This window comes from Struthio camelus, chromosome 4 (genome assembly GCF_040807025.1).
Source record: "Struthio camelus isolate bStrCam1 chromosome 4, bStrCam1.hap1, whole genome shotgun sequence".
Lineage (NCBI taxonomy): Eukaryota > Metazoa > Chordata > Aves > Struthioniformes > Struthionidae > Struthio > Struthio camelus.
This window is the reverse complement of record NC_090945.1, coordinates 11,098,768-11,666,401: the sequence shown is the minus strand read 5'-3', so window position 1 is coordinate 11,666,401 and position 567,634 is coordinate 11,098,768. Positions and strand designations below refer to the sequence as shown.

Genomic DNA, 567,634 nt, shown 5'->3' with positions numbered 1-567,634 from the left:
CCCAAGACTAGACGTGGGTATCGCTGTCTCTCCCAGAGCCAAACAGTTTCCGGAAGAAGTCTGGCATTTACGTTGACGGCTTCCAGCTCGGACAGGACTTCATTCACTTACGTCACCTGCTGAATAATTATACCCTCTACCGGCGGTCCAGACTGTACGGCCCTGACGTGGGGCGGCCGCGGAAGCGCACGCAGAAGCTGCTGCGGAGGTGAGCGGGAGGGTTTGGGCAGATTCAGAGCCACCAGGAAGGAGGAGCGATAGGGATAAATCCAATTTAGCCGAAACCTGATCAGTTTTGATTTTTTCCTTAAATTAGAACCATTGATTTTTTTTTTTTTTTCTTCCTCGACTGAGGGGGACTGAAATCTTACCTGCGTGCAAGGCATTAAGCTTAAACTCCTCAGCCCGTTGCAACCAAGAGGTTAGCAGCGCCGCCCTCGTGTGCGCGGCTTTCAGTTGCAACCCTCCCGACGACCCTGTGCCGTTTGTTCACAGCTTCCTGAAATCGGGAGGGAAGGCGATTGATTCTGTCACCTGGCATCAGTAAGTACCGCGCGGGTTGTCCCGTTGCTCGCTTGACAGACAGCCGCTTTGGTGAAGCGCTGAATCGGGAGGCCTCAGCAGGGCAGGGCAGGGAGGAGGGGAAGAGCGGCTGGCGCCAGCGGGAGCCGTCTTTCCGCCCGCGTTATTTTGCCGCGGGTGCAAACGCAGCAGCTGCGTGGCGACGCCGCGGTTCTCCGGCTCCTTCGCTTGCCCGCGCGCGCTGCCTCCGTCCCAGTCCCTTCCTCCCCCCCCCCAAATCGCCAGAAGGCTCCCGCAGACAGTGGGATGCTGGAACCTCATATGTGTCGTGTTAAGCTTCATCGGGTAAAGCAAGTTATCACGTAGCAGCATAATGCACGAGAAGACATGCGGGACGTGACTCAGTGCTATTTTCCTGATTCTAAACGAGTAGATGTGATTTCTTGGGGAAAAAATCTGCTGCTTCTAGTCCTGTTGATCAACGTTTCTGTGGTGTCTTGCCTTGGTCGACGTACTCCTACCTGAAAGCCCCTTAAACACAGACGGCGTACCTGCACGTCTGGCGAAAAAGTTAAAAACTGGACGGAACAATAGCGACGATGTGAATAAACGTGTCGAGCGGCTGAGTGCTCCTGTTGTTTTGCACCAGCGGTAGAAGTTTTCCTCAGTTTTGACTGTGCTTTTTTTCCCATTTCCAGTTACTACGTAAACGGACGAAGCGCCACGAGGGAGGATTTCCTGAGCCCCGAAGTGCTGGATACCTTTGCCACAGCTATCCGTGATGTCCTGGAGGTGAGTTGCCCTGCGTGGGGGGCCGTTCACGCGTTGCGTTACCCGCGGCGTTAGCAGAACCGAATCCTGCGCGGGGCAGAGCTCCTCGGCTGGCAAGGAACGAGGATCCTCCCAGCTCGGCCGCCGCTGGCGGCGTGAATGCTCGAAAGACCGTTTTAACAACGCTACTAGTAGGTGTGCTCGGGAGAGAAGGTTTTGCCCTCCGCCAAACGCGATGCTAGAAACTTCATAAACCTGCAAAATTCTGATTCATCAGTTCAGTCATTGCTCAGAGATGTAATTTATGGTCCTGTTTTCCCCCCTTCCCTCGCGTTTCACAGGGCTTAGAGATCCTGAGAACAGGACGATTTAGAGTGTGACACTGCTCAGCGCGAGAAGACTTCCAGAACCTGACCCTGAAGTGATGTTTTCCTCTTTCTAAACGAGTAGATGTGATTTCTTGAGGGGAAAAGAAAAAAATCTGCTGTTCTAGTGCTGTTGCTCAAAATTTCTGTGACATCCTGCCTCAGTCAATGTTGCTATCTGTTAAATGCAAAGGCGTACCCAGGCATTGGCTGAAGCACAGATTTCTGAATGCTGATTATTTCAGAAGCCGTAAATTTAATTACTGTCGTCATCTTTTCTCTCCTACGCAATGCCGATTAGATTGTCGATGGAACCGTGCCAGGCAAAAAGGTTTGGTTAGGAGAAACCAGCTCAGCGTATGGAGGTGGAGCTCCCAGACTGTCCAATACCTATGTCGCTGGCTTTATGTGAGTAAAACAGCATGTGTTGTCAATTATACGTTTTTATGGGGTTAAAGAAATGCCAGTTGGGGGCCTCTAAATGCCCGGTACATCACTGATTCGGTAGGACTGGATTTTGCTTCCCCAAAACACAGTAATATCCCTGTATTCACTGACTGAAGCTTGTTGTGTTGGAGCTGGTCCTGAGAGCCTGAGCGCGGCGCCCCGTGCCGCCAGCAGACGCTTACCCCGCACCTCAGGTTTGATAAGATGGACAAGGTAACAGCAGGTTCCACTAGGAACCTGGGAAGTAAAAGCATGAGAAAGTTGTATTGCCGTCCTTGAATCCATAACATAAACTCCATCTTTTTGCAAAGACTGGAAGTTCTTCGTGACATACGTGTCCTTTTTCTCTGCCACGCTTTGACTGCTGTGAAATAATTGACCAAAATAAGGTCTACGTTTTGTCCAAGGACACCAGATTTAGCAATTTGTTGAAGTGGAGAAAAAAAAAAAAAAAAAGGAACTTGCACTTTTTTTTTTTTTTAGCACTTCAAGTGACCTGTTTGCAGATTCAGGCAGATAAGTTTGCATTGCTATGTGTGGTTCACTCTTTGAAGATTCGCAGAAAGCATTTCTGGGCTATGTTTTCCCACTTAGCGGGCAGGGTGATCTTTTGAGCCAGGGCCTCATGGGTCAGCCAGTCAAAGCCCAGTGATCACAGACAACCTTGTCATTCGCTGTGATGATTTCTCAACTGTTAGGCCTTTGGGCAGGTCAAGAGCAAATGCTGCTGTCGGTTTCCACTGCTGGCATCTTGTTTCTCAGGGCAAGGACAGCAACAAGGGGACTGAAGTATTTCCATAAAATCGGGCTGCGAGTCAGATGCAGTCTGAAATTAATTTCTGAGGTAATCACTCTAAGTCCTGAATTTGGTGGAGTTGCATGATTTTAAGCAAACGTCAGCATCAAGTCTTAATTCTTTCTTTTCTACTTCTCATCTCGTGAGAGAGAGGCAACAGAGAACAGCTGAGGTCTGCAACTTGATTTGTGTGCTGTTTGCCTCCTTTTTTTGGCAGGTGGCTGGACAAACTTGGACTTTCAGCCAGGCAGGGAATTGACGTGGTGATGAGACAGGTGTTCTTTGGAGCAGGAACCTATCATCTGGTGGATGCAAATTTTGAACCTTTGCCAGTACGTATGCAATCCCACTAACGCTGTTTTAATGCTGTATGTAGTCTGGTACAGACAAAATCCGATGTGCAAACAGAAGACAGCTATTTTTACAGCACAAGAGAGCAACAGATCTTGTAGGGTGTTCCCAGATGTCTGTCCTTGCATTTAAAGCCAGTTTGTGTTGGAATATGCTACGTGTACTACATATACGTGTACTATACATAGATACAAGATATTTCCTGGAAGTGTAGGGATGCAGTTAGTCTTTAGGACGAGAGCTTGATTTCTGGGAGATAATGCTGTGATTTATATCCGGGCACGTCCAGAGTTTCTAAGGCAAATAGATGCAGGGTTTTAGTTCGAGTGTTCCTCAGCTGAATGGTGAGTAGCTCTTAAACGTGATGTGAAATGCTGTAAGAAATTACATCACAAGTGAAAAACGACATAACATGAAATTAAGAATCAAGTATTTCTTGGGTCACGTACAAACCCAGTAGCGGCTGGAGCAAAAGCAAATGAAAACATGCATTTAGCATAGTTTGATTTATTTAGAATAACATTCTGCTAGGACCGAACACCATTATTGAACGTGACATTCACTTTGTATATTTATAGCATGCTCTTTTGTGCCAGCAGCACTTACCTGTGGATGGGAGGATAGCATCTTTTTCCTTTTCCTCCCATTTTTCTGCTTCTAAGCCGTGATACAGGCTCATAAAGAACATCTAACCAAGGAAACCAACATACGGAGTTGTTCTGTCCAGCGGTTTCAGATGGTCCCTATGCTGGGGGCAAGTGGTCAGGGGATGGAAGAGCTTGTTATTTCCCTTCCTTCCTTCCCCCGCTCCCCCAATTTAAAATACATTTAGATTAAAAAGATATGTCTTGTTTTCATCTGCAGGCAGTACAGGTGCTAGCAAACCAAATAACACTTCAAAGGTATGGAAATCCAAAGCAGAGCAGTCAGTTTTACGCAGCATTGAAATGAAAAGGATGCTAAAGGCTCTCCAAAGGCTGCGTCTCCATACAAATGGATTGAGCAAGCAGGCCAACAGGAAACGTTGCTTCCCCGGGTTTGTGGTGCATTAGAGAAGAGAGAAACTTGGAAATCTCCAAAATAAAAAAGAACTGCTGGAAGAAGCTCCCTTTGAGAGCTACCAGCTTTAGCATAATCCTCTGCTGGAGTTGTGATCAAAGAAATGACACTGCAAAAATACATGTACTGGGCCTAACCAAAGGCCACGCTTTCCCCTGTTATGGTTACAGAGTTAATAGAGCAAAATTAGCAGTCAAGACTCAAGAAAAAGCAGAGCTGGGAAAACGAGCTCTCCAGCAGGCATTATCCTGCTCACACGCTTTTACGTTGGCATCGTCTTAGGACTTCGGTGGATTTACTCTTGACTCGCGTTCCGAATTAATCCTCTAAGACCTATTTGAAAGCACCGTGTCAGCTAACTGCATGAAAGCCGGGGGATTATTCCCCTGCTTAGCACCAGTGGGTCAGGCACAAGTACCCCTGCGCAAAGGGCAACTCATCCCTGATGGGTTCCCGTCAAGCTCCAGGGTGCTCAGCCCTCTGCCAAAAGGGCAGAGCACCCCCAAAATCAAGTCCTTCCCCTCCCCCCGAAAGGAGCTCCCGGATCAACTTTTGAGGGCAAAACGACTCTAAACGTACCTTGTGAACACAGGCGTTTTGCAACTTGGAGACACCATTTTCTTCTTTGCTATGTTATTTGTGTGATTTTAAATAAACCTGATGAAAAAAACTTGGTCCAGTAGAAAATTAGAGGAAAAAAACCCTGAAGTTACCGGCAAAATGCATGTTACGTGAAGAAGAATGTGGATGATAAAACCACTTTGATGCTTTATGAGAAATCCCTCAGCTCAGGGAGTGCTTTTGGCTTCCAACTTCTTCACGTGATTAAGGAAATTAAGGAAATTATTAAGGAAATACAGGTTTCTGTGAGCACACTGTGCTTCCCCGTTGGCAGCTGCAGTCTTTCAAAAGGAAAAACATTTTCTGAACTTAGTCTTTCCGCCAGCATCTTGCTGGAGGAGGGGTGGGGAGGGGAGAGCAGGAGTGACAAATATAACCTTAGCGTACAGAGTTGATATAAGCGCATGTGCTTTTTGTTACGCAGGACTATTGGCTTTCACTGTTATACAAGAACCTGGTTGGCACCAAGGTGCTGCACGTTAGCCTAAAGGGAGCCGACCCAACGAAGCTCCGCGTGTACCTTCATTGCACAAACACCCACCAGTAAGCGTGCTTGTTTCTGCAGAGATTGCCTGGATAGTGTCCAGAAATTACCCAGTCTCAGCCCCAGACTCGCGAGAGAGATGTCTCCCATCTCCGGCCCATCCTATATTCTGACTCTTGATCTGCTCTGCGTCCTCCCTTTAGTTCCTCGCCGTCGATGATATGTAAAAGCAGTAGTAGATCCCTTCCCCGCAAGTGCCCGCCTCTGACCCGTGTGGGCCCCCCTTTCCCGACGGCCGGCTGTACTGTTGGTCCGGATGCTTGCGGGCACTCGTCCCGTCCCCAGCGGTGGGATGGCGGCTGTTCCTGGTGAGGTGTTGTCTGTGAACGACACCTGGATTCTGCACAACTTCTTTATTACCTGAACGCCACTGTGATTTTTCTCTTGCTTTTCAGCCCGAAGTACAGAGAAGGGGATGTTACGTTGTTTGCTTTAAATCTCTACAACGCTACCAGATACTTGCAGCTGCCTGGTTACTTATCTAGCAAGCACGTAGATGAATACCTTCTACTACCTCATGGGAAAGAGAACATACTTTCCAGGTGAGGATGCAGTTCCTCTTCTCTCTGTAGAGAGTTCTGGGATTAGCATGCAGATAGCCTCCAAAACCCTGTCTTTCCGCTTGTAAGATAAAGACTGGGGTTACCATTCTGGTTTGGGTTGGTGGGGGGTTTTTTGTTCTTATTTTTTTTAGTGTGGTCTGATTTCTATTAAGTCAGGTATGTTAAAACCAGGCCTGCTAAGGTACGGCGGCAGGTGTTTGACGCTAACCCTCTAGCAGACCATCAGTACCCCGGACCAGAGTCTAACGCCCTTTTCGTTGTGAACGGGTGTAGGAACATTGCTTTCACCAGCGTTGGCTCCTGATTTTACAGCTGTATGTTGTGTCACTAGAACAAGTATTAGCCATACAAAATCCCATATTGACCCAATGCGTTGCTGTAAACCAGCAAAACGAGAAGCTGGTAACAAGAACAGTATTCTAGTCCAGAGTACACTGACGGTGGTAATCAAGGGGTTTGGTTTGGTTTGGTTTATGCTAGTATAACTTTCACACCCAAAGCTCAGATCCTTCCTGTGTCAATGTGTACGAAAGACATAGTAGCATCTGCAGGAGAAAAACAATTTGCATTTGTGCTTTTCAGTCTGCTCTGCAGCTAGTTTGAGTAGGCGAGTAAGAAACAGTTACTTTTCACCTTTGGTGTAATATTTCTCTGAAGTGAATACTTGCTATGTGAGTGCAATAGATACTGTAGGTATCTGGTACATCCGTATGTATGCACGCAAACCAGAAGGGAAGGCTTGTTCGGCCGTATGCCATAATCGGTTAGGAAGCTTTGTGCTTGCTTGTTTGCAGCTGAATTTCAAAAGGTTTTCGTACTGGACAGCAAACAAAGAGCAGCCCCAGCTACCCCCCTCTCTCCCTTTCTCTAGGTCTATTCAGTTGAACGGCCGTGTCCTAAGGATGGTGGATGACAAAACGCTGCCAGCACTTAATGAAAAACCCCTCGGTCCAGGGAGCGCGCTCGGCCTTCCAGCTTTTTCTTATGGGTTTTATGTCATCAAAAACGCCAAAGCTGTGGCTTGCATCTAAACGTTGACCACGCGCCTGCGGGATAACTGCAGTCGTGGCTGGCGAGTGATTAAGTCTGGTACTAGAAATTCACATTTCTGTAGTGAGATGCAAGGCTGGCAATCGATTCAAATCTGCTGGGGAGGCTGGTGTGGTGTGTGGGGCAGACATGAGGGCATACTGTACAGTCGGTATGTGAAACGCACGCTTGCTGAGCTTCGCGAGCAAACTGCCAAGTCGAGAAGCCCCAGGTGGAGGGCTTTTATCCCTTGTGTGGCCTGCATCAGTACATTTGATGGCAAGACCCTTCTCTAGCCCTTATGTTAAACTGCATATACTTTTCTGCACCGCGTTTTCAGGTCTGCCGGCCAGAAACGTCACCGTTCTCTTATTTCCTAGTTTATATAAGCACAGTTTTGAGAGCAGTTGACCTAAAAACTTTTCTTCAGAAAAGAGTAGGACATGCTTTTACACACACCCATATACATAGACAGAGCTGTGGTTTTGCTTGCACTGTGCGCGAGATATACGCAACAGCTTGGGAGTTTCGTAGCTGTGAACTGTGGGTCCACAGCTGGGGACCTCTTTGATCTCAGGGCTGCTCACAACTCGGCTTCTCTCCTCCCCTTTAAAAGGGTGCTACCAGCTAAACGGAGTTCCAGCGTGTGCTGCGGGGGGAGAGGTTGCTTTTTTTTTTTTTAAATAAAAAGACTTTAAAAACACAAAATTGATAGATAGGCTTATGAAGCTGTGATCAGAAATTGCCACAATATATAGGTTACGTTTAGCTTCAAATGTGTCAAAGGTAGATTTGCCTCTCCAGCGTAGGAGCGTTGTGCAAAGGCTTATATACCAGGAAGTGATGTAGACCAAAAAGGAAAATCAGGCAGGCTACGTGTGTTTACATTGTCCAAGTTCAACAGGAGAATTAAATGGATTGCGTAAGCTGATAGGGAAAAAAAATCTTCGATCTGTCGATATGAAGTGTTACAGCTTAGACATAAAATTTATTCTTTGCCTGGTAGCATCTTTTTAGAACTTCCTGAGTTTTGTTTATTTTAACGCTTGTATGTGACTTTTATATTTGAGTATTTTTATTAAAGTAATTTATATTAGCTTTTGGTAGTTTTCCTTTTTTATAAGACTCCACTTTAGCATACCGATACCATGAAATTCTCTAAATTTCTTTCAGCCGTACGTCAGCTGCCTTCATATGATTTTCCGGTGAGAATAACAAACACCTAAATAAAAACGAAAGAAATGACATCCAGATTAGAGTGTTAAAATTTTTGTTGGACCACCACTTCAGAAGCCATTGGTATTACAATCTGAATCAGACAAACATAGTACGTGATAATATAAATGCAGGACGTGTTAGCAGGGCAATAGAGATACAATGGTGTAAAGATTACAGTTTGTCATTGTTTCAACTGATTGCGATAATGTCTTTTTTCAGCATAAGGCCTGATTCATCACGGCGTGTTTTGCAGTGATTATTAGAACTCCAGTGATTACTTTCAGCTTAAAACACTTTACAAACATCATTAAGACTTTTCTTTGTGAAGTGTACATTAAGCTAATAGTTTCCCCTAGTTCCCTTAATTCCCCTAAATTCCCAGTCTCCTCTCGTTTCCCCTGCACAAAGGAAACGAGAGGAGACCAGGAATTTAAATGATTGATATAAGTATACAAACAGAGTTAATATCAGTCGTCTATCAATATATGACTGTCTGTAGTTCCCAGGCTCGCGCTTGGGTCATGAGACCCACCTGCCGCAACGCTTCGCTGCTGCCCAGGCATCTCAACTGGAGGGCTTTTTTGGTTGCGTTTTGAGAAGCTTTAGGATTCCAATCTTGTACGTAATGAAAACAAAAACCACGAAAAAGGGAACCATGAACTATGACTGTATCTTCATACGCATTTCTGTTTTCTTTCACATTTTTGACCCTGGAACTTGGATTATTGGTCTTGGATTTCCAGTAAATGAGTTATTGAAAGACTCCAGTAACTTTAAACGAGTTACTGGAAGGTGGAGTAACTTGAGTCATAAGGCTTTTATATAGTATGTTGTTTTATGCATGTGAAAATAAGGAAATGGATAATCTCTTTTTAATTGGTGAGAATTTGGCCATCAGCTCACACGTGAGTAGAACAAGACTGTGGGGCCTTCGTAGCCTTTGATGACTATCAGACTCTGAAATGTGCCATTCCCTACATGCTTTTCAGTGAGGGGCACACTGCACTACAGTGAATATAAATCTGTTGATAAAAAGTTTGCTTTTCTAAATTGCTCTCATGAGCTCCTTAAAGATAGTCCGCGGTTTGCTGGGGGCTTGCTCCCCACGTGTTCTCGAGGACACGTTAGCAGAAACAGCAGGATTTACATGTGCTTTGGTGTGGCACTCGCCTCTCCGTATCAGAGGCGATCTGACAGGATCCATACAAGTTTTCACCCGCTGGGCCGGTGCCTCCTCTCGTGTCACAGCCGTTCGCTCGGGGCGTGGGTCACGCGTCAGCTGAAGCTGCAGGAGGAGCCCCACTAGTTTTATTCAACTGTGAGATGACAGCTTCGCTCCTCAAACACCACGCTCTGCTTGGAGCCGTGCGAGGTGGGGAGGAAGGCTGTGGCTTGCTCACCGCTGGGGCTCAGCTGCTGCCCTCCGCAACGTACTGTTTAAATGTGTTTCATGTACTTGTCCGTACCTGACTAAATCCCATGCTGACTAAACCTGCGAGTGTGAAAGGGAGCAAAAGTCTCCAAAAGTTTTGCTTAGTCAGAGTTCAGTAGCTTTCTTGTGCTGTCCTTCGTGAACTGCTTATTGCTGTGGGGTATTGCTCATTCGAACAGTGAATGGAAAAACGTGGAAGACACTCCTTTATTATACTATTTTTCTACTTCCTCCCGATAGTCTACATTTGGGGGAATTAATATTTCGAAATGGTTAGTTTTTGCTTTTTGTCAGTGTGTCAGTCCTCAAAGCTGAAGGGAACTGTGGAATGCACCGTAGGTCATGTAATTCATGATGTTGCATTACAGGGATATTGGGCTTTGTCAGAAACTTCCGTTGAGTAATTCCAGGAAAATTTTATCACTGAAACTATGGCTGCACAAGATCAAATGTTTATGGTTTTAACACCAGATACTGCCCCTGTAAGTCATGAAGTTGATGCATTACCTCAAATAAGATGCTGTAAGAAGTGAGTGCGAGAGGGCAGAGATGTGAAGGGCGTGTATGAAATCGTGAATGTTTTACTACCTCAAGTCTGGAACACTTCTGTGAGATGAGAATTACGCTGGTGCCACGGGGCAACCCACACTAATTTAAAAAACAGCGTCACAGGCTCTGAAGAGGCACAGTAGCAAAAACAGTACGAAAACGTGTCGCGGGAGGCCGAAGCACAATGATTAAACACCAGTGCAACTGTTAGCTAAATGTATGCAGTCTGTTGTTCTGTCATTAACCTCAGCTGCTTGTTTGGTATGTACTGCTCAAAGGAAACGCCAGGTAAAGCCCCAGAAGGAAGCTCCTGTACGTCGGGACATCACGGCTCTGCGGGGCTGCCTTCCTCTGTCACCGGCCTGGGGGGCTGCCAGAGCCCCTGCAGGGCTTGCGGGACACCACAGAGCCCCTGAGGAGTCCAGGGGTGCCACGGAGCCTCCCACCGTTTGGGGTCCCACCAGCCTTCAGCCGTCCGACCGTTACCCGCAACGGCCGCCTCACCCCGCCCCCGGAGGCCGGCCACTCTGCGCATGCGCCGTGCCGGCGCGGCACCGCCCGGCGCGGCGCGTGACGTCAGCGCGCCGGAAGCCTCCCGCCGCCGGCGGGGGAGGCAAGATGGCGGCGCTCCTGGCGCGGCTGTGCCGGGGCGCCCGCGGCCTGCGCGCCGCCCGCCCGGCCCTCGCCGCTACCCCGCCGCCTCGCCCCCTCGCGCCGCCGGGCCCCCCGCGGCCGCTCAGCTTCTCGGCGGCGGAGCTGGTGCGCGCCGCGCCGGGCCCCGTGCGGCCTTACCTGCGCCTCATGCGGCTGCACCAGCCCGCCGGTGAGTGGGGCGGCGCGGCGCTGCGCGGAGCGGCCGTAGCCATGGCGACGGGGTCGCCACGGTGACGGGGGCCGCCGTCGCCATGGCGACGCCGCCGCGCGCCGTTAGGGGCTGCGCCGACCGTTGGGGCCGTTGCAAACCGTCCGAGGGGACGTAGGGCAGCGGGAGAGCTGGCGGGGGAAGCGCCCGTCATTTCCTCCAGCAAGTCTCCTTTCAGTGCTTAGCAGCTGTCGCTTTGGGCCTTGTTCTGAGGTCCCGTGTGAGTTATTTCTTCCCTAATCCCTTTCAACTTTTTTTTTTCCTTTTTTTTTCTTTTCTGTCAGGGACGTGGTTGTTATATTTGCCGTGCACCTGGAGTATAGGCCTGGCAGCGGAGCCGGGTTGCCTTCCAGACTGCTATATGCTATCCCTGTTTGGGGCTGGAGCAGTGCTGATGCGTGGAGCAGGCTGCACGATTAATGACATGTGGGATCAGGACTATGACAAAAAGGTAGAGAAACGTCTGTGGACTTGAAAAGACCTGTCAGGCTCGTAGTTTTTGATAAGGAAGAGAATTGCTGGTTATTTAATGAAACAAATCTTCTCTCATCTGCAGCACGATGAGTAATTTCGTGCGTCAAGCACCCGTAGTAATCCAGGCAAATCCATTTTTCCCCCAGTTCAAAAACTTTTCCGTGTTTTTGTTTCAGTGCAATTAATTTGTCTACGTTTTCTGTTAGAATGGTAAAAATTGTTTTATTTTTGTGTCACTCTATGTTGGCTGTAGTAAGTCTTCTAGAATAATTACCTCTCTGTGAACTAAATTATATGTTCTCAGCTACGTGTAGTACTTGAACAAAATAAATTTAGTTTTTCAGCGCTTTCCTCCACATCAGAGCAAAAATAAATAACCCCTTTGCTATGTTTTATAGCTACATGAGCTGACAGTGAGGTGGACTGAGAACTGGCTGAATGGCAGGATTCAGACGGTTGTGATCAGTGGTACAGTCTAGTTGGAGTCTGTAGCTAGCGGTGTCCCCTACAGGCCAGTCCTGGGTCCAGTCTTCATCATGACCTGGAGGAAGGGACAGAGCGCACCCTCAGCAAGTTTGCTGACGATACTAAACGGGGAGGAGCGGCTGACACACCAGAAGGCTGTGCTGCCCTTCAGAGGGACCTGGAGAGCTGGGCGGAGAGGAACCTCCTGAAGTTCAACAAAGGCCAGTGCAGGGTCCTGCACCTAGGCAGGAATAAACCCCCTGTACCAGTACAGGCTGGGGGTTGACCTGGTGGAAAGCAGCTCTGCAGAGAAGGACCTGGGTGTCCTGGCGGACGACAAGTCGACCGCGAGCCAGCAACGTGCCCGTGTGGCCAAGAAGGCCAATGGGATCCTGGGCTGCATTAGGCAGAGTGTTGCCAGCAGGTGGAGGGAGGTGATCCTGCCCCTCTCCTCAGCCCTGCTGAGGCCTCACCTGGAGTGCTGGGCCCAGTTCTGGGCTCCCCAGTACGAGAGAGACATGGCACCGTGGGAGAGAGTCCAGCGGAGGGCTACCAAGAGGATGAGCGGAAGGGAGCATGTCTCCTCTGAAGCAAGGCTGAGAGAGCTGGGCCTGTTCAGCCTGGAGAAGGGAAGACTGGGGGGGGGATCTGATCAGTGTGTACGAGTATGTGAAGGGAGGGTGTCAAGAGGACGGGGCCAGACTCTTCTCCGTGGTGCCCAGGGACAGGACAAGAGGCAACGGGCACAAACTGAACCACGGGCGGTTCCGTCTGAACCTGAGGAAAAACTTCTTTGCTGTGAGGGTGACAGAGCGCTGGCACAGGTTGCCCAGAGAGCCTGTGGAGTCTCCCTCCCTGGAGATATTCAAAATCCAGCTGGACATGATCCTGTGCAATGTGCTCTAGAAGACCCTGCTGGAGCAGGGAAGTTGGACTAGATGGTTTCCAGAGGTCCCTTCCAACCTCAGCCATTGTGCGATTCTGTGACTGCTAGTTACAGTCTACTCAAGAACTATTTATGTGTTTTTTGTAAACTTTCAGGAGCAGATTTTCCTTGAGTGTTCTTAATTTCTTCATGAAAATGACTGTTAAGAGTATCATGCTCAAGTAAGAACATATCTTCTATTTGTTGCAGTTTTCTTCTCTATTTTGCTCCCGAGAGGGAAGACAGACAAAATTGTCAAAGGCAGTCTCTAATGTCAGATTTTGAAATGTGCACAAGCGTAGGCCTGGAGAGTATCCTGGTGAATTGTCGTTATTTGCTTGTCCTATTTCCTGTTCCTGTATTTTTGCTCAGGTTTTGGGTATTGGCTGCTGTCAGGTGACAAGATAATGAGCCAGTCTTATCTGTGAAGTTGTTCTGGGAGCAGTTTTGTGTTAATGCTGTGGGAAATGAATGATTCAGTACAGTTTTGTGGTATCTTTGGATGGTTTAGGGCTCCATGTTTTTAAATAACTCCGTATGTCAAAATGATATCATAGAGTGGGGAGTGTGATTAGTAAGGTGGAATTTGCATTATAATGACTTCATTTATGAATAAATGTACAGGTTTTAAACAAATTTCTGCAGCAGCTCTTTCTTCACAAACTGCAAGCAGATATCTATAACTGGTGTGTTTAAAGCTGGGTAACAGGATGTTGGTTTGTGGTGGTGGTGGTGCCTTTATTTTTTGTTCTTTTTGTATTCCTGATGGCTTGAACAGTGTTACTTTTTTTTTTTTTAAACATCCCATGTTTGGTCCTGATGTGCAGCAGAATTGGTCACAAGTGTGTAAAGGCACGCATGTTTAAGTAACAACTTTTTGTATCGCTTAAACTGCGCAAACACTATTTGAAGTTTGATATAACTAAATTATGATACAGGGGAAAAACAAACTAAAAGAGCTTACACTTTCTTCTGATGTTTCTTTCCTCTTTTATCTGCCTTATATGTTTTTTCTGCTCCTGAGAGAGGTTCTAAACTCTTTTATGTCCTGATTAGGGTTAAATTAATTTTCTTGTTACTGCTGTTAGCAATGGCTGTGTGTGGCATTCTTAATATTTCAGTGATAGAGGGATGCTGAATCTTTAGGATCTGAAATCATCACCATAACCACCTTGACCACAGAAATATTGTTCTTCTAATGTTGGGGTAGTTAGCTCACAGCATTTAACTTTTTCAGTTTTACAGAATTTTTGTTCTGTTAATAATATTCAGATGCAAGATTTCTATATACTTGCAGTATATCTAATCTGCTTCATTGCACACAAATAGCATTTTATTTCTGCTTTAATTTTTGAAGGCAGCATCCTCCTAATTGTAAGTATTACCACTTAGAAATACTCTCATGTATGTGATGATACAGAGTTAATAATCTTGGAGGAACCCTGTCTCATTCATTTTGTGAGCTGTTTGTGCTTTGTTTTTTCACTTTCATGCCAGAGGCATGATACTTACTTTTAAGAGTTGTTTGAATTTGTTATGCCAGGTTTAGCATTAACATTAATTTTTTTCTTGTTTTAGGTTGCGAGGACGGCCAGTAGACCCCTAGCAGCTGGAGATATCTCTACTTTTCAATCCTTTGTTTTTCTTGGGGGACAGCTTAGCTTGGCTCTTTGTGTGCTTCTGTGTCTGAATTACTACAGGTGATTTATAAGTGATCTTTTATTCTTCAGAATTTCATTTCTAGATCAGTGTTAAGCACAGAGGTTTCCAACAGAAAAGGTTGGGGACAGGGGACAGAGAGAGGAGGTTATTAGTCCTTGTATTGTAGCTGAAAGTGAAATAATTAGTTCAGTGCTATGAACAACACTTGTGATGCTGCGCAATGTCTTGTGATCCTTAGACCAGCAAATAATAAACCTCTTAATACGTTTTACAGTATTGTTCTGGGAGCAGCCTCCTTGTCTCTTGTGATCACCTATCCTCTGATGAAGAGAATAACATACTGGCCACAGTTAGTTTTGGGTGAGTTTAAAATGTTTTTACTGTTTCTTCCTCAGATATAGTTTTTGGTTTATTCTAGAAATTAGAATTTGAATTTAAGCCATCTGATTTTATATAAATTAAAATAAAATAGCTTGCAAATAAAGTTGTGTTGTGCCAGAAGCTTCTTAAACAATTTATAAGACATCTAAGAATTGGAGTTTTTTTAGTTTTCCTGTTAATAAGCAGTTTCTCTTCTTGTAAGGTTGGGAGAGAGGAAGTACTTGTCATGTGAGAATTAGCTGTAGTTCTGAGGTTATCTTGAAACCTTTCTGAAACATGCCCTGCGTATCAGTGTTCAATGTCTATAATGACTACTGTAGAGAAACTGATGGCAGTGGTGTTTCCACTGCAGCCATAAGACATCTCTCAGTATCCTGCCTTTACGTTTCAGCTGCCTTCAGCTTTTCAATCAAAGTTATGATTTTCAGCCTTTATTTACCACAGTTGTCTGCTGTGTACTCTTCTGCAGCCAGTTATACTGACACGTAAGCATTTTAACTTTAGAAGCTGTTGTTTGAGTACGCTCAAGAGCAAATTTTTCCCTATGCTAATGAAATCAAATTTAAGCTGGGGAAAAAATGTGTAGCTATATATACTTCTCCATGTATGTCCAGTGTATTTAACGTCAAGTTACTTGTATTTGTTACCTGATTGAAAATACAAACGTAATTTAGATTTCTCCTGGCACCCTTTTAGCTCCTTTTTTTAACTCTCCTTCTGCTTTTAGGACTTACATTTAATTGGGGAGCCCTTCTTGGGTGGTCGGCCATCAAAGGGTCGTGTGAGTGGTCTGTGTGTTTACCTTTGTACTTAGCTGGAGTTATGTGGACGCTGGTATATGATACCATTTACGCGCATCAGGTAGAGTAACAGTAGGAACTTTTAGATAATTGTGTATGTTCACATGTTTAATTTACTAGTTTGGATTCAAACAGTACTAACCTGTTGCAATTCCTAACCGTGGAATGAGCTAAAATAGCAAAAAATAAAAAGTCTCTGGGACTCTCTTTCCCCTCTTTAAGCATTCAACCTAGTTTGCAAAGCATTTGGAGTGTAATGGGGTTTGTGTCCCTACGCATAAATGCACTGTGTAAATAACATTGGTGCTGCTGTTAGCTATTGGGTGACAAAACGGCGCTGTCTATCAATGTTTTAATTTAGGGATCTACAGATAGGCTTAAATTGGCTTCCTAAATAAGCATTTGTAGTGTTAGCGAGGCCCATTTTTTTCCCCTTATGTAATAACACTTGGATTCTGGGTTTTTTGCTAATTCATTCTTTCGTTTTAGGATAAGAGGGATGACGTCCTTATTGGTGTGAAGTCAACAGCGTTACAGTTCAATGAAGATACAAAGCAGTGGCTCAGTGGCTTCAGTGTTGCAATGCTCTTGGGCTTGTGCATGGCAGGAATGAACTGTAACCAGACTTTCCCTTATTACTCCGCTGTGGCTGCCGTAGGTGCTCACTTAGCGCACCAGGTTTGATTGATTTATTTATACTTTTTCTATGTGGAAGTTCTTGATAAGAAATTGGAGTGCTTTTCAACCCCTATCAGTTTGCAAACTAGCTGAAAATTTTCCTGTAAATTCCTATAAAGAGATTGTAAGTCTTCTAACTGTAAGCTTGCTTCTCTTTAGTAGCTTTTGCAGAGCTTGCTTTTGAAGAGACTCCAGTGATCCGCAGACTGTAGAGAACTGCTCTTCAGTCTGTTCCTATTCCAAAGAACTCAGGCTGTAATCCCAGGGGAAGAGTTCTCTTCTCACTTCCAGTAACAGCAATAGCTAGATCCTCTTCAATATGAAATAGGATTTTGCAATCTTTACTGTTCTGATATAGTTCTCACTGTATCTTAGGTATATGATTTAAGACTGCAGTTGCACTCTATTGTGATTGTTCACTTAATTTAAAAGCCTACATGGTCTGCTGTATCAACGACACCTGCAGATTTTTTCTACAACATGCTGTACCATAGCTGTATAAAAATGAGTATTGTATGCTGTCTTCCAGAGATGTTAGTTGTACATCTAAACGATTTTTCTGTACTGTGCCCTAGTGGTCCAGTAAATTTCCTTTGACTTTTTCTCTACCGCCCGTAGCAGATGCTAATATTACAATTTTACAATAGTTGATAGTTCTAGTTCACTGTTCTTTTTGTACCTGAGGACAATCTAGTTCATCTTGTATTTATATTAGTTTAGACATTCTAATGAATAACAGTAAAACTTGGTCCAAAAAGGAAGCAGATAGGATCTTTTTACTCTGTTCTTTTTGAATCATAATGACTTTTTAAATTATTAGTGACTGTCTGGTCTAGTATTGAAGGGACAAGCTAGTCTGTAGAAAGTTAATTGTTGGTCTTAATAGGTGAGTGATAATGAAGGGGTCTGTGCATTGCAAATAGTAAAACTATCAGCAGTCTGAGAAGCTAAGTATATGACGAACATGCAACTTGGCATGAAAGGGGCAGCTAATCCCTATGTTAAAGCACATTAGACTTAAGTAGCCCTTTAATGGGGAAGCTCGTGTGGCTCATAGATATTATACATACCTGTGGGTAAGAGAATTCTTGTGATAATGCAGTTTGGTACTTCTAGCCACTGCTCTTCATGGGCATTGTGCTTGGGAATCTTTCAAAAAATACCACATTCCATTGTGTAATCATTCAAAGTTTGAGTCGTCAGAGTGGCTGTAACCCGTAGCGTTGACACAAATGCAGACTACTTTACTGCAACAGGATTTTTATACGCAAGGATGCAGACCTGCTGGATGTAAGTGGAGAAGAGTGTACAACAACCCTCTAGATTATCGAAGTCATAAGAAGAACATTGTTCTATGTACCAAGGAGTGTCTTCTTCTTGAGTGATCATTTTAATATTAGTTCTACGTAAGCAATTTCATGCTTATTTCTTTGTTCAACATTTTTGCAAATGCAATCTAACTGATTTTAAAAAGCTCAGTAAGCTACAATAAGGGTTAGCTTTTTCTTAATTCCTTGACTTTCTGCCTGAATCATTGTCTAAGTGGAAATAGAGGAATTCCGGTCACAGAATCACAGAATGGCCGAGGTTGGAAGGGACCTCTGGAAACCATCTAGTCCAACTTCCCTGCTCCAGCAGGGTCTTCTAGAGCACATTGCACAGGATCATGTCCAGCTGGATTTTGAATATCTCCAGGGAGGGAGACTCCACAGGCTCTCTGGGCAACCTGTGCCAGCGCTCTGTCACCCTCACAGCAAAGAAGTTTTTCCTCAGGTTCAGACGGAACCGCCCGTGGTTCAGTTTGTGCCCGTTGCCTCTTGTCCTGTCCCTGGGCACCACGGAGAAGAGTCTGGCCCCGTCCTCTTGACACCCTCCCTTCACATACTCGTACACACTGATCAGATCCCCCCCCCAGTCTTCCCTTCTCCAGGCTGAACAGGCCCAGCTCTCTCAGCCTTGCTTCAGAGGAGACATGCTCCCTTCCGCTCATCCTCTTGGTAGCCCTCCGCTGGACTCTCTCCCATGGTGCCACGTCTCTCTCGTACTGGGGAGCCCAGAACTGGGCCCAGCACTCCAGGTGAGGCCTCAGCAGGGCTGAGGAGAGGGGCAGGATCACCTCCCTCCACCTGCTGGCAACACTCTGCCTAATGCAGCCCAGGATCCCATTGGCCTTCTTGGCCACACGGGCACGTTGCTGGCTCGCGGTCGACTTGTCGTCCGCCAGGACACCCAGGTCCTTCTCTGCAGAGCTGCTTTCCACCAGGTCAACCCCCAGCCTGTACTGGTACAGGGGGTTTATTCCTGCCTAGGTGCAGGACCCTGCACTGGCCTTTGTTGAACTTCAGGAGGTTCCTCTCCGCCCAGCTCTCCAGCCTGTCCAGGTCCCTCTGAAGGGCAGCACAGCCTTCTGGTGTGTCAGCCGCTCCTCCCCGTTTAGTATCGTCAGCAAACTTGCTGAGGGTGCGCTCTGTCCCTTCCTCCAGGTCATGATGAAGACTGGACCCAGTACTGGCCTGTGGGGGACACCGCTAGCTACAGACTCCAACTAGCCTCTGTGCCATGTCATAGACATGTCAAATTTCTATCCCATTAAAGAAGTTTACCAATAGAAAAATAATATCTGTATTTGTTTTGCATTTCTAAAGGTGTATCTCATGACTTGGTTGCTGTTCAATTTTATTTCTCAGTTCAGTGTTTTACATTTGTGTCTTTTAAATCTGTGCCTGAGGGGCTTGCAGCTTTTTTTAAGGTTATGGATAACACCATATTTTAGAACCTCATGGACAGTGTATCATGTTCATTGATCAGAATCCAGCCCTGTCATCTCTCCACAACCTCAGAAACCACAAATGGCAGAGGAATGGGTTTATTAGGGAAGGACTAACTTTCATCTCTTTTAGTTGAGTGCACTCTGTTTTGACTTTTTCAGTGGGTGAACTGCAAAGTTTTGGGTGTGGTTGTGTATTTTATTTAGTGGGAGCTGTACTACTAATACTTTCATCTGTTTTGTTTAACATTTCCTCTTTTCACTCATCTTAAAAAACTTTTGCGGTACCACTTCCAGTAGTATTTTTCAGTAACCTTGCTCTTGCTGTGCCATGTTTTTTTCATCTCTTGTGATTCACAGCAGACATCTCCTGAGCTGGGTAAGCCTTATTTCTAGCTGTTGTTGCAGGTGTCCTGGTTCCTCTTCGCAAGAGAATTGTATAGATGCACTTAAGAGCAACTGGATTAAACCAGCCCTGTGCGACAGGACAGCTTCCTGTGCATTACACTTAACTGGGTTCACTGCATTCTCTCCATTGCCATGTTTCTACTGGCATATAGGCTAACATTTTATAGTAAAATTCCAAATGGTACAGGGAGGTACCATTTCTTTTAAGTTCCCATTGAAGAATTAGGTGCCTCTCTGTTGAGGAAAAATCTCAAAGACTTGTTTGCACGCCTAGATATTTTTGCGTTTTTAAAAGCCAGGCCAGACATTTAAATATTTAGGCTCTTTATAATGCGCTTCACTGAGAAGGTCCAGGAATCATGTCTGTATGCGACACTTCACTTTTCTGCTATATGCTCTAATTGAATAAATCTATCAAGTAAATGCAGAAAGCAGTTGTGCAACAAAAACCAGTGTAAGCACATAGTGTTCCTGTTTATTGTGGAGCTAAGGGTAGACTTAAGAATTTGAGATTCAGTTTTTCAAGGTGCAGACTTTTTTTTTTTTGAGAAATGTCTAATATTTATGATTGCAGAATAATAATGATGGAATGTTATACTGTACTTTAACAGATTTACACTTTGGATATAGACAAACCTGAAGACTGTTGGAAGAAGTTTACTTCGAATCGTACAGTAGGAGTTCTGCTCTTCGTAGGGATTATGCTTGGAAATCTTTGGAAAAGAAAAGACTCAAAAAAGGAGGAAGCGCCTCTAGAAAACAGGTAGCTGAAACTACTATGAGTACTGATATTTTAATCTGGTTAAAATAAAGATACTGTAAGAGTAAAAAAACTTAGAACTATTTCTGATTTATTCTATTTATTTATAATAGCTGATTAAATTTTCCTTATTTCTAAAAACATGCAAGTGAGATGAACCAACAAGTAAAGCTGCTGAACTTTGTTTATGGTGATATTGAATGTTTAAATATTAATTCTGTGTAGTACAAATAAACTTCTGTAAAATTCTCAGGACTGTGAGCCCCAACGTTTTCTACATAACACAACAGATATCTCTTGGTGACAGTACATGGGAAATGCAAAGTGATTTCAGGATGTAAATAAACTCTGGTTGTAAAGGTGTGGTGTTCTGATTTATTGCATGAATAATTTGCGGTTTCAGTTGGAGCTTGCTGTGTGGAGTAACTTCCATAACTGTTTTTATCCTGAGATGTCCAGAAGCTGTCAGGACTCTGTGTGTGTGTGTGTGTTTTTTGTGTGCGTATGTGGTCCAAAATAATAATAAGTCAATAGAAAAGTACTTTAAAATTATCTTTTTGGTTTTACGCTGGTTGCTGGCAGCAATTCTGTCGTGTAAGAGCAACAGACTTCTGCAAAGTTGCCTGCACAGAGTGAGCTGAGCTAGTCTATCAAGAACGGTTCGAACATGGGACTACTGACTTTAAAAAATAGAAAAGCCCAGAAATATTGCAAAGTGTGCATGGCTGGTAATTGACTGAAAGCTACCAATTCGTCCTGCAAAGTGACCATCATTTTTTATGCTAATCTTTTTTGCCTTACGTTTGTTATGTTTATTTGTGATCTTACAGGAAGAACATGTTTATAGGAGTATGCCTATCAATGAAAAAATAGGAGCTGCAGGCTAACGATGACATGGCTCCAAAGTGTTCTGTATTTTTAACTTTTTAAGCTCTATCGGTTATGTAATTTGCATGGTAGTTAAGCTTTTCATGGACTCGTGATGTTAAAGAGTTTGCACTGTACAGTCTGGAATTAGCTTCTATGCAAGAAGCAACAGACACGCTTATTCTGTGAGAATGAGAGTGGAGTTTACTTCAACCTAGTCATGGTGGACAATGCACGTGCAGTTTTCTCCAGAGAAAGTTGTACAGATGCCTGCATTTGGAGCTGCAGTTTGATGATACCGAGCATTTGGTAGCTAAAGTCATTATGGCATTCAAATGGTCTTTCCTCATTTCTGTTCTGCTCCTTTAGTGGTGGGTACAACTGTTGGTGCAGGTGCGCTAAAAATCAAACTAGGGAACTGATCTAGCTTTAAATAAGACTGTCATATTTTAGGGTTATTTAAGGGGTATTTCTGGGAGACATGTCAGTCCAAAGTGTATACTCGAGGTTTGTTAACTTTCATTTTTACTTAGTGATGACAACAGTTCAAGAGTTTCCTGTTATAGCAACAGGAGATAGCTTTATAACAAGTAAACAGTTCTGGTTACAGAAAATCCTTCTTGGGGCAGGGCTTGAGTCTGGTATTTTTTGTATGCTTCTTCCTTGTAAATTGTACTTTGTTAAGTTTTCTTTTATTTTTTTCCTTTTGTGTTCTCTTACTGTTCCAAAAAATGATGTCAAAGATCTTTTGAGCAAATCATATACAAAAGGATTTTTCAGCCTGATTTCATATACAATGAAAGTACTTGAAGATGTTAGGAAGCATAACTTTTTTAGGGCCTTCTAGGTCCCTAGGCAGAAATTACTCTAACACTTGATTTATAACTTTTCAGTGGATAAAATATTAAGATGAAGAAAAACACTTTAAATATGAAGAGTAATAAGTTTCTGAATAATTATGTGACAAAGATACATTTATTTGAGGGAGAATTGGACATATCCAGTTCTGTGTTGAACCTAGGATATTAGGCATTTACTAGTAACCAAAAAAAGAGTCTGGTGATATAATTAGCGTGCTTCAGTTCCTTACTTCTTATACATTGCCTTAGGGAGGTAGTGACAAGTTAGTTTTATCCATTTTGGACATATTAAAGTGTCTTTAACTAACTGATGATTTGAGAAAAGCTCATGTTTTGTAGTGGCTTTGAAACTTCTAGTGTCCTTTCTCCAGTGACAGCTTGTCATAATCAAGTGTTTAGTTTAAATGAATTTTTTTGGTATAGCAAAATAGAATAAAAATGCAAATTTCAAAGCCGTCCTGCCCTAAGCTTTAAAATTGTTGCATATTTTCTCTGGTGGTTTCCCAGAAACAACTCTAAATGCAATTGGTTACGAAGATAGCCCCCAGCTGTATTGTAGGTTCATTGTATAGAAACTGAAAGAAGATTTATGTTCTAGGCTATCCTATTGACGGTGTTAATTCCAAATCATTTTATGGTTAATATACACAAATAAGACATAATTTCATAAGTGCAAGAAATACAAAGGCTGAATCATTTTCTGCTAGAAGGCTGTTTGTATTTGCATGCAGATACACGTGCGTATCTCCTCTCCCTCCATTCTGCTCCCAAGTTATTCTGTTCTGAGTCTTCAAGAATCAAACACACACTCAGTTGTATTTAAAGAAAGTCTGATATAAAATTATTAAATACCAGTTTCGTTATTAGCTCTTGTGGTTTTGCACAAATAAGCAGTGTTCTTTGGAAGTATTTCCTGTAATGTTGGGGGTGTTGCTTTTCTCCTCCCCTCTCTTTTCTAATTGTTCCTTTGCAGGGAGTCAAAATAACTGGTGCTTCTAAAGGCAGCAGAAAGGTTGAAGCCTTACAAAGGAGAAATTTCAGCATTGGCCATTGCTCACTGAAACCGAAATTGCCGTAAGCACGTAACCAGCACAAATGTTTGCCTTACATGCTACATGGTATTTCATTGAAAGATGTGTCAAAAGTAGCACCGACTCTGTTCAGCGGGAGCTCTGTACCTACACTAGCTCCCACAGAACCAGCAACAGTGAATACAAGACCAGAAAATGTGAGGGGTTGCCAAGCTATTGGCAGCAATTTGTAGCTGGCCTAGAGTTTTGACTCAAATGCCTCGTTGTGGCAGTTGTGATGAGGTGTTTCAAACTCATCTCTAAGGGAGGAAGGGAAACATGATGGGATCATCAAAGGTACCTGGGTTTTGCCATTTTTCTATTTCTTTAGCGAAAGAAGAGATTTTCAGACAAAGGAAGCCAGAGATTCCCTTCTTCTGTTTCAGGAAGGTACATGTTGCATGCACTTAGCTCTGCAACTGTCTAGTGGAAACAAAATTGGCAAGAGGGCAGGTGAGAGCCAGTGTTGTTGGGAGGATAGCAGTCTGGCGGGAGGGGGTTTATCAGCTCGCTAGGTGAGCCTTAGGGCTGACCATTAAGATTATGACCTGGGAACAAAAGGAGGATACTAGTGACATTTCCTAATGACTCAAAACCAGAAAGTTATGTCAAAATGTAGAAAGATCAGAATATCTTCTGGGATGGCCTGCATTGTTTGTGAGGGCTAGAGTACCAAAAAGCAGCCTGAAAATTAAAGTAATAGCTCATCAAGACTAACACAGATTTGTGGTTAGCCAGTATTAAAGGAAGACACACAAAGGATAGCTGTTGGGATGAAGGACTGATAAGGTAACTAGAAGTGAGAGAATGTATTTTATGAAAGGCCTTTTTCATTTTGGCAGAAACCGGGAAAGGGCTAGTAATTTGTTGCTGGTTTTCCCCCAGATTTTGCTGTGCTATTGACCACTTTTTCAGAAATTATCAAAAATAATACTTCAGAGAAATGTTAGGGAAAGACTGAGTTTGTTATGTACTCCCTAATGTTTTTTCTGGCGATACCTGCATTTCTTTTCTTGCGTTTCTTGGGTCTTATTTCAGCAGTTGTTTGAAGGGCCTTAAAAATTGATTTGCTTCATCTTGCATAAATGCTGTCTTCTTTCCCTTTAGTGCTTATTCTCCTGGATGCATGATGTCACTGAAAACAGTAATACAGAAAGTGAAAGACTTGACAAATCACTGAAAACAGGTATCATGGTGACCGTAACCTTCCGAGAGAGAGAAGCTGAGAGGTCTCTTTTTTTCCTCTTTCTTGGGAAGAAGATCCAGGCCAGAAAGCCAAGGGTTGTGTAAGTGCAGGTTGCCCGTCAGGTTGGTTGGCCTAGTGTCACTCTTGTTGCGGTAAAGGACATGCTGAAAGCCTTGTGATAATGTGATGAAGTGCATGCTTCCTCCATCAGGTGCCAGTAGATAAAGACCCAGTCTCTCACCGGTTAATATTTTTCCAGTGAATGGAGGGTTCCCTCCTCATGGGTGTTCATCTGGTGAGGGTGCTCTGCATAGCTGCTGTCAATGAGTCTGGCACCCAATAGCCTGTTTTTTCTCATAGGTTGAATAGGATTGGGAGGACTTGCGCTATCTTCCTGTGTCTGTCAGGAGATCTGTGAGCTGCTGGGCTGTTGCTGTTTGTGCGTGCTTTCAGTGGTAGTTTGAGATCCTGGGAAATCTTTAAAAGGAATCCATGCGACCAAGTAGTTATAAAGCCAGTAGGTATAAAGCCGAGTAGGTATAAAGCCAGTAAATCTTGTATCTGCTGTCTTAAGGCCTTGTTCAAGAAATACATAATGTGGAGGCTACTCCCAATGTTACCTTGAAGAATTTGAGCTGTCCAAAGCTGATTTACTTCAAGGTAAGTCAGAAGGTACTTCAGAAAATTGAAGGTTGAGCACACAGGAGCTAACTTAAGAAACAATCAGGGCAAATGTTGTTGGCGATGGATGTTCCGGGCCGACTGAGAGAGGATTGCAATCTTCCTGCCACTTACACTTTTATGCAAAGTCGGGATGAAGCTTGGAAGTGCTACATGGATAAAGTCAGACAGAAGAAATCCAGCTGTACACATGAGGCATCTTGCTCATGCACAGAGGAAACCACACTGATGCGAAAATGAAGTTCCCCTCTGAAAAGGACTTGTGGTGATGTACATGTAGCAGGTACTAAGTCTTACAGCTTCTCCTTCTTACAAATTCTTTCTCTCTTCCAGTTCATCTTCCAGTTCAGGTATCTCTTACTTTTCTTCTCTATATGAGCCCTTGTCACTGTGTTAGAGAAGGAAATTGTAACTGATTTAGCTTCAGCACTATTAGAGAAGGAAATTGTGGCTGATTTAGCTTCAGCTTAGCGTAAGTCTGACTCTTGCTTAGCGCTAAGTGTCTAAAGTAGGTGAAGCCTGCAGGCCTCAAGGCCGAACTGTCAATAAACTCGAGAAACATTGCTGGCAAAGTAACTGCAAACCCGGTTAAAGCCAGCTAATGAGGACATGAAACCAGCTAATGAGGATACAGAACAGGATGCGGAAGACAAATGGGGTGCGCTTGGGCTGTGGCTGACCTTCAAGGAGATGGCAAACAGCCTGGGATGTAGGCCAGGACCTGTCAGAAGGAGAGAGACCATCCACTCAGTAAAAAAGACGGGAGGACACCTTCACTGGCAGGCAGGGAAACGAGACTGTAAAGGGTATAATTACCCCAGCATTTCTTTGTTTGAGGTCCCTCCCTGGAGGCACCCAGCTTGAGCTGTTACTGTGCTGTACTACCAATTAAATAAATAAATAATTTTGCTGCTATACATGCGTGAGACTCTGCTCCTCGGAAAGCGAGGGTCAAACTGTTCCACAACACACTGTAAACCTGCCAGTCATTTTTCAGGTTTGTCTATTAATGCAGTGTTTTATTTAGTCAAATAACCTCTGATATGTGGTCATGGTGCTTTTTTTTTCCTAAATAAAATACAAAGTACTATGTAGCAATAAGAAAGTTAAGCAGTAAGTCAGTTAAGTAAATTGTTTTTAATCAACAATAGTAGAACCTAGTCTACTAATGTAAGTAATATATTTAAAAGTAATTGTGACTTTGTAAATTCTCTTGCAAAGTATCTTGCACGGGTAATTATGCCAATGCTTTGGTTAACATTGGGTTAACTTAGCGTTTCTGACACTTTGCTGGAAAGAGGGTTAGAAGTAATACAAAGCTAATACAGGAAGTAGAACCCAAATGTCATTTTCCGTCTGATTAGTGAGCGGAACTGCCTTGCTCTGCCATTTGTGTGATGGCTAGATCTCTGCAAGAGGGGTAAGGAACTTAGAGCCATGGGCAAGGGAGAGAACAACCCTCTTTTTGTATCAACTGCAGTTACATCAAATTATCCGAGATAAGAAGCCAACCCTTAGAAGTATTTCTAAGAGCTGTCAAAATGTCTCCTAACATCTGCTCGGCTCCTTTCTCCTTGGGCTTTTATAGTTGTGGGAGTTTTCCTTCTGCCTAAAAACTTCCAAGTTCTGAGAAAAAAGGCAAGTTGCAGAGAGAGGTTGTCTTTTATTAACGCAGCTGGAAAAAAACAGTCGAACTTTCAAGGCACAGGAGCCCTTATTCTGGTCTTCCAGGGTATCTGTAACACTTCACAATTTTACGCTGCAGGGACATTTCTTAACATGCCTTAGCATGCCTTAACACCTTCTTAACATGCCTTAGCATGCCTTAGCAAAAAGGCATTATAGTTTTTGTTTCATTAACACTATTCCTTTCTTCCTAGCTATTGCGATTTTGTACTATTCGTTATTGCCTTGCTTTAGATAGTAGGCTTGTATTTTGCAGCTTACTTTACGTTTTCCAGCGGGGCCACTTTTTATAGCCAGAAAAACCTCATGTGAAACAAACTGTTTGCCAACGATTCCTGGAGTCCAGGTCAGGAGCTTTGATGGACCCTGGCCAGAAGGCCAGGTTGGTGAGACACAAGGAGATGGGGATTCCTAACAGCTATTTAGTGAAGATGACGCTCTTTCTGCGTGTTTCAAGAGTTTGTGTTTTGATTTTATTGCCAAGATTTTTTTTTCATCCAACTTAGATGCCTGGCTGAGAAAATCAGACGAGTTACTTGTTGGTAGTGGCATTATCTCAGGGTCATGATGAGAAGTTAAGTTATGTTTTCATGCATCAGAACTGCTGCTAGAAGTGGGCTATTCTTTCATGGAAGCAAAGCATTTAAATGACCTGGTTGTTCATATCAACTGAGTTCCAGGATCATCAATGGCACTGCAGTTCCGAATAGAGAGTAGACTCTTAAAATCCTAAAATGTTGTTGATGAGCTTTTTCTTGTTTTTTTTTTTTTTTAAGGTAGTGTTTTCCATGCCAACAGTGCATTTCAGCTTCTGAATTCTGTCTCTCCACAGCATGCTCCTACACTGCGTAATAATTTTTCATTTACATTATTTAGCCAGATAGTAGGATGTCAGGTGTCTTCTGTTCTGGAAAGCATCTTCTGAACTAAAACTGTTTTGCAAAGGTTGGGTCACAAGAGACTGTGGGAATATTTTGAAAAGTGCACAGGGAAAAAAATGATGTTTGGGCCCGATCTCATGCCTCAAATCAATCTGTCTGTGCAAATCTCTCCCAACTTCACTGAGCTTGTACGGGGCGAGCAGGCATCTGTCCGCAGACTGGCTCAGCAGCCCTGTTAGCTGATGCCACCTCTCGACTGTGACCAGTCATTCCTCCTCGCTCTCGAGTGCTATTTTGCACATGTGGTAAACCAGCTGGGGAACTGATCTGACTGAGAAAAATCCTCGGGAAACAAAAAACATAACCCTTGACTGACTCAGCTGCTCAATCCGTTCTCCCCAAAGGCCTGGTGACGCTGAGCAGCGAGAGGAAGACAGGGTGCGTGTTCGGTGAAGCTGCCTGAAACCATTCCTGCCTCCAAATGGGAAAGCAAGCCTCAAAGGCAGGCAGCTGAACATCCAACCCCGCAGAAAACTGCATCTGCCTTGTCTGAAAGTAGTAGCTGGGAGTTGTCCCGTCGTTTCACTTTCCCAAAGGAGGTGTGTCTTTCCCTTAGTGAAATCATTTCCCAGGCAGCACAGCCCAGGCTCTCTATCATGGGGTCAGGAGAGGAGCCCTGTTAATTGCATCACCAATGCTACGGTCAATAGAGTAGAGGCAATTTTTTATTGAACTTTGGAGCGAAGAGGGGGGCGTCAGCGTCCCGCTGCCCTGCTCGCCGCGCTCGGAACAGCGCTGTTCTTAAAAGGCAGATCTGTATAGCACCTCTCTCCATTCCCTCTGTTACACCATAACCCCAAGCATGATTATAAAGTCCGTCTTTTAGTTTCTGAAAGTTACAGGTGAACCCTTCTTTCTCCTTCACCTTTTTTTTTTTTGGTACTTGTGAAAAGAGAATTAAAATGTGTTATCAGCAGTTTATATACAATAGTTTAAACCTGCAATTTTTTATGTACCTTACTGTTGGGACCTGCTCTATACTATTACACTGCTTGCAATTTACACACTGTACGTATTACGCAAACACTCTCTGTTCCTGGAATAATAGCTTTTCCAAAAAAAGAAGCTAGGAACTATTCTAAAGCTTCAGTGGCTTGCATATGGTGTGAGCAGTTAAGTATTTGAAGGGATGTAAATGAAGAAATAAGAAATGAAAACGTGTCTCGTGCCAGGGAGTGTAGGTATGTGTGATAACGAGTCAGGTAAGTTTTAAAACAGGCTGACTAAATTGTCTGTTGTAAAGCGCTGGCCTGGCTGAAACTCCCGGGTGGCAGCCGGGCTCCTGGTGTGGGCAGGGCTCTTCCATGGGCCCCACGCCGCAGGGTCACTTTATTTCACTTTAGCAGTGATTTAAAATGTAAAACCAACCAGCAAATCTGTAGAACCTCTTCCTCTAAAGCCTTTTCTGTGAGAAAAATTTTGAGTAGCGACATCCCGAGGTTCTCTGTGTCTATTTTTTGATATTAAGAGTATGCTTAGTCTTTGGGAGGAAAATATTTTAATGTTGGAAAAACGCTTGTCTCAGTTAAGGCAAGTCATTCAGACCTCTTCTTCCCATAACAACAACCACAGATAAATAGGATTAAGGGATTACGGCAACGTATATGCAACCAGCTTTTTCAATATGAACAAGCATCTCTGATTTAATTCTGAAAAAAGAAAAACATGCACTCTGCATGTGTTAAATTTCTGGTCATAGTGACACTGTGTAACTGCTCACCCCCCTCCCTCTGGTTACCTCCCACCTTTATTTTTCAACTACCAATGAGAGTCTCGAAGAGTCAAAAAGTTGAGTTTCATCTTCCACATAAGGCTTTATATACAGGAGCAGAGGCAGGCAAGAGCCCTGCTCATGAGGGAGACTGTTCTGCAGGACCGGCTGCGTGCTCCTGTGAGCGAGGTTTGTTCTCTTAAAACATTAGGAACTCGTTAGCTGCTCTGGTGCTTATTGCTGAGGGAGAGGGGGCAGATAGTGAAAATGGAGAAATTAAAGAATTATTTTTTTTCTGCTCAACAAATCATTTAAAGCAAAATATATGGCAAATCCTACTGGGGGTCTTTTAAGAAACTATGCTCAAAAGCTGGGTTGGAGAGAGGTTACTACCTCTTTGCTGGTTTCTCCTGCTACTAGAGTTGTATAAATGTAGTAAAAGAATCAGACTGATGCTTTGCTGTCTATTTAAATTAGGCTCTCTGATTGTCTAAATGAGTGCTTGAAATCAAATTCCTCTTATCAGTGCTGTTCACGTTTCGCAGCTATATAGTTTTTGGAAGATTTTTGGTAGTTTTCTCGAGTATGCTGGATGTAGTTCACATCTTAGAAGAAGGCTGTATATCAGTTGCTTTTATATGTTGCTGCATGGTGCCTTTGTGCATTTTCTGTCTTTTTCAATGTGGTAGTGATCTCCTGTCTCAGGAGCTTAAAATGCCAGGGAGTTTGAGGTAGTACCGGGGAGAGGAGCATCTTCATATTGCAAAGTTTTCAGCTAAGAGAGGAGAAAGAATGTGAATAATACCCATATATTGACCAATTTGCATTTGTAATCGTGTAAAAAGAGTAGATGACTTGCAGGTTTGCCATGTGCTGATAGCGTTTCCCTTGGCTGGCAGAGGAGACTGCTCCCAGGCAATCACTGATCCCACTTCTCTTTGTGCACCTACCTGATTTTGCCTCTGGTAGGTTCGGTCTCCCTGTATTTTAAAGGTTGCACATGCCCTATAAAGAGGAGAAAGGGGTTTCTGAAGGCTGGGGGCTTGCACACAGTGGTGGTGGCGGCAGAATGTGCTCTAACGCCAAGGAGAATTTCTCCGGGGCTTTGAACAGCATTACCCTCAGTGATTTCAGTTTCTATTCCGGCTTGGGCGCTCAGGAGCTCCATGGGGAGGGGCTTGAAGCTTGAGCAACCCTTTTCTTATGCTTGCCCATGTGGTGTTTCTGAGGAGAAAAAAAAAATCCATCTGTAGCAAGAATACTTAACCAATCTCAGCAAGTGGTTTTTATCATTTTCCTTCCCCTTTCTTCTATTTGTGCGCAGCCATGACAACTTTGCCTCAGGGCAGAATTTATTTTTTATTGTTACTTGAAATGTGTGCTGTCTTTTACTTGGCTAACATAATAAGAATACAGCGACTCTTTATTTTTGATTTAGATGTGAAGCTTTCTGTTTTTCAGGGTCTACTTGCTCACTCATCCACCAGAAAACAAGGACTGGGATCAGACTTAAGCTGTAAGGCTGAGCATCTGTGTTTCTCGCTCTCTACGAGACAGACCTGGCGATTCTTTTCTAATGTACTTCTCTTTCATTGCGTCTAGCTTGGTTAGCAGGAAACACAAGGCTATAGCTATTTCCCAAATGCTTTGTACTCATGCCAAGGCATTCTTCTGAGAAATACTCAAAGTTCAACAACCGAAACATCTGTGTTACTTGCTTTAGCCTAGGTTCACTACCAAGCTCTGCGCAGAACAAGTGTAGTTAGTGAACTATGTCTAACTATTAGCAAAACCTTTCTGGAATGGGGGGAAAAGTGAATGGTCAGGTGCTGTTTAGGGGGCCGGATAACACAGGCAAAAACCTGAAAAGATTCCAAATGCAGGTAACAAACGGTTATGTGCATGAGCATGCTACCAGATACGGGAGTGTGCACCCTTTTCCCATCTTCCGACAGGCCTGCAACACACCACTTAGATGGGTTGTTAATGTCTAAACGTATGTCTTGCTAACTGGCTATGCTTTCCAAAATCCTAATCGTTTTTTGAGTTGGGGCTGCTGCGGTTGCTGAACTTTGTGCTGAAGAGCAGGTATCCAACCCATGGTATAGTAGCTAGGAAACCGCTGGCCGTTAGCCCTTAGTCCAGTCTACGAGAAAATGCATGTTGGCCACTGGAGTTAAAGCCGTTGATGTGCGCTTACTATGGAGGAAAAGAAGAGATGAGCAGAGCTGCTGAGTGTCAGGGTGTGTTTCACATCGATCGCCGTGAAGCTGCGACGGCTGCTGTTTTTAATGAAAGCGGGCCAACACCTAGTAAACACTTGCATCAGAACAAGTGCAACATGCTTATGGAAGTGTAACTTTAGTAAGCCAAACTGCGTATTGTAAGCCATAGGGAACTGAAAAGCAAATCAAGATGCTCTTGAAGACTTTGTGATTTCATTCGTAACAGCAGCAAGGGAGGAGAGGAAAGGCCGTACACGGAACAGCAAAGAGAACGAACTTTACTTCAGGTCTGGTGTGCTGTCCTTAACACCCTGACTCCGGGCACCCTGTAGGCCACTTTGAATCAAGGGAAGCTGGGAGAAGGAGGAAGGTTCTCAGTTAAAATTGCTAGCTTCTTCAACTTCAGAAATTCAGTCCACCTAAGCTAGGAGAAAGCATGCAACTTGCAGGCATTGCCAAAGCAGGAGATGCTATTCCCAGTGTCAATAAATCAGCAATGATAAGAGGCTGTTGTCACAGGATTCCCTCACTGGCTGCAGACTTATTTTAATAACATAACTTGAAATGGCTTTTGCAGAAAATGGGGGAGACTTTGGGGTATTTAACTCGAGTACAGAGGAAAGAGCTCTTGTTTGTTGTACAATATGTGACTTAATGACTTGGTGTTCTTAATGGCTGAGTCTGTGGTAGGCGATATTCTCTTGTTTTCTGCTGAATGATGTTTGCCAAGCCTAAAAAATAAGAAATGACTTAACACAAGTTTTAAATAGTAAAAATGTCACTGACAACCTAATACCTTATCATCTTATGCACCTAGAAAAGACCTCGACAAAAGTGCTAGTTAGTGAACAATTTAAATGCAGTAAGCAGAACTGCATTTCTGCAGCTGAGAGTTTTGGTAGAGTTTTGGTCTTTTCTGAGAGGAAAAAAACAAAAAAACAAAAAAACCCCAAGAAGTGGCAATGACCCAAAGAACGCGCAAGATTGTTGTAAAATTTTGTTAGGGTGCCGAGAGAAACCATTTGTGTCATGGGATAGGACTCCAAAAAGAGAAGTTGATAAGGACTGCAGCAGAAGACAGTAGTGGAATTTAGCTGGAGACAGGAGTTCACAGTACATGAGAAAGGAGAAGAGAAATTAAAAACAGCTGGAAGACAAATATTTAGCAGAAAAAAGCAGCCACCTGGAAAGCATGGTCATGAATGTCTGACAGAAAGCGAGACTATCTCGTACAAAAGAATTACAGTTGAGAAGAGGCTTTGGGGAAAAACAACTGAAAATGGCAGAGGCACAGCGGAACAACTAATCACAGGAGAAGAGAGAAACGATCATGGGGTATCATAGCCAGGAAACGGCACTGATCATGAAAAAAAGGAGACCTAGCTATAGGAAACGCTGAGAGGACAGTGCCATCTGCAGCGAGACGGAAAGGAGAAGAAGCAGTTGTGAGTGGCTGCAGAGGGAGGCAGGTTTGTGGCAGAGCACTGACAAGCCCGTCGCTAGAGCAGCTGAGCAGGTCGTGGTGGACCAAAACGTGGACCTGAGACTGAAAGGACCCTGCTAGGAGTGGAGAAGAACCCACTGCTCATCCTTCCCATCGGGATAGGGACAGAGCCGGTGGCTGTGTAAAACATCTGTGGAGCGACGCTCCTAACCATCCTGGATGAAGAACCGTCCCCAAGAGCGTCCTGGGAACAGGGAGTTGGGGGGGGGGGGAGGGGAATGGCTAAGAGGGAGGTTGGTAGAAGCCTTTTAAGTTGGATAAGGTCCTTGGTAAAGAAAAGACCACAAGAAGTGCTAAAAGGGCAAATATCAGCCCAGCTGTCCTCAGAAGCTGATCCTGGGACTTGTCCTGTTAGAAATTTTCACTGACGATCTTCAATGACAACTCTGTCCTCTGCTGATGAGATTAGCTGTTACGCAAGGCCAAGAGGTATCGGAAATCCAGGCAGGGATCTGAGTATCGCTGTCAAAGCCCTGTGCTTCTGAGGCCGCTGGGCCGCTGTAAAGCGAAGCGTTGTCCACGCAGAGCTTGGATGACGAGGTGCTGCTGCCTTCGATGGCAGGCCCTGTCCTGCCCTGTGGCAGGACGACCCTGGCGGCACGTACGCGGCAGGGTGGATGCCCGAGTGCTGTTTGCCCGGGCTCACGGTGGCCCAGGGCCAGAGTGCTCAGTGCCTGCTCCCCGCTCAGCTTTCATTTCTGAGTCGGAGAGAGAGATTTACTGCCCCAGGACTGGCCCCGCGGGCTCCGAGCGCGCCGTTCCTTGCCCCCAGTGCCCGCTGCCGCTTATGGGAACCGTTCTGGACCTCGCGGCTTGTTGCAGCTTGTACCACTGTCCGTAAGGGTGGTGGTGTCTCCGTAAGGTACAGCTGCATATGTGTTGGCCGGTGAGCATGTGAAAGGCGCTCTTGGGCACTGAAGTCAGTCCTCCCTGATATTAATATGTGCTGAGAACTGGCTGTGTGTCCGGCCGGTTATTAGTTGGGTTTAATTATTGTTTGTATTATTGCTGTGTTTTTTTAGGGGAATGTCCACCTTTGAGTATGGCAGCACAAGAAAGATAGTGATTTTAACAAGATCTGACTTCTAAATATCTAATAGTCAATATAAGTGAAGGGAAACAATGGTCTTGTGAAACATTTTTTTTGTTATTATTCATGTCTAGAGCCACTCGTAAGAACTTCTAGTGAAAACATGCTCAGAGCAGTGTGATATTTGCGTTGAGTGTTAAGCATGAAGAGATATGATGCATGTATATTGTATTTACATTTACGGTATGTATCTATGCATGTTGCTTCCTCCTGTTTTATTGCTGTTAGAACCCTTCCTGCTTTGGTGTTTCACTGAGGCAAAATGGACTTTTTTGTCTGAGTAAAGTGCTAGTGAAAAAATCTCTGAATCCACGCTGAAAACCAGCAGCAAGAGTGTAAGATCTTAATTTCTCAGTCCCATCCTGAGTGTTTTGTGCTTCCCAGATCTAAGGTCACAAGCTGTGGCAGAGAAGGGCCAGATTCCCCCAGAAATAACTAAGGAACCACTAGCTGTTAGTCATGGAGTGAAATGGCACCTTTCCTCTGAGCAGGGAGAGTTGTTCTTGACTTTGGGGTGAGGAAGAAGGAGGCTTTCGAATGGAAGTATGCAACCGTTCAGCATCCAGCTGGGGAAGAATTAGCAAATTTTACCCATGGGTGACTTGACTGGCTGCTACAGTTTGGCCACCTACATCCATCCGATTTACCTGCTTTGTTTCCTGCACGGTGTCGCTACCTGTCCTGTTCCTCCCCTTTCTCTTTCAGAAGATCCAGGTGATCTGAAGGAACTAGAGATGGCCTCTCTGCCTGTTGTTACAACCCAGCCTCAATATGGCGTGCCTGTTTCATCCATATCGAGAAACACGTGGCAGACAGGGCTGATGGACTGTTGCACTGACTGTGGCGTGTGTAAGTGCTTGACCACGTATCTTATTTTGACCATCCATGTGAAGAGGGGCTTCGGGCAGCTGCTGAGACGGCTGGTGTGGTGTGGTGCGGTGCGGTTTGTTGCATGCCTTCTCGCAGCTGCCCTTGAAGCGATGCTAACACCTGCTCGTTCAGGTAAACAGTGGAATAACTAGAGCAGCGTAACCTGCTCCCTGAAAAGGTGGTTTTTGTGGTGGGATAATGAGCACCTACGTTGAAATGCTGTGAGATATGAGGCTCAGGCAGCATTTCCGATGAAGCATGACACTCTGTCCCTCACCTCACCTCATTATCTCCGGCTAAGAAAGCAGGACCTTGTCCCTGGTTGCTGACAGCAGGCTAACGGAAGGTGTCAGGTGTTTATCGTGTTGCAGAAGCAGAGCTTTTCTTGGTGAAGACAATACAGGCAGCCCTAATTAGCAGACAAAAAACTGCAGGAAGCTTGCAGTCTCTCACGCCGTAGCCCCTGTGTTTCTCCTTTTATTTTTGTACGCACGTCTGCTTCCCTCCTAAGGGTGGCTTTGATGGGGACAGGCTACAGGAACCGGAGGCAAACCCTCACTTGTTGCTGTGTTTCATCTTATTCCAGGCCTCTGCGGGACGTTCTGCTTTCCTTGTCTTGGATGTCAGGTGGCTGGGGATATGAGCGAGTGCTGCTTGTGCGGTACCAGCGTGGCGATGAGGACCCTCTACCGCACCAGATACAGTATCCCGGTAAGTGATTAATCCTTTGTTTCACCTTGCTCAGAGAGTAAACATGAAATGCCCTCAGAGGCCCCTCTCTTTGGACATAATGAATGTGTGGAGGGCAACAGCGTTGTTCGTTTGCCGGTTTTCACTCGTTCCTCAGTGTGTTACTTCCTGAGTGAGGTTGGGAGCACAGAATGGGAGTCAGGAGACGTTTCGCCACACAAATCCCTGGGCTGCTTTTAGAAAACTGATTTTAATCTTATGCAACTCCTTTACAGCATCCTTCATCGCATGAAGGAAGGCTTCCTGTAGCACTGCAAAAACCAGAAGAAACATGTCCTAGAAACATGTCCTAGAAACATGTCCTGCTTTCAGCTGTTCTTGACCATAGTGATTCACAGGGTCTTGGCTTCTTCTTCTCCACTCCATAATGAACATAAGGTATAGGAAAAGATTTGAGATTTTTGGAGGCATAATAAATAATAAAATCAGTCATTTTTTATGCCTACTGATACCCCTCTTTGAGGAGATGTGCTGGCTGGCTACTGTTACACAGATAAACCTCTATAATAAGGTGCTAGAGAACTGTATTCGTTCATATACAGTAAATATGGCAAATCATTTCTTTTCAGAGGGAAATTATCATTGTCCGTAGCACAAACCAAAGTAACCTAATTCCAATTCATGATAATTGCCTTTTTGTTTGTTTTTCCCCTCAATCGTAACCTAAGGAGCCAAAAGACAAATAGCTATCTGAATCTTGTATTAAATTCTTTCTTTTTTCTTTCTATTTTATAGCTTTTTGCAAGTCCTCTATATTCTACAACAAATGCAGTCATTAATACTGAAATGTTTTAGTCTTTTTAAAGCCTGCTACTCTAGATTCTGCAGCTAAATGCAAAGGGAGAGCATCGAAGAGGAAAAAAAAAGACACGTGGACTATGATTAACTCATTCTTAGGTGAAATGTGGTTTTTGGAAAGGTCTGCAGTCCTAAGTCATCTCTTTTTAACAGGGGTCCATTTGCTCTGACTTCTGCATCACCCTGTGTTGTCCTGTGTGCTCTGTTTGTCAAATAAAGAGAGATATTAACAGGAGGAGAGCACTTGGCATATTCTGGTAAGTTTGGCTGATTGCTACTTATTTATAAAGGCACCGTGTGAAGCCCAGCAGAAGCTCAGGCTCTCATGGTCCGCCAGTGACTGGCCTAAGGCATACGGCTGCTGTGATGCAGAACTGGAAATAACAGGGTGGTAACAGTGACCTGTCCCACAGCAAGACGTTACCGGGACCCTTCTGCAAGGGAGGAGGCCAACGTCTCCGGGAGGGTGTTTGTGGGGCCCCAGCTCTCTGGAGGCCGAGGAGACCTGGGGGCATAAACCGGCTGAGAGGGGCCGGCTGCCAAAACAGGCCTGACGGGGATGGAGGGGCAGGGAACGGCGAGGGTTGCCGGTGGGAGGCGGCACTGTGACGGCAGCGTGCCGGCGGGGCCGGGGCGCTCGGGGCGAGCAGTGGCGGGTGACGCGGGGCCCCGCTTGCCGGCGCGGCGGCACGGGCTGCACCGTGCTCACCCACCCTTTGCTCTGTGACAGATCGGCCCAGGCTCCGACGCTCCCGTCCCGTCCCGTGGCGGATGCCACCGGCCTCGCTGGGTGCCGAGGAGTCGCTCCGCACAGGAGTCGCCGGCGGCGCTTTGGGCTTGGAAACGTGCCACGGATGGATGGCTTTGCTTGATTGTTACCGACTCCTCCTTTCCTCCTTAGAATCGGCAATAAACCGTAATGCTTCGCTTCACTTGCACTGTGTGTCATCTTTCTGCACCACCTGAGATGTCCTGAGACACTCTTCCTCCTCCTGCTACTTACGTTTCAGCAGCTTCCTTTTGTCCACAGTGCAGCTGTGCCCTGTGCCCTGTTGCACAGAGAGATTTGTGCTACTATTTTTTATTTACAGAGCTTTTAAAAAAGTATTTTTAATATGTAAGCAAGCGATGTGTGTTTTACTCATCCAGAAGGTAAACTCTGGAAATAATTGTTTTTCTTTCTCTTGGGCTGAAGCTGAATTTTCCAAAAAGTGAAATTATTTCAAATTACTACTGCAGCAAAAAAAAAATTTAAAAAAAGAAACATGGCTGGACACTTTACAGCATTTTCTCTTTGGGAACAACAGCTTTCGGCCAAACACTATTTTTGTGGAAGGAGAAGAAGGGGGGGAGCAGAAGTGGGTTGTGTGCGGGTCAGAGCCCCGCGCTGGGGCCCAGCAGCCCCTTCCGTGCAGGCAGCGGCAGGGTCACTGAGCACAAAGCTGCCTCAGTTTCCATGGCCAGGGCTGGCCGCGGGGGCTGCTGGCCTGACCCTACCTTCTCCCACAGGTTGTTACCCTGGAAATGCAGCGACTGAGGCTGTCCTGGGTGGCAGAGCTTCACACGCTGCAAGAAAGCATCACGGCAAAGCAAATTCCGTCCTTGCAATTCCCTTGTCTTTGCAGCTGCAACCTTCTCCTCCAGCACTGCCTTTGCCGACCTGGCCGAGAAAGTACTCCTCGCAGCTCTGCCGTGGGATTTGTGGCTGTCTGTCACAAGCCGCACTCGTGCACTGCAACGCAGGCGTCAGCAGAGGCCTTCGTGGTGAACATGCTCCTCCAAGGAGACTGGCAATAAATTCACACCCACTCGCGTGTAAAAACATCTTCGGGCCATGGGTAGGCCAAGTCCGCTTTGAGGGCAAACTCTGCCACCCCCTGGCCACAGCCAGACAGAGCACATTGGCTGAGGGTTTGGTCTTAAAATATGGGTTTTGCTTAAACCGCACCAGAGAGACAGCAGAGAAGTCGTAGCTGCCCTCATCCCATCGCTTGTGGAGCGTTACCAAAGGACTCTTGGGCTGTACAGGTCTCCTCCCAACTTTACTCTTAGCAAATCTGAATTTTTGCAACAGGGACCCAAGAAACTCAGGTGTATCGCAACTCGGCAGCCCTCAATAGTGTTGTCCAACTCGCTGCTTGTGCTCATAGCTAAGGGAAGCCAGGAATCCCCTCCGCAAAATGTGCGGCCTCTCCTTTATGTGAAGCCCAAATGCTGTAAAGGTGTGCCCGAACTCTGCCTGTGCTGCAGAGCCGCGCGGTGGTGGTCCTCCCCACGAGCCAGGCGCCACCTTGCCCAGCCCTGTCTTTTGGATGGTCCGCAGAAATCGGGAAAACACCACTGTCATCCTAAGAAAGTTAAAGCACAGCTATGAGGAGAGGGAAGAAATACCACACGTGAGGGCTCTTTCCAGCATGGTGTAAGGAAGTGATGAGAATTTGTACCCAGGGTTTGAGGGAGCACCTGTGTCACCCAGGGGAATCATTTCTTTATGACAGCCAGGCTTAACTATAAAACTGCCTAGCAGGAACCATACTTCCACCAGGAAATTTCTTAAAGCAGTGCAAAAGCTTGAATCCAAACTCTCCTTCTCAGCAAACTGTTACTCTCCGAAACCAGTAGCTCTGATAAAGCATGCGGGCAAGCGAGAGACAACGCGAGGGACAGCAACAGGCGCCCTGGAGAAGCAGCACGGCTCCTGAAGGGACGCGCTCGGGGGGAAGGCTGGCATGACGCAAATCAGGCGACTGTTGTGCACTCTGCTCCAGCAGCCAGCGGGCACAGAGGTCGCCCTGGGCGGCGCACCCAGCGCACATATAAAGGGCGAGGAGCAGGAAAAGGCAGCTCGCCTCCCCGGACGAGGGCTGCTCGCAGGTGGTACGTGCGTATGCCTCTCTTTCTTCTGGCAAGGTTGGCTGGGTAAAAAACATTGGTATTGGCTTAGCTGCTCAACGGGTTGTTGCCTAGGAAGGAGATGTCGTGAAAGCACAAGTGCGCTTTTCTACCTTGCAGGCGTCTTCGAAGCAAAATTAATGTGTCAGGTGCCACTGATGGGCATTTTAACAAAAGTGTGCAGCAAAGTTAGAGTGAGCACAGCTTGCTTGCTGTCACATTATACTGTTAGACGCGTATGAAGATACAGAAAAAATGATGACTTACGACCTTTGTTGCTGGTGAAATTAGGCTGCATGCACTTCAGGATCTATTTTGCCTCAATTTGTCATTTAAGCAGTCGTCAGTGTCTCAGAGCTGTCGGGTTTGAGCCGAGGGTGTTTGAAGTCGCGCATAGAGAACAGTGCTGGACACTGTCCATCCCGTGCGAGAAGGCTGCGCATCAGGCGCTTCTTAAGGGTGCTGCATGCTCCCCGGTGTCTTTTCTGTCCATTGCAAGGACACGGTGCTGTCAGATTTTGAGAAAGGCCGGGAAAGCAGATGGCTGGATCCATCTCTAAATGGCGTAACGTGTATTTAGTAATGAGCCCCGTCAAGTCCGATTTTTCCACGTGCTGGGATTAATTCTGTTATCTGGCTGCAGGAGTTGACCATGCACTCCAACGTTTCCTCTTGAACAGGTAGATGATTTTGCCTGGGGCTGAAGGCCCTGCACACGCCTGTTTCTTTGCGGCCGCGGTGTGCATGGGGCCAGGAGAGACGCTGCTGGAGCTGCCGCTGAGCAGGGCTGAGGCTGGGGCGGCGGTCAGGCTCGGTGCTTGCTCCGCTGATAGGTGGGTCCTGGTCTCGCGCCAGGAGAGCGTTGTTCCTCAGCTAAGGCTTCTAATTTCTCCAAGGATGGTGGTGTTGCAGGCAAAGCAGTCTTGATTTGGGGAACTTTTAACCTCATTTACTTTATTGCCACATAACGCAAACTTCTCATCACTGATTTGGGTATTGTGAAAAAAAATGAAAATAATTAAACAAAGACTTAAGTAAACACCCTTTCGCTGTTTCCCCAAGGCTCAAGTTAAGCCAAACACTGCTCTGTCCGTCCCAACTCCCTTTGGCGAGGCCACGGGCAGCGCAGGAGGGTGAGAGGGTGGGGGTGTGGGGGTGTGGGTGTCCCTTCCCGGAGACGGGTCACAGTCCCCGTGGAGGCACACCCCTGCAGCACGTGGGCGCTGCTTGCCAGGAGGGCAGCTCGTATGTTGGGGGGGGGGGGGGGGAGCGCGTGCACGAGCTAGCAAGGCGCTCGTGCGTAAATCAACTGGGGGCTCGTGCATGAACTAGCTGGGTGCACAAGCGTAAATTAGTATGCGGCCACGCATAAATGAAGCCGGTGAACTAATTGCACACGCAAGTGCTGCTTGGGGGCAGAGTAATGGCACACTCAGGCATCAATAACTGTGTGCTGGCGTGTGACGTAAGTGGGCGCAGGCGCGCAAACAGACTGTGCTTTCGCATGGCACCTCGTTGCACGCTCAGGCATGCGCTAGCTGTGCCCTGCTCGTGTGCACGTTTGGGGGGGTGCCCACGCGTGAACTGGGCACTCGCATACAAAAACCCGATGGCGGGTTTGTGTGTGAATTAACTGCGCGCTCGCGAAAATTGCTCGCACGCTCCTGCATGGATTAAGCGTGCTCTCATGTGCGAGGGCAGTAAATGCTGCGACTCGGGCCGGCACGGGCAGGAGGAGCCGTGCGGGAGCCAGGCCAGCTGGCTCGGGGAGCACTCAGGCCTTTGCGCGCTGCAGAGACAAAGACACCAGGTTGGGCACCAAAGATGTTGAGTGGCGGCTGATAGGCGTCGTGCCTATCTCGCGCCCAGCACCGTTGGCCACGCCAGCCCTCAGGGTGGGGTGCTTGTTTGCGCATGCATCAAAGGTCTTGGCTAACAGCTCTGGTCACTGCAGGGATACACAGTAAGCAGAAGCAGTGTTTTTTCTGCTCAACAGCCAGCTGAGCAACAATAACGCCTTTGTCCTTTAACCTTCAGCTTGCGTTGGTTACTGAGGCAAGCCTGCTAGATGGCTGTTTGCCCTTCAGGGTAACTAGCAGGCTGGAATTATACAATGGAAGAAGATACTGGTATCTCACCATCAGTCTAGTCATACTTCTGCTGTTTGCAAAAAGTCCCTCCTCATAAACGAATCATAGGGAGAGTTTCTACAGCCTTTCTTCCGTGTCGCAGCTTGTGTTACGGCAGAATCAAACTCCCTTCTTCCTTCTGCATACTGTTATAGGGGAAAAGGGTCGTTGTTACCACGAAAGAACTGCTGGGAGGCGACATTTAGTTGTCAGGCAGCGGTCTGTCTTGGGAGAGCAGGGTGGGCTTTCTGAAGGCAAACCCACGTGGCCAAGCCAGCCTGTAAACACCGGCCAACTATCCGTTCTGCCTGTAGAGCACCTCAGCCACCTGCTGCGTGCTGAGGACAGCCAGCACAAATGAAATATCAGGAAACACCCTTCTACCTCTCTAGTATTAACTGAAGGCAATGCATTTACTGGACTTTTTCGAGCGCTCAGGATAGTAATATACTTATTATATGGTATTTTTCGAATCTTGCTTCTACTGCTTAAATTCTGTGTCACCATATAATGCCACCACAAAAGCACTCCCATTCATTTTTAATAGCATCATATGAATTAATGCCACCTTCTCTTTCGTTAAAAAGCAAATGATTACCTTGTTCTCTTCCTGCCCCTCCCAGCGTCCTGAAACGGTGAGGTCAAGCCCTCTCTCCCTCGAGCCCGGGTTACACCCGGGAAGGGAGCGCTGGGCTGCTCTGCGCAAACCCCATAACCTGCGACACGCAGCTCTACCTAATGCGCCGGCAGCACAAACATGCCGAAGCCGAGACAGTGAGGGCACACGGGAAAAAGAGTTGGCCAAAGACGTTCTGGCAAACACACGTAACGCTAGTAATGAACTAATTGGGTGGCTGCGTGGGGAAACCAATGAAAGCACCAGGGAAAAGGCAGGCCCAGCTGACCCAAGCATGGCAGAGGCAGCAGCTGGTGGGACGAAGCTGGGCACGGCACGGGGGCTGCCGGCAGAGCTGCCAAGGCATGGAGAGACCCTCCGGGGCTGGAGATGCAGCCGAAGTCATTGCGGGAGCGAGAGGGATCGTGGCAAGGGGAAGGAGCTGTGCAGCCCTCTCGGAGCGCACAGGCCCTCGCCACAGCAGGTAAAGAGAGCTTGGGGTCGCTCGATGCGATCGATGAGCCCCAGGAGGCTGAGGAAGAGGAGGACGAGGGGCTGGAAGAGACGGGTGAGAAGAGGAAGGACGGGAAGGGAGGGAAGGGAACAAGGATCATGTTTATCACAGTGAAGAATGATAAGGAAAAAGAGCTGCCTTGAAACCTGCCAAGAAAACAAGCTGACAAGAAAACAGAGAAGAGTGTGCCTGATAGGCTGCTCTAGAGGGAGAGGCAAAGGGATGAGATACTGGGGGAACAAAGCACAACAATAGGATGATTAAAGAGAGCTTAAGAGAGGTGGGACAGAGCTCTGAAAGCCTCATGGCACTGTGAACACAAAAAACCAACAAAACAAAACAAAACAAAACAAAAAACAGGTAGAAGCAGACAATGGAAACATTTAACCCGGAGATTAGCAGACAGGATTGACCTATGGAAGCGCTGCGCTCCTGAAGCAGCTAGGCCCCCGGAAAATGAAGCATTTTCCATGCATAGGTGGGATGATGAGATTTACTGCCCCAAGACTGGCCCAGAACGGGCTGTTCCTTGTCCCCAGGCCCTCTGCCACTTGCAGGGAAACCACTCCGGACCTCGCAACTTGTTCAGCCACCAGTGATGGGGAGGGTGGTGGTGTCCCCGTGATGGGGATCTGCAAGGTACACGGGCCTGTGTACCATCTCAGAGTACAGCATGAGCACAATATCCAGTGTAGAAATATCTACAGTATCTTTCTTCCATATCTCTACCTTCCAGAACAGAAACTGCCTCGAGTGACCCGAAAGCTGTGGAAATGGCCTCTCATCACGTGATTACGATCCAGCCTCAGTTTTCCAGTCCTCCACAGGCGAGTGAATGGCAGACGGGGTTGCTGGACTGCTGCTCTGACTGTGGAGTGTGTAAGTGGATCGGGAAGCTCTTATTTTTGGCGTTTACCCGCTGTGCATTTCTGGCATGTCCTCTGCTCTTTTAGTGGGGACAGTGGGAGTGGGGAGCGATGACTCTTCAGCAGGACGTTTACAAGTCCCGCTCACGTCTCCCCTACTCTGACCTGGAGAGGGAGGCGGGCGAAGGTGCCGTCGGGGCTTGCAGGGACTCAGGGACAGAAACCCATGGGAAGTGACTCGGCTTGTTCCAGGGCTCATGGAGCAGCTGGGTTTACCACTTTAACCACCAAACAGTCCTCCTGGAGACAGGGCCCGGGTGGTTTTTTCCCATGAGGGAGGTGGGTCAGGCTTCCACAGCTCGCCTCCTCTTCTTCTAAGCAAGGCTAAGAAAGCAGGACATCGCCTCCGACTGCTGGCAGCAGGCTGGCGCGCAGCATGCCAGGTCATCACCCGTGTTGCAAACCATGTTTTTCTTGCTAAAGGCAGTAGAGCCGCTTTTGTTAGAGGCTGAGGTTGCAGCCTCCTAACACAGCTCTGCAGGTCTTTGAAAGGGCTCTCCAGCTGCCGCTCTGGTTTGCCAATACGCCCCGGGTTTCTCTTCCCCTTCTCTTACCTCATCTGCTTCTCTTGCCAAAGAGCACCTTTCCTTTTTCTCACCTCCCTGTAGGTATATGCGGCACCTTCTGCTTCATTTGCCTGGGATGTCAGGTGGCCGGGGACATGGACGAATTCTGCTTGTGTGGCTCAAGCGTGGCAATGAGGACACTCTACCGCACCAGATACAACATCTCAGTTAGTGATTCACCTCTTCCTTTGCCCTGCTTAAGGACTAACACTTTGTAGGCACATCCACAGATGTAAGCTCAGCTCCCAGGCTCAGGGTGCTTAGGTGCAACGCTTACTCACCGAGCTTTGCCCAGGCGATTCAAAAGGGCATCCGACGGGGAGAGCAGCGTTTGGGAGTCTCACGGATTGGCGCAGCCCCACCAGACTGGCCACCAGGGATCCATGTGATTTCCTTGACAGCCCGATTGCAAAGTGATCTCCTCGACAACCTGTTGGGCAATCACAGCTTCCTCACTCTTGGTTTTCTGGGTTTTTTTCCCCCCTCAGCATCATTCAGCCCTCCTAAGTGGCCTGACTGAGGCTAGGTTTTTGTAGACTTCAGAAAGACGATAAAATAGACTGGGGGCGGGGTGGGGGAAAGGGTGACTTTAAAAAGGCAAATCAAATCAGAGGCTGAATTATTTTTATGATGGCTTTTTCCACCCAGGGGTCCATTCTGACCGATTACCTCAGCATCCTCTGCTGCCCCTGCTGCTCCCTCTGTCAGTTAAAGAGAGATATCAACAAGAGGAAAGAGCTGGGCATATTCTGGTAAGTTGGGCTGATTTCTAAAGCTGACAGCAGCGTGCCGGCGGGGCCGGGGCGCTCGGGGCGAGCAGCGGCGGGTGACGCGGGGCCCCGCTTGCCGGCGCAGCGGCACGGGCTGCACCGTGCTCACCCACCCTTTGCTCTGTGACAGATCGGCCCAGGCTCCGACGCTCCCGTCCCGTCCCGTGGCGGATGCCGCCAGCCTCGCTGGGTGCCGAGGAGTCGCTCCGCACAGGAGTCGCCGGCGGCGCTTTGGGCTTGGAAACGTGCCACGGATGGATGGCTTTGCTTGATTGTTACTGACTCCTCCTTTCCTCCTTAGAATCGGCAATAAACCACTGTGCTTCAGTTCATGGGCAGCACGTGCGCTCTTTTGCCTTGTTTTCTTTCTCTGTGCCCTGCTGCACAAATGCTCCCTCCTGGCGGCAGGCCGGAGGCGCAGCTTTGCCCTCCGCCCCAGCAGCATTGCTCTTGCCAGCACGGCTGGTGGCCGCGGCCGTGTTGCTTTTACCTGCCAGGCCCTAAAACACAGAATAGCCCGTTTATCGTGGCTGCAATGCTCGAGTTGGCTGGTGAGGGGGCTATGGCTCCCGGGCTAGTCCCAGATTCAGCAAATACTGCAAACGGGGTCAGCCGTTTTATCCCTACAAGAGAAGAGAGCATTTCCACCTTGGCCATCAGGATGCAGAAGCTGTAGGTTTTGCGTGACCCTCAGTAAGACGGACCCCAGGAGAAGGAGGAGCCTTGTGAGTCCCCACCGCCAGCGCACAGAGAGGCCTCTCCCGGAGGAGCTGCTGCTCCGCGGGGTAAGCGCTCACGTAGCTGCTGTGTTGGACGCCCAAGTCTGACGTGTGCTGGGTTGAATTAACCCCTGAAGCAGAAAGGGTCACAGCTAGGCCCCTGCCAGCGGGACCACTGTCTCCACGCTTGCTTCCACCCTGTTCTCAGGGAAAGCTCCTGTGCAGGTGCCCTTGGCAGAGCCCCCGAGCCCCTAGAGCTGCACAGCTCAGAGAAGGGCCCCCAGCGCTGTGCAGGCTGTGAGCGATGGGCCCTGCTAGGAAAATGGGGGACCCCTGCTAACAACTCAACAGCAAGTTAATCCAGACAGGTAATGGTGGAGAGGTGGCCTGTGAAGAGGCTGGCTGTCCTCCGGATGGACCCTGTGGCTTCAGGACAAGTTCCTGCAGCCGGCACAGGAGCCGGGGTCAGTCGGCGTGTGAGGAGAAAGCGTGCCTCACATCCAGAGCATGAGCGGTTGCCTCTGGGCAGGAAGCCAAGTGTTGGGGGGAAGAAAAGCCAGGTAACTTCATTTCCAGAAGCAACCAGTCCCTCTGGGGGCAAAGCGGGGGCCCCTTCCCCAGTGCTGCCTGGGGTAGAGGCACGGCTGCTGCTACCTGAGGCCACCTGCCTCCGGCTGCTGCTGCAGTGCTTGGGGCCGAGCTGTGTGCCAAAAGACGATTGGGGGCCTGGAGGCTGCAATTGGGTTGAGAGGTGTCCCTGAAGGAGTGAGGGAGGATGTAAGCCTGCAGATACCCTGAGAAAATGCCCCTTAAGTAGATCTTTTGTGTTCAAAAGCTTTACTGAAATTAAAGGGACGACAAGTCGACCGCGAGCCAGCAACGTGCCCGTGTGGCCAAGAAGGCCAATGGGATCCTGGGCTGCATTAGGCAGAGTGTTGCCAGCAGGTGGAGGGAGGTGATCCTGCCCCTCTCCTCAGCCCTGCTGAGGCCTCACCTGGAGTGCTGGGCCCAGTTCTGGGCTCCCCAGTACGAGAGAGGCATGGCACCGTGGGAGAGAGTCCAGCGGAGGGCTACCAAGAGGATGAGCGGAAGGGAGCATGTCTCCTCTGAAGCAAGGCTGAGAGAGCTGGGCCTGTTCAGCCTGGAGAAGGGAAGACTGGGGGGGGGATCTGATCAGTGTGTACGAGTATGTGACGGGAGGGTGTCAAGAGGACGGGGCCAGACTCTTCTCCGTGGTGCCCAGGGACAGGACAAGAGGCAACGGGCACAAACTGAACCACGGGCGGTTCCGTCTGAACCTGAGGAAAAACTTCTTTGCTGTGAGGGTGACAGAGCGCTGGCACAGGTTGCCCAGAGAGCCTGTGGAGTCTCCCTCCCTGGAGATATTCAAAAGCAGCTCAGACCTACATGCTGCAGGTGACCCTGCTGGAGCAGGGGTTGGACCGGATGGTCTCCAGAGCTCCCCGCCGCCCTCGGCCGTTCCGTGAGTCCGTGATGGCGCCGGAGGCTATAGGCGGTGCAGCTGCCTCCCCGCGGGGAGCTGCCCGGAGCTACCGCCGACAAGCCCAGCGATCACGGCCACGTCTCCCTGTCTCACCCCTCTGGCACCGGGCTTCAGGACCGCGGGGCGGCGCTGCCCGCTCCTCTCGGGGCGGGGGGGGCGGGAGGGGCCGGTGTATATTCGGGGCTGCGTTGGCGCAGGTCACCTTGGGTTGGCGCGCGCCGCTGGGGCTCACCGTTACCGCCCCGCCAGCAGCCGTTACCGCCCCCCCGCGCGCCTCCGGCGGCCGTTGCCGCCCTCTCACGTGCCCCGGGCGGCCGTTACCGCCCCGCCCCGCCCCGCCCCCTCCCCTCCCGCCACGGCCGTTCGAGGCCGGCGGCGGCGGCGCGCAGCCTTCAGGTAGGCGGCGGCAGGCGGGGGGTGCCGGGCCGGGCCCCGCTGCCCTCCCCGCTCGCGGCGGCTCCGCTTCTCCCCGCGGCCGCGGCCCCCTCGGCGGCCGGGCCGGGCCGGGCTCGGGGCGCCCTGGGCGGGAGCCGGGAGCCGGGGCCGGCAGCGGGTTTGGGCGGGAGCAGCGCGGTGACCCCTTCCCCCCCCCCCACCTTCGCTTTTTTTCCCCTTGCAGGGCCGGCCGGGCCCGGGGGCACCGGCGCCTGGGGCCGAGGGGGCTCCCAGCGGGCGAGGCAGCCGGGCGGGCCGGGCCGCGGGCGGCGGCCGTGAGCGGGGAGCGGCGCCGGGGCAGCCGCGCCCGGGGGCTCCGAGGGCGCCGGGGCCGGGCGGGGCAGGCGCTCGGGAGCCCGGGAGCGCCGGTCTGCGGCCCGGCCCCGCGGGGCTCCCCCGGGGCGGCGGCGGCGGCGGCTCCCGGCCCCGCGGGGCTCAGCGCCGCCTGCCGCGGCCGGGCCGGGCCGGGGGGAGCTGCCGCGGCGTCGCGCCCGCAGCCCTCGCGGGGCCGGGTCGCGCCTCGTGTTTCGCAGGACGCGGCGCCCGGGCCCGGGGGGCTCAGGAAAGCCGCGGTGAGCGGCGCTGCCCTGCGGGGGGTGTCAGGAAAGCCGCGGTGAGCGGCGCTGCCCGGGGCTGCTGCCGCCGCCGCGCCAGCTGGGGAGCGGCCCTGCCGCGGTGCCGGGTCTCTCCTGAAACGCCCTCTCCTCTCTTCTCTCTCCTACAGGGACGGAGGAGCCCCAGCCGGGCACTCGGGGGTGGCCGGAGCAAACGCTGAAGTGTCATCCTGCCACGGGCTCGCTGCTGCTGCCGCCTGCGCACAGAGCCTGGGACAGCGCGTCCGGCAGCAGGGGCCGCATCCCGGCCCCTCACCCGCACGGGGACCTCGGGGGCGCTTCCTGCGGAGCCTGGGGGCATCTTCTCCTGGGGGCTTCTCCCTGCATCGCCTGGAGGGGCTGCGTCACTGGTGAGTAACAGCTGCAGCCTCGCTGCCTGTCTCTGTGTCAGGTGCAGGTGGTGCCGACCCCGCACGACGGCCTCGCACCTCCTTTCTGCGCTCGGAGACGGAAGCGGGAGAGCGGCGCCGCAGAGAGGGAGGCTTCCTCCACCCCTGACGCAAGGCACCCGGCTCCCTGCTCGCAGCAGGACGACTGCGCTCGCCTCGCCTCGCCTCGCTCCTGCCCTGCGCGCGCCCCGCTCCGGGCTGGGGCCGAGCTGCCTGCGCCCGCTGGGCTCTGGGCCTCCTTGGGAGCCGAGCTGGGAGCGCAGCGCCCGCTCGTGCCAGCGCAGCTCCGGCTCCTTGCAGCTTGGGCGACTGCCCAGGTCGTAAATCAATCACTGTCATAACTTGCATATGAGTATCATGTTCCATATTGCATCCATAGAGCATAATTAGTTTATTAATAGTATGTACATCTTGAAAACATAGTTAAATTACTATATATATAAATGTATAAATGTTGAGTATAAAGGTATACATTTGTGACAGCGCAGCTCCGGCTCCTTGCAGCAGTCTTGGTGACTGCCCAGGTCGTAAATCAATCACTGTCATAACTTGCATATGAATATCCTAGTCCATATTGTATACATAGAGCATCATTAGTTTATTAACAGTATGTACATAGTGAGTACATAGTTAAATTACTATATATAAATGTATAGATGTTGAATACAAATGTATAAATGTGGCAGTGCAGCAGCCTTGGTGACTGCCCAGGTCGTAAATCAATCACTGTCATAACTTGCATCTGAATATCATGTTCCATATTGTATACATAGTGCACAGTATGCATGGCATTGTATACATAATTAGTTTATTAACAGTATGTACATATTGAATACACGGCTGTTTATATATAAAAACATTATAAAGGGTGAATAAAGAGTGGAACTGGAAGACGGCGTCTGCTCGCGTTTCCTCCCCAAAAGTGCCTTTCGCGCCAGAAACTATCTCAGACGCGAAGTTCGGCCTGGTGCATGCCGGCCTCCCTGCCTTTGGGGCGCGCGCGGACGGACCCCCACCTCCGGTGAGGGTCCGCGGGCCCTGCCTACCCACCCCCCCCCACCTGGCCCAACCACCCTCCCACCCCTCTCTCCCTCCCACCCCCCACAAAAAGGGCCTCTGGGTTGGGGGCTGAAAACTGCTGACTTAGTAGTCTCTGTTTCCAAGCCTCCAAAACACAGCACTTAGCCTCCGTTTCTGAGCTCAAAAACGCAGGACTTGGGCTCATTCGGCTGTTTGGGGCTCTGAAACAGAAGCTGTTTTCAAGCACCAGGAACGCAGCACTTAGCTTCTGTTTCTGAGCTCTGACCCCAGCCCAATGAACCTGTTTACAAGCACCAGAAACGCAGGACTGACTTAGCCTCTGTTTCTGAGCTCTGAAACAGCTCAGACCAGCCTGGTTTTGAGCACCAGAAACTCAGGACTCGGCCTCCCTTTCAGAGCCCCCAAACTGCCCAGGGAACATGCTGTCTGAGGCCCAGGAATGCCCACCTCCCTTTGGAAAGCCTGCATTTCTGGGGCTCAAGGCCAGGTCCAGGGGGCTGCTTTGGGGGGGGGGGGGCTCAGAAATGGACACCAAGCCCCCAAAGCAGCCCACTGGACCTGGCTGAGAGCCCCAAAAACGCAGCAGCGCTTGGCCTCCCTTTCTGAGCTCTGAAACAACTCCATTGAACCTGTTTTCCAAAGCCCCCAAATGCAGGATGCCATTTTGAAATCCTGCATTTCTGGGGTTCAAAAACAGGTCCAGTGGGCTGTTTTGGGGGAATAGACACTGGGCCCCCCCCCACAGCAGCCCACTGAACTTGTCTTTGAACCCCCAAACCCAGGACTTAACCTCCATTTCTGAGCCCCTAAACAGCCCAGTGAACCTGTTTCCAAGCATCAAAAACACAGCACTTGGCCTCTGTTTCTGAGCTCTGAAACAACTCCATTGAACCTGTTTTTGAGCACCAGAAACGCAGGACTCGGCCTCCCTTTCCGAGCCCCCCAAACCACCCAATGAACCTGTTTTCTGAGGCCCAGGAATGCCCAACTCCCCTCTGGAAAGCCTGCGTTTCTGGGGCTCAAGGCCAGGTCCAGGGGGCTGCTTTGGGGGCTCACAAATGGACACCGAGCCCCCAACGCAGCCCACTGGACCTGGCTGTGAGTCCCAGAAATGCAGGATTTAGTCTCCCCTCTTAAGCCCCAGCCAGCCCCCTCAGCCTCCCCTTTTCAAGCCCCACAGCAGCCCAAGGGACATGTTTCTGGAGGCCCCAGAAGGCAGGGCTGAACAACCGAGGCTAAACCCTGCATTTCTGGGGCTCCGCAGCAGGCTCGGGGGCTGTTCGCGGGCTCGGAAACGCACTCCGAGCCCCCCCGCAGCCGCTGAACCCGTCCTCGGGCCCCCCCAAACCGCAGCCCTTGGCCTTCCCGCTCCCCCGACCGGCCCCCTCCGCCCCCCTTCGGGGCCCCGGGCCGGTGCCGGCGCAGCGGCCGGGCAGGACTCGGCCCCGCGCCCGAGCCCCGGCCGCCCCGGACCCCCCTGCGGCGCCCCGCGCCCCGGCAGCCCCCTCCCCTCCCCTCCCCTCCCCTGCCGGCCCCGGGCTCGGGCCGCGCCGGGCAGCGCGGCTGGGGGACCCTCCCCGCCGGCAGCCCCGGCCGGGCGGCACCGGGCTCCGGCCCCTCGGGCTTTGCGGCTCCTCCTCGCCCCGCGGCTCCCGGCTCCGGCTCCCGGCTCCGGCCGCCTCCCGCCCCGGCCGGTCCCGGTCCCTCCCCGCCCCGCTTACCTGGGCCCCGCGGCACCGGCCCCGGCCCCGGCCCCGGCCGGGAGCCCCGGACACCGAGCGCCGCCGCCGCCGCTTCCCGCGGCTCCGGGGGCCGCAGGGGCCGCGCAGGCGCCGCCAAGGGGCCGCAGCCCCGCCCACACCGACGCCCCGCCCCGCAGACGCCCCGCCCCGCCCCGCCCCAGGCCCCGCCCCCGGCGCACACAGCAGCCCGGCCCGGCCCGGCTCGGCCCGGCTTTATTGCGGCTCGGCGGCGCCCGCCGCTCCCTCGAGGCCGCTGTCGCGGAGGAGCCGAGCGGCCGCCTGCTGCACCCGCGCGTCCCCGTCGCCCCGCAGCGCCCGCAGAGCTGCAACGGCACCGGCGTCAGCGCCCCTGCTGCCGGCGGGGCCGCCCGCAGCCCCCCGGCCCCCGGCCCGTCGCCTACCTGCGGCCAGCAGCGTCGCCTCCGGCCCCGGCAGCCACTCGGTGCCCGCGTGCTCCACGAGGACGCCTGCGGCACGGGGCACCGCGCGGCGTCACGCGCTGCCCGCCGCCCCGGCCCGGAGCGCGCGGCGGGGAGGCGCCGGCCCCGGCTGCCCGGGGGGCCGCGGCCCTCGAGGCGCCCCCCGGGCACCAGCACCCGCCACCCCACGGCCCCGCGGGCGCCGCCGCCCCGGCGCACCTCCCGCCCCTCCGGCCCGCACCCCGCGCCGCCCCGCGCCGCCCCGCGCCGCCCCGGCTCACCGGCCACGTCGAGGGCCGCGGCCTGCAGCTCCACGCAGCCCTCCAGGAAGCAGCGCCTGGCGGCGACGTACAGCCTCTGCTGGTGCTCGCGGCTCTCCTGGGCCTGGGGGACGCGGGCACACGCGTGTCCTCCTCTGCCCGCCCGAAAACGCCCCCGCGGCACCCACGGCCCGGGCACCGCGGGCGGGTGCATCGCCCGCCCCCTCCCTCCCGCCCTCCCTCCGTCCCTGCCCGCGGCCCCCGCGGCCCCCGGGGCGCGCAGCTCCTCACCAGCAGGCTGCAGACGGCGTCCTGCAGCTCGGCCGCGCTCAGCCTGGTGCCGACGGCGATGCCCTGCCGCACCCTCCTCAGCTCCAGGAGCGGCGCGCACAGCCGCAGGGCGCCCTGGCACGCCTGGCAGAGAGAGCCCAGCCCTGTCGCGGCCGCCCCGGACGCGGGGCCGGCAGCAGGGAGCCTGCCCCGGCCCCCTCCGCGGCCCCCTGCGCGCGGCACCGCTGCCGGCGGGGAGGGCGGAAACGTCCGCGCGGCTTTGCCGGCTGCTTCGCGCGCCAGCTCCCGGGCTCTCACCGTGGCGGCTCCCGCGTCCGGGTCGCGCAGGTGGAGCACCAGGCTGGCCCACGTGCTCCCCAGCTCCCGGGCGAAGAAGGGCCTCCACCGCCTCGTGGCCGCGGCGGCCAGCACCCCGTACAGGGTGAAGGCCGCCGAGCGCAGCGACGCCTGCTCCTGCAACCCAGCGCCCCCGGCCGTCAGGCGGGCGGCGGGGACCCCTCGGACGACTGCTCTGTAACCCCCGAGCGCTGCCCGTCGAGCGCAACGCCCTCAGAAAGGACCCCCGGGGGAGGGGAGGGGAGGGGGGCCACAAACAGCGCCGCCTCCGTCTCGCCCAGACATCGGTGTCTTGCCCGAACCCTCCCGCTGCGGAGCTGCCCCGGCCCGCGCCGCCCTGCGCCCAGCCCGCCAGGGACCCTTCGAGCGGGCGCCAGGCGACGCCGCTCGCTTACAGCATCAAAGAACGCCCTCGTGGCCCTGGCGATGTCCTTGAAGGCGGAGCCCACAGCCTTCCCCCGGAGCTCGTCGACCACCTTCGCCAGCGCCAGCAGGCTCTCTGCCACCACCTCCGCCGAGGCGTCCTCCAGGCCCCTCCGCAGCGCCGCCAGGACGGCTCCCTTGCGCTTCCGCAGCTGTAACGCGCGCACCAGCCTCTCGCTGTCCTGCCTCCGACCGCCCGCCTCTCCCGTTGCCCCGGGGCCCAAGCTTCCGGCATCGGCCCCGAGCAGGGGGCAGCCCGAGGCTCCCGGCGGCACCTCCGCCCCCTCTGCAGCCCGGCTGACGCCCGAGGACGCAGCGCGCCCGGGGGAAAGGCCCCCGGTTGCCTCTGCTGCTCTGCCCAGGCTCCTCGCCAACCCCTCCGCTGCTCTCTGCCTGCATCTCTCCGGCCAGGGGCCGCGTTTCCTGCGGGGCAAAGCCCCCCTCACCTTCTCCGGCGCGCCGCTGACCGCGTTGCCCAGCCCGCGCGCTGCCATCTGCCGCACCGTGCTGCTCGGGTCCCGCGCTTTCTCCACCAAGGCCCCCAGGACGGGCTGAAGGCACCTCCTGGCCTGGGCCGCTGGGTCCTTCATCAGCTGCAGCACAGCGACCCGGCCGTCAGCAGCCGGGGACGGAGGCGGAGCAGGCCCGGCCACAGCGCCCGCCCGGGGCGCCGCGCGAGGAAGCCCCACGAGCCCGGCCTGACGCCCCCGGCCCCCGGCCGCCTCCCTTTGCGCCCGGCCCAGGCCGAGGGCAGCGCTGCCCCGGGCCCCAGGGCGCCCACGTTGGGGCGGTCGGCCTCCGGAGAGGATTTCTCATTGGGTCCCGGGGCCGCTCAGCAGAGCTGCGGAGCTCCAGGCAACCTGGCAGCCCGTCCCGGCTGGGGTCGGGGACGCCCTGGAAAGGGGTCGCTGACAGAACGCCCGCCCGTCCGTCCTCTGCCCCGGCAGCAGCGACGGGGACCCGGAGCGAGCGGTTTGCAGGGCCAAGAACATCCCTGGCCGCGGCGCGGGGGAGCGACGCGGCAGGGGCCGGGGAAGGGCAGCTCCCGGGAGGCCTCCTACGGGGGGATCCACTCCCGCCTCGACTGCGACACTTGCTGCCGGCACCTCCCCAAAGAGCAGCGTCATGAGAAAACCCCTCCTAAACCTGCCTCTCCCTCCTCCTCTCTCACCTCCGCAAAGAAAGCCGCCGCCATGACGCGCAGGTTGGACGACGGGGCCTCCAGCCACTGCGTCAGGACCAGCACGACGGGCAGCGAGACGGTCCCGGCGCGGAGCAGCACGCTGCGCGCAGAGCACAGGCAGGCGGCACGCGGTTACGCAGGCAGGCACCCGGCCTCAAGCCCCAAAATTCACCCGCTCCCCCGCAGGCTCCGCTCGGCAACTCGGAGACGGCCAGGCCAGGGGAAGGGTCCCACCAGCCCCCCCAGGGCAGCGAGGCGCCTCCGCGGGCTCTCACCCGGTCAGGAGACAGACGCCGTCGTGGTGAGCCCGCGGGTCTTCCAGGGCGGCCCAGGCTCCCTGCTTCCGGAGCAGCCGCAGCCACTTCTCCTCGAGGCTCGTGCGCAGCACCACCTCCAGGGTCTCCAGGGAAAGCCTGGGGGGAAGAGCAGCGAGGCCTGCATCACCGCAACAGGCTCCTTGGGCAGAGCTAAGGAGACGCCGCCGCCTGCGAGGCGATCCTTCCCTCGAGCTCAGCCTCCCCCGGGGAGACGCAACGCGCCCCAAAATGACATCTCACCACCCTGGCGTCTGCCCGGCTGTGAGAAAACTGGCCTTTTCATCCTTCCTGGCACCCCGAACTCACCGATCGCGCTAGAAACCCCCAGGCTCTAGACTTCGCGCCAGAGGCCCCGTTGCCAGGGCCCCGGGCTGCCCCGGTCACCCGGCCCCAAAGGCAGGCCACGGCCACCTCCCTTTCGCGGGCAGCCTGGCCTGGCCGGCGCCACGCCGGGTTTTATCCCGCTCGTTCCCGTCCCTTCTCCAAGGGGCAGCAGGGCAGAGGGAAAGGCACGACACCCCGCAGGCAGGAGACGCGGCAGGCAAGGCCCGAGCCCTCGGCGGTACCGGCCGCGTAGGAGACGGGGCAGGCCAAAGCGCTGCCTCGGGGCCGTGAGCGAACGTGGCCCGGTTACGGGGACCAAAGCCCAGCCCCTGCATCTGTCCCGCTGGCTCCTACCTGCAAGGATTGTCATCACTCGTGTGTCCCTTGAGGAACAGCTTTCCCCGGGTGCTGACTTGGGAAAAGGGCATCTCCTTCCCCAGCGTGGCACTGATCTGCTTCAGCAGCACCGGCAGCAGCTCCGGCAGCAAGCGCTGCACAGCCTCCGGGGTCTGCTGCGTCGACACCACCTCGCCGATGGCACGTGTGATCTGCAGAGAAATTCAACCAGCAACGGCCTGTGAAAACAAGGCCTTTTCCCACCCTCCCCTCCCGCCTCGGGGACCTTTGCTGTCCGCAGTTCGGCTTTCCGCAGCAGCCCCGCAGGCTGGCAGCAGCAAACGGTCTCGGCTGCCCCCGCTGCCAGCGCTGCGAAGGGCCCAGCACGGCACCCCGAGGGCTCGGGGGGGTCGCAACGTGCACAAAACTCCCTCAGCCTGAAGGGTTGTTAGGACGTCCGATGCGAAGCTGCAGAAATGCGTCTGCCAGCGCACGCACCTTGAGCGGCTCCAGCGCAGCCTGACCGTCGTCTGCCTCAGCCTCCGCAGAGCTGCTCCTGGGCTGGTCGTTTCCCGAGCGCTCCAGTTTTTCCATTAAAGCCCTCAGGAGCTGCTGCACAAAGAACTTCCTCCCCAGGACCCGCCACAGCTCCACGGTGCCGCTGCAAGGCAGCACAAGTTCCCCCGTGAGCCTGCGGGCTCTGCGACCTGCGATGCCACCTCGGCGGCGGCCAAACGCTCTCCTGGCCTCCAAGGGGCTGGCGCGGGCCGGGCTCTGGCCGTCGGCTCTTGCCACGCTCAGGCTTTCTCCCCCGGAGCAGCAGGACCGGCTTCTCCGCTGGCTCCTGCTCGCCCCGTCGGCGGTGGGTCCTGCCTGCCCGCGGGGCCGGGGCACTGCGCGTACCTGTCCATGGGCAGCTGCTTCTGCAGCAGGCTGTCGATGACGGCCCCGGGGTGGTAGAGGGCCAGCACGGACACCGCCTCCAAGAGGACGCGTCGGAGGGTGTCCTGCTGCATGGTCGGCATCCGGATGTAAATGATGCTCAGGATTTCCGGCACCTGAACGAAGACCAAAAGAGCCGTCCTGCCCATCCTTTCCTCGTCCTCCCGCACAGCCCGGCACCCCACTTGGCCGATGAGCAATTCCTGCTCCCCGACCGTTTCTCAAGATCCAGCCCTAAAGCCCGAAGGCTCTGGCCAGCGGCAGGGGGACGCTGGACCGCCACGGGAACACATCTCTGCTGCCGACCGAGGGCGACACCGAGGAGCCGCCCTGGGCTGAGGGACCTGCCTGTGGCCCCCTGTGGCCCCAGACCCAAACCCGAGCGCAGCAGAGCCCGAGCGGAGGAGGGCAGCAGAGGCTGTGACCGTGCAGGCACCGGATGGGAACAGGCCCCAGGGCCACAGGCACAAATCACCAACAAAGGGGCCATGACTGCTCCCGAGAGCAACGCCGCCCCGGGGCTGGCACAGCCAGGCTCAGGCAGAACGACGAGGACCCACAACAGCCACCCAACATCAGAAAAGGCACCATGCACAGAGCAAAACGCCGGCAGTGCGTGGAGCTGGGCACCAAGGAACAACGAGCAAGGAAGGGGACTGTGCTAGCGAGCGTGTAAGAAACCCCAAGCAGCACCAGGAGTCAGGAGGAAGAAACCCCCAGCGTCAACGTCCTGTTCCTCCCGGGGCAGGGCCCGGGATGCCAACAGTTTGCTGCAACCCCCCTTCTTCTGGAGGCAGATGGGTGCCGTCCCCCTTCGGGCCCGGGGCAGGGAGGGCTGAGGGCACAAGGGGCAGGGCAACGGCCGAGGCGGGAAGGCCAAAGCCCCAGGGAAAAGGTGTCTCTCTCACCTTCGTGGAGAGCTGCCCCCCGCATTTCTCCAGGAAGGTGACCAGCCACTCGCCAGCTGCCTGAGCGCACGCGGACCTGACTGACAGCATCCCGTCCAGGGCGGCAGAAATGAAATCCGTAGCCTGCGCTTCGGGGATGTATTTGCAGATGATCTGGGGAGAAATCAGAAACAGGAGAGACCACGTCACACGTCTGCTCCGGCTCTTCAGAAAGGAGAGGAGACTCGGGCGCTGGGGGGCGGCGGGCCAGTTCGCTAGGCCTGGCGGGTGCGACCGCCTCCCAGGGCAGCCGGGCAGGCAGGGCTGGCTGAGCGCTGTGCGGCCCAGAGGCCTGGAAGTGTCTCCCCGGGCGCTGCTTGCTCACACGCAAAGCCTGCACCCTGCCCGCCCCCGGGGCCAGGCCCTCAGGATGCCAGAGCTGCTGAGAGCCTGCGCAGGCGCTGCGCACGCCGACCCCCTGCAAACGCACGGCTCGATACACGGGACGCCCAAACAAGTATGTGTTAAACCCAGCAAAGGGAGAACGGGCAGGAGACCAGAAAGAGAAGGCAGAGCAGCTTCCCGGCTTCCCTCCAGCACCTCTTTTCCCACAGACGGGTGGGTATGTGTGCTTCCGTGCGGTGTGTGACGGTCCCACACGCGTGCACACACCCCCACACACACCCACACACACCCCCCGTGGCCTCTCCTCCTTCCCCAGCGCGCCTGAAGGACGGACACGCTCGACAGCCGCTTGCTGCTCGCTAACCCCCGGCGCCCAGTGCCACAGCTCTCCCAAAACGGAGCGGGGCCCCGGCCGGGAAGCAGGCAGCTGCCTCGGAGCCCAGGCACCAGCTCCCCCCGCGCTGTCGGGGCCAGGTACCTTCGCCAGTCTGGAGGAAGCCTGGAGCTGAGCCTCGGCGTCTGGGGCGCTCAGCCGCTGGCACAAGGGCTGCACCTCGTCCTCCTCGGCCCCCGAGTCCAGAGTCTTGCCTGCAGCGAGCACCAGGAGAAAAGGGCCGTGATGGCGACGCAGACCCCACCTCTGGCCCGCGGGCCGGGACGAAGGAGGAACGGAGCCCGGCCCCGCGCGATCGTCAGGCCCCCGGGGGCACAGAGGCCCGGCTGGCCGAGCCTGGCCGGGGGCTGCCCTCACCTCGGATGCAGAGCAGGTGGCCCAGGCAGGCCCCTGCCCGCTGGCGGGACGCGGCCGGCGAGTCACAGACGAAAGGCGCCAGCAGTCCCACCATGGAGCCAAAGAGCTCGAAAGACTTTTCTCCCTGGGGAAACAGAAGGCCGATGAGAAGGTCGCGGGCGGCCCCGATGGCCGATCTCCCTCTCCCGGCTGTGCTGGCGTCCGAGCCGGGGCAGGGCAGCGGGGCAGCCAGCGGGGCAGCCCCACAGCCCAGGAGACCCGAAAGCCAGCACCCGGGCCCAGGGCAGAGCTCCCTGCCGGGGCCGCAGCCCGCGGGGAGGGGGGACACAGCGCACAGGGGTCCCTTCTCACCGTGCGCTCGAATCGCTCCTCGTAAGCGCCCAGCAGCTGGGCGCAGGCCTGCAGGGCCCTCTCGCGCTCCCACTCCTTGGCCGAGGTGAGCCAGTACTCCAGCACCTGGGCAAGAGCAGACCTGTCTCCCAACGGGCCTCCCCGGCCTGCCCGCCGCCACCCCAAGCGTCTCCCTCCCGCGCAGAGTCCCGCCGAGGAGCTGGGACTCGGCAGCCGGTGGCGCCGGCCCCTTGCCACCCCGTCAGCCGCTCGCGGGGGGCACCAGCGCAGACGCGCTGACCCTGCCGACTGCACAGCCCAGCTCTCCCCGCGCACCCTCCACCCGACGCCGGGGACGCCTCCCCCGACGCCCCCCGGATACTCACGTGCAGCATCTCTGCGCACCAGCCGGAGGTGAGGTCTTCCTCCAGCAGGGCTGTCACCAGCTCGCCGAGAGCCCCCATGGTCTGCGCGTGCAGACACTGAGAGCGGGAGAGAAGGACGGGCGTTGGGCCGCACACGGAGACGCCCAGCGCAGCCGGAGGGGGCAGCGTGCAGCGCCTGCTGCTGGGGGATCCCCCGGAGAGGCCGGGAGAGAAGGGCCAAAAGGTACCTGCACGCGCAGAGCGTCCGCCGCTGCCGCCCCCTCCTCTTCCGCCTGCTCCGGGGCAGGCAGGGGCATCGCGCTCTGCAAACACTGATCCAGGAGGTCGCGGTTTTCCTCCCGGCTCAGCGACGGCTTCAGTTTGCTGGCAGAGAAAAAGGAAGACAGGAAAGAGGCTTCCTACCCCTCCCCAGAGCGGGTCAAACCACAGCCCCCCCAGCCCTGGCGGGAAGAGCCTACCTCAAGTGCCCCAGGGCCAGAAACGCCTCCCTGCGCAGCGGGGACGCCAGGCAATCCCGGGGCTCCTCCTTCACCAAGCCCTGCAGGTCACAGAGACACGCGCACCGTGGGCAGCGGGCAGCGACCCAGAGCCCTCCCGCCGGGAACAGGCTCTTCTGCTCGCCCTGCCCCGGCGCACGCCCTGGGCACCCGCATGGCTCCCACAGCGGCACCGGGGCCGGCCAGCTGCCCCACCGGGGACAGACTCACTGCTCTCCCCAGCGACAGCCACCGGGCACCAGCACCTACGGGCCCCGAGGCTCAGGGCGCTCGAGAGGCCGCGCACAGCCAAGGGAGAGCATCACGCCTCGGGGCAACCGGCCTCGGGGCTCAGCCCCAAACTCCCCGGCGGGACAGTCCCGGCCCCGGCACTCACCAGCAGGATGCCCAGCAGCTCCCGTTTGGAGGAGAGCTCCACGCAGTGCGAGCCCCCCGCCCCCTGCATGGCGCGGCTGACCTCGGCGACGCTCTGGACCAGGGTCAGCTTCAGCTGCACGTCCTGCGGCCCAGGAGAGAGAAACACAGCGGCACCGATGAGCAACGCCTCACCGGGCCAAAGGCTGGTAGGGGAACACGGCGGGGCGGCCAGCCCCAAAGCACAGCGCACGACCACTGCATCTTCCAGGAGCCGCAGGCACATGGGCTCGGCGCGCGGGTCGGAGGAAGGAAACCTCCTCTCCCCTCCTTGGAGGAAGCTCCCCCCGGGAAGGCACAAGCTTTCCCGGCAACCGACTGCAAGGAGACCCCGGACCCTGGCCCGGCGAGCAGGAGAGCGAGCCCAGCACGCTGGCGATGGGAAAGGTGTGCGGCCAGGGCAGGAAGCAAGGCCCCATCGGGCAGCACTTACCTTGGTGGAGATGGTGAAGCCCAGCACCTGCAAGGCGAAGGGGGACATGCTGAGAGGCAACGAACGGTCGCAGCGCACGCAGCCACGCGGACACAGGGATACGCAGAGGGACACGGGCTGCGTTTGGGACTCGGCCTTCAGCGCAGACCCCTCCTCGGGGCTCTTTGCTACGAGACAGCCCGTCGTGGCGAGCTCCAGCTCGGAGCCGAGCTGGGGCAGGCGGCGCCTCGGCGTGGCCGGCCCTGCACCCGCGCACCCACCTGGCAGCTGGCGCGGTAGTGCTGCAGGATGCCCCTCACGATGTCACTCTCCACGCGGGCCAGGAGCTGCTCCCGCGGGGCGCAGAGCGCGATCCGGCTGTAGGCCAGCATGAGCGCCATGTGTGTCCCTGCTCTCTTCCCCTGGTGGTATTCCTGGGCCGTGGGAGAAGCCACGAGACGTCAGCCCAGCACCTCCGTGGACCCCAGCTCCCGCTGCCTCCCAACGAAGGAGCTGCCCCGCTTTCCATGCAGCAGCCACCACTGGGCTGCTACTGCTTTACAAGTGAAAAAAAGGCAGAGGAAAAAGAAGCCAAGACACCCGCGATCCTCTACCTTCAGGCGCTTGAAAACCCCCGACACTGGTCTTTCTTCCATGGAAGAGCCAAACTCCTGCACCAAGTCCAAGGCAAGGTGGAAGTGGCTCTCGGCAGAGCCGCCTACAACGCAAATCATCCCCTGCAACGCAAGAGAAAGGGACACTCAGCCACAGCAAGCTCCGAGCGACACCTGCCATAACATCCCACGGAAACAGCAGCGACACGGAGATCGGAAGAGCCTGGAGCGCTCTGCTGGGAGAGATCACCGCTCCCCTGGGAACACGGAGGGGCTCGGGGGAAAGCAAGGGGAGAAGAGGAAACCCACCTCTCTCTCAGACGCCTCCAAGTAATTTGTTCTCAGTAGATATTTCTTCACTTCCACGCGGACGTAGGGGACGTGCGGACACACTGCCAGGGACACCCCGATAGCCTTGTACAGGAAGGCCTGGAAGAGAAGAGGCCACCCCAGACGAGGTCACCCACAACCTGGCGGGACGGAGCGGGGCCGCGACGCCCCAGCCCGCACCAGGCATGAGGAGCCGGCTGCGGCGCCCGGCCGTTCAGCCCAGCCCCGCTGCCCGCTGGCGCCGAGACAAAAGCCTGCGTGGCGAAGGGACGGGAGCCAGGGAGCCCGGCCCGCCCGCAGAGGGCAATATCTGCAGGCGCAGCCCGGGGAGCGTCCCGGGCTCTCGTGCCAGCGCCCGTGGGGAACGGGAGCAGAAAGGAGACCTCGGCAGGGACCCACCTGCTCCCGGGACAGCCGGGGGTAGCTGCCCTTCTGCTGGCTCAGCTCGAAGCTCAGGCCCATGGTCCAGGCCTGGCTCTCGATCGTCTCCAGCGACGATCTCAGGAACTAGGGGAAGCACAAGCTGAAGCAAACCCTCCCCGGCCCCTGGGCGAGGGCTGCTCGCCAGGCGCCCGCTGCTCCTGCTCTCTCCCTCCCTCCACGCAGGGAGCCCCAGCGACCGGCCCGGTGGCGCACACGTATCCCGCAGCCATCGCTCGGGTTCAGTGAATCCTGCCTTTCTGCCCAGGGGTGGTGGCTTTCCACAAGAGACAGCCCAAAACATCTCGTCCTCTTTTCCCTTCCCTGTTTCATACGGAGGATTTTCTATTTCTCTGGGCGCTGGGAGATCATTCTTCTTGAGGGACTTCAAGGCAGGCCTGGCGCTAGCCTGCACGTGGCAGCTCCCTGGCTATACCGGTCACGGCCCGCGTCCCGCAGAGCCGCTCACAAAGCGGAACGATGTGACACGGCAGAACAGGAAACGACCCTCTGTGACCCAGAGCCCTTTGCAAAACAAAATCCTCTGGGCGTTTTCAGGGCGTCTTGTGGGCGTTTCCTCTTTTCTAAACTAAACTGGCATTCTCCTCCTTAGGCTCCCTCTGCTCCTGGGGAAGTTCCCACCCACACCTTCCCCCTCTTTCCCAGCGTCATTTGCTGCCCTCGCAGCAGCGCTCCACCTTAAGCAGAAGGCGCTCCCACTCGGCAGAGTCCAGGCAGCTCTCGCTTTTCCCTACAAAGCCAGAGCAAGACACGCTCAGTGTCACTTAGCACCAGAGGAGCCCAGGGGTCTCCTTGGCACTGCAACACCCCCCGGCTCCCACGCCAGAAGGGGCCCGAGCCGGGAGGCTCAAGCCCCGGCGCCAAACTCTTTGCCAGGCCCCAGACGCCCGGCGGACCCTGGGGCCGGGGGCCGGGGTCACTCACAGACCCGCCGGGCCCAATCCCCCTCGCTCCACTGCGGCTCCCAGGGCAAACCAGGCCGTCACACGAGGGCACGGACCACGCTCACGCGTTCTCACCCCGACACGTCTCCCCCACCCCCAGGAGCGCCGAGCCCGGCCCTCCCAAACACCCACCCAGCAAGGACGCCGGGGGGCTGCACAACCTGCTCGTGGCCCTGACGGGCAAGAAAGGCCCCGGCCCCCGCACGCACCGCTCCTGGGCGTTACTGCCCTCGGCGTCAGCGCGCGCTCCCTGGCAGACGAGCGGCCGCAGAGCAAGCGCTGAGAAACCCAGGGCCGATTCCCCTCCCTCACGCCTGGACGCTGCCTTTTCCTGCCTCCCCTTCGGCCTCCCCAGCCCCTTCCTCCCCGACGGCACTTTACCTTCCAGGTACTGCAGCAGGAAGGGGATCTTCACGGCCCACACCATCCCCACGGTGCCGTGGATCGCTCCCGGCAGGGCCTGCAGCAGCCGCAGGGCAGCGACGCCGCAGCCGCCGCCGGCGTGAGGAGCCGCCGCCAGCACCTGGGAGAGGGCAGGCGAGACCTGGGCTCGGGGCGGCCGCCGGAGCCGCGGCTTCTCCCCGGAGGGAGGGCGGTCGCTCCGCCCCGGCCGGGAGCCGCCGGCGTTGGCTTCTCCACGCCCAGCAGCAGGGTCCCCGCGGGGCAGGGGTGGCTCCGACTCGCTCTCGCACGCCTCTTCCTCCCCGGAGGCTGCCGGCCCCGGCCCCGGCCTGTGAAGCGGCTCTGCCCCGACCTCTCCCGTCGCCTCGAGGCCACGAAAGCCCTTTCCCCGGGCCCCTACTCACCAGCAGGCGAGCCAGCAGGGCCTGCGGCGTCGGCAGCTTGGCTGCGAGGAGGAAGAAAGGCCGGTGAGAGCGGCGCGACCGCCATACCCGGCCCCTCTCGGCTCGCGCAGCCCCCGCGCGGCCCACGGGCTGCTGACCGGCTGCGCTGCCGCAGCCCTGTGCCGGGGCTTCCCCAGGGCTGAGCAGACGGAGGTGCAGGCAGCTCCAGCGCGGCTGGGAAACGCTCCCGGGCCGCAAGCAGAAAGCTGCCAGCAGTCGAGCGAGGCGTCTCTGCCGGGCACGAGGAAACGCGGCACAGAGCTCCCTCGCCCCGGCCAGAGGGGCACGGCTCTGCCCGTCCTCGCTCCCGCCTCCCGCCTGCGTCTGGCAGGGCGTCCCCGGCCCCTGCACGGCCCGGCAGAGCACATGGCAATGGTTTCGGCTTCCTACCTCGCTCCCGGGAGGCCACGACATCGGCCTCCTCCTCTCCCTCCTCGTCCCCTGCTCTCTCCCGGCGCTCGGCCAGCTCTCGGAGGCACTGGGACAGGGGCACCAGCGTGCCCGTGTACTGGGCTGGCACCACGTACTGCAGGAGCCGCGGCCACAAGAGCTGCAGACGAGAACGAGGCAATTCAGCACTTTGGGGTTCCCGCCCCACCGCCAGCTCAAGAGCTCGTTTTAGCTCTGAGGGGGAAACGAAGGGCTACGTTTCCGCTCGCCCTGTGCACATAGGGGCCTGTTTGGGGAGCAGTTGGGGGAGAGCGGGGCAGGGAGGCAGCAGCAGGGCGCAGGACGACTTACTTTGGTCATCCCCCTGACGGAGACGTCCACAGAGCCCAGGATGTCCAAGCACAGGGCTTGAAGGTCTGTTGCTTCCTGTGCTTCTGCCCGAGAAAGGTTTCCCTGCGCCTGCAAGACACGGTTTGGACAACGCCAGCGTCACTCCCTGTCCCTGAGACGGGAGGTGAAGCGGGAACCACCCAGCGCTGCTGTGATGTCCCCTGGGAGCACCCGTCTCCCGTCTCCCGAGGCAGGAGAGAGCACAGAGGCCCAGAGGAGGGGCCAGGTCCCCGGCCAAGGAAGGACTAGACAGGCTGCGACCAGGGAGACCCGCTGCCCGTCGGGGCGCTCGCCAGCGTCCTTAGTCGAGGCCAGCGGCAGCCCGAGAGCAAAGCTGCGAACAAGGATCCCCTCGCCGGGACGGGCTCCAGCCACAGAGTCGGTGAGCACCGCTCATCTCTCGGGGCGAACAGTCAGCGCCGCAGTCGGATTTGCTACGCGCTGGTGGGAGGCCAAAGCGCTCCCCCGGCACCCTCCGAGATCCCCCCCAGGAACGGCGATGGGGACGCCGCTCAGCCCTCTGCACCGCTGACTGCAGCCCTGCTGAGGGGGGTTCCCCATTTCCAGGGCGCCCGCAGGGGCTCCCAGGACACCCCGGCACAGAGCGAAGCCGAAGCGTCACGCTCTGCCCTCACCAGTCTGCCGGAGGCCTGGCTGAACGTGGCGAAGACGTGGGCCACCAGATCCCAGGCCGAGCAGCTCTGGACGCTGCAGCTGAGCAGCTCCTTGGTGAAGCGCAGAACTGCCCTCGCCACCTGCCAGGGAGGAGATTGCAGTTATCCCCCGATAAGATAAGATATTCCCCCCCCCCCCTCAAGCTCGAAAGCCGAGGGGCAGACGCCTTCGCACCCACCCAGCCCATCTGCCCCATGGGGAGACTACACGGGCGCAGGAGACCCCTCTGCTCCCACGGTCACTGCCCTGCGGGGAAATTTCCACAGGGAAACGCTCGTCTAGGCTTGACCCCGACCCGCTGGGGCTGGCCAGGCTCTGCCCCGGGGGAAAGCTTTCTCTGACGCCCACCCACCGCGGTGCCGCCCCTCGCCAACCAGCTCACCTTCCTGCTGGGGTCTCTCAGCACAGACCGCACCGCCTGCACAAGCAGGGGCAGGCGCTGTCCTCCCTCCGCTGCTGGAAAAGACGGGGAGAGACGGGGGCTGAGGCAGAGCCCTCGGTTCAGCAGGGAGCTGGCAAAGCTCCCAGCTCTTTCACACCCGAGCGGCACAGAAAACTGGGCACGAGACTGTGACGGCCGAGGAAGCAGCAGAGTCCCCGAGTGACTCCCTTTACAGACACAACTGTGTGACGCGACAGACTGCTATAACAACACGGAGCACTGCAGAAACGCGATGGGGACACGTAGCTCGTGCCCCTGCCCCGTCACCCAGCGTCGGGCGCCATCACTGGTGTGTCACCGTTTACAGCTGCCCTGTCAGATCCCTGTCCCTGCAGCCACGTAGCAGCTTGGCTGGGGACAAGCCCATTGCAGCTCGTTTTGGGTGTTTGTGCATCACTTGCAGCCGTGTCTGCCCCCAGCCCGGCAGCCCAAACCCCTGGCCAGCCTCACTGCGCCTCGCAGCACTGACCTGCAGAGCGCACCAGGGCTCTGAGCAGCTCCAAGGACACCACGCGAGCGGCCTCGCTCCCGCTCCCCAGCTGCGAGTGCAGAAAAGCCACCGTGTCCTCAGCGCAAACTCGGGCTGCCAGGGAAAATTCGTGCTCTGTGTTAGCTGCCCGTGTCTTCCCCCCATTTCAGAGGTTTGGGAGAGAGCGGCAAGGGCACAGCGGTGTCACGCGGAGTCTCCTCCCCTCACCCAGCAGCAGGACGCAGTAGGTCAGCTCCGACCGGTGGTCCCCGCTGTGCTGCTTGCTTTCATCACTGAGCTGTGGGAACAAGGTGCGTTTCAGAGAAAAGAGCATCAGGACTGAGCGGACGGAAAAGAAACTGCTCCCTCCGCTCTCGGCTCCCCGGGAGCTTTGGACAGCTGCAAAGCGGCTGCCTGAGTCGGAGCGAGTCGCCCCGGGCCGGCCGCAGACTCCCTGGAGAGAGAGATGCGTCCCCGAGGGACGTTTCGCCCCGCGACCGCAGCTCCTCGCCTCATGCAGTGGATCACCCTTGCTTCGCTCCGGAGCTCCAGAGGGAGCCCAGAGGGAAGTGCCGGGGCTTTGGTGGCCAACTCGGGATGCCGAACTTCGAGGAGATGAACCCTTTCCCCAACCTTTCGCTTTCCCCCTCCCTCACTCCCAAGGCAGGCCTAGCCCCGGGACGCGACCCACAGCCAAAGCCCAGCCCACCCCACCGAGGCGCTGGGCACATCCAGAGGTCTGGGGCGGCCGGGCTGCCCAGGGCTGAGCGGGTGCAAACGCTGCGCTCCGCTCGGGGTCTCTGGGCTCCAGAGAGCTGCGACGGGGCTGGGAGGGAAACTGCTGGGTGAGCTGGGCTCTCCCCTGAGCCTGCGCACAGCAGCCACAACCAGCTCTACAACAGCCTCCAGACACCGGAACGGGAGGCGACTCCCTACAGTCTGCATGGACCCGGCCTTCAGGTAGGTCCTCCTGGAAGGACGCTCTGCCCGGCCGTCCAGCAGGACCTTCCTGGCCGCGCGAATCAGGTCTGCTGCACCCAGCGCAAGCGGCACAAGGTCACGCTGCCCTTACCTGGCTGTGCACAGCGGTGCCGATGGCCTGAAGCTTGTCCTTGGGGATGAGGATCTTCGCTTCCCCCAAAGTCTCAAGAAAATAACTCAGACCCTGCAAGGGAACGGGGGAGGAAGACAGGCGCTGTCACCTAAAGCAACGTCTTAAAAAAGGAAACCCAGCCTCTTTGTGATGAACTCCTCAACTCCAGCCCCCAGGAGAAAAACCCAAACCCTCCTGCACGGGGCTTCTCGTGTGTCCTTCCCTCCCAGCAGCAGCCTTAGAGGGCTTCTCCTCTGCGCAGAGCCCATCGGACGACGTTCACACCCCTCAGACCTCCCCTCCCCGCCAGACGCGGCTGGATGGTGCCCAGGCGTTACAGCAGAGCCCCTCGCGCCCACGGTGCTCTCGGGACACGGCTCGAGGCCTCCCTTCCCAAGGAGGTTGGGCCCCGAGGATGCTCAGCTCCCTCTCGGCCCCACCTGCGCTGCTCTGGTGCTGCCCGAGAAGCCCAGGAGGCCTCAAGCCTCCCCTGCCCTCTCCATTTCTTCTCAAGGGGCCCCGGCTCCTCCAGGCACCCCACAGCCCCCTGAAACCTTGCAGCACGTGCACAGACCCCATGGCCATACCGAGCCCCACTGTGACACCTCACCTTGGTCACCCGGAAAGTGTCCTGGACCTGCTGATACTGGCCCAGGAGCCAGGGGAGCTGCGCCCACACCTGCTCCCAGTGCTCCTCCTCGTGCAGGAGGAGGCCCATCATGGCAGCCATCGCCCCCAGGACCGCCTGCTTGACCTGCACGGAGGGCAGTGAGACGCTCTTCATCAGGGCTGAAGGTCCTTCCGCCCCGACACGGTCTGCCCTCCCCACAGACAGGCGTTTCCCTGCTTCCCCTGGAGGACGAGGGCTTGCTCCACAGCAGAGGGCACGTCCCCAGCCCCGGGCCCCCCCGGCCCTGCCCAAAGGCCCCGGATTCGGCTGGGTCCCAGCAGGGCGGCCCCCGGCCCCGTGCTCCTGGGCGCGGGCAGCGGCTGAAGATGCAGTCCCGCACGCTGCCTGTCGCCTGCCACCAGCATCGGCAGGGCCCGGCTTTGGGTGCTGCATCAGACACCCTGCTCCCTCCCCGGGCGCCTCTCCTCCCACACGGCCCTCATGCTGACAGACAGACGGACCCCAATGTTGCTGCTGCCGCCGCGGGGCTGCCACGGCAGCCGTTCTCACCTCCTCCTCCTCGCAGCCCAGCCAGCTCCCCACCACGTGGCAGAAGAGCGGGTGAACATTGCTGCAGAACTGGGCCTGCCCCATGCGCGGGAAGGGGCATTTCTCCCAGTCGCGCAGGTAGGTGTTTACGGCCTTTGACCACTGCTCCAGGACTGCAGCGAGACAAGGCAGAAGGATCACGTCAGAGTCTGCCGCGCGGAGGAGACTGGAGGAGACCGGGTCTGGCTCCAAGGACAAGCCGTGCAACGCTTTGAGATGCCGGGACCGAAACGCTGCGTTCTTGCTCGCCTCCTCCCCATCACTCCCGTTCCTCCTCCTCACAGCCTTGGTCCCCCCTGCACTTCTCACTGCCTCCCTGCCCAAACCTTCCCCAATACTCGCCCGCTCTCTTTGAACCCCACAAAACCAGCCTGCCCTGCAGGGAGAAGGCGCGAGTGAGCCTGGGCAGAGCTCCAACGATGGGAGGTCGCACCAGGAGGAAAGCGCAGCAGCAGGGGCAGCGGCAAGGGCCCAGGAGGGCCTCTGCACCGTTGCGCTGAGCGCCCCCACCTCCCGCCCACAGAAACCTCCTGGGCTTCAGATCCTGCTTCGCCCCGTTGATGCTGGTGGGGACGGCAGAGGCCTGACCTCGCCGCAGGCTCGGCCCTGCCGTGGCCCAGCAACAGCCCCGGGCGCCGAGGGCTGCTCCGGCCCTTCCCCTCCCCGCGGGGCCGACACTCACCGCCACAGACAGCGCGCAGGGTCCGGCTGCTCCCCACCTGGCTCAGCATCGTGAGCACGGCGAAGAGCGTCATTCCCACGAAGGGGACGCACCGCAGGGCTGCACAGAGGGCAGGGGCAGGGGCACAGAGAGCGGCCGTCGTCAGAGGAAGCTGGGGCAGCGCACGGGGGAAACCCCGGGGCAGCGCGGCAGGGCGAGCCCGCGGGCTGCCGGGCCCCCGGGGACGCGCTGGAGAGCCAGCGGGGCACCAAGCTGCCCGAGGGGCCGGGGCAGGCCCCAGCATGGGGAGGGACTCGACAGGGCACCAGGGTGCTGGGGCCTGCCCCGAAGCGGGGAGCGGGGCAGCCCTTCGGGGGCCTGCGAGGGTGGCGGGGGCAGAGCCCGCCACGTTGCCTCTCCCGCCCGTCCCCTCCGTAGCGCTCCGGTTCAGCACGGAGCATTTGGGGGACAGGGAGGATCCCTTCTCCCGGTTACCGCAGACCGTAGCCCCGAGCCGGAGGCCGAGGGGCCCTACCGTAGCTGCTGGCCAGCTTGCCCAAGGTGACAAACACAAAGTCCTCGGAGATCTCTCCCAGGGCCCTCAGGTGGCACTGCAGCTCATACATGACGCTGTCGAAGTGGGAGCGGGCCAGAGCCACCAGGACGTCGCTGGCGGCCGTCCGCACGTCCTCCGTCACACCCTGGCGAGAGCAACGAATCCCCCCTCAGCAGGAGAAAGGCCGAGGCAGCCGGACAGGCTGAGCGCGCCGGCGGCCACCGCCTGCCTCCAGCCCTCGGTTCCTGCCTCGGCCACCTCCCTGCACAGCTCCCGGTATCGCCCCCAAATCCATTGCAGCCACGAGCCCCCAAGGCCTCTCCCTCCGGGAAACACTTGCTGGTGCACAAATCGTGGCCCTGCACGTCCCAGCTCCGCCACCAGCCCTGGGCGCAGGCGCTGCTGGCTCAGGGAGCTGCTCCCGCTCCCCGCTCCCTCTGCAGCTCTCGCGGAGGCAGATCCGCGGGGAAGGAGCTGCCCCAGGGCGGCTGGCAACCTCTGACGGGTCTTAGCGCTCGAGACGTGTCGGCAGAGCCCTCCTGCGGTTTACAGAGCCCGGCTCCAGCCGGGCGCCGCTGGCTGCCTTCAGAGAGGAGCAGCTCACCTGCGCCGCTCTCATGTCCCTCGAAGCCGCTGCGATCGCTCTGCCCAGGACAGCGCTCTGCAAGCGGCCATCCTCGGCCTGCAAGACTCTCTCCAGCTCTCGGTAAGTCTCCGCCCTGTCGCCCTGGGGACACAGCCCAGAAGGGAACAGGTCGGCCCTGCTGTCCCTGACCGCCAGGGAGCCCCACAGCTGCGGACACGGGGCCCGCCAGCGGCAGCGTTTGCAGCACGCGCCGTTCGCGGGAGGGCAGCGGCCCCCTTGGGAAACCAGGGGCCCTGCCGGGCGCCTGCGAACCCACGCGCAGCCCAGCGCGACGCCCCTGCCTCACCTCCTCGTCTTGCAGGCGGTTGCACAGAGAAGTCACGAGGTCAGCAGAGGTGGGGACGGCTGCAGGGACGGACTCTGCCGCCCTGCCTCCATCCTCGGCCACGCGAGGTCGGGACCAGCAACCTCCGCAAGTGAAGAGACCTGAAAGGCGAGACCAGAGGACGAGCGTCAGCTCTGCTGGCCTCAGCCGTCCGCACCAGCCCGGGGAAAACGCCTCCCCCGCCGGGAGAGAAACCCCTCCGCTCCCCGCTAATGCGGCGGCCCAGGCTGCGCTCACGGCAGGGCGACGGCAGCGACTCTTCCCCTCTGCTTGGCCCTCGTGAGACCACCCCCGCCCGCTGGTCCCCTCTCAGCTCCCACTACGAGACAGACACGGAAACGCTGGGCCGAGTCCAGCAAAGAGCCACCGCTGCAAAGGGCTGGTGCCCGGAGCACAGTAAACACGAGGAGAGGCCGCGAGGGCCAGCTTTGGCCAGCCTGGAGAAGGCCGGGGGAAGCGCGCTGCTGCCAGCAGCTCCCAAGCAGAGGGTGCAGAGGGGACGGAGCGACGCTCTGCTCAGAAACGCCCGGTGATGGGGCGAGAGGCAGCAGGGACAAACGGGGAGACGGGAAATTCCCGTTAAACGTTAGGAAACAATTGTTCCCCGGAGGGTGGCTGAGCAGGGAAGCAGGTGCTCATGGAGGCTGTGGGACCTCCATCCTCGGAGATACCTGGAGATCCTCCCACCCTGATGGGCCATGGCCCGCGCAGCCCTGCTCCGAGAGGCCCTGCTTGGAGCCGAAGGTCGGCCCCCACCCCACAGGCTCCCGGCCCCCCTCAGCCACGCTGTGCACATAACACCCGCAGCCTGGCGGGTTTGGAGCCACGGCCTCTGCTGCCCGAACAGGCCAGTGGTGCTGGAGCCACTAGGCCCATCAGGCCCGACTCCTCGTGAGCCAGCACTGAGGTCCCCTGCAGTGCTGGGGGAGAGCCCGAGGCCGGGTGACGGCCCTGCACACTTTGCTCCGGTCCCCTCTCCCTTGCGGTTGGGGCGCGCTAGCTCCTTGGGTGGAAAGTCCGTCAAACGAGGGCCCGGCGGAGCCGTGCGGGAGCGAGGAGGAGGCGTTCCCCGAGGAGCCGTCGCCAGGCTCAGGGGAGCTCCCGCAGCGGCAGGAACAGCCGGCCCGGCCCCAGCCGGTGGCGCTGAGCGCCGGGGGGTCTCCCGCGGGCCCCGGCCCCTCACCTCGGAGCGCCCGGAGTCTCCACATGGCGCCGGGCCAGGGACAGCGCTGCTGCGCCAGCCCCACGTGGATGCAGAGCGGGACCGCAGGGACCCACTCCTACACACCACCCTCACCGCCGCAGAGCGCTGCGGCCAATGAGGGCCTGGCCCGGCACGCCCGCCTACATCACAGACGGCTGCGACCAATGAGGGCCGGCTTTGGGGCACACCCCTGCGCATCACAAAGGCCTGCCAGCCAATAAGGGCAGGCTCCAAGGCCCCACCCACCCAGGGCAGGGCAGGGCACCCCGAGGTGCCCCAGCACCCCATCTCCCTCTGTCACTGCCCTCCACCTGCTTCCCTCGCAGGGGTCTGGTCACCAACGTGGCCGGAGCAGCGGCTCCCAGCCCCTCCCTGCTCCCGGAGCCAGAGGGCACGGGGCTCAAGGCGGCTGGCTTGGCCTTCTCTTGCCTCTGCCTTTTTGCCTGACTTCCTCCAAAAAGGAGCCTTCTGCAGACTCCTCACCTCTGTACGTGCTCGTCTGTGCCTTCCCCTCTGCTCCCTCCACAAAGTCCTTTTGGCACTCCTTCTCCAAGCACAACAAAGCTGGACCAAAAACTGCAGACCTCAAACCTGCTCCAGTCTTAAGCGTGCCATAAGAACAGGTGGTCAGGTGAAGGGGAGACACCCGGTTCATATCTTAAAGGAACATTTCAGCTCCCCTCTACTGGGCAGGAGAAAATTTCAACAGAAGACAGACCCTGGAAATCAGGCGTTATTAGGGTCTGGGCATGTAGGGACTAACACAGAGAGTCACTTTATTGAGCTGACTGTAAAATCCACGCTGGCACGGCCTAACTGCATCCAGTCATCAGCTTTTACTTAACATAGAGTACAAATTTTTACTCCGTTTCCAGAGCCAGCCAAGAACATCAACATCTTCTCAAACGTAGCAGCACCCATTTGTTCAGACGTAGTGGAACAAATGCTAGTGTGGGATGCTGTGCAACATCCTCGTGCGCTGGATTTATTTAGTTGCATTTCTATAGTCTGGGGGCTCTTCTGGCAGAACAGGGGATCGCTGTGCTTGTTGCTGAACAAATGCAAAACAAGGAGACGGTCCCCGTGCAAATGGGTCATGCTCACAGGAACATGGTCACAAGGGAATCCCAGCTCCAGGCGCAGAGGAGCCGCCCGGGGCAGCAGCTCCTGGCAGATGAGGGACAGCCTGAGGCAGCCCGGGAGGGCTGCAGTCTTGGCCCAAATAATTTTGCCAGAAGCAATGAGGACAGAGGCTGACTGATCCTTCACTCCAGGCAAGCAACGCTGGAGACCAGGGCCACCTCCCGCTGCATTGCGGAGAGGCCCCCCACTCACAGCAGAGCAGCCTCACCAGCAGGCTCTGACCAGCCAGAAGCTCAAGCTGCTCCAGGAAAACCAGGAAAACACCTGACCTGTCCTGGATTTGCTCTGGGCCAATTCTTGCAGGAACTACTGCTCGGTCCTTGCTTGCCAGCCATAACTCGAGACAGGAGACACGTGAATGGAGACACTCGCGCGTCCCCGACTGGCAGCTAGCAGAAAGCAGTGCTCTGCCTAACAGTGTGACTTCCTGTGCTGGGCATAAGCTGCAGGGCTCACTGCATTCACGCCTGAGCGTGCCACCAGCTGGTGCATGCGTGCCCAAACAACTTAGGCATGAGCACCCAATTATTTCATGCATAAACACCCAAGCAAATTATGCAGGAGCATCCAGTTATTTCACACAGGAGTCCCCAGGAAATTTATGCACAAGCGCCTCAATAGCTCGCACATGAGCATCCAACTCATTTACATTTGAGGGCCCAAATACGTCCTGCACGAGCACCCGGTTCATTTATGCATGAGCGCCCTGGCGTTTCACACGCGCCCCATCAGTTCATGCAGGAGCACCTAGTTACTACACCCACGAGTGCTGCGTTGGGTAGAAACTGCAGGGTTCAGGCAGCAGGGGGCGGCAGTGGTGACCTGTTTGGGAAGAGGCTATGAATTGCCCAGGTCCAGTTGCACCCAGTCGCAGCCAGCTCTGACACCAGCATAAGTCATCACGCGCCAACATGTCAGCCAGGGAGAGGAACCTGCGGGCCCCTGCTCAGACAGATTTAACCAAGAGCAGGAGCCACCAAGGGAGGAGACGCATCAGGAGATACATGAGGAGACCTGCAGAGACAAACTTCAGGAGACAGGTGGCAGGAGAGACTGCTGAGGAGAGGTGCGGCTGGAGACAAGCTCCTGGAAGGAGGTGCTCCATACGCCAGAGGGGTGCACTTCCGAGGGGCCCGTGGCCCGTAGGCAACCCACACCGGAGCAGGGTCACCTCTGAGCGACTGCAGCCTCTGGGTGACCCACCCCAGCACAGGTACACCCCTGAGGGACCGCAGTCTACGGGTGACATGCACTGGGGCGGGGACAGCACTGAAAGGAGCACAACCCACGGGCCACCTACACCGTGAGCTGCCCCTCAAAGGACTGCGGCCTGTGGGTGACCCACGCTGGAGCAGATAACCCTGCAAGCGACTTGGGCCTGTGGAGGACCCATGCTGGGGCCCGGACACCCCTGAAGGGATCGCAGCCCGTGGAGCACCCATGCTGCAGCAAGTACACCACCAGAGACACAAAGCACGGAGAAGTGGCTGACAGTAACCTTTACGCACACAGCCCCAACCTCCTGCAGTGCCCATCACCTCACTGAAGGAACAGGGACGGACTGAGGGTAACTGAGACACAGCAGCAGGGAGGAGAGCTGTTGGCCTTAAGTTTCCTCCCCCTTTCCTAGGCTCAAAGTTTTTACTGGAGTGTTTGTTGAATTGTTTACCCTTTCTTTTTTCTCAGGACCCAAGTCAGTGATTGGAAGTTTGTGTTGATTAGCAATCAAGTCTACTAAGTAAAAATTCCACAAGTTGAGACTGTTTTGCCCACGACATTGCTTGGGCTGGGCCTGAACATCACGTCCCTTCCTCACGCCTTGGCTCCCCTAAAGCCACGGGGCATGACAGACATTCCCCTAAGGGCACCATCTTTGACCAAGAAGGACAAAATCGGAGCCCCTCTCCCCACAGGGGGCTGAACACCTGCCCCTCACAGCCCCTCGGAGCTGCACAGCACCGACCGGCCCCAGCACCGTTTCAGGGCCCAGGCAAACCCCCAGGCACGGGGGGTGGCCTGGAGCAGATGGCACTTTTGGGGCTCTCTGAACCTGCTGCTTCAGACTATTTCCTCTACTGCCAGGACCATCGTGGACTGCTTTTCAGTGCCCCAAGAGCAAACCTGCTCAGAGGAGGGGAACGGACAGCAGCACAGCACCGGGAGAAGGCACGTCCGCTGGGCTGCTGAACGGAGCAACCAAGCCAACGTTCCTGAAGCACAGAGATCATAACGCTGTCGGGGATTTTCCTCGTCCCTGCTAAGAGACTCTCTGGTTTCCTATTCTAATTGTTCGAACACTATCAGAAGGAGAGAATGAAATAAGATGGTATAAATGGATTTGTCTCTCTCTTTTTTTTTTGGCCAAGAATATTTGCCAAGGAGTGGCCAGTTTTTTTCTCCTGCTTGTTCACTAACACTGCCTTACAGCAAAACTCCAGAGGGAAGAACTGCACTCCTTTCCCAGCTGATCAGAGGACTAACAGCTGGGCCAGAGAAGGAGCACGAACACCAGGAAGATACAGGAACCTAAACCTCTGGTTAAAAGGGAGTTTCCAAAACAAAAGAGGAGTTCCTGGCAGACTTCGGCTTCAAACCAGTCTGCTTCATCACTACAGCAGGAAGAGCAAGCTACTAAGTTTAAGCGGATACAAAAGAGAAATCCATCTCAAAATAAGACAGACATCTGACTTGGTTTAGAGGAAAAGTTACTACCATCTGCTCCAAGCAGCTCAGAGGACCAACACCGAGAGCGTTTGCTAGACACAGGGAAACACGGTAATTCTTTTCCCTACGCTTGGGAAAACTGAAGTACAGATGTCAGAGGCAGATTTGCTGGCTAAAGAGGCGCGCCGCAGAACTCACCACTTGGCAAACACACAGGAAAAAAAAGTAAGATCTAAAAAAAGCCTCGAGGATCATATCCTTCAGTAGTCCCAGGCGAGCACCAGAGTTGCTATGTAATTACTATCTGCAGCCCCCCCAACAATTTTTTTGTTGGCCTGTGCTCTGCTTAGCAGTAGTTAAACCCTTCTGATTTCCAGTAATTCTATTCTGAAGAAATTAAGAGGCTAAACAGGCACTATTTTTCCTGAGTTTTACCAAAAAATGCAAAGCCCGTACAGATCCTCCTGGCACTAGCGGAACGTTTCCATCCCTAACAAGAGCTGTGCAGGTTGCACTGCAGGCACAGAGAGTAACCAAAACATAAAACCCAAGGGGAAAACCAAACTGTTTCTCTTCTCCATCTACTCCTTAGTTCATATCGCAGCTCCACATGCAATCGCTTTGGTGTTTGGGAGCAAACAGTTCCCGAACGGGAAGCAGAAACACCAGCTGGCAGCGCACAGGGACCTCCTGAACCAGACCGGTCACCAAGAGGGAAAGCTGGTTTTCCGTGATCACCACTCGGGAGCTCCTGGTTGTTTCTTCCATCCCTACAGCCCTGCCTCCCAAGGACCAAGGCTCACGCGCGCACGTTTCCAGTCCTCTGGCTGCCCCACCACCACCCCTCACACCAACTCCTGCAGCGACAGTCCTTGGCACTAAGGGCACAAGGGCAACAGGAACGGGTATGAGCACCTCAGCCCCTTAACGAAAAGCGGCACGGCCATTCCCTGGCCGTCACAGAACAGCCAAGGTGGGCAGGGACCTCTGGAGATCCTCTAGTCCAACCCTCCGCTCCCGCTCCGGCAGGGCCACCTAGAGCGCATTGCCCAGGATCGCATCCAGGCGGGTTTTGAATATCTCCAGAGGAGACTCCTCAACCTCTCTGGGCAACCCGGTCCGGTGCTCTGTCACCCGGTCGCTCCGCGGTGACTTGACAGCCGGGGAGCAGGGCTGAGCAGGCTGGTGAGGGGAACACCAGCCAGCCGCTGCCTTCCTGCTGGCTCCCCCTGGGGCTGGGGAAAGCCACCCCGGGGCTGGGCGCGGGCCAGCCAGCCCCTACTTGCTCCTCGCTACGGGCAGAGGGGCAGAGAGAGGCCTGAGGGGGGGCTCTTAAATTAACAAAATACCCGTAGGCAAACCCATTCATCGCCCGCCCTTCCGAAAAACAAGCCCTTCCAGAAAGCAAGCTATTTAGCAGAACGGGAGGAAAGAAGAAAAGGAAGAAACACACTGCCTGCCCCTTTGTGCCCTTTGGCAAGCGAGGCGGGGGGAGATCAGAAAAACGAGCTGAACCCGCGCGTTGGCCTTCGGGGCAGGGCACTGACCTGCCGCCGCTCCCGCCTGCCCGCACTCACGCTCACACACTCACTCACACTCACCCCCCCCACCCCCCCCTTCCCCTCAGCGCGGGCAGCGGCTCTGCCCCGGGCGGCGCGAGCCGGCGCCAACGGCCCGCGCGAGCCGCCCCAACGGTCGCGAGCGGCCGTTACTCGGCGGGGGGAGGGGCGGGGCCGCCCGCCCGCCAGCACCACCCAGCCCCTCGCCGCGCCCCCGCCGCCTTCCCGCCCCCACACGCGGACCAGCCCCCCGTCCCCCCGCCCCGGCTCCAACGCCTCCCCGCGCCCTCTCTGCGCTCCCTGTCCCGCTTCAACGGCGGCTGCTGCCGGGGGCAGAGGGGAGAGGGGATCACGGCGGGGGGCTGCAGGCCTACAACGCTTGCTTTAAAACACCTAGGAGGGGGGTATCCACACAGGGAAGGGGGCTAACAGCAATTAAGGATGTAACTGGACCGCACGCAGCGACATCTCCAGCCCCCCCACTTCTCGCTGTCTGTCAGGTACTAGACAGCGCTCAGGTCCTTGCCCTTCAACTCTTAACTCAGAAGCGCAGTTACCTTTAGATTTGCGTTTTGAACCTGACCGACCCTGGCTCCAAGGCATGAAAAGCAAGCCTTCAAGCCAAGGTTCACGCAGGCTGAATACAGTAGCTTTGATGCAAAAGAGGGTATTGCAAACATTACTCCGCAGGGAGCCAGCCTGTGACCCGGCTCCCCGCAAGGATGCCGCATCCAAGGACGGCTGCTCCAAGTGCAGCATCGCCAACGAGGCGGACAGAAAGGCTCACCTCCAAGCTCAGCTCCAGGAGCTTGCCCACCCTGTGTTTTTGCAGCCTCTCCCAGCAGTACTCCCATGCCAAGTGACCTCCACCTTTCCAATGCAATGAAGGCCCAGCAGGTGCTCACTGCTTTGAGCTGCACACACAGTTGAGCCTCTCCTAAGAGCAGGGCAGCTACTAAACAGCCTAGGCAAAACTCCTGTATGCTTTCTGAAGGACCATTCAGTGGTGCTGTCCTTTAGAAGACCACTACAGCTGTACTCCATAAGCAGGAGCCTTTTGATTTGTTTTCTAAAAACATTTTTGTCATTGGGTTTCCACTAGCCCACAGGTGTTACACAGATCATTTCCCCCAATACCCTTTTCCAGGGGAAGGGCTCAAAGTGCCAACATAATGCTTGACCTCATTCTTCGGCCTAGCCCCTGTCTGCTTCGGTCATTATTTGGAGAGGCATGCCACTAGCTAAACCTGCAGAAGGACAACTCTCAATCCACGTGAGGTTGCTCTAGCTGATGATTTAGGTTGCTTCCTTATACCCAAGGTATTCCCGCACTATTCAGCAATGCCATCAGGCTTTAGAATTCTTCATTCCACAAAGCTCTTTCTTGCCTATTCTCTTTGCCACCTTCCTTTACCCTCAAGCAGAAACCTGAAAGAACTATGATAAATCAAGAAGGAATCCTCTCAATTATATTAACACATCCATGAAGCTCTGCTTTTGAGCGCTTTGCTTTCGTATAGCTGTCTCCTGTTGGCAGAAGTCTCACTGCATTTTTGTCCCCAAGTACGCCCTCTATAGCTAACCTTATCCACTCCTGTCTAGGATCTACTCCTGTTCTTTTCCAATTCTTTTCTTTGCCATGCTGCAAACAGTACTGCTTTCTCAGTGTGTATATTCAATCACTATCCCCTCCCCGTCCCTCCCACCTCATGATCAACAGTTACTTCAATCTTGTTATGACTATCAAATCCACTTGAAACAATGCTGTGGTACCAATCACAGGCAAAGGCACATGCCCCGAGGAGACAGGTCCTTCTGTTCAAGGACCAAAAAGATAAAGGTACTCTGCACACGCCGTAGCAGTTTAAGACTCAAAAACACCTCGCTCTCCACTCAAAACTGAAAACACCCTGATACAACTTCCGCAGTTGCCCTCACCCTTTAGGGCCTAAGTCCTAGTTTTTAGCAAGTCCCAGCCTGTTACACCGCACAGAAATGGCCTGAAATACAAGACACAAGTATCTAGCCTTACATGAACAAGGGCAACATCCATTTAGCCACCTCCTAATCTTAAGGCTTAGACCTCTTCAGGTTTCAAGACAGAGGCTCCATCCTAACCACGCTTGCCTCTTAGGGGTTCTTTGCATTCTTTTTACTAAACGCCCCTGGGATTACCACACTGGCAAGGTTGAGTTAATGTGCCAGCTAACTCCTCCTTCATGAGGTAAAGACACATATTAAAGCTTTTCCAACAGATCCTATGTTCACAGAAAATAGACCCCGATTTGATTTCCTTGTCGGACAATACTTACTTTACAAACTCAACCTTGGCCCTGCACTCAGGCAGTCATGTTTTTAAGAGGTATTTAATTGCCTCAGACAACACACAAGCATTTTAGGAGGATTTGCTAAACTTCTAGTTTCCTGGGCCTTTCCAATCCTGCTACTGACTCCCTCAGCTGCTCAAGCATAAACATCATCTACAGTATGACTGTCTTCCCAACAGGGAAAAAAAACTAGTAGCACTACCAAAGAAGACTTGCCTCAGAAGACGCTTGTGTAAACCATTTATACTGTCAGAGATGCCATTCACATGGCCTTCCGGTTTCTCTGTGTACACATCTAGCATTTCATTTTCAGCATTCCTGAGTTTTCCCTACTGAGGCTAGGGAAAAGTTACCACCCGAAAGCCATTTCCTTCCATATTTGCTTAGAACTGAACAGATCAACACCTCAATGCTCTGCAAACACTGCAGACCTAAGATTTCAAGTCTACATTACTCAATTGGTCAATTCCCCTCCCCCTTTGGTTGCATTCTAAAATCCACAGCTCCTGTTAATTAAGAGAATGCAAACTGCCCAAGCTGACCTCCAGCACCACCTATATGGCAAGTCCCAAAATGAGAGAGATCTGTAATCCAACTCATGCTGCATGCACAACGACATCCCCTTCGCTTCTCGTCAGAGAGGATTATATTGCTCTTGCTCATGCTCCTACCTTACTGGCTCCTAATCCCTTGTTTGGCAAGGCCTCACTGTGCTGTAGTTGGCTTTTAAAAAGTCCTCCTTCCTTCTGCCTTGGTTGGGAAGCCAGTCAGTTTTTACCTAAGAAAGTTGACAGCCTTTAAAAATGACTTCATGAAACCACCACAACTTCTCTACTGTGCTACAAAATCATGACATTAAATTTAAACTACGAATTTTAGATGCAAAGAAGTTAATCCTAGTAGCTCTCCTTATTTATTATATTCATTCAGTAATGCAGCAAAGCATATAAGCATTTGGGTCATTCTGATACATTTGAAAACCACTCAGCTCCCAATCAGGTAACATTGATTTTATAAACAACAGTCTGTGTTAGATGGAAACTAGCTGGAGCTGTCAGTATTGCCAAACCACAGAGAAATAGCCTATACCTGCCTACTGCTAGAAAGCTTGAGAGAACCGCAAGCGACATCCTCTCCAGTCCAGTCAGGGTCTTCCGAGAGGCTAAATACAACTTCAGAATCCACATGTGCAAAACAAATATGGCATCTGTCAAAGCTTCCACGCATCAAAGGAGGAACAAAAGGGATCCATGCTAAAAACCACACACCACTAGGCTGAGCAGCTATTCATTACAAAACAAATAGGCAACTGCACATGAAGCACCCACCAACCAGAACTTGGTGATGCATCATGCTCTGACAGCATGCGAGTGATAATGAGACCAAACAGGCACACTGCAGTTCCATGTAGGACTCTCAGCAGCCACACTCAGCGCCCTGAAAAACCAGCTAGCACCTGAGCTCAGGGAAGTCTGGCCACTTCTTTAAACTCTGGCCCAGCTGAGGACAAACAGGAGCCTCTGCAATGCTCCCTGCCAGGCTCTCATACCTATGAGAACTATCCACTAGCACAAGCCAGTTCTTGGGGGACAGGTCAACAATTAGTCCAGCCCAGGGAGCCCTTCACCTTCAACTCCTGCGAGAACACTTCCTCCACATTCCTCCAGTGCGGAACTGAAAAAAACAGGCCATCTTTGAGAGCATTCTCCCCAAAACAGCAGAGAAGCCTTTTACAGCACCATGCAGCAACAGGCGGAGAAGACTGTTCAAAATATAAGTGCTCTGGGGCAAAGACCACATTCAGCAAGCTGGCAAGTCACTCCAGCAGGGAGAGGGGTGAGTCTTTCAGAAATCACCCAAGGGGACAACCAGCTCCTGCTCCTGTTTCCCCACTGCACATGCTTTTGCCCTCATTCCCCAGACACTGCTACCACAAACACAGGAGAATCCCCGAGAAACTACTCTTACTGCAATTCAATTCACCTCAGACTTTCTCCTGCAGTTCTGCCCACAGCTTTAAAAAGAAAAACCACAAGACTTCCTCATCAAAATGACTCTAAGAAATCAAATTGAGAAAGCCAAACAAAAACTTCTCCCCAGTCTGCATCTCTTTTGTGTCCTGTACCTGGCAAGCATCCAGACAGAGTTCCCCATGCTCCTCCTGAAAGCAGACTTCCCAGCTGTGCTGCCAGAGATGGATGAATTGTTCTGACTCATGGCTGGTGCTTCATTTTTTGGTCCTCTCCAGTATGTTGCTCCCTGGCCTCCACCATCCCCTCCTCCTCAAATAAGGGAGCAAGATTTTCCAAAGTGGCCAAAGTGCTCTCCACTGTCTATCTCAATTGCCAAATATGCCAAAGCTTGCTGCCCTTATTAGTCTCAGAGGTCATCTGCTCCTGTAACTACTCCATTGTAAGATCTAGACTTCACAGCAATTTTTTTTTTAAATCAGTTAGGTGAAATCTTTTACCCAACAAGTTATTTCTCAACCTTTTACTTAGAAAAGATCAAGAAACAAACTTCTTTAATCTGGAATAAATTCAGCAAACAGATTTCATCTTGATGATCATAACAGCCCATCTCTGCTCCAACTTGGACAGTTCCCACTCAGGAAATGCCTCAGGATTATCAGCACCTATCAGTTCTCCCAGCAGGTCTTTCTCCCCAGTCTCCTTGCACTGGTCAATTACATTATATTCAGTTACCATGTAACAGGCCACCCGGCCCTGGTACCCAGAGGACAGGACTGAGAAATTAGCTGCCTCTAGACTGATAGAGCAGCGCCACCTGGTGCTAACAGTCTCCAAGTATGAATTTCCTTCTAATCACCACACCTAGCTGGGCCACTCCATTACATCCCCTTGCTCACTTTGTCACCCCCAGGGCAAGGCTCTTCATTTGTCCCGCACCTGCTCCCAAAAAGTCACTGCTAAAACTTGTCCCGAAGCCACCAGTAACCAAAGCCTCCCAGCTCATAATCCTTCCACATTGGGGAAAAAAGGCTTACCCCTTCAATGCCAACCCCCTTCACCGTAACACAAGCAGGAAGCAGCCTAGACTCAAGCCCCTTCTGCAGCCCAGTCTGCTGATGCAACAATAGGAACCATTGGGACTTGAAAGGAGCTGAAGGCAGGCTTGAGAAACCAACCTAGACACCGAGGTCAAAGATTGAGGAGACCCTTCTAGTCTTCTCAGCAGAAGAGCAAGCCTCAGCCAGTATTAAGCTGGCTCTAGAAGGTAAATTCTAGAGAGTTCACTCTGGTCACTGACAGCAAGGCAGATTTCAGTCCATCACAAGTGCTTCTCCATCTCCACCTGCCAGCCATGACCACCTTACCACCTGCAGGGCCTTTCCCTTCTCAACCACCCTGCAATGCAGGCTACTAACCCCCTCACAGAGAAGGGCAGATGGGCCTCAGCTACGCCCTCTGAAACCCACAAGGCTGCCCTCTTGACCAGACTCACTTCCACCTCAGAAACAGGGCCTCAGTCAAGTCTGCAGAGCCTTCCCTGAAGCAAGCACACCGGCATGCCCATCCACACTCGGCATAATCACCACCTGCCAACTAGCTGCAGGCAAGTCAAGGACTCAGGGCAGCCAGACCTTGAGGCCAATCACCACCACACTCCACAAGCCATTCCATCCCTGCAACATTAGACAGAGAAGCTAAGCAACAGCAAAAAAGACTGCCAAGCAGCATATCCATGGTGTCAGAATTCAGGCTGTCTTCACCACCGGAACCAAGCTGCTGGACCAAGACCACCACTTCAATTTTGGTTTAATCACTACAGTAGCCCTCACAGGGGCATCTCTGTACTCCATACAACCACCACATGCCAAAACACCCTCTTCTGAAACAACCACAAACTTCCCAGCAGAAGCTGTAGCCAAGTACTTGCAATCAACTGCTACACAAAGCAGCAGACACTAGCATCAAGACTTCTTCTCCCTCAGCCTCAAACACACAAGCTGCAACCCAGCACACCAAGAACCAGGCCCAACCTTCTGCCTGTTCTGCTAGCAAGTGGCAAGCAAGTACATTCATCAGGACTAGCATAACCTTCATCATCTCACCAGGCAAACCAAGGAAACTCATTACACAACTCGGTAGACCTCCAGTAATGTTATCCTTCGTGTCAGCTACGGCAGCTTCCCCACAGGCCTCAGAGCTAAGGTGACAGAAGACAGAAGAGGAAGCTACAGCTGCTACCTGACCAGCATCCAGACACAGCAGGTACTCCCCTACTTCTTCACAGCAACCACCCCATTGCCTATTCTGTCCTAGGGAAATAGTGTTGCTCTCACGCATAGAACTCCAACTCTCTTGTCAAACTCTGTCCGCCTCAACTTTGGGCGAGTCACAAGAGGCTCAGTATATCCCTAGGCTCAGTCCTGCCCTCAGAAAAGGGACACGGCTGTTTCTTTGCTTCTGCTGATGCCAGCTCCCTCGCACTACCTACTCTGCTGCCTTGCTCCCCCTCAAACTCAGTATTTCAGGGCCTGCAAGATGCCTTCAGTTCTGCCCTCAAAACACAGGTGTCTCCGTGCCTCCAGACGGCACTGACCTCTGAGCCAGGCAAAGCAGTTCTGTGGGACTAAGGCTACTCACTCACAATGGGCCCTTTCACCAGGAAAGAGACAATTGGTGGCTCGCAGCGCTTCTGCTCCTGCACCTTAGGGCACCCGACAGGGACCCCAAGCCCCACCACCACTGCAGGAAAGCCCCTTCAAGCTTAAGGACAAGGACAGGGGCACCTCAACCGACCTACCCCTCTCAAGGAGTCCAGAGGAGCCTCTCAGGCAGGCCTCACCTGCCTGAAGCATCACTACCTGCACAAAAGGCACTGCAGACAGCTGCCTGCTGCAGTAAGCTCCACTACAGCCCTTGGAGCTCCTCCCTGCACCTGGAGCTGATCCTGAGCCTCTGGCTGGCTGTGGAAGAGACCCAGAACTCCTCTGTCCTGCCAAGCTAAGGAAGCCAGCCCACACAGCTGCAGGTCCCACTGGCCCTCTGCAGCCAGCCCCCAGGCCAAGAAGCCCACATCCTTCTCCATGTCAGCACAGCACTCTGCAGATGACCAAAGGCCCAGTTACACACCCTGGAAAAAACCTGCTGGATAAACACAGAAAAAGGTCAGCTTGCTGCTGACTTCAACCAGGAGAAGTAGACTTTCCCCACAAGGAACACAACGCTGACCCTGGAAATTAAGACAACCAGGAGCCCCCACCAACTTCACTCTCAACTGCATCAGTCAATATCCAGTTCCTTTGAACACCCTGGCCTGAGCTCAAGGTGTCCTTGCCTTGCCTGATTTAAGTTAATCACAAAAGGCACAAGGGAAGGCAAGGCACCCCAATAGTCCAAGGCACCCTCGATGCAATGCTCTGAGCTGGTACTCCATCTGCTTTAAAAGGCACAGCACAAAGGCAGCAGGGGCCTGCAAAGGACAACCATATTAACCCAGGACAAAATCCACTCCAGCATTTGGAATGGAACTGGGGGGGGGGGGGGGGGGGGGAAATCAAGTGCTTTTAATTCATGGGGTGGAGTCTGTGCATTTTTACTAGTGCATTCCCTACAGAGCACCACAGGGGGGGGAACTCGCCTGATGAGAACACTCTGCTCTTTGTAGGCTCAACCAGGTCTGCAGTATCATTCTACTGCTACATGTTGCTCCCAAGGGAGCAACAAGCTTCCACTTCTCCCAAACACAACCCCACGTACATTATTATGGCCTTGACATTCCCTCCCATGGATGGATTTTCATCCATCACTACCTCAAACCTTAGAGGGTTTTTTTGAGGTTCCCCTCTCATTCACTATTAGGCAAATCAGGGGGAAAAATGCACTTCTCTAGTTTCTTGGGTTATTGCATACTTCCCAGTCCCCAAGTTAGGGTAAAAGAAGACACAAGGACGCACGCTCCGGAGGTTTTGTGCTTCCCTCTGAAGCTGCTATTCAAGCAACACTAACCCCTCATTTGAGGCAGTTGGGCAAGTTCCCCGCCCACGGTTTCAGGCCATGCCTGGATTATTTGGGGCATTAGCTGAGGGCTTCAGCTTATGTACTGTTCGAAGACACACCGCTCAGCAGCACTAAGCAGCTTAAATAGGGCCTCGCCTGCTGATGCTGCCTTTCGACTGCTGCTCCTTCTCACTGGCCACACAACTCATTCATCCCTTTTGAAACTACCCACAAACTGGTCTCGCTCTCCTTTCAAACCTGCATTCCAACTCTTACACAAGACAGCAAGTGCCAAGTGCCACATTCTACAACTCACTTCTCCCCAGGTGCCCCCTGGCCCCACTACATCCAAAACACAGGGTTTCTCAAGGGCCCTCGCACAGGATTAACTTTGAAACACACCATGCCAAGCTCCAAAGGGTCCCCATGCCCTGGTAAGCAACACAGTTTCACATGCCGCCCCAAGTTCCTACACACATCATACACTGCACAGGCGGTCACGGGACCTACTTGAAGATGCAATAGCCTCAGGTGGTCTCTGAAGCAATCCTTTGACTCGTCCTCTACATAGACATCCCAAGCAACACGAAGCAGACAAAGCAACGACGACATTTTTCACCTTCTCGTGGGAGCCTTCAGGTTCCAGGGATGCCTGCCTTGCAAGACCACCCCACCTTCTCCTCCTTGGGGGCTGAAGCATTTTCCCAAGGCCTGCAATGAAGAGGCACAGCAGACAGTTGTACCTTGTGATTGCCTACAGTACTTGACACGACCCATCCTTCCACACAGGGGCAGCCAGCACCTGTCACACCTCCAGGTAAAGCTTGTTCAGGGGGTTATTTCAGCCCAGTCCAGCTGATCAACACTGATGTCAATGGACTAGCCAGAGAGTGCAAGGTCACAACATACAGCAACTCACCTCACCGGATGGCTCCTCTGGCAATTCACTAGCATCTCAAGCCTACCGAGCTCCACAGCTTGTCCACGGCAAAGACCCAGAAGTGTCCTTCAACAAGCACACAGCCTGGAAAGAAGCCCACAACAAGCAACGAGTGGGCCACAACAGCAAGTCCAACAGGAAAACAGGTGACTGCCACCTGCTAAAAGCAGCCCCCACACACTATCACCTGCTGCTTCCCCTCAGGGCATTTACAGCCACAAGGGGCAAAAGGTGCCCCAGCCCCCGCCACCACCCCCCCCCCGGGCCAGCTGGGTTTTCAAGGGTCCCTCACCAGGGCTTGTGGCCCTGGTCGGCCACTGGCTCAGGGCCCTGCCTAGACCCTCCGCCCAGCGGGCACAAGGAGCCCCCCTGCAGCCCCCCAGAGGGGCCAGCTCAGGTGCCTCCCCCGCCCCCGGTTGTCCCCAGCGTCCCTCCTGCCTCGCCCCGGGGCTCCGGCACTCACCTCCAGCAGGTCTCTCGAGGGCCGGGGGTCTCCGCCTCCCCCTCCGCGGGGCCGGGCAGCCCCGCCGCCGCCGCCGCCGCCTCCTCCTCCCCCGCGGCGAGCGGCTGCCTCGGGCCGAGCAGGGCTCCCGCCGCCGCCAGAGGCGCCAGACCCGGGAAAAGACCCCGCTCCCGGGGCCGCTTCTGTCACGGCCAACGGCCGCCTCGCGCCGGCCGCCCCCCCCCGCCGCCCCCAACGGCCGCCTCGCGCCGGCCGCCCCTCCCCGCCCCCCCGGGCCAACGGCCGCCTCGCGCCGGCCGCCCCCCCCCGCCGCCCCGGGCCAACGGCCGCCTCGCGCCGGCCGCCCCCCCCACCCCCCCGGGCCAACGGCCGCCTCGCGCCGGCCGCCCCCCCCCCACCCCGGGCCAACGGCCGCCCCGCGCCGGCCGCCCCCCCCCCCCCCGCCCCGCCAACGGCCGCCCACCACAGGACACGGGGGGGGGGGGGGGGACACACTGCCGAGCAGCTCACAGCCCCTGCTCGGAGACACCGAGCCCTCCAGCAGCCTGCAGGAAGCAGCCGCCCCTCAAACACAGCCCAGGAGCAGGGGGCAGCACCCACCACCCCAAAACCGAGGCAGAGGAGAGCACACAGCCTGCTCAGACCACCACAGCCTGCCCCACACCAGCAGCACCCCTCAGCCCCAGCTCAGAGCAGACCAGCACCCAGGTAAGCACCCCCCACCTGCCCCCTCCCAGCCAGCCCCCACAGCTCAGGGGCAGTGGGGGGGGGGCTCCCCAGGCCTGCTGGGCCCAACACACCCCACAGCTCTGGCCTCTCCAGCAGCAGAAAGGGGGCCAGCAGCTCTTCCCCCCCCCCATAATGAGGGGGGGGTCACACTCATTTCCTTCTGTCCAGATCCTTCAGGCAGCTTTGTAGCTGTTAATGCACTGCAGAGCAGACCTGCTGCTTTGGGGCAGTCCAGAAACCCTGCTTTCCCCAGGGACAGCTCTGAGTGCTCATGCCAAGAGCTGCCCTCCTTGCTTTCCTGCCTGCCCCAGCCCCTCCATGCCAGGGGACAGCTTGAGGCAGGAGCTGGCTGGGCTGCAGCTGGCAGGAGCTCCCCCAAGCAAGCAGGCCCCCAGCACCCTGACTTGCAGGCCTTCCTCACCCCACCCCCCCACTCTCCAGGCAGGGACCCAGGTCCTTGCCAGGCTGGGTTCCTGCTTGAGGGCCTGAACCCATTCAGTTGGCTGGTGAAAGAACAAGAAACCCACAGAGACCTGAGGCATGAGAACAGCTCTTCCCTCCCTGAGGGCTGTTGCTGCTTCCTTGCACTTGACTTGTTCAGCTGAGAAGCCCTTGCCTGAAGTCACCCTGCTCTTCTCATGTTAACAGACAACTACAAAAGCACATCCTAGTAGAGCTACTCCACAGTTTTGGCTCACTTCCTCAGAAGCTACATGCTCTTTCATGTCACTGTTCCCTTCCCTACCTAAAGGCCTTAGCAGCAAGGTTAGTTTAGATGTTTTGCTTCTTCTAAGGGAGAAAGCAGCCCTGTGCCACAGGCAGCTCTACCCACCCCTTGTTACTCTGACCCAGTCCCTGCTCCCCTTCTGCCTCTCCCACTCCAGGGGGCACCAGCAGCACCAGGCATTGTAGCAAGCCTTCCTTGGAAAAGGTAAAAACCACCCCAGCATCTCTCCTCAAGTGCTCCTTTTAACTAGAGGAGGACCTTGGCCCAGGACACCCCAAACAGAACAAGGAGCTGTACTTGTTCTCAGGGTGGAAGCCACATGCTGCCTTGTCTCAAGAGCACTTGAGTCTCAAGAGCATTCAGGCTGCTCTACACAGCCAACACCCCCCACACCTTCTCAAGTTAAATCCAGGTGGCTTTCCTTTTTTTCATGCAACCCCTGAGAGAGACCTTTTCTTTTTAGTGCTACCCTTAAAACACACAGAAAAATCCTGGAGGGACTCAGAAGCCACAGAAGTTAACAGTGCTGACCTCCCCTGGTTTGGAAGAAACCCAGGCTGCCTGGCTTGAAGCATCCCTCTCCCAGCTCTTGAGGAAGCCCATGAAGCAGGCAAGTCAACAGTGCAAGCAGGAGAAGAGAGCATGGGAAAGCTGTCTGGTTTGCCCTCTCAGTGGTAGTGGTGCAATCCCATATCGGACACCTGAGCACCCATGCACAGTAACCAAGCTCAACCAAGGCTGCCACACTGTCTTACATGCACATGTGAGCAGTGACTTCTCCCAAATGCCTTGGGGGGGGGATGGTTTAATCAGGCCTGAGTACATTTCCCCAGAGCCTTGAAACTCCTTCAGGGAGAGGGGAACTCAGGGAGGGATTTAAAAAAAATCCTCTGAAACCCTGACAACTGCTAACCTTGCTTTGAGCATTCAAGCCCTAGGAGAGGGACAAGAAGGGTTAAGTCCTCACAGCTCAGTTGACTAACCAGGGGGGGGTGTTACCCCACACCTGAGGAAAAGCCTCCCTGACTAAGCTACAGCCCCCATTAGGGGCCTGCAGAAAGCTTAACAAGGCCCTCAGAAAAGCTTCCCTGCTGTGAACACACTGCAGGGCATCCAGCCCCCCAAACCCAGCAGTCATGAGTGACTGGGTCACCCATGAGGGTCTGGGGGACAGAAACAGGCTTTGACTCACTTGCTGCTCCCTCCTCCACTCAGGGGGGCCTTAAGCATTCAGCACAAGGATTAACACGGACCCAAACACTCTGGGAAGCATAACACAGAAAGCCTGGCTTGAGAACAACCTGGTGTTGGCCAGCCCTTCCTCCCTGTTCTGGGGACACATCCTGCAGCAACTGCAGTAAGCCAGCCCCACCACAACAAGCATCCACAACCCAAGGCTAGCCACCCACCAGGGAACTACCTCACTGAGCACAACACAGCCCCTTAACATCTCCAGGTGCAACAGGCAGAGCTACATAACAACAGAGCCCACTCCCAGCCCTGGGAAAAAATAACACAGCCAGTCCATCCAGAAAACTGCTTAAGGAAACACCCCCACCCCCAAGAAGCAGGGCTCAAGCTAGAGCCACAACACCCTTGTAAACCAACCCCCCCCCCCCCCCAAGAGCAGGAATGACACCACAACACAGCTCTGAGGCTCACATGCAGAAACCAAAACCACAAACAAAGCCACATCACAACTAGAAGGCTTACCTAAGGGGGGGTGGGGAAACACACTAAAAACAAACCCCACAAATTGCCACAGAAACATAAAGACCCAACCCACCCCTAAAGACACCCCCCAACCCCCACTAAACAAAGCCTCCAGCCCCAAGGCTCAGCTTAAATACAGCCCTCAAGCCAATGGGCAAAGGGTGCGTGGGCGGAGGTGCCAGGTGAGGCTGCTGGAGGCAGTTAGGACCTCTTAGTGCATTCAGGGTCTGGACGGGGCAGGCAATCGTTACAGGGCCAGGCCTCTTAACTGTCAGCAGAGTAATTCAGGAGGCTCAGAGTTTTCTGAGGGAGCACCAAAGCATTCTGGAAAAGAAGACAGCTGTTGCTTTCTACCTCTTGCGTTGCAAGGACCAATGCAAAAAAGCCCCTAGGCAGTGCTAGCCAAGGCCAGGCCCAAAGCGTTCGAGAGGTATTTCTTTGCCTAATGCATAATTAAGCTCTGGACTTCCTGGCTGGATGTGAACAGTTTGCATGGGTTCCAAAAACGCCTGGACAAACTCTCCGAAAAGACAAATCTGTGAGGGCTGCTGCTAAATCCAAAGCCAACACCTCTGGTGCTGGGAGCGCTTGAGCCATAGCTAGCAAGGTACAGAACAGCTGCAGGAGCCGGATGACTGTGCGCTCGTGCTGCGCATCTAGGCGGGTACAGCTCCTTGGAAACGTTGGGAAGGTTCTCAACATCCAGCGCTAGCCGGTGTTCAAAGAAGCCTTTGGCTACCATTCTGCCGAAGGCCTTTGGGGGCAGGTGACAGCAGCTGCTGGGAAGATCTGTGCACCTGATGAGCTCAGTGTGACTCAGCCCTGTTTCTCTAGGTGGTGCTCTAAGGGAAGATGCCTTTTGGCACAGCAAAACTTGTTTGCTCTCCCGCCAGGGTCCTGAGGGCACCAGTAGGCCTTAATTGCCCTGACCAGACTCAGCTGGGGCTTCCCTGACCAGAGTCACCTGGGGGCTTCCACCCACATCTCCTCTCCCCACTGGCCAGAGGGCTGCATTTAAGCCCTGGCCCCAGGGGTGGCTGTTTCCTGGCAGGGAGTTGTGGTGGAGTGGGTGTTTGGTTTTTGAGGGGGCTGTTGCAGGGGGAGTGGTTGGGCTGTTTTTTGAGAGCAGTGTGTTTGGTGTTCTCTGAAGGGTTAGGGGGAGTTCTGAGCTGTGTGTTGCTGTGTGTGTGTCCTGATGCTCTCTGCTTCTGAGCTTGTGTTGTTCTCTGGAGTGGTTTTGTGGTTTCTGTTGCTCAGTGGGTGAGTGTTTAATGGTGGTTGAGTGCTTGCTGCTAGGGTTTGCTTTGTCACTTGAGCTGAGAACAGGTTTTTGAACCCCCCAACTCATCAATAGGTCAAAACCATGTTTTGTTTTTTTTAACCTGCAGTGGGGTTGTGTTCTGGGCTGTTGTGTTAAAACAAAAGGATCAAGCTCTACAGCACCAGCTGAGCTGCCAGTGTGAGTACCTGAAAAGCAGAGAAGCTAAGCCAGCAAGACTGGTCAGGCATAGGCTCCTTGTCCTTCCAGAGGCTTTCTAAGTAACTCTTCCCAGAGTGTGCTCTGTTGCCTGTCTGTATGCCATGACAAAGGCTGCCCTATGGGGGGAGGGGGTTCAGTAGAAGGTGGCTAAGCTCTCAGGTCTGAAGGGAGCTCTGGAAGAGCACTGTTCTCTGCTTGCAGCAACCGATTGCTCTTGAAGAGCTAGGTGACTTCCAGTGCCTGAAGGTGACTGTGCTTGCCAACAGGGAGGCTGAGGTGTTTCAAGTGTGTAAGTAGGGAGTGAGTCAGGTCTCCTCAGAGCACCTGGCTTCTCATAAGTGTAGAAGAAGCTGTCTCTCTTCTAAGTAAGCCTAGCAGGGGAAAACAGGGTGGGCAAGCAAGCAAGCATCAAGTGTTTGAAGAAGTCTCCAGTTCAGTCGGAGAGCTTGATGGCTGGGTCTGGCAGAACTTTAGCAGTACTATGTTTTCAAGGGCAGTGGTAGGCCTTGCTGGCTTGAGGTGGCTTTGAAATAGGCCAGTATTTCTCTGGGGAGCTTTAGGGAAGTATGTGTAGGACTGCAGCTGGGGAAAAGCTAGCAGCTGTGGGGAAGTTCTCTTAACCATCTCTGGGCCTTAAGAGCATGAGCTTCTGCTGCTTTAACAAAGCACTTGGCTCTTCCATCTTGAGCATGCCAAGGAGCCTCCCTGGGTGGCCTCTCCCTAGCTGACCTGCAGAAGGGGGTGAGTCATCCCTGTTTTGCATGGAACAGCATGATGTGCTGTTCCCAGTGTGGAGAGTTTTGCTTTTCAATGACCAGCTGAAATCACAAAGCATTGGCTCTCTGCGGACTTGTCTTAGGAAACAGTGGGGGCTGTTCAGCTCCTTTATCACTAGAAGTTCCTGTTCTGCTGAGTTAGACTGACTTTCTTTTTCAGTGGGGGTTTGCTTGTGGGCTCTGTACTACTACAAAGAGGTTTTTCCTGTGGGGGGTGGTGCTCCTGAAACTTGTGTGGGGAATGCTGTAGCCCTAAGAAAAAGCTTGACTGCTACTAATTGCCAGTAGTCATAGCACCCCCTCAATGTCCCAGCTGCAAAGGGAGCTGGGTGGGTTAGCTGACTGACATGAGCTGCCATGTACAAATGAGGTGCACCTGTAAGAACCTCAGTAAGGTGAGTTGGGGAGGAGTTCTGGCACTGGTTTGTAGGTGGGGGTAGCATTCTACAGGCTCCTAACCCACTACTTTTCAGATGCTTGTGGGGAAGGGAGACCAACATAAAAGAGAGATGGCTTTGAGGGGGGTGTGAGGAGGGCAGCATTTCTTTCCCAAAAGAAACCTGGAGTCAAATGTAAAGGGTTGGAACTAGAAAGTATTAAATGGGGTTAAGTGTTCATGGAGTGCTGCCTTGACCAAGGTAACCTGGGATAAGCATGAGTTACCCATAATTGTTAAGAGCTATTGTTGAAGTGTTTGCCCAACTCAAAATCATAGTACCTATCTGCTTTTGGGCTCGGGTTTTCTGAAGGCCTCCTGGGGCTTGGTGCCCCTGGCTCCTCTCAAACTGGACATGTGCTTTCCAGATCTGTTGCAAGGGTCCTTGTTCACATTGTTTTATGGCTCTTCTAGCCTTTCAGTCAGCTGGACACAAAATGAAGCAGCAAGAAGAATGGGGTGTGCTGAGCCTGCTAGGCCTAAAGCCTCCTGCTGGGAGCCTGTGCGGAGAGGAAGCAAGGTGAAGGGGAGCTCATGGAAATGGCTTGTAGGAGGTCACTGTCACCCTGGAAGAGCCCCGAAGCTGGACGAGCCCCTTCTCCTCTTAGCTCTCTTCTGTGCTGTGATGCAGGCCATGCTCTTTCCTCTTGAGCTGTCTCAAATAGTCCCAGCCCATCAGGAATTCAGAGGCTTTCACCTGTGGTCTGCTCAGAGTGGGCTCCCTTCCTCAGAATAAAGGAGAGCCAAAGAGTGGCTTCGGTGCCTGTGAAAAGGCAGCAAATCCATCCTAAGTCTCCTTTCCTGAACATCTGGTAGGATAAAAAAAAGATGCTGAGCTCATGCCTTCTGCAGGCCTCAGTGTCAGCACTTGCTGGTGGTGACACAGGGGCGTGCAGTTCTTCTCTTCCCCTTTCCCCTGCTCAGCTCAGGCAGAGAGATTCAGTGCCTTGGTTCCAAAAAGCATATGAATGGCTTGATGTGTTGTCTTTCCTTATGACTCTGTAAGAGCTGGTGTGGTGGTGGTGGCCCCTTTCCCCTTCCCCTGGGCAATAGGAGCTGAGGGACTGCTGAGGAGCAGTGTTTTTCAGGGGAAGCCTCAGGGATGGCAGTGTTGGTCTGAATGTGTCATCAGGGGGTGCCCTAGTGGCAGGAGTGGTCCACATGAGAAAGGCAACCCAAGGATCACAACTGAATTGCCTGCTGAAGGCAGGAGAGACTAGGCTGAAAGCTGGAGCAGGGCAGATGCAAGTGGCTTCTGTGCAGAAGTGCAACACACCTGGGCTTGTTGGACTTGAGGTTTTTGCACCTTGCCCCGCCCCTGTGCTCTCACAAGTCTTGTTCTCGTGATCCTGCAGGCACCCATGGGAAGCTCAGTGTGCTTGTCAGGGGCTGGAGGGGGAGGTAGAGCTTGAGTGAGGAGGGGAGCCAGCTCACACTGCTGCAGCTGGTGGTTCCTGCAGCAGGGGCAGGCAGGCCCGGGCTTGGCATCCTCCCAGGGGTTTTGAGCCCTGCAGCCTGAGCATGTGAAGGCACTGCTGCAGGTCAGTCATAGGCACAGCTAGGTCTCGTGCTTACAGCTGTGCAGTTACTTGCCTCCCTGTGCTCTAGATGGGAAAAAGAGCAGGAGAAGAGGCCTGTCCTTCTCCTGCAAGTGCTTCCAGAGCCCTTGACCTTAGAGGGTCCCTTGTGAAAGTCAGTGTGCAGGAGCCTAGTGCTGCACTTGCAGCCCCGCCTGCCTGCCAGCGTGGCAGTTGTGCTGCTCACAACAGGGCTTATGTATTGTGTGAGCTCTGTCCCTTAGGCTTCCTCGTTCTCCTCTTCCAAGCAACTTGACTAGTGCTTTCTTTACCCTAAATGTCTCCCAGGCTGCCTGCTCTGTGAAGCTGGTAACAGAGCTGCAGCAGAGTGCTTAGGACTTGGTCGCTGTTGCTTTGGAGTCAGAAGGCATGGAGAGACCCTTAGCTGTCTGACTTGAGCCCTGCCTCTGCTTTGGCATGGAGGCTGCTGAAGACAGGCCTCTGTTTTGACAAGACACCTGGCATGGTTTTGCACAGGGATCTGCAGTCACTTGTGGCTGAGAAGGTGGCTTTCCTAGTAAAGCCATGAGGTGGATCCCTGGAGCAGAGCAGGTGGGAATGCAAGAGCTTCCTTGTCTTTGCCTGCCTCAGGCTGCTGAAGAACATCAGGGGAGTGTGACTCTGGGATGTGGCAACCTGGCATGATCCCGGCTCCCTGCCCTTGAAGAGGGGGCTGTCTGTGGCAGGGGCGGAGCCCCTGCTGCCCAAGGGAGAAACAAATGAGCTGGCCCAAGTCTCTCTGGGCTAATGGAGCCCAGGGCTGAGTGCCTGACCTTGACAGCCTCTACCTAGGGTGGTGCTGACAACCTGATGGCAAGTCACAGGGAGCAGCGGTTTCTGGGACCGCTGTGCTGCCTAATGTAGCCAGGCAGCGCAGAGAGGCAGGAGGAAGGGACTTCATATATGCCTTGAAGCAGAGTTACTGTGGTTTGTGCAGTGCCTGTTTTCCCCTTTTGTCTTTGGCAGAGCTGCTTCCCAGAGGCTGGGGAACAGGGATGTTTGCAGAACAGGATTGCCGCTGTTAACCAAGCGAGGAAGACAGCAGATTGATTTTTCCGAGCCGCGGAGCAGAAGTGGAAATGTGTTCCTCGGCTTATTCTGGTCAGCCTCTGTGGCTGAGTCTTGCACCCTTCAAGGCTGGGTATGAGTGAGGCAAGCCCTGGGAGCAGATGCTCTCACAGCATTGCTTGGCCTTGGCATGTTCTGCCTCCTCCATGTGGCTATGTCCATGGTGTGATCTGAGGAGCCTGCTGGGCACGGGGGTTGAGTGGCTTGTCCTTGAAGGCCTGCAGATAACTGCTGTGTGTTAGCTGCTGGCAACCCAAATGCAATGCTTCCAAAGCAGGACTCCTGGTATTTGGTGGTCAACATGCAAAGCATCCTCGGAGCTCCCCTGGTGTCTATGGAAAGAGGAAAATACCCTTTCAGGCCAGATCTGTGGGTTGCTCTTCTGTGTGTGTGTGCTGTGTGTTTTCTTTTTTTCCATGCACATCAAACCAGTAATTTAACTGGGCTTCAGGTGAGACAGTCTAATGGCTGTTCTTCCAGGAAAATTGAAGGCATTCTCTACCTCACTGAATCCTTTAGGTCGGAAGGGACCTCTGGAGATCATCTAGTCCAACCTCCCTGCTCAAGCAGGGGCCTCTAGAGCATATTGCCCAGGATCACATCCAGACGGGTTTTGAATACCTCCTCCAAAGACAGCTTGTGGAGCGGCAGCAGTGTCTCTTCAGCAGAGAAGCCTCCACCTAGGGATTGTTTCCCTAGCCTTTCAGACACAAGTCATGCTGCTCTCTGAGGCAACTGGACTTCATGGAGCAGTGCTTACTGCCTCTTGTGAGGAGTTGCTGTTGCTGATAATCCTGTTTCATTAAAAACTGACAAGCCAAAGCTTGAACCCAAGGGGAAAGGGTGCATAAGCAAGTGATAGGTTTTCAGAAACCCTAATGTGTTTCTTCTGTCAGTGTGGGGAGAGGTCCCTTGCTCCCTGCTTCTCTCCTCTCCCCCCCCCCCCCCAGGGGTGCAGCCATGTCCTGCTCTGGAGGTGTGAGGTCTGCCAGTGTGCAAGCCCTGAGTTTCCTGGAGCCTGGACAGAGTGGGGAAGCACACAGCTGCTCTGTTCTGGGGGGGGGGAGGGGGAGGCTGCATGTGGAGCATCCTGTGTTGCCTCCTGTGGTTAACCAGTTAGATGTGGTGGAGGGTGCAGAAAAGGTCTCTGGTGCCTGCCCCTGTGTCCTGACCTATTGCAGAAAACTCAGCCTGGCAGCAGAGTTTCCCCAGCTTTCAATCTCACTGTGTGCCCAGAGGGGCACGAGTCCACCTGTATCCTGCACGTGAGGCCCAGAAATGACCCTCCTGTTCCCTACAGAGCTCTGCATTGGGTCCCCCCACCCACCCTCCAGTCTTCCTCCTTGCTGTTCCTCTTCTGTTGCCCAGTGCCAGGGCAAAGTCCTGTATAAAGCAATGCATTTGTTGAGTGTGGTGGAGCTTCATGCTGGGGTGTGCCTGAGCACTGCAATCCTCCGAGTCACCCTCAGGGTGAGGAGATGAGGGGGGAGAAAAGGAGGCCTTAGCTGCTTTTTGCTTCACATCCGGGGTCAGGGCTTTCCAGAAGACTGCAGAAAAGACTATGGGCAGAGGATTTTCTGTGAGCTCCACATGCCATCTATTCCCTGCTTGCAGTCTAAGCCTGAGTCTTTGCACTGGCAGTGCACTGAGCAGGTGTAGGTGGGCAGGAGGTCTAGGGAGGTGTATCCCAGCTGGTTGCAGTAATTACACTCATCATGATGACTAAGACCTCAAAACAAACAAAAAAAAAAAGCATTGCATGCTGACTTGATCCAGGTAGATGACCCACAGGTCTTGTTTCTATTGCTGCTGTTTCTTCCTCAGTTCATTGAAATGTATAGGAAAGGGCATTTTTGGAACAGAAGTCCTTAGATTCGGCAGGTGAGGCTGGGTTTTCTGTCTGTCTTAGGTGTTATGAGCAGCAGGCGTGTGACATCCCATCATGAAGCGATGGGATGTACCAGGGGTTGTATTTAATGAACTTGTCCACATTTCTTTATTTCAAATGTAAAAAAGCTTACCAAAAACATTGCTGGAAAGGGAAACTTTCCTTTACCTGCCTCAGCCTCCAGGGCGTTTGTGTTCAGCGTATCACCTCTTTGTCGAGCGTTCCAGTATCTAATTTTTTGGACTACCGAAGGATAAGGAACTTTGCCCAACCCAGCTGGCTGCAAAGACGGAGTGTGCTTTGCAGTTGTGTTCTGTGCTCTGTTTCCTTTAAAACAACAAAGTTGTGTTTTATGGAGCAGCGATAGCTGTGCTCGACAACGTTATAACGTAGTTCTTCTTTCCAGCAGAACCCCAGTAAGGAGGAACAGCACGTTCCTTTCGAGAAGGACGAGGAAAAGGCTACCTGAAACAGACTCAAAGGCCGTACTGACAGGATGCGTGGGATGGCCCTGGCAGAGGTTGGCCCTGGCATTTGGAGTTTTCACTCCCTGCTCGTCAGCTCGGAGCCGGCCCAGCCGAGGTGTCCGCCTCGGATCCGGGATGCTCTCAGGAAGGTACTGTGGCATGTGAGAAATGAATTGTAGGACTTGAATCTAGATTGCGCTAGACAGGGGCCCATATCGAAGGACTGCCAGCCTTTCTGGTTGGTCCAGTTGATGTGGAGAGTGGATTAACCTCACGTGGAAAGTCTTGCTCTGGAAAGATGAGGTATGTTTGCACAAAACACCTCTGAGTCCTTGTCTCCAAAACTACCAGAACTTACCTGGAACAGCTGTCAAAAGTGTTCTTAAGGAAACAGACCTGCCCTGAAAGAAGCAGGGAGGGCTGCAAACTTTCCACTGTCCTTGCATGTGCTTCTCCGCTCTCTAGGCCGGTGAGACGCCCGTCCGGACTGCGGCTTCCCCGAGGTTCCCGTGAAACAAAAAAGAAAGATTTTGGTGTTAGGCTGCGGACCGGAGAGACGCAGGCCCCCTTGCGGTGACCCTCTCCTCTCTGAAGTGCTGCTGTACGGGGAAGAATGGTCAGGCTCACGCAGTACATGGTTTTATCCAGTTTCTTCCCTTTCTCCATGCAAATCTGTGTTCTAGGAAAATCTCCTTGGAGGAGGAGAGAGAGCTAATAATCTTTGTATTTGAAAATAATTACTGTTGAAAGTAGGACAACTACAACTAGTTTTTAATTGAACAAACTGCAACCTACTGTAAAGACCGCCTTGCCAGATGAGATGCTTGCGCTAGAGCTTTAAAGACCAAGGCACCCGTGCTGATGGGAAAAATTACCAGGTTTTCCCATCAGGTGGAAATGTAGTTTAGGCTTGGGAAAGTGTGTATATATATACATAGGTATCAAAGAGCCACAGAAATTAACACCTACGGGAACTTAGTGTACTGAATAAACCCCCTCCCCCCTTTCTTTTTTAAAAAGCACTTTCATTAGCTCAGAAGTCAGAAAGTGAAGATCGGGTTGACTGATGGTTCTGTTTGTGTGTTGCACACCAGATGATGTAGTCCACGTTCTTGTGGTAAGCTTTCAGACTTTTCCTGAGAGACGCTGTCACCCTCTCTGGATGCTCTGTTGCGCAGAACCAGCACATCCCCTTCTCAAAGCACTCTCCCCTTGTCTTGACTGGCAAGGGGTGCTCGTGCTACCAGTCCTAGAGATAAGCAGTCTCTGTAAAGATCTGTTGCGCGATAAACTTCTGAGATGACCTCTTTTTCAGACTTAATGCATTGTACTGGAAGCTAAGCTTTTCAACTCCTCTTTGAAAAAACAGATGCCTAAGACTTGGAAACGCTTTGGCAAGCACTTAGGAGCACGGCTTAAAGCTACGCTATCATGTGGGGGGGGTGGTGGGGAGAAATATGGGTCTTCCTCTTTCTTCTGTGGAAGAGAAAGGGGACCTACTGAGGTGATGCAATTAGTCTTTTTCCTCTCTATTTTATGCTTCTGAAAGAAAACACCAGGTACGTTGCAAGTGAGTACTCACAGCATCCAACAAAAGATAAAAACCTTTTCTGGCAAGCAGCCTCAGCTCCTGGAGATGTAGCTGAGAATGGGTGTCAGCCGCGAGCCAGAGCGGCGCTGCCAAGGAAAGGGACTCCCTTCAGTAGCCAAAGTACAAAAGAAAGAAAGGATAATAGCGAAGCAGCTTGCCAAAGAAAGAGTCGCTGCTTTCATTACTTCTAGTTCTCCCAAGCTGAATCATTTTTTTTTATCCTAACAGAACGCAGCCAAAACGAGCAGAAGAAACTAATCCAGGCAGTGCAGGAAGGAGGGATCAGATGACAAGGGGATTCCAGTACGTCTGCCCCGGAGGGGAGCAGAAGAGTCCCTGCAGCAGGTACAGTGACCCCAAATTAAATGACCCTCCTTCCGTCCCCCACTTCCTCGTAGAGCTGTTCATCTTTCTTGATTGCGGGATTTTGTAACGTACAATCCATCGCTGCCTTCCCAAAGAGCCTGTGCTTCAGTTCCTCCGGAAAGGCTGGACTTGCAGCATTTGCAGTGTCATGTTAAAACGTTGCAAGCGTTGCAGTTGACAAAAAAGCATTGCCCCAAGAGGCAGAGCACCGTCTCCCAGGTACCAGAGAAGGGGAAAGAACTGTAACCTTTAAACAATCGAAATGAACTTTGGTACCAAAAAAAGAGGGCTTTTTGTAAGGCGCTGGAGTACTTGGTTGAGAAATGTAATTTTTCTTTTCAGATAAAATACAGTAACTCGATCCAGCATCCCTGTGGGTATGCCACATCAGCAGGCATGGACGTACTGGGTACTCTCAGGTTAACGTGTTTGTGGAAGGCAACTGATGTATATAGCGAAAAGACCAGGTAATATGTCTGGTTAGATGAAAGACCCAAGCAGTAGGCATGGAAATCGTATCCCACTGACGCGGCACCATTTGTCACTAGGTGCTGCTTTGCAGAGAGGTCTGTGTGTGTGTGTGTGTATATATATATATATATATATATATATGTATATATATATTTTTTTTAAATTGCCAGAATCCAAGTATTTTCCTTTGGGAGTCTTTTACAGATCAAGGCCTCTATGTAACTGCGTCCTCTCCCAATGGCGGAACGTTGTTGCTCTTAGCTTTCAAAGACTCCAAGTCCTCTGGTTTGGCCTCAACCTTCTCTTCAATGAATTAACATCGTTGTTACCCCCGAGCATGCACCCAGTGCAGCCTCAGCGTTAGCTCTGTGAAGCCTCCTTCTTTCTAAGTTGTGAGAGATGTGCTCTCTTTCTTACAGGCTCTGCAAAAGGAATGAAGGTAGGTTTACAGATAGGCAGAAAAGGCATCTAATTCTTGGAGGTGATGGTATGCCTCAGGTACAAGCTGTCAAACAGAAGCCAGTCCTGACTTTGGCCTTATTTTTAAATGGTCGGAAGCCAGACGGTGGCGGTCTGGGTGTTTTAGTGACCTTGCAAACGTGCGCTGCAGCTGCGGGCCTTTGTATGATAGCGCTGGTGCCGTGCAGTACAGGAACACTTAACCCTAAAGAAGCTGCCTAACAGGCAGCTGCTAACTTGGCATAAATGGAAGTTCATTGCTTTCCCTGAAAGGGAGACATTAGTAACTGATATCAGAGGACCAATTCAGGAACAAGGCATGCTCTGTTAACTGCAATTTTTCATCGGCCGTCCTGCACGGGCAGCAAATTCTATTTTTCTGTGGGTGTGATGTGGAATATCTCCAGTGTCCTTGAGGTCAGGGACGTTTCCCTCCCCCCCCCCTCCCCCCCCCCCATTGCATGGGATAACCTCAGCAGCATGTGGAATAATCCACGCAGGATTTTCTTCACGTGATGCAGGTGAAGCTGACAGAGGAAAAGCCAAAAGAGGGGTATGTTTCTCCCCCAGCTGCGTGAGCTGTCTCCCCAAATACCAAGTTTTGCTTCTGACAACCAGCCAGTGATGAAAAGAGGCGGCAGGAGGCTGAAGCAGCGTAAAAGCATGGTTGTACTCTAGGTGAAATACCTTGTGGGCTGCGACCAGAGGACAAAGCCTTCAGCCAGCTCGGCGGGGCCCAGCGGTGAGTACCCGTGCGCTGGTGTGTGCCAGCCCGTGTCCGCCAGGCTCGGCTTTGGGCGGGAGCGCGGGTGGCCCTGTGCAGCCTCACCGTTCCCGGCCAGAACCGCTGGGGCTGGCCCAGGGGTAAAAGCGGGGCAGAGTCAGTGTGTACAAGACTGTGTCCCCCGAACCCACCCCTGCTGGGTCAGAGACAGGACTCGTGACCCAGGTGCGCTTCACAGGCTTGCTAGCGAGAGCTGCAGGGAGGGTGCTGCTCTCTGAATGGCAGTTGTTCAGCTGCGCTGCCGAACCTGGGCGAAGCTTTTCTGCTGCTTTCCCCACAGAGAGAGCAGGGTTTCTCCTCTCTGGGGTCAGAGATGCTCCTCGTTCCTCCGAGGGCCTTGAGACTCGGGGAAGAGCCGTTCGCACCGGGTGCTCCTGCACTGGGGGGTTGGGGAGGGGGCAGCTCTGGGCTCTGAGCCCAGCAAAATGCTTGTGCTTGTTAGCTCTGTTTCAGTGGTGCTGCGCGTCCGGCTGTACTGCTGTGTCGGACGGGGGGGAGCCTCGTGGGGTGCCGCCGTGATCCCTGGCTGCTCCGTCCCAGCGAGGTCCAGGGTTACAGCCCGGCATTTGCTCTGAGTGTGCGCAGGCTGGGTGCCGGGGCCGGGAGCTCCTGCTCGAGCGAGAGCTGCGTCGTCCTCGCTGCGATTCTGCGGCCGGTCCCTCGCGAGGGCCTTTGCCAGCGCAGGTGACGCTGTGTGGGAGCAGCCGAGTCGGAAAGGCTCAGCCTGAGCCTCGTCGAGGAGCAAGGCGCCGGCACGAAGATGCAGGAGGCGCTGTGCGGTGAGTGTCCCAGTGCGGCGCCTGGGCAGGTCTGCGCTGCGCCCCTGCTCGGCGGGGGCTGAGCTTTTTTTGTTGTTGTTATTTTTTGTCATGTCTGCGGGGCAGTTGGGAGGGAGGAGAGCAGGCTCTGTGTCTCCACAGGGCCTGTGCAGGCCGTGGGGGTCAGTGCTGGTCTGTCTGTGCCGGCTTGGGCTGCTGGGGCTGCGCAGAGCTGCTGCGAGCGTTCTGCACCGAAGCCCTGGCGGGGCAGGATTGCGCCTCGTGTTTCGCAGGACGGGGCGCTGCCCGGGGAGTTCAGGAAAGCTCCGGTGACCAGCGCTGCCCTGGGGGCTGCTGCTGCTGGCACTGCCAGCAACTGTCCCGACCCACGCCTGCGGCCATTTGCCGCAGTGCTGGGCCTCTCCTGAAATGCCCTCTCCTTTTTTTTTCTCTCCTACAGGGATGGAGGAGCCCCAGCCAGGCACTCGGGGGTGGCCGGAGCAAATGCTGAAGTGTCATCCTGCCACGGGCTCGCTGCTGCTGCTGCCGCCTGCGCACAGAGCCTGGGACAGCGCGTCCGGCAGCAGGGGCCGCGTCCTGGCCCCTCACCCGCACGGGGACCTCGGGGGCGCTTCCTGCGGAGCATGGGGGCATCTTCTCCTGGGGGCTTCTCCCTGCATCGCCTGGAGGGGCTGCGTCACTGGTGAGTAACAGCTGCAGCCTCGCTGCCTGTCTCTGTGTCAGGTGCAGGTGGTGCCGACCCCGCACGACGGCCTCGCACCTCCTTTCTGCGCTCGGAGACGGAAGCGGGAGAGCGGCGCCGCAGAGAGGGAGGCTTCCTCCACCCCTGACGCAAGGCGCCCGGCTCCCTGCTCGCAGCAGGACGACTGCGCTCGCCTCGCCTCGCCTCCCTCCTGCCCTGCGCGCGCCCTGCTCCGGGCTGGGGCCGAGCTGCCTGCGCCCGCCGGGCTCTGGGCCTCCTTGGGAGCCGAGCTGGGAGCGCAGCTCCGGCTCCTTGCAGCTTGGGCGACTGCCCAGGTCGTAAATCAATCACTGTCATAACTTGCATATGAGTATCATGTTCCATATTGCATCCATAGAGCATCATTAGTTTATTAATAGTATGTACATCTTGAAAACATAGTTAAATTACTATATATAAAAATGTATAAATGTTGAGTATAAATGTATACATTTGTGACAGCGCAGCTCCAGCTCCTTGCAGCAGTCTTGGTGACTGCCCAGGTCGTAAATCAATCACTGTCATAACTTGCATCTGAATATCATGTTCCATATTGTATACATAATTAGTTTATTAACAGTATGTACATATTGAATACATGGCTGTTTATATATAAAAACATTATAAAGGGTGAATAAAGAGTGGAACTGGAAGACGGCGTCTGCTCGCGTTTCCTCCCCAAAAGTGCCTTTCGCGCCAGAAACTATCTCAGACGCGAAGTTCGGCCTGGTGCATGCCGGCCTCCCTGCCTTCGGGGCGCGCGCGGACGGACCCCCACCTCCGGTGAGGGTCCGCGGGCCCTGCCTACCCCCCCCCCCCACCTGGCCCAACCACCCTCCCACCCCTCTCTCCCTCCCACCCCCCACAAAAAGGGCCTCTGGGTTGGGGGCTGAAAACGGCTGACTTAGTAGTCTCTGTTTCCAAGCCCCCAAAACGCAGCACTTAGCCTCCGTTTCTGAGCTCAAAAATGCAGGACTTGGGCTCATTCGGCTGTTTGGGGCTCTGACACAGAAGCTGTTTTCAAGCACCAGGAACGCAGCACTTAGCTTCTGTTTCTGAGCTCTGACCCCAGCCCAATGAACCTGTTTCCAAGCACCAGAAACACAGGACTGAAACACAGCCTCTGTTTCTGAGCTCTGAAACAGCTCAGACCAGCCTGGTTTTGAGCACCAGAAACTCAGGACTCGGCCTCCCTTCCAGAGCCCCCAAACTGCCCAGGGAACATGCTGTCTGAGGCCCAGGAATGCCCACCTCCCTTTGGAAAGCCTGCATTTCTGGGGCTCACAGCCAGGTCCAGTGGGCTGCTTTGGGGGCGCTCAGAAATGGACACCGAGCCCCCAAAGCAGCCCACTGGACCGGGCTGAGAGCCCCAAAAATGCAGCAGCGCTTGGCCTCCCTTTCTGAGCTCTGAAACAACTCCATTGAACCTGTTTTCCAAAGCCCCAAAATGTAGGATGCCATTTTGAAATCCTGCATTTCTGGGGTTCAAAAACAGGTCCAGTGGGCTGTTTTGGGGGGCTCAGAAATAGACACTGGGCCTCCCCCCACAGCAGCCCACTGAACTTGTCTTTGAACCCCCAAACCCAGGACTTAACCTCCATTTCTGAGCCCCTAAACAGCCCAGTGAACCTGTTTCCCAGCATCAAAAACACAGCACTTGGCCTCTGTTTCTGAGCTCTGAAACAACTCCATTGAACCTGTTTTTGAGCACCAGAAACGCAGGACTCGGCCTCCCTTTCCGAGCCCCCCAAACCACCCAATGAACCTGTTTTCTGAGGCCCAGGAATGCCCAACTCCCCTCTGGAAAGCCTGCGTTTCTGGGGCTCAAGGCCAGGTCCAGGGGGCTGCTTTGGGGGCTCACAAATGGACACCGAGCCCCCAACGCAGCCCACTGCACCTGGCTGTGAGTCCTAGAAATGCAGGATTTAGACTCCCCTCTTAAGCCCAGCCAGCCCCCTCAGCCTCCCCTTTTCAAGCCCCACAACAGCCCCAGGGACATGTTTCTGGAGGCCCCAGAAGGCAGGGCTGAACAACCGAGGCTAAACCCTGCATTTCTGGGGCTCCGCAGCAGGCTCGGGGGCTGTTCGCGGGCTCGGAAACGCACTCCGAGCCCCCCCGCAGCCGCTGAACCCGTCCTCGGGCCCCCAAACCGCAGCCCTTGGCCTTCCCGCTCCCCCGACCGGCCCCCTCCGCCCCCCTTCGGGGCCCCGGGCCGGTGCCGGCGCAGCGGCCGGGCAGGACTCGGCCCCGCGCCCGAGCCCCGGCCGCCCCGGACCCCCCTGCGGCGCCCCGCGCCCCGGCAGCCCCCTCCCCTCCCCTGCCGGCCCCGGGCTCGGGCCGCGCCGGGCAGCGCGGCTGGGGGACCCTCCCCGCCGGCAGCCCCGGCCGGGCGGCACCGGGCTCCGGCCCCTCGGGCTTTGCGGCTCCTCCTCGCCCCGCGGCTCCCGGCTCCGGCTCCCGGCTCCGGGCACCGGGCACCGGCCGCCTCCCGCCCCGGCCGGTCCCGGTCCCTCCCCGCCCCGCTTACCTGGGCCCCGCGGCACCGGCACCGGCCCCGGCCCCGGCCCCGGCCCCGGCCCCGGCCGGGAGCCCCGGACACCAAGCGCCGCCGCCGCCGCCGCTTCCCGCGGCTCCAGGGGCCGCGGGGGCCGCGCAGGCGCCGCCAAGGGGCCGCAGCCCCGCCCACACCGACGCCCCGCCCCAGGCCCCGCCCCGCCCCGCAGACGCCCCGCCCCGCCCCAGGCCCCGCCCCCGGCGCACACAGCAGCCCGGCCCGGCCCGGCTCGGCCCGGCTTTATTGCGGCTCGGCGGCGCCCGCCGCTCCCTCGAGGCCGCTGTCGCGGAGGAGCCGAGCGGCCGCCTGCTGCACCCGCGCGTCCCCGTCGCCCCGCAGCGCCCGCAGAGCTGCAACGGCACCGGCGTCAGCGCCCCTGCTGCCGGCGGGGCCGCCCGCAGCCCCCCGGCCCCCGGCCCGTCGCCTACCTGCGGCCAGCAGCGTCGCCTCCGGCCCCGGCAGCCACTCGGTGCCCGCGTGCTCCACGAGGACGCCTGCGGCACGGGGCACCGCGCGGCGTCACGCGCTGCCCGCCGCCCCGGCCCGGAGCGCGCGGCGGGGAGGCGCCGGCCCTGGCTGCCCGGGGGGCCGCGGCCCTCGAGGCGCCCCCCGGGCACCAGCACCTGCCACCCCACGGCCCCGCGGGCGCTGCCGCCCCGGCGCACCTCCCGCCCCTCCGGCCCGCACCCCGCGCCGCCCCGGCTCACCGGCCACGTCGAGGGCCGCGGCCCGCAGCTCCGCGCAGCCCTCCAGGAAGCAGCGCCTGGCGGCGACGTACAGCCTCTGTTGGTGCTCGCGGCTCTCCTGGGCCTGGGGGACGCGGGCACACGCGTGTCCTCCTCTGCTCGCCCGAAAACGCCCCCACGGCGCCCACGGCCCGGGCACCGCGGGCGGGTGCATCGCCCGCCCCCTCCCTCCCGCCCTCCCTCCGTCCCTGCCCGCGCCCCCACGGCCCCCGGGGCGCGCAGCTCCTCACCAGCAGGCTGCAGACGGCGTCCTGCAGCTCGGCCGCGCTCAGCCTGGTGCCGACGGCGATGCCCTGCCGCACCCTCCTCAGCTCCAGGAGCGGCGCACACAGCCGCAGGGCGCCCTGGCACGCCTGGCAGAGAGAGCCCAGCCCTGTCGCGGCCGCCCCGGACGCGGGGCCGGCAGCAGGGAGCCTGCCCCGGCCCCCTCCGCGGCCCCCTGCGCGCGGCACCGCTGCCGGCGGGGAGGGCGGAAACGTCCGCGCGGCTTTGCCGGCTGCTTCGCGCGCCAGCTCCCGGGCTCTCACCGTGGCGGCTCCCGCGTCCGGGTCGCGCAGGTGGAGCACCAGGCTGGCCCACGTGCTCCCCAGCTCCCGGGCGAAGAAGGGCCTCCACCGCCTCGTGGCCGCGGCGGCCAGCACCCCGTACAGGGTGAAGGCCGCCGAGCGCAGCGACGCCTGCTCCTGCAACCCAGCGCCCCCGGCCGTCAGGCGGGCGGCGGGGACCCCTCGGACGACTGCTCTGTAACCCCCGAGCGCTGCCCGTCGAGCGCAACGCCCTCAGAAAGGACCCCCGGGGGAGGGGAGGGGAGGGGAGGGGAGGGGGGCCACAAACAGCGCCGCCTCCATCTCGCCCAGACATCGGTGTCTTGCCCGAACCCTCCCGCTGCGGAGCTGCCCCGGCCCGCGCCGCCCCGCGCCCAGCCCGCCAGGGACCCTTCGAGCGGGCGCCAGGCGACGCCGCTCGCTTACAGCATCAAAGAACGCCCTCGTGGCCCTGGCGATGTCCTTGAAGGCGGAGCCCACAGCCTTCCCCCGGAGCTCGTCGACCACCTTCGCCAGCGCCAGCAGGCTCTCTGCCACCACCTCCGCCGAGGCGTCCTCCAGGCCCCTCCGCAGCGCCGCCAGGACGGCTCCCTTGCGCTTCCGCAGCTGTAACGCGCGCACCAGCCTCTCGCTGTCCTGCCTCCGACCGCCCGCCTCTCCCGTTGCCCCGGGGCCCAAGCTTCCGGCATCGGCCCCGAGCAGGGGGCAGCCCGAGGCTCCCGGCGGCACCTCCGCCCCCTCTGCAGCCCGGCTGACGCCCGAGGACGCAGCGCGCCCGGGGGAAAGGCCCCCGGTTGCCTCTGCTGCTCTGCCCAGGCTCCTCGCCAACCCCTCCGCCGCTCTCTGCCTGCATCTCTCCGGCCAGGGGCCGCGTTTCCTGCGGGGCAAAGCCCCCCTCACCTTCTCCGGCGCGCCGCTGACCGCGTTGCCCAGCCCACGCGCTGCCATCTGCCGCACCGTGCTGCTCGGGTCCCGCGCTTTCTCCACCAAGGCCCCCAGGACGGGCTGAAGGCACCTCCTGGCCTGGGCCGCTGGGTCCTTCATCAGCTGCAGCACAGCGACCCGGCCATCAGCAGCCGGGGACGGAGGCGGAGCAGGCCCGGCCACAGCGCCCGCCCGGGGCGCCGCGCGAGGAAGCCCCACGAGCCCGGCCTGACGCCCCCGGCCCCCGGCCGCCTCCCTTTGCGCCCGGCCCAGGCCGAGGGCAGCGCTGCCCCGGGCCCCAGGGCGCCCACGTTGGGGCGGTCGGCCTCCGGAGAGGATTTCTCATTGGGTCCCGGGGCCGCTCAGCAGAGCTGCGGAGCTCCAGGCAACCTGGCAGCCCGTCCCGGCTGGGGTCGGGGACGCCCTGGAAAGGGGTCGCTGACAGAACGCCCGCCCGTCCGTCCTCTGCCCCGGCAGCAGCGACGGGGACCCGGAGCGAGCGGTTTGCAGGGCCAAGAACATCCCTGGCCGCGGCGCGGGGGAGCGACGCGGCAGGGGCCGGGGAAGGGCAGCTCCCGGGAGGCCTCCTACGGGGGGATCCGCTCCCGCCTCGACTGCGACACTTGCTGCCGGCACCTCCCCAAAGAGCAGCGTCATGAGAAAACCCCTCCTAAACCTGCCTCTCCCTCCTCCTCTCTCACCTCCGCAAAGAAAGCCGCCGCCATGACCCGCAGGTTGGACGACGGGGCCTCCAGCCACTGCGTCAGGACCAGCACGACGGGCAGCGAGACGGTCCCGGCGCGGAGCAGCACGCTGCGCGCAGAGCACAGGCAGGCGGCACGCGGTTACGCAGGCAGGCACCCGGCCTCAAGCCCCAAAATTCACCCGCTCCCCCGCAGGCTCCGCTCGGCAACTCGGAGACGGCCAGGCCAGGGGAAGGGTCCCACCAGCCCCCCCAGGGCAGCGAGGCGCCTCCGCGGGCTCTCACCCGGTCAGGAGACAGACGCCGTCGTGGTGAGCCCGCGGGTCTTCCAGGGCGGCCCAGGCTCCCTGCTTCCGGAGCAGCCGCAGCCACTTCTCCTCGAGGCTCGTGCGCAGCACCACCTCCAGGGTCTCCAGGGAAAGCCTGGGGGGAAGAGCAGCGAGGCCTGCATCACCGCAACAGGCTCCTTGGGCAGAGCTAAGGAGACGCCGCCGCCTGCGAGGCGATCCTTCCCTCGAGCTCAGCCTCCCCCGGGGAGACGCAACGCGCCCCAAAATGACATCTCACCACCCTGGCGTCTGCCCGGCTGTGAGAAAACTGGCCTTTTCATCCTTCCTGGCACCCCGAACTCACCGATCGCGCTAGAAACCCCCAGGCTCTAGACTTCGCGCCAGAGGCCCCGTTGCCAGGGCCCCGGGCTGCCCCGGTCACCCGGCCCCAAAGGCAGGCCACGGCCACCTCCCTTTCGCGGGCAGCCTGGCCTGGCCGGCGCCACGCCGGGTTTTATCCCGCTCGTTCCCGTCCCTTCTCCAAGGGGCAGCAGGGCAGAGGGAAAGGCACGACACCCCGCAGGCAGGAGACGCGGCAGGCAAGGCCCGAGCCCTCGGCGGTACCGGCCGCGTAGGAGACGGGGCAGGCCAAAGCGCTGCCTCGGGGCCGTGAGCGAACGTGGCCCGGTTACGGGGACCAAAGCCCAGCCCCTGCATCTGTCCCGCTGGCTCCTACCTGCAAGGATTGTCATCACTCGTGTGTCCCTTGAGGAACAGCTTTCCCCGGGTGCTGACTTGGGAAAAGGGCATCTCCTTCCCCAGCGTGGCACTGATCTGCTTCAGCAGCACCGGCAGCAGCTCCGGCAGCAAGCGCTGCACAGCCTCCGGGGTCTGCTGCGTCGACACCACCTCGCCGATGGCACGTGTGATCTGCAGAGAAATTCAACCAGCAACGGCCTGTGAAAACAAGGCCTTTTCCCACCCTCCCCTCCCGCCTCGGGGACCTTTGCTGTCCGCAGTTCGGCTTTCCGCAGCAGCCCCGCAGGCTGGCAGCAGCAAACGGTCTCGGCTGCCCCCGCTGCCAGCGCTGCGAAGGGCCCAGCACGGCACCCCGAGGGCTCGGGGGGGTCGCAACGTGCACAAAACTCCCTCAGCCTGAAGGGTTGTTAGGACGTCCGATGCGAAGCTGCAGAAATGCGTCTGCCAGCGCACGCACCTTGAGCGGCTCCAGCGCAGCCTGACCGTCGTCTGCCTCAGCCTCCGCAGAGCTGCTCCTGGGCTGGTCGTTTCCCGAGCGCTCCAGTTTTTCCATTAAAGCCCTCAGGAGCTGCTGCACAAAGAACTTCCTCCCCAGGACCCGCCACAGCTCCACGGTGCCGCTGCAAGGCAGCACAAGTTCCCCCGTGAGCCTGCGGGCTCTGCGACCTGCGATGCCACCTCGGCGGCGGCCAAACGCTCTCCTGGCCTCCAAGGGGCTGGCGCGGGCCGGGCTCTGGCCGTCGGCTCTTGCCACGCTCAGGCTTTCTCCCCCGGAGCAGCAGGACCGGCTTCTCCGCTGGCTCCTGCTCGCCCCGTCGGCGGTGGGTCCTGCCTGCCCGCGGGGCCGGGGCACTGCGCGTACCTGTCCATGGGCAGCTGCTTCTGCAGCAGGCTGTCGATGACGGCCCCGGGGTGGTAGAGGGCCAGCACGGACACCGCCTCCAAGAGGACGCGTCGGAGGGTGTCCTGCTGCATGGTCGGCATCCGGATGTAAATGATGCTCAGGATTTCCGGCACCTGAACGAAGACCAAAAGAGCCGTCCTGCCCATCCTTTCCTCGTCCTCCCGCACAGCCCGGCACCCCACTTGGCCGATGAGCAATTCCTGCTCCCCGACCGTTTCTCAAGATCCAGCCCTAAAGCCCGAAGGCTCTGGCCAGCGGCAGGGGGACGCTGGACCGCCACGGGAACACATCTCTGCTGCCGACCGAGGGCGACACCGAGGAGCCGCCCTGGGCTGAGGGACCTGCCTGTGGCCCCCTGTGGCCCCAGACCCAAACCCGAGCGCAGCAGAGCCCGAGCGGAGGAGGGCAGCAGAGGCTGTGACCGTGCAGGCACCGGATGGGAACAGGCCCCAGGGCCACAGGCACAAATCACCAACAAAGGGGCCATGACTGCTCCCGAGAGCAACGCCGCCCCGGGGCTGGCACAGCCAGGCTCAGGCAGAACGACGAGGACCCACAACAGCCACCCAACATCAGAAAAGGCACCATGCACAGAGCAAAACGCCGGCAGTGCGTGGAGCTGGGCACCAAGGAACAACGAGCAAGGAAGGGGACTGTGCTAGCGAGCGTGTAAGAAACCCCAAGCAGCACCAGGAGTCAGGAGGAAGAAACCCCCAGCGTCAACGTCCTGTTCCTCCCGGGGCAGGGCCCGGGATGCCAACAGTTTGCTGCAACCCCCCTTCTTCTGGAGGCAGATGGGTGCCGTCCCCCTTCGGGCCCGGGGCAGGGAGGGCTGAGGGCACAAGGGGCAGGGCAACGGCCGAGGCGGGAAGGCCAAAGCCCCAGGGAAAAGGTGTCTCTCTCACCTTCGTGGAGAGCTGCCCCCCGCATTTCTCCAGGAAGGTGACCAGCCACTCGCCAGCTGCCTGAGCGCACGCGGACCTGACTGACAGCATCCCGTCCAGGGCGGCAGAAATGAAATCCGTAGCCTGCGCTTCGGGGATGTATTTGCAGATGATCTGGGGAGAAATCAGAAACAGGAGAGACCACGTCACACGTCTGCTCCGGCTCTTCAGAAAGGAGAGGAGACTCGGGCGCTGGGGGGCGGCGGGCCAGTTCGCTAGGCCTGGCGGGTGCGACCGCCTCCCAGGGCAGCCGGGCAGGCAGGGCTGGCTGAGCGCTGTGCGGCCCAGAGGCCTGGAAGTGTCTCCCCGGGCGCTGCTTGCTCACACGCAAAGCCTGCACCCTGCCCGCCCCCGGGGCCAGGCCCTCAGGATGCCAGAGCTGCTGAGAGCCTGCGCAGGCGCTGCGCACGCCGACCCCCTGCAAACGCACGGCTCGATACACGGGACGCCCAAACAAGTATGTGTTAAACCCAGCAAAGGGAGAACGGGCAGGAGACCAGAAAGAGAAGGCAGAGCAGCTTCCCGGCTTCCCTCCAGCACCTCTTTTCCCACAGACGGGTGGGTATGTGTGCTTCCGTGCGGTGTGTGACGGTCCCACACGCGTGCACACACCCCCACACACACCCACACACACCCCCCGTGGCCTCTCCTCCTTCCCCAGCGCGCCTGAAGGACGGACACGCTCGACAGCCGCTTGCTGCTCGCTAACCCCCGGCGCCCAGTGCCACAGCTCTCCCAAAACGGAGCGGGGCCCCGGCCGGGAAGCAGGCAGCTGCCTCGGAGCCCAGGCACCAGCTCCCCCCGCGCTGTCGGGGCCAGGTACCTTCGCCAGTCTGGAGGAAGCCTGGAGCTGAGCCTCGGCGTCTGGGGCGCTCAGCCGCTGGCACAAGGGCTGCACCTCGTCCTCCTCGGCCCCCGAGTCCAGAGTCTTGCCTGCAGCGAGCACCAGGAGAAAAGGGCCGTGATGGCGACGCAGACCCCACCTCTGGCCCGCGGGCCGGGACGAAGGAGGAACGGAGCCCGGCCCCGCGCGATCGTCAGGCCCCCGGGGGCACAGAGGCCCGGCTGGCCGAGCCTGGCCGGGGGCTGCCCTCACCTCGGATGCAGAGCAGGTGGCCCAGGCAGGCCCCTGCCCGCTGGCGGGACGCGGCCGGCGAGTCACAGACGAAAGGCGCCAGCAGTCCCACCATGGAGCCAAAGAGCTCGAAAGACTTTTCTCCCTGGGGAAACAGAAGGCCGATGAGAAGGTCGCGGGCGGCCCCGATGGCCGATCTCCCTCTCCCGGCTGTGCTGGCGTCCGAGCCGGGGCAGGGCAGCGGGGCAGCCAGCGGGGCAGCCCCACAGCCCAGGAGACCCGAAAGCCAGCACCCGGGCCCAGGGCAGAGCTCCCTGCCGGGGCCGCAGCCCGCGGGGAGGGGGGACACAGCGCACAGGGGTCCCTTCTCACCGTGCGCTCGAATCGCTCCTCGTAAGCGCCCAGCAGCTGGGCGCAGGCCTGCAGGGCCCTCTCGCGCTCCCACTCCTTGGCCGAGGTGAGCCAGTACTCCAGCACCTGGGCAAGAGCAGACCTGTCTCCCAACGGGCCTCCCCGGCCTGCCCGCCGCCACCCCAAGCGTCTCCCTCCCGCGCAGAGTCCCGCCGAGGAGCTGGGACTCGGCAGCCGGTGGCGCCGGCCCCTTGCCACCCCGTCAGCCGCTCGCGGGGGGCACCAGCGCAGACGCGCTGACCCTGCCGACTGCACAGCCCAGCTCTCCCCGCGCACCCTCCACCCGACGCCGGGGACGCCTCCCCCGACGCCCCCCGGATACTCACGTGCAGCATCTCTGCGCACCAGCCGGAGGTGAGGTCTTCCTCCAGCAGGGCTGTCACCAGCTCGCCGAGAGCCCCCATGGTCTGCGCGTGCAGACACTGAGAGCGGGAGAGAAGGACGGGCGTTGGGCCGCACACGGAGACGCCCAGCGCAGCCGGAGGGGGCAGCGTGCAGCGCCTGCTGCTGGGGGATCCCCCGGAGAGGCCGGGAGAGAAGGGCCAAAAGGTACCTGCACGCGCAGAGCGTCCGCCGCTGCCGCCCCCTCCTCTTCCGCCTGCTCCGGGGCAGGCAGGGGCATCGCGCTCTGCAAACACTGATCCAGGAGGTCGCGGTTTTCCTCCCGGCTCAGCGACGGCTTCAGTTTGCTGGCAGAGAAAAAGGAAGACAGGAAAGAGGCTTCCTACCCCTCCCCAGAGCGGGTCAAACCACAGCCCCCCCAGCCCTGGCGGGAAGAGCCTACCTCAAGTGCCCCAGGGCCAGAAACGCCTCCCTGCGCAGCGGGGACGCCAGGCAATCCCGGGGCTCCTCCTTCACCAAGCCCTGCAGGTCACAGAGACACGCGCACCGTGGGCAGCGGGCAGCGACCCAGAGCCCTCCCGCCGGGAACAGGCTCTTCTGCTCGCCCTGCCCCGGCGCACGCCCTGGGCACCCGCATGGCTCCCACAGCGGCACCGGGGCCGGCCAGCTGCCCCACCGGGGACAGACTCACTGCTCTCCCCAGCGACAGCCACCGGGCACCAGCACCTACGGGCCCCGAGGCTCAGGGCGCTCGAGAGGCCGCGCACAGCCAAGGGAGAGCATCACGCCTCGGGGCAACCGGCCTCGGGGCTCAGCCCCAAACTCCCCGGCGGGACAGTCCCGGCCCCGGCACTCACCAGCAGGATGCCCAGCAGCTCCCGTTTGGAGGAGAGCTCCACGCAGTGCGAGCCCCCCGCCCCCTGCATGGCGCGGCTGACCTCGGCGACGCTCTGGACCAGGGTCAGCTTCAGCTGCACGTCCTGCGGCCCAGGAGAGAGAAACACAGCGGCACCGATGAGCAACGCCTCACCGGGCCAAAGGCTGGTAGGGGAACACGGCGGGGCGGCCAGCCCCAAAGCACAGCGCACGACCACTGCATCTTCCAGGAGCCGCAGGCACATGGGCTCGGCGCGCGGGTCGGAGGAAGGAAACCTCCTCTCCCCTCCTTGGAGGAAGCTCCCCCCGGGAAGGCACAAGCTTTCCCGGCAACCGACTGCAAGGAGACCCCGGACCCTGGCCCGGCGAGCAGGAGAGCGAGCCCAGCACGCTGGCGATGGGAAAGGTGTGCGGCCAGGGCAGGAAGCAAGGCCCCATCGGGCAGCACTTACCTTGGTGGAGATGGTGAAGCCCAGCACCTGCAAGGCGAAGGGGGACATGCTGAGAGGCAACGAACGGTCGCAGCGCACGCAGCCACGCGGACACAGGGATACGCAGAGGGACACGGGCTGCGTTTGGGACTCGGCCTTCAGCGCAGACCCCTCCTCGGGGCTCTTTGCTACGAGACAGCCCGTCGTGGCGAGCTCCAGCTCGGAGCCGAGCTGGGGCAGGCGGCGCCTCGGCGTGGCCGGCCCTGCACCCGCGCACCCACCTGGCAGCTGGCGCGGTAGTGCTGCAGGATGCCCCTCACGATGTCACTCTCCACGCGGGCCAGGAGCTGCTCCCGCGGGGCGCAGAGCGCGATCCGGCTGTAGGCCAGCATGAGCGCCATGTGTGTCCCTGCTCTCTTCCCCTGGTGGTATTCCTGGGCCGTGGGAGAAGCCACGAGACGTCAGCCCAGCACCTCCGTGGACCCCAGCTCCCGCTGCCTCCCAACGAAGGAGCTGCCCCGCTTTCCATGCAGCAGCCACCACTGGGCTGCTACTGCTTTACAAGTGAAAAAAAGGCAGAGGAAAAAGAAGCCAAGACACCCGCGATCCTCTACCTTCAGGCGCTTGAAAACCCCCGACACTGGTCTTTCTTCCATGGAAGAGCCAAACTCCTGCACCAAGTCCAAGGCAAGGTGGAAGTGGCTCTCGGCAGAGCCGCCTACAACGCAAATCATCCCCTGCAACGCAAGAGAAAGGGACACTCAGCCACAGCAAGCTCCGAGCGACACCTGCCATAACATCCCACGGAAACAGCAGCGACACGGAGATCGGAAGAGCCTGGAGCGCTCTGCTGGGAGAGATCACCGCTCCCCTGGGAACACGGAGGGGCTCGGGGGAAAGCAAGGGGAGAAGAGGAAACCCACCTCTCTCTCAGACGCCTCCAAGTAATTTGTTCTCAGTAGATATTTCTTCACTTCCACGCGGACGTAGGGGACGTGCGGACACACTGCCAGGGACACCCCGATAGCCTTGTACAGGAAGGCCTGGAAGAGAAGAGGCCACCCCAGACGAGGTCACCCACAACCTGGCGGGACGGAGCGGGGCCGCGACGCCCCAGCCCGCACCAGGCATGAGGAGCCGGCTGCGGCGCCCGGCCGTTCAGCCCAGCCCCGCTGCCCGCTGGCGCCGAGACAAAAGCCTGCGTGGCGAAGGGACGGGAGCCAGGGAGCCCGGCCCGCCCGCAGAGGGCAATATCTGCAGGCGCAGCCCGGGGAGCGTCCCGGGCTCTCGTGCCAGCGCCCGTGGGGAACGGGAGCAGAAAGGAGACCTCGGCAGGGACCCACCTGCTCCCGGGACAGCCGGGGGTAGCTGCCCTTCTGCTGGCTCAGCTCGAAGCTCAGGCCCATGGTCCAGGCCTGGCTCTCGATCGTCTCCAGCGACGATCTCAGGAACTAGGGGAAGCACAAGCTGAAGCAAACCCTCCCCGGCCCCTGGGCGAGGGCTGCTCGCCAGGCGCCCGCTGCTCCTGCTCTCTCCCTCCCTCCACGCAGGGAGCCCCAGCGACCGGCCCGGTGGCGCACACGTATCCCGCAGCCATCGCTCGGGTTCAGTGAATCCTGCCTTTCTGCCCAGGGGTGGTGGCTTTCCACAAGAGACAGCCCAAAACATCTCGTCCTCTTTTCCCTTCCCTGTTTCATACGGAGGATTTTCTATTTCTCTGGGCGCTGGGAGATCATTCTTCTTGAGGGACTTCAAGGCAGGCCTGGCGCTAGCCTGCACGTGGCAGCTCCCTGGCTATACCGGTCACGGCCCGCGTCCCGCAGAGCCGCTCACAAAGCGGAACGATGTGACACGGCAGAACAGGAAACGACCCTCTGTGACCCAGAGCCCTTTGCAAAACAAAATCCTCTGGGCGTTTTCAGGGCGTCTTGTGGGCGTTTCCTCTTTTCTAAACTAAACTGGCATTCTCCTCCTTAGGCTCCCTCTGCTCCTGGGGAAGTTCCCACCCACACCTTCCCCCTCTTTCCCAGCGTCATTTGCTGCCCTCGCAGCAGCGCTCCACCTTAAGCAGAAGGCGCTCCCACTCGGCAGAGTCCAGGCAGCTCTCGCTTTTCCCTACAAAGCCAGAGCAAGACACGCTCAGTGTCACTTAGCACCAGAGGAGCCCAGGGGTCTCCTTGGCACTGCAACACCCCCCGGCTCCCACGCCAGAAGGGGCCCGAGCCGGGAGGCTCAAGCCCCGGCGCCAAACTCTTTGCCAGGCCCCAGACGCCCGGCGGACCCTGGGGCCGGGGGCCGGGGTCACTCACAGACCCGCCGGGCCCAATCCCCCTCGCTCCACTGCGGCTCCCAGGGCAAACCAGGCCGTCACACGAGGGCACGGACCACGCTCACGCGTTCTCACCCCGACACGTCTCCCCCACCCCCAGGAGCGCCGAGCCCGGCCCTCCCAAACACCCACCCAGCAAGGACGCCGGGGGGCTGCACAACCTGCTCGTGGCCCTGACGGGCAAGAAAGGCCCCGGCCCCCGCACGCACCGCTCCTGGGCGTTACTGCCCTCGGCGTCAGCGCGCGCTCCCTGGCAGACGAGCGGCCGCAGAGCAAGCGCTGAGAAACCCAGGGCCGATTCCCCTCCCTCACGCCTGGACGCTGCCTTTTCCTGCCTCCCCTTCGGCCTCCCCAGCCCCTTCCTCCCCGACGGCACTTTACCTTCCAGGTACTGCAGCAGGAAGGGGATCTTCACGGCCCACACCATCCCCACGGTGCCGTGGATCGCTCCCGGCAGGGCCTGCAGCAGCCGCAGGGCAGCGACGCCGCAGCCGCCGCCGGCGTGAGGAGCCGCCGCCAGCACCTGGGAGAGGGCAGGCGAGACCTGGGCTCGGGGCGGCCGCCGGAGCCGCGGCTTCTCCCCGGAGGGAGGGCGGTCGCTCCGCCCCGGCCGGGAGCCGCCGGCGTTGGCTTCTCCACGCCCAGCAGCAGGGTCCCCGCGGGGCAGGGGTGGCTCCGACTCGCTCTCGCACGCCTCTTCCTCCCCGGAGGCTGCCGGCCCCGGCCCCGGCCTGTGAAGCGGCTCTGCCCCGACCTCTCCCGTCGCCTCGAGGCCACGAAAGCCCTTTCCCCGGGCCCCTACTCACCAGCAGGCGAGCCAGCAGGGCCTGCGGCGTCGGCAGCTTGGCTGCGAGGAGGAAGAAAGGCCGGTGAGAGCGGCGCGACCGCCATACCCGGCCCCTCTCGGCTCGCGCAGCCCCCGCGCGGCCCACGGGCTGCTGACCGGCTGCGCTGCCGCAGCCCTGTGCCGGGGCTTCCCCAGGGCTGAGCAGACGGAGGTGCAGGCAGCTCCAGCGCGGCTGGGAAACGCTCCCGGGCCGCAAGCAGAAAGCTGCCAGCAGTCGAGCGAGGCGTCTCTGCCGGGCACGAGGAAACGCGGCACAGAGCTCCCTCGCCCCGGCCAGAGGGGCACGGCTCTGCCCGTCCTCGCTCCCGCCTCCCGCCTGCGTCTGGCAGGGCGTCCCCGGCCCCTGCACGGCCCGGCAGAGCACATGGCAATGGTTTCGGCTTCCTACCTCGCTCCCGGGAGGCCACGACATCGGCCTCCTCCTCTCCCTCCTCGTCCCCTGCTCTCTCCCGGCGCTCGGCCAGCTCTCGGAGGCACTGGGACAGGGGCACCAGCGTGCCCGTGTACTGGGCTGGCACCACGTACTGCAGGAGCCGCGGCCACAAGAGCTGCAGACGAGAACGAGGCAATTCAGCACTTTGGGGTTCCCGCCCCACCGCCAGCTCAAGAGCTCGTTTTAGCTCTGAGGGGGAAACGAAGGGCTACGTTTCCGCTCGCCCTGTGCACATAGGGGCCTGTTTGGGGAGCAGTTGGGGGAGAGCGGGGCAGGGAGGCAGCAGCAGGGCGCAGGACGACTTACTTTGGTCATCCCCCTGACGGAGACGTCCACAGAGCCCAGGATGTCCAAGCACAGGGCTTGAAGGTCTGTTGCTTCCTGTGCTTCTGCCCGAGAAAGGTTTCCCTGCGCCTGCAAGACACGGTTTGGACAACGCCAGCGTCACTCCCTGTCCCTGAGACGGGAGGTGAAGCGGGAACCACCCAGCGCTGCTGTGATGTCCCCTGGGAGCACCCGTCTCCCGTCTCCCGAGGCAGGAGAGAGCACAGAGGCCCAGAGGAGGGGCCAGGTCCCCGGCCAAGGAAGGACTAGACAGGCTGCGACCAGGGAGACCCGCTGCCCGTCGGGGCGCTCGCCAGCGTCCTTAGTCGAGGCCAGCGGCAGCCCGAGAGCAAAGCTGCGAACAAGGATCCCCTCGCCGGGACGGGCTCCAGCCACAGAGTCGGTGAGCACCGCTCATCTCTCGGGGCGAACAGTCAGCGCCGCAGTCGGATTTGCTACGCGCTGGTGGGAGGCCAAAGCGCTCCCCCGGCACCCTCCGAGATCCCCCCCAGGAACGGCGATGGGGACGCCGCTCAGCCCTCTGCACCGCTGACTGCAGCCCTGCTGAGGGGGGTTCCCCATTTCCAGGGCGCCCGCAGGGGCTCCCAGGACACCCCGGCACAGAGCGAAGCCGAAGCGTCACGCTCTGCCCTCACCAGTCTGCCGGAGGCCTGGCTGAACGTGGCGAAGACGTGGGCCACCAGATCCCAGGCCGAGCAGCTCTGGACGCTGCAGCTGAGCAGCTCCTTGGTGAAGCGCAGAACTGCCCTCGCCACCTGCCAGGGAGGAGATTGCAGTTATCCCCCGATAAGATAAGATATTCCCCCCCCCCCCTCAAGCTCGAAAGCCGAGGGGCAGACGCCTTCGCACCCACCCAGCCCATCTGCCCCATGGGGAGACTACACGGGCGCAGGAGACCCCTCTGCTCCCACGGTCACTGCCCTGCGGGGAAATTTCCACAGGGAAACGCTCGTCTAGGCTTGACCCCGACCCGCTGGGGCTGGCCAGGCTCTGCCCCGGGGGAAAGCTTTCTCTGACGCCCACCCACCGCGGTGCCGCCCCTCGCCAACCAGCTCACCTTCCTGCTGGGGTCTCTCAGCACAGACCGCACCGCCTGCACAAGCAGGGGCAGGCGCTGTCCTCCCTCCGCTGCTGGAAAAGACGGGGAGAGACGGGGGCTGAGGCAGAGCCCTCGGTTCAGCAGGGAGCTGGCAAAGCTCCCAGCTCTTTCACACCCGAGCGGCACAGAAAACTGGGCACGAGACTGTGACGGCCGAGGAAGCAGCAGAGTCCCCGAGTGACTCCCTTTACAGACACAACTGTGTGACGCGACAGACTGCTATAACAACACGGAGCACTGCAGAAACGCGATGGGGACACGTAGCTCGTGCCCCTGCCCCGTCACCCAGCGTCGGGCGCCATCACTGGTGTGTCACCGTTTACAGCTGCCCTGTCAGATCCCTGTCCCTGCAGCCACGTAGCAGCTTGGCTGGGGACAAGCCCATTGCAGCTCGTTTTGGGTGTTTGTGCATCACTTGCAGCCGTGTCTGCCCCCAGCCCGGCAGCCCAAACCCCTGGCCAGCCTCACTGCGCCTCGCAGCACTGACCTGCAGAGCGCACCAGGGCTCTGAGCAGCTCCAAGGACACCACGCGAGCGGCCTCGCTCCCGCTCCCCAGCTGCGAGTGCAGAAAAGCCACCGTGTCCTCAGCGCAAACTCGGGCTGCCAGGGAAAATTCGTGCTCTGTGTTAGCTGCCCGTGTCTTCCCCCCATTTCAGAGGTTTGGGAGAGAGCGGCAAGGGCACAGCGGTGTCACGCGGAGTCTCCTCCCCTCACCCAGCAGCAGGACGCAGTAGGTCAGCTCCGACCGGTGGTCCCCGCTGTGCTGCTTGCTTTCATCACTGAGCTGTGGGAACAAGGTGCGTTTCAGAGAAAAGAGCATCAGGACTGAGCGGACGGAAAAGAAACTGCTCCCTCCGCTCTCGGCTCCCCGGGAGCTTTGGACAGCTGCAAAGCGGCTGCCTGAGTCGGAGCGAGTCGCCCCGGGCCGGCCGCAGACTCCCTGGAGAGAGAGATGCGTCCCCGAGGGACGTTTCGCCCCGCGACCGCAGCTCCTCGCCTCATGCAGTGGATCACCCTTGCTTCGCTCCGGAGCTCCAGAGGGAGCCCAGAGGGAAGTGCCGGGGCTTTGGTGGCCAACTCGGGATGCCGAACTTCGAGGAGATGAACCCTTTCCCCAACCTTTCGCTTTCCCCCTCCCTCACTCCCAAGGCAGGCCTAGCCCCGGGACGCGACCCACAGCCAAAGCCCAGCCCACCCCACCGAGGCGCTGGGCACATCCAGAGGTCTGGGGCGGCCGGGCTGCCCAGGGCTGAGCGGGTGCAAACGCTGCGCTCCGCTCGGGGTCTCTGGGCTCCAGAGAGCTGCGACGGGGCTGGGAGGGAAACTGCTGGGTGAGCTGGGCTCTCCCCTGAGCCTGCGCACAGCAGCCACAACCAGCTCTACAACAGCCTCCAGACACCGGAACGGGAGGCGACTCCCTACAGTCTGCATGGACCCGGCCTTCAGGTAGGTCCTCCTGGAAGGACGCTCTGCCCGGCCGTCCAGCAGGACCTTCCTGGCCGCGCGAATCAGGTCTGCTGCACCCAGCGCAAGCGGCACAAGGTCACGCTGCCCTTACCTGGCTGTGCACAGCGGTGCCGATGGCCTGAAGCTTGTCCTTGGGGATGAGGATCTTCGCTTCCCCCAAAGTCTCAAGAAAATAACTCAGACCCTGCAAGGGAACGGGGGAGGAAGACAGGCGCTGTCACCTAAAGCAACGTCTTAAAAAAGGAAACCCAGCCTCTTTGTGATGAACTCCTCAACTCCAGCCCCCAGGAGAAAAACCCAAACCCTCCTGCACGGGGCTTCTCGTGTGTCCTTCCCTCCCAGCAGCAGCCTTAGAGGGCTTCTCCTCTGCGCAGAGCCCATCGGACGACGTTCACACCCCTCAGACCTCCCCTCCCCGCCAGACGCGGCTGGATGGTGCCCAGGCGTTACAGCAGAGCCCCTCGCGCCCACGGTGCTCTCGGGACACGGCTCGAGGCCTCCCTTCCCAAGGAGGTTGGGCCCCGAGGATGCTCAGCTCCCTCTCGGCCCCACCTGCGCTGCTCTGGTGCTGCCCGAGAAGCCCAGGAGGCCTCAAGCCTCCCCTGCCCTCTCCATTTCTTCTCAAGGGGCCCCGGCTCCTCCAGGCACCCCACAGCCCCCTGAAACCTTGCAGCACGTGCACAGACCCCATGGCCATACCGAGCCCCACTGTGACACCTCACCTTGGTCACCCGGAAAGTGTCCTGGACCTGCTGATACTGGCCCAGGAGCCAGGGGAGCTGCGCCCACACCTGCTCCCAGTGCTCCTCCTCGTGCAGGAGGAGGCCCATCATGGCAGCCATCGCCCCCAGGACCGCCTGCTTGACCTGCACGGAGGGCAGTGAGACGCTCTTCATCAGGGCTGAAGGTCCTTCCGCCCCGACACGGTCTGCCCTCCCCACAGACAGGCGTTTCCCTGCTTCCCCTGGAGGACGAGGGCTTGCTCCACAGCAGAGGGCACGTCCCCAGCCCCGGGCCCCCCCGGCCCTGCCCAAAGGCCCCGGATTCGGCTGGGTCCCAGCAGGGCGGCCCCCGGCCCCGTGCTCCTGGGCGCGGGCAGCGGCTGAAGATGCAGTCCCGCACGCTGCCTGTCGCCTGCCACCAGCATCGGCAGGGCCCGGCTTTGGGTGCTGCATCAGACACCCTGCTCCCTCCCCGGGCGCCTCTCCTCCCACACGGCCCTCATGCTGACAGACAGACGGACCCCGACATCGCTGCTGCCGCCGCGGGGCTGCCACGGCAGCCATTCTCACCTCCTCCTCCTCGCAGCCCAGCCAGCTCCCCACCACGTGGCAGAAGAGCGGGTGAACATTGCTGCAGAACTGGGCCTGCCCCATGCGCGGGAAGGGGCATTTCTCCCAGTCGCGCAGGTAGGTGTTTACGGCCTTCGACCACTGCTCCAGGACTGCAGCGAGACAAGGCAGAAGGATCACGTCAGAGTCTGCCGCGCGGAGGAGACTGGAGGAGACCGGGTCTGGCTCCAGGGACAAGCCGTGCAACGCTTTGAGATGCCGGGACTGAAACGCTGCGTTCTTGCTCGCCTCCTCCCCACCACTCCCGTTCCTCCTCCTCACAGCCTTGGTCCCCCCTGCACTTCTCACTGCCTCCCTGCCCAAACCTTCCCCAATACTCGCCCGCTCTCTTTGAACCCCACAAAACCAGCCTGCCCTGCAGGGAGAAGGCGCGAGTGAGCCTGGGCGTGAGTGAGCTCCAACGATGGGAGGTCGCACCAGGAGGAAAGCGCAGCAGCAGGGGCAGCGGCAAGGGCCCAGGAGGGCCTCTGCACCGTTGCGCTGAGCACCCCCACCTCCCGCCCACAGAAACCTCCTGGGCTTCAGATCCTGCTTCGCCCCGTTGATGCTGGTGGGGACGGCAGAGGCCTGACCTCGCCGCAGGCTCGGCCCTGCCGTGGCCCAGCAACAGCCCCGGGCACCGAGGGCTGCTCCGGCCCTTCCCCTCCCCGCGGGGCCGACACTCACCGCCACAGACAGCGCGCAGGGTCCGGCTGCTCCCCACCTGGCTCAGCATCGTGAGCACGGCGAAGAGCGTCATTCCCATGAAGGGGACGCACCGCAGGGCTGCACAGAGGGCAGGGGCAGGGGCACAGAGAGCGGCCGTTGTCAGAGGAAGCTGGGGCAGCGCGCGGGGGAAACCCCGGGGCAGCGCGGCAGGGCGAGCCCGCGGGCTGCCGGGCCCCCGGGGACGCGCTGGAGAGCCAGCGGGGCACCAAGCTGCCCGAGGGGCCGGGGCAGGCCTCAGCACGGGGAGGGACTCGACAGGGCACCAGGGTGCTGGGGCCTGCCCCGAAGCGGGGAGCGGGGCAGCCCTTCGGGGGCCTGCGAGGGCGGCGGGGGCAGAGCCCGCCACGTTGCCTCTCCCGCCCGTCCCGTCCGTAGCGCTCCGGTTCAGCACGGAGCATTTGGGGGACGGGGAGGATCCCTTCTCCCGGTTACCGCAGACCGTAGCCCCGAGCCGGAGGCCGAGGGGCCCTACCGTAGCTGCTGGCCAGCTTGCCCAAGGTGACAAACACAAAGTCCTCGGAGATCTCTCCCAGGGCCCTCAGGTGGCACTGCAGCTCATACATGACGCTGTCGAAGTGGGAGCGGGCCAGAGCCACCAGGACGTCGCTGGCGGCCGTCCGCACGTCCTCCGTCACACCCTGGCGAGAGCAACGAATCCCCCCTCAGCAGGAGAAAGGCCGAGGCAGCCGGACAGGCTGAGCGTGCCGGCGGCCACCGCCTGCCTCCAGCCCTCGGTTCCTGCCTCGGCCACCTCCCTGCGCAGCTCCCGGTATCGCCCCCAAATCCACTGCAGCCACGAGCCCCCAAGGCCTCTCCCTCCGGGAAACACTTGCTGGTGCACAAATCGTGGCCCTGCACGTCCCAGCTCCGCCACCAGCCCTGGGCGCAGGCGCTGCTGGCTCAGGGAGCTGCTCCCGCTCCCCGCTCCCTCTGCAGCTCTCGCGGAGGCAGATCCGCGGGGAAGGAGCTGCCCCAGGGCGGCTGGCAACCTCTGACGGGTCTTAGCGCTCGAGACGTGTCGGCAGAGCCCTCCTGCGGTTTACAGAGCCCGGCTCCAGCCGGGCGCCGCTGGCTGCCTTCAGAGAGGAGCAGCTCACCTGCGCCGCTCTCATGTCCCTCGAAGCCGCCGCGATCGCTCTGCCCAGGACAGCGCTCTGCAAGCGGCCATCCTCGGCCTGCAAGACTCTCTCCAGCTCTCGGTAAGTCTCCGCCCTGTCGCCCTGGGGACACAGCCCAGAAGGGAACAGGTCGGCCCTGCTGTCCCTGACCGCCAGGGAGCCCCACAGCTGCGGACACGGGGCCCGCCAGCGGCAGCGTTTGCAGCACGTGCCGTTCGCGGGAGGGCAGCGGCCCCCTTGGGAAACCAGGGGCCCTGCCGGGCGCCTGCGAACCCACGCGCAGCCCAGCGCGACGCCCCCGCCTCACCTCCTCGTCTTGCAGGTGGTTGCACAGAGAAGTCACGAGGTCAGCAGAGGTGGGGACGGCTGCAGGGACGGACTCTGCCGCCCTGCCTCCATCCTCGGCCACGCGAGGTCGGGACCAGCAACCTCCGCAAGTGAAGAGACCTGAAAGGCGAGACCAGAGGACGAGCGTCAGCTCTGCTGGCCTCAGCCGTCCGCACCAGCCCGGGGAAAACGCCTCCCCCGCCGGGAGAGAAACCCCTCCGCTCCCCGCTAATGCGGCGGCCCAGGCTGCGCTCGCGGCAGGGCGACGGCAGCGACTCTTCCCCTCTGCTTGGCCCTCGTGAGACCACCCCCGCCCGCTGGTCCCCTCTCAGCTCCCACTACGAGACAGACACGGAAACGCTGGGCCGAGTCCAGCAAAGAGCCACCGCTGCAAAGGGCTGGTGCCCGGAGCACAGTAAACACGAGGAGAGGCCGCGAGGGCCAGCTTTGGCCAGCCTGGAGAAGGCCGGGGGAAGCGCGCTGCTGCCAGCAGCTCCCAAGCAGAGGGTGCAGAGGGGACGGAGCGACCCTCTGCTCAGAAACGCCCGGTGATGGGGCGAGAGGCAGCAGGGACAAACGGGGAGACGGGAAATTCCCGTTAAACGTTAGGAAACAATTGTTCCCCGGAGGGTGGCCGAGCAGGGAAGCAGGTGCTCATGGAGGCTGTGGGACCTCCATCCTCGGAGATACCTGGAGATCCTCCCACCCTGATGGGCCATGGCCCGCACAGCCCTGCTCCGAGAGGCCCTGCTTGGAGCCGAAGGTCGGCCCCCACCCCACAGGCTCCCGGCCCCCCTCAGCCACGCTGTGCACATAACACCCGCAGCCTGGCGGGTTTGGAGCCACGGCCTCTGCTGCCCGAACAGGCCAGTGGTGCTGGAGCCACTAGGCCCATCAGGCCCGACTCCTCGTGAGCCAGCACTGAGGTCCCCTGCAGTGCTGGGGGAGAGCCCGAGGCCGGGTGACGGCCCTGCACACTTTGCTCCGGTCCCCTCTCCCTTGCGGTTGGGGCGCGCTAGCTCCTTGGGTGGAAAGTCCGTCAAACGAGGGCCCGGCGGAGCCGTGCGGGAGCGAGGAGGAGGCGTTCCCCGAGGAGCCGTCGCCAGGCTCAGGGGAGCTCCCGCAGCGGCAGGAACAGCCGGCCCGGCCCCAGCCGGTGGCGCTGAGCGCCGGGGGGTCTCCCGCGGGCCCCGGCCCCTCACCTCGGAGCGCCCGGAGTCTCCACATGGCGCCGGGCCAGGGACAGCGCTGCTGCGCCAGCCCCACGTGGATGCAGAGCGGGACCGCAGGGACCCACTCCTACACACCACCCTCACCGCCGCAGAGCGCTGCGGCCAATGAGGGCCTGGCCCGGCACGCCCGCCTACATCACAGACGGCTGCGACCAATGAGGGCCGGCTTTGGGACACACCCCTGCACATCACAAAGGCCTGCCAGCCAATAAGGGCAGGCTCCAAGGCCCCACCCACCCAGGGCAGGGCAGGGCAGGGCACCCCGAGGTGCCCCAGCACCCCATCTCCCTCTGTCACTGCCCTCCACCTGCTTCCCTCGCAGGGGTCTGGTCACCAACGTGGCCGGAGCAGCGGCTCCCAGCCCCTCCCTCCTCCCGGAGCCAGAGGGCACGGGGCTCAAGGCGGCTGGCTTGGCCTTCTCTTGCCTCTGCCTTTTTGCCTGACTTCCTCCAAAAAGGAGCCTTCTGCAGACTCCTCACCTCTGTACGTGCTCGTCTGTGCCTTCCCCTCTGCTCCCTCCACAAAGTCCTTTTGGCACTCCTTCTCCAAGCACAACAAAGCTGGACCAAAAACTGCAGACCTCAAACCTGCTCCAGTCTTAAGCGTGCCATAAGAACAGGTGGTCAGGTGAAGGGGAGACACCCGGTTCATATCTTAAAGGAACATTTCAGCTCCCCTCTACTGGGCAGGAGAAAATTTCAACAGAAGACAGACCCTGGAAATCAGGCGTTATTAGGGTCTGGGCAGGTAGGGACTAACACAGAGAGTCGCTTTATTGAGCTGACTGTAAAATCCACGCTGGCACGGCCTAACTGCATCCAGTCATCAGCTTTTACTTAACATAGAGTACAAATTTTTACTCCGTTTCCAGAGCCAGCCAAGAACATCAACATCTTCTCAAACGTAGCAGCACCCATTTGTTCAGACGTAGTGGAACAAATGCTAGTGTGGGATGCTGTGCAACATCCTCGTGCGCTGGATTTATTTAGTTGCATTTCTATAGTCTGGGGGCTCTTCTGGCAGAACAGGGGATCGCTGTGCTTGTTGCTGAACAAATGCAAAACAAGGAGACGGTCCCCGTGCAAATGGGTCATGCTCACAGGAACATGGTCACAAGGGAATCCCAGCTCCAGGCGCAGAGGAGCCGCCCGGGGCAGCAGCTCCTGGCAGATGAGGGACAGCCTGAGGCAGCCCGGGAGGGCTGCAGTCTTGGCCCAAATAATTTTGCCAGAAGCAATGAGGACAGAGGCTGACTGATCCTTCAGTCCAGGCAAGCAACGCTGGAGACCAGGGCCACCTCCCGCTGCATTGCGGAGAGGCCCCCACTCACAGCAGAGCAGCCTCACCAGCAGGCTCTGACCAGCCAGAAGCTCAAGCTGCTCCAGGAAAAACAGGAAAACACCTGACCTGTCCTGGATTTGCTCTGGGCCAATTCTTGCAGGAACTACTGCTCGGTCCTTGCTTGCCAGCCATAACTCGAGACAGGAGACACGTGAATGGAGACACTCGCGCGTCCCCGACTGGCAGCTAGCAGAAAGCAGTGCTCTGCCTAACAGTGTGACTTCCTGTGCTGGGCATAAGCTGCAGGGCTCACTGCATTCACGCCTGAGCGTGCCACCAGTTGGTGCATGCGTGCCCAAACAACTTAGGCATGAGCACCCAATTATTTCATGCATAAACACCCAAGCAAATTATGCAGGAGCATCCAGTTATTTCACACAGGAGTCCCCAGGAAATTTATGCACAAGCGCCTCAATAGCTCGCACATGAGCATCCAACTCATTTACATTTGAGGGCCCAAATACCTCCTGCACGAGCACCCGGTTCATTTATGCATGAGCGCCCTGGCGTTTCACACGCGCCCCATCAGTTCATGCAGGAGCACCTAGTTACTACACCCACGAGTGCTGCGTTGGGTAGAAACTGCAGGGTTCAGGCAGCAGGGGGCGGCAGTGGTGACCTGTTCGGGAAGAGGCTATGAATTGCCCAGGTCCAGTTGCACCCAGTCGCAGCCAGCTCTGACACCAGCATAAGTCATCACGCGCCAACATGTCAGCCAGGGAGAGGAACCTGCGGGCCCCTGCTCAGACAGATTTAACCAAGAGCAGGAGCCACCAAGGGAGGAGACGCATCAGGAGATACATGAGGAGACCTGCAGAGACAAACTTCAGGAGACAGGTGGCAGGAGAGACTGCTGAGGAGAGGTGCGGCTGGAGACAAGCTCCTGGAAGGAGGTGCTCCATACGCCAGAGGGGTGCACTTCCGAGGGGCCCGTGGCCCGTAGGCAACCCACACCGGAGCAGGGTCACCTCTGAGCGACTGCAGCCTCTGGGTGACCCACCCCAGCACAGGTACACCCCTGAGGGACCGCAGTCTACGGGTGACATGCACTGGGGCGGGGACAGCACTGAAAGGAGCACAACCCACGGGCCACCCACACCGTGAGCTGCCCCTCAAAGGACTGCGGCCTGTGGGTGACCCACGCTGGAGCAGATAACCCTGCAAGCGACTTGGGCCTGTGGAGGACCCATGCTGGGGCCCGGACACCCCTGAAGGGATCGCAGCCCGTGGAGCACCCATGCTGCAGCAAGTACACCACCAGAGACACAAAGCACGGAGAAGTGGCTGACAGTAACCTTTACGCACACAGCCCCAACCTCCTGCAGTGCCCATCACCTCACTGAAGGAACAGGGACGGACTGAGGGTAACTGAGACAAAGAAGCAGGGAGGAGAGCTGTTGGCCTTAAGTTTCCTCCCCCTTTCCTAGGCTCAAAGTTTTTACTGGAGTGTTTGTTGAATTGTTTACCCTTTCTTTTTTCTCAGGACCCAAGTCAGTGATTGGAAGTTTGTGTTAATTAGCAATCAAGTCTACTAAGTAAAAATTCCACAAGTTGAGACTGTTTTGCCCATGACATTGCTTGGGCTGGGCCTGAACATCACGTCCCTTCCTCACGCCTTGGCTCCCCTAAAGCCACGGGGCATGACAGACATTCCCCTAAGGGCACCATCTTTGACCAAGAAGGACAAAATCGGAGCCCCTCTCCCCACAGGGGGCTGAACACCTGCCCCTCACAGCCCCTCGGAGCTGCACAGCACCGACCGGCCCCAGCACCGTTTCAGGGCCCAGGCAAACCCCCAGGCACGGGGGGTGGCCTGGAGCAGATGGCACTTTTGGGGCTCTCTGAACCTGCTGCTTCAGACTATTTCCTCTACTGCCAGGACCATCGTGGACTGCTTTTCAGTGCCCCAAGAGCAAACCTGCTCAGAGGAGGGGAACGGACAGCAGCACAGCACCGGGAGAAGGCACGTCCGCTGGGCTGCTGAACGGAGCAACCAAGCCAACGTTCCTGAAGCACAGAGATCATAACGCTGTCGGGGATTTTCCTCGTCCCTGCTAAGAGACTCTCTGGTTTCCTATTCTAATTGTTCAAACACTATCAGAAGGAGAGAATGAAATAAGATGGTATAAATGGATTTGTCTCTCTCTTTTTTTTTTGGCCAAGAATATTTGCCATGGAGTGGCCAGTTTTTTTCTCCTGCTTGTTCACTAACACTGCCTTACAGCAAAACTCCAGAGGGAAGAACTGCACTCCTTTCCCAGCTGATCAGAGGACTAACAGCTGGGCCAGAGAAGGAGCACGAACACCAGGAAGATACAGGAACCTAAACCTCTGGTTAAAAGGGAGTTTCCAAAACAAAAGAGGAGTTCCTGGCAGACTTCGGCTTCAAACCAGTCTGCTTCATCACTACAGCAGGAAGAGCAAGCTACTAAGTTTAAGCGGATACGAAAGAGAAGTCCATCTCAAAATAAGACAGACATCTGACTTGGTTTAGAGGAAAAGTTACTACCATCTGCTCCAAGCAGCTCAGAGGACCAACACCGAGAGCGTTTGCTAGACACAGGGAAACACGGTAATTCTTTTCCCTACGCTTGGGAAAACTGAAGTACAGATGTCAGAGGCAGATTTGCTGGCTAAAGAGGCGCGCCGCAGAACTCACCACTTGGCAAACACACAGGAAAAAAAAGTAAGATCTAAAAAAAGCCTCGAGGATCATATCCTTCAGTAGTCCCAGGCGAGCACCAGAGTTGCTATGTAATTACTATCTGCAGCCCCCCCAACAATTTTTTTGTTGGCCTGTGCTCTGCTTAGCAGTAGTTAAACCCTTCTGATTTCCAGTAATTCTATTCTGAAGAAATTAAGAGGCTAAACAGGCACTATTTTTCCTGAGTTTTACCAAAAAATGCAAAGCCCGTACAGATCCTCCTGGCACTAGCGGAACGTTTCCATCCCTAACAAGAGCTGTGCAGGTTGCACTGCAGGCACAGAGAGTAACCAAAACATAAAACCCAAGGGGAAAACCAAACTGTTTCTCTTCTCCATCTACTCCTTAGTTCATATCGCAGCTCCACATGCAATCGCTTTGGTGTTTGGGAGCAAACAGTTCCCGAACGGGAAGCAGAAACACCAGCTGGCAGCGCACAGGGACCTCCTGAACCAGACCGGTCACCAAGAGGGAAAGCTGGTTTTCCGTGATCACCACTCGGGAGCTCCTGGTTGTTTCTTCCATCCCTACAGCCCTGCCTCCCAAGGACCAAGGCTCACGCGCGCACGTTTCCAGTCCTCTGGCTGCCCCACCACCACCCCTCACACCAACTCCTGCAGCGACAGTCCTTGGCACTAAGGGCACAAGGGCAACAGGAACGGGTATGAGCACCTCAGCCCCTTAACGAAAAGCGGCACGGCCATTCCCTGGCCGTCACAGAACAGCCAAGCTGGGCAGGGACCTCTGGAGATCCTCTAGTCCAACCCTCCGCTCCCGCTCCGGCAGGGCCACCTAGAGCGCATTGCCCAGGATCGCATCCAGGCGGGTTTTGAATATCTCCAGAGAAGGAGACTCCTCAACCTCTCTGGGCAACCCAGTCCGGTGCTCTGTCACCCGGTCGCTCCGCGGTGACTTGACAGCCGGGGAGCAGGGCTGAGCAGGCTGGTGAGGGGAACACCAGCCAGCCGCTGCCTTCCCGCTGGCTCCCCCTGGGGCTGGGGAAAGCCACCCCGGGGCTGGGCGCGGGCCAGCCCCTACTTGCTCCTCGCTACGGGCAGAGGGGCAGAGAGAGGCCTGAGGGGGGGCTCTTAAATTAACAAAATACCCGTAGGCAAACCCATTCATCGCCCGCCCTTCCGAAAAACAAGCCCTTCCAGAAAGCAAGCTATTTAGCAGAACGGGAGGAAAGAAGAAAAGGAAGAAACACACTGCCTGCCCCTTTGTGCCCTTTGGCAAGCGAGGCGGGGGGAGATCAGAAAAACGAGCTGAACCCGCGCGTTGGCCTTCGGGGCAGGGCACTGACCTGCCGCCGCTCCCGCCTGCCCGCACTCACGCTCACACACTCACTCACACTCACCCCCCACCCCCCCCTTCCCCTCAGCGCGGGCAGCGGCTCTGCCCCGGGCGGCGCGAGCCGGCGCCAACGGCCCGCGCGAGCCGCCCCAACGGTCGCGAGCGGCCGTTACTCGGCGGGGGGAGGGGCGGGGCCGCCCGCCCGCCCGCCAGCACCACCCAGCCCCTCGCCGCGCCCCCGCCGCCTTCCCGCCCCCACACGCGGACCAGCCCCCCCAGTTGGCACAACTATAAACCAAGCTGGTCTGGGCAGGGCGTGTAATGGGGGTTGTTCATACTAACGTTTTTGACAGAAGCAATGAGGTGTGTTAGGAGGCCTTTCGTGTCTCCACTTTTACTGGGTGCCTTTAAAAGCTTAAAGTGCTGTCCTGAGACCCCCTGTGTGCAGAGATTGAATGCTTGCGTTTCAACATCGTTAGTCTGGATCTGTTTAGCTAGCACGCATGGACAACTAGTTGCCCTTTGCCAGATGGCAGCAAAGTCGATAGTCTTGCCACTGCTGTATTTCTCTGCCAAAGGAACCGACTTAAAAGAAGAAACCCAAGCGTGATTGTTTTCTTTCTTTCCCTTCTGCCAGAAGGCACAGCAGGGCATCAGTAACGCCAGTGGACAGAGAGAAAGCTCACAGATCTTCCCCCCTATCACAGTCGACCAAGAAAGCATTCAGAGATGCATTTTGGGAAGACTCCAACACTAAACTCCATTCTTCTTGCAAGAGAAGCTAACAAATTCAATATTGACATCTGATTCACCTTCCTTGTTTTCTCAGTTCATAGTGTTACAGAAGCAACAGGCTGGACCGCGATCCTTGCACTGTCTTCTTTACAGCAGAACCTCCAACAGGTTCCACCTGGGCTCACACTGCATCGACACCTGGTGTTGTACAGCCTCCCTGCCACCCCCAAATAAGAAAGCCCAGCACAGCCTTTACTGTGTTAGCTAACTGCAGCATAAGAAAAAAGCGGTCCAGGGAAGGGTCTTTAATAAATCACTTTATGCCTACATAGAATTGTTAAGCTTTCTTCCATAACGAGCTTATTCCATTAATCCTGCACAGGCCCAGGCTCCTCAGGGACACATTAAGTAACAAACGGCACAAGTACACTTTCATTGACCACATGTTTCTGGTAGCTCTGTGTACCAAGTTTGCAACAGGTACGGGAGATGCTGAGCATGGAAGGGAAACTGGCCAAAATACCAGCTTCACAAACTTTGTAGGTGCAAGAACAGAGGCTAGGGGCAAAAATGACTTTCCTAGGCTCCAGTACAGTTGAGAACTAGGCAAAGACTGAAAAATGGGAGGACTTAAGAGATTAGCTCGTAACCATTAGTATATACTGTAGAATATGCTACAGGTTTTCAGATACACATTGAACTTCCTGGCCAAGCATTACAAAGCACAGGTCAACATTAGAGTTTAAACGGCAGTTAGCTGAAGTAGCAGGCTCGCTGCCTCTCCTGCCGTTTAACTGTCTGAGTGCATCAGTCCCCCTCATGCTTCTCGGATCAAGCCAGGTGCAGTCCCTATTCAAGGGTTGCAAGGACCAAGCTCAAGGATTGCAGAAAGGTCCTGAGACTGGCATCTGTTTGCCAGTTGTAGGAGGCAACTGCAAACACGAGTTCCTCCCTGCTCGGGGCTTAACTCCACTCAATTGTGAACAAAAGTCACAATCAAAGAAATCCACTTTTCCTCTAGGGTTGCTAAGGAAATGACAGACACATATGAAACAAATCTAATTTCTGCCTCCCTTTTCTCTGAAGGGGCCAGACAGAGAAACAAAGAACCTAATGCAGCTCATTTGAGATGAAGGCAAATGGCAGCACTCCCCATGCCTAAACTTACTCAGAGAAGCACTGTACTAGGCACCAAAAATCAGTTCACTTGGAAGCCCGCCAGCCAGTAACCTCTCCCTCCAGCTTTAGCTTCTATTACAGCTCTAAAAGTAGGGTTCTGGGTCACCCCCCCAATATGTCTTTTACCTTTCACAGCATCAGCAGAAGTTACTAGAAGCATGGGGTGGTGGGTACCCAAGAGGTACACTTCAACCATCAGGCGATACCTTGACATTCCACGCAACTTCCATTGCATAAAGTCTAGTCCTAGCCAGAAACCTCAATTGCTGTTCAAAAGGGCTATCAGGAGCATTACAAGCCAGATCCACCTGAGGAAAGCCTTAAGCAAGGTTTAAACATCCCCCTGCAGCCCCACTACTTCTCGCTGTCTGTCAGGTACTAGACAGCGCTCAGGTCCTTGCCCTTCAACTCTTAACTCAGAAGCGCAGTTACCTTTAGATTTGCGTTTTGAACCTGACCGACCCTGGCTCCAAGGCATGAAAAGCAAGCCTTCAAGTCAAGGTTCACGCAGGCTGAATACAGTAGCTTTGATGCAAAAGAGAGTATTGCAAACATTACTCCGCAGGGAGCCAGCCTGTGACCCGGCTCCCCGCAAGGATGCCGCATCCAAGGACGGCTGCTCCGAGTGCAGCATCGCCAACGAGGCGGACAGAAAGGCTCACCTCCAAGCTCAGCTCCAGGAGCTTGCCCACCCTGTGTTTTTGCAGCCTCTCCCAGCAGTACTCCCATGCCAAGTGACCTCCACCTTTCCAATGCAATGAAGGCCCAGCAGGTGCTCACTGCTTTGAGCTGCACACACAGTTGAGCCTCTCCTAAGAGCAGGGCAGCTACTAAACAGCCTAGGCAAAACTCCTGTATGCTTTCTGAAGCAGAGGAGCCTACGCTACGGAAAACTGTTTCTGGAGTCCTACCTCAACCTTCAACTCCACTGAGCCAGCTAAGCCAAAAACCGCCCCTGCCCTTCACCTCCAGAACATTACTACAGGCCTTGATGTAGGATTAAGGAGCAAACGCTTGCCCTGCCAAACGCCCAAGGGGCCTCTCAAACACTGAGGCAGGCCCCCCATTAACACTGTCAGGGAACTGGAGAGAAAAAAGGCCCAGCAGCAGGACACACACAGAAACAGAGCCACAGCTCCCCCCGGCAGGCAGCACCCCCCTTCCTCTCCCCAGGCAGCCTCCCTCCTCTTAACCTGCACCTCCCCAGCCCTGCCCCACTCCAGAAGCACAATCACTACCATTCATTCTGGGCCTTTCTTCCTTTCCTCTCCAGGCAGCCAGGCTACCCTCGGGTGGTCTCTGAAGGACCAGTTCAGTGGTGCTGTCCTTTAGAAGACCCCTACAGCTGTACCCCACAAGCAGGAGCTTTTTGATTTCCAGAAGCCAGGTCTCCCTTATCATCTAGTACTATGTAATTGCTGCTCCTCCAATCACACCTTTAGGCTCCATAGCCAGTGTTTGGCCCAGAGGCACCTGGACTTGCAACAAAGAGTCAATACACATTCAGACAAATCAATTTATTAAGAAACCAGCAAGACACCAACACATCAGGACACTGGCACACTGGGCTCTTAACACAGGACTTGCCCTACAAGGCTGAGGAAGGGGCATAAAACTACGCTGCTTCTGCAGCATAGCAATTAAGACCATGCAAGCCATTTCGTCTTCATGACACCTCCATTAAGCTTCAGAGGGACCCAACATCTCTCTTCCAGCTCATGGACTTGAGACAAATATTAGTTTGAACTGCTACTAGAGCAGCCAGCATGTGCCACCTCAAATCAGTCCTCCCATGAGGAAATGCTGCTTCTCCACCTGGAAAAAGAGGACAAAGTCATTCTGTGGAAACTTGTAGCAGGCAAACATTTTTGTTCTCTTCAAATCACAGAAAAAAGAACTTACCTGAGGTACCCTTATGTCCCACTCTAGGCCAATATGGTGGAGCAACATCAGCCATGGAATTACATGCTTTTGAAATGAAGCTGAACAGGAGAGTCCATGAGCTCCACATGCACACCAATGCTTAAGACAAGCTTTTCCTCGTACACTGTATATTTGCTTATAACATGTAAAACTAGAAGTAGTTTAAGACATCTGTGAAACCTATAAAGAAAAATATAGCCTCTCCTTCTAGTTGCATTAGCTGTTCTGAAGCTGAATTCAGCTCCAGGACTTCTCAGTTACTGCTACAACCTCTATACATGGGAAAAGCAAGCACTCCGAAACATTGATGCTATACAAAATTCAGACTGGACAGTCCACAGACAAGCCATATCCTTAGGAATAATTTTAACTCTGTTCTCCATGAGCCCATGTAGGTAACCATTTCTGGGCCTGTAAGAAAGGCATTAAGATTACATTACCTGCAGTTTTAAAAGCAAAGAAACAAGTGAAGGCAAAGCTTCAAGTACCCATTTTCTTTTGTCCCCCTGATATAGGCTGCTGAAAGCAACCATACCAAACAGCAGCACTGGAGAGCATGAGCCTCTCACACCCTGTCCACATTGAGCAGACCTGTGAGAAGTCAGCATGACACAGGGCCTACAGTCCAGCTCCCCCTGGCAGGTACAAACAAGGTATCGTGTCAGAGGTAGGAGGCAATGCTGTTTCCCTGCCCTTCCTTAATTTGCACCCATTAGCAGCCCTTGGCCTGTTAACTTTACTGACTTGTTAGTCCTAGGGTAAAAGGCAAAAGCTTAAGACCCCCTGGGTTACATATCTCCACAGGCATTTACTACCTTATGGGAAGCACGCCTGGGGGCTGTGACACTTCAAACATTCACCATCCCAACATCTCAGGCAGTTGATTTGAGAAACTGCTATCCATAGCAGAATTAGGCTGCAAGGAGCAATTTAGGACATACCTGTTAGGGCTAAGTTGCCAACAGAACAACCTACTATGGTTTGTAGCTATTCTGATGACCACCTCACTGAGATACTTGCCCCTAACCCCCCTGCTGCTCAACATGAGAAAGCCATCAGATACAAGGTGCTGCACACTCCAGCCATTCAGGGGCAAACATCAATGACACAAGCTGAGGCAGCTTTCAAAGCCAGCTTCCCTCACCCCCAACTCTTCAGCAAGATGACGCTCCTCCCAACCCTTTTCCCCCTACCCAAACCTCCACCTTCTCCAGAAGGCAGATTTACACTCACCCATTCAACAGCATCTGGGAAAGAACAAGCACCATCACAAAAGCCTAGGTTACGCCAACATGGCAAGTCATGTTTGGTTCTGCTAAGGCAGAACAGATTTACCAAGGAAGAGGAAGGAAAAGGCCCTCAAGGGAAGGAGCCTCCCATCCGCCACTTGGCATAGGAGTGCAACCATGCAGCTGCCTCTCCTCCACACACAGACTGAGCTCACAGCCACATCAGCACTGCACTAACTGCAGCCATTTGTAGATGGGTAACCAGATGACTTAGGATATAATCACATGACTCAAATCTATGCTCTGTTCCTGGCCAGGAACAATTGCCTCCAGCAACTTGGATAGTTTACCACCCAGCAGGTTTCTAAGGAGACATGAGGTGAGGGTGCCCCTGACCACCTGCAGAGTGCTGTGAAGACTGAGGAGGCTGCAAAGCAGCTGCCTCACAGCCAGGAGAGGTAATGCTCCACCTGCCAGACACCCCAGGAGAGACAGGCAGCACTGCAGCCCCACTTACATAACCAGCCTGAAGGCACCCTCAAGAGGGCCAAACAGGAAAAGCAGGGTGGGAAGGGGAAAGGGGTGCTGGGGACCAGCAGACAGAGAACCCCCATCCAGGAGGTGAATACTCCAAGTCAGCCAAAATCCAAAGGCAGCCTATTTCAAAGCCACCTGGTTTCTATCTGCTACAGCAGTTCCCTAGAAGCAGCAGGGGAGCACTTCTCCCAGGGCATTCTGTACTTACTGCTCTAGTCACCATAGCAGCTGTTGTAACCAGTGCTGTCACATCCCCCATAACCTCCGTACCCTTGGCTGTTGGGGCCATAGTTGCCATACCCGATTCCAGCAGCTGCTGCATCCCTGGTTCCAGGTTTGACTGGGGCCTGCAAGGCAAGTTGCTAAACTCCAGGAGACTTGGTTTTGTTCCAGTGAGCTCCTTGCCTTTCCAGGCAACGCAAGGGCACGCTTACCTCCACCACCTCCCTGAGCTCCCCCAACAAACCCTCCTCTACTTGCCTGCTGCTGCTGGTCCTGTTCCCTGGACATGGCTACTTGGATTTCCCACAGGGAATGCAAAGTTCAAGTCAGAGCCAATTTGCAAGGACATTCCTCAAAAATCATCCTGAGCCAACAGGGAAGGACCAACTTACAAACCCAAACAGCAAATAGAAAGTGGCCATCCTGGTGCTCGCTCTGAGCAAGAGCGAGTTTACACTTTTCAGCTTTAGCAGAGTGAAGGAGACAAAGAAATTAAGCTATGAGATAAAAACACTGCAGGCCTCCTACCTGTCTGTCCCCACAAGCCACTCTGAATGGAACATTGTTTCCATTCTCTGGATTTTTCCCCTTTGAAATAGACATCTCTCAGGTGTCTCTCTCTGTGAAAAGTGAAAGCAACTCCAAGTTATGAAAACATTCCTCAGGATGTTTACTCAGCTGTTCTGAAGCCTCCACTACATTCTGTTGCATTTTAGGCCTCCCTGGTTATTCCAGGGAAACAGACCAAAGTCAAGCTCCACACAGGCAGGTGAGGCTTCACACACACCTTGGGTGGCTGCTAGCAACAGCAATGCCATATTCCCCAGGCTTCCAGGCGCTACTCCCCCTCTCCTTTCCTGACCCACAAATTGCGGCTTATTGCTCACAAGTCTGGCAAGGACGCTGCCAGCCTTCCTACGCCTGAAGGCTCCTAAGCAGCACCTGGCAATGCTCCTAAGCAGCACGTGGCACTGAACCTCTCCAGAGCCACTTGGCTTCTCCTGGCCCCTCTTGACACCTGGCCACTTACAAAGGCCTGAGGGTGGTAGCCTGTAGCTCACAAAGGCGCACGGTTCTGACTCCTTTCCCATAATCCCCATCACCATCTGCTGACACCACCAAAGCTACATCAACACCGCCACAAGAATCGAAATCCTCCTGAAATCGCTCCCAGACGGCACTGATGAGAAGGAGCCTCGATTCCGCAGGGCTGAAAGCGAATCTGGGAGCAGTTGGGGGACCTCACTCAGCCCTGGAGGGGCCCTGGCTGCCCCAGGGCGACGGGAAACACCACCGACAGCGCCGAGGCTCCAGGCAAGGCCAGGACAATTCACCACAGCCCTGTCAACAGCACTTGCTTCCCCGGGAGCCACAGGGACTCCACAGTACAACGCACTTGGGGACCAGCTCCCAACCCCAGACACAATTCGTCACCTCCTTCCCTGCGCATCATGCATCACCTGTAGACAAGCAACGGCAGGAACCACAAACAGGAGGGCAAAGAGTAAAGTAACTCTTTCTTCCTTTACTCCACAGAAACAACACCTGGGACACAGTCTGCCATGGAGATTGGGGCCAGCGTGCTTTCTCTTACCCTGTGACACCCAAAGAGTCATCACCACAGCAGCGTTCGTCGGTCCGTCGGGGAAGGCTCAGCTCTGGCTGCTGCCCTTGACGTGGCTGGGCCACAGGAACCCACAGCCTGCCCCCTCTGCTTTCTCCTTCAGGAGCAGCATTCAGCTCTGACAGCAGAGAGGAAAACGCCTGAGCACTCATCTCGCCTGTCTCCACTGCTGCCCTGCTGCAGCCCAGAGCCCTGCACGACACTTGCGCAGCTTTCAGCTCCCCTGCTGCATCGCCAGGCTCAGCGGGACAGGCCTGCGCCGTATCAAATCCAGCCCTCAGGTCAGCACGCAGAGCTGAACGCTGGGTACAGGGGAAGCTTACAAACCCCAAAGAAGGGCTGCCAGCCTGCTGCTCAGCCTTCAGGGCTTCCAGTTTCTTCTCAAAGGGCTTAGCCCTTGTCATCGCTCACACTTCAGGGCTTACGCCTTACTAAGTGACAATCTGCAAATCTTGGAACCCAAATGCTTGCAGAGGCTTTACCATTTTAAACCCTACGCTCTGGTCGCCATGGGAGCAAACCGTAAACTCTGACTGATAACAACAGCCCCACCACATAAAGTAATGAACCAGAACCCCTGAGGGACAGACCCCCAACAACAAACTACACCAGAAACCGGCAGTGCTGAAAAACTCCAAACCCACAGCTTTCCACAAGAACCAGCAAAGTACACATGAGCCACGACAACAGTGAAGACAAGTCCAGGAGTTTGGCCCACAGTTTACAAAGCTTCCCTTTCCTTCAGAAGGGCAGCAGAACAGCAAGACACGCGCCAGAAGCAGGCTACAGTTGCTGCTTCTCGGCTCGGGTTCAGCCACCAGTCAAACAGGAGCACATGCAAGAATCACTGCCCAGGACTGCACCAAGCTGCACTTGCCCTGAACCTACCTGAAACACAGTGAACACCAATTCATCTACCACTGCAGACGATTCATAGCCTGCATGCCCTCAGCTCCACAGGCAAACTGCCACAGGCAGCAACACCCAGAACCACCGAGGGCACCACCACCTTCCACCTCCCCACCCTGCTCACCTACAGCGCAGCCCCACGACTTAGCTGTGCCCACGCTGCAAGTCACAGCTCGCTCGCCCTTCGTGGCCAGCCACGCACCGCCGCAGAGCTCGCAGCATGACAACGCTCCCTCGACCACTCGACTACGCTTCAGCACGTGCAAAGAGGCCACAACAGCTACTGAGAGGCCAGGCAACCACACAGCCCGCCCAGAGATGCTCCCTAGGCCAAGGCCCCTGGTTGTTCCTCCAATGAGGACTCACCCTCCACGCTGCTTCAGGCACTCTCTCGAGCTCCGGGGTGTTGCGAGGACGTCACAGCAGCCATCACCTACAGTCAGGCTCGCTCAGGCCCCGAGCCACCTCCAGGCTTTGGGAGATGCTCCTCCGCAGGGAAACTGGGCCACTGACGGACACGCTCAGAACGCACTGGCCAGCCAAGGCCCGATGAAAACTGAGGCCTCCACAAACTCCACACTCTGGAGAGACCGAGCTGAGGGAAAACTGACTCTGGCCTGCACAAGGACAGAAGCAGCATCTTGCTTCACTCGCTCAGCCTGCCAAGCACGTGGCCCAAGCCAGACCGACGGTGCTGGCAAGCCCTGTGACGTGACAGCCCGCCACAAAGCACAGGCCACCCCACGCTCCTGGAAGAGGAGCGGAGCAAGGCTGACGCGGGGAAGACGCCGGTTTGCATAAAGGCAGAAAGCTGGCCTCCATGCCAGTGACACAGTCACGACTCCAGCTGCACCACGCGGCAGCCCTATCTTCGCATGGGCGGACAAGATGCAGGAACTGCAGGCTGCGCTGACCAGCAGGACAGGCAACAGCAGCAGCTCCATTCTACCCACCACCAGCTCCTGTCCTGGCACCTGAGGACTCGGAGCCTCTGCTCATCTCTGCCTCCGGAACACCTTCCCCAGGAGCCTCGTCACTCTCTACCCCAGCCCCTAGAGCGTCGTTGGCCTTGGCATGCTCCCCGCTGCACAGCCCCAGCCCCACGCCTCGCACGCAGCGTCACAGCAGAGGGCTCTGGCGTGACCTGCTCCAGGCAGATCTGTGGGACCCTCTGGGCACTGCTGAGCATCTTTACTGAGCGCCAACTGCCTCCTGCCACACCAGACAAAACACACAGCAAGGACAGGCCAGCAGCTGGACAGAGGGACACAGAGTAAAGCAGAAGGAAAGAGGGACAGAGAGCAGGGCAGATGGATGGAGAAAGAGAGAAGGACTGAGACCTGGCCCCAGGGCCGGGAGCCTGGACAAAGGCACAGGGAGAGCAGGAGAGAGGGCCAGACGGAGGGCTGGACAGAGGGCTGGGAGCAGGAGAGAGAACAGGAGGGATGTCGAGGGGGACAGGAGAATAAAGAGAGGAAAGGAGGGAAGGGGAGAAAGGCAGAGGGACAGCACAAGGAGCAGAAGAGAACCCTCCCAAACCCTCCTGTACTTACATGCTTCCTTCAGGCAGAGGAATGGGGACAGGAAGAGAGGGACATGGAGCCAGTCAGAGCAATAGGAAGACAATGAGAAGGATGAAGAGCTAGCCAGAAAGGTGGAGAGAGAAAAAGAGGGAGGGCAAGCCAGAGAGATGAGATGAAACAAGGCCAAGGAGGGACAGGGAGACAAACAGGTGGATGGGGAGCTGAGCAGAGGGACAGAAAGAGAAAGAGAAGGCTGGAGAGGTGGACAGACGGCTGGGAAGGTACAAAGCGACAGACCAGAGCAGCAGAGAGGCACAGGGATGGGGAGCCGGACAGAGGGACAGCGGGCGGGCAGCATGACAGGAAGGGGAAGAGGATGATGGTGAGCTGGAGAGAGGGACAGGGAGCCACTCGGAGGGAGGAAGATATTGACAGAGGGAGGGAAAGAGTACAAGATGAATGGGAGCTGGGCCGAGGAACGAGTAGCTAAACAGAGGGATGGGACACTGGACAGAGCCATGGGGAAGCAAAGAGGAAGACGCAAAGCTGGACAGAGGGACAGGGAACGGAACCAGACGGATCCAGACAGCCCCGAACAGCCCTCGCCACTCTCCGGCCCCACTCCCCTGCCAAGCACACAGAGCTCTGCGCACCGCTGCCCCCAAAGTCCGCTGGTGGGCCTGCGTGCCGGTATCCCCACACCTCCAGAGCGAGGGTGCACACACAGGCCCAGGCTGGTGATGAACCTCGCGGTCAGTCACAGTATCTTACTATTCCTCGTGCACGAGCCCCTTTCACACCTTCATATGCACATGCTTAACTCCAAAGTCCCTCAGCCCTTCACATCTGCAGGACTCACGGCACCTCATTTTTCAACACACTCACATCTTCCTTGCTCTTCCCTGTCTTGTTTGAAAACCCTCCTAGACCTTCCTGTACTCACATGCTTCCTTCAGATAGCATCACCAAAATCAACATCATGGGGTGATTTTCATTTTAGAGTCCCCTCCCCCCCCCCCAAGCTTTTAAATATTGTTCCCTAACCTGGGCAGACACAGATCCTCCCCACAGCACTGCAACAGTTGTTATTCTGGGGTCCCAAGTTACTGGTATTATGTTACGCAGCAAAGCCAGGCAAAGACAGCTGGGGTCACCGGTTACCCATCTAGCCACGAAAATTCACATTTTCGGCCTCCCTGGTCATTCCAGGAAAACAGATCAAAGTCAAGCTCCACACAGGCAGGTGAGGCTTCACACACACCTTGGTTGACTGCTTGCAACAGCAAACAGATCCTTTGGATTTTTTTACTTCAGCTTGCTTACGGTTTCCTGCTCTCTTCACCTTCAGCCACAGCAACTAAGCTACAAAGTAAGTAGTAGGTCGTTCGTTCCCGTTTTAGACATGCAGAAACGATAACACAGCAAAATAGAAACCACCACAGCAAAACTCAGCTAAGCCAGACACAGGTAACAACAGCCCCACGGGAGGAATGGGTTCCTTAGTCCTCAGCCCTGCCTCTGGCAGACCCAAATAACAAACACCCTTTCTCCACAGTCACCCCAGGGACCCACACCACAACACCTCCTGCTCTAGCCGCTGCTGCTGACATCAAGGCTCCGCTGCATGATTCCTGCTTTCTTCCACACAGTCCCTTATATATTAATCACACAAAACCACTCATCCACCATCTTTTCTCTTTGTCAGCGTTTGCTCACATTGCTTCCATCTCTAGAGCAAACAGATAACACTTGCCTTTGCCTTTCCACGAAAGCCTCTAGATTTAGGCACGTTCTTTTTCTCTTTACTATCTTCTTGTTCTCCTTTTCCTTAACGGAAAGCTCTTAGCATGGCACTTGCCAGCAGGCATCGCAAGGTATACTGTCTGGAAACATTACAGACAGCAGTTAGAGCCAGGCTGTGAGACAGGCAGGCAGCTCATCAGCTAATAGCTACCTACACCATCTTCCATGACACTTTATCTTTATTCCAGTTACGGGCAAGATAAGTGCAACGAACTTTGGACACAAGTTGCAAGAACAGAACTGATGACACAGAGGAACTGCATTCAGGATGCTCTGAAGGAAAAAGGAGACAGAAGCAGAAACAGCCCCGATGAGAACGTACTCCACTTAGAACAAGCAGAAACTGGAACTGAACACCGAGAAGGAAGAAAAACAGCTGATGCTAAATAACCTCATGTAATCAGCAACGTCCAGAGTGGCACTTATCAGCTTTATGTATTAACTACGAGAGCTCTTTAATCCACAATGAAGTAATGCTAGCAAGCATAGAAAAGAGGGAAAATGAAAATCGACAGGGTCCCTCTTCCGAGGCACCCTGCTCAAGCTGCTTTTTACTACACGTCCCGCTCTTTATTCCCAGCAGCGCAAACGTTTCTGTTACATCCAGTAGTACCGTACTCTCCAGGATGCTTTCTCAAACGCCTGCAGACACGTGCGTAACCCAGTCTTTCACTGCACAGAAGAATGACAGCGTTGAATTTGCTCACTTGTGTTTCGAACCTATTACCTCTTTGATGCGTCTCCTAGGTTCCTCCTATAAGCGGATACTTGTCTCAGCGGGGATGACCAAAGCGAACCAGCGGAGCACGAGGTCCAGGCTGTTCTTCTCCCACACATCCTCCTTCCGTGCAGCACCCTGCCAAACAAACCACAAGGACTGATGAGGCCACGCAGGTATCAGATTTTTGGATCGCTTCCTCAAGGCTTTCAGGGTGACCGACCTAACCGCTGCTTCTCACATTACTCAAAGCTACATTCACCTACTACTTAGCACTAACCCGTTTCTGTGTGAAGGGGGGGTGGTTTGTTGCCACTTTACGTATAGTCCAGAATCTGCTAGGCATCATCTCTAGCCCTTTCTGCTTCTCGTAATTAAAGCGGGTAATTAATAGCACCCATTGTCCTACGGGCTGGAGTAACAACTCTCTTCCTTCCCTGAGGATGGGCCTGAAACCCATGCTTTTCCCGACAGCACGGCCGGGGCTTCCTCAGCCCTTCAGTCTTCTCCTAGGCTTTTCCTGAGCCTTTTATTTGTTTAGGCTCTTCCTTAGCCTGCAACTTCAGGCTCAAGCTCTCCCAAAGCACTGCACACAGCACAGTTATCCTAGACCAGCCGCCTTCAGAGAGCCCTCTCACAGGGCCAAAGGCTTCTCAGAGGGGCCTCAGGACAAGAGAGAGAAACCTCTGCTTGACCCCTGCGCACCCACCTGTCCACGACCTTCCCCAGCAAGCGCTACAAATTCTCTTGTCTCTAAAGCGGGACTGAGTCCAGGACACACACACATCGCAGCCCCTCTTTAGGAGGGTACCTCGTTGCCATGGGGACAGGGTCCGCGAGGGGCTTTGGCGCTGCCTGGGGACAGAGTTGTGGGCGAGGCCTGGAGTCAATGAACAGGTTGCGGTAGGGTTTGGAGACGGGTGGAGGTAGTGGGGGGGCTGGAGCGGGATTTGTGGGGGGTCTCAGGGCTTTGGGGGAGCTGGCTGCAGGAAGGGTGGGGATGTGCAGGGCCCTCAGGGCAGAGGTGCCATCCCAGACGGGCCCCGAGCACGTCACGGGGCCAGTGCCGCCTGCGCCTGTCAGCTTCACAGGAGGAGCCGCTGCCCTCGCACCCTCGAGAGGGGGGAGGAGAGGCGGGAGGAGAGCTCCACGAGCTCGTCGGAAGGCCAGACGAGGCCGCGGGGAACTCAGCGAGGGCCCCGTGTCCCAGGAGAGCCAGAGGAGGCCGCAGGCTGCTGCGCCCCTGCTGCAGACACCCCGAGCCCTGGGCAGCACCCGAGGCCCGGAGGCACGTCCGGCGCAACGAGGAGCCGCTGGCCCCGGGGCAGCTGGGCAGGAGGGCGCAGGGCTCCGCCAGGCTCCGCGGGCACAGCCCGCTGCGGCCCGGGACTGCGCAGACCTCGGGGCGCCGGGCCGCAGCCGCCTCCCCGCTCCGCCCCGGCCCCCGCTCGCCAGCGCACGACTCGCGGGCCCGGCTCGGCCCCGACCCACCTCCCGCCCGCGCGGCCCAGGGGCTCCCGGCCCCTCGGCCGCTCCGGGGCCTGCCGGCCTCCCGGGGCCCCGGGCGGCCTCGGCCCTCAGCCGCCCCCAGGCCGCTCCCGGGCGCCCCGCATGCGCCGAGCCCGGCTCTCGAGCAGCGCACATGCGCGGCCCCGGCCCCGGCAGGAGGGAGGCGAGGCGGGGAACGGCGCCCCCGCCCGCTCACGGCGCGGGGCTGCAGCCGGCCGGCTCGCGCACGCGCACGCGCACGCGCGCTGCGGCCCGCCGCGCACGCCGCGGCCCCTCCGGCCCCGGGGCTCCCCGCCCGCGCCGAGGCTGCGCGCTGCGTTCGCGCGTTCGGGACCGGGCGCGCTCGGGGCAGCGCGGGCCCCAGCCGCCAGCACAGCCCACGGGGTTCTTAGCGTGCATTCAGTTTTGCCTGTGGGTGTGGGAGCTGAGTCTGCCCTTCCAGGGATTATCGTGTTCATTCGCAAGAAAACAGAAATTGAAAATCATTCCATATGTACATTAATTTTCGAAGGGATGCTAAGGTCTGGTCTAAAAAGCCAAAACGAAAGCAAGGCACTTGGCAAGACCAAAGGGCCACCGGGCTACAGACAGGTGTAACACTAAACCACGATTTAAGATGAGGTAACACATCAGTGATATTCAGCCAACTCAGAGCAGCAGGGAAGCTGCTAAGACGTCTGCAAGTAGAGCAAAATCTGCAATGCTAAATGGTATGGTATGCTAACTGATCCTCTTCTGGACCATGGGTAAAATCGCTTGGTGTGTGAATGCTGAGCTTTACCAAGGGCAGTGCCAGCATCTTGGTTTCAGTGCTAACGGGACTGACAGAATGAACTCCTGAGAGATCTGGATCTGATGCCAAGGTGAGGTACTGTAATGTACCATGCCAATTTGATCCATAGCTCAGGAGCGATTCCCAATTAACATCACATCAGGTACAATTAGACTTAGGCTCCATAGCCCTTCCTAGTGTGCACCACTTCTTTTTTTAATAGCAGTTACTCCTGCAGAATACATTCCTCTCCTCCTCTTCCTACTGAACTACTCTTTTTTAACATTGCCTCCAAATGCTGGGGTAAAGGCACAGAATACTCTTCATTTCTTTAAACGGACACAGATTCAGACACAGTAATCATGCAATTGCTACCCTGGCTGACTGCAGGCCAGGTTGCACACATTCCAACTTCTGTCCAAGCTAACAGATTCCTGGAGTAACCTTTTATCAGATTTAATATTAAACAGCACAGCGGAACTGCTGAAAGCTGTTTTGAAACATAGTCTGATAAGGCTATACTCCACTCATGATTTATTAGAAGATCTCAGGTTTCATAAATCGTGAACTGAGCAAAGGTCAAGTACATGACGGGGTGTGTCATACATCACACAGAGCACAAAACAGTCGCTGAAAGGTCAAACTCCCTGTTTAATCAGTTACTAACATTCATTGTTTTCATGATAGGGTCGCAGGTTTGCCGAGAGGTAGATTTTTTTAATGTCTTTATCAATGTCTGTCATGCATTCTCATCTGACAAATAAACAGGCCTGGCAGTTGCCATGGAAGGCATGCCCTGGAAAGATAGTAAGGTAACAAAACCTTTTATTGGGGTTGATGATCCCTCAGCAATCAAATCAGTAGTTTTGCCACGCACATCAGTGGGAGCAGGTATCAAGCCCTCTTCCTGTACCTGAGGTCTGGGTTCATCTCATCCCGTCATGAGCACTGCAGCTATAACATGCCCCACGGGATGGTAGAGTCTATACTGGCTCTCTCTGATGAAATCTCTGGTAATCCAATCTCTTATTGGAGTGAGTTCTGATGGGATCAGAAAGTAAATAACAGAGAAAACTTCACAATGAGATTAAATTTTAAAAAAACTAACAACCCTGAAAACAGAGGCTAAATACTTTTCACTCATTGCTTCAGACAGTAAAGCAAACATGAACGGTGGCTTTTCTTTAGATAATCTATTCTACAGTGTGCCATTTCTGCTGACACGGCTAAGTGTGCAATGACCCACTCAAAAATGATCCAGAGGATCAATTGTGGACCTGTGTCCACAACTTTAAAAAAAAAGAGAGACTTATCAGATTTCAAAGCTACTGCAAATATCTATGAGAACAAAACAAATAATAGTTTGTCATCTCCATTTTCTTTTTTTCTTGTTTTAGCATGACAGTGCCAGTCATGTTAAAAGCTGATAGCCTCCTCTGACTGAATCCTGTGCAAACAGTCTGTTTTTTGCTAGCTGACTTGCTTTGGACTAGCCCAGATCTGATGCTACAAAAGATCTGCTGAGGTTTCTGGGCAAGACTGCAAATACGCTCCCTGAATGAAATAACACTACTTTTGTGTCTATTTGGTCATATGAGCTCCTTGTCAAGTACTGCTGGGACTAGGCTGTAATCTTCACTAGCTGTTAGGGTGCTTAAAAGTCTTGTATGAATATACTACAGAGCTAATTACATTGAAATTAGCAATAAAAGAAAGACTAAGAGAGCCCAGAAGTGTGGTTCCTGAATGATGAGACACTGACCCATCCCAGGTATACACCGACCTAAAAAAGCCGGCATTCTGATGTTCTGACTGCTCTTGCAGACCAGTGCTCACCAATTAGTGCAAAGTCTTGCTAGGATAATTAGAGCATAAAGCTCATTCTTTTAACTGGAAAACATCTGTAACGGGCTTTTCTGTGTCCCTCTGCCAATGAGAAGGATTGTGATCAAATGGATTATTTTTCTTGTCAAAGACCTGGCAGTTTCCTTCAGCAGGATGGTGCCCTGGATGCCAGCGAAGTGACAGAAACCCAACTGAATTAAAGCAGGGAGTTTCTTCAAGCTGTTCCAGAGCCAGGCGGACCTAACTTTTGAGGTTACTGGATTCAGAAGCTACAGCCATCCTGCTAAATAAAACAGATGCAGGGAGCAAATCAGAGGACTGCACTGCTGACCGTGAGCGCAACCAAAACTGTTAGCATGACCCCTGGAAGCTGTGGCCCATGCTGCCTAGCACTCTTTGGGACAACGTCCAGGCCCAGGCTGGGAGACTGTATGCGCCAGGGACAAGTTCCACTAGACAGTACAGATAGGGCTGCATCAGGTTTGGCTCCCCCATTTTACCCAGGGGTGTCATCCAAAACTACCCCAGCAGAATTGACCCTTTAAGTAACCCTACAGACCCTCACAACGCACCCCATCCCATAAATTACATGCCCTCAGTGTTATCCTATGAAAACGCCACTCTGATGGGGGACAATGCCAGCTTTGCGCTATTTCAGCTATTTTGAACTGAGCAAAAACATACACAAACAAAAACCATCTTAAGGCCATTAAATGGATCCAAGAGGAGATCCAGGGCTAAGTGCTGTGTCACAGAAATGTAGCCAATCCTTTGGCCTGGGCAGAGATGGAGGACTATTGGAGCTGTGCTTAGTTGAGGCTAGTTTTGGAGAGAACACCTTACAAAAAGCTGCGCCTCATGCCATATGCCCTGCTGCCATTTAGCAGGTCCTGTCAGTGTATACGTATGCGTAGCTGGCCTCAGTGGCCTTTGCGAATCCCTGGTAGGTTGAGATACCATAAGCAAAAGTCACTCCGGGTGACACATTTTGTTTGGGGTGGACCCCGAGGAGGTGCTGCCCTGCTATTCATTTACGACTCGCTCTGCTGAAAGAGCAAACAGGTGAAGTGCTGCCTGGTGCTGGCCCGACCCTCTCTAGGGGAGCCTCCCGTTCCCCCAGCACAGCAGAGCAGAGGCTGGAGGCTCCTCCCGGCCACGGGGAGGGGGCAAAACTGAGCTCCCTGCTCTCGGCTTTGGCTTCGCAGCAAGTGTGATGACACCCTTGGGACTGCCTTTCCCTGCCAGCTGAACGAGCGGTTGGGACTATCTCAGCACAACAGTCTACTCCTCCTTCTGCTCCCTCTGCCATCTCCTCGCATTGACCACGACCTGCTGGTGAGTGAGTCAGCAGCAGCACAGCAGCCCTGCTGTTGAGATATATTTAATTCTGTTTCATAGCTTGCTTTCTTGTCCGTGCGGTCCGTTAGCAAACGCGTACTCTGCCACCACGAATTCGATTCTGCAGCTGCTTTTCGCCCACAGCAAAGGGCAACATCACAAAACGCTAGCCTACCTTTTCCTAGCTTTTCAGGTAATTCTACAGAGTAATTTGATAAGAAATTTATGCAAATACATTTTATAAATGGCAGAATAAAGCCTCAAGACTTAAAATCAGTCAAGAAGTGAAAAGTTAGAATATTTTGCAGGAACTACCATATATGATTAAGAGTTTGCCTGTGCACGTTAATGTAGTGCAGGTAGCACATGTGCAAATGCCTGCACTTACACAGCGCTGTCTCCTCAGTCCCAATTAACACATTGTGCTCTTTTCACAGAAGATAGGTTACAAATCCATAGCAAATCGGTTGCCAATTAACTTAAAGATTGCCTGAATCGCATTATCCCCATTTACTCAAATGGTTTTAATTTCCTATGAAAGCTCCTGCGAAAGAGGACTGTATCGCCCCGGAGCGACAGTACGACGCTGTACTGCCCTCTCTGTATTCTGACATGCCTTCTCTGGGCAGTCTACATGTCTTCAAAAGCATGGTATTTAAAAAGAAAAAGTATAGCTTATTTGAATTTGTATTTATCCAAAATCTAAAAGGCATATCTATAATACTTATTTTACTGTTTCAACTAGCAGCAGATTTCAAGACTAAACTTTGTCCTCATTATAAATAAGAAAAATAATAGCTTATCTAATAGTGTTTTTTTTTTGACATGTTCAAGTCAAAAGCCAAAAAACAAGTTCTTTTTTTAAAGGCTTTGACCTAGCTTCCTTTAGAAAACTTTGCTGAAAGCTGCTTGGGGCTCTAAAACTCCTTCTCCCCAAGTAGTCTCAGTTCTCTCCAGAGAGATAAAATTCTTAAAATAACTGGTTGGCTTTTCAAAAATCAACTAAAATGCACTGCTGAATTTTGCCATTTGAAATTTTACTACTGATCTACAAGTACTGGTTTTTCTTTTTGAAAGCAGCAATCTCTCCAATGCCAAGAGCTTTGCAGGAAGACTGGTAGGAATGAGGATCACTTCTCTTTTTATATGTACAAAATATCTTAAGTATTTTTAGTAAAACAAAGAGTTTTACTGAAATTGCTTGAAAGATATCAGACATGATATTGCTGTGGATCAAGCAGGTTTAGATCTATGTAACTTCACTGTATATTTTGTTGGTTTTGTACCATTGTATATGAAGAGAAAACAAGACTTTGGACTTTCCAAGCCTGGGCAGAACACACAGACAAGTGAGTATAGTGAGGATTTTGTACTCTTAGGATTGAAACAGTGGGCAAAGAGATTTGATGGTATTTTTTAAGAAAGTAGTTTTAGTTCACACTTAGCAAAAGGTTAAATCTCAGGATCCAATATTTTACAGTTTTCCGTAGGCACTATTTTGTCTTCTGGCATGATAATATTATGAGAGATTACAGCCACTGAATTTCTGCTTTGCAAGATGGTTTGTGAATAGCTTTAGTAAGAATAAAATGGTTAAAAATCAAAAAAGAGTAATGAACTACCTTGAAGGCTAAAGAGTCATTCCTTTTTGTCTTTTAAGTGGTTGAAATGTCCATCATCGCAAACAATATCACCACAGAAATTAATATGACACGAATATTTGCAAGCTGTGTGCTTAATTTACAAGATTCATGTTGGATCACATCACATGAAGAAAAATTATTTAGCATGTTTGGATTACAAAGTTTGAAAATGTTTGTTATTTGTTTATCCTATTAGCTATGGAAACTAAGAAATAAAGATATTAAATTAAGAAATTCAGATACTAAATTAAGAAATACTACTAAACCACCAAAGCGATTTATGAGACTGAAGATCTCTGGATGAAAGGTTTTCCTATTAGGCTTTAACTGAAATCAATGCTGAAATCATTGGCAATAAAAATACTTCAGGAAGACGTGGGAAAACAAATGCAGTGTGTAAAATACCCAGAGAGTTCTTTGATTTTACATTTAACTGATGCAAAAATAATTTATTTTACCCACAGGTCATGTGATGAGAATATGAAACACTTTGTTTATCACATTAAATACTTCTGCAGCTTAAAGCACTTTGACCAGGTACCATTGATATGTTAGTACTTTCAAAACAACAACAGTTGACGTTTTAATTGAATCTGCTGGTCATTTCTACTCAAAAGTAGATATTTATACACAATTTGCAATGCATTCTAGGCAACTTCATTTCAGAAGTTTTAATTCGCATACATATTGATTTGATTAGCCTTTTTCATGGCTATTTCTTTGTTCTGCATATGTTCTGACTTAAATGTTTCATGGCTATATCTCACATTAAACTTGATAAATAATTTTTTAAACAAGAACTAGAGTAATAGTAAAAAAATCCATTCTTAAGGAACAATGACAAACCACTAACAGTTTTACTAGCTTTACAGGCGCATGCTCCCATCTTGCTATGGTTAAGTTTACTGATAGATCAGAAATGGGAAAGTTTGTTCGTAAAATACTAAAATGTGTGTTTCACAGTGAGTACTTATCTCTCCTCCCTGTAACAAAGAAGGTCTCCAAAAAAGAAAAGCAAATTAAAAGCCTAATTCTGGTACGCAGCAGATATTTCTGCTGTTAGCACTTCATCCTCTTTTAGCAGACTACTAGCTGAAATCCAAATCACTGTTAGAAGAATCTTCATCTCGGAGGTTTTCAAGATTCAACCAGGCAAAGCCACGGCTGACCTGAACTAACGTTGGTGACAGTCCCACTTGAAGGGGGAAGCAGGATTATGTGCCCCTTCCAGCCAACGTTTCCAGAATCTTGTAGTTTTATCATCCCAAGGAGTTGCCATAATGTAAGCTTTTTAACAGCAAGGCTCACTTGAGAAGAGGTGTAGGTAACACAGTTTTCACACAGTACCTGATAAGTAGCTATCCAAATTTTAAGCAAAGGAATATTTGTAAAAAATTGTAATTTCTTTCTGTGATGAATTCCAGTAGCTCTGAAAGTATACAATATGTTCAGCATTAACTGAAAATCTGAAATAGAATTTTTTGAAATTGGTGAATGGTATGCCCACAAATACAGCTTTCTGTGTACGGGCAGCCTTCAGGAGGGATTAACAGAGCGCCTAAATCTGGGTCTTCCACACATCATCGCACCGCGCCACTGGAATCAGCATATGCTCACTACAGCCATCATGTGCCATGCTGGTTTACACCAGAGGTCCCTCTAGGCCAGAATCCCGTCTCTCCCACAAGCTGCTGGGAATGGATGCCTTAAAAAGGGACACCATGAAAGAACAGTAATTTTTCTCCAGGAGATTTGTGCAATCATGGGCTAGGGCCTTCCTGACCCTGAGGTTTCTTTCAGACTGCTGTATTAAATAGCCACTGAGAGACCTGTCTACTATGGATATGTCTAATCCCTCTTGTAGCTGATCTATATATCTAGCTTCTAAAATGTTCTGTGCAAAGCGTTATGTAATCTAACCATAACTTAATTGGTGAATTAAATTTAACCTCAATGTACAGTTGCGTTAGTCTGTTCTTAAGAATGACTCCATAAAAATAGTGTGATCCTGTAATTAGAAAACCGGTTTGTGATCCTGTGTGTATTGTCTGCCAGTGATTACAGACTGAGTTTGTTTATTTGCCACATGAAAAGTTTGTTTTCTAAAAAGTATTTCTGAAAATTCAGTGCAAGTGCTGAGAGTTAGCTTTTTATTCTGGTCTTGACGAAAACAAACAAACAACACAGAATTTAACTATTCTATCAATGGTCAGACCCCGGCTCACCCTCCTACAACTGCACAAGCTATGTTTATGCTCCTACTATTAAATCATTAATGCTGAAACACTAAACTGGAAAAAAATGTGGATCGTGTAAAATAGTGATCTAGATACATTCCAGAGGTAGTAACATATCAAGGTTAGAGTCGCATTCTCTTGTGAGGAATTTTGCACTCACATCCTGCTGTGGGCTGTCCAATGGTTCAAGGGATTTTGTAACGTCTTGCCGCGGTGTTTGCTCTGTGGTTGAGTGTTTGCTACCCTGCCTGGCACGCTAGCAAACATCTGCTCAGCGTATGGTGAAACATACAGTGAAAAGTTCTAGCTGTAGTTCTGAATGTACAGCTCTACCTCACCAAAACATCCTTTTAAACGGCAGTGACTGATGCCCAGCCAGATTAGCACAGAAACGAGCATGTAAATAGCCTTACAAAATGAGCTGCTCTGTAGGCAGACAAGTCTTCTCTGGGGCAAGTATAAAGGACTGTATGTGGTTTATTCATAAAAGGCCTCAGGCTTTAAATTTTACACATGCAATTGGTGTTCATTTCACTCAAAATTCATTTTCGCTTAAATGAAAAATAAAGCTAGTCTCATTATATTTGGGGTACAATTTCTTTTCATTTTAGGGAAAATTGGGCCAAGATTATTGATTGAATGCTAAAACATTGAGACCTTACGTTTCTGCTGGCGTAGGAGACTGTACTTTTGTCAGAAGAGGCAACTTTCTGCTAGCTTTGGGATCACGTTTATTTGGAAAACTGATGAACAAACCTTTCCATGCAGATAGGCCTGTTCATGAGACCAGCACTAGCAAAGAAATTAATTCAGCATGTCTGAAAAGGTCTTATAGTTTGTTTTCTTATTAAGCAGTATAACTATGCTAACATACGAGACTGATTTTCCTAAAGCTCCTAACTGCTTATCTTCTCTGTTTCCCAGAATTGCTGGATTATTAGCATTTTCCCTAGTGACAATTAAAGTAATTAAAGAAGTTAATTTGATATGTAAGGAGAGGCCAGATCATCTCAGTTTTTCCGTGACACGCAGGTAATACAAACAGGACAAAGGCCGGCACATAAAAGGGCAGTCAGGGATTCCCTGGGGCATGGATTCCTTGGGGGCAGGCCGGCTGTGGTTCTCAAAACCACCTTGAGATGGCCTTAAAGATAGGAACCTGACTGAGGACAGGAGGAGAAATACCCTTAGTTACTACACAACAACTCTCTGCTATTGTTTATGTTAAAAACAAATCCAAAAACAAATCCAACAAAGAGAATTACTCGGCAACCATGTCAAGTTGCTTGTTCCTGTAGTCTGAGCAAAATTATTTTGATTATAAAAATAATTTTCAGATTTTGTTGTTACACGGGAGCGCTAGAGGTGAGTATCTTTACTTTCAAATCATGCCTTTAAAATCCTATCTAAAGGGCAAAGTCTTAAGCATGTTCAAAATTGTAAAGAAGCCTGGCCAAACGTTAGAATGTAAGAAAGCCCGGTCCTTTTGGCTCTCACAAATTTTGAGCTGATCTTTCAGTGAGTTACCTGTTGTATCTGTGATTTCAAAAAAGCTTGCAGAGTTTATTTACAAAACTTCTCTTTCAAGGGCAGCCCTCCAGACAGAGTATAATGTGAAGCTAAAACCCACTGCAAATGGCACTTGCTTGCTTGTAACTGGAGAACAGTTTGGGGAGGGACCCTTCTAACTCCCTAACACAGCACGTGCAGTAAAGCAACATGGCAGGCACAGCTCCACATCAACTCAAAGTCCTCTTAAGGTTTGGGTCCACAGGACCCAAACTGCCTGTCTGAAAGAGGCCAAGAGGGACATCTGCAAGGCCCCCAGCAGGCGCAGTGCCTGAACCCTGGAGCAACCAGACACCAGCCATCCATGGGAGCAGTCCGCATGGCGCATACAGTGGATGAAGTGGCACACAACATAGGACACAAGCTCTTTACCTACCTACCTACCTAGAGCCTCATGGGCTCTTAAGACAGCTTGGGCTCTGCTGCCTTAAAAATGCCATTTGAATGTTACAGGAAGATTTCTTGATCTTAATTTTGCATAGCGCTCGGACCAAAGTGAGCAATCTGCAAAAAATGCAGTATGCCATTGTGCCATTAAATAATGTATATCCCAGCATACGCATGGCAAAGGGCCTGAATTAAGATTCCATAAGCAACCTTTAAGACGGCATTTCCTGAGTGTCCCTATCGTTCTTTTTTTTCTGTATTCTCCACCTGGGGCTTTTCTAGGCCACTACGAAGGGGACACACAAAGCAGTGAGCATGGATGAAGGAAAAGGACTTGGAAAACTATTCAAGTGGAATACTAGACTTCCTGTAGAGGATTTACACAAACGTGGCTGCACTGCATTAAGACATGTCTTTCTCTGTGCTAATCTTTTTTTTTTTTTTTTCATTTATAGAGGAAAAATGGCAGAAGGCCAGTCACAAATAAGCATTCAGATGGCGGACTCAAGCACAAACGGCATCCCTAGCAGACAGCAGTCCTCTCCAGACTTAGCCAGCAGAGGAGGGAGCACGTTAACTTTCCACAACATCTGCTACCATGTGAAGATTAAGAGTGGGTTCCTGTGTTGTAAAAAAACAATTGATAAAGAGGTTTTGAGAGATATCAAGTATGTATTTAACCTTCTCTTTAGAGTATACGGGGTTTATTTCTGTTCTTGACAACTAAGTCCACTGAAGTCACTGAGCCACTTAGAACAACGTACAGAATTTGGTCAACATTTAGAAAAAATACATACATATGGTTGCTGCACATTAGCCGCCAGCTCACTGCTGGAATCTTCTTACGTGTGTTATAAGATTCTGGCTAGGCTGCAGCGGTCCACAGTCAGAGCTGAGGCACAGAGCTTGCAATGCTAAGCCTCGTTTCTCCCAGCTCCTGGCCAGCATATCGACCGCTACAGTATGGTGGCATACAAGCTAGTTGTGTTGATTTACACTGCCTGGCCAGTCCTCCACTGTGACGTGGTGTTTAACTGAGAAGCAAACATTCTGTCCTGGATATTTGTGTCTCCTTTCCTAAAACAGCGTTTCATCTCAGGGGGATGGGAAAGACCAGTGCAAGCCTCACACGGCAGGTCTGGAAAAGGGCACGGTCATGCCATTGAAGGCCACTGGGTCTGTAGTGAAAAATGGAATATGCACAAATAAACCAGTTTTCAAAGGATCTGCAAAGTCAAAACAACTGATACCTTTTCTTGGCCACAAAATTTGATTGTACTGATCCCATGAAGCTTCTCACATGTGAAGTCATCCTACGTCATGCGCTCATGCTCCAAGTGAAGTAAAAAATGTACATACCACAGGGAGTGAGGACAGACAGAGCACGGCAAACGTTCTGGGATGCTCCTCTCTTGTCAACTCAGTTCAGACTACAGATTTCTACGTTATAACCTATGATCACTTTAAAAACCTACTAGAGATTTCGGTGAAAGCAGAATTCATTAAAAAGGCAGTCTTTCAGAAGATTACTTTTGCAGGGCTTAACTTGCAATGTTTAAGGTAGTAATATAAACCAGGGTTTAAATTAACTTTGAGAGTATGTAAAAGTTGCTTGGTTTTGTTTGGGGATTTTTGCAGCATTTTGCATTACTGCTATGTAAGAATCCTGCTGTTATATGGCCCTTGTTCCACAACCTGTGCATAAGGTTTGCCCATTCACAGCTACATAGTTAAACTGAGTGGCAAGTACTTGTACAACATGCTGTTCCCAGCTACCCATGACTTTCAGCTCCCTAACTCCAATTTCTTCCTCAAAGATTAGCCCTTTCATACAGCTGTCTGTCCTGCTCTTTGTCCATGCAATTTCTTTTACTGTTTGCAGTTTCTATACCTCCTAAACATGGGCTATTAAAATCTTTACTGCTCTCTTGAGCGATCCATACATTCTTGTAACTTAGTTGGCTTATATTAGTCATTTGCAATGGTGGGGGAGGAAGACTTATGTTTTAGCTTGTTGTTCTACACTAACATTTAACATGCATTATGCTCTCCCCTTTTACAAAACACAACATCTGCATTTGCTTCATTGTATGTGGTATTTTGTGTTAAAACCATATACTACATATGTATATGTTTCTTAATCTGTGGAACCTGAAGTCCCCACGTTAAGAAATTACAGGAGAAACAAACATGTTTCAGAAAGTGTGGGAAATCGTGAAGGAAAGCAAAACCAAGCCGCCTGTGTTGCATGTCATTGGATCATAAGCAGAGCTGTCCTGGGCCAGATCCAAAGCCCAGTGCTCAGGGCACGGATGGCTGATAACCAGTACCAGAGTTCAGGGAAAGAGCAAACAGAGTGACTCTTCCCCTACTGTGCCCACACTGTTTCTGGTGAGTTCCATGGACTTCTGAAGCCAAAGGATGTATTCACATTATTGCACTTAAGAACCCGCACTGAACTTCTTTTCCATGAATTAGTCTGTGTTTTTTATATGTTTATTTCTGGAATCCAAAACATTCCACAGTAATGCTTTCCACCAGAGCTATGCATGCTGTGGAAAAAGTATGCCCTTCCTTTGGTTTGTAAGCTACTGCTTCAGAATATCATTTATTTCTACTAGTTCGTCAACTGTGAGAAATACTGAGATGCCACTTTTTCTCTACTTTCTCCCTATCATTCATTGCTTTATTTACTTCTATCAACTCTTCATCTTGCTTGTCCTTATCCAGGCTGAAAAGTCTTTTCCGGTTTTAATGTCTTCTTAAATGGCAGCCATATCAAACTTTTCACTCTTCAACTTCAGTAATTCACATCTTATAAAAACTGACACACTGAGGAAGCCCTCTTCTCCGAAAGCCACGTTCTGTCAGGCTGCCTGTAAGCAGTAAAATCTCACAAGAAACCCTTAACAGTACCCTAGAATTGTCATGGTATGTATGAGTTTTTACATCTAATTATGGGATCTTAAAACTATGACAGTCTCATAAGATTTAAAAAAGCAATAAAAGAAAGTAAACCCTCTTTTTACATTGAATAAATTATCTTCCAGCATATAGGCAATGTTCTGTATAAAAGATGATCCTCAGAAAGAGCGTCATCTGATCTAATCTAAATTCCCCAATCTATACCCTCCAGGCAGCAAGTCAAAGAAATAATTACAGTTTTAGCCAGTTTCCTAGCTAAAATACTCTCAGGTATGCCACATGAACAACAAGCTACTGGTCAAGTTTTTACAAAATTTCTACATAGGAACATAGAAGTAAACTAGCACTCTGGTGTTCCCGGCTGGCAGTGAAAACTAGGTAATCTCTGTATTATCCCAATTAGAAGGATACCACTGCTTCTAGTACCCAAGATATTACATGATGGACTTTCATACTACCCAACAGATCTTGCTCCTGCACTCCTTTCTCTTAAAAAAAAAAACTCATAACAACATCAAAAACAGACTTGTCACAATACAGACTGGAATACTCTACATGCTTGGAGACTACACAAACATCAGGCTTTCTTTAGCCATTACCTGCCTTTTAATTTTATACCTATTGTAATTACACACTGTTGCTTTATGCATCTAGGAGTGAAGGTTTTATCCAACAGCTAGCCAGAAAGACAGTATTAAATGCATTAGACATTTCTCGAGCCAAACTGAGAGTCCACACAGAATCCCTCCCATAACTGGTAGGTTTGTGTATTAATTATTAATAATTAGACCATGACTATTTTAACGTAGTTCACATGGAACCTAACAAAGACCTTAGAATGCTTTTCAAACATCAGTACTTAAGATAGATCAAGTGATGAAATTTTTTTACAATGCGAAGCTGCATGGGATTTTTTGAAAGTCTGTGGGTTTCTTGAATGACAATATTGCTATCAAAACAGATAAATTTAGTGGAACCCTTATTAATCATTAGCATATATAATTTCCTAGGCTGAACCTGGCTGCTTGCTTTTCTATTTTAGGTTCTCTAATGTCGTGCAAGACATCTGAGTGCGATGATGTGCTTTGGGGTCATCTTAAAAAGCTAGAAAATGCTTTGTCATCAAGACAGTGACAGCATATGAACCACTGGGTTCAGCTTAGTAGCTGGCTGTCCTCAGGATCCACTTCGATAGCTCATGCAGCAGTGGCCTTGAGAATTTAGAAAGCATTCCACAATTCATCCCTGATCAACATTAAACAGGGTTGAAAACGTTTCAGGATCATTTGTAATTTCCGTATCTTTTTACATTTGTTTTGGTGAAGAGTTTCAAAGTCATATACTTTTTTGACGCTCTCACACATTATTAGCAAGCAACATTCATATATGAGTCAGAAGGGAAATTCTTGCAAGTTCAAAATAAGCCATTTAGTTATGTAGCTTCTCAAGGTTGTGCACGAGAGTTCTTGACTAGATTAGCTTGAATCCACGGGGGCTAAAGACATCAGGAGAATTGTTTTGACTTGTGAGATTACTACAGTCTTGAGAGCTACATTTAAAGAATCTCCTTTGTATGGAGATCAGAGAACAGTACGTTTGTAAATTGTGCAGATACACACACATAAACATTCCTTTCTTGAAATCTATTCAAATGTTTTTACTTTCATGCCATAACCTGGCCTGGTTGGATTTTCCCTGTCTAGTTTCTTTGCACATGACCCAAGATTTTCATGGTTTTGAACCATAACTGAAGAGCTGCATTTAGGCTCTATAGAAAATCAACTATCTTATCAAAGAAAGCTATCAAATCAGTCTGATGTGATCTACTTGGTTAAACACAGGCTGTCTTTTATCCCCATTTTTCCATTTATTTGCATAATTTTAATTACTCTTCCCCTAAATAACTGTTCTAGAGATTGGCGCATTATTGAGGTTAAACTAATGGAATTTACTGCCTCGATCATTTCTTCTGCTTGCTAAGTTTAGTAGAAAAGCTGTGACTTCTTGATCAAAAGCAAGGAACATGACAAAAAGCAGTTAAAATAAGTGGGAAGCAATGATGGATAAAAGACTTTCTGTTTTTCTGTCATTTCCAAATCCCGAGCCCTTCTGCCAGTTTTCTAGTTCGCTGTAATTCAGTGCTAATTTACTTCAGCTGAGTTACCTAGGCTCCATCACCCGTAACTTAATGGGCTTATTTTGCTTTCCTTTGGCTTGGAGCTTGCTGATGCCCTGCACAAGTAACTATTTATATTGCATATAACAATAACTGTTTAGGCAGCAATCTACTTTTGCATGGTCAACATGTTACTACAGTGCATAAACCTAGTATTATAACATACAGACAGGTATTTGTATGTACAGCCTAATTCTTAACGTACACAAATGCTTGTTGAGCGCAAATTTTGGAGGCAAGTGAGGAGAATTATCAACAGTGCCTTCATGTGTTCCAGCAAACAAAAAGAAATGCCAGCAGCATTTCCAAATACTTGTCTCATTTTTTGTAACGCAAAATGGCTGTTTCCCCAACTAAATATTTACTAGCCACTGCCATCTGGCTTTTGAGCTTATTCTTTAAAATCAGATCCAGAAAAACTATTAAGTCCAGCCTCTTTAAAGGCTCACTGTCTACAGTGAGCTGCTAAGAGAATAAAACTCTCCAACTGAATGTGTTTAAAGCAGGTGTGTGCTGCTTCATGTGTAGAGACATATGGGGGGAAAAGCATGTGTACAGGTTTTGCTATTTTTTATTACAATTTTCTGTTTGTTTTTGTTATATGAAGATTAGTTCTCTTTGAGTTAGAAATAAAAATTACAGTGGAGTTAAGCAATTACTGTTTGTCATCAATCAGATTCATTACTTCCAAAAGGAATGGGATGCAGAAGTAGTTCTCCAAATAATTTAAATTAGCCTACCAGACAAAACAGGAAGAGAAAAAAAACATCGGTTTTATCTTACAGTGGCATTATGAGACCAGGACTGAATGCAATTTTGGGACCCACTGGCAGCGGTAAATCTTCGTAAGTATCCTCTTTGCTTTACAGAGAAATTACGCCAAAGGGAAAATGAACCTGTACATATTTAGCAGTAATGCACAAGACTTTCAGGGCAAGAATTTGGCTTAATTTATATCTGTGCAAATCTTACTGATTTCTGAGAAACACTTGAATTCAAAAAATAATTAGCTTAAATGGCAAATAAGTTGCAAATAAGACACTGTTTTAGTAAGCAGTATACTGATATGCTATCTTTATATATCATTCTAGGTAAATCAGAAAGCTTATATTATTAAATGAATAATGAATTGAGTAAAAGAGCAAACTAAGTCTGGTTTCCAAAGCAGGTCTCTCACAATCACTGCTTCTAAATTGAGTTAGCAAAGGCGGACGTGCAAATACTCATAACAAAGAAGTTCATTAATGACCTTATCACAGGAAAAGCTTCAAACAGAATCTCTGCTTTATTAGATACTCAAAGATGCATTTGTAAAAGGAACTTTACTTTCTAATGTCTAACAGTTGAGCTTATGCTGTGCCCATAAGGCATTAATGGCATCCCTCTCCTTTTCTATTCCCTCATTTTTTTCAAAACTTGCTGGACTGCCGTCTTTGAGACTTCCAACAATCTGCTTAATCTGGCTGAAAACGGCCAACAAGTTCAAAGGTTGTAAGGAGACAAATGACAGAGGCACAGACACATAAATACGCTGTGAAATTGCACAAATCTCATTTCCTTAGGAGACAAGGACAAAAGAAACTCTGCCCTTGAAAATTGGTGGAGGTTTTTTTTAATAGCAGACTTTTAATATGGAATGTCTGCACGTACCTGTTTATTTCATGAAATAAACTGGGTTTAGTGTTTCAGGTACCTCAACTCTTACAGACTGATTTTATAAAGTTTATAAACTGACTTTTCTTCTAGTCTACTTGATATTTTGGCTGCAAGGAAAGATCCTCATGGGCTTTCTGGAGACATTTTGATAAATGGAGCTCCTCAGCCTGCCAACTTCAAATGTACCTCTGGATATGTAGTACAAGTAAGTAATTTGATGTCTTTGTGGCTTTTACTATCCACTTCTGACTGCAGTTGTAGAAGACGACTACTGTTGCAGTGTTACAAGTAACTTGCTTTTATCAAAGAATCAAGGCCCGTGCAGTAGCAACTCTCTACACTCCTACCTTCATAGGGAAAGAGATTTCGTTTTGTATTGGGATCTCTATCCTTAATATTCTACAATAAGCGGGAGAGGGTGTTTTGGATAGCTTCTCTCCTTAGCACAACCATCTCCTTATTCTTCATTTGCGGGAATGAAGAATTCCTCTTCCTCAGCTTGCCCAGACATCATGTGACTAACTCTTGCTCTGAGAAACTCTTTTTTCCTTCCAAGGTGGGCTGGGGGAGAAAGAAATATGAAGGATAAAGGAAGGGAAACAACATCCTTCCTCTGCACTTCTTTCCCTTCTCAACTGCCTATGCTCAGCAGTGTGCTTGTAGTTTATCAAGACCTAGAGAGGCATATTTGTGAAAACCTCTTATTAAAGTGTGGTCAGCATATTATAGAAAAGTCGTCTCTCAAAACAAGCGTCACTGTCTAAACTTCTGGTATATTGCGAGAGAGATTCCCTTCATAAGAGATGAGCAGCTAGTACCTAAAATGTTTACCCTCCTTCGCCGAAACTAACTCGGAAAGCCTTCACCCTACCCTGTACTGACCCAAACCTTCTTCTTCTTTCTCCTCTTCTTTCTGCTTTTATCTGCGGTCAGCTGAGGCTGAATTAACAAACACAGAGTGATAACAACCTGAATTGTACCTGCTCTTTAGCTCCCTTTAGCCCTTCAGTATCTCACTCCACACCTCCAAAAAGCTGAAAGCAGTAAGAATAAATCAGGAATAGTTCTGTTTATGCATTTTGATATCCTGCGTGACAGAGTATGTTCCTGTATTGTTTTGCCTTATAAATAAAGGCAAATATAAATATGTGCATGAAATCAACTGTCTGCTATGACATTTAGGTGTTAAAAGTTACATCCTACAGCATGTTCTAGCAGTTGCTACTGTCCCTCTGCATGCAAGGGCAACATAAAACCCACATACAAGTAGTTCTAAGAGGAAGAAATAGAGACTCTAAAACGAACACCAAGTATCTGCTTTTTGTTTTGGAAGGATGATGTGGTGATGGGAACCCTGACTGTAAGAGAAAATTTCCAGTTCTCAGCAGCACTCCGTTTGCCGAAGTCGGTGAAGGAACATGAAAAAACTGAACGAGTTAACCAGATCATCAAGGAACTAGGTTTGAACAAAGTGGCAGATTCCAAGGTAATGGCATGGAAATGTGCTGCTTACATTGTGAACAAATATGAAATGATGTATTTAAACAATCAGATGACTCCATGTGGCAGGTACATAACGTGGAATTAAATACACTTTCAGTAACACAGGGATACATAAAAGCTATATCGCTGTCTACCCTTACAGAGACTCTGCTGATATCTCCATCACTATTACTCTGTGGGGAAGGGGAAAGCTAGCCCATGGTTGGAAAAAAGCAAATACGTCAGGTGATATTAACGTTTAGAGGTGGCCCGGACGTGAGGCAGGGCCACCATGAGGTAACACCTACAACAACCGTATGCGAGAGTGGGGCCAAAATTTCTCAGAACGCTTCCAACTTGCCATGTTGGTAGGATGCTGTTCACTAAGGTACTTTGCTATCAGATCAAATGACACAAGTTTCTTGTTTTGTGTCAGGTTGGCACCCAGTTCATCCGCGGTGTGTCCGGAGGAGAGAGGAAAAGGACGAATATTGGGATGGAGCTCATTACAGATCCTGCCATCTTGTTTTTGGATGAGCCAACTACGGGACTCGATGCCAGTACTGCTAATGCTGTCCTGCTGCTTCTGAAAAGGTGATTGCCTCAGAACCAGCTTCTTATTTTCACCATTCAACTCTGCTGAATTTCAGTTGCATTTTACTTAAATTACTGTTAGATTGAGCAAACAGGGCAATCAGATACATAACTGTTTACCAGTGAGTGAAGACTCTACGGGCAGTAGAAAAAAGGCTGCATGAATTCTCTCACTCCAAAGCTGCTACTCACAATAGTATGCAAAGTGTCTTGCTAGAAGCAAATGCACACTGGGGCTGTAATTTGTCAGTGATAGCCGAGTTATTAGTTATAGACGTTCATCTCCATTACTGTACGTGACAAAAAAGCAATTAAAATGCCTGTTGTACAGTCTGGTCAGGTGATGGATTTTAATATTGAGGGGTAGTTAGCATACAACTAGTTTTTTCCCCATCACAAAATCTCAGGACTGTCTTTGGAAAAACAAGCACAACACACTCTCTGCTTTCAAATTTTATATCATTTTGCATTTCACACAATTAAAGAGGGCTTCAACACCTCTCGCCAGAGCCTTCTCTGTCTCAAAACCTTCCCTTAAAAGGTTTTGAAGCCAACCTTTTTGGAATTTGTTGGAGATTTGTGCATCTCCTACAAGATTCACAGCTAGAGTAAACTTTCTTTTCTCACACAGACATTATAAATATGGCCTAAATATTTGCTCTGCATCTTTCTTTCCCCCTTTCCTCCCCCTTACCCAAGTTTGTGCAACATAACGCTTAGCTGAACTTGTAAATTCTCTATCTAAATTCTGAAAGGATTTGCAAAGCTAACATCTCTGTTATTGTTCACGTTTACAACCAGGATGGCAAAACAAGGAAAAACAATCATCTTTTCCATTCACCAGCCTCGATACTCCATATTCCGACTGTTTGATAGCCTTACGCTGTTGGCTGCAGGGAGGATGCTGTATCATGGGCCAGCTCAGAACGCCATTGAGTACTTCAGATCTGCTGGTGAGCTTTCATGGGTAACACTAGTCACAACAGTGACAACTGAGAGGAAGATGTTTAGTACGCAGTAACTTGAAAATACGCCAATAGCACTTGACCAGAATTGGATATAATATTAGAAAGGCTGAGATTTTAACAAGCTAAGCTTTTCTCTTGGTGTTCCATCTCCTGACCCTTATATGTATTTGTATGATTTGGCTGACTTCTAATCAACTATTAGTAGGTGCATTTCAATTAGGTACATTTCAGAAGGGCATATTGTCACCTGTCTCCTTGCTTTCATTGACAAAGACAGCTGACTGTTGTTAATCACCTGCGTAGGCTCTGACTTTGGGAAGCCTGCAAAGGTTACGGTGCAGGCTACTCAGTGGGAGTAACGGCATGGCCGCGTCACGATGGCCGGGTACCGATGCTGTGCAAAGCATTTTGCCACCCACAGACCACTTGCTTAGGACTTACAGTGTTGTCGCTGCAGGTTACGAGTGTGAGGCATACAACAACCCTGCTGATTTTTTTCTGGACATCATTAATGGAGACTCAACTGCTGTGGCAATGAGCAAGATAGATGACGCTAATACAGGTATGAATCACAGCGATGATTTAAATTCTCACAATATATGTTTTGCCAGAATGAATCCAGTGCAACACAGAAAGATCACTTACGGGTGTCACACACAACAAACAACTGTGTTGTATGTATGTACATTAAAGAGTTATTTGTATGTATGCGAGTAATATCTGTTGCTGTTCCATGAAAGGCAAGTTACAAATGGCTGTTTGTACCACCTGCTTTACCAAAAAATACAGTTGTTTTAGGAATAAAGGAAAAAAAATCCACCCTAAATCCTTGTTATTTGTATATGGCAAACAGGGTAACCTGAAATTAATACCGAACTTGCATACATCCTTATTAGAAATATTTTGTATAACTATGCAGTAATAGTTTGCTTCACATAATTAGCTTTTAGTAATTCATCATTGCTATCCACTTCTTCATAAGCTGATCCAGATATTTTTGTGTCACAGTCAAATTACTGTATGTTAAAGAAGAAGGAATCTTTTCCTGAGTATACAACATCTGGGAACTTAAGGAATTGTGTTATTACAACTCAACTCGGAGCGAGTTTCTTTCATCCCGAAGGCAAATCAATTAAAGGCCAGCATAAGCACAAATGATATATCAGGACAACTATTTTGGTTAGGGACATAATATGATTTAGCAATGCTTGATATATTTTACATAATGAAATGGCTTACCTACTATGAAATTACCATTTCCCACCTCTGACCAGGGTGGGAATAGGGATAGAGACAGGGGACCAGTGCAGCAGCATCTTTTCTCCTGATGCTTCCTTAAAGCTGTGGCACAGCTGAAATTATCCCCTAGACTAACAAACCGAATTTCCCCTACAGCAGGCTTTTTCCTTGCTGTTTGTTGTTACTCATTAATAGCACACCCTAACTTTCATATGAATTTAAAGGGAAATGAAATAATGAATATGCTGTGCGCCCATGCACACAGTTTCTCTCTTTCTTTGCCAAGGCAGCAACTAGTGTTTTACAAGCATACTAACTGTGTTTAGGGCCTAACTGTTGTTGTAGCTGGCAACACGTGCTGTATTTTTCATGCGAAAAGCACACATTGGACGACAGCCGAGAAGAAAAGGAGCTCCAGCAGAAATTCACTTACAACAGACTTGAAGGGGCTGAAATAGGCACATTCACAACCTGGTTCTAAAAATCTAGGGGGTCTATGATAATCTCAGAAGATCTGAGAAATAGCTCACTTACAGAAAGTCAAGGGAAAAATCACTCTCTGACTAAGTCAGCTGACTGCCAGTTTTAAACTTCATTGGCAGACAAGAATTTGCCAATTCAATCCGCTGTGAAGCCACTGTCTATGGAGTAGGTTGTACAAACAGAGATTTTCTCTTTAGTTTTTCCCTTATTTATATAGAGTCTTTTTAATCACATGCTATGAGACTGAGTGTAATGAATCACTTGAACTAAATATGCATAATAATTCTTCACATTCACTAGTAACTCTCACACCCCGACATAACTTTTTCAGTCTAACTCCTAAAGAATATTCCTATGGATTCAGTAAGCAGTCAAACTTTTTTTTTTTTTAATCTTTTCAGCAGAGAACCCTGAAGAACACATTGATCGTGATAAAACTTTGGCAGAGAAGTTAGCAGAACAATACTCCAACTCTACCTACTACCAAGAAACAAAAGCAATACTAGAGAATATTTCTGTGGGAAATAAAAAGAAAGCAAAAGCAATTTTAAGGCAAATTACATATACCAATTCCTTCTGCCATCAGCTGAAATGGGTGTCCAGACGCACATTTAAAAACCTGATCGGAAACCCTCAAGCCTCCATAGCTCAGGTAACACTGTTGATGTCCATCAGTTTGTGGTATAAGTTGAGTTTATTCCACTTCTGTATTAGATGAGCCACTGGGGACAGTTTTGCCTCTTGATACTTCAACTAAAATTAGCATCTAAACTAAGAGAGTTAAAGGTCTGAAAATCTGATTCGTTAGAAGGTGTACTGGATGGTCCCAGCTGAGCAGCATGGTGGACTGCTCAGTGACGTTTTACTACTTCAACATCTCAGGACCCAAGGTTTTCAGCAGTTTGTTCTGCTCCTATGTTTCTTCCTTCCTCCTCGCTCACAGTCAGGAGTAGATCATTGTGCAGGTAGTTTCACACATTTGCTCAGGAACATCCTTCAGACTCTAATTGTTCAGGCTTGGCATTGTAGCATTAGGCTTCAAGTCGTCTCCCCATGAGGAAAAGTTAACAGACTACCAATGTATGCTTAAACTTCAGCACACAGTTAAGTGCCGGTAGTTGACTCAAGTACAGAGATATTTTCACAGTCTTGTAATGTGCCTATCGTTTGATCACTTGACTGTTCATAACGATTATGATGTGTTCTGAAAAAGATGTCATGGAAAACACAATAGGTTCCAACATCTGTTAAGGAAGATGAGCATATCCTACATGATTGGCCCTGTTAGCACTGCTTAGTTAGAAGAATCAACAGAATGACTGTGGATTTCTTTAAAGCTACGCATTGCCTTCAGAAATAAAGAATGCCTGGTTGACTTCTGAAGAATGACTAATCCTTAGAAATCCCTAATTCATGGGCCAAATTCTGTCATCTTAACACCAGCAAAACTCCCACTGGAGTTTTGAGTAATTCTGAAGAAGCCAACAGAAAAATCAGTTCCATGCCAGTGGTATAAATTCTCTAGATCAAGATTTATGTAATGAACGAACAAAATGGCCAGCGTGGAGAAGAAGTGAGTGCAGAATCCCTAAAGTTACTGTGTACGTGTGTGTGCCTGTATGTTGATATTATGGAGATCTGTAATAATTGCTTTGTAAAAGCTTGGCCTTGTGACAAGAATTACACCCACAAGGATCTTATAATACCCCAAGGTTAACGGTCCCGGCTTTTTTCTCACAATCTTTTCTATCTGCTCACCCTCATTACGGAAGGATTTCACATGCGTTCTTTAAGTGGGGCACAGTTCATTAAGCCTCGTTTGTTAATCTGCTCCAAATTGGTCTTGATATGATCCTAGCTTTCCACTACAGTTGGCTTAGGGACAGAATTATCCCTGACCTTCGGTCCTTTCGGCGGGATCTTAGCGATACAGTACCATGGATCAAAAGGTTTATAGCGTTATGATTCATGCATCAGTCATGCTTAAATCTGACAGAACTGCCTGATACCATTGTTTTTCTGACATTTTTGTCATTTGTACTTAGTCTTAAAAATTTGTAACGCACAGACTTCAGTCATTTAAATTATAACCTTGAGGCCACTGATATGTTTGTTATTTAAATTGTGATACAGACTGCAAATATCAGTACACATATGTCCCGATTCTAGTGTCTTGACTCATGTTAAAAACAATCCTATTAATCAAATCTGCAATAGAATCCTGCAGTTATGCACGGTGGAATGTGAAAATAAACCATCACCCCCAACACTGCAGTCAAGAAAGCTTGCTTTCATTTTTAGGTGCCAAACTCAAAGTAGCATTTAGGTGGGTTCAAAGAAAAACCCCGTAGCAAACGCTGCACTGAAGAGCCATGGTTAGCTCTAGAGTTAGAAGATATACTGACAGCAGATTGGGAGTCACCAATTGTCCCAAAGGGTATGAACGGTCAAGAGTACCAGCAGAGAGAGAAACATTGCGATGTGTCACCGATTGGATGGTGGAGAACAGAACGTGGCTGAGGTGATTTAATGATGGGGCTTCCTCAGCGCAGAGACTTCATTTCCTCTTTCTAACCATCCCCTCCCCCAAGCCCCTGCTAGCGTCCTCCTCCTCCTGTAATCAGTGTATGTGCTTGCCAGGCACTCCCAGAGCCATCCTCTCAGGTTAGAAATCTGGCATGACACGGGGACAGGGAAGAGTTGTAATACTGCTCCAAGAATGTGTCCAGTGCCAGTGCCACCACAGAAAAGTGAGCTATCAGGAGCAAATGAAGCTCCTGTAGTTTCCCTCCTTTCTAAGTTTCCTTCTGGTACCTTGCCTATGCTTGATGCAGAAGTTGCTGGCTGCTGCCAAGGTCAGGAATCAGGAACTGCAGCGTTGCACAGATACCTCTCCATGGATACTGCGATGCGTGAATCAAAATCGTACTAGGCTCTAGGTTGCTAACCCCTCCACTGACTCCCTTCCCAACTTGGATTGCTTTTTCCCTAGTCATCCTGAAAACATTTCCTGATAATCTGTACTCACCAGCTAAATATTTCAAAATAATTATTGAAGCTCTGAACTTTAAAAGCAATGAGGATAAAATTTTTCCTTTTCTTTTTTCCTTTTTTAATTTAGCTCTGTGTTACAGCTTTCCTGGGACTCATCGTAGGTGCCATTTTCTTTGGAGTAAAAGATGACCACACTGGTCTACAAAACAGGTTAGCCAGTTTAGGTACTGGATATCCAAAGATTTGATAAAGTGCTCTCATTATGGTGATAAGATAATGAAAAATTTGGAGGCTGAGAAGAAAGCATTGAGCTCTTTATGATTCTCCCCTTAAAGCAAATGCCTCTCCAAAGTAGGAAAAAAAGTCAAGCCTATTTCAATGACTTTGAGAAGAATACATCCTTTTACCTATTGGAAGTTCTCTGCAGAATTGAGACACAGGGATCCAATTCTGCCCTCTTACACTGTAACTTGGACAAGCACTCAAGGCGAAGTGAGTGGTGCTTCTTGTGTAGGATGATATTCTTCAGTGCCAGTCAGATTGCCGAAAATGTTGAACAGCATACATCGTATTAAAAATGCTTACTTTAATCACTGAAGCATTTGAACTTACTTTCTGCAAGTCCTATCCAAGATAAAAAGATTAAAGATTAAGAGACATACAGCTGGCTACTTAAACTTGGGTAACTAAAGCTTTGACCTTGCAACTGCTTCTGCATACACTCTTCAATTTACAGCAGTAAGCCAAAAGGTGCGCATAAAGCTAGGTTTTAAAATGATTCTGGCCTAAGTATGATTTTGACACCTGTATGTACATAGCCTTACAAATGGGTTTGCAGCTAAACAAGCTCTAGGTTTTTAGATTTGAAACACTACATCGTAGTTACATTAAAATGGTCTAATCTTAAATTGGACATGAAAGTGTGAAAACAAAGCCTTTAATTTTAGCAGAAAATATGAAAACAGCTTCTCACATTGTTTATTCAGTTCCTCTTAGTTTTCATCAGACAAGTGCCTCACCGACTGAGACTTTTTAGAGTAAGCGCCAGTAAAAGGAAATTTAAATGAAAAAGATCAAGGAAAATCAGTTCGTTTTTCAATCCTTTGACTGCATCAAAGAATACGCTATCTTGCATTCTAGTAACAAATACTGCATGTACATAGCTTCAGGCTTGTTATGGACCCACATGTGTAGCTAAGCCATGGAATTCCGTGGGACTTCACATACTGCTGAGTTCCACGCACTATGGTTGGGTCAATATATGCCATATTGTAAAAACTACTGACTACATCACGTTTTTAATACAGCTTACTGTTTTGCTTTTTGTAGAGTTGGTGCACTGTTCTTTCTGACCACCAACCAGTGTTTCAGCAGCATTACAGCTATTGAACTCTTTATTGCGGAAAAAAAGATATTTATGTAAGTAAAACATACAAAAAGGTTAACATTGTCTGTTGTTGGATTGGATGCTTATCTTCTTCCTGTGTAACAAATTCGCAATTACATATGCCTAATGCAGAGCTTTCAAATTCTTTCATTGTTACTGCTCATTGCAAATGTATTCTTTTAGCCTGTTAGTAAATTGTTTGCAAATCCCCTAAAAAATGGTATCTGTGATTATGAACTGCTTAGAGTTTGAAATCATTAACATACATAGGAAAAAACCCTGAAAACTCAAGTAAGTATTGATTAATAAGTTTGTGACTTGCTACTGAAGATAGTAAATACTGTCTAACTGGATTCTTTAAAGCTGTACAGATTATACTATATAGAAAGGAAAAATAATTTAAGCTTAACTCTATTTTGATGATTCAAAAATTTACTGAAACTTATGTGCACAACTATCCATGTTCATTTGCACATGGAAATACTACCATTATTATAGTATCTTGCAGGATGCTTGCATTACATCCTAGGCGTAAAAGAACTCTCTGTTTTTTTTTTTTTCCAGTTTAAGCTAGCTAGGTGAAAATAATGTTGCTGTTTTTCTTAATGATTTAATTTGCTTTATATATCTTTGCAAAGATATATATGCATGTCTTTCATGCATGTCTTTCAGACATGAATATATTAGTGGGTACTACAGAACATCTGTATATTTCATCTCAAAGCTGATGGCTGATTTAATACCCATGAGGACTTTACCAAGTATCATCTTCACCTGTATAACTTACTTCATGTTAGGCAAGTATTGTCTCCTGAAGTTCCATTAAACACCCCCCCCCATAAGAACAACACTGAAATAAATCAAATCAACATTGCACTCACATTTTATATATGTACAAATGTGTGTGTGTGTGTGTGTGTGTGTGTATGGAGGATATATATATATATATATATACACACAATTTTCTCCCCAATCCCTCATCAGCGTGGCACTGGTTATTGTGCTTGCTGGATGGAAGTCTCAGTATTGCTTTTAGCATACTGTGCAATTTACAGGATAGATAAACTTTTGAAATTTTAAGCATTCTTGTCTGAATCTGTGAAATGTCTCATCTCCACTGTCCCTAGAAACAACAGTGTCATTATCAATACTAAATAGGTTTGATTTATTCCTTTTCATTTACGGTTATCATAACTTTCAGTGACTCTTACAAGATACCTTTTCTTTCTTGCATGTTTTACAAGAATACCTATCAAAGGAAGAGTTTTGTTATAAGAACTCAGTATCATGTGAACTGATAACAGCTTGTTCCTTCTGGTGTGCAGGAAGACTTCGAAAACTGTAGGCACCAACTTTTAGAACAGTAGAACATCTTCAAACACCATACTCAAAACATGTTCCAGGCAGACCATTTTCCTAGGATAAGCTTTCAGCTACTACTACCCTTTTGCAATGTCCCAAAAATTCGAAAGCACAATCAAAATTTAAAAAAAAAAAAAAATCACAATTCACTTTGATCAGAGCTTTCTTTCCTGAAGAACAGGAAACAGCATCAGTAAGAGGCTCCTGTGAGACTGCTGAGCAGGGGTGAGCTAGACATACTACCAAATCTGTAGCCACCCAAAGACCACAAACTATTAGGGAAGCTGTCTGCTGGAAACTAGTGAAATGCTGTATAATTGCCGCTTATGGAGGCTCAGTAGAAGTTGCCCCTTTGACAGAAAGCTTGAAACCATGGTGAATCCTTCACCTTGGCCTGTATGGAGTACAGTTATAGGCACATTCCTTATTCATGTTGTCTACTGCTAACAGGGCACACACAAGTACCACGAGTCTCACTGCGCTCGTGGGTCTCAGTGGTGTAGCCCATGTTGTCAGAATAAACATGTTCTGTAAGCAGGATGCACTATTTATTTTTGGTTATGGTACAGCTTTTGGCAGGATCATACTGAAAACCTTCTTATTCTGATCTTTAAGGTTTGAAACCAAGAGTGGAAGCCTTCTTCATAATGATGTTTACCCTTATGATGGTGTCCTACACAGCCACTTCTATGGCACTAGCCATTTCAGCAGGACAGACTGTGGTCGCTGTAGCAAACCTACTCATGACTATTACATTTGTTTTTATGATTGTGAGTAGCATTATTTTTCTAGACAGAAATCCTAGCAGCTACAGAGTTCAGCTCCAGTCTGAGGTCTGAATTCTGCACAAAGACTGTGGGGTTCAGTATGTTATATTCTGATTTGTCCCTCTAAATAACTTAAACCTGGGGGCTGGGGGTTTAGGTGTGAATGGGAAGGAAAGTGGTTCCTCTGCTGCGTCCTCAGTGACTGGCAACCTCAATACTGTCTGGAAAGCAGAAAAGTGGCTTAGCGCAACATTTTGATAACTCTCCTCTAGCTTTACCAAAGACAAATTTGGCCAGCTGAGAACATGACCAGTAGTCTCCTGCATTCTGAGACTGCTGCCTTACATAGGTACGGCTGCCTCTTCAACTAGCCATCAGACATGTTCCCACCGGACAACATCCTCACCACTTACAGGGAGAAGACAGAAACCACAGAAACAATGTGGCAGTGTTGAGCCATAAGCAAAAAACAAATGGGCTAAAAGGCTGCCTCAGACTCATGGCACACAAAAGCAAAACAGAGCGCACACCTCCAGTACCTCCATGTAACTAAAATCCACATAGTCAAAGCAGACAGTTCATGCGAACAGATGTGGGACCCACTAGACAGGAAGCATCCAGACTTAATGCAAGAGCAAAAGCATTCCCAGTTACTCATTTCGGGAAAAGGATCTCAAGGGGTTACAATGCAGAGCTTAATAACAGAAATTCTTCTGCCTACTTCCCCCACCCCATTATTCCACTGCAAGAGTTTATTCCTGTAGAAGGGCTTGCTTTTTTTTCATCTGAAGAAGCAGAGTCAAGAGCTAGAGACTAACACATGTAACAGCATGATTCTTTTTTTTTTTAATCTATCTTTTCTACTCTGTTTCCACTGCCTCCAGATTTTCTCTGGGTTGCTGGTAAATCTAACAAGCATTATGTCCTGGCTGTCCTGGCTCCAATATCTTAGCATACCTCGATATGGAATGACAGTAAGTGCTGTGTTTTCCTGTGGACCGAGTTCAAAAAGATTTCTCAGAAAGGAATGTCTTCACTCATGATAAAGAAAATTCCAAGTTGAATGGATTATTGAGAAAAGGATAAGTCAATTAGATATAGCAACCTTCAAATTTAATGTGATATCTGGAAAGAAAAAAGGCTTCTCATCAAGTTGCCGCTGATTCAAAGAGCTAATTTCTGTAACATGGAAAAAATTCATATGAAAGAGTCACACAAAGTGACTCTTCTGTTGTCCATCAGAACATAACTGGATGAAAATGCTACAGAATAAAGAACAATGCTATCACAAATGATGTTTTTTTCTCTTTGCCATCCATCAAACAAAAACATGTCAACCTGACAATTCTTCTCCTATTTTTTGATATTTTAAGTTATGGTTACGTCTCGTAGAGAAATTTGGGCTTGAATATTCCTGCGTAGAAGTAATCTAATTTAGGTGAGGTGTCAAAGCATAAAGACACTCATGCATTAAATTGTGTGGACTGTATACATTCTTCTCTGAACAGAAAATGAACAATGCTTCTGTGTTAAAAAATGTGGATCTGTCCAAGATAAGGAATAGTGATACCATCACATTTTTAGGATAAATTTGGTTTGTATTGTCTCGTCACGTTGATTTATCATTCTTTTACCTACTAATTCTGTTGTCACCGTTTCTTTTATTTGAAAAGGCTTTACAAATTAATGAGTTGAATGGTCTGAACTTCTGCAACAGCGTGAACACCACAAATCTCAATGATAACTGTCGACAGACAAGCCAACCGTAAGTATTTTGGTACATTAAAATAAATCCCACCACAAATAACTTACAAAGCCTTTGAATATTAGTCTGTTTGGTGATCAGTGAATATTTCACAATAAAATCTGTTAAAGAGTTTTTATATTAAAGATAGAATTTTACTGGATGTTTGTATTCTGTCTGCAAAGAACATCTTACATAGTTATTATCAAGCCCGGTATTAATAACACTTTAGGAATATTTGACATTATGCAATTCACTTTTTTTTACCTGTTCACTGAAACACCCCTCCACACAACAATCGTAGAGTCTTGTAAAATTAACTTCAGCTTCCTACAAGAAACTGATTGTAGCTACAAGAAAAACAAAATTTTAAATAGAAAATAGTACCCTCTCACAAGTGTTTGCCTGGCCTGTTACAAATATGAAATCACGCTACAACTTCTAGGGAGCCCCCTAAGTACCTAAAACAGATTGTCTTTATAAATCTGTTTGTATTTATTTGCAGGTGGTGTACTGGAGAAGATTATTTGAAAAATCAAGGCATTGATGCAAGCAGTTGGGGTCTATGGCAGAATCATCTGGTTCTTGCATGCATGACAGTAATATTCCTTACAATTGCATACCTGAAATTACACTTCATGAAGAAGTTCTCTTGAAGCCAGCATTAAAAACGTAACTCACATTGTTTGATAAACTGACTGCAGACCTGACTTGATTATGTTGAAAGATCTTTCTTTGTACTTTTGTTTCTGATTTCGAAATTCAAAAATGTGAGTATGATTATTGTATAGTATTAAATACTAAGTATTAATGTACTTTGCTGAAATATCCAGCATGCTTCTGTGCTCTTGATTGCCATAAAAAATGTACTACACTTTTCATTTCTTCAACACTATTCATAGCCTTTCTTCATGTTCTAGTTATATAGTTAAGAAGCGAAACTGCTACTTAATGGCTTAATCTGCAAAAATTGGTTCCAGACTTTTATTAGCACCTCCATTTACTAGCAAGTAATTCAGTCCGAGTAGAAGCAGATCAGCAGACTGACACAGCAGGCGCTGAGACCCCTATACCTATGCAAATATGGGACAGAGCAGCACTGGCACAAGGAGGAGCAGACAGGAGGCAATGCTCTCCTTCCTCCCGGCTGCCCTTCTGCTCCCGACTCCCATTCTGCACAGATGGTAAGTCCATTTCAAGGACTGTAATAATCTGGAAACCAAGACATACTTACTGATTAGCCCAAACCCTGAATTATCTGTAATGTGAAAGTGCCTAATAAAAGGTGTCTCTCAAGTATTAGATCTTCTTTCTACCTTATTTCCAGAAGGTAGAGGTTTCCATACTTGTACAGACTGCTACATTACTAAAGGTGATAACACTGTCTGGAAGAACAGCTAGTATTGACAAGTCACAAATGAACCACAGCTTCAATCCTACAAATCAACCGTGACAAAGGTGTCCTCTACATCCCAGGTCGTGTCTTATGTCTTATTCTATTCAGGGAATTATAACTACTCTAAGGTGCGTTTGATTGATGTCACCAAGTTTTTCTTACCAGGCCAGAGTAATGGAAATACTATTTTTTTTAAATAAAGGTGATGTTGTACTTTTAAAATCTGCCAATTTCTATAATCCTTGTATTTATTCCTCCTCATCTTGAAATTTTCACTTACTCTGAGTAACTGCAAAAAATCGTCTTTTCTGTCCTTAGGAGTTCTGTCATTGGTGCTATAGGACATGGTTTTTTTAAATAGTGACCAGTTTTAAATATGTATCTAATTGAGATGGTATTACAGTTCTAACATTTTGTACGTTACAATTACTCTTCCTTGGTAGCCTAAATTTTCCCCTCGCCATCCAAAATTGAGATTAGCTGCCTGTGATAGCTACACCTCTTTTCATTTGTAACAATTCACACATCTATTAGCACTTCTAGCATGTATCTCTCCGCCCTTATCAATCTCCAGTACTTTCATACAATAAAAATAGCTGGATTTTTAAAGACTTGTTGCTTAATTTTAGCTAGGTTCTACGGAGTTCTGGACAGTCGTCCCTCCTCTTGGGTTTATTTAGGAGGTGCACATGTAGTACTATAACATAATGGAAAAATGCTTGTCCGGTTATACTACCTCTCTAGTCTACCTGCCATATTTTATTAAAAATATCCAAACATTGCTTGGATCCTGTATCCCGTAGATGGCCCATTCTTCTCTTTTTAAGAAACTTAGATGTTGCAATAACATTGTATACAAGTTACCAAAAAACATCTTATCTCATACTGGACATTCATCTGCAACCCCTTCGACGTCAACAGTTAATCTGGAGTCAAGAGTCACAACTATGGGGCTGTAACTGCTTCCTAGGCAGAAATTACTCTATTCAGACTTTATATAATCATTGATGGCTTTCCAATGGTGTAAAAAGTTAGTGTGGTGTCAGTAAAATTGAAAGAATAGCAGTTTCCCCAGAAGTCAGCGTACTGCCCTACCTTCTCCTACCATTCTGAAAATTGCTGTCTCCTACTTACTCCACAAACATTTCCTACAGTAAAATCCTCCACCTCTTTCTTTTTAGAGGGCTATCAGAATAAATACCACAACACACTATCTACGTAACTTAAAGTTTCTCATACTTGCCTTGCCAACGTTGTAATCCTTTCACAACCCCATAACAATCGCTGTATTCTAAAGACAACGTTTGGGGGGAAATATTTTAGAGAATTCTGCTATTATATGTGAACTCAAAATGCCATACTACAAGAATATAGTTACGGTGTACTTTAAATAGAGGCATATGTCAAGCAATGAAGAGGTCTTTCTTAACAGTGAGTTTCTTCTATTATAATGCTTGAGGACTATGCGTATTCCACCCACTCCTTGCAGGTGCTGCTGTTGCACCAGAAAGGTGTTTCTCCTGCTGCTTTTAATACCACGTCTTTGTGACAAGCTCAGAGACCAACCAGCGTACTCAGGCGATTCATCTATGCAAGCAGAGCGAAATACGGCCTGTAACAGTCAAGGTAAATCACGAACGGAGCAGCCAGCAGCATAGCCACCTGCTACCGCACACGCTGAGAGAGCTCTGCAGTTAATTACACTTTCAGAAACTCAGTTTGATCCCCCCCCTCCCCAGCTTACTGACTGCAGTGGAAAGGTTTCCGCGACGCTTTCGCACTTACTAAGCCCTGACTGAGCGGCACGGAAGTGACAATCTCGGGGACGACCTGGACACCTCGGAGTGGCTCAAGGCGTAAAAGCGCCCTCTCGTAGCATGAGGCAACACGGAAAGGCGCGAGAGCCCAGGGCGCTCCCTGAGGCGCTAACGAGCCGCAGGCGGGGGCGAGCCGCGCTACGACCCGAGGCCGTTCCGCCTCCCCCCCGGCGCACGCCGACCGTTAGCCGTTACCCGCCGCACGCACCGCCTACAACCCCGGGAACCAATCAACCGCCGCCTCCCCCCCCCCCCCGCGGCGCCCGGCTTACCGGGGCAGCTTCGCTCGGTGACCGCCGCTCCGCTCCGTTGCCGCCCGGCAGCGGCAGGCGCGCGGCGACCGTTGGCGGGGCGCGGCCGTTGGCGGGGCGCGCGCGCTGCCCGGCTGGCGGCGGCCGTTGGCGGGGCGGCGGGCAGCGTCTGCTGCTGCTGCTGCCGCCGCCGCTCTCGTGTGGTGAGCGGCGCGGAGGTCCGGCGGAGCGTCGTCTTTGCCTCCCTGGCGTGGTGAGGAGGAGGCAGTCTGTTAACTTCCGTTAGGCTCGAGTGCGTAACCAGTGCGAGGTTACGGCTGCGCGAGGGCATTAATTGCCCCGCGGGGTTGTAACGGCGTGTTTGGGAGTTGGGGGGAAGCCCCCCGGATAGTCTCCCACCCCCTTCTCAGTTACCATCTCAGGTCAAACGGTGGGGGGGGGGAAGATTGGCGTGCAAAGAATTTTAGTTGCAAGCTGACAAATCGAAAGAGTAAGTAAAACAACTTCACACCTTTTACTTCGGTGGTTATCGCTAACCTCGTTGCCTCTGCCCTGTTTGCCCTGGTTTAGATGAACAACACGCAGCCCTGGTTGGAGATGCCTTCGTGCCCCCTGAATTGTGTTAGTTTTTATGTGGACTGCTAACAGCTCTGCCAGCTTTCACGCTAACCGAAAATGGAAAGTTAACGGTCGTGCACATCCCTGTGCCACTTTTCTGTCTCGAACCTCAGCATTACGCACCAGTTGCAGTCTACTAGAATCAGTTATTCTCCAAGCAACAAAAATGAAGTCTAGTATCCTTATGATTTCTGTCCTTTTTTTTCTGTAGCTCTTCTCCAGACACAAAGACCACTAACCTCAGCCGAACACCTAGAACAGTTGGGTTCTTTCTGCCTTTTTTCCCCAGTGTAGTTCACTGATTTAGTTCTTTGTCCTCAACCGGATTATTTAAAGAAACATACAGGGACTTAATTAGCTAGGAGACTTCTGCCACTCCTTCCAGTACGGTTATATTTGGATGACAGGTTCAAAAAATACTCAAGGGTAGTGACAGAGACGGAGAAGCAGTATGAATGCATACTCCTTTTTCTTGTAAAATATACTTTGTTTGAGAGCAGTGCTGCTGTATTTTGCAGGGATACAAACTTGGGGAAATGAAGGTGGGAAGGTGAAGGAGTAAAAACCTAAACTGTTCTCCAGCCTCCGCTTGCTCCTCTTCTAATGCTTCCTACAAAGGAAGCCTGTAACTGCATTGTGAAATGTTTCACTGTGAGCTGTGAAACAGTGGCTATACGTCCTATGGACTAACATTTTAATAAAGCACTATGGTATTCACAGCTGAACCGCGTCAGAAGAAGCAGACATCAGTAGAACAGTGTCTTAAATGTAACTGTAAATGTAGTTTTATCATCAGGACAAAGATTTTGCTCTCTTAGCTGTACGTTGCTGTGAGTGAACTTGTTCATTCATATTCTAATATGCACTATGTACCCAGCAGTAATAGTCTTCTGCAATGACACAGAAGCAGCTACACAGCGACGTTCAACTGCTAGAACCGAGCAGCAACGGCTTTCCCACAAGTGGACTGTCTGTACTCAGAAAAAGGTTTTCTGCTGAAGCCGCTGCAGCCTTCCACAAAATGTGCCGCAGAATCAAAGAATGGCACTTTATGTTGGCAAAAAAGAGCTAATACAGAAATACTGACAGATCTGGAGATATTTTTTAATATTTCATCCCTTTTCATGCAGCTTTGTCACAGCTCCACATAAACATCCAGCAAATGTGCTGAAACTAGATGAAATAACACTGTGATACAAATATATAGCTAGACTCTTGTGAGGTGGCACAGATACAACAGCACACCCCCAGTTAAATCCGTAATTCTCATTTTTAACTACTTACATGGTCTGCTGAGTTAGTCTCCTGCCCTGGAAGAACAGAATACCATCACCTGGGTCAGATCTATCAGAAAGATTTATATGTTGCAGTGAATAGTCCCAGACTTGAACTAAGGTGGTAACTGAGATGAGGTTCACCAGTTTTCATCTATATCAATCGCAACTTGGGCAAGGGAAAAATAAATTCATGCAAGTCAGCACTCGGGAGGGGAAGGGGAGCCATGAGATGAGTGCCTGAGCAAACCACAAGGAAATAGTGAAAAGAAGGGGGGGGGAGGGATAGGTAAGAACCTTCCTACAGTTCAAACTAACTATCAATAACCTTCCACTCAAATGGAATTACTCAACTCTCATCAGGCTTTTCTAGAAAAAGTATCCTCGCTTTTGCACAGCCTGGATCCAAACCTGGTTATTTCACCTCCCAGAAGAATGCGTTTAATGTCAGGCTTTGGGGGGATAAACAGCACCATCTTCTATTTTCTGGAGGTTAGGCAGGTACCTGAGCATACTTAATCGAGTCTTGCAAGACTGAACCTTAGGAGAACATCTGCTTTGGAAATCTCCTCAGTTAGACATGGGATAGTCACTAAGAGCTTGGCGCTCTGTGGGGTCACTTGGCTCTCCACAAGCTCAGCATCACAGAAGGAACCGAGATTGTTCTAGGGAGCGTCAGTCAGTTTGGCAGTGCAGCCCTCTCTTGTGGCAATGCCACATACATTTTCTAGCAGCACAGAAAGCACCTTCTAGTTGAGTCAAAAAAAGCATTGTTAACATACTTTCAGATACTGATCAGGCACTTCACAAGCATTGTTGAATCGTATTTTTTTCTATACTCCTAGTAATTGTGACTGCAAAATTTCATCGCAAAAAGAGTCATAGCAAAATTCCATCGCTGCAGAGGCTTTGTGGAAAGCAAAAAGATACAAGGAAAACCCTCTTACCATGGCGAGTATAGCTCATTGTTTGTTCAGTACCTTTTTTCTTTACACCACAATCCACATTTTATCACTGAATTAAATAGCCCAACAGTAACCGACTGGTTTCCTTGTGAGAGTCGCTCTTTCTAGCGATACTCCCTTATCCATGAGAACAAGTGCAACTGTTCACCTTAGACCAATCTGCCTCCTCCTTGGGAAGAATCAAGTCTCATCACTCCTTTGTACAAGGCCCATACCATCTTTTCTTTCTTAAGTGTTTCTGCTTCAGAGCGTGCCTGAAGTCTCAATCCTAAAACTATTATATCATCCTCGACACATGTATTTCCTTACAGGAGGACTTAGTGTTGCTTCTTTAGTGTTGCTAAAAACATGAAATGGTATTTGAACTGGAAACTGAAAATAATTCTTTAGACGTGTCTTTTTTAGCAGATAAAATACAGAATTTATTTCATTTACAACTTGATTCACACTTAAATGCTCACGTATTGGTGAGTCTGAAAATTAAGAATTTTGAAACTGGTTTAAGGCCTACATAGCAGGTTCTAAAAAGCCAGTAACTGTCAAGTTTATGTACAAAGCTGTTGTTTATGTACAAATTTACAAGGTACAAGTTGTTAGGTACAACTGTACAAGTTAGGTACAAACGTATAGGTGCTCTTATAAAGAAAGGTGTTGAATTTGACCTGAATTTTAGGAAAAAACATTGACTTGATACATGCAGGAAGAGAATAACAAACAAAAAATAGCCCTGAAGTTGCAAACATCCTTGAAAACTTGAGGGAAGAAAAATACTTGCTAGTTCATTAATTTTTCATTTATTTAGTTATTTGAATACAGTCTGTTTTCACAAAATAGGTTATGACCCTGTTTTCTTTTAAAAATCAGTCTACCTGCATCTTCCATTACAAATATTTGCTGTTAATTTACACATTTGCTTCATTTGCTGTTATTTTGGTAAAATAACTTAAGTTTCTGAAAATAAAAATTTCTTGTTCTTATTAGATTATCAGGAAACACTGGCCTTATTTACAAAACTATACAGCCAGACAGATTCTCTACTCTAAAAATTAGAACCAAATATGAATGAAATTACAATTTTGTATTACTCAGGCATTTTACTAGTTCTTGAAATATTCTGATTTTACAATATACCGAAATGGACAGACTTTCAAATTAACAAAATAAATATATAAATAACATAATCTTGTGTTTGTTTTGCAGTGGGATTTTGAGAGCAGTCCTTAATGCAACCTTGGGACACGCTGGCAGTGACAAGTCTTCGTAAGTGTTCAAGCAAACGATTCGTTCTACATCAACTGTATTTGCTGCTGCATGAAGACATCTCGGCAAGCAGCATATGACTACAAGATTTTGCTATGGATAGATTTAAGAACTCAAAGCATTCTAACTTGTTCCTATTGAAACCCAGAATCTGAGATACATACGCTCAATCTTTATGGTACTTTCTTTGCTCAGATTAGGTGTTTTGATGTTCAGTGACATGATTTGTAGAGCAGAAATATTACTTGTGATATAAAGTTAAGTCGGAGACTTTTGCCAGATGGTACATAGTTAGAACAGATGAGCAAAATGAAAACTGGGTTTCTCAGCGTGGCGGTGCCAGCTGTACTTACTGGCTTAGCAAATACGAATTTGGAGAGAATTCTACTTCATATATTTAATAAAGAGAGTGGGGTTAAGCATTTTATGTTAACTAGATTAACATGCTATTTTACTTTACCTTTACTCCTTTTAATTTACTCTTCCAGATTCTCTTCAGAATGATTTTGTTTCTTCTTAGGTGCCTGGATATTTTGGCTGCAGGGGAAGATCCACACAGGCCGTGTGGCAACATTTTGAAAGACAAGAGCTCCAGAGCCTGCCAGCTTTTAATGCATCTCTGGATATGTGGTACAGGCAAATACTGCCTTTGCTATTTAAAATCTATTCTAAAGGACGCGTTCTGAATTAAAATTAACTCAGACGTTCCATGTGGACCTGCATTGAGATGTCTGACATGAAATTTACTGTGATAAAACCCCTGTATATTGGTTTCTATATCACACATGGATAACTGATACAAATTCCTGTCAGAAATTCCTGATCTGGAGGAAGCTCCCTTTCCCATATGACCTAAGATTCTTGGCAGCAATGAAATAAATGCCATGTCGAATAAAGGGGTGGCCTTTTCTTGAACTCTTCATGACAAAGAAAGCCTTAAATTACCTAGTCTAAGCTATAAGAACTTGTTACATGACTGACCTGGAAAGGCACCACAAATTAAAATGCCAGTTTGCAATTGCAATGTAACACTTAACAATATTTTTTTATTATGAAAAGGGAAGTAAAGCTGGGTAAAATTTATGTTTATCTTCTAAGGGTGATGTGGTGATGGGGACACTTACAGCAAGAGAAAACTTGAAATTCTCAGCAGCACGTTGTTTATGAAGCTCTATGCCTACGCAGGAAAAGAAACAGCGAGTTAACCAAATCGTCTTGGAACGGGGTTTGAAGAAGGTGGCAGATTCCAAGGTAATGACATGACAAGACAGTTAACCCCCAAAAGCTTGATTAGGATAAAGGTAACGGTCTAAACAGCCTACATTTGAAGAAAATAACTGCAATTAGAATGTTTGCGATTTGAGAGAAAAAAAAATCTTTAAAAATGCTTCTGCTTTGAAATATGACTTCTCATAGTCAAATCAATTTACATTTGCAATTTAAATCTTTATTTTTGTCCCACTACTACCTCTTTAGACTTACCATAGAATTAAAAAATAGCGTTGGGTTCTTTCCTTTTCTGACGTTTTATGTGGCATATAAAACTCTGTGTTAACGTTCCTGTAAGCCCGCAGCCAAGAATGCCCACAGATGTAACTGGATTTAATAAACCATGCTGTTTAAAGAAATTCAAAGCAGAATGCATCATTTCCTGAGTAAGGAAACACCTGGTCATTTTTATGATGATTAGCATGGTACACTGATACTTCTGTTTTCCACATGTGATTCTTCAGCTGCCATTCTTCATAGCATCATTGAAAAAAACAGGCTGAAATGGACCTCTGGGGGTCATTAGTCCAGCCTGCACCCCCAGAGCAGGGACAACTTCAAAGTTAGATCAGGTTGTTTTCAGTCTTGTCCAATCGATTTCTGAAAGACTTTACAGAGGGAGACATACTGCAGTGCAGACTGTTTCCTTACCTTCATTTCACCAGCCCATATACATTTGCATCTCCCCCTTTATATTTAAAAATAATATTATGTACTGATATTGTGCTTTTTAAGTAGTCGATATTTACAACCCAAGGGTCTGCAAAAATTTCTTTCGCAGCTCAAGGATACAGAACATTAATAATTAAACATTAAAATATATTACTTTGCAAGGTGGTAGTCTACTTCTAATAGGATTAAGATAATCAATACCTTTTTAAACACTTTCTGAGGCTGGATTAGTCTTAATGCAAACCTAGATGATATTTCTAAAAAAAACAACAACAACAAAAACAGTACTACAGATTAATATAGACAGCTCTAAAGAAGTTGCCACACCAGGCAGGTTTTATATGAGACTTGGTACAGTATTCTGTTAAAAATATTTCTCCCCACCCTTAATGTTTTTCTGGGTTTAAAAGCCTTCCAGCATGTCAGGTTTCAATATCTTTTTTATGAGGAAATGAAAAATTTTCACTTGCGATTTGAGATTTTTGAAATTTTGCATTTGGATTCTCTTCCAAAAAATCTTTTTTTTTCTTTTGAAGTGGTTGAAAACAGTCTTTGCCTTGCAGTAGTCCACTGAAATACTGAACAATATTTCAGTATATTAAAACATGATGAATACTTCAAGAATTGGGTCAGTCATTATTAAAATAATCGAGCTGAAACAGATACTAAAACTTATATTTCACAGCTTGCATCCATGAGTACTTGTGGATACAGTTAAGGCTTGATTGAATGGATCCAAGCTGCTAAGACTGTAACACAGTACTGTATTTTAACCTCCTAGGGTACTTAGGGGAACTTTACATCATGAGAAGGAGTCCTATATTTTTGCAAGTATAATCAGTTTATCCTGTACAATATGTCTAACATCGTTAGACATGATACCCAAGAGAAATATGTGCTGTATCTTCTGTAGTAGAGCTGAACTCTTTATTTCTTCCTTTGATTCCTTCCTTTGTGCAGAAGGCTATAGAGAAGTCAACGGAGGATAACAGAGCTTTGATGAGTACAATCTTCCACTGAGATTGTTTTCCTGAGAACAGGATTAATTAGAATTTGTAGTTCAAGGCTCAAACATGTACCTCCAAGCATGCACCATCATGTAAATTTTGATGGTGAAATATAAATCTGTTCAGCTCTTTCAGCTGTTTTGTGTTTATAGCTTTGAGCTGATCTCATTCAGAGCTGGGGTGGTACTTTTAAGTGAATGCAAGGATTTAAGCTTTTGGACAACTCACGGTTATGTTCTAGAGGTAGCATTTTGACAAGCATCAATTCAGGATTCTTGCTTTGGCTAATTTGTCTTCGATGGTAAGATGTAGTGCTGCTATGGAAAACAAAGCCTTCAAAGTACAAAACTAACAGAAACTGCTTTGTAACTTGAGCTTACTTGCACGTTGTTCCTTTTTAAGCAGGAGGAAACACTGAGGGGATCAACAGTGATGTGATTGTTGCAAAGAAATTTGCAGGACAGTACTCCACGTCCTCCGACTACACAGAAACAAAAGCAGAATTAGAAAAATGTGTCTTTGGAAAACAAATCCATCAGCCGAGATTAAAAAAAAAACCAAACATATACAGTACTTCCTTTGGTCATCAGCTCAAGTGGGTGTCGTGGCACACATTTAAAAAATAAATCCACAGAACTCTACAGCCCATGTAACTGTAGCTGGTCTTGAACATTTAACATTTCGAGAGTTATAAATGGGATCAGACCTGAATATTATATATTCCACCCGACTATATAATCAATTTCACTATACAACAGTGGCTTTTTAAAAAAGGAAATAATCCAATGAACGTAACATACTTTGAACAGACTTTGATACAGTATTACACAGATAGTACTTATGTAGAACCCCTAAACCGTTCATGCTTTATACTTTTCATTTTAGCAGTTGGCCATGTATAAAAATATTAGTTGCATGAAATAAATATTTCTTCCACCACTGTCCCATACTTACTGTATATTTCACTGTGCATGAAACTTAAGGTACTGCCTGTATGCCTTCATTTCCACAGCAGTGGCCCATGCGCTCAGACCAAATCCAAGAGTTCTTGCCCAGACGGAATTCTTGTAAATCGCAATGAAAGGTCAGTCTCCCCTGCTCTTAGATGCATCACTTTGTAGCTTATTTGCTCCCAATGATTTTAATGAGAACACCCATAAACTAATGAGCTAACAATAGCACACACTGGCCCTCAAACTGTTAGCTGAGCTCTGCAACTCTATAATGAGATTTATAATATCCTATACCTTAGCTGCATGAGCAGGAATTACAGTACTGGTATTGTCAGCCTTGACTATCAGGGCTCATGGGCTTTAAAGTAAGATTATATTTTTCTCTTTTTATCCAGTATTCTACATAACTGGATCAAAAGAAGATAGGACTACTAAATTGCTTGAAGTCGATCACTTATGACACAACACTCTCTTTGGGAAGATTCAGTTCAGTCCACCCAAATGGGCAGGGGTTGCCAATGCCAACCTTTCCACATACATTCAAAATGAAAGTTAAAACGCCAGGCCTGCTATGGAAGAGAGATGAGAATTCTCCTTTCTTTCTTCATTCCAGTGGAGGAGCGCACACAGCGAGTTGAGGGAAAGGGGGAAGTGAGATGTTGCCTTTCCCCTTTTTGTGCACTGTCTAGGACATTTATAACACTCAACACAAGCAAGGAGATATAAATCTGTATAGCTACTATAACATGTAGCTTTATAAGCAATACAGGTGACTAAAAACCTAAACACCAAACCCAAGAACTTTCAAAAAAAAAAAAAAAAAGACAGTGATTACAAGCAGAAAGTGAGCACAGAATCCCTGAAGTTAAAATGCTTTGTGTACGTGTGTGTGCCTGTATGTTGATATTATGGAGATCTGTAATAATTGCTTTGTAAAAGCTTGGCCTTGTGACAAGAATTACACCCACAAGGATCTTATAATACCCCAAGGTTAACGGTCCCGGCTTTTTTCTCACAATCTTTTCTATCTGCTCACCCTCATTACGGAAGGATTTCACATGCGTTCTTTAAGTGGGGCACAGTTCATTAAGCCTCGTTTGTTAATCTGCTCCAAATTGGTCTTGATATGATCCTAGCTTTCCACTACAGTTGGCTTAGGGACAGAATTATCCCTGACCTTCGGTCCTTTCGGCGGGATCTTAGTGATACGGTACCATGGATCAGGTGGTTTGTGGTGTTAAGACTCATGCATCATCGCTCATGCTTAAATCTGACAGAACTGCCTGATACCATTGTTTTTTTTGAGATTTTTGTCATTTGCACTTTGTCTTAAAGATTAGTGATGTACAGAATTTAATCATTCTGATTATATCACTAACTCCCCTGAAAATGTGTTTATGTGTATGGAAATTCTTTTTTTTTGTTTGCTTATATTTAACAATAATTGATTTTATCTGGAACCTCGGAAACTTTGAAAGACTATGGGTTTTATGTGAAATTATTCAATACGGTTGAATATTTTTCTTTTAAATCTGTCATCTAATCAACCTTAAAACAGTTAAACTACAACATGAAAGTTTTATTTTTCCAATTCCAGCAACATCATAGTTCTCTGTAATGAACAGTCCATTGGCTGTAATGTATCATTTAAAAACATATGATTTCTGAACAGCAGGGTTTTTTTCAAACCACCCCTGATCCTCCTCAGAAAACAAAGGAGGGAGTGGGAGGTGTTTTTTCCCTAATATACATGTCTTTGATGTGCGCCTCTTGTTTCCACCTGCTGATGTACGAGCGTTCTTGTTGTTCATTGGCTACATTACAGTTTAAACATCATTTTGATCAATTGCTGTAATTTCTCAGCCATGAATTCTGTAATTAACAAGCACCTGATGTTCTTTCTACATAACAGGCAGGAACAGATATTATAAACTGGCTGGGTACAGCTAATGCTTCCAAGTGTGCTGCCCCAGTGCTGCTTGGAAAACAATTTCTTTTTGACATATTATAGACGAACTGGTTGACTAAGGTCCTACTGTCAAAGTAATAACTAATTACAGGAAGGAAATCCAACACCAATTAAGATTTTTTAAATGGAAAACTAGTTCTTATCAAGTGAATTTTTAAGTACTTTTTGACAAGTTATGAGCTGATAAAGTTGGATGCAATATAGTAAGGCTTCTAGCAGAGTCTCGCTTCTGTCACATGCCAAATAGTGCTTAAACAATAGGTGTCACTTCAGCACCTACTAAGAGATTAAAGGTCATAAATTCGATAGACAATTCTTAACAGAGAATTATCATCAGATTCATTAGGGATCTGGTCTTGTCCAGTAGTCCTCAGAAGGCGTCAATAGCCTTAGTCATCCCTGATAGCATTTGCAAAAGATAAAAAATACACTACCCCGAAATGCAGCTGTTAAGTCAGTGTTAGCATGTATTGTCCAAGTCAAGTGTCCATATTTTACAAAAACCATTGACAACTTTGACAACTTAGAAAGGAGGGAAAAAAAAGGAAAAAAACACATTTAATTTAGGTTGTGATATGCCTTCAGAGAAGCTTGAAAAAGCTCCATGCTTATTTATTAAGAAGAGAAAAAAGGTTAAAAAAAAAAAAAAAAGACCTATCTTTTGGTAGCAGCAAAAGAAGGAAACACATATTATTTGAGATCCTTTAACACGCAACAGGCCAGTGACAAATCTTAAGTCACTAGTATCCACTAGTTAGGAAATAAAATGCAGTTTAAAAATAACTACAACAATTATACAAATAACCAAAGATCTACTTGATTTCCCATTACCCTGAAACCAATACATGAAGTCTGGATATATTTCTGAACAATCTACATTTGAACTAGAACACATTAGCAAACTTAATGAAGGACTGAGTGGGATGTAGCCTATGTTTTTTGCTGTGTATAAATTCAGACTCAGTTATCAATTTTAGTTCTTATAATTTAGGAAAGTTTTAATTATTACCCACCTAGAAAACAAAGTTGATAATAATACATCCTGTATAGTATTATTTTTCCCCCTGAAATAAAGGGAGGTGAGTTACCATTTTGAAGGCATTTTATCCTAATTACAAATACTTGAATAGATACAAGCAGCCTTTACTGACTATAGAAATCACCAGAAAGCTGACTGAAGAGTGATTTGAGGAACGATACAGAAATCTTCTTACCATTAAAAAAAGAGAAATTACACTATTATGCTACTAATTAACCTCCTAGATTGAAAAATTCTTGAGTTTCATGAACCCATTTTTATTATTTTTTCATTATTTTTTTTATTGTCTTATATTGTGCTTATTATAGCTTTCAACAAGATTTTATCTTTAGTAAAACACCTATTTCTTATTTCTTTAGGTACTTAAATAACTTTAGTGGGAATAACTGTTGGAGCAATTTTTGCTGGAATAAAAAGTGACTCCACTGGTATACAAAAACCTGGCTAATAAACCTGGCAGTGGGAAAATTTGAATGGCCTTCAAGTAACTATTTTAATAAGGTTTGTTTCTGAAGCATTTTAACTTCTTTTCTAATCTGTTGATAAGTAAGCAGAACGCTAGGCGCTACAGAAAATAAGCTACGTTTTAAGAATTGTTACCTTGTTTTCCAAAACGATGTTAACAAGCGACTCCTTTAATTGAATCCGTAAAACATTTGCATGTAGTTGGACTACAAAGAAATTACACTATTGACTTTTCAAATTGTACTTGTAAAAGGCCTGAGAGTTGCACTGGAAAAGGCTCCGAGATTGAGCATGTTATTTTTCACACTGTTCATAGGCTTTCTAAATTGTGTCAGCTCAAGCAAAGATTTCACAACTGCCAAAGACACTCCGAAGTTCTTCCTACCAACTTACCTGTTTGGCTGATGAAGTTGCTACTAGTGACTGGCTTCTTTGGGCTGCAGGAAAAGTTGCATCTTCTTTCTTGCCTTGTATGCTGGTAAGAACTTCATCGGCCATGTATTCACCACCTGTGAGGAAAGAAGCACATGTTTAATTGGGGTCTTGTGGGAGGCATTGAGGGACCCATACCTGTGGAGCAGGCACACAGACAACCCCTTCCACAAGGCATTTAGAGCCTGAGCAATGCGTGTTACTCTGAAGCCAAACCTGAACGGAGCTAGCTACATGGCTAGCTCTATACAGAGCTAGTTAGGTAGCTCCTGCCTGGTTTTAGTCAGGAAGAGGTGCAAGTTTACCATAAGATAAATAATCTTTTCATTATTACCAGTACAGTTACCTCTTTTATTTTATTCTACTGTACTGTGTCCCACTGAAATATCCTCTTGCCTCAGGAACTAAAAAACCTGCTCACCAAATTTGTGACTTTTATTTGTTATTTAGTGTCAGTGCTTTATTCTTTCTGACTACCAATCGGTGTATGAAGGACATTACCGCCATTGAACATTGTGTCACAGAAAAAAAATACTTATGTAGGTTATTCTTTGCCTATGGAAAACACTGCCTATTGCTTTATTTTTTAAATTTTTGTTTTTGTTGTTGTTGTTCTATCTGTCATCTTTCTTCAGGTCTAGCAAACATCAGCATTAAGTTCTGGGACAGATGTGAATTACTGCATTCTATTTAACAGTAATTATGATGTTAGGACGCTTGTCTGTAGAAATCCCAAGCATTGTAGGACTGGAGGCAGGGACTGACTGAATCCTTGAGACATGCTCCCTACCTCTCCCCTGTCTCAACAAAGTTGAAATCCCAGCATCAGATGTTGCCAGTTCTTACTGTGTATGTAATAGATATAAGCCACAGGCCTATTGCTATGCTTCTGTCAGCAATGTGGATTTCATAGCCTTGCTTTCATAGAGTAAACGTGCCACAGTCACTTTTTACATCTGGATTTCTGTGTATTCTGTGACTGGAAGAGCAAAGCCTGACAATGGAGAAAGCAGAGTGTAAAAGCCCCTAGGGCTTTAAATGGCTCAGGGAAAAGCAACAGTTTACAGAAAAGCTGATTATAAACAAAATTGGAAAATCCCTGCTTTCCTATTATGTTTAGGCACCCTCCCAGGGAATATTTTTATTATTATATGTTAACTTGTGGAATAATTTTTGGAGCGCGTCTTGATTTAAGATAAATTCACGTACCTCTATTAATGTCAATAGAGTTACTAATTGATATCAGCTAACAAACATAAATCATAATAAAAAAAGATTGTATATAATTGTGTTGATGATTGCATTAAGATGCATCATCCCAGAGAGACTACAAACCAATCATATAAAATCTACAGGATTACTTACAGAATAAGGAACCAGTCACCTGGAAGGAGGCAGAAAAAGCTGTCTCTGAAACGGAACAATACGGAGTAGGAAAACTGTAGGGAGAAATGATAGAATTGTCAAGAGTTAGCTTACAAAACCAATTAGAAAGATATGTTGTGAGTTTTAGTCACTGTCATTTTAAATATTAAACAGATAAGGAGCAACTGGTCCAGATGCTAAAATCACAAATGGGAAATAAAATGAACGAGCTGGAATGTAGACAGGCAGAACACACAAGAGAAGTAAACTGATTTTTAAAACTTCAAGTATGCTAGTCCTCCAAAGACAATATGTTTCCAATGGGGGTGTCACCTTACGCTGCGAATATCCAGGGCCCCTGCAGAGTCGGGGAGCTGGAATCTTAGGAGTTGACCAGTAACCACTGCTGTCGCAGATGGCAAAAAAACCCAAACTATAAACTTTAAAGTTGCTGCCAACTTGATCCCTCCAGAGTGTAAATCTAACGATTAGCAGAATTTTGAGCAAATGAGCAAAACACCAGACAGGCAGCTACAAAGCCATTGTCTATAGCATCTCAAAATATTCATCTATACTCCCACAATCTCATTTCCGTTTGTAACAAATCTCCACTGTTACAGGAGAAGGAAATTAGAAATCCCAAGCGATTCTGAACATAGGAAGTCACTTTTGTGTGTTGACAGGTCCAGAACATGAATTTCAATTGGAAAGAATTTTTTTGAGCATAAACAACAGCTAACAACATACAGCATTGCCACCCAAACAAGAAAGCTCTGTCTGGTGAAAGATTGACTGACAACTTGTTTATTTTGCAGGTTTCAAGCCAACAGTTGGAGCGTTCCTCACCATGATGACTCTCATCCTAATTGCCTGCGCAGCTCGTTCGATGGCTCTAGCAACGGCAACTGGACAAAATGTGGTGAGTGCTGCTAATCTCCTCATAAATATTTGCTTTGTCTTTATGATTGTGAGTGTTTGAAGATTTTTCAGTTTCCTCCCCTGTGTCTTTGACGTAACAAATAATTAGCCTACTTGAAAAAAGTATTTCTAACACATTTAAAGCAATTCAGCGTAGCCCCTTGGAAATTTGGAGTAGCGTTTAGAATATTAGTTGGAATAATGTCTGACTATGCTGTCACACACGCTACACCGCAAAGCTGATGCCTGTAAGTACTCCGGAAAGACCATATCAAAAAATGCAAAGCAGCCCAGTGCGGGAGAAAACTTAACGTTTGATTCTCAGGCGTGGTTACTGCTTCTGTAGTCTCTGGTATTTTACACAAACATAGGTCTTCAATGAAAGCAATTCACAACCTTATTGACGAGGCTGTGCAATTTCTGAAGTGTTGCTGTACTACTGAAAATCATCATTATCCAAATGGATAAAGACATAACATGGAATTGAAATAATAAGAAAATTAAAGTAAAAGAAGACATCAGACATACTGATTAACCCTGCTAGCTAACGAACCCAGGAGTAGGCAGGTCAAAATATGTTCACACACCCAACTGTTTTCTATGAGTGACTGACCCCATTTTTTGACTACATTCCTGCTGTGGAATACCAAACTTATCACTATTGCCGAATCTGACCTATGGAAAAAAATCACGTTTCTCTAGTCTCATGCTTTTCTTTCATATTTTGAGAGAAATAGTCTTCGTCTCCATAACCCAGTAGGGTCTTGAGTCATAGTGTCTAAGCAGACTGTTTCACTCCAAAGAGAAGAGAAGCTGTCCTAACTAACTTTCTACTTTAAATAATACAACATTGCAATTATTCTCTCCCTCTCTGATATTATGGGATTACTACCTGCTTCCTGTAAGGAGTTGATTATATTTCCGTTGATCTAGTAGGCACAGAGTCAAATCATTAGGATGCTATACCCTGTTCTGTACGACTGCAGACAGGGGTCTTAGGTAACAATAATGACAATTACTTTTGGATACTGCACTGACATCAGTCTAAGGCATCTCAAACCTCTTGAAACAATCCCTTCTTTGGATTTGTGACTGCATGTTTTCTGTTAGCAGATTTTCACTGAGTTGCTAGTAAACGTTACGAGTATTCAGTCTTTTCTTTCCTGGATAAAATATTTCTCTATTCCTCGCTATAGGCTAACAGTAAGTGCTAGGTTTTCTACACATTTTATTAGAATAAATCTTTTAAAAGAGACCCTTATTTAATTTGAAAAAAAAAAGCCAATTTTTTTCTGATATTAACTAGTAAATGAGATATGAACTTGTTATCTCTTTAACGTTCCATGAAGTTGGAATCACTCTCGCAGTGTTTATGTATTTTCATACAAACAGTACAGCACAGCATGAGACAGTGCAATCTTCTGATAATGTAAGTATTAGCAGTGCCAAGAATGATTCCTTGAGTCATCCTGTTGGATCCTCCAAGTGCCACAGATCTTTATTCTCTAAATAATCTACTATGTATTTGTTTGTATGATTATGGTTCTTATGGACACAAACAACTTCTTTCAATCTAAACATTTCACTCCTTTTCTTAAGGAGTTCTCCTTTTGTCCTACAGAACGTACATTCATCTCACTGCTAGCTATCCAAAAAAGGGAAAAGATTTCTAAACCTAACATAAATGCATTTCCTCTCCCAGTCAGAGTCTCCCTTTTACTGCTTGCTAGGCATTAATTGATAAACACCCAGCTAGCCAGTTAAAACCACTGCCAAATCTGCTTCTTTTGCTAACTGTATTAAATGACAAAGAACATCTTTTCAGGAAACCCAAATGGCATTTATTACACAACTCTAACATGACTGAACATTGAAAGAAAAGGGAATTTCTTACCAAGAGAAGTGTATGATTCAGGCATGTGTTCCTTCCCTGCTTTCTTCGGGGCTGTCACAATGACCATGGTATTTTTTCAAAAGGGAACTTCAAGGATCGAGCTTTTACAGGCAACTTGCTCCTTAGTTTACAGAAAGGGGAGAAGTGTCAGAAATTTTAGGCAAATTTTCCGTCTTCAAGTTTCTAAAAACGTGCCTAAATCAAGTCCACATCACTCCTTGGTATGCATTACTGTGATAAAATTGGTGACACTGGGAAAAGAATTCCTCCTAAAGGAATCTTTCCCCTCTTGGTATTTATGCAGCTTAGCAAGACTAACTACCCAAACACAGTAATATTGTTTAAAGCTCATTAACATATAACAGTTTTAAAACTAGAACAACCACATGCGTTTTCTATACAGTCTGACTATCGTGATATATCAAAACCTACTTCAATTGAGAGACTGTCAGATCCAGGACTTTCTCCTTTTGTGTACGGCCAGGTCAAGAAGATGGTTCAGAAAGCACATGTGCACAGTACCAGCTCACAACCGCATGTTGTCAAAGGAGTATAAAGATGGAGGGGGGGGGGCAGAGCTAATCTGAGAGCTATATTCCTCTGGTGGCTGCAAGAGTGGCCTCTGGCGACTAATGATTTGAATGGTACAGAAGGTCTTCTGTACTATTTCCCAGGTGTTGTTTTCCTTGATCTTCAGGTTTGTCTCAGTCTCATCTCCCAACACACAACCACCTGTAATTCTGGGGACAGTGAAGTCAATATTTCAGGTGTAGCTGTCAGTCTGCAGAGTGTTTTTTGTTTTTGTGTTTTTAATATTCCAAACATAGAGTTGGGGTAGAAAGGAATAACATGGCATTGAGGCGTAGCAGCTCTAAAAACATCTTTGAGTAACTAGAAAACAGTAGAAATGCGTGCTTACCTCAGAAATGGAATGAACTACTAATTTCAAATTTAAATGCTGATGAATGCAATGTTTAAATCCTGAGGAAAGGAGCATTTTTACTTTGAGTGTTTCTTGGAAAACTTTTCATTACCACACTCCCAGCAACAGTGAAAAGTAGCAGCCTAGTTAGCAAAATGCCACTTAACACAAGTGGGCATTTCTGCCAGTCAGGGCACTGCTAGAATATTTTAAAAATACCTTAAATGTGACTCATCTGAAAACAAAGCTAAACTCATCTCAATGGAAGGATCTTTTCAAGAATACAAGTCCCAGAATCCGAACAGCATTTTACCAAATTCTAGCTCCATAACATTTTAATGTTCTTGTTGTTTGTTTTGTGTGAATAGTCTTTTAATGAGCTTTCGGTCTGTCCTTGAATTATCTCTTAATCTTTTTCTATTCATTTCAAGGCTTTGCAAATTAATGAATTTACCCACCTAAACTTTTGACAAAAATGTTACAAGCGTAACTGGGGCAAGTTGCCAGCATCAGAGTCCTTTTACAGGTTAAGTCTGCAATTATTATTAAGAATTTCTTGCTGGCAGCACAGGCTCAATATGCTGCCTGAGTCTCCGAACTTCTTGCTCTCCACTAGTACCCCATCGGCTTCTCTGAAATAACTGAACACTTGGCTGCTCTTAGACTAAGTCCAATTCAGGCCTAACAGAAAGGTACAGGTCTGCTGCGTTCAGTGCATCTAACGACGGCTCTTGGCCGCCAGTGATGCAGAGTTTCAGTCTCCCTAAATATTCCTTAAAGTAGAAGTAAAACAGACAGGGAGGAGTTGCCAAGCATCTCCAGTCTGAACAAAACGTTCTTCCAACCCCATTGCTGTATTACTGTTACTAGCTCTTCAGTGCCAGCTTGTTTATAACGGCCCTTTGAACCAATATGGGACTGTCTGAATTTGTGCAGTAACTTGAGGTAACTATGAGGCAACATAGACGCAAGAGAGATGACTCTTGAATTTCAGTCTCCCACCGTAATCATTAAGTGCCTTTCTGTACCTATTTTGCATAATCAGTGCTTAACACTTGGAAGGACCATTACTGCAAAGGAGGTACACAGACAATTTCAAAAATCAACGTCCTATTTAGAAGCCTTTTACTGCACTCCTAATAAGTTCCTGAAAATACGTCAGAACCCAAGCTGCTATTCCTTAAGAAGGCGCAAAAGGAAAAAATTTTTACATCGCTTTTGCATTTCTCCTTTGCAGAGAACTGACTTGTTTTGCAAAACATTCGTTTTCTTTCAAAATAATCACATTGCATCTTTTCTGAAAGACTCAAAGAGCACAAATCAAACTCTTATTGAAGGCTTACATACCAGTAATGTTTTCTTCCATTCCTCATGGATTAGTAAAAACTTCATCATTTGTTTGCTAACAGCTGAGAACCGATTTTTCTCCAGCCATCCACAGGGCCTTTCCGGTGAAAACAGGGCATGGTCTGCACTACCCAGACTAAAAAACGGAAAAGAAAAACGATGCATATGAAAAACAAACCAACTATACACCACACAGGTCTTTTGCAACGTGGAACATTAAAGAGAATTTTTCTTTGCTAAAAGATTTAGCAAAACATAAAGCAACTGTAGTTCTGAATTAAATTTATCTGCAGAAAGGGAAAAACCATTTGTGAGCGTCAAAATTTCGGCAGTTCAATTCAGAAGAGATTGACATGATATACTTGATGTCTCTGAAGTGTTAGGCTCTGGCTTCACACCTGAGAACAGTGCTGATTCTGGCCCCCCCAGCCATCCATCACTTGTGTTTCCGAGGGGGCTCCCTGTTGCCCCAGTGGGCTGCGCAGCCACACAAACTCTAGACAGGGTCAGGCAGGAATGAGCAGCGGAGAGGGGGCAGACAGCCTACAACTCCTTCTGGAGAAATGCTTGGGGAATCGGTGTCTAGAGAAGGACTCCTCTACCTCCAATTGCTCATCCATTTGCTTGCACGGGATATTCCATACAGAACGGGAACAAAAAAAACCCCAGTACTGCCTAAATATACAAATGATAACCATCACTTGCAGACTTCTTTTTTTTTTCTTTTTCTGTAAATGTTTCCTGTTTAGATGTACTGGAGAAGAATATGCAAGGCATCCAAAGCGACTGCCTGGGGAAGGTGGAAGAATTATGTGACTCATTTCCATGACACTCGTTTTCCTTAAAATTGCCTATCTCCAACTGCACTTCCTGAAGAAATTTTCCTAAGTCAACATTAGCATACCCACAGTATTAAATAAAACAAAAAAAGCCTGCCACCTACTGCAGGCTGTGGCTTTTAGAGCACACTTACTAAAGGTTTAATATTTAAATTCAGTATGTATATAGTTCATTAAAGACTGTGACGGTTCAAATTTAGCATTCCATTTTCATTATTTTTGTTTTACGTCTGTGTTAGAGAGACAGCTACCTATTATCTGCTGTCTAGACAGAACTGCTGGATTTATATTTGAGCCTGGGATTTCCAAGGGCCACAGAATCCTCCAAAGACTACTGCTGCAGGATCCTTCAGATCAAAGGGAAGACCAAGAGAAAGAGAGAAAAGGGTAGAGATGTTAACTTAAACATCAGCTCTGAGGTACTAACAGGAGAGCATTATTAGCAGTGGGAGAGGATAGCTGCAAGAGCAGAAGATAAATCTGTGTAGTTATACAAAAATACAAAATAAAGTGTCAAAAAAGGCACTTGAAGTGAATTAGGGAAGACTCTTGTTCTCTCCCTAATTCATTGGTTCGGAAAAAACACTAAGTGAGCCTAACGAGACCTTTTCTCTTTGGAGAGTGAAGCAGTAGATCAGCCCAGTCCTCTCTGCTCGTTCCCTTTTTACGTTATTATTTATTTTTAGAATAGGATATAACAGGAGGGAAAGAACACACCTAAATAAGACGTGGGATTCCTAATATTTCATGTTAAATAATCCAAGTGTATTGCACAATGTTGGTTTTATACTTTATATAAAATGTTTATTAGGAAGTAAAGTGCTTGGTTTTACAGACCAATAAATTCTTGATCATTGTAGAAAACTTGCATAATTAACAGCTTCCTAAGAAGATCAAAGACTTTACATTCTTTACTATGCAAACAACCTTACCTTAATAATAAGCGACAAACAATATTAGAAAATCTAAAATTGGAAAGTAAACCGTAATAAAAATGTTCAAAACATTTGTCAAGTTGCCATGCATTTACTGCAAGGCCCATTGTCAGCACACACGGGTACCCCATGAAAACTTATAGCACTTCAAGATGAAGTTTGTTATTAAGTAACGACGCGTTACAGAAATATACCTGAACAAATACAGCTATGAAAGCAAACATTTTGGTTTTCGTAATAACAGATACTATAAAGGAAGAAGAGCTGCGTGACTCAGTTTACGTGCCCGAAAGATACATTTTTACAGGAAATGTATTTAAAACCATACTGATAGGTTTTGTTTTGCTTTTTTCCCAAGGCGGTCCTGCCTCCCCAGCAAATAACTGCTACACCACTTCCTCTCCGCACTCCCGGATTCCTCCTGCCATAAACCCCAGCAGCAGTGTGCCACATGCTTTAAAGGCCACAGGCATGAAACTTAACACAAGGCTTTCTTAGTAGCATTTCAGCTGAACGCTAGAAAGCTCAAAGCTGGGTCATTTGAACAAAGCTACTAATTTTAAGTACACAGTCTATTTAAATACTACCCTGGCATTTAGGTAGTCGTTGACGCTATAAACCCAACATCCATTACATGTTACACAAGCATAATTTGTTAGCATGCCTCAAAGTTTAAACTGTAAATCATGACATTGCCAACATGCTACACATCTGGGATATGAATACAAAGACAAGATTTTGTATATTGTAAATTCATTTGAATTATATTTTCTGTTTCCTTGCGCACCAGCTGGCCTTGTGTAGGCCTAGTGATTTTTTATTTTTAATCAGAAACACTAGTTTAACAAAGCAAAGCTTTACTCAAGAAGGCTTCTAAAGTCCAGAAACTTCCAGTCAAGGCAAAAGAGAGCTTAGTCCGAGCGTCTCATTTCACACAAACATGCTAACCATTGTGTTGCTCGCTGTTTTGGGATAGCAACGGTCTGTTTTGTAAAAGTCTTAGAATTTCATCCGATTGCAGGCCAAAAAGAAGCGGGGGAAGAGAACAAAGAAAAACCTTCACAAGAATCATTATTTGTCTTCCCGCTTTGTTCTATTCTTGATCCACAGCCCGCTAGGAAATTCTAGTCTCCACATCAAACTTCCTTCTGCTCCATCTTGCATTAAGAAAGTTTCTGTACATTTGGCTTCTTGTAAACTTACATAAAGGAAAAGGCGTTATGAAATCTACTTAGCTTGATCAAGTTCAAGCGCTCTAATTAGAGGGAAAATATTCTGAGTCATTGTAAGTCCAGGCAATGCTGCTACAAGAATATATGCAACTTCGCCTAAGTAATACCACCAGAAGAATGAGACATGTGAACTTCTGGAAACAATTACTGTGCAGAACAAGAAGCACCAACATAGAACACTAATGCTATTTATACCTTGTTAAACAGGCATTTTTCTCTATGTTCTCTACTAATAGCTAAGGTGTGCGTTTGATTATGTAACTTTCCATTTTTATTTAAACCAACTGTAAATCGTTGATACAAGACTGCCATCTTCAAGGGAAACAAACAAGCAAACAAACAAACAACTGACAACCTCCCTCCCAAACCAATGTGCCACCTATCAAAACATGCTGCTACACAGAACTATAAATACTATGCTTTCTATAGGAACCCTACATATTTTCAGTGTTGCATCTCCTTCCAAACACAAAAAGTCTTCCACAGTCTCAGAAAACACGGGACAGGAAATACTGAAAATCAGTGGTTATATAAAAAACAACTTGCCAAAAGGAATCAGTGTTGCACCCCAGGAAAAAAAAGCATATGTAGAAATGTATCTAATAATGTTAAAAGCAGATCTGTAAAATGTAAAAACAGGCTAAATACGCAAGACAAATGATTAGTATTTCACTGAACACTTGATTGGATTTTTCTAACTGTCAGCAACTTTTCGTTGCCCCCTTTCCCCTCACACCCAAGGAAGGGGGTTTTCAATCTCACGTGCTTTTAAGGAATATATTTTCTGCAAAGTGATCGTGTTTATCTAATAAAGTGCAGAATATTCATTTCAGGTATACTTAGACCATGAAAATGTGGCATTAAAAAATAGGCACAGTGCAACAAAGTTAACTGATAACATTAGTTGGGTGAACAGGCAGTTCATGAACATTACTTTTAAAATACTAAAAGGTATGTACTGCATATGGTCTCTATTACAGAGTAACAGGATTACAGGTTTACAGGCAAAGTACGGTTCTGTTTAGAGAAACACAGTATTTCTCCAAAAAAAAAAACAAATAAAAAATGAGCATTTAAAATTAAGATCAAAATACACCAAGAAAGATTCCAGACAAGTATGTAAAAATTCAGAGTAAAAAATAAAAAATTAATTTCATCTTTTTGAAAAGAATCAAATGCACCCATCTACTTTAGAGTTAGCATTTTAGAACTGTATTTTCCAATAGAAAGCACAAAACTCATGCTCCTTCGTTGGAGTGTTCTGACCACAGTAAGTACCTATTGCAAATTTTGTCTATAGTTTGTTGCCTGCAAGAAACTGTTCCCTGTAGCATATGTAAAGAAACAGAGTTCTGTGCAGAGAGATTTTGACACACCTAATTTCCATTCTGTCTCCTGGATGTTCATTTCCAAGGTCAACCAATCTCACTACCGAAAGCTTTAACCTGACACATGGCTTATGTAGTTTTGAAAATTCCTTACAAAGAAAATATTTGTTTTCACCCACCACTCATGCTTTCCTTTAATGGTTTGATCAGGGTGATCACCTCACTATGGGAAACAGTTGAGTATTTGCTGCCTTAATACTGACCCGAAACATTCAGAATGAACTACAGCGTTCATCTTACACATGGATGTTATTCCCCCCATTTCCTCCTCCTCCTCCATCAATACCATCTGACTGTGAGGAGGACGGTCGGGAGCTCCTCGAACGAGGCTGGCCGTTCAGTCCAAGTGGCGTTCCCAAACGATGGCTCATTTGGGATGCTGTATCATCTGATTCCCAGCGCTCCAACTCCTCTCGCACAAGCCGCTCCATTTGTTCCCTGTGGATTTCATTGTCTCGACCCAGTCTTTCATCCTGAACAGATAAAAGATACAAGCTACATACACAGTTTCCAAACCACAGGCTAATCAAAATACCATACAAATATAGGAAACCCTAATACCACTCAAACTTCTCCATACTCTAGTGGAGAATCACAGCTAGTGCAGTAAATAGTTTTCTTTCCAATAACATACCTCCCAGATGGTCACTTGCGTTTATGGAAGCACATTTTGTATTACAGTTTCTATTATTTAAATCCACCTCCAGAAATATAAGATGTACTCAAGACAGCACATCAGCAAGACAGCCCCGGTTCAAGGATCAAGCAGGATTGTTGCCTGCACACGGAGTAAGGACAAGGGACACGTTATCTGTGACAGAGCAGCTGCCAGACCAACCTAGCTAACCCGCCAAGACAATTCATCTCATCCACTCCTAACTGCCTCATTCCTGCTGTCCTTGCCCCTTCAAAAGGCTGACTGTCTGGAGGAATAATTTATCTGGCCAAAGGGCCCTCAGGAAAGAGGTGTGGGAGGAGAGGTAAAAGAGGACAGATAACTGCTGAGAGAAGCAACTTGCTCCCACCTGGCCACATACAACCCCTGGAAGCAAATCCGGAGAAGACAGGATCCTAACTGTGTGCATGTGCAACAAGTTCTGCATCAACTGGGAAAAGACCATGGTGTACAGCTCTCCCTGGCAACAGAATAAGCTGTCCAAGCCCACCATGCTGAATCACCTGGACTTTGCCAGACTAGTCCATACAGAGCTTCACGTTCATCAAAGACACAGCAAGAGACGAATGAGCGGCTTCAGCCACTACTGAACACTGCTGCCGTCCTGTTTGGGGTATAAATTGTGCTGTTGCCTCAGCATGACACAGGCCTGCTAGAAGACCGGTTCTAATGCCAATCTCTTGGATCACGCTTCTCCATTAACACAAAAGAGAAATTGTCTGGCCACTGCCAAAACACCCACTTCATCTTTACCACAACTCCCTCAATCCTTCTAAGCAGAGGAGTAGAAAAGAAAAGCACTAGCTATAAGCAAGCCAAGCAGGTTGTTACCAGCAAGTGATGAGACACAGCAGCATAGGGGTTTCTTACCTCCGTCACTCCATCCAACAATCTCCCTAACACATCTCTTCTTTTCAGTTTGGCCCTCTCCATTGCTTCAAGCTTTACAATAACAGCGTCAATCTTGGAAACAATACTGCCAATAGAATGCTCCATGCGATCGACCCGCCTCATAAGCCTGAGAACAAGTGCACATTTCAGCTTTGCGGACATTTCCAAGTTAATGTCATTCTAGCGTATTAACACAGAGTAAATGGGTAAGGGCGAGATGGCATTTTAATTCAAGCCAGGCATCTGACTTGACACAAATGAGTTCTACTGTCTACGAAGGGAAAAGGCACATAAGAGTAAGAAAAGAACACAGGGATAAAGGCAGATTGAAGAAAAAGTACATATTCTATTCTGTTTCCCCTGATTTGGAAGCATCTTCAGAATTTATTGGTTTTAGTTACCAATCTTCTTTATTCAGTTACTGTTGGTATAATTAATTCCTATGGAGATCTCTCACTTAACCCCAAACACACAATCACAAGTAATACCAATCAATTAAAAGCAATAACTGAAGTTCTCACTGAACCTACAGTAGCCTCAAGATTTTAGTAATGGAAAAAGCAGAACAGTCTGCTGCCATTATTTTAACCTGACCGTTTTCTCTGACTTTTCAATGACCAGGTTTTAAAAACAGGAGGTTTTTGGTTTTCATACTGATTCTTGTGTTGAGCCTCTCTAAAGTACCTCAGATTCAGATGCAGGTATTACCTGACAGCTATTAAAAAGAGCAACTCGAGAACCTTAAAAATGCAACGTGTAACTTTCTGAATAATTTGACTAACATTCAGAGTTATAGGAGAGACTTCTAAATATCTGAAAGAAAAAACGCACAACAGAAAAACCCACCACGCAAATACACTCCCCAACAAGAATAAACGTACACTTGGAACTCTTCGTAGGAAACCCCACTAGAGCTGCTGCCCCTCCTCCTAGAACTGTGTCCACTGTCTTCATCCTCGTCCTCCTCAGAGTCATCCAAGCTCCGGGGGAAGCTGCGGCTGCTCAGAGGACGTGGCAGAGAGCTCCTATCCAGATCGAGATCCTCCTTCATGGAAACACAAGCCACAAACAGACAAGATATAAAAGACTTATCTGTACACAGGGGACAGGGCGTGTCAAGGCTGAAGACAGCCTGCCCTCCATGACCTCCCCTTGCCTTTTTACAGTTCTGCTCAGGCAGCCAGGGATGAGAGCGAATGTAAAGTGAAACAAGAGGATTCTTCAGGGGCAGCAAACTAGCACAAGGAGCAAACTGGCTGACAGTGTAGTTGGTGTAGCACTCCTAATGGTGAGCTCACCCTCTCTTTCTCCAGGTCATCTCTCATCTGCTGATGTTCGTGCTCTGTCAATTCCTGGTCCCCATCCTGGTCGTATTTGGTAAATATTGCTTCAATCTCTGCATCAGTGTGGCCCTTCCTGAAAAGGCCATAAAAACAGATCCCTTACTTTTAGTTTTTCAGATACTGAACAAACTTCAAGTATTAGAAAAACAATTCGGTCCCAAGAAAACATTTCATCCTCAAGCCAAAGACACAACTGAATCCAGAACTGCCTAGAAATTCTCCCCACCAGGGATTCAAAAGAGTGACCACAACAAAGAGCTTAGCCCTCACCTCTACTTTATCTTCCCTTTTACTATACTTACCAGCATCAGTTCCCCTAGATTGCACCCTGCTCCTTCCCAGCTAACACTTTTATACCTCCTTAATTCTCCCCCTTTCCTTGGGCTTCTGCCCCTTCACAAGTTCCTGCTCTCACAGAAACATTACTAATGCTTCAAAGGGCTTAGACCTCTGCTTCCTCAAACCCTCTCTTCCCAGCAATACAGCAACTTGAGGAGGGTGGTCCTCAAAGCACCAACGCCTTCCTCCAGCGTGGGATACTGCCTCTTGACAGTGACACCAGCCACAGTACAGAGTCCATGGGCCACACAGCTCAGCAGAGCTCGTTAGCCAAGACTTTTTTGTCATCTCAAACTGATACGCCATTCATCTCACGTTTTTCTCCTCCTTCCTTTCTCACTCCCATGCCACAGTTTTTTTTTTTAGTTCTCCTTTTTGCAGTGCCAAGAGACCCATATGAAAACAATGTTTGCCTATAAACATCTCTTTGCTTACATGAACCTCCCATCAGACACAGGAAAAGCAAATGCTTTGTTTCCCACTCGCCAACAGAAACAAAAAGTACTCTTCTGTATCGACTTTTTATGCATTAGCATATACTTGTGCCACATCACAGAGGCAAGAGAGACTTGAACCAAAGTCTCTGCATCCCAAGTCTCTGATGGCACTATTCAAGATTAAGAAATAGCAGCTTCCTTACCCTTTTAGATCCTGTCGGAGTTCATCAAAATTTAGTTTCCCCCCACCTTGCCTCAGGCTTTCTGAAATGTCATCAACAGTAGTTTTCTTCAATTTAAGTTTGATCATGGCTTTGTTGTAGCCCTAGAAGAAAAAGTAGAATTTTAATGTTTTATTTATTAACACTTTATTTCTAATGACTTCCTTTTTTAAGAGTACAAAAATCCACTAGTGTACACTTCCATTCAGTGTATTCCAAAAGTTGTGCAAGAATCCATCTTTTTCTCCAGTTTATCCATATGTTACATATTTTATTTCAGTATTTAAATGAACAACACATAAATACCCTTGCAGCTAAAGGTAAAGTTTTCATCATTCAATTCGCATTACAGATCAGCAGGAATGGAATGTTCTGTCCCAGTAAAGACACCTTTGGCAGTTCCTGACAGTAGTTAAATGACAGCATTAAATAATGCTGACAAACTAGATACAACTTATTGTGGTCATTTTGAATATCTCCGATTCTTCAGTTTGAAGAATGACTTCCTAATCAAGTAGTTTTAATTAAATTGGTTTTAATAACCAGTCTCCAAGTTCTAAATACTGAATTACTGGTCATGTTGAGTATGCATTTAGACATTTCTGCACATGGTACAGCACTGTACCCAAGCCAGCAGGTGCACGTGTTTTTCCTGGGATTCAGGTCAAGTTCTTAACTGTGTATTAGATGATCTTACTCGCAGCTGCCCTTGGGAGCTCCCAACACATAATCCAAGACTTGACTCATCTTATTGCACAGAATGAGGTACTGACCGAAGTAAGAAGTAATTCGGAAATCTGTCACCAAACTAAATAGTGGTGTAGTTTCATCAGTTTAATATTGCAATATCTACCTAGGTAGGCATATCTTATCTTGGTATTCAGTAGGCTGATCCTTTGATGCAAAGCTATGTTTTAAAGTGACTAAAATGAGTTGTGATGCAAAGTTTTCATACTTTCAATTCATGTTCAGCTCCGATTCATTTATTTTAACTAAGAGGTGTACCTTTTCATTAGCTGTCGTCAATTTTACTTTGTATAGTTTATACAGCATTTTATGGAATAAGTTCAGATGTGAGGAACGAGACACGAGATACACAAAACATGACTTTTACCTTTCTGATAAGGTCCGACAGTTCCATTTCTGCCTTCTGCTGTGCCATATCTGATTTGACTTCGGAATATGTATCATTGATAATGGCCAAAAACATGTTCTGTTCATAAGAAAAATAAAAAGCCCACGTAAAAAAAAAAAAAAATCCATGAGCCTGAGCCCCACTACTCCCATGACCTTCATATACAGACCTGCTGCATGTTAATTTTTTTCTTAAAGGAGGCCAGGAGAAAATGGTGGATTGTTTAATTAGCAGTAACATCAAACACCTGAGCTACTGAAATATGACGACCTGCAGTACCCAAACTTTTAATCAAGACTACTGGTTATGAACATAACTAGGAGATTACATCCCAAGGAGAGTTCGTGTCCACACACAGCAGCAGCAGCAAACTGTTCTACCTGCGAGGCCCAACTTTTCCATTTAGCAACTGTGACTTCATCTAAGCAACACAGCTGGATTACCAACAGAAACGCCTGAGGATGCAAGTTAACTATTCATTCTGTAGTAACCAGCGCACACACAAAGTTCTTATCTGGTCACAGCTCTGCTTGTGGTTCAGACCAGAGATGAAGAAAACGGGTTAAAATCAGCTGCTTAGCATGTGTGCCACAAATTCTGACAAGAGTTTGGTTGCTTGCTCAGACGAAAGGAGAAAACGAAAAGAAATTAGTCTTACTACCGCTGAGCCCAACATTTAATTTACTAGGCCTACACTGTCATCCTGAAAGGGTCCTGCTGAACATGGAGCAAACACCACTAAATTACAAACCAGATGTTCAAGTCAGAAAGGAATTACTCAAGTTATCGGCATATCGAATGTGCCGTTCTCCTGCAGTATTTCCTGCACCAGTATTTCCTCACGAATTAAAAAAAATGCTTTTAGAAAAACAATTTTTCATTGTCTTTATCCATTCTTGCCCAATATCGGAAAAACAAGAGATAACTTTACTAATATCCATTTTGCTTTCAACTTTCCAACAGTAAGAGCTAAGGATGCTGCTTCCGGCCCGTCTTTTCTAGCTTTATTTTACTAGGTCTCAGATAGGTTTTAAGGAGCCCACATCAACATTTCAGTCTACACAGACTGCAGGATCTGCACACCTTAATAAGTACATGACCTGTAGTTACTTTTTCGAATAATCTGCTGTGCCTTCGCAATCTAACTAGCACTTTCCTGCTGCCCCTTATTAAAAAAAAAAAAAAAATGTTACTTCTCCTTTGCTGATCATTAGCCTCCACTTCTCTCGATTTTGTGAAGTGTTCCAGGGCAAGTCTGACACCTGCTTCATGTACTTTTTGGTTAGAGTGACCCATATACTATTTGCCAATTGATTTTTTTTTCATCCCACTGAACATGTAAGGTTCTCCAACTCATTACTAGTGAATAGCTAGATAAGGTCTTCTCCTATCACGTGCACAAACAGTATCCCAGTTCCATTATTCCTCCTCCCAAAGAATAATAAAAAAGCCTAATTAGGTACAAGAGGTCATTATCATTATAGTTATGATGACATAGGATTGATGCCCAATTTTAATGTTAATTAAAGCCTATTTTAATAGTTGCCAGCTTATCAAAGCCCTGAGAGACACCTAGTTTGGGGAATAATCTGAGGATTTCTAGTTCTCATCAGCAGTGTCACTCTAGTGATATCATTAGAGATGAGATTACTGTTTAGTAACGTTAGTACCAAACTAACTGAGAGCGATGTACAGATAGAATACATTGGGACTCTTTACTTGCATTGACATAAAAATGAGTTTACTTGGTCTCCTAGGTATCTAGGAGGGAGGTCTCCTCCCTCTTCTTCATATTATATAGCTCATTAAAAAGACTAATACAAATTCAATAGCAGTATTAATAATGGATACACACACACACACACACACACCCCATGCTCACTAACAATATATTCACTCTTTGAACTTATTTGGCAGAGTACCATGTCCACAAACTGCCTCCCAGATAAAATGAGCCTCTCAAAATACTGTTCATCAAAAAATACTTAGGTATCCTGCACCGGGAAGCTAAGCTTCCATTTGCACTATGGAGAGAAAGACAGGACTCAACTCTGCCCTGGAAAAGCAAGAGGAAAGCAGAGAGGCCTTTTTGCTGGGAAACTTCCACATCAGAAAGTTGCTGCATAGCTGATGACTTAGGTTCTTCGACAGACAAGCTGTGTGTTGCATGCACAAACTATGCAATTGTGAAACCACTGGCCACACAGGTACTTTTCACCAAAAGGTATGGGCTTGCTGTGCATGCTGTTCACAAGCAGGTCAATGTTTTGACTTTAGAAATACTAATAAAAAAAAATCTGGGTAGTAGCAGTAATAATAATAATGAAAAACAACAACATGAAGCACTATAAGGGAGTGGCAACATACACTACAAATGTATTTTAAATGAAGTAAAAATAAAAGAGAGTAGTGACAGGCAAAGGTTAGGCTCCCATGCGTACTGCACACGTACCATTACCAAAATAAGCCCCAGGTAGCAGAAAAAAAACCACCACCACCACGAGATGCAAAAAACAGCAATTTACCTAAAAACAAATGTCCCACCCCACATAAACAAAGGCGTACATACCAAAAGAATGAAGAACATAAAGAACACAAATGTAGTGAAATAAACTGGTCCCAAAATTCGATTAGCTTCTTCAACCTCTGTGAAGTTAAAGTCTCCCAAAATGATGCGGAACTGAGTAAATCTTAAAATACAAAACACATCCAGGAATTGAGAAAAACACTTTTGGAGCTGTGCAGTTTTCAGTCTGCTTTCGTGTAAGAGTCTGGCTCATGGGCAGCAGAGAGATCTGCACTGCTTTAATATTGATCAAGCATTGCAACAGTCAAACCTTCATGCCCACCTCTAAGTATAACTGAACTCCACAACACATTCAGGAGAACTAAAGATAGTTAACCCTGGCTTTTGGTCACAACTGACGATGGGGGCACCAGGAAGCAGTGAAAAGTAACGACTACCATTTTGAAGCGTTAAGACCCGACCTTGTCCCTCCCCTAACCCTTCTGCCTCTCACATATACATAAGCTCAACCTTTCGCCCTCTCAAGGGTGCCGGGACAATGCCAAGGCTGAAAGAGGCTCGCAGCACTACCAGCCTATTTCAAGTTCCTCCACTTCTAAACAGGAAACTTTGCACCATCCTACCACAGTATGGGGGTGAGGGGGGGAAGGCGGGGGAAGTAACATAAAATAAAATAAAGCCCGTAACAGAACAACCTGGTAATTACTTCACTTTGAATCCGACTATGGTTCATGAAATCAGTTTAAGGGAAAATTGATTAAAACTGATTAACAAGCCTCAACTAAGTCCCGTCATTTTTGGCCAGATACTTAGGAAGTTACTAGTTGGCTGTTAAACACAGAATCCCTTTGTGAGTCAACCAATTAAACACAAAATCAGGAAAACAGCATTATTATGCATACAAGTTTTAGCAAGCATTATAGGGTGCTGTACAGTCACTCAGCTGCTGAAGACAGGGTTGCTGCTGCTGACCAATTGCTGTAAGAACCTTCCGCCAGCTAAAACCTGCCATTTTTAGTTCACTGACTTAATTACATTCTATTTTTAGCCTAGCTTTGGAGATAGTTTTTAAACAATTTATATAAAGAAGAGCCTCTCTAAAAGTTATTGCTACTGCGCTACATCAACAGTGAGATTCCTAGAGCTTATCTGTTTAGATGGCTGTTACAGGATTTGTTTAGTCTCTGATGAAGCACCCAAATCCTTTTACCAATGTACTGACAATCTCTTTGCATTTATTACTGTACTTACACGCAGTCCTGGAAAGTGCTGAAGTCATCAATTTGAGTGCCAAAGACAAGATAGGCCAACTGAGCATATGCTAAGAAAATAATAAAAAACATAATAGCAAAGCCAATGACATCTTTGACACAGCGAGACATGGTAGTGGATAACTGACTCATCGTTCTGTTGAAGTTCACAAATTTGAAGAGCTGTTAAAAGAAAAAAGAAATAACTGTGAAGACAAAGACGACAACTATTTTTTACCACAAGAGCCTTCCAGGCTTTTACACAGGAAGTGTCCTTCTGAATTCGATTGGAGACAAAAAGTCATTCAATCTACAACTAGAAATATATCGCCTCCCAAACACGCTGACGCTTGAAACGTGAAGGAAATTCTGTCCACTTGCCCTCCTCCATTCCCCTACTTTTACAGCAGTGTTACTGAGATGCTACCAAAAGTCTACTTACCTATCTGAAGGGTCAGAGGAAAAAAGCCTTAATTTTAATATTTTCAATGAGCCTTAATTTTAATATTTTCAATGAAGATTTTAGAAGTCAAGTAATAAAAAGCCAAGAATGTTGAACCCTGACTGGATGAAGCCAGGAGCAACCTGCTTTGATCTCAGAGCTGAGCATGCTTTGAGCAGGTGACTGGAGACCTCCTGAAGCCCCCTCCCACCCAAATTATTCTGTGATTATGCAATTAATTGTTATTTCTTACAAGGAGCCACTTCAATTTTTAAACTGTGGTGTAAAAATTACATGCAGCCTTGTTTTGTAACGCAGAAGGAGAGCACTTAGCTTGCTTGATAAATCAGGATCAATTTGGAGTAGAGTGGAAATTCAGTCATCGTTTTTCTTAAGTTTTCTACTATTAGACAATTCATTAACTAAATATTCCTCTGCAACTTTTTACATATGGAGGACAACTAAATGAGTGTGGAAATGAAGAGCAGGAGCATCAGAAAAGAGGCAGTAAGATGGAGAGATTAACTAATATGTTGTAGCTGGTTTGGATCTGAATTGGACTGACACTACTTCTTCTAATGATTCTGAAATTTTCAATGCATAAAACAGGCACAGTTAAAGCAGGCTGGGAAAAAGCAGTACCCAATAAGAAGTACTGACTTACCAACTCAAGAATAATAAAAACATTTCTTCACATAGATGCTGTGACAAAGCAGCACTGATTGTATTCTCTAGATTTCAACAAGGACTGTCTAAACCACTGACAAAATTATAACCTTGTTTTTAATCTGCAAGAAGTCTTCCTTCTGCTCTGACTTCCTGCCATGACCGATTTTAGGAGAAACGTGACAGAACTCACTGAAATAAACACGCGAAATTCAGAACATTTCAAATGCTTCCATTCTAATGTTAGAGTAAGGATGCATGTCTTGGAGTTACCTTAATCCAGACAAAAAACACAGTGACTGCAGCAATATTGTTGAACTGTATTTGCCAATATGCCAAAGGTTCAAAATTGGGGAATGAGTTTTGATCTTCCAGTAGTTTCTTCAGGAGCATATCTACAGTTGATGTCCTATAGACGTTAATTCCTATAGCTACCACAGAGAGCTGAGTAGAAAAGAAATAAACAAACATATGAAAGGCGATTTAGAAGTACAGTTTTAAAGCAATTGGTTTTAGCCAGTTATGTCAGATCAAGATAGACAGGAGGAACTTCATGCTATTCATAACAGTACTACAGTGCGAGCTTTAAATAAAAGCAAATATATATATTTTTTTTTGTTTCAAGGTCTCCTGGCTGCAGAGCTGAACTTCCAAATGGGAAAATATCAGCTAGGGAGTGCACAGAGCCAGGATCAAGTCAGAGGTACAAGCTTCTCCTGATCCTTCAGGAGGGTCAACCCGACCCGTCACTGAGTACATCCGCGCTTACAGCCAGGCAACTGTAGAGGCAGAGCGGGCTGGAGTTCATCACCTTTCACTCAGGAGCAATTAAACAGCGCAGTGGCTGCTGCTTGAGATAAGATCCAAAGTGGATGTTTGGACAAAACAGGAAACGCATTCCGCAACACAACCGTGACCATCCCCGACTACAGAGAAATAGCCTGGGAATAAGATCATATGCAAACCTCGCCCTTGCCACAGTTGGGGAACAAGATCATGCTGAAGCCTAGTGGGTTCAGAAATACAGTCGTTGCAGAGAAGTAAGTGTAAAGGAAAACAAAAGAACGCCCCCCCCCCACCCCAACCCACACAGACTGAGAAAGACAAAGGGGAAAAAGCGAGGAGCAGACACATAGCAACGGCCAAAAAAGTAGTAGCATTCCTCCTCCTGAGTACAAACTGATCAATACCACCCATAAAAAGTAGTAAGAGAGAATCTGTAGTTTTACCCCACAGATAAGGTTCTTCCCTTGATCTCTGCAGACATCTTTTTTAATTGGTATAAGTGAATTTTTCACTGTACACAGTCAGGAAGTATCTAATCCTAAATTTAAACAAGGTCCCTCAGACAAAGCATAAACGTAGAATACAACCCTCTGTGTGAACTGAATTTTAGACTTGAACACACCTCACTGACCATAGCAGCAGTGTGTCTCATTTTTCCCCTGTTAAGTATAAAAATGGCATATGGTTCAAGTAAACATCTTCCTAAATAGTTCACTTACAAAAGCTCTGTGATGCAAGCATAATTTCTCCAGATTACAAGTATCAATCTCAATACGCAAACCTTAGATTTGTCCAAGCCTGAATACACAAAATGAGCGTAAGTAGGCCTGGAATTGTTTCAGCACTGCTGGCTTTGTATACTTTTGGTAAGAACAGCTCGATGCAAAGAGTGCTTTATGGTGTGCCGCTTTAAAATCACAGCCCAGACTTTCTGCTAGATTGACACTATTTGTTGGTAACACTGTCTCCTTTACCAAGGAAACAGTCCTGACAGTTGCTAGGACTCTACAATTACGAGACGCTATTCCTCAAGCTTGCTATTAGCTGGTCAGTATTTTAATATCAAATAAAACTTGTTAGTCGCTCTTTGCAAATATATTCAGAATGTTCTTCCATTTCTCCAACTGCCAAGCACCGCTTTAAAGGAGACGATTTTCTACTGCGATAGCTTATGTCAGACAGGCGGAAGGGAAACGTGGGGGAGTTTCTTATCTCCTATGAGGGCTGTGTCCATATTTACAATAACCAGGAGAAAGTATACTGAACAAATACTCAAAATACCTTTCATCAGAAGATGAAGGTTGAAATCACTCAAAAAGGCAGAGCAAGCAAGTCTGCAAGATACATAGACGTTACAGCACAGAGTAAACTTGTCTTACTCGCACCGAGCAGCTCAGTAACTTGTAAGCATCCTCCCTGAAGTAATGACAAATAGGACGATAGCCCTATCCCTTAAATTCACAATATGAATGTTGAGTCATTCATGTCTCCCACAGAAAGCATTTCAGAAAGCAATTTTAACCCTATTGTAAATGTTACCTACCACAATGATCAGGATATCAAGACAATTCCAGAGACTCCTGAAGTAGTGCAGTCTATGAATGTGAATTTCTAAGATCTCTTCCACCATATAATAAAGAACAAAAAGACAAAATGCCATTTCACAGGCTGCCAGGAAAAAATCGAAAGTAGAGATGTAGTGAATCAGCTTCACTGGCTGAAACTGCCAAGATGTAACAAGGCCTCCAGTTGCTGGAAACTCCACTAACAACCTGTTTAAAAAAAAAAAAAACAAAAACAAAAAGCCATTTCATTGAAACAATGTCCTTGAAAAGCACTACTGAATATACTTAAGATAATTGTTTTTATTTTGGAGACAGGAAAAAGCCCATATATGATTCAAGTAAGACACTATGCAGAAGAGAGAGTGTAAACCTGAGTACTGCTCACTCAATTCTGATTAAACCTAAGACATTTCAAGAACAGTGAGAAAACACGAGACACAATGAACTGTCTGCATCTTCATCTCTCACATGCTAGCTAAATGAAAGACTGACGTCGCCCATCTACCTTGTGCACTTTAGTCAGCAAGGCCAGTAGACAAGTCAGCTGCAAACTGACACGTACTCATCAGGAGAATCGCAACTGCCTACAGACGTTGAGTGCAGCTACAATATGGAGTCCCACTTCTTTGAAAGGGAAACCTGCCACAAAGCACCATCAGAAGCACACCAGTGAGAAGACAGAAAAGAAAAAGTCCTACCCAGATCAAAGAACACAGCTCTATTTTCAGGGACATCTGGAACACAGTTTGAAAGAATCCAGTGGGAGGCATTTAAGTCGTTTGGAACAAGTTCTCCTTTAAGTAACAGATACACTTACCTATGCCCTCAAAACAAAGTCATCACAGGTAAATCCCCAATTGTGCAAGGTGAACACTGTCAATGGTTTTGTACATACCTAACAACACAAAATAAGTTGATGTTTGCATTGTATACGGAGAAATCAATGAAAGCTGCTCTTGTGCCTCTGTCCAGCCACAGGTTCTTCTTAAGGCTAGCAATCTGCATGGCTGTCACTTCTCTGGTCCTTGAGAGGTCTTGATAATAACCCGCTCCGCTATATGTGGCAATCAAGCCCCAGTGGCTGCTCCCATTCAAATCCTTCTCATTGGTGTATGTCCAACTAGTGGTGAGAGGGAGCAAATCAGTCTTTCCACTTTCTACTTACAATTAACCAAAAAAACTCCACAAACAAACAACCCCCACAAACCAACAACAGAACACCCTGCATCAGTTACTTAAAGTTGCTTTCAATTAAGAGATACTTGCAGAAAGTTCTGATGTTTGTACCCTGGAGAAAGGGTTTACAAAGCTCATTTAACAAACAGAAAGAAAAAGTAAGCTAGGGACAGGTCACAAGTCGATTATCTGTGAAAAGAGAACATTTCAATCTACTTCTACAGCATTTATATCCTCCTGGGGGAAAATACACACACACACACGCACGCGTGCGCAATCAACATTTATACAGCTACCCTTTACAACATAACCCACACGTTGTCCTCCAAGAGAAACAGGACTATCCCCATTTTTTGGCCAGGGAAAATGATTCATCAAAACCCATTTCAGTAATACAACCCTGAGTTATGGAACAGGTGCTCATGACTCTGAGTGCTGTACCTAGACCACATAGCATTTGCCACACGCTGAAACAAAACAGCCACCGATGGCACAGTGACGGCACCTAAACTCAAGTGGGTTAAGAACATAGTCCTCTTCAAGTTTGGGAAAGTTTCTCCATAAACAGAATTGGCAGCTGCTCCATATTTAACTGGCTTTACAGACAGAACATGTGGCAATTACAGAGCTGCCTCTGTCAAGCAGAAATTCAGTATATCCAGGACAGGGAAATTCATATCTGCCTATGTGTCTACAAGAGTACTACGTACGCTGTTCCGTTTCGAAGCCCAAAAGGAGCAGTGTCTTCATTAGCTACAGAATAGACATCATAGCAGTCTTTGATTTCATCCTTTAAATCTTCAGGTATTGAGCACGAACCGTTTCTCACTTTCAGCTGCCGAATGCGAGGCACCCCGAGAAGCAGGTTCTCGTAATAAATGAAGCTTTTGTTTTCGGCCATGGTTTTGTTGTTATACCACATCTCCCAGTAAAGACCATCCAGCAAAGGGCCTTCAGTGAACTGGGAAGGAAGAAAGAATTTGTGTGCATGTTGCCAGCGCTGTCTCGGATCTTAATTCTGCTGAAATGCAAAAACTGCAACTGATAATTCTTCTGATGTTAAGGCAAAGTATCTGCCTTAGTGTTACCTATCCGCCAAAGACATTCCCTAACCTTGCCCTGCCCTGCCCCGTTGGCATTATCTAGATCCTCAACTTTGACACATTAAGGCCAATTTTACTCTAGTGCTTTGACACCGTCCATACACAAAGAGATCTTCATGGACAAACCCCCGATGTTAAAAAAAGACCTTGCAGATTAAGTTCACAGATCCGGACAAAACAAATCACAGCAACAGTGAAATACCGATTTCTTTATAGAGTACCTTCCAGAAGTCGTCCATTGTGGACAAAGTTTTGAAATCAGTTTTCTCCATTTTTGATACAGGTGTTTCCAGGAAGAGCTGCGACATTACCCTGGTGTAATAGTACATACTGGAACTCACTGTCCCGTACGTCACTGCACAAGATTCGGTATGGGGTGCGAGGTAAGAGGTGAAAAGACAAAACAAAAAGTATTTATTTGCTTATTTTGAATTCATCAGGTTGTATTTGAATAGATTTTTGCACTAAGAAGTCTAAGCATCAGAACAAAACAAAATCCACAGTAAGCAGCGTTTGTCTGCAATAAGTGATTATAATACAAAATCATCGAAGAACAGATCAGTCAATCAATCAGCTTAAAACACTGAATTCTCCCTTCCCAGGTTTTATCTGTTATTAATACTTCTACAAAAGCCAGCTTCAAGAAACACAAAGGTGGGATGCAGCAGCCTAAAGAGAGGAAGCTAGAGCCATTTTGGCGGTCTTGTGGTATCCAAGGCATCTGTGGAGAGCTGGCACAGAAGACAAAACCTCAGGAGAACCACGCCCTGCTTGAGCAGAAAATGATTATCAACCAGGATAGCTCAGGGCATCTCAAATGATGCTAGACACCTGTAGCTAGACAGCTAAGCTCCATCTGAGACATGCACTGGTTCCAAGAGACTCTCTCCACAGAAAACAATGGCTACACGTTACTTCTCTTCCTCACACAGGGCCAAACATTTAGCCAAGGACCAGAGAGCATAAAGCGATGTACAAAGCCAAGACGGCTTATGAGAGCAGTCTTTGGCACAGATGCTTTAACTGCCTGCAATTACTTTAAAATGCTTCAAGACTAGAACTCTGAGAAGCTCGATTCTGTGACAACTTTGGAGAGAACGGATTACCTCTAGACTGCACAATTTTTCATCCATTTTGACTGTTTGATAAAAATGTTAATTAGAGGGACAAAAATTATTTTCTTCAGCAACCAGAGAACAAGAATTATTCGTAAAAAACTTCTGCTGTGGCAAAGGGAATGTGTGACTTGATTGTGAAATACCTGGATTGTCTCTAAATACGCTCTTTCCAAAATATAAAGAGCACAAGAAATGTCAATAGCCTTTAGCCGGTGCTGGAAAGCTCCCTAGTAAGTTGTGCCAAACCAAAGACTGGTATGTCCCATAGTTATTGCTTAAGTGTAAAGCTGAAAAGGGTAGAACTTGAAAAGAGGCTATTTTGTTAGAAATGTCAGTAGACATTTAACATACTACATTTTTCCTTCGTACTGTTACCAAAAACTTTTTTACAGTAAAATAAATTGTGAGCAAATCTTTTCCGCTGACGATCATTTCATTTGCAAGTTCACATCAAATCATTCAACTGACTATTACGTAAAAATGTAAACTGAAGACTTAGGAATTTTCATTTTATTTTAATTCAAATCCCTCACTGCTATGCCTCTACTGGTGATATAGCATACCAGCCACAGGTGTTCTTATTACCTTATATCCATAAACCTGCACTAAGCATTCTTAAATGACTCAAGAAGGAAATAAGCACGGTATTTAGTATCCAATCATGCACACAGTACAACAACTAAATAGCTGTGCCAACCATACCAAAGGGTTTGTTTTGTTTTGTTTTCATAATTCTGCTAAGGATAATCCAGGTAGACCTGCTCTCAAAGCCAGTCTACAAATACAGTGGTTTTGTTTTTAAACACAAGATTCACTCTCACAAAAACAAACAAACAAAAACTTGTCCTGTTACAACTGATCACAAACGACAGCTTAAAAAATCACTGACACGTCAGGCACTTAGAACAGAACTACCCATGCTAAAAATTGGGGGCTTGAAGTACATCATCAGCTTTCCAAAGTTATAACAACTTAATACACACAGTTTGTGTTGTTTTTCTCCCTAATAACCAAATAAAGTATCTCTTTCATCAACACTGTAGTAAGTTTTATTTCTAGCTACCTTACTAATCGTTACGTATATCTACGAACATGTCTTGTTTTTACTATAAATGTAAAAAAACCCTAATAAATACCGAAATAAAATTGTATAAGGGCTTCAAGTTCCCAAGACCAGAAAAGACAACTGCCCTCAGAATTGTCATATTATATACTTAGTTCAGACATTCAGGCCACAACCTTTCATGATACTATTTGAGGCCTGCGAGGAACACCCTATGCAATCAATGCTGCAACTTCACTAAGGTTCTTCACTCCTCAGAAAAGAGCAAGAAGCTCAGCAGAGGCTGCGTTCTTAAATTCCATTTTTATCCTTATTCCTGCATGCTTCAGACTACCCTGGATACAGGAATATTGCTGTGTATTAGGCTGGAGATCCATCAAGCTCGCTTGTGTAGTAAGTTCATCTTTACTACAAACGACTAATAGTCTCTTTGATGTTGAAAAGGGGTTAAGAAGCAGGGGTTAAGTCTCCTACCTAAAAGCCCCAAATTAAAATTATTTTTTAAAAAGTAAAAGGAGAACAGGCTGAAGTTCGCATTCTGCTTCCCCTGCAACTGATCAGTAAACTCCTAAATCAGACACTGTTGTCTCACGCACTTGTATATAACACCCAGAACTACAGTGTTACTGTGCTTCCTATGCTACCATAGGCAACAAATGACACACACAAACCATGGAAGTCTTCAGCCATATTCCATGCGCAACACCTAAGTGAGACTGCAGATGTGTTTAAAATTTCCAGTGTCATGCAAACTCAAATTATCAAGTTTTCCTAAGTAGCTAGCACTATCCCTGGCTTTCCAGCTGCTATCAAGAACTTCTGCTCTTAGAATGATCTGTACATAAATGTGGTGATACGTTTGAAACTCAAGAGATTTTTTTTATTTAATTTTTGGTCCTAGGTGGCTAACTCCTACTTTAACAAAAGATAGCTCCACTTAGTAACTTCACAATGCATAGCAGAAGCATTACACCCCAATCTAAGTATTACACCAAAAAAATGCTTCATGCCCAGGATCTCAAAAATGCTCCCTAAAAAGTAAATAATATGCATATTATCATCCCACTTAAGGATTCAAAAAGTATTAAGGCACAGAAAGTTTAATGTTTTCAATCGCAAGCAACAGGGAGCGTAGAAACAAGAAAAAAAAACAGTAATTCCAAGTATTTGCCTCCACATCTACCCATTAATTATTCTCCTACACCATCGTAACAACCTTATCTCTGGAATTACAGATGGCATACAGGTAATATAGAATTGCAAACAGCAGTGCTGAGTGGTACTTACGGACACACAAGACCACAAGAAAAATCAGGTATGTTATCAGCTCCCGTAAAACACTTTTCAGATATCGCTCTCTGCTAGTGTTGTTCTCTTCCATGAGTCTTGTGCCCCACAGACCTTTCAAGAAAACATACATAATGATATAAATACAGTGTCTGATACCAGACGTGCTAGTTACATAATTAATCAAGAGCTGCCTTGCTTGGGCAGCTGGCTTTGAACACTTAACCCACGTCAAGTCTGCTGCAGGTTCTTCTATAGATTTTGAACTGATCTAAGTTACAGTAAGAACAACTTCTTTGGATTGCCCTCCTGTAGGTCAAAGGAGGCCCATGTCATCTCACGTATATCATATTTATTTAGTAACAGCTCAGTAGAACGCTTACAAAAGCTGTTGAATATTTGCCAAAAGTGCTGTCATTTAAAACCAGATGGCATGAAAAAAATGTAAACATACAAAGGCATACATCGATAGCCACCCTTCAAGAAATGCAATGCAGTGGATTTTTTTTAAATATGCCTATGAAAGCATTAACTTTCTACCTGAAAGGAGGATAGGTCAGTCAAACATATGTTTAAAACAAACAAACAAACAAAAAAAAACCCACAAGACCTGTAACCTTCCTCTCCCTAACAGGAAAGACATGTCCAATAAAGAGACAGAAGGGCTCTCGGTGAGGTTTGCCACATGAATTTCTTTCCCTGCACAACAAAGAATTATCACTGAAATGTCAGTAGTGACTTCAATGAACAGCTGCTATTTAGCTGCCAAACTGGGCAACTTTATTAACTGAACTATTTGAGGATGTTACTAGCTTCATGGCATTATACTTGACAGTCTCAAGAAGACAGTATAAGAGAACTTATTGAACTTTGGTTATCCCTTCCGAAAGGATAACAGTAAAGCAAAAGCAGTTCTTAAATGGAGTCACCAAAAGAAACATCAATCTGAGAATGGAAAGCAGTTAGTAACCATCATACTCGTTTCCTGTGTTTAATACAGGACAGAGTAAAGTTGGGTACAGCTGCTGAAGTTCAGTCCAGAACTGCTACCTTCTGGTAACTTCTCTTAATTAAGATTAAATAAAGCAAATTGATATGACATTAGTTTATGGAGGGGAAAGACAGCAGAAATATATATGTGTGTCGTATATGTGCACATAAATTGTATTTACAATCGTGCATAAATTGTGAATAAATTCACTCTTGCAAATCATTGCCAAGCCTCCATCCTCTTCTTTTTCAGGTATTTTAAATGGCCAGCCTTTGAAAACATCCTTTATGTTCCCAGTGGATAGAAATGAAGTAACTTCAAAATCCCAAGGAAAAAATCTTGGCTCCATGAAATATACCACAGTAATTTGAAGTCAAATGGAAAAGCAACAAAGGATAGCCAAAACAGATTATAAAGCTGACAATGAAGTGAAAGTTTAGTGCCAGCCGTTGCTGCAAAGACTAAGAAAGGTAAATGGCTAAGCTGTCTGCTGCAGAGCTTCAGTGCTAACGAACAGACAGAAATAAGCACGCTCTTCCCCTCTACCTGCAAGCTGAGAGTCAAGAAAAAATTAACATGCCAGATATTTTTAAAGGCCTTTCAGCTCTTGCAGTTCAAGATGTGAGCTAGCCACTAAGTCAAATGGGAAAGTTCTCCAGCATAAGCACAGCAAGTATTAACGGTCTCAGCATTAATATCCTTCTGCTTATACTCTTTAATTGGTTAATTATACCCCTCACTAATGTGCATCGTTAATATGTGATGCCTGCCCCAAAAGAAGAGAATGTTTTCAAGCTGTTCTTTAAGACTAAGTCTGAAAATTTAGAGATAAAGACTGCAGCTTTACAACACGAAACGCCAAACTCTCACCGTTAGGTCATCCTGGAAGACAGAAACACAAAAACAAGAACTTTTACAGAGTCGCTAATAAGAAAGAACTCAACAAGCCCAGCCTTTAATACAGCACGTTGCATTAGCAACGTTCATAATAAAGGCAGGAAAACATTACGGAACAGAGAAAAGCCTGGAACAGCCACTGAGCTGAACTGGCGCGAGAGCAGAGTCCCGGCTGTCAGCACATTACTCACCAATAAGAAATGTAGCAGGCAGAAAGCTTGCAGGCTCAAATTCTGTCATATTAGAACATTGTTACAAGTCAGGAAGGAATGGAAAGTCATATGCGGGAAAAAAAAAAAAAAGGCACGGGAGATGGCACAATCATCTTTGCGCTAACTGAACTCCGTCCTTTTCCAACCACCAGCTTGAAGCTTTCATTATTGGGCATGTTTTTAGAAGATCCATATACTTTTTACCCTTTTTGCCTTATTAGAATATCGTTTTAGATGACTCAAGAATAGCAGTGGTACACAGTGCTGGATTTAAGTTGACAATTACTGTGAGCAACAAAAGCATTTCACTTCTAGCCTTGATTAATCATTTTTAGTTCACGCTTTACATTAATTTGCTATTCATCAACTTTTTGAGGGAATTTGTGTACTCATTCACCTATCAAACATGTCTGCAACTAATGCTTCTCTCATACCCATTCTGTAGCCCAAGTGGCTTACCTAAAGAATATTCTAATTCAGAAAAGAGGAAAAAAAAGTACATGAAATTACAAAAAATAAAATAAAATTTCATATTGCAATAAAAAATTCTAACTTTCCAGGTAACACAAGAAACCAAAACCTTTCTGTTTTCATAACTACATACCTTTATATTCACAAATGAGTTTATATGGTGTAGAAGGCATATAAAATAATTTAGACTTACGAAAAAGTTATCTACCTTAAGTTCTGAAAGTTCTCAATGCTTTGTAAAGACAACTAAAAAAATCCTACAACATGACAAAAGCAAGCAATACATCCAATACACATACAATCCATGTGATATTGATATTTATAAATAACTACATTGCCTATACAGAAAGTCAGATTACAGGGAAGGAAAGGGCTGAGGGCAGGAGAGGAATAGGATCCTTTGACAGAGCTGCTTTCTCCCAAAACAAACAAACAAACAAACAAACAAACAAAGTCTCGCCTTCAAATGGAAGCTCACGTTCCTTAGAAAGGTACTATCAGAGCCTGTACTGGTTCAGCTCAATAAAAATCTGATGATGCATTCTTTGTGAAAATACCAATCGATGAATGACTGAAAAGAGTATCCGATATTTCCAATTAGCAATATTTAATAAATCTTTCCAGAAAACCCCTGTGTACACTGCTTGGTATTGATAAACACATGTATCTAGTAACACTGGGAGACAGAATAGAACACTCAAGGGAATATTCCCGTCCCAGTGTGGTTCTGGAAACGGACCTTAGTCTCATCCATCAAAACTTGTAATGATTTTCTCATTAGCCGAGATGAACAGTCATCCCCTCCCCTTCTCTCCCCCAAAACAGATAGGATATGTGATGAAGAGATCAGCAAAACTAGAGGGACTAAAGGAACTTCACTCAGACTTGCATTAGAATTTGAAAAGAATCCCCAAAGTCAAGAAACTAAAAGACAGGTGATCAGATGCGCTTGAGTTTCTATTCACTTAAGACTGCACACAGTCTCCCTGTCCACCACATTGACCAAAACCCTCTACCTTAAATTCTCTTTGCAGGCATTTTTATTTCACAGCTGACAGCAGGAAAAACGTAAGCTGTCACTTAGTATCACTCAGCTGACGAGCGGCAACTTGTTTAGCCACGGTAACACTAGCATATTTGATATCCAAACAATTATTCCCTCGTGTCCAATTCTGCCCAGTCAAACAGCGTTTTACTGAACAAATTCATGCTAGCTTTCCTCTAGTTACCTTCTAAGATAGCTACCTGTTTCATTTCAGCAATACCACAAAAATTCAACTAAAACTTTACCTACGTTCTTTTCAGACTGCAGTATAACTTGTTTTTTTAGATCTGTCTTAGATCTAACAATAAAATGCCAAGTTTGCCATTTCCCAGTCTTCAAAGGTCTTTGCTGTTATACCTGAAATGTCAAAAGAACTACCAAGCTCTGTTTCCAACAACAGAACCTCAGTTTAACAGGTACCCTTTAGATATCCTTTCCTAACCTCAGGCTTGAAACCACCTTTTCCCTACACAGTCCGCAACGATTACATTCTTTAGAGAAGGTCAGTTACCTATGCACCTAGGCAAGTACAGCACCTTGCGCAACAGCACGAAAGTCAGGTCTAGCCATTTCCTATGCCTAGGAAATTAACGGCAACAACATTCTTTTATGTTAAGGAACTAGAAAGGGATCTGTCTACTACAGTAACTTTGGCTACACTTGGCTACAAACACAAAATAAACACAGGTCAAAAATGAACAGAAACTGTCGATAGTAAGCACATGAGCAAATCTTATCCCAATATTCATAGAACGCGAAACTAAGTCTTTTCATTCTACAGCTAAAAGTAGAACATTACTAGCCTACATCGAATGTCTCAAACCCCATGGAACAGCTTGGTGCAGAGCAATGACTGAAAGTTTTCTTTTTGCTCTCTTCCAGTTCAAGAACACGCAACTTCCCATATTTTCCACAGAGCATACACTTCATTAATATGCTCACACCCGGCTGCACCAAGGGAACACCACCATTCCAAAGGATGCATAACGTTCCAATATCAAAGGGGGTTCTCACCTTTTGATGTGAAAACAGAAATTAAAAGTTCAAGTTACTGATTGTGCATCAGCTCCCAAACTGCTTACTTTAGCCCAAGATCTGTTGCTTAGGCAGCAAGGACAGGTAAGGAACCAGTCTGTCAGAACAGGGCCTAAACACCTCCTCCTGGCAACTTCTGCCTGATGCTGATGCCACTGAAGGCTTCAGCTCCATTCGTCCTGCCCAGCTCAGCAGACAGCTTCTCCAGAAACCGATTCCTCTTGGTTCTACTGCTCACTCAGCTGAAATAGGTGAAAATGCATGAGCAGATTAAAACAACAAATAAAAACACACTAAAGAGAACACCTCCCTCCCCCATATCTCTCAGACTGCAGACACAGATGAGCTAGCGATGATTCAAAGCTCTGCCTTCAGGTTCAGCCTGACTCAGAAACCAACACCAAGAACAGTCCTAACGCAGATAATCTATTTTCAATATTACTGCAGAAGCCAACACTGAGACCAGATAGCAGCAATTTAGACAAGCCACGTTGTATAATCATCATGAAGTTACTGTCATGCTCATGTTCAAGCAACACATACAGGAGGTGCCTTCTCATCAATAGCAAAAGCTAGCAGGAAGGGAGTACTTGAACCGTGGTCACTATTTCGCTGTGTGGAGTTTTTGTTTTTTAATAAAAGGACTTCACTTTCTCCATGTTAAGCAGCTCCTTTCTTAAGCATTTATGTACCTCAGTGATGGACTCATCTAAACACACCATTAAAGGCTGAACACAACAGCACTGTCAATTAGTTCATAAGGCATAATTATTATTGATATTTTTTCCTGGTCATTCCAGTCTCTTGCTATCAAGTGGCTCATTTCATTGAACAGTCTCTCTATAAAAATCTGCTGCAAAGATAACACGGTCTATTCCATAATCTCTGTAGGTTTGACTTCCATCCAAGTAAAACACTACAGTGATCAGGAGGGATTTACTTTGGTGCAATACAGCGCAAGTCACAGAATTCATTATAGCAAATGGTTCTGGAATGTGCATGAGAAACAAAATGAATATATAAACGAAACATAACAGTTCAGTTTGCAAGTCCTTGCTTAAAGCACTTCTGCTGATGTGGTGACAGCCAATAACACTGCTTCGCATCACCTCAGGAAATGCATGTTTTATAAGAAGAAACCTTACTTTATAAAAGAGGAGGTTACTTTTGCCACAGCTTTATCATTAGAAACGTTTTCTCTGACACTGTGAACAAATCCTACATTTAAAATCCTCAGGCCTTGATGCTGAAATTTTCTGCTTCTCTGAAGAGGTCATGCATAACCTTAAACCCAGGGAACCCCCCCCACCACTGTTTTCTCTGCCGCGTCAAATCAGCTCTGTACATCGTCAGTTCAGTACTGAGTTACCACGGTGAACTTATGATGCTCATTTGATGTGCTGCTGTTTATGTTTCAAGCTACCTTCCTGATCACCAACTGTACTTTAACAGGCAGCTCTCAACAAATGAGAGCGCTCACCACAAAGCACGGCACAATACCGCCCAGAAGCGAGACAAGTGTAACACCCTCCTAACAGTGCCACTCTTAAAGCATCAGTAACTCCCCCAAAGCATCAATAACTCTCCCAAAGCCTTTTTACAGGACAGAGAAGAAGAAAGACAAACACTCCGCCCCACCCCTCCAAAAACCTGGTGCTGGATCAGAAAAGCCACATGTTTTTCAAACCTAGCCAAGGATAGTCTTTTACACTGAAAGCAGCCAGGACTGGGGGGGGGGGGGGAGACAGAGACCACTCTACTACACAGAAAAAGGAAAACAGAGGGGAGGTGGGTGTGCCTGCGTATGATGGGGGCAGTAACCAGGTCAGACAGCAGGAGATGGATGCACATGAACAGGCGGGGAGATGGGGCCGCCAGGGACAGACAGACGTGGGATAGGAAAGGTGGAAGAAACGGAAAACAAGTGGCCAAGCAGTGGGTGAAAGAGAAAGGAGTTGGAAAACAAAAAAAAACCCACGCTCCTAGGTGTTCCTCTCCACGTAAAAAGCAGGAAAAGGAAAAGGCAACCGAGCGGCCCGTTCTGGAGCAGACCCGGAGCCCGCCAGCGACAGAGGGGGAGCGCGGAGGAGGGGACGGGCAGGCTCTCACCTCGCAGGCGCCGCGCCAGGCGCTTGGCCCAGGCCGCTCGGTGCGGCGCGACCCCGTCGGGCGGCACCTGGTGGCGGCTCGGCGCCTCCGTCCCGCCCGCCGCCGCCGCCGCCCCGCCGCGCCCGGCCGGGAGCCGCCGCTGCCGCCGCCCGCTGCCGCCGCGCCCCGCCGCCCCGCTGCCTAACGACGACGCAGCACCGGCTCCGGGGCGGCCCCACTCCAGGTCCATCTCCAGCACCGGCCCCGCCGTCGCCGCCGCCGCCGCCACCGCCGCCTCCTCCTCCTCGGGCTCGAAGCCCGGGTTGTCCCGGCTCCAGGCCTGCCGCGAGCAGGAGGAGAGCGGCGGCGACGGCGGCGGAGGGCAGGAGCCGGCCCGCACCGGCTCGCCCAACCGCTCCAGCTCCAGCTGCTCCCGCCCGCGACGGCAGCCCCCGCGGCCCGCCATCAGCCCGCCGCCGCCGCCGCCGCCGCCGCCGCTGGGGGCGGGCCGCCGCCGCCCCCTTCCCCGCCCTCCAAGGCCAGCCCGGAAAGCCCGGGGCACGGAGGGAGATGTAGTTGTCCCGCTTCCGAGCGGGGCCGCAGCCGCGCCGCCCGGCCCGACATGGCCGCGGGCAGCCGCGCGACCGTTGGCGCGACCGTTGGCGCGACCGTTAGGGCCGCGCGCGCGCGCGGCTCCCCCCCGCCCCGCCCCGGCGCTGTGGCGCAGGGAGCCTCAGGGCGCCGCCGCCCCAGCCCGTCTTCACCCAGGACACCTGGCTGCTACCGGGTGGTGACAGCAGCAGCAGCAAGGCCCCTAAAGAGGGGTGCCGGCCGCCTCTTCGGTCTTGGGGGAGTAACTGTCTCGCAACTTGCAAATGGTGCCCGTCCTTCGCCCCTGCCTCCCCTCCCACCAGCTACATACAGCAACGCAGCCCAGGGGGTAGAGGATTTTGTAGTTTTATTTCCGTCTAATTACAGCACAAACAGACAGCGGCTGCGTGACAGGGCACGGCCTCGCCAGGAGGTAACGTTCGCTCTGTGCGTGAAACGGCGGTGGTCTTGCTCGCCGGCGGACCTCGTCGCCTTCAAACGGGGGGGGCGGCAGCCGCCGTTGCAGTAAGGAGGGCTTCAAACGCTCGCGGCGGCGCGGAGAGCGGAGCTAGCACGGCGTGCAGGAGAACCGCCCGCGTCACCGCGCGGCCTCCCCGCTCCTGCCCCAAACTTGGAGGAAAGCAAAACAGAACAAAACAAAACAAAAAACACCACGTGTGCTACATTTACAAACAATTACGGAAGTGAAACTACTCCCCCCCCCCCCTTAAGTAAAAATTACAAACAGAAAGAAAAACTAGCTTTGTTTCCCTTTAAAGGGTGACTTCGTTATCTTCAAGGCCGCGACGATCTTTAAGATCTTCAGCGCTCTCCAAGGTTTGATTGCTGTTATCGTCGAGCCCAGCCAAGACGTGGGCCTGGCTCTCCCTGCTCTCCTTGCTCAGGGGGCTGTCGCCTCTGGCCCCCCGCTCGCTGCTGTCCCCCACCTCGGCCTCAAGGCTGTCGAGTTTCTGCCGGCTGTCGTTCTCCAGGCTGCGGTCGGGCACTTTGCGGACCACCTCGTCGCTGTCCTGCCCGCGGCTCTTGTCCCGCCATTCCCCGCTGTCGGCGTACTTCCCGGCGGAGCGGTGTGCCCCCAGGTCCTCCCGGGAGAGCCCCGCTTGGCGGCTGTCCGCGGCCAGGGCGCTCTCGTCCTCCTCGGTGGCATCGTGTACTATCAGCTGCGGGGCGCAAACGGGAAAAGAGCAAAGAGCTGTTGTCACGTCTGAGCGACCGCTCCATCGCCAGGTATCGCGGTACCGCACCTGAGCAAGCTCTCCCACGTAGCTCCCAGGGATACTCAAAGCCTCTGGCTTATGCCTCTGCTCTGAAGCCCTGGGGACTTTTACAGAGTTGCATGAACCTTTCGCAATATCACAAACTCCAGTTTGATATTGGCCTCAGATTTCACGTGCAAGTACATCATGACAGCACAAAGCGCGGTATCACGTAGCTTGCAGTAGCAGGCTACGCTTCTGCCTCGGTGCGTGTATATAGCCCTCACCGATTGGGGGATCTGCAGAGAGCGGAAATGCACTCCTTCAGTTTTGCCAACTTTCCCCCCACCCCAACCCCTTTCACAGCTGATCCCCACAAGAGCACTTGTCCATTTTGTACTTAGCTACCCCCTGGGCACCACTGCTCAGAGCTCTTTACCTTTCTTGCAGCTTTGTGGAGCTTGCTGGGCTTCACCACCAAGGCTTTTGCCTTAATTCTGTATGCCACGCTGTCGCCTCTGCCCGCGTTGTCTCCCCGGGTGAAAGGGTAGGGAGGGAAGGGTGCGGTTACGGGCGTATCGGTGGGGAAATTCGTGACAACCTCATCAGATTCATCTGTGTCGTCGGAATCGTTATCATCTACATCGTCATCTGGGTCTTCATGGCTCTTGCTTGTCACGTCCGTAAAGCGCTGAAAAACATTTAGCATGCATCACGCAAGCGAGCATATACAAGATGTACAGTGCTCACACGCCGTTGCAGATCTAAGTGGACAACCTGCTCTAAATTTGCTTCATGCTATCTGAAGCTTTGTTTTATTTAGGGGGAGATGTTAGCACAAGATCTGCGTTTCAGTAAGGAGAACGAATACACACTGGCTGCCGAGCAGCACTCATTTAGCTGTGGCTGAAAACGCTTACCAGTCCTACGGGGACAACAGCTTTTTCTTCTGAAGAACGGAGAGTCTGAAAGCAATAGAAAATGCATTACTAGCACACAGAGGCACATAAAATAGAGCTAATAGAAAACGTTGACAGTATTTTAAGGACTCAATCATAATTTGTGAGTCCGCATTGAAGGATGCTCTACTTTCTCTTCCCACTAGTTACAGGTACCTGCTGAGGTGATGCCAGGTCATCTCGTGGATGCAGCAGACTCTCCTGAGAGTGAGAATTCACGTGGCGGTGGTGATGTCTGTGCGAATGATGGCCCCTGGAGTCCTTCAAGAGAAAAACTGAGGTCTTAATCCACAAAGGAGCACACAAGAGCAGGTAAAGCTGCATGCGTCACAGGATCTGTTTTTGTGCAGGTGTGGCATCTGCATTACAGGCTCTTTTTGTATGAGATGCATCTTCAACGATTCATTGCAATAGGAAGAAAATTCAGAACTAGCCAAGATCCCAGATTATCATTATACCCAAACAGTGCGATGCTGAAGATTTGCCTCTCAGACTGGTGGTGGCAAAGCCTGCAGAATTTCAGATCCTTTTTTCCAGCTTATTTTCATTTGATGAAATTTGGAGTTAGCTCTAAGCATCATGGCTTCTACTAATTCTCAGGTTCTCTTCCCAGCAATGTTTTATCTCCACATCATCAAGACTATAAGCTAAATGCAGCAGCTGATTCTCAAAGTAAACAGATAATTAATTTTACTTTAGTAGTAGCCTACCATGGAGTTTAAATCAAAGAGCTATATGCAAGACTAATATCTTTTATGTGACAGCATTCTTGATCTTTGCCCAGTATTAGCTCATTTCTGTGATAACTCGAAAGAACAGGTGGCAGTTTGATAGAGAAGATTCTAATGTCTGCACTCGCATAACTCCAAAAATTGATGGAAATTGGACTAAAGCGCTCTTCCGACATCCATCATCAGCATCTGATCCACCGTAATGAATGTGGTTCCTAAGAGCTATGCTACACTGTAGTCTTTTTTTAATAAGCAGAGATCACATTTACACATTTTTTTATTAAAAAAGAGAAAATATCTCCAGGGCTTGTCCAGAGATGGACCTTGTTAAGGTACAAGAGCAGATACCAGGCTGCCTAATGTAGCATAAGTCTACTTAAGCCAGGGAAAATCCACCAGTTTTTTCCACTAGTTGAGAAACTGGCTCATAATATCTAGGTTAGGAACTGTTCTGCAAGCAGCTACGATCACAAAATGTGTATCACACAGTGTCTATTAGCATAAATCAAAAGGGCATTATTACAGAACATAATTAGAACATAGGCAAGAAAGACAAAAGGAGCTTACATATTTTTCTTCAGAGCTGGCAGAAACGGCATGCTGCTTGGATTTACTCACCTTGAAGGGAGGAAAGAGGAAAGAGTTTGTCAGTATTAATATCCTGCTAATGCGCAAAGGAAATACATAAGTGAATGCTGACATACATCTATGATTCACTTACTGGCCATGCAACGGTCATGCTGATAAGGCACAAACAAAGCACTGCCACCTTCATTGTGAGGTTCTACCTAGAAAATATTTTGGAACTGTGAGTCAACAAAATACAACAGGCCATTTTCTTTCTCCTGGTGTACTTCGCTGTGCCGAGATGAACTTTCTATTAAGAATTCAAGCTGCCTGTGCCAATCTTTTTCCTCTCCCCCCCCCACCCCCCCCATCACCACCCTACTTCTGACTGGAGGACAGGAATACAAGATTCTCCTTAAGGACTTGGCAACTCAAGAGCTACAGAATTTTTAAAAACAGGCACTGAAAAGCGCTGACCAGCGTTGAGAGTCGCCCCACTGAGAAGATGAGCAGGCTACTCCTGTTGTTTACTGATCTGAGCTGGTGAAAGACAAAGCTTTGTGAAAAAGTGCTGATAAAGGACCAGCTTAGATTTAGCCAAGCACTTTGTCAAACATGAGAGACCAAAACAAACCCAGCTCAGATACTCTCTCCATTTATTTTAAAACTAGTTTTCAGAATTATTAACTGCTTTAAGTAACTTCAATTTGTAGGAACAGAGACTGCTTTTATTGGTAGACTTTTTTCCCCCTCCAGAAAAAAAACAGTAGCCTGTGTTTCCAGCAAGAGATGAAGTGAAATATCTGCTCACATTGCAGTTTTAGCAATTATTAAATGAATGACTCCTACTAAAATATAGGACAGTGCTGAGCTACAGTAAATTTTGGTGCTGATTGACCCATCTCCAGGATAAACAACATCCCTGAGAAATTAAGCCGATTCAGTGTTGAACAAGACGAGTTTAAAACTGCATTAAAACACAGCAGGAGAGAAAGGCACAGACACATTTAAAATGCATATATAAGGCTGACTGAACACGCCATAACGCTATTGGAAGCGTTGCAATTTCACGAGTTAAATAAAGAGGAGCTGGTCCCATCCATTCAGTCGTGTGCAGCACAAACTGCAAGCCTGCCAAGAGAAACTGGGATACTGCAAGGCAGCGGTTACATGAGGGAAGAAGCTTTTTAAATGCAAGTACCAGCTTCAAGTTTCTAGCACTTGAATCAGTGGCAGGGTTTTCAGTAACCTCCTCCTGACATCTATCAGCAGACAGATTTAAAATTGTGATTCCGTAGAGTACCTTGCATCCCTAAAGCAACCTCGCCGCTCTAGAAGCGGACCTTTTTCCACAGAGAAACATTACACATTCTAGTTCAGCAAAGCAGTTTCAGCAGCTCTCTCCTGCCCAAGGCTTCCTCGACTAAAACTGTGGACATAATAGCATACGTCAGGTAAGAAAATGCAAAATTACCTGCTCTGATGCTGAAGAGTCGGTTGCAACAAGCGCTCTGTTAGCGTTCCCAGCAGCAGCTCCAGCCAGTTGCTTCTGAGCAGCTCAGGCTTTCTCCCCTCGTCCCCCGGACTGCTTGACATCTCCGACCTCTGGGAATTTAAACCCTGTCCCAGCGACCAGCTGCCAATCCCCGTGTGGCGGAAAAGGATGAGGTCATGAGGCTTCTTGCCACTGTCCTGCCCACGTTCTCCTACACTTCCTCTTTGGCTTTGTGGCTTTTGAAGCAAACAAAAGCTACTCTATGGTTAAAACATTACTTATGGGCAAAATCATTAACCAGCAGGTCTGTTGAATGCACGCAGCGTTTGGTATCGTGTAGGAGGGCTTCGGGGCACATCTATACTGCTTTTGTGAAAAGGCAGGATCCAGTTTCCCAGAAGCCTTTCCCTGCCTGTTGTGTTTGGGTTAAGAATTTGCAAAGTGTGTAGGAAGAAGGAGACCTGATCATAAAACTCTCCAAAAAAGTATTAATGCTTCCATTAAGATGTGGAGTTGATCTCCAGGGTACACGCTGCAACGGGACCTGCAAGGACAGGGTGCAGGTTATGGCATTGTGCCTTTTCAAGCTATAACGAATCAAAATAGCATTGATGTGTCTCAATAGGTATTCTGCCTCCAGAAACTCGATGGGAAAGGTATACAAGAGTCACTGACAATCTAAGTAAAAATGGTTTTTGCACTATTATCTAAATTTCTCTCTCTCCTTTCCTGTTCAGCTGGCATGTCATCTGAGGCCTTTCTCGTTTCATTCCCTCTTTCAGGGGGTTCTCTTCAGTCACCTGCTGCAGCTGTCTGTTGCACTAAACCTGCTCCAGAACCTTTTTCTGGGACCAGCTTCCGGATAGCTTTCAAACTTAGAAAAGAAAAGAAAAGAAAAGAAAAGAAAAGAAAAGAAAAGAAAAGAAAAGAAAAGAAAAGAAAAGAGAAAAGCAGCCACAGCTCCTGTATGAGAAGTGAAGAAGTGACATGGCTAGCACTGAGAGGCAAGGGACGACATGGGATGACATCCTCCGTTTGCTGCTGAGCGCTGCATCCCTGCTGGTGGGTGACACGTCCATTCTGGCAATGTCCTGCGTAGCTGTCCATAGCTTTGGATAGATTCTGCTTTGCCTGTTATGTGTTCTAAGACTCACAGACCCTCTTGCCATTGCTGTTCCCTTTAAAATAACAATTAGTCGTGCCATTCAAACACAAAACGACATTGCAACTAGTACTTTGGGAAGGCAAAATGTTCATGACTTTTGAAGCTGGTATCTTTCTCTTCATTTCTGGTACCCAGCTAATGTTTAATGATGTAGCTTAACATCAGTGATTATTTTAGTACTGTGACAGAACTGGTATTTGTCCTTAGTCACACAGCAATGCAATAGACACTTGGTTGTCACAACCCACTTGACCAGTTATTCTGTACCTAACACTTCTGTTGCACATTTAGAAACACCAAGAGAAGCATGCCCGTGGTAGTTCTGCGACTGCCCATCACAGCATCACATGGACCTATCTAATTATCTTTGTGAGCAGAGATCCACAACAATTGGAAGTTTAACTTAGACTGTTTTAATAGAGTATTCTAATATCCAGGAGGAGAACTGGGAGAACACATACCCTGGATCCCATTTTGAGCCTGTAAAAACCTACTTTCTATGCCAACCATTAATCGCGGAACATGAGACTGGATAACAACATTATACTGAAAAGTGCCCTAGAGCTATTCTTTGACCAAAACGAGAACCGTGAGATCTTCCAGAGCATGCAATCTGCATAATGGTGTATTACTATCTATCAGACTTTCAGCCTCAGTAAAATACATATTCAAGATTTGTGATTTTTTTCCCCCCACCAAGTTAAGCAGCACAAATCAGTCACGCTGACAGAGAAGCCCAGATCCATTAGAAATACAGTTTTCCTGCAGTTTGTTAAATCCCCTACTGTACAAGCAAATTAAAACTGTGGCTATTCAAAACAGATGTTTTTTTAACCTGGAACACCTATCTCCAGCAGAGACATTGTGTGACCCCCAGGGACTTGTTTCTGGTAAACAACTGATATTTCCAAAGAAGCGGGAGATGGCAGCGTTTCTGAGCACTGCTGCCAAAGCTATATGGTTGATTTCGTAAGAACTAAGGAACAATAGTGATGTTTTGCAGTAATCCAGAAGCAGGACGTGAAGTGGCAGTTACTAAATGGCTTCGTTTTATGCAAGAACAGCCAATGCAGGACTGTAGTAAATTTAGCGCTTGTCTCATGCCTATCATTATGTGGTTATTCACCGTGTAAATCATTCTGTCTAGCTGAGAAATTCCTCGGCCTGGGCAGGAGGTAGTGCTTGTCCTCTCAGAGATAAGGAACAAACAGAGCAGAACGGGGGGACTTTCACCATTTTCACTTCCCATATTAAAAGGCTTAATTCTGGAGAGAGCGCTTGGCTGGCAGAGAGGTCCAGCAGAAGCGGCTCACTTGAATCTGTACAGGCAGGAGGACACATTATTTTATCTTTCAAGAACTGTCAGGGTCTGTACGGAAGAGGACCATGGCAAGCTGTAATTTGTTAGATGGAGGTGAGATTTTCTACTGTGCTGTCTCGCTGAACGAAGCTTTTGCCCACGCTTTGTTCCATCCCGGGCTACATGAGGACCGTCTGGTTAGACTGCTGTTTTCTATTGTAGAGAAGCGCTATCAGTGCTTCCCCGTGCAACCTCCCACGCATGTGCCACGTCCTGAGCTGAGGCACCAGCACAGTGCCCAGTAATATCTCTGGCCTGCGCTGGAAATCCCAGCCTGCCTGCCGTGACCTGCAACGTCCATGCTTTCAAGAGAGTGATTCCTGCTGCTCTTTCTCATATTAGTCCTGTTTGCCTTCTTCAATCCCACAACAGTTAATCCTCTGGGTATAGGACAGTCTGTGTTTCCTACTTGACACCTACTCTGCTGACTACACATAGGGCTGAACAGCAATGCGAGCCCCATCTTTTGACTTTACATGCATTCAGTCTGAACATTTTTAAACCACACATGTTCACCGTACCAGCTGCCTGCTCTGGCTAGCTTAGCGTAGCGTGGCTGTGTCTAGCTGAGCTTTCAAAGCCTCCGAGGACAAGGCTTGCACCGCCCCGTTCGAGCGCTGCGCTGCTCTCCTAGTGACCAGGCTTTTCCTGTTGACCAACTTGAACCTGCCAAGGTACAAACTGCGGCCGTTATTCCTTGTTGTATTGGCTGCCACTGTGGAGAAGAGTTTGGCTCCACCATCTCCGTAAACCCCTTGCAGGAGCTGTAGGCTGCCATGCGGTTGTCTCTTTGCCTCCTCTCAGCCAAACAGACCAAGCCTCAGCCCTCACAGGCTGCGCGCTCTAGGCACCCGGCTGTCCCCACAGCCTGCCGTCCAACAACCCTCCTCTTGAACGTGGAGGCCCCAAACCAGATATGGCCTTGCTCCACGCGTGGCCTCAGCCGCACTAAGTCGAAGGGGAGTACTAACTCCCCTTGATCTGAGGTCCGTGCTCTCCCAAACGTAGCCCAGGGTGCGGTTTGCTTCCTTCACAGGGAGAGCATGCTGCAGGCGCGTGTTCAAACCGGAGTGCCCCATAACCCTCACGTCCTTTTCAGACGGTGCTCCCCTGACTGCTGCTCACAGGAGAGGTGGTGGTCCATCATCCCTGGCGAAAAAACAGAGCTTGCAGCTGGAGCAGCTCGCTGAACTGATCACCAGCGCAGACCTAAGGGAGAAGCTGGGAGTACGCCGACGTCAGGCCTTGGGGCTGGCTGAAGCAGCACTGGAATCGCACACACCCGCACGGGTAATATAATGCGACGCACAGGTAATGTAACAAGTGAAATCCTGTCGGCTTTGGTTCAGATTTGTTCGGTAAGAAACACGTGGGGAACAGCATCCGGAACAGCATCCTCTAGATGGAAAGGAGTAAGGCTGGGAGAGACAGATGAACCTCTACAGCAGCGTTAAGAATGCTATCAAGTGAAAAACCCAAGAAACCTCAACCTGGCAGCGCTCTTATAAACAACTGCTCTGCAGCTAGAATGTCCCAAAGAAAAGTAGACTTAGTAGTAAATAGTGGTTTCTATGAAAAACAGATGAAAACCAAAACATTCTTATATTGCCACTATGAAATACTACTGAGAAGTGCCTGAAAACTGAGTATTTCGGTCAGATATAAATATATCCCCAAATGCCCTTGAATCTCCCCACTTAAAGCCCCAAAAGCGGGGAAAAGTTCACATCCATCAGGTGATAGTCTAAAAAAACCTCCCTCTTTTTAAACAGACGACACGGACCAGAAAAACAGTTGTGTCCAGGTCTGGGGGAGTACTCCATGTGCAGGAGGGAAACTGGTTGCAGACCGGTTTGATTAAAAAAAATTACAACAGAGATGTGCTTTTTGCATTTGTGAGCAGGGTGCTCCAAAAGAGCGTGAGATGCAATGCAACCGCTTTGCGACACTTGCGGCATTTCCAAAACAGAGCAACAATCGGACAAGAAGCAGCTACTTTCTCCGAAATAAAGTGTCTGTGGACTTAAAGAGCAGGTCCAGAACAACATGGGGGGGTCTCTTCGTTTCCAGTCTTCCAGCCATTTTTGTTCTGCAACGCAGATCAGCCAACTAGTTGGCAAGGTGAGCTCTATTTAGCCCCTTTTCAGGCAATGAAGCTGATTGCGGTAACGTTAACAATTTTTCCAGAGTCAGCCTCAGTCATGCTGGGAGGGTCGCAGAACGAGGCACAACACTGACCCAGAGTTGTAATAGGTGATTAGCTGGGACAGGACATACATAGACTTTCTGGGACACAACCCAAACGTGAGCAGCCAATGTATTAGGAAGGGCCAAAGTCTGATGGCAAAGCTTTTTGGTCTGTCATTGCCTCCCTCTGCAAACACAGAGCCCGCCTGCTTGTTACTTCCAGCTTCCAAGACTAATTGCTACCTGTTCACATACTCAAACGCCCTTTTCAAAACAGCTTCGGAAGCTGAAGAAAAAAATCAATTTGGGACGCTGCCATAAAGCGCTGGATTACAAATCCCAGAAGCTGTGAACAGAAGTCAGATCACAGCTTTCACGGAGCAGAGAGGCTGCCCTTACTACAGCATAAATACAGTCCAGCTGTCTGTCGTTTCCTAAAATGGAAGCTTATTGAACTCTCCTCTCTTGACTTCTAATGCCAAGTGGAAAAAACAGTTTTTCCAGTTCTTTTTTTCCTGTTGAAATGCATGTATTTTAATACTGAAGTCAGGGGAGTAGCAGCAGGAATTAAACCAGCACAGACACATCTCATTGTTTTCTGCCCATTGTAGATACCAGTGGGGAGAACCAAACACGAGATACTCCAGTGCATGTTATGCTGCTGTCTTTCAGCTGTGACTTGATAGAAAGAACCGCATTTGTTTCAATGGGGAACTTTTAATACATGAAATAGTCTGAACTGCTATTAGGAAGACACGCAACCACTGAAAGTATACATGGGGTACACCATTTTTTCCACAAATGTTCCATTTTGTGACATATGTAACACCCTTAAAGGCAACTGTTTGAGACCTGGAGGATGAAGCCTTACCGCATCCCAACAGGAGCTGAGCTGCATCAGGTCTCATGAAGCGTTGACCCTAAAGCCTTAACACTACTGCAGCGATACCGCTCCAGGAGGAAGGAAGGCCTGCAGGACGTGTGCACTTAAATCTTTTGTATATGCTCATAAAAAGGTAACTGTTTCCCTGCTAGCTCAGGGAACCAGCACGGTCTGAACACCGAAGGAGGATTTAATTGTAGTAAATTACTTGACAGAAAATTCCTCTTGGATAAATATTGCAAAAAACTTTGTGACGAGTCATTTCCCTTTTTTGGTCTCTGCTGCCATCTCATTTCCCTATTTTCTATCCTTACTGCAAAATTTTCTCTCTTTCCAGCAAGAAAAGACACTCATGGAAACTTCTGAAAATGCCGAATGGGCATGGAAAGAACAGCATCTTCTTGCTTTGCATTGTGAAACCGTTGGAAAGTCACAAGATGCCTGTTCCACCTAGCACAGAGACTTTTAGCAGAGCACCACGGGAACAATTCTGCGCGGCCAGCACCCATCTGCTCTCGTCTGCACTAGACTCTGCTGGCAAAGCATGACGATCCCCCCCTTCCCCCGCCACTGCCAGAAACCCAAGAAGCAAAAGAGATTACAACAGAGCACCGCAAAGAAGAGGTGGATGGAAAAGATGATGGGCCAAGTGTTCCTCTACAGTCACCGGTGCACTGCTTCTGCACGTAACCGAGATGAGCCCTGACTGCCCTCCGGCAACCCTTATAGCACAGCAGCCTTGATTTTGCCCTCCACACATACCACGTTAAGATGGAGCCATGTTTCCACAAACAGCAACACAAACCGCAGAGCCTGAGGAGAAGCGAGTCTGTAAAAGTGTGCCACAAATCCCCAAAGGCAAACCTGGTCAGAGATGTACTTTCTGCGCGTCTCCTGGAATGGGCCAGCGCAGACCGGATAATTTGGACAGGTGCTGGGCATTACGCAATGGGCTGCAGGAGCGCAGCGTGCATGTCTGTGGTTATCTGCACACAAGAGCTCTTGCCTGCAGGCTGCTCCGATTTTTCTTTCTCCACAAGCTCAGGGGAGGGCAAAGCATGAGCTTTACAAGCGGTGCCAGACTGCTCGGATGGGTTGTGACCCTGTCAGCGAACCTGACCTCAGACCCAGGCTGGCCTACACACCAGAAACCATTTCTGGCAAATTTTGCATGGTTTCAGGTTTTGCTGTGAATGGTTTTCATGACTCTAGGTCTAGGCCTGCTGTGGTCTGAGGTGGACAGATGGAGAAGTGAGTCAGTGTGAAAGCAAACATCTCTCCTGGGCACTGCGTGCCTGGGTGTGGAGTCCATGCCGATAGGGTGGGAGGAAAAACCCATTTGTGGACCTGATGAAGGAAATTAAAGAGTTGGGGACTGGATTTTGGGAGGAAGTCATTTGGCTGAGTAGCTGATCTGATTTTGCGGGGGAACCAAAAACCATCAGACGAGGGTCAAGGCCTCTTCCATCCTGACTGAGTCACGGCGAGATCCTCCACAGTTTTCTCGAGCTCAGAGGCGATGAGACTGTTTTTCCTGGAAGCGCATCCAGGCTGACACTCGGCAGGAACCAAGCTTTGCTCCTGCAATGGAACGCTTTGATTCCAGCTGGAAAGATCAGGACAACTCCTGTACCTCAGCTTACTTCCTTTTAATTAGTGTCAGGGTAACCACCTCAGATACAACAAGCAATGTCCCAACAGAGACCATCACTGAGACCTAGCAATTCTCACTGTGTTTTGTGTAAAGTCTTGTTAAATGGTTACATTTTTAAAACTGATTTTTTGGAGGAGCGGGGTGGGGGCGGATTAGAAATCGTACTTTACACCTGAGTGATGGCATTAACACCTAGCAAATCAAAGGAAACAATTTTCCTAAGCGTATACTTTTTCAAATAATAGTATCAGTTGAATAGTTCCGGTCATGGGTACTACAGGTAATATATGCAACCCGCTAGGTATGCGAGCTCAGCGGCATGTCCGCTTTCGGGAAGCCCCTGCTCTCCTTTCCTGCTTACCAGCGCTCTTCAGAAGGGAGTTTTTTTAGATGTGCCCGGTCATGAGATAATCACATCCAGACCTAGGAAATAACATTTTGCGCATAATTCCTACTGGCTACCTAGAAAGATTGTTGGTTGAGCATGTAGCTATAAATTTGGCAGAACAAATGGCAAACTGTGGTTGGCATATGGATGCGAAGCAGGAAGCAAACTGTAGCTATACATTAACTAGCGGAAAAGAAAACCCAAGAAACTTGGTTAATCACCAGGCTCTAAAGCAAACAGTAAGAAGGGACAGCTTGCAGGGCAGCTAACTCCTGAGAAGCATGAAACATCAGCAATCTTTGCATTAGGAAGAACATTACCGGTCAATAAATAACAAGCCAGAAATGCTGTTTGCTCACAGAGTCTTGTTTATCACGAAGAAGTCAAATGACTTCTCCTCACCCATGGAAAATGTGAACACAGAGGATGACAAGCAATTTTGGGAAGCAACATCCGTTCTGTATGGAGAAACTTGATCTGTTCTACCTAAAATAACTGATGTTGAAACACAGCCTAATTCACATCTAAGCAATTGATTAGACAAAACGAGAAGCCTAACTTTTTTTCTTTTTTTTCTTCAGAGCCGGGTTGGTCTCACCTCAGACAGCAGGGCAGCGGTAGGGCAGAGGGGCACGGGCTGAGGCGGCCCTGAAATAGCACGTCTCACACGGCCGGTTCGAGACTGATCACTCGGCGCCCTCGCCCCCATGGGAGCAGCTTGCCGAACTGCATTCTTCACGCCATCCGATAGCTGAAGAAAGCGCTGTAGAAACTCCAGCACCTGCTATAGCGGGGGAGGCCTGCTCAGGCCGCGCTTGCCTGTGGCTAGACGACTTCCGAGAAGCGATCTGCCCTGCGTTTGCGCCGACGCGCTCGAGCAGGGGGAACCGGCTCACGCGAGCGCCGCAGGACGGCATCGCCGCCCACATCCCTGACGGTTCGTACTCCCGCACAGCAGTAATAGCTCGGGCAACTATCACCACCCAGGTTCCCAGATGTGCTAAACTAAGGAGGAGGGGGAAAAAAAGTGTCGTGGCTACAGCCAAAGGAATATCAGAGGTGGCTGCAAGCCTGTATTTGCCTAGCAAAGATGCATAGACCAATGAGTTCTGGAAAGTGGGTGGTTCTGCGCTTGCCATTTGCACAAAGGAAGCAAACTTCCCCAGCAGAGGCTAAGAGCTGGAGAGACACCTCAGCGTTTGCCTTCACGCACTAGGGCATTAGAATTTCACAGGTTTAAAATTTAAAATTAGAGCAAACGCTCACAGACTTTGGTATCTCTGTTGCCTGCACACTGGGCACAAAAAACAGGCTGATGTGCTGGGCATGTTTAGGTAAACTTTCAAATTTTTAAGATCCATTGATTCACGGATCCTACCTCTTTGCTAGTTGCCTGCTACCATGACAGGGCGTCAAGCAGTGCCAGTCCCATTTTACACAGATTCATATAAGAGGAAACGCAGACCCAAGTCTCGGAAGCAAGTACAGGAGGAGGTGGTCTGTCCCGAGAAAACTCGCACCGACCTTCTTGGTCAGTGCGGTGAGCGTCATTGCTGGGGCATAACTCTGAAGGTATACAGGCAACCCGTACATTTTTCTGCTGCTTTTACAGTCAAGTCACCCTTTTCTAACGGTATGCTCACTGGCTTATCTGGGGTCCTAAGATGATAGGAATGAAGTAAATTTTCCACCACAAGGTAACTATAACTCTGTAAAAAACCAGTAGCATCAAAATATTAAGGCATAAAAACTACCCCAGTGAGTTTTTTTGTAGTAGCTTTTCATTTAACTTAATACCTACCATACCTGCCTTTCCCACCCTGAGGTTAGAGCGTGTGGCTTAAATCATTTTCAATGTAATTGATACTCATTATGGCTCTGTATGGGCCTGATCTTGCATGCATTGTTAGAGAAGGACAGCATTATCCAGCAACACTGCTATACAGGCACAAACTTTCCCTTGTTGATCATTCAACCATCAGGTAAGGACTATTAAATAAATAGGCTTCAAATAAAACAAGAAAAAAAAAAAGAGCAACGGTAAGGGTCCATTAAGTCATTTCCCTATTGTTTATCAGCTCCTGGCTAAATACTGCCCACGCATCAGACAAGGCATAGATGTCTGTAAGGTACTAAAACCTCACTCTTAACTTGCAATTATGCTAGTGTTTGTCTTAACGCACTGCCTTCCCATCATGAAAGCAAAGAACAATACAGAGGCAGAATAGAAAAAGAAAACAAACATAAACCTGGCAAAGTAATCACATCCTCTGGCTGTCGGCTTCCTCTAACTGGAAGCCTTCCCCATAGACTTGGGGGAAAGAAGATAGGCTCACACGTACGCACAGATTGCCTGTCGGAGGCAGGCAAAGAGGGGATTTTTTTTTTTATCACGCGGGCTGTGCAGACGCTGCGAATTGCGGCTTAAGACAGCAGGGTTGCTCCTGTTTCACCACGATAAGGCCTGCTGACAATTAGCCTGTCTGCTCACGCTGCTTTGGGCTGCTTTGCTTTCCTCTCCCATCTACCCACAGCAATTAACAGGGCAGAAAAGAAAAGCCGGGCACTTCGACGTTACGCGTCGGAGCGGCTGGCCGGGCTATCCAGAGGGTCCAAGTCAGGACCCAGGACATCTTTCCTGGAAAGCTCAAGGCTCTTCCAAAGCCGAATTTATAGTGTGGACAGACCAAAAGAACAAATTACTGCAGTGCATAGACGATACAGACCAGATGGTGGGAATGTATGGATTTTAAAGCCAAAGAGGACCCTCTTCTACTCCAGCCTCCTGCGCAAAGCAGACCAACGAACCGAACCCTACTGAGCCGAACAGCTTGCCTTGGGCTGAATCGTGCCACCCGGCAGGCTTAGCGCGGGGATTTCTTGTGTTAGTGATTCCACCGGCCGACCCCTCTTTTCTAAGATGATGCACCTTTATTTAATTTGCTTGGTTTAAGCCTCAGGTGCTCTGTCTTTTTTTCATGACAGTTAAGATTTATCTGCTGGTGAAGAAATCTAAAGACCATAAACCTCTGTAAATTTTTAATAGCATATGAGGTGCCATCACGCCTTTTTCCAGCACTCAGTCAAGAAGTGGCCACCCGTGCTGTATTTTAAAGCAATACATCCTCTGATTTTCTGTAACTTTTTGAGGTGCCAGCACTTAAACAACATGCAACGCTCTGATAACAGTCTCACGAATATTGTCATTTGCGCTTTCCCATGTATTCCTCCTGAAATGGGGTTATCGCATGTTAAAGCCCTTTTCCATGAAATGAGGCTGATGAGAATTAGTTACACTTCCCCCATCCCTAACTCTCTCAAAATCACGCAGCGCACCACCTTTCCCCTTATTTTTTATGGGCTGGCGATTACTCACCCCGTTTGCCCAACTCAGCAACGTGCAAACTCAGCAGCGCAGCCCACACATCGCGGCTGTACGCCAGCCTCAGCAGCGCTGCTAGTAACAGATCAGATTTGGATTTTACCCTCACGTCAATGCTAGCCTGATGGGGAGCCTTCTCCCCGCACCCTTCTGTCTATGACTGAGAAGGCTACAAGCTGCCCAAGAGCGCTGGCTTCTCATCCCGCTCCACTTTCGGACTCTCCTGCCCAAGAAGTGGCTGTTGTACTGTACCGAGAACGGCTCTGTGCCCGCAGGGGAAATGGGAGCTCCCTCTAGTCCTTGCTTTCCTTTCTCCTCGCTTGAAGACACAGGAAACGATGGCAGGCACTGCTACCCTTTCAGCTCAGCGGCAAACCACGTTTCGACGTTTCGGATGTTCCTTTCTGTTACTTGGACTTCGCGCGCTCCCTTTCATGTTTCATGCCCCAAACTAGACGCTCAGCCAAGCAGATGATTCACCTTTCTATCAAGAATAATCAATAACCCAGTCACTAGCGGAGCATTTAGGAAGCACGGTGTTCTAGGTCAGGACAGGAAGCTCTTGCTCCTGGGCTTTGCATCCTACCTGAGCGTGCTCCGGTTGGCAGGGAACAAGGTCCTTGTGGGCTCGCACGCTCTGGGGTTTGACAGCGAACCCGAGGGCCCCCGGCTGCTGACAATTTAGCTGCTTTTGGCATTGCGCTGTGCAGGTTGCACGCGCACCTCCCAGCTTCCCGGGAAGAGCATTTCTCCTCTCACTGATCAACTCTGAAAGCCAACAGGTTGGTCAAAGTAACTGAACCTCCAAGGGAAAAGGGACAGGAAGCACGCAAGTATTGAAAAGAAAATAGCAAAAAGCCTAAAAATTAGTTCTGGAGGAGGCAGATTATGGTATCTATCCATTCCCCCGTCAAAACAATAGAAACGCACTGGTTTCCGCTCTCAATCGTGTTACCCCATTCAAAGTTTTCACTGTAGGAGCGCAGAGGAGTAATTTGTCCCCAATCAGTGAATTTAAAGCAGAAGCACTGGGGGCAAATAGCACAGCGGGTCCCTCCTGGCTGACCGCTGCATCGCACACTGGCGCGTAGGCACGAGGCAACGCCACAGCTCTCCGAGGTAGCCGGCGCAGCGAAACCCAGCCGCTCTGCAGAAGGTGCTGACCTCGGCGGGGCGCGGGGAGCGCGCGGTGGGATCAGCAGCCGAGGTATTGGCTCTACCTGCCCTTCGGTACCCGTGCGCAACGTCCCTCCTATAGGAAACTTCTTGTGGGGCCAGTTCCCAGAAGGAGCAACTCTTCGTGCAGGTAATTCAATCGTTACTCCCCAGGAAACGTCTTCATCGGTGTAGGACCTACTCAAATGAGCGACAAGGGGGAAATTAGGCTCTCCAAGGAAAACAGGTACGGGGTTATTTGTTTGGGTTTTTTATTTCAACATAGTAATCTCCCTACAGAACATCTAAGAAAGCACACAAGAAGTAGGTTTCTTCTGTGAAATGTAATTACCATAGTTTTCTTCCTGTTACGAAGCGTAATTGCAAATGTAGACTGGAGCGCAGGAACGGGGTTATTTTCAGTTACGGTTTGTGCATTTCAAAATACTGTGACGAGTTTGGTTTGTCAAGCTGAAGACAGGGCAGACGTCTCTCTCGCTTCCTGTTTGAGCCAGTGGTCTGGGAAGGGCTGCCATAACCTATAATGACAGCTGGCTCGCTAAAAGCGACTTGTTCCCCCCCCCCCAAGTCTATAAATGCCATTTTCAGAAGATTAAACATCTGCCACGACGTGCATGTGCTTTGTGATCGTCAGTGCGACATGAACACTCTGTTCTGATCGAGTAATAGCAAAACTTGCACAAAACCGTTCAGCTCCGCGTACACGGACGCACAACCCTTACGCAGGCACGGTGCCGCATGCAGCTCGCGCAGCCCTGCGGAGCGCTCCTTCCAAGCCGAAGGAACGAGTCCAGCCTTTCCCTGCAGAAAACATTTCCCAGCTCCGAAGAACTAGACCCGGACGAAACGTTCACGACTTCGCTGCATCAAATGGGAGCGTTTTCGCGTCTCGCTGCTTATTTGCAATGTCTCCTGGAGCGGTAAAGCATTTTAAACACATGTAAAACGGAGCCACGGGAACTGCCGGTAGAGGCGACGCTCAGGCGAGCGCGGAGCAGCTGCCCGGCTGCAGGCGAGGCAGGCAGCGGGGAGGCACCTCCTGGCCAGGGGTGATTTTGCCCAGACGGGTAATTCCCTGCAACGTGTCCCTGCATGCAAAACACAGGGGACTGCCGTAGCAAGCGGGTTCCTTTCCCCTGCTCTTGAAGCAAGCTCAGTAATTAAACAAAAACGGAAATTTACTTTCCGCGAGCCTAGGCAGCGCAAGTAAAAAGTTGCTAGGAGCTGGGCTGAATACTCTTTCCTATACCTCTTTCTAGGCCAACTTAGCTTAAAAAAAAAAAAAAAAAATATATATATATATATATATATATATATATATATATATATATATATCTCCAGCTTCCTCCCGCGGTCCCTTAAATCACCGTAGGAGTTTAAGAGTAAACATGCGGGCTTCCGTGCATAGGGACAGACGCTGCGTTGCTGCCGCTCCCGCGGCACGGCGGACCGCGCCGCTGCAGGAGAGCGGGACACGAGGGCAGCGCCAGCCAGCGCCTCTCGTCGCCCCCCCAGCAGGTCGCGGGGAGCACGCGCGACAGGGGCCCCCTGCGCCGCCCTCGCCTCTCCGCGGAGCCTGCCCAGCTCCTATAGGCGCCCGTAGCGCCCGGGAGGAAAACGCGTATCCTGCTGCTACGCCACTTCTGCCAAAAAGTCATTCTCTAAATATCAATTAAAAAAAAAAAACCACACACCCAACCTGCCCCCTCCTATTAAGGCCTAAACTGGACTTTACAAAACAGGAGCAGCCAGACGGGAGGAAGAAGGGAAGGGGGAACTAAGAATAAAAGCACTTCGATCTCCAAGAAACCTGCCCGAGAAAACCGACAGGGCTTCTAGAAACCCACAGCGCCGCTCGAGCTTAGTTAGCAAGAGCGCCCGCGGTGTCGGGCGGCGCGCTCGCCCGCAGAAACCGCCGAGGAAAACCCAAATCGCACGCGCATCGGTCGCTTCCTTCCCCCGTGGCCGGGCGCTCCCAGCCCCGCTGCCGGGCAAGGCTTCAGGGCCGCGGCGTCGCCTTGCGGCCAACGAGAAAAGTCAGAGGTTTCTTACGGGGAGGGAAGGAGGGAGGGGGAAAAAAAAACAAGGAAAAAAAAATACACACACACGTACACACACGAGGGCAAGATGCCAAGCAGGTTTGGCAGGCAAAGCCCAGGACCAGCCAATCTGGGATGGGGGGGGAAATCCTCCCTCCTCCGGGAGGAGCCCACAGGCTCTCTCTCTCTCCGCTACAGGAAGAAGAGGAAGGGAAGGGGGGTGTGGGGGGGGGAAAGGTGCTCCGTGCCACATACCTCGAGCAAAAGCTTTGCCGCGCAGCTGGCGCCCTGGACGGGCCACCGGTCCTTCCTGATGGCCGGTGCCGGATCCACCCCTACCCCGTCCGCAGGGCGAGCTTAGGAAACAGGTCTCGCGTGCAGCAAGGATGCGGGGGGACCCCCAATAAACCACACAACAAAACCATTCCCCTGCCGACGCGGGCCGGCACCAGGGAGCGGTCGCAAACAGAGGCGGCTGGAGGAGGGAAGCAAAGCAAACGAAGGCCCCTTGGTGCAGGTGTTTCCGCAGCTGCCCCGCGCCGGCCGCTTACGGCCCCGGGGAGCCCGCAGCCGAAACGGCCCTGCCCTTAGAAAGAGGGGGAAGCTCCTCAGCCAGGACGCGGGAATTATTTCCCTTCCGGGAAATTATGGCTTGCTTTTGTCCCCCGGGTGAGTCTGCAGCCCCGGGGCAGGGACTTGAAACCTGCCACCCGCTCTGCCGCTCCTACCTCAATCTGCCCCTTCCCGAAGACCCCCGGGGGCGTACCTCCCGAAAAGGGGGAGCTACCACACATGTCCCCTCCGCCCCGGGCTGTTTTAACCCCTTCCCTCCAGTTTGGTGCCCCCCGGCGCGTGCCCCGAGCGGAGCGGAAATCGGCCAGAAAAAACCCCACGGCGAGGGTAGGAAGAAGGCCGGACGACTCAAGTGCAGCCCAAACTTTAATAGGTCTGGCTGGAGGGACGGCTGGGGCCGCAGAGGACGGACCGCGGTGGGGGGGCGACCTGCCCCTGGGGGGGGGCGGCGTTGGGGGGGGGCGCCCGAGGCCTCGCGCCGCCACAGGCCTTTCCCCCCCCCGCCCCCCCCTCGCCTTTCGTTTCCTGGCTCCCCAGGGAGGCGTCGAAGCGGGGAGAGCCGGCGGGCGCCGCCGCCGGCCCTAGGGGCCGTCGCCTTCCTGGCGGCTGTCGCTGCGGCTGCCCCACGCCACCTCCGACGACTGGCTGCTGTCGTCCAGGCTGCCGCCCGCCCCCCAGGACCAGCCGCCCCAAGGGCCCCGCGGCCCCTGGGGACGGTGGCGGCGGCGGTAAGCGGCCGGGCCGGCCTGGCCGAAGGCGTAGAGGGAGCGCTCCTGCAGGCGGACCTTGTCCGCCCACCGGCTGCGGCCGTAGGCCTTGTACGCCTGGGCCAGGCCGGCGCCGGCTACCAGCCTCCTCTGGCCGCCCCGCCGCCCCGCCGCCCCGCCGCCGAGCACGGCGGGACGGGACGGCTCGGCGCCGGCCTCCCTCAGCCGGGCTGGGCCGGCCGCCGGCGTCTCGCCGCCGTCGCCGCCCTCATCCTTCCCCCCGGCGGCGTCGGGGAGCTCGGCGCCCTCCTCCCGCTGGCCCCCCGCCCCGGCGGCTGGCGGCCCCGCTCGGCGGCTCCCTCCCAGCCCGGCCCGGCCTCCCGCCTGCCCGCCGGCCGTCGCGCAGTCGGCCTCGCCCCGCCGGGCCGCCGGCGTGCTGCCGCCGTCGTCGTCGCCCCTGCGCCGCGCCGCGCCGGCCGCCGGCCCCCCTCGGCCGGCCGCCGCGTCCCCCCTGCTGTCAGCGCGGCCGGCGGTGCCGGGCGCCGCCCAGGCCGCGTCTCGGCCGCTCGCGGGGGCGCCCAGGCCGCCGTCGTCCTGCGCCCTGGTGGCGACCGGCGTGGGCAGGTGGTCGCCGGCCCCCGCCGTGACGGCCACGGCGGTGTCGTTGTCGTGGCCGTCGTCGTCGCCGCCGGGGCGCACCGGGGCCGGCCCTCCCTCCCCGAGGTGGATGTTGGCCTTCCTGATGAAGATGTTGACCTCGTCGTCCGCCGCGGTAGGCAGCCAGGTGAGACCCGTCCTCCCCGCCTGGGTCGCCCCTCGGGTAACGGTGGCGGCGCCGGTGTCCGGGATGTACACGTATTCGTCCACGCTGGGCCCGTCCACTTCCACGTCCTCGGCCCTTTCCGTGACGGACGTGAAAGCGGCGCCTCCCACGCTGCCTCGAGCGGTGCCCGGCCCGCCGGCCTCGCCGCTGCCCTCCGCCTCCAAATCCACGGCCGTGGCGGCGTCCTCCGCCACCCAGTATCCCGTCACCGCCTGCCGGGTCGGCTCGACCTCGCGGTCGCCGCCGGCCGCCTTTCCAGCGCTGGAGCCGTTCTTCTCGCCGGCCGCCCCCGGCTCCCCGAGGTTGTCCGCCTCCACCTTGCTGCCGTCGGCACCCTCCCCGACGCCCACGGGCTCCCACCGCCCCGTGACCGTGCTCCCCAGGTGGGGCGGGACCAAAACGCCGCTTTCCACCCCGTCCAGGATATTGGCGTCGCCGCTGCCCTCGGCGCCCGGAGCCGGGCTAGCGGCGTCGCCGTCCCCGCCAGCCCCCGGGCCGGGCAGGCGGGCCTCCCTGCTGCCGGCATTGCCCGCGGCGCCGGGAAGCCACCCGCCCTCCGCCGCGCTGCCGTTTCGGGGTTGGGGGACGGCTCCGGGGCGCTCCGGCAAGGAGCTGCCGTCGGCCTCCGTCAGCTTCCTCAGGGCGTCCTCCTGGCGCAGCGGGGGGCGGGAGGTGCTGCTGGGAGCCTCGGCCTCTTCCTTCCGCCTGGCGCAGCGGCGAGAGGGCGAATCCGGGGCTGACTGCGCGTTCTCCTGCGACGTCGAAACGCCCCGACTCGTAATCGGGGCGCCCCGGCCCCGGCCCCGAGCTGGCCGGGCGGCGGGGCCGGTCGACGGCCCCCGGCCGGCCCCCCAGCGCCGGCTCGCAGCGCGCCCTCTCACCTTCACCTGCGTCTGATTCCGTTGCGTGGAGAAGGAGTACACGTATTTAAAGATATAAAAGCCATGCTTGACGTTGCAGCCTTTCAGCAGTATCTAGACCGGGGGGGGGGGGGAAAGACGTTGAAATTTTCCTAAAAACAACGGCAGGAGCTTGCGCCGGGGGTCCGGCTCAGCGTCCTCTCCCGGTTCAGCCCGGACACCGGTTAGACCGGGGAGCGCTGGGGCAGGTTTAGCGGTTTTGTGACCGACACGGCCGCCGGGGACCTCAGCAGGACCGCGCTTATCGGGCCTGCCGGCTCCTGGACCTCGGCATCATCTACTGAGTCGTTTTCAGCTTTTGCTTTCTTGCAGGATTTATGGTTTCTTTGTGAGGCAGCTCATGCCTTGGGTAAACGACCTCATAAGCGAGCTCGTTAAACGCGACGGATGGGATCGAAAGCCGCTCAAGCGCCAGAAGGGAAACAGCTGCTTGGCAAGAGAAAAAAAGAGAGCGTTTTCTTCCCTCTTACTAGGAGATACTGCTCTGAATGTCGTTACTGATGCGCTTGAGACTGACACAGCTTTAAAAAGAAGACCACCCAGCAGCTAGGACTCGGACAGCCTCGTCTGTGGGTACAAAGAACGTTTTGGCGCGGCGACCGAGAGCTGGCAGGTGAGACTCGCTGCCCGCGCTTAGGAGCCCGACCACGCCAGCGCCGGCTCCTGCAGGGAGACCTAGAGCCGCCGTTGCGGCACGGCGGAGAGGAAGCCCAGCCCCGCTCGGGAGCAAACCCAGCCTTGAGCGCGGGGAGGCTGTCAAGTTGCCTGTTTGGGTAGGCGCTGGCGCTGCCCACCCTCTGCGGGTCAACGCGCCGCGGGGGTTTCGCCCCCCAGGAGGGCTGCTTTACCCGGTGCTGGCCCACGCAGTTCTCGCCGGCTTTCCCCGACGGTGGCGGCGGCGGCGGCGGCACCTGCGGGGAGACACAAACGCGAGCGAAGGTGTCAAATGCCGTCCAGTGCCGTCTCGGCTGCTGTAAACGCCCCGAACGGGTTCTCTCTTCTTGGGGGGGGGAAAAAAAACCAAAAAAGGCCATTTACTGTTCTTGGGCCCTTGCTCAAGCTGTAAGGCGTCCCGGTCACGCGGCCAGCCGGGGAGGGCGGCCGCCCCGGCACAACCCGCGTTCGCCCGTGAGCGGCTGGGCAGGCGCTTGCCAGCTTGTAAACTGCAAATTATAAATCGTCCAGGGCCGGAGTGCAGCGCCAGGCAGGCGGCAGGGCGTTTAACCAGCTCTCCTCCGGGCCCCGACCCGAAAAAGAAATCCGCAGCCATTTACAGCCTTAGCCCTCGCTGCCCTGCTAGGGGGCGAGCTGGGCCAGCTTTAACGCAGGGACTAAACTCCGCGTTGCCCCCGGCTCACTTCTCATTAAAGACACGGTTTCTGTCCTGCCTGTTCCTTGCGAGAAGAGGAAAGCCTTTCCCTGAGAGTCGGTTTGCACTCTAGGCGCGCATTTAAGGTGCTGGGCAAAAAATCACGCAGGATAAAAACAGCCAGCCTGTTTATCTCGGCTTAGCCTCTGTTTCAGCCACGTCGGCAGGAATTTCGTGCGCAGGCCTACCTAACGGCCGACTTCAAGCGGCACGGCACGCGGCTAACACCTCTTTTTCCGGCTGGCTTCACCTCTGCTCCAGCGCCTCGGTAAATAAGCCGCACTGCAGCGTTAGGTGCGACGATGGTTTTGCGCTCCAGGAAGCGCGCCGGGGCGCACCGGCCCTGCCTCGCTGCACCGCGACCGCCCGGGGCCCCCCGCCGCGCTCCAGGGAGGCCCACGGCCAGCTCCTGCGCGCCAGGGACAGCGCAAGCTGCCGGCGACCCCCGGGGCCTTCTCGCTGGGCTGGCCCCGGGGTGAGACGTACCACGGGCTTCCCGGCGCCGGCAATACTCACGGGCGTCGAGAAGGCTGCGCTTGCCAGGCACACGCTCAAGAGGGCAACGAGCATCTTGGGCGATTCCTAAGGGACAACAAATCCGCGGCTGTTAACGCAGCAGGGGCGAACGCGGAGGCGGCGTGCCCCGAGGGGCTCGCTCGCCGCTCCTCCCTGCTGCCCTCACCTAGCCTTGCTTTTCCGTAGCCGGGCGGTGAACGGCGAGCGCTATAAACGGGAGCGGTAGGGGAGAGGCAGCTGCCTCCGCACACGTGCGACATTCGCCTGGATGTCTCGGGCGGGAGCCCGAGCGCAAGCTCAGGGGATAGTTTTGCGCCGGTCATTAAAGTTTCTCCGGCTCTGGTTCCACCGTTCATTGCACCGACCGTTTGGTCAAAGCGCTTCTCCGGGACACCCTCAACCGCCCAACACCAAAACCTCTGCCGGTCAAGGAGGGCAGCAGCACCGGGAGCGATTCCTGTAGCGCAAGCTGCGCTTTTGTCCTCAATCTCTAAATTAAGAGATCTCTCGGACAGATACCGCCCTTCCTACACGTTGCTCTCGGCAGCAGGAATAAACGGCAGGTGAGGGCTACCAGGTCTGTTGAGTAGTTAAGTCCTAGACCCTTCGTCCTTCCCGGCCACGGCTTGCGGGTCTAGTTGCAAAACTCTTTTTGGCAAGGCTAACGTCTCTAGAGGGAAACGCGTACATCACCATCATCGGCGCAGCGCTTCTCTGCGTCCCGCCACCCGCTTCAGCCCTGCCCTGCGCGCAAAACCCCGCGCGCCAAACCCACCTGGCGGCGGCCGCCGCGCTTGCACCCGCCGAACGCGCAGAGCTAGCCCCCCGACGCAGCGGGGGAAACAACCCCACGAAAAGGGCAGGGGAGAGACGGGGGGAAGGGAATTACCTTTTTTTGTCCTCAGGGAGGTGAGGTCCCTCGAGCGCAGTTTGGAGGCTGGGTGCCCTGGGCTGAAATTTAAAGTTGGCTATAACCGCCCGGAGCCAATCAGCTCCCGCTCAGGGACGTCTGTCAGACCCGGAAGCGCCCGCAGATAACCAGGGGGAGTAATTTCCATCTAAAAATGTGCTTGCGGTGGAAGGCGGCTATCAAATGTTCCACCCCGCTGAATAAACAGAAAAGCGCCGTTTATAAACACCCGCGCTGAAGCTGCAATTGGGCGATAATTAGGCGGGCTCTTCGCGTGGCGCGCTGCCCGGGGAGAGCCCGTCACGAAGGCGGGCGGGCCGCCGCCAGGCCCCCCGGGCCCGCTTAGCCGTGACGGACGTGGGAAAAGGCAGGCGAGCGGGCGGGCGTGAAAAAGGGGGAGAGCAGGACAGGCTGCGGCGCCGGGGCTCAGCCCCCCTCCGAGCGCCAGCGTCGAGGCTGAGCTGAATCAAGGATGCTGGGGGTGCCGGCGCTGGCTGCCGGCGGCCGGCCGTGGCACGGCGCCCGGCCAGGGGAGGCTTTGCGCAAGCCCTTACACAGGGAGAGCCCGGCGCGCCCCGTGGGAGAGGGCCACGGGACGGGGCCGGCGGCCACCACCCCCCGGGGCTTCCTCACGTGTCCCCCCCGGCTCCCGCCGCCCCGGGAGCAGGGAACGACAGGGCCGCGTGAGCGTAGCGGCTCGTTTCCCGGCGCGGCCCCATCTCAGGAGCCGAAGGCAGGCGGCTTCGCTACGAGGGCCAAGGCAGGGCGGTGGCTCCCCTAACCCGCGCCGGGCCCCGGGGCCTCAGCTCCGTCGGTTTTCGGCTCCTCCGGGAGGGCCCCCTTTCCGCCACGCAGCCCTGCCTGCCGGCTGCGGGTCAGCCGCGCTTTCTCGGAGGCGACTCCGGAGAGGCGTTTTCCCTCAGCCCTGCCTGACCCTACCTTCTCACGGGCGCCTTTTGAGACGAAATATGTCGATTTGAACCCCGTCTACGGCCGCGCAGCTCTAGCCCCGGGGCCCGCTGAAGGCCGCGGCGCCCCGCCGGCTCCGGCCCTCGGGCAGCATTGCACCCGGTTTGCCCCAGGTTCGCCAAGGCGGCGAGAAGCTGGTGCCCGCGCTGCAAACCGGCAAGCAAGCCCTCCTTCGTCGCGAACGCGTTCAGCTTCAGTTGCTTTATTTCGATTCGATTCGTGAGATATGAAACCGGACGAGAGGCAGTGCACAACGAAACCCGCGCCATGCTCTCCGGACGGGTGCTGGGGGATTTTGCCGCGGCCGGGACACGGCCCAGCTGGGTGGGGGGGAGGAGAGGGGGGAGGCTTCGCTTTGGGCAGGCGCCGCGATACTGCGTGTTCCTGAGTCAAACCCGGGCAGGAGACAGGGGAAGAGGCGAGCAAGGCGGTAGCGCCGGGGCGGGGAGGGCCGCCGCGGGCTCCCCCCTCACTGGCTGTAGTAGTAATCTTGGCCGTAAACGTCGTAGCCGTGGCCCTTGTAGTAGCCGTACTCGTCCTCGTAGGCCCGGTAGCTGTCCCCGCGGGCGTCCCCGTGGCTGTAGGCGTAGTCGGTGTGGCTCTCGGCGCCGCCGACCGTCACCTCGTATTCCCACTGGTCCCCGGCCGCCGTGGTGGTGTCCTGGTAGCCCCCGTCGCCCGGCGTGGTCGTGGCATAAAGCCCCTCGTCGCCGGTGGTGCTGACAGCGGTTGTCGCTTCGCTTTCTTCCTCTTCCTCCTCCTCCTCCTCTTCCTCCTCCTCCTCTTCCTCCTCCTCCCTGCCCGGGCCGCTGCCTTGCTCCGCTGCTGAGGTGCCGTTGGCGGCAGCCCCGTCTCCTCCCGCCGTGGTGTTGGTGCTCGTGCCGTTAATGCCCTGCCCGTTCTCCTCTACCTCCTCCTCGTTTCCTTCCTCCTCCTCCTCCTCGTTCTCATCGCTATCCTCGTTTTCGGAGTCCTCGCTGGTACCGTTGCCCTCGCCGGCTCCCACCAGGCCTTTGCCGCAGTCCTGGCCCTGCGGTACCCAGGGGAAAAACAACTCGGCGTTAACGGCACGCGCGGACCGCGCGGCTTGCCTGCGGCCCCTGCCGCCCGCAGCCGGCTCGGCCGGCCCGCACGGGGCCGCAGCACCTATTACTCCCCCCCACCGGCCCCCAAAACGTCACCTTTTGCTGCGTGTCGGCGACTCCCCCAGCTGCGGTGCCGGCCCCGTCGCCCGCCGCCTCCTGGCCCCGGCTGGTCGGCCCCTGCTGAGAGAGGGCAGTGTAAACTCGGGCGCTTAAAATAAGGGTGAGCTGAGCGCCAGAGAAAACCCAGGCTGTTCCCCACCCGGCCCGAGGGACCGCTAAATTGCACGGCGGGGATGGATGAAGGGCCGGGTGGCCCCTATTTTGCGGGTGGGGGATTACTCCTTTCACATTAGCCATATAGTTTCCGCCCTCTCCCTCTCTCCCCCCCCCCCGCGGAGGGTGATTTATCCCCTTCCACGTCCTGTTTCCGTCTTTTCTGCCAAGGGGGGCGCGAGCCGGGAAGGGCCCCCAAAGCCAGCTGCTCTGCCGGGGCGCCCTGCGGCCGCCTGCCCCGCTCTCCTACCTCTTGGGCGTAACTCGGCCCTCCTAGCGTTACCAAAGGGCTACTTTGCCACATTTTTGGAGAGAGGACGCCTTTGAGCCTCCCTCCTGGTTTCTGTAATTTAGCCAGTTTTTGTGTTTGTTTTTCATGCCGGTTGGTTTGCCATGACGACGGCCACACGAATATTTACCCCCTGGTCCTCCTCCTCCTCCTCGGAGCCGTCCCCTTCTTCTTCTGATGAGTCACTGCCCTGCGGAAAGGCAAAGCCAAGGGAAAGCGCTTTTCCCTCCGCTTCCAACGAACGCCGAAGGCCCTAAAACCCCGGGCGCGCTCCCCGGCATCGCCCTGCTCCCCAGCCCGCGCCAGGGGTCAGGGATGCTCTGCCAGGGCTGGCAGTCTCCAGAGCTGGCTGTGACCAAGGGGTGCTTTAGATCATTGGTGTCATGAGTGTGAGGGCCTCAGCCAGACAACCACCCCCCCCCCACCACCACCATGTGCATTTTGCCCCTGCTTTTCCAGCCCGAAAAGACCCAGCCAGTGCCTGACCCCGCTCCGCAACCTGGAGGGCCGTGGCAGGAAGGGGAGCGACTGCGACCCTGTTTCATTCGGGCCAGCGGCCTTGCAGCGCACGGGTGGCCGAACACTTACCCGGTACCTCCTCTGCGGCGGGTACGCGTACGCGTACCTGTACAGATAATACCGGTGCCGGCTCTTCACAACCTACCAGGAGGACGAGAGGAGGGGGGGAAAATCTCAGGTTTGGTTTTAAGGATAGAGCTTTAAAAAAAACCCAAACAAACCCCAAACCCAAACAGCCACCCGTGCCTCCGCCGGGGCCGGGCGGCGTGAGCCGGAGGGGGTGTGAGCTCCTACCGCGTTTTCCTCCGAGTTGTCCGACTTGGCCCGTCGCAGCCAGCTCTTCACCTGCGGGGAAGGCGAGGTGGGCTGAGTGCCGGCGGGTGCGCGGGAACAGGGGGCGGAGGGACGCGGACAGCCCCCCCGGCCCGGGGCGAACCCGGCTACTCACCGAGAAGGCGCAGGCCATCCCCACGAGGCACGCCAGCACCAGCGCCGTCCGCATGGCTGCCGCCCCGGCGAGGCAGGACGTGGGCGGCAGGAGGGATGGGGCCGTGGGCGGGATGGACGGCGGTCGGCCGGCGGGCACGTGCGCTCCCCAAATCCCTGCTGCCCCCCTGCAAATGGCAGATACCGCTCGGCTTGCGCTGGTGGAGTAACATCTCTCCCCCCCCCCCCAGCAAGGAATTAAACGGGGAAGCAAACGGCACAACTTCCCACCCAGGAAAAGCAAAAGAGCGGAAAAGCAGGCGGGAAGGAAAAAGCAGGTGGGAAAGACCTCCGGCGAGGAAACCACGGGCCCTCCGCGCCGCAACCTTACCCGTTTGCAGCGCCGCCAGCCAGTCCGGGCAGTGAGCGGGCACAGATTTACTCCGGCCTCTGCTTGCCCGCTGCCACCCTTCCGGGATATAAACTCTATTTTTGCCCCCCGGCAGCCAATCGCCGCCTTGCCCGCTGTGACGCCAGCCGGCGGGCTCTCGCCAGAAAACCCCCAAAAACTTCAGCGCTTCTCCAGGCACAGATTTAGTATATAGACATAAAGCCCTGCCCCGCTGCCAAGAGGTTTGTATCGTTCCACTTAATTGAAGGTCTGGCCTCTGATGAACGGTTTTGGAGGTGGGAATGTATAATAAAGGTCTGGGTTGAAATTAAAATAAACAGGGGGAAATCTGTTTGAAGGGATTTTTCTACCTCCCTTTTTGGGAAATTCTGTCGGTGCTTTTCAAGCAACTACAAAAAAAAAATAAATAAATAAAAATAAAAATAAAAGCCCAACCGCCACGGCCCAACAGCGCTGTCGTTTAGACACAGACATTAACCAAGACAAAAAGGCCAGCCACCAAAAAACAAAGCAAGAGAGAAACGGGGATTTGGCTCCTTAACGTCACCTAGAGAGACCACTGCGAGTCACCGTGAAATTCACGGCGCGCCGAAGGGCCGCGAGCGTCACCCCGGAGCTGAGCTCCGCCGCGACGCCAGAAACGGGGCTGACCGGGGTGGGATGTGTAAGCTCAGGGACGCCACGGCGGCATCGCAGCCTTCGCGCCGCGGGGACGGGATCCCGGCAGCAGGCGGCCGGGGAGGTGGCGGGGCAGAGGGAGGCGGGAGGCTTTATTTTAGCGCGGGCTGTTCTCCCCCGGGGGCCCGATGCCTGCAAGGTGGTTAAAATCGGCTGTCAGCACAAAAAAATGGGTGGGTTTGTGCCCAGAATTACTAGGCTGGCCAGGGACAGTGACAGGGTACGTTTTTGTTTTAATTGCCTGAGTTCTAAGGCCTGACGGTCAGAGCGTCCCTTTTTAGGCCCAGGTTGACCTGGTTGCTATGTTCAATCTTAATTATTATTTGTGCAGGGCAGTAAATGAGAAGAGGAGCGGCCCCGGCGGTGCCGGGGCTGTGGTCGGCGATGTGACAGCCTTCAGGCACCCTCTGCTTTAGGCCGCCCTATTTCCACGCCCCGCAGCTATTCTGGAAAGAAACCTCAGCTCCCAAAAATAAGTAAAGAAAACAAAAACAGCAGCGTACGTCGGGGAGAGACCGAGGCGCTCGCTGCCACCGTGCTTTTCCGTACGGCCCCGCTGGCCCCGGCTCGCCGCCGCTGCAGCCTACCAAAGCCCAACTTCCTCACCTAGGCTGGGGAACCACCTGCTCGCGAGGACGTTTCGAAAGAGGAGAGACCCCCCCCAAAATGAAGCGAAAGGCTTCAGCGCTGGGGGCGGGGGGAGGAGGAGGGCGCGCTCCTCCTTCCCTGCGCCCGCTAGTTCGGCCCTACCGTCGCTCCCAACCAGACCGCTTCAGACGGGGCGACTGGCGGCGCGGCGCGCGCACGGAGAGCTGCAGGCAGCTTGAGCCTCGGCTCCCGCTCCCGCAAACCCGCTCCCTGCCGCTACCGTGGAAAGGCGCCTCTTGCCAGCGCCGCGTTTACGGGCGCTCGAGCGCCGAAGCGCGAATCTCCAACCGCTCAGCCCCTGCAAAGCCTCCGCGTTAAGTTACGGGAGGCAGTCAACTCATCGCGCCCCCACCCCCGAACGATGAAGCCTTTGCCTCGTGTTTACTCTGACGGCGCCTGATTTCCGCGCATGGAGCAGCAAAAGCCGTGGCACGCAGCGGCCGCCGGGCAGGACGCGGACGCGCCGGGCGTATGCGGGCACGTAAGCGGACCGCGCCGAAGGGAGCAGGACCAACAGTGGCGTTTGAGACGCTTTCGCTGTTCGGGGCTTCTACCAAGTTCTGCGACCGGTTTCCCGTGGCTTAGAGGTTTCTTTTGTCGGGAGTCGAGACAGGGCTCGCGCCTTCGGGTTAGCTCCCCCCTCAGCGGGCAGGACAAGCGCGCGCAAGCCGCGCTGCCCCGGCCTCCCCGCGCGCCTCGCCAGCGGCGACCTCCCGGCCCGGAGACGGACGCGGGGGAAGAGGAGACAACCTCGCCTCAAACCGCTCGCTCGTCCTGCACGCGTCCTCGTTTCGCCAGAGGAAACAGAAGGCCAAGAGAAGGCGCTCAGGCCCCCCCCGCCCCCCCGGGGTTTTGGCAGTGCAGCTCCAGCTCTTTAAATCCCAGCTACTGGTTCCTAGCTGAATCACTGCGCTCACCTCCCGACTGCAGCCCGCAGAGGAAGGAGGACAGGAGACAGGAAAAACTCCTGCTATCTACAGGCGTGCGTTTTTGCCGCCTTGCCCCGCTCATCAGGCAAAGGGAGCCTCAGTCGTTCCGGCGGACGCGTCACGCAGAAACACCTCTGACGCAAGCCGAGCGCCCGGGGCTGACCTTTCCAGCCACTTTTCCTTCGTGCCCAACAGGCGCAGGGGCAAAAACACCAGGAGCCCTCCCTTCGGGTGCCCAGCCAGCAGAAACGCGTCCCGCAACAGCACACGGACAGGATGCCGCTAACATCGCTGCGAAGCCTCGTCTTTAGCCCACGCTATTTCTGGCCTCTCGAAACCTCCCCCCGGGGCACTGCTCCAGCGGGTGGACGCCACAGGTCGCCCCCAAGCGCCCGCGGGTCAGGCCAGGGGCACCCCGATACTGCATGGGACCCCCGAAAAGCCCCACTTTGCGCTGCCGGCTCCGCTAACAAGCATCGTGCAACGGTGCTGCCCCAAAACCCTCCCTCCTTGACAAGCCTTCGGGCAGACCGAGACCACTTGACAGGAAAGGGCCTCTGAAACGCGGTGGGAGGCAAAGCGGGTGGCCGAAAGGAGGCACCGCGTAGCACCCGACGCTTTGGGGAGGAGGCTGCAGCCGAGAGCTGGGTTTTGCAACCGGTCCAGGGCGAGCAGGGGCCAATGCTGGCAGCTCCCTGCCTGCCAGCCCGCCCCGGTGACGCGGGAGGCTTTTCTCCAGAAAGGGCAAACACGGTTCCCTCTGTGTGACGCAGGAGGTGAGGAACAGCCTCGTGGGAGGCCGCCCTCCCGCACGGTGGGGAGAGCTGGACCCAGCTGGATTTGGGGAGCAGCCGGAGAGAGGTCACGTTTCCAGGCAGCCTGCTCGGCACGGCTGGGCAGAGCCGCCGGGAGCCGCCGGCAACGGCTGCAGCAAGCAGGGAGGAAACACCCTGCATCTGGCTGGGGAAATAGCCCAGCTTTCGACACGGATGCTCAGCGCTGCCCCTCCAGCGAGCGCGCTTTCCTTCGGCAACCCCGGGCGCTCCCAGCGCCTGGGCCCCGTCGCATCGCCTGCCCGTGCCACGTCGCCGTGTGGCCAGCCCGGCCTCGCCGCAGCCCTTTGGGCGTTGCAGGGGGCTCGCCGCAGGGCTTTTGGCACTACTGCTTGCTTTCGAGGAGATTCGCGAAAGGAGAAGGCTCCCCGTGTGATTCGCTCAGTCCCGGTGTTACCTTTCATTGCTGCCGGGCGTTTACCCAGAGTAAAACCCATGCTGGGAAGTGTGCCGTGGAGCTGAGCAGCAGCACCGCTTGCTGGACGCGCGGGAATTCACAGCGCAGCATCCTACCCTGAAATCACAACGCAGAAAAGAGAGCAAACACGTTATTACCGTAATTTTAACCACAGCAAGAGTATTCACCCAGCCCTTTTCGCATACTGGGGCTGCAGCCAAGCTTGTATTTGCTGCCTTTTATGCCAGGCGTGGGGCTGAGCACCAGCTTTCTGTTGCCTGCTACCACGACCGGTACTGTCGATACCGCAGCATCCCCCGTCCTTCACGTAACTAACACAAGAGATCCAAAGAGAAGGGGCTGCAAAGCGGCTGCCGCCGAGCGCTTGTCACCCTTGCCGCGACACGGACCCCCGCCGTGGCGCGATGCCGTGGCAGGAGCCACCAGCCCCTTCCTCGAAGCGGCACGTTTCAGAGCTGGCATAGAGCAATAGCGAAAGCTTGCTCAGGACAGCAACAGAAAGTAAATTCATCTAAAACCAGGAGCCGCTCGGCTCAGAGCTTTTGCAGTGGTGGACGGGGTGCCTGCACCTACAAATTAAGTGGAGTTTTGCTATAAGTAGCAAAAAATTGTTTAGCTTCTTTCCCGGTTCTCTAATTGGTAGCTGCATTGCAAGGCCCAGCATCACACCACCGCCCCCAAAGAAACTTAAACACCCGAGTACCAGCCAGCGCCTTCCTGTTTAACAACATCCACTAAAGAGCTTCGCTTCCACGTTGCAAAAACACGCAGCTAAGCAGAGGCCTATGTCTTCCTTGCGTAAGTAGTCACGCTTATTCTGTATATTTCGCCATAGAAAGATTAAACAAATAAGAAGGGTCTAGATAGTATGTTTTGGGTGTGGGGGGGTCTAGATAGTTGGGTTTTTTTTAATATCGTATTGTTTACTTGTTGTCAGTAGGAAACAAAAGGCATGCCAAGTAAAAGAGACTTCATCAGTGGATCTAGCCGGCTACAATCCCCAAGACACTGCCGAGGTCTCTGTAACGATTCTGCTGGAGCCTGACGGTAAAAACGCATCAGTTACACATCAAGTGTGTCCAAAGATGCATTTTCTTTGCAAGAGCAGCAACTCGAGGCTCCTCCCAGAGACGGGGGAAGCCGAACGGGCCCCTCCGAGCTCCCCACGGAGCAGCACGCCCTCCGCCGCAACCCACCTCTCCCAGAGCCCAAAATACGGCACGCAGGGGAAGAAAAAGCATTTCTCAGAAAAGCCCAAATAGCCCACAAATACCGCTAATGCACCTCTCACCCATGTACTTAATCCTCCTCCTCGGCCGACTGCAAGAGGCTAACAGGTCACTTAAAGCCACCCGCTCCCCTTCGGCCCCGCTCAGCCGCGTGCTCCCGCTGTGCCGCAGGGGCCCACGTCTCCTCCCGGCACGCAGCGCGTCTCTGGCTCCCCGCAAGCAGCCCTGGCCGGTCCCGCAGGAGCGCTAAGCAGTGCCTCGAGGCAGCTGCGGGGGTGTGTGTGGGTGTGTGTGTGTGTGTGCACGTGTTTTTGGCATGATCTAGTGAAGTGCTGCGCCTGGGCACGCCGCAGCTCTCCCTGGGCACCGGGATGGGGAGCAGCTGCTTCCCCAAACCTCTCAGCCGAGTGGCCTGGGAGGGCGAGACACCCCAAAACGTGACCCTTTTCCTCCCAAGCTGGCAGGCTTCCAGCGAGCGCAGAGACACTTTACTGCACAAAACCAGCACACAGGCACATGACGCGTCTGGATCGCAAGCGGTCAGTTCTCCACTTGGAAATAGCCTTGGATTTATTTCCTGCTCACTTGAAATTTGAGGCCCAAATCACAACACTTGACCCTGCCAGGACAGAAGAATAATAAAATCTCGAATCATGTGACTATTTAGCCTGGTGTTTTTAATATTAATTAAGGAAATAAACAGGATTATTTAGTTTTAGCTTTGAAATACAAGTGGCATCAATGCAAAAGGGTACAATAAAATGTTTTCTGTACATTTATTACAAAATATTACATACACCCCATACTGAAGTGGTACTTCATACACTGCGTAACGCATGCTGAGCCAACATGCAGCGTGCGTATACTGGCTACAGCTTTCCTTTTTTATGTGCAGTACACGGAGTTAATTTAAAGTCCCCTTTGGGATCTAGGCAAAGGATTCTCAGGGAGTGGTAAATACAAGCAGTGACCGTAGGGAACCGTCCTCTCCTGCGTATCCAGGCACAGCTCTCGACAACGCTCCCAGAACGGACGGAAGAGATGGAGGCAGAACCGACCCGCCGGCGTGCCGCCCTGGCCCTCACTCAGTAAGGTCTGATCTCATTTGCACTGGCACCTAATGAGCTACTATTCTGCTTTGTTCCTGTTGTGTGCTAATTCAGTTTGATGCCGTACACCATTTTCTTGCTTAGTTTTAGCATTTTCACATGTTAGGTGTCACCTTTCATTTCCCTTCACATTCGGCAAGCTCCAGTTGAAACGGTCAGCCCCTACGAACCCTCGTCCGTTTCGTTCACAGCACGCTCTCGGGAAGAATTCAACCTGTCTACGTAGGAAATAAATTAAACTACTCCTTCCCCTGCCAGAAAGAAGTCCAGTATAGATGAGTTTGTAGGGCATCTTTTAATACCCATCCTGGCAGTCAGTGTCATCGTAATCGCCAACATGTTTGTCGTGATAGACGCGAAGCCTTCGTTTTCGGTTCTCGCCCTCCAGACTCCTCGGTAAGCTGTCGTCTCCGTGGCCGGCAGACTCGTTTGTGGCATCCTCCCTCGACTGACTGTCCTCTTCTGCAGAGTGACTGTGTTCCTCCTCTTTGGAGTCACTGTTACGGCTCTCTGCAGATGTGCTGTCTTCACCGTCACGGGAATCAGTGGTGGGGCCCTCTTCGCTGCTGGCACCCTCGTGGGACGCGCTTTGGCTCTCAGTTGACTTACTGCGAGACAGCGCGTCCTCACCAGGGTGGGAGTCATTCCCGTCCTCTTCTGACTCCAAGCTGTCCTCAGGGGATTCACTCTCCTCTCTGGATTCGCTCTGGTCCCCCTCATCTTCTGCAGATTCACTGTCAAGCCCGGATGGCTTGCTGTTGTCCTCAGCCGACTCTCTGTCTTCCTGCCCCTCTTCAGACTTGCTACCACTGCGTTCACTTGATTTGCTGACCGCTTCTTTGGAGTCTTCTTCCTGCGATTCCCTACTCCTATTCTCTTCATCTGACTGGCTGGCAAGTTCCTCCCTGGATTTGCTGTCCCCATCTTCCCTGGAGCGGCTGTCCGCATCTTCCCCGGATTTGTCGGCACTGTTTTCCTTGGATTGACTGGTAACATGCTCTTCAGACTCGCTCTTGTCTTCGGCAGACTGGCTGTCTTCTCTGGAGTCGGCATCCCCCACTTCCACGGACTCGCTGTCGTCATGTTGCAGGCTGTCATCCTCTTCTGAGTCGTCGGGCCCATTGGGGAACTCTTCGCTGCGGGACTCTTCCTCCGATTGATCGCTGACCTTCAGCACGGCCTTGCCTGCCTCCCTGCTGCTTTCCTGGCTGCTCTCTTTGGAACGAAAGGCAGTGCGAAGCCCTTTGGAATAGCTGCCAAAACCATCAAAGATGGATGGGTCATCGCCCTGCATTTCTTCGTTGTCAAAATCATACCTCTCCTCCTGGCTGCTGCTGTCACTGTCGCCTCTCCTTCTGTAGGTTCGGCCATACCTGCTGGCAATGTAGTTTTTGTACTCCCTGTGATCCAGGCTCCTGCTTTCACTGCTGCTGCTGCTGCTGTCGTCGTGTGGTCTTCTGCTCATACCGGTATCCCTGCGGCCACCATTTTGGTCATTATCACCAAACGTGTCGTGTTCACCTGCTTCATTGGGGCGAACGGTGTAAGTAGGGCCTTCGCCCTTCTCCTCTCCCTCGTCCTCATCAAAAGTATCATCTCCGCTGTCGTCCTCCTCATCTACCAAGTCACTTCTCCCCCTGTAGCCCCCTCTGGGGAAGAATCCAGTGGGTCTGTAGAGAAGCCTGTTGTCTCCCACGTCGTAACGTTTGGACCCATGGCTTTCGGCGCCATAGCGCTCTCCCTGGTCACCGTTGTCAGCATCGTGCACATCCTCCTCCTGTAGATGTGACAAACCGAAATTACTGCAAAGGTTGGTATTTCACAGGCACTATCAGTATCCTTCACTGTGCATGCTAAGCGTTACTCTGACTTGCGCCAGTGCCGGTCTAGAAAAACCTGCAGCCCTGAAGAAATGTAGCTTTGGAAATAATTTGGCCCAGTATCCATTAAAATGTAAATCTAACAGACAAAAGCTGTTACGATCAAATAGAATGGTTATGGTTGCGTTACTCCTTCTGATACTTCAGAAATCATGAAATATACTCCCTAAAAGCTCACTGATCTAATCAGATACGTTATATTAGCTATGTGAAGCATGAACGGAGGACGGTGCGTGCCACAAATCAGCTCAAAGCAGGCCAGGAATCCTCCTCTTTTTGAAGCGCCGTATAATTATCAAAATCCTCACTTTCAATCCTAAGTCCAGTTCAAGTTGACAGTCCAAGAACTCCGTTCACTGAAGTGAGATCAGATTTAGGGTCAGATTCTTACACGTTTGTATTTATGATGAGTTAAATCTCACTGTGGGTATTTATATCGAACCCAGGGGAACGATTTGCTAAGTAAGGCTTAATTCGATGCAAGTCAGCAAAATCTTGCTCCCTCTCTCACAGTCCTTAGCTGAAAACAGCATCTGATCCAGTAAGAAAATATGCTCTTGAAACGAATGGTCTGTGCTACATCTGTAATGGAACTGCACGCTTACTGCTTAAGATGTTTTCCTGGCAGACAACTGGCAGAACAAGAGTTTTACCTTTCACGCGTGTGGTCTCAATAGAAAAGAGCTCAGGAGACTCACCAGGAAACGCTTCTCATCCAGGTGTTGGCCAAGGCCATTTTCATGTTGGTCTTCTACCTCATCCAGGTCACTAGTGTCCTCATGATCGACCCAGTTCTTATGCTGAGCCTCCCTAATTCTGATTCTCTCAGCACCACCGTTGTGCTCAGCAATCTCTTCATCAACATCATTTCCGTCTGCAGGATCATGAGAGTCCCCCGCAACATCTATGTCTCCCCTTTCTCTACTGGCATGAGGGCTTCTATCTTGTCCGTCATCCCAGTCGGCCAGCTCGTTCATATTGTCTTCACTCACTGTGTCCTGCATGCAAAACATTATAAAGTATTTTTGATGAATTAAATGTTAGTGCACGTTTACTGACACTACTGTAAGACAACACACGGCTCCTAAGTACTGTAAGCACTGAAGGCCTTCTTAACTGCTCATGACTCAACCTTTCAGTTGTTTTTGATGATGCAAGAAAAAAATCACTAGCGAAAAGCACCCCGTTTTATTTTGCCACCTTTACTGTATTGAGAAGATATAGGCACAGATGCATTTTATGATTTCTAGCACATGCACTTTGAAATAGTTCTGTAAGGTTTTTCTACAGAAACAAATTTTGTTTGATAAAAATTAAAGACTGTTTTTATTACCCTCAGATGACTAAATTCATTAAAAAGTAACAATCTTTCTTAATTACGGCTAGCTATCATTTAGGACTGTAATCTTCAATGTCACTGTAGAGATATGCAAAAGCATAAGAAGATTTTGAACTCTGAAAAGCCCAAACTACGGTGGCTTGGAGCACAGAAGTTCCATTATTTAGAACCAACACAGTGTAACAAGTCAGATGAATTGAGAATATATACTACTTCCTGTTCTGGACCAGAAAGGTCCCGTTTAGCCCTGCAGCAGGAAGAAATAGCAGCATGAAGGCTGTAACGCTTCAAACCCACAGAAGCAGCTGAATTGCTCTGTGCCTTGCACCACCGTGACTGCCAGGGAGCGCGCTCTATTCTGGCAGTAAAGGAGGGTCATTTAATCGAACTGGCAGATCTTTGAACTCAGGCAGGCTCAGCCTAGGTACAACTCCTCAAGGAACAGGTTACCGGATAGTGCGCAGCTCTGGGCACACATTTATCGGCTGGCAATAACCCCCTCTATTAGAGGGATGGAGGTCTATGGACGCTTGTAGAACGAGTCGAAACCATTCTAACTGCACAAGACCGTGGATAAATGGGTACAGCTCAAAGACGCCAAGGAGCGGCAGCTCGTCACTTAAGCGACTCTTCCGAGTACGATTCACTGCAGTTGACACAGATTACTTTACAGGCTGCTTCCAGCTGAAAAACTGCAGGTAACTGGCTTACCTCCAGCTTGGCAGAGCTCCTGGGATGAGCAGACATGTGGTTGGGCACCTAAAGACATCGAGGAAACATCTTATGAATGAACAGAAGTCGTACAGCGTGCCTCAATTATGTTAAAATGCTGAGGGCTAGGGTTTGAATATTTGCACAACAGATACTCACAGGGTGAGCGTAGGCTAAAGCCCAGAGGAAGATGATCAAGAAAGCAGTCTTCATGTCGATTATAGTCCCCACAGCTACAATGAAGCAGATGCGTTAGAGCAAAGTATTTAAGCAGGTCCCTAGGTACAGTTCAGCCTCACAAAGCATCACGGCACCTGAAGTACCCAGCAAAGCTTTTCTGACTGACGTAACCTTGGCTGTCTCAGCACTCAGTGCCCAACCTGAGACAGATGCCTTCAGAGGAGTCGAGGACTTCTCCTTATGTCATGAACTTGGCTCCCAGGATCTCTTACGCGTTAACTTTCCTTCGATTAGGAATCTGAAATACTTGAAAATACTCTTGCCCTTTTTTAAAAACTTTGTTAAGCAATGGGAAAACTCCTCAGAATTTACCATTCCCACAGTGACATCACCTGCAACCCAGCCAAGCTCAGCGCCAGGGATTAGAGCTGGCGTCGCAAACGTGCCGCACCACAAGACCCCGGAGCTACAGTACCACATCTCCCACCCAAGGTGCCATAAAACATCCTGCGGCCTGAAACAGCAGAGGAAGACATTCGTGCGCACAGCTCTCGATCCAGCAGTGCTGGGTCGGCGTGGTATCACAGCAAACAACACTGCGGGACAGAAGGAACGATAGTATGCCAAAATTTGGTAATTCCAGCAGTTAATTACTGCAAAAGGTGAAAAACCGCCTGAACTTCTGCATAGTTTGCAGCAGGTGGTATCTGTCACCCTGGCAGACACTACGCTGGGGCTGAAACATTTGGCTCCACGAGCCGGCTGACAGGACACTGACTGACAGTCCCAGTCAGGACCACTGCACCTGGGGGCAGAAGCACCAGGGGTTCTTCTCCAGCTCGGGGCATTTCTCGGTCTCATTTTACAGAGTCCCTTAAATAAACAACCTACCAACCACGGCTCCCTGTGACAAGTTAACTGCTCCACATGTTACCAGGTACCCGTAATTCTGCAAAATTCTTTAAAAAAAAAAAAAAAAAAAAAAAAAAAGGAGCAGAGAGCCAAGCTGCTCATTTTTTGCCTTAGGAAGCAATACTGAAATCTTGATTTACAACAGTCTCTCCTGCTCCTGCCTGAAATGACGGAGAATCCAAACCTCAAAATAATCCAAAGAAATCCAAATCCTTACCTCAAAGGGTAGCTGAAGCTGGATTTTCCTCGGGCGCCGGTGGCGGGGGCCAGCTGACCCCCGTGCCAGGTGCCTCAGGCTGCGTGCCCCGGGGCCGGCGGGCAGGCATTTAACCGCTGCCTCGCTGGGGCCTGGGCCGCGGGCAGCCAATGGCACAGGCGGGCAGCACTGCCATGTGCGGAGGCGGCGCCGGGAACCCGGCCTCCCACACTTCCGCTAGCCTTCGCCGGCCTGTTTGCCCTAAAAAAAGCTCCTTGTGGTTCCAAAATGACTAGACCGGTTCGCATTTAATGAGGGATCCTGCTAGCTCTTTATTTGGACTGCTAAATTTACCCCATTCACATACCTCCCACTTTTACGCACGTAAACAATTACAGCGTCACCCACACCGAGCGCCGGACCCCTGCCGCAGCCAGGCTGGGGACGGCTTCCTGTTAACGTAGGTTTTGCAGCTAGACAAGCCGGCAACTCACGTCCCTCAGAACTGCAGGTGAGCGCATCCGCGTGCCTGCGAGCGCGAGCTCTGTTCGCTCGCTGCCACAGGTGCTGTCACCCCCTTCCGCAAACCCGGCGGCGGGGGGGTCCCGCGCGCCAGGAGGACGCCCCTATTCTTGTGCGCGCGTAGGCACGCGCGCAGAGAGAGCAGGAAAAACACGAAACGAGTAAGCATACGCAGATAAACACACACCGCGCCAAGGAATCAGCGCTACGCCGTGCCACCCCCAGCGCTTCTTCCAGGTGCTTCGCAAAGGATGAAACCCCCTGCTCTGAAAAACGCAGGCATCAGCGTACGCACGCGCAGATAGGCACGAACACGCATATACAGCTACACGCAGATGTGCGTGCCCACTTTTTACAGACACGCTAATACGGACTTCTACGCGTTTTAGGGTACAAATTATATATAACATACATACAGAGACACACACACAAATATACATATGCATACATATACACACACACACAGAGCACGCTTCTCCTCCTCCCCAGGAGCGCCCACTCGCCCTTGATTTTGTGCAGACCATCTGAACAGGCGCTCCAGCTGAGGATGCGCTTTCAAGGAAAGTTATTTTCAAAGCGGGTTAACTGAACTTCAGCTCTGCACACCCGAAAACCACAGGCTGGCAAACACACGTGCATATATATATATACATATATATATACGTGCACAGGCGCTGATAAAGTCCCCCCGCGCCTCTCCGCGTATGGAACGTGTACCCGCAGTGGCACGCGCCCGCCACACGCGCGGCTCCTCGCCCTCCCTGGTGACAGGGCAGCGCTATGAGGGAAGCGGCTCCCTCTGCCCCCGTCCTCAAGGCGGACGACTGCCTTGCCTTTACGTGGCCACTGCTAAACCCGCCATGCCAGCAACACACCCCATTCTGCTAATAAAACACGCTGAACGTGCACGTATTTTCTTCTGGAGCGGGCCACACGTCACCGCTCTGCGAGCGTGGCTTTTAAAGAAGAGCCTTTCTGCCCGCTCCCCTGAGACTGCCTCGCTCTCCTCCCCACGGCCAAGTTGCAGGTGACAAATATTGTCACATCCCGCGGGGAAATCCTGCGGCCGGCCCAGTGTAAATAACCCAGCCTGGGCTGCCGACCACAGCTTCATCACGCTTCCTTCGCGAGCAGGGAGCGGAAGAGGAAGGCGACCACCTGTGTTTTATCAGGGGGAAAAGCGTGAAGGATTTCAGCAGCGTGTGCTGGGCACTCACGCTCCTTGACAAGTGTTTGCACTTCCCTGCTCCAGGCCGGGAGAAGGCGTTTTTGTTTCCCTGGGCAGAAGAAAGAGGCCTTCACGCTGCAGCTGCGGTGCGGCAGCCCGCGGGAGGCCGGGGCCTGTGGAAGCTCTTTGCCAGGCCAGCGGCAGTGCCAAGGGAAAGCCCTTCAAACACGGCTTGTGCCCAGCACCCAAACGGCTCTCAGCTTGCAGCGCTACGGGGCCACCATGCGAAACCCAAGGCAAATTAAACTAAACGGCAGCTGCTAGCGTCACGGCCCTAATCCTCAAGTTGACTTTTACTCCAGCTTCTGTAAGTCGCTCTGTCTCTCAGTGCTGAGTTCTTCCTTGGAGTCTCCCTTGAGTCCAAGTAAACTCACAGCACTGACAACACCCCCTTAATGCAAGAACACCGGCACAAACACGAGCGCAAGGTCGGCCGGAAACACCAAGGAGCCTGAAGGTGCCGGCATGCCCTGACCCTCTCCGTGCTCTACGCACCTGGCTAAAGGAAAGGCCTCTGAACAAGCGACCAGCTCCCAAGAGGAGTCATCTTTCTACTCCTTCATGCTCGCGTAGCCTGAGCGGGACCTGGAAATTAGAAAACTTTCTGGGACTTGGATTTTAGTAGCCTCTCTGGCCTCCACGCTCCGAGGGGACGAGTCCTTAAGGAGCACGGCTTCTATAAAGCATCCCCCTTGCTGCAGCACTAAGGCTCTGTAAAGCCGCTTGGAACAGAAGACAGGTGATGTCATGCTGGTGTTACGGACATTCGTTTAATTTAGTTTCATTTTTCAAAATCTTCTGCTTCTTTCCTCTACTATTAACAGTGAGATGATAACATTTACCTACCTAACAAGGGCCACATGACGATCAGTCGCTAACAAACGCTGGGTAAGCTGACGTACAGAGCACCACAAACAGGTTAGACAAACATGCTGCTGATGACCATTACTGCCTGCTCATACCAATTCCTCTCACACATGAAAACCCTTGCACCTTGCTGCCTCCCCTCTTATCAGTACACATTTCTTTAATTCTGGTTTCTCACACACAATGCATTGAATTCTTATTTTTTGTATCTTTTCATATCCATCTTGCACCTGCTCTTTGATCCATCGGTTCATTACCGCCATGCTACCTCATTTTTTCCTTGCCGTCTTCAGCTTGCTTTCTTTTTTTCCCTCCTTCCTCCACCCCACTACCTCCACCCAGGGTGGCACCCGTGCCTTTTCCTTGCTGTTCCACTGGTCCCCCCAGAGCCCACGGCAGCGAGCAGAATAACTCCCCTGGGGTTCAACAAGCACCTGATCAAACCATTTGCTGTCAAACATGCGTCTTCCAGTTACTTTCCCTTCTTTCTTATCTGACTCTTGCTGTAGATAACGTGGGATGTATTTTCCTCTCAACCTGACACAAAATTATACCCTTGTCCTTTGCCAGATATGAGTTCACGTTACAAACCTTTTTTAGGTGCCTTAAACAATTACAATTTTTTTTTTTTAAATTGAACCTGCATTTAACTCAGCCTCCAAAGACCTGATGTTGCCTTTGTCAAAATGTTGCTGTTCAAGAAAGGGATAAACACTGAGTTTTGCCCGTCTGAAAATACACCCTGTACCCACCTCTTTTTATAACACAGCCAGTTAGCCCCGGATACCTTCAGAAGGTCATTTACTACAGCCGTATCAGATTATGCAGGAGTCGCCACCTCCAGTTCGCTCGCTGTTTGGGCGAAGGGCTGCAGAAGATGCCTCCCGCACCCAAGACTGCCCACAGCGCTCGGGAGACCAGGCCACCGAACAGCACACGCTCCCTGGACCCGGCTCTGATCCAAAACCCAGGGGAAAACATCAGCGAGCACCTACAGTGCAGCACTGCTTACGTGGGGAGATAAACCTTCGAACAGAAACATGGCTTAGACAGGAGAAGCTCCAGGAAAAAGAATTGCTGCTTAGAGATGAACTGTGTTCACCAGCCTGGTTTTGTACTCCTAACTCAGGATGACATCAGGTAGAGGCCATTTTCCAGGTCTCTTTACATATAAGACCACCATGGCTTCCTGCCCCTCTGGGTAGCAGTCAAAATCTTGCTCTCTTCCAGTGGCGGGGGAAAAAAAGGTTACGATGAGAGGGCAGGCACGATCTCCTCATGCTGAAGTTCGACACCCTCAGCACGGCGGGAGCTGTGTTCTTTGGGGTCTGAAGTAATATGAACATTTCCCAGAAAAAAAACATCTTTTCCCAGGACTGGAATTTTAAATTAGAGACTCTGCGGTGCCTGGTCCCCTGTCCACTGCAGTAAAATAATTAACTCTAGTAGTCCTGAGTTAAAAGACCAAGGACTTTCCCCCAAAACCTTTCTAGAATGGTTTCTAACACAAAAAACTGGGGGTCAATTTGTAATCTGAAAGCCAATGGGCTAGATTAACAACTCCACTACTGAGGAAGCTTTTGTCAGAACAATAAGGATAGGGCAACCCAACTGATAAATTATAACTTGATAAATAAACAACTGAAAGCAATAATATTTATGATTATGATTGTTATAACAGCTCACAGATGTGAAATGGACAAGCCCAAAAGCAAATCTCCTTCTCTTACTCAGACCTCAGTTTTTTCCCCCCTGCAGCATGACATTCCCAACAATTCCTGGCATCCTCTTCATTCCATTCCTCCTCCCCAGAGCTGTCACTCACTTGGCAAAGTCCTTCTCTTCTCACCCTTCCTGGCTTCTCTGTGCATCACTTGTCACCTTTATCACCTGCCTTTCTGACACAGTAATTTAGTGTATAGTAGGGCTTTGCTACCTGGTCCAAAGCTACTGACATCACAGGAGTCTTGGCCCTTGAAGTCTCTTTTCCTTTCATCTTTCTATAACAGCACACAACATGAGGGTACTTGTGAATTTTTCCAGCTGACCTCTAGTGGCCAAAAACGGCAAGTAACTAACACAGCCTTCTAAAATTAATGAGCTGGTCAACACATTTTTGTGGCTGTGCTTTGTCATAATCAGAAATAAACCTGCTGATTGTTGAAGTCAAGTCGAATGATTTTTGGTCCTGAATCCAAATCCACTTAAGTGAATTGCAAATATTTTCATGGATTTCATTGAGTTTATGGCTATCTTAAGTGGTTTTCATTTGCTGCCCTGCCAAGTAAAAATTTTCAAGGTCTTTGGTACGGTTGCCAAAATATGGCGAATATTTATCAGATTTATGAATTTGTTGCTGGTTGGAAGAAAACTATGTTACTGGCTGCGCCAGGCACACGTGGATATTGGCACAGGCTCTTGCTCACCTTCACACTGCCGCTGTTTCCATCTGCCCTCCAGCCTGCCTTTCTGCTGCTCTCCCTTTCATCGCCTTCGTTATTCTTGACCCCAAGGTTTTTCTTCTCTGTATCCCAGCACAGTCTTCTGCATTCTTGCTCTCAGTCTCCATCGTGCTCTTTGGCATCTTCTTCCTTACCTTTGCTATCAGAGCTGCCCTGACAGTCAGTGCTATCTCTTCTATCACTGGCAATGGGATTTATTGCATGTGTGTTATCACCGCTCAGTGCCCACTGACTGGCTGCTCTGGGAACATCCTGAAAAAGAGGAAAGAGAAAAGAAGCGCTTTAGAAGAGAGAGAGTAGCTGCTCTAATCTGCCATATGCAGCACTGTCAGTGGAAAACAGACTGCTCTCCTACCGGACATTGGCCTTGGCTGAGTGGGTCCAGGAAGATACACCTCCCCTGCTCTCATCGGTGTCCCACAGGCCTGGGGGCACGTCTTTTTGACTTGAAGATGACATTTTTACTCCTAAGTATTATTCAGCACCCTAGTGAAAAATGTTAGAAGCTGTAAAATGCAGGCATGATTTGCTCAGCTGCTTTACTTTAAGTATAAAGAGTGACATACTTGGGCGCATCTTTGATGTGAAGCAAGGGAAGCATCCTATCAACAATTTAAGCACATGAAGATCTTGGTTTAAGTACAGGCATAACTGCTTTCCTCTGTCTGCAGGGGTATATGAAGTTACTTAACATATGTGAAAGGATTATTTGAAGACAAAGAATAAATAAATGCTACTTAGTACAAATTTAGAAAAGTGAAGAAAAGTTTTTTGTTTTTTGTTTTTTTTTTTTAAACTACCCAGAATTTTTTTTTTTTAATGAATCATTCAAAACTTCCATGAAATAGTCAAGAAGTCCATCAATTGCTGTTTTTTCCTTCTGCAGAAAGTTTCCTGGTAAGGTTTTCCATTACCTTTCTCCGCACCGTATTTTCAGGCTTAGACACTCAAACTGCACCCTTAGCCCCACCCAGGCCTGTTTGTCGCTCACAGACGTGCTGTGCTCTTGCAAGTAAGTGCAGACATGCCTTACCTGCCTATTGCAATGAGGTGCCAATTCCCACCTAAATCCTCAAAACGCCTGACTAGAATTTAAATGCAATTTGTGTATTTACTTAAGTTCCTTTGGAAAGCACTACCTACAATTAGAAAAATATGAATCGAAACCTGTTTCAATTTAACATCAGGTGCAATTCACAGACTAGCTTTGAAAACTATGTCCAAAAGAGTAATGCTGCAAGCAGTGATTTAACTAAGCTTTTTTTTCTTCCTGATTCACTTCACTAATTCCCCGTTACTCATGATTTCCATAAACAGCATCAGGAGCAGGTTAGCCACCCAACGAATCCTCCTATGCTCGAAGTAATAGGTCACTCGGACATGGTTAAGACTCACAGCTTTGAGAAGTAACACATAGCTCCACCGCGCACGTGTATGAAAATCATCGCCTGTCCTTGCTTCCTATTCCCATTAGTCGTTCTGTCCTCTGAGATGGCAGGCAGGAGAAGCAACAGGGTAAGGGAGACAGTGACAAAACTGGTCAAGCTAAAGATGGCATTCTCAGACTACAAGGGAGGAGGTAGCTGAATCAGAAGACAGACGACTGGCAGGGCTGGGCCAAAGATGTACAAATACACAGCTTTTTGTTTGGACTAAGGTAGACGATATGGTGTTCACGAGGACCAAGAAAGAATACAAATGCAGACAGCAGGAGGGATTAGAGAAGCCAAAACGAAGACAGAAGCTGGCGCGGCAGCGGAGAAGCTGATGCGTGGAGGTATATAAAAGCAGTTCTCCTCCAATTTAGACCTCTCAGGCTCAAAAGCTGTTATTTTTCCAAAAGTAGTATGGTTCTATCTTTCTTCAGTGCACAGTACCAAAATCCAAGATAGTTTCATAGTCCTTACCCTGTTAGTGCACTTTTCTTCTGATTACAACTGCCAGCTTTGACAGCAGCGCCAAAACCAAAAAGACAGAGAACTAGAGAAAGAAAAATCAGAATCAGGTCAGAACTCAAGGCATGAGTTCTCCTCCTTCTTCCAAGCACTAACCAGCTCACGGCTTATGTGCAGATCTAAATCCATTTGCCAAGTACTTACTAGTGACAGGTGCTAAAATGCAATGTCGTGTTTTAAATTTGGAATAGAAAGGAAAACTATAGTCGTTAAAACATTAGTTTTCCCAGAACGCACAACATTAGACCCACAAATTACCCAGCACCAAATCTGTACTCCATTGCTCTGCTTCTTTAAAACGGGGATTGAATGCCGCAAATTAGCTATGTCTTTCTGTCTCTAGATGGTTCGCACGGGCCCAGTCCGATTCCCGTTAAATCAACAACAAAACTCCTCTGAGTGAGCAGCGCTGCCCTGCAAGGGTAGCTGTCGCACCTCCCACTGCACAGGGCTCCAGCACGCAGGTTCTTCCAAGGCATAATGTTTCTAAATAAATGAAGGACTGGAAGCTGGTGAGACACACAACTGGTGATAATTGCAGGTGGATAAACCGCAACTAGCGGTTGTGGACACAAAAGGGGAGAAGCAGTTTCTTTTTTTTTTTTGGCCCCCTATGCACCTAGACAGAATCCAAGCAAGCGCATTTTGCTTGTTCTTTAAAGTATGAGTAAATATTACCGGCATTTAGCAGTGTTAATATGACAGAAAAAGGCAATGGCTAATGATAACATTTTAGACATTTAAAGGATGGCATTTATATTTCACTCTTCTCACTAGGAAACCATCAAGTCGCAAATGCTGTGGTACAGCAGATGGAAGTAACCATTCTTGTTTTGCAGTGGGGAATCACGTGCAAGTTTGACTTATACTTGTTCTTTAAAACTTGCCTAGTTCTCCTCACTGAAAAAACAAGAAAAAAAAACCCCAAATCATAGGAACATCAGGCCTATAGTCCTGAAATACAGATCTATAGGGCCCCCTAAAGGTATGGCCATACATTTTAACAAAAAGGATAGCCCTTTTCCTTTGCCTCCTTACAGCAGATAGGATCATTAACCTATTTTTAGATGTCTATGATTAGGCTTCCTTTACAGTCAGAGAAAACAAGCAGCTTTTACGGCACAAATCATCTGACCCATTTTAGATGCCTATTTTAGGATGAAATAAATTGCACCTGTAAAGCATCTGTTTCTCTCTTCTGAAGCGTCACCAGCTCCAACGTAGACTGTACATTGTATAGTGCAGACCTTTGACACTTGGGCAGAGAAATCCCTTCCTTGGTGCCTGGCTAGCAGTTCCAGTAAACAACCTCATAATCAGTGTCCATCAGATTTTCTACCAGCTCCACTTAAAAACCTCAGGTTTTTAATTGCAAGCTTTAGGCGTTCAGCACCTCAGGGCAGGGGGGGAACCACACACACACACACAAAGAAACCCTAAAGCTAGCCACGTCTGGGCACCCCAGAATGAACGTACTCCAAATAAAGAACATTTTTAGCAATGCAACCTAATAACTCCCAGGGTCAGACAGGAAGTCAATTGTCTGTCTCCCTCTGTCTCTCTCAGATCCCCAACTCTCACATGCTTGGGCATTTTAGAACTGAGGTCCCACAATTACTGTGCTTCACCTTAGCTTCGTTATTTGCTGTATTTGGCAGAAGCAGAAGCATTTTCCTGAACATATGGGCCCTTGCCCTTTTAATTTCACATTCCCTTCAGCTGAATTAATAACAGAGCTCAATTATTTTAATGCAACTAATGCTGGAATTATTTGCAGTTGTCAGGTTTGCAGTGCAGCAACGAGATACATTCCCTAGGAGACAGCAGCAGCACCTCAACACGCTGCTGAAGAATCTGATCTCGTTCCGTTGAAGCATTCATTATGCCTATAGTGGTCATGCCAAAGATGTGCCGGGCCTTGCAAAAACAAACAAAAAAAAGTGGTTGCCCCAACACTGTAATATTCATTATAGTTATGCCTAACGAGGACTAGATGGATGGCAGATATTGTCAGAGGTGACAAACGTGGTGACAGGCTTACCTTGTCCTGCCAACAGGATTGTGCCCCGTTCTTTCAAAACTACACCTGTTTTGTCACTCCGAACTTTTCTGGGGACTTCAAGCACTCAGACTTGCCAATAACGATTCTTACCCGCAGGTTGGGCTGAGCGATCTATCAGGTCAGAAAGGAGCAACCAACTCTTGAAATTAAAAATTACTATAAGAGTAACAATTCAATTCAATTTTTGAAGAGTACAGGGATTTTGATTCTTGTGATGCTTAAACAGCCTGAGAAATACGAGAATCCACCTCTAAATAACAGAGAGCTTGAGATCCAAGACAAAACGTGCATTTTCGTCCAGAAAATCCCTTTCAGAAAGGGAGGAAAAGGTTGAAGAATTTTTGGTTTCTGTGGAGTAGGAAACAAAGAGAATGCAAGAGAATTAGGAGGAGGATAAAAAGGAGTAGAGCCTGCCTCAGGTTCTCCATCGATGCTGTCATTTCCTGCTTCAGTTTGATGTATCTGAGGGGAGAGGAAAAAACAAGTAGTGGGTGTTTCAGGTTATTTAAAGAAAAGGAGGGATCAGTGGAATTGAGAGAAAAGGCAGTTCATTTTGCTGCAAAGCAAAATTTACTTACAGAAATAATTTCTTCTTACAACAGAAAGGCGACTTCGGCCAGAAGTGAACCCTTTAGAACAGTAAATAGCAAGTGAAAAAGTCTCCACTGCTTTCAGAGAAAACAAATCACAAGAGTAATTAACTCACATCATTCATATAATTCATCAGTGAGTTAAATTCACATTAGTGAGTTAAACTCCTCATTCACTTAACTCACCAATGTGAATGACCACTAAAACCTCCAGCCCTTACAAAAGGAAGATTTGTGAGAAAGGTTCCTGGAATTGCACAAGCTATCATCACAACGCAAAGAAGTGTAACAGTAGCCTTCATCTCCTCCCTCTCTGGAGCAATATAAATGACTATGAAGAAACAGATTATATAACAACTATAAATCTAAACAGGCATGTGCACTTTCAATATTAGTTAGCTAGCACACTCTGCCAGAGACTCCAACACCAACGTTTTTTGATCCAAAGCCCCATGGTCCAGATACTATATCGATAAACAGTCAGAACACAAGTAAACCTGGGTCACAATGAGAACGTGCAATAATAAAAAATATCTATAGACCAATTCACTGATTTGACTGAAAAAGCTAGATTAAATATACTGCCTATAAGGACTAATGCTTTTATAAATGAAAAGATTTAACAGTCCTTACCTTTGACTACAGCAACAATGAATAAATAAATAAATAAATCACAAAACGTGTCATATAGTGACCTTATGCTTATCACTGAGATGACATGATATATGCATTACTGGCCATTTGTAGCAGAACAGTCTTTCCGATTTTCGTTTTCAGGATTCTGGTTTTTTCCTAATTTTACATGGCAAATTGATCTTACCTAAAGCATCCACTGATCAAATAAGATTTGGCTGAGGGCCAGTTCTGCCTCCTTTAAGCTTCTCAGACAGCATCTTGCTCCTAAAGTATTCCATTCATTCCAGTGGACCCACCTGAGGAGTCAAGTGCCACCCAGTTCAAGTACAAATACTACGGTGCAGTCCAATAGCCCAGAAAAAGTTCTGGTATGAGGTCTTTCATGAGTTCAAGCCAAAATTCATTTTGGTTTCTATGGCAAGTCTCCTCCAATGTTTGCAACCAAACACTCATGAACTGCATAAGGGACCAAAGAAAAAGAAAGCAAAAAAATAACATAATAAAATATCAAATTTATTTTTTGCCACTCAGACTTAGTCAGTTAAGGAGAAATTATGGACAGACCTAAGTCTCAAGGTGAGACACATTGCTGAGTCTGGCATTGGACCCTAGATTTCTAAATGTATTGCTATTCTAACATTCTTCGATGTTATTCGTAAAGCAGGACAAGGGGAATATATTTTAAGCATAAACTATAGTCTGTCAGTTTCCCTTATGTTGGACTGCTGTTACTTTTTGCGGTCATTCAGTTCCAGACCTTGGAGTCTCTGAGAACGAACCTGAGGACTACACGATATGCATGACCTCCAGCAACAGATAGTTATTCTGCTTACCGTGGCATACACAGCTAATGCAGGTGAGCAATCACTCACAGGAGTTATCCGAGTAAAGCGAGTGAGACGGTCTCGACGTGCTAGTGCTTACCAGAAGGAAAAGGTATTTGTGACCTAATTCTGTATTAGCTGAGCAACTCTCACTGAGCTGAACTGCAAAATGATAAAAACATGACATTTCTGCAAAATGATGTTCCTTCCTGCTTACAGACCCTGTTCCCTCACACTCCAATTTGCGTAACACGCCCGGTTAGCAAATGCCCATCTCCTAACCTGGCTGCACAGAGAAAGGACAGTTGGAGCCAGCAGTTCTCCAGAAAAACTTCCTTCCTGCTTGGAAAAAGGTGGGCAACAACTATGTCTTACTTTAGCATGATGCACTTGGTACCTGATGAAATTCAAACTCTGTTCACAAATTTACGCACCAATCACAACTCACACACCCTATATGCTGCAGGAAGGGGTAGCTGGGAGGCTGAAGCACATATTAACCTCCCACGTTCCCTTCACAGGTTGTCCCAAGCTCTTCGATTCCAAGAGGCTAGAGGGCCTTCACTTAACTAAATACTTCACATAAGGCTAGGTTCTCATGCTAAATATATAGAAACAGCACACAAAAGTACCAAGCAGTGCCTTCAAACCTTACATTTCGTTCCTAGTTTGGTCTTTTTCATGTCTAGGCTTCTATAGTAACTACTGGGCCCGTGTGGACCCCCTGCCAAGCCAGAGAAAGATATTAAGGGATACACTGGTGTAACTGAAGAAATCACTCCATTAACTGCCTCTGATGCGGTCCCAGTACCACAAGATCATGTCTCCGAGACTACAAAAAGGGCACTTAATGTTTTTACCCTCGAGCAAGAGTTACCAGGTCATGAAATGGTTTCTCTGCCTGAAAACGGACTCCACTTCAAAACAGGTCTCCAGTGGGCTGCAATAGCACACAAGCTTCTTCATAGCACTTAACATCCAAAAAACCCTATCCCACAGCAGCCCACGGAAAATCCAAGGCAGGGCCGTCCAGCAGCTGCAAAGGTGCACAGTAATGAAAGAGAGCAAGAAGCTTCTGTCTTCAATGTAGGTATCGAGCAGCTGGACACTGCCACAATCTTGTCTCCCCACATGAACTCCACTCCCGCACTGAGGGCTGCTACACTCTGCATCTTTCTGCAAGCAGTTCTTCTGCTGGCCTTTGGCACAAGACTGAACCTTGTGTGGGAAGTGCATACTATTGCTCTTCAGGCAAAAGGAATAGAAAGGAGGTGAGTCTCCTCTCCTTTCACACCTGAACCAGACAGGCATGTTGAGAGGATGCTGAGACAAGAACTGAGAAACATGTTTCACCGTTTGAAGGACAACACAGTGTGAGGCAACACACTTGCTACTTGCTCAAGACCTCTGCGTTGCGAACATTACTGGTGTTGTCAATGTTACTGCAAATCCCTCACGTTTCACCAACAGCAGTGCGCACAAGAGCGCTTTAACTGACTGAAGAAACGAATACATGAGAAGCCACATTTATGAGCAACATAGAAACCACCACTCACAGCTCTTACGTTTCTAGGCAGGCAAGGCCACTTCATGAGCCTTAAAAGAAGAAATTGTGAGTTTTCCAGAGCTGTGTAATTCATTTTCATGAAGCTCTAAACTATTGAATTCAGAATACAGCAGCTTAATTAAAGAAAGCAATGTGGCTACATCTCAGCTATAATAAAAGGCATGTTTGTTGACCTGGCTAGGAATAAAGCAAGTCTTAACGTGCCAGAGACGCACAGGCCACTGAAGGGCTCTTTTCCCAGTGCTATTATAAAATTTTAACACTGTAATTTTTCCCTTGGTGCTTAGAAGTTAAAAAGGAAAACCAACTAAACCACCGATGCGTTTCTTTGCAAAGAAGATGAAAGGCCCACCGTCACATAATCTATGGCTATTGCAAGTGATGCACTATTAGACTGAACCTCAGAAGGTCACTTCCATTGCTGAGACACATGACCTAGAAGAGACTCCCTGGAACAAGGTCAGTCCTGGCCAGCAGCCCGTCGCCAGCAGCATGACGTTCCTCTGCTACTAGCAACCCTGAAAGAGGCGTGCGGGCTGTTCCCATCCCAGACACCTGGAAAGGCTGACAGTGCAGAGGCCTTTGTTTCACGCTTCTGTTGCGAGTACAACGTTCCAGGGTTGTGGAACGGCATCCAGAGATAAGCAGTGATGTGCTGACTGCATATGTCCTCCCTGGATGCCAGAGCCCCAAACATTACAGTAGTCACAGCCCTGTAAATCTGGCAGCCTGACTACCGGCAGCACGCGTTGCCAGTGTGCCAGGAAGTGCACTGCTGCTCGTATTTCAGAACGGATGGAAGAGGTACTTGGTGGACAGATGCCAGCCCCCTTTCTTTTAATGGAGTGAGGAGTACTATTTGGGAATGATTCAGTATGTCCCTATTGCTAACTGTTGATTCTTCCAACCAGCATGTAAGACAGCACACTCGGTAAACACATGTAAAAGCCTCTTCCTAAATGGCTACAGCACCTGGAAAGTAGAAATAGAGGTTGTTCAGCCTGTTACACTTACATTTTCAGGGATAGGTCAAGGATGGTTCCTCCGCAATTCTCAGCTTTCCTCATCAGCATTTTGATGCATAAGCTTCAGTCTCTTCGTGCAGGGAAGCTACAAAAACAGCAGAACACATTCATGGTCTGCCTGCATTCAGGCCTGCGTGGCGCTCTAGGTCAAGAACGAGCAACACTTCCCTAACATTACTGCTGTACTCCCCACTCACCCTCAAGGCCCAGTATCTTCTGGTCACCTTCTCAGAACTTCCTAGCCCTGCACTCCAGGTCTCTCCTGGGATCTGATTAATAGGACAGCAGCAATACACTCATTACTCCAATTAAATTGACACTGAAATAGAGAAAAGCTACTGGCAGAAATTCCTAACTGTACAACACATCCCACTGCTACATTAAGACAATCGATAATTAGATATAGATTACTGAACCTGTTTAATGCTCCGTTGCAGTCTGTGCTTCTACTCAGTGCAAGAGCAAAACACACAGAGCAATTATCGGTATTCAAATTGCCTCCATCGCAGCTGAAAATCACAGCTAGACAGATAATTAATGCCTTTTCTGTCAAACGTTTATTACTAGATAGAGCCTGACTAAAACGCAAGGAGCCAGATTCGTAGGTCCCATAAATCCATATTAATCTACTAACTTCAGCTGACTTCACTAATTTGAAGTTATGCCATCACCAGCTACGGACTGGGTGCCTAGTTTTAGATCTAACGCTTCTCATTTCATGCAGATACTACTAAAGACTGCATACCAGGGAGTCCTGGTCAGGCGAGGCAGTGAACAGCTCAGTAACAATAACAGCAGCAATAGCAACAGCGATGACCGTAACTCCTGGTGTTTCGTTTCTTACAACTTTTAAATTTTCATCTCAAATACGGTGTTTTCTATAATTATTCTCAGCTCAGAAGTCAATCTCTTTGGAAGTGAGAGAAATCTTCGAGCACAAGTTCAGGGGGAAAAGATGTCTTAACGTGAAAAGGCCTTGCCAGTTTTCTCTGGGCATCCCAGGAGAATGCACGGCTTGCCACTGAAAGCTGCCACTGGCCTCATAGCTCCACAACGAGCCCTTACCCTGTTTCTCAGATTCTATTTCAGTGAGTCACAAAGCCATGTCCTGTGATGTGTGATGGGTACTTTCTGTAAAAATCCAAAGCATACACCTCCGCCAGTCACTGCCGCTCATAAGGAGAGGAGCCCTGAGCGGCTTTGCGCACAGAGCCCAAGCACCACCCAGCTCCCAGCCTGAGGCCCTGGAATGACAGCAGAGTCTTTGTGGTTGCCCAGAGTTAGTCAGCTAATTGCCTGAGTTCAGGTGAACTACCCGAATTGCCGAAATCAGAGGGGATCCCGGGGGCCAGGGGATATCCATCTCTTCTCCGCAAACGCACAAGGTGAGCACTGCCTTCTCCCAGGGTAGAGGGTTCCCGAGGAGCACGGATGAACCCACTTGGGCCGGATTGCCCTCTCCACCTGCAAGGCTCCTGCACTGCAAAGAAACACAAGCAAATACTCCCAAACCAATCTCTGACGCCTGGCTCACAGGCTCGCTTCCCCCCAGCACTTCCCACTGAATTCACCCACTCTCAAAGTGGAATTTCAGAGATGTGTGTCACATACAGGCAAAGCAGTGCAACTCTTAGGAAATAAGATAAAGCACTGAGCTGGGCCCAGCTTTGTCCTGACATCAGCTTACAGTTTTGGGTAATATGCTCTGAGTTTTAGGTCTGAAACAAGGCCAGCCGCATTTGTATGCCTATCAGATTTCTATAAACACTGCATACTACTCTGGTTTGTTGCAGGGGGAAAGATATACAGAAGAAAATGATTGATCTAAATGAGCGTATGAAACAGTATCTCCATGAGTGAAAATAAGCAGGGCTGAGGCACATGACCGACCGGAACAGCCAGTGAAGTCAGGAACGCGGTGGGCTACTTGAGGGAAGAAGAAATCTATAGGGACAGCCAGACCTTTCTCCTGGAGAGCAGCCAGTACTCTTCTGGTTTGTATACTGTAATTATGCCTCCCTTTTGGCTAAATTTACCACTGCTCAGTGTAGCTGGACAGGAAGTATTACCACAGTCCTCCTGAAACCCTGGAAAAGCTGTATACATACAGTCAATATAGCCCTGACTAATCGATGGGCAGCAATTTGACTCGTCCTTCCAAAAGACGGAAGCCGTTTTCCGAAGCTAGCAATACTTTCCTCATTATGAGCTTGACCTGGTGAAGAAGCTAAGCAAGTGCTTGAGTCACAGCTCCTGAAGAGGTCTAGTGTTTTGCTTATGCATACGCCTGCGTAAAGTAATTCCCCGGAGCAAGGCAAAGCCATCATTCAACAACATCAGCGTTCTAACCCTCGACAGGAACGCCTCGGGGTAACGTAGTGCAGTTTGAAAAATAAAAATAAATCTATGTTTCACACCAATTGCTTTAAACCTCTTGGGTTGCATATTTTGGATGCAGAGCTCATTAATTCTCTACGTATCCTTCCCCAGGCCTCAAAGAGTCCTGCACCTCACCTCAAACATTCTCAGTGAACGCACTTTGAAAATCCTACCTATTTATGAATAATCAGAAAATGCACGATTATAATTCAATATGAGAAAGACTGAGACTTTCCCAACTGACATTGCAAGTAAGAAGTCTGTCCCACAGTCAAAATATCACATGACTGTTCGTCATGACAAGATCTGCACGCTTCTCTCACAAATAGCTCATACTGGACCCTGCTGGAAAAAAGGAACCAAAAAAAAAAAAATCATAGGCCTGGTTTGGGATAAATTCTGTTCCAAAATTTCTCCAATTTGCAATGAGCTAAATCCTTGAAATATTTGAGTTGAGATGTTCTCCCCTCATTCTGACAACAAATTTTTGCTCAGTCTTATTTTTGGTTTAATCTTCAAAATGTTAATGAATTGTGGTGGGGGGAGACGCACAGAGAATTCTCAGCAAATGCAAGCATACAAAATAATAGCAAGAAACACAATATTAAATCCTTGGGGCAGCAGAAACACTTTCAAACAGTCAAGAAGGCCTATTTCTTTACATCCGCATTTCCTCCGGCAGTTACAGAGGAATTAAAATCTCATTACTAAAGACCAAAACCAAACACACTTATAAGGACCACACCATACATTTTGTGAAAGTCTTCATCCAAACCGAAGTCATTCATCACGCTGCCTGGGACGTGCACAGCTTAACTGGTCTTTCCATGGCAGAGAAGGGAGATCAAACACTGTGGGAAAACATAGTCAATACAAAAGAGGTAGGAAGAGGGTCTGAAGTTTGCTGACAGGATTACCTTTCTGGAACGCATGCTCCAAATAAGTCAAAGAGGAAGGCCAGTCTAAAGAAGAAAGCAGAGATGACCACTACCTGTCTTCAAAAACAGTACTCTTGTGGAAGGTGTTTGTACATGACTGTCTTTAAATATGTAAACTGGAGCACATTAGAGACGAGAGAATTTTCTCATGCGGATCTTTTGGAAGCTTAGACATAACACAATGCAACCACAGGGAAAACAAAGGCTTTTGTGACCTTAGTCATGCTCTACTGGGCTTAATATTTAGAAACTTACTCGCGCGCAACATGGGGCATGTTCTCCAAAACGCACTGTGCAAAGTGTTTCGTACAGAAAGAGCCGAACGCGCTCATTCTTCGCAAGCCTGCTCAGCTTAAATACGCTGCTTGCCTAGTGCAAGTCACAGCAGGCTAAGGGCAGGATCATGCCCAACTCCCTCAAGACACCATGCTGCCATTCCCATTACCTAGGAAAGACTTCCCATCTGAAACGAGACAACGATTAAGTCACATATATGATTAGCGTGTTAACAAAGAACTTGGAAAGTAACTTTTTTGATTTACTCCGGGAATTCGAGGTGAATGTGCTTCTCTCTAGAGCCAATATGATTCCAGAAAAAATTTAAATTACCTTCAGGTCAGGCCACATGTCAGTCAGATATAGCTTTAGAGAGGCAAAAAATGAAAAGTTGCCTGCTTCCTCTGAGTACGAAGTAGGGAGAAGAAGGGTTCTTGGTCACCCACAAATATCCTTGGCAAGTATGATATCCACAGCTTAACAAAAGCAAAGGAGCCTAATAATTTCCTCTGCTCCTTTATCCTCAAAAGACAGACAGGTGAAGTGCTTCTGATAGTAGATTTACTGGCAATTCAGCCTCACTTCCAATAGCAAAACGATTAGCAAATCCATTCTGATTTTCTTCGAACACGTTTTTATCGAAAGGTACTTCATAGCTGTTTTTGGCAAATGCTCTTCAGTTAGCTGATGATCTAACACTTTGTTAAATATTACTATTACATGAATGCTTTACCCGCGTATTTTATAACGATATGTCACATTACATGAGGGTCTATATAATAAAAACTCTATAGAAGTTATTCTGCATTACACAGAGATATACATCCTAACTCTGCATTGCTGCCAGTAAGAAACAAGTATTTAATCAAAAATTTTTTTTTCCTCATTTTTTCTTAGTTCCTAAGAAGTTGCATAAATACTGGGGCAGGGGGCAGCATTTTGAATGTTAGAACAACAAAGGAAAACCTGACATTACTAGCTAGAAATCTTCTTCGTGGAAAAAAAAAAAATAGTATTTGGTGTTGTAAGTAATATCAAGAGTGCTACAAGAAAACATGAAGAATTTACGTGCAGCTTTAAATGAAGGCACGCACAGAATACTGCCAAACTACTACTTGAAAATTACTGAGGCACTGAACACCAAGCACCCAGGATCCTTAAACAGTACATTGCAACTCCGCTCAACATGCACATGGATTTCAACAGGAATTGCATCTTAACGTTTATTAATTAATATCAAGACCTAGGTTCAGAAGATTTTCTATTTATTCATCCTAGAAATCAATTTACCTAACTGTGATTCAGATATCAGTTATGGTCTGGGTCAACCATTCACTTTGAAGAACATCAACTTTAATGCTCTTCCTCATTTGAGGCATTTGTGAATAAAGCATTTTTTGCTATTCCTGCTCTGTAGTTTTGTATCACTCATTTTACATGAGTGCATTTTAAATTCTGCTAACAGGTATATTCACATTCTGTTAAACTTCCACTTCAATTTAATGGCACACCTCAGAGAATTAACGTGCATGTGATCACACGTGCTAGTAACCACCTTTTGACTTGGGCTATTTCCCATTCACTAATCCCAGCGAAAATCACTATAATCACACAATCTTATTTTTCTGCATGCTGAATGCACACAGGGATATTGCACAGGAGATAAAACAGCAGAAGTCGTTCAAAAAGGAGAAGATTCACGAGAAGGGAATACTAAGTAATCAATCATCGTCATGTACAGATTTCACACTTCTGTGTAACCAATCACTAAGAATTCACTCAAAATGAAGATATAGAGATATCTGATAAACAAATAGGGAACACTGATGCAAACAAATACAGGAGAGATTCTGGATCTGAAAGGCTGCTGTTTTCAACCAGCTCTTTTGGCTTCTGTGGTTTCACGTCTCAAGCAGATACACAAAAGCCTTCCTTCAATTTTGTAGAGCAAGTTCAGGATTCAAAACATTGGTGAAAACCTTCCTGAGGGTTTCTAGTAGGTGCACTGCTTGAAACGTCTATGAGCTGCAGACACGCGCTTCGCTGAACCTCCTCCCTGCTGCGTGCACTGAACGCACTCTCAAGTCACGTATGTTAACAGTAAAGTCTCTGAGCTGCTGCTGCAGCCTAGAAGTAATTATACAGTATGCTCTGTGGTTTCTTCCAGGAAATTGCATAAACACCACTGTCTTCTGCAAAACACCTCTCTAGAAACAGCAGAAATGGGGAATATAAAACCATAAAAGGACTTCCTTCATTAGCCTAGGCTTCTGGAGGGCTTGAGGGTAGAGGAAGGATCCCTCAGAAAAATCAGAAAGCCAAAAAACTTTCAAAGTCTTTTTAGTGATTGCTCATACAAGATTCGGTTTATCAAATCTACTTTTAGCTTGCCTGACAGCTCTCAAGAACAAATCAAGGAAAATGGCCAAAGACTGTTAGTTACAATATAGAGGTAATAACCTACACGTCCAGATGGTGCTTTTGTCACTGCTACACCTTAGAGCTTCACCTCGATCTTTTTGGCACCATACCTCAGAAATACTCTGGTATTCAATTCCCATTTTAAGTAGTAAGTGGCCTAGGCAAGAGAAGACAGTAGCTTCTGTTAAAAGCGGTGTAATAGTGCTGCCGACTTCACACAATCACTCAACGCACAGTTACTGCTACAAAACAGCCTGAGATCCCAGAATGAAATTTTGGTTACGCCGGTGACAGACACCAGGCTGAAACAAACTAAGAAAGGTACCGACGGAAGATCTCAGCATCCTATAGCATCAAGAGGGCCTAGGCACTTCTCACTCAATAAACAGGGTCAGATTGGTAAAAACGGACAAATCTGATCTTGAACCTTCTCAGAACTGTGGGCTTAACCACTTCACCTCCCAACCTACATTCGGGTGTCACTGATCTGAACCCTCGCCTGCAATAACGTCACTAAGTACTTTCTCAAAAACAGCCAGTCCTTTCTCAGGAGATAGGCAGAGGGACAAACTCTCTTCCTTCTAAGAAAAAAAATCATGAGTGCATATGACTTCGGATTAAATCACTTGTTATCTCGATAAACTCAGCTGCAATGTGGAGCTGCAGACCAGTGAAGAAACAACAAAGGTGTAAAAGCACATTAGCAAGCATAAAAACGACGCTGAGTGGATCTTAGTGAGGGGAAAAAGAAATCAATACCACAAACACCCTCCTCCTAGCAGAGGACGCGGATGCTGACAGCTCCCCCTAACACCCACCACCACCGCTGCCACCAGAGCAAGGGCCTGAAGGAGCAGAGGAGGGGGGAGCATAACGCTAAGAAAAGGGATGGAAAGTAAGAAATGCGTGTTTAACAGTGTTAACTGTGCTATTATTGAGACTTTTTCTGTATAGGAGTATTCTAACTGTATTATTCTTTCTGTAACAATTAGACCCGGACTAATAACCATTAGACTCTTAAGATTTCAGTTATACCAACAACAGATTCTTGGCTGTATGCAAGTTGTCCTGCTTCATTGCTCATCAAGATGATGTTAACAGTATTCAGTTAAGGGCATGAGCTCATACTGATGTGACTAGTGCAGAGATCTCGCTCTTAAACGTGCGGCACTGATGACAGGTGGGTTTTTTTGGCTGCGGACCTCAAATGCTGAATTTCTGGAGGAAGGAAGGTGACAGTCATAACTTCCTGCAACGTAGTACTTCTACACTATGTTCTTTTTGTTCTTTTTGGGTTCTTACTTCCTTCTAAGTACACAGAGACATAAACCTTTGCTTGCACAGGGAGAAGTAGTGTTTCTATAGCATGGTTCTCCCCCCGCCCCCCCATTCCATAGTAAAACTATAATTTGACTCCAACTTTTTCCCTCTACCCACAGCTATTTTGGTCTTTTCAGCACTGAAATTAGTACAGCTCATTCAGCACAGGAAGTCACTGCTTCTGCACTAGACAAGAGTGCTTTGAAATAAATGCCATTGTATGATTAAACCATTGTAAAGCCCATTTAAAAAGAGGTGCATCATCTGCTAGAAGTAAATATGACGAAGCAGTAGACTGGATATAGGTGCCAAATTCCTGGGCCCAATGCATGTACTCAATGATTTAAGATTTTACCTACTCAACTTATTTCCTGTTGGTGGGAGCTTCTACATTGGTTGCTTGATTTTTCTCAATTTTGGATATACATATCCAAGACAAAATTTTCCAGCTAACTACCTAAACATCCCGCCATTAACATTTCCTACAATGAAACTGGATCTGAAAGGGTAAAGTGGGAGCCTGAAGTGTGAAGAAACACACAAAACAATAATGGTCTTCACTAAGTGGAAGCTGATTTTCTGTCTTCAGTGCCACAGGGCAGCAGAGCTTAATATCGAAGTCAAACGGGTACTGTGTAAAATGACTAGGAATCAAAACACTTTCTTCCCTCCTCTTTAAAATACAGGGTTCACCTTGTTTCTGATTTTCAAAAGAGGAGGACCTCAAGAGCAAAGTGTCCAGGCAAATAATTCAAAACAAAAAAAACAAAACACACTCAACTCTCTTGGTTTGTTTAGGCAAAAGTCAATGAAAACACTTCACAGGCTTAAAATACTCTACAGCTTATCAGAAAGTTTCTGCAAAGGAGAGAAAATGATCTAACAAGAATTTGTAACGAGAATAAACAACGTGACAATGAAATATGCATAAACCAAAGTTCTATTTGAGACACATCTTGAGCATCCACAAGAAACTCAATGAAGACAGTTTGTAGTGGTCCACAAAGTTCTCAAACAGTAATATACACCCTGTACTAAAGAGTTCACGCCTTTACCATTTCCTCTACAAAGGCATTACATTTCCCAAGTCTGCTTCATCCTGTACAGCAAGAACGCGTACTGTCTGGCACGTTATCTGTATTGGAAAGGTGTCACGGTGCAGAAGGGGAAATTCACCTTGTGCAAGGGACCATCTACTGTATTCTGTAGTTAATATAATGCTCAGCAGGCAGCTAAAGCATATTTGCACTTGCTGCTAAACGTCTACGTTTGATCAGGAAATTCCAGCTACTTAGAGATGGATTTTTGTCCTAAGTCACCTTCTTGGATTGTTACGAGTCAGACATACGTCTGAAACTGGCTTAACTAAATCAAACCACCACTAACTGCAAACCTTTGCCTAAAGCGGAAATGACGACTTACAAAAGCTATGGGACGTCAATGCCTTTCTCCTGCGGTTTCTGGTTCTGGAGGAGTTAGAGAAGATCAGGAGCTTAGATAGTGCTTTCCGGTATCTCTGTTTTTCCCTAAGAGATCTTACGGCAAGAGCAAGGCAGCTACTGCCGGTATTTCTCTCTCTGCTACCTTGTTCTTGTTGCCCCAGCTCATCTCATTTTACTCCTGCTTTGCCCCCTCTCTCCCTGATATAAGTAGTGTGAGCTACCCCCACAAAAAGCACCAGGACTATAAAGAAAAATATCAGCTATTGAAACACTGACACTGCCCAAGTCTGCATGTATTTAGCTCAACTCAACGCCCTCTGTTCCTTCATGCTTAGTTAATTTTGTTTTTAAATAGGCATCTCTTCAAATACCTTTTCTCACTAGAGAACTAAAATGTTTTGGGTGTGGACTGCCTTCTAAAACTGTACCCATCAGGTAATTCACAAGTCATATTTTTAAACTCATAGAACACTGAATGACAAATGTTACACCCACCCACAGACACTTGCTCTTTGTCTTGGGAGAGAGGACCATAAAAAAGTGAGACATCAAACACGCTAGATGACAGATTTGATAGGAGCTTGACCTTCACGGGGCCACAAATAATATACGCTCCTCGGTATCTATTTCTATTTGAGGAAGAAGCAATTGTACCAAGTTATGGATGCCTGCAGCAAGGAAAAAACACGAGAGAAAGGAGGAGCAATCATGTACGACAGAAGCCTGTGGCCCAACGCTGAGGAGGACACATGGACAATTCTGTGCCCTGAAAACCTTTGAAAGCAACTAACTAGTCCCAGGGAATGCTAGCTGTCTTCAGCAAAGTCAAAAGATCCCTAAGAGCTGCAGTTTCTTCAGAGGAGTCCTAGAGCTCCTGGTAGCAAGAGAAGCTCACTCAAATTCTTCCTCGGAGTCAGCATTCAGCTAAGGCGTAAACAGGCGGTTAAGAGCACTGCCTGGCCAAAGGGCTTCAGCGCGACAGTGATGCCAAATGCTTCCTATCTGGGAGTGGACACACACAGCCACAGCATGCAGACACATGCAAGGCGGCATGAGTTGCTTGGTCATACAATGCATTGGCCTGTTTGAATAGTAGGCCTAAAGCCTAGAGCTGTCTCAGTAAATCAACGTCTGTGATCACTGAAGCTATGCACCTGTAACGTTCCTCCTTATCCCATACTGCATTTTTCTAAGAAATCTTTGTGCCTAACTGGTTGCTCTCCAGAGGGCAGTTTAAGCTCAAAGCAGTCCCAGGTACAGAGGTAACATACTACTCTCTAATATAATTCATTATGTCGTCAGGTCACCATCTGTAGAGAGGCTGACCTTTTCTTTTTCCTCCTGTTAAGGACTCTGCCTACCCTTACACAGCCTTTGGTGGGTGGTCACAAGAGCGATCATAAGTATCACTCTCTATGATTTCTAAACACGTGGCTGTCATTCAAAGAGCCTGGACATCCTGCAGACACCTACCTGCCTACAGCCCATGATACACAGTGCTACATAACAGCAAAGTTGACATCACAGTGATTCAGGTCCACTGCATGGAGCTCATTTCCAGCTTCACAGTTTAGTCAAGCACAAGATGGCTTTGAGGATGCACTCTTCAAAGGATAGTATCAATATTTCCATCGGGAGTGTAAAACATACGGTTGCTTTTGGAAGTTTAGTAATGATAACAGTTTTCAATAAGACGACTATTAACACTAGCAAACTTGAGTGACTTTTTAGAAAAATTGAAAAATGAAAAATAACGATACGTTTTCCTGGTTACGTTCTAGCCCAGTCAATTAAATTCTGCAACATTGAGTCCACTCACCATATTGCAAATGACTAGGACAAAATTCATACTTCAGTTTGTTTGCCTGAGGGGGTTTACTTAGGGGTCCTCTAGACAAAAGCCCTCCACAAAATATGCTCTCGCAGATTTTAGAACAATGCCCTAATTAAGGGAACTGCCTTTCACCTGTAGCTCGCTGTGAAATACTTTCGTTGGACAGTAAACAAAGCATTTTCTTGAGCAGAGTCCTGGAGACACTGGCACCGACGTCTGGGAAGACCAGGAGCCACGTTGCATCCTGTGACTATTGTTTTGTCTTGTGACAGCCATAGGAAGTATCTAAAGATCTGCCAGAGAGACTGGGCCTAGGCTGTGTCTGCAGAGAACCCGGGAAGAAACATCCACTGCTGTTTTGCAGCAAGAGAAACAAAACCAAGCCACGAGCTGAAGGATAATATAGGTAGAACTTCACGTTTTATAGCTGTCCCTGTGAACTGTTACGGGCACGTATTTCACTAATACCTACGGAGTTTTCCATGGAACTTGTTCCAAGCCTTTATCCTAGGATAGGCGGTACTTCTTTATATGCTTCAGTGCTGGATCCTTCTATAACTGAAAATAAGAGGTTTTGTCTCTTGTTTTTGTGGCCCACAACACTGAGTTATTGTTGTTGTCAACTTATGCACTGATAATAACATAGATTTGTTGTGGAAGATATTTTCCAGTTATATGCCTCTGTGAGGCCTGAAAAGATTATTAGTCTCTATTTTATTCACTGTTTCAAGGAGAGTGAGCAAATTCACATAGGTTACCTAAAAAATGCCCATAATAGAGCTGGCAAATAAACACCTACGCTCTACTCGCATGTCCCGTACATTTCAGTCTGCACCTAGATACAATATATTGTTGGAACGCAACACCTCTTCTGATTGCTCAGCAATAAACCGAGATAGGATGCTGTTTCTCAAAAAACTAGTTTCAGAAGACAGAGTGACACAATCCTAGCTACTCTTAATAAAGTCCCATGCCTGTTTCTCAAACGTAAAAGCAAAACATATTCCTTTCTCTTTAGAAACACAGACCTGCTGGAGACCTCCCATGTCACAGAACATTATCCTCCTCGTCTTTCACACGCTTCCATGTTATACAACTACTTTCACAGATTGATCCAGCACCATCTTAAAATTACTGGGGTTTCCTGCTGCAAGCACTCCTGCTGGAATACTGGTCTAGTGCCTCTCTAACGCCGTGGCTAGAAGCCTTTCAGCCTTCAGCCCAAACGTCTCCAATGCCAGTTTCTACCCATTTCCTCCTCTGCCAACTTTAGCTTAAATACCTCCTCCCTTTCCTCACTGTTTATATATTTTTAGGCAGGAATCATATCCTTTCTCAGCTCTTGTGTGAGACGAAGCAAACAAGTTTTAAGCTCCTCTCACATGGCAAAGTTCCTCTTTCTCCAACTCTCCTTAGCAGCCCTCTCTGGACCTGTTCGTTCATCCTGCCAGGAGAGCCTTGCCCAAAATACCCTGGGATCACATTTGTTTTTGTCAAGCTTGTATCTCTTCCGCTACTAATGGCCGTTTTGTGATCACTTGTACCGATGGATCCTATTACTCTATGGCCGTTTCCAGTTGCTGAACTCCTCGCTTGTAACGGATGCCCTGGGTACTAGCCCTTAAGTGCATAACTTTAAATTCACATCACTGACTCTGCTCCCATTTCTATATATTCAGTTCTCAGGGGCATCCTTCCATGCAAAGCATCCATATACACATCACAGCTAACAAACACCATCAAATCTACAATAAATTGCCATAGATACCCCATAGATATAGATACTGTCCAGTTTGCTCAGACATCATTTGGTGTGGAGGGCGGCTGGTACATGCACATCCCTGCTTTCAGAGGTAGCTACCTTTGGCTCACCTCTGTCCCTTCCTCAGCTAAGGGTGGGCTCCAGGGGGCTAAGCTAAGGCAGTCCTAGCCACTTCTCAATATCTCATCTAATACTTGTCTCGAGAGATCTTCCTCAAAGCACGAGCTGCAAAAGGGTACGTATCTCCTAGTGATGCTCTATGTGACCCCACGTCAGCCCTTCTAAGCCTCTCTTCAATTAAAGTTTTGAGGCCAAACTGATCACATCAAATGTTCTAAATATGTTGGTGCATTTCTTAAGTAATGCAGTATGTCACTGTACTATTACTGTACTATTACTATTACAGTATGCACTGTACTATTACTCAAACAAGTTGCAAAGCAAGTGAAACACAAACTACCTTATGTCGGCGCTGGAAAAAACAATATAGTTAGCCAGATTTTGGTAAGGGACACCTTAAGTCTTCCTGAATTACACTTACTATATGAATATGAATAACTTCAATCTGGCCACCACTTCAAAAATGCAGAGATTGGTCAGACTGACCAAGAATGGCAGAACTGAGCTTTATGGTGGCTACTAGGAAAAAAAAAAAAAAAAAAATCAAGGTATTAGTTTTGGATTGTTATTATCTGTGATCAGAGACCTTCTCGAAGAATAAAAATTCATTGCTGTGTACCCAGAAAGTGCCATCGAAGCAGGCAACACAGGGAAACAACTTGCCGCACACGAGTTGGCACTGAGTTAGCCACACTTTGATCAGACTACTGTCTTTGTGGAATTATTTCTTCTGACTTAAAATTGCTTATATAATTTAGGCTTAAACTGAGAAGTATGTCTACAGTGTTGTTTAGCTAAACAAACTCATAGCTATGCTAGCTCCTGAGCAAGAAGGAAACCAAAATTAGAGAGAAGATAAATACATTGTAAGCCCTATGGAATATTAGCAGCAGAAGCAGGGATGGAATAGGAGGTTTTGATACTCTAGTCGCAAGGCCATACTGCTTCCTAAAGGGAGGAAAAGAAAAAAAAGTGACACGTCACCCAATTTTACTGCCTTATTCCAGACAAAGGCTTTGCTGCTTGTCATTGCAAAAGACGAAAACACAATTAAAAAAAATATTCTTGCCGCATTCCACTGCGAGGGTCTACGTTCTTTTCACAAAGTTTCCCGTGACAAGAGGCTACAGCTTTGTTCTGCTCTTCCTTTTCAAAACTTCTATTCGTTCCATGATATTGCCCAAGAGCTGTGCACTCACTTCTTATAGAAGCCAAGGTAAGTTAAATACTGAATGACATGACTCCCACTCGTAATCTGAAATGTGTTTGAAACCCTTGAAATTTAAATCAATCTATAGGGGCAGAGCAACGCTGAAGCTCTCAGTGGAACACCAGTAAAGATGCAGACTAGCCTCAACGCCTGGTACTAGTCACACAGCAATTTCTGCTTTTGCATCAGGCTTGCCTGAAAGTTTCTAACTGCACTATGTCTCTGAAATGACTACATGGAATAACCATGAACTCTTGAGCTAGATTCAGAGATGGCATGACTTGTGCAACTCAAGCATTTTCAACAGAATTGCACTTAAAACACTAAGTTGGCCTCATTTTCTGTTTCTCTTCATTAAAGCAAATGCATACTTGAATAATATGGCAAGGCAAAGCACATTTCAATTCCTTGAACTACAGAATGGTTCAGGTACAGGTAAGACATTTGCAATTTAAATCCACCTCTAACTTGTGTTGGTTTAGGGATCTTTTCTGTTCTTTTTTTTTTTCCTTCTTTTTAAGGATTTGTTCAACAAAACATTTTGAACAATGCAGTCCATTAGCTGAGTCTGTCTGGCTGAAATGCAAAAATAGCCATCCCTCAGTCTGAGCTTTAAAATAGCTCCTCCCAAACGAGAGTCAAATGTTCCCAGGCTGTGAAAGATGTTTATTTCTCTCTCTCTCTCTCTCTTTTTTAAACATTTAATTTCAGTTTGTGTAGGCAATGTGGTCAAAGATGACACAGCCCAGCGCAGGAACTCAGAGAGGAGAGGATTAGTCTCTTTAATACACTAACTGCACCATGTCGCAAAAGACTAAGAACCGACATAGTGTAAGTACCTGGGCAGCCTAATGGGAACCTCCACCCTTTTTGGAGCCGTTTCCTGTCCACTACAAGCGCAAGCCATGCCCATACATTCTGATGACATGAGTCCTGGCTGGAACTCTATCTCGTCTATTTTCAGGCACGATGAAAATTATACATGGAAATACGTTCAATAAAGCATTTAATCAAGATTGATAAAGACATAAAAGGAACATCATGCAAAACATCAAAACAGATCTCAAACTACCTTATCTTTTCCAGACAAGATTCCACGTTCACCTGACGCGTGCAGATGACTAGTTTAATTTAGAGCAGTTGACTAGATATGACATTTATGCTAAGAAAACCAAACAGTATCAATTCAATATTGATGTCCCCTACCCTGAAAGTAATCAAGAGTGGATTTTCATCAGACAGGTGTATCCCTATTGAGATTGCAACGGGACCAGTTCTCTGCCCCATGCAAATAATACAGTGAACAGATCAATCCACTACCTAACAATCAGGGACTGTTCATATGAAAGATATGAAGAGTACTCAAGGATTAGAAAATGCCCTGTAAGGATGAGTTTAAGGAGTTCTGTCCCTCTGCATCTTAGAATGCCTTTATTTTCCTATAAGGAATAAAAAGTTGATCATAGGGAACTTCTGGGCTAGCACATGAGATAAACATCTGATTAGTCTGTATGGCTCCATAACCTGCTTTTAAAAATAGTAGAGCAAATAGGCTAAAAACAAAAAATGAAAATTTTTAACTTTTGACTCTATTTGTGATCTTTTTTAAAGGAAATATCACATTGTCATTGAGGTTTTTTTTTTTCTCTCCAGAAAAATTCTCACAAGCCAGATCAAATCTGAAAAATACTCAACATCAGTTCATGAGTATTTATTATTTTCTGACTTTAGAGCTGCTTGTTAATTTTTGAATGGACACAGTTCAAATAGGACATTTCTGGCCTCTCATTTGAGGAGTGCAACTTTTAGATTCAAGAATTTGATGTAAGCATTCATGTGTACCCACTGAAATCAACCCCATTTTGAAGGTCCCATCTCCTTAAAAATTCACAGCTGACAAAGTCTCCTGAAAAGAAAAGCACTTACTACAGAGAGACAGACTCAAAGCAAATGCACTAAAACCTCTGAATTAAAGCTTTCAGACACAGTTCCGAGTATTCACCCAACCACAGTACTAACGAAAGGCTGGCCATCCTAGTTAACCTATTTGCATGGTTTCTATCAGAGTATCAAACCACACATTTGCCATCTGTCATCACATTCACTTCCTACCCTGTAAGGCAAACGCCCAGATCTAGCATTTCACATTAACTGAAGACAGGAGGAGGCTCGGGTAAAAGACTGAGTGGTGTATCTTACTGCTACGACGGTTAAAAGGTTCAAAGTTTTTGAGGGGATACTTGCAGATTAAGACACCCTAACATCTCTGAATTTCAGATACCAGTTGCCTTTCTCACCGCATTGTCCCAAGACCACCAATGCTATTGCCTTGTTTTTCCCAGGACAAAAACGTTTCCTCTCAGTACTTTACACACAATACTACAGATATATATGCAGAGACATTTTTAATAGCCCCTAAGTCACTTAGATGTTTCTGAAAATCCCGTGTGTAGATATATCACAGTGTCGCACAGAGGGGAACGTTAAGGTGTCCATTTCAGTCAGAAATTCCAAAGGCAGCACGAAGATTTGAATAGAAAGCCATGCTAAAACATAATTTTTCAGAGTAAAAAATTTCAGTTTAAATTCAGTACAGTAACTCTTCAGAAGACAGTCCGATTTTCACTCCTTTGAAATAAAATGGAAGGAAGGAGTAATGTACTTATGTAACTGAGCAGAGAAGACAAATTTTAACAGACGTAATAATTATAATATTATATAAACACTATAATTACTACTAATAATTTATTTTCAATAGACATATGAATTTGGAAAGTAATGCATGCAAACTACTTGGGAAAATTTCCCTGTGAGAATACCTGAAGAGCCACATATATCCACACCAATATACCTAGATACTCTCCTAACTCCGCAAGGATAAAGCATGAAAAAACTTCACATTATTCCTTTGGCAACTGAGCTTTAACAGAGGTGATCAGAGGCACCAGCTCCTTCCTTTCCCCAGCATTGTCTCCTACCTTTTTTTTTTTTTTTTTTTAAAAACATGGCAAACTCTGAAATTTAATCCCACATTAAATGTTTCTACAGTCCACGTCTATCAAGGCAATTATTCCTAATAAGAGCAGACAAGCAATATTTGCCAACATTTTCAGAAGCTGCTACAGGCTGTGCTTTTTTGAAAATATAAACTATTTTTGAAGGCCCCCTAAATGAAGGCTGAAAATGGTTGGCACCGAGCAATCGGAAACCTGGGCTGAAGCTCTCCCACTTAACCCACTGTTACATTAGTGAGCCATAACTAAGCACCAGGCTTCCTGCAATTCTGCAAGAATTCTAAGATATATATTGTAAGATATGTTATCACATATTATAAATACATTAGATATACACTAAAGAGAGAATTCTGTTCAGACCGATTTTTAGAACCCTGATGAGCAAAATCTCACTGAATACAATGCAGCAAATAATTATATTCTTGATATAAAACTGTGCAGGATAGCGAGAGAAAAAAAATCCATTTATAATACATATCTTTTAAAGGCAATTTCCACAGAAATCCAGTAAATAAAACATTTACATAACCCTATGAACGTAATCACTACAAGATGCCAGAGAAGTGTTTCACAGTGAGTTCTGGGACTCTTAACTAAGGCACCCAGAAGTCCCAGTGTATCCTACTAGCAAATCTTCTATCCTTTATAGAAAGGTTTTTCCCTAGTAGTCCTAGTCTCTAGTAGTCTAGAAGTCCTACCAGGGTTTAGACCATGAGGCATCATGAAAGGTTTCAGGTGCATCAATTTGTGAGGAAATAACCTTAAGACTTTCCTTTAATTCCCTGATCAGCTATAAATTACACCTATCAGACAGTCACAAGTCCTATAAACATAATCTGGCAGATTATAATATGAAAAAAACAGGGAAGCCATGGAGCATGCACATCAGCACTGGACTATTAGCCGAAGCTGGAATCAGACTCACATCACTCTATTGGTTTCCTTACCACGTTTGGTTAAAGCTGCCTTAGACATGCGTCTGTGGGTGCCACAGCCCTGTCACAGGCTTCCCTTGTAAGTACAAGAAAATACATATATATACACAAATTTGGACACAGAGACGTACTCTTGCGTCAAACAGTTCACGGACAGGTTTAATGTCCCCACTTCTCATCCTAACATGGGAACAGTAAGGCTTTGTTCACCAACACACCGAGAGGTACTAGACTGCTGACATGACTGGAAGCCACATAAGTACCAAAACTGCTGTCAAGTGATTTTTTCTTTTTTTCTTTCTTTCTTTTTTTTTTTTTTTGGCAATAGCAGATGAAAGGAAACGTGGTCTATCTACATGTGCTGTGGGCAGAACATATGCTGTGTGCATACAAGAGAAGTGTGGTTGCAAAGTTTCTTTACGTATTCTGAGAAAACACTTAAAATTCCAAGTTATTTAGAGTATTTCAATTCAGCGTATAACATATTTGATGGTAAAGTCAAACTTGGCACGTATCAGAACTGAAACTAGAGTCTGTGGAACCGAGGATAAAAGCAACTTTATATTTAACAAAACTGGAAATGCAACGCTTGAATCTGATGCATCATAGAACTGAATGGCTCAATACCACTCTCTTGTGGGCACAACCGAAGGCGTACCAAGCGTACAAAAGTGCAGGCAACTCCAATAAAAATAAAACCTTTTCCAGTCCAGCTCCCTCTCCCTCACAATCAGTCGTACCCACACACCTTTTCCGCCAGGGAATGCAATGCAAGATAGGCATATTAATAAATCTGACAAACTTCTGAGCTTTTTCCTGTCTTCCTTTGTTTCAAGGACCCATTTAACAGGGGTTATAGCGACACTTAGAGATAAAGCAGATTTTTCACTTTACTGTACTTGTCTTCTTTCCTCCGTGCTTAACCTTTCTCTCTTCATTGTTTGTTTCATATTCTCCCTTTCACTTCTCTCTACATCCAGTTTGTTTCCTTTCAACAGTTACATCCCTCTTCTCCTCACCGCTCGTTGGACTTGTTTAAAACCAACGCATGTTGTGCTCCAGTATCTTCTGCTGTAACATACTCTGAGACAGGGTCAGCCCCAGCTGCAAGACTTCAGCTCTTCAGTGGTAGCCTCTAGTGTTACAGTGAAGCCTAATATGAAACCAGGCATTTCATGGGAGCTACATTAATAACTGTACGGTACAAGAGATGCCATCCCACCAAAATATGGCCCACTGATACTTAAATCACACTATGCATCGATACTTCTCAAGTGTACGTTGATGGGAGCTGTCACTTGCCCTGCTGTCTAATGGTGATGCGTGGATCAGGTAATTTGGGGAGTATCCGGTCTTGATTTATAATCAGTGTTTAGTCCAAAATCTACTGAAACCAAGAAGTGTGTCTGCATTGACATCCCTGCTGGGATGTGGCCGAGTTTTCGTACTTAGCATGCCAGCTACATGCACAAGACTGAAACAAATGGAAACCACAGCAAAGATCAGGCCAGATATCTGTACCTAGCACAAAACCTGTATAAAATTCATGCCCTTCTACTGTTGAGCTATAAGCGACACAGTAATATACTTCACTAAAAGGTCATCTAACTGTGATAAATACACTAGTGCTCGACTCCATCCTGCTGAGTAAAATAAAGATGAGGATAGGATATAATTATTCTATTTTCAAATGAAATCATCTAATGAGTCACAACAATAATTTCTAGGTTGCAATTTTCCAGCACAACAACTACTGTGGGGTTTTTTCCATACTTCATCATGATGGTACAAGCACCTCTTTCTGGTGATGAAACTGTCCGTTGCTAAATGCAAGGGTCCTAAAATGACACTCCTTGGCACAACAGAAACGGCTGCAGATTTCCCCACTAGTACTGACGGTCGTGAGACAAGTTAAAGCACCCTGATGACACTCGGAAAAGAACTAAACATCTTTTACAGCCAAAGCATTTTGTCATCAAAAACAGAGATTGTGATTTAATGAACCCCTTTTTGCAAATTTGTAACAGCTTTGATAAACTGCATCAGTCAATAAATTAAAAATGCCTGCTACTTCAGCAGTCTCAAAATAGAAACATTTCCTTCCTCCCCTCCCCCCCAGTAAGCTCATTTAAACAGAAACATGTACGACTTGGAAATCAAATATGTGTTTTTCAATAACATGAAAACCCCTATAGACTTCAAGTTTCTGCACAGCTCTTCGCTCAGCGATCATCTGATCTGAATTCTGTGGATGAGAATCCTTGCTAAAGGTGTAAGAGTAACTTCACAGATACATCACGCTATTTGAGAGCAGTCTGGCATTTTTTTGGTGAAATAGCAACGTCAAGTCCATGTTACTGACCATTATTTTGAACATCTTACAAGAAAGAGCTAAATTCTTATCCAGCGTAAGATTAGCGTAGGCACGTTTGTCCTGACTTCTGAGGAGCTGCATCTATTTGTATCAGCTGAGCATCGGCACCATATCTGGCATATGTGTGTTTCTGTGATTTTTAAATATCTTCAATCTCCTTTGATACCACAAAGAGAAACATTCATGGCACATAGCAAAGCTTTCAATAAAAAAAAAGTTAGAATCTTTTATTAATGCACAACAAAAGAAAAAACACATGTAAAGTCCTGAAATCTCATCTCACTCTTCAGACACTGTCTGGTTGACAGACCAGCAGAATTTCAACTCCAATGGACATGAATTAGTTTCCAGGCAAAGAAGCAGAGATAAAAGGGGAAGGGATTTCGGGAATTTCTCATGGGTTTTAGTCAAAGTTTTATTTACTGCTTGGTCTACAGACAGAAAGCTCAGCTGTCATTTCAGCCTCTGGAGTTTTGAGATTTACAAGCTTCACCGTTGGCCATACAGAACAAGGTAAATTTTCCATACATTTATTACTATATTTGGTCTAATCATATACATAAAATGTCTAGAACCTTTCGGAAAGTACGGAATAGAACCTGGTAGAACAGTAACCTTATTAAAAAACATGTTTAAAAGATTATCTAAGATCTGCAGAATTTGCATAACAATTTGCACCATTCGTGCGCTTTAGTTCTTTTTACTTTGACCGTTTTTCCACTTATGTCAGCACAGCGTGCAAAACATCCTGGCTAGTAAAGGATAACCCTGGAAGAACATGAAACAGGGAGGCCTGATTTGCTGAACTTAAAGCATACACCACTGAAACTACCTCTGTTCCTGCATCAGGGCATATCAGATCAGGATCCACCCCAGTATTTCCGATCCGAGAATCACCTAGGAAGCGTTTCAGTTCAGGAGGTGTATTTTATGAAGTAACGGGGAGGGGGGGGGGGAAAAAAAAAAACTAAACTCATTACTACCGAATCATTAAAAAAACAAAAGATACAAAACATTGCACACAGATGCCACTTGTGGAGGTTTTCATACATGTACGCGGCTTCCTCTGTTTGTACAGTCCCTATCACTGAGTCAGAGCAACGTCTTTAAAGCAGTGAACTGTTAAAGAGTCCTGTGAGACTCTCCAACTGATTTTTTTTTTTTTTTTTTTTTTACATTTTTACTTTAGAGCTTCACTCTTCACTCCTTTTCCATGTTTCTTATTACAGACTTACACACCCCATGCCCCATATACCGCAACAGCGCTGCAAAGCTTAGCAAGGGCAGAAAACACAGAAAGGGGTGCATACACGCTGCTGTTCATAGAGCTATCGCTCTTGCCCAGCAGCCTCCATGCTTCATTTTCCCGGAGGCCTGCATTGCGGCTGCCTGGGCTGATCTCTCCCGTCCGCTCTTGGGAGGCCAGCCACTGCGGCAGAAAATATTGCACCCGTTCCCTTTTGCTCCCCTCCCCCAGGAGACCAAATGTGTCCCTTCCACACGATAACCGAGTCCCACTGGCCCAGAGCCTGTGACCATTGAATGCTCACACTGATCCAATTAATTCAGCAGAATTACACTAATTCACTTCCCCCGCACTTATCCCACGGAAGCAGGGGAGGGTACTTCATTTAGTTTTACCGAGACCCATAGCAAAAGACACTTGCAGAGAGAGCCCATATTAGATGTCAAAATACATCACGGAAAAAGCAACAAGAATTTGCAAGGCTCAAGGGTTTCCAGTTCATCAGTGGCTAACCAAGTAGGAGCACCTCTTCTACTGCTATGGTACTGTTTCTTCTTTTTTCTTTTTTACTAAAACCTTAGAATGTCTTTTATCTAACCCTCTGTAAATTGTGGTCAAGTACTGTGAAATAGCTGAACTTTTCACCGAGTATCACTGTTTGTTTTAGTGATAAACAAACAATTTCAGACATTCACGTCTGGAGCAGAAATAAATGTGTTTGCTCTGTAGAACGGAAAGCTCTGGTGAGTTATTGGGTTGGGGAACGTGACCTTTGCCTAATCGTCAGAGACCATCACGTTCCCCTAAGATCCCGTAAAACAATAAAGCACTATGTGATGGCCAACAAGAGCTAAGCCAACCGCATGCCTCCTGCAAAAGCGAACAATTGTCCAGTTGAGAGCCACTGTGCAACCTGGTTTCCCAACACCTGTCGAAAAGTCTCCTGCAATATCAGGCCAGGAATCTCATCCAACGGAAAGGGCCACAACAAGCAAATACACCCTTATCCTTTCCCATAACTGGGAAGAGAGATATGAGCTGTTGCTGGCATTGGAAGGCCCTTTCACAAAGGTGCGCACAGAACTGGTTAAAACATGTAGCAAAGACTGCATCTGTGAAGAAAATGCAGACTGGGGGAATGACAATACTGACCGATCCATATTAAATACAGAAAATAATTCTGGCTACCAAAAAGGTCTCATTTTGACTTGAAATTTTAAATTAAATGTTTTGACTTCTACTTCAAAATAGCTTTTTTGGTTTGAATTTGATTTTAACCAAACAGGGTTGTGAACAAAAAAACAGAATTCAACAGCTGGAAAATATAATTAAATGCTTCATTTTGTAGAAGTGAAACAAATGATATATCAAACTATTGCATTAAGTAAGTGTGAATGGTTTATTTAAAAAAAATGTTTCTCAAGCTGTTTTGAAATACTATTCTATTTTTAATTTTTTTTTGGATTCAGCCATCAAGGACTTACAGCCAACGGCTTTGCAGCTGTAAAACTGGTAGCATCAGAGGAATGGATTCTGATTAGCAGCCATTTGATGGTTCAGGATAAATGAGTAGAATTATTTTATGTTTTGGAATCTGTTTTCATATTAGAGCTTTTTTAATTGGGTTCACATCTCCTGCTCTCACGGCTGCTATTTGCCATGTATGTACACATATATCAATCAATTTATGCACAAATATATACATACATATATGTATGCACACTCTCTAATTCACACACATGCAAGAGCTTTTGAAATAGGCCTGTATGTAAGAATGCACTGTACCAGCAGCACTTGTAAGAACTGTACACGTATATCATGGCTATAGGAAGAACAGGTTTTGTAGCAAGAAGTCTAAGGTTCTACACTGCAAGTCATGAACTTCCCCTAAATACTTGCACGCAAAACTCTGTCCACTCAGAGTATCAATGTCGTGATCATGACCGGGGGGGCATCTGAGGTCCATATCCTTGAAGTATTTATTAGTGAGGATGTGGGCATCAGCACCTGTGTTTCTTGCTAACAGGTTGGACAGACTGCCAAGCACAGGCCTTCAGTGAGAATTACAAGAACTCCACTTCTGTCACAGTCTGAAAATGTTTTAATGGGCTGGTGTTTTAAAAAAATTATATTCCATAGTTTCTCAATGATATTTTGGGGATATAGGATTGAAAGCTAAATTCTGAAGCTTCTTTATGGTTTTAATTATTAAGAAAATCCTAGTCTCCTATTACATTTCACCTGCCTTTCCAAGTTTCACAAAAGCGAGTCATGGAAGTCTTGTCCTCGTGAGATGAGCTTTGTTCTCACTGAACATGCGAGAAACTGAGTTCCAAAGTCGATCTGTCCTCCAGTTCTCTTCTCTAAACGCCGGATAGTACTGTTGCTCAGTTGTGGTGATAGCAGACGAAGCAACTGCACTTTCTAGAGTTAGGTCTAATGACAGAGGCCTATGCAGAACTTTCTACCAATGCCAGAACTGAATCTAGGTCAGTCTGCATGCTTTCTTTTGTTGATCATAGGGAGAGACTGCCACTTTCTGCTGTGGCTTTTGCAAATTAATCACTTCTGAGTGGCAGAGAACCTGCTAGGTCCCAGCTGCGTGAGGCTTGCTATTTCAGCAGCTCACAGCAATTCTGAGCCAGAAAATACGGGGTGACAGCAGGAGAGAACGCAGATTCCAGCCCTTCTATTCTTGCAGACGATTTTCTGTAATTTGTCATTAAAGACGCAGATTTCCTGCTGTGAGCAACAAGAAACAAATGAACACTGGGGAAATTCCTGTGTGACTGGTGTCAACAGTGCATGCAATGCAGCATGTCTGACAGTGCTGCCTGTCCTCAGCTATTTCAGATACCGTTATTTAAAGTCCTCGAGATAAAAATAATCTCATCAGTGAGTTATTGCAAGTGACTGCTGACACACACTTGGTTAGAGTGGCAGCCCTACTCTTTTCTAAATCACAGTCCGGCAGTCTTCCTGTCAGGGCTAAGTCACAAGTAGTCCATCTGAATCCCCATGAGTGCACTGCTGCAGGGCCAGCAAAGATGCCAACAATGGCATAAACACTAAGAGCGAAATAAGATTATCTGTCTTTACCATTTTTCTTGATCTCACTTTTTCCCCCTTTCTCATGCCTGTCAGGAAAGTTTCCCAACTCATCTCATGTCAGAGGCTGCCCCAGCAAACAGAATATTCCCCTTCTAATATAGTTCTTGTGAGTAGGTAAAAGGCTTTGCCACATGAGTAAATGCTTCCAAGACCGGGCATACAGTCACGGCACCTGGACGTAACTTTGCATACTGACTCTCGCCCCACTGCAGTAACCCCTTCCAGTTCCCAAAGCTCAGGAAACAGCAATGTAGGATGAGCACACGAAGCTGGGAGGCCTTTGAGGCAAGATTTTTAGGCTCTACACCAAGTGCCCTTAACAGTGCAGCAAACAAACAACTATTCTGGTATCTTCCTGACCATGAGGCAGTCACGTAAAAGCTCTAACATACGTCATCGTTTTTCTGACCACCTAACGGCTGTTCTGCAAGCGAGCATTCTGCACAGTGTGAAGGAACAGGCTACACGGGTAGAAAGAGATATACTCCAACTTGCCTAAAAGCACACCCATACACCACAGACTGCAGGGAAAATACTGAAACTGCTTTCACCAGTAGCATCTATAGCACACCTAGATCGTGGATTTTCCTAAAGCCCTTGGCAGTCCCACTTCATCAGTGGAACAGTCCACAGCAACTACAACAAAACTAGAATCCATTACGAGGTCCTCATACAGCTGTCCATCTGCAAAAACATGATCTCTTGTATGACTATGTCTTTGGAAGCCAGAAAAAAGCCATTCACGCTGACATTCAGTTGGCAGTCCGCTCGGCCAGCTCTCCTTAACAGAGAGAAAGCGTTTTTGTTTGCACGTTTGGTGAACTAAGCAGACTATAAACACGTGCTGTTTTAAAAACTACTCATGTGACAGAGATTTCACTTACCCTTTCATATACTTCCACAGGTACAGCAAGTGTGACCACAGGCTGGGGACCTGGTGTTCACCAAGCTCCGCAGGCCCTCGGAGGTGTCCTGAGAGGCGAATGAAGGGCTGCCGCTTGCAGCCTGCACTCAGGTAACTGTTCTTCAACAAGCACCTCCGCTGAAGTCTCTCAAGCGCTTTCAGGAGCTGTGGCCACCCCAGGGCCCAAAAGCGGCAGGATCCGACCTCGGGAGCTGTGCAACGCTGTCCACTGCATCCAGGTCTGACAGGACTGAGTGCACAGAAGCACCCTTAGCTGGGTCTCAGCTCTGCAGCTGAGCACTGTCCTCTGATCAAAGGTCACTCGGGGGTTATTTACTCAGAACAACTGTCACAGCCACGTTGAAAAAAGGTAAAACCATTACTTTCCATCATAAGCGGAGTGGCATGAATGCTACTGGGAATCCACTGCCACGGAATAAGCAAGTCAGAGCTTTTGTTTGCCTCCTCCAGGTTTCAGGCAAAACGCATTCTTCCTGCCAAGCACCAGAAAAGAGTCGGGGGGGACGGGGAGGACTACTTAGCTTCTCAAAAGTACTGTTAAATTCCTCATTTCTTCGTCCAAACGCGACAGCTGTTTGCTGTGCACAGCAGGGCTCACTGTAGTCACAGCAATAGCTAAGCACAGAGAGAAAGGCCTGTGCCACCTCAGCCAAGTAATTCTTAGGCTGTAACTTGCGCTGGAGACAAAGCCTGCAGCACTGCTCTTGCCTGTCTTTTTTCTTCTAACGTGCCCAGTCCCTATATGCATTATCCTGCAGCAAAGGGAGGGAGACAGTCAGTTCATCGGTAGGCAAAGGAAGATGTTATGATAGTATCTATCCAGTTATCATAACCTTTAAAAATGTGGGAGGAGGCTATAGATGGTCTCTTAAAGAAACAGAGAAGTAACACGTAGAAGAACGAGGAAGAATTATTTTTAAGAGACCACTATAAGCAGCCAGCTATAGCCCATTATCGTTGAAGGTGAGATGAACTTGTGAATTCATCTTTAAAAACTAATTTAGATATCATTTAGTGCCTTAACCTTTGGGACTGGATAAGGAAAATGTTAGGTTCAGTTTTCTTCATGTTCACCTCTTAGTTGGATATCCTACAGATTCTCCTGCAAAACATTTTCTCCAGGAAAATGTCTCCTTGCGCTTAAAAATCGATTCCGGCGCAATATTTTTACACGGACAGTTCTGCTCATCTGAAAGGTTACAAAAACTCATTTTTAGAAGTTCCATTCTAAATTAGGACAAATTGGGAAATCACAGAAAAGAACAAAGTATCTCATATTTAGATCTCAGTGTAAAAATTAATGTCACAACGCAGACCCTTGCATTATGTGACAGACAGCTAAATGCTTACTTCATCGTGACCATCATCTTAATTATCTCATACTACATAAGGTGCACAAGATCTGTCTCATCTGTGCATGTTCCAAGGCTGGCTCTACCTCTGTTGCACTGAGCCCTCACCTCACCAAGTCTGCAGGGCAGGAAGGCTTGCCTCCTTTCTCTACCAGACAGCTATGCTTCCCTCAGAGTACGTATGTGGTTACAAAAAGGGCACAGACCAAGGATCAGCAGTCATATCGATCTACTGGATAAGTCCCCCCCTCACCCCCCCCCCCCGGCTGACATTAAACGCGTAACAAAAATGACCTTTCCCTTCTGGAGTTTGCTTGTCACTAGAAGAATAAATAATCAAGAGCAAAAATCCCATTCACATGAGCCATGACCTTCACAGCGAAAGGGCGGTACGCTTGCAGAAAGAGTTCCTTGGGGTGTTTTTTTGGCTCACTAAGGGCTTTATCCTTCAAGCGGCAAATCCCTTTGCTCCTGCTCCAGCCGACTGCCAACAGCCTTCACATGGATTACTTGTACAGCATAAAGACGTTTTCCTGGCCCTGGCATTCTGGCAGATGTTTTCTGGATTCTTGGCACACTGCACAACTAAAACCCTAGCACCTAACAGACCACTGAGTCATGCCAACAGAAACCCCGCTTTCGCCCCTATAGGATTGCAGAGACCACAGTCCATTGTGCAAAGACTACTTTTTTGCTTTGTTGAAGCAGCTGCTGCGATTACTGACTTCGCAGCTATTATGACAGTAATCCCCAGCTTCCCCTACTGCTCTCCCTTCTTTATTAGTACCGTCAGCTTTGAAAAAGCTTTGTTATTGTCCCTTTTGAACTTGTCTGGTAGTTTCCAGCTAGCTCTCTGTACTGACCGTGCAATGCAATTGCTATCACAGAAAAGAGGCAAGGAAGGAAACAACTTAAAGCAACCAGGTTCAACACAAGGCAGGATCAGAACCTGAGACCAGAAGGGCTTCTGAAACCAACAGGAGTGCACACTTACTGCACAGAAATTGATACTGCTGCCATATTCAAAAAGGCAAAATAACAACAATCGCCAGTGGCAGCATTTGCACATGCCTTACAGTTTAGGAGAGTGTTTAACTCTGAGAAATGTGACTTAATGCTGTGGGCAGATTATCCTACTGCAGGTAATTTCACAATTGCTTGCAACCCACTTGGTACTACCACTTCTATAAAAAAAGGTACTCAACAAGTCTACGTTCCTATATTCTCCAGGCATCCTGAACAATTGATTTATGCTTCGCACGAGCCACTGCAGGCTGGTTACTAACAGGAAAACGGATACAAAGGCCCTGTTCTGATGCCTTAACTCAAATGTGCTCAACAGCTCCATGCACCCAACCATTTCTTCACTATTTCACTAAAGGTAGCAGGGGTAACCTTTACAGCCAGTGACAGAAGCCGATTTGAAAATTATGATTTGACATAAAACGTAACCTGTAGAGATTTTCATTTACAGCTCACAAAATACTCTACCAAAACAAATGCCACTAATGTGATTTTTAGAATGGAGGAAACTCTGAAGGGAAGAGACCAGCCCTGAGCTTTATTGTATGCACAAGCAGACAGGCAAGAACTCAAACTACCTGATTTTTAGTCTTCTCCTTCAAGTATTTACTACCTTAACTACTTGCTAGGCCTTCAAAATCATGACACACAGATAACCGGGCTACATAATCATAATGCAATTGGATTACGCCCCTGCATTTCTGGCAAGTTGCCGGCAGGACCTTCAGTGTAACAAAACTTGCCTTGATCTGAAGTGACTGCACATACATTGTACAGTTGGGAATTTCACATACACTCCTGAATGGGTTTTGCTGTATTTTATATTTCTCCGTAAGAACATCTTAAACAACTAACCCTGGATGCCAAAGAGAGCACTTGTGTTCTATGCTCTGCTATGTATGGGCACTAAATAAATTCAGTGCAAGGAAGATGGTTTGCATACTAGATATGCCTCACTAATGAAGAATTTTGTTCTTCATCAACTAGAAGAAAAGAGACGTTGACATTAAACAATTATAAACACTGGAAAACACCAGAAGCTTCCAATTTTTGCCTTTCAAGCAGATCTAAGCGTGGCAGTAGCAAGGATGCTTTTGCAGGCTTTTGTCCCAAAGTTAACACAGCGCTCAAGGCAAGTCCTTCCTTCTGGAGTCATTCCGTGGCCCCCATAAACACATTTCCCTGGAATTCTCCTTTTTGGCTTTCAGTGTTTCATTTTCCAAGACCCCAAGAACGACCATCTGGATGAATAACATTTAAAAACCACAGACTGCGTATCAGATGCCCTTGAATATGGTTGACCTAAGCCACCAAAACCACTGCCAGTTTCTTCACATGCCAGGGAGTCCCACCAGCAAAAAACTGAGAGACTACATGCTTCAAGTAAGGACAGGGCATAAGTGTTCCATTTTTACTGATAAAGGAAAGAGAGAAGGAATGAAAAATTGTGTGAGTTGGAAAGTGAGACTATTTAAAACTGGGGAGGGAGAAGGGAGAGGAGACAGAATTTCCAAGGAAAAGCAGTCAGCAGAGTGAGAACAGAATCAGAAGCAGAGGGAAAACCAAAGCGTTTCCTCATGAATACAGAAAAAAAAGCAGGAGGGAAATGAAAAGAGAAAGAAAGCAATACAGTAGACAGGAGACAAGGGAAAGGAGCAACAGAAGCTATAAGACTTTTCCTGTTTGCCAGTGATAACAGCCACAGCCATAGAAACTTCCAATATAGCTGCACTGCAAAAGTTTTAAAAAAAAAAAAAAAAAGCACAAACTGAGGAAATTCCTATAGCATTATATATTCTTCCAACCACTTGTCTTTCTTACTACTGTACACCAGAGTTGTTCTGGTTGCTTCAAGTGCAGGACTCAACCAGTCACTCACTGGACCAGCGCGGACAGAGTTTCTGGGGTTTGAGCACCGCGGAGCCGAGGCTCACCGCTCAATTCTTCCTCCTACAGCACCACAGCAGCAGCCAGGAGACGCTCTGGCTGTAAAGAAGCCACAGTCAGGCAGTAGCTCAGGCAGGGTCCCAGAACTGCATTAAAGGGGACATCTTTCAAAAAGTAATAGCTCAGAAGAACAGTGGATGAAGCTTCACAGGACTGAACCAGCAGAGATTCATAACTCAATCTTTCAGTAACAGCACTAGAGTTGGCAGACAGAGCATATGGCCTAAGTCCTGTAAAAGAACTAGGATCAAAATGTCCGCTAGGTAAGCCAGTATTATTCCTGAATTTACTTTCAACAAAATATTGTGCAGAAATTTTGTGGGACTTTGGACTGACCTACAAGTCACAGTAGCCACTACTTTGCTTGCATCAATCATTTTCAAATCAACAGACCCAAACCCTAATTCTGTTTCTTTGATGCTGCTTGCAGAAAGGAAACCTCCAAACACTACCACTGTATCATTAACTATTATCCTGCTCAAGATCTGAAAAGCATGAAGACTGTAGCTCTCGTCATTTGTCTTGCGGGATCAGCTTTGGCTATTCCAGTAAGTCTTTGCTGTTCTATTCTGACTGTGCATTTGAACTTCCACATATCGTGAATACTTTATATTAATCCATTGAACTGTACAAGATTTTTTTTTTTTAATATGCAGATTTTTAATTTAATTGTCTCTTCTAGACCTATCCCTTAATCTACAAGCCTGGAATCCATGGACAAAAAACTGCAGAAAAGGTACTTCTGTTCTTCTTTTAATAAGACTACCTACACTATTGATCTCAAACAGATAAAACACATTATCACAGACACATTGGTTGGAAAATTAGTTAAGGTTAAAACAAAAAAGTCAAGTGCCTCTCTTTCTTGGGAATTATTACAAAACATCTCACGCCTCACACATCACAGCTAGCAGCAGAACAGCACGGAATCTAAAGCTTACAACAGAAAATTTCACTTGTTTCAAGAAATCCCCTTATAAGAATTTCTAAATGTAAACATTGTATCTACATATCTATTGCACAAATAAGAAGCTATACCAGCAATCAAACTGGTCATCACTTTTCCAGTAAACTAGGAATGTACAATCCCCAAATCATCATGTACTGCGTAACCATATGCAGTCTTAAACATAATAATTTTATCTACCACAGCTTTTGTTATTTACTTTATGCAACACTAGACAGATACGCCTCCTCGGTGGAAAAGTATGCTGTGGCTAACACACCAGATACGCAGCTCTGATGATGATGGGACAGACAACCTCAACAGCACTATGCCATGTATGCAAGTTAAGGATAGCGCTCATATTTTTTGTGTTTATGGTTGACCCAAATCAATTTTTTTTTTTTAATTAATGAATCACTCTGTTGAGCATCTGTTGTTCAGATACAATAGAGCTTGGCTCCAAGCCAAGAAATATTTTGTAAAAACACAATCCAGACCATGCTGTACAGAATCATATGCAACATCACAATTCTTTTGCTTACCTTTTCTTAGTGAATTATGTCCTGCTCCACACCATTTTCCAGATGTATTTCATGCCAATCCAGATGGTGCTCTGCATTATGAAAGACAAAAAAGTGACATTTCCTATTGTTGAAAGTATGCAGCAGAACAAACTATGGTATAAACTTTTTTCCAGACAAATGCCAAGATCATAGCAAACAATTTGCAGCTTACAGCTGTCTCCCAGAAACAATTCATACAGAAGACACCTGCATCAAAACAAATCACCACAACAGTAGTGTCAGGTGAAGCACCAGTTCCAAGTGAATATGCAGCCACTTGTATATCCCAGGCCACTTGTCCCCTAACAGTAGCCAATTACACATACATTGACTAAGATTTTTGTCATTATATTAAGAAGCCCAAGTATCTTTGCAGTAACTGAGTCCGAGAAGGTTTCTTCTACCCTAGACATAAAGGTATAACAAAAAACAAAGGCTAGAAATCATATCCAGGCGCACCTAAATTGAAACTGTAGTGCACAGTGGGGCTTCATATCAAGACAGAAGCCACAGCATTTTTCTTAAAACAAACAAACAAAAAAAACACTGGTTCATCAAAGAGATGCAACCAGAAGAGATGATATCAAGGAACGCTGGACCTTGCATTTCGCAACACTACAGAACTAAAAGTCCCCAACAGATTTTCTATTAAACAAAAGAAAAATCCAAAAATCCCAGTATTTTTTAGATAGCAGTGCCAAAAAAATACAGAAAAAGAAAACCACTCATGAAATTTGATTTGTAATTCACCTTGAAATTTTGTAGCAGAGAGATTTCACTTTGTGTTACCTTCAAGGAAGTCACATTCCATCTGGAAAACCTTTTGACTGAAATTCTGTTAGATTTCAGTGAACATATTCTTTTCATTAAAAAGTTAGGGCTGTAAATTACGTAGTGGATATTTTGCTTTGTACTTTTTCTACATCAGGAAGTATACTAGGAAAAAGATAAACTCTCATAAAAAAAATGTACATACCACCTTGACATTAAGAAATTGGGTACAGTTGATCTGCCAAAGAGCCAAATAACTATTTTTAATCCTACAGTATTTAGTCTTTGTTTCAGAGGAATCTGACTCTGCTCACACTAAAGGGAGCGCTTCTCCAGCAACTTGGGAAATTATAAATACTTCCACCTTCAGGAATAACCCCACTGAAAACTTCAAGGAAAACCAGCGTCAGGTGGCATCTTTATTAAGTAATAAGCAACACTGAAAGTCCATAGGTTTAGTACAGAAAAATATCAGATGTTCCTGCTGCCTATAGAAGATGTGAGTGCCTGTACTCACCCAGCAGCCACTCTGACTGTCTAACGGCAACAGAAAAGGAATCCCTGCTGCAAGACATAACCATCATTTTACAACTTCCTCCCTCCTCAAGCGTTCGATCCTTTTCCAGTGAAATTAGTAGCTTTGATTCTGTCTTCACAGTATGCAAAAAAACCCACTCAGCAAGCACCTATGACTCCTGCTAGTGAGCTTATGAGACAGTAGCAGTGTTGCCACCAAATACAACAGCTCCTGATTAAGTCAGTACGAAGTAACAGTGTATCAGATCCAATGTGGATCAACATGCTGATCACGAAATCGTTAAAATGCGCTTCACCCCTCAGGAATTACTACCACAGTACCTTGCCAAAGGCACTCCTTTCTCCTCCTTTTCCAGGCCCTCTATTTACCTGTGTAGGAAGATAATTAGTATCCCTCCCTTCCTGAGATAAGTGGTAATTACTGCAGCCTAAGTCGGGTGCCTGAAGTTGACTCTAAATTTTTAATTAAGCACTTAGACTGAGCTTTCACAAGACACCCATACACATCAAGCTCCTATCAGATCATGAAGAGAATGGCATAGACTTTTTCAGAAACTCCAGGTGTTAAAAGAAAGGGAGGGGGGGGAACTAATGAACAAACTTGCTGAGAACCCAAAATGACACTGACTGGGAATTTCGTGCTCTGAATTAACCTATTGAAGGGAGCATTTATGACCAAAAAGTGCAAGTGCAGCGTCATAATGTGCTGCTTTCAATATAAGGCAAAAACTGCATTGCAATGACTTGGAATTGATTAGAATAAATTCGCAGATTTATCAATCTACTTGTTAAATGCTTTATTTATTTGTTTTGGAAGGCTCAAGATATTCATTCTGAGGTCTCAAAGGAAGAGAACATAGAGTATGTAAACAAGGGTCATCTGCTGTCAAGTCACAGAAACAAAAATAAAGAGGTAGCACTAACAGACACTGAGCACAGCGATGAGCCCAGGCCTGCTAAAACACAGAGAAGAAGTGGTAGCGAGCATCAAGCAAAAAATAGCCTGAAGAGCGTTAATTTCCTTTCGCTGAGCATTAAACCAGGTTTGGCTGCTTCTGCCAAGCCAGACAGTGACTCTGGAAGCAGCAGCAGAGAACAGCTCAGCTCTGAATATTACCAGTTCAGAAGACATGAGAATCACAACAACGAACAAGTTGTGGATGATGAAGAGAATCCAGTGGATGGGCTCAGTGAGCATAACACATGGAAATATAATAAAAATACAGTTGGCCTATCTGAAAACAACAGTGAAGGTGATGAAGAGGAAAAGGTGGAAGAGGAAGAAGAGGAATGGGGTGAAGAAATTGACCACAGAGATATGAAGCACAAAATCCATCTGACAAATCAAGACAATCAATACAAAAGACAGCAAAATGAAGACAGTAGGCAATCTGATGAAATCATGAGAGATTCCATTCAGCCACTCCGGATAACCAAGAGGCATGGTGAGAAATTTGATCGAGAGGAGAAAGAGAAGGACAAGACCTATGAGAGGGGAAAGCCCTATGAAGGGGAAAAAATCTCTCTCTCTCAAAAAAGCAGTAACCAAGATCAGGATGACAAACAGCAAAGCCAAGAAGGCAAAGACAGTTCTCACGTAAACAATCAGAGTGGTCATGAAACAGTGGTGGAAAGACAGTATAAGGAGGACAGTAATGTTGATGATGACGATCATGATAGCGGTGATGCTGATGGTGAGGAAGATGTCAGTAATGTCTGGAAAGAAACAACCTACGAGGAAGGTGAAAGAATCCAGGATAACAATCCGGGAAGCATCAGCACTGAGCAGGATGGGGAAGGAACCGATGAAGATGACAGTGCAGTTAGTAGAGATAACAGTGATTACCAAGATGCCAAAATTAAAGATTTTGTTCACTTTGAGGAAGATTACCACCATCATGAGCCACCTAATTCTGACAGCAAGGAACAAATGGAAACAAGCAGCTCTCCTCAGAGTGTGAATTCAATGGAACCTGAAGATAAGGTAAATCTTTGTAAAAAATAAATAAATAAAATAAATAAAGATTAAAAAAGGGAAAAATGGGTCCTAAATTTAAGTGCCTGATGGTTAAAAGAACATTTTGGAGAAAGAACAAGTCTAAAATTACCTTAAAATTTTGGAGAAGCCTCATCTCCTCTTACTCATTATTCATCCGGTTCACGCTGTGTCACTTCACATAAATAATTTAGATAAATTGGACCAGAAAGTGAGCACAACTCATGGAATGGCTGCAGCCCCAATGGACTGTGTAATGAAGCATACGTAAAAATATGTATACATGCAGCATGTGAAATGTATACACATATCAAAAACCTGGAACCCAGTCTCAACCTGACTAGAAAGGCCTCTTCACACTCCTCTCCCAAAGGATCTTAAACACTTTCATACAAAATTAAGTAGTTTCAAAAGGAAGGGATAGAGTTCCCAGAATAATTACCAGCCTGGTAGTTAGGTCACCCTTACACAGAACGAGGGATGCGGGCTTAAAACCTTCCAGATGAAGGAGCATGTTGCATCCAGATCCCTCATATCCTGGTCAGACACTAGATAAAAAGGGGACTGCCAAGTGCTTTGTTTTGTCAGGAAGGAGTGACCTTTGCTATGGCTGCTAAAGAAAAATCTTAATCTTTAGAAAAGGATTGGACCTGTCAATCTGATGTAGGGCAATAGGCACCTCCCCACAGCACCAAAGACGGAGCAAGACTGGGGACACTTCTTCCCATTCTCTTCTTAGCTTCCTTCGTTTTAGCTGGGGGACTTACCGTGCAGCCTTTCCTAAGCACCATTTACAGGCAGCCAGTGCTCACTGATATGTAAGGATCCCAGATGCTAAATAGGGGTTGAGGTTAGCAAAATTTGTAAGCGTTTCGAAATCAGCCACTATACTACTGTATATGAGGTACTCCAGAACTACTCGGAGTCCAGGCCCTCCTGGACTCCTGTTTCTCTCTCCCTCCCCCTACTTCCCCCTCGCCCCTGAAAAGAGAGCCCTCATATCATCAGAGTTGTTACAGACCTCTCATGTTTTGCATAGCAACCTCTTTCTGCCACAAACAGAGCAAATTCTGTCCCCGAATCAGCTCTAGAGTTGCACCTGAAAAAAAATTTTTCTCTCGTTTTTCCTTCCAGTACTTACCACAATTTCTGCTTTTGTTTCTGTGACTTAAAGGTTAAAACTACAGGCAGACCATACAACGAGGGGGAAAGCGCAAGCAACAGCAATGGGAAGGCTTTACTGGGTGAGTAAACTGCACATGGAGCCCTTACATAACTGCTAACTCACTGCAGCTGGGCAATCTGCTGCTCTGCATTTCTTTTCTGTGTTTGGCAGCATGCAATTTCACATGACTGAACTGTGCTTGTGCACAATCCTGTATCGCACATATGTTCCTCCCAGAGAAGAACCCCTTCTCTATACCCTTGAATTTGCTCATTTGCTTCTGATAAAATTGATAGCACAGATTTTTATGTCAGCTTTACAGAAATGGCAGTTATCTTCCACTGAAACCCCTCAGCTGAAGAACACTAGCTTGAATTAAACTAGGAATGGGTAACACATCTTGAATTCAGCAAGGACATAAGAACTTGCTCCAAACATAAGGCTGGAAATGCATGCCTGCCCTTAAAAGTACCACCTTACTCAAACTTTCAAAAGCGCTTGAGTTCTCGGTGAATACTTGGCTCTATTTTTGTCTTGACTGTCAAGAATACTTGCCACAAACAATGGTTTTGTCACATCGTCTCTAACAATCCCTCCTGTCTTGATCTCATTGCTAGATCCTTGTAGGAACTTCCACTGCAAAAGAGGAAAAGTCTGCTATGCAGACAAACAAGAGAAACCCCGCTGTATTTGCCAAGACCCTGCTGCTTGCCCTTCAACTAAAGATTATGAGCATGTAAGTATTCCATTCATTACACACCACGGGGGAAAACCAACTACAACGCTTACAAGATATCACGTTCCCCGGCATTATTTAGAGGAATTCTACCCTAAAAAGCATGTAAGTGGGTTTCAGTGATTTTAGTAATTGTAACTCTAGATATAGAATACCAAAACTTACGGATTGTTGCTTCAAAAGAGTATAAAAACACGCAGCTACGAAGTACTTGATGTGATTTGCTTCAATTACAATCACTCAGTGAATGCCTTATTTTTCTGTCACTGAAAGTAAAACGCATCTATTTTATGTTTCAGAGCATATACCAAATACACGCACGCACAGGTATATAGTGTAATAATCCTGTAGCAACTCTACTCAACTCTATGCTAGTAGCGCATAAGAATAAATTCAAACGTCTTGAAACCGGGTGTCTAACTACAGCTACCTAATCCTTATGTAGGCACGTAAAAATAACTAGGATTTTCAATACTTCTGACCACATGAAATCTCTGTGGATATTCACAAGTGGTACACTGCATGGCAATGATTCTTTAATTGTAACGCTCTATTAGTGACCCAACAATTTTTCTGAAAATGGTGGTGAGGGTGGTTTGATTTTAATCCTGTTTTTAGGTTTGTGGCACTGATAATAAGACTTATGATGGCACATGCCAACTGTTTGGCACAAAATGCCAACTTGAAGGGACAAAAATGGGACGCCAGCTGCACCTGGACTATATGGGATCCTGCAAATGTAAGGCTTATGCTTGTGTGTATTTAATTTACCTAGGTATAAAGAGCCAGTAGACTTAATAAGCATGAACTAGTCCTAATTTATCTGCTTCCTTCCTGTACTCTCCCTCTTCTGCATCAGTTATCTGCTAATTAAAACTGGCTTCCAAACAGTAAATATATCAGACCAGTCGCTTTTTCCTATAAGTAAGGGCATTAAGTGGCCTAGTCCAAAGACAATTGCAACAATCTAGTCCAAAGACAATTGCAACAATCTAGTCCAAAGACAATTGCAACAATCTAGTCCAAAGACAATTGCAACAATCTAGTCCAAAGACAATTGCAACAATCTAGTCCAAAGACAATTGCAACAATCTGTGGCCAACACTGCTCTCTCCCCGCTGCAGTCTTACACATTAATATGGCTCCTACTGCTATAGCATCTGAGCATTCCATTTTTTAATGTATTTATCCTCATAAAGAAAAATAACATCCATTTTATAGATGAAAAAGTGAAATACAAAAACAAAGATCACAAAAATACTTAGATGCTAAATGCAGAACTCAAAATCCAACACCTAGAACTGACTTCACAGCTCTTGTTCAGTTGCCATGTACTCTTGGAGGGAAGTTAACTCACTTGCAGCCAGAGTATTCCTTAGGTGTCCAAACCTCTGCTTTCATGAAAGCCCAAGGGACTAAGCAGCATATTTACATCATATTCACTCCAGGATATCGGTCAGATGTCTAAGCCGCGCTGCTTAGACAGTCCTCAGTTGCGAAAGGTACCCAAAATAACGAGTTCAAAGCAAGCTCATATATGTCCACCTAAGTTGCAGTCACGTATAAGGACCGAACAGATTGGCTTAGTGGTTGATGCAAGATCACTTAGAGACTCTGTCCAAGTCCTCAATTCAGATTCCCTAATTCACAAATTGCCATCACAAGCAAGAAGTTATTTTAACTACACTGCTTCTGGCTTGCATGACTGGTTAAGGATCTCAACTAATCACAAACCATTTTAGATGTATAATTCAACCCCCGTTACTTGCATTCTCAATTTTATGTATTAATAACTATGCCAATTTAAAGCTGACGTGGAGAATTGCTCATGAGAGCCAAATCAAGCCTTCCCCAGAAATGCTTGAATGTCAGTTTTAGACATCTCCTGTTAATGAGAACTTTGTGGTTTGGAGCAGACATCCCTGACTGTACCGATTACGAAGTGGATCAGTTCCCTCTCCGGATGAGAGACTGGCTCAAAAACGTCCTTATGCAATATTATGAACATGATCTGGATACTTCTGGATTTCTAACTGAAAAGCAAAGGAGTAAAGTAAGAATCCGTTTTGAATTAAACCATTCAATTACACTGTTAGAGCTGGATGAGTCATCCTTAAGAAGTAACTTATATCTTAGAATTCTCCCATTTCTTATTAGCGTTCCTGTTAAGATTCTATATACTGAATTATACATAAGAAAGTCATAGTCAGCTGTGCTGTTTAGCCTCAGATACACAGGTTGCAAAATACACTTAGATTTCCCATCTCCAACATTATTAAAACAAACATTTCTGCTATGAATGTTCATTTTGTTCAAGTGAACATAAGCCAAACGCATCCTTTTTTTAAATGAAAGCTCACAGACAAGGAGCTGAAAATAGACTTTAATACAACAGAATAGGCACACACCTAGACAAACACAATTTGCTTGAGAAGAATCAACACAGCTTACGTTCAGGGAAGTACTTTGTGACAATTTCCTTGGAAAGATTAACTAATATGCAGATAAAGATGATGCAATTCGTACAATCAACCCCACTTTCCAAAAGACTTACAGAAACTAAGCAGCTATAGCATAAGGTAGGCGGTCTGGGAATGGATAAATAATTAACAAAAAGACAGAAAGCAGAGAAGAAACAACAAATTGCTGAGAGAGGTCACCCATGAAGTTCCACAGGTTGAAAGGACTTGTGCCATTCAACCTTCCTGAGTGACCAGGAAGAGGAAGCGAGGTGACAGAGTTAGTTGACAAGATGAAGGTATTAAAGGAATTAAGGACTTGGCCTCACTGTGAAGAGCTGCTAAAGGACCCTATGAGATTGATTGACTGGAGAGTAAAACAAACAAGATTCAACACAAATTTTCAACATAGAATTTGAGTGACATTCATGGCAAAAGGGGATCCTTGCCTATGACTCAACTAAAATAGCTGTTTTTTTTTTTTTTTTTTTTTTGTTCTCGGGACACAACTTATGCTTTGCAATCAGTATAAATATATTTGAAAAATGGGTGAACAGTTATGGGTATTGTTTGCAGTTTTTAAACCCAGCTTCATACCCTATCAATCTACAGATATAAATTATGGTATGATAGTCAAGACCTATAAAATTATAGGGGTCTGGTACTCAGTTTCTAAGACAGAAAAGCTACACTCTACCATCCAGTAAAAAACTGCAGCATCACTTTGTATTGGCTTAAAATGGAACAGGCATCTATTATCATTGGACCTTTTATTTGAGAAGTTAATCATTTATGTCAAGTGAGTTGGTGACAGCAATGTTTCTGTAGATACAGATGTCACAACTGCCAAAAAAAATAACTAAGTTAATAACGCAAGTTAAATCAAGCCCCTGGCTGTTCTAACTTGGGAGTCAGAGAGGCACACAGCAGGTCACAACAGGTTTTTACAGAATACCCTCGAGGAACATTGAAGACTACTTCCACAATTCAAGTGGCACAATGGCCTACTGGGAACTTCTGATACCCACTGGTATGAATTAGATAACTTTCAGTGTGAAATGAATCATCTCAGAAGTTGAGTTGCTTGCCTCAGGATGAATGTTACACTAATATGACAGAGAGCTATCTTAGTCTCCTGCCAATCTGAGGCTATTGTCCTACTTAGCCAGGTATGAAGATTAAGTCATAGGAACTTCATTTCCTCTCCAGTTACTACTAAAGGTTATATGGGCACTAATAAAAATCTGCTGGGACACCTGAGACAAACTTTTCACGCAGCATACGGTCACAAACAATGAAAAACTGATTTCCTCAATGGTATTTTACCAAGTTTAATCTCTAAGTCACCTCCTTTTTGGAGAGCTCTTTTCCAGACATCTCTGCCACTACAGAAAAATCCATTCCTCTCTTGGGTTCAGGTCAAAAAAATCTACCAGAATGAAAAACGTCTCATGGCTGGTGACCACCCAGTTGAGCTTCTCCTGCATGACTTTGAGAAAAACTATCAGATGTACGTGTATCCTGTGCACTGGCAGTTTTACCGGCTTGATCAGCACCCTGCCGACAGGTAAAAGCTCTTGTCATATTCAGTTCTCCTTTGCTGCTTAAGCTAAGGCTGTTCTACTTTTCTAAGTTGGTCTAAATAGCCTCTACAGACGTGATCAGTCTCTCAGTTTATACAAGCTAGTATCTCCTCCTTTCAGGAAAGGCACTCATAAGCACAAAACTTGTCTGATTTTTATGCTGGAGACAAGTCTGAAGTCAAAGCCTTCTATCCTCTTGTCTTTCATAACCATGTATTACATCTTAAGCTCTCCAATTTCTTAAAAGTTACTAAGGGCCTAATCTTGGAAAACATGGCTCATGAGGTCAGGCTGTCAACGAAGCTAAGAGCAGCAGGGTAAACTACCAAGGGCAGAGGCCTGTCAGCAGTAGTAACGACGTACCCACAGTTTTAAGATAAAGCTCAAAGAACTAAATACCACTAGCGTCACCATTTAAGGAACCCCCGCGCAGTACTACTTCAGAGGACTTCACCCAAATGTCAGGCCTTCAGCCATGATCCTCTTTGGTGGGCTAAAATTTCAAGGCTGGGGGCCCTGAAGGCCTCACGCTGATTATTCCTACCGCTTTAGAACACAGCCAAGCACCTTTGCAAGCTTGTTCTCCTTAAGGTCAGTAAAGAAATTACCCAACTGATGAATCACAAACAAATCAGTAATGCTTGTTCTCAAACAAAAATGATAGAGAACAAATAGTTTACATGCATGCTAGTTTATCAGGTATTATATACATCATCCTAATGATGCAGGACAGATTCACACAAATTCACCACTGAGGTGAATCTTCAGATGTGTTCCTGACCCCAAGAGGGTCAACTACTAACCCCTTTCCCTACCAAAGGCGGATTTCCACTTAGGCTCTAGAATGAACTAGGGCACTAAAGCACAGACACATATCCCGTTCCCCTGGCTGCTACCACAGGGGGTCATTTTGTCAAAGTGACAGCAACAGAGAGCTTGTGAAGTCACCTAAAGCAGCACAGCGGGATGCACCAGGACTTGTCTGTCAAAGCCACTGTTGCCATATTCTAGCAGCGCAGAACATCTTCAGTGACCCTGAGGATTTACCACAATACAGCTCTATGTACTCGCTCTTTCTTCCAGATTATTAACTCACTCGGAGCTGGCTCCTTTGAGAGCTTCTCTCGTTCCCATGGAACACTGCATAACCCGTTTTTTCCAAGAGTGTGATGGAGACAAAGACAAACTCATCTCTTTGAAGGAGTGGTGCCACTGCTTTGGGATCAAGAAAGGTAAACCAAATAGAACAGGAAGATACACAGGACAAAGTGTTCCTATTAAGACTAAGCAAAGTTTCAGATCACACAGTAAGGAAAAAGTTCTAGCCTGAAGTTCATAACTGCTGTTTACTACAGCAAATGGAACAGGGAGCAGGAATAATATACTGCAAGCGGTGCAGATTTTTTGGTTGGTTTATACAGATAAGCAGAGGTTGCTTTTCCATCAGGAATAACTTTGAAGCTCTTTTGTACTAAACATTAAATCATTCCTTTCTGTGGTGTCTGATCCTGTATGTTTTACCTGCCTCCTTCACTCCAAAAATAATGAGTTTGGTAGAGAACGCAGAGGAATGAAGAAAATGGTTCAAAGCCCTACTAACAAATCCCTAATTTTTACTGGAGGCTCATTCTGGTCAGAGGTCAGATATTCAAAGTCTTTACTTTTCCCAGATTTTTTTCCAGCTCTTCTGACGACTCCTTGCCACACAGTTCCAAACCACACATGGAAGTAAGCTGTCATGCGTTCTCATGACAGGCATGTACTGCTCCTAATGATTGCTTGTCCAAAGTGGCTTTTAGGATAAGTCATTTATAAAGGAAGGTGGGAGGGGAAGGGAGATTCTTCACTGGGAGGCAGCTCAAGACCTTCCACAAGAAAACGTGCATCAAAAAAGGTCACAACGAATGGCTCCTGAATGTGATATCAGCAACCATACTTGGTTTTTGTGGTACGAATAATGTTAAAATATCTGAGCCCTCTGAAATTCTGGTATATGGCTTTCTTCATAATGATACAGCATGAAATGTTTCTTTGGCATCAAGTATTCAAATGTTTTAGTGACATTTTCTCCTTCTCTGTTGCAGAGGACATAGACCAAAACCTCCTGTTCTGAGCCTGGCTGAACAGAAGCCCAGTGCTGAGCTAGTACTGGGTGAATATCCAAATCCAGTTTGTTTCTTTTATTATTAGCAGCTTAATAGTTCTGAGAAGAAACTATGAATAAGAAAGTTTGCATAAGGTTTTCATAGGCTGACAGAGTTATTGTCAATTAACACCAATGCACTCTACATTTGTTAAGAGCAGAAGAATTTAAGAACTCCAAGCAGTGCATCTAAACAGTATTTTCTTCTTCAGCAGCCCATAATCTCCCTGAACCAAGAAACAGTACTGTTTCACAACATTCTTCAGTAAATTCATGGGATCTAGATTGTACCATACATTGAAGAAAATGGCCTCGAAACAGAATACATTTCTTTTGTTATTTACTCTATTGTCAGTTCCTTAGCATTCTAAATAGATGCATAAAAGAAAAAAAATATAACTAGATAAGTGGATTTTGACTTTTGTTTAAAGAATAGGTATCAAGGCAAAGTTCAATGGAAATTATATTTTAAACTGATGAGAGGAAAAACTACAGCATGAAAAACCATGAAAAATAGTGTTTTTCAAATAAAAAAAAATCTCTGCTTCTGGAAAGAGCAGTAATAGTAACAACACCACACAGCAGAATTCCTGTTTATTTAGAAACTGTGTAACCAACTATTTATAGGAGCAGCACTCTGTGTGTGTGTGGGGGGGGGGGGGGGAAGAATGTGTGTGTGTAAAGACAATTTTCAACAGGTCCATTGTTACAGGATTTAGAGCATGTCACAGTTCGAGCACATTCTCCTGACTCTGATTTGCCAGAACAGACTTTCCTTCTCCCCACAGAAGCACCAGTTACTGCTACCATCTTCCTTAAGAAACAGTAACTTCCTTTCACCATTTCCCACCTTTTGCTTACCTGAAGACAGGCACAATTTATAAATGAAAAAAGGACAGTGCAAGTATATACACGAATGCCACTAACTTTGTTACGTAAAGCCAAGCACTATACTCAAAACACTCCACATGTGCTATGTTGTAAGAAGGGGTCCTGACTGCTATTCCTGCAAAGGAAGATCAGAAAACACTTTTCACTTGAACTATGCCACCTTTCCAAAGAAAACTAACTATGACTCCGAAATCCACTTGCCTCCTGCTTAATTTGCTCTTGAATCAGTAGGACTCACAATCATAATGCTACTCCAATGGGGTGAGGGGGAAATAAAGAATACATCTATGAATGTTTTGAATAAGGGAACTCTTCATAAACGAATTATTTTCACACCAAAACCAACTTCACTGTAAATTGCTGCTGTGAGTCTCGTCACAAACTTCACATTCTGTAACATCACACAGCAGTTTATATAATTCAAACTGGTTTACATGCACGAGAGCATATTCTCTGTACTAATTGCACATAAAAAGACCCTTTCTGTGAGACTCAGCCTGAAATCTCTTAGGGAGGAAGTAACTCAGACTTCATTTTTTTGTCTGATCACAGCCTATTGCTTATTTACCCTTTCTATAGCCACGAGTCAGCCAGCTAAAAGCAATCACTAATAGTTCATCGGGCCTTTTATGAAAAAGGCTACACAAAAGGGACTGATCTGTTCTTCACAGAGAACAAATCCTACCATTATTCCACTCCAGCCAAGCTCTAGAAAAAAGTACAGCAAAATGGAATTTTATCAGCACAAACAGGGAACATTTTCCTTTCAGCAAGACAAGTTTTGCAGCGAAAACAACTGCCATCACCAAGACTATTGCAGCCCAGGAGATTTGAAGCACCTGGTGTATGAAACATCAAGTCAACATGCCACCTCTTTTTAAGTTCTCAGTTACGTGGCCACTTCCACATTTCTTCTGTGAGAACAGAGGAGGAGCGTTTGCTGATGTAAACATTGATAGATACTGTGATCAGCAATGTGCTACATCAGAAATTTTCAGCTGAGCTGTTACACTGTGCAAAAAAGTTTCACTTTTCAATAACTTTTAAATTCTAAATAGAATAAGAATTCAAAGTGAAAATTAGTTTAACCTATCAATATTTTAGATATTGTTACAACTTCAGTTAAGTTATATTTTAGTACTTATAAATGCTTAATGGCTTTAATACTATTGTAGTAGGTGTAAGTCAAAGATGTTTATCACTTATGACCTTCTGTAGGCCTGATTACTTCTACTTTGTTTTAATAAACAAATTAAATATCTGTTTATATATACATTTATACACACACATACACACACAGGTATGTATAGATATATATTATACACAACACACACAGTCATTGTACACACTTAGAGCATAGCACAATCTAATCTGTTGCAACTGGTTAAAATATGAACAGGACTACAAACATCTGAAATTCATTTTTATCCCATATTTCAGTTAAAACATCAGGTCAGTGTTAACTGAGAGGCAAAAAAAAAAAAATCAGAAAGCAGTAGAAATTCTTAGACAGGTCCATTTAGGGATATAAAAGATGCTTCAACCCAAACTGAAGATGGACAGCGTCTGGGATATTCCAGAGAAATACCTATCCGCATTTCATCTATTCTCATATTGTAATCCAAACCATCCACTGCTAGAGATATGACACCTGACCAGAGAGTCCTTAGCTCTGATACCGTATAACCAATGCTAAGTCCTTTGTAGATCACGTCTGTCCTCAGTTTCCAGAATTGTACATGTTAGAGGCAATCAACTTGGTTAATTACATACACTAATCCTCATTACAAGAGGTTCTTAAACATAAACAACACGATCCAATGAATCCAATTAGCTGTCATCTGTTGTGAGGCTGGACAGTCAACTCTCAAGGCAAGCACGAACTTAGTTGGGCATTAAAAACAGTAAAATAGCCTTAACGGAAAAACAGTTGTACTTTGTAGGGCTAAAGAACAAATGAAACATCAAACACCACAAATCAGGTTATTCCTCAACAATATATACAGCAATCTCTGATATCAAAACAAGCCTTGGCTAAGTCACATGCACCATTATGGTTTTTCTCCCCATGCCTTAAGATTCAGAGCAAAATTATAAAAAAGAGCACATGATATTTAGCACTGTCCACACTGCCATCAATAACTGTCTTGAGTAAGGACTCCTCAGCATTACTGAAGACAGCACAATCGATCTGGCTTCCAGCAACTGGCACAGAAGAGCCGTTTCCCAGTAACCTGTTCCACTGCGCTTAGAATTGCTCAGTTAAGCAAGTCCTCTGCACGCCCAGAAGTACAAGAATCTGACCCAACATTAGCAAATCAAAAGGATACAGCTGCCAAAGGGAAGTTTCCTTATTTCTTTTCACCAGCTTGGCACTCTGAATCTCCTTTTGAAATTCCCTGTGCTGTTCCCACTGCCTGATTTCAGCTGCTTCTTTGTTAGGTTTGATCCACCTGCACAGACACACGGCAGACCTAAAGAAGGAAATGCGGGAGACTACCACATTCTCCTATGGATTCTGACTCAATGAACCCCAACAGATGTGGGGTCACAATTTCAGTTTGTTGTGGAGCACAGCTTTGCCTAAGATAGCTCTCAAAACAATCCTTATACTAGGAACCCCAAACAGCTTTCTTCCTCTCAACACCGTTTCACATACTGAACAGGTAAAGAGCAGGTTAGAATTTACACACATTTTCCAACTATATCTTAAGCAAACTTCCATTTCTCTCTCTTTGCCCCCCAATAACCATTAGTAGAGTTAGATAGTTGCTTCGAGGATGGGGACTTGCTTTCAGATGAGCCAATAACTAACCTCCCAAACATGGAAGCTACGCTAGCACTGAAAATCCTTCAAAAAACAATGTTTCCTTCTTGCTTCTCTTTCATTCCTGTGCTTTATAACAGTTACCTACTGTGCTGCCTCGAAGGCAGTAAAATAGGATGCTTTGTAATACATGTTGGACTTCATCTTGCAACCTTATTGATTAAGCTGAAAGTAAAGATGTGATCCACCAAGCATATATTAACATCCTTGAAAGTATCTTCAGGGTGGGGAGAGCACGATGCTGAGCTGCTATCAATGGTCTGGAATAGAATTTAAAAGAACAACTTTGGAAAATTCCATGCTGCAAGACCCTCTCCGATAAATGTATCCATTTAATCTTTTAAACTACCAATTAAGTCTTTTTTATTAAAATATCACAGAAGGACAAAGTAAATGTGTGACTGAAAATGTATTCTTCACAGGCTTTGTTTTTGAATACCTTTTCCTTAACCCAAGTATATTCAGACATAAGAAAATGCAGCTCAAACTGCAAATACACTGCTGGCATACAGCTTACCTCACAAATTAGTGATTTTAATTCACAAGATCACATTTGTTGAGGAAAACTGAGCTTATTTTTGAAGTTTTAGCTCTCCTTCTCAGTTAGCAATTTCAGCATTTAACCTTGGTTATCACGACAGTATTTGCACAGCAACATTGAAGCAGAGAATCCCATCATCAGAAGGGTATCTATATTGAGATAGACAAAATAAAACATTCCTTTCATAACACATATGCATTTCCATTGCCAGAACTGTCAACCCTCCAAGGATTAGTAGGGGTCATAAAAAAAAGGCTGGCTGATTTATCAGATGAAAAGTAATTAAACTAAATCTCCAGTGGGTCTTAAGAAGGTATGATGCATGACATCTTGTGGTTTTCCGATTTAAGCCTCAGTACTGGAAACCATATAAATACGCACACACACTCCAGTCATTCACACAGGATATCACAGGAGCCAGGTGACTTCTGGTCTGATCCACTGCCCAGCTGTTCAACATGCAAACCAAAGGTAATACAAAATGCTTGAGTGTTATCTGGAGTAAGTTTTAAAAATATGTATAATTTCTGGCAAGGCTGTATACTGTGCGTATGTGAAGGGGAAGGAAAAACAAGCATGTGAGAATTACTCAAAAATACCACGGATCTCCTGCCATTCCTAGTTAAAACAAGAAATTGCAAAGGGCTTCTACAGGCATTGTAAGGAAAATGACAGAAAAATAGCAAGGGGAAATAATGCAGACAGTGTCTCAATCAAAGCACAGGCCAGGCAGCAGAGAGTAGAAGCGTAACAAGCTTTATCCCATAACGGGTTATCGTTGACTATGCACGTGAGCAAGCAAGGTACAGAGAGGACACGTCAATTCAGGTCACATCATAAGCCACATTCAGAACTAGGAATATAGCTCCTGCTGCGTGGTTTTCCATTCTCTACGCTGAGAGGAACACAGTACTCCCTTAGATCTTTCCTTTTGCCAAAACAGTAAGTTGTAACCGTTTATTTTCAACCTATTCCACAGGTGTCTCTATCAAAACTCAAATCCTGTTGCTTTCTTGTCTTCTGAGTATTGCCTTTGCTCTCCCACTACCAGTAAGTGCTGAACAAGAAACTCAATAGGTATCGGATGTGGGTAACACTGTAAACCGGAAATTACAATTTTTTAACTGGCAGATCCTCCTTAAAAATATTAATTTGTTTGGTTCAAGTTGAAATGTGTTTATTATTCCCATTCTGAATTTATAATTTAAGATTAAGCCCTCAAACTTCGAAGGAAAAAGAAATAAATCATAAGCATCAGTAACAAGATCATACCCAGGCCATCAACAGGGCCTGAATTTCTTTCATTACTGATTTCAGCTGCCAATTTTCCAGATACTAATGAACAGTAAGCTCCCTTTTCTGACACAACTGCTTTTTAATAGGAAGAAAAAACAAATTCAAAACCACAGTAAAGTACTTGATAACATTTTTACAAGCAGGATGAAATATGCCTTACCCTAAAGGAAATTAATTCTTTTTTCTATAGCTGGAGAGCATGTATGAGCATTATGGTATAGAAATATCAGAGGTAAGCCTCCTGTTTATTATTTCACTAGTTCTGAATTTTATGTTAAACTTCTTTTTGGTACTTAGATGGCAAATAGCAACACAAAACTTTGTTTTTACAGAACTCAAACCCACTCTCTGAGTTTCAAGAGCTCTTTTCGCATCCGTCAAGCCCCTCCAAAACAACGACCTATCCGCCAAGGCCCCCCCAAAACAGCGTGGAATCCTGCATAGTTCCATTAATTGCTTCCTCCAGTGCAGTCTAAGGTAATAGCTATTTTATGTTACAAAAGGACAAAAGACTACAGGAAACTACATGCAGACGAGGAGCATTCCCACAGTGATACTGTGAGAGCATCCTCCCAAGAACAAATTAGCATAAAAGGGAATTGGGAGGGACTGTAATTAAAGTTACCTTTTAAGGCTTAGGAACTTTTTCAACTGGAATTCTATATAGTCAACAAAACTGCATCTAAATTCTTCTCTTTGGCCTATTTTACAAGAGTAGATAGGAAAACTATTTCTATAGCTTGTCCTCCCTTTCAGGCCCACTTTAGATGGAAGCTGAAACTATTACCCTTTGCGTTATCAAGTTTTCTGTTTGCTTGATAATTGGGGGTAAGAAGTCAGAAATCTTGACAATCATGCAGTTCTTTTGTGTCCAAGAAAAAAAGGTCACCATCTTCCCCAAATAAGGTTAACCACTTTTCCAGGAAGCAACTTCTCAGCACTGTAATGAAATCAGTGCCCTTAATATATATAGCACTCCTGTAATGGCATTTTTAAACATTTAGAAGCCTGCTGATACTAAGTCTGATACTCCATATTTACACTTATGGTATAAATTTAACTTGGCAGTAGAAATGTAACTTACTGGACTGGAATATTTTTTCTCTCCCCTAACCCACACCAACGGATTCCACTTCCAGTAAGACCAGCCATTTTTTAATGCAACTCATGTGTGTAACAACACTAAAGCCAGACATCACTGAGAAGGCAACTCCTCAAATGCGTTAAATGCCAGGCTTAAAAGTTAACAAAGCATTGCTACTACTAAGACACAGGCTATCAAGCCAAATGTACGAGATACCGTGTATTCTGAAGAAATGTCTTAATTACCACCACATTTTAGACTACTATGAAAACTTAGGAGTTAAAACATAATTTGAGCAAATCATTCCAAATGGTGCCTTTTAGCAAAGCCTTTTTTCGTTTCATGTCATTAAAACAACTATGATTGTACTATTAAATATTTTAATGCCTTAATGACATTAGTTGTGCTATTTACTTCTTGAACTACTCCTAACCAAGAGGTTAATCAGAGTAATCTTCTTTGTTTTCCAACTGTCAAATTTTCAGTTCTAAGAGGTAACAATTGCTTTCTTAGGAACATTTCTTTCTTCTGTTAGGAAAAAGTTAACAGTTCTCTCAGAACTCCTGATACTATTCCTTGGATATTCCTTGAACATTGTCTTTAAGGTACCCCAATCCTTCAGGCAAGACTAGGTATCTTCTAGACATTTAACAAAGTAGTTTAAGACAAAAATAAGAGCAATAACAGGTCGGAGAAATAAGGGAGCAGCACAATGACATTCCCTACCATCATACATACCAAAAGCTTTATAACAAATCAGTTTAGTATACTAACCAGCTTAGTATACAAGCTAACATCATCCATAATAAAATATTTCAGAGAATATGCCTAACAAAAATGCAGCTGCATTTGCCTAGTTCTAACTTTAAATATCGCAATTACGCAATAAACTTGAGGATCCAAATAAGCATCATGGCTGGAATGTTGTAGGCCCTGTGCTCTGCATAAAGAAATGGCATTCTGTAAAGCATATCATGTAAGATCAAACATTCAAATTGCAAAGAAAATTGTCTAATGAGAAAGCTTTATTTAAAACAGAAGACAATCAAATATGTACATGCAGGTCCATTTACCTTGTCAAAAAAATGCTTTAATAAAAAAATGGTGAGTTGAAAAACTTCTCTTTCCAGGAATAACAGACTGGTCATGGAAACAGTGCAGTTTGTCCATCTGAGTGAGTACGGTACCTTCAGAATTACTGTATTTCCATGTTTTCATCCTTAGTATTGCACTTTACGTAAAGCGCTTCCTTGGAAACAGTAATGCTGAAGGAAAAAAAGGCATGCTGTCTTGACATGCCACAGTATAGTCACTCTTACACTCATCCATCATTAACTGCATATTCATCTTCCAGGAACAGAAAGAGGGTTTGCTTGGGTGGCCACATTTTCAATAGCTAGTTATGCTGCTAGTGGCATGCTTTATATGATGTATTAATTAAACATTGCAATAACAACTCCTATTAATTCTGATGTGCAGTTCTTTTCTCGTTCTGCAGATACCTGGCAAGTTAAGGATGTCTCTTTCGGAACGCCGCCGCTTCTAGATAATTTTCAAATTTCTACAACGCATTACCACTTTTAGTGTCACCAGTGCACTGGAAGCTGCAGATAAACAAGAACCAACTCCTTTGTTTCACACACATGCCTCTACAGCCTGTGTTGGAAACAGTGCACAATTCTTTCAAGCCTTGCTTCATTGCTTTTAAGCTTAATAAACACTGAGCATCAAAATACTTCTCTTAACCTTTTCTTAAGAAAAAACACACCCAAGTCCTTTCAGTGGTGCTGTTTCCAAAGACCAGGAGTAAGAAGGGAAGGGGGAATTTTTAACCTGGAAAAATTAAGGTTATTTCTTACGCAATTTGTCCATTTCGAGTTGCAGACACTCTCTCTCAGGTCTTTATCTTTCCCGATCAGCTATTATCAAGTCTCCATTCTATGTTTCTAAGGGCTGATACATGCCAAAAGGGTTTGCATAAGCAGCCACCAAATCTTATCTGTGAAGCTGAAGAAAGCTGTTTATATAAGGAAAGCCTACGGAAGCTTATACAGCAACGTAAAACGTTTACGCTGTTTTAGAAAGCCCTAGATGAAGCTCAACACAGACAAGATCAGCAAAGAATAAAAGGAAAATTGAAGTACCTTAACACTTAAATTTTTCTTTGCAAGTAGTAATCTATAAACATTAGAACATCCTCAGAATACCCATCAGGATACTCCTATCATCCTCCCCCAAATTTTATTCTCTAACTGGAAGGGAGGATAATACTGAAAAGGAGTAAGCCTTAAAAGCATTCACTACTTAAGTAGAATGGGTCCAATTTCAGTAATGCTTCAGAATTCACACTACTGAGTTATACAAGACGACTTAAGGCAGTTAACTTAATGACAGTTTTCAGCGTGCTATAACATATCATCTTGCCCAAAATTCAGTAAGCCACCCCTGGCCCCAAGTTTTCAGTCAAAACTTCTGGTTTATTGGAATCAACCATGATACAATATAGAAAACACTACGTAAAACTTCTCCCTTGTACCATACAATTAGCAGCAATTACCCTTTGATTAGAAACAACACGGGGAAAAACGTTGTACAACTACTGTCAGCATAAATGCCTGAAAATGCTGATGAACCAATAACATGAAGAAATAACGTGACACTCAAACAAGAAGTTGACATGCCTGCACGCTCCCCACAGCAGAGCATTTGAGGTTTAAGGAGATGCTGGATCTGATGGCAAAAACAGCTTCAATTCCTGTGCCCCCTGACTGAAAGTTACTGAAGTTCCTTAAACTTAAGAAAATTTGTAATTTAGAAGATTAGTTTAAGGCAGTTCATTCCAATGATCCTGTTCATAGCACAGCCTCCCAAGCAGCTGTACTACCGTAAGCATTGCGCAGAACACAGCACAGAGTAGGATGGAACAGCAAATGAAATTAACCTCTTCATCTGGCTCATCCGAAGCCAGCAGCCAAGTTACATTCTCCAAAAATAATATTTTTAAATAGAGGCAAAGAAAATATTTTAAACATGAGGAGAAACAGACACGCCCTCTTCCTGTATATTATACACAACTACTGAGCAGATCAAAAGAGAAAATAATAAAAAGGCATGGTCTTAAGACTTTTCAAGTTGAAAATCTACAGAATCTTACAGGTCAACAGCTATATGCTGAAATGCTGCATGCTGAAACTGCATTTTGAAAGGAAACACTGCCCTGAACTTAAGGGTGATCAGTGAGGTATTTAGAAAGCAACACTGAGTCCTACCATGCACTAGAGGTTAAGGCTAGGGATTTTTGCTGTTAAAACCATGAAAGAGAAATTCACAGTGAAGTTCAGCCCACACGTCAAAATGCTTCCAACACTCGTAATTACTAGTTATAGCAGACAACTCAAAAAGCTAAACCGTTCATCTTCGCATTTCAAGGTCAACATCGCTAAGCAAGAATGCTGCTGCTCCTCATCAGCAGAGACAAGTGAACAGATTTCCTACAGGGCCTCGTCCAATACTAAATAAAATAGTCAAAATCACTTTAAGCCAGCTTTACTTTCCAAGTTAACAGGTACACAGCATGCGCACATTTGGTTAACACAGTTGAGCTGATAAGTGAAAAGGCCATTGATCCAGTCTCTCCATACACTAAAGTGCTGGTGAGCGCGAGCAAGGGTGCTTGTGTTTAACCAAGTAAAATTCAAGTATAAGCAAGGTATCCGGTCATGGGCCTATATTTTAGTCAATGCACGTGCCTGCATAAACTGTACACAGAGTTAAGATGCAAATTTGAAGACTGATTATTGCAGTAACTAAACATTCAAAATCTTTAACAGAATCACCTTTACCTAACTTTCACTGAAAGGTAACATGCAGTAAGTCCTTGTTCTCCCACTCTACGCATCTGGAAGCGTATCCCACTGTAGAGTGGGACAAACAAGAAAGGGTGAGATACCTACAGGACAGCAACCAGTGAGACCTTCCATTTAAGGCTCTTTCCCATGAACATTCACTGTATAGGACAGGTTCAGAAGTGACTACCAACCATACTGCACACTAGAAAACAATTAAATGTCAAGACTAATCTCTAGAATTAGAAAACCACTCCAAAGTCTTATGAAACCATTCACAAAAGAAACTACACTTTATTACGTAACATTCACATTACAGTAAGTGCTTATATCATCAGAGACTAGAAGTCTCACATCCCTCAATGATTCATGCTCCTGACAAGCAATCAAAGCAGAGATACAGAGCTAAAGTGACCAGCCTCTGAACTAGAACAGTTCAAAACTCTAACACTGTCATGCAAATCTAGAAATAGTGAGAACTATCTGGAAATAATTACAACAAAGGAGAATAAGATAACAGTTCAGCATCAGTCTCACTTCATACTAGTTGAAATCAAAAGAGGAGACTCGAAGTCTTCTACAAGTTTCCATTAGATCATGTCTCATTGCAGCCAGAAGTTCTGCCAGATATTTACCCGGAATATGAGCGCACAGCTGTACATTGTACACATTTTACAGAAAGTCATAATTATAGATCACTTCCAGCACTGCCTCTTGAACGACAGGTTTTGCCAGTTGATTTTTAGCATTGAACAGGACAATGTCATACTAGTTTAAATACCGGAAAATTGCTATTTCCTTTATGTGTGTCTTTTTCTAGTTTATATTTGAATTTCAGAAATATCATTCATGGTTCTCAGGACCAGGATCTTCACTCCAATGGGCTCCCCACTTCTCAGTCACAAGCTTAATGAAGTAGCTGTGATTTGCGTATAGCTTGAGTTTTTCACTGATGTCAACCCACTTCACTCTCCCAGCATCGTCACCTGCTTCCAGGGGCAAATTATCCATTGTCTCACCTGATCACAAAACAAAAGAGTTAGGACCTACTACTATTACATCTTCTTTCCTACTTTTCATTCTCAAAACTGACCACTTTCTCCTTTCTTCAAGGCTCTTTCGTAGGTAACCTTCAACTATTTCTCATATAAAAACTAATCATGCTTTTCACTAAATATGCTTTTCACTGACTCTGTACCAGAAGCCTTTCCCATACCTGCATTAACTATTTTAAAGCAAATTTGCACAGCAGAACCATAACTCCTTGCCACCACTCCTGTGCTCACAGAAACAGCCTGTTAAGTTACTAGAAATCAACATGATGACAGGCACTCGCTACACAGTCTAGCCAATCCCTCCAACTCAGATGATTTTTATTCTTCTAACTAGTGGCTTAGTGCTTCCTTTCTCAGGAAAGGCTTTGAACTCTGCAACTAAAATACGTTTATGCAAATCCACAATAATTAAAACTCTAGCAGAGCCCCAAAAGTTACAATAGCACTTAAGGGATGCAGCAAGTTTCTGAATTGCTTTAAGTTTTCAACCTCTGGTTTCCAAAGATAGCCCATGTCTTTTATAGGCAGCAACCAAAGAAACACTTGAAAAAGTGTTAAGCAAATGTGTATTAGAAACAAAGACCAAAGGCACAAAATCTTTATTATTCTTGGTGCTGTTAAATCAAAGGGCTAGCGGCATCTTCAGCATCACCACTGGTATCTACTAAACTATCCAAAGCACAGCGGAAATGTCCTTGTATGAATCCGGTGTTCAACTTCTACAAGATGCACCTTACTAGGTCAATTTATCTGAAGAGCTCAGAGATGAGAATTCTAGATTTGGGATGACTCTTAAGAGCATATAGGCATATACACCCATTACAATTTATAAGAGAAAAGTAAGGCAGAGTAACAAAGATGAAAGGTCTCTGAGAAAAAAAATTAAAACAAAAGACAAAAACATAGTCAATATCTGACAAAGGCCTGAGGCAGTGTTCCTGAAGCACACACTAGCTCCTGAAAGAAAAACTTAAAAAATCCCCGTATATCCTTCCTCTCCAGATTCATTAAAAAAGGAACTAAAACCAGCTTAAGCAAAATGCAGTAACAAGAAATAAACCTAATCTAATGTTTAGTCTCCATAAAAAGGCACATGATTAATGATTTACAAGCAACTTATGGAGAAATCATTTTCATGCCAAGTCCGTATTTTCCTTATTTCAGGACTGAGATAAATGGAATAGTAACAAACTGTCAGGGCTGAATATCTTAGGAGAGTTCCTCACACCCATTGTTCTTACTCCCCAAATTTACACCTGACTTCCATGTTACTCTACTTTCACTGGCCATCTCAGCCTAACATATGCCTGAATTTCAAAATATTTATGTATTTAGTAAAGAGCAGCTAAAGGTACAAGTGGAGATACCCACCAGATTCATCATGATAGTTCACAGCCTCTGTCTCCATCCAGGCATTATCAGTGTTACGAGGGTCATCCACATATCCTCTGTACACCTAAGCAGTGAACAAACAGAACTAGTTCAATGTCACAACATGAAATGCACAACGTAAAATCATTAAGAAGCTTTTTCCTCAGATACACTAGCCCAATTATTCAATATCACATTCAATTTCATGGACCATAAAAACCTGAGCGTTCCAGCTCATTCTTTGAACTAGAGCTACATTTTTTCCAACTTCAAGTAGCTCAAAGTCACATGGATAGCTCACAAAGCAACCACAGAAGACAAAAAGCTTACCACAAAGGGTTCCTGGCTGAACAGCCTGTGTAGTTGCTTTTCCAATTCTTCTTTTTCTTTAGGTGATTTTTGTAAGGAATTCAGGGCCTCCTCACCAAATTCTCGCTTAAGTGTAGTGCTAATCTTCTCTCCTGGATCTACCATCCCCTTAAAAAAAAAAAAAAAAAAAAAAGGTGAGTATCCCTCAGATGCCATTTATTATTCCTTTTGACTTGCACTTAGTCTACTACATCCATCTACATTATACCCAAAATTTAAAATTCATGCGTCAAGAGCAAGCATATACATCATTCAGAAACTGCAATGGATTAAATCATGTCTACATTAAGCAAAAAAAAATCAAAATACAAAAATACCATCTTGTAATGAAGAAGCAGAAGAAAACATAACAATTGATGCTTTATTTAAACATTATAGCTTACAAAACATTTCCCATCATCTCTGCAACATTATGTCATTCATATAAGGCACAATTTTATCACATGCATACCAGCTACATTCTCACAACTAAAGAGAAGGAAGGGGAAAGTCTACAGTTGTAATATTTTTTCCTTACCCCTGGAATGGCCCACTCCCCACAATCTCTCCTCTTAATAGCTACAAACTGTAGAATGTTTTTGCCAGTAACTGGGTGAGCTATTTTATTGCCACTTCTATCCCTCTTCCACCTGCAGAAGATGACAAACAAGAAAATTATTTTCTACGTCTTGAAATTGAAGTCAAGTTGTGATCGGGGATATTAACAGCAAGAATCCTGCACTATTTGTTCTTACATAGCAAATGAAGCCAAGAAAATACGGTCTCATAGGGAAGACTGATGATAGCTGTCCTGGAAGATCTAACTTTGAGGCAAATAACTTAATTTTTCACAACTCCACTAATAGTGTTTTCCTCTTTTTCCAAGTGCTGAACTCACAGAATCACAGAACAGTTGAGGTTGGATGGGACCTCTGGAGATCATCTAGTCCAACCTCCCTGCTCAAGCAGGGTCACCTAGAACATATTGCCCAGGATCACATCCAGACGGGTTTTGAATATCTCCAGGGAAGGAGACTCCACCACCTCTCTGTACATGCCTAGGTCAGCTATGTCAAATGTAGAAGGCTCACAACTGAAAGTCAGCAGAAATTACGACTAACTACCAAGCAGAAAAGCAACACGAGTGGAGAAGCAAACATCTGTGAAGATAAAGAGGTGGAGCCTCTGTTGATGAGCCTAAGATTTAACTTATAGCTGAATGGCAAGGTGGTTCTATATCTACCACTGCAACAACCAAACCCAAGACAGCACTGTAGCCAAAGCAGCAGGAACAGCCACCTTATTTTGGTAACCACGCTGCTAGCAGTAGCTATTTCTAATCAGTAGGCCCAGCACCTCTATCAAATGCAACTCTTACAGCGAAGGTTTACCTACTAACTTATTTTGCCTACCGTAAGATGAGAATAATTGTGCTCTCTTACGCTATAAGGAAATGCAAGTCTAGACTGCAACTTATGAACCACTCAGCACCAAACGAAACCGACAAATATCTATCACAGGGTACTCTGCAAAGGATTTAAAAGATCTGCTATAATTAAAGCAAAAAGGTATCTGAATGAAAAGAAAAATAATCTAAGCATTTATTTTCCTTTAAAGGAAACAAAGCAGCAGCAGTACTGGGAAGTCCCAGAAACAGAAAAATTAACATGCATTAAGATATTTTTTTTTTTAATAACATGGCTGTATCTTCAGTATGGTACTTCCTAGCTTGTACCTTTGCTACCTAAGCAATTTCAACTGCATTTTTTTTGTAGTATATTTATACGGATTTTGAAGGCAAAAGCATCAAAAAGATAACATGCACTTTGACCTAAACAAAAAATAGTCGATCCAAATCCAGCCTACTCCTGTATCCTCAGTATTTCCAATGCAGTCAAGGCACACTGTTTGTTCTGAAAATGAGTCATTAATAGATAAAAAAACTAATTCCTGTAATCTTGGATAAACTATTTTTGATGCTTTGTGTAAGGCCTTTTGGCACGTAGCACATCCACAGGAAAATATCATATAACCCTTCAAATTTTTACATTCATTACTAAAGATTTTATTTGTATAGTTTATTCCTGTCAAGTTACAATTTCTGAATTCCATTTTTTTTTTTAAATCAGCTTCTTCAACATTTCAGAAGGGATGGGTTGGCATGAATTAAGTTCATACTCTTTCCCAGAGACAAAAAATAAAAGTCTATGAAATGGATTTTCCACCTGTCTATGTATCTATCCATAGATACATATGGGCTTATGGGTAAACACACACAACGTAAAAATCTATGTGACAAGTAAAATCCTGTTCACAGATGCATAGAAAAACTGAGCTGTGTACTTTTCTCTTCTGTTTCCTACGACCTTTGAGTCGTCTGTCCCTTACCTAGTTATAATCGGATCAGCAGCATGATTTGGTCCCCAACGTCCTAACAATCCTCTGCCTATGAGACCAGTCCTTCCTGCAGGATTTCTGAAATAAAAAGTGGCATATTGTTAAAGAATCTATTTCCCCATATGCATTTGCAAACATTCTAAAAAAGCAGCTTTGCTGAAGCATAAACTGAATTATTAGAAGGACAGCAACATATACATGCACTGCCAACGCACCACTTTGAGGAACAGGAGAAAGCAAGCGAGCACGAGAACGAACAAGTGAGGAAGGTGCTTTTCCCTCTAACAACCTCTATGTTTCACAGTACAATGAAAGAACAAGTGCAAGACTGCTTTGTAAATTCCCACATCTGTCTTGTAAGGCTCCTGATCACGCATTATTCTCATTGTTCATATAAAACCTCATATGAGTATTAACGTAAGGTAGTTCTCAGGTCGCAAGACCACAGACCCACAGAACGTTTAGTTATCTACAAATCACAGAAAAACAAATTAGGTAAGATTATGCATCTGTGTTACATCAGCATCTGTCAGCTGGAGGAAACTGTTCTGCTCCAGTACAGTACGCGTGAGTGGTACAAGGGCTGGGTCAAACATCTAGTCAGGTTGGCAAAGCACAACTTAACCAACCTATCCTACCGTAACAGGGTTATACCTCTCTCCTCTTTCAGGAGTTGCAGCACAACTGCTGTATTATCTAGAAACCTTTTAACACCTCTCTGCTGCAGACTTCTCCCAGAAAGATTTTGCTGGTTTGGAAGTATCACTTTCCCTGTCTCTAGGGGAGACCACCTTAATGTTGCTCTAGCAGGTAGCAACTACCAAAACTGATACAGACCATCAGCAGATAGCTCTAGAACTGCATCACTAAAATGTACGTGTAAGCGAAATCACTCACCGGGGCCTCCCGTTTTCAACCACATACAAGCCATTCAGACTCTTTCTCTCTACTTCTCCATCTCTCTCATTAAATTTGGGAGAAAAATTTTTATCGCTGTGTAAAAAAAATAATTTAATAGAGATAAGTTATTAAATGTAACACCCCTGTGTCCCCCTAAAGCTCAAAGGCCAACCAGATCTGCAACAACCACCATTTCGCAAATGGTGAGTTTTTCCTAGAGTTTAAGTGACAGGCTCTCCTTCTCTTCCATTGTAAGGTGTCCACATCTACTGACTACAGTCTCTCTCAATAATTAAATCTGCAGGCATATAAACGCCCCTGCTCTAACGTTATAACACATCTTTTCTCCACACTTTCACTTATACAAGCGTTTCAAAGGTGTTCTGTTAAGACTAAAGAATATAAAAGGATTTCATCCATCTGGCAAAGCTAAAAATTTCACCAATTTAACAAATTAACTATTTTTTTGAAAACATTTACAGAAACAAACACTTGAGGTTCTGAGAAATTTATTAAGGCAATTCTACTGAGCAGACTGGCAGTGTTAGGTATGATCTATCAAAGCTACAAGCTGCCACTGAATCAATGGCTTCCAAAATGAGTTCAGTGGTCATCTCCCATTTGCACCTTTGAAAACGAGAGAGCATGTTTGTGGAGGCAGGCATCTGTCAAGGTAAGCATATTTTCTCTTCCCAAAATCATTTCCTAAACCATCACAGCTTTCACGCTACTGACTAACTTTATTCACACAGTTAGTTTGAGAAATTACACTAATACCTAAAAACTGACTCTGCATTTTCAATTATTATGAATGTTATCAAGTAAGAGGATACCTGACACTTTCCCCACTATGCCTTGGCAGAAGGTAGCTAGCTGTGAAAATCATAGAGAACAGAGTACCTTGTAATCAATAGAATCCTAAGCCCAATTAATACCAAATGCACACCTATGCTGACACAGCAATGGGAAATAAGGAAGATAAGGCTGAAACACTGAGTGCCATTATCTTCTGATTTTTTTTTTTTTATATATAGCTGTGCATACACATGAATTACCACTTAATATGATCAGAAGTTACATTAGTTTCATCTAACCTTCTAGAAAAGTAGCATATAGCATTCCCTGAGAAACAGAATATATACACATAATTAATTGAAGTGTGCACACATACATTTGCAGCTTTTGCATTTCTTGAGTCAGACTGCTCAACTCAAGAACCACAGTTCTGCATTAGTTCTTTCTTAAACATTCAAACTATGAAAAATAAACATCCATATTATGAAAACTTTCTCCCAACTTCGACATGACAACATTATTCTACCTCTGGTGTCAAGAGTGATTCAAAAAACAAAACAGAAAGAAACTATGAGAACGTTCCTTTCCCATAACCCTCTAGAAAAGCAGCATTACATAGGATAAATAAGCGTTCATTATTCCAATAACAGTACTGTATTTTACATAAGTCAACAATTCATTAAAATAAGATCTCAAAGACTTCCAGAGCTGAGCCAAACTATTCAGTTCTCTGACAAGCATTTCCAGGTCCTTGCTTTCAGAAATCATTGTAGAAGGACATGTCATTTAAGCTGATGATCTTATTAATTGAGTTTTTAATTATCTCCGTCTTCCCTTTACACAACAGAAAAGAGCTACCATTTCTGCTCACCTGATCTGGGGATCTGCCCACCTGGGCCCAGCCAAAACAGTGACTGCAGTGTACTCCACAGGATTATAATCTTTCCACTCAGTTAGCCAGCCCACTTTTTCTTCTGGAACTTGGCTACGCTCAATATTTGATCCTGGATATGGGGAGGTGAGTGCTTTGCTGTGGTAAAACTGACTCACACCACAACTGTTAAACATTTTAACAGGGTGAAGATGGGACCAACAGGTTGGAGACAAGTTACTGAAAGAAAAAAAAACAAAGAAAAAAGCAACTCATGCATTAAGAATTAACCATGTTACTTAATTCCAAATCTCAACGTTAAATTACAAAAAGCAGAACAGATTGGCTTCAAAAAAAAAAAAAAACACTGAAGAAATATGTTATTGCTTCTTCTAGAAGGCACGCAAACATGTACGCAGGACCAAACTCTGAAATTCATCTGCAGCTAAGTGAAGCAGAGTTCTGCTAGATAGGCACAAGTGAGAAAAACTCAGTCAGTCGGTATTCTTTTTAGTACTGTGATCACAGTTATCATTGCTTAAAAGGTTCAGCTCAGAGATACCTACCATGAAATACCATTTGAAGACCTACTTCAGCATTAATTCTTCATGTAGGCATTTCATCAACAAACTGACAAAGCCTTACAAGCTCCCTTCTCTCACAGCTAAAGATAGGCCAGAGGCCCAGTAAAGCGCATGTATGAAACATCCAGAAAGGCCCAAGCAGGAGAACTTTACAGGTTGCTATGAGCACTGAACCATCATTTTGTGCTATACCAGGTACGACAGCACCACACAACACATACCTTGTTATTTCAATTACTTAAAACAAGGGTAGAACAGGACAACTTCTTCAGTGAAAGGGAAAAATCCTTGAAACTTCTAAGCAAGTTTGCATTGCCATGGGATTTTGGAGATCAAACAGCAATCAATAATGGAGTATATAAAAGTCATTTGGGCTACAGTGCCTGACAGCCAAGCTGTCTAAGAACTCTATAAACATTTCCTTCAGCATAAAAATCAGCCCTTCTATACCCAGAATAAGGTCCAAAGCTCAGCACAGGGCTACAATCTACAAGCAAATTTTAAAAAGCAAGATATTCGAGACCTCTTAGGGGGAAGGCATCTCTTCTAAATGAGTAAGGAGTCACCTCCAGCATGCAAGAAAAATTACCATTTCTGCAAAATATATACCAAAATTTCAACAGCTGGCAGCAACACGCACGTGCTGTCATGCTCACTGAGCACAGTGGTGAGGCACTGAAGAACACAATTCACTTCAGGAAGCATATTATCTTCACGAAATCTTTCTTTAATGGGGGGCAGGGGGGGAAGGATAGGGAATGTCTAATCCTGTATATGGTTGTATCCTCACTTGGCAGACTGGAATTTGTTACGCTGCTTAGAAAAAAAAAAAAAAGTTACGTTTCTTTAGTTCTAAAGGAGGGTTTGCTTCGGTTTCTGCCAGGTCAAATGGCGGTCACTACACCCTGGGCTACCCCAGTACCTTGCCTACGCCTCGCGGGTCTCACTCGGCGAGCGTCCGCGGGGGGGGGGGGGGGGGGGGGCCGCAGGGGGCCGCGCCGAGGCCGGCTGCCAGAGCACCGAGCCTCGCAGCGCCGACGGGCCGCAGTACCTGAGAGGCGGGCGGAGCTGGCGGCAGCAGCACCGGGCGGCCAGGGAGGACAGCGTGACCGTGAAGGAAACCACAGTGACGGCCCGAGCGACACACGGCTCCGCCGCCGCACGCAGGGCGCCGCCGGGCAGCCCCATCCCCGCCGCTTCCCCCTCCCCCCGCCCCGCCCAAGCAGCCGGTTCCAGCCGGTTCCCGCCCCAGCCGCCTAACGACCGCGGCTGCGCCGGCACCGCCCCTTTTGGCGATCTCGCCGCTCAATCACGCACCGCTCCGGGCGGCTCGAGCCCATTGGCTCTCGCTTCCTTTCGTCCCGCCTCCTTCCCCGCCCCCCGGGTTCTGCCCTCTGATTGGTGGGTTGCCCTGTCCATCAGGAGGCCGGTCGCGCGTGGCGATCGGGCCGTTAACGGCCGCGGCGGCGCCGGCCCAGCTCGGCGCCGGGCCTCGGCGATCGCGTTCGCCGCGTTTCAAGGGGTTGGGGGGGGGTGGTGCCAAAACGAGCAGGAGAGGCTGGCGGCAGGGCAGGCGACGCGCCCGCCGGGGCGGGAGCCCAGGCCCGTGACCCACGGGACCGAAGGGGAGGGGCGTCATCGGACGGGGCGGGCGCGCCCCCTGGCGGCGGTGGGGGCGGGGAGCTCCCCTGACGGGGCGGGCCGCCCAAGGGGAATGGCCCCAGCACCCTCGTTTGCCAACTTGTATAATGTATTGCCAGGCATATAAAAAAAAAATCAAGCCATTCCCCTCGCCTAAAAGTCCTACAGAGGCTGTGCTTTCTTGGTCACACTTTAGTGCTTAGGGCCGGCGTTTATCTTTTGGGCTTCTCTGCCATGAAAAGGGTTTGTTACAAAGTAGTTTGTTAATCCTTTAAAACTGAGAGACTTTTTTTTTTTTTTTTTTGCACTTGTCGTTGACACTTACTTACTGCTGATATTGTCAGTGGAGGACTACTACTGGCTGCTGGTAAATCAACAACTCACATCATTATCAAAAGAAGAGATTAAAGTTCAGCCAGGTAATAGAAAGATTTGTAGAAGAAAAATGAATCTGTTTCTGGAATTTCTGCTGTTTTTAGCAGTACTAAGCTACTCCTACTTAGAAGCTTTTTTGAAACTTTTCATTCCTGTGAAGAGAAAATTGGTCTGTGGAGAGATTGTTCTGATTACTGGTGCTGGCCATGGAATAGGGAGAGCTACTGCCTGTGAGTTTGCCAAGCGTCAAAGCAGACTGGTTCTGTGGGACATCAACAAGGTAAGGTTAACATTCATGTCTTTATTCACTAAGCCCTGAAACTACTATTGTTAAACAGACAGGAAAGTTTTCAGTAGTCGCATACAAATCTCCACCTACTATGTCCACTTACATCTGCTTACGGGTCAGGGCACTAACTGGTACGCTGAGTGAGCAAAGCTTTGACGCTACGTCCTTTGAAAAGGACGTAGGTGTCTGATTCCCATGGTTTAATCGAGAGCCCATGGTTAATCAGTATGGTTCCTTGTTCAGCTTTTCAAAGAATACCTCCAACTGAGAGGCACAGTGATCAGGAAGAGGCTGGTAGAACTGCTGTTCCAGCTGGCAGGAAAAGAAACTGAAAACAGAAGAGTGTTTCTACAGGAGGGTAGGACAGGTTCTGCCCTGCCATTTCTCTAATCCTATATATTTTGCATATGTTGCTGGAAGAACAACATGCCAGCGTGTATCATTGTGCTGAACTGAATTGGTTTGCGCCAACAGCCTTTTGGTGCTGTTGTATGTTGTAGACATGCCCTTGTTAATTTTTACACTAGACCAAACTCTCATTTTAGATTATTTGATTAGATATGAAAATTATCTTAACAAATGGAGACTGGATAGATAAAATACACAGAATGTTGTTCGGTAAGAATAAAGACATAGTACTCAATATAACAGTAATCAACAACTGTACAGAGAGGGAACGAGTGGCTAGACAGCAGTGCACAGAAAAGGTTTCTGACACAGTGGATGAGAAACTGAAGATGAGTTCATGATGTCAACCTGATGCTGGGGGTGGGGGAAAGAAAGAAAGCATGATAGTGGGATATGTAAATAAGAAAACTGTAAAATTTTCAGTGTTCTTTTGTGCCGTCCGTTACAGATAAGACCATACTTAAAGTAGCATGCCCATATTTGGGCATCACTTCCATGTTCTTCAAAAAAGATGCAAGAGAAGGAACACAACATAACAGAACCTGAGCCATGATGGAAATCTTTAAGATTGTGATTTCTTTCTTTCTTTTCTTTTAACCTCAAGAAATAAAGACTCAAGGGGGGAGAGGCATTACACCAGTCTTCCTACATATGAAAGGCTGCTGCACAACAGAATGTTATCCATGTTCACTGGAATGCGAGGGGAATAAATAAGTTTAAATTTGTAGCAAGGGAGGTTTAGCTTTGGTACTAGGAAAAATATTCTAATGGTGATGATAAGTAGACACTGAAATACATTGCCAAAGTAGGCAGTGTATCCTGGAGGTCTTTAGAACATTTTAAATAAATGATAGATGATGTGGAAGGTCATAAACAGTTTGACCCTGTTGATCCTGCTTTGAGGCTGAAATATAGGCTAATTATTTCTTTCATTTTAATGTAAAATGTGGGCATCTTCACAAGTTCCACTTCCGCTCTAGTGATCACATTAAAAAAAATAAAAGAACTGCATTTTATGAGGGGTGTTATTCTGTATGAGTTAGGGCGCTGTGAGACTTGCTTCCTTGCTCAAGCCTCGTAGGAAACTTACTTGGAAAAGCCTTCATTCCCAGATGCCATGAACCTTAAGCAGCAGCTGGGTGCTGAGGTGGGACAGTTAGAGACACCCACCCTAGGGTCCTGTATAACTTTTGTCAAATAAGCAGATATCGCAGGCCATTTGTTATCTGGGTCTTGTCACTTCACTATTCCCAAGTCATGTGACTTTCTGTCACCTTCAGACACAGATAACAGCAAATTCCCTTCTACTTCCAACGTGCTGCATTGTTATAAAGGCTTTAGGAAATGCTTGAGTTGGTTTTGGGACTTGTAATTGTGCCTCCGGCCTGCTTGAATCATTTCAGTCTGTTATTCAGTGTAGCACAAAATTGTTTAGCCATTTCCAGCCAAGTTTATCTCCAAAATGTTTGTCTGAATGATGAAATGCCTAAAACACACCAATGCAGAGCAATGTAGCTGCATGCAAATAGTATCTTTTTATTTGTTTAGCAGCTCTGAAATTCCTGACTGCAGCCAAAACGGGTGGCAAACATCAATAGAAAAATCTGTGTATTTAGTTGTTCTAGTTAGACAACGCACCAGTAAGTCAGGTGAAATAAATTCCTTTAGACTGAAATAGGAAAGAGTTCAAGACCAAAATGTGTGCCTGTTCCTAACCTAGCTCTGTGAATGAACTTTTGTTCCAGCTTGTGACTCAGGACAGAATTAGTTCTAATGGCATAATATTATTAATTCCAGTTAACCTGTAACCTAGAGTATGATTGATGTCATGTTTACCATCTGAGATAACTGCACTGGCAACTAAAAAAAAATCCTACAACATAAAAGACCTTAAATTTTTTTGGGAACTGAGCAGATGTTATATGGTATTACTGAGAGATGATGGATATGTTATCGTGACCATGAGCATTGTCAGTTTTGAGAAAACTAATTACACTATTTTGCTATGCACAGTACTGTCCAAATACAAGGTCATAGCTCCTCTGCACTTTGGATTGTATAGCCACAGCAATAGGGGTAGCCTGCTCCACATGTGGCATAACAAGTTCTCCCAGCTAAAAATCTGTAAAACCAGCATCTTTTATGAACGTGGAAGTTCTGTTGTTCCTTTGCAAAAGCCATTATAATCTATCAGCACGGTTTTCTCATCTAATGGGTAATATATGTTTGCACAAATATTTTTCTAACTTCATAGCCTTGCACCTAAACCTGCAGTTCTCAGTTTTATAGGTGTTTCTGAGATAAACCTGATTCCATAAAAACAAAACACAGTCAAGTAGACCGTTCATGTTTTTAAACCTGCCTTTTGAGCTGATAGCATTTAGCCCAGTAGTTCTTGGCTGAATTCCTACTAGCTGCAGAGGAACTGCAATCTGTGTGTCACTCTTCCTGATAAGTTGCAACCAGGGGAACATACATGTTTGGGCTGTGAAACTATGCATAAAAGTGGCCAACTTAAGTATTATTTTCAGCCACATCCTCTTCTAACTCATATCTCACTCAACACCTTTAAATTACTGAAGCTATACAGTGGAGCAGTCACTAGGCTGTTAGGGCAGGTGGGTATTGATTCTTGGATACCTGAAACAACATAATTCAAAAGCACAAACACGCCCAGGACTGGAAGAGCTCTCTTAAAATATAGTATTTCGTATGCTACAGTGAACAGTTTTGTCTAGAGCAATCTAGGTAAGGCCTCTGACCTGTTGTCCTATGTACAGAAGGGACACTTGGAACAGAAATGCAAACCTCTCAGGTCCCTCTAAGCAATGGCTCTGTTTGCAGCGCATTTACTTCAGCTGCAACCCCAGTTTAGAGATTCATCACCTCTCTTCAAATTAAGCTTTTTTGCCCTAAAACACTAGTGAACTTTTTTCTCTGGTCTTTTGTAGTAAAATGGTCTAAGATGTTTTTGACTGAAAATGTTTGAGCCTTTTTTTCTTTTCTAAGAATGGGGATGCTCTCTCTTCAGGGGCGGGACTATGGAGAAAATCCACTCAGAAACTGAATTACTTTTTAAAGGGATGGAAAGGACAGGGCTTAAAATAAAATAATAAAAAAGAACTAAGAAGACAGACGTTTTATACTTTTTATTCAGAGCAAGAAAAAAAATCATACTTGTTTCCAGGGAGTAGTCCCTGGGCTCTGACCTTCCACTGGAATCACACTTTCAGTCCTTTGTTCTGGACAGGCAACGTCCACGAACCCATCTTAAGAGCTCTGTTGCATCTTTGTCAACTACTGTTCTCATGTGAAATGTCTGTCTACATTTGTGTGCCATGGCGCACACCTCTCTTCTCACAACCAGTCAATATTGAAAAATGTAGGCCCAATTTTTTATATCTCAGAGGTGTAATCTAGACTTGTGTTTTAAGAGCTCTGCTTACAGTCATGCTGTCTGCCTGCTGTGCTTTAAAAGTAATTGCTCCCTTTGTATAGCCTGGGTAAATGTGCTTTAACCAAGGCAAAGTCACTCGTATCTCTGCATTCCCTTTCTAGCAGTCAGTCTATGTAAGTCACTAGTTTAAGGTCAGAATACTAGTCCTTCTAACGAGCCAGGCTACATTCCTTTCTCTGGGTAACCCTGAATGCTAAGTGGATAAAAACAGTTACACAATCTGGATACATCTTTAGCCTCTAACTTGTCTGTAGTGATGGTCAAAGGACAAAATGTGGTCAAGGTACAGTTGAGCAAGTCCATCTTTCTTTTTTCCTCTCACAGCATGGTCTTGAGAGCACAGCAGCAGAATGCAAAAGGCTGGGAGCCACCGTTCATGCCTTTGTGGTGGACTGCAGTAAAAAGGAGGAAATCTACAGTACTGCAGAAAAGGTAAGGGTGATAGGTACATATTGTAAGGTTTACCCAAACATGCTTGATTTTCAGAACAGTCTGGAAAACAAAACATGAGGTATATCTCTCAAATCATTCGAGTTCTTGAAATCATACCCCTTTTTGCTGCTTTCTGTACAAAGTGTGATGTAGCACTTCACATATTGCAGCCAGGCTCATCCTCTTTTGTAAGTCCGCTGCATATCATGCCTTTTTCAGAGTTTGTTCTTCAGACTTTAAAAGCCTGAAAGAACTTGTTCCTTTTACTGTCCTGTACAGCATACAGAGAGCACCGAGGACTTTTGAATAATTTTGAATTTGAGAGTATAAGTCAACTGGCTCAAAACATTCTGTGTGTTCATAGTACTGAATGTGACTTCAAAGAGCATACTTTGTCTGTGGATAGTGTGTAGAAGGCTATAAATACTGGGATTAATTAACAGCAGAACATCAGAGCTACAACAGATTTCATTATACCGTGTAATTCCTGCCAAATGTGGATACTTAGTATGATCTTGCTCTCCCCAAGAAACAATTCTAAATCTAAAATTAATTACAGAGCTACTTTAGTAATCTTTGCATTTTTTGATAATAAATGAGCAGCATCTTTATGTTCTCTCTGTTAAAAAGGTGAAAAAGGACATTGGCGATGTCTCCATCTTGGTGAATAACGCTGGTGTGATTACAGCTGCAGACCTGCTCTCAACTCAGGATCAAGAAATTGAAAAAATGTTTGAAGTGAACATTCTTGCTCATTTCTGGGTAAGGGTCACTAGCATGTTGGTATCTTAATTTTTGTGTGTATAGTATTAAGGATATAAATTTAGACTAACAATTATTTTAAAATAATTGATGTGCTATGAAATTATCTTTCTGTTGTATATAGCACAGGTGAAGTACTAAATAAAAAAGCAAGTTGCTAAGTATGCTATAAATGAGAAGCAGGTGAACCCTATTCTACATTTAAAAGCTTGTGCAGTTCATTTACATGCCCTTCCCCTCCAGTACCACTGTGCCCATGTTAGGTCAAACATTTAATACACTCGGAATTCTCAAATGTGTGAGATAATATTACAGGAACCTTAAATTCTTGCGTTGCTTGATAGGAGTTATTCCCTAACGTTTTATTATTATACAGGCGTATCGTCTAGCTGTTATCAGATTTAATTGTGCACAGCTGCATATATGCCTCTGAAAGCAGTGAACATGACGTATTTGTATAATTACATTTTTTAAATTTGGCACTTCCTGATTCCCTCCTTGTGCATAATATGAAAAAAACATTAAACACCCATCTCATTTGACTGTTTGGAGACTGCTAATTAACTTCTTGCTGTTCTGAGCTTTGTCTAGTTTTTCCATTCTTTCTTTCTGTATTAGCCAACCAGTGACAGCCTTATTTGCAACACAGGTTGGTCCGTTCTGAAGGTGTATCACGGTCCCCTTTTGGGTCAGTTTGCACCTTTAGCCAGGCACAGAGAATCTGTAAGCAGGATCTAGACAGCTTAAAAACAACAGAAGAATTCTTTATTGGCTCACATACACAAAAGATGGCTGGGTGGTGCGTGCCTCTGAAAGGGTCTCTGCTGGCCAGGCAGGTGCAGGTTGGGCAGAACAGGGTTGGCCTCACAGCTCTTGGGTGCAGCTCCCTGGCTCCGATGACACTCGTGGCTCTGGCAGCTCAACCCCACGGCCCATGAGACTGCACTCATCCCCGACTGCACCCACCAGCCCGACTAGTCTCCCTGGGTTGTCTGCCTGTAGGATTGTATATCTTTCTGTATCAGTGTTTTCCCTCTTGGATTCCTGAACTGATACCGATGTCACAGTCCTGCCTATGTTATTGTTACCTTTCTTATCTCTTTGCAGTTTTTCTCACAGCTCTTTCTGAGCAGTCTTGAGTCAAGGTTATGCAGCTGAGCCGTATCAGAGCTGGGCCAGCTTGGGTCCTTGGCACAACAACAGCTAATCCCAGGGATGGGGTGGGGGGAAGATTTTAGCAGGGACTACAGAAATAAAGGGGTAAAGGTAGTAAAGACTTTTTGTTTGCAATGGAAGAAAAGAGATGCTACATAGTGACAAGAATTTTATTGTACATGCTTGTGTGAGACACTGACAGCATTTCTGCTGACGACTGAAACCTAAAAAACACCATAGGAAAAACATGAGCATCAGATTATGCTTACATTCTCCTTCCCTGAAACATCGGGTTTTTTTTTTTTTTAATAGGTTACAAATTGTACCAGCTGAAATTAGGAAAAGGTAGTATCTGTGTTTCTCAAAATCTTACATGGTACCAATCTTAGAGGCATATCATAGGGTGCAGCAACTGAAAAATCTAATTTCTTATGTTCTAAACGAACACATGCCATTATTGATAACATTAATCATTTAGATATAAATAATTGGTGTGGAATATGCCTAAGAAAATGTTCTCTCTCCCCGCCATTTCTGCCTTTTTTTATACTTGCAAGACAACAAAAGCTTTTCTGCCAACAATGATGAACAACAACTATGGCCATATCATCACAGTGGCTTCAGCAGCAGGTCATACTGTGACATCGTTCATGCTGGCTTACTGGTAAGTGACTCTAAAACTCAATCCCCTTCACTTTTTTTACATGTGTCTTCCCCATCAACAAACATAGCATAACAGAGATAATCTTCCAACTTAAAAAAGTGCTTCCAAAAGATGGTGCTAAGGGAAAAAAAAAGCCCAGCCTGTAAGTATGCATAGAGGTACCAACTGATTTGCTGATTGAATCAGGAGCGATCCTTCTATGGAGGAATAATGATGTGACAAATCAACTAATTAAAATTCATATTTTTCTTCAATATTTAGAAAGTGCATATGCTTGACTTTGAGAAGCCAGACTGCACCTTTCACTTTTATCATACAGTTTCTGTCTATGCACGGTCAAGTTCTAAGTTCCCTTCTTATAAAGCCTTCCCTTAAAAAAATCCAAGAATAACATTTAAAGTTGGGTGCTGTTAGCAACCTAACTGACCAACTCAGCGATTGATACATAGCCTGTATCCACTAGAAGCACATGAAACACTGAAAAAATTTGTGTTATATGGGCATAAGAACAGACATACTGGATCAGATTAAAAGTTTGTCTAGCCCTCTGTTGTAGTGGTTCAGGGTGGAACAGTCTTTCTTGTAATATGTTCCATCCCCTATAGCCATTGATGGCAACTTGATAACTCCTGAGCCAGGGTTTTACCTGGATTATAAGCTCAAATTTAATAGTATGAAATAAACATCTCTCTGATTCTACTTTCTTTTGTAGCTGATGATTTATTTTGTTGGCTTCCACAAATTTCTGTGGCAATGAGTTCCTCAGTGCTGTATGCACAATGGTTCTTTACTGTAAAACTTGCCTGCGACTGTCACATGATGCTTCCTTGTGTTACAATAAACAGTAGATAGTTCTCTATTTCTACTGTCCACACACTTCTTAATTTTACAGACTTATCCTGAATTTCATCTTCAGTTTTTTTTTCCCATAGTGAGAACTTATAGACATATCAGGCTCACCTTGTAAAATAGAAACTGCACCTGGTATTCGAGAAAGGCAAACTCCACAGACTCATGCATATTTACTTCTTTTCTAAGAACTCCTAACATTCATCTGCCTGTTTACTACTGAGCCAACTTTTTGAAAGAAGTATCCACCCCATTTCCATAATTTCTTTCCTAAGCAGCAATATCTAACTCAGAACCCTACTGTGGCATAGGCAAAGTTAGAATTAGTCCCTTCCACGTCTCTCAAATGAATGACTTCTTTTTGCCCAACCAATCAGTATTGCTGTGATCTTTCAGTTAGTTTAGTTGGCATACAGTTAGAAACAGTATTCCTGCCTTCGCATTTGTGCTTTTTTTTTTCCCCTGCAGTTCAAGCAAGTTTGCTGCAGTTGGATTTCATAAAGCTCTAACAGAGGAGCTGTCTACACTGGGGAAGGATGGAATAAAAACATCTTGTCTTTGTCCAGTTTTTGTAAACACTGGCTTTGTGAAAAATCCAAGTACAAGGTAATGTTGCAATAGAAGAAAAATTTCAAGCCTTTGCCTTTGCTTCTTTGAATCAATGTATTACGTATTTGTCCCTCCTTTAGATCTGGTACTCAAACTGAGTATATAAAAATTGAGATAAATTTGTATATACAATTGATTAAAGAAAATCTGCACAGTCACTTAATCCACATAGTAGTTGTATTTGAACTACCTGTGTTCATGAGCCTTCATGTTCCACTGCCCTTCTCCCCCCCCCACACACCATGTTTTACTATTGTGGCTCTTAAATGCACGTTTTTCCTTTCATTTTAGGCTTGGAAATGTTTTGGAGATTGAAGAAGTTGTGAACAAACTGATGGAGGGAATACTGACCAATCAGAAAATGATTTTTGTTCCATCAAATCTAAGAATTGCATTATTTTTTGAAAAGTGAGTAGCAAAAAAAAAAAAACTATGACTAAAAACATATCCTAGATAACTACATCCAAGTGTACAAATTTGTAAGTGTAAAAATTCATTTCAAGCCTCAGATTTCAAGCTTTTTTGTAGGAGAGACTGCATTTTCCTCTCATAGTAGTAAAAGATCGGGTTTGTGAGCATAAGAATCTCCTTGTATAGGATTTATTTCCAGGCCCCAGAAGTAAACATTCACCTTAGATTATTATACTTATTCAGTATTTGACACCGGTATACCTTTCTTCACTTGATAGTGCATATAGGAGAAATTTTTAATTTTTTAAACAACATACCATCTGAAATATGTTAGTACATGAGAAGAACAAGTCACAAGGCAATGAAATAGAACAGTGGTTCTTTCCAATGACACCAGTAGATTTTATACACAGAAAGATTTTGTTGAGTCTTATTTTAGTTCATTATGGTTCACTTTTTCAAAGTAACTCTGTAGTAGTGAACAATAAGGGTGGGAGTCTGACAGGGAAAGAGAGGGAGAAGAAGAGAATGCATTTTTCTTAACAATTATGTATTTCCCATCTACCTCAGAGAAGAGTTTATCTGAACTAGCAGCCCCAGCGAAGTTTCAGAAAGACCTGTGGAGCTGCTGCGTATCAGTTTTCCTTTCCTCGTCTCAGCATCAGATGATCTAGGTCACAGTGGCTGGGACGGTATCTTTAAAAAAGGCTCCAGCACTTCTTTCAGCCCTGTGAAGCAAGTTTTCTCCTCTCACACACCTTTTTAATAGCCAGTGTAGCTGCTCTACTGAGATAGTGTTTTCGCCAGAGCTCAGGTTCAAAATCTAGAATTCATATCAGAACAACTAATTTAACTTTTCAGTTAACTTGTACAGTGTCTGAAGAAACACTTAGTAATAACCTTTTTATATAAGGTGGCAAACTTGGGTCTAACTTCACTAAAAATATTACATAGTCTCAATATAATGCCATTTCTTTTGTTGAGGTGCTTTGTAGTTTTTTTTTATTATTATTATTCTGAATTAACCAAAAAAGTTTTGAAAGCAAAGAAAAAGCAAAATTAATTCCCACCTCATTTTTAAGCTCTTAAGCTTGGAAATAAAGGCTATACCATATTATAAATCAAGTGAGCCAATATACTAAAAAGTGCACTGTGGTGGCAGTGTGAGTTACGAGGTTTACTAGACACCAGATAAAGGAAAAAGTTATTATTTAATAAGGGTTTTTTTGCATCTCCAAGGGACACACTGAATGCTTGGAGGAAGCATAGAGAATTCAAACCTAAAGCTATCAAAGTCCTTTAGATACCAACTTTTAAAAATATATATATTTTAATTTGGGTTGGGGGAACAAATAGGAAAAATTCATGATAGAAAGAGGAAAATCCTCAGAGAGGAAACTACATCTCATGTCGCTCATATAATTACCATCAGATCATTTTGTCCGCTTGCTCCTTGTCAAAGCAGGAAAACACTCGTTACACACGTGTCTCTGTTCAATATTAAACCATCCTTGATCCTTTAGCAGCATTGCAGCCAAAATCCTGCCCAGTAAATATCCTTGGAATCTTAATGAAAGGAGGAAGGTTGTGAAGGGATCCAAGCTAAATCCAGAAAAGGATTTGAGGTCTATGTATAGTCTTTGGAAATATTCCTAGTTTTAAGTCTTAAGAGAATCAATATGTATGTGTATGTTCTGCTCTTAGACCAGCTCTTCTCTCACCTGTGCTGCGGCTTTTTCCATAATTTCAGATTTTTATCATAGATTTAATTTCATCTTATTATCTCTTTCAGGTTGTTTCCAGAACGCGCCTTGGGAGTTCTGAAAAAAATGAATTCTATTAAGTTTGATGCAGTTGTTAGAAACAAACAGTGAGAATGGAATTGGTTCTCCTTTTACAATTTCATTAGTGAAAATAGAATAAGTGCTGATTCTAGTTCAGTTATTTTGATTTAGAGCAAAATGTAAGACAAATACTTCCCAGCTGCCATCTTCTAGCACACCTAAAGCATACTATAGCATACTATAGCATACTATAGCATACTATAGCCAGTATCTGCAGCAGGAACAGACCCGTATAATATGCCATGTTAACAAAGCAGAGATGCAGCTCAAAAGGTGAAAAGCACAGTTTTGGCTGTACTTAATATTGCCTTTCTCTCCAAGCACTGAGACAGATTAGAAATTCCCGCAAACTTCATTTTTGTCAGCATGGCTGTCCACATGAGTGCGAGGGGATTGCCTGACGCTATGTTAATCAGGACTCGTCAGTGAGCAAAACCATGCTAAATTTATCATTTTATTTGTCATTTATCACCTAAATTTATCATTTTAAGTTTCCAAAGGTTCTAATTCACACTCACAATGTCATGTGCTTTCATAGTGAGTACCTGAAGTAACGTAGCCTTTGAATCAGATGTTATGAAATTACATTAATTATCAATTATGCATTACCACAGTTGGCATGACTTATGCAGAATAAATAGATTTCTTTAATTTGATGGTTTCTCTTATCAGTTAAACTCATAATCATGTTCCAGAGGTATAATTCAGTGTAGTTCTAGGTATACCAAATGGTGTGATGTCAGGTAATACACCTTTTCCTTGTATCAGCATCAGTCTCCCAGGAGCTCCCATTAAGGACAGTAGAGGATGCAACTGAAAATAGCTCAAGAGAAGGGCAACTAAAGTATTTTTTTTTGTCCCCCATCATCTCCACCCAATCCAGAAGACTACTTTTTCAAAATGAAGAGAATCAATTCAGTTCAAAAAAAATTGGGGAGGGAGGGTGCACCGGCGTGCATGCACACACGCATGCGCGCGCGCGCGCGCACACACACACACACACACACACACACACGCACATGCACTTACTCTAATTTATGCAACCCTGAGCTGAAACTGAAACTAGAAAAAAAAGTTTGGAGCTTTGCCAGACAGAAGCCATTGCAACTTGGATCCTTGCAATTGAGATAAGTCTGCTACTAGGAGTGTGGAGCTGTGGCTTTGCTGTAAGATTCAGCAGGATATGTATTTCAACAATAAATAAAATGCAGATGCTGTGATTGATTGGTGATAAAAAGCTGTAGATATTCACTTAACAGCTGCAGCCGTTTAAGCTTTCTCCCATTTATTGAGCCTTGAGAGCAGAAAGTAGACACCAGAGGGAGGCAGGAAAATGAGTAAATACTGTTTTTTTTTTTCCCGTAGAAAAAAAGCCGGTTAAAACATAGATGAAAATGTTAGCAGATCATGTTATGGTTATAGGCAGTAGGAAGATGGCTGGGTGGTCAGAAGATCTATCCAAAACTTTCTTTTCTGGTAATTCATCAGAAACTGTTCAGCTATAGAACTGCATTTTTACTACAATTTTTGAAGTATCCTATGAGTTGATTTCAGGTGATCTCAAACACTAACTTCACTTAAATTTAGCTATGTTTTATTGGAACAATTTATCAAATTACTTGTCTATAATTCCCAGAAATCTTTAAAACACCTTCCTGTGAAATCAGTGTAGTATTCCTCTACAAATCACTGGGTGTCTTACCTCATTTCATACATGCTATAAAATTGGATTATTCTATAAGAGCGCAGAAACAAAGAGTAGGAATGTTATTGTTCTTATATTACAATGCAAATAATCCAACCTAATATAAATCTGTAATTTATCTGCTAAACTGCTCACAAGGCAAACTCGTGTATTAAAGGAAATGGCAAGGATATACTTAGACTGGAAGGCCTTCACGCACATCCAGTGGGTGTGTTTGCTGGGGGGGGACCTTTTCAGTATTACAGAAATTGGCAGCTAAAAGAACCAACATAATCCTTTTTAGAGAAGGGAAATAATCCCACTGAAGTTCCTAGGGCTTCTACGTCTGTACAGCATACACCAGAATGAAAGTATTCTACTCTGAAAAGCTGGTCCCATTCATTTGTACCTGGTTGGAGAACAAGACAGAAAGAAACAAGATCATCTTCAAGATGCCTTACCAATAACATTCTTGTAGTATTCTGGTCTTTACCTTCCCATACCTGCTCTTCCCCTTCCAGGTGCCAGGGAGCAGCAGGACTGGGGATGCGCTGCCCAAGAAGGCAAGCCAGGAGCTGAGGGTTACGGCAAGGCAGGCATCTCACCGACAGGGCACTGCCCCACGGTTCCCAAACAAGGAGAACAGAGCAGGTCTTGTGATGGTAACCAGGGTCAGCCAGTCTACCGATCACCAGACCAGTCCACAGTGACAAGGCTGGTCCAAGGTCAAGCCAGGACGTTACATCAGCAAGGCACGGACCTGATCAGCCAGGTACAAGGCTAGTCACGGGCATGTCTACAGCACAGCCCAGGCACAGGTAAGGGCTGGAGCTAAATGCAGGTCCCAGGCCAGTGGGCAGAGGGTGCATGGGTGAACGTCCCTGAGGAAACTCTTTCTCACCACCTAACTGTCCTGAGCTACCTGCTATAACAGGACCTGCTCTGAGCAGGAGGTTAAACCCCGCAAAGGTCCCTTCCAGCCTACACAGTTCTGATTCAGTTTTCCCAGCAGGCTGATCCCAGGTTACAGCTGCACCGTATCAGCTGAACACTGGCAGCCAAACCTGGGGGAGTGGGGAGTGCTAGTCATGGCAATAACAGGCCACTGCAGGCTTGTTAGGGCAATTACAGCCTGTTGGCAAACTCAGGGCTCGCATACGGGGTGGATGGAAGAGCAAGTTGAGAGCCTATGGGTAAGGATTAAAGGGCAGGGTAACATGGGTGACACTGTTGTGGGGGTCTACTACAGGCCACCTGACCAGGAGGAAGTCATCGATGAGGCCTTCTACCGACAGCTGGAAGTAGCCTCACGATCACAGGCCCTGGTTCTCATGGGAGACTTCAACCACCCTGACATCTGTTGGGAAGACAGCACAGCTAGGCACAAACAGTCAAAGAGGTTCCTGCAGAGCACTGAGGATAATTTCTTGACCCAGGTGGTGGAGACGCCGACGAGGAGAGGTGCAATGCTAGACCTTGTGCTAACGAACAAAGAAGGTCTAGTTGGAGAGGTGAAGGTTGGGGGCAGCCTTGGCTGCAGTGACCGTGAGATGGTGGAGTTGAGGATCCTGCGAGGAGGGAGCAGGGCAATGAGTAGGATTGCAACGCTGGACTTCAGGAGAGCTGACTTTGGCCTCTTGAGGGACCTACTTAGGGGACTGTCATGGGGTAGGGCCCTAGAAGGAAGAGGGGTCCGAGAAAGCTGGTTAATATTCAAGCGTCACTTCCTCCAGGCTCAAGAGCAGTGCATCCCTCTGAGGAAGAAGTCCAGCAAAGTGGGCAGGAGACCTGCATGGATGAGCAAGGAACTCCTGGCCAAACTCCAGCAGAAGAAGGAAGTGTACAGAATGTGGAAAAGGGGACAGGCCACTTGGGAGGAATACAGGGTGTGCAGGGATGCGACGAGGAAGGCTAAGGCCCAGTTGGAATGAAATCTGGCAAGGGACGTCAAGGACAACAAGAAGGCCTTCTTCCAATACATCACTAGCAAAAGGAAGACTAGGGAAAACGTGGGCCCGCCGCTGAATGGGGCGGGTGCCCTGGTGACGAAGGATACAGAGAAGGCAGAGTTATTGAATGCTGCCTTTGCTTCCGTCTTCACTGCTAAGGCCAGTCCTGAGGAATTCCAGACCTTGGAGACAAGAGAGGAAGGCTGGAGAAAGGAAGACTCTCCCTTGGTGGAGGAGGATCAGGTTAGAGATCATTTGGGCAAATCTGACATCACACAAATCCATGGGCCTCGATGGGATGCACCCACGAGTGCTGAGGGAGCTGGCGGATGTTATCGCTAGGCCACTCTCCGTCCTCTTGGAAAGGTCCTGGAGATCAGGAGAGGTGCCTGAGGACTGGAAGAAAGCCAGTGTCACGCCAGTCTTCAAAAAGGGCAAGAAGGAGGAGCCAGGAAACTGCAGGCCTGTCAGTCTCCCCTCCATGCCTGGAAAGGTGATGGAACAGCTCCTCCTGGAGGTCCTCACTAAGCATCTGGAGGACAAGAAGGTGATCAGGAGTAGTCAGCATGGCTTCACCAAAGGGAAATGATGCTTGACCAATCTGATAGCCTTCTATGACGGAATGACTGGCTGGGTAGATGAGGGCAGAGCAGTGGATGTTGTCTTTCTGGACTTCCGCAAGGCTTTTGACACTGTCTCCCATCACATCCTCCTAGGTAAGCTCAGGAAGTGTGGGCTAGACGAGTGGACAGTGAGGTGGATCGAGAACTGGCCGGATGGCCGAGCTCAGAGGGTTGTGGTGAATGGCGCAGAGTCAAGTGGGAGGCCTGTGGCTAGCGGTGTCCCCCAGGGGTCGGTCCTGGGTCCAGTCTTGTTCAATGTATTCATCCATGACCTGGAGGAAGGGACAGAGTGCACCCTCCGCAAGTTTGCTGATGGTACTAAACTGGGAGGAGAGGCTAACACACCAGAAGACTGTGCTGCCATTCAGAGGGACCTGGACAGGCTGGAGAGGTGGGCGGAGAGGAACCTCCTGAAGTTCAACAAAGGCAAGTGCAAGGTCCTGCACCTAGACAGAAATAATCCCATGCACCAGTACAGGCTGGGGGTTGACCTGCTGGAAAGTAGCTCTGCCGAGAAGGACCTGGGAGTGCTGGTGGACAACAAGTTAAACATGAGCCAGCAGTGTGCCCTTGTGGCCAAGAAGGCCAATGGTCTCCTGGGCTGCATTAGGCAGAGTGTTGCCAGCAGGTCGAGGGAGGTGATCCTGCCCCTCTCCTCGGCCCTGCTGAGGCCTCACCTGGAGTGCTGGGCCCAGTTCTGGGCTCCCCAGTACAAGAGAGACATGGCACTCCTGGAGAGAGTCCAGCGGAGGGCTACCAAGATGATTAGAGGGCTGGAGCATCTCTCCTATGAAGAAAGACTGCAAGAGCTGGGCCTGTTGAGCCTGGAGAAGAGAAGATTGAGAGGGGATCTCATCAACGTGTACAAGTATCTGAAGGGGGAGTGTCAAGAGGATGAGGCCAGCCTCTTCTCCGTGGTGCCCAGCAACAGGACAAGAGGCAGTGGGCAGAAACTGAACCACAGGAAGTTCCGTCTGAACCTGAGGAAAAACTTCTTCACTGTGAGGGTGACAGAGCATTGGAACAGGTTGCCCAGAGAGGTGGTGGAGTCTCCTTCGCTGGAGCTATTCAAAACCCGTCTGGATGTGATCCTGGGCAATATGCTCTAGGTGACCCTGCTTGAACAGGGAGGTTGGACTAGATGATCTCCAGAGGTCCCATCCAACCTAAACGATTCTGTGATTCTGTGATACCAGCAGCAATTTGTGTTACTGTTTTAAGTGTTCTAGCAAACAAGATATATTAAGTGCTGCCAGGTAGTCTGTACAGTTTCTCTATAAACTAGGCACGTGGTACAAAAGAACAACATGGGGTAAAACATTGGTCAAATAACTCTTCAGAGCACAGATTATCTTCTTGTCTACCTGTGCAATCCCTAACTTAGCAGGCATTTACTGGCTAGCCTTACTTCCGAGTGAGGCTTGAAACTGCTGCCACATTATGGACAGGTAGAACAAGCTTCTAATATAATCCATCCTGCTGTCCTGAGCATATGTTCTGCAAACTGAGATTCTCCAGAAAGTGCAGAGCCCTTTTCATCCAGCTCCATTTCCTGTTAGGTGGTAACAGGTAGAAGTTTCTGCTGCTAAGTCTAACTGGCACAAAAAATGGATTTCTCTTCTGGTTGTATAACTTCTATGTAGTAAGTCATTCAGGGTATGGTAAAGGACATGCTCCCAGCTTGGGACTTTTTGCTTTATAAACAGAATTGCTGTAGCTGAGGAAGGGAAAGAAAGAATAGGGCTGCAATTTGCCTTATACACTTAAGGCTGATCGCTCTAGGATCTCGGCCCCTGGTCATCCAAAACGCTGTGATACCAATAATAACAGAGTGTTAATGGAAGCAGAAATGCAAGTCTTGGGCTCTGAGACAGCAAATTAAGAGCACTTCTCTTGGGCTTCTTCATTATGTTAACTTGCATGCATTCTTATCTAGTGAGGAGTTAGGTGATACAAAAAAAGAGATGTTTCAACAGCACAGTCAGAGAGAGCAGTACATTGGCAGAAATGTTTGCCTGAGACACTGGAGCCTAGAGGCTAAATCAGTACTTCACATACTCCTAGGTATTTGACATTTGTCTCCTGTATTGCTGGAAAACATTTCTAACTCTTCTCCTAGCTTTGCTTCTCCTGGTTCAAGCCCTTAGCATTCCCATTATTTCATAGTTTGAGCTCTTGCCTGAAGGAAGGCAATTTGCACAGTATAGTCAAATTACTCCAGAGGAAGATGCTCAAAAAGATCCCTGGGACAGACAAGTCAAAATCTTGATGAGTACACCCTCCTTTCAGACTGGCTCCAGGAGAAAAAATCAGGTAAGAAATTTGTTCTCTCTTGTGCCAACTATTACCTGAGAGACCTTAGAGCGACTCAGATTCTGATGGTGGCACTATGAAATAAGAACAACATATCTGTCTAGGGAGTGAGAGAGAGCGCACACTCCTGCAGAGCCTCTTTCTCAGGACACTTACCGAAGGAAAGGGAGATCTGCGTTCAGTCCTGCTTTGCTGGATCTAGTTCAGTCTCTCTGGGCCAAGAGGAATTTTCCAGACAACAAAGCTTACATGCTATTATAAACGTAGTCCTGGTTCCTTTGCACGTCGCCTACAGCTGCAACTGTTCTGCTTGGCATAAAGAAACAAACGTAAAAGCAAGGATGTAAACCTTAGTATCCTGAACACCCAGTGATCAGAGAATCAAACCATCGAGCCTTCCAGGCTCCTAGTTTCTCTTCCTGGCCATAAGAGACAATACAGTTGCAGCTTATCCCAAAATCTGGTAGCTATGGGTACCTTGCCAGAGTATATGTGATCAAAACTCAACTATCCATTTGCAGCAAGGTCCAAAACTAGAAGACTGATATTTCAAATTCTTGATTAGGGAACTTATGAGTCAGATAAGTGTAGTCTTCTGTGCTCTCTCTCTCTCTCTCTCTCTCTCCTTTTAGAGTAGGTGCTTCTCTGCTTTCCCTTCTCTTCAACCAGAATACTGACTGCAGCCACGTGCCAGGAAAATGACAGCACCACTGAGCCGTAGAATTAGAGTCTGGCTGAACCACTGATGTGTTAATTAAGAACAGAAAGAAGTTCCGAGAGAAGAGTAAGAAATGCCTAGCTTTGAATCTCTCTGCCGGCGTCATCTCAGTCTCCCACAGATGAGATGAATAACTATGCTGCCAAAGCAGTGGGACATTGGTTAGAAATCTCTGGAGCTCCCTCCCCAGCTCTTGCAGCTGCTCACTTGAAGGCAGAACAAGATTGCGAGGACCCTTCTGAGATTTATGTATCAGGTGTGCAATGGATTCACAGAGCTGCTGCAGCCACCCTGCAGTGCTGCCTCTGTGATCACCCTGCTAGCTGACAGAGATGCTGTTTCCCAGCAGGGTAAGAAAGAAAGAGAAACATTGACACCAAAGACTATATTTGCTTTTGTGAACTGACTGGGCCAGAAACCACCCTCAAGCACTGTTACACTGTCATCTATATTGCTGAATTGTTAGTATGCTTTCTGACATAGTCTGGCCCATGGTCTGGTGTGCCAGCAAGTGCTCAGGCATAGCATGGGGCAGTACAACCCCCAGGTAGAGTGCTGCCTGGCAGGCATTGTGGATAGACCATCTGTTTTGGAGGAGGAATGGAAGTTTACCCACATGGATCCAAGTGCTGTGCCACTTCTCCTCGGACTGAGAGAACAGGCTGTATCCAGCAGCCACAAGTTTTAAAACTAGGACCATTTAAATTATCCTAGGGCAAGCTAGATCTATAATCATAGCCTTTCCCAGGTGCTTCTGTTATGACTTTGTGCCCCAGAGGGGAATAAAATCCATTGAATTTGAATCTATAGTAAATAAGTGAGTACTAGAGATTACAGATATGATCACCCAATTTACTAGGATGTAAACCTGGGCCTTCCAGCATAGTACATATTCTGCTGTAACTGGCCTTTTGCTCCTTCAGACTGGGGTACCCTGCAGGCAGCGTTAGCCTCCATGACAGGGAGCTAAGCTGCTCGGCCTAGCGACAAGAGAAGAACAAGCATACAGCTCTGATTATTGCAGAGCATATCATGTACCTAAGGCCAAATACTAGCTCACCCTCCTTTCTCACAACGTTGTTTCTTGTGCCTATTGTCTAAGGTTTATGCTTCCTATTTCCAGTCCTCAGTCCTCATCAAATCCCCAAACCCAGAACAAGCCCTGTGATACAGGACAGTCCCAAGCACCCCATAACAATGTCAAAGTCACCACGTACAGGGAGCAAGAACTTTTTTTTCACAACATTTTCAGGTCAAAATACTGTCATTTCCATCCTAAGAGTCCCTTATGAGATCATCTTACTGATTTCTGGATGCACAGGTTTAATGTAAGCTATTAGGACTGCCATATGGCCATCCAAAATGAATCCTGCGATAGCCACGGTATCATGGCACATTTCTGGTGGTACAGCTTTTAGCTAAGTACTGTTAGCCTGCTGCTCACATGGAAGCCTACAGAGTATCAGAATCAAAGCCAAATAAAACGAGAAAGCAGCAGTGACAGGTTCCACTTGTCAGCTATGTATACAGCCCTGATGTGTCTTAAATTTCTGAGAGGCTCATTATTAGAGGAAAGAACAACCAGTTTTACCATTAATAATTACCATCTCTGTAATCACAGGTAAAATTTTCAGAAATCTCTGAGTGGTTTCATCTCATCTCAGTCATATCCAGTCTTGCTGAATTTTTAACAGCATAGATGAAAGCTCCCCACAACACTGCAACCTCATCTGTCCCACAAGCAAAGCCTGTGATTACTGCTTTGGAGAAAGGCTCAGCAGCATTTTTCCAAAGTTCTTGAAGCCTACGCAGAATGTTAAAAGAAACATCACAAACTGTGTTTCTTGTCAGAAAACTAGACCACCTGGCAAAAGCCATGATTTCCTGCTTGCAAGTAGATGAAAATTTTGGTGAACTACATGTACAGATGGAGAGGTCACGTGCGTTTAAGGAGAAGAGTTATGCAGTCACTGCTGCAGCCTCTAGGCTGAAACTAAGCAAAGCCTAGAACTCATTTAGGAATCCTTCATTTACTCTTTAAGGAGTCTAGTTTTAGTATTAGATAAATGATACAAAAATTTTTTTTCTTTGCTTTGGTTAAAGGGGTTATAGTTGCTGGATCAGCACGAGGTGATCACTGCTAGAAGGTCTCTACACACTTTCCTGGTTAGCTTCTGGAATCAGCCTCTTGCCCTGCAGAATGCCACTGCTGGGTAAGTCCTTCTCCTAATAAAGCATAGAGCTGTTTTTCTTTTAATTAACCAAGCTCCTAAAGGTAGGAAAGCACCTTGCTCTATCTTGGCAGCCTCAATAAGCCTCACAAGGAACCCCTCTATCTCCTGCCTCCTCTGGAACCCTCCAATACTAACAGTTAGACTGATGCCATTGCACAGTGGTGCATAAAACCAGACAGCTCGGGACATCCCTTGTCACAAACTGTCACAGTGACATTAGGATAGATATGATGAGCAGATGATGTCCATTTTACTAGTGAGCAGATATCCTAATTAAAGACATGCTTGGTCCCAGCATATTTTAAAGCTGTATCTAATTACAGGTTTTATATATTTTTAAAAGTGAAGTTGAATCTTATCAGTAAATGAGTTGAGGGCAGATTGCCACAAGCAGTAACTGAAACAGTATCTGACCAGTGGGAAGATAATAAAGTCAAATAGTCTTGGTAACTTAGTACCCTCATGTACTGCCTAGACTTGCTGTGAATACATTCAGTGTATTACACCTAACATCCTTCTAGCTACTGAGTCATAAACACATATATAAAATCATAAATACACACATATACACATATATGTATGTACATTGAAAGATGGCTGCCCCTCATCAAGCCTTTGTAAGCATCATCCTTCTTCTGTTGGAGCTGATCACAGAGGAAAGGAAAAAACCCTGCCCAGTTCATTCTGTCCGAGTGAGTCCTCTTGTGTCCAAAAAGACATGAATGCTACTGCTGGAAAAAGGAAGACCAACTCTTTTTTTTGCACAGACTGCTTGCTTCAGCTAGCTTTTAAGAACTTCCAGAATTTTGCTGATTGACCTTATTCCTGAGAAAAAACAGTCATCTTAGAAATCACAGCATTACACAGGTCTGGGTTCTTGGACAAGATATGCTTTAAGAGTTCAACACACAGTATCAGGCCAAGTTTAACCAGTGGCAAAATTCCTATTAATTTCAGTGGAAACAAAGATTTCATTTTAGATTGTAAGAATGTTATTAAAACAGAATAAATAACCCTCCTATTTGAGAAGTCAGAGCATTTTCTTTTACAGCTGAGCCAAGACAAAACACTCCAGTTGTGGCATGCTTTCTTCTCCTGCCATACATCAGAAGTGTGTTTGCTGGCACGCCATGTGTAAAAATATTTAGAAAAGGGCTGCAGTGATCTCATGGGACTGTAGGGAGACTATCAGGGCTCCAAAACATCTCATCCTCAGGTGAAAAAAAATAAAGATGGTAGCAGTCTCAGCTATGAAAAAGTTCTGGATATAACCCGTGGTCACGTCAGTGGCTCTAATGTCAATCAAAATGTACAGCTATGCTCACATGTCCTTTATTAGGGCAGGTGCTGACTTTCACTTCTAGTAGTTCAATGAAAAGGCTATTTTGAACCATTCAATTGCAATTCAGGACCTGGGATCACTGGATGTTCACAGGGTTGCAAACCTGTCAGCAAAATTCCATTCTGAAACTAATTTTTGGTACCCTAAACCTCACAAATTCCTTCATTCTCCATCCGGTATTTGCCTGTGCACTTTGCTCTTTTCCAAGCACGTCTCTTGCATTCTCTACTTCTGCCTCAGTTTGAGCCCACCCCTCAGGGTACCTCAGCCTCACTGCAAAAACCTCTGCTAAAGTATGTGCAAGTTTACATTTATCCAAAAAGCCAGGTAAGCATAAAGCCAGAATAAAGCATACTTTTATGCAAACTATTTCCCCTCTAGGGTCTCAGCCTTTTAATGTTCACAGCTGGTAGCTGATCGTTTTCCGAAACACCACCATCAAAATCTTTCAAGGAACATTCCAGTTAAATGGATGCTACAACAAGAAGACACATTCATATCTCAGAAATAATGCTTTGAAAAAAGTCATTTCATTTTTATATAAAGGTGTTCCAGGCACTGATGTTCACTGGTGCCTACCAATTTGCTGAGCACAAGTGAATCCCTAGTGGAAAAAAAAAAAAAAAACCCTGAATAGGAACTTTCATAAATCTTTCGATGACTACTCAGTTTTGATGATAAAATGCTGCTGCTTTTCTTTTAATAATCTGGCCTGCAATATATTACAGAAGTACTGCTTGTAATGTTACACAGATTTGAGCTAAACTGTAGTCTGCATTGTACGCTTATCTAGTGATATAGATCTGTGCAGATGCATTGAAATTATACTGACCTGGCAGTCAGAAGAGGAGAAGATTCAAGTTCCTCTGCTAATAAAAAACAGGAGAAAAAATTATTGATTTGGAGCTCAACTCACAAAGCCCTTATAGCAGAGGCAAGCTGTCAACAGCAGTTTCTGCTGCATAGACTAATTATCAGTCTTATCTGCACAGCTAAACATTTTATTAGTGGCACATTTCCACTTCCACTTTCCTCTCTTTTCAACATAAAATGATAGCAAGACCCCTTTTAAACATGTGCACAACTCCAAGTGGATTTTTATAAGCTTGTTCGATAGGAGGCTAATTTATGATTCACAGCCAACAAAGTAATAAATTATATATATATATTAAAAAAAAAAAGATAAAACATGTTAGACAAGTGGTTTATTTCCTTAGAAATACCCTTTTTGGTCATGCCGAGCTACATTGCAGTTCCTGTGAATTCAATGAATACTTTCAGCCAAAATATGTGGGAAGCATTTTGGAGGAAAAACAATGAGCTAAGTTTAACTGTAAGGAGTAAAAAGGGAAAGAAAAACAAATAAAAACATTTTGTTTGATCTGAAATAATTTTTAGTATTTTTTCTTAATGAAGCCACCAAGACCAAATATGTTAGCACTAGCATGAAAAAAAATATTTACTCTTGGATATATCACAACATAGATCTTGCTACACAAAGGCTCTTAATTTTATACATACTGGCCAGTTTTATGACAGCCCTCTAGTCTGGTTTCCTGGGTTTGACCAAGGAAGCTCAGCTCTCTTGGGCACACAGCTAGCAGGCTATAGGACACATCAGGATCTCTGCTTTCCTACATAATCAAAATGAAAATAAGACTTACATAACAGACTTGCTTGCTATGATTACTTTGCAGCCCATTCTTGATTATTCTAAACTTTGTACACCTTTCCAGAAGGCACTGCCTTTCCCTGTCTGTCTGTACTGTACACACAGATTGGGAATACCACTGAAATGCAAATTAATCGCTACTACTCATTTACTGTGATAAGAACCACTAGTAACAAATACTGCCGTAGCATTATATAGTGGGAGGAATTTTGTAGACGTCATTTTAGGAATTTTTAAAGAGTGCAAGTGCAGTAAGTGCATCCTACTGCAGATGAGCAAAATGTACGTCTTCACAAGAACAAAGAATGTAACAGCGGAAAAAGTCTGATATTAACAGCATTAATTAACACAGGCAGAGTGCCAGCTAATACAGCTATGTTGCTCCTGGGATTCAAGTGAGTATCTTAAGTAGAGGCCTTAGTAGAGTACGGAGATACTTTGTTAAGAATAAGCCTTTTATATCTGTTACTTATAATAGATGCACACGTTAGTAATGAGCAGTGGTTGAGAATCATTTGAAATACAATATTTTGTAAAAGTATTTTATGCTCACTGTTTATATGTTTCTTTTACAGATAAAGAATTTCTGACTCACATGGACTATGTTTGTTCTTAATCCAAATGCTTACCCAGTGACCAACTTAGTGGCAAGAGTGGCTGTAGCTCACTTCATGCTGTCTCTCCTCAGCGACAGTGAACGGATAAAAAGGACAGAGCAGTAGCATACACAAGCCAGAGGCTGTGTTCTCCTTTGGCAGGATGATGTAAGTCCATGCATACCCCAGACCCGTATGTGAGAAAACAGCAACACAGATTTTTCAGGCAGTTCTTTTTAAAGCTGTGGATAGTTGCAAACTTGCCCTGCCACACACAAGAGTGCCTCAGATCTGCAGCCTCAGAAGTCATGAAACTCTGGCTGCTCCATACTCAAGCTACTTGAAGCATGGATCTTCAAGAAGTCCTATCTACGTAATAGGAGTTCCAGGCAGCCAGGTTCTAAAGCACAGTCCTCAAAACTTCTCTAACTACCCTAAAGGTGGTTTTAGATTATACCTACACTGTGCAATATCTGAGCTATCTCAGTAACAACTCAAATGCACTCAGAAAGGGCTGTTTTGCATACATAACCGAAGCCTGCCTGCTAGCTTGCGTCCTGGCAGTGGTACAGCTGTACTAGTGCCACCCTGCAGTATTATGGTTGGGAAAGGGATTGTTTTTCATTCTGCAACTAACACATGGCTCTCTGGATGATACTGAGCAACACAGTGCAAACCTGAACTCTGTGCATGACACTTTCTTGGCAAGATAGAACAATCTGGCATTTCAGTCTCAAGCTGGAGCCTCCTCAAGGTAGGTGTTTCTGCTCCTATAGCATCTAATCCAACAGGCACATGTGACACACATTGATTTAGCTGAGCTTGGCACACAATGCAGCAGTCACTCAACACCCAAAGATCTTTTTCACCCATTCTAAGGTCCTACATCTGAGCTGCAGAGTCATAATTTCTCTTTTTGGACCAGGTGAACCTTATTTTTCCCCCAAAAAGTATCACAGGGAAAATCAGTTATTTAAGCATTTACAGTTGGTTCTTTACTTATATACCTCATCATATTTATGAGAATAGTTACTATCAGGGAGTAGTAATACTTTTAAATTCATTATCGGAGGATGTTCCTGTTCTCAAAGTATCCCTGCTTGGTTAAGGGTCTGTATCTTCTGCCTGACTGGACACAGATGAAAACTATTTCTTAGCTCATTATCATTAATCATGGGTACAAGATGTGTTTAAAAATAGACAGCAGACAGATACATGACAATAAAGCCCAGTTTTAAGAATCTATATTTTAATTTATTGTCTCTTTCAATTTGAAATAGCCCTTAAATCACAGAGATGAAGGGTGAAAGGCATTTGTATTTCTTAAAAGAAACCAACAAGCCAAGTAGCCATCCAGCTAAGCAACTATCCTAGCTTTATTCTTTTGTTGTAGATTATTTTAAATGATCATTAATCCTGCCAAGAGGCTTCCTATTTTGCTTTATGTTACCCAGCTTCAGATACAGTCTGAAGCTCAGGAGTGTAAAACCCCTTCTACTTAGTAAATATACAGTGTGCAGTGTAGCATTCAAAGACTGGCCTTTTGTGTTCTTAAATTATTGTTGCGGAGCTAAGGAGACCACTCAATACACTTAATTAAATATATAAGGAGACTGGTCAGATTTGCATTTCCTAAAATGTAATTCCTGATCAGTGCAATTTTGTAACTGTTAACTGCATTTACTAAAGGAAATTTTCTGATTCTACAATTCCTAGCCCAATGAGCCAGGGCAGTTTTAAACTTAAGTCTTTAACAGACCCCAGTCACATTAGTTATTTTATATTCACCAGCAGAACAGAGGAAAAGCACTTACCAAAATACACTGCAGTCAAAAGGGATTGCCAGGAGGTCAGCCTTTAAGTCTCTCCAGATACAGGAAAAGGTTGCTCTAGTATCCAGAAAAGGACACATAGTAACCTCTTTCTATCAATAGACATTATATGTTACACATGTAAATTGTTACTTTCAAGGACTGAAGAGATGTTTGTATTTGAGGGCAGGAGGGGAGCGCCATGCCAAAAACCCAATGGCGGCAACACTAAACAATGTCATTTTGGGGGGTTTAAGGCCCCTGATCACACCATATGTGAAGTCAATGGGAGCCTTTCTGGTGGTTTCCAGAGGCATCGGATGACGGCCACCATACATTACAAGCAGTATCACCAATTAAACAGAATTAAGAGCTTGAAAACGTCACTGCCTCATCTGAGATAGCAGACTGCCCACTGATTCCTCCTGCCTTCGGATAGAGCAGGGCAACGAGCTCGCTCCAGTCCCCAGCGCTTGTCCCATCAGGTAAGGCTTTCTACAGCTTCTGAAGCAGCACGCTGTCCCCTGTGAGAGTAGCAATATGCTGAAGTCAAACACAGCAAGGCAAAGGGAAACACGCTGCGTGGGTCAGCTTGTAAGGTTACAGCCCTTCTGAAGCTGCCCGTGATCAACAGTGTCTCAGCCATATATGCAGAGGTTAGGAACTTTCAAACACACAGGTTTTTTCGGGTGATGGCTCTGTTTTTATATTCAGAAAATAGCCATTAAGGCACTGCTGGGTTGCAATTTTCTGAGATACATTTATGCAAAACCTAAAATTCTTGGACTGATCAAACCACTCTGGATAGTTCAGCACGTATCGTAATAATTGCAGCTGTTTGACTGCTACTGAATTTCCACCACCTCTTGCCTCTTTAAAATATATAAAGGGAAAAAAAGAAATCAAAACTATTATATGGCTATATTTTAGATTATAAACACTACCCCAGTTCCCCTTGGATAGTATTCTAGTTCTTTCTTAAATATGTCAGCTGAAATACTAATGTCATTTATTTAGACATTTTTGCCTTTTACAGCTCTAAAACAAACATGCACCTCCTCCTCAGCACAGTATACACATTTTCAGTGTGAAAATAAACTTCCAGCCAGTCATTCTGAGATAAACTTAGATTTATAAAACACCTTCCTGCTTTTCAGCAAACTGTGCTGTAATCAGGAAAAAAGGAAATCCTAGAATTATTATGCGTTTTTGTAGAGCTGAATTTGGCCTGCAGCAGTACAGCCCAGCTTTTTACTTTGCAGTACGCAGCTGGAAAAACTGTTCAGCTACTTAGCTGTGGGATTGGAGAGGAGGATTTTTAGCTGGTTATATTTGTTTGCTTTTGTACAAGAGCGTTATCTAAGAACAGTTCTTTTGTATTCAAAAGGGTAGGTGTTTGTTTAAAAAGGTCAGTGAACTTTCTGTCTTTCTTTGATTCTAACAGCCGTTAATACATTTCCTCGCCAACTTTTTTCAAATGCCCAAGAGAAGTCTGACCCTTACTGCTCCACGAACAGAGGGTCTACAATGCAAGAGACCAAAACAAACCTGGGGGAAAGTTTGTAATGGGAAACATATTCCTAAGCTGAACAAAGATAGGGTGGTGTATGGCAGCACTGCGTGACACACACATACACTGTACTGCCCAAGCTGGCAGACAGGTGGGGAGAGCGGAGCTGCTACAGCCTTTTCTTCCTGTCTGAGCTCGTGGAGAGCAGTTCCTCCAAAATGCATTGTGATCACTCTTGTCCATAGTATCTGAGAGATTAGACAAGTGCAGCCTTGGCAGGGATATTTTTCAGGGTTACAATTGTTGTATTTGCCTCTACTGCCCAGTAAGGGATAGCTTTTTTTAAAGGTTGAGAAGAACTGAGATAAGCGTTGCTACACATCAGACTATCAATGAATCAGAAATGAGCAACATGGTTATGAGAGAATGGCAAGCAAACAGACTCATTCCTACTGCAAAACCTGCCTGCCCTGGGATACCTAACATGTGCTCCCGCAGCGCTCGTGCCTTCACTAATGTGCCAAGAAAAGTTTTTTAAATTGAACTGGATCATACTTTTCCCACAAGAAACAGCAAACCTGCTCTCTCTCTCTGCTGGAAAAATAATTTTCCAAGTAAGAGACCAACTACAGAAAGAACTCTAACTTTTCTCACTTGCTATTTCATAGGAGGGCAGAGCTGGCACAGAAAGATTAGCCTCTCTCATGCAGAGCTGTCAGTTCTTTCCAACTTTTGTGGTTCTCTGAGAAGATAAAGCAAAGCACTGCCAGAGCCATTAATGTCAGCAATACTGTGTTAAAGCCTGCTGTTGGAGCAACAGTGGCAGCATGCAGTACACACTCTGCACCGTCAGCTTAAACTGACTGAGACAAAACAAGCTCAGCTAGCCTATTGTTAAATAACTACAGAGGCAAATGCACATTCCTGCTTTTACTGAAAAGCAGCCATTCTCTTATCAGTCAGCAAACCATTTCTTATCAGCAAAAAACGCACATGCAACTGTCCCCTTCCACAACATTTCATCAGTGCTTCTTAAAATGTTTCGTTGTCTGGATCATCTCCCAGACTGCAGCCTCAGAACTGCTGCTAATGGGGCACGCTCATTTGCAGTCCATTGCAAACTCCAAATTACCCCAAAACACAGGAAGGGACATTAGACGAGCCCTGGCACCATAAAAATCCTGCCCCATACAGTTAGCTTTCAACGAAATATCAAGGAAATTCAAGAATGTGAAACACCAGACGTGCTCAATCCAAGAACGTGTAAAGAGGGAGTAAAGGCACAGGACAGAGGTGTTAATTTCACAGAAATGTTTATTCGGCAAATGAAAATCAGAATTCCCATATCCCTCTTGCTAGAATTGTGTTCCTTTCTGTTGTTCAATGACACTATTCTTTCAATATTTCATTGGCTCCTTATTTTCCCTTCCAATTAAGCGGAAAAGCTCCTTGCATTTCTGTCATCAAGGTAAACTCCTCTGTGGTTCAGGATCTTTCCCGTGTCTTTCTTATGCTCTCTTTATGCCTTAAGTTTACCACAAACCTATGTTCTTTTACTACTCAATTCTCCTTTCCTGGTCCCTCCTTTCAATATGCTTCCCTGTCCACTAGGGAAGATGTAAATTAGGCAGCTCTTACTAAATAGTGTCTTTCCTTCTTCCGAACCTATTCCTGCTCTGTCTCTGGCTAGCCTTTACTAGCAATGGCTTCATAATACATACCTGCATCTGCTCTGAGCAGGCCTGATCTAACTTCACAGTGGCCTGCAAAAATTTCACACAGCAACCAAGTCTCAGAAGACATCTGATTGAGGGGGCTCAAGATCCCGCACGAGCATCTGAAACTACCACCTTTTTCTCAATAAAGGTGTCACAGTTTCCCAGAAAGGCAGTGCTTCTGACGCGCTGGACCACTGTTCAGCTAGCCAGCAGGGATTCCAGCAAAACTCATTAAGTTGTTCAGCTGTAATTTATAGATTCGTCCTGAATTTTGTTGAACTCGTGGAGCAGGAGGTGCTGAGATAAGAATATCTATTACACAAGCTACGCAAGCAGGCGCAGCATTACTAGTGCTAAACATCGGCAGAACAACAGAGTACGCTGGGGAACGTTGCTCAGCTCCAAATACAGCTGGTAACAGAATCTATTAAAAACTCACCCGGGATTTCCAGGCATTGGAGCAGTGTAAAACATCTGCCCTAGCGAATGCGTGCACTGAGGCACTGAGGTCCAAGGCAGACTCATTCTGCAAGACACACGGCGCGGCACAGCACAGCTCAGCCCGTCCCCAAAAGCTAACCCATAAAGAAAAACAACCTCGTTTGAAAGAAGGGAACTTCTGCACCGAAAATCGGCAAACAGAGACCTCCATAAAGTGAAGGAAAAGGGGGGGAAGGGAAAAGGGGGGGAAAAGGGGGGGGGAAAGGGAAAGGAAAGAAGCGGCGCGCGGGCTGGTTTGCGGGGAGCCCGCCCCCCGGCGGGCCGTCCCGGCGCGGCCCCCACCCGGGCTTCCCCTCCGCCGCGGGCCGAGGCGCGGGCCGAGGCCCGACGGCCGCGCCCCAACGGCCGCCACGCGCTACGCACCACCCCGCGGGCGGGGCGGGGCGGGGCGGGGCGGGGCGGGGCGGGGCCGCGCCGCGCGTGCGCGCCACCCTCGTCCCGCCTCGCCCGTCCTCCGCGGCGGGGGCTCGCTCGCGCGCGCGGCGCATGCGCAGCCCGCTCCCCCTCCCCCCCAGGTGCCCCGCGCGGGTGTGAGTGTCCGTTGTGGCGGTTGGCCCCGCGCGGACGGCAGGTGAGCGGGGCTGCGGCGGCCGTTGGGGACGGAAGGCGCCGGTCACCCGCAGCGACGGGGCGGCCGGCGGCGCCTGGGCTACCGCCCTCAGCAGCCGGCGTGGGGGCGGGGGACGGGACTGGACGCGCGTGGGGGGAAACGGGGGTGGACGGCCCGGGGGCGGCTTCCCCTCCTCCCCCGCCATCGCCCCGCCGCTTCCCCTTGCGCCGGCGGCCGCGGGGCTCGCAGCTCCTCCGACGCTCCCGCCCCAAGCAGCCGGGCTTCAGGCGCTGCGCCCGAGGGTCCCAGCGCTCCCGCTCTTTCTCCTGGTCTTTTATCTCATGTTTTTAACGTGTGCGAGGGAAACGACCGCGATTGCTTCGGGAGAGTCGCATCGCCTGCATGCCTCGCGCGCCAGCAGCAGCCTTGCGAGCGCTTGGCTGGTCAAGCGGCCAGCCGGTTGCATGCAGTTTTGTGCTTTGCGTCCGTTTATGTAACTTGCCGCCACCCCCCCCCCCCCCCCACCAAGCATTTAACTAAGAGGATGTTCAAGATTTTTCAATTGATATGTGCGATAAGGCTGTTTCCCCCCACAGTGCTTCCTTCCCCCCCCCCCCCCCGGTATTTTCTTACCTCCCACATACATGTTTGAAGTTAGATACCTATCTTAAAATATGCTCCGAGTAGCCCCCACTTTGCCCTTAAGGTGCTGAAGCTAATGGTCCATACCTGCCTGTCGTGCCATACTTGGTCAGCCTGGGAAATGAGGGAATGGTACAAGCCAGGTTAGGCTCGCTTCAGTTGTACATGGTTATAGCTCCTCAAAAAAGAAGCTTTCTCAGGGAGCCAGTCTCAGAGACATGTGAAGAGAGAGCAGACTCTGAACATGGCTTAACTTTATTTAAGATTAACATAGAATTATTGCAGGACTGAATTATTCCACTAACAGGACCAGAATTATTGAGCAAAAGGGAATTAAGAGGTACTAGTCTCTTGTCAGAGCATGGAGGTTTATTCTTTGAGATGCAGTAATAGAGCCCTGTAGCCATGGTGGCATCAGTTGCCATATGACTTAAGCACAATTACAAGAGCATATAAATAAACCAAGCAGTAAGGCTGTAGATTATAAGCTGCTCCATAGTAGTAACTCACTTTTGTGGAGACTGCAGCCCAAGCAATTAATGCTGTAGACTAGCTGGTTTACTGTTGATATCTCATTATTAACAGCAAGTAGAATCATTTCAATTACCCCAAGACCATAATCTAGTCTATTGGAAAACACTACAGGATATATTACCTGTTGCTACTGAGAAGAGCATCGGAGAGCCCTAACCTTCACCACCTCCTTCTCACATGCATGAGAATTTTGAATGCCACTACCCTACCAGCTCTTCTTTCACCAGCTCTCCTCTTTATATTGCCTACCTGAGCTTTCTTCCTGCCTTAATAGGTTGCACCTTACCATCTGCACTCAAGCCAGTTTCTTACTGGTCTGGGGGAGGTATCAGTTAAACAAGTTCTTATCCTCAAAGAGACACAGAGGTATTTCACAAGCCAGATAGGGCCTCCTTGTTTATAAATCCATATTTCCTTCTTTATGTAATAATTCTAATGCATTCTATGGTAATAAAAGTTATACAACTCTAAAATACTTAGTGCTCTGTGCCTGTTGCAAAGGCTTCTGAAAGTATAATCAAGAAATCTACCACACATGTGATTATAGGAAGATAGTACTTAGGTAAAATAACTCACTAAATGTTAACAAGCTAAAACAACAACAGCTGTTTTCTATACTGCTTTGATTACTTGTAAGGAGGTAAAGCTGCACAAGATTCAACCCTGTTCATATTAAGCAATTGGGCTAAGGCTTTTGAATTAGTTTAGGCTAATGTCAGAAGCAGGTCTGCTTTGTTATATGCTAAGATTATGCTTGTGATAGTTATTGTGCAGCAGGGAACCTACAGTGTACCCGTGACCTAGCTCATTTTACAAATTGTTAATGGTTACATATGGAGTTCCGTAGCCTGGCATCCGGTTTTCTAGCTGGCCATTGATTTGGAACAATGAGTCTAATCACTCTGGTCATAACAGAAGACACTAATATTGCGTAATTACTGCCAGTAATTTGCAGCAATGTAGACTGCTCCCATGTTAGCCAGTATTTCAGTTAGCTAGCCCTCAGTGGACTTCAGCAAATACACATTGTGGTAATAATTCCCCTCATCAATAGATGTAGGTTCTTGGGTTCGGAAGCCTTTTATCTTGTGTTACCTTTTTTCTCTCCTGCTTTCAAGTAGATTTTGAATGAGACGCAGCAACATGAATGAACCTTTCAACTGTGGGACAATAGGAAGAAAGTATTATCATATAGTTTGAGCTGTTTGACTTGACGCTCTGAGTGTCACTTGAGGCTGCAGCCTCGGTCTGGATGGCCTAGATGATGACTGGCATCTAAGGCAGAGGCCTAAGAAGATGGGACTAGCTGGTGTATAGGAAACAGCATTTGACTATAGCACCAGGGGTGCTCTGATAGGTACCATACCTTGAGTCAGATATCCAGGATAAAGGGCAGCTGACAAATGGCTTAGAAATTATTCTGTACTCAGTTTACGCTTCCCAGGAAGGGCTGGTCTAAACACTGCTGTAGAGACCATCGGACTACCGTTATTTTTAAAAAATATCCGATCGCATCAGAGAAGGCAGTGACAACCCTTCTTGGCAAGGGACAGTTCTGTGTTCTTACAAGTGCAAAATACGGGTGGCAATTCGTGTTGCATTTAGTGCATCTGTCATTACATCAATTTGCAGTGTTTCTTCTTTTGTGTTCTGCTTTTCCAATGTTCCCAAAGATTCCTTGGATAAATAAATCATTTTAAAAATATATTTTGTGTATCTGCAAAACAGAATCCTTAATTACTCTTCTAGGTATTCTGGTGGATTTTGTTCTGAAGAAGTAAACAGAAATAAATCAAGCCCAGATAAACGCTGGTTGGTATTTTTTGTTGTTAGGCGAAACTGAATAAAACTGTCGAGCAGTAATCCCTTAGAACTTAGCGAATAGTTGCTCTTTGTGGTGCTATCTGGAAACTGGGGTTAAACCTCAGCAGAATTTTGTTGAGCATATTCATATCTGAGATCAAAGGAAGCAGTGAAAAAATGGTCTCAGAATAGGATTAAGGGATTTTCATGCAGTTATTTCCAAAATGAGATTTTGTCCGACTATATTTGTCAGGCTCTACAAAAGACCTTTTCCTTCTTTTTTTCTGTTGTCCTTTTCCAAGAAACAACAGTCTTCATACATTGTTTGTGTGTCTACAGCAACGATATGGGTTTGCTTATATAAGAAGATGAGAGACTTTTGATGGTGCCAAATGTAAGGAGGCTTTTTTCCTACCTATTTCACTGTTTTCTGAATTACCAATGTGATGTGTAACACAAAATAGTTATTATACCTGTCAGCTTTTGCTACAAAGAACCTTTAAATCTTGAAAGAATCTAGATATTTTATAATAATGTTCTGTAGCTATGTTTTTATGTTTTTCTACTGAAGAAAGCCAGGTAGTTTTAAACAAGCTAAAACTATTAGATGTGTGGTATCTGTTTTTTTTTTTTTTTCCTGTTAATTTTATTTTCTGCTAAAGAGTATACTGGACTTAGGCTTGGAACGTGGTGTGTAATTTGAACTTTCCTATATTTTCCTACCTTGCCTACTTCGTCTGATTTGTCCTAATTAAACTGAGCAGACAGTTCGGCATGACATTTCCTTAACTCCGGTGATGGAATTGGTGAACGGAGGAGGGAAAAGCGTTGAGATTTTGCTCAGCTACTTTGTGCAGCAACCCTTCTTTCTGTCTGCATTTTCCCTCCTCGTGATGCAGCTGTAATCAGAACAAATAGTGAACAGCTGCTTGTGCAGTCATTGCCAAAGCTGCTGCTTGGCTGCAGTTTGCACTGCAGCTGTCTCCTGCTCTTCTTCCTTTTCTCACTCTGTCACTTCTTCAGCTCTGCCAACTGCCCTGTTTCGAATGCTAAAGTTTTCTTATCAGAACACAGCACAACAACTAACTTACTCTGCTAGCTCGATTAAACCGGAAGGATCTTGTCAGTGAATATGCCTGTCTAATCTTGTGGTCAGCTAGCTGCACCACATAACTCCCTGCAGAGACTCATCAGACTCCATATTAGTCTAATTAATTTTACACATGTAAACATGTATATGTTCATATACACACTTTCCGTTCCCATTGGAGCCACTTGCAAAATCTTCTTGCTCTTATGGCTACAGACTTTCTTCTAGCAAAAAGTTATGTTGATAGCTATGTTGAACAAAAACAAAACAAAAAGTTATGCTGAGCAGTTGATTGCTGCTTTTTACTAAAGTTAAGGAGAATCAGTGCAAGAAGAGAGAAGAAGCCATGTACTCCAACATCTAGGCTGGCCTCTCAGTCAGGATTCCTGGTTTTTGAATTTCATGACAAAAGAAAACAGGGTCTGATGTCTTTATTTTCTTTTTGCTTCAAAATTATTTGAGGTATTTTACCTCTAGTGAACATAACTACTCTATCAGACTTAAGAAAGTTTATGCTTACTTTGATTTCAGATGATTTGGCTGGAATGTCTGAATCAAAATCTGTTAATTTTAAGATATTACTGCTATCTGAATGGAAGCAGTTCTAAGATAATGTACCTGTACTCCGACCTACAATCTCTGCTTATTTTTATATATTTGATAACAGAAATAGCAAGGACAGGGATACTCAATCCATTTCCTGAGGACCAGCACTGAGAACTGAAATAAAAACTCCAGAACTATAACTGGCTGCAGTCTGGAAATGGCCAGCTCCATAAATATTTCTAAACGTTTGTAGCTTGAACAGCAAAACTGCTGACTGGCTGTTAGCAAACACTGGTGAGATGTGAACAGTGTGGGGGGGTATTTTTCATAAGACAGTTAGTTATTCTTTCATGAAATGTGTTAAGCAACTGTCTACAAGGAATAATAGCAGATTATGTTATGAATGGGGCACTTCCTTTAGTCTCCTTAGTGTGGGTCACTTTCTACTTGAAATCATACTCTTAATGTAGTCAAAATACTAGATTGTGCCCAAGCTTGAAGACTTAATTGCCAAGATGAAAAGGGAGCAAATCTTAACGATCATTTTGAATGGCCAAGATGGTATTTTGTTCTAGAAAGGAAAGATAGTACGTGTGTGCGTGCATGCATGCAGTATTCACCAAGTACTAAACTAATGATCAGAGTAGCTAGCCTTTGTGGCTGCGTTTATTGTTGATAGTACAAGTATCAGTAAATGGGTTTTCTGTCTCAGTTTGTGAATTCCTAGTATGTAATTGACAGAATATCATGCGTACTAACCTAAATGCTTACTAATCCTCCTAGCAATGATTTTGCAACTAGTGAACTACTATTTCTATATAATTGAAAAAAGTAAAATAAAACTTCACCTTCCTGCTCCTTCCCTCTGCTCTCCCTGTAAGGCTGTGCAATGACAGTGTCATTCCACTTCAAACTGAAAGGAGGAGTTGGTTTGTAGTTGAAGTATACTGACTTAAAATATGCATGACTTTCAAGTTTTCATAGTTTAATGTCTTGATTAAAGCACTACTAAAACTCAATTCTGTGCTCTTTAAAATTTGAGAAAATTAAAGGTCTACAGCCGGGCATTCAAATCTACCCAAACCAGTATTTTCTGCAAACGAAACATCTGCTCTATCCTGTGCCTGGGTCCTGATAAATTGTATCATATGCTCCTAATATATGATCTTAATATTTTGTATCACATCTTGCAATATTACTTCTGTTTGTGCTTAACTCTACTGGTGCCTAATTTTGATATGACAGACCTTTTACAGAAAGTTAAGTAAAGTATGGTAGTGGCTCTTGACCCATTTTAAGTCAATATGAATGTGAAAATCGTTGATTTTTAAAATAGAAGATATAACTGAGGACAATAATATGTCTCAAGCCAGGTACACCTTGGTACACCTTAATTACAAAAGGAAAATGGATATATACAGTGATCTAGATGTCCTTGAAAGTTAAGTTTACATCTGGTCTTTTCCATAGCAGACAGTGATTTGCTTCAAGACTCAAAATGTAAGCTGTTGTAATTAAGAAAAGTGAAGGATGTGTGGACAGAGTATCTAAATGAATTGGGTGAGCAAGATGCATCACAGAAATAAGATGCTCCTCTACTGGTGACTTGGAGAGGAAAAAGGGAATTTATGTGTGTGTGTATATTTTATTTATATATATATATATATATATAAAGATTTTAATATCTGTTCTAAAGTCTCATCAGCATGAAACAGAAAAATGTCAAACTACTTGGTGTCTGAATTTTACCATAAGGTTATAGCAGACATACTAGTGTTCAGTATGTTTTGCAGAAACGCCTTAGATGAGGAGCAGTAACTTACATTCTTCTTGTTCCCGTACACTTATTTTCTGTTGCCCTGATTTGTGTTGGGAACTCCCTGGTGCACGTGATTGACTTTTAAGACTATGTACTTATGTAAAGTGCTTGGTCTGCTCTGGCATGATTTCTAGTTTGTGCCCCTACAATACTAGTATTGCTAAGATCAATCAAAATATGCACTCCACTTTTCTCCTTGCAGATGAGATCTCTGAGGATGTTCACTTGATATGAGCATCGTATGAGGATTAAAAAAACCCTGTTTAAAATCTTCTGTGTTTGACCTCTAAGTTGTTGCTCAGTTTATTAAAAAAAAAAAAAAAAAAAGGTAGTTAAGCCAACAGCACTTATTCATCTTAAGAATCACTGGGTTTGTGCTGGTGTTTACAAAGGTAAAGGTAAAACTTTTATCATCAGCCTGTTTTTGAATGAATTTCCAGTATAGTTTTGGAAAGTGATGTGTACAGTTACAATTAGTATTAGGATAAATTTAGTACAAATATCAGATGGAAAGGTCTCTTGATTTAGGAGCTATGAACTATTGTTTGGTAGTCAGTGGTGAGACTGTCTCAAAGAAATGTTTCTACTGAGTTGTAACATACTTTTAAAGTGTGATTGGCTAGGGGGCAGTGAAGTGAATGTCAGTCAAAGAACAAAATAAGCAAGGATTCCCTAGAAATGGAGGCTAAAGATGCTGTATCTTACTTGTGAATGAATAATACGTGATGGTTGTCAAAAACACTGTACAGCATTTTAACTTCTGTCTCATTTTCCTCCTACTTGTCTCTGGAGCATTGTGTTAGCTTGATATCTCAACTGTAATGACTTATCTGAAGGGCATCTTAAGTTAATAGAAGTTGTGAGTACCAGAGTACCAGTATTGAAGGATTAATTTGAAGATAGAGCGAAATAGAACTAAATTATCTAGATTTTATTTTCTTCTAGGAAACTAAGAAAAACATCTTTGTATACTAATTTGTCAAACATGTTGCATAGCAAACAGTTTTCAGCAAAAAAGGTACTCCTTGCCACGAAGAAACTATATAAATGTCCTTTAATCTATAATATCTTTGAGTTAGTTTATATTTTTGGAAGAAATAACATCTTTTCTTGGATATCTTGTAAAATAAAGATAGTTATATCTTGTAAAATAAAGATAGTTATTTTGCTTATATCAGCATTTGTAAATAATCTAGACACATTTGATCTCACTTTAACCTACCTAGCCCAGTGCAACCAGCTGCGCTGGAACCACACAGGATATGGAGCTGGCAACAATGTTCTCAGCTACAGCAGGAGCAAGCGTGACCACTAGAAGTCACTTCCTGCTCCTCTTCCAATATTGATGCATAAAGAGTTGTAAATCTAGGAAGGGATGTGGATAATACTAAAATATTACAGAAGAAAATCAATTCTGTTTCCAGATAAATGACTTGCGTGTTTATTTTAAAAGAATTTTTTCTTATGTCAATCAGTCTACTTCCTCCAACATCACAGACCATAAGCAGAAATCACTGAATTATAGGAATGATCAACTCTTAGGACAGAATGAAAAACAGCTGCATAGTAAATTAACCACAAAAATTAAAACCAAAGCTAGCCAATGTAACAGAGGAATATACTACTAAACGTTCTCTCTGCTTTCAAGAGGCTTTTCAATTTGTTAAAAATCTTACAAATCTGTTTGCTTCCCCTACCAGTATCTAACAGAACACCAGCTTGTAAGTTGAATCGGTAACTCTCTGCTTTCAAATAGTATTTCACATTTTCTTGTGGGCCTCCAGAGAGTACCTACAATTACTATTTTTTCAGAAATAAGTCTTCAGTAGTCCTCCACAAAACATGCGGACATGCAACCCAAATCTCATTGACTTGATGGGATATATGTTTCCAAGGATTTTAGACACACAGAGCTGAAATGACAAATGTGCTACTGAATTTGAAAAATTTTGCTCTTCCTCTGCTACTTAACTTCTATTTGTAAATAAAAAGGTGCACTTCAGACTTAACCTAACTGAAGTTGGCAGCAGGAAGAGTTAAATATGTGAGGGTAACGGAAATGGAAAAAGCCCTCTCTCCGTTGTACGTGGTATCCCAGATGTGTCTTTCAACCCTGGACGAGCTGTGGTATCAGTAACTGAGATTCCTTTAGTCAGAACTATATAAATCTTAGAGACCTTAAACATCTTAAGCTAAGATAGGTAGACTTTGGGTTTAAAATAAGAGGCTGCAAGCAGGAACAAACTGTTGCATAATACTTACTTTCATGCCTTAAATATCAGTCAGTTGGATTAATAAGCTGTTTAGATAAAAGGAAATCATTCTCATTGCAAAACTTTTTCAGTACTCTCTAGAAAACTTAGTTCTTGTTTAAAAAAATTAGAATATTTTAATGTTTCTATTTTGTTGACATTTGACTAAATATACAACACATTTTCAGATTGATTTAGCTTTTGAAGGGACCTTGGAAAAAGGAACAGTAAGCGTGTTAAAAACATACCCGTCTGGGTCAGATCAATAGTCTGTTTCCGACAGTGGCAATCAGAGATGCTATTTAGGGAGCACCCAAGCCTAGCTGTCTATGATCCATGCCCCTTGCACACCACTACCATCCACAGTTGTTAGATTGTGATAGAGGATACATCCTCGCCTACTCTCTTTACTATCTTTTTCAAGAAGTGTGGACAACAGGTTTCTGAATGAGTTTTCTTAAAGGTATCTGCATAAGATTCTTATTTGTGGGTCTCTTTTCCCACTTCCCACCCCCCAGAGTAAGATGAGAGGGAGTATTTAGAACACGTGATCCTTAAGTGTTAGGTACTAGTAGTACCTAATATGTCTAATCTGTCTTTATTTCAATATTGTAAACAGGAAAATGAAAAGAACTTAACTGCATTTTTGGACTGACTCCTGATGGGCTGGATTTTGTCTTGTTGGGCGTATTTGAAGATTCACGCTGTGAAAGAAGAAACAGCCAATGGCTTCAGAATCCATGGTCCCAGAGCAGGCAAAACAGCATCTGATAAAGGGAAAAAGGCAGCAGCAGCAGCAAACTAGGTCTTCCAACAGCGATGGTGAAGACGAAATCTTCGTATTTGAAGCAAATGAGGCTTGGAAGGATTTTCACAGCTCTCTCCTTCACTTCTTTGAAGCTGGAGAGCTCTGCGACATTACGCTGAAGGTGATGTAAACTGTCTTGTTCTCACCATCCACATCTATTGTGTTTACCAGACTGAGGATTAAGTTACAAATAAGCGTGCTGTCGATAGCCGTGATTTGGCGGGAGGGGGGTATAGAAGCTGTAGAATACCAGTTGGAGCTGAAGCATCTTTAGATGCGATTTTGTTTTCCTCATTTATAAAGTTCCCAACTTGAATGTAAACATTCTAAGATACTGACAGTCCAAGAGAGGAAGTACATGACTGTCACCTCACCCAACTTACCTTCTGCTAAGCAAGCTCTGATGGTTGTTCAGTATATTACTATTCAAGCTCTGTGTACCTCCAGCTCCTCATATCCTCTTTCTTTTCATAGCCTGCTATCCCAAATTTATCTCTGTTCCTGCATGCTGTGCTGCTCTGCTAGATCTTTCCTGAGAAAAAGGATTTCTGGAACAAGTCTAACTTAGAGCATTCTCAAAATCAAAGACACCTCCCCTCCAAACAATTAAATTCTACAGCTGGTCAAAGAGCGAAGGAAAAAGAAGAAACTAGTTTTATGATTCTTGCTAGTGTTACTCATTTGTTTGCTTGCTTTGATGCATTCTTCATAAGTTAGCTGTATATTGCTTATATCCTCATCACAAGAACTCACATCACACATCCATAAGAGCGCCTAAAAATATTAAGTAGTGCTTAGCCAACCATCTTAGCAATGCTACAGGGAACAGTTACACAAGAGAAAGAGATGAAGCATAGTTCCAGTTCCACAAAGAAATCAGAAACGCCCTTGGGAGAAATTGTTTCCCTGCCACATTTACTATTGCATATCAACAAGGAAAACCCTTGACAGATGCCTGTCCCAGGTGCCTCCTGGTAGGCATCCCATCCTTAAATAAGCTTGTTGTCACTGATCCTGGGAGACAATGGAAGTATCTGTGAGGAAGTGTGTTTCTCTCCCTTCCACACCCGTGGACTAAAAAAGGAGAATAAGTAAGAATGTTTTTCTGCTCTGCTCCACAACAGATATTACATATTGAAACAGCTTCTCACTAGCTGAGCAGAAACTACGTGCAGCAGCAGAATAGCACAAGTCGCTAAGGACAGCTGAATTAATGCTCACAGGACACTGAATGGCAATCCTGAACCTAACTGGCAAACTAAAGAGTTTGCCACCCCTGATATGACAGCCATGAAATGGAAGCTGCCTGTCATATTAAAAAGCATTTTGGGGGACCTCACCAAAAAAAAGAAGAAGGTCTTATTTTATAAACATAATTAAATGTATACACCTGCTAGGGAAACTTGGCTTTGAAAATGTGCTTTTCTAAGGCCCAGTTTAATTCTCCATAAGCTTGTATGATCTTTCCTTTGTATTATCTGTGTGAAGCAATTTTGGTAAATTAATATTACATTGTATGAATTGGCTGCCAGTCCTGTATGACTTGGCTGCCAATCCCAAAGTGAAGAATACAATCTATGGAGACTAGAGATGCACATCTTGTCCTAAGGCTTCCTAAATCAGTGATTTACAGTAACTGGTAACAATATATTGAACTTGAATTTTCTGGAGGGCTTGCTTTTCTTTCTGTAGTGCTCAGGCATTTTTCATGTTTTGAGAATAATTGCTTCTGGACTGAACTTCTTGCCTTTGTGCATGAACTATGATATTGAGCAATTTTGACATAGCTGTTGTCAGAACTGATTATTCCTTTAACTACTGGGTTTAAATTGTATATTCTGTGATAGTAAATAACTGGAGGAGAATTCTGCTTTCAAGATATCAGTAAGCTAGATATTTAAAATTAAGCAGATGTGAGTAAAATAGTGTAGCCGCTTAATTCAAAAGAAAGATTGGATTACAGAAGGGGATGATGATAGGCAGAATAAAAACCTGTAAAGGCAAGAATGGCCTAGTACTTTCATCTTACATAGCAGACCAACTGGTAGCATCTATGTGGATAAGTACTATTAATAATTGCAGTATTAGCACTGTGACAATAATAAACCATGAGAACAAGGAGGAAGACTGCCTGTGCTCTGAAGAATCAAAATCTGAAATTTCACCTGCAGTACTGCTCCTTAGGAAGTAGGAGAGTGGCAGATGCATGCCGACTGTTTTTCTCCCCGTTGTTTTTTGCTACTTTGTTCAATCTATGAATTGTTCTTTCTGGAATGATCTAATGACTTCACACTGAATCTTCCATCTTTTTCTCTCTTTGAATCTGTATATTCTTTTAAAGTGTGCTGTCTTTCTGTACTGAACTTGCTGTTCAGTAAGCAGGTTACACCTGGGTTGATAATACACAGTTTTAAAGGGAAAAGTGATTTGAATGGCACTTCTCTATATTCAGAACTTAAAAAAAAAAAAAACCCTCCCAATTATCCTATGTAATATCTTTTTTTTTTTTTTTTTAACTGCAAGTCAGTTCACTATAACGTTTTGATCTGAAAATGAAGATGTAATTTCAGTCCACCAAGGAAACTGGTGGTCTCATAACTGCCATCCCTTTATGTTACTGCAGACTGAAAAACGAAGAAGACCGAAAAGAAAGCACTGCTGTTAACAAAAATAAGTATTAATGACTGGAATGTGCCTCAACAAGGAGACTGGTAGACAGCCTAGAACAGACTGAATTTAGTATTATGAAGAACTTCAATAATTTATGCATTAGGAAATTCTTCTTTAACTTTTTTTTTTTTTTTTTTTGCATTTTGTGGCATATTCCTTTTGTAGCAGAATTGCTTAGATACAGATGCTTTTTTAGTTAAGAATATCTTGGAGGATTTTTGTTTGGCAGAAGGCAAGCGCACATGTTAAGCAGAGTGCTAATTATGCAATGTTACTTAACTTTTTTACTGTGACTCAGTGGTAAAGTTAAGCTGCAGCAGGCTTCTTGCTGATTATAAACACTTGCATAAGGGAGAAGTTGTTTCATGATCATCTAATGACGTATGTCATTGCCAAAGTTCAGTTTTAATCCTTGTTTCACTATTTCTTAATCTCAGTATAAACTTTGTCTCTTAACTGTAATTAGTTCTTCACAGCTGATAGGACAGACACTTCTTGAAACTTTAAGCTTACAGGCAATATTCCTAGATGATTTTTGAGCAAGATATAGGAAGTTTATAATTTCTTTAAATGAACAAGCCATCTAGCAGTTTTCTGATATTAGATGTATTTATTCATAGAGCAGTAGAACTGTCTCCTGTCTTATGGATCTTCAACAAAATATATTCTGAGCATAAATAGTGGTTCTGTAGCATCTTTTAGAGGTCTCGGCAGACATTTCTCACAGCTAGATGAAGTAAGGTCATAACTCGTTTCTGCCTTAAAAAAAAGATGTCTATTACTGAAAAAAGTCTAAGTTGCAAAAATATAGATGGATTCACTGTTGCTATTGAATGGCAATTATTATTGAAGATCAGGGTCAGGCAATTTGTGGATAATATACCTACTCTTTTTTGAAAAATGTAACTTCAAAGCATGCAAGAAGCTACTTCTTAATTCCAAAGTGCAGTCTATTGTTAATTTATTTGCATGGACACCAGTAACAGCATCCTCCTTGGTGGGAAGGATTGCCTCCGGAAACATACACTGTAATATTTAAAGGTTAGGAAGAGGGATTAGCAACGCAACTGTAAAGTGAAAAAATACAGACATTTTCTTTAAGGCAGAATCCTCTTAGATGCTGTGTAAGCTTCCGATACCTGTATGTGAGGCCTGCCGAGCTATAGGTATCTAATGAAATATTTCGTCCAGCAACTTCCATCTAGGGTGAAAAAGAGGACTTTCAGTTTAACCAGATAAAAACTAACCTATAGCTGTCCAGGAGGTATTTCTTTTCACTGTTAGTCAAATCTCATTGAAAAGCATTTGTCAGAATTATTTACCATCTTACTTTCTTTCTTACACAGTTATCCTCTGGCTAAGCTCTGCAGCTCCATCTTGTATAATAAGGTCAGCTTCTAACCTCCCACAAATTTTTATATGTCACACACATGCCCCCTCAGCCTCTTCTCTACTCCTTTTGCTTTGCACAGAAGTAAGTTTGTTTAGGTAGAGTCTGAAAACCCTCATTCACTTGCTGGGAGACTCAGCAGTTTTGCCTCATAATCTACAATAGAGCAGAAAATTGACACCGCACGTGCACATCACCCCGGCTTGAGAGGAAGATGCAGAGATGGCTCCTTGACCTTCAGAAAAACCACCATGCTTCAGTTTTAGAACTGCATAAAACTCTGTCCTGGCTACATCTCTGTATTTCTTCTGTGTTTTCTGAAGAAAACTTCCTGAGGAGCATTGTCCCAGGATGCTGCTTGTTGACAGTCTTTAGTATTAGGTTCCAGTTATCTTCTGGGATACATTTTAAAAACTTTTCTTAGTTATCCTCTATAGCTACAGGTGAAAAGCATGAGCTACATTTTCACTTTCTAGCACTACATTTTATATTTGCTACTGGGCTTTGTGTATAAAGTATTTACCCTTCAACAGATTCTCAAGAGTGATGCTCAGACAGCAGTGGGAAAGTACTGCACCATCTATTCAATTGTGATCTGGCTGCTGCACTAACACTGAGCCCTGGTGGGATGCTTAAAATGCTGAGGAGACTCTTAAGATCACATCCCTGTTCCTCTGAGTTTAGCGATGATAAGGAAGTAAAAAACATCAGAACAGGAGTACAGAGAATTTGACTACACCAGTGACAATTTCTCAAACCTGCTAAAGCATTATACAGCTAATCCCTTCCACTCTATGCTTATCAGTAAACCAAAACACTTAGCATTTGAACTGAACAGAGTTGAAACTACATTGCAGAATGAGCAGTAGCTTTTCTGCTAGGCTTTTAAGTACTTTCAGAAGCTTCCTTTAAGTATATCCTGCATTTTTAGGTTAATTCTGTTTACCTCAAATAGTATGCCAGTTGAACACCATTGATGCTAATCTGACCACAACTCTTACTGCAGAGAAGTTAATCATTATTGAATTTAAGGCAACACACATTTTAAATGTAAATAGTAAACAAATTAATTAAACTGTTCAGAGGGCAGATTTTTCCATAACTTTGAGAAACATTTATCACTGTCGAATAGAGGTATTGTACAATTCTCAGTGGCCAGTATTTAAGGTCCCTTGTAAAAATATGACTGATACAGCTTTTCACCAAGGGAGGATAAATACATTGCACAAGAATGTGCACTATGATGGAGATACCATCTGTTAATTTTTAAAATATATTGATCTTTCTAGTAGCTGTCTTTCCAGAGACATACCGTCAGATACTTACATGTTAAATTAAAACAACATTTTTTTCTATGAATTCAAATAAGAAGCACCTTATAAGCATTGATGAATCGTATCCTGACACATGTTGGCAGTCATTTAAGTCAATTTAAACAGGAAATTTTGCTGACATTTATGCTACATGTTGTTAGATGAATCAAAAAGTATCTCTTATGGGATACTTTTTTCATACATTGCTTGACTCTTAGAGAACGAGTATGCATGTTTTGAGCCTAAAACATTATCAGTGATGAAGTACTTCTGCAGCCTTGTCTTACCTGCTGCAATGCTAGACTGCGCTACAGAATACACATCTTAGCTTGGGAGATAAAGAGAATTTTTAAGGTGGAAGTCAAGTCTGTGAAATAAAACCATACTAAAAAGAATCCTTCACTTATGTTTTGTAATAAGCTGACTAATGTAGCTCTCTTATTTCAGTATTTTATGTGAAAATGTTTAGAAAGCAAGAGAGGCCAATTAGCTGAGAGCATCAATCATGAACACCAACACAAAGAATGACTTTTTTCTTGGTAAATCTTACATTTTACAGCAGCGATGAGCTGGTAAGGCTCTCAAGTGCAATATCAACAGCACTGCTTATTTAAGTGAATGAATTCCTCATTCTCTTTAGAGAATGTGATTATGTTAAAAGCAGTCAGTGAATACAATGCCTTCACGTAAGTGAGAAAATGTCTTTTTTCTGGTTCATTAATTTAAAAGGATCGAGTTCCTTCAACTGAGGAACTACCATGCCATTTCCCTATGTTACAATCTTGCACATAGTTAAAACATTCAATTCAGATATGACAGAATAATTTTTTGCCTTGAAATTAAGGTGTCCAGTGAAAGTCAGTTAAATGAAATCATCTTTGCAAAGGACATTCTGCTTTTGGCTCAGAAGAGATTTATTCTTTGCAGCTGAAGTGGAAATTCTTTCAGTTGAATAACAGCTTGAATTCTATTTTGATATTGCTAATAGTCTCAAACTCCCCCCTCCCCCCCCCAAACTACTGCATCTCTTTCTTTGGTCTGGGATATCACATCCTACATACAATTTCAGTTCTATAGGTCAGTCTTGCTCCTGCTTTATTTCTTGTTAAAGCAACCAAATCATGCTTTGCAAACGTGCAACCTGTTCTCAGCTTCTAAACACCTGAGAAGTGGATATTGAGCTCCTTCCTTTCTCTATAAAGCGAAATACGGCAAATACCACCCTTTAACAAGCAACTTGTCTACACTGGGCTGTGTAGTCCCAAGTGCTGTTGTGTTGGCTGTACACAACGGAGTGCTGCATTCGTGATGGATTTGACATCTACTTGTCAAGAGCAGTTCTTACAAGGCTTGCTTGTATTGGTGGACCGTTTTCAGTATAAAATTGTTTCCTCATCTTAGTTGCCCCAAACTGCAGGTGAACTTTAGTACTGAAGAATAACTGGATTCTTTGCCTTAATGTTTAATTCCAGTCAATGGAAAAAATTCAGGTAGTACTGTCGGTTGTTCAAAAGATAGGTTTGTGAGTGAGTGAGTGAGTATGTGTTTGTGTGCATGTAAACTCCAAAAAATTGTTGGCGAGGACTGGCTGACTTTAGTTTGTTGTAGAGGTTTAAAAGAAATACGTTAGATCTCAACTCAAGCTTTCTGACTGATGCTTTAACCCAAGATAACTTGAGTCATACCTAAAATGTTGCAACTCATATCTATTACCTGCATATGCTGCATATGTGACTTTGTGGTAACACTTTTCCCTTGCGCACTAGAGGAAGATCCGGGCCAAGGAACTTTGTAGGTCTAATAAATTTGCCAGTATTCTTGTTTTAAACGATTGCTTCTATTGAAGGGAAAAAGAACAAAACTAAAAACAACACAAACAAACCGAGTAAGATTTCTCTCCTGTTACATCTGCACATTTTGTACAGAAAACCCTTTCTCGACTTTTGGGAGAAAAAAAAAAAACCTGAACTCTGTTTTGTTTTGTTTTCCACGTACTTAGCGTGACTGTGGTTTATCCAGGAATAAAGACGGAATTTTTAACATAGGCATACTATAAAGAAATGGAACACAAGTTTCATTCTCCTCAGTATGCTATCACCAATAATTCTACTACCGAAGACCGTGTGGAGACACAGTGCTAGCTGAAAAGGGAAATGACCTCAGGGTGGATACACTCTTTTGGTAAAGCTGTGCCTGAAGGGTAATTTTTAATAATCTCTGTGCTTTTGTCTAAATGCTTTCGTTTTAGACAAAACGTCGTTTTGCTGTCGTTTTACAAGATTTTGCTCCTGTAAATGGAATTATCAGTTCCTAAAACAGCAGTGAAAATGCAGACATTTAAATTAAATACTCTAAATATGTCACTTTACAATTAATTTTTTCCCCCTTAAAGTCTCTTTATAAATGTAAAACAAACAACTGTCTAGCAGTCTCCTCCTGTCTTCTAAAGCACGGATCAAAGGTTCTTAAGATAGTCTCATTTATAAAATGGGAATGGGCTTGTGGGGGAAAAAAAAAAAAGTTCAGTAAGTTAATAATACTGACTTTTGGGGTTACAGCCCTACCAAACTCTAGTGGACAAGTTAAAACTGAAATTTACCTGAGATAAATTGATCAAATACCAGAAATATGGGGCAAATGGAGTTCATTTGTTTCAATAAGATACAGCAGCTCACTGCATATTGAGTCCAGAAGTCTGATTTCAGGTTAACTGTCTTTTGTTTTATAGCTGAAAGAAAATATCTAAAACTGACATTTCAGTACAATAGTCTTTTTTTTCCTTTCCTTTTTTGGCAGGTTGGTTCAAAGCTTATCTCCTGCCACAAACTGGTGCTAGCTTGTGTTATACCTTACTTCAGAGCCATGTTTCTTTCAGAAATGGCTGAAGCCAAGCAGACGCTGATTGAGATCAGGGACTTTGATGGTGACGCAATAGAAGATCTAGTGAAGTTTGCGTACTCCTCCCGACTTACTCTTACAGTTGATAATGTCCAGCCTCTCTTGTACGCTGCTTGCATTCTTCAGGTGGAGCTTGTAGCAAAAGCTTGCTGTGAATACATGAAGTTACACTTCCATCCCTCCAACTGCCTGGCAGTCAGGGCATTTGCAGAGAGTCACAACCGCATTGACTTGATGGACATGGCTGATCAGTATGCTTGTGAACATTTTGCCGAAGTGGTGGACTGTGAAGACTTTGTGAGCGTGTCACCGCAGCACCTCCATAAACTCTTGTCCTCCAGTGATCTGAATATAGAAAATGAAAAGCAAGTTTACAACGCTGCTATCAAGTGGCTTCTGGCCAACCCACAGCATCATGCTATGTGGCTGGATGAAATACTTGCTCAGGTAGGGTAGAGTGAGGCACTGGGTGCGTGGCCTATCACTGGTTTACTTCTCTATCAACTGTTTTCAGTTGGGTAGCTTTTATGAAGAAAGATGTTTTTACCAGTTGGTGCCTCCTCTGTTATTCAGAGCTGTTAGCTGAGATTGGAAGCAGGTTAGACCTCCAGAATATGAGGACAAAGTCATGTTCTCCAGGCTCTAAAAAGAAAAGAGTGCTCCCTTTATGCTAATGTGTGTGTGGTGGGGAGGGAGGAGGCAAGAGCCAACAAAAAAGCTTTATCTGCCAGAGCAGAAACCTCCTAGATTTATACACAGCGAAGTGGAGAATGTAAAGCCATCATTTCACATGTTTGGATACTACTACAACCTGAAATGCCAGCTTCCTTTACTGGTAAGTATTTGTACTTAACAAAGCGAAGCATATTTATTTAGGAGTTCTGTTACAGGGCTAGGAAAATAAAATACTAATGGGAAGACATGTCACCAAGTTGTGCTGCTTCTAGGATGTTTTGTGTATATATAATTAACAGAAGACCAAGATTTTGTACCTAGATCAACAGACTAGGAAAACCGTGCCAGACCTTTTAATGTTCACTAGACTAGGAAAACCATCAAACTACTGGTGACCTGTAGGATCCACAAAATAAGTTTTCAGTTTAAACGTCTAGACTCATTAAGAGTCCATTGCTTCTCAAAGAAATTCATAAATGCATCAAAAGGGTCACTCAACTGAAGCTATATAAACATCCTTCAGAACCTTCTCCTGTCAAAATATTATGTACTTCAGTTATGCAAACTCCACGCAGGCTGGTAATAGAAGTTTAAAATACAGTATTTGAGAAAGGTATGGAGAATCTGCACTGAATGGGGGAGCAGTTCCCATCCACTTTAAAATGCAATATCTATCTTAGCAGGTAGACACGCCTGTGCTCTTTCAGTTGTCACTAAATTAACTCAAATATTTTGCTTCACAAAGTTCTGCACTTAAGCAGAATTGCTAATATTTGCATTATGTAAGTACTGAGAAGCCCACTAACATGATGATTTCATTCTCTTGTATTATTTTTCACTTTTCCTGATGAAAGATCACAACTCTTCATTAACTGGCTTCCAAAAAAGCTTCCATTTCCTCTAGACCAACATGAAGTCGTTGTATACTTGCACATATTTATGGTATAGACCTAATACCATTTAAGGGCAATGTTAATTTGAGCTTTTTAAAAAAAATTAGATCGACTTTTATTGTCCCATTATGTTAGGAAATGAAGATAACAGCTTTATCCTATTCATGGAAGCCAAGTCTCTAAATACGGGTTATTTGCCAAGCAGTATATGGAGCTTCCAGTGGCACTGGACATCGCTGCTAGCTGAAAACAAGATTGTGATTCTTGTCAGTTGTTAAAAATCTAAGCTACCCACATCATAATCAGTCTTACGGGTTAACTTTGTTATAACTAGATTCTGAACTTCTGTCAGCCTTGAGTTCTTAGTGCATCATTAACCTCATGCGTCTACTAGCAGGACTATTGGGAGTGCTTTGAATCAGCCTAAAATGAGCAAGGGCCAAAGTAAAGCAAGAACTGGGTTTGGAAGCAAGTGGGTAAGGAAGAACTGAAAGAGACTCCTGCTTACTCGAAGGTAGGGATGCTTGTAATCAGCGTAGCAATACCATCCTATTGCTTGGAGAACCACCCAAGATACCGGACTACTACTTCACCATTAGATCTACCTGGGAAACTCTTCAACAGCGTTGGCCCAAGCTAATTACTGTTTGAAAGTCAGGCAGTCCCACATTTTGGCCTTCCTTCTGTCATCCCAATCTGCTTATACTTCATATTCCTTGTGCTTTCTCTCACAAAGGCAAGTGAAAGATTTGCAAAAATCTTCTACTGTGAGGAGGAGGACTTTTCAAGGGAGTATTTCAGAAGCCTACCTTATTTCAGATCTGCCTTGTCGCGGGATTACTGCAGGCATTGACTGCTGGTGGCTGGGTAGAAGTGTCTCACCCCATGCAGAGCCTCACCGTTCTTAAGCTCGATCACCAGGCCTTCTGGGGAAATACAGGAAGGATTTGGGAAAGAAACACCTTAGTAACAAAGGCTAATGGAAAAACTGAAGTCCGTTAGTGCAGGAAAAAAAAACTTTCACAATACCCATAGACATCTGCCAGTATGCTTATGGCCTCTTAACTCCTATCAGCTGGGGCTCTGCCTCATGAGACTATTTTAATATTAGCCTGTTTAAAGATCTTGGACCTGCTCTTGTTGTTATATTCTGATGTTAATCTGATAACAAGATTTCATAGTCTAATTTGAGTGAACTACACTGCATTATAGTTTTCTTTAGTCTTCTCTGCTGCCTCGTCTGGTGTTGTTAACAATTAGCTCTCAACTTTTTTCTTATCCTTCAGGCCGTCAGGCCAAGTCCATGCTAGAGAACAGTGTTACTGCTGCGCTAGCAATACTTCCTTAATATACACTTAAGTTTTTACTTGCCACCCAAATAAAACGAAGTATTCTAACAAAAGTCCCCTTACGCTGCCATATAAATGAGATTAAAAATTCATATCCTTAACAGACTAACCCAAAGTAGGCTATTCCAATAAAGTTACAGTCTCTACCTATATCACATCCCGAAGGAGCACCCTGCAGTGCCTGATGTACCTGCTGGCATTGCAACTAAGGCCCTGCCTCCACAGGCCGCTGCAGTTCTCCCGCCTGCACTCAGCCTGGACAAAGCGACAGTTCTCCCAGTGCTGCTTAAATGTAAATGGTTATAGCAAGAGTTTGTCACTAGAAAGAACTGTTTATGCCAGCGCTCCTCCTGAGGAAAACCACAAAAGCCAACTGGAATATAGTTACTCTTTTTACTGAGGCGTGTGGGGCTGATGGTTGGCTCTGAGGTTGCAGTCTGGTATGTATACATCACTGTTAATAGTTAGATTCAGTTAGTTTAGCCAGTTATTCCAACTGTGTTCATTTCTGTCAGGTACGACTGCCTCTGTTGCCCATTTGTTTCCTTATGGGTGTTGTGGCAAAGGAAGAGATTGTCAAGCAGAATCTAAAATGTAGGGATTTGCTGGATGAAGCAAGAAACTACCACCTTCACCTGAGCAGCAGGGCAGTGCCAGACTTTGAATACTCCATTCGCACAACACCAAGGAAGCAGACTGCTGGTAATTAAATGTGTGTCTGATTATCTAGTATTGAGTGGTGTGGAAAAAGGGCAGCTCATCTGTTTAGGGACAGTTAGCTTGGTATAAATGGTTGTTAATGACTTCATGCACAATTGGAAGAGCCCTTGTGCACCTCTCTGGTGATGAGGTTATGTGCTGCATTTTCTTAGCAGAACTTTAAAGTCTTTGTTTAGAAAAATACTTATTTATCTTGATCAGCTGTATCTGTATTCAAGCTAGAACTTTTAAGTAAGTTATGTGCAGGCAGTATACTTGAAACTATGTAGAAAACAATGGACGCTTTTTTCCTTTCGCATGTGAAGGCTGGGCTAACTTTTAAACTCTTTGGCTAACCAAAGCCAAAAAGCAAGTGATGCACATAAGACTGCAAATCCTGTTTTTTACATTCAGTTATATTTAACAAACAATATATTTTTCTCCCTAAGAAAATGACAAAAAAGCATATTTAAAATATATATTACTTTTGCAAGGATGTTGATAGTTAATTGTTAGAACAGCATGCCAAATGAAGGCCAAAATCCAGGGTCCAAAAGGCAGGACAAAGAAAGGGCCCCTTGAACGGAAATGGGACCCATCTCAAATGGTATGGTTATTGATCCACTCTACTATACAAATTTAACCCCATGTTTTCCTACTAGTTCTCTGGAAACCTCTTTTGTCTTGTTCAGGTGTGCTATTCTGTGTTGGTGGAAGAGGCGGATCAGGTGACCCATTTCGCAGCATTGAATGTTACTCTATAAGTAAGAACAACTGGTTCTTCGGCCCTGAAATGAACAGTAGGAGAAGACACGTCGGTGTGATCTCTGTGGGAGGTCAGTGACGCAGCAGCCCTGCTCAAAAGGCACTTTTTTGTTCCTTTTGCTGGAATTGGTGCTTTGAGTAAATTAATCTATCTTGTATTGGCCGCACTGGTGGATATCCTTCAGTTTTGTAAAGCTCCTTCCCCATGAAGGGGTTATTACTTTTATAACAATATGAGAGTATGGTTACTGAAAAGACATTAATGCTGTATATAGCCTGTTGCTACCTTATTAAGTGTTTTAACATTTATCTCTCCATTTCTAAAGAAATACTGTTATATAGGATAGTAACCCAGACTTTGTTAATACTCATACTAGCTTCCTTCAGACTTTAATCCATACTGGCTTTTCTCTGTTAGGCAATTCATTGAGACCATTACTCTTCTAAGAGTAAACCTACCTTTATTTTTGGGACTCCCCAACTTCTGAAACCCAGTCTGCGCAGTTCAGAGCAGCTTAGCATCCATGACTCAACTCTTCCTCATACAGGGTGGCCTCTGTGCTGCAGCAGAACAAAGTTTTTTTTTTTTTTTTCCCTAGAAAATCTGGAGAGACTGATATATCAGTGTAAACGTCCAAAACTGACTTGAACTGCAATACCCTAACAAGGCAGACGAAGATTTCCTATATACATATTTCAAGATTTGTATAGCAGTCCGTGTTAAAACATCTCTGGCTGAGTACAGCAGATACAAATATGAAGTCTTAACTTCCTAAAAACTTGATACTGAAAAACTTTAAGACTTTAACGTTTACTTGCGTTTATTTCTCCATATAGGCAGGGATATTATATAAATGAAAACTGAAATGTTGCCAAGCAATCTCTGTATCTAAATATGTGTATGCATTTCAGGTAAAGTCTATGCAGTAGGTGGACATGATGGAAATGAACACTTAGGAAGCATGGAAGTATTTGATCCGCTCACAAACAAGTGGATGATGAAGGCATCAATGAACACAAAGAGGTACATGTCTCAGGATCCAACACGGGACAAAAATTTTAAGTCCTACACCTTGATCCATCATTTATTGCTGATGCTGGAAGACATTCTCATATCTATCCTGGGCCTTATTTGGGTTCCCAAACTCAGCTATTTTTAGGATTTTTTTTTCTATTTTGGGGTTCAAAGGCCAACACAATCTCTTATTTACTAGCTATAGAGCAAACAAATCTGCGTCATATACTTGCATACATCACATATTTGCACAAACACTGAGTTGTGAGGAACATACTAGGAGTTTCACTGAAAGACTGCAGAATCCCTCTTTCCAAGGGAAGGCCCTGGCTGGTAACGTTGGTTACGTTTGTTCTTTGGCTTTTTTGTGTGCGTCTCCATTAATCTTATTTTCTGCTAAGCCAGATAAAGGAAGAGGAAACTGGTTTTGTGGATTTTTCCAGGAACGACCAAGGTCATTAGCAGTAGGACATGTGTAATAAAATACTTGATGCCCAGGGAACCAATAACAGCTCATGCTTTTTTGCCAGAAAAGGCTAGAAGCACCAAAACATTGAAAGTCATGTAGTGGATTTGTCTTGCCTTTGGGCACTTAGATTCTTCTGAAGAGCTACTGGACTGGCAGATCCTAAATTTTTTCTTTCTGCTATCATTTAAATCAGTCTCTTTAACTCTACATTTAATTTTATAACTTGTTCTTTTTAACAGTGTCACGTACAAGGGGGAGTAAAATAGTAGGCAAGACTAATCCTAAAGCTGTTTGCAGCTGTAATGCAATCAAAGGAGAAAACCTAGACTCCTAGAAACGCCTTCTGCCTCCCCCCGCCCCCCAGCATATTCTTGGCAAACTTCAGTTCTGGATTTTTGTGACACTTCTCAAATCAGTCAGCAAGTGAAATGGCTACTGTGCCTTGGCTAAGCTCCACTGGTCCAATCCAAGGCAAAAGGTATCAGAATACTTATTTGAGAAAAGCGATTTTTCTTCTAAGTTATTTCCTATTTTAATTGTAGCAAATCTCTCTAGAATGCACAGGATCTTTTGCAAGCAGAGAAGCTAAATCTAAACTATGGATTGGATTAACATAGGCCTATTGGCCAACTAGTTGCTTATGTGTACCACTGACTGACTGGTTATAGCGTGCCATGTACATCACCTGGTCTTGTTGGTCAGGCTTTGCGGTACGCTAATTTCCCTGAATTTCTCACCCAGCTTGTCTGGGAGGGCTGGGGTTGGGGTGTGTGTGTGGGGGGGGCACTCCCCTACCCCCCATCCACATTTGACCGTGAAGGAGCTGATGGAGCCTAGTGACAAACAGGACACAAAGCCAGGCAAGACACAACTGGCCGTGCAGTCAGATGAACAAGAGGGAGCGCAGATGCTCGGAAGCAGAGGAGGAAGAGAAGGAAAGGAACAGGATCAGTTCTTTAGATTATAATGTACTGTGAGGGTCACCTGTCATGTCATATGGCGCTGTTAGCCTGGATGTCTTTAAATCAGACTCTACAGTAGACTTTGTTTTCCTTGGTCGACAGATAGATCCTAGCTCACTGTGGTTGTTATCAGAACTGACCACAGAGGTGAAGGTAAAATGTAATGCTGTTTTGACTGCTACCATTAATGGAACCAAATACACACCATCTGTTGAGGCAATTTAAGACATGCCTGGGATCTTGCCACACTGTTGATTCTGTAGAAGGACTCTGTCTCCATCTATCCGATCTAAATTATCGGATTAAGTAAGAGAAGAGCGTTCTCCCTGAAATATTAAATCATGCAGCTTTGTAATTTAAGTAGAAATTTAACACTTACCTTCTAGACCATACTTTACATTAAGTTCTCTATTGGCATACTTTTCATTTTATAGTACCAAGTGTACTCTCATATTGGTAGATTTCATAGATTAAATCTAACAACTCTTGCAACACAGTCTTAATAAAAAAACAGAACGCACGAAATTGCAATTAAATCTTTCTAGAGGCCAATCTTCTAATATCTGCTATACATTTTTTTTTTAGTGCATACTAACATCACCCCCCCAAAATTAATTCCCCAATTACAGCAGCAGTTACAGTAACACAGTTAAAGTCAGCAGGTTCATCCATCAGATACAACACAGACAGACAGGAGGCATAAAGTTCAGGACGGAGGCAGAGGAATCTAATGCTCATATAATGCAGACAGACTTGGGCCTTGGACGACCTTCAGTCAAAACAGTATCCCATGGCCTTTTTACAGGTCCCTCATCTTTTTTGAAGTCAAAAAGAAATTCTAGCCAGAACAGTCCTCTCTGCTAGTTTTAGATCACAGGATCAACACAGAAGTGGCTGGAAAAGCTGAGGTGATGTTAAGGTAACTCGAGAGGTCCCTCCCCCCCAATGGGAGGCTGCGAGTGTACAAGAGACGTTCTGCATAATGCTGCAAGGCTGACAAGTGTGCGGAGAGCCAGCACATGCTGAGCTCCTGTTCACTTGCATAGTTATTGATGATTATTTATTCTAAACTTGATTTGTTTTTAGGTTTTACTTTTTTCCCAAACCTGGAAACAGTTGCCAGTTAGATAAAGCTGCACCTGATGCGTCTTTCCTACTCCCCTTAAGAATTCACACTGAAGTATTGATTTTACGATGTTATTAGGAGAGGAATTGCTCTTGCCTCCCTCGGTGGCCCCATATACGCAATAGGAGGTTTAGATGACAACACGTGCTTCAGCGATGTGGAAAGATATGACATTGAATCCGATCGATGGAGTGGAATAGCCCCAATGAACACTCCCAGAGGAGGAGTTGGCTCTGTAGCCCTCGTGGTAAGTTACTGTTTTCTCCCAAGTCAGGGATGAACCATGAGGAACCCAACTCTGGGACTGCTTTTTAAATTAAAATAAAATAAAATAAAATTAAATTAAATTAAAATCTTACAAGGCAAAACAGCAAGATTTTGAATAAAGTAAGGTTGGTGAGTCTGAGCATTTCTGGCCATCAAAAAGCCTATTAAACTGTGCAAAAAATAAAGGTATTTAGAGTCTTTATCACACTGATTTATGCTCCCTGTTTTAACAGTATTTGAGGTACTGTGAGTAAGCCTGTCATCAAGACGCCTTTAATTACACTAGCATAAGAGAGGAGAGGGAAACTAATGCTTCCGGTCTCATTCAGAAGATTCTGGTTCGTCATGGTTACTACGTTTAATGTGCTGCATCTATCACTACTTTAATCCTTGTGTTGTCATGTATGCTCTGCAAAGTATCTGGAACACTATACAACTTTTCCACTTGCTTAACTGGAAATAGCATTTGCAAGCTATTAAAAAAAATCTGTTGTCTGAATTCTTAAAAATAAACAAACAGGACACCATGGATACATCAGGCAGGCTTTCCTCAGATTTTAACATTTCCTATGAAAAGCTGGATGCCTCTCTCTCTCTCTCTCTATGTATATGATATAAGTATATATAATTTTTCTCTTTTTTTTCAGAACCATGTTTATGCTGTGGGTGGCAATGATGGCGTAGCATCTCTTTCCAGTGTGGAAAAATATGATCCCCATTTGGATAAGTGGATAGAAGTGAAAGAGATGGGTCAGCGAAGAGCTGGCAATGGTGTCAGTGAGCTCCATGGCTGCTTGTACGTTGTCGGTGAGTGGGAATGTGGCATTTTGTGTACTGTTTCTGCCAAGCACCGGAGTGTGGAATAGGTTGTTGTTTTTGCTAAAGGGAACAGATAGACCTGACCTGTACTTTGTGTTCTTGGGTAGGAGAAGGAAGCAAGCACCACCAGGGCACACCTAGACAAAGATTCAATAGTGAGGAAATAAAAAGTGGTTCAAATTTCACATTTAAGGAGGACTATACTGTCCAGAACAAGATGTCTACATGAAAAATCCTCATGACGCTACTCTCTAATCACTAGTTTCCTTGTTATGGAAGTTACTCATAAATCCACATCTTTTAAAGCAGTCAGTTCTATTTTGAGTGTAGACTTCAGTAGCTTTTTGGCAGAGTGATTACACTTACTCAACTGCCTGTTGACCTAAGCCCGTGTTATTGTACTATAACTGTGCATGGCATTTAACTGCTTTCCTAAGGGAAGAAGATGCCAGTCAAGTCTGCCGTAGTGATGATTAGAGAGCGCTAGCTGTGCCTGTGCTCTTAGCTATCAAGTCTGACATATGACTGTACTTCCACAATTGCACTTGTCATAATGGTGGTCAGCACGTCGTCAGTTCAGCCGATTAAGCTACTGGTCAAACTGATGTCGTGTGTTATCTTAAATGATTAAAACAAGAACACAGGATTTTTCTGAGTTAGATGTTCCTTTTACAGCTGCCCCACCAAGGAGAATGTTTCACTGCAGTCTATCTTACTTGAGGAGTTTTTTCCTGTTAAAGTTTTCAGCACTACTTTAATTTGGAAACAGCGCAAGAGCTGGTTTTGTTTCAGCCAAAATAAAATCAAGACCATGCTTTTGCTGGTCTCTCTGTCCCCCCCCAAATTAGCAGTGACTTCATTAAAACCAAATATAGTATGAACTCAAGCAGCAAATAATACAAATACTCATTGTAAAAAGGGGTGAAGAAGAAAACTGTCGCTCATCTAAGTGAATCTTCCCTTGAAGTTATCATACTTGGACAGGACTGAGAGCTGTTACAGTAATTTTTCAGGAACTTTTTAAAGATTCGCATAAAAATATAGCCCTGGACACCAGCCCGCTAAATGCAGAGAGTACCCAGATAACGTGAATCCTGGATATCACCACCACTAAAAGTGGCTAAATACCAATATATGATGATTCTTTGCAGGTGGTTTTGATGACAACTCTCCACTGAGCTCTGTGGAGCGGTTTGACCCACGCAGTAACAAATGGGAGTATGTAGCAGAGCTTACAACTCCAAGGGGTGGAGTTGGCATAGCAACACTGATGGGTAAAATTTTTGCAGTTGGAGGTCATAATGGCAACGCATACCTGAATACAGTGGAAGCATTTGATCCCATAGTGAATAGGTAATTTAACATTTTTCATTTGGCATAATAAAACAATGATATCTGCCTACATAAAAGCAGAACATAATAGGAGTAGTGTGCAGGAAGAGCGTATTTGCTGTTTCCTGGTGATAATCAGTAATATTCATGACTCTAGGGATGTGGGAGTGCTGCTCACCTCACTGAGTTTTTCTTGTAAATATTTTAAGCATGGCATTAAGTATGATTTTAAGAGATTAATACTTTCTCATTCTTTTTTTCTCCTGTTTTTAAGCACCCACTTACCTTTTGTCCTTCTTTTCCTGTCCATCCCTTGTCTTCTTCCCATCATTCAATGAGAATCTAAGTTCTTGTGGTTGTTTCAATCTGATTTTGCACTAAACAATCAACTTACCAGAGAAACAGTGAGAATAAACTAGTGGGGGTATATTTCTGTTCAGAGGAAACAGTGAGCTTGTACAGTAGTGTTTCAGCCGCAGGAAAGAAATACTTTGAAGTTGTTCAGAAAGGGCAAGAACTTACTTTTCTCTTTGTCCTTCACCATCTTCTGTAGGTGGGAACTTGTCGGCTCTGTGTCGCACTGCAGGGCAGGGGCAGGTGTGGCCGTGTGCTCCTGTCTCAGCAGCCAGATCCGTGACGTGGGCCAAGGATCCAGCAACGTTGTTGACTGCATGTGAACACTGCTGCCTCCTCCAAATTCCAGAGGAATAGCAGTATGGAGGCACTGGAGAGCTGTTTAAGAACAGTGTTTTGTATGGGAGGTTATGAAATAAACACAAAGCATTTTCTTTGTGAAAATGTTACTTATTGCAACATTAAGGTTTTGGTGGAGTTCTGACAGCTGTGATACAGAAAAGCCTGTGGAAATATGGAATAGAAGTCTGTCTTATAGGAGAAAACCCACCAGGGCTGTGGGTGTACTTACTGTAAGCTGTGTACTTACTCCATTTTTAAGAAGTTGGAATTTCAAAATCATTTCAGGCAGCTGTTGCAGGGACTCATTATTGAATTGTAAACCAGGCACTGGGTGGGAAGAGAGGAGCAGTTGGCACTGCTGAGCCTTACCCAGCAGCCCTAAGTGTTTTCAGAAGGACTAGCGTGCCATTTAATTTAACTTATTTTTCAGAAATGTAGTCTTAAACATTTACTAGATCCAGAAGCGCTTTGAAACACAAAGCCTTTCAAGTTTGAGACGGTAACGACATCCCTGTTTCCTACGAAGCTAACTGGAGCAGAGAGGTTAACTGCTCACCTCCCAAGGGACTGAGCATCCACAGCTGCTGCTGGCTGCAATGGAAACTTTCTTCAGACCGAAGACAGTCCAGAGCTGTCTTTTAAGTACTTTCTAACTTGTTGCAAAGTTGAAAAGATACTTGACCTGCTTGTGGGACGTAACCACTGAAATACTGGAATTCTTCTGTCTAATGACTCCCTCCAAAAGGGAGGTTTCTCTTGAGAGATCAATACTGAAGTATAATTTGTAATACAGTGTAATTTGTCCTACTTTTAGATAATAGCGTGACAAAATTCAGAGTTCAGCCGTCTCTGAGTTTGCTAGTACCATTTTTATATGAATTAGAAGTGGCAGTATTCTCTAATGACCAAACACAAATCACCTCTAAATGCAACTCTAGGAGCTTACGTGTCCAGTTTCAGTATCCAGCAGCAGCGCAGCGATAACGGTAGGGCACTGGCTTTTTTCTTTTTTCTAAGACTGTTCAAAAAGAAAGAATCCATCCCCAAAACAGTTTAAATGACTGAAAACTTATATAAACCAAAGAGAATCTGCAGCAAAAAGCATGGGAAACAAAACAGCACTTACATTAAAAATTAAACCCAAAACTTAACTCTGCCCTGGGCAGAGATACCTTGTTACGCAGTCAGAAACCCTGTATTCAGGAGCAAGTCCAGCTAGAAAGTCTACCGATTCCTATTCCTGAATCACCTTGAACAGACCAACAACTGACCAAGAATCTTCTGTGACCAAAGTTTCACATGACAACGTTTTTCAAGTGACTGGAGAGAGCACAGAAAACTTCTTTGCATTCAGTACCAGAGAAGAGCTGTGGCTATACCAGCATATAAAGCACAGCAATGTTTTACTCTTGCATTACCATCGTTTAGCTTTTCTGTTTAAAATTGCTTGCATGTTGTTGGCACCCGGGGACAAAATGAATGAACGGTACTGTAAATAATGAAACACTGCAATAAAACATTTGTATTTCAAGGCACCTTGTGTGACTGGAGCATGCTATTGTATGCAACATTAAAGGGAGCATATCTTGGTTTCTGCTGGCTATAGTTCTAGACAGGAAGTCTTTGTCAGCAGGGAAAATCCTGTGTTAAGAGCCATAAGGTGAAGCTGGGCTGCGCTGTAATGTTTTTGTGCACCCTGTTTACGAACCCACACCCTAACTCTGAACCAGAGTGTGAAGAAGGGTTGCTGACCAGCCCTCTCAAACTGGAGGCAGCGGCGAGACCAAAGCACTCGGTGGTGGGTAGACGTGCCTGGGGACAGCAATAGCTGCTGTGTGCAGGAGGCATGTTGTGTCACCGCTGTCTGCTTGTTAAGCCTGTTCTCAGCTTTTGTCTTTCCCAATGTTGAAGGCGGTCCGCCTGTGCAACCCCACGCTGTTTCAGGCCCCAAGACAAAGGCCTACTGTAAGGATTTGGTCACCCCATGGTACTTCGACTCTTGGCTGGAAGGGGTGGAGGAAGAGGTGTAGATTCCCCCTCTGAAGCAAAGCAGGTTCTCCCCTACAGCTCTCCTCCTCGTGAGGAAACTTAAAGTAACACTGACCGTGAACTAAGTAGCCCGGCACTGCCGTTTTCCAGCCCAAGTATTCATCCTCTTGGGAAAGTGCTACTGCCCTTGGGAACCATTTGTGAACTCCTTACACCGCATCTGGAGCACACCAACATCAGCACCCCTTTGGGGTACCAAAGGAAGATGCATGTGTTCAATAGGGAAATAAGGTTATAGCAAATACACCAAGACGCTGTGCTGGATGGGAACACAGCAGTCAACCTGTAACTGTAAAGCCCAGTCGGTTGTGGGGTGTGAACACCGCCTCATTGGTGCACAGACTAAACACGACAGGAAGACAGCAGTATTTCAGGTTTTTTTCCCCCCTCCTAAACATTTGTGTTCAGGCTTTTGGAGGCATGTTGTTAGCAGCTGGTAGGGAGACTGAAAAAAGCTCTGTGAGGAACAGCCCTGTTTTCAGCAAAGTGGTGTCTAGATTCCAAATTTTAGCTGGCTGTGGAATTACAGGTATTCTGTGCAGAACTGGTTTTAGAAATGCTGATGCTGAAAATGTGAGAGCGGTCTCAAATTGACACAGAATTTTTTTTAATGGGACTACTGCACTACCAAAATGCAGTTACTTACCTGCATATAAAGTTGTGGTGATTTAACAAGCCTGTCTGCCTTCAGTGCGCTTCAGTCTAAGCACTTTTTTAAGTAGAGAAGGTTAGTACCTAGACAACGTTTTCCTTTTAAGTTAGGTTTCTGCAGCTGAGTGCTGGATTAAAGTAGTAACTTCTGATTTTGCTTGGGTCTTTTCAGGACTTTCCGTGAAACCTAAAAATCTTGCATGTATTAGTGTTTATTTTTATTTTCTCAGTGATATCCTTGCAAGAGTTCCAGAGTTTTTATTGACAAAATACGGTAAGATTTTTTTCAAATGTAAGAAATACACATTCACTTTCAATCCCGTCAAAAAAGACTATGAGTTACTTTCCTCATATTTGAAAAAAAGTGGAGAGGAAATGCTCTCCACTGACCAACAAGGGGAGGTGTGGGCCCGCAGCTACCCGGGCCTTCAGCGGCTGGGGGGGTGGGGGCGCACACACTGTATTTAAGCGACATAATGAACATGCGATCAATCAAAAGTCTCAGCATCCCACCTGCAAGCAGGATGTGACACCCTCAAACCCCCCTAAATGTACAAGAAACGATGATCATCAATGCACAGTTTGACGGAGACTGAGCGTCCTCCTTGTCAAATACTTATTTCAGGTGCAGTGGGACTTGGGGGCAGATAGTGCAGCATCAGTTTTGTTAGCCCTTGCAATGCATGTGCGTTTAGGGCACAAAATACGTCCGTTTTCTGAAGCGGACTGAACAACAAGTTAGAAACAATTTATCCGTCTTGAAGGGATTTTCCCATGATCATAATCTGGCAACACAGGGGGGAAGCAGTTAAATACACAAAAGTGCAATTACTGCCAGTGTTAACAGGCAGATTATGAAACCCATAACTCAGGCTGAGCAACCTCTTCGCCTGGGCTCACTCTGAGTCTGTGCAAGCTCCAGCAACAGAAATGCAGCAAGTCACGTAGTAAAAGGTATGCAAATCCCAGTCACTTTCCTGAGCCTACTTCACTATCCAGAACTTCTGAGGGTGCTTACCTAAAATCAGATTGCTTTCCTGTGTCCTGACTGCATGACCTCAAGCTTTGTGTACTACCTCCACTTGCACCAACGTTTGCCTTCGGGCGTGATTCTATCTCTTCTGGCAGTTGGAAATGAGCTGCATGAGAAAAATCAGGCAAACAACAGGCAAAATGTTTACAAATGGCAAATGTAGAAGAATGAGAGACTTGGGGAAAGGCTCGAGTCAATAAAGGTCTGTCAGAGATAAAATTCCATGTTCAGATGGCAACCTCAATCACACAGCTTTCCAGAAACTCCAACGTGACACAACTGCCCTGAACTGCACCGAGAATCACAGGCGGTTGCGTTTAGCTCGCCTGGCGAGAGCCTGCTCTCTGCTGAGGCTGCTACTGCACGTTCAGTGCCATAAAAGCTTGTGACCACTCTTCCAGCACAAAATGACGCTGAGACATATTTTACAACCAAGTCATTGTCAGGCAATAAAAACCCAGCCAATTAACCTGTTCAAGCTTAATTAGAGCCAAGGCCTGGAAGGTGAGTAACTCCAGATGACTCTCACAGTTAACTCTGACTTTCTACCTTCATTTAGGCTGAAATTGCTTTTAAAGCTATTTTCAACATCCTCTTGCTGTGGGTGTACAGTTTTGCACATCTAAGTACTTTATTCCAGATGCTCTACTTTAATTTTTTGCTGGCTGCTTTTACCACATCTGTATTTGTTTTCTGAACCTTTGCATGTTCTCTCGACTGGAACTGGCAGAAAATGCAGCACCCTTAGCCAGGAGATTAAACTTATATTTGTAATTCTTTCCTGGCCCTGTCAACAAGTTTGGTGCTGCTGTCACTTCATGGCATTTTAAAGCAATTCTTTGGCTTCCAGACAGTTTCATATTAAACCTGTTCAAATACCAAAAAAAAAAAAAAAAAAAAAGTCAACAGGCAGCTGTATAATTTCTGTCATCAGACTTGTCTGCTCAAAAGGGTCCGCAAGGGCTGTCATGTTCCATCGCTTCAGGCAAAAAGCCCACACAAATAAATACCTGCTGTTTCGTCCTCCATGCCATGCCTTGTCATTCGCTATGATGGGGACTAGTTTAGCCCAGTTTTAGATGATTCTTTTCCACTGAAGCGGTGACTTGATCTTTCGATTACTGCACACAACCTACGTGAGGCGGTGCTGCAGCCAGCGTCCTGATGGAGATAGATAATGAAAGCACACGCGCGCTGGGCCGTGACTAAGAGGACACACGCATGCCTCTGGCCAACTGCCTTGCTTTTAAGCGCCCTTGCTACCTGGCAGCATCCCACAGAAGAATTTCTCTGATGCTTATTAAATTAATGGTCCCGAAAATGAATGCGCTAAGCAGGAAACTATGCAGTTATAGCTGTTCCTGGGAGCGGCAGTGAGGCTTGGCTCTGGTTACACAGCCAGCAAGAAAAGTTCTTGTGTCTTCGTTTGCTTGACGGGTGAAACTTAGCACAGGCCAAGAATCACAAGTAAATTATCTTCCCCTACACACATTTTCCAAGAAAAAAAAGTAGGACTGTGCAAGTCAGCACACCTAACCCAGCACGGGCTGCTGGGAGGAGGTAATTGCAAATCCATGCACCGTCCTGACTCGGTCTGAGTCAGAGCCACACCAAACAACTGCCAGAGGAAACAAACAGCACGTTGCAGCCACCAATGTGATTGCATTTAGCTGTCAAATAAATTGTCCTTGCACGTTACTTCACAAAGCAGCTTTCTGCTCCCTTCTTACCGATATGTTGTGCAAGTGGTCGTCAACTCCCCAGCCAAAACCACGGTCAACACAGGACAGAAAGAACAGGAACGAAAGAGCAGAGCCAAACAGCCTTTCTTTCTTGCAGTTCTCAATAGGCATGCTAGCTCCCACTGCTCTATTTCCGTTTTGTACCCTATGTCTTCCTTCTACCTTCCAAAAACTGCCATGCCCCTTTCTCTTCTCTCCTCCTTTTCCCAGCTCGTCACCCTTGGCTCTGCATCAGCCCAGCTCGTTTCCATGCTCTTCATCGCTATCCACCAAATGAGAGTTGCTGGACCACTGCGAGGTCAGCTAACAGTAACTTTACCTCTGACAACCTCACTGGTAATTCGGCACTCTCCATCTTTATAGAAGATCCAAGACTCCAGCTTTTCCTGCGAGACATCCTCTCAGCCCCATGGACGTGCTCTTCCTGCTTGTAACGTCTGCGTGCACTTAGGTTCTCACACTAAGCCCTTCAGGGTAGAAGCCTGTTCAATTTTGGCACTGACGTTGCTCTCATGCATGCCAACACTCCCTCACCAGAGCCTGGCAGAGGAACCACAAGAAGCCTGACACGGGCCTTACTTGGCCTGCTCCGCAGCGCCCAAGCCACTTGAACCAGGACAGCCATCCTGGAGGAGCAGACTTCGCTGTGTCTCAGCTTCAGAGTCAGCATCGCTGCTATCTCCAATCCCGCCGTGGGATCTGTCTGCTTCTGCAAATACTGCAAGTTTTTTCCTCTGCACCTCTGCAGCGGTGATTCACACCCACTGACGACGGTTTTCTAATAAAAGGTTAGTTGCCACCCTTGATTACCATTTTTCTCATTGAAAGAAGGTCAAAGTTGTCAGACAAAATGAACCGGTAAAATGGACATCTACTTTTGTCTTTCTTTAACGCTGTCAACCAAAAGAGACAACACGAGACCACCGTGCACGGAGTCAGTAAGAGAGGAAAAAAGGACAACACATACCTGCCAGGTATCCAGGGCTTCTGAGACTGCTTGGCCCAGTAAAACATGCCCAAGCCTCACCAAGATAAATGGGACTTGGAAATACATTTCAATATTTTCCCAAAACAGCACTGGAAAGTGCCAATATCACTGTGTCAAGATGAACACCTGGGTTTCAAACTTCAAGTTTAGAACAATTAGAAATGTACAATTTTGACACTTTCCCTCAAAAGACAGTGATAAAATGAAGCAAGTTCATGTCACTGAACGCTTCAACCAGTTCGGCCCTTGTGCTGAGGAAGATGCTCGGCACTACCACACGTGGCACGACCAGATGAAGCCTCAGCTGCGGAGGTAAGCTGTGCCCAGCGGCGGGCCTTGGGTGGCTGCGCCTGACTGGCACGGGGGCGGTTAAAAACAACACAGTTTCAGATCACAAAAACAATTCCCTCTCCCCCGGCAGCTTATTTTTCATTTCATCTTTACAGTTCTGACCAATATCCTTTGCATCGGAAGAATTTAAAGACAAGCAAGTCTAAATTCACTTTTTAAACTCACACATATATATATGTATTTATCTCTATACACACGTGCACACCCAGCAATTCATCCTCAATACAGAAGACAAACAAGCAAAAGATCTGTAGCACAATTTCTTTGGAGAGGCTTTGTTTTCTGTTTGTTTAAGCTGTATCACAGATCTAGGATTCACCTTTTCGAAGGACTTGTCAAAGGCCACAAACACTTATTCACAGAGGCCTCCGAGGGCAGATGCGGTGCCGAAGCACTTACAACACGTCCAGGCCCTCCCCTAGTTTTTTGGCACATCTTTCGCCCCGAGTGACTCCCCTGGGCGAGATGGCGAGCGCCCCGCTCTCCACGAAGCTCCTCGGTTAGACGTTACAGCGGCCAGGCTGCCGCCGGGGCCCAGCACGGGCGAAGAGCCGCCAAGGAGGTGAGACCTGGCACGTTACTCCACAAGAGATGAGGATGGCCTGACAGGTTTAAGACCAACATTCCCCGCTCCGGAAACCTGACAATCACTCTTTGAAGAACGTTTGCACTGACACACACATTCAAACATTAAATTAGGACAGGAAAAAAAGATATCGGTCGGGCTGCAGTTTTGCTTAAGCAGAAGTGGACAACATTGCTGCGTTGTTACCGACGAGGCCTTGGACCCAAAGAAAAACTCAGCAATACCGAGCAGGAGAGCAAAAACCCACCAAGAAGTCCAGGAACCGGGTACCTTTACAAAACACGTGGCCAAACACAAGCTGCAACATGGTGCGGTTATAACGCGCACAAATCCCCGCTTCAGGAACACAGCGAGATTATGGAAACAAATTCAGAAATGCTGCTGATGGCCTGGGAACACTGCCGGTTTCAGCAAGTGACAGCGGTTCCTCAAAGTGCAATGAATCTAAAGAAAGCAGAGGCTGCCAAGGAGAGATTTTAGCGTGCGGAGAGCAGGATTGGGCTGAGACGCTGCCATCAACTTTAACGCAGCTGTTTGGCCAGAAACAACATTTGTCTCTGAAAAGGGTAAGCAAGGTCAAAGTGAGAAAAAAACCTAATCTATAATGTATAACAAATCTCAAAATAAATTATATGCGTTTTCAAAATTCGGTTTGGTCAATACAGGTCAATAAATAAACAAATAAACATTACTGGAAAACAACCCCAAAATGTTTTACCTGATGCCAGCTGCCACCACCGAGACCTCCCGCGCCGCCTTCACCCCTCTGTGGCTTTTCGGCCGTTTCCCCGCCGAGTCTCCTCCTGCGCTGCACGTCTCCTTCCCTCCCCATCTCCAGCACTTCTCCCCCAAGGCAGTCTGATACATAGCATGGAAAACATACCTTTCGGGGACTTCAGCGGGAGCCAGGAGGGGAGGAAATGGTGCGCCAGAGCACGAAGCCCCGAAGCACAAGCCCCGAAGAAAAGGCTCCCCGAGGAGGGAGGTGGCACAGCCGGTCTTCAGCGACCCACCTCACCCCACCAAAACCAGAGCAAAACTCATCACAGGCGTTAAACCCACAAATCCCAGGCAGATACAGCCACAACTAAAAGCAATCTTCGCATGGTCTTTTTCTCACCCTATGTGAATCTGGCAACTAGCCTCAGGTCAGCATGGTTTCATGCTACTTGAAACAATAACCCATTTCAGTGAATTTAGTCCCAGTTCCACTTTGCGTGAGTGGAACCAGCAGGCTCCTCCGGTCTGTTTGGTAGCCAAAATCCCAGCAGATGCTCACCTGGGAACGTTTCACATTTCACTTCTGATAAACTATGTTTTCTTTCTTTTATTCTTACTTCAATACCAATATTGCCATTGGGATTTTAAGCGTGCAGCGAAAAAGTGCATTGACCTAAAAGGAGTGTATGTTTCTATACACAGAATCTGTAACAGCAACATCTCTAGTGAGTATTAAAACAGGTTTCAGTATCCTCTACAATTTGCATACTATTAAAAAAAAAAACGCATCCATTATTAGCAAATAGTCTTAGGTGCAATGCGTGTTGCAAAAAGGACCTGAATTACACACACGAGTTATATCACAACAGTGCACAGAGAAATGCAAAATCACTCTTCCAAGGAACAGCTACTTTTTTCAGCGCAACACAGAAAGCAGAAAAATACCCAAACAAGAAGCATAAGGCCGTTGCCAAGGGATCACCTTACGTGACCAATGAGAAGTGGAGCTGCTACAGGAAATAACTCCCGAAGGAGCACTCGGGCCAGCTGACAAGCATCCCGAGCGGGTCAGCGCTCTCCTCCGCAGCGCGTTTCGGCAATGTCATAACAAACGATACGTGAGCAGACCCTCCTCCTACAGCCACATCTTGCCACACCTTTATGGCACATGCATAACAGTACGCTTGCATCACAGTTTCTGCCTTGTATTCTTACTTTCTTGTTTAACTTGTTAGACTACGGGAAGCAAAACTGTAGAGTCTTCCTCCAAAAGCCACCCAAAGCCGCTCTCCGTTGGCCATTGATTGCCAGGTTGAAAAAGAGATCCCGATGTATCCCGAATCCCTTTCACTAGGATACAAGGCAGATGTTTGTGTGTTGTGGCTCTCCCGCCACTCTGAACATCTAGATTCGCACCCATTCTTGTTCCTAAAGGAAAGGGCAAGAAGTGACAAATACGGAAAAAATTCAAACAATGGCTTCTCTCGCACAGAAATTTATACTCAAACCTCATTCAGAAATGAAACACTAAGACCATTCAGAGAGAAGAGGCAAATTACAGTGTCGCTACACGAAGCTGAGAACATGAGGACTCTTGCAACAACTCTTAATGAATAGGCTACTTCATTTATTGTTTATTACCCCATATGAATGAATCAATCATTTTGGAAATTCCATCACACACAGGGCAGAAAAGGTTATTTACAAGAGGGAGATACACCCCCAAAATAAATTTAAGATGTACAGATTTATAACGGGAACCAAGAGGGAGAGGACAAAAACAAAAACAAGGACATCGCAGCCAGACTTTGACTTTCAATTACAGAAGAGATCTACGTCTCCACCTAAGTGGGGCTTTTCAGCTATTAAATAAATGGCATCTTAAAAATAGAACATTTGACAATTTAAACACATGTATTATTTCTTCTAAATAAATATTGCATGGAAATGATGCTGCTTTGCTACCATAGCATCCTTCTCTCCTCCTGGGACTCAACCATCACCTTTGTTTTTCCTTCCATTCCTGGGTTTGTTTCCTAACGGCAAATGGCATTTCCCCCACTCTTTCTTGCGGGGCCTGACCAGGCCCCACTGAAAACTATGGGCATCTTTCCTCACACCCTTCGCGGGCCTCTGACCTGGCTCAAGGTTGAAACACGATGGCTTTTTAAAAAAGTAACTACTATTTAAACAGTCTCTTCTGCAGACTAAAACAGAACATAGCTTCATGGTTTGCAGCTTATCACGGATGCTTCCAGAGCCCACTCCTCACTTCTGAGATGAGACCCCCCCCAAAACGAAACCCCGTATGCACGCTCTGCTAACTGCCCGCGGTCTAGTTTCCGACCGATGCCAAGGGCAGTTTGCTGACGGCTGCCCTGGGAGCGCGAGCGGGCCGCGCGCAGCCGCCGCTGCAAGGCAACAGGCCACGCGTCGCTTTTTCCCCACTGCCCAAACCGCCGAGAAAGCAAACGGCAGGAGCGCGTCTGCAGCAACCGGGCCTCTCCTTGCAGACTTGGCTCGCCCAGCTCCCTCGAATAAGCTTTCCCAGGAGCAGAGCAGGAGGTCAGCGCTGCCCAGGTGCCAAAGTGCTCAAGAGGCAGGTGAGGAGAGGTCCCCGGGGACCCGCGGCCGGGGAGGCGCGTGCTCCCGCCGGGCCAGCAGGCAGCCCTGGAGCGAGGGCACCTCGCCGAGGTGGGTCCGACGGGCCGGCAGCGGCTGAGCAGCGAGGAACTGGACCTGGCAGCAGGGAGGCAAACGGGCAGATGCCAAACGGAAGCACCCGGAGGATCTGGGTCCCTGTGTCACCTTACATGTACCCCTAGCACTCTGCTGCGTTTCCTGCAGACTCCCATACTGATTTTCAAGTTCAATAAAGCTTTCTACCTTCTTTCCTCCTCAGCTGACGATCCTAAAACTAGCCTTATTTAAAGACAAAGTCAGAAGAAGATACCGATCCGCTGGTCTGTAATCCAGCTCATTACAGTCAGAACAGCGGCTCCAAAGTGCACATCGAAACTTCAGCTTCGTTTGCCGTTGCCACACTTCCTGAGAATAAAACAGTCAATACAGAACCTCTGGCCACGCGTTTACTCAAAGCAGTTGCTCCTCCCGAGAGGAGGCGCGTGTGTGAAGTTTCATATGTAAAACTGGGGGCGAAATGTGGACTTTCCTTCCACTGCTTAGGATAGCTTATCCCTGAAATGCACTAAGGCTTTTAATAAAGTGAACATAAAAGGACAGTTCCTTTGTGAAGACACACCCGGGATCCTGAAGGCCCTCTGCCACCAGAGGAGCCGAGAGGAGGGAGCTCCCCGTGCCGACGCTGCGGGAAGCGCTGGGGCTCCCGAGCTCCGGCGAGGCTCTCCCGCCCGGCGCGCTCCCGCCAGCGAAGCCTTCCCAGAGGCAGGAGCCACTTCTACGGAAACAACTTTTGGAAATTCAGACCTTTTGGTGGTATCTGCTATCAATTTTCATGAGCCTTAAAGCTGCGACCGAACGTTTCACAAAGGGGCGGTGTGGCTGTACTGCAGCACACAGGTTCCTTCATCCTGAAACTACGCGGAAAAAGGAGCTAATTCATTGGAAACATTTTCTTTCCCGTAAGCACAATTATTTTGTGACGCCACCCTTCTCTTCACCACTCCCACCGGTCTGTCAGAAATGGGGTGCAGGATGCACGAGGGGACCAGAGAGCTAAGGCACACTATTAGATATGAGGATGGCAGAAGGCTGCTGCAATGCAACAGGAAATCTTTGGGTGAAGAAGGGTGCCATCTCACTGAACACAAGAATGCTGTGGATACGTTCCTCACTGTTATTGCCATCTGCAAAACCACCATTTCAAAAACGCAGCTCCTGACAAGGAAGAAATGCTCGCAAACAGCTAACGATCCCCTTCCACGTTCCCTTGAAGACAGATTCCTAAGGCGCTGGGCCCAACCCATAGCGCGGCTGAGAAAGAGCACGCGAGTTATCTCCCACATGAAGGATGCACTATTTTAACACCAAATCCTGCTCTCGGATATTCACCCAGACCAGTGATGGTTGTGGGCAAACATCCAAAGGCAAAATTTGTCTCGTGTTCCACATTCAGCAACTCAGTCCCACCTTAGACAGAAGCATTTCCCCCCAGTTTAAGCTCTAAGACTCAGAATCATATCCAAACCATCACAGTGACCCCACATGGCTGTCCTCCACCCCCCCATGCCCCCCCCCCAAAAAAACTGCAAAGAGCAATCAGACGAGGAGTCAGCCCTCAGTGGGAGTGATGTCCCTCCACCACAGGAGGGACACGGAGCTTTCCCTAACCTCACCTGGTAATTCCTCCACCCCAACTGCGTTTGGCTTACAAGGCTTAAACTAAGCAAGACCACAAGTGAAATCGTTCGAGTGTTAAGGGCGTGTGCGTGCACGAGTGCGTGGCAAGGAAGAAAACCAAAGCAACGATGATTTAAGAAGTGAACTTGCAGCACTGAAGGCAGTGGTTTCACCCGATTCTCAGTAGAGCAGCTGGCTGATAAATGCAAGAGGGTGAGGTTGGGAAGCAGGCAAGGCAGACCGCTCTGCCGTCTTTATTTTAACGTAATGCTGTTCGGTGCTGATGAGGATTCGTCCTCCCCCTGCTCTGTCATCTGAGAAACAAAGAACCAACGTCATGGATTGCATCTGTGTTTGCAAAAACACTTCTCTGAAATTTCTTCTGGGCACACAACCGTTGCAGACTGTGGGACGTTGCATAATAACTTCTGGAGGCAGATTTCCTTCTTGTCGGCACTTCTTCATGTGTGATTATTGTCCTGCTGGTTATTCGTAAGAGAAATGTTTATAGACCATCAATACATTGAGCCACTCAGACAATTCATTGCACTTCGTCATTTTAAAGGAAGGCATCATCGCCTCTGAGGCCTTCCTCCATCTCTTCTTTTTCAAGGCAGCAAAGTGCTACCCTAAAAACTCAGTTCAATTTTTTTCCAGTGTAACCAGATCCCTTCCATCTTTATTTTCCCTTGCAGGTGCTTTGTATCCAATGATTCAGCAAGCCAGACTGTTTCTGAGGCTTCCAAAGTGCAAAAGAGTTCAAGGCATTTCACCACCTTGAGCACCAGTTAAGGCGTATTTGTTTCCAGTCTCAGCCACTGTAAACCCTGTCTAGTGTAGTGTACCAGTTCAGTCATGCTACTGTTCAGTGCCAGAGTGCACACCGCTGTGCTGAGTTCAGCAAAAAATTCTGGAAAAAGGGGAGGGAGAAAGAAAACATTTGGTTGGTTTTTTACACAGCAGGCACATCCTGAAAGACAGAAGTGCAACACAGAGCAACAACAGCAACATACTTTCCAGGGAGGAAGTCTGATTAAACACGTTGTTAATGTGAAGGAGCATCAATACTAGAAGGCCGAGAAGCGTAACAAGCACCCAAGACACAGCGCGTACGAGAAAAACCGCCTCACGCGCATGCAAATTGAACCTGCTTGCATTAAAAAAGCGCTAAGACTTCACGGTAAGCGTTCAAACCCTTGGGTGTTCATATCCAGGTTTCCCAGCCACGTGCTTCCTACAGGGCTCAACTCAGACCTACCAAAATTGGCGGGGCGGGGGAAGGAGGGAGGCCGGCAAGCCCAGGCACAGTGCCTACTCCAGTGCAGCTGCCAGCCGACAACCCTCAATCACATGGCCGTGATCAGACATTTTTTCCACAGATTTTAAATAAGCCAGATCTGGGTGCTTTTCTGAGTGATGCCTGGAAGCACACGTGGCTGTCATCACGCGAGGCCCTCTCCTTCACCCCCTGGCCTTGCAGCCATCACAGCTTCTCAGCAGAACAGGGTCACAATTTTCTGTTTTGTTTTACGTGGGCAAAGCAGCATACTCCCTCCTCTATCTCATGCAAAGAAACATTGACCCACCCGGTGTGAAAACTTTGGAAAAGAGTTCACCCCACATGAGATGCCTCATTCAGCTCAGAGAAGGTCCGGCCAAGCTGCAAGTCTCTGCTTTCGGTTGCTTGTAACAGGACACATCAGGCAAATTTAACAACAGTGTTACTACCCTGCAGCCCACTTCAAACAAACTGCTCCGTCTCTGGCCTGGGGAGCAGATGCTTGCTGCAGTACTGAAGCCTGGTGGGAGGTGACGGACTTCTGCATCTAGGCAGGCAAGGCGGCAGAGCCGAGCGCTTGCAGATGCCTGCTGAGACAGCAAAGCACCCCCTGCTCTGCACTGCCAATAATCGATGCAAGTTATAGCAAACTACATGAAATTATCAGATCTTTTTCTTTCTCAGTCATCTTCCCAAGACGTTACTACATGACCCGCCTTCCAGTTACATGGGCCTGTCCCTGCCCCTCAGTTCCTCCAACCTTGTGCACAAACCCAGGTGAGGATTTCTACTTGGCTGTGCAACGATCTTTTCAGAAGCAGGGGCGCAATATTTTCGCTCTAGGGCTTTCCACTTCCCCCTGATTTTCCTGCTTTGGTATACAAAATGGGTATCCATTCTGTCTACGAGGAACAGACGATCTTCGTGGGAGCTGCAGACAGAGATATAAGGTTCAAAAATACCAGCCAGGGCAGTCAGAAGATAATTTTATCTGTGACCACGGCAGAGTTTAGAATTAGAGTGACTTCGCATTCACACCTACAACCTCAGCTCGTCCTCTCTGAGGAAGACTTGAGGTGAGAAGAGAACCTGTTAAGAGTGTCACAATCCACAGCACTATTCTGAATTACCATGTTGAGCTGGGTCCTGTCCTGGAACCATCTGCTTGTGGACCCAGAAGAAAGTATTTTAACTTCACAGAAGTGACTCAGAAACCAATTATAACTAACCGTTTTCCACTGACTTGGGACTTCCCTGATTAAGGGAACTTGATGGCTGAAAGCCACTGTTGCTTTTCTGTTCTTCCTATACGCTATAAATAGTGTAAAAGCAACAAGGATGTGGCCTTTCAGTTTTATGCATTCATTCCCCATATCTTTCAGCATCTGTACGTTACAGTGAATATCTTTAAAGTTCCAGATCTGAAACTCCTCCACCAACCTGAACAGCCCAAACAACTCTAAAACCTACATGAGCATTTACTGTTTTCCTGCACAGATATACTCCTTTGGGAATATTCAGTACCCTGGCAATCGTTCACCCACATTCAAATAACAACATAAAACAGGTTTTGAGTTTAGTCTTGATTGATGCAAGATTGTTCACAGACTGCCCTCCCACGGGTTTTCCTTGGTGACTCATTCACCTTCTGGCTTATCACCAACATATGCTGCTCCTCACATTTGTCAGTCTTTAAGCAGCCTTTTGAGGATATAGTCCAAAATACTACACACGAATCGCTGCTGTGACCATAGGTTTGCTCAGAGGACGGCCAACAAATGGAGTTACTTTATTCAAAGGCGATTCGCAAAACCTTTTTGAATTTCAGCAACTGCCCACGCTGCCTGATTAGCATGCGTGTTTTTACAGCCTTCCAACAGTTTAGGCAGGCACATCATACTTATTTTCTTTTTCAAGTCTGTCATGGAAATACATCCCTTCACCTTCAGTAGCCCACAAAACTTCACCTTTTATGAAAAATGACACTATAACTCCAGGTGGGATGGCAGGTAACAGTCTGAACTGCACTCATTCTGGGGGCTTTGGCTTATTCACCACTGTTTGTACCACGTGACCACAAAACAACATTTTTAACAGCAAAACCATAAAAGAAAAGAAATAGCAGCAATTCTAGGAAACGCTACTGGCAAATGCTTGGCACGTGCCCAGCAGGGACTCCAATTCAAGTGTTGCTCACCTACCCGGCCTAAGGAGAGAAGCCAGCTTCACAGCTTTCAATACAAAAACACTCTGGGAGCGTGACAAACAAAACGAAACACAAGCCCACAGACCCCAAAGCTTTTGTAAAGAAAGGGAACCAACTCGGAAAGCATAAGCCCCCCACAAAGGAAAAAACAAACATAAAATAACCCTTACACTTCTCATGTTACCAGGAAGCGAGTGGTGCTTTCCACCACCTGATGCCCCTGTCCCTTAGCTCTTAGAGGAGCATGCCAAGACAACCTTTTCATTGGAACATTCACCAAAACACCACCACAAAACACCTCTGCCAATAATCTGCCAACATGCCACAGATGTCTTAGTTACTTCAACTGAAGACTTCAATCTTTACGTCTGGTATTTGCTTACCTGAGCGTTAGGATTTAAGCATGTACGTATATGCAAGCCCAACACATTAAGACAGAGATGTCAATGCGAAAAACCTTACCCTTATTCTTCCTGGCCAGAGCATCAGCCTGTTCCCAAATATCATACGCATAGAGGATATAGGAAGTGATGTTGACATAGGAAGAGGTGATGGTTGGGATATTATAGGGGACGCTGACTGAAGAGCCAATGCTGTTGCCACCGCAGTTGCTAGCATTTGATCCCGGCTGAGAACTCACAGAGCTGGCAGGAGAGGGCATTGGAGAAAGAGGAGAAGGCGTGCCTGTGCTTCTGCAGGGGAGAGAAACACCATCATGAATATTTAACTTTGGAGTTAAATGTCTTGCCACAAGACAATCTTATGCCAGGAGGCACCTAGTATCATCCAGACCTGCACTACGAGGTAGACTGTTGAAAAATGAGATGTATTCAGCTACACAGCACATCGTTGTCCTTAGAGTGCAAGGCCACAATTTTTGAAGTGGTTTGCAACTCTAAGGACTCCTCTTGTGACAGAAGGAAAAGAGGGACTACATGTCAGAAAACGCCACCCATCGAAAAGCCGTAACTACTTGTGGAAGTCTTACCCAGATTACCCAAGTAGTTTGCCTTTTCAGACACGCTTAAGTTGCCCAGACATGCAGGCTTGAGATTTCTGAAAGACAGTCAAAGCAGCCGGCTCAGCCTAGGCACGTTATTTCATAGAACTGGGAAAGCTAGATGCGGTCAGCTCACTCATCCTCTGGACGCAAGCTGGCTTCCTTACATCACTTTCCCATCATTTCACCTAACTTAATTCCAAGTTACTCAAATGAGAGGACTCCACCACTGTGATAGGAGACAATTTAGATACCACTAAACTATACCGTGCAAAGTAGCAGAAAAACATCTGGAATTTCAACATCAATATTAAAGTGCAAATAAGCATCTCTTAATGATTAAGTTAAAAAGGGACAGATGTGAAGAAGCGAGGTATCTGTCTGCCAAATGCAATTACCACAATATACAGAAAATAAATTCTTATACGTTTCACAAAATGCACGTGGCCACCTGAAGATATGTCCAATTAGTACATGCAAGAAGTACTGCATGAAATGCAGGCCCAGTCCGTCGAGCATCAGGTCAAACACTCTCTTCAGTGACAGCGTTCCTTTTACTTTTGCTGTCACATACACAGCAACACTGCTGCTGATGCACAAAAAAAAAGCCAACGTTTTCAATAACGAACAAATTAGAAAGTGACTTTTTAAAAAAAATCAGAGGATAAGCTAATGAGAAAATATTGACGTATCGCTTTGAAGGTATGCCGCCACAGGGTAAAGGCATCTGCATAGAGGACAACGGCCAGGGAGATGGGGATGCATTTGCAAGTCCCATGGGGACGGAATCCCATTAAGGCTCCATGGATCTGAGACATCTAACAGAACAAGGACGAACACTAGAGAGGCTCCCAGAGCAGCACATCCACAAGACCCTCCCTGTTCCTCTGAGCCTGCTTCTTTGGTGGAGAAGAGCTCTGCATGATATGCAGTCAATCTCGGTGTCTTGTAACAAAAACAACCCTCAAACTGAGATGACAGCAAAGCGAGAGCTCAAACATATTCATGCCCCCTAACCACATGATTTCAGGTGGCGAGATAGAGCGTGGCCTGTGACTCGCTCTCAAATGCGGCTTGCAACTCAAATAGTCAGGCTACTACTTTTGCTCACAGCTTCATGGACATATTACAACACACGTATTTTTTAATCTTACCTTGCAACACATGGGGAAGGTGCTTGTGTTACTCTGGAAGAACTCTGCAGCAAACAACAGAATTGTTGTTAGGTTTGGGTTTGACAACCAACACCAGTAACTACCCCATCTGTAAAGCTGACAGTCTAATAATATACATGCCCTACCTTGAAGTGGTCATTGAGGATCCTGGAATACTTTATTGCAGTGTCTTTTTTGTAACGAAACATTGCCATGTGCAGAATGGACTGGCAGCGCATGCTGTGAACAGAAACACCAGAGAGTCAGGGCTCACGCCGGTCTGCTGCCTGCTTGGCAGCAATTAACTTTGCAGAACAGGGGCAGGCACATATCAACTTTATTTCAAATTCAAGAAAGCTCAATCTCTCCTCCTTTCTGCTCATCATAAAAAGACTGGGAAAACAATCACATCAACAGCAGAAGGGTCACGTCTGTTTTTTTTTTTTTTTTAACCAGAAACAGGTGCCCAGCCTCTTATAGGTGCCATGGGCCTACTGTGCTCCCACCCAGAAGTGCCTCAGCTATGTTCAATTACAGCTTCTGTTACACAGCTCGAACATGGACAGCCAGAACGCATTCTTTCACCTTAGGCGAAAGCCCTTATGCACTCTCAAGTTACCAGCAGATCAAATTCTAGGGCCTTCACCTTCCATGTGTGGTCCCTTGTGATACTGCAGCTCATCTTAGAGATGTTTCAGTTTGCTTTGGTTTTTATACCATTTTGTTTCCTTGCAGAACTTTGATTCCCATTTAACTCATTCCTTCACCCCTGAAAGTCTTTCTCACTCCAGCAAGTCCAAAAACAGAGTATGAAGGCACAGAAAAGCAGTTACGCACCATAACACGGCAAAGATTTTTTCATGTGAAGATGCTGAGGAGTCCGTAAATGATTTTAATGTCATTATGAATCTAAGGAAACAAAATTAACACAATCTTGTCAGCTACCAGGGCTCTGAAGTCAAACTATTTATGTCGTAGTGCATGCCAGCGATCCGAAACTCAGGAAACCTGACCTGAAATCTTAGTTCTGGCACTCACTTCTCGGTGTGATCTTCATCAGAGGGCTTTATCTCAAAATGCCCTGTTTTCCACACAGTGGGAACAGATGTGACCTCTTATACCACGCACTCTCCTAACAAACTAATTAACAGGCACTATCCCGACAAACAGGCACACCCCCCCTCCCTCCATGGGCCTGCAACAGATCTGGGGCCCAGAACATGTATCCACCTCACTACAGGTAAACTATTAATTCAAGCATTTCTGGCCAAGATAGACATCTTGGTGGAAATCTTTTGGCTAAAAACAAACAAGCAAAATCTCTTTTTGAAAACAAATAAACAAAAGCCTTTTGGAAATACAGTCCATCAAAACCAGAAGACAAACTTAATGCAATTAAAAAAAAAGCTTGAAGTCTACCATGAAAAGTGACTCGCAGCTGTTTCAACCAGCTCTAAGGCAAGAAGTTGCATCAGCCCTTGCAAATAACTCACATGACCCCAACAAATTTCAGTACAGATAAAAAGATACCTGTTTCTTTTCTATCCAATATATGCTTCCTTGGGTTGCATTACCTGTGTATGTCATAACTACACAGTGGTATCTACTATAGCTGTGGAACACAATGGGGAAGCCTGCTATAAGAAACCCCAATAAAACGTACTGGTGGAGAGAAACATAGAAGAAACCAATAAAATCTGCCTTCAACCAAACTGCAAGACCTTTAAAGGTACACAGTGTTCCATACACTACATTGTTGTTTTGCTTTTTTAACTGAAACACTGCTGAATTCACACGCAAAAGCAACTTCAAAACGAAATAAAGACAAAGCTCCTTTGTGTCCATGAATGTCTTGTCCAGTATTCAAGGCTCAAATCCTGAGCAGCACTTGATACCCAATTCTTGTGATAAGCAATGCGGAAACACTTCAAAAGATTTGGTTCTGGTGTCTTTGGATAGCCTGTCTGTCCTGCGTGCTTGTCCAGCAACCAGAACTCTGCTCCATGATGAGAACCCCGAGCTGCCGCAGTCCCAAACAAACAACACAACCAGCCCTTCCCCTCCAAACGTGCCGCGGAACCAGCAGGCTTCTACAGCCACTTACTTGATGAGATCTATGGTGTCAGCGAATATGCTGTAAGCTGATTTTGGTGCTGGTGCATCCGATTCCATGGCAATCCCATACTCAATGAAGGAAAGAGCAGCATCCAAGTACTGAAAGGCCTTTCCAGTCTTGTCGGTCTGTTGGGAAGAAAATGCTCATTTTTAGACCATGTGAAAAGCTATTTCTCTCAGGGTACTTGAAACCCTTTTCTACCCCTAGAGAGGCAGAATTTGAAGAAAGAACGAGATGCAAGTCAGGCCTCCGAATGGTATTTAAAGGGTTCTCAGCAACTCTTGTCACAGGGGAAGCACCAATGACTGCTTAACAGCGAACGGTGTCTGTCCTCTCTTGATGACCACCCTTCAAGGTCTCAGTCTGTAGGCTTCTCTTTAAGAAATATGACAGACAGGACCATCAAGCTACAACACCTTCTCGTCCTCACCAAGCCAGAGCGGACTGACTTCTCAACTCTTCAAAAATGTACCCTGCAGTAAAAACTGCTAACTCCCCTTCCTCCAGCTCTCAGTGCGGGTCCCGGACAAGACAAGGCTTGTTTTCATCCATGCAAACATTATAGGTGTTAGGGAAGCAACTAGACACATCCCCACTGTGCCTCTTAACAGCACGTGCTTTAAGAGTCCTAAAGTGACTCCTCTGAGTACATCTGTCCACAAATAGCTGGAAAAAAGCACAAGGGTCCAAATGCAACCCAGCACTTCTACAAAAGCGTAGGTGATGCCAGACTTTTAGACAGATTGTACGGAGCTGCTAATGAGGTCCCAAACCATCAGCTTGTATGCTCTGGCTATCTGGGTCTCTTCTGGACTAATTCTTTTCTCCTGATAATTTAGTATCCTCACATCCTTTGGTAATTACTGTCTAGCCTCGGAGGCCCACCTGGTGCCAGGCAGATGGGGGTTTCCCGCTGCCATATTCACTGTGATCCCAAGGCTCCTTGCACCCTCCCTTGAAACATAAAATAAGGAGAGGGAAGATCTCTCTCTCTCTTTTACTTTCCCTGCCTCACTCTCTTTAAGGCTGCTGGAGGAATCTTCTTTCAAAACTTGAGAGCTTGTTTTATATTCAAATTAAGTATTTGGAAGAACTCACAATAGCTTTCATTTGGTTTGAAATCTGTCCTGCCGCGAGAAGAAACCCCTGCATCTACCTTTACCTAAAAAAATATAGCACTTCAGTAATGAAGTTCCAAAGGAAATACTTTGACGCATTTCTTCAGTCTGCAAGGATGTTTACTCTTAAAGAAGTTAGAAAGCTTGAATAAGATTCACCTACTGTTTAAATGGAGAGATCCTCACAGATTACCACCTCCGCAATCTGCACATGCACATCCCATGACTTCATATGCAAACAGGTGACAGCACAGTTAAACTGCATTGCTGACCTCCAGTGGGATCCGGATGTGGTATCAGTGCATACTAACATTATCATCTGAATAGCTACGTATTTTCGCAGGAACTTGAAGGTGTCTTACAAACATGAGCCTTTCACAGCCAAAGCTCCTTCTGCAACTGTGACTACTGAACCTTGAAATGATTCTTACACACATAAAACTATTTTTCTTCTGATGTACTTATATGCCTTGACTACAGATTTATCTCACTGGGCTTCATTCCCCACCTGTCCCCACAAATTCCTTCTGCAGTGCCAACTAAATTCATACAAGCAACTGTCAGCAAGAGATCTTAAGAGAAAACTAACATATGATATTTTCAATGATGTGAAGAGAAGAAATTTCCATCTTTTTTTTTTTTTTTAAATCAATATCTTATGGCAAACCTTCCTAACAGTGTCAACTGCTCGATTACTGGAGAAGTACAGACCTGGCAGAGTATACTGATCGGTAAATGTATGAGCTTTACAGCTGCTCTGCATCTCTACTCCGCATGTCTAGAACAGTGTGCTAGAGCTGAAATAACTATCCTAGTTTCTTTCTGCTTCCTGTCCTCTTATGCAGTGGCTGGACTAATGCAACGGTGTCTTCTTATCCTCTTGTGTAAGTCACTGGCCTCACACAACCACACTTCTCGGGGTATGATCCTTCCACTCCAAGAGGTAGCCCAAGCTCCAGGCTGTTTCTCCACGAGCAGCCACAGTAACCCTGAGAAGCCCAGCTTATCCAGACCCCATATCTCGACATCCGCAGAGGAATGACAGAGCTGATCAAACATTTCTTCGTCCCTAGAACAACAAATTCTCACAGGAAGCCTATACCTGTGCCTACTTACCCACCCCCCAGATCTCAGTGGACTCCACTCCTTCAGACTCGCTACACTTTCTTTCCGCCAAAGCCTGCCTCCCTGCCAGCTCTGTACACACAGACAAGTGTTTTTCATGCCGTAGCGTTTTTCTGATCTGCCTGCTCTCACCTTCCGCAGAATGAGATGGCCAAAGCTGAACCTGGGTGTTCTCATCGGGGAAACTCTTGTCTTGCCCTCCTGTCCTGTTCCCACTGCATTTGCAGCTGGAAAGCTGCAACAAACGTTTTACAACTCCTGCAGGAATCCTCTCAGTGATAGGATTACATTATCAGTTCTCTCAAACTATTTCACAGAGAATCACCCTGGAGACTTAGACTGCAGATTCCCACTAGATCTCAACAGTCAAGAGCTGGACAGCCTTTCAAGGCTTGGCATTGTAATTTTCAGTGGGAAGAATTAAAACAAGGAAAACAAGGCAATCGTCACTTACGTTGCAAAAGGGTTTAAAAATTATTTCCAGAGAAGAAAAGAACTCATTCTGTAGTTACCTATGCTATATTTTGGCATGAAAGGCTGAAAGTGACAAAAAAGTAAAACCTCTCACTCCATTTTTTTCAGGTGAATGTCAGCTGTAGATTACCTGTCTGAGCCACAGTTAGCAAGAAGTGTACTTATTACGCATGCTATTAAACTGCACACATCTGAGAAAGCCAGTTACATCAGCAAAGAGTACTTTCAAATCTTGTTCACCAGCAACAGAATTATCATCAGGTTCCTGACATTTCAGAGCAAACTGTCTTAAAACTCTTGTTCAATCCACCTTCTAAGGATTTTGTTATAGTTCTGCAAAGCAAACAGATGCTCATCTTGGACAATGTCAACTTTGAATCCCGTTTTCTAGGCCTGCTCTCTAGGTCTGCTTATACAAAGGGAAATGTTTCAAAAACAGACAAATAAAAAAAGCCCCCTACACATAATGATTTGGACAAAAGCCATTAAGCGGAAATGATGCTAGCCGGCAAATCTTGTTCACACACACACACACAGGTTGCAGATCTGAATGTAAGAACTGCTTAACACTTCTAGCACAGGGCCAAGACTTACCATAGCATCGGCTTTGTGCTTCAGCCTCTTGGCCTCTTCTATGTGATATTCCATCGGATGCAGTCTGACAGAGAAAAGAACAACACAGACAAAAAAGGGGCAGGATAAGTGTCAATTTTACTTTCCTATCTAGAGGATGCTGTGATTCCTGTACAGACTCTCACTCTTATTATACATGCATTACAAATTATAATAATCACTAACTGAATGTTGTCAGCATCTGAATGCTCTGACAAGATAGTATGAATACAAATTGATTTTAAAAAATGGCATTAGAAAAACATTGAAAACTTACGTTTGGACATTCAAAGAAACTATGCTAGGCTATTATGAGGCCACGTTTACGTCTTTACTTCACTCTCACGGAAAGACAGTACTTATGGGATCGCATATCATTCAAATATAACACCACAAATACATTTTGATTGAAATGAACCATACAGTACACGCCACAGTACAACATACACACATCAGACCAAAAGGGCTTACATTCAAGTTATCTGCTTACAGGAGATACAGTTAACAAGGCAAAAGCTTCTACAGCTCTTTCTCTCAATCAGCATGTAACTGATAAAGCTGGACCATGCACATTTCTGTACGCCAGGATAATTTATTCACTGTACAGACTGCACACAGCTGCCTGTGCACTAAAAAAATGAGCTAAGAAAGAGTCAGGCCCTCTCTCCAGCCCGAGAAGCCAGTCACTTACCCAGCACCTTGTCACAGAGGAGTTTGTCAAGTGTCAAGAATCAGACAAATCAAAACCATCACTTGCAGGCAAGCATAGACATCATCTCTTAGAGAGGGATCTCTCCTAGTTAAAGAGTACCTAATTTTTAGACTAGTTTCTCTCCAACCAAGAACTGCAAGCTAAAACAAGAGACCTCTGGGTGTCTTTTTAAAAGGGGGGAGAATCACGTACACCCATAGTTGACAGAAGTAGTCATGAGAACTGAAGTAAGCCAGCAAGGAGATGCAAAGGTGGCAGTCATGGATGCGAGAGCGCAGTACAGGGCAGTACAGCTCCCAGACATCTCCTCCCTTTTTTCTCCCAAAAGAAGGGCTCACTAAGAAGCGGGAGGAAGGGTGGCTGCTGGGCCAGCCCTGCCTGGCGTCTTCTGAAGGGACAGAAGAGGAATGTAAAACAAGAACTTACTTTTCAAACTTGACTTGAGGTCTCCTTGGCTTGGAGGTACCATTTGGCAAAGAAGGCACTGGGAAAGGATTTGTGACATCTCCTGCAGATCCCTGGCAAAATTACAGTGTAGAGAAGAAACCGGTTACAGCGATATCATGAAGAACAGATCTAAAGCCTGGCTCTCCTAAACCTTAAGAGAAAACATTTATTTGCCCAGGCACAGTCTCTTTTCCATGCTCTTCCTCTTTTTTCCTTCTTCCCCAGCCCCATCTTCCAGTAACAGAAGTGGAAATTTGGCTTCTTACATGACTGCTAGTAAGGCTTAATATGATTCAAACTTTTCCCGTGCATGAAGAAATTAAATAGCAGGTTTCCTCGCACAATGACTAAGATAACAGTAAGGCTGCGAATAGCACCTTTTTCATGGCCCCTAGCCAAGACAGGAACTAGTAATGTCCGTTCACATCCATCTCTAGCTTAACCAGATAGCAATTGCTGATTCTGCATTACCAACTAGAGTATCAGGAAAAGGAAAGTAGTCAGTAGCCAGATAATACAGTCTCTCTTAAGACACACATGTGAAAATCCTGGACCACACACATCCAGAAACCAGCAAAGGGCAATATAATTGACTTTTATAACCAATAACGCAAGGACCCAGCTGCAAGGCTCATTAACAATAACTGTGTAAGCGAGCTATATAAGCTCATACCCAGGTTGCAGTCAAAAATAGGGGCTGTTAGTTTCTTATTTTTAAGTGATTCACTCTTTCTTTTTGTAAAGACACTTAGTTTTACACCCATCATGTCATACCTGCAGCTGCATACAGTCAGAAACAGTTACTGCTAAAAACAAGATTCTCTTGCCTTTCCTTTATACATGGTTACCTCTTCCCACTTATTTTTCACTGGTGAGATGAAAATGGATAAAAAACTAATTCACAGAAGTCAAGTTAAATTGCTGTGAACATTTCAAAGTAACAGGGTCTCATACAAAACCCACAGATACCCTGACTTTGGGTCAGATTCCTACTGAGAGGCAGCAGATGGTTAGAGAGTCATGTCTGTACCAGCCGATTTCTCCCCTCAGCAGGGAATCTTTCCGGGATAGGTCACCTTAAGGACCTGCTTAATCTCACGTGCAACATGGAAAGCGAGCAGAGATGTTAAGTGTTGCAGCTGCAGTGCAATCTCTTGGGTTTGTTGGTTTTGCCAGCAGAACCCTAACAGCGTATCGCTCATCACAACTATACCAACAAGGTAATACCACAAATGTAAGCCTAGAAAACCACAGATGTATTTGAAGCTTAACGCCTTCAGGGAAAGAACGTTCCCCTTTGGCTTAGCAAAATATAGTCACAGACAACCACTACAAGGACAAAGATGTTGCTGAGAGCCTTCTCGGGTGGCTGGCTATCTATCTTCCCTTTTAATATTTTAAGGGCTTGTTTCTGAAGAGAACCATACAGTACCCTTGGGTTGCAGGAAATATCCTGCCAGTGGCAACTGATACCTACTTTGCTGCTCTTAGACTGTTCAGGATGCTTTTTGTCCACTTTCTTGTGCTTGGAGGACAAAGGATCCTTGTGGCTGCTCTTGCTCTTGGCAGTGTTATTTGTGGCAGGCAGCTGGCCGCTCTCACTCCTGTGTCTCTTTTGGGTCATCTTGGTTGGCTTTGGTGCAGGGTGTGCAGGAGACATGGGTGGCAATGGTGGGGGTAGCAGGAGATCTTTCTTCTGGATCTCAAATGAGGCTTTTGATGCTCTGCAGATGGGAATTGAACTTATCATTTGGGATGAATACAGTGTACATACATATGTATATGTGTATATATATATATAGAGAGAGAGAGAGAGAGAGAGGGAGAGAAGGTTTTTTTTTTTTAAACTTAATTACATTATATACTAATTCTGTTTATTCAGCTGGAGACTCTGAGATGAATTATTAACATAAGGAATCCAACAAAAGCAAAATGAAACTTTAGGGACTTCGTAGTGCATTACATAATACATCTTCAGCTGTCAACAACCTATAGGCAACTTGCTTTTGAAGTAATAATAAGCCCTAAGACTTATCATCAGAGGAAAGACTTGCAACTAGAATGTTTGGACGCTGCAGAAAAGATACCCCTCCAACACAGCCACTTTTCACTCAAAGAGGAAGAGAGGGAACTACAGTGACCAGGAGCTCTGGGACAGATCTCCCAGCAATGCAAATCAGCTATTCAAGGCAAGTTAACTGCAGCATTGCCTCTGTCTCCCCTCTACAATAGAAGGTATTTTTCTATTTTCTATGTATACTCACCCTGAAACTTGATCTATTACAAGTTTTGAGAGAATAAAACCGAGTTTTCCTTTGTTGCTTTGAGACTTGTCAACTAAATCAGCCAACACACATAGAAGTTGAGAAGATACAAGGGAAAGAGACTTAAAACGCTCTGCTTCTAAATGGCAGAGCTGATCACGTTTAAAAATACTGTAGCAGATTTCTGACCATTTAAGGTTAGAATTAGCAGGTAACTGGCAGCTATATGCAGCACCAAACAGCTGTAAGCCTTGTTTCACCAGTCATTTACAGTATTTTTTTCAGCTTCTTGAGGTTTCCAAGAAAACACAAAACATCTAGAGCAGTGAACCCCAAGTCATGGACTGCAATATCAGGAGAGGAAGAAGTTAATTTAAATCCCACGGGGAGACTGAAGCAGGATGGCGCACAGCTTGCTTATTCTGCTGTCTGTGGGCCAGTAACAACCAGGGAGCAGGATATATTCACAGTGCATCTGCCTGTGCAACAACATATTCCAAGAAAGTAGAAGGAAAGGAAAAAGACAAAAAGAACTGAAACAGTCCTATGCCTTCTTCAGAAAAAAAAAGTTACAGCTGTGTGACAGGCTGGAGCAGAAGCCAGTTGCGCTCCCTCAACCTGATCCAGCACCTTCTTTCCCCCAAAATGCATCCTATTCTTCCCACTAGGAACAACAGAACACGATTAAGAAGGGCACATCTGTTTTCACTGGGAAAAAGGAAGGAATCAACTCCGGAATCAAAACCCTTCCACCATTATCATGGACGCAGGTCAGTACCTTGAATTCAACCTGCAAATAAACGGGAAATGACTGCAACAGCCCCCAACCAACGTTGCAGATGCCTCTCTGAGGAACACTGCCCGTTTCAAGGGATGCACTTGGAAGCAACCGCTCTAGCTCAGGCCTAGCCAGGATGCTGGCAGTACACTGGTCTGCAAATTACGGGGGGAGTTTGAGCAGATCTACCAGAGGCGCTGGAGCAAATGAGAAATTTCTCGCCATAAAGGCCAGCTAAAGTTCCAGACAAAAACAAAGACTGAAAAGGCACCCTGAACGTGTGTCCATTTGGTCACGAAGAAAAGGCAATAAAGCGACTGTAGTGAAAGAGGGAAACGCTCCCTGCTCCCATGCACCTATGTAAACAAATCTGTTTTCTGGACTGGGCTTTGCACAGCTCATCGTTATACAAATCTGGGCCAGGCACAGTGGAAAGCCAATTAGTGCAGCAGCACCGGGGTTTGATTAGAGAGAAAGGGGGAGTGGCACATATCCACGTGCTTCTGGGGCCTCCCAGTTTGGGTCTTCTCAGCAGCTTCACAATGCAACAGGTGACAGAACGGAGCTCTGCAATATCCATCATATCCACCTCTGTGCTCTCAGACAGGGAAAGACATGTCCACCCAGCACAGACACTCTCTCTTTACCTGGAGCCAGCAGGTTAAGTGCTGTTCAAAGCCTGTTACTGGTGAATGCAAAAGCTGCTGACGGAGCAGACGGTATCAGCATTAACATCTAACGTTTTCCTTTCAGCAAGACCTTTCCAATTAACAAAACAGCCACGACTGCCAAACCAAAATTTACAGACATCTAGTTGCGCTTAGTACAATATTTTTCTCTGCGCAGAAAAGTGAAGAGGCTGCCAGAATTCCCTCTGCTGTGCACACTAGCGCTCAGCGCCGGGAACGAGACTCAGGGCTTCTGGGCTACGCTTGCGGCTCTATCCCCTGCTTCCAATGGGCGTCTGAGCAAGCAACTTAAATTCTCTGCACCTCGGCTCCCCCACGTGCAAAATGTGCTCACAATACCTTCTCACCTTACAAAGACGCGGAGAGCTTCAAACGTTTGTGAAGTGCCATGAATCTGATGAAAAGCTCTCTGCTGCTTCCTACGCAGCAAGCGAGCACAAACTCCCACAAAACAGTTGGGACAGCAGAAGCCCGAAAGGAGGAAAACACAGCAGGGAGAAACAAAAAATGTTCTCTCGCCATCCCCTCGAGCCCCTAAACTACTGCGCAATGTGGAAGCATTCACTGCTTCCACAGAAAAACTGCTGCCACTTCGCAGATAATCTATAGCAAGCAACTACTGACAGCAGATTAACTCTGTAGTTTTAAGAAGGGGAAAGGACTACTGCCTCCCAGCAGGCAGGCAGCCTTCCACAGGGGCTGCAACTAGAACAGTATGCTCAACACAACCACCTTTGTGCACGCGTTTCTTTTCCTGCATCGTATCTTAAAGATAGCAGTGACACTGGTTCGGTACCAGCTCAGAAGGGAAAAGCACTGTGCACTGAACTGGCAACAAAATTTCTCACAACAGAAAAGGATTTCCCGAGCTACGGGTAACGCGTGGAGCAGAGCACACAGCAGCCTAAGGAGCCGGATGGACAAGTTTCTGTTTAAAATGATAATGCCTTCATTCTGGTCTCAACTACTATAAAGCAAGACAAATGCCACCACATTCCGTGGTTTTATAGAAGCATAAAACAAGCATGGGAGGAGGACTAGGCGCTAAAACATCAGCCCGGGCTTGAATGATTCAAATGGTAATCCTCAGCATTCAAAAGGGGGAGGACGGTAGGTGACACCATGTATAATTGCACATCTGCAACAAATAAAAATGGCAAATAAATTGCATCTCATCAGACACATGGTTCCAGGACACAAAGATACATTTGCAGCAGGTTAAGTTTCAGAAAGCACTTTACATTAAGTAAACTCACAAGTATAAGAAGAATAGGAGATACAGTTCCTTAACCTTTTAAAAAAAGGCTCACTTTTACACACCTTTCTGGCATCCCACCACTGTATACTCACTTCAATTTACTGGAGTCTTTGTGAGTTGAAGACTGCAATGATTTGGTTTCTTTGTCTGATTTCATTTTCTTCCTATCCATCTCCTTCTCCATTTCCCTCTAAGAGAAAAAAAAAAAAGGATCACTTAGTCTCTGCAAGTTCATGCAAAGCACAGACCAACATAGCTAAGTGTGACTGATTTATGTTAAAAAAAAAAAAAAAAAAAAAGGAAACAGAAAGATATTGGAACTGACAAAGTGGAAACCCTGCGCACAGTGGACATAAATTTCAGGTTCACCTACAAGTATCCTGACATGACATTGTATCTACTTTTGCTTGGACAGATTAATTATTTTGGGGTGGATGGAATGAAAGTGCTAAACCTCTCCTTGCTAACTGTCCAACATAATGGTACTTACATTGTTGAGAGTAAGCATTTCCTTATCTGCTCTTGGTGGTTTTTTTCCTCTAGCGCACATGAATCACACAGAAGACTGAGATGTATTAAAATTCCTTCTGGCGCAGTCATGAACAGCCAGCAATTGTGTTTTGTGATATACATTGTTTGTCAAAAGGAAAGGAAAAAGCAGCATTCGCTCAAGAGTTAAACCGCTCATAAGATTCCCAAGACGTGTGGGTTTTTTGTTTGTTATTAACGAGAACCAGACATAGGGCGAAATTTTAAAAAGTCAGTTAAAATTGCCGTCTGTATACTCTGTCTATATACTGTCCTTTGGAACAGCAAGAGCCACCGAGGCAGAGTGGCAATAACCATTTTTGTAGTACGTTCCACAGATCTTACAATACAAAGCGTGTGTCGCCAAACCATCGGCTCACCTGAATGAAAAATTTCCCAATTATTTACTACAAGACAAAAATTGCAAAAAGGAACTGAGCTATTCAACCAGCTCTCCCCGTAAACGGTGCGCTGCCAGCCAAAGGCGCTCAAGGACTTGCTCTCCCTCCCTCTCCCGAGGGGGCATCCAGGCTGATGTGGCCGCGACTGAAACGGGTGGCCACGTACGGAGCAGAGCCCACCTCTGGCCGCGGGAGCAGGGCAAGGCTCCAGAGCCCACACAAGCCCTCGAACGGTTTCTCATGTGCAGCCCCCCGTACGGCACAGCTGTGCCTGACCTAGCTGCCCGAGCCTCCAAGGACGCTGAAGCACGCTGCCGTAACGCAGACGGCGGGGCTCTGAGATGACCAGACGCTCAGGCTGCAAGGCAAGACGTGCCTAGCGTCAAACAACAACTCTCTTTGGTCTCGGAGACGCCAACAGGAGAAGCGACAGATTTACTGCCTGTTTACCCTTCTCCAGCTCCTCTACCCGACAGAGACTGCTGGGGTCTCTCAGGTTCCTTCACTGTTTCCCCGCTGTTCCCAGCTCTCCCCTACAAGCAAGGGAACCTTAGACGGTGCCAAGATTTAATGAAACCAGCTCAAGAATCAAGGTTACTCTCCCACTAATTGCAAGCCGCTTACTCCTTGAGGGCGAACCAAAAAGGCATGCAGGCCCTGAAACGTCCACGGTGAATACGTGCGTGGTAACTGTTCAGCACCAGGCCTGCAACAAACTGTCTGCGTGAAGGGACCGGCTGGCCGGGAGTATACTCACCGTGCCCTTTGGGAGCGGGCCGTCAAAAACAACGCCTCAACAACTACTGTGCCGAACGAGAAGGGGCAGTCTTATAGTTCGAGGGGAAGGCGACCATTATAGTTGAAGGACTCTAAAAGGACCTCTGGAAAGCCCCGTACTAGAGAGAGGCACATCTTTAAGCATTAGCTTCTCTGCTAGCTCCACAGCAGCTTCAGGGAAGATCAAAGCAGCCTTCTATATATTTATCCCAGTACTGAGATCCAAGGTAGGGCTTAGTTACAGTTTTTATCATCAGTAAGCCTAGTTCAGTCAAAAGTCTGCATTTAATGAAAAACAAAAGGCATGAGGCTACCAGCATCACACCTAGCATTCACACAGTCCACACCTGTGTAATTCATTCCTCTTTCTCTCCGTAAATAAGCGATTGCAATCGTTTAACAGAAATAAATGACTCCATGCCAGAAAAGACTGTATTGCTCAGACTGAGCTTCTACAGCCAAAGGTGGCCGAATGCACATACACAGACACAACTGAAAGCAGCAGACTGGTGACCTGGGACAGCTCTCTCTCTGGGCACCTCCACAAACAGCAAGCAAGGCACCTTCCTGCAACACGCGTTAAATGGACACTGCAGATAAATGCACAGCTTAGGAGGCACTTCAGATACCACACCGTTTTTAGGAGGGGGTACAGGGGGCAGAAGGCACTGCAGCACTCCCAAGCTCTGCTTGGGTTGAAAGCAGAAACCAAAGAACGCTACCAAAGGGCCAAAAGGCCGTATGCTGGCTGGGCCTGCTGAAAGCTCCTCCAGCAAAAGAGGGTTGGGATTTTCTGGTCTGAGAACACTGGTTTTATAAGAAAACAAAGCAAAAATTGTTTGAAAACACCAGACCATTTGTTGAACACCTCATGGCACTTTTCATTCACTCAGCAGTGGGTTTGTGATTAGTAAGGAACCTCTATGCAATGTTTTGATATATTTCAGTTAAAAGTTTGATAACACTTCTATTTGAGGAAGATAATGGGCCCGCTCCAAACCTATGAAGGAGAAAAACTCCAAATGTTAGTTTTCCAAACAGCTCCACATTCACTAAACAAAGCTCTGGTCCTTGCAAAAACCCACTTCTCTTCTCTGTTGACCTCTCACCTTCCTCTTTTTGAAGGACTTGTCAGGAGTGTCTGTGCTTTTCCTCTCCAAGTCTTGCTTCCTTGCACCAAGGAGCTCTTTAGCCTCTGCTTTTTTCTGGCGACTGCCTTTCCCGGGGGGCTGAGGAATCCTTGACAGGAGAGAGAGCTCAATTTTAACCACAAGGCTGTGAGGGACTGGGAGGTCCCTCACAGGCGATAGCAACTTCTTCTCCCTAATAGGCAAAGGAAACTTGTCTTTGTGAAAATCCTCTCTGACCACAACGGCAGACTTATTGCCGCTAGTCCTGGTGGGGGTTGTGCCCTGGCTTTGGGTGAGGGGACTGAGAGTGAGATGCTCTTGGGCATTGCCAGTCAAAACGTCTCTCACAGGCTTAGGGTCCAACAGGGACTTGGAGTTGGCTTGATGTGAGCTCTTGTGCTTTCTGTTCTCAGAGGGCTCTTGCAGTGTTGGTTTCAGTTCTTTTTTATCACTGGATTTTGGCCTCCCTTTCGTTTTTACTTTTGGCTTGTCTCTGGAAGACTGGTCTTTAACCTCGTATGGACCAGGTTCACTTTCCACCTTCAGGCCTCCTTTGGGCCCCTCAAGCACGGGGACCTTGCTGGGCCTTTTGATCCCAACAGTCTGCCTCTGTGAGGGCTCCTCAGTACGCACAGGAGACTTCTGGCAGTTTCGTTTGCTCGGAAGATGAACATCCTGAGGAGCCCTGGCTGTTCGGCTAGAGTTCTTGGGATGAGACTCTTTTGGTTCGGGCCGCTCATGAGAGGAATTGCTGCTGACACTCTTTCCCTGTTCCTTGTTCTCCTCGTGTCCATCTGCATGGGCAATTTCTCTGAGACTCTCAGTTGGCACTGCTGGCGGGTTCACCTTAGTTAGCCAGTTGTCGAGCTGCCACTTATTAGAAGTTGGTGGATCAGGCTACAGACAAAAAGAGAAAGGAAGGATGTAAGATTGACATCTTCACGGGCTATTTTGATCCTAGCACAAGTTATCAGAATTCAGGAAAATTTCCCTTATTGTTAAAAGGCCTTGGAAGTGAAAGACCATGAGAAACCAGGGATACTCTAGCGTGTGCAAATGAACACTTAACTCAGAAACACACACTCCATTTTTGCACAGGATCCGTCAAACATGTCACACAGAATTCCTGGCTCTCTGTTAGCCCTACCTATAACTCAGTGAGATGAGTGTACATGAAAGCCTGGTCCTGGTTTGCTCTGCACCAAAAAGGAACATCCTCACACAGCAGACAACACACAAAAAAGCAGCAAAGTGCAAAACTGGAACTAGCTGGTGTCCTCACCGTTCTTTTGGAAAGTGATTTTCACAGAGCACTCCTCTCATGATTGAGCAATAGCTGCCCCATCTGGTCCAAGTCTTACAGGTAGGCTATCAGGCTCCTGTGATTTAAGCAGTTACCTAAAGAAATTATATGGCTAACACACCAGGTCCAGCTCCTTGTGAGTTCTCTGCCTGAGCAATCCAACACTTGCATGCCTCTGGGACAAGCAAGGCATGAGATATGATCAAGCTTTCAAAGCCTCTGAAATCACAGTCAGAGGCTGAAATTGGTTGCTAGAACCCTGCCTAATGAAAAACTAGTCTCATAAATTAGGAAAAAAGCAAAACCAACTAACCCTAAAACAGACATCAGAAGCTGCAATTAGGGGCATTATTGTCTCGTTCTGAAAATCTTGCAGATTCGTCAACATCGCTCAAACGTATATCCTACTATCTGGGAATCATCAGAGCATAGTTACACTCCCAACCTTTACCACTTCTCTCCTGCCACAACTCTGAACACCAGAAAAGAGAAAGCCTAGCACGTTAAAAGATTTTCAAGACTTTTTAATTCCTTCTGCCTTGATTTCCTTCTCCATCCAGACTGAACTCTGCTTTGTGCTGTGGAACATGTTGGTAAACAAGGTATGTCTTCAAGACCAAAAAAACACGTGCTTGACTGTGTTCGGGTGACTTAGGCTGGGTACCTGATTTAAAACACAGGGTTTAGTTTTACCATGGGTTCGTAAGTAAAATTAACCCACAAATTCCATTGCTGTTTTCAGATGAAAAATCTGCCTTGTTTTTATTAGAATTATAACTTGTTAGCAACTCAGGAGCAGCTTTTCTTTTCTTCCTTTCTTTCCTTTCTTTTTTTTTTTTTTTGCCTTTGTTAGGCACTATAAACACGCCCAAATGACTTATTAAATTGCAGTTTAGAAAGCAGTTATCAGACAGTGGCATACTCTGATCCTTTCCTAACACTTCTCCTATTATCATTTATCTTGTTTCTGATATACACTTTTATACAGGTTTCATCAGGTTTTCTGAACACAAAGTAAAGTAAGAGACAGTATCAAAAACGAAAAAAAATACTACCCATAGGTCTTAAAGTCTTTGCTCTTGTCCGTGAAGAACTGCCTATATACAAACAGGCCATGTACATTAGCTTACTCCTTGTGCAACATGAATGAACAGTTTACTGAATAAAAAGGGATAAAATAGTCACTGGAAAATAGCTAGGACTTCAAGAGGCTGAGAAGGAGCTTCTAATCTACTAATTTCTGGACAAAACAGGCATGTTTTGGTGAAAGGAGAGAAGTATAACATCTCTTTCCTTCCCAAGACACTCATACTGCACAAGACAAAGTCTGTAACTGAACTGCTGGACGTGAAAGTGTATTAGACGTGAGATGAAGATATATTTTCTCAAAGTTTCTGCAATGTTTTCTGCACATAAAAGTCTCCCTGCTCATGTGCTTCTAAGTTACAAGAAAGGAAAGATGGTTGGAGGAAGGAGAAATAAATGAAGAGGTTTCTGGGCTTTGTGAGAGTATCTCAGAACCGCCAGTGGATTGGTTTACATTAGCTATGGTCCACAGGATACAACTGTGCACTTCCTATTGGCCCGTGAACGTTTTGCAAGTCGGAGGATCTCTTTCACACCATGGGACACCAACACTTCTGCAGCCGATTTTAAAAAGATGCATGGTCTCAATTATGAAACTTTGAAGCACTAAGTCCTGTTTGTCTGCTTTTCCCCCCAAAAGCCTCAGAAATGCCAGTACAGCAGTATCTGAGCCAAACTCAACAGAAGCAAGTCTAAGCACATTCCAGACTTTGCTGCAGGTCTGATCACTTCAGCTGTGATCTGAGAGAAGCTGAACTTGTCACTCGCACAGGAGCTGCAGGGAGGCAGCAGCTTCACTTAGGATAGCAGGAAATTGGTCTCACCCTGAAGCAGCCCACAGCCTTGGCACCCAGGAAAACTGCAGGTGGGCCCTCAACACACAAGACAAGCTGTGCTTCCCATCTGTGCTTTGCCTGCGCCTTCCCAGTGAAGGCGCTAACTCCTCCAGGAAGGCTAGCCAACGATGCCAAAAGAGAAGGGAGAACACACTTCGAGGCCAGGCACTTAAAAGTCTAATTATACTGTTACTAAGGGTTATTTAATAGACAAACTCTAGAAGTGAAGCAAAGGGCAAGAAAAGTTGGATGAAGCGGCAAAGACTCGAAGGGGACACCTGAATGACGATGGTATTTCAGGTCTACTATCCTGACCACATCCAGCCAGTGGGAAGCCTGAGGCAACAGGCTGCATTAAGCAGCCTCCGCGTTTTATTCGCATTCACCTCAGGGGCTGGCGGTCTCGGAGGGTCGTTTGCTTCTTCGCTGTCACTTGAGCTGCTCTCCGTCTCCGAGTCTGACGAGCTGTCTGAGTCACTGGTGCTCCCTGACGCCGGACTGCTGGAATGTGCTGATGCCACACTCTCAGGCTGTGACTGCGCAGCACTGCAAGGCCATCATGAGATAAAATTAGAAAGCAGCATGGGTGAGGGTTACTTATTTATGATATTGACATGGCAGCGTTCAGAAATAAGACTGAAACCTCATGTTTTGACTCTGGGAGAAAAGGGAAGAAGGCCAAAGGAATACAATGCCGTATTCAAAGATAAAGCACTGTACCAAAAAACCCCCTGGAAATAAGTCCTTCACCCTCAACCTAGTTAAATGAACACACAAGCAGGATGTCGCTGCTACAGGATGAAACTGCATTTAGCCAACAAAAGCGTAAAAAAAAAATAAAAATTAACAAGTGTTCTTCTGCAAGCCCCAACCCTCAACAGAAAAACTACCAAATAAATGCTAACAGGAGAGAGACATACATTTCTCTTTATTGCACTTTCCCCTTTAAATTTTCACTTCCTCAGCCATGTTTCTTGGCAAGGGTGCTGTAACTGTTCATTAACTGCCATCTCAAGCAGCAGCACTTTTTGCAACATCCAGCCTAACTCAAAAGTTAGTTTCCCGATGCACTGACAAATTGGACTGGATGAAAATGAGGCAGAGCTATGACTTTTATGCACAATTTCTTTTCTTTTTTATTGTTTTTGTTATGGGCTTAAGTCAAAACGCTGATTTCTGATTTTGAAAACCGTTTCCCATGTCAACGTCACTGCGTATGCCAAGATATGGAGGCAAGCTCCTTGCTGATTCAGACTCGCACGGCGAGAACACTCTATTTCAAGAGCTTTCCCAGAGGCGACAGATCCCACCAAGATTCAGCATGCCCTTGTGCAAGTCTGACTTTGTAGACCATTACCTGGTGCTTGAAGAATACAGTCATCAAGCCAAAAATGTGCTCTGTACTTAAGTGTTCCTCTTTAGAAAACGTTTTGGGCTTCCCCACCCCTCTCCCTCTAATGCGGGTGGCATGCCTGTTCAGTCTAACCTTGAATATTGCCTGTGACTAACAATATGTGGCAGAAGCTGTATACAATCCCCTGACGTGCCAGGAGAAGCTGAAGAAGCCTGAACGAGCCTAGCTCCTTTTTTCTGTTCTTCACCTCCATGGCTGTTTCTGGCTTCCTTCTGATTTAAAACCGGACTCACATCTTAGACATCACTGTTATAACTAAGCATCCCATCAGCTCCAGTGTGATCTGTACATACACTGGGGCAAGGGATGAGGGGAGCGAGGAAAAGTGAATGGCTGGAGAAATAACTTCTGGTTCAAAGGCAAAATCCAGCATGCCTGGTCTATTTATTTCTAGCTGAAGCTTTCAGTAAAGCCCCACACAACGAAAGCCAATTTTCAACAGAAAACTCAGGCAACTAGAAATCAAAGCTGTATCTATTACAGAAATGAGGCACCTTTTTCCCAACTACTCCTATGTATAAAAGGCAGTTTTGTTTTCCCTTCTTATTTGGTCTAGCTAGCAGTTTTGGAACAAACCTGTACCTTGGAGGAGCAAATGAAGAAGGTGGCTTTTCAACAACCTGTTTTGTTCACAAAAACAGAGAGCAGAGGGGAAGGAAAGGTTAGCGTAAGGAGCTCGGAACAACAGACTTAGGTCATGATCATTTAAAGGGATGTCTGTGTGCGCAGTATATAAAACAGCTAAAACTGACTTGGTCATCACCACTGTCTTCGCTATCACTGAGCTGAAGGTCGTCCTGGAGCATTCTGAAAAGACAACCAAAAGATAAAAATCAGCCAAGGCACACACGTTTTCAAGCAGCAGATACTGAACCGACCTCCCACTTTCTTTTTGAACGCGCAGCAGGCTTTATCGCTAAATTCTCTCATACTTGAACGGATGATAAAACGATAAAATAGACCCTAGGCCTTTTACTGTGCTTTCCACCTAATCTCAGGGCGCTTTGCAAAGGAGGTCAGTACCACTGGCCCTTCAGAAATGAAGTCCAGGGAGGGGGATGCTCCTCCACAAAGGTTCCTTTGCAAGACAGCAGCAGAGCTGGCTGGAAAAGGTCCAGTTCTGATACAGCGAGAGACGAGCGCCCTGGGAGCACCCCGAGGGACAGAGCGCGCTGTGCCTGCACCAGGAGCCGTGCGTTTCCAGGCTCACTGTTCGTCCTGGCCTGCAAATATTTCTCCTGGCACAGGGGTTCCCACTCACACGCACCTAAGGAAGCACCGAGGTGAAGACCATCTCCTACTCCTGCTCTACACAATGAACTTGATGCTCCTCCACACCTGGCAGTGACCCATAACATCCAGCATTTCAAATATGCAATGCAATTTCAGAATGGTGAGGCACAAACTCTATTTTAATATCACTTGAGTAGAGAGCAGGCTGCCTGCAAATGTTTCCAAAGGCATAACTGAGTCGTGAGGTCTGCAGGGGATAATTACTGCTTCCAATTTCACTGCACTACTGAGGCCCTCAAAAGGCTGGAGGAGGAGGGATGTCTGGGGAAAGACCTGGATTGTTATCCTCTTCTTTAGGAAATATTCAGGTATCCCAAAAGAAGACTGAAAGCAGACAAGCGTATCTCTTGCTAATTTAAAAGCCCAGCAATTCAAATTTCAAAACTATCTTGAGATCAAGCACTCAATCCAGAGAACTATACAAGTGACGTTTCAAAAAATGAGACAAAAACCTTGGGAGCCGGGACAGGGTTTTTAACTATTCAGGCCAAAGCTCAGTTTATTCCAACCTCAGTTTGAACTAATGACTCTCTGAGAAATTCTTCTTATGCCCCAAAAGAAGAATCAGCCTCCAGCCTTTCATAACAACACCTTTTATTGCAAGAGAACAAATATGAAAAATCCCCAGGAAACCACATCGCCCAGCAGAAGTGGGGAGAAAGAGAGTTAGCGTTCTTGATGCTTATTAGCAAAATAAAAACCAAACAAACCAGAAAAACCTCAAACTCTTTCAAGCCTTCATTTCATGTTGTGAACAAAGCGAAAAAGATTCACAGCTCTGCAGGTCACCTCTAATGAATTCAAGCCATTCGCTTTTATGATTCTGTGACAACAGAGTAGTAAAAGCCTTGAATAAAAAGGCAGCGTTTCCCCTATTTAGCCACTATCCCCACTAATTAGACAAATGATTTTACACTCATACCAAAGCAGTTAAAGCCCAAGGCGATGCTTTCACTGAAAAATGACCACGTCTGGTGTCAAAGCTGGCAACGGTCTCACAGTGAACAACAACTCCACACACAGGAGCAAGGAATCCCAAATCCAAATTTAATTGTAAGAGCAATTGGCTTGTTGGTCAAGGGATAACATCTATTTTAGCAGTCAGTAATTGGTGCTCAGGATTGAACAGCAACTTAGGCTCTCTCTCAGTACCCATTAGGCTTTCCAAGCACCAAGTTGAAGGGCCATAATTCAAAAGAAAGGCTCTATCTTCCCTTTAAAACAGAAAGCCACGTCATTCCTATTAGTGCTAATGGAAATTACACATACAGAATGAACAGAGAATAGACTCGAGCAATTATTCAGAAGGTTTATTTTGTTGCCTCTTTTATGTTGATTTCCTTTCTATCCTTTCAACATGACTAGCAAACCCTCCTCCTCCACTATCTCAGGACAGAGCACAGCCCCCTTAAAGCAATGGAAAATACAGTTAGTTATTTCCTGCTACTTGAGAGCTGTAAACAGAAAACCCTCCAAGAGACTTGTGCTCATACAGAAGGTAAAGCACCTGCTTGCTAGGGCACCTCAACCTCCCCTAAAGCAAGATGACGAAACCGAAACGGAGCTGTGCAGGGAACTCGACACCCACCTACGCTCACATGCCAGAAACGACAAGAGAGAAATCAAGCTGGACTGGTTGACTACGAGAGCATGCTTGCGGCCCGTGAAATCCATCCCTTGTCCGCAGGCAGACAAATCCCTGCGAAACGTGCCTCCTTCACACTGGCGCTGCACAGCTAGCACTGCTCTGCGCAGGGGCAGACCTGCGAGCAGGCTCCGGCACCCGCACTACTACCTACTCCAGTGCGAACCGTTCTGAACTAGGCAGTTCTCTACTTCCTTCTTTCATAAAGTATGTATGTTACTGTGGATGCCTCTACAGAAGAAGAGCATTTAAAATAGTAACACTAGAACCCTCTGAAAGGACAGCTTCCGATACCTACAAGTTGTTGTTGCTTTTAAAGACCTTGATTTTAGGAAGCGCTGTAGATCCTTGCTATGAAAATCAGGAATTGGTGCCTGCAACCGAATGTCCACTAATGAGAACGTCCCGAATCTCTAGTCTTTTGGAAAAACAACGCTCAAACGCTGCTCCATTCACTACATCGCTGTCACCCCTCTCATCTTGTATTGTTAAGCCAACGAACTTCAACTGTCCAATTTAATCCGTTATTACTTATGTTGCCTGTTTAGATTTCCCTTTTCTTTTTAAACGTTTGTTTAAGTGACGGGCTTGAACGTTACTGTGCCTGAAAGTAAGCTCTTTCGTATTTGCTCACTGTTCATTGCACTTTAAGGTTCTCCGTTTGGAAGACCAAAAAAATAGAGACGCTTTCTTCCTTACAAAAAAAAAAAAATATATATATATATATATTTTCATCTAATCCTTTTATTTAAAACGTTAATACAAATTTGCTCGATGTTGCATCCTTTTTTTGTAGGATGTAACGCTTTGGCACATTTCCTTTCCAAAGGAGACAAGGTTGGCCTGGAAACTGCCAAGAGACTGACTAGATAGCAACGCTCTTCTGCATGCATTTTATTTTGAAGTTATAAGCCCCTCAAAACTTGGGACAAAATGCAAAGGTGACTTATGTCACGGTACCAAAATAATAACTGGGAGTCAAATGCAAGTGCCTTTGTCTTCCCTTCCCTCCAAAGGAGAGGGATAACTACTTGCACTTTACCACCAGCAGCGTAATAAATCCTTATTGAGGTTATTTTTCCAATTACTAAGTGTTTTGTTGAAACATGCTCACGCAGCAGCTACAGCACAGTCCAAGGAAAAAAGAAAAAAAAAAAAAAGGCTTCAAAAGTATACGTTTCTACAAGATTCCCATATGAGTCAGAGTTTACTGGAGATCGAGGTTTGGATCAACGCTCTCGTACATGGAGCAAGACAGCCTACAGAAACCGCAGAAGGTCTGCTCTGCCCACCAGGACAAAGCCAGCCTCCTTGTGCAGGCACTGCCTCCAGGGAAGGTGCCGACCCTACAGCCCTCGATTAAATCCTACTGCCGCACAAAGCGCTCTCCGTGCCCCGCGGGCTCTCTCGGACCAGGCGCTCAGCGAGCTACAGGCATTCTTTGTCCCGGCATTCGACTGTGCCGTTCCCCTGTGGCTATCGTCTCCCATCTCCCAGCCTACACAGCCTCGTTTTCGCACGCATCTTCGCTGCGGAAATCACCTTTTGCCTCTTCTTTTAGAGCACGCAGTAAAGGCAGGTGCTAAGAGACACCACCTTGGAACGCCCCGTTTCCTGAATTACCTACAGAAGGCAAACGGCATACAGTCTGCAGCAATCCTATACACGCTGCCTTCGCTCGTGGGCTAACGCTGACGCTCAGAGCCGTTCCACCGAGACAGGTCCACGCTTCTCGGCAGTCTCCCCACAGGTCCGCGGGGATCTCAATGGACTCTTTGATTCAGACCCTCTGAGGGAGGTACTCCTTCAGAGGTGGTAATGACCGTAGCCTTGGGGCCACCTAGAAGCAGAGCACTTGACAACGCGTTACTGACTGCAAGGCCCAGATCCCAGTCTGCCCATTAATTTAAACAACCGTCCAAGTGACGCCAAAAAATCCTAAAAATGTTTTGAGCACTTTCTTCTGGTTCCGTTTTGCTTTGTTGTAAAAATTCTGGGCTACAGATTCACTTTCTTTAGAGCTGCGAGGGTGATGCAAGGAAACCCAACGTAGATTTTGTTTTAAATGCGACTCAATTGTTTGTAATCAAAAGGAATGCCTTTTTCACCTGAGCTGTTGGCCGATAAAAAGCACCAGAGTGCAAGAACATTGCAACTTCTTAAGCTGTTCAATTCAGGACCAAGAAAGGACACTAAAGCTTCAAGTGAGTCATACTTTCGCACGGATAAACAAAGCCAGTTTCCCAAAATTAAGGCTTCAACAAACTGTTGAAGAGCCTTGGCAAAGAAAATAAACCTGCTTTAATAATTTTAATGCTTTAATTAGCGCAAGAGTTAATAAACGCCAAGTGTTCATTTGCAGGACTTGCAGCTTATGTATACACCATCAATCTCGCTGCAAATCTATTAAGAAGGGAGAGAAGCAATTCTAAAATTAATACAGCTCGCCAGACAAACAGCCCCACGGAAAGCACAAGCTGGTCCCTCTCTGCCAGCCGGGTTAAAGACGCATTACCAAGGCTGAGCCTGGCATCTCCCCTTTTTCAAAGAAAGGCCACTTCCATTCCAGTGAAGCCAGGTGCTAACTTAGGGGCTGTATTCAAGAATGAAAGCCAGCTGGGAAATCCTTGCATGTTCTCTAAAGCTGAATGCTTAATTTGGGCACACACATGCACAGGGATTTCAACCTCTAATTAACCAGCACAAATGCTGTTTGTTTTCAGTCAACTACGCTTTGTAACATGAGCTACTCTAGGCAGCTGAATTTTCAGGCAGTCATGTGCGTTTTGAACAGCAAAGAAAGCAAGCCCTCTTGTACAAACGAAAACAAAAACAAAGCGAAAAATAAGAGATACATGAGTTCAAGGAAGAGACGCAGAGGAAGTCTTTGGGCAAATCTCCCTTCATTCCGTTTTGGACATAAACCTAAACCACCGTGTTCCTCTTGCTCAAACTGCCTTTGTCGATTGGGCACAGGTAGGTCGCGAGTAGCCGAGGGCTGCCTCTGAAACGCTAACGAAAGTCAGCGTTAGGACAAGCCCGTTTAGCACTGGGCATTCCAGGACGGGGTCAGGGCCCCCGGGCTCCCGCTACAGCTCGAGGAGGGCTAGTCTGGGAAGGCAGCCAGGCGCCAGTGAATTTTCACTGCCTTCAACTTCCCGTCGCTATTCCCGCTTACGCCAAGCGTGCTGGGCACCCAGAACTTACTTGCTCAGGGATAGGTGCCGCTCTCCGTTGGGAGAAGGCAGCAAAGACTGGGGTTCAGCGACCGCAGCGGGCTGGCAGGGTTCAGCAGGCAGACAGCCGCCACCGCCTCCCCTTGCCCACCTGGGCCCGGCTAAGCAGCTTTCCCGGCTGCCCCTCGCGGATGGCAGCGGTCGCTGAGCCGAAGCCCGGGGGGGGGAAGGCGCAGGGCAGCAAACACGCTCCAGCTCCCTCGCTCGAGCTGCCTCGCGTCTTCCACAGGTTCAGCCCCAGAGGAACTGGGTTTGTTTTTAGCTCAAAGGAAACGTCCCCTACGGCAGTCTCCAGTCTCGAGGAGACGCTACCCAAAATTATCCTGTGGGAAGTTCTGCCCGGGGCTTCTAAAGCCTGGTCAGGAGACGCCCGCCCTGCACGCCAGAAGCCATTTCACTCGGAAGCTAAGAAACATTAAGGACCATTTCAGCAAGCCTGGGTGAGCTTTGTCTCAGCACAAAAAGGACATTTGTGCAACCTTTCTCCAGGCACCGCTGAGATGCCAAGGGTGGAGGGGACGCTAGTGGAGGTACCAATTTCTATGGCCAATTTCACAATTCCAGCCATTTGGGCTAGGAAAGGAGTATTTTAAGTTTCTTATCTATGCTAAAGGCTCTTCTGCCTCTGGCGCCAGGTCACCTGATGAAAGCGCTGCAGGGTTTTTTTCGGGTGGCAGCGGCAGGGGACAGGAAAAATTTCCCCATGAAAACAAAATCAGTTGCTTGAGCAACAATAACATTTGCTTAAGCAAGTGCACAATCTGCATCTATGAAAAATGGTGTTGGCACTCCAGGAATAGGTTACTCCCAAGGCCAAAAAGTCAGGGCAGGATACTTGTGGCTTTCACTGCGCCATGGTTCCCTGACCTCGCGTGGCACTCTTCCTTCCTGCAGCAGCAAATCGGTATTGATCTAATGAGAGAACAGCCCTGGTCCTCTTTGGCTGATCTAAAAACATTATCAGGCTCCTGCCTCCACACAGATGCTCTGAACTCGTCTCCATTTGCAGTGTTTGGAGGAGACATTTCAGCTGTCACAGATACACCACAGAAGAGCCAAAGAAGAAAGATCGTCGGTGCAGGGTGGCTGAGGGGGAAGACAGAGCCTGGAGCAAGAGAAACCAGTATTTGTATCAGTGAAAGGAAAATCTCAAGAAATCATTCAAGAGGAGCAGACTGGGGGGCACAGAAGAACAAAGGAAAGCGTTAGGGGAGCCAGCGACTGCTCAGCGCCAGCCAGCTGGCGAGCCTTTGCACCGCACTGCAAGAGACTTAACAAATCTTACAGAACTTGAACATAAAGTCCTACAAACTCAACTGAGATGGCCAGATTCTGTCCTTCTTGCTTACGGCTATTCCAGTTTTTCTTTTATTAAATTGTTCATGATGGTGGAAAAGTCAAAAAAAAAAAAAAAAGAAGTGGTGCATCTCTGTAGTCGGTAGTTTGCAGTCTTCCATGGTACAATATCACTGTACGAAGTAACATGAGATCTTTATACATCACATTAACTGATAGGCGTTTAATGATTCAGCAATTGCCTTGCATATGGACCACTTAGCCTTATACACTCAGAAAGATTTATATTTGTTATTCAAGGCTCACAATCTATCAATGCTGCCATCTGGTCAGGTTAATCTTGAAAGCTTAAAATTCAGCCCACACAAAACTACTTTCAAGCAATTCCTGTAATTAACCTAATTAATAGATAACCACTTTCACCTACTAGGACGGTACCAAGTAATTTATTGCCATTACAAATCTTCTCCACCAACTTATAAGTGATTCACTCTAATAGAAATTTATTAGTTTATTATTCCTTTCCTGTCTTTTCTGGCCAATCCTTTACACACTGAAGCATTAAGAAAATGATTTTCAAAATGTTATGCCATGATTTACACTCAAAAGTCCTTCAGCAGGAAGAGTTCAATCTACAGCAAGAGCTTCTGAAAACCTTGAAGATCCCCTACTTGCTGCTGCCCCCCAACTTCCTCTACAAAAAGAACAGTTTGTAGCAACTCCCCAGGACAAAATGAATCCCTGCACACCTAGATCCCGAGATCGCAGTCTCACAATGTGCTCCACGGGACTGGAGCCGTGCAACTCTGAATCGCTCCATTACTATCAATGAGCCTCATCACATCTATGACACCACGACAAGAGCAAGAGGAAATATAAAGCATTGGCTACTGTGCACCAGCAAAGTGCGGTAAGATTTTGGAAAGTTTAGAAAATAGCATTTTCCAGTCTATAACCTAGCTCTTTTTCGGTGGCATGACAGGACACTTCTGAAAGCACATCTCCTTCGGTTAAATGCTCTGAAGAATAAGGGTGCCCTAATTAAAAAAAGAAAGCTACTAGCAAAGAGAGCTTTTCAGTGTTTTTTGGGGGGGAAGGTGCAATTTCCATTTCCTCCTCCCCGCTCCACCTGAAAAGCTACATTTTTCTTTCATCCTCCGAGTTGCATTCACAAACAGGTCCCGCTCAGCCTTAATAGTTTCATGGGCCAGTAAGACTATACTCGTGAACTGAAATTGTGCTGTATAAAACTGCTGCACTAATTATACATAAACATGCATAAGCAGTTCATAAGCAGGCTCATCTTGAGACTCAAATTATAAGTCACCTGCTTTTCACAGAAAACATAAAACAATTAGGGAAAAGAAGAAATATGTAAAGTGCCAGAGAAGCTAGAGAAATTTCATCTTCACCCTCTCTGCACATGGCTAACGTTATTAGAGAACCAAGGTTTTAAAAATCAGTTTTAACACAAATATTCTTCTTAATTTTTAGAGAGAGAAATATAAACTGAGGGTGTTAGAAAGACAGCAATTTTTCTCTTTTAATAAAGGTAAAACAAAGAACAACACTTTTCAGGAAAGTTTTCCTTGCACAATATCAAGAAAATGATTCAAGAGGGTAGTACCTTATATGATCTCTCTAAAATTTCACCTCTGCTTTTCACAATTTTTGTACCTGTAGCTTTACTAATCCTCATAGGCCTCAAAACTTAAATGTAGAATGGAGCAGATTTTGTTTCCTTTACAGTTTATGTCAGTTTAATGCACTATTAATAGTTCAAACTGTGCTAAGTGTGACAAAATATGAAGCAGCCACAGATTAACAGAGCAAAAAAACACAGCCAGGTACATTAATAGTAGTTTTTTAAACACAGTCATTCTAATCATAAAACGATAACCTTTCTGTTGATGAAAACTCCCTCCAATGACATTTTCTGAGAAAAATAAGATGGATAAAACTTTAATCTTTGGAAATATCAAACACACCAATTTTTAATTCATTCCAGTTTCTTTAAGTAACTGCACAATAGAGCATGAAAACGGAGTCTGGTTACTTACGATGTTCTCGGCTGAGAATTAGGCAACGTTTTTGAAGGTGCGTCATACTGTTCTGTAAACCAAAAATGAATCAATTGTTTTTATTTGCCTCACTTGTATCATATTTTAGTCTATTGTCTTTGTGTGTCAGATTAGAAAGTCACTCTTCGAGGATGTAATCATTTGCCATTGAGATTATTCATCGTTCCAGATGGCGTTTCTTTAATGAAATACAGTTCGTTGTCTGCTGAACCGGTGCCTTACTTTCTATTTAATGAATATACGCAATCTTTTAAGTGCTATCCAAAGTCATCCTTTTTCAATAAAGCACAGGAAACCTGGCTGCTTAATCAGTTCAAACATTTGATGTTCTCCCCAACATATAATATACAACACACGCTCACAAAACTATCTGTGAACTCTTTTACCTAACAGTGACTTTTCTTTGGATTTCTACTTACTCTGATTCTGTGCTACAGATCCAACATGCTGGGACTCCTTTAAAAAAAAAAAAAAAAAAAGGACAAAGTGAAAATTGAGAACAAAAGAAACCTGTTCTGTTTTAACGGTTGCGTAACGATGATTTGTTTTCAACGTGTTACTCACTGTAATAAAAGTCTACCTTGTCAAAGTTTGACTTTGAAATGCCAAAGAGTCTAAGATGGCCTGATATAGTTCAACACGGATAAAATGATACATGCTGCTGCTGCCACTAAAAGTATGTTGGTAGCATATTAGTGGCATATTCACTTTTGAAGAAAAATAAAATTTTAAAAAGAGCTGCCAAACGTTTCTGTTTAATACATTTGGCAGATACTTGTGTTGACAAGAAAATATTTTTGGTACTGCAGCAGAGATGAGTTCCTTAAAAGGTTTCTGAAAAGCCGTTAAATTTGGTGCCCACAATCCTAACAAATATGTAAGTAATCCTCTGCCTCAAACACGTTACAACTCTAAAATTCTAAACCTCACTTATCAAAAGGGTAAATGATAACTGCACTGCCATATAACCCACTCAGGAAATAATTACTCAGAAGCACAATTTGATCCAATTTCTCAGTAAAAAAAAGGGTTTCAAACAGCAGTTATATAACTTGAGACCCATTGTGCTTTAATTTATCCCATTTCTAAAGATGATCTCTGCTAACTGCCTTTTTCTTATGAAAAAAGGGCAAGCTAGCTGAAAACACGTCCAAAAGCCAGAAAGCTCTCTTCTAACATCTTAAAAGGTTTGCCCCGAAGAAGTTTTTTTTTTTGTTGTTGTTTTTTTACCTTTGATGGAAACGGAAATTTGGAGGGCTCTGCTGTACTAGGTGTATGAATAGCTGTCAAAGGAGGTGGCCATGAGTGGGTCATTTCCTGGAAAGAATTTGAAAAAAAGAGGTATATTTTTACTGATATATGCAGGTGAAGTTTTACGTTTAGAAGATTAATATGAATCTACCAAAAAAACCCCTTACAGACCCAACAGTAAACACAAAAGACTGTACTGCACTGAAAAGCTTTCCTTTGACAAAACAGCAGTCCCAACACGGTGAGTACAGAATTACTTGTCCCTCATCTGCAAGTATTCTTGCATCGCCCAAGTAACAGAAATCCAAATGAAGCTTGTATAAAGCTAAGTATCTATTTTAAGAGTTTGCAGGACTAGGCCTCAGAATTACAGCTATCATAGCTAATACAGGGAAAAGTAAATAAAGCCCATATATGAGTAGTTCTTGGGTTTTTCAAAGCGCAGGACTTTCCTGTTACGGAAGTTCTTATATCGCATTACAGCAATAATATTCTGCAAGGCCTTTCATAACTCGAGGAGGTCAGCCAGAGAGCTCTGACTGTGTGCCATTCCCTCTATTATTCTACCTAAAATATCGGCTAGTTTCAAGGATTTGCCTGCGACCAATGGAGATGTCTTTGACACAGTTCCAATACATAGTTTTGAACCTAAGAGACCGTCTGACAAACCACTTTTTTAGGAATCCTTTTGCCTTCTTTCCATCCCCTTACTTTCACCGACCATCGCTACCAGGTACTGACTTCTTGGGCTCAGACGCAGTCCAAGTGAAGGCAGGGCACAAATACCAGAGGCATGAGATATAGCTCAGCAGGTAAGATGAACTTCCAACTTGCCTCTTCTGGCACTATGGCCCAGCCTAGAAGAGCGTGCCAAAATCTTGCTTTGCACTGCAATGAACGTATTCGAAAAGTCTAGCCCAGACAAGGATCTTTGTCTTGAACGTACACTTTACTGGGGGTTAATCTAGACAAGGCCTCAAGGGAAGCTGGGGCTTCCCAACTTCCCCAAGGAAGTTAGAAGAACCTTGGTAAAAATCACACTGGATGAATTCTTGGCTCTTAATCCCCAAATTTTAAATCCAAAAGAGCGTAATACTCACTTCGAGGATCAAATGAATTCACAGGACCTGCCACCTTCACTCCCTTTTCAGGAATACCTTTGTCCCGATTTCCTCCCCAGCCCAGAATCTCCTCTGTACTTAGCACATGCACTCACCACCCAGCATAGCTGCCACCACAACCATTCCCCGCCATCTTCCAGAAAAAAGGGAACATGACACTTTGCTGACCTCACCAATTTAGGAATTACACTGATGTTGAACAAAACTCGCAATGAGCATGCACGGCATGGCTTGGTAGAGGGCTTAGAGAACTTAACAAAGAAGCTGTCTGTGCAAAGTGCATTTTTTGTACCTCTTACACCAAATACACCGAAGTGTGAAAATCTCTACTGTGTCATAATTTACACAGTTTTTTCATCAGGGCAAAATTATGAAAGCTCAGAAGTGTCTCCAGTTTCCCCTATCAACTAGCAATTCAGGGAAGAACTTAGGAATAAAATAAACCCAGAAGATTTACAGGGGAAAAAATCCACGTTGCTACCTTTGGCTCTACACGTTAGAGCAATCTACAGGGATTTCTATATGCAAGAACTAGCAACGGCCTCTCATCACAGCTAAGCTATGCAACCATTTGGTCACGTTGTCATTACCCTCGTCTTCCCCTTTCTCCCCTCCCATTCTTCAGTTCACTTAATAGCTGTGCAATCTCTTGGATGGACTAGAAACTCTTAAACATAGTGCACTATGCCTCTTCAGGCAGTTGTACATCCTTCCTCTTCGATGCTATAAAAACAGCATTATGCATTACTAACAGGCAAGAAAACAGGATGCCCCATAAAACACGAAAGGCTGCAGTACTTCTGGCTGGAGTGTTCCTGCTGCACGCTAATCGCCAGGCACCTGCTGGTGAACACACGTGCGCAACTACCTTCCAGCTAAAACGCTGCCACAACAACCGCTTCCGAGAGCGATAAAGGCATTTTGCAACCTAAAGGAACATCGAGGGAAGCGAGTCACGGAAGCAAACACCTCAGTGAAGACTTCAGTGTTTCCAAGTAATACTTGACCTCAAAGGACTCTTCTCAGTATCAGCTCAACCGGCTTGAAGAAAAAAAGTGCATTTTCACACCATGTGCAGTGCATTGGTGCCATGTGCTCTGACCCAGCTACTGGGAGTCTGTGCTATTCCTTACGGAGCCAACCAACGCACATCAAAGTTTATAGCGGCAGTTTTGAAGGAGCTGGACTAGTTTTGTAGAAAGGGACTGAAATTACTGCAAAGGGGAAGTCCAACAACAGCGCTGTGTGCTGAAGGGGGGGAAGCACGCAGGTGAGCGCTCACGTTCACGGCCACCTTCGCGGGACTGGTGGGAACAGGCAGCACGGATGGGTCAGTAAGTCCAGCCTCTCTGAAGGAAGCACAGTCTCTGCATTCAAAAATGGCAACACGCTCACTTGACTACGGAGCGACTCCAGCTGCTTCTGCTGCCTCAGATGGCTTGTCACTCTTGCTCTCGGACTTACCAGATCCAATATTTACGTTCTGATGGATAGATAGGCCTTATAACTTCAGCTGTTTCTGAAACTGTTTGTTATTTTCACTTCTCCCCTGCAGCATACCCAAAGACCTGATTCTAACAACTGTAGCATCAGCTGACAGAACAGAAGCAGAGCTGGAATTTTTTCCCCACATGCCATTTTAATGCATGAAAACGCAGAGGCTTGCTTTTTCAGAAGAGCACCTACCTTCAAAATTTCTTCAACACAATGCACATCACTGGGGAAGGTTTGCTGCAACAAAAAGGAGAGAAGAAGCATAAGTTTGTTTGGCTTCTGCCAACTGGCATGAGACAAACATGCATTCAATCAAACAGTTGCTTACCAAAGGTGCTGCGCGTTTTGTGGAAGTCAGTTAATAATAATTAAAACAAATGCTAATTAGAATTAAAACCCCATCAGAACAGCAGGTATAGATAAGGCATTTCTACAGCGGTGGTGTTTTCTAAGAAATTTGAGAAAGGAGGACAGTGTCTCCAAATAACACCTCTCACAGAAATCACACAGAGAAAAACAGAGCTCCCTGAACAACAGCACTCATTCAATTGACAGGATTTCACCCGCTTCACGACTTGCCTTCTTGTTTCTACCCACCAATGTGCACTCAGCAGGAAAAGAAGCTAGACTAAAACACAAAGCTTGGGGAAGGCGAGGTAGCGGTGGTGTGAAGGGGAGGCATCATGAAGCAGTTCTTTGAACCCCCGCTCCTGGAGTCACACGAACATCAACGGCCATCAGAAAACAAAACAAATTTTTTTAAAGCAATACGACTCCGGCTCGCGCCTGCCCCTGTCCCATAGGGGAGCACCAGCTCCACCGCGTTCCCTGGAGCCCCAGCGGCTGCCTGCAGGAGGGACCCCAGGCGCCGCCTCGCAGGGGCCGGAGCTCCCTGGCTCGAGCGCTGCGGGCACCTCCGAGGAGCAGCCGAAGGGGAGGCCGCTCCCCGGCAGGCCTGGCCGCCCGCCACCGCTGCACGACGGGGACGGGGAGCGCCCGCGGCTGCCTTAGACCGGGCTCACGAGCGCAACGAAGCTCTGGGGAAGAGCCCAAAGGAAAAGCAATGCTGAGATTTGCCAGTTATATAACGAAGAGCAGACGTTACAGCTTGTGCAAACACATGAATCTGCTTTTAATATATCAGCAAAGCCACTTAGCAGCTCCTGGCAGAATACATCCCCCTGCCGCAGCATCCAGCACTGCACAAATCAACAGCGGCAGGGGCCGGGCACAGGCACGGCAAACGCCTCCTCTTCCTCAAGCCCCTGGGACAGCAGGCCGCGCGCACCCGGACAGCGCTGGCGGCAGCGCTTCGAGCCGCGGCGCCCCTGCCAGCGGCCCGGGCCCTGCGCGGGAGCCCGCTCCGCGGCAGCGCTCGCGCGCCGGCCCAGGGAACGGCTGGTGACGGGCCACGGTGCCCAGGCCAGGTTACTTCTACAGACGTGCTTCTCGTTTGCCAGCCATGGCTACCCACTGCTTGGAAAACGCGCCTGTCTGATGCACAGCGCTTCCTTTCCTACTCAGTATCAGCCAAAGAAATCCAAGCGAGCAACAACCAAGCAGCCGAGCAGCTATCAGCAGCAGCTAAGACCGACCTCTCGCCCACAGACGACAGTCGGTGGAAACATTCGGCTGCCAGCGGGCTAGCTGAACTTTTGGAAAAGACCGCGACGACGTTCCCCAAATTAAAGGAAGAGGGCACGAGCCCCAGCGCGCGATCAGAAGGATCTGCCCCAGACAAGGTGAACAGCAAAGCAAGCAAACGCTTTAATGAAGTCCAAAAGCGTTCTGGAGGCTCTCAGAAAAAGGTCACGCATCTGCTTCCCATATGCTACGCTGTTTACACGGCGGGCGGAGGCTGGCGGGCAGCAGATGAGGCAGCCTTCCTCCTCGCGGCGGCCTCATCTGGCTGCGTCCGCATACAGCTCTCGTCGAGGCGGCGCTCGTTTGACAAGGATTTGACTTTTCTTCACAAAATAACGCAGGCGTCTCTGCTTCTGACCTAACTCGCCCCAAGATAAACCGGAAGTTGAGGCTAGGCCGAAGCAGTCACTTGAACGAGGACAGGAGGTTCGGTTCCAGCAAAGCCGGCATGAGGTCCCCAAAGCCGGCGGGCCGAGGCCAGAGGGACAGCAAGCGGCAGGAGCCTTCTAGCGCTGCGACAGACGTGGCTACGCTCCACGGTCCATGCTGCAGAAAAGGGACCTTGCCTTCCCCCCGCCACGTTTTGGTTTTTTTTCCCCTTGGTAAACTTAACCCTGTAGTTCAACCACCTAATCTGCTTCTTAATCTCACGAGCGGTGAACAGCAGACATAGCAACTTGCGTCTTGTTGCACGAAAAGCAGCGTTAAACTAACGTTTTCCTTCAGAAGGGCTCCCGTCTGACATCCCCTGGCAGGACCACGGTGAAAACCCTTCCCGCAGGACAGACGAGGAATCAAGCCCCCGGCCTAGACTAAGGACTCAAATTCTCTCCACAATGGAGCAACTGAAGGAAAAAAACAAACAAACAAACAAAAAAAGCAAAACCAGCTTGCTTCTCCCGTTGCAGAAATTTAAGTTTTATAAGGGGAAATTTAAGTTTTATATGTTTTTTTGATGACAAAAGTGGAATTCAAGGGGAGACTCAGAGAATACCTACAGCGCCCGGCTTGCACCTCTTCTATCCCTGCCCAAGACTTCACGCGCCTTCATTAAGTTATCTCAGATAGGCCCGAGGAGGCTCTGAAATGGATTCAGGCGCACACGCAGTGAATACACGCCGTGCAATCCTCAGGAGGACGTTCTGTAACCCCAGCGGGCGACGCTCAGGGACAGCCCGCTGCCTTTCACAGGGCTGGCTGCTTTGCAGGAACTGCTTTTTTCCAGGAAAGCGACAGCCCCACAGGGAACATGTCCTGCAGAAGTCTGCATCAGCGCTCTCAGGTCTGTTTTTATTTTTTTTAATTTGCTGGCCTGCACCCCCAAAACATACGCCACTCGGGAGATACAGAATAAGTTATCAGGGATGCTTAGGACTGTTTTCCGCCTTATGCTAAAAGTCGTCTTCCCAGTGTCGTAGTCAGGGTACTGAAGGAACCCCCGCCCGCGCTGGAGGCGCTCTCTAAGGAGCGCGGCTTCCTTAGGCATCCTTAAGCTGTGCTCTGCTACACCGGTGCACCACAACACTGAAAAACTGAAGGACGTTTCCACCAGCAATAAAACGTGCAAAGGGCAAGCAAAACTGCTGCCCGCAAACGGACTTGCAACACCTGTATCAAACGCAGAGTGAAACGCTTGCTTTACAGATTCAAATCACAGGCTGGTCCGGGCATAAACAGAGTTTGATTTGCAGTGCTAAAAGGCCGAGGAAATTTGTGAGAGCCGTTTCACCGATCTCCCGTACGCGCTCTGCCTTTGCAGCTCCGGTTCGGTGTCTATGGCCCCGGCGGTCCCGCAGCGCGGTGGGCAGAACCGGGCCCCTGCACCACCTACCGCGCGCGGAGGCCCCACGAGGAAAGGGCTGCAGTAACACAGCGATCCGCCTTAACCCCAGCAACACCTTCCGGATTAGCCTTTGCAGGGCCAAAAGAGAGGGCGGGTGTGTGGGCTCAGAAGGCACAGGGGACCTGTAAGGTTTTACAACAGCTACAGCCAAGCAAAGAGACAGCGCTGCCCTCCCCAAACCCTACCTGCAGACCCTGCGACAACGCCGTCGTTTCTCCGGCCCCGCCACGAACTGGTTCAAGCAACAACAGGAATTGCTTGGGTTTTGCTTCTGGCCACTTCGGTCCCCTGAACTCACTGCATTTCATGCAAAGGGGAAGGATGGGGACAAGGCAGCACGTTATGACAACTGCACCGACCCGGACCAGTTTTCAGCTGTGGAGCAGCGTTGCCTGCGCGGGGGCCCCAGCAACCCTCCTGCCTCCAAGCGCCACAGCCAGACTGCGCCCATCGCTTCTCCCAAGAGGCTGCGAGCCCGGGCAGCCCCCGTGCCCCCGGCCTGCTGGTCCCGGAGGGGCTGAGCATGCACATTTTCATCCCACCTGAGCTGTGGTACCCAAGTACTCCCCATCTTTCACAAAGCTGCACAAAGAGCTGGGCTTTCTGCACGCTGAATTCTTTTTTGCCTGGTCTCTTTCCCTCAGTTCACTTCGCAGCTTCGTCGCCGCCTGCAAACTACCATTACACCACAATTGCCACCCAGCGGCAAGGGTTGTCCTCGCCAGTTTGGAGAAGAATTCAGGGAAAAGGAGAACTACAACATTGCCCAAAGAAGAGTTAAAAAGCCCTGAAGCCAAAGGCATCACTGAAAGCAAATCAGCTCCGCTGCACAATTGTGGGTTTAGAACATCAAATGTTACATGTTGTTTTCTATCCCTGCTTGCAGTTTTACAGCCTCTACAGGGAACGCTGTAACGTACTCCCTACAGACACACTCGATTTAACCGCTGCGCATATTTTCTGGCTGACACTGCCATTTGTACAACCTCCAGCTAGGAGATCATGCCACTTTCATACTCAGTTTCAGTTTGGGAACGAGGCAGGCTCCTCCGAATGCCATTTTACCCCTCACAAATCTTGTCAAGAGTCCGACATCAGATCTTGCACAATCACGGAACAGGCAGAACCGCTGGGCTTGGGGTTTTTTTTTAATGCCAACATTCCCATCCAAACCGATGTTGCACTTCAGTAATAACCCTCCACTCACTAACACTAACGTATGTTGCAAAAGGGAGTCTGGTTTTGCTCAAGTTAAGGCCCAGCTCCCAGCGATTACCCCGGCCTTCGCAAAAGGTCTGCGGAGCATCACGCTTCTTCATTTGCGATGTTCCCCGCGTGAGCGCAACGCCCGAGCTCACGCTCGCACACCTAGCATCGGCGCTCCCGGCCGGCCCAAGGCTCCGGCACAGCTCTGTACTGATGAAGGCCCGTAAACTCTGGAGATGTCAAAAGAATGGATGTAAGTTGGGAGGAAATTTGGTTTAAAAAGATAGAAAATATTTAAAAAAAAAACAGATGGAAAAAACAATCACCTTTATAATTGACACTGCTTAGCTACAAAAATCCGACAGGACACCTAGACACTGTGTAACATGGTTCACGTCTGTTATATGACCAATAATTTAATTTGAGCGACAGATGTAAAGTTATCCTCATATGAGATTCGGAAGTAGAAACTGGGCTGAGGAATTTGCATAGAAAGTTTTGCAAGGCTAATTTAATAGGTGATTTCCTGACTTGCAAGCTTAGAAACCAAAGAGAGAGGCTTAACAAGCTGACCAAGATAATGTCAACCATCTCTTTGCTGAGGATGATCGTAGCCTTATAACGGCCAGAACAGACATTTCAGAATAACAAGAATATGTTACCGTTTAAGGTGTTTGGGGAAAACCAGGATGAGAATAAAGCAAAGCCATTAAATGAATTTCAGGTAAAGGAAAGTACAGCAACTATTGTTAATATGATTTTTAAGCCTCTCTCATTTACCAAAGAACATCCAACAAGCTCTTAAAACGGTGAGACACAACTACGTTCCCTCCTTTTTATACTTTTTGCAATGCATGAATTTTCCATTTCACCAAGCTGCACAGCTGGCTCATAAAGGTTGAAGAATATTTTGCAAAGACAGATCATCGCAAGGTTAACAAAAGATAATGCTACAGGACGATATGCCGGAAGTGCTGTTAAGGTATAGCTAAAGTTGTCTGAAAAGTACTTCACTCGAGTCTTTCAGTTGAACATAATTTTGACACAATAGCCCAAACCAGCAAGACCTAACGTTTCAACCTGCATCCAGATTTTCCCTTTTATGCCTCCACAAACGCATCCACTTTCTTTTCCTCCCTGCTAGTGACCTCAACCAAGAGGAACGTTCATTTAGCATCTACTACTATAGGTGCAACAGTGTGGAAAGCTCTGATATATGCAAGCACATTGCCCAGATAACGATGTGGGGAAGAACGTACAATTTAGGGTCATTTCAGACAGCGCTGCCATAATCTTCTGGGAATACACAGTTGAGGAAGTTACTTCAGAAAGATTCATTGATGAATTCCTACAGATTCCAGCAACTCCCTTTCTGCTCAGGTACTCGCACATAACGCGCTCCGTATACAACAATAAAAAATACTGTTTCCAGAAAGCCAATGTATGCTTACAAAAGGCAAATTATACATACATATATATAAACATCACACATTTGGGTGAATAAATTTTAATGTAGTTTCTTTAAGTATAACAATAGAGTAATAAAGACCTTAACATCCCTTCCACTTTATCAGGGCATAAGCAAATCAATAGCTGGACTTATGCAGGAATGACCATTTATATTATAACCTAATGCAGCAGACCAGATAAAGAGTATTCTGCTTTCCTCTACAGCAACCTCCTCCTACTAATGAAGTTAAACGCTGTCTCCTGCACAATAATTCAACCGCACAAAAGGTAGCTTGCTTTACGCTAAAGAAGGAGAAAGAGATGTATTAACAGTTGAAGCATCTATTAGAAATTTGACAGTGAAAGACTTTTTGCGCGCTCCTCTCCCCATACGTACTAGGGTAGCGTACCATACTCTGCTGTCACACCGCGTAGCAACCGCAGATAAAGCCCACAGAAACAGCTCCAACTTGCCCCCGCCAGGAGCAGCCCCCCAAAATCACCCGCCTTCCTGCTGACCCAGCTACACCAGCCAGGCCCTCGCAGCAGCAGGGACCGGCAGCCTGCTCCTCCGCCTCGGGGTGACAACGGGGACGGGGGGAAAACAGGCAAGAGGCAGAAAGGAGCCCTGTACACCCAGGCTTGCTTCGCTCCAGCATAACGTGATCAGCATGCTCCCAAAGCAGGAAAACTCAAGACTGGGCATCTTCTTAAGGACAAGGTTTTGCCATAGATACTAAATGGAACAAGCAGCGCTCTTTTGCTCACAGGGACAGAGCGGAAGAGGTCTTCCTTTCTTTTTTTTTTTTTTTTTTTTTTAAGGTATTAGATAAAAAAATACAACATGCTTTTTTATCTCAATCCGCCACATGTGCCAACGGGGGCCGAGGAGCTGCGCACACAGGGCAGCTCGCATGCGCGGAGCTGGGCGGGTGAAGCTCTCTCCCTGTTCTTTCAGCAGCCTGCCTCATCAGGGGGCCGAGGCAGAATAGGTCCAGGCAGGCGCTGTCGAAAAAAATCTCTTCAAGACCGAACCGGCCGTACGTTATTTCAGGAGTCAGGGAGTGTCGCTCCCTGGCTCCTGAAACGTGCGGGCTCAAACAAGGCCAGCTGCGGCAATAGCATACGCAGCGTGCAAAGACGACGGAAGGAGGTCTGCACGCAGATATCTACTGGAATGGACCCGGCCTGCCTTCCAGGCGAGCATTAAGGTGTTACAGACCTTTCTGTTCGTTCTCATCTCGGCAACTTCCACCCGACTGCTTACCTGCGTGCCTCTGCTGTCACGGCCCGTTCTGAAGCCCCCCGACCCCGGACGCCCTGCCCATAAACAAGGGGCATCTTTCTCAGCAGTGTTCAGCTCAGGGGAAACTGCTGTCCGAAGACACTGAGGCACTTTAGGTGAACATCTGACACAGAAAGAAAAGAGGATCTAACATCTTTTTCATATACTACCTGGTACTTTCTCTAAGTTGAAAAAGCAATGCGCGATGTCGGTGTGCAGATGAAGTACACCACCTATTGCTCTTGGCTTGATTTCAGGCTAAACTCCTAATGCTCAGAAAACACAAGCAAGCAGTTCAGCAAAGATGAGAAAGGCCAATTTGGGGCTCCGCACCACTTATTATGCTGTTAGGTCTCTTTATTCCCGAACCACTGCAACTATCAACAGAAAAGGTCACCTGCTAACTAAAAAATAGGGTTTACACTTACAGCTGTTATCCATTTATTACTATGTGTTTTATACATATATATATATGGATGTACTTTTGTTGTTGCTGTTCTAATGTTAACTACCCAGGCTTTTGCCATTTCATTTTAGTGAAGACCACAACACCGCGTATGCACGAAGGATCTGTTTGAAAACAACGGGCAGGACAAAATGGGACCCAAAACTACTGTTCTGTCCTCACTTCACCCACGTGCGCTTAACCAGCACGGCGCAGGAGGAGATCTTGCACATTAGATAAACTCTTCTACCCATACGTAAGTAACGCCAGGGACAGCACGCTAGCTTATTCTCAAGAGCCATTTACCACCTATGCTTTTGTGTAGTTAAAAATCCTTCCCCTTCACACTGCAGACGTGTATGAGGCGCACGCGCACACACAGAGCAGCTCTCTGAAATAACCTAGTTAACAGTAAAGACTATCCATATTATAAACAAGCTACTAATCTTGGTTACGGATGCAATTATGCTCTGCAGTGAACTGGAAAAGGCTGCCAAAACTCAAAACTCGACTTCTCTTAGTGATCAAAACTCTCACACACAAACTCGTAGCCATTTTCTCATCTTGAGGAATACGAGACACCAAGCAGATTCTCTTCCCAGGATGTTTAAATGTTCTGAGTCTCAGAATAGATCAGAAGACATCTATGGTACCGACCCAGCGCCGATGACCCAGAAAGCTGGCTTACTCCAGCTGCACGTTCGAGAGGATGCGCAGACAAAGCTGCTTTAAAGGAAAGCTGAAGCAACAACTCCTGTTGTCTCTTCTGCATTGCATGTATAACAACGACTATGAAGGCTGTGTCAATACATTTGTGATTAAAATCAGTTATAATTAAATGGCAACCACGATGAGAGCAGACTGCCAGCATGGGTGGTCTTTAATTGTGCAGTTGAAAGATGTTTATATTTTGCTGCAGAGGGTGCATTTGTTCAGCAGATTTCTTTCTTTCACTCGCTTACTGATTCCCAGCGGTGTTTGAGGCACTGCAAACCCTTTCTCTAAAAGGTCAAAAAAAAATTTTTTTTCCAACTGTGCCAGCTAAGGGTGTATTTCACAGACAGCAAGGTACTTACACCATCCTTCAAGCAGCAGCCACTTAATTCTACCTAATTTTCTCACTGTGAATAACAGTTGTTAAGATCTACTGAGAAAAGGGGAAAAAGAAATACAAAACGACTAATTACGCAGGAGTGCCAACATCATTGTGCCTGCAAACCTTACAGTTTGTTTTGTATCATCTCAGCCAGCATTAAATACGGGCCTTAGAGTAAATAACAGTTGTTTTGCCAGTAATGAATCTCAGATACAAGATCCAAAGGACAGGCTATAGCAAGTAATCCCCTATAAAACAGTAACCTGAGGACAAAAATTTGCCTCTCAAAGTCTTTCAGGGAGGCAGGCGAACGAGCTGGTCGCCAGCAGGAGCACCGCGAGCAGGACTCTGCCTGTGCCGAATTTGGAGGCCATTCTCCGCCTCGAGTGGGAGCGAGGGAAGGGAAGCCAAGCTCAAGTGGGAACCGCTCCGAAGCGCAACCAGCTCCAAGGCTCCAGGGCGAGGTCTGACAAGGGAGAGGAGACAACGCAGCCCTCCGCGGCTGCCAGGAGGAGTGAGCTCACTGCCCCCGGCCGCGCGCCTCCCCTTCCCTTGGCACTGGCCTGAACCTGCGCTGACACTCTTCAGGAGTCCAGCTGGCAGACAACTCTTTCCTTCTCTGTTTTTTTGATAGTATTATCCTTCTGGTGGTTCAGCTCCTTTAATGATCTCGCTGCGGCTTCAGATGAGCACCAGAACTGGCGCAACTGAGGAGGAAGGAGAGCGCGTTCTCCCCCAACGCTCGGCGTACCCTGAGGAATAACGGGGGCTTCTTTTCACTCAGCTTCCAGTTCTTGGTAAACTCTTTGGATCCAGAGCCAGCTCTCTAACTCACAACGTGTATACACCACCCAAATCTCCTCAGCTCAAAATTATTTCCAGAGGCGCACAATTTACAGCTTAGCCTGCTTCTACAAGGACAAAACAGTGGGAAGTGTTACGGCTCTTGGTACTCTTCAAACTTGAAGCTCCCGTTCAATTGCATCTGATACTGCATAACTTTAAAATAATAATTTAAAAAACCACTATGAACTGGGTATTTTTTATTTTTGAAAAGATATAGGAACATCCTCCAATGCAGCGTATGTTCTACTACCAGCAAATTTCCTTGTCCCCGAAAAGCAGGCAAGCGGGTGATGTTTCGCCATGCGAGTCCGCTCCTCCTCTTGCATGCACCAAGTCCAAGGCACCGCTTCTGCCTCAGTACTACGAACCAGATTTATTTACTTATTTTTACTTAAATAGATTAGAAACAAAAGAAGGTGATAACTTGGTTTTGAAGCGCAGGACACGCTGGTGAAACTTCGTACCCACAACAGCTCTCTGGGGCATAAAACCACACTTCTGTTTCCAACCCACAAGTTTTATCAGCGCCTTCCCCTTCTAACACAGCGCAGCTTGCTAAGCTCCGGCTTCCCTGCCTCCTTTAGGGGAACCTAATTTCATCCCTTGAAAGAGCAGCCAAACAACCACCGTCTGCCAGCACGTGAACTTGCTCTGCCCCCACGGGCGGGTTCCTCAGCACGCCAGGGCAAGCTGACTTTGAAGTCAGAAGCAAAAGCTGCCGCCACTCCCGCGGTTGAGGCTGGAGACGGGTAGCGAGCCCGCACAGCGGGAGGCGGGCTGGCGGAGCCAGCTGGCTCGCCCTCGCAGAGCTGCGGGAGCGACAGCTCAGCCAGCGGGGCACAACAGGCCCCAGGCGCTTCACGAACCCCAGCCCCGAGCCAGCGCGCCCGGCCCACCCCGGGGCAGCCAGCCCTCGGAGCAAAAGCCGACTCTTAATACGCGCGGCCGACGCGCTCCCGCACCGGCCAAAACCCCGCGGGGGTTCGGGAGCAGGAGGCGAACTCGGCCACGGGGCTAACCGGGAAGCTAACGCACACGCACGTGCAAGGCAAAACGTTTCAGATGCGTCACCTGCATTTGTAAACCTGGCGTGTTTTCGTGAGCAAATATGAAGGCAAAACATTGCTCTCCCAACGCGCTCTCATTGCGTTGCTGTTTGGGGGAAAAAAGAAAAAAAAAGGGCCCCCTACAAACCACAAGAGAGCTGACTACACACGGGAACCAGGGCCGCTGGTGGAGAAAAAATAAAAAACAGCAAAATTGCAAACAAAAACAGAAGAAAGGTGCAGGAAGGTAGTTAAAACAAGGTTTTCCTCGGATTTCTTTCAGTTTCAAGAGTTCTAGGGTGTTTTTTTTGGTTTTTTTTTCCCCTTAAAGTTCATATTAAACTATTAGCATTTCTTAAAGGAAAAATACAGAATTTGACCTAAAGCCCACTGAGATGAGTAAGTCTTTGCACTGCTGCCTGTGAGCTCTGGATGAAGTCAAAAACAAATCAGATAAAGATTGTGCAGCAACTGTGAACCATGCTGCATTTCAAGGATGGGACCATCCCTTCCCTGACTTCCATGCGGGAACGTGTGTGTAAATTTAGGGTTTCCTTGTTCCTGTTTTTGTACCAAGCCCAAATACATTTACTGCGTAACTGTGAAATACAGAGGAACTCCTACTATCTAGTAGTCAAAACTCGGTTAAGACGATTTGTTTAAAACCCTCAAATTCTACAGAATAAATTACGCTAGGGACTTTAAAGGCCATTTTGTTATGCCGAATATTGCCTGAGGTTTCACTGCTACAGTGAGCAGTAACAGCCAAACGCTATTCGGGTTTCTGAAACAGCAGCTCCAGCTGTTGTAGGCAATTCAGGAAACTGTTGTCACAGACAGATAAATCTGGAAGAAGGAAAGACAATTTTCTCAGCAGGTCGCCTAAGACTAGAATTGATTTTTGCAAGAGGTTAAAATTACCACAAGGCTCATCGTTTTTAGCCCACAGGGAATACAGCTTGCCTCATTTGAACCAAAACACGACAACCACAACGGAAAAGGTACAAGAAGGTAAAAGAGAGAGAGACAGAAAAAGGAAATGAAATAGAGAAAGAAAACTAACATAGAAAACCAATTTTATAAAAACCTGGTTATCAGACTATCTTTGGGGAAAGAGAGGAAACTTGGTTTCGCTGCAGTACTGACAAGGCACTCTATGCAGTGCTGAGGAGACAGGAAAAAAAACCAGACTGATACAAGATATGCTTGGGGATTCATTCGTTTCACTTTTGTCCTGGTTTCAGGCTGCTGGCTGAGAGGTTTCCCGATGGCGAGGAAGGCGAGCAGAAAGAACAGCCTGTTTCTCCCCTTCCACTGACTTAAGCTCGAAGGCAACAGAGTGAGGCTGAAGTAACTCCAGCAAATCGAAGCAAAGCGATCTGCTTGTCATTGCTTACAGCACCGACTTTCACTTCTGCGTTTCTCGAGGCCTGGAAAATGAAAACATCTTACGCTTTCTGCTGTCTGTGCACTAAAGAACGCCGAGGCGCAGCAGCCCCGCACCCAAGGGCTCTCCCTCGTCCAGCAACGCAAACGGCCTTCCCAACTCCGTTATACACACTTCTGTTTTCGCGTTTGTGCTTACGCTGCTGGTTTGGTTTTGACACGCAAGGCTGGATGTTAGGCTACAACAGCAATCCACCTGCCTCGAAGTCCATGGGAACCCTCTAACATCAGCTCTCTGGGCGCTATTTCAAGTCCCTGGCGGGCACCGCTCTTGAGCCAGCAGTTGGCATTTCGGCAGCTCTCCTCTGCAAGGCCTAACGGGCGCGCTTAACCCACTGGCTGCCGCTGCTCCCCTTTCCAAGGCGGCGCGGCAGCGCTCCCCGGGGCTTGCTCCACCGACGCCACGGCGCAGCGCGACAAGCGCTCTCGCCTGCGCCGGGACTTTCTCTGAGCCCGCGCAAACTCAGCAGCCCAGCTCGCAAGAGGCGGCCGCCGTTCCTGCTTGCCGCTGCCCTCGTCACGAGTCTGAAAAAAACAAATCAAACCATTTCCATGAACTTCTACTCCCGCTTTCTTCAGCTGACACTGAATGATCCCGGCAATTTAAGCATTTTACATCAAAATGCTCAGTAAACAAAGGCTGTACTGTAGTGCTCATGCGTGGGTGCCTGGAGGAAATAAAACATTCTTTAAAGATTTTACACGCTTTTCTAACTCTGAGATGGATTATTTTGCTCAATCTAAAAATAAATGCATGGGCCTCATTCTTGTGTTCAAACAGCATACGAAAAAAAATCTCTATTTTGTCTTCCTTTGTCTGAAAGCGTAAAGGCTTTTTGTGTTCTCGGCGAATGGGTTGTCGATACATTTTAATAAAGGATCCTTTAAAAACCCTGAGTTGATGAAAGTAATTCCCGCGTCCCTCGTTAGCCTTCATATAACAACAACAACAAAACTGAAATCCAGATAAACTAAGCGTGAAAAGTGAATGCATCACAACTAGTACTGAGCAACGCAGACCGCGACTCCAGGCCAGGCTGTTTGCTGCATCCGTAAGCTGCTCCGCGTAAGGCAGGTGGGCACAAAAGCACCTCCCCGACCTGCTGGGCACACCACCTCCTCCTCTCAAGAGCAGCAAAACAAAAAAATCTCGGGAATAAATGTCTGCATTGCAACTACTGTCTCTCCATTACTTTGCAATAACCTAATTTTAACGCCTTGCTCCTGGTACCTTTTCTTACCTTTTAAAATCAGCTACCGTCCTCTCAAGCTCTCTCCAAGAAACAATTTTTAATATTGCTTAATGTGAATCTAGAAGTATTATGCCCCTAGCAGGCTGAAGTCGTGTCCTCTTGTTGCCTTCAGAACGAGCACACGCCATCTTTCAATGCAAGCACTGAAGGTACGAAAATCTAAAAGCAACAAGCAAGGATTTCAAGTATTTTCTTCTTTATTTTCAATACCACTTCATTGCAATTCATGCTATTAGGCATACTTTTTACCATGTTTTGAGTAGCACGACTCCTAACCTACTCCAGGAAAAAGGTTGGTCACTGCAGCTGAAGCAGATAAAGCTGTACAAGTACCAAGAACTAAACAGAAATCATGTCAACAGCAGTTTTTTGCTGATAATATCTGTCAGGCAAACAAGTAAGATAGACCTGCACCATTGCTTTGCTGGTGTACCTATATTTACATGGGAGTTTTTGCTGATGCAAAATAGTTACAAGAAAGCAGTAGGGTGAAGGGGAATCACATTTGATATTCTTATTTTTGTGGGGGGCAGAACAGCACAAACTTCAAGATGATCCTAGTTAAAACTTTTCTAAAGAAAAACAGCATGAAATGATGCATTACAAGTGCATCAATAAGTTATATGCAAAACGTAATACATGATCCTTGGTAGGAACAGTTCAGTCTGTCAAGGTCTTTATATACATATATGTATCTGTATATGCCTAAGGGATGCATCGATTACAAAAAGGTTGTATCAGTATCACAAAGTGTCATAGCTGTATAAATATGAGTTAGGAAAGCTAGGAGATTCAAACGACGGGCTTTCAAAAGCTCCAGGTTTCTTAGTGGCTCTAGCTTTACTCGCTAAAGTGATTTAACCATTTAGGAGCCCATGTTTTGTTGAAAGTCAGCAGGAATTAGCCTCTGAAAAGCAAATAGCATTTTGAAAAATAAAATCTATTCATTCGGACCCAAGCCAAGCACAGCAACTTTGTAATTACTTTTTAAAATAATCTGTCCGTTAAGATACTTGTAAACACTCATATACCAGCGAGTACAAAGGATGCCCTTAGATTCTCAAATCAAGTGCTTTAAGATCCAGAAACCTAGAAATACCTTTCAAAACATGCCCACGCTTCCCAAGCTTCCACCCTTTCCCATCCCACTCTTCCACCGCTCCTGCAGACGTTACAAATACTCAATGCCAGTATCACAAAATCCTAGGCATTCGTACAGGAAATAATTTCAAGTTACATAGGAGCTATAAGCTTTGAGCCAGCTGACTTTTCATTTCAACCATAGTTTTGGCACTAGCATCGTTTCCTTACATGGCAATAGTTATAAAGCATGCATTACTATATTACAGCTGGTATATTTTATTAATAACATTGATCCGGATAAATAATATATACTAACAGAATCATGATGTAGGAAAACGGCTAAAAGAAAGTAAGTGACATTCAAACATGCTGATATAAACACAGAGCATATCAAAAGGTCAACTGAAATCGTTATTTTATGACTGAAACAATTCTCATTCCTTTTGAACTGGGAAAGGGAATTTATTCGGAAACCATCACTACAGTGAAATTCAAGTGCATAGTTCCTTCCTTCCCAAATCCCCTGATGTGAGCTTGAAAAATGTTTTGATGGTAAATTCTGATCTTAATTTAAGGTCAATGAAAACATAAGAAAACAGTAAGTACATTTGCTAAGACCATTAAGGAAATCAGTGATACTAGTGGTGAGAGGTGCCCTGTGGTTCTCATGAACACCTCAGATAATTATCTTTAACTACTGCTGTCTCTCAGAAGTTGCTTCCCTGTCCAAACACCACTTTCCTTTGGAAAACAAGCAGAGTTAAATTTATGATGGCAGTGGTGACGCTTGGATCACTCCGCCTTAATGATTTAGTAAGCCTAAGGCTTCAAGACACAGGCTCTAAAACAGCACAGCGCTGCGCTAATACTTAACAGAATGGCTTTTCTTAATTGGGACCTTTTATTTATTTCTTTTAGTAGCTATACATAACGAGGTGTCACAGCATTACCACAACTGTAGACAACAATTTGGAAAACAAAGCAATTTCGAAAGAGGCTGCAGGTTCAAACAGCTCACCACCTGAGAGCAAGCCGATGGTGGACATGGTGGGATGGTGGACGGCGGCTCTGCGCGGGTCAGATGCAAACCCTTTAAGGGGAGCACGAAGGCATCAGTGGGCGAAAGCGGTGTGCCAACAGACAAGGCAAGCGGGAGAGAATTGAATAGAGATGCTTCTTAATGGCTCCAATGGGTCCAGGAACATGAATCCCAGAGGAGAACAAAAAGGATAAAATGCGTGGGTTGAGGGGACCAAAGTTTTAACTCTCTCCTCATAAAAGCAAAATTCTTCATCGAGAAAGAGCCTAGGTTCTATTTTTAAGCCTTAAAAGAACCTTAAGAAATATTTTTAAATGCTTCCCACCAAGGGAACTTGACCTGTGGGAAAAAAATAGCAGGATATCCTTTTGCTTGTAAAGGCAACTTTCCCCATTGTTGTACAGTCAACCCAAGCGCACACAGAACATTGCTATATTTCATGTTTTGGGGGTGTGTGTGAGGCGGGGGGAGCTGCCTCATTAGTGTTTTCATTTTTAAGTCGTGTACACACAGATGAAAGCTATTTTCCCCGAAATGGATTAGATAAATCTCTTAGAAAGGTACTTAATCATGCCAGAGACAACTCCCAGCCCCTGCAAGTCCTGTCCATCAGTTTCAGTGTATAACTACACTTCCTGTTACAAAGCTATCTATTAGGGTTACAGTAGCTTAATTTTGACTTTCAGCTACAGGATCGGTGTCAAAGGCTGACAACGCCTGCTGCCAGGACGTTATTATTATTACTTAACTAAACACTTGGACAGACCCTCTCCTTCCTCCCTTCAGTGAGCAGCTTTGCCTATCCAGGTTAAAGCCCACAGCACGCACAGCCTGTTTGCCAGGCTGGTACCTAGTCTTCTAGTGTCGACCTCGGTTGTGCTGTCTCTAGAATAACCAGCTTCAATTGAGTCTATAAAATATGGTCTAAATAAAGTCTATATTTAAAAGATATTCACCTTTGTTAGGATTCAAAGTGTAAGCTTCCTTAAAACACATTTTGACACTCTAAGCTGAGCCTTATAGATTGCATACGAGGTCTTCCTCATAGCCCCACCACGCCAGCCGAAGACACAACTGAACTCCAGCCATGCACTGATGCTCCTGAGCTGCGCTAACTGCCCCCGCAGCTCCGTCACTGCTAAAAGTCATTCCAGCACTCCCTACCACGCTTCCCACAGCCCGCACGGGGCACAGCTCAACGCCATGCCACTCGCGTCAGGCGTTTCCCTTGCGGACTTTGCCTCCGCAGGACTGAGCTCCAGCTCCCCGCACAGCCGTGCCAAGATCGCAGTTTGGCAGTGGCAAAACACACTGGAGCTGCGCAGCTCTTTGCAGAGGAACCGTCAGTTCACGGCTACATTTGGAAAGTCTTTAAGGCTAGGCTAAAACCCTACAGAGCTGCCAAGCACAATTTTTATCTGCAACCACATGAAGTAGGAGGCTCTGAGCTTACGTACCCAGCATGCCCCGAGAAGTGATCCGTAAGTCAGTCAGGTGTATTAGTGAGACCAAAGGCCACCAGCCTCCTGGGCTTACGTAGCCATCAGAAAACAAAACGATGCCGCGTGGACGGTACAGCCAGTTCTTCGTTTCCTTGCCTGTTTAATCTGCAGGGAAGAAGTGGCTTTTTTGCTAATTTAAAATACAGTCTGCACGGCTCATAATTAAAACCCAACCAAGGGGAGATGGCTACAGTATGAATTACCCAGGCATCAGCCAACCTCTGCCTAACAAAAAGCTTTTTGTGTCCCTTTCTCCGAAACAGCTCTGGCAGACAGAACACTGGAGGAGACCTAATTACTTGCAACTCCAGCCCGCTACACTAATTTCCATGTTTTCTATATTACTGTTTCACTCTGTAGAGTTTTCTTCATATATAATTGCTAACACGGCAGTGATACTCATATCAAAACTGCCCATGAACTGGTGGCAAAACAGTCAATTCATTTGAAAGATGGCAAGGATGTGAGGAGACGGGCTAATAATCTGCAGCCATACAAAGGATCAGGCTCAACTCCTTTGTATACTACAATTCATTCTTTATTTCCCTCCAGACAAAAGCATCTGCATCGGGTTGGTTTCAGATGCAGTCCCCAAACCACCTCGGGCAAGTTGGACAACAAGCGTTTCCCTACGTGTATAGCGCAAAAGCCTGTGGGCTGTAGGACTCTGAGGAAACGTGCAGGAAAGGGTAGGACATGCCCAAGGGATTACTGCTACCATGGCAAACAGGAAGATAAATACCATGCCGCTTCTCTTCTTGCTTTGATTATGGAAACTCGTACAGTATTCCTGCAGTAACATTCACACTGTATTAGCAGGGAGGGAAAGGAAGGGAGCTGAGCTGGCTCTGCAGTAAAGCAAACCAAGGCGGCAAGAGAAGCACTCGTGTCCTCAGCATTGATAAAGCACGTGCTCTATTCCTTCTGCGCTTCCATTCGAGGATAAACAAAGTAAAGCTGGCAATACACAAGCTACATGACAGTAGAGCGCCTTTGGTAAAACACTTGCTTCGAGTGAAAGCATTCAAGCTGAAACACCGCACCTTTCACCTTTAGTCAAGAGATGCCACCCGACCAAGTCAGAACGTACGGTTCAACACCTTCTTGCTCTGAACAGCAACGAGCTGACAGGCTGACTGTTAGAGCAACCCAAGTATTCCTTTGAAAAGGAGGAGAAGGCTGGCAGGATCCAAATTTGACTTGACTTCGTTTCCTGTTACACGAGCTATCCCTCCATCTTCCAAAATCTATAGCGTTCTTCACAAAGCACGGCCATTCAAAAGGTGCAGAAGGCATGCTGCAAAACACTCGTGTGCTTGTGCGACGGAAAAAAAATAGTAGTCTTGAAGTAGTGAGAGACTTGAACTATGAGCCGTGTAAAATTGACTGAGAAAAATATATACCAGTGCTAATAAAGAATCCTTCCACACATTGTTTATTTTACAACAGACTTAAAATATCCAGTCAATATGCCTGTGCTCTCATACCAGGAGAAACAGAAAGTACTTCTACATACGCACAACATTGAGCTTAAAAACGGTGGGGAAGTGCTCACCGAGAATTTTTTGCATTTTTGTGGGCTTTGTCCCTAAACTTTAGGAATTTCTGCCTTTTGGGGGTGTTCTGTGTATTAAATTCAACGGTGCATCAAAACAAACATTTGAATTTAGGCTCTGATGCAAGAGGAAAAATGTCTCCTATAAAGACAGCTGAGGAAGAATTTTTATTTTCTTAATGTTTTTCAAGAAAAAGAAAAAAGTAGGTATTGCTACGTTTTCACCACTCATTCGAAATTCAAACATTGCAAGAGGAAAGACAATTTTAAATAATTAGAGCTTTAGAAAGACTGACTATTCAACAGTATTTTCCTTCTGACTTAATGAAACTTAATGAGTAAGCCAAGATATTTCTAACTGTGACACAATCTAAGTCATGCAGCAATACTTTAAACAGAAACATAAAATTTAAAAAGTAGCATTTTCTTCCAAATTGTGTACATCAGAAACAGTCGCAACAACTCTGTACACATAATTACAAAAATGGGACGTAAACAATGAAAGGCTCCAGCCAGGTACTTGGCTTAGAGAAGGCTACCATTCTGCTTACGAGACAAAGGACCAAAACAATACAGCGGAGGTTCCCAAGTTATGCACCATCACCATCTATAGCCCTTTACTACAGAACAAGTCCTTTGAATATTTTACATACAAGTTTTATAAAGCAGGTGTAACATACACACATATATGAAAAATGCTTTAACTATTAAACTCAATTCATGCTATAAGCATCCCTCCATTTGTTTTTAAATGCTGCCTTTTTTTTTAAACAGTGAATCAACTGTATCGCCACAGTTGTCACTGGAAAACTTGGTGATCAACGAGGGCTTTACTATTTGGCAAATGCTTTGATTTTTGGCAACCCAAGGATTCTGCAATTGGAAACAGACCCTAACTCCTCCCCCGCTATCAGTTCTGGGAGAAGACCAAAGTTGCCCTAAACCTAGGCATCTGGATTCCCCATGTCCTATCCCTTACTTTCTGCCATTCCACCCTACAAGAATGGAGAAGTCCATCTTCCTGTTAAAATAACTGAAAATAAAATATTTAATAATACTGGCAATAACAAGTTATCACTGGGATGAAGAGCTAACATTCAGTTTTGACAAATGGCTCAATTCACAGTTCTCCCAGAGAAATTTATTTCTGACGACATTTTTCAATCAATCCATCTCTATCAGATGGAAGTTCTTCTTTATAACCACAAAGGCCAAATAATCATTTCTTAATAAAATGAAAACTGATGTTCTTCAACAATAAGAAAATACAACATCAATGGAAGTTCTCCTTTCGGGACTGTAAATTTGATTTTGTGGTTCAGATACTAACAGAAGATTCAGGGAATATGCAAGCAATCATCAGTTCTGGTTCCGACCCCTGTCTGATCTTAGAAGATGTCTTCATGCCTTTACTGACCATCTTTAAGAACAGTCATATTCATTTTCTAAAATCTTTGCCTTACCTATTTCATCGACTTTCTCTTATTATGTGGTTACACAATTTCTGGCACACAAAGCATCTGGTCTCACAGTCCGCATTAGCTGACACTACTGTTACCCCATCGTTTTTGCGCTGGCCTATGTGACAGCTGAAACAACTAAGTCACTACATCACACTTGGAGGCCTGTTTTAAGTAAAGGAAAATAGGAAGTGTGAGTAAGAACCATATTTCTAACTTCAAGCCCTGCTGACTGACTGTTGCGAACTGCACCAGTGACAGGTACCATTTATCTTGAGAGCGCACATCTGGATAAGTTGCCTGACCTGGAATTGCTATTAGCAACTGTGAGGGCCCCCACGCTCAGGTGAAGCTTCATTATTTACTAACACTGCAGCTGGCAAACTAGTCCCCGACTCCAGAACCACTGACCCATCTTTGCTCAGCAGCCAAGGCAAACCCCACAGTTGCTCCCTCCTAAGTTGCATCTTAAGAACAGGCAGAAAGGCCAAACTGCTTGTATATAGCAGCTGTGAGAAACAAGACTCAGGGAAAGCAGTTTATTTTATTAGATCAAGATAGCTGGGAGGCTGGGAGGGGGCACGTTCAAAGAGGCTGGGCTGCCTGCAGACTCTCTCTTCCCAGCCTCTGAGAGCAGTTTACGGGCTGGGAAACTCCCCAGTACCTTCTGCGCCGAGCGGCGCGTCTTCCAAACACCCTGCTCCGGGCCAGGATGCGCTGCCAAGAGCACGTCTCATAGCTTCTGCTACACCTGACTGCCCGCAAAAAGAGCACCTCAGTATCTAATGAATTTTACCAGTTTCACAAGGCAGTGAAACACCGCTAACGCAGTGTAGAAAGCAAAGTTAGCATGTTGAAAAAAAGAAGATCGAAAAGGTAGGAGTAACACCTTTTCCAGCTGGGAATTACAATACCCTACCACTAAAAACAATTAAACACTAACTTATGTTCTAAATAATAAACATTCATCATTTTTATAATAAAAACTGGCGGCTAAAGCTTGCAAGGGAGGGAGGATATTAAAGATGACTCACACGGCAACATCATTAGACATCAGTGAAAGCAAAACCTAAGACCTGAAACTTAGAAGCACAGAACAACTACACCACCGACCGCATTCGGGAGCCCAACAGACAGGAAGCAGGCTAAGCTCAACGTTACGGCAGGGCAAGACCACCGCTAGCTTTCTCAACGCCGTCTCAAAAATTAACCTCTTGGTACCGCCACGCGTCAGAAGGCAGCGCAGCCGTGTCAGCCACGGACGCCGAAAGGAAGGCTGGGTTTCGCGGCGTTAGCTCAAAGCCCTGCGGAGGACGAGCTCCCACCCGGCAGCTGGCTGGGCACGCAAGCGCCGCTCGCAGACGGCCGCCTCGCCACTCGGCCCCTTCCTGGCCCAGCACAAGTTATCCCTGGGAATAAACCAAACTAGCTGCCCTGTTGTAAATACCATGGCCCCCTGAAGGGCAACGGTTACACGGGATCTTTTTCAGCGCCCTCGCACAATCTCGCACCCTGCAAGGTAACTCACTTCTGGGACACGGGATTGTTTGAGCTGCCTGCTGAAGTTACTCCTCATCACAATAGCAGGAAACCTTCTTCTCTCTCTCTTCTCCCCTTAATTCCCAGAAACCCAGAAAACTACCCAATACTTCATGGAAGCAACTTATTGCCTATAGTACCTATACGTGGCAACAGCACTGCAATCACAACAGACGAAAAGCAGCAAAAGCCATTATCGCCAGACTAGTTATAACACGCATCCCTGTGTTGCCACAGAAGACGCGTGAAGCATCCTGAAGCTGCAAAATGCCATTTGAACTGTGGTTAACTGGCACCCAGTAAGCATCCCGGGACGAAAGAAATGAAACATGACGCTTGTTAACCATTTCCCTTCACCCACGCGATTCAAAGAAACAGAGCAGTCAAAGAGCCGAAGCCCAAAGTGCTCCGCGGAGAGGAGAACGTGAACGCGATGCGCAAGGTAGGCAGAGGAACGCCTGCTGGTTTCTGCCTGAAAATATGTCTCTGGAACAAAATGCCGCAAGTAGCGTATCAAAATAATTAGGAGGCTTGAAAGAGGCCAGGTGAATCTGGGAGGAAGCCTCGCCAGTGGAAGGGGGACACCGCCAGGGACCCCGCAACCTGCCCTCGGCTGGTGAAGGGCTGCTTGGCTGGCGAGGGCCATGACCATCCACAGACATTTTAACACTCATCTTGTTTACCGGCTCTTTTGTCCTTGGATAGCTACAGACCTTAACTCGATTTAAGCGAGGCAGCCTGTAATTACAAGACCATTGAACAACAGCCCCCTCTCCCCGCCGGCCTGTCCTTCAGTGACCTCCTGCCAGGCAAGCCACGGGGACTTGCCCGCCCCGGGCAAGGCCTTGGGGGGGTCGGGGGGGGGGGGGGCTTCAGCCCGCCTCCCGCTCACGTAAACACCTGAAACCGCTCTGGAAGAGGCGGCTGACTGCCGGATCGTGGTTGTGCGGTGCACTTACCTCCGTGAACATGTCTTACTGCCTTCCTACATGGCAAGAGCGATTTCCTGTTTTCATACATCCCCTTGTCAGCCCTCATCAGTGTCACTGGGTTAGTGTCTTTTGTGCTGGCGGCTGCCCCCGGTCGCCCTGACAGGAAAGGACTTTTAATCTCTTCCCTCGCCCCGCGCCATGAGAGGCTGCGAGCGCTCCCAGGCATAACTCCCTTGGCTCCTCTCCTAAAAACGCTCTCTCAAGTCCCCGGTTGCTTAGCAATATTTGCCTTCCCCCTGAACGTTCAAAATTGGCAACATCTGTCCCTTTGGCAGTTGCGACTCGCGCAAAAAACCGGGTGGAGAGTTTCAAAATCTACAAACAGGTTGGCCGAAGATGTTTTGTGTGAGCTGTGAGAGCCGCTCTGGCGCTTCGTTACTATTTTATTTCCAGCCCAGATAAAACGTGTGGCTTCTTCCAAAGGAAAGGCACACAAGGGAAAAAAAGCCTCTCTCCTCCAGTGGGAATCACCTATTAAATCAAATACAACAAGTAGCTTTTTCTGTTTACATAATTACAGCTGCGTGCTTTGGCTTGACTTAAAGAAAGACAGAGAGAGAAAACGAAGCCTTGCAGTTCTCCCGTGCCCACCGGGATCGGCTTCTATTCCCCCTCAGATCCTGCGCGCGCCCCAGGCAAGGGAAAACAAGAGGACCCAAAACCTGGCTCCCTAGTGCAAAACGCACGGCTACCGCCCCCCGCTGCAACCCTGACCCTGTCTGCACCCGCCGGCCCTCCAGGCGTGCCTGCGACGCAGGCCCTAACGCCTCACCAAACCAGACGAGGGGAAAAAGAAACGCAATTACTGCGAGAGCATAAAAAGCACCAAGCGCTTTCATCTCCCGGAGCCAAAAAGGGACGGGAAGACGACTCACTCGGAGGTACTGCTTTGTGCAAAGCGCTTGGTATCACAACAAGAAGCAGAGAATCCTACAGTTAACCTTTATCTGACTCCAATTCACTTCCATTCCCACTTACCGTAATACCTAAGGATTATGAGGAAGGCCGTGGACTGCATTGCTTTGGGTGTTTATGTGCAAGTTAGTTATGAGGGACGTTTTCTGGGAATGATTTAGCTCAGTTTAGGTCCTTACAGCAAAATGTATTATTTTTCACATGATGAATCAGAAAAATAAAATGGAGTTAATAGGACTAAACGCTATTACAGTAAGTGTGAGTACTAAAATATCATTCTACATATGTGTGAAGGAACTATAAACATTTTGGCAAAGCGATTTTAAGAATATATTAAAAAAACAATCCTCCTAGAAGGAAATAAAATCCAGCATCTTCCAAAGATGCTGGTGAATACGCCTAGTAACTTCCAAGGATTGCAAGCAGCGCTAACCTCTATGCCTAGCAATAAGATACTAACAGAATCCAACTTCTTTTTTTTTCCCCTAACAAAACTTTGCATTATGCCAAGTTTAGCCTTAAAAATAAGCCTCCGTTTAGGCATGACAAGCATATATACATGTAATAATAACAAGCTCCCTTCCAGGTTTAGACATTTCATGCCACGTTATAAAGCCGAACGACACCGATTCCACCCTGGCGGTTATCAGATGCTCAGAACGGCAGAGCGGAGGCACAGCTAGCTAATACCGCGCTGTGAAAAGCTGACATCTGCTTCTACCTACGGGAAAATAACTTTTGGGGAGTAGCGCTTTCCGCTCCCTGGGACTACAAGCTTGGCCGCCATACGAGGGCACCCCAGAATGGCGAGCTGCCCCTTCCCGCGCCGTACCCAGGGCCCTCCTGCTCCCACACTAGCCACCTTCAACTGCCCCTTTGCGTTTGGTCAAGGAGGAAAGGGGTGTAGGAGAGAGAAAAGAATTAAAAAAAAAAAAAGATCCTAATGCAAGTTAAGTGTGGTGTCTGGGGAGCAGAAGGGAGAAAGAGGTGAAGGGATTCTGATTCACACTTTCCAGCGAGCACGTCGATCCCTTTTTTGCCTGTTTCTTTTTACGTTAACACAGGGGAAGATACCACAACTTGGAGGCTCCGTTGAGGCACGAAGTTTTCCACAAAGATTGTTGACAAATGCCCCAACCAAAGCAGTTTGGATTCCAGTGGACTGATTAAGCTAGCCATGTCCAAGACAGGAAAATTTTCTCCTTCCAATTCTGAAGGAATTCTTAAATAAACCATAAATTATTTTTAAACAAACTTGAAACATACTGACATTTAAACATATTTCAGGTCAGAAACAAAGCTACCCCTCAGCTTTTCATGATAACAACCTTTTTCTGGGTTAGAAAAGTCTGCCAGTAGGCTGCCTAAAATTGAGTGCAACGTGGATTTGCTGAAGGGTGTGATTTTTTTTCTTCCAAGAATTACATTCAAAGTGAAATGAAGCTCTTTACCCCCTTTGCAATCAAAGGCCTTAAAACTGCAGGACGACGGAGACTGGAGACCAGGCAGAGAAACAGTTGAGGCCACCACCGTCACCTCCTCCTCCTCCAAGATAAATGGCTGGGTTTACTTTTGCGACCGCAGTGATAAGCTGTCAGTGGCTGTGTTTTGTTTTGCGCTCATTAACATGCATGTCGCCTGCCACCTCTCCCCGGCCCCAACGCTTGCTTTGAAGTTGCCTCGCTGGAAGGTTTGGCTGTCATCTGCTCTGAGCCTTCCTCGGGCTGATGCCTTTTTCGTATTAGTCATATTGGGCATTAATAAGCATAATATTAGCAGACTGAAATGCCTCTCGTTAGAAACTGTAACGTGTTTCTGCTGCAAACTGTGCTAATCACAACTTCCTTGAATTTCATTCATGGCGACGCGTGCCCGCAAGCAGGAAACCCAGCTTGTAGTTTCATAGCCTGCTACTTTCTCACAAATAATTTCCCCCTTGAGCTGCCATGACATTAGTAGGTATTGCTTCTGTTCAGACAACAGTTTTGCATGCTAGTAATAACCACCTGAGACGCCCATGAACAGCAACATAAAATCAGCTGAGGTTTACAGAAAGTTTTCTTGTTCCATACAGACTGTTAGCAGGAGTGTTAGACAATTACCACAAACTTACTAGCCACACCAGTTTTGAAAACAGAAAACCTCTCCCTGACCCCCCCAACCTCAACAGCTGCTAATTCAACACCTCTCCGAGAAGCTTACTATCCTAAACTAGCTGCTTTTCAAAACATTAATGCTAATGCAACTGCAGCACGCAGCTGATAGTCAAGTAACGCTATTCCCATTTCCAAAGTAGATTTTCTTGTATTTTTCCACATCTGCTCCCCTCACTGAATTTTTGCTTTCTGCAAGTACTCATAAAAGGAACTACTCTTTGCTTGCAAAGCTACAGGCTTCCTCTGCGTTTAAAAGAAGTTTTGTCCAGAAAACGTCTTAAGTTAAAAAAACAGAAAAAGATAGAAATAATTGTTCCCATTTCTCCTAAACCAGTTTGAAAGAAGAATTAAAATTTGTCACTCAACTAAAATTACAATCTTTGCTGTTCAGGAATAAATATAACTGGACATAACACACACATTTTGCAGTGTGCAGCTTGAAACTTAGTTTCAAAACCAGAACACTGTTCAGGGTCATGTAGTTCAGGCTGGATGGTGGATTGAGTCCTTCTGCTGAAATTTAACTTTGTCACGCTGCGCTAGCAGAAGACTACACCTTCATCATTGGCTTGGCAATAGAGGTCTAAGTCGTGACGGCAATGGTTAAATCTTTAAAGCAGCAGATGAGACGCTTCTGCAGGAGCCAAAAAATCCTTCAGAGGAAGAAAAATATCCAGCACACAACTTTTAGCACTATGGTTTCATCCTTTTTTGAGTTGTGCCAATTCCAAGTAATCTCCTGGAAAGATGCAGTTATGCAGTTTAGGAAAATTCCTGACTGACCTATCTTTCCTATGACTGCTCTATGCCGAAATCACAAATCTCCCTTTCTACCTACTCAATCTCCCATTGCTGTTTAGAGCAACAGGGTTAGCAACCAAATTTGGAGGACCGCTCTGTGATGGTGCTCAGACGGTGCTACAGAGCGAAGCCAGTTCTTCGGTTCAAAGCAGGCAGGAGCCCAAACCTGACAGGCGGTGAGGACTCAGCCACCCTCTCTCAGAAACACTGTTTATCGGCGTTCCCTCCTCGCCCTTCTTGCCGCCCGCTGCAGGCGGATGTGGCCACTGGAAGAGGAAGCACGCCCATCCTCCTCGCTCACTGGCATTCCCTAGCCCAGCAGGAACACAAGCTCCCCGTTGCTGGCGGCCTGACAGCTGCGCGCAGCACTGCGACTTCCTACTTCTTTACAAAACGAACCTCCTAAAATTTGGTATTTTGCCTAAAAGCCAAGCCCAGACCTTACACCAAGTAATGAGCACGAATCAATCTCAAATTTGGTAGCAGAAAAACGTCTTGCAGCTGAAAACTAGTAGCTAAACAATGGACCTGAGCGTACCCTCTTCAAGCATTAGAAAGAATAAGATGAACAAAAGTACGTCTAATTTATGACTTCTGGAACCTGACACATGAACTTTGAATACCAGCCTTTGGTTAAAGTGAAGTAAAGCTACAAGATGTCCTTTTGGCTCTCCAACCCAACACCTGCTCCCTGCCCCACATGCCCTCGCTTCCAGCTCTTCCAGAGCGTAACAAAAACTGCAGCTTTGTTCCTGGGGCCAAAAGCAAACATTAAAAATCTACTAGGAGCAGTTGTAATTAATGTCTGATTTGCTTGTTTTGCAATCACAAACTAACAAAAGGAGAAATTCACACAATGCTTTTGGTGAAGCAAAGAAACCCTTTTAAATCACATAAAGTGCTTCTGACCACAGAGCAGCACAGGAGACACAGAAGTAACAGCTTGCTACTTCTCCCTTGGTGCAAAGGAAAATAAAGAAACTATAAAAGGAAAAGGGGGGGGATCAATCTCCCGTCTATGTAGTAAATGAGAAATAAATATAGGATTGGTGGAAAGAAGAGGCTAGTAACCTAATGCTAAATATTCCACATTCATTAGGTAAGACCAAATGGCAGTGCTAAATATATTTTTAAAGATTTTCTTTCTTAAAGGACCCAGAATTAAAACAATAATTTTTTTCCTAGTTTACTGCGTTCAACCGTCTAGTCACTTATGCCAGTAAAAGACTTAATTTATTAACACTGACAGAAGTCAGTGAAAAATTACTTACGCAGAATGGACTTTTAAATCTATTTTTCGCCACTACCAGATACCATGCAATGGTCATGCTTTAACCAGCGGCCTTCAAAAACATTTCCTGAGGTGAACAAAGCTTGAAGACAGCGATCTCAGTTTGAACGTCGAGATTACTGTGTGTATCCTGTGCTTCAAGCATAATACAGCATTACCAGAAAGACTTGACTTGTCTGTTTTGGGGGAAATGTTTTTTGGAAATCAACGTTTGCTTCCCAGCTGGCAGGTAAAAGAGGACAGTTCAATGATACCTCATTACAGGAGACAAAAGGAGCTACTCCCTAATATTTATGAAACTCTGACACGAAAAGAAAGCCAAAACTCCACGGAGCGTCAAGAGCTGTATATTTTCGGATGCTATGATCCTAATAATGCTTTAGGATTTACAAGCACCCTCTCTCAAACCAGCCTCACTGCTTCTTGGCCCTGCTGTAAAGTCAATTCCCTTTAAGGCATCATAGTCTTATTTTGTAAATGGGGGTAACAGGAGGGTCACTGTTGGTGCTGTGGCTCTCCTAAAGAAATGAAAAGAAAGAACAGCTTTAAAAGCATCTTTGTTTAAGGGCTGGGGAAAAAGATAAAACATGGCACATTAAGAGGATGAATACCTCTAACTTTGCGTATGCTATATTTTTAATGTCTTCTCACAACAAATTTGAAAAGATGCCTTAAAGTGAAGGGGAGGAATTTTGAAAGGGAAGACTTTTATTTGGGGAAGAAAGGAAAGAGCTGTTTGGTTTCTGTATGTGAATGCAAAGTGAGTCACTGCACAGTTATCCACTGTGGATTAATTCACTCTACAGTGAATCTGCTTGTCTATTCAGACTGGAAAGCTTAACTTGTCAGTGTTGCCATGAACAGAAGCTGTCAATAATGAATTCACAGCTGCAGGTGACACAAGCCTTAGAAATTCAATTAGCCAAAAAACATGCGGTGGAAGAAAGCCCTGTCCTAAATGATGTCAAGGAAGACCACGGGAAAAACTGGATTTGGCATGTGGCTATTCAGTCTAATTGGGGTCGAATAGCATAAATGAAAATCATAAAATCATGCTCCAAGTTGCTGGGAGGAAGAGGAAAGAAGAGCAGAGAGCTTCTGTTAGGCAATACCCATTCACTGCCACAGCCACGGGAAGGCAGGAGCCTCCCTGCAGCTCCATGTCAACAAAACCAAATGTGATGGCTAAGCTCTCCCCAAAGGACCCCCTGATTAGCCTTCTCAAGATCCCTTCCTTGGGGAAATCTTTCATCTGCATGCAACATACACCACTGTATTTCTCCTAAAAGCAAACCAACTTACCCCTGTCCTGCAATCACCTATCACACACTGCACATCCCGCACATGGAGAATATATCCAGGTGTGCAATCATATTCTCCCTTTTTCACCAGCCTCACCAGCTTAAGCAGTGAAAGAGTACGTGGTTAATCGTCAAAACCAAACAGAAATGAATCTGTATGATAATAACAAGGCTGAAACAAGTAGACAATGTAATCCAGAAGTCACGTGTTTTTTCTTTTTTTTTACTAGAACTTACAGAGCCATTATCCAAAACGCCTACGCATAGTAGGTCAACAATCTGAAGATACCTACACCAAATGAGGACCCTTCAGTATATTCACAACCGGTTTCATCTATCAGCTTTTTAATGGAGTAAGCATAAAATTAAAACTAGGGTTTTGGCTTGTCCACAACCACTTCCTGCACTAGCTTCAATTCCCTTCTCGTTTTATTCTTACTCTGCCGCAGATCCAATAGCATTCCCACGCGAGCGCGGATGGTGCTACTCGTGCTCTGGCAGCTATAGCGTTTTGGTGGACGTTTGGATTCAGAGTCACGTGCTCAGTGGGAAGTGAGCAGCAAGAAGTTCCATTCGGTATACAGCAGCACAGCTAACGCTGCCCTATCCTACTTCGGATTAACACACCCACGAGATGACAGGAAAGCAAGCGGATGTGAAAAGGGATAAGATGAAAATAGAAATGGGACCAGAGTTGAAAGAGAATAGAGAAGTCTCATTTCTGAGAAGCGGTTTCTAAACAAACAAACACACACACGCATCCAACAACAAAACCCAACAAAACCCAACAAAAAACAGGCATTAAAAATCCAGTTTTAAAATTAGAAATCCCTTTTAGCTTTTAAAATGGGTAATGAAGAAGCTGAGATCCTGTATTGCTTTACTTCTTCCCCAGGAGCAAAATATCTGGTCAAGCAAATAATGAAATCCAGACTACACAGTACTTCCTATTTTAAGGTACAATGCGCAATGCCAAATCTGCTTTGAAGTGAATACAGTCTCTCAGCATGAAAGTATTTTCACAACTTCTCGACAAAAGTAATTTTTCCAGTTTCCTGTCATTTTTCACTAGAAAGTGCCTTAAGCTATTTGCAGCTGATCAAAACATCCTACAAAACCATTTTCCATGAAAACCAAACCACACCCATCCTCTCCCTTTTTATTGCAAAGGCAAAATACAATTTGGAAAGTATCTCCGTAGCTCTCCTTGCCGCACTGCCTTAGCTCAGCACTGTGGGATCGTACATCCCATAGGGTACTGGAATACTCTCGGAGCTGAAGGATGAGTATGGTAAAACTCCCAGATGTATCTGGCAAGCAAGAGCGCATGGGAGACAGAGCTGCAAGGCAGACAGCATCAACGAGCAGTTCCCCTCAGCAAAGCTGATACAACGGGCTTTATAAAGACAGAATGAAAAAGAGTTTGTATTTGTTGAACAAAACACATGTGCAGCAACACTCCTCCTCCTCTAAAACTGCTCTGTCAATGCGAGCTTCAAGCATCTTTATCTGCAACACATCCGAGAAACTGAAGACTTCTGCCTCCATAATACATGACAAATCAGATGGGTGATCTTGTAGTCAGCAAAAACAGATGGAGTAGAAAAGGGAATCTTGCTGTACCAAAACAACAATTATAAAGGAAGGGAGAAGTACCCTCTGACTAAAAAATAATTATAATTATGGCCATCCCATCCCTTTAAGTTTCCTAGCAGTCTCATAAATGATGCACCCCAATGACTTCACAGCAAGGTCCAAATGTAGGTGTGATATGCTTTCCGAGATCTTCGTAAAAGCCTTCTGAATCGCTCACATAGCTGCGCTTTTTCTTTCTCTGAAGTGAAAGCTAGAACGGACTATCCCAATTCCACTCAACGATGCCAATCTTCACCACACTTTGCATATGATCTCCAAACACCTCAAGTTGCATGGACAACTACATAAAATCTCTACCTGCATTCTCAAGTGTTCTTCCCTATAGCAAGAGGGCCAGGCAAGCAGCACAAGAGCAGCAGTGTTATGCTCTGATTTGAACGTTTTTATTTGTGTATTCCACACTCAACCAATCAATTGAAACTTCTCAATCTGGAAATATGCAATCCATGAAAACGACCAAAAAAGGGCAGAGTGAATGACAAAAGAGCATCTGAAAACTGAAGTCTAATTGCAGGCTTTCTGAGCCCCAGAAAGTTACTTGTTTTAAAAGACAGGACAGATGAAAAAGCAAGTGTTTGCTTCTCAAGAAAACAACAACAAATACTGGGAACAGGTTGATCTAGCACGAGCATAAATAACAAAAGATTCATGTGCAACACATTTTGGTCTCTGGCCCAACTGCCATATTTTTACTGCAACAACTGCAGCTTTCCGTCTCATAGCTTTTAAGACATCCCTCTCTCTTTCATTTCCTTGGCAGAAGGCAGCAAGTGTTATAGCTACAATGAAGATATACTTGAGCTGACTGCCCAGATTGCTTTGTGCCAACTAAGAACAAATAAACAGTAGAGTTCTGGTCGTTTTTCTCTTAGTTGGGACAAAGAAAAGGGTATTTCCATTACTCAGATGCAAAATTTTACAAAACTTTTAGGCCCTCAATTGAAAACTCCGCTTTACTTGCTCAAAAGGTATATGATGAAAGGGGAGACAGAACAGTTGCATGTTTCCCTAGAAAGCTAGGCTAAAACCATCTTGCAAAAATCTTCAAGAAGTTTCTTGTTCATATTAATACTTGGTCTAACAGTGACATTTTCTAAACTGACTTAAGTGACTTCTGAGGTGTTCAGAGTCACTTAACATAGAGTCCCAAAAAATTCAACCCAGACAGTCACCAGTCCCAATATGCCGTTAGGGCTGTGGACCTCTCTACCCACCAGCACTCAGACTGAATACTGACACTCTCGATGATGTACTGACTCCAGATGCATCATCACTTGACCTTCTGAGCATACTGTGTCCCCCACCCCCCCTTCACCTTTTCAACAGTATTGCAGAGGAAAAATGATCGCAATGGAAACAGTCTCTCTAACCATATAAACCTACTGCAGCATCACTGAAAAATCCACAGAACCATGACGGGTGCTGCATTTTCATGATGCAAACAGATCTCACCCAGGTCAGCAAAAGTCAACCTCAAAATGCAGCTTCTAAACAAGGTAAACCATTAGCACTTCTGGTAGCCTGTGTCTTCCAATAATCTACTCTCCAACAGCTGAACTTTGCCAGCTGGCAAGAAGCCCCCCAACAATTTCACTCACCTCAATGGGCTCAGAAGGGATTTTCAGTTTGGATAATTTGGCCTTGGCATTCGCCTTCAAATCTGAGATTTTTTCATAGGGTTCTCCATGGTATTCCTCTGCGAGAGGTTTGAGCTCTGGTGATTCAATTGGTGCCTGATCTTGGCCATCCATTGGTCTGACATAGGCAGTAGGTTTCTGCTGCATTGCACTGGTTTTTGATGGCAAAGAGGGGGGAAAGGTCTGAGAGGAAGGCTGAGTGGTACTAGTCAAGTTAACGGCTGAACTGTCCCGACTTTCGTTCTCCTGTGATCCTGCCACTAGGTCCTGAGGTGATTTTGTTTGACTGTAGGCCGGCCCATGACTTTTGTTGCTGTTCTGTGACCTGGAATTGATATGCTGGCTGGAATGTAGAGGTGACAGGGGTGCCACTGGAGAAGACAAAGATGACAACAATGGAGAAAGCTCCAAAAGGGAGGCCTGCAGTTCATCAGTACGATCTTCACCAACAACACGCCTGTCGTTTCTCTTGTGGCGAGACGCTGCGTGACTTTCCTGGCCGCGACTGTGTTCTTGACCTTGGCTTCGACTACTGGATAAGCTGTGACTTTTGGCGTGCAAACTTGAAGCTGGTTGTGTCCTTGACTGTGTCTTTTGGTAGTGAATGGAGTTGCTTGGTGGGGGAGGAGCTATGACTGGAGGTCCCATGGGCTGAGGCCGGGCTGTGTGCTGGAATGAAGATGGTAATGCATGGCTGGTCTTTTCAGGGAAGAATGGGCGATCAGGCTTTCCTTGTGGAATCAGAGAAACAACACTTTCCGGTACCCCTATGAGATTCTGATGGGATTTGGTGCTGATGAGTTCCTTGACCTCCTCGTAATTGCCCAGCATGTTCTGAATACGGCTTGACAATTCATCCTCTTTATTAGTCTGAAACAGAAGAACAGAGATGGGGGTATTAAAAAAGCATGCAAAAGACAAACAGAGATCCAGCTCAAGAAGAGAGGCCCTTCAGGACCTCATTTGAATAAATCACGCTTCACTACAGTGAGTCAAGTTATGCAAGCTCATCTTGCTCCTGCAGGCAGTCTCACCAAAACAAACGCGACGGCTCTTGTCAGTGTTAATTTTGAGCAAAGGTTGCAGTCATGCCTGCAGGCTGCAGGGTCACTAACATCAGACCACTTTGCTTCAACTGTAGCTACAGACAGATAGGTAGCCAAGCTGGTCACAGGCGCTTTCCTGCAAACTCCCAGACTACAGGAGGCCCCCAAATGAAGCTGCCCAACCCACAGCCAGTACTGTGATTGCACAGTCTACAGAGCTTTAAACACATACTCTGATGATTTCAACTTAAGCAGATGGGACGATGTGGTATTTCTATGCATTGTGCTGAACACTATTACACTGTACATAGACGCCACAGTTCTTCCAGCCAGCTTTTTTTCCTCCTCTCCCTTGACCACAAGGCCCTCTACAATTACCTTGTAAGGTTTTGCAAAGAGGGGGGCATTTTCAGGGAACGTGTCTCTCTCCTGCAGAGCCTCCTGATTCCGTCTCTCCCTCTCTCGAATACGGAGCAAGTTTCTATCCTCATTGTACAAGCTTTAAGAAAGAGATAATGAAAGCATGGTTATTATTTCACACAAACATGATAAACAAAGGCCTACGTCATGCAGAAACTGCTTTTTCAGACCACAGTGCATTTCCAGCAAATCAGCCATTTGGGATCCCCAGGGTGGTTACAACCGGCAGATTAGTCCCGTCAAGTATTTGCCGTGCTGCGTAATAATGTAACGTAAGGCAGACACCTTCACATGCACTCTTTCTGAGTGAATTTTACTCCTGATGCCACACATCAAGAAGAGTGGGAAGGGGGAAACCATCCATCCATTTAATGGCAAAACACAAGTTGCGAAGAAGTCAGCATAGTTAATAAGTACATGAGCTGTCAAATCCAATTGCCATGACAGATGTGAAAACTACGTTCCTCATTCTCATCCTTCACTTCTACCCCAGCACTTCACAAGGGAGTAAAAAGAACAACGAGAGGACAAAAAAGCCCCCCACGCCCACCCAATATTTTAAAGCCACTTTCAGAGGCTGGAGCCTTGCGTATGATGCTCCCCCTACTTTAGAAACCGACTTGAAAACTGAAAAATTGAAATGGAAATTTTAAAAGCTGCTTACTTAGGAAACCGTGTAGTTGCATTTAAAGCAATCATGTAAACATATTTAAAGAGAGGGCCTCAGGAATCTGGAAAACACCAGGCAGAATCCCTCTGTTCCTCCTGAAACACATACGCGCACCCTCAACTCCATCAGCTGTAGGTCAAATCAGCCATAAAGCTGCGTCACATGCACAGCGGGAAGACTTAACGAAAAAAACCAGATCCTGTAAACTAAGGCTCCTCTGTGAAATACTACTGCAAAATGAGGAAATTCATTGCTTTAATATTTATGAACATTCAGGAAGAAAGAGCAGGCAAGTGTAGTATGTGGACATAGGCCTTCCTCTCCTCTCCTAGCTCTACTCTACTGCGCAGGCTACCGCACACCTACAGTTACCATATGCTCCTTAGCATGGTCAGTTTCTGCAGCGTCCCAGCTTGGAGGCGAAGGCGGGGTGGGGGGGAGAGTCACCTCTTCCCCACCACTGGCATTTTCCCAGATGTCACACAAACTATCATCTACCGTAGGTTTAATCATTCCTAAAGGAGAAGCAGAGGACTGGCGTGGTTACAACCGTTAACCAAGAGGTCTGACTACTGCTGAGGGGTTCCTGACTCAACGCGAGCTTCGGAATATGACGCTCTTTGATGGCAAATTTCCATATATGGAACTGCAGCAAGGATGTACTTGTGCCACTAAGAGAGAAAAACATATTCTGGGGTTAGACTATGCACATTTAAAATAGTTTCCAACTTGGTTTGTGCTGAATTGCTTCCAAACATAGCAAAAGTTTCCAGTAAGTACTACGTACCCCACTTTTGAAAAAGATGCAAAGGATCAAAAATAAGGATCATAGATCATCACTTTATTAGGTGGATAAACTCAATCACTGCGTTACAAACAATACGCATGAGGAATGTTTCCTCTGTGCATTTGATGTCATCTTGCACGTAAAGAATTTCACCTCTATCATCAGTTAGTTGGTCACTGTGTGTGTGTTGGTAAAGTTCTGTACGGCTAGATGTAGGAGGTATTAATCACAGAAGACAAGAAATAATGAGGAATCAGAAGGAAAATTAGAAGAAACAGTAGAAGAAATCTTGGATATAACTATTACTTGAAAGTGTGTGTGCAATTTTTTAAATTAACCTATTCCAAGTCGACAGCATTTTTTAAACATTTCTGTTCAAGTTATCTGGAAAATTTTTACTGAATGAAACACCATTTTCCAAACATTCCAGGAAGTAAAAATGATTCTGTAAACATCCCTTATATAAACTTTCTTTTTCTCTCTCTCTCTTTTTTTTTTTTTTAAACTCCCTTAACAACAAGTGTGGAAAAGCCCAAAATGATGTTTTTAACCACTAAAATGCCAGCCTCCGGCCTGAGGGAGACCTCTAAAGCCTCCCTTTCACAACTCTGTGATACTACGGCCAAGTTTCAGGAAAGCTGAAGCCACTCTGACAAACTTTTTCTGGATGGGCTAGTTTTAGCTTGGATCAGGTCCTCATCCCCCACTGATACACAGTTCGTTTCCCACATGGCCGCACAAGCACTCAAGCCAATGCAATGGGGAGGCCAGACGAGTAAAACTGCTGCCTTTGGTGGCGATCCTGGCTTTTTATTGCTCTCCAGACTCCTTGCCCCTATAACCAGTATCTTCCACTAACAAATAACTCTTCTGCAAGGAGCTCTTACGACCTTTGCTTGGTCTAATCAAGACTCTCACTGCAACCAGGTACACGGCTCCAACCCCCCGCCCCAACTTTTTCCTTTTGAAGAAAAAGCACCAGCCCTCGCAGCACTGCTAGCACCAAGCACAGTTTTGAGCCTAACTCCAGTATTCAATGCAGCGTCAAAGGTATGCAAGGAGCATGCATGTATTTAGACCCAATTTCTTGCCATCCCCCGAATCCCGCCCCACTCCTGATCACAAAACTGGCAAGTAACACGAGACGATTTTAAGTTAATTGTAACGCCCTTCTCCTGGCAATTCCAGGAGACATGATTTGAGATAACAATCAAACTTGAGGGTGTTTACGCACAATGCACGTTCACTCACTCCAGTCACGTGCAGCATCTGTACTTTTGCTTCACCATAAAGACAACACTTAGGGAAAGCAGAAGACACACATTTTGGACATAATCCCATCTCAAACTGGAATTAGTTTTCTAAAAAAAATGCCTCCCGCTTTCCTTAAGCGTCAGCTGTTATCCCAGTTGTTTTGCTCCCTGCCAGTTCTCAAGCCATAATTTTCATCATTCAATGGACAGAAGAACATAAAGGAAATAATAAAAAAAAAAGTAAATCTACTTTTTCAAGTGTGACAAACCTGTCTGAAAGAGCAAAGCTTCTCCTCCGTCTTGTCTTTCGACTACACACACACATTTTGGTTTGCAGAACACCGTGATAAAATCTCAGACCACCCTATAGCTATTTCAGTCTTTCTACACACCATCAACACCGCGCATTCGTAACTACAAAATACTTTTAAACATAACTACTGCACTCAGTATATATTCTGGCTTTTGTTTGTTTTCCCCCTAGTATTTATTAAATTACTCACAGTGTTGGCTAGAGTACAGCACACGCAGATATTGTGCTAGCTTTCCCCAAAATAAATTTTGCTAATACAAATTGCAGACTGTTACAGCACACTTCACATCTAGGTCTCTTTAAGACAAGCTGCCGAGCTGGCATAGCTCTATGTTGAAGCTTAAGATCTTAAGAAACGAAAGTAGTTTAAAAAATTTATCTAAACAATATGAAGGAACAAAAGAAGCAGCAAATCCATCTGTTAAATCTTGTTCCATCTCTCCAGATAAGCAACTGTTTGTCTGTTTCGGAGAGGATAGAGCAAGACATAAAAGCCACGAGGTCCAACGCGGGTCTTGGAGAACGCTCTCAAGACTACGAGAGTAACTTCTCTTCCCTGAACAGACCCATTCCCAACCACCGTAACAACCTCGGTTACCTTTTAAAAACTCTCACGTCACTACTACAGCATACCACATCACTTTGTAATCTGCATTACATGTGTTAAGGCACATCCAATAGTACTTGGAAACTTAAGATCTTTTAAGGTTCATTACTGTTGTGGCCTTTCCTGTAAAGCACTGAGGACTTGGAGAATAACAGTCTCCGCGTGCTGTTGGAGCCCAACATCACAAGCAGGGACTGAACACATCATATCCCGTAATGACTTCACTACTTCTTCCTTGTTTAGCTTTTAATAGTGATATAAAATCTGATCCCCTATTCAGCTTCTCCACATTAGCTTCATTAGCAAGTAGCTAATATAGATCAACTTCCTTAACAAACAAGCAGCACTACTTTGGAGGGATCCAGTTAACAACCTGAGCATCAGTTCAATATGCCGAATGGCTCGCTCAGAGCGCGCAGTTCACATTTTCACCAGTATTCTCGCTTTCTATGATAAATCTATACAGATTCTAACTTAGTATCAACATTTTTTTTTCTGTGATTGCTGGGTAAGAAGGGTAGGAGGCTGTAAACTGGTTAGATTACCGTTTCTCTTGGAAAACGTAAAACAACAGCCACTGTCAAAAGTAAACTGAGACTGAAAAACATTAGCGATAATCCACAAATATCTGAATAATGACGTGTGCATTTCAGTGATTTGAAGAGCCCTGAGATTATGAATCACTTCACAGCTAGGCTCTGCTGCGAAGCAAACAAGTGGAAATTCTGACAGAGAGAGGTCTCTTGCTGTGTTCAGTTTTTTTAACTTGGAAGAGTAGCAGTGTGAGCCAGAGCCCCCTACAACAGATGAAAATATTCTTAACTGTTTCAACAGATTTTGTGTTGAGCAACAAGTGAGCCTTCCGCAGTCAGGCAAGAGAGGCCTGACCTTGCACGCCTATGAGCGAACCTCCTGCAAAATGAAGGAAAAAATCGTATTTGTACACCATGCATCGGTTTGCAAGGCTTCAGGTTCTGTACCGTTCAAAAATACCTGACATGTAAAAAGTTTTTTTAATTGATACATGGTAATCAAAGGGTTTATAAATGGTACATGGTAACTGTAAATCCAAATGGAAATTGTAAACTCCAGCACTAGTATAATGTTCTCACTCGTACCGCAGGAGTATATTTCATCCTCCTTACCGCCCTCTCTTTTATCAATACCAGCAAGTCTATTAAGAAAAAACAGAATGTGTGTTTACACATACATGAGCAAGAATTTACCGGAGAGGATGCAGAAAAGACATCAGTCTGACATTTTGAAAGAAGGAGGGAAGACCTAGTGGGCTGTTTTCATTTGTCCTCCTAGAATAAAATCTATTGTCAGTATTCATTGATCAGTGTCCTTCTCTTGCACTAGGTCTTCTTGCAAACGTCTCACAACACCTCCGTTTTGGACAAGAGGGACACATAACTTGGAAGTACTTTAAAAACTAACAGCAACCAAAAAAAATTAGAGGCACGTATTACGACCTTGCAGATTGTTTTCTACCAAAACACTGGGCTACATCCATGTGGATTACGGATATCCTCCTATTTCTAGGCTGGCAAACGTCCAAACTCAAAGCAATCGAGCTGTTTTCCTCAGAAGTTCTGATTACATTAAAACAAACGGAAAACCCTAAGCAACTATAGCTCATTTCTCTTGCAGTGATAATATTTATGAAAATAGCTATCTTTCCTATATGTATCCCCACACCGAATGCAAAAGACCTTGCATGCTGCTTGCTGCAAAAACAGCAGCTGTAATGCGTCTAAAGACCTTTTCTTTCCCTGAACCTTCCTTGACCCTAAGCTCTCTTCCCAGCAATAAATTCTTTTTAAAGAGTGTGTGAAGAGCGAGAGAGGAGGGGCAGAGGGGAGGGGAAGGGACACGGAGTTTTTGCCATAATACCAATTCCTGCAGGTTTAAAAGAACGCAAACGTGCCTGCTCTGGAATAGGCTGGCTGACACGAGTATTCTCACACGTACAGGCCTACCGGGCACTGCTAAACAAGGTTAGTCATGCATTATTACTAAAGACCACTTAATGCTGTCATGGTAACTAGTGGCCCAGGCTGTGGGCTATGCGCAGCTGACTACCCATTTATCAAGTCAAGAGGTCATTCCACTCCGTTTTGCTGTTAAGGAACTCCAGCCACCCTCTTGCTCTTCTGGAAGATACCAAGCCAATTTCCATTCAATACTATCACCGTTTTTTCTCTAGCTTAAGGGCACAAAAGGAAGCATATTTTTAAAAGCACAAGGATCACGGAATAGCCACCCAGCAGCTACACATCTGGGCCATGCAGCTGAGAAAACCAGCCCCCTCTCCTCCAAATTTGGACTAAAACCAGGCCCTTCTGCTAACTAAAGACAAAAAATAAACCAATTTGAATCGGTATGTTTTATCATTCAGGTGTCAAGTTGCTGTGTACCCTGCTTAATCTCACATTGGAGGGGTTTTGTTTCAAAAGATTTTATGTTCTACTATGCTAGGAGACATTCTTAATTCAGAACCAAAGTGGCTGCGCTCTCTTCCAACTGCCACATTTTTTAATCTAGGCCTTTCCCAGCATCTGCGGAGACTGTGCTTTAGTCCACCGTTAACCTGGTGAGTACCAGAGTACTTGGCCTTATGCTTTTTAAAGGTCTTGAAAACCTGGGCTACACGAACTCTGCCACAGGCAACACTGCGCACTTTCCCAAATTCAGTATCAGGAAGCCAGGCAAAAACTACTGGAGAAGTGCTGCCAGAGCAGGCTCTCCGGGGGCCTGCGCCAACAGGAGAGGAGGTCTCTGGGAATGCCAGACGCCATCGCAGGAAAGCCTTGCCGCTGCGAGGCTCCAGGAGGCTGCCCTCCATGCACGCCCTGAGCCCCAGCCTGGCGACTTCCCCAGGAGCTCGCGATCCCAGGGACGCCAGGGCCCTGCCCCGCGAGCTAGAAAACCAGCCGGACAAACTGGCAACGAGCCCTGCTGCTCTGCATCCGCCTTCCGGCAGAATCAAGAAAGTCCCGCAGAGCGTTTCAGTTTTGACAAAACTGCCTCCTGAAAGGGGCAGGACGGTGGAGGGGGGGGAACGGCCTGAAAACTGAGAGTTGAAGTCGTGCTGCACTCACTGCTGCTGGGCGACATCTGAGGTTTCAGCAGGTAAACCTGCACCCTGTTTGTTCAAACAAACAAACCAGGAATAGCCAGATGAGACTGGATTTCTGCCCTGAAATATTATTTTGGCCTTGACCATCTTCAGAAATGCATGAATTTCTGATTCTTTGAGTTCCACAACAAGCACGCACATGCATTCCCCCCCCCCCCCCCCAACAAAAATCATGCTTTGCTACGCACCAAAGTGGTAAAAACACCACTTAAGCTCCAAACCACCTTCCTTGGAGAAGCCAGTCCCCTGACTCAAGTAAGAGAAAATGTGGTTCAAATAGGCGAGCAAGGCATACACCCAGACCCCTGACATCCTCCAGGTTTGGGTCGGTAACAGAAACCATCAAAATACCAATGTGCTCTGAAGCCACCCTCAGCTGCATTACGCTCTTTCCCGCAGAGTTTCAGAAGCTCATATGTGACTATCCAGCCCATGACAGCAATTTCAAAAATAGACCGGTGCAGAGAGAAACTCTGCCTCTCCTCCTGTCCTGTGCATTCTAAGTATGAAAGAAATGAAAATAAAAATCTGCTTGAGTTTAAACTGTAATAAGATCTCTTGCTGGCTACCTAAAGGAATTATTGCAGCAGCAGGGAAGGGGGTGGAGAAAGGCTAAAAGAAAACACACAAATAACCTTCGCTTCCTTCAGAACACGCAGAACCTCTTCTTCCGAAACATCAGGAGGGTACATTTCCTTTTAGCACAACTGCAGGAAATCACAAATTTATTAAAGCCTTTTTGTCATTAAAAAAGACTCTTTTTTATCATGAGAAGCTGCTGATCAACGTTTCTCAAGATCGAGACACACATTCTTGTTTAATCTGAAGTCAAGACACGTTACCAAAAAAAAGTTTAAACAAAAATTACGCAGGATGCATTGCAACAGCCTCGTTACTCACACACGGCCCCAATTCTGATGCCCTACAACTCTCAGTAGAGTCATTCCTGACAATTTCTACGGATCCACAAAGCTTAAATATGCAGTTTCATTTGTTTATCAGCCCTCCAGCTTCAGAAGAAACTTGGATAAATGCACGGCACAGAAATTCACCACGTATCGCAGATGTGCTCGACTCTCGAGCTGTGTTACCCAAGCAGCTTGCCTTACAAAGTGGTGTAAGACACGCAGATGAAAGAAAGACATGAAAGGTAACAGCAAACAGTATCAAACATGCCTCTTCCCAACCTCTCCTTTCCTCTACCGTACCATAATCAAGTTGAGACTTGCTGGATATTTTTAAATTCTGTTTCACACCATCAAATGCTATTTCTCAGAACAGTCACAGTTTGAACAGAAACAAATGATCAGACGAAAGCATATGGCAGAAGTGCAGCAGATGGTACAGTTAGTGAATTATTTTCTGCATCATCATCAACCAGCTTTGGTACATGCTTTCCAAAAATACATATTTTCCCATTGGAAATATAAAGAGTGGACCCGTTTTTCAAGTTTTTGCTTCCCCTACCTTCTTCAGCCCATCAAGTCTATCCAGTCCCGTCTACTAATTGTATGACAGCGGCATCAGACTGCTTAGCAAAAGACCACAGCTTCGCAGTCCATTCGTACTTCAGTGGTGATTGAAATAAACCTCCTGGCAAATATTTTTGAATGAAAACAACGCTCAGAGTATTACACCTAGTATTGCTGCTATTTTTACTTCAAACTAATAAAAGCATACGGAAAAGGGATGCCAAATACATCTCTTCCTATGTTTCAAATACACAGCCCTTCAAGGTACACCAAAAAAATTGAAGTGGAGAATGGTTGGGATGGTTATGACAGACAGCAGGGAACTGGCAGTTTTAAAGTAGAAGCTAAGTTGGCTTTTGCAGAAAAACTCAGTTCCACCTACCTAACATTAGGCGTCCTCTCATCTTGCTTCTTCTACAGTAATCTTTGGATTCAACCTGCTACTTATTTATTTCCTATAGCTGTTGCCAAGTTTAAAAATATATTCATTACTCAGCCATGAAAAGGTTTTAGCTTCCTCAGTAGGACTTTATTCATCAAGCAGTTCCCAGGAGAAAGCCTTAATGTTTCCTGAGAAGTGCTGAATCCCTGCAACTCCCAGTAACCTCAAGAGGAATTGGGAGCACTGAGATGTTCTTCAAACACGAGAAGCACTTCACAGAATTGAGCCCGAACTCCCCCAAATCCTCCAACGGCCAGAGCCTCAAAAAACAGCCCAGGATCTGGAACAGTGTTTGTCAGCCATGAACCACTGAAGGCTCAAAAGAGGAGAAAGACGACCTGCAAAAAAATGGTTAAAAACTGATGGCGATGTTCTCCTTGTGCCTACTCAAAAAACAAACAAACAAACAAATGGCTTATTTCCCTTAAGTCACTGAAATGCTTAAATCTAATTTTTTTTCAGTTGTAAATGAAAGCTGTTATAGCAATATTGCACTAGCTAGACCTTGGACATTTTCAAAAAAGGTGCGGCACTCCTTGGTTGAAAACTTTTCCAACACCAGTGCTCCAAGCTCTCGTGTTCCCCGAAGCAGCAGAACATCTCGTTCCACCTCCCCTCCACCACGAAGGGAGCTTTCACAAGTGAGCCAGCCATTGTTACGTCTCCACAGACATGTAACTCCTTCCATAAGCAGAAAACTCTTGATCCCAAGAGGCAAAATACGTAACACAAACAACAATCTCCTCCCAAACCTGCGCAACCCTGAGACCCCGGAACATAGCATACAAACACTTAAAACCTGGTAGTAAAAGGACAGTCCAAATAGAAAGCAGGAACTGATGCTCAGGGACAGCTTCACTTAAAAGCTGCGTACAGCTGCAACTCAAGAAATTTAGAAAGATATGAAAATTATTCCCATTCACACAATCTTCACCTAATTATTTGTCTTCAATAGCAGCACTTAATTATGTTGCTGTAGTTGAAGCATCTGAACAAACCAAAAGAGGCAGTCTCTTCATTCAGGATGCTAAAGAAATCAAGTCTCTAAAGAAATCTAAGCTTTCACCCTCTCCCCAGGTATGCTAATGTTAACAGAATGCTGTCAGAAAAGGTGTTAATTACAAGTTATGCAAGAACACGGAGAGTTGTCATTCTCCATCTAAATGCAAATACCCTCACAAGGGTTTCTGAGAAGGTGTGGATGTGTGAAGTGTAATTACAAGGAGAACAGACAGGGCCTTGGAACAATGATGAATTTAAGGCTTTGTTTGATCTGGACGAGGCAGGCAGAGGAGGAAATGTGAAAAACTTAAATCACCAGGTACATGCAATGGAAAATCCTGACTGCTTCTCTCAGACACAAGCATGCTGTACACAGCAGTCTAACTCATCAGGCACACACCTCAGGATTTCTCCCAGTCAAGTATGTTGTCCGCCTGCCTTTGAGCCCTTAAAGCACATATATGTGCTTTCAGGTACACGAGGAAAGGAGAAGAAAGATCTGAAACTCAAGTGATATTTCAGTAATTCAACACACTAACAAAGAAGGATTCAAATAAAGCTACCGGTGCCTTGGCTGCAGTACTGATGGAGCAGCTCTAGCACATTCACAGACCAGGAGGGGATATGAGCCTAAGAGTATCTCCCAGGCTCCTACAGCCCCCCCGCACCTGCGTGCCTGGCGGCTGCTCTGCTGACCTAAGCTTCACGGATGGCACTTCAATATTAGCAGCTCGTGTAGGTAAGAGGAGCCCATGCCTCTTGTCACTTCATCAGCAAGGATCAAAACATTAGCCTAGTCAGGACACAGATACACACACGCACACAAATGACTCGGGTTACTTTGCAGAGGCAACAGTGAAGAATGAGTTCTTCTAAACTTCGCTCTTGGAGACTTCAGTCTGCCACTAACACAATTAACGCTCCTCTGCTACACAGCTGAGCAAACGTTTTCACATGGATGCAAGTGCCTCGAGAGGCTCTTCCACAGCGCGCTCCCCAACAGAACGCCAATGTGGTTCAGCTCCGCTGGTGTTTTGAGAAACGCACACCGCAATCACTCTGACAGCGTGTTACATCCTGGCTTTGTCTGCGCATCAGCCTGCTCAGAGAAACGGGATTCCCTGCTGAGCAGATCCTGCTCTAACAGGGAGGGGACTTTGAGTCAGCCATCATCACCCCAAGACCTGTCTGGAGAAAGGCCTGAAGAAAAGATCACACAAACAGAAAAGATATTTACCCTTCAAAGGTACTTACATCATGCCTTCCTAGATCAAAGGCCGCTGGAAGTAAATACAAAGCTTTGGCATTATCAACAAACATCCAGGGTGTAGCCTTTCCACCAGAATGTAAACTTGGGGTATGCTTGTAAGTTAGGCTCTGAGAGAAAACATCTACTGTCAAAGCACAGGAAAAACAGATTTCAAAAGACAACATCTCTTTTCCTCTCACTTCTCCCCACACCAGCCCTGTAGCTAATTCACATTCTTTTCTCTCTCCAGCCTACCTGTCTTCTTTCAAGTGGTCCCACATCCACTCACCACTTTTAAAAGTCTTTTACCAAGAACTACTTGAGCATGCGACCTCATAAGCTATTGAAAAGGCATTTTTAGAACCCTCCTTGTGTACCCTTCATTAAGCACCATTGATCACTGCAGTGACTGTAGGACCACATTCAAATTTTCATCCATCACTCTTCAACCTCCTTCCAAATGTGCCTCAGTGTCATCTGGCATTATCTCAGTGCCAATTCTCACTACTCTTAGATGTTATCGCCCTGACAGCTCATCTGTGCCGAGGCACAGCTCAAAAGAGAGCAGCCACACTACAAAACACTTGATGCGGCACTGAATTAACAGTCAAGAGCACCTGCTTTCTCACCACCATCTAACTCTCCTCTCCATGACAGAGCAAGCAACAGCAACACTTGAGCTGCTTCTAAACCCTAGCAGACCCACCAAGGACCAAGAGATGTGAGCCGCCTCTTGGAGTCGAGCTGAGCGCAGCCGAGGCGAACCAGTCAGGCAGCGTTGGGTCAAGGCAGTGAAGACAAGCCCTTTGCACGTGAGTGGAAGAGAACCTCTCCCTGACATACCTCCCATTTGGAAAAACTGCTATGCACAGACTTATCGTAGTAACTCCCCACTGTCCACTTCTACTATCTAGTTCTGAAACTCACCTTGGTGGCCTAAGAAAGTTGCAGTTTCTGACCTTAAGGAGGCAAGCAGCTAAAAGACATCTCTGAAGAGGGTTTCTTCAGCGTACTGAGAGGTGAACACTTGGCAGATGGCTTTATAGCCTTCCATTCCTCTCCTTTCCCTACCCTGAAGAGCATACTTTGAGTTTGTACCATGTTGTCTTCCTGTTTAGAAACTCAGGATAGCACGTGCTTAATCGTTCTAAGATAACAAAAACAAAACAAAGCAACACTTTTTTTTCAGCAGAACACAGTATAACAATCAACACACGAGAACTGAGCTTAGATTTTTTCAACAGGGTCCTATGAAAAATGCAAAAAAAGGCAGATTTGTGAACTGAGTCCACGCAGTCCATTTTGCATTTAATATACTGCTCAGAGCGTGTTATTTCTGATCAAACTCTTGCTATGCACATGCAATGGCTTCTCACATGAAAAGCTCAACCCCAGCAGCAAGCCTTCCCAGGTAACGAACAGATCATCCGTAGCCATGAAGACACGCCTAAGAGCCTGCGAGTTACCTTTTCAACAAAAATGACTATTCCTTTATACCTTTCACTTTGCTTGTGTATTTACATGCAGAGTGCCATGTATGCTAGAAGAGCAACCTTACTAACAGACCCCTGTGAAGCTGAACACGTGTTCACACACCTCCCTAAAGTGAGCAGAGCTCCTCGCAGAAGAGCTGTAACGTATCTTCAGATCAAAGCCAAGAGTTCCACCAAATTCTACACCCAAAGAAACACGTTACAAAGCCCTCCTTGACTGCCATACGCTTCTCTGCAGAAGTGATGAAAAAACAAGGTAAGGAAAAAATAAGGAGACAAGAGAAGAAAATGATAAGGAAATTATAGAAACTTTCCCAAGGTTTCTGATTTCAGTGACTTTTGAATGCCAGAGTTTGAGAATCCTGCCAAAAAAAGTGTCAAAATACACAGAAAAAAAGATCTCTCATGATATACTCTCATTTTGATTTCCTCAGATAAAGAGGAGGAAGAAAGAGACAGTTGAAAAACATACGGTTACGTGAGCCTCAGTCACTTTTCAGGGCTGATCTTGCTCCTCCCGGTCTAAACATTACAACGCAACAGATACAAAGTAAGTTTAAAAGGAAGTGACCTAGGATCAAATGTGACTAGAGAAAGTCTGTGTTTAAGTAACTACAGATGTACTACAGTAACCCAGGGTTGCAAAAGGACTGTTGTCATAGTACACAGCCTTCTGAAAGAGTAACCAGTCTTCTAATACAGTTAAAGTGTGCTACCTATTGCCTGTTTTTGTTAAATATTTACTGGAGTTGAGATAAATCTTACTGTTGCAAAAATCCAGTTTTTACACTATCTGTTTTATGTGCAAATCCATCCTGAATACAAGCTCCAGCTCTGCATTTACCCCAATCAGCAGTGACCTTTTCCCATTTTTATGGGTTTAAAAGTCGAAGGCCGTGGTACAGTCTCCCATCCACAAAAAGCAACCTTGTATTATTCCTTACTCGCCAGAGGGCAAGTCTGTGCATACTGGCAGCAGGGTAACAAGCTACGATGTGTCAGCTGCTGTGTACTAGCTCTTCCTGTGATACTTAAGATTTGCGTCTACAGCACCCAGAGTTTGCTGCAAGGTAGTTTTTCCCCTCAAGAAAACATGAATTAAGAATGTCATGAATTAGTAACGTATAAATGAGTTCAGACAAACGTGGCCGCGTTAGAACAGCACAGCAGCAATCTAGCTGAACAAATCAGTACCCAGACCGTATGAGGACACACAGGAGACAAAACACGAAAAACTGAAGTGAAGACGCCCATTACGGGCCAACGCCTATACCTGCTTCTGTTCTCCACCAGGACGATGGCCCCTGGTACAATCCCCACCCCCCAGGAACTTACTTAGCGGCAGTATTATTCACCCCTACAGCTTTTTTCCCCTTGATCACCTACATCGCACTCATAACAAAAACAATTGTCCACTTCTGGCAGTCGCTTAAGCCAACCTGAGGGACTAACATAAATAAAACTCAAGTGTTAGCTTACAAAACCTAGCTCATTAAAAATGATGAAACCAAAGTAAAAAAAAAAAAAAAAAAAAAAAAAAAAAAGAAGCACGCCAAAACTCCAGTTTAGTTAAGCACTGCTAGACCCTCTGACACTCTGCACTTCAGTGCACTGCTTCAGCTATGCCGTTATCTCTACGCCAAATCCTCCTGTGGTTGCTCGAGTCAAGTTATATGCGTACAGAAACCCAGCAGCTACTACGCAGCAAACTGCAAAGCTTTTGGAGAGGAGACAGTCTTCCGGTGGGTGTGTAACTGCCAGCACAACAAGAAGGCGTCCCCCAACAGACATGCAAAAGTCATGTTATATGAACTTGCCCATCCTCATCAAAACATCTCTGTTTCCAGTTCTGAACACTCGCAAAGCACACTTGAATAGACATAAATGGTCAACCGCTGCCTAGTGAACGTGCAGGCTTTCTGCAATAAGCTACTATGTGAAACCTATCGTCACATCCATCTCCCTGCGAACTCTTCCTCTCAGTGGCTGAAATTCAGCAACTCTGATGAAATACTCCGCATTTATCCGGGAAAAGGAAAATTAAACTTTCATTCTACCCCATGGAAGACCTATCCTATTTACTCATTTGCATTTGCCTTGAAAAATCTTTTTTTGTTTAGTACAGTCAATTTATTGGTAATACGCTTACAGGCAGCAAGAGAATCAGACACTGCAGTGACAAACTACCAAGAGCTTTAATGAAATCAAGTTTCTATTTCCTGACAAGAGGCTCCAAACAAGCGCCTTTTACAGGCTAATCCTGGAGACCTTAGAGATTTTGTGAAAAGGCTTCTGCGAAGTGGTACTGGTTGAAAAAGACAGATCAAGTACAACTTTTTTTATTTTTAGTATTAATTTCCCAGACCTCTTTCATTCATTTGTTCACATGCTTATCAGATTTTCATTCATGTACACATTTTGATCTTACTGATTGTAGGAAATGAAACCATGATTGCTTAGAATAGCACGTATTCAGATCAACCATCCAAACATTTTATTCCTTACCTAGCACAGAAGTACTCAATAAAGCAAAGCCCAACGGTCCCCCCAGCCCACTTACTCTTTCCTGAGGGTCCCCATAAAAATGGCAAGCCTTTCAAAGACCTATCCCAGGAAGAAACGTCTTAAGGAAAAAGTAGGTTACAGTAAAATAAGAAAATTATATGTAGAAGTAACAGAAGACTTACATTTCAGGAAAAAAAAAAGAATTGTTCAATTATCCTTCTGAAATAAATGTGCAAGGAAAATCAAGGATGCATGTCTTACAAGCTATTATTCTCCCTCAGCTCTTCCAGTATACATCAACGCTTACCACAGGTGCAAGTAGTCCAAAGCAATAAATTTTCTACTTTAAGACCACATCAAAATTATTCAAGCAGATGGGCTTTTTATTCACTGATTTCATAGAACTGCTTCCCTAAATACTATTTAAAAAAAAAATTCTATTGTTCTCCAGTGCACCAAAGAAGAATTCTCACAAGATATATAGTTAGTAAAAAAAGACACTCGAACGTTTCTTGAGCAGCTGTTTTATGTGTCTGCATTTACAAACTCTTCCTCATACTCCTCTCTACAGAGTTAACACTGTATATCCAGCTGAATAAACACATCACCATTTCTGTCGGAGTTGGCTTTCAGCTGACCTCGCTTGCCTGTGCTGCCAAGCAGCTCACAACTCCATCAGCTGTACTGTCACGCAGTCCACAGGTGTCATATCATACACATTCACACGCAGCGTACAGCATCCTCACTGCACGTACAGCTCAACTTTGTCATCCTTCCTCGCCCCCACGAGAGCCTACACGCACACCCACACCTTTTACATACCCCTGGGACATCAGTTTAAGGGTTACCTCATTTGACTTTGCAAGACACAAATGCGTGCCCATACATCACAATTCGTTTTTTTTTTAAATTCTCCTCTCAAGACAGTGGAAGCCTCCATGTCATTATAAAGCATATACTCCTGTTCCCTTAAACATCACCGGAAAAGAAAACCCAAGATTTTTTCAGAGACTTGATTTCACTTAACCCTTCCTAAATGTCAGACAGTTTGCAAGTCTTGCATTGAGACTGCTGCATAGCCTACAAGCGTATAATCTCATCCTTTAATGCACAGTCTATTTCAGCTGTAGGTAGACGTGTACTACGGAAAGTCAAGATCTCAAAACGATAAAAGCCCAACTTAAGAAACGTAACATCAGCCTTCACATTTGTTCCATTTGTGACAGAAGAGCTAAAGCTGTCTGACGAATAAACAGCACATCCAATGCTACCAGTGGCTTAATTTGCTGTGAAGCAAAATAAACAAGTAAATAAAAAATTTACAAATATAAGCACTACATTCTGCCTCTGAAATATAGCTGTGTGCAATACTACTTCCCGTACCTCCCTCTCCCCCGTCTATCAGACACAGGAGCACTTACATAATATTTCTTGTGAAACGCGTTCTGTCTGTAAAATCATCAAAATTATTACCTCAATCCTAACACACTATGATTTTGAACAGGAACAAGTCAATACTGTAACCAACTTCAGATTAAGAAAAAAATCAAAGGGATATTAAAGGCCTAAACTCCATACTTTCAAAGACGTTAGCCACAAACAAATCATACAACCAATGAAAAGGCCTCCTATTCTTTAAGTTTTCCATTTATATAACAGCATGTACCAAGTAACAGGTTGGGCAAGTCTTATCTGCATAGCGAGGACTAAGTAGGAACAGAAAGAGATTAACGATGTTTGTGGAAGTCTGTTTGTACACGGAAAAGCCTATTTAGAAAGCTTTTCTGCAGTCTCTGCCAGGTTATAATTACTCCAGAACTATTTCCTAATCTTTCCATCCACGCAGAGAAGCGCCTGCTAATTTTTCCTATGGTCTGTAACTTTGGGTGCATTTTATCAAGGGGTGCACGCACTCCGTAGCCGGGTACCTCTCTGCGCTGCAGTTTCAAACTGCGTTTGAACCATTAGCCTGATGTCTATATAACAAAGCCTCTCATTGGCATTCAAAAGGACTTGGAAAGCATTCAAACTATGCAACAGCAATAATCCATGACAGGGTGCATTAGGCAGGTACTGATGCATGCCTAATGCACCCTGCAAAGCATATGCCCCTCCAAAATGCTCTGAAGTAGCTCGTTTATCTCCCCCTTTTCCTGCTTTAAAAAAAAAATTTTTTTTAATGCCGCTCGTTTTATGCAAGCTGTTCTCACTGTTAGCAACAATAAAAAGCTATTTCTTTGCAAGAATAAAAAACCCGCTATCGATACTGCTATCCTTCAATTCGGAATATATTTGCTCGTCGACTTCCTAGCCTTCTGATTTTAAAAAGTCCCTTTTCCCCACGTTAACTGCACCTCTGAAAGAAACGCTGCCGTCTTTCCCCCGGCATGGGAAGCCCGCCGAGGAAGAGCGGCCTGGTCAGCGTGGCCGTCGCCAACGACGCTCGCGGGCAGGCGCTGGGAACGCGGCCTCCCACCTCGGCCCAAAAGCGACAGCTAGTTCCAGCTCCCACAGGGCAGCGGGGAGGGGGGGGCTCGGTCACGCCGAGCCCCGCTGCCCGCCTCCCCGGGCGCGGGCACGGCCTTTGATCCGCCGCCCGGCGCGCGTGCGTGCGCACCCGAGACGCCGCGTCCTGCGGAGGCACAGGACGTCCCCAACGCGCAAAGAAAGCTCCGAGCACCGCCGGGGCGTCTGCAGACGGACGAACTCGAGCGCGCCTCCTCCGAGGCGGCGCTGGGAAGCTGCAGGGTAAACTCCGGGAAAGGGCAGCAGCGCTGGCGCGAACCGGCAAGGCCGCTTCCAAAATATTTACCTTGCCTCACTGAGCAGCGTGTGCTTTCTGAGCACGTATTTCCCGGTAACCCTGCGCACGCTGCAGCACACCGCACTGATCACAACCCACAGGTATGAGCGAGGTTTTTGCCAGCGGGACAGTACTGAGCCAGTCTGTTTTGACCTGCTGCTGCCTAAGCTGGGGGAGATTTCCAGAGGACAGACGTGGCCTCTGTTAAGAGCTAACGTGCCCTGCAAGGCCTACGGCAATGCCCAAAACTATAACGTCAGTGCCTTTGAGCACACCTCCTTTGCTGTTTGAAAACAAGCAATTTTTTTTTTTTTTTTTGCAAACCTCATAACAGCAAAAGCCCTGATTTTTAAACAGGGAGGCAGAGGGACAATGCATTTTTCCTGCTGAAACAGCACACTACTGCATACCAGGAGCTATCTGCCAAATAACTGGGAAACCTGCTGAGGACTGCTTTTTTCTGGGTTGCCTCGGGACAGTGCACATACGAGTGTCTTTCCATCAGTAACTACGTGTTCGTTGTGTATTTGGCCTGGCAGAATCTAGGTGTCCCACACAAAGTAAAGGCACAGAGCGGGGCAATTTCTGCCTCTAAAAGCACTCTCTGTTGTCAGAGTTTATTTACGCTGCTTAGCCTGAGGCTCGCACTGGCACTAAACCATCGCTCTCAGCAGCTGAAGTGTTTAGCACATTTCATTAGATCTTCTTCCCTCCCCTCCGCCACCCCCAAGTACAGTAACCGTGTGTTGGATACTCAGTTACAGCCCTGTTACGAAGAGATTACTCCACTAGGTTTTGTATTTCTATGGGGTTTTACATTTCCATTAAAAGCACTGTGTTAAACAGGACGCAACGCGCCCGGCAAGAGCATCGCGAGCAGATGTCCGTCAAGCAGGACCAGCGTGAAAGCAGCCAGGAAGGGCAGGCAGCGGCTGCGGGCAAACAGGGACGTGCTCCTGTCATGTGGGGTCCCAAACCTTTTTTTTTAAGGGGAAGGCTAGGTGGTACAACTGCATATCAGGCAGTGTGAACTCCACAAAGAAGGAGTTTCCTGCCTGCTGGGAATTTGGGTGAAAGTGAGGAAGAGGCAGGGGCGGATGCCCGCGCGCAGAACGGAGGGGTCGCTCTGCAAACACAGCAGCTCTGCTCATGTCCAGAGCTGCACAGGAAACAGTCATTTCTTCCAGAAATTACAGAAGGCGTTTCATTTCTGTAAGAAAGGACCAGTCCTGTGGCTTACATTTCAATACACACACGGGTTCCCGTCATGCAAATATTTCAGACAACTCCAACCTTAATGCAGCCTCTTTCAATACGTTTACCACCAAGAAAACTGGAGGATAAGAAACGTTTGCCATTTCTGTGTTTTGGGGGTGTTGTGGTTTGGGATTTTTCTTGCACTTGTTTGGGGGATTTTTGGTTGCTGGTTTTTTTCCCTCCACTTTCTACAGGCTAAACTTCCTTTAAACTTCCCCCTCACCCCATCCCCACACCAAAATCACAAAGCACCTAGCTTTATTCATGGCTAGGTTTATCTTCTTGGAGGTATAGGATTGTTTTTCTTCCTTCTTTTTTGTGCAACATAGCTTTGCTTCTCTTTCCCAAGTCACTGTCCTCTGCCTCATCCATTTTCTGCCCATGAGACTGGAGGTCACCAGTGCAAGCTCCCTTTGTCCCATGAGCAAAATTTCAACCCACAGAAACGATCAACAGCAGCGAAGCCCTGGCAAAGCCAGAAGGCTGTGACCAAGGAGGAAGATGCTTTTTCTTGAACCTTGGCAGGAAGCTCATGGAGTGAGCAGACAAATTAGCTGTAACTCCTGCAAGTGGAAATTGGAGAGGAAGTTCAACTTTATTGTATTAAAAATACACCCATCTCGGCCATCAGAACATACGGTCCTGTGAGGTTTTTTTTCCTTTGTCTAAATAAGGCAAAACCTGACAGCTGACTGGTAAAAAGGCAACTAGTCAAAGTACTTGTTATTACATTATAGCTCTTCTACCTTATTGGCTTCAACGTTATTTGTAACATTTCTTTTCTAGTTTTAACTTTCTAAGGGATCGGTAACTTTGCAAGACTGTTCTCAACTGGCTTTCCTTTTGGCCAGGGAAACTACCACTCTCAAAGGAAGTCACGTTCGCCCAGGCAATAATGGTGGTGGTTTTGTGCCAAGCTGCTGACCAAGGCTCGAAAATGACACCAAGGTGCTGCAGGAATACAAGGGAGGAGTTTCACTGGGTCTGCGTAGTCTTTTTTTCCATTTAGCCATGACTCAGAAGGTCATTCCAGGGAGGTCTTGCTTTCTCTGATAAAACCAGATGTCCCTGCCCTTAGTACAACTTTCATGGTAGCATCAAATGGCCTCTTTTAGTCCCTGTCCTCAATGTCATGCCGGTGAAAGACAGTTTAGAATGAGAATGAATCTGCACCAGCTCTCGCTGGGGTTCCTCATCCCTTGACCTCCCAAGCACGCCCCAACTCAATTTACTGCAATTCAACTGGAAGCAATTCCAAGTTATGGTTTTGCTCATCACCCTGAGCACTCGGCAGGAGGCCCGCGCTTTGCACTCTGAGGGCAGAGCAGATGCCCTACAGAAAGGATCCTGTCAAATTTCTTTAGAGGGTTTTAAATTCTTCTGTATATGCTGTCAGATCTTTCCCGTCTCCTGACACTGTTTGTCTGGTGCTATATTTGGTGTCAAGCTGGGTAAGCCTCTTGAATAGCCTGCTTCAAACCAGAGAGCTTTCTGCGTCATCATGGGGACATGCCTCCTCTGGATTGCTTCATCTCTCTTTAGCCTCTCACTATCCCAGAGAATCATTAATGAAACGTCCACAAACATGATGAACGAGAACTCCGATACCAGCTAACACCCAAAATAATCCAAGTTATGTCCGGGGAAGTCATCTGTAGAAAGCTAGACGCGTAAATACGAACTCAGTCCCTCATTTATTCACTTAACGCAGCACTACTTAGAAATATGACACTTGCGGCAAACGCACACAGAGAAAGAACAACAAGAAGAGGAAATGGTATGATGAATATCCCTCCCCTCTCCCACATCTCTTTCTCTCTGTCATGCACGCACAGAGGAGTCACTCTCCAATCTAAAGCTGTGATTTGGGGACTCATTTTAAGCACCTGCTTGTACACATACAGGTACAAAAGCAACTCTCCACGTTAAAAATCCAACTCAAGAATTCATTTTGAACACAAGCTGGAGCACTGTTCTTGAATAGGCTTGTTCTCTTGAACTGGATTTGAAAGCTTAAAGCCAAAGGAAATACAAAAAATTGACACCGATCTAAATTTCTCCTTCCCTTCTCAAAGATAGTTCTTTGCCTTCTAATGTACGCATGCTATAAGCCTCTTAAAAGCTATGAAGAGGACAGATCATCTGGAATTGAGTGCACAATGCTGAAGGCTAGAATTCTGCTTTGAATGAGACAGAAAGAGGGAAAATACCCTGCAAACCATGAAATTCGGAGCAGCAGCTGCAACGCCATCTTCCATTTATACCCTGCTGAGACCTGGCACGGTACATCACACCGTTGCCTCAGCTTCCAGCACGCTCTTGGCAGGCTGAACTCTCACAAACTGTTTCAACCCTCCTCCAGTTTCCTTGTTTCCATCAAGACTTCACCGTCTGTCATGAGGATCTGAGATCTGTATCTAGTCAGTGCCTGTATCTCGCTTGTACTCTATCTTATTTGTACGTAGTCACCAAAGTGATAGAGAAGAGGGAGAAGTGAAAGAATAGACCAAGGACTTTTCTTAGAAAACTACATTACTCAATTAAAGACCTTTTGAAAGGATCACATTAACCCTAATGACTGCTACCATGTTTTTCAGTCCTTCCAGCCTTCATGCCCTGTTTTGTAAGTGTGTATTCAGGGACTTCCCTAGGGGGGAAAAAAAGAAACATTCAACAATTCATCAACAAACAACAACAAATCACTTATTTGCTTGGCAAATTATTAAACCAAATGGTCTTTAAAGCTGTTACACTTCAACAAATATAGTTTATATCAGTATCATCTGTAAATTTCCTTCATTAGGCTGAGAGAGAAGAGGACAGGCCATTTTCAAGGAAGACATCTTTAAAAAAAAAAAAAAAAAAGAAAAAATAGAAACCATGAACTTGATATTTAATCAATGTAAAAGGAAACAGGGACGTAAAGAATTCATTTTAACGGTACTTCACCTGTCCACAAGTTGCTTGCAACTTATCCATTTTTAAATCATGCTTCATCTGCCCCATGAACAGCTAGAAAACAACAGACCAAAGAAAAAAAGAAGAAAGGATGACCAGTAAAGAAATCCACCCAACAAATAACAAAAGGGGTCAGAATATGGAAAACAAATAGTTTTCTTCACAGCACCTTCTTTTTCAAGGAGTTGCTATCTGATTTTTCCAAGAGGATTTTATTTTAGAACGTAATTTGGGAGTTTTTGCTTTGCTATAGCTGAAAAATGATAACATCATCCCTCACTTTTCCTTTTGAATAGTGCAAATAATTATTGCCAAATTATAAAGCTATAAGAATATGCAGAGCGCTAAGTAGAAATGGTCCAAGTGCAAGACTCTGGACTGAGACACCAAGGTCTCCATAAATGTCCCTTCAGAATAAGTACAGCAAAGACTCAAAGCCAGTTTTAAGATTAAGGACTAAAACAACTGCGTTTTACTACAGAATGACACAAGATTCACCACAGCAAAGGACTGAACACAAACTAAACATCCATTAGCTATAACAAGCAATTTGAATCATGGCAGGCTTTACAAGCAAAACAGCATTAAAAATACAGGATAGATCTTTTTTTTTTTTAAATAGCATGTGAATATGGAATTTAATTGGTTGCTAAGCTGTCAGGATAAATATTCTTGCAAGTTATTCAAATAGTGAAACAACATAAACACACACCATTACAGCTGCCAAAACAGAGCCTGAGACGGTTTTGGTTACAATTATCAGATTATGTTGCAATTACGAATTGTTTTCATAATCATTTTCAAATTACAGAAAGAAGGTTCTGGCTATGAAATGCAGTGCTAGACTAGAGCAGCCATCCACATGCCATGAAAAAGGAATAGCAATAGGCTCCCTGGACTTGGAGAAACATATTTACTCCATCCATGTCAGGTTGTCCAGCTTGCTTAACTGACGTGGAAAAAAACCCACACGCTTTCCAAATCATTAAGGACCAAACTAAATCACAGGTTTGGGTAACATAAGTGGCTTGGAAGCCAAGCTTCAGTTTTATAATTTCTGCAAATTTACAACTTCTTCTGTACTTTTTGATCCACTGTGGTCCCACTCTCGTGCAGAGGTGCACAGTCCATACGTTACGTGAAAGTTTGCACTGTGCAGCATACAGATCTACACAGAGGCAAACAAGTCGTCACGTGACTGCAACCTGACTGAAGATTTAAGAGTTACTTACATGCATAATTTCAAAATTAAAAGGATTCAGTTCCCAAATCTCATACCTGCAAGCCAAGATGACCACCCCACAAAACGAGAAATAAAAACATCTCCATGGATTTAACAGCATCGGTAAAATCAAAAAAAAAAAAAAAAGTCTAACCCAAAATTCTTAACGTTTTCTATTTTCTTCCACTTGAGCAACTCAGAACTCACTTCACTAGAATATTAAAGCAGCTGTGCCTAGTGGGATGCACCATGCCAATGTCAGGGACGGTGACATGCAGGTGAGAAAGGCCAGGACCACTGCCAGAGGTGTCTCCAACTCCACGGCAGTTGGATCACTCACCTTCCCCCCCCCGCTGCTTTTCCCTTCCTTCCAATGCGTTTCAGGCAAGCAAAAGCCCAAGCTGCTGAACAAGTCCTAGCGCTGGATGATGTAAACTGATATTGCAATGTTTACATCTCCAAAATCAACAACTACATTTGTTCTTAGCAAGGCTTGGCAACGTGCTAAGGTAGGTGCAGAGCTCCCAGCTTGGGAGCATCTCCTCTCTGGCTCATTTGGAACAAGGCTAGACTGCCTTGTACGCACACTTTCATGCCTCTGCATAGAAAGCCTTCGACAAAAATCAAGGTTTCAGCATAGTTTATTCTTGTATAAAAAGCTGTAGTCTGTAGATGAAATATATGACCACTCCCAGCGAAACTTTAAGTACTCAGAGGTACTCATTTTTGCATGAAATGAGTTTGCACAAATTAGTAACCTTTCCCTTAGTTTTTGTCACTAATTGTTTCCTAGCAGGCTATAAAACCGCTCATTTCAAACACCCAAAACCTCGTAGGAAAGACTAGAAAGCAGAGCTTTTCTTTTTTCAGATGAGACTTGCTGAATGATATGCTCAATATTTTTATAAGCTTTTTCATAAGGTAACTTATGGAAAAACATCCCAGCACCTTTTACAGCTAGCTGGCACGTCTTCCTCCAGCATTAACAGCGTCATTCACCTTCTTCTCTTTTAGCTCGCCTGCTTACTATTTTTTTGGATTACATTATGCCATCTAACGTAAGGATTCTTCATTTTCCCAGCAGGAAAGAATTTCAGCCAGCTGCTTCACATGTCACATCACTTTTATTCTGATCGCTTGGTAACATTCATCGCTTGGTAACATTGGTAACAATTCCCTGCAGCCGGCAGAGCAATGGCCAGACAGCTATTGCTTTATCAGCATGCACCACAGAAAAGGCTGGGAGAATCGGTGCCATTTTTGTTACAGACAAGTGGAGAACTGTTTGACAGCTTTGTGGCGCTTGATTCACTAATTGACCCAAAGTATTTTTTCCACAGGTGAAACATGAAATTGATGAGTTTTTCCATGTCAGCCAGTTTAGGAAGTTTTCCAGCCCATTGTTTTTAATGCCTCATTGTATGAGTCGACTCATTTTCATGCAGAACGTAAAGGAAAAGAAAAACCCATGCATTTGAATACCACATCACATTACTACCGTGTCTCAAATCACAGATTTGTCTTTCACAAAGAGCAGAAGGCAAGGCTACCTCTTCTTTCCTATCAGGATTTGGGCAACTACACAAAAATTTCTTAGCCGCTAGACTAGTAATTTTTTATACCTGCAGCACGTAATACGCACAGAATCAGAAATTTACTCTTAGGAGGTCTACGAAAACTAACGAAGCCAAGCAAACCTACTAGTAGTCTGCTGAAGCCAGCCTGTGTAAAACACAGGGGGGTTTGTAAACAGATACAGTTGACTAACAGTGTTCCAAAACCTCGGCGTGGTGGTAATACTGCTGTTAAATACTGATTCTTCCACCTTTCATCTGCCAAACTAAAGGTATAGAACATCATGTCTTAAATCAGAAATCTTGAAAACTAAAACATTATATATTTAAAAATGTTTAGAGATACAGTGTTTAAACAAATTGAAAATCATGAGCTTTCAAAAATAAACACACATAAAACACATACACACACATATAAAGCGTATGAACTTCACAGGCTTCTGAACCGACATTCTTAAGGGTTTAAAGCTTAAAACCCAGGTAACTAGTTTTGAAGGGAGAAGCACAAGCCTCCTATCAGCTTGCTCAAGACACACAGCAATGGGGAAGGCATCCTGCAGCAAAGCTCCCTCTCCAGACTGGAATGTATCTCTAAACTCAGCTGTTGATCAGCCAAGTTCATTTTGCAGTTCAGACCTAAACTTAAACTTAAGTGAAGCTGGGACTAAATAGTTTAGAAGCAGGCTTGCCTTCTCGTCTCAAATACATAAGAAAAGCAAAGCTAGGGAAACAGCAAGCAGACTAAACACAACTAGCTACCTGAACAGGTCTTGTACTGCTGGAAGCAGGCCCCCAAAACATCCTTCTCCAAGTATCATGATGGATTTCATTTTTCATGTGTTACCTTAGGCAGAGGTCACTTTTTGCACAGAAATCACAAGAGGCATGTGATACAAAATCAAATGTACAGCCGCATGTGACATCTAGTTACTACTTTCCCTTCTCCCCATTTTCCCCCAAAATAAAAACCAGAAGCAAACGTTACCACTTCATGCATACACTGGAGATGCAATGTAACATATTTTAAAATAAGAAATTGTAACTGTACAAATTATTTTTGTCAAAAGACATTGGGCAGGAACAGAGAAGTAACTGTCATCACGTCAGACTACACTGCACTAGTAATGGAACAAACTAGTTTCTCCAAAAGAGGTATATACCACAAAGCCCGTGATCTATGCGGAAGGCATCTTCAGTTTTGTATCTACAGAAATCACAAGGTTTTTAGTGTTTTGAGTTTTTTTATTTAGATAGGCAATTCTAAAACCAACTTTAGAAGCAACATTAAACAGTGTTTAACATTCAATAGAACTGAAGACACTTTCCGACTGGAGTACTGGAAATAACTTCTAAGCAGGGTCCCACTGGACAAAAGCAGGGTCCCACTGGACAAAGACGGGTGTTGTCCTTCACCAATGAAGAGGTCACTTTATTTTTTTGTTTGTTTGTTTCTTTTAATAGCGAGTGAACTGCTGGGCAGAGGAGACCATGCTGCTCCAAGGGGCTCACAAGGTCTTGGCGCAGAAGGAAGACTCTGGCCCCTGCTGTTAAGAGCACTGCAAGAGCTCTTCAGCCAACACAGCATCCCGCTCCCTTCCCCCGTATGTCAGAAAAGGGGCCTTTTTCCACAAACATGGAGTTGACGCGATGTTTCAGCTAGCACAGTTATGTCACCTCCACAGTGTATTTTTTTCTCTGTACTTCCAGCTATGCCAGCAAAACTTTTAATGGTAAACAAGGCCTGGAAGCTGCGGTGAGAGACAGGGAGGGTAACTACGAGGAACGGGTGCCTCCAGGTACCAGCACTGCTAAGGGAGCCTTGAACCCAAACAAGCCCCCCTGCTCCCCAGCGTGGCTAGCCCGTGCTGTTTTGCTATTAGCATGCATGATTTTAGCCGAGGTATGATGAGATACGTTCCCAGACCGTCACCCTGCCCTCAGCAGCAGCTCTACCACAGCCTTACTGGCACCAGGAAAACAACTTTTTACTAGAACAGCTTGTTCCACCAAGGGCAGCGGGGACAGAGGAAAAGAGGAACATTCTACCAAAGCGCTTCTAAACCACCAGTATATTGCCTGTGTTCAAGCTAGGACGATTTTTCCAAAACAGCCTACCGGGAAGAGGATCCTTGAGAAATAGCTGCAGACTAGTTACGAGAGAGAGTTTCTAAGCTGTACTTGCAAAGACGAGTTACCTCTGTTAATTTTTCTTCTTTAAACACAGCCTCACACACCGCAGCTGCATAAGAATAGTGAAAGCAATTTTTTTTTTAAACCAGAACTCTACAATTCTCCACAGCAACGAAACTCCCTTTACTGCTACACCTTTTAATAATTCCTTGTCATTTCAGATGCTAACAGCTATCAATATTTCTACCTCTAATGCCCATAATAGCTCAGCTCAAGGAAGAAGGAAAAAAAGGTCTTTCCTTTTAGGAGAGGCACATGCACTCAAGCTCTCTCGCTCGCACGGCTCTCACACACACACCAGCTGCTAACGCTGCTGCACCATAATGGAGCTGTTCATACACGGATGAATACATCATTTGCTGCTTATAGATTCCACAGTATGGGATAGTCTACGCCAAGAAATGTATATAATATAAACACTGCCATATGCTTGTGAGTTTGTTTTTTTAAATAAGGGTTTCTGTTGCACTCTTCCTGGGTTCTGTATTTTTAGAAGCAAAAAACGACACCAGAATGCAAAAAAGCCTTCACGTTTCAGCGTTCTGAGACTGAGTTTTACTGTTGTCACTGAGGTTAAATATTAACAATTTGCTTGTCTAGCTTTCTCTAAAAATTACTGCAGGGACATTATTTTCTCTTAACCTGACGGGTAACATTGCAGAAACATTAATGCATAACCTTATGTCACTGCTATGATAAACACTTGGTACAACTAGAAAGGACAACTCCAAACACTGAACAATACCTAAGCCTAAACTAACCCAAAATACAAACACGTCTGCGTGGAGCATATGGCACCTGCAATAAAGTTGGCCTACTCGAACCCTGCTACACACATCAGCTTGACAGACCCGACTAAAAGCAACGTAGTCAGTCAGCAGAGCATCTCCTCCACTGCACAGCTGTGTGCCCACATACACGCTCCTCCCTGCCTGCCCCCTCCCCGCCACTACAAGAACAAGGCAGCAAAACAAACCCAGTATCCAACACCTGTGCAGCAAAACATGGCACTCGAGAGCTTTGCTTCCCAGCAGCGAAGAACAGAGCGAGGCGTTAGCTCTGCGCAAACCAACCATCGCTGCTGGGAGGAAAGACAGGCTTTAAGGATCCTGCCGCTCGCATTTCTCCACAGCTGCTCACTTTTGCATAGCGCAAGAATGCGACTTTTCTACCCCAAACTGTCCGTGAGCAGAGAACTTTGGCAAACCTGCTTCCACCACGTTCTTCCCCACGAAAGCGTTTTGCTGGAGCAGTGGAGCTCTACCTTAGTCCACCTGTGAGAATATCGCATCACAGGCTGATGGTATCTGCCCATACCCAGCCAGTTGCTCCACCTCAGCGCGTGCTCTGCACGTCTTTTATCAGGGACTCAAATAACTACAGTAGCCTAAACTGCAACACGGAACAAAACAGGTCCTTTTTCACTATTATGCATCACAGGGGAAAAATTTGCACGTTGGGTTCAAGCCTGAACAGGATGGGTATTTTCCCATTTTTTGGAGGCTTTGTCATCTCTACGTTACAACCACTCCTTTGGCATCATCACTCTTTACATAGGCAGTAAACCAAACCCTGACTTCCCTACCGCTCTGCATTTGAACTGGGGCTTTAGAAACACATCCAGCACTTTACAGAAAAATCTTCCTCACTTTGCTGTTAAATCCACTAAGTAAAGAATGGCTTCACTGCGCTTCTATGTATTTTACTGAGATTCCTTTCATGCTATATTTTAAAGGTATTAAAAAGGCTCGTGCTATGATTATGCACAGAAAGAAAATGCTGAGGACAATTTATGCAGTTCATTAAAAGCTTGTTTCCTGCTCTTCATGCTGCATCTTGCATTTGAAGTAGCAAATGTTTTTCTCCTAAAAAGCGGTGAGGGGATGCCTCTCTGTACAACATGGATTCAGATTCAGGAAAATTACGTGATCTGAGGAAACGTTCCCTTCTGTACCAAGTCAGGTACATCACAACAGTAGCATTTCTAGGCTTTCAAGTTGCTTGGTCTTACTAAAACGTGGAACTATAAAACACCTTCACCACCTCTCCCCCTCCAACTCTGCTCCCCCCCCCCCAAATCAAACCAAAAAACCCTTAAAAATTCCACATGCTCTGTTAATATCTGTTCTCGGGGGGGGGGGGGGGGGGGGGGGGGGGCTTCAGTTCTGGGCCAGTTCGCCTTAAGGGCTGCCCAGGAGCAACAGACTCGGGGCTCAGAAAATCCAGGCAAGCAAGGAACTGTGAACTGAAACTCCCCAGTAGCCTCCAAAACAACGTTCTGAGTATTATTTGTACAGGGCAGGCTTAGAAGCAGCTTACTGGAAAACCTGACATGGGTTCAGAGGATGTTTGAGCTTTCAGCAGGTAAACGCCAACAAGACATTGTTTCAGCCCTTCTTTCCCTTCATCAGTCGACTGGAATGCAGCCCCAACAATACTTGGATTCGCCTGTATCAACAGGACCAACAAAACAAACAAGTTATGAAACTTTAGATCTGGCCTTGAAAGCTATGAAACAAGGTGGAACAAAACCAAGCAGCACCATTCACTCAGGGCAGCTTTCCCTCAGGGAAACAGCCCCATCCTCAGTCTCTTCAGAAGAGACTGTTTTGTTCCATTTACCTTGCTTTAGACAGGAAAGAGCACTCTGGCCACATTTCATTTGTGCACAGTGTCACCCTCTTGTCATACTCAAATGATGGATACAACCCCATTTCCAAATTCTTCTGGGTGTACCTGGTTTGATTCGGCTTCAGGGAACAGAAATAGAGGGATTCCCAGACTGGTGTCCAACACTAACAACCCCTGCCGGGCTGACTCGCTAAACAGTGAGGCAAGCCTGGCAGGGAAGACAGCAGATCGCTCAGGTTGCATGTTACTCTGTCTGTACTAATGCATCAGCTACTAACGAAGATTAGGAAACTGTTTTCATTCAACGTACCTGCAATCATGCTAATAGTGAGCACATCTGAAAGCGAGTTGTACAACAATCAGGAATTCTTAGCATCCATAACAACAAAGTACTAAATTATCTATCTATCAAAAAAAAAAACAACAAAAAAAAAAAACCAGGATCTGCAGATACTTAAGAAGAACCCTACCAGCCTGAAGGAAGCAGCCTGCATCTTCAAAAAGCAGCTATTCATTTAAAGACCCTCTGCTCGTGACTGCCTAAGCAGAGCACATTTTTAATGAAGTCACAAGGAAAAGAGAGAGAGGCTCCACCACTGAGTTAAGGAGCAACAGCCTCATGCCTCACTGATGGCTGGGCACTAGCTGCAGCCATTAGTGAGAGAGGGTCCCAGACCATTGCACTCATCTCCCGCGTGGCTTTCCACGCATCTCCTCACAGCTGAGCTGCATCTGACAAATATCATGCTTCATCTAACAAAAAAGTAAACTGGTCCCCCATTCCCATCAGTTCTGCTTCTGTTCACAAGTTCCTGAGTACACCATCGACGCTGACAGGAGCCCTGTTGCCTGGGGACACTGCAAGCATCAGATCATCCGCACATTCCAGAAACGCGCCTAGAGAAGGCTACAGCTGCAACCCTGCAGCTCAGTTAGCAGCTTAAAAAAGAACATAAAAGTCTAGATTATACACAAAATAACGCATACTGAGTGACAGTTTATCCACATAATGGTTCTAGATAGAAGCTGATTATAATAGTCCATCATTCTCTAACAGCAAAACCAAAAACATACCCATTTTATCACACAATTGTTTCTTTAAGAATATTTTTGGAGGGCTGTGAAGAAGATGAGGGGACTGGAGCATCTCTCCTAGGAAGGAAGGCTGAGAGCTGGGAATCTTCACCCTGGAGAAGACTGAGAGGGGATCTGATCAATGTATACAAATATCTGAAGGGAGGGTGTCGAGAGGACGGGGCCAGCCTCTTCTCCGTGGTGCCCAGCAACAGGACAAGAGGCAACGGGCAGAAACTGAACCACGGGCGGTTCCGTCTGAACCTGAGGAAAAACTTCTTGACTGTGAGCATGACAGAGCACTAGAACAGGCTGCCCAGAGAGGTTGCAGAGTCTCCTTCGCTGAAGATTTCAAAACCCACCTGGACATGATCCTGTGCAACGCGCTCTAGACGACCCAGCTTGAGCAGGGGGATTGGACTAGATCATCTCCAGAGGTCCCTTCCAACCTCGGCCATTCTGTGACTCTGTGATTTTAACAATTGCCATGGCATCCAGTGACACATTAGTTCCTCAGTCATCACTCTTACTGCTCATCAGCATTTTAAAAAGAATGTAACAGTCATGTTTTATCACCCTATTTTGCCAACCTCTCCACCCTTCAGAACACGGAAACCCAAATGCTGAATGAGCTGCCCAGGACTAGCCAGCCCTAGAGCTGAAACTGAGATGCAGGATTTTCCTCAGTTACCTATCCAGCATCCTCCCCCTATGTCACATCCCTTTCACTAGCTATACATATTAAAAATATATACAGCATATGAGAAATATAGCATCTTCCAAGCAGATGGAAGAAGGCCTCATATCAAGCGATACCCTAAACCCTACAGTGTTCTGTATCATACTACCTCATCAGTCATTCACTGACATGACACAAATTGCTTTTGTTTTGTTAAAGGAAAAAAAAAAAGTCTTGTGTCAGCCACTTAACAGAGTAAAGGCTCTGATATATTTTAGCAAATTAATTCTGCAAGAGACACTCAGCCTCTCATTCCCATGCAGTATAACTCCAGCTCCTTATCAGGAATATGAACTTATCTTTTGTTGTTGAATAAAAGCATGTTTTTATGTGCTCACAGAGCACAAATCTCTGGGACTGAGGCAGATACCCCTACTGACCTGTGTCACCAAAAGAGAAGTACAAGAAGCACGGAGCTTTCTGGTAAGCGTAGCCTGTCCCCTGCAAGAGATTGATTTCTACTGCTCATGTTCACTCCTACTCCCTCTTAAATGGGCAATCAGACTTTAACACTGATCTTCAAGCATATAAAGGTTGCCTTCGAACTCACTATGCTGAAGTGCTCTGACGCAGCTTTACAGCCAAGAGCCTCACAGCATCCTAACTGACAAAGGCAAACACCAGTGCACATAATGGAGGAGAGGGAGAGCACAGAAAAGGCGAGTACAAATTTTGTTTCCATGTCTATCTCAAACGGTAGGTCAGGGGCACAGCTCTTTTACCGGTCTCACTGTACTCAGCCCTGAGCCTCAGCCCATTTTCCCAGCTTTCAGTGTCAAGCGCAGAATGTCTAAAACTTTGTTCTCAGCACCAGTAATCTCTTGTCCACTTTCCGGCGTACCGGATGTGCTCCACTGGCCTTGCCCCAGCCGCACCCTTGTTTGGTCGAGGTTGGAGGCTACTGCTCGGACCCGGCTCCCATGCGATCTACTGCCACCCAAGAAAATGGCTCTGTGACCTCTGAGACTTCAAGCATGTCCCTGGCCTTGGATCTAAGCCAAGCTTCAAGGCCAGTCAGCAGCACTAAGATTTACGCTGTATCCTCTCTTAGCATGCTGGCATATTAAAGCAATGCACTGATAATGCAGACCAGTAAATCACGTGAATAAAGGATCATGCAAAGAAAAAAAAGATGCTGGAAAACTCAACCTTCATCTCTTTGTTAAGCACTCCCAGTCTCCCCTCTCCCCACACACAGCGAGAGCAGGCAGTTTTAACTGGAGGGTAGTTCGGCTGTTAACAAAGCACTCCGTCTTCCAGCTCTTCCTCCCCAAACCTCAGGGTTCTGTCCTTTTGCAGTTTGTAATTTAAAGCCATTTCTTGGCTTCAAAGCTGCAGAGAAGCACCACTGTGAAAATACTTTGCTAGTGCCAAGCTTCTGTTTAGGATACACCACCATTTTTTCTTCCTGGAGGAGAGGGGAGCAGCTTGGTTGTTTGCTATGGGACTTAAGAGCAAAAAGTTTCTCTCTTCAGCATTTCTGAAATGCCCGTTAAAACTTCATAAAAACTAAAAGGCATTTAATAGGTACCTTAAGTAGCAGCGCTTCATGAAGCACCATGACTTCAGAAAAGCTACCTCCCCCATGCCGAGTGTGAAATTTACTTTACACAGGACGCCCCCCCCACCCCAACCCTCAAGCGAGTACTTGTATTCTTTAAAAACACAACTAGTTGAACAGTATTTAATCAAGGTCGGTACATTTGCTTGAATTTTGCTCTATGACAGCAACTACTACAGATCATTCTTTTTCATGCTCTTCCCTACAGCCCCCCCAGCCCATTCCTAGCCTTCACCTATTCAGCAGATTCACGCACAGGCAGACGCAACCTGCTTCCATTTTATACAGCTGGTTTTCCAGTGCAACAAAATACAGCCCCTTTACCTCTTCAAGTAAGGCTGTGAGCAATCGTAAAATCTGCTTTACACTAGGCTGGCTACAGGAGAAAAAGAAATAATAAGATAAGTCCACCAGGCAGAAGAAAATCACTTTCAGAGAGCTATTAACTTGTTGGACATGCAGAGATTTGACAGGGAGTTATTAAGACCTTGTTTTTCTAGTTTAAAAAAAAAAAGTTTAGGCTGAAAAGAGATAAGGGACACTGCACTGAACAAAATACACAAAACAAATCTATCCAGGATGTGTATGCAGGTACATTTGTTTCCTATAGTACGGTGTTAAAATCAACCTAAAACCGTGCCTGAAAAGGAGCGAAGGCATCATTAGTAGGACAAGACTACGAAAGAATTGTTGACGAAATCGACAGCCACCGATAAAAGTTACTGAACTCCATACCTCGACTGCGCAGCCATCGTGAAGTTTACAGTGCCAAAGGGCTCCTATCCATGAGCTCCTCACCCCAGCTGCCCACGCTCTACCCCCCCGCCAAAATCTTCTCTTCCATTTGCTGGGCGCTTTCCTGCCCGTTTCCTGCTTGCCGTGAATTTGCCACTCTAAAATGTCACTGAGCTCCTCATCCTCGGAGACCCAGTTTCCTGAGCCCGGACTCGCCAGTCGGGTATTGGATTACACTCAGTTTGATGGACATCCGGGCACCGGGGCCCTCCTCCGGCCCGGTGCATCCAAAGCGGCAGGGAGGTGACAGCAGCTCCTGGATTTGCAGCTCGAGGAGATCCAGCAGCTGCGGGTAAAAACTGAAGCCTTCCTGAAAGCTCGTGGGCCGGAGGGCAGCGCCACGCTGCAGCGTGCCGCTCCTTTATTCGCCTGCTGCTTTGTGGCGAGCCGGCCTCGCAGCAGCCCAGACCCCAGGTGCCCAGGCCGTCCACGCTACCCCTTTTTTAGCAAACTTTTCATGGTACAACCCGACCTCCTTAAATGGACATGTTGTTCTGTCAAGGCAAGAAAACTGAAGGATTGGATTAGCGACGCCTGCGCGCTGCCGCCGGAGCCTATCACGGCCGCAACGCGGAGCAGCCGCCGCCGCCGCCCACCGGGGCCCGCCGCCCACCGCCGCCGCGCCCGGGGGGGGGGGGGGGGGCACGGCGCGGCACGGCTGCCCGCCCCGCCGCAGGCCTCGCCCTGGCTGTTTCCGAAGAGAAACACGCACAACCGAGCCGCTTACGGACGGGGGCAACGGATCGCGTGGGCGATTCCCAAGATACATATAAAGCCCACATATAGATATATATCCCATCTGGAAGTACAGATGCAGCGAACGAAAACCTGAACAGACTGCCTTACTTAAGAGGGGAAGTTAAGAAACTTAATAATAATAATAATAAAACAATACAGGCAACTGGGTCCTAAAGCTGCTCACGGGTTCTGACCTGGGTTGGTAGGCTTATTCAGAAAGCAGCAATACCTGTCCTTTGCTCTGGGTGCTCCTTGACACGATTATAAAAGCAGAGGTCTCCTACAACTCTCTGCAGCCAGTAATGAACCAAGCAAAGCCACTTGTTCGGGATCCTTCCACCTTTCCTGGCAGGCTATGCATAGGTACCATTTCTGTCAACACTGCAAAGTTACCTTCTTCGTGTTTTGCTGTCAAAGTACTGGGCACATGCTGGGAGAACTGAATCTCTGTCTAGCCCATCCCTGGGGAAGGATAAACTAGAACAAAACAAAACAAAACGGCCATTACATAAAACTCCTACTAACAGGTTATAATTTTAGCAGGGTAGTTTTAAAATACTATAGCTAAACTATCAGGAAATGCTACTGTCAGATGATATCAGTTTCCATTCTACTCCTTTCATTCCGCTTATGACTCTCAAACCAGAATTTTTTTCCATTCCTTGTCTCTGCCCAAAAGGGAAAGTTTATAAATAGAAAACGTGAACAGTTGGCTCTTGTTAAAAAGTAAGGAGACAGTACCATTATTATATCACATGACCGTGGCCCCAACTGCTCATAAGTGACTGGTGATTTGAGGTGTCAGCTTGACAGCACTTTAATGGAGAGTATCTATTATGGTCTCGCCGGAAAAAAATTCTGTGAAATTGCTGCAAGCCATAAATGGAGGTAAAACCACTCTCACTTCTGAACACGAGTACAGTTTCACAACAATGAACAAATAAACAAACCCACAGGAGCTACAAGGCAAGAAGAAAAGTGGGGAGATGCAAGAAGCAGATATGCATCACTGGAAACTAACTGTAACAAGAATCATATTAAAAAAAAAACAAAACAAAACACCCTGCACCTAAGCTCTCCTGGGGGCAACGCATGCATTCCACACTTACGCAAACGCTCACTAAACCTGCATTTTTTCATTCAAAACTAAGCTCACAGAAGTTGCTATTTAGTAGAAGTTTCACACGCAAACAACATAGTGGCTTCAGGAGGCAGTGAGAGATGACTGCTGCAGAGGTTCTACGGCATGGAGGTATCAAGGTTAACTTGAACTTCTCATACAGCGCTTTTTAATAAGGCCATCTCCAGAGACCAATATCACCCTCATCAGTTCACGGACGGGGTGAACAAGAACGGTGACATGACTTGCCAGCCTCACCCAGCAGGCCAGCAGTGAAGCCAGGAAGAGGTTATAAGCATCCTGAATTGCAGTGGGACTTTGACAGTTCTGAAAGGGGCAAATTAACCCCCAACCTCAGAGTCACTAAGGCTGGTAACTAATACTAGACACTTTGCAGCAGCAGCATTTTTAAAATCAAAGCATGGTGGAAATATTAAAGCACTTCTTCAAGAGGAAAGCATAGCACCGCTCTTTTCCCTGCAAGCCCAACTCAGACTCTTAACTCCAATTACATTGATACCTGTGACCATTTACATATACAATTTTTTAGTGAGGTTTGCATGCATTTCACACGCAGCACACCCACATGGTTAAAAGGACCATTTTGTCTTTTTGCCCTCCTTGACTTTATGTGAAGAACAGCTCTATTCATCTTAAATCCAGGTTACGGAGTTTGCCCTTGTGAAAGCTCTCTGCCAGCCTCCGCCAGCGGTACCTCAAGTCAGTATTAGCCCGGGCTGATGTAGGGCCTCCTTCATCCCCGCTCCTGGAGGTGGGCCCAAAGCCATCAAACCGAGCACAGCAGTCTGCATGGCACAGCTCTTTTGAGCCAGCTGGAGTGGCATAACGTAGGGGAGATGAACCCCCAGTTCTGCTGCTAGTCAACCAGAAGGTCATTCCATGACTCCCCTCTGCTCCGAGTATACGGTAAACGGCCATCTGGCTGGAGACCCAACTGGAGTTAGCAATGCCAGGAGAACCTCTCAAAGGCCAGAAAACAAGAGTGAAACATCTGCTATTCACTTTCTTGCATGAACTACAATTCTTCTGCAAGATACTATAGAAAACCAAGGTGGATAATTCCTGGCCCTGTGTTCTTGCTGTTGTCTTCAACTGTCTCATAGTCTGGAGGCAGCTGTTCAGGTGTTTTTGTTTTGTTGAAGCTGAACTAACTGATTATCTAACCAAGGGAAGAAACTGAAACAACTTCAGACAAGACAACCCCAAGGAAAAGGACTCGACCTCCAAACCTGATGCAGAAACACTACGCAGGTTCAAGATGAGCAAGCCCTTGTTATTATGTGAACAGCTCAAGCAGGAGGATTTCCCCAGCTCACAGTCAGAAAAAATATTGCTATGGAGACTATCAGTGCTGGAGCTGGGTTCACAAATGGCTAAATCTTCTCAGGTGAAGCATTGCCTCCTTTCACCAATCCTAAAAAACGGCTCAGTCCCCAGACGGGTACCTCAGCCCCCGGACTATTGCTGGTCTCTCTCCTACTCAGGAGTCCCATTCTGCCAAGTAGCTAGATAGCAATAAAGGGAGGAAGACAGACTGAGGGCAGCCATGCTATCACTTGAAGCACAAGAAACTGAAACTTAAACCCTTAACAAGCCAGGGTAAAAACTTCAGAATTTATCTCCTCTATCTTTGGCAAATACTTTGGGCCACTTAGCCATGGCCTTCCTGTGGCAACCATCCAATTCTTAATATTTCAAAAGCTTTAATGGAAATAAAATATAAATTGACAACAGGCCTTCAATTTTTTTTTCTCTCTCTCCCCCCCCCCCCCCCCCCCCCCGCTTTTCTTTTATTTGTCAAAACAGAATCCTAACAGGCGTGAGGGATCTCCAGAGGTCATTTAACTCAGCCTCCCTATTCAAAGCCCAGCCAGCTAGATCTAGTTGTACCAAGCCTCGTCCAGGGAAGTCTGAGCATCTCCAAGGATGAAGATTCCACAACCTTTCTGGGTACCTGCCTCTAATATTTAACTGGAATTTCCTGTGTTGCCTGTTGCTGCCTAATTCTCACCTCTGAGAAGAGTCTGCTTCTGTCTTCTCTGTACTCCCCATCAGGTAGCTGTAGACAAGAATAAGATCCCTCCTGGCCTTCTCTTCCCCAGGCTGAACAAACCCAGCTCCCTCAGCCTCTCCTCTACGTCATGTACTCCAGCCCCTGACCATCCTGGTGGCCCTGCACTGGACTTGCTCTAGTATGTCAGCATCTTTTTCGTACTGGGGAGCCCAAACTGGATCCAGTACTCCAAGCGTGGCCTCACCAGTGCCCAACAGCAGGGAAGAACCCCTTCCCGTGCTCCGCTAGTGGCCCTCCTGCTAATACAGCCCAGGCTACGCTCTGCTACAAGGGTACCCTACTGACTCCAGTCTGTCTTGTCCACCGGGACATTCTCCCTGCCTTACCCACACAGCAAAGTCAGGATTCTGCCTCATTTGCAGTGCTGTACGTTACCGATAAGTAAGTTGGACTAAATGCAGCTTTCAAAAGGTATGTCTCTTTCTTCTAAGGGCTTAATCACAAGCATTTTAAGTTACAACTGAAAAAAAAAATTCCCACATCTTCTCTCAAGCTTATCCATTGCTTCAAGGAACTTCATTCTTCTCCCTAAGAAAAGCTATGGAAAAATGAGACAGCTTCAGAGAAGAGACTATTTAACTGCTGCTAGGAAGTTATTTCTAAATATAACCAAAAGCACTGACAATTAAACATACCCTTATCAACACCAAAACTGCATATGCAGCCAACATTCTGGAGGGGCTTTCCAGGAACATTCCAGGAACATTCTGGAGGAAAGAACCTGCTAACAGGTGTTTTTCACGGCTGCTTTAACACACAAATTCAGACTATTCTCCATATCTTACAAGAAATTTTGCACTTGAAACAAAGTTGCCACACGTTGGGAAAATAGCGAAATATTCCCATTGTACGAGTAGGTAAGCGTATGCAGAAACGGTCAAGTTACTTCATGTCTACCCTAAGGAAATCCTGTGACAGAGATGGCATTGAACACTTCTCCCTCCAAGACTTCGACCACTTTTCCCCTCAGTCAAGGCAACGCTAGCTACTTTAGGCTTCTAAAGCACCTAAGGAAATATCAACCTGTGACCAAAAGCCAGATCATCTACTCGAATAAAAATGACCTAGGACCGTAGCCTGCAGCCCAGTGTAGGTTTCCAGATATGTGATATAAGCTAGGAGACATAGCTTTTAAGTAGTTGGTGAAAGAAAAATCATTAAGGAACAACATCAGTTTCCCTCCCGTGAGATCAGTTTCATATTTTCTGAAGACCGGCCTGGGTGCTTCAGGCTGGTACGAAGAGAATCTAACAGAGCACTCTGGGACATCTTCAACCATTTGCCCACACTTAAACAGGCTGAAGCCTGCCTTGTTCAAGCAACTTTTAGATTTTGTATACATATAAACACATTTTTTCCCTCGTTTCCACTACTGAACAAAGCTATCGTCTGTACAAACTGCACAGGTACTGCTTAGGAAACTGTGAGAAGTATGATTTGTCTTCTTCTAGCTGGCAGCAGGTTCCTTTGCTAGATGGGGGGGGGGGCATACATGACATTTAATATCATGGCATTTAAGAGGCTGTACAGTGAAAACAGTAAGCCAGCTTACACAAACACGTTTGATATATGCAGCAGTCTTGCATTTGCTATGAGGTTTAAACACACATTTTCCCTTAACAACTCACAACTTTAATAAGATATTGCACTGCATGCACAGTCAAGTAGTAACGTGAGAAGCCAGTCTTTTGAAACAGATATTGAATACAGTTAATTTTTTTATTTGAAAATTTCAAGGCCGACAAGCAGTAAGAAAAGACCATTACCTCCTTCTTAGAACGTGAGAAAGGGAAAACACAGTAAACACAACGCAGAACCCCCTAACGTACCCATGCAATACACGCAGGTTTTTCTCTGTCTTAAGAACACCCATATATGGGGAGGAGCAGGTTCTCTACGTCATACGAACGCTTGCCCTGGTGGGAAGAATTTGCAAAGTGGAAGCAAAGGTAAAAAAAGATCAAGAGAAACCATCCACTTTCCTTACGTCCGCCCTTCCATGACTACGTTCTGTCACTTTTGATCATGAAATGCATTTTGCCCCCCGGATTAAAAAATTAATTTGACCTACTGTCAATTTAATTGCTCTTATTTCTTACAGTACAATAGACACTATTCTTGTCCAGGGGTAAAAAAGTCAAGGAAAATGGACAAACAAGTTACAGGCACAGCTGCTTTCTCTTTTAAGACCTTTTCAACTGTTGGCACAAGTTTTCTTAATCCAAATAGCTCAGAATGAAGTCTTCCACAGAGGGTACCTACCTGAAGATTGAACAGAATTCACTTCAGCTCTTTCAGGCATAACAACGGGTGATAAAAAAAATATATACACTTCCCACAACAGCTGAGCTTTTTCCAGGAAAAGAGATCAGAACAGTATGTTTTGTTTGCATCAAACCGTTCGAGTGGGTCTGCCCCCCGCCCCCAGCCCTGAAAAGCACTTGTTCAAGTGTTTCTGGATTCCAGTATTGTGAAAAGGGATTGATGTTTAACAGGGTGTTGGCCTTTATGGCAAGGCCTTCCTTGTTGATCCAAGGTACAGGAGGCTGTGCCAAGGCGAGGCACCTGCACTGAAAGCACAGAGGCTTTCAGGGAGAACAAGGACTGTGAGGAAACGGGGCAGAACGGGAGATCCTTCCAATGCACCGTAACCTCTCAGTTTCAACGTTGCTCCCAAGCGTCTGTGTAACCCTCTGGTAAAGGAAAAGAGAGGTCTGACTCCCCTCCACGCTGCCAGGCGTGAACCGCCTACCATCAATCTCTTCAAAGCACATAGCAAAGATCACTGCTGAGGATCTGAAGAGGTAACAATCCTGCAGATAAATCACAAGGACGACCAGATAATACTGTAGCACAGCAATACCATTTGGCTTGTTTTTTTTTTTTAACCTGACTTGCACACCCCTTACACACACCCTGTGATGAAGAGGATGCTATTGTTTTTGCAAAGATGAGCACTTAAATTTTAAGAAACGTTCACATCACTGATACTGAGGCAGTCACGATCCAGTCTTTCAATACATGACCACAAACCATTTGGATCCCTTTGTTAGTTCTCAGGACAAACCTATCCTGGGAATGAAACACTGCTTGACCAAGAAAGGGAGCCAGCGTTCATACAAGCTCTTTGGACCTTGTTTCCTCTTCCTCCTCATTTTCCACAATTTCTGTTTCTTCCAACTCTCTCTCAAGGCTGTTTTTGAGCTCTAAGAACTTCAGCCTCCATTGCTCGGAGTCCTGCTTCCTGAAACCTCTACCCCACTCCCTTCACTGCACAGCTCTGCCGGGCTCCCTGCAGCAGTCACAGCAAAGGGGGTCCCGGACCCAGCCTTCTCAGAGCCCCTGCCCGCCCACCTAGAGTCTCAGGGCAATGGAAAGCATTGCCACACTGCTGGGGACTCCTGCAGCAGCAATGCTACGCTACAGACCCCCATACATCTGGGGCTGTGCCTGACAGAAAGGCCAAATATTTCCTGGCAACATCCAAGTAACAAACTCAGCAGAGGTCATTACTTTCTACTCCTCATCTCTGAGTCTGTGCACCTACTTGCTTGAGAACTTCCGGCTTCTAGGAGCCCTGCCATATTAACTGGATATCATTTAGTGGTGGTGCTGGCAGAGAAGTCAAGGGATGGTTAAGGCAAGCACCCTGACAAATGGTGCATTTGTCACTAAATTCTTACGTTAACCTTAAACTACATACATTTTTGTGTTTTACAGGACAATCCTTGAGCTATCCAGAGTCTGATCTGCTGAAGCGCTTATCGCTCACTGGCACACCTAAAAATCCACAGACCTTGAGCATACATACTATACAGTGCTGAGTACTCTTAGAGAAAGATATTTACTTGTCTCAAATCAGATACCTAAAACTAGTCGAGACTTCTGACCAATACCATCTCAACTCTATGCCTACAAAGTAGGGCTACTCATCTCCCAAGAAAGAAATGGAGACCAAAGGTACCAAGTACAACTGAAGACACACACATTTTATAATCAGCACTGTAGGAAAGCACAGAGAAAATTCTGCCTTCACAGCAGAGTTTGAAAAGTGCTCACTTCCTACTGCAATAGGAAGTCACATGCAAGAAAACTAAGCACTCCATGGCTACTGAATTGAGCTATAATTTATATTCAATAGGAGAGACTTAAAAAAATCAAGATGAAAAACCTCATGCCATGTTCCTTCCTTTTTCTTTACAACTACAAGTTTATTCTCAGTAGTGTGTATAATCCTCAAAACATGCTCAGAAGTATGCCAAGAATAGTACCACTCTTGACACTTAGGAAGACGTACTATAGCTACAAACCATCTTTATAGATTAATACGCATTTCGGTAATGCTGGAATAATGGTATTCTTTACCTAATGCTCTCCTCCCTTGCCCTAATGCGTGTCACGCTGAATTTGGATGACGTGAATTCAAATAATTAAGTGTACAAATACCATCCTTTAAAAAGATAAACAGAGTTGTCATTACATCATGCAACACATATCCCCTGAAAACAGCTTTTAAGTAAAATCAGTATTCAAATAATCTGAAACATTAGGAGAAAAAAAAAAAAGCAGCACAGGTGGAGAGTATCAAAGTCTGACTAACTCCTGGAACAGAGGAAAAACACTGTTCAGAATCGAAGCAGGAAAGGACTGGGAGAGGCAGGACACTAGGACAAGACTTCCCGTAATACTACTCCCATGGGAATATAATGCACTACTGCTGAATTGCAGGGCTTTTTTTTTTTTTTTCTACTTTCCTAGGGTTTCTTTGGGGAAAAAGAAGGGCAAAGAACACAGCGTCACGTGTGAAAACTGCATCTCAAGCATGCTGAATACGTAACATGGATCTTTTAAAAGAAAAGACGACAAAACATGCTCTATATCAAAAGTTTAAGTAAATACGGAAGTATTCAGGGCAGATAACACACTAAACAACATTTTCTTACTGCTTCTAGATCGTCTCAAAAAGCCCACTGATCACATTTAAGTGCTTAGTGGGATCTTCCAAAGATCCCACTCCAAAGAGACAAATAAATAATAATTCCTGAACTGCGCTGGCATCCACTCTCCATTTTATAGGGAGCAGAAGTGCAGAGCGCTGAACACCCCACCCAGACTGAAGGCTCCAAATTCCTATGCCGCAGGAGTTCCACTTTTAAAAACATCGTGACAACGGCATTTGCTTCAACTTTCAAACAGGCAACGATGGTATGGCCAAGGGGCCCAGTGCTTCAGGCCTCTGGCTCACTAGCTGCCTACAACAAAAAACAACTGTCCGTTTTTTTTGGACCATTTGATGAAAACTGATAAGTTCCTGTGGAACACTTTGACTCTAAGAAATTAGTGCTTCCCCTAAGAAAAACTTTCTGTCAGAATATATCCTGTCAGCTGTAGACTCACTCCCTTACATCTGTTTTCAAGATTAGCAGACCATAGCTTTTCCCACTTGTTTTTTAAGTCATTGCTCAGGGATACAATATTCCCCTTTTTCAGGTTGTTGTCTTTGAAAGAAGTATTTCAAATGACAGAAGTAGGCTCTCCTTAGGTAAACTGCAAACAAAACAAATAAATAAAACAGGCTTCTCATATACCTCAGTTCACCAGAGGTTCGGAAATGCACTCATGGGGTGGAGTGGATTACCAAAGCAATCCTTCTTAAAAACTTCACAGGAAAGGCCTCCTACAGGTGACCATAATTCAAACTATATTTAAGTTACATATGAGAATTTTAATTTCAGAAGAGCCATTCTTATCTACCTATGCACTGAATGAGAACAGATTTAGACAGAGAGGGAGTTTGTGATTAAACATTACATAAAAATGCAAATGCAGCAGAACAGCGAACGAAGCTGTGCAGGCAGCCTAGATCCATCATTTCCCCATTTTGCACTCCAAAATCTGCCAGACTACTGACCTTAGGCATAAGTGCTAAAACACAGGACGTGGGTACATTAGGTGTATTTTACACATACAGCATCACCTCACCTGGCCATTTACCTAACCATATCTGTAGATGCTGGCCAAAATGAAGTTGATGCTTATGGGGAAAAAAAGCCTCAGAACAGTATTTCTTGACTCACCAACAACAACGCATCCAAGTGCCAGCTCCTAAGTGCCAAACTATTCAGTTTGCCTGTCCACAGATTTCAAAAGTTACCAGGTGGTATTTTATCTTCAGGCTAGTTATCCATTCAGCTTTTTCCTCCTGAAGCATCTGGAGTTTTTCCACACATTTTCTCCAAAGAAATTCAGGAAGCCACTCCTTAAATTATTCATTTTTCACCTGCTATGAAGCTCCTGGGCCTTTTCTGTTGTAAGATGAAAGTGGGGGGTACCTCTATATAAGTATTGAAGAGATGTTTGCACATTCTGGTTTTTCAGAAGTGCTGAATAACTAGGAGTGGGCAAGGGAGACACAAAAAGTCCCCCAAACTCCTCAGATGGCTAGCAATTGGTAGCTAGTTTTTGTTGCAAGAATCCAAGAGATGCGTGTCATGGTTTTGTTCAAATGGGCAAACAACATCCCTTGCTCAGGAAAAAAAAGTAATCTGTCATTACACTAATAAAAATAATAAAAGTAAGATAATTTATTAAGTTTGTGGGACAAATCCCAGGAGCTTACATTTTCTTTAAAAAAAGTTTAAGAAAGCAGAGAGGACAAACAAAGAAGGAATAGATACCAAGCTCCATTAAATGCTCATTAGATTAAATACATGGGATGCTAGCTTTCCTCAAGTATCATACTTGCTGTAAAAGAAATTGTGAATTTGTTTCTATCTAAAAATAGGTCAAATCCATGCCCCTACCAACCCTTTCAAAACAGCTCATTAAACTGTACCACTTTTTTTTTTTTTTTAAATAGACACACACCCTTACTTTCAGTTCAAGAGTCACTACTGTCTTTTAATTAAAATGTGCTGTCCTAGCTCTGTTGACAAGAAATTCATCTTACCACCACCATTTATTACCCCTGATGAGTCCTTTGCATTTGGAGGTGAAAAGGGTCAAATGAGTATTGTGATTTCAGGCATCTGAAGCAGCAGAGGGTAGCCTTTTCATTTGCAAAGGGGTCTTCTGCACCAGCTCGGAAGGCATGGGTGCCATTCCCTAAAGGCTCCACCACCCCACACTCACAGAACAATTGCTAAACTTTCAGCCCAGCAAGTCTGCCCTGCTGTCAACACCCTTTTCCCTTGCACCTCCCTCACCACCTCTCCAGTAAACCAGAAGCCACCTACCTCGGAAGAGACTGATCCTGAAAGGAGTTGCTAATGTTCTGGCAGACCCAAACCCTTTGCAAACCCGTCTAGGGCTTGTCATTCTTGTATCTTCCTCCCCAGCTAGCTAAGGAACAACTACGAACATCGCTACTGTAAATCACAAGTTACAAATGTAAAACATGGCATTTCATAGGTTCCATATATTAAGAAGATTGATTAACCTTGTTCCCTAACTCCTGCCGCCAAAGTACAGCTGGTAAACAGACAAAATAAAGAAACTCATACATGCAGGCATACACGACAAACCAGTTTAACAAGGTAAATAAAGTTGCGTGCTGTGAGCAGCAGCAAGAGTCTAGGGAAGGCTGAGGTAGCAAAACTCATTATTGACCTCGATTCAGCAAAGCACTTCTCAGCAGGCTTGCTTTACCGCACCTTCTTAAGCTTAGCACTTTCCAGAACCAGAGCTCACTGCCAGCAGCACATCTTTGCTGGGCAAACCATGAAAAGCACTCAGGCTTCCCCAGGTCTAAACCACACCGCATCGCTACAGTGAGGCTACAGAACCCAGCTGGGCAAAGGAAAGAAATTGAGAACTGCACTGAAGCAGGCGGGGGGGGGAAGAAGAGGGAAAATAACCAAAGGGTCATTTTGACTTGAATTACAGCAGACTAAGATGGATGCAGCTGGTTATGAAAGAAAAAAAAAAATTATTCTGCTCTACAGGTACTAAGAAACAAATGCTTCTGAAAAGGGAGAGGGAAAATGCGTCGTTCTTCAATATTTAAATTAAAGGAAACAGATTTAAAAAAGAAAACACCTTCTCCCACAAACCAGACTGCACTAGAGGCTGCACCCTACTAGCTTTTGGCAACTGTCAGCAGGAATTTCTATCATCTTCCTTGGCATTACTCACTTATCACTCCTAATGCCTTAAAATTTTCCATAACCACTGTGAACTTTCACAAACAGTTAAAATCAACACAGAGAAGTTTATAGTCCTTGTTGGCTTTGGCGCTGGAGCTGTCAGAAACCACACTGTGAAGAGTGTTAAATATCCTGATTTATATTCCAATGGAATCAAGATAACATCTATGTACAGAACACAATGTACCCTTCAGATTCACTACAGCTGTCAGATTCATTTTGCAGTGATATCCAATCCCTAGATGAGGCAGAGAGGTATGTAGGACAGTGAGCAAGTAAATCCCCATGATTTTGGTTTGCTTTTCGATCAGGCTGCTCTGCATTATATTCCAGCCAGAATCCATCCAGAAAACGTATTTTTATAAAGAACAATTCTCTGCAGATAGACTGCCAACATAGTAATAATAATAAAAAAGATAAAGTTAGATTTATTTTAGAGGATGACAGCAGAGGAAGGGCAGTAATGTGGTTTGGACGCCTTTGGAAGATCTAGATTTAAACCTCTGCCTACTCGCTCCTTCCTCCTTATGTAACTGTGCAGAGATCATCATCCTTCTGTGCCTCAGGTTGGAAAGAACACTGACCTGTGCTGTGAGGATAAAGCATACTGGCAGCTGCAGGGAACCAGATGAAAGAGTAATGCCAATTACAGAGAAATGACGGGGGGTGGGGGGGGTGGGGGAATCAGTTTTGCAAATGAGACTGCTCTAAGGCAAAACTCTCTTGCTTCTTGGACTTCCCATGATGCATACCTGCAAGATGCAGACCCCCAGTCAGGACTGCCTTTTTGAACTCACGATGTGTTATAGGGCAGAAACAAAGCGCTTATTCTAACGACTTGGTTCGTCTCATGCAGATCACTGCGATGGCAACACTGCCCCCTACCACAGCTAGGCTACGGATGGAAAAGGTTGCAGAACAATCAAGCTCGCTCACTAGTTAGAAGAGATCAAAACATAACATACTACTGTAAGCTAGCGCACAAACTTCATCTGATGCCTGTAGTTTCCACAGGACAAGGGGCCAATCTCATCAGTGAGGGTCCCATCAAGACCCAGTGTAAACACTGTTCACTTCACAACGGAATGAAGTTACAGAGGGCATCAACTCTTTCGTAAAAGACAGCATACTAGATTTGAAACCCTATCTCCCTCCCCTCAGTCATGATTCTTGAAATCGTCTAAGAATCAGTCACAGAACCCGGCAAGCCAGCATTACACCAAAGTAACTCCTACCCATTGGTGGTGCTCTGGTTGACTGTAGATGCCATTGCGATGCTTCCATTTAAGTCAGCTCATCTGGAAGAGAAAAAAATAGATATTCAACATCTCTCTTTTACAAAAAACAGCACATTATACCCTGCAGCTGCCACCCAAGCCTTGCTTTAACAGTCAAAAACCAACTCAGGACATCCTTCCTCAGAGACTGAAGGGAGAGAGAAAAGGAAGAGTCAAATAAGCAAATCTGAAATATCTGCTGTATTCAAAGCAAGCAAATCATTACAGTCACGTCTAAAACATTTGTTACCATGAACAGAAAATGAAATCTAAATGTTTGTTGCCTGTCTGTGTGCACACGTTGCACAGAGGTTTGGATGTTATATCTGAAATCTCCATTTTAAATTAATTTTGCACAACTACTTTGCACCCCAACATTAAAACGTACACAATACGCACCCCCCACAACCTCCCATAGATATTTGCAAAGTTTTCTGAATCCCTCAAGTCTTCTCAGCAGTCCAAATCGTTTTTCAATTACGTTCAGAATAACGGTGTGAAATACCATGCAACAGCAGGGTTAGAGGTAACCTGAAAAACAGATGGCTTGCCCAAGGCAGCCAGTCATTGGAATTACTGCTATTCACTAGGCTGATAGCTTCCTCCACAACCCCCAATACCTGGGCTGAGGCACAATCTCCGTGTCAAAAAAGCTTACAATTTAAGAGACTAAGTTCTGAAAAAGCTTATAAACATAGGAACTGGTCCTGTAAATACTCCTATTGGTTTCAAGGGGATCTCTTAGAGCAACAGACACTATACGTATTGTAACGAATGTCTGCAGAAACTGGCTTTAACTGTATAGGAACAACAAAATAATGATTGCTGAATAACTGCCTGTGTGGAACAGCAAGGCAGCGGGAGCAGGCATGTGACACGGGCTCACATGGATAGGTCTTTCAAAGGATTAGCCCCTACCTAGCCAGCATCTGTCAGTCCCTGTGCTGAGCTTTTCAGCATTCAAACCAGCGAGCTAAACTGTAGCTGCCTGAGTACCTGTCAGAAGAAGGCAGCCCCCATGAAGTTTTTGAGGAACATACTAAGTACAAAGGCTGCGGCGGCTCAGTGGCTGTCGCTCCAGTGCTCCTAAACACATGATCCATAAACGCAGGTAAGAACAGGAGAGCTCCAAGACATCCATTTTCCCCTTGCCCCACTAGCGATGCTGCATGTCACAGATGGGCTCTTAGAGAATGATAAACTCGGCCAAGCACATGACAATCCAGACTACTACTGCAGCCTCCCAGGATATTCTGCTCAAATTAAGAATGAATATGCCAGTACAGCACTCCCTTCAGACAATCAAATATCCTTCTGATGAATGGAAACGTCTGGACAGGAAGGAGAGAAGAGAGAAGGAAAAAATATAGCTATAGAATTAAAGATAACACTAAAAAAAAATTTCAAAGCAGCAGCGGTGAGGAAGGAAGTTAAAAACAGAAAGGGAAGGATGTTGCAGCAACTACTGCAAGACCAGAAAGCCCCTCCTGTCATTGTAACGGTAGTTTCACCTACCAGGGCGCTCAGAGAAGCTAAATTTCAGCCGCTAGATAACTATCGTCATTTTGTCTTGTTACAGAAAAACAGTCAAAATAAGTCTTCCCCTTGCTCAAGTCCACATGAAAGGGATGAACTTGGAGCATACTTTCTCACACAGCTCGTCTCACTCTCTCCAACACCTCTTCCTCACCTTCCCTGGCCTGTCCCAAACAGGTCTTTAGTTTCTCAGTCTTTCTGCAGACAAAGTAAAGCACGTGCAGAAGTAACAGCATCAAAACAGGTTTTGCGATAGCTGCTTACAGCACCCCTGTAGCAAGCGAGACATGGCCTACTACGAATTGTCAAGAAAAGGAACATACCTGAAAACACAAAGGCTAGAGGAACAATCCTACGTTAACAGAAGAACTTATCCGCAGAAGGGAAAAACTCCAACAGGAAGAAATAAGACTACAAACGCGTACATTTCAGTTTGTGACATTCATTCGCGGTATCTCACCTCCTGAGGGAACAAAACAATTTATGGCTGGAGGGCAGGCTACCGTAGCCTTATGCGAAGCCACGTGAGCTTGCCGAAAGCAACTGAAATTAAACAGGAGCAGATGCTTTGATGATTAGATGAAGAGGCTGACCTCTAGGTCATGGTTTTAATCCCAGGTCAGATACCATCAGATGACCATTCTGGGGAGCACAGAAAGGCACAGGCCACTAAAGATAGGAATCCTTTCAGACAACCACCTCCGCTTGCAGCTGAGAAGACTAACATTAGACACGCATGGTTAAGTTTAGAGGACAGACCCGAAAGTGAAAAAATCCTCAAGAATATATACTGCTTCCTAAGAGTCATGAAAGCTGTAACCTTCTCTGGTGAATAAACAACCTTAAAAGAACTCAGATGACACTGTGACAGAAGAGGCAGTCCACTGTAACAGTGTCCACTTGAGTTTAAAATAAACAAAGGTAGGAGAAGTAGGAGCATGTACTGGAAAAAGCTCTTCCAACTGGGCTTCCAATTTTTACTTGTTTCATTCCGTGTTCCTGGTCTTCAAGCATCCGGAGGAGTTTCCTCAACCAGAGCAGGGATCTTGCTTTGTAACGTAGGCATATAAAGAAACATTCACACGTCTGACTAAGCAGGGTGCTGGGGAAGCCCGTTTTGTTGCCAACTTTTCCTTTACAGAGCTACAAAGCATAGGATCGTCCAGCCACAAAATCTAGATGCCACTAAAAGAAGCTTTGCAATTGTCTTTGACGGGGCCAGGTTTTCAAGCAATGCATTATATCAACACAGCATGGACTTTTCCGTGTGGGGGACATTATTAATCCAACATATTTTAACAATTTACAAATGCTTTTGTTTTAAGTTTCTGCTTCCAAGCTATATTTTCAAACACAGCCTTTCCTCTTCAGTGTCAACTAACCTAGCTAGGTAATTTTGCTAGAATGCCTTTTCTTGTTCCAAAAGCAAGTATGATGTTACAAGCAGTGCTTTTTGCTCAATATCTTAAAACAGTTTCTTCCCTTACTGATTTTCAGTGATGTCTGCCCACCCCAGCTGAATGTTCTAGAAATTCTAGAAAGCCAAGGGTTTCCTTCAGAGTCACCGTCAAGAAGCACCCTACCTTTCAAAAGGCTGATGGAAATCACTTTCAGCAGTTTAGCAATGACAAACGCTAATCATATTTGTAAAGCCTGTTTCTGTATTTCTCTTCTCCTTTAATTTATATTTTTAATCTGTTTTATATAGCCTTGCGTCTTGAAAAATGAGGTAAAGAGCAGTGTGTATTTATACAACCTGCTAACTTGTCCTCCAAAAACATTGCCACTAGCAGCGAGGTAAAAATCAGCCTATGCCACAGCTGACTGAGACTTAGTTTGCTGTATGAGAAAAGGTCAGATTTTTATCATCTGCTTTACTGAAGTCTTAAAAATAAAATTCTAATACTATTTAGGATATATTCCAAATCTTATGAGAGAAAGGAAAGGTTAGCACTACACATCTGAGCATATGTAGAAATACTGTAAATAAGCCTCTGGCTGCTGTCTCCTTGGGAAGGAAGTTAAGTCACTGACACTGACATGCAGCCCAGGAGTGCTCCACCACGGTCCCTCAGCTCCTGAAGGCAGTATCACGGTAGGTCGCCTACATTAAGCATGACAGCAAATCATAACACAATCTGGAGAGTCTGAACAGCTTCACTGGACAGCAGACACATAGGATGAGGGCGAGGGGAATGAAACAAAATCACTCTGCCTCTGCAATGATGTCGCACAGGAAGGCAGCACACAGGCTCCTAACCACGAGATACAGCTCCGTAAGCCATACGGCCCTGCGCTGTACCCTGGTGCGCCAGCTCTGCTTTAAGCATCAGGTACCGATTAATCAGGAGAAGATTAGTTAAAGCTGAGGAAATAGAAAGCTGCTTGGGGAGAAGAAACTACCCACACCTGCTCCCAAACCCAGGTGAGCCAACAATATCTCCTGATCCATGGGACCAAAGGCAGTTGGAGGACTAATCAATGCAAACACCACCACCTGCACTGCATACCTCAGCAAAACACCTCTCAGGAAGTCAAGGCCAAGCAGTTTCTGTTCCAAAGTCAAGCCTGTGCCCAAAGCAATGAAAAATAAGATAATCAGAAGCCTACAGATGTTGGAATTGTTGCCTCAGCACATCTCAACCAAAATGTGAAACTAGTTAGTGACTGGCTAGGTCATGAGCATTAAATACCACCTACCACACTAATGCCACCTTTGAAAAAAAGAGGGCTGTCTGAGCTAAAGATATTCAACAGGGGTAAAGATCAGGTCTTCCTTGTGAACCTCGATCAGGTTGGGAAGGACGTGAACATATTCAAAGAATTAGTTCAAGAAAGGCAGTTGTCCGTACTAAGAGGTTACAGAAATCCAACTGACCCTGCAGGAGCTCAGACTTTCATGAAAGCAGAGCAAAATAGTTGTGCAAGCTGCAAAACTTAGGAAAGCACAGCAAGCATGTGCATGCAGGTGGATATTGGGTTATCCTTGGACGCACACTGAGCTAAGTTCACTAGCAATAGATCTTTTTCTACCTAGTATCAGAAAATGTATCTGAATTGAATGTTATTTTGTATTTCCAGTCAAGCTGACTGGAACCAATTAAAACATACCTAGAGTACCACTGCTTAAACCTTTTTATTATTATTAATCAAAAGCCAGGTAAGAGGCATATGTACCTACGTTATCATCTAAAATATGTTTGAACACCGCAAGCAGTACTTAGGAACAGGGAAAAATTTTACCAGCTGAGACTGGTAAACCTCTGACTGTGTACCTAGGGACTGTAAGAAGCATTATCAGGAGTTACACAAGCAGTGGAGAGGTCTGCCAGTAGCCTGCATGGCCCAAGCTCTTCTCCAAGGTGTAGATGTTGCTTGTTTCACTGGCTTTACACATTTGGATGAGTTATTCCCAGTTGTCAACTTCCTATTGCTCCTAAATAGTCACTTCTGCTTCACGTTTATCCCAAAAGGAAGTGCAAGGCTATTTGTTGACAAAGAAGCTGAACTCTTCATAGTGGTCGTTTCTGATTTTTAAAAAGCTACTGTCATAGACAAGCACAGCATACAACGGCAGTAAAAACAGGCACCTAAATACTGTTGATGTGAATTCTTACAAGTTTCTTACAATGCTGTCTTTGGCAAAACTAATTTCTGCTTCTCTTAGCCGGACAGAGGTCAGTATATAGCCTTGAGGATTTTTTCACTCTCAGGTCTGTCCTCTGACCTCTCTCTACCTTGCTCCATCAGGTCACAGCCAAACAGCTGATCTGATGCAAGGCAGACCTGCTTGGAAGGCTAAAGCTGATGCACCACTATCAGGAGTTTCCCATTCCTTCCACACTATTAACACTGATGTAAATACAGTATTTTTAGGGGCCAGAATTGACATATTAATATATACAAAATTATTTGAAGGAATATCTCAATGTACCGTCACATCAGACTGCAGGCTACTACAGCAACAACAAAAATAAACAGTTTTGACCTCATGTCTCTGATCTGGGTTTTTCCACACAAGCTTTACTTTCTTCCTCTACGTCATGTAGGGCTATAGCCCAACTACAACATAGATCAGTAACTCTGCTCACATGAGATCAGTGGTGTTACTCACCTGAGTAAACCGACCCAGATGAGCTACTTACAGGAGTAGATCCCAAGTTAAGCAGTTCTAATTTACACATTGGGCCAAAAGCAAGTTGAGGGCGGGGGGAGGGGAGAGAACAAACACAACTGACGATGCGGTCAAGGGAAATGGTCAGGAAACTTGGACATGAGCTCGAGATAAGAGAACATAAGATAACTTTCTATAAGCAAGCTGATCTCTCCTAACCTCAACTAACAATTCTACACCTAATCTCATTTCCAGGTAACACTAGAGCCATTTTCAACAACTAATTACTACCCCGGAACCGAAAAGGAACAGCATGCTATGCTACACCGTTGTAACGTCTGTGGAAACACCTCTGACCCCGTTGCTAGCAGAAGGACTGGAACTGGCCTGCTCCCCTGCCGTCACAGGCGACACCCTGCGCGCGTGAGGAAGGCGGGAAGCCCGCGAGCGCTGCTGAAGGAAGAGGGCAGCTCTCCGGAGCGCGCCCGAGAGCGCGGCGCACCACGCCTGCAAGGCAGAAGCGCGAGCCCGCCTCCCCGGCGCGGCAACCCCGCCGCCTTCAGCGGTCGCGCCGCGAGGGGGGCGGCAGCGCCTTAACCGGCCGCGGTCCGCTTTGGCTGCAAGTTTGAAGCACGGACGCGCAGCGCTGCGTTTCGACGCGGGACGGCGGCCCGCCCGCAACCCCGCCGGGCCGCTCGCCTCCCCGGCCGCGCTTCCACCGGCGCCGCCGCCCCGTAACACGCCGGCCCGACCGCGCCGCCGGCGATTTCGCCTCCCTCCCCAGGAGGAGCCCCCCGGCCAGGCCAGGCCAGCCAGCGTGAGCGTGGGCACCTTCCCCTCCCCTCCAGCCCGCCCGCGGCCCCCGCAGAGGGCCCGCACCTTCCCCGGCGCGAGGCGGCCGGGACGCAGCGCCTCACCTCTGCCGAACCGCTGCCGACTGGCCCGGCCCCGGCGCCGGCGCCGCGCGGCTCCTCCTCCTCCTCCCCGGCCGTTGCGCAGGGACCGCGACGGCCGCCGCTGCAGCCCCGACGCGCGCCGCAAGGTGAGCGGGGCCGGGCCGCCGCGCCCGAAGCCTTCCGGAAACGCCCGAAGGCGCCTCGGCGCCCCCCCCCCCCGCCGCCGGCTGCGTTCACTCTTCACGCTTTTCCCTCCCCTCTTGGGGCGTTTTGGCTCGTTTCGCAGACTCTAAGCAGTCAACTGCGTAGGCCAACTCATTCAAGCGCTTCCACCGTCTTTGCATAGCGCGTTTTGACGCTTAGATGGCCAGTGGATTTTAAGAAAGACACAAAATTGAAGGGAACAAACAAGACAAAATCCAAATAACGTACTGAAACAAGCATCCTGCTTTCTACGGCTGTCCTGGGCTTTGAAATGACACTTGGTACATTACCTCTGCACAAAGCAGGACTGAGACACTGCTCAAGAAACCGACTGATGCTGCCACACTGAGCTTAGCAACGGCGAAGGCCGGTGCATTTGCAACCCTTGGTCTGGCCCTTCTGCCACTGACATCTCCACACAGCACAAAGCAGCCAAGTAAAATATTGCCTTTTCAGGTTACTTCCCCCAACCCCAAATCCTAAGGACAAGCACTGCAGCTCTCACTGAGATAAATTTTCCCTGGACCCGGTGCAGCGGGCTCCACTCGCCACCTCCTGCTATTTTGCCTTCCTTCACCTTTTGCCTTCGTGGCAGAAGACAACATGCTGCATCTCTCTATTTTCACCTCAGCAGCTCAAACCTCCCAAGGCAATGACCGAGATGCACACGCGTGGTGCTACTCCCCATATCATATCAGAGACACAATTTTACACAATAGGAAGCACCAATTTCTCCCTGCAGCCCTCTGTGAAGCCCGGGGGCTGAACTGCCAGTGCAGCACAGCCTGCGAGAGCCCCCAGCAGCCACGCGCCCACCCCGCGGCTCTCCTACTGCCCCATCCTCGAGACGTCTCCAGGCGGTTACGGATGATGAAGGCTGGCTAGGTCCTCCTCAGGCTCTGCAACCCAATAGAGGGATTCTGATCATCATAAAAAGGGAGAAAACAAACCCAACAACCTTTTTCTTGCTACTGCTGCCTCCTCCCTTCCTTACAGCCAGCTTGTATGCCATAAAGGCACGTACAGAGGAGGCAGGAGATGGTAAATGACGAGCGAGGACAGACACTTTTCAAGGCCTGAAATGCAGAGGAAGTGAAATTCCCAGGAAACAAAGGCTAGAAAAGCCTTCTCAGCTAGAAAGCTGAGACTAAACTTCTAATGAAAATTAATACAGCACATTCGTAGGAAAGCCTGCTTCCATCATAACTAATAATCTTATTTTTTCATCAGATTTTGAGTAAATAGCTTTTTCTAATTTGACATTGTGGTTTTCCCAAAAATATGTGTATTTTCAAAAGGAGATGGACACAGACTGACAATCCTATAGCAACGCAACCCATATAATATGTCACATAATGGCTTTTTGAACCAATGAGAACTTAACCACTATCTTTGGAGAAGTGCCGGAGCAGCTTTACTGTGAAATAATATAATAATGTTTTCACATACAAATTCTGCATTGCTTATCCACAGGAACAACTGGCCAAGCTAGTACGGTAAAATAAAAGGTTAACTGGAATTCAGGCAAGCTACCTCAAGCAGCAGTTTCTTCCAAGTATTCCAGTCAAAGAAATGTGAGTGAATAAAATATTTGCTGACTAGTGAGAAGAGGCCACCTGCACTCAGGGATATGCTCCCATAACCTTATCACAAGTTCCCAGTAAACAAACCTTGCTGGAAAAAATTCATCTTGTGCCTCAAAGAAGATTGTGAGGGTGTGTCGGCAGAGTTTTGTTACATGTCTCTGACATAATGGCAAGAGCACTCTAGGCCACAGGCTCCTAGCCCACACACGTGTACCAGCAGCACTGAGGAATGCTGCAAATGCAAGAGCAAAGCAGACATGTAGGATGATAAAGAGTGCAAACTGGTCAAAGCCACAGGGTGATCTCACAGTCATAAAACAAAACTCCTAGCTGTTCCCAAAGAGTTCTTAAAGCACTCTCTAAGGAGCAAAGGGGATACAAAAAGCCTGCGGGCTGTCTGGGAATGCCTAGCTGCACACTAAGCCTCTTAACGTATGTTCTTGACGTACGAAGCTCCCAGAGATGCTGACGCACAGAATATCCTACTTGCTATAGAACACATGACCACATGGATCGCTCAGGTTTGAAGGGACTTCGGGAGGTCGCTAGTCCAACCTCCTGCCCACAGCAGGGCCAGCCATGAGATCAGACCGGGTTGCTCAGGGCTTCATCCAGTCAGGTCTCAAAAAGCTCCAAAGATGGAGACTGCAGGGCCTCTCCAGGCCTTTCCAATGCCTGGCCATCCTCATGGGGAAGAGGTGCTTCCTTACAGCCAGTCTGAAGCTCTCTTATTTCAACTTATGCCCACCGTCTCTCATCCTGCTCCTGCAACGCACCACTGTGAATAACCTGGCTCTATCTTCTCGAGAGCCTCCTTGTAGATACTGGGGGGCTGCTGTGGGGTGCCCCCAAAGCAGTTTCTTCTCCAGGCTGAACATGCCCTAGTCCCTCAGCTTCTCCTCACAGGGCAAGTGCTCCAGTGTCCAGCTATCTTAGTGGCCCTCCACTGAACCCCCTCCAGTTTATCAACCTCTTTCTTCCTCTGGGGAGCCAAAACTGCATACAATATTCTATATATGTTCTAACAAACGCTGAGTATAGGAGGATACTCGCTTCCCTCCATCTACTGGCCGTGCTCCTAGTGATACAGCCCAGGATGCTGTCGGCCTTCCCTGCTGCTGGGGCACGCTGCTGGCTCTGCCCAGCTCACCGTCCATCCCCCAGGGCACCCGGGCTCTTTCCAGCAGAGCTGCCCCCCAGGCAGCCAGGCCCCTGGGTCTTTGCCAGGGTTCTTCCTTCCCAGGGGCAGGACGTTGTTGAGCTTTATAAGTTCCCTGTCAGCCCATTCCTCCAGCCTATGTTCCTCTGAACGGTGGCCCTATCTCAGAGCGTATGGACTGCTCCCCCCATTTTGGTGTCCTCTGCAAACTTGAGGGGAGTGCACTTCACCTGCTCCAGCTCATTAATAAAGTGTTAAACAGGACAAGTCCCAGGATAGACTCCTGGGGTATTCCACTTGTCATGTGTCTCCAGGTAGAGTATGACCAGTTAACCACTGATCTATGAGTGCAGCCAGGGTTTTTTTTACACATCTAGCTATCCACCCATCCACACCATAATACCCTAATTTCAATACAGCTAGATGGTAGCCTCTGGCTCTGTTCAGGTACACGCTTTCTAGATGAATGGTGCATCTCATTCTGATACAACTTTACTGACCCTCCCTTACGTGCCATGTTGCCAGAGTGCATCCACTGGGATTGTACGTACAGAAATGTACATACTCCAATTTAATGGAGAAAGCTACTTTGATCCCAGGGAAATATAAGGCAAATAGCTACATATGGGACGTTAATGTGCATGTATTCAAGCACACTGATGAACTGTGACTACTCCTGCTAAGAAATAAAATAACCTTAAACCTGTAGGACTGCCTATGATAAAAAGAGACCATATTTTACCTTATCTACTCATGGCAAACTTCATTTTCTGATGCCTCCAACTTATGAGGCATGGCTGCATCATAAAAAATGCAAAATTGGCATTTGTTAATCATTTTATAGCTGTAAAATGAGCTTTGCAACAGCATTCGTCAGCAGTTTGTAGTGAGCCTTTAGCTTGAATTGCCACTGACTGTGAACCCTAAGGAACTGCCACTTTCACCAGACTCATAGGGAGGTCGACAGTTTACTAGGACTCTTAATAAACTGTAAACCTACTGAAGTTGATGGGACATGCTTCAGGGCATTGTTTGAGCAAAACCACAGATGAGCTGCTGTAGCTCTTATCACAGAGGACAGTGCAAAGGAGGGAGGTGCTCTTTCCATAGATCTGATTGTCTTCTCTCAACAATCTCTTTTTCAGTAATGCACTCTTTTGGCAGCACAAAGAACAGAGGCAAATGTGCTTTTCACTGCCAGGATCATCCCCCTTTACTACGCTGTTAAACAGGCTATAAAAGGGAAGCTATAGTTCACAAAGGTATTACCTAATTCAGGAATAAACAAAGAGGGGAAGGGAAAACAAGCCCAGCCGTCATTCCCGGGGAAGTGCACTTTGTGACACTTGGGGCTTGTGGGGAGCCCTTGTACTCAAGGGCTGCTGGTGGCCTTAATCCTTCTCTGCCTTAAAGATACCTAATAACTACATTACAGGTTTAAGCATACCAAGTTTATCTAAAAGCTGGTTCAAATCAGCTACTGATTTTTCATACACACGAGCAAGGTGCAATAAAGTTACTTCATCAAAGTAAAAGATGTGTTTGCCTACCATTACGTAAGTACATGTGCAAGACTTGTAAATTTTCGTCAAGTATTTCTGCTCAAGCTCCAGAAGCCAATTAAAGGAATTTTAGCAAAGCACAACATATTTGAAGATAAGGAGATCATTAGTATAGAAAGCAAAACAATAACAATGGAAATACTGGAAGAACTGACTCTGAGAAGCTGATTGCCATAAATATTCTTTTGCTATCTTATTTTCTTTCCTTCGTACGCAAAGAAGTATTTTCAACATGACTCACATCAGACTGTGAGAGAATTCCCTCAATGTTCACGCATGCACACACACATACGCATGCTGAGAGATTTTCTTAAAAGTTGTGCCAGATCCTGCAGTTAGATCTGCAGACATTCTGCAGTTAGATCTGCAGGAATTTCTGCACACAGTAGAGAAACTGCATGCAGAGAAGCCATTTCCACAATATTCTCTGCTTCACACAGCTTCCTGTAGATCCTCCTCTTCGTTTACTTAAAAACAATATATGAAATGTGTCTCAGCAGAGAGCCTGCAGCAAACCCAGCATGTACGTTTAAGATTCTGTGATAGACTCTGGGAAAAGGGGTCTTACGTTTTTGATATGTCTTTTAAAAAAGCCCTGAAAGGTTTTCATTTTGGAGAAAAAAACCAGTAAGAATTGTTTATTCATTTTAATCTGAAAAAGTCATATGTTGCCTATTCCCGAAACAGACAGAAATTTACAGGTGATTGGTCATCCTTTTTAAATTTGTGGCGCCCTAGAAATTTTAGTGAGCAGGTAAACTCCTGAATTTTCACAGACACAGACCGTCACGGAGCAAATATTTACTTCCTTTTCCTATTCCCCCTTTCAGACTCCTTTGCATAGTTCGGGGAATCTCAGAGGCCCCTCTATCTAGAAAAACACTAGATTAACACACTGACCAGACCCTAGGCTTGTGGCTCCTACTGTCAAGTAGTATGTGCAGATAGCAACATTCAGGAGATAACAAAAGCAAATCACAACCACGAGGTCTTACAGGAAGACAGACTTTAAAACATATATGAAGTGCTTAGTTCTGTAGACAGCCTAGACCAGTAACTTTTAAGCCTATGATTGACTGTTTTGGGGAACCCTCTACGCTGGCAGACGACGCTGTACACAGCAGGTACCTGGTGCCAGAGGTCTATCCCCCCTTTTAATGGGTAACCCTGACTGCTGGGACAAGGAACTTTCCTATCAGCTTGGTTTCTACAGGGACTCCAGGCTGGCACCCACGAACACCACTGTGCTGAGCCGTGCTCCCGCTGCAGCTCTCCGGGGTGGGATGCGGCAGCTACTTCCTCGCTGTGCAGGAAAGCAGGTGGACTCCTGCCTCTGCCCCCACCAGGAGTGGGAACCACATAACTGTCTTCAATTCCCCTCCAGTTGATGTGCTGTAATCCGGCACATCAAAAATGCATCTAAGATGTGAAAAGTATGGTGTCACCAGCTCTGTCAGTTTTTGTCAAAAGCATTGTGCCGTTTGGTGACATAAATTTTTCTGCATACAAACAGGGGTTGTTGCCTGCCTGCGGACCTGAGTCACGGGCGGGCAAATTTCAAACGCTCCCAAGCACTTTCCACTCCTTACTGGCTCTTTACTTCATTAATGATGGACACCAGCTCTCGTCAGGCACCGAACAATAAGCTAACACCTAAAAGAGGGCTCTGGATACCAGGGCAGGAGAGGGAAGGAAGTGGAGAGCCTTAGACCTCAAACTTAGGTACCGCAGCGCCTAAGTCCCTTAGCATATTTAACGCCTAAGCCTTACTTCAGGTAATAAGGAGCTGTGTTTTGAAAAGTAGGTGGTCTTAAAATGATAATCACATAAGCCAACTTTGAAGCTCAGAGAAAAGAGGTAAAGTAGTTGGTCTGCACGCTATCAACTACACGACTGGGCCCAAAAAGGATCAGCAAAGTTGTCAACATTCACCCTTGGTCCCTTTCCTTGACCTTCATTTCTCCCCTCCTGTATGTAGCTATTAACAAAACAACCAGTTTTGGCTCAGCTTTATCTGGTCACCATTCCAATTAATTTATTTAAATATTGGGTTTTTCTCTGGGAAACAGCAAGACACTACAGTTGCCTGCGATAAACAGTAAACCTCATTTGAGAAAGGGGCTACAGAGATGTTAAAGAGCTAAAGCTGGGTACCACTGCGGTCTCCTCTTTACTGCCGAAAGCAGCAGAGGTTAACTAAGAGCCTGCAAGGAATCAGAAGAGAGTCAGACAGTTATGTAGAAGAGAACATCCATAATTAAATATTAGATGTGAAGCAGCAGTAGTTAACAGGGCTACAAAACATGCAGTTCCTAACAAGGAAAGAAATTGGGTCTAGAAGAAACTGCCTCTGTCAGCTAGCTGTTCCACGCGTTCCCACGCACCTCCTTGTGGAGCTTCTGACTGTGGCCGTTATACAAGATTCACAGGAAATCAGGATGAAGAGAACAAATTATGGACACATTTTGTTGCTCTGTTCGCTCAGTTTCTGTCCATCTAGTATTGTTCGTTTTGTTTATATAGCAAACTGCTAGAGGGCAGGCCTTGGTTCTTAAAGCAGAGCAAGTCAGCTTTCTAAGGGCAAGCGTGAGTCCAGCACTGCGTTCAATTTCCATCACTGCAAAAAACACCGGTCATTCTGAACAGGCTAATTTCTCAAACTAGCAGGAGCCATAAGGTCAGCATTAATGCAGGCTGAGAGAAAGGGACAAGGAATATACAAAACCTCCTGCCTGTTGCTGTCCTTTGAAGGACCAGCGCCAAGAATAAGAGAGAAAGAAAGTAAGAACGAAGGAAGAAACTCTCTCACTTCCATCCTACCCAAGAAAGAAAGGAATCTGGCACATTAGAAGGAAGAGCAAGACCAAGGTAAGGGCCTGAGAAAGATTAGATCTTAGACTGTATTTTTCATTTGGACATTTCTATCTACAGCAATTTGTTTGGAATAGGGCAATCACCCACCCAACTTGTGAGAAGACTGCAGTACCAGCAAAGCCTGGCCACAATGTGGGAAAGAAAGGTAGGAAGAAATCAGATCATTATAGCTAGACGTTATATGTATTGAAAGTGGGTTCCTACATGCCATGTTTTGGATTTCCTTTTCATACCCAGCCCATATATTTTTCTATAAATTAATCAACATACACAAAATCAGCTCAAATGAAATGTCAGGTCTTAATTAACTCCAGTTCAGTCCTTGGCTGTTGCATGCTTCAGGTAGTGGAAACACATAGGGGTTATCTACTTATTTTACTTTTTCCTACATGAATTTTTAGTGTATTTTTTTATATAAAGTGCAAGTTAGAAGAGATGCTGCTGCTGGCAGTGATATATGCATTCTGCTTTTGCTACTTGTGTGCATAACTGAAAAAGGTGTGCACATTCATGTGTGAAAAACTACTCCAGTTTATCTTTTCCCTAAAGAATTCTGTCCTCCCGTCCTCCCTTTCGGTTAAGGAGACGCACGGCTTCCGAAACAGCGTTTTCCTTTCTAGGAAGAAACAACAAACCAATCACCTGTCTGTCTTCTGCCAACCCTGGGATAACCCTTTGGTTACCATTCCATGCATGCAGGTCACTCACTGTGCCCTAGTCCTCAAGTCCCCACTTGTCAATTCTAACCTTTTCTCTCACTCGCTCTGCCTGCTTATTTAGCGAGTAAGCACTTTAGGAATGATCTATCACTAAGCAGCTTTCTGTGCAATGGGCACCTAATGCTGCCAATGTAATACAAATCAAGGTAATTCATCAAATCAGGTCATTCTTCAGACTTTTGCCCTGACAGATGCAGTCCCCAGACAGATGCCATGACACCTCTTAAAGCTCTCTAAAGGAGATAAATATTCCTTTAGCAGGATTTATTTCCTAGCAACAGTAAAACTGTCTTATTGGCAGCTATTAAATAGGTAAGAGTATATGGAAGAGCTGAAAAATACAGAATTTAGTATTCTCTGTGTATCCTAGGAACTTTCATGTCTAAATTCAGACTCTAGAGCTAAAATGTGAATTTAGTGCTAGTTGGTGTCTCAAAGCTACTTTTGTCAACGTTACTTAAATGCTGATTGTATAAGACTCCCTCTTCTTTTCTCCATTTTAAGTTACAATTTGAAGTGTTCGCATGTTCTAACAGGAGTGTTAGACAGGAGTATATTTTTGGCAACAACATTTTAATTGTCCTAATTCAAAGTAAAATCCCAAATGTCAAATCTCTTATGCTTGGAGAAAGGATGGAAAAGGGAGGGGTGCCCTCCAAACCAAAACGTTCTGAAATGTCTTTTATTTATTCCTAGCAGCATTTCACGGAAATGCTGGGTGCAATGTCTGCAGGCTGGTTTGCTGTGCCTGACACAACTGGAATTGCTGCATCAGCTCATGTCAGTGCTCTGTTTGATCTTGATTCAATTAGTTGCCAGTGGCAGCTGATTCAGAGGAAACTTCAGGAAACCCTCAAAGGGCTATTTTTAGAATCAATAACTGTCCCGGCAGTAGCACTGCTTCCTGACTACGCATTAGCCCTTGCTTTGTGCTCTGATGCACTGCTGCTCCATCAAGTATTTAACTTGGCCGACCTCGCTCCCCCCAGCCAGACAGCGCTCTGCACGGTCAGTCCCAGGGAAAGACGATTCCACACTGGCAGCCCAAGTTAAAGGGCAGTTTTGTGGTGGAGACATGCTCTTGCTGCCAAACGTCACATCTCTGAAAACATCTCTTCTGTCAGGCCTTCCCACAACAGTGAAATATCATGCACTCGACAGAGAATTTGTACTGGGACAGGCTGCTCACTACATGGCGGACATCTATAATTACATTTCAAAACCTATCAATACAGAGCGCTCAAACAAGAGGAATTACATGGCTATCCCACTCCTTGAAGAAACTCATTGTTAAAGCTGAATCAGCAGAGATTCCTCCTGGAACCCTATCCTCTGCAATTGAAATTAGACACGCTGCAGGCTGTTTAAAAAAAAAAAAATCCATTAAAATGGCCTTACCTGCAATTTGCATGGTGTGGTGACCTCCTGCAGAGGAACGATTCATGGCATCCAGCTCATAGAGAACAGAAGTAACAATCTGAAGCTGAAGTTGCAGTAGCGTTTTTCTCTCCTAACAAGAAATAAGAGAAACTCAGAAGCCCTAAAACAACAGCAAAGTCACCAGGTTTGGGGCCCCTTATCTTCCATATCATACTCAAAGATGCTACGTAGATTTTCAGTAAATGGAAACTAGGGGACAGTGCTGCAAAGGTGAGCCTGCGATCGCTTCCCAAGCTGCCTGTAAGGCTAAGATTCAAGAGGATGGATACAAATGAACAAGCAGATGTTGCATTTATTACCTCTGAAATCTTTCAGAAGTTAAAGCTGAACTACTCTGGGGACAGGTCACAGTTTTACTAGATTTATAAGAAACAAAATTTGAGAAGGTAAATACACAGACTCCAGCATTTATGATTTTTAAGAAGTCTTAATTTGAAAGTGAGCTTCATGATTTTGAGGGCAGGTGGATGACATCATTTTTAAAGAGTGCTATTGGCAAAATAGTACTTCACATGGTCTCACAGACCCAGTCACGTGGTTAGACCTTTTCAAACCCTTGTCTTCTCCCGTTACCCGATTCTTTCCGTTTCCTCTCACGACACCAAATTGCTTTCTCTTCTTTCTTTTATGCAAGAACAGAAAGCCAAGAAACCTCAGGTCCTTCATCCTGCTAGTTTCAGCCCCACAAGCAGCAGCAGCTGCTTATGTACGCTCTGGTATTATATGCCCTATGCTGCCCCTAGGGATTAATCCTCTGGTAAGGCAAGCCGAGGAAATAGATGGCTGTGGCTGGTCTTTCCCAAAGGTTCATACTGGATGTCTGTACCCAAATATGGGCCCTGAGTTTGTCTTTTCAATGCTGCCTTGGCCGCACTGCTATCTTCTGGGCTACTGTGGATTTGAACTGGTGCAAGGCAGAGGAGACACTCGAGCGCTTGCCATTTTTTTCCTTTCAGATAAGCAGATCATTTCCTTGGATCCACTATTGTCTGATGCATAAACAGGCTTTCTGAGTGAGGAATGCGTCGAAAAATTAAGGCAAAGACCTAAGAAGAGAGAGGCTGCCAACCATACCTTCGAGCTCGGCCGGCACGAGAGAAGTGGCGCCGCGTCTCCCTGCCGCTCCGGGCGGAAGCCGCGGGGCCAGCCAGGAACCCGAGGTCACAAAGGCGCTGTGAGGGCAGCGCGGAGCCCAGCCGGGGCAGCGCGCGGGGCAGGCCACGCTGTACCACGCTGCACTGTGCGCCCTCTGCTCCCGCTGCCGGCAGGAGCAAAGTGTCCAGCACCCCGGCGGACAAGTCGGCGAGGCTGGCCTGGTGCCCCGTCTCCAGCGGAAGCGGTGGGAGCTCAGCCCTGCTGAACATCAGGACCAAGGTCCGTGGCGAATGGTGTGCTGACGAGGTGCTCTGTATAGCACAGCTCTGTAGGAAAGAGCCTCCCAACCCCTTGCCCACAAGCTGATAAAAAGCCATTTAAGAAACCCTTAACAATCAGGACCAGAAACGCAGCTTATTCTTCCAAAGGCTGCAGTACTGGCGCAATTAAATGGAAACAACAATAACAACAACAAATAAACAAACACAAACAAACAAGGAAAAAAAGTGCAAGAAAATTAAATGAAGTAATGCGATTTGCACATCTTACAGGGCACAGTGCACTGATGGAAAGGCAAGGAGACTGGGTTTTCCCCGTCTAGAAGGGTGGCGCACAGGCCAACTGCCAGACTGGTTCCTTTGCAACAAGAATTTCATGTATAAATCATTTTTAACGGAATAAGAAAAACAAAATAACACTGAAACTCTGTAGCCAGCCAACAAGCACCACAGCAGCCCGACTGTTTCAAAGTGTAGACAGGCAGGTCTGTATGATTCACAGATGCCCTTTAGCTCTCCCTAAACTACAGCATCTTCTCGAAAGATTTAATATTAGAAAAAAGCTCCTGCAAACCTGCCTGCTGATGATACTAGCTTGACCACAGAACAGAGAGAACGCCGCTTCACAAAACCCAACGAAGTGACCTCAGCAGGTTGTGAATGGAATATTCAGTGGTCTTGGTGAAATATATACCGTTCATCCAAACAATTCAAACTAATACGTCACTGATTAGGTAGAAATCCTCAATTCAGAGAACTCACAACTTGCTGAACAAATCAAGATTATTGCTCAGCTCTACAGTGACAAACACTTTTCAGGCGTTTCTGTGTCAGCTGTTTTGTGCGGTTCAACTGCCCAAATTACCTGCCAGCTGCACAATCTTTTTCACATCCAAAATTTGCACTGCAACTTTGTCTCCAGAAAGTTCATAGGGAAAAAGGGAATCCTGTATCAACTTCCTCTTTAGGGTGGCTTTCAATTATATGAGAGTAACAGCACCTGAAGTTTGATCTCATCTAACGCAGCTTTGCTGGAAGAATTCTTGGTGTGCTAGGTGATGAACCGGTCTCCAGAGGAACGCTGGTTTAATGCTCTGGAACCCAGCAAAAGTGGAGCACTTGGATGTAATAACAATGGCTTACTTTAAATAAATTGATAGAATACTCTATGTCTTTCTTTTCATGAACTGTACACATAATAAACAGAACAGTCTGGCTTCCAGCCTTTTCCACGGGAGATTTGTATAAGATGCCTGGCACGTGCGGTGTGCTCAGCTGCATTATTTTCAAACTCCTGCTGCACAGAACTTGACGTTCCTGTGTATTTTCTGAAGGAGCAACACGCATTAGATGCTCTAACCAAAACGCAGAGCCCGAATGGCTTCCTTTCTGTGCGCGGTTTCACGTGTAGCTCATTATGGAACCAATGAATCTCCAGTATTCCTGGTCCTACGAGAGACTGTGTTCCAACAAATAGCACTGAATGCAGAAGCAAAACTGCACAATCATTTCCAGCTTGAACAGCCAAGGAGACACCCATGCCCTGGAACGTTTTTGCTGCCTGTAAGATCAGAGACATCATACCTATTGCCTCAGTACTCAATTTATGTACAAGCAGAATTTGAGCACTGTAACCATTTCGAAGGTAGCTACCAAATTAAAGTATATGTTATCTTCTTTCTTTCAGGGCAAATCCTGCTGTTACGCAAAATACCAGTAGAGGGAACTAACGCTTCTGCTATAGAGGCTGTTTTTCCTCTCCTAGTTACATAAATACTTCATCTACACGGTCTTTTGTAAACACCCTTATTTGGAGAGATGCTTCTGCCAGCTGGGTACTCGGTAAGGGAGATCACGTCCACCAAGGAGCGCTCTCCAAGACCAGCACCTTTCCAGGCTGTGGCCCAGGCCTGAAGACACAGACCTTCACAGCTGTGAGGACTGTGCAAAGTTGCTACACAGTCATACAGGTGGGAATTTTATTCACAAGCAGTACAGCAAATTCAATGGCTCAGCATGCTTTAGAGCAACGTGCTGCAACAAGGCTCTCTGGTCACTGATTTTTAATTTGCAAGTGTAGGATTCAGCTGAATCATAGACCAGATGAACGTGACTCAGACCTATCGGGGTACAGAGAGAGTGTCTTGGAAAATAAGCAAGTATAAGACAACAGTATGCCCATGTGCACGCGTGCACACATGTGTGCATGCTTGCATATGTGTATCTTTCTATGAATAGTCTTGTAATTTGTCTTAAACGTACTTTTACATATAAATATATGTTCATACACATATGCATCTAAATTTTAAATATTTATCTATATCCATATCTACCTATCTCCAGCACTGCTTTTGAAATTTTACGTATGACTAATGTTTTCATTTCTTGTTCCTTGGCCAATAGTACACTGAGGTTTCAGACATCACATTTTCCTACCTAAGTAGCGTAAGTGTATATATATATTTATATATGTGTGTGCATGTGTTTGTGTGTGTACAGTGATATCTACCACTTTCATTTACCATTGCTTAATTGCATTTGGTTTCACAACGCTCATTCACCTGGCCCTGTTAGGTTCTGGAATACTCATGGGATCACTTGAGCTGCATTTTTTTGCGGGTCTACAGTGCACTCGCTACATACTACCCAAAGTCTTGGAACAGAGAGCTTCCTTTCTGTGTGTTTACAGTGATTGGAGCGCTGTTAAATCCCAGCAGAGGCTTTGAAGCAAATCAAATAGCTGTAACAATGATGCACTTATTTGTGTCCTGAAAGGTGCAAACCTAGAGACAAGGGGATGTCCCATTTGTTTCCCAGTTTACTGTTGGCATTACCACATCCATTTCACAAAGTTGCAACCCATGTTCCAGCATAAACTTACATGACATTAGATATCTCTCTCCAGGTCCCACTTAGCTGACAAGGCAGTGCTTGGTGCCAGAGTGTTTGCAGTGAGTTCGGAGACCTTGAAACGCAACAGGAAGCCCTTTACAATAGCTATAGCACAAAAATAAGAGCTAAATATGAAAAATGCCTAGCTAACCTATGTACCTGCTAATCCTTCACCTGTGAATCTCTGGCATCAGAAGCCTGAGTCCTGCTACCCATAAGCAAGATTAACACCTCAACACCAGCCACGTGGAATCGGTCAGACTAGCCACAGTCAAATCTCAAGTAAACTCTTCTATGCCATCTGCACATAGAAAGCTAAGGACACCTGTTACAGGAAAAAGATAGGATTTATGTTAGGCGGAAAATGTTACCCTCAGCATTTAAAACAATATTACTTTTATCACATTCTGATGTGAGAACTAGCTCATCCTTTTGAAAGCAGCCGGGGACAATCAGAGCCCCTGAGTGACAGCACAGTGACCAGAGAAATTTTGGCAAAGATTCTCAAGAAGACTTGAGATCAAGAGATTTGCCTGACTCTGGTCGCCAGAGCACGGAGCGTCTGACCACGTGAAACACTGGTCTCATTCTCTCTCTCCCATCATCATGCAGCTGGGGCAGGTGTTAGAAAGCAACCATTCAGGTTGGTGTCCATCAGCAATCTTCCCCCCCCCCCCCCATTTCCATGAGAGCATTGCCTTAGTAACGCAACACAAAGACCTCTTTCAGCAGCTGTCAGCAGCTACTGAGAGACACACAAGGGGACCTATGTATAGGTTGCTTTATGCTTCTCCCCAGTTTACAATCAGATGTGTTCTGGGCAGGGAAATAAGCGCATCCATAGCCAGCACTGCTGTCCGAATGATGTTTCTGGTGCACAGGAAAACACTGTCTGCATGATGATGTGTTAGGGTAGGAATAAGCAGAAAAGTTCAAAAAAATTTAATTGTGAGCAGATGAATCACAGCTGTGCTAGAATGAGGTATCCATTCATTTGTTGTTTAACCACTTAAAAGGTCAAATGTCAATTTAGGAGAGCTTTTATGAACTGTTTGCCTCTTGTGTAGTAATCATCATAGGCAGACCATTGGGTGTCAAGTGCTTTAATGGGCTGGGATTAACGCCGCATTTTGTGTTCTACAGATTTCTCTTCACCTTTGAACTTAGCCAGAGCGCTTACTCTAATGTATTACTTGCACTCAGCTTACGATTCCACTTAACCCGGAATATATTCAAATAAAAAGCTCATTTCTCCTAAATGTGTGCGCTAGCAAAGATTCAGTTTAATAATGTCAAAATATTCACCCCAAATGCAGCTCCAGTTCTTAACAGTATGCATTGTATCACATGTATTATTCTGTAGCATGACTGCTTTTTAATGAGAACTTCTCCTTTAGTCAAAAAGGTTCCAGGTATTCAGGAGGCACTGTATCTTCTAAATAATGAATCCTTTAAAATCATTAAGCTATCAGTATCTCCTGACTCTTTTAAATAAAAATTAGTCGAAAACTTTAATTTACCCTAGCTACAGTTTCCACATGAAAACGGACAGCAGACATCTGCAGAAAAAATACATGTGACAAGTGAAAAATAGATCCATTTTATTACTTGGAAAACAATATAAAGAACCGGACTTTTTTTTCATTTACAAACATTTATCCAAATGCTCTAGAGACCAGTGCCAGGAAAGGGAAGGGCAGCAAATGGATTTCAACTTAAGGAGCCTCAGAAAACTCTCTTTTGGTCTCTTTCAGTGAATTTTTCCATTTCTTTCTGTTTTCCACAATCTAAACTAAACATTCTAGATCAAAAGGGCCTGGCTCAAACCCATTGGACTTAGGAGAAAGGATTTTCATTGATTCTCCTAGCCTTTAATCAGGCCCCAAAGTCACTCTTCCTTTTACGTATATGGAAAATAAGAGCAAAATTGAAGCAGGGATTAGAAAGTTTGTTCATTCTTCACTTGATGGCTTCTTCACAGTCAAGTAATTAAAAACAAAAGTTAAGCAAATTTCAGGCTGAATCAGTTTTCCTAGCTAACAGGAATTCATTTTGTAGGTGGGTGCTGTGAAAAAGGAGATGCTTCAGCTTTTGCCACATCTACAGAAGTGAACTGCATCAGGTGCAGACTATGGAACACAGTTTACTTAGGAAGAGGACAGTCAAGTCTGTCTTACAGTCCATCAGCTATCACGTGTAAGTGCTCTGTGCCTACATTCAGAGCAGCACAGTATGGTTCTTCATGTTCCAAACACATCATAAAAGAGAGTCCAAGTTGCCTAAGATGTACATAAAGTCCATCAAAAATAGAATTGGAAAAAGGGAGGGAGATGAGCTTTTCCCTTGCTTGGGCAGAAAAGCAGCAATACCACTGCAAAAAGGTGGCCAATGACGTAGCTTCCTGCGCGCAATACCTGGTGGCTCCTAAAAAGTCAGACTAATGGAAGGGGCAATTTTGGCCTGCAAGTGCCAGGAAGTGAGCTAAAAGTGCAGAAATGGGCTTTAACATATGTAAGCTACCCCAGCAAATCATAGGAAACAGCAAGACGCTTAAAAAAAAAAGTTAATGTAGATGAGACGTATATAAAAAGTAGAATTAAAAAAAAAAAATTCAGTTTAGCACCATCTGACTGACCTGCATGATTTTTTTCCCCTTAAAGCTTTTCTCAGAAAGCCTCATTTGTAATTATTTGAATTTTCTTATACGTTCATTGACGTGACTAGACTTCCACTGACGTAAGTGCAGCACAGAGACCTCGGCATGATGAAACCTACCTCTTTCCTAATCATCAGGCTGAATCCTGTCCTCAAAAAGTATGTAGGTGCCTAATTTCAAAGTGACTGGGAGACAGCAGTTGAGCTTAAGAACATGGACTGAGGATCGCTAGGCCTCAATTCCCCCGTATTACAAAAGAAGGATCGCGGGAGGGGCCATGGCAGGATCACATAAGCCACTGGAGCCAGTGCATCACAATCACTGCCAAACAAGCAGCTGTGTTCAGGGCATATCTAAATTAACAATGGCCCTAAGGGAAATATAACAGTGTCCAAGATGTTTATTAAGGCAAATCAACGTATCTTCTCTGAGGCCTGAAGTGTGTAAATGAGCTGCAAGTGCAGGTGCTTGAGCACATAAATAATTCAGTTCCCCTAAATCTTGCCTTAGAGCTCCTGGAAAAGGAGTCAAAAAGGTAACAGAGAAGATAAATAAGGAAATTCTTTCTCTCCTCAGAGCTCAAGGAAGCAACAAAACAGGCTCTAGGTACCATTAATGGTTCTGAGTTACACCTTTATGTCTCAGGTTCTGTCTTCTACTAATTTGAGTATGAAGGGATTGGACTTGGACTCACTTTACTAGTTATATGGGTCTGAGCTCCTTCCTGCCAAGAAAACACATACAGATAAGATGAACCGGAACGGTGCATCATCTGGAATCACTGTGAATCCGGAAGATGCTGCAAATTCTACTCATGGGCTGCGAAGACGCCCCACATTTCATGTCTTCATGTCTATTCTTTCTATTGCACTGGAAATGTCACAGGCACGGCCCTGCGGAATTTGCTCTGCTGCCGAGGCATTTTCCCCAAGAACTGGGAAAGCCTGGAACGACTGTCAGTCCAGACATCCTAATGAGTCACATTTTCACGTTGCAGAGAGCCAGAACTGTTGAGAGGGGACTGCTACCACCAAAAGAAGGTATTGTCTGCTTCTTGAAGAAGCACAGTGCCACTCTGACTAGGAGCTAATGCAGTAACGCATTAAATCTCACACAAGGCATCTGACTGAGGTTTTACCTTCAAGAAAGGAGAAGGCAACTAGTCTACCCTGTTTTCAAAATTTTGAAAAAAATAAAATTGCGTACAGCTAGGAATAAATTGCTACTTGTACCACCTAATGCAGTAACGGCATATATTTGTTTAATATTCATGGTCTTACTTATTGTACATGGTTCCCTTTCCCCAGACAACTCAAAAACTTCCCTGCTCATCTGTTTAGACCTGAATTAAGCTCAGAATTCCAAATCCTCACTCTGCCAGGTCAAAAATCCTTCGTGTGACCGCCTTTTGATGTCAAAAATGGCGTTTTATTTATGAGTAGTGATGTGCCTTAATCTTGTTGATTCAAAGAGATTACATCACACTGATCTCTCTGGCCTCTGACACTGACGTCTGTAATCTTGGAACAGTCACTTTGCTAGTGTAAAATGTAGATATTAATAATCAGCTAACACCGTATCTTCAGAACTAATTACTTAATGTTGAAATAAAACACGTTGTAAATGGAAACACAGCAAAACAGAGCTCCTGCAGGGCTTTCCATCAGAAAATCTCAAGAGTGCTAGCAACTAAATCTATTTGTCATCACCAGTTTACAACAGGGAAACTGAAGCACAACATAATTAAATGACTTGCTCTAAGTTAGATTAGCATGCAGGTCTTCTCAAATCCCATTAGAAGCCACATCTAGAAAGCAGAGACAGAGTAGGGGAATAAAACAGAGACATGGATATGATACTGAAAATCATGTAAGTATCTGCACCTACCTTAACTAAAATGCTTGATTCCCCAGTCATGCAAACTCACGCTTATGCTAGAGATAAAAAAGAATGCAGGCACATCTCAGCTGCTCACCTACTCGAAGCTTGGCCCTGCCGAAGGCTGAGCTAGCCCCTGGCACGTATGGAGATCACTTGCGAATGTTCTTTCGCTGGAAATGAGGAGGGGGAACTGATCTTGTCCGTCTAACATTTTGGGGGAATTTCCCTTTATAAGTATTAAATCACTAGCTGTCTCTATGGGGCAGTGTTAAAGGCACATAAAATGACTCTGAGCTGGACAAGAGTCTAGCTCAAAATTCCTACCACAATGACTTAAACGAGCTCTTCCCATCTTCGGCTGTAATTACTGCAAGAGGAAACAGCAAACCCACTTCCCCAAATCACATACTAAAGCACCGACTCCTTATTCTGCAGCTGAGTTTTTAAAAAGCACATTCTTGTCATGAAAATTATTTTTAACCTCTGAGAGCAGCAGCTCCTCAGAAGAATTACAGACCCCCCAACGCTCCTCTCAGGATTAACGACAGCACTGAGTAAGACTCCTGAATGTAAATGCAAATGTAGCTGTATCACTTCCCATAGACTTCAAAATGGAGCTGTCAGGTGAAATGTGTCTATTATTGACAGAAACGACCTAAACCCATTTCTTTTTTTGACTAGGCACTTGTACCTTGTTGTTTAAAAATAATGTAAATCCTTACACTTGAGCCTATTTGTGTGCTTTTATGAACATAAAGGGTTTTTTGCAATGTTAAACTGTAAACTGGAATCTGATGATATCTGAGCATGCTTGGCAAAAGCTTGTAATGAAACTCGCACTGAAAAAGATACCAGTAGAAAAGTTTCTCTGAACACGTGCAACAACTGTTTGTGCAAGAGGTGGTGAAGGAAAGGGTGGAGGAAAGCACTCTTGTGTTTCCTTCTTCTCCTTTTGAGATCTCTCTATCTTGATGAAATAGGTAAGCACACATCAAAATTGTATTTTCAGTAGATAATGCTTTCCTTAAATCAGGCCGCAAACAATGCAAGTTTCCAATTCTGGTAAATCAATGACAAAAACTATTATTGGAAGTAATCGTCTCCTTTCCCTGCAAGAACCCTAACATCATAGTTTGTATTCAGTGTGCTCTGTATGGGCGCTGCAAAGGTTTCAGTACGCTTACTTTTTCTCTCTTTTTTCCTTGTAGCTATAGAAGCTGAAAGGATTTCTGAATTGAAAAGATTAGCCAAAATTGAATTCCAGAATGAGCTTGCACAGCAAATTGCATCCGATCTACAAGGAACAACAATTGGTGCAAGACGACCCCTGCCTCCCTCTGAGCACAAGTTTAACGCAAACCCTTGAAGTCCTCGCTCCAGCCGCACCATAGCCCCTTTCAGCCCTCTCACCCAGGCCAGGCCCCAGCTTGCCTGGTGGCTCCCATACTTCTCACTGTAGCACAGACTTTGCCAAGGTAAGACTCCCATCCAGCATACTCCTGCTCTGCACAGGGACATCTGAACCTAAGACCTCAAGATGCTCAAGTTCTCAGGTGGGCCTAGGACTAAGAACACTGGTAAATCTCATCAAATATAAGTAAGTGGGACAACCGGACAACCTGACACAGCAAGACCGCACAATAATTTTGGCTGAACAAGCCAGGAGACCTTGAGTGATGAGGTATCTATGTGCTTCCCTTGATTACACTTGCTTTCTGTCCCAGTCCCATGGCCCCGGAGTAATGAAGGAAGGTTACTGTATTTCCAGGAACGTCTGATACCATGCCTAGATCCAGAGAAGACAGCAGAAAAATGTTTTCAAAACTGCATTATTCCCGTGTCCTGTAAATCATGAACTCCCTGGTCATAAAACAGGCATCTCAAGAATGTCTCTGTCTCACAAGAGAATTTTAATAAGAAAGAGCAAAAGAAGAAAGGTGGTTCAGGGGGAAAGAAGGTGAAAGTGTGTCCAACTGTGAAGGTAAATACTGCTACGACTATATCCACGAGGCTAGACACACAAAATCCCACTCAAGTAAATGGTTTGTGTGAATTCTGTTCTAAGGTAACGGTCACTTCTAAAGCAACCATGACCATGCCAATGCTACACATCACTAAACAAGCAGTACGCATCCAAAGTCCACAGACCAGAAGGCCCAGGGCAAGTGATCCGGGCTGCTGGAACCACAAAACAGTCGTGATAAGGACCTACCACAGCACATGAAAATTGCTGAGGGCTGACAGTGATACAGGAATTCAAAAGGGAAAAAAATGGGGCTCTGTTGGGAAGAAAAAGTTACGGTGCATGAAAAAGCAGGTTATAGGAAAGCAAAAACTGCCTAGTAATTATTATACCAAGGACAACCTTGGTTCTTTAACTTTTAACCCTGGCTCACATAGCTCCTGCAAAACTCTAACTTTGCTTGCTATTCTATTGCTTTGGGACTTACTGAGAAAAGGTTAGCAAAGCAGGTAGCTGTGCTTCAGGAATCATTTCCACTACGGAACTGGATAACACGATCAAATTGTGCTGATGGGAAGACTGGCAGTACTCTAGATAAACCACCATTAAGTAAACGCCTTCTGATGATTCCACTTACTCCTATCCCTATCGGTAGCATCACTACCATCACTTTTTCCGTAACAGACCTGGGAAAGATGCCTTTGTGCCAGTATACCAACAGCCAGCCTTGGGAGCTACCAGGCATTACAGCATTACAGCTGTCTCAGAGCACTAGGACTGCATTCAGCTTGATAAAAACACTGAGATAAAAGGACATTACCTTACTCTATGGTTTCATTTACTGTAAATTAATTTTTTCCTCAAGGATATATCAAGAATTTTAGGATCAGATATTTTAATTATAAGGGCAGAGGTCGCTGGCCTTTGAGACATTATTATTTATTGTTATTACTGTAAAACTTATTACTGAAAAAGTCTTGTCACATACTAAGTCTCTACTGAACAATGCCAACCTTAAAAACAGCCTTCACCTCTAGGAACTTATAAGCTGTACATAAAATAAGAAGCAACAAAATGACAGCAGACAGACAAAAGAGCACAGGAAACCAGACTGACGGTCCCTATTTCGAACATACTAGCAGCCTGTTTGGCATCAGAGCAGGGTGAACTATAGTGGGACAAACAAGATCACAGGCAGCCAGCTGTCTGCCCTGACTGTTAAGAGTCTGTGGCCAGTTCAAGCGGACTTGAAAAGTCTGTGGCTTCAGATGGTTCCCTGTGGCAGTACCCGAGCACTGTTCTTCTGTCTCTTCTAACTCAGAGAAGGACATGCACACTGCTCACGCTACAGTTGCCACAGTTCTGCTGGACTTCTGACCACTCAAAGCCAGGATATTTTTAAACCCACAACTGTTTGACTAGGTATTACAGACCAGACGCATGAGAAATTTATTTGCTTGACAAGTATCAAAATAGCTGTGGAGAAAGCGATCGCATTCTACAGTGGATGAGTGAGTGCTCTTCTGCTTTATTCTCTGACTCTGTCTGGCTTCCAAGAGACTCCTGCAGGCTTGCTTAGCACATCTAAGCCCCTCCACACACACAGAGAATGCTGTTATATGCAAAATGCTGGAAGGCCTCAGTTGCGATTTCAGCCAGGCTTGGCATGAATGCCTAACACAGAGCTGGAACCAAATTCAGGCTCTGTTACAGAAGCTTCGAGTTCAGCCTGGGTCAAGACTGCAGGGCAAGAACATTAGCTTCAAGTTTCAACTGCTCTTTATTGAAAAAAGTGTTTTCTCCCACTCCACTGCTATCAATTAGAGAGCATTTCAAAGTCCTCAAAGATTCTTTGCAAGCCAATTATTATGCTCTGCAGTTGTTATTAATGATCTGCTCCTTGCAGTGCAAACTACTGCATGCTCAGCTGGAGGCAAAACTGCAGGTATGAGCACAGACAAATATATTACTGGGGAAACGGGAAAGCAGAAAGCCTGAACTCCAAATATACTTTCTATGATTAAGTCTTTAAACTAAGGCTGGTATTAGCCATATCTTCAGACCCAGCTTTTCTGTTTGCAAAATAATCTTCTAGTTTTGGAAAAAGCAGCTGCTGGAACAGCCAAAGGCTGATCTCAGCAGTGTGGGATTCACTTATTATCAAAGGCATGAAGCAATGTTCTAGGAATCGGAACGCGGACTTGTAGCCGAAGGAGATGTGAAAAGAGGAAGAATCGGATGAAGAGGAACGTGAATATCTTCTGCCTTTGGGCATACAACTAATACAGGTATTTGGGACTGCAGCATTAGTCAGACACGCTTAGAAGCACACACAAAAAGTCTGCCAGTTCTCTGTGTTACACTGAGCTTTTAAATGGTCACATTGCAACACGTGTACACAACATGCAGGGATATTCTGGTGAGAAGTGATCCAAGCAAGCCAAAGTTCAGACACACTGACTAATCCAGGTGGGATCTGCGCAGATACTGCACCAGTTCTTGTAACGGACAAGGGCTTTCAACGGGAACAGCAATGCTATCTGAGGAAGATGAAAGAAGCAGTGAATCTCAGATTGACAGTCACCCTGAAGCAGACCAAGCACAGCTGGTCTCCATACACATTTTGCAAAGGAACAAAACTGGCTTTGAAAGTCACTCAAGGGTTTATTTCAAAACACATTGAGAAGTCTACTGTCACATCAAAAAGTGGAAAAATCATAATTAAAAAAAAGAAAGAGGTAACCTTGACATTTTTTAAAGGAAGGTAACACTAAAAGGAGAAAACACTTGGAGATTGTTTTTCTGCTTAGCCTTTAATGGGCTCCCACCACTGGCCTACACAGCGTAGCTGCGATTTCTCTCCCCACCTCCCTCAAGAATCTTAACAATCTTCTCATTCTAACTGCACTGGCAATACCAAATACATTACTGATAATCAGGATGCTGGAGACGTGGGAGGTAACATAACGGACTCATACAGCAAGTGAGTTCCTTTAGGAAGAGAAGGCTGAATAACTGGCCTACTACCTGCCTTACCACAGCACAGTGTTCACCTGAATTTTTATAAAGAACGATAAAATGGCTTAAATTCTGTAGAGGACAGCATAGCAATAGAAAAACGTGGTGTTGAAAACATACTTCCCCACAAGAAATTGTGTATACGAAGCTGTGAGAGGAATTATGAGCACATATTAAAAATGTGTGCTGCAGGATATGCCATGTATTTCTTTATGCCATCTCTCAGTATATCTGTTCTTGAGGACAGTGTTGAGGTATCTACAATCTGGCTTTAAGAGAGCTGAGAAGCCAAGTTAGCCCATGAAAAGCTTCTTATTACTGCATACCAGGCAGATTCTGTGACCCAAGTTAACTTGCTTATAGATAGGACACACTTGGTTTGGGAATCTGGCCATTGTACTGAAGTAGCAGTCCAGGTCCTAACAGAGAAAAAATGCCAGTATGCAGGTCATCACAGTATAGCAAGGAAGTCCAAAACTGCTTCCTGGGTCTTATTGGAAGAAAGTAGCAACTAAATCTGTTCTTATCCCAATGATTTATCCTTCAGATCACATCCTTGTAGCGAGCAAGGTCTTCACGGTGCTTCACCAAAAACAAAACAAAACTACTCCCCTCCTCAACATCTCATTAAGAAACAAAAGATCCCTGCTGGGCCCGCTTGATCAGCGGACACACATCAGAAGAAATAAAGCACAACAGAAGAGGTTCAAATTTGGGCCTGAATGCTAGCCACAGAAGGCATTCTGCAGCTGTTTTACAAAGAAGCACTGTTCCTTACCCCCTCCCCAGACTTCCTCCATGACTCACTCACTCACTGAGGCAAAGGGCTACTGCTTTGCAGGACATAGCTGTTTTTCTCCTCCCAAGGACAGCCAGCTGAAGGCAGCGAGCACTGTTCTGCTCCTGTGAGAAAGACCACTTCCCTGCAAGGGAAATAACCTGTTTCCAAAACTCAGCCCTACCACCTTCCTCGCACCAGCCAGTTTTCCAAGCCAGCTGCCCGCCATGCTGCTGTTGCGGACCAGGTGCCAGGCCCTCTTTAAGCTTTGCACCATTTCTGCTCTGGGATGCTTAAAGAGGACTCACACACGCTTCCTGGACTTCATTCATAAATCAAAAGAAAGATACATTTTTTCTGCAGGCCTTAGATTTCAAACCAACTCTGACTTACCTTCAGACAAATACAGACTTAACTTTATTTTTTGGGAGGAATAATGTTTACTAAATTTTTCTTTTTGACCAATTCAGTTTGGAAACATTATGGGGGGAATGCATCGACTTGGTGCTTTAACTTATAAACAAAAAGGTGTCTAAATACAGCAGTGAAGATTTATAGTTCACAGCTGCATATCAGGCATTTCTCTCTTTTTGCTGTTTTATGAACTGCTTTTCTGCTTTCCCTCCCCCTCGCTGCATTCTTCTGCCTTTCCATCAACAGGTATGTACAGACAAAGCATCTTTCCCGAGTCCGCACCAAAACTACGGCCGGATTCAGTCAGACACGCTTGCATCACAGCTAAAACAAAGTAACGCACCGTAGACGCCCCAGAGAACTCACTGTGCCTCTAACGTTCAGAGCCACTGTTAAGCTGTTCGCTCAAAAGCTGCTTATATGACAAGCAACATATCCTTGCGTTTAGCCTTCATTAGGCCAAGATAAGCTGTACTAGGAAGCCAGCACAGAACAAATTCTCTACTTCAGCAGTGCTAATAGCAACCAACCATTTGATCTTTGCCCCTCGGTTTGCTCTGACTTGACTATCAGTGGGTGCCATAACAAATTCAGACTTGCATCCGGATGATGACTCACGTTCTTGAATGTTAGGCAAGCACATCCCACTCATCCAACAAAACTTGGTCCTGGGCTCTTAGGTTTCTGCCCCACCCCAGATACTAGAGAAAAGATAACACAGATACTATGTATATTAAAAGCAGGTTTGCTTATGTCAAATAGTACTGAAAAGACACAAACCAAGATGTTGTTAGCATACTCAACGGGCCAAGCTGCTTTGGTTTCCTAATGGAAAAGTATTTCTGAACGTGGAAGAAGTCAGAAGCATCTACAGATGTAGTTTACAAGCTGTAACTCACCTTTTTTCCCCACCCTGCTAAGCTTTGGTTATGATTTTGTTCTGCTTCGTTAACCACGTGCACTATTATCCTGGCCCAACTGTTATGTTGAGGTGCCTATTGGAAAGGGGTTTGCAAGGTGGATATTAGGCTGGCTTACGCCACACGTTAAGAGTCACTACAAAAAAGCTTCACTATGATTCAGTTCTCCCTACAGAAAGATTTCTTCCACTTCTGCTTTCATTGTCTTCCTGGGTTCCACCTCACCATATAGAGAGCCGACTTCTTGCAGCTGCAGATTTATATGAACACACAAGGAAAACGGGCCTATCTTTGAGCGTGCACCATCAGAGGATGGCATACAAGCGCTTTAAGGGAAACAGCAGCCTACACCACAGTTACAAGCCTGCTTCCATTTACTTAAGGCTGATTATGAAAGCTTTACCTACCATCTTTCAGGATCCTCCTGCAAAACACTGGATACTTGATAAAGGAAAGCATTCCCTACACAAAGCAAACTTTTCAATCACTCTTAAGTACTTATTTTCCCCAGCTAGCCATTAAGCTAGTTTTAAAAGGAAGTAAGTTGTACAGGAACAGGCTGCTTAGAAGCGTTCCAGTAACAACAGTAATTAGCCTCCAAAGGTCTCCAAGGAGCAACTGATATTATTTCTTCATAGACTGCTGCCCTGCTCTTGCACAGGCAAAGAACGTTAAGAAAAAACACAGTATAGAGAAACTAATGGTACAGGGCTGGAGCAAAGCATATATGCTTCTGTCAGCTAATTCCGATTGGAAGAAAAAAGGACCCTTTCTCTCCCGGTTAACACAAGGACAGTTCTTAAATTAGAATGATAATGGGGTGTATCAGCTTTTTTCCCTAGTCTGGTCAACTTCCTGCTGAACATCAGATACCTTATGAAAAGGAAAATTCCTTTCAGCTGGAGCATGTCCTGGTTTCTTACTCAGCAAGACATCACAGTTAAAGAAAAAAAGATACTCTTTTTTTCTTTTCTGCTTGAAGATAATATAGTCAAGACACTAACAAACCACAATTCCACTCAAGGAACTGGTTTCTCAATCACTTTCCCTCTCATTTCTTCTGAGGGATATAAAGCTTTTAGGTAGCCTAAACCTATGGAGACACAGATGAATACATATATACATACACACACATATATATATATATATATATATTTTTTTTTTTTTTTTCCTTCTGTCTTGTTCTCCACGGAAACTAAGCTTGAGCAATCACGCTGAGTATGAGTATCTCCTTTTAAGAAGTCTGAAACTATTTGGTCCATTTCAGCCAACCTGAACACACGAAGGGTCACAGAGGGCAAGCTCCAAAAAGTCTTATTGGTTTTTGGGGTTTTTTTTGGAAGATCACCAGATTACCAGTTAGGCTGAAGACAGACACGTCCTCTCTGCCCCCAACAAGTAACAGACCAGGAAGCATCCCGTCTTTATTAAATATTAAATTCCTCAAGGTTGAGACACAAACCCTGTGGGAATTCAGGACACTGTTCACAGATATACCACTGCTACCTTGTACTGTGCATGCAAGACTTCTTAGGAACACCTGAATGTTTTCTGTCGGAGCCAAACTGCTTTATCATAAAGTCAGGATAATCAGGAATTTGGCCAAGACAAGAAAACTTGAAGGTAGCAAACATGTATCCTCCCTGCGTGACCTGGTTGCCAGCTGCATATTGGTGGTATTGGAAGGATAATTTCAGATGAAAAGAGCTGAATCAAGCAGATTGAAGCTGGATGTAGATGTGCCACATTTATCCTTGCCACGTTTACCCTTTTGGTTCAGATAAGAATGCTTTGCCCCTCAAGAGCTGCAGCTTCTTAAATAAGAGTTAAAATAGTTAATGAGGGAATGGAGGATAGTTGGGTTTCCCAGCTGACCTCCTGCAGATGGGGGTCAATACTATACATAAACACTAGCAGAGTGAGTAGACGCATCTAAATATTCACCAAGAAGACGCTCACCTTCCTAGGGTAATAATCCGAGAAAATGAAAAGGCTGTTTCGGGGTTTG

The 567,634-nt window shown here is 46.9% G+C and overlaps 17 protein-coding genes and 3 long non-coding RNA genes across 60 annotated transcripts in view; 10 read left to right on the top strand and 10 right to left on the bottom strand.

The window, feature by feature from the left end:
- HPSE (heparanase) overlaps positions 1 to 8,164 on the top strand; it is a 13,886-nt gene extending 5,722 nt beyond the window's left edge. Inside the window, exons 5-12 of the mRNA XM_009676578.2 lie at positions 37 to 208; positions 496 to 543; positions 1,221 to 1,314; positions 1,960 to 2,066; positions 3,119 to 3,233; positions 5,357 to 5,475; positions 5,872 to 6,018; positions 6,911 to 8,164. Coding sequence (XP_009674873.2) covers positions 37 to 208; positions 496 to 543; positions 1,221 to 1,314; positions 1,960 to 2,066; positions 3,119 to 3,233; positions 5,357 to 5,475; positions 5,872 to 6,018; positions 6,911 to 7,070 — 962 coding nt within the window. The 3' untranslated portion in view covers positions 7,071 to 8,164. The remainder of the gene's footprint in view (positions 1 to 36; positions 209 to 495; positions 544 to 1,220; positions 1,315 to 1,959; positions 2,067 to 3,118; positions 3,234 to 5,356; positions 5,476 to 5,871; positions 6,019 to 6,910) is intronic.
- Positions 8,165 to 10,885: 2,721 nt separating this feature from the next.
- On the top strand, positions 10,886 to 26,028 carry COQ2 (coenzyme Q2, polyprenyltransferase). 3 transcript variants are annotated; one of them, XR_011140807.1, is made up of 10 exons: positions 10,886 to 11,090; positions 11,414 to 11,580; positions 14,572 to 14,693; positions 14,930 to 15,015; positions 15,764 to 15,897; positions 16,326 to 16,514; positions 20,301 to 20,452; positions 23,150 to 23,250; positions 24,354 to 24,532; positions 25,007 to 26,028. XR_011140807.1 is itself a non-coding variant. In XM_068941483.1 (8 exons), exons 1-8 carry the CDS (start codon positions 10,886 to 10,888, stop codon positions 24,424 to 24,426), a joined length of 1,128 nt encoding a protein of 375 aa, XP_068797584.1. In that variant the 3' UTR covers positions 24,427 to 26,028. The 3 variants fall into 3 exon arrangements, 1 of the variants encoding a protein (XP_068797584.1); XR_011140806.1 differs by lacking the exon at positions 23,150 to 23,250; XM_068941483.1 differs by lacking the exon at positions 23,150 to 23,250 and having other exon boundaries at positions 24,354 to 26,028.
- Positions 26,029 to 29,487: 3,459 nt separating this feature from the next.
- LOC104145180 (placenta-specific gene 8 protein) lies at positions 29,488 to 37,620 on the top strand. 7 transcript variants are annotated; one of them, XM_068941475.1, is made up of 5 exons: positions 29,488 to 29,640; positions 34,976 to 35,119; positions 35,727 to 35,851; positions 36,842 to 36,945; positions 37,419 to 37,620. In XM_068941475.1, coding segments are annotated over exons 1-5 (510 nt in total). In that variant the 5' UTR covers positions 29,488 to 29,504; the 3' UTR covers positions 37,420 to 37,620. The 7 variants fall into 7 exon arrangements, with proteins under 7 accessions (XP_068797576.1, XP_009674876.1, XP_068797577.1 ...); XM_068941478.1 differs by lacking the exon at positions 37,419 to 37,620 and adding an exon at positions 30,913 to 30,967 and having other exon boundaries at positions 29,578 to 29,631; positions 34,979 to 35,119; positions 36,842 to 36,949; XM_068941477.1 differs by lacking the exon at positions 37,419 to 37,620 and adding an exon at positions 30,913 to 30,967 and having other exon boundaries at positions 29,578 to 29,640; positions 34,979 to 35,119; positions 36,842 to 36,949.
- Positions 37,621 to 37,772: 152 nt separating this feature from the next.
- LOC104145181 (placenta-specific gene 8 protein) lies at positions 37,773 to 45,435 on the top strand. 4 transcript variants are annotated; one of them, XM_068941481.1, is made up of 5 exons: positions 37,773 to 39,569; positions 43,576 to 43,718; positions 44,374 to 44,498; positions 44,980 to 45,083; positions 45,232 to 45,435. In XM_068941481.1, coding segments are annotated over exons 1-5 (525 nt in total). In that variant the 5' UTR covers positions 37,773 to 39,417; the 3' UTR covers positions 45,233 to 45,435. The 4 variants fall into 4 exon arrangements, with proteins under 4 accessions (XP_068797582.1, XP_068797581.1, XP_009674879.1 ...); XM_068941480.1 differs by lacking the exon at positions 45,232 to 45,435 and having other exon boundaries at positions 44,980 to 45,087; XM_009676584.2 differs by lacking the exon at positions 45,232 to 45,435 and having other exon boundaries at positions 39,435 to 39,565; positions 44,980 to 45,087.
- Positions 45,436 to 47,625: 2,190 nt separating this feature from the next.
- LOC138067029 (uncharacterized) lies at positions 47,626 to 49,653 on the top strand. Its single transcript, XR_011140699.1, has 2 exons — positions 47,626 to 47,720; positions 48,484 to 49,653. It is a non-coding gene; the product is annotated as an uncharacterized lncRNA (long non-coding RNA).
- Positions 49,654 to 51,758: 2,105 nt separating this feature from the next.
- LOC138067067 (maestro heat-like repeat-containing protein family member 2B) lies at positions 51,759 to 86,315 on the bottom strand. Its single transcript, XM_068941026.1, has 42 exons — positions 86,281 to 86,315; positions 85,872 to 85,924; positions 70,460 to 70,599; positions 70,132 to 70,254; positions 69,507 to 69,672; positions 68,993 to 69,091; positions 68,272 to 68,423; positions 67,702 to 67,845; positions 67,071 to 67,163; positions 66,227 to 66,296; positions 65,999 to 66,112; positions 65,470 to 65,543; positions 65,048 to 65,167; positions 64,374 to 64,481; positions 64,023 to 64,182; positions 63,594 to 63,634; positions 63,169 to 63,310; positions 62,521 to 62,573; positions 61,802 to 61,909; positions 61,382 to 61,501; positions 61,073 to 61,195; positions 60,740 to 60,892; positions 60,480 to 60,506; positions 60,009 to 60,131; positions 59,594 to 59,673; positions 59,363 to 59,498; positions 59,136 to 59,231; positions 58,771 to 58,875; positions 58,420 to 58,543; positions 58,147 to 58,256; positions 57,285 to 57,437; positions 56,338 to 56,492; positions 55,933 to 56,095; positions 55,453 to 55,646; positions 54,733 to 54,870; positions 54,446 to 54,557; positions 53,721 to 53,867; positions 53,247 to 53,426; positions 52,813 to 52,968; positions 52,516 to 52,638; positions 52,246 to 52,348; positions 51,759 to 52,012 (listed from the first exon to the last, which is right to left on the bottom strand). The coding sequence occupies exons 1-42, from the start codon at positions 86,313 to 86,315 to the stop codon at positions 51,759 to 51,761; spliced, it is 5,070 nt and encodes a 1,689-aa protein (XP_068797127.1).
- A 19,258-nt stretch (positions 86,316 to 105,573) lies between these two features.
- Positions 105,574 to 133,003, bottom strand: LOC138067066 (maestro heat-like repeat-containing protein family member 2B). The gene is made up of 42 exons (XM_068941025.1): positions 132,916 to 133,003; positions 124,286 to 124,425; positions 123,958 to 124,146; positions 123,333 to 123,498; positions 122,819 to 122,917; positions 122,093 to 122,244; positions 121,523 to 121,666; positions 120,892 to 120,984; positions 120,048 to 120,117; positions 119,820 to 119,933; positions 119,291 to 119,364; positions 118,869 to 118,988; positions 118,195 to 118,302; positions 117,844 to 118,003; positions 117,415 to 117,455; positions 116,990 to 117,131; positions 116,342 to 116,394; positions 115,623 to 115,730; positions 115,203 to 115,322; positions 114,894 to 115,016; positions 114,561 to 114,713; positions 114,301 to 114,327; positions 113,830 to 113,952; positions 113,415 to 113,494; positions 113,184 to 113,319; positions 112,957 to 113,052; positions 112,592 to 112,696; positions 112,241 to 112,364; positions 111,968 to 112,077; positions 111,106 to 111,258; positions 110,159 to 110,313; positions 109,754 to 109,916; positions 109,274 to 109,467; positions 108,554 to 108,691; positions 108,267 to 108,378; positions 107,542 to 107,688; positions 107,068 to 107,247; positions 106,624 to 106,779; positions 106,327 to 106,449; positions 106,058 to 106,160; positions 105,779 to 105,844; positions 105,574 to 105,700 (listed from the first exon to the last, which is right to left on the bottom strand). The coding sequence occupies exons 1-42, from the start codon at positions 133,001 to 133,003 to the stop codon at positions 105,591 to 105,593; spliced, it is 5,058 nt and encodes a 1,685-aa protein (XP_068797126.1). The 3' UTR covers positions 105,574 to 105,590.
- Positions 133,004 to 148,459: 15,456 nt separating this feature from the next.
- ABCG2 (ATP binding cassette subfamily G member 2 (JR blood group)) lies at positions 148,460 to 175,239 on the top strand. 2 transcript variants are annotated; one of them, XM_009676503.2, is made up of 16 exons: positions 148,460 to 148,738; positions 155,033 to 155,245; positions 160,464 to 160,523; positions 161,425 to 161,539; positions 162,668 to 162,820; positions 163,253 to 163,410; positions 164,212 to 164,363; positions 164,836 to 164,940; positions 166,505 to 166,752; positions 169,222 to 169,304; positions 170,424 to 170,513; positions 171,154 to 171,278; positions 172,459 to 172,613; positions 173,495 to 173,584; positions 174,284 to 174,375; positions 174,860 to 175,239. In XM_009676503.2, the coding sequence occupies exons 2-16, from the start codon at positions 155,040 to 155,042 to the stop codon at positions 175,008 to 175,010; spliced, it is 1,983 nt and encodes a 660-aa protein (XP_009674798.2). In that variant the 5' UTR covers positions 148,460 to 148,738; positions 155,033 to 155,039; the 3' UTR covers positions 175,011 to 175,239. The 2 variants fall into 2 exon arrangements, with proteins under 2 accessions (XP_009674798.2, XP_068797575.1); XM_068941474.1 differs by having other exon boundaries at positions 148,461 to 148,738; positions 166,502 to 166,752.
- Positions 175,240 to 182,961: 7,722 nt separating this feature from the next.
- On the bottom strand, positions 182,962 to 225,819 carry PKD2 (polycystin 2, transient receptor potential cation channel). 4 transcript variants are annotated; one of them, XR_011140805.1, is made up of 21 exons: positions 220,686 to 221,197; positions 218,607 to 218,720; positions 215,360 to 215,493; positions 214,746 to 214,996; positions 213,755 to 213,979; positions 212,838 to 213,066; positions 210,782 to 210,952; positions 209,402 to 209,583; positions 208,193 to 208,313; positions 205,603 to 205,701; positions 204,471 to 204,592; positions 203,447 to 203,564; positions 203,030 to 203,193; positions 202,128 to 202,275; positions 200,868 to 201,054; positions 196,188 to 196,323; positions 193,919 to 194,039; positions 191,107 to 191,180; positions 189,703 to 189,818; positions 183,418 to 185,364; positions 182,962 to 183,112 (listed from the first exon to the last, which is right to left on the bottom strand). XR_011140805.1 is itself a non-coding variant. In XM_068941473.1 (15 exons), the coding sequence occupies exons 1-15, from the start codon at positions 225,809 to 225,811 to the stop codon at positions 200,818 to 200,820; spliced, it is 2,760 nt and encodes a 919-aa protein (XP_068797574.1). In that variant the 5' UTR covers positions 225,812 to 225,819; the 3' UTR covers positions 197,811 to 200,817. The 4 variants fall into 4 exon arrangements, 1 of the variants encoding a protein (XP_068797574.1); XR_011140804.1 differs by having other exon boundaries at positions 185,264 to 185,364; XR_011140803.1 differs by having other exon boundaries at positions 182,962 to 185,364.
- Positions 225,820 to 226,286: 467 nt separating this feature from the next.
- SPP1 (secreted phosphoprotein 1) lies at positions 226,287 to 245,875 on the bottom strand. 7 transcript variants are annotated; one of them, XM_068941471.1, is made up of 8 exons: positions 245,395 to 245,875; positions 230,885 to 231,141; positions 229,565 to 229,631; positions 229,411 to 229,461; positions 228,269 to 228,373; positions 228,074 to 228,118; positions 227,593 to 227,844; positions 226,287 to 227,117 (listed from the first exon to the last, which is right to left on the bottom strand). In XM_068941471.1, the coding sequence occupies exons 3-8, from the start codon at positions 229,616 to 229,618 to the stop codon at positions 226,710 to 226,712; spliced, it is 915 nt and encodes a 304-aa protein (XP_068797572.1). In that variant the 5' UTR covers positions 229,619 to 229,631; positions 230,885 to 231,141; positions 245,395 to 245,875; the 3' UTR covers positions 226,287 to 226,709. The 7 variants fall into 7 exon arrangements, with proteins under 7 accessions (XP_068797572.1, XP_068797568.1, XP_068797567.1 ...); XM_068941467.1 differs by having other exon boundaries at positions 230,885 to 231,449; positions 245,395 to 245,760; XM_068941466.1 differs by lacking the exon at positions 245,395 to 245,875 and adding an exon at positions 239,141 to 239,392 and having other exon boundaries at positions 230,885 to 231,449.
- Positions 228,299 to 241,722, top strand: LOC138067129 (uncharacterized). The gene is made up of 4 exons (XR_011140802.1): positions 228,299 to 228,424; positions 231,688 to 234,104; positions 234,530 to 239,002; positions 239,124 to 241,722. It is a non-coding gene; the product is annotated as an uncharacterized lncRNA (long non-coding RNA).
- A 418-nt stretch (positions 245,876 to 246,293) lies between the features above and the next one.
- On the bottom strand, positions 246,294 to 251,110 carry MEPE (matrix extracellular phosphoglycoprotein). The gene is made up of 5 exons (XM_068941023.1): positions 250,937 to 251,110; positions 250,048 to 250,113; positions 249,011 to 249,073; positions 248,124 to 248,216; positions 246,294 to 247,994 (listed from the first exon to the last, which is right to left on the bottom strand). The coding sequence occupies exons 2-5, from the start codon at positions 250,099 to 250,101 to the stop codon at positions 246,294 to 246,296; spliced, it is 1,911 nt and encodes a 636-aa protein (XP_068797124.1). The 5' UTR covers positions 250,102 to 250,113; positions 250,937 to 251,110.
- Positions 251,111 to 252,101: 991 nt separating this feature from the next.
- Positions 252,102 to 305,080, bottom strand: IBSP (integrin binding sialoprotein). Its single transcript, XM_068941464.1, has 8 exons — positions 304,997 to 305,080; positions 258,416 to 258,532; positions 254,541 to 254,706; positions 254,387 to 254,437; positions 254,162 to 254,233; positions 253,704 to 253,763; positions 253,108 to 253,191; positions 252,102 to 252,956 (listed from the first exon to the last, which is right to left on the bottom strand). The coding sequence occupies exons 3-8, from the start codon at positions 254,592 to 254,594 to the stop codon at positions 252,396 to 252,398; spliced, it is 882 nt and encodes a 293-aa protein (XP_068797565.1). The 5' UTR covers positions 254,595 to 254,706; positions 258,416 to 258,532; positions 304,997 to 305,080; the 3' UTR covers positions 252,102 to 252,395.
- Positions 260,110 to 310,919, bottom strand: DMP1 (dentin matrix acidic phosphoprotein 1). 5 transcript variants are annotated; one of them, XM_068941456.1, is made up of 8 exons: positions 310,848 to 310,919; positions 279,720 to 279,815; positions 271,638 to 276,770; positions 271,036 to 271,557; positions 264,864 to 264,937; positions 264,705 to 264,752; positions 263,353 to 263,652; positions 260,111 to 262,551 (listed from the first exon to the last, which is right to left on the bottom strand). In XM_068941456.1, the coding sequence occupies exons 5-8, from the start codon at positions 264,915 to 264,917 to the stop codon at positions 261,070 to 261,072; spliced, it is 1,884 nt and encodes a 627-aa protein (XP_068797557.1). In that variant the 5' UTR covers positions 264,918 to 264,937; positions 271,036 to 271,557; positions 271,638 to 276,770; positions 279,720 to 279,815; positions 310,848 to 310,919; the 3' UTR covers positions 260,111 to 261,069. The 5 variants fall into 5 exon arrangements, with proteins under 5 accessions (XP_068797561.1, XP_068797557.1, XP_068797560.1 ...); XM_068941459.1 differs by having other exon boundaries at positions 271,638 to 275,550; XM_068941457.1 differs by lacking the exon at positions 310,848 to 310,919 and adding an exon at positions 279,928 to 279,989.
- On the top strand, positions 305,048 to 329,913 carry SPARCL1 (SPARC like 1). 6 transcript variants are annotated; one of them, XM_009676506.2, is made up of 12 exons: positions 305,048 to 305,127; positions 309,790 to 309,907; positions 310,042 to 310,095; positions 312,994 to 314,160; positions 315,347 to 315,416; positions 315,955 to 316,073; positions 316,692 to 316,812; positions 317,990 to 318,126; positions 319,951 to 320,099; positions 321,199 to 321,347; positions 322,200 to 322,267; positions 323,047 to 329,913. In XM_009676506.2, the coding sequence occupies exons 1-11, from the start codon at positions 305,096 to 305,098 to the stop codon at positions 322,226 to 322,228; spliced, it is 2,145 nt and encodes a 714-aa protein (XP_009674801.2). In that variant the 5' UTR covers positions 305,048 to 305,095; the 3' UTR covers positions 322,229 to 322,267; positions 323,047 to 329,913. The 6 variants fall into 6 exon arrangements, with proteins under 6 accessions (XP_009674801.2, XP_068797555.1, XP_009674800.2 ...); XM_068941454.1 differs by having other exon boundaries at positions 322,971 to 329,913; XM_009676505.2 differs by having other exon boundaries at positions 322,200 to 329,913.
- Positions 329,914 to 333,005: 3,092 nt separating this feature from the next.
- NUDT9 (nudix hydrolase 9) lies at positions 333,006 to 342,318 on the bottom strand. Of its 2 annotated transcripts, XM_068941461.1 has the most exons (8): positions 342,115 to 342,318; positions 340,480 to 340,719; positions 338,811 to 338,906; positions 337,905 to 337,991; positions 336,055 to 336,166; positions 335,499 to 335,645; positions 335,169 to 335,253; positions 333,006 to 333,761 (listed from the first exon to the last, which is right to left on the bottom strand). In XM_068941461.1, exons 1-8 carry the CDS (start codon positions 342,249 to 342,251, stop codon positions 333,586 to 333,588), a joined length of 1,080 nt encoding a protein of 359 aa, XP_068797562.1. In that variant the 5' UTR covers positions 342,252 to 342,318; the 3' UTR covers positions 333,006 to 333,585. The 2 variants fall into 2 exon arrangements, with proteins under 2 accessions (XP_068797562.1, XP_068797563.1); XM_068941462.1 differs by lacking the exon at positions 338,811 to 338,906 and having other exon boundaries at positions 342,115 to 342,296.
- A 400-nt stretch (positions 342,319 to 342,718) lies between these two features.
- HSD17B11 (hydroxysteroid 17-beta dehydrogenase 11) lies at positions 342,719 to 355,179 on the top strand. Its single transcript, XM_009676524.2, has 7 exons — positions 342,719 to 343,359; positions 347,558 to 347,665; positions 348,296 to 348,427; positions 350,140 to 350,246; positions 351,564 to 351,701; positions 351,996 to 352,112; positions 353,908 to 355,179. The coding sequence occupies exons 1-7, from the start codon at positions 343,150 to 343,152 to the stop codon at positions 353,987 to 353,989; spliced, it is 894 nt and encodes a 297-aa protein (XP_009674819.1). The 5' UTR covers positions 342,719 to 343,149; the 3' UTR covers positions 353,990 to 355,179.
- A 17,871-nt stretch (positions 355,180 to 373,050) lies between these two features.
- Positions 373,051 to 402,114, top strand: KLHL8 (kelch like family member 8). 4 transcript variants are annotated; one of them, XM_068941450.1, is made up of 10 exons: positions 373,051 to 373,201; positions 382,486 to 382,795; positions 390,844 to 391,392; positions 394,378 to 394,564; positions 395,254 to 395,397; positions 396,239 to 396,350; positions 398,977 to 399,145; positions 399,813 to 399,972; positions 401,136 to 401,337; positions 401,870 to 402,114. In XM_068941450.1, the coding sequence occupies exons 2-10, from the start codon at positions 382,592 to 382,594 to the stop codon at positions 401,991 to 401,993; spliced, it is 1,851 nt and encodes a 616-aa protein (XP_068797551.1). In that variant the 5' UTR covers positions 373,051 to 373,201; positions 382,486 to 382,591; the 3' UTR covers positions 401,994 to 402,114. The 4 variants fall into 4 exon arrangements, with proteins under 4 accessions (XP_068797551.1, XP_068797553.1, XP_009674821.1 ...); XM_009676526.2 differs by lacking the exon at positions 373,051 to 373,201 and adding an exon at positions 374,062 to 376,553; XM_068941452.1 differs by lacking the exon at positions 401,136 to 401,337 and having other exon boundaries at positions 373,070 to 373,201.
- LOC104145151 (uncharacterized) lies at positions 391,157 to 401,948 on the bottom strand. Its single transcript, XR_694259.2, has 4 exons — positions 401,839 to 401,948; positions 395,786 to 398,098; positions 393,323 to 393,439; positions 391,157 to 391,290 (listed from the first exon to the last, which is right to left on the bottom strand). It is a non-coding gene; the product is annotated as an uncharacterized lncRNA (long non-coding RNA).
- A 10,070-nt stretch (positions 402,115 to 412,184) lies between the features above and the next one.
- On the bottom strand, positions 412,185 to 558,794 carry AFF1 (ALF transcription elongation factor 1). 7 transcript variants are annotated; one of them, XM_068941445.1, is made up of 24 exons: positions 558,540 to 558,794; positions 549,690 to 549,801; positions 533,600 to 533,662; positions 521,399 to 521,482; positions 486,487 to 486,607; positions 485,024 to 485,932; positions 452,769 to 452,813; positions 449,941 to 450,027; positions 449,130 to 449,166; positions 448,690 to 448,741; positions 439,912 to 439,966; positions 439,742 to 439,779; positions 438,132 to 438,291; positions 434,500 to 435,417; positions 431,777 to 431,874; positions 428,173 to 428,419; positions 426,675 to 426,766; positions 425,519 to 425,582; positions 422,196 to 422,332; positions 420,929 to 421,000; positions 420,238 to 420,331; positions 420,092 to 420,135; positions 418,400 to 418,629; positions 412,185 to 415,362 (listed from the first exon to the last, which is right to left on the bottom strand). In XM_068941445.1, exons 3-24 carry the CDS (start codon positions 533,632 to 533,634, stop codon positions 415,241 to 415,243), a joined length of 3,741 nt encoding a protein of 1,246 aa, XP_068797546.1. In that variant the 5' UTR covers positions 533,635 to 533,662; positions 549,690 to 549,801; positions 558,540 to 558,794; the 3' UTR covers positions 412,185 to 415,240. The 7 variants fall into 7 exon arrangements, with proteins under 7 accessions (XP_068797546.1, XP_009674822.2, XP_068797547.1 ...); XM_009676527.2 differs by lacking the exon at positions 521,399 to 521,482 and having other exon boundaries at positions 558,540 to 558,790; XM_068941446.1 differs by lacking the exons at positions 549,690 to 549,801; positions 558,540 to 558,794 and adding an exon at positions 540,209 to 540,338.
- Positions 558,795 to 567,634: the final 8,840 nt, after the last annotated feature.

Bases quoted from the DNA above. Each gene is read 5' to 3' on its own strand.
- MEPE (XM_068941023.1), bottom strand. From the start codon at position 250,101: ATGCTCGTTGCCCTCTTGAGCGTGTGCCTGGCAAGCGCAGCCTTCTCG. The intron at 248,217-249,010 runs GTAAAGCAGCCC...CCCCCGGTCTAG, and splicing joins ACTGCGTGGGCCAGCACCGG to ATACTGCTGAAAGGCTGCAA. The intron at 247,995-248,123 runs GTGAGAGGGCGC...TCGACGTCGCAG, and splicing joins GGAATCAGACGCAGGTGAAG to GAGAACGCGCAGTCAGCCCC.
- DMP1 (XM_068941456.1), bottom strand. From the start codon at position 264,917: ATGAAGACTGCTTTCTTGATCATCTTCCTCTGGGCTTTAGCCTACGCT. The intron at 264,753-264,863 runs GTGAGTATCTGT...CGATGTCTTTAG, and splicing joins CTTTAGCCTACGCTCACCCT to GTGCCCAACCACATGTCTGC. The intron at 263,653-264,704 runs GTAAGCCAGTTA...TTTTGCATGCAG, and splicing joins GGAGCTCTGCCAAGCTGGAG to GACACAGTGAGTGAAGACAA.
- ABCG2 (XM_068941474.1), top strand. From the start codon at position 155,040: ATGGCAGAAGGCCAGTCACAAATAAGCATTCAGATGGCGGACTCAAGC. The intron at 161,540-162,667 runs GTAAGTAATTTG...TTGTTTTGGAAG, and splicing joins CCTCTGGATATGTAGTACAA to GATGATGTGGTGATGGGAAC. The intron at 170,514-171,153 runs GTAAGTAAAACA...CATGTCTTTCAG, and splicing joins GCGGAAAAAAAGATATTTAT to ACATGAATATATTAGTGGGT.
- COQ2 (XM_068941483.1), top strand. From the start codon at position 10,886: ATGGCGGCGCTCCTGGCGCGGCTGTGCCGGGGCGCCCGCGGCCTGCGC. The intron at 11,091-11,413 runs GTGAGTGGGGCG...CTTTTCTGTCAG, and splicing joins GCGGCTGCACCAGCCCGCCG to GGACGTGGTTGTTATATTTG. The intron at 16,515-20,300 runs GTTTGATTGATT...GTACTTTAACAG, and splicing joins GTGCTCACTTAGCGCACCAG to ATTTACACTTTGGATATAGA.
- LOC104145180 (XM_009676581.2), top strand. From the start codon at position 29,505: ATGAGAGTCTCGAAGAGTCAAAAAGTTGAGTTTCATCTTCCACATAAG. The intron at 35,120-35,726 runs GTAAGTGCTTGA...ATCTTATTCCAG, and splicing joins TTGCACTGACTGTGGCGTGT to GCCTCTGCGGGACGTTCTGC. The intron at 35,852-36,841 runs GTAAGTGATTAA...TCTTTTTAACAG, and splicing joins GCACCAGATACAGTATCCCG to GGGTCCATTTGCTCTGACTT.
- IBSP (XM_068941464.1), bottom strand. From the start codon at position 254,594: ATGCGGACGGCGCTGGTGCTGGCGTGCCTCGTGGGGATGGCCTGCGCC. The intron at 254,438-254,540 runs GTGAGTAGCCGG...CCTTCCCCGCAG, and splicing joins GGATGGCCTGCGCCTTCTCG to GTGAAGAGCTGGCTGCGACG. The intron at 252,957-253,107 runs GTGACGTTTTGG...TGGGTACCGCAG, and splicing joins TCGCCGACACGCAGCAAAAG to GGCCAGGACTGCGGCAAAGG.
- PKD2 (XM_068941473.1), bottom strand. From the start codon at position 225,811: ATGGCGGGCCGCGGGGGCTGCCGTCGCGGGCGGGAGCAGCTGGAGCTG. The intron at 213,067-213,754 runs GTATGTACAAAA...TTTTTTAAACAG, and splicing joins AACTTATTTTGTGTTGTTAG to GTTGTTAGTGGAGTTTCCAG. The intron at 204,593-205,602 runs GTAAAAGTCATG...TTTTTCTTCTAG, and splicing joins TGTCGGACCTTATCAGAAAG to GGCTACAACAAAGCCATGAT.
- HSD17B11 (XM_009676524.2), top strand. From the start codon at position 343,150: ATGAATCTGTTTCTGGAATTTCTGCTGTTTTTAGCAGTACTAAGCTAC. The intron at 347,666-348,295 runs GTAAGGGTGATA...TCTGTTAAAAAG, and splicing joins TCTACAGTACTGCAGAAAAG to GTGAAAAAGGACATTGGCGA. The intron at 351,702-351,995 runs GTAATGTTGCAA...CTTTCATTTTAG, and splicing joins GTGAAAAATCCAAGTACAAG to GCTTGGAAATGTTTTGGAGA.
- KLHL8 (XM_068941450.1), top strand. From the start codon at position 382,592: ATGGCTTCAGAATCCATGGTCCCAGAGCAGGCAAAACAGCATCTGATA. The intron at 391,393-394,377 runs GTAGGGTAGAGT...CATTTCTGTCAG, and splicing joins TGGATGAAATACTTGCTCAG to GTACGACTGCCTCTGTTGCC. The intron at 399,146-399,812 runs GTAAGTTACTGT...CTTTTTTTTCAG, and splicing joins TTGGCTCTGTAGCCCTCGTG to AACCATGTTTATGCTGTGGG.
- SPP1 (XM_068941471.1), bottom strand. From the start codon at position 229,618: ATGAAGGTGGCAGTGCTTTGTTTGTGCCTTATCAGCATGACCGTTGCA. The intron at 227,845-228,073 runs GTAAGCGTTTTC...AATGTTTTTCAG, and splicing joins CTGTTGTCCCCGTAGGACTG to CGCTTTACGGACGTGACAAG. The intron at 227,118-227,592 runs GTAAAGAGCTCT...TGCGCCCCGCAG, and splicing joins TCCACAAAGCTGCAAGAAAG to CTGATAGTACACGATGCCAC.
- NUDT9 (XM_068941461.1), bottom strand. From the start codon at position 342,251: ATGGGGCTGCCCGGCGGCGCCCTGCGTGCGGCGGCGGAGCCGTGTGTC. The intron at 336,167-337,904 runs GTAAGGGACAGA...CATCTTCTGCAG, and splicing joins GCTGATCCGATTATAACTAG to GTGGAAGAGGGATAGAAGTG. The intron at 335,646-336,054 runs GTAAGGAAAAAA...TTTTTTTTTAAG, and splicing joins GGGAGTGGGCCATTCCAGGG to GGGATGGTAGATCCAGGAGA.
- SPARCL1 (XM_009676506.2), top strand. From the start codon at position 305,096: ATGAAGGGCTGCCGCTTGCAGCCTGCACTCAG. The intron at 314,161-315,346 runs GTAAATCTTTGT...TGTGACTTAAAG, and splicing joins CAATGGAACCTGAAGATAAG to GTTAAAACTACAGGCAGACC. The intron at 316,813-317,989 runs GTAAGGCTTATG...GGTTTGGAGCAG, and splicing joins CTATATGGGATCCTGCAAAT to ACATCCCTGACTGTACCGAT.
- AFF1 (XM_068941445.1), bottom strand. From the start codon at position 533,634: ATGGCATCTACAGTCAACCAGAGCACCACCAATGG. The intron at 521,483-533,599 runs GTAGGAGTTACT...GTTTTGTTCTAG, and splicing joins AACCAGAGCACCACCAATGG to TTTATCCTTCCCCAGGGATG. The intron at 449,167-449,940 runs GTAAAAAAACAA...TTTTTTTTAAAG, and splicing joins AATTTCCGTTTCCATCAAAG to GAGTCCCAGCATGTTGGATC.
- LOC104145181 (XM_068941480.1), top strand. From the start codon at position 39,418: ATGACGCAAATCAGGCGACTGTTGTGCACTCTGCTCCAGCAGCCAGCG. The intron at 43,719-44,373 runs GTAAGTGGATCG...ACCTCCCTGTAG, and splicing joins CTGCTCTGACTGTGGAGTGT to GTATATGCGGCACCTTCTGC. The intron at 44,499-44,979 runs GTTAGTGATTCA...TTTTCCACCCAG, and splicing joins GCACCAGATACAACATCTCA to GGGTCCATTCTGACCGATTA.
- LOC138067066 (XM_068941025.1), bottom strand. From the start codon at position 133,003: ATGTCAAGGTATCGCCTGATGGTTGAAGTGTACCTCTTGGGTACCCAC. The intron at 123,499-123,957 runs GTGAGCTGCTCC...TGCTCTCGCCAG, and splicing joins GGGACATGAGAGCGGCGCAG to GGTGTGACGGAGGACGTGCG. The intron at 121,667-122,092 runs GTGAGAATGGCT...CCCTCCGTGCAG, and splicing joins TGGGCTGCGAGGAGGAGGAG to GTCAAGCAGGCGGTCCTGGG.
- LOC138067067 (XM_068941026.1), bottom strand. From the start codon at position 86,315: ATGCTAGTGAATTGCCAGAGGAGCCATCCGGTGAG. The intron at 67,164-67,701 runs GTGAGGTGTCAC...GTTCCCTTGCAG, and splicing joins ACACTTTCCGGGTGACCAAG to GGTCTGAGTTATTTTCTTGA. The intron at 65,168-65,469 runs GTGAGCTGGTTG...CCTCCCTGGCAG, and splicing joins TGAGAGACCCCAGCAGGAAG to GTGGCGAGGGCAGTTCTGCG.